The 576,716-nt window shown below is 44.3% G+C and overlaps 3 protein-coding genes and 1 long non-coding RNA gene across 5 annotated transcripts; 1 reads left to right on the forward strand and 3 right to left on the reverse strand.

Moving 5' to 3' along the window:
- Positions 1 to 3,737: 3,737 nt before the first annotated feature.
- DUSP6 (dual specificity phosphatase 6) lies at positions 3,738 to 8,063 on the reverse strand. The gene is made up of 3 exons (XM_030214651.1): positions 7,114 to 8,063; positions 6,061 to 6,492; positions 3,738 to 4,984 (listed from the first exon to the last, which is right to left on the reverse strand). Exons 1-3 carry the CDS (start codon positions 7,511 to 7,513, stop codon positions 4,677 to 4,679), a joined length of 1,140 nt encoding a protein of 379 aa, XP_030070511.1. The 5' UTR covers positions 7,514 to 8,063; the 3' UTR covers positions 3,738 to 4,676.
- A 52,593-nt stretch (positions 8,064 to 60,656) lies between these two features.
- On the reverse strand, positions 60,657 to 167,337 carry POC1B (POC1 centriolar protein B). Its single transcript, XM_030214370.1, has 12 exons — positions 167,269 to 167,337; positions 160,731 to 160,815; positions 154,280 to 154,451; positions 150,642 to 150,821; positions 150,113 to 150,220; positions 149,842 to 149,957; positions 146,271 to 146,404; positions 145,214 to 145,282; positions 143,504 to 143,656; positions 133,735 to 133,821; positions 67,485 to 67,712; positions 60,657 to 60,882 (listed from the first exon to the last, which is right to left on the reverse strand). Exons 1-12 carry the CDS (start codon positions 167,278 to 167,280, stop codon positions 60,778 to 60,780), a joined length of 1,449 nt encoding a protein of 482 aa, XP_030070230.1. The 5' UTR covers positions 167,281 to 167,337; the 3' UTR covers positions 60,657 to 60,777.
- An 8,158-nt stretch (positions 167,338 to 175,495) lies between these two features.
- On the reverse strand, positions 175,496 to 401,849 carry ATP2B1 (ATPase plasma membrane Ca2+ transporting 1). 2 transcript variants are annotated; one of them, XM_030215571.1, is made up of 22 exons: positions 401,116 to 401,849; positions 334,473 to 334,892; positions 297,865 to 298,062; positions 292,984 to 293,235; positions 292,773 to 292,898; positions 289,559 to 289,690; positions 274,022 to 274,060; positions 271,325 to 271,480; positions 259,580 to 259,794; positions 244,286 to 244,528; positions 238,515 to 238,756; positions 229,153 to 229,390; positions 228,751 to 228,930; positions 228,578 to 228,665; positions 227,108 to 227,214; positions 225,741 to 225,932; positions 222,431 to 222,644; positions 214,107 to 214,318; positions 206,745 to 206,852; positions 199,820 to 200,002; positions 199,359 to 199,445; positions 175,496 to 177,655 (listed from the first exon to the last, which is right to left on the reverse strand). In XM_030215571.1, exons 2-22 carry the CDS (start codon positions 334,678 to 334,680, stop codon positions 177,344 to 177,346), a joined length of 3,732 nt encoding a protein of 1,243 aa, XP_030071431.1. In that variant the 5' UTR covers positions 334,681 to 334,892; positions 401,116 to 401,849; the 3' UTR covers positions 175,496 to 177,343. The 2 variants fall into 2 exon arrangements, with proteins under 2 accessions (XP_030071431.1, XP_030071432.1); XM_030215572.1 differs by lacking the exon at positions 199,359 to 199,445 and having other exon boundaries at positions 401,116 to 401,421.
- Positions 193,172 to 217,789, forward strand: LOC115478247. The gene is made up of 3 exons (XR_003943473.1): positions 193,172 to 193,274; positions 197,152 to 197,156; positions 217,775 to 217,789. It is a non-coding gene; the product is annotated as an uncharacterized LOC115478247 (long non-coding RNA).
- Positions 401,850 to 576,716: the final 174,867 nt, after the last annotated feature.

Below are 576,716 nucleotides of genomic sequence, written 5' to 3' on the forward strand. Positions count from 1 at the left end.
TGTAGGAGAAGAAGTCAGCAGCAGGCTGGCTCCTGGGGAACTTCTGGTTCCGGTGGGGAAATATTGGGGGTGCTCGAGCACCCACGGAGTTGGCGCCAATGGAGACAGTTACTAATAACTGGGGTTAACAGTAAATAACACATCTTAACGTTTAGCCCATGTTAACTCCCCCCTTTAATGCAATTTCAGCCTGCAATGCTGTTAACATGTGATAAGTCTATTACACCCATGTTAACTGTATGGAAAAGTCTGAGCAGTTATTAGTGAGGCTCTGCAAATACCATGCATTATTGTTTTGCAAGTAATTCACAGGAACTGCTAATTTTTTAGCACACTTTAATTTAGCAAAAAGTCCCCTAAGTGTACGCTGGAAAATATTTCTCTAAGTCATCTGCACAGTTCTACAAACAATTATTTTGCTGCTAATTTAATCATAAGATTTTTGACAGTAGAAGATGCTTCAAATGCAAGTGCCTGAGAAAACAAAAGAAAAACACAAGCCCCTGGAAACCACACACTTGTCAAATGGGGATGTCTCAAATTCTAGTCAGCAGGTTCAGTTCTTGGCGTGACCCTGCTTCATTTCCTTCTATTCAGATATGTTAACTTCCCCTTCTGCGGTAATGGCCTCTGGCAGTGGGCCAGAAAACATTAATTTGAGAAGTGGACAGACTTGAACAAAAAAAAAATAAAAGCCAGTGAAAGGAAAGGAAGTAGTGGGAAGGCCATCTGTCTGCCCCAGCAGAACAATGGGAACATAAGCATGCAGGTTCTCAAAGGCAAGCAGATTAATAACCCACAAAGAGGAAACTGGCTAAAATTATCCACAGGCCCTTCTGAAAAAGCCACCCACTTGAGCTGCAGCTGGACAGGAAATTGCTAGCACTCTGCTTTGAACAGCACAGTGGGGGGGGGGGGGGGGGGGGGGGAGGGGGGTGCCAGAAGCAGAAATGGCTGGTAAGTGGATTAGAACAAGCCTTAAATTAAACTGAACATAGAAGTTACAGCTAAATCTAGCAGCACACTCAGTTTAGGGCACTATCGTTATAGGAAGGGCTGCTAGTTTACCCCATGCTGATCCAATAGGCTTATCCAGTCCTGGCTTTGCACGCAGCAGAGATTCTAATGGTACAAATCCATATGTGTAATTGTGGTTCTAACTGTACAAATCCTAACAGAATTATTAATTCTGCAACTGAGCAATAAACTTATATTTAAATTTGAAATTACAAGATGTTGTAATTTTAACAAAGTATGTAGAATTGTAAAATGGTGCCCTCAAGAACCTTTGACCAGACTTGCCCCAAGAATAGGCTTTAGAGCAGCAGTGAGTCGAGTCAATGCCTATAATAGTTTGAGAGATCTTTAACACAGGTAGGCCTTAACCTATAAGGAGAATCAAGCACGTGCTCTGGCCCTTGTAGTACCAGCCTAACCAGAAGGGTGGCAGTGAGGAGCTGCAGCCAAAGCAAAAACAATCATACAAACTCTACTCAGACTGTGGGCAGTTTCCAGACAGTCCAATTAGCCTACTAAATAGCTTTTAGAACTTAGTATTTCATATATATATGATATCCAATTATGCAATTTTACAGGGTTGCTCTGGGAAGCAATACCATCCAGGTGGGAGGCAAGGCAGAATATTCAACTAGGGTATCTCGTACTCTTCCGCTGGTTCTGTTTGAGCACTTGTAAACATGCCATATTACTGGGTTTGACCAATGGTCAATCTAGACCAGCATCCTGCTTTTCAATAGTGGCCAATCCAGATCACAAGCACCCAATAGCAACATTCCATGCTACAAATCCCAGGGCAAGCAGCTGTTTCCCCCATGTCCATCTCATAACAGACGGTGGATTTTCCTGCAGGAATTTGTCCAAACCTTTTTTTAAACCCAGATACGCTAACTGCTGTTACCACATCCTCTGGCCGCGAGTTTGAGCTGAACTATTCTTTGAGTGAAAAAAATATTCCCTCATAGCTGTTTTAAAAGTATTTCTATGTAGCTTCATTGAGGTGTACTTTTTGAAAGTGAAAAATCAATTAACTCTACACCACTCAGTATATTATACACCTCAATCATATCCTCCTCAGCTGTCTTGTCCAAGCACCACTTTAGCCTTTCCTTCATATGGGTGGGGGGGGGGGGGGGGGGGAGTTCCCATCCCCTTTATCATTTTGATCACTGCTCTTCAAACCTTTTCTAATTCCGCTATATCTTTTTTTGAGATATGGTGACCCAGAACTGAATGCAGCTCTCAAGGTGAGGTTGCACCACGGAGTGATACGGCGGCATTATAAATATTCTTCCTCTTATTTTGCATCCCCTTCCTAAGGATTCCTAGCATCCAGTTTGCTTTTTTTGGCCACTGCCACACATTGGACAGAAGACTACAATGACACCTAGAGATTTTTCTGGGGTGCAGACTCCTAAGCAAGAACACGGCAGTGGAGCATTTTGCCATGAAAACATGTCATTCCTTCAAAGCTAGTAAAGTTTTCATTCTCCATGGGAAGCTAAGCTAGCATTAAAATTTAGCTTTAAAATTGTCAAAAACAGAAAGTGAGGAGATTAAGACACTATGGAACCAGCAGCCTATGCCACCCATGGATGGACTAAAAAGTCGGCTGGCTCCATAAAGTGTTTTCATCTGCTCACTTTGTCCATATTTCCTGTCCTCTTTGTTGGGATTTCTGGTCCTTCTCTTCATATGGCCTATCCCGTCTATGCCCATCTGCTCTCCCAATACTATAGATACTATGTACTTGTCTCAAGATCTCAAATTCAGATGCTGTTTTCATCTCCACCACTTTCACGAATTTGCTACTCTTTTCTGCTAAGTATTTTCTCAGATTATTTCTTAGTCTATCCCTTTCACCTTCATCCTATGCCCTTGTTCCAGAGCTTCCTTTCAATTCAAAAACTCACTTGTGCATTTATACCGCATAGGTATGTCTCGTCTCGTCTCCCCTCTCCCACCTTTCTTGCAAAGTATACATATTGAGACCTTTAAGCCTGTCCACATATGCTTGAATTGAACACAATAAGCAGCTTATTTTAAAAAGGTTTACACAGAGTTTGACTTCTGGGGAACAGCCAGTTCTACCACTTTCCAGAAGGGTTGCTCTGCTCAGGCCTCTCTCTACCAGGCAGCAGCAAGGGAGAGAAGGAAGGTGAATCCAAAGCAGAACAGATAACCATTCTACCTCCTAATCAAGTACCTTCTCCTCTTACTCCAGCCCTTGGCCCACCTGGTCCCTCCTATTCCACAGTGCTTCCTTTTTGTATATAATTAAGTCCTGGGTCGGAACGAAGGGACGCCAAGGAACAGAACACTTTTTTTGTAGATCTCCAGCCCCACACTATGTTCTATAGGTACCGATGCTGGGTTGGGAAGGTTATTTGTTGAGCCATGGTCTCAGTGGCCCACCCTGTTCTTCTGCTTATGGGCTACATCCACCACCCCTACCCACAGGGTAAAGGGCATTATTTGTAAAATGCTGAAGGGACTACCTTTAATCATAAACATTCTTGAAAAGTTGAAGGGCAGCAGTTCAAGATTAAAAATTTACAGACTAGTTGGAATTGTTCTTTGAAACATTCCTGAACTTCAAATTAAGCATAGAAATACAGAGTACTTAGAACAGTTTTGATGCCAAGTGGTTACAAATGTAAAAAGGGTTGAACAGTTTCCACCGATATAGGTCAGTTGACAAAGTCACACAAACAGCCAAATCCAAACTAGCCAAAATAGTTATTTATTAATAATTTAAGGATTTACATTCTTATAAATTTCAGCCTGTCTCACCAGGAGTAGCAGGGAGCAGTCATATCCCCTCGTTGGCAATCAGGTGCAGCTCACCCTGCACACATCCAATACACAAGGTCACACATTCTTCCAGTTGAATTATATAAGAAAACAAAAATATTGCATTTGAGGTGAAGGCTCCCTGAAGTTTGTACAGAGGTAATAGGCATCAAGAAAAAAAAAAAAAAAACACATTTGGAAAAGACCGGGAAATGTTCAAGTTTAAGAGGATATGTACAAGGGCTTAGGAAAATTCAGAACTACCCAAGCATGAAATTCTTAACTGCATCTTGTCCACATGAAAGAAATGAAAAATACCCTTAAGTCATGAAAAAGTCATGGTAACAGCTGTTCTATAAAAAAAAAACAGAAAATAATGAATTCTGCACAGTTCCTTCGGAAACTTGAAATGACTGTCAACAAGTACTTCAAAATGTGTCAAAGGGTTTTGTTGCTCCTAAGCCAAAGAAGCAATCAGTCTTCACAGAAGACAGTAAAGTTACTCAATCAAGAGGACATAGTAACTTCTGGTCACCTATGTAAATTATGCTCATGTACTGTCCAGTTAAACCCCAGCTCTTTGGAAGAGTTCTGTCACTGTAGATACGACCAATGGCACATCTGTCTTTAAGTCACTGAGAATGTCTCATTTCCAATATGCTACTGGGAGATCCAAACCCTTCATTTTTTCTCATCACAGCCAGACTTCACAGGTTAATCTTTTTTTTTTCCAGGATGCCAAGGGGCAAAATGTGTTGCCCCAGTTCCAATGCCTTTGTCAAAGCAACTCTTGACAGTATTATAATCGCAATAGATCTCAGGAATGATCACAGCCAAGGAAATGCAAAAAAAAAAAAGAGTGGATTTCACGTAGACTGCAAAGAATCCACCTGGAAGACATTTTGGTTAGCCGGCGTGGTGAAATAAAGCTGCTGGCTAGGCACCCGGTTATCACATGGGCTGCTAAGTCCCAAAGTCCTCTCAAAGTCAAGTAACTGACCCATGAAGTTGAAGTTTGGAGATATGTTCGATTTCTTCATCTTAACGATATCATAAGCGTCATTCATGGATAAGTTGAGCTTCTGCATGAGATATGCAACAGTAACTGTAACTGATCGGCTGATCCCTGCCAGGCAATGCACCAAAACACCCAAGTTCTTGCCACGAGCTTCATCTTGCAAGGGAAGAAGGAAAAAAAAAAACAAAGTTAGCATGATAAATTCTACTCCGCCAGATTCCATACTTCAATGTCAACTGGTATTGGTGTGCTAGTGAGCCCACATTCTGTATGTTCTAAAGACTCTTGGTCACGGACACAAGAAAGTATTTCCATTAGCACCACATGTCCAATATACATACACATCTCTCTATGCAATTATCAGATGGCAACAGAATATATACCTACTATACGGGAAAAGGCACAAGCTATACTCAAATGTTAGAAAACGAAAAGTCCATTTTCTATTACACTAACCAGATTAAAATCCTGTTAACATACTCTTAGCCTCTCCTTTCCTGTTTTCCAAAAAAGAGTGACCAAATCATCTCACTATAAAAATAAGTAGTACTCAGTAGCCCAGTACTCAACATCCTCCATTCTCCCACCTCCCTCCATTAAACCAGACCAAAGAAAACAAAAAAGTGATATCTTTTAAGCAGCCAGGCAGACTGCAAAAAGGTCTTAAAATTCTTGTCTGGCTGTTCTGCCATGAACAATGGAACTATTGAAGCATTGTAAAAAGAGGGAAGTGATGAGGACAGCCCATCAGAAGAAACAGGATGTCAACACTGCTTGAAAATGGTTCCTTTGTAATAGGAAATGTATAACAATGCCTAGAGATTAGTTTCTCAGTGGCTTCCAGCCCAAGCCTCTTCCTGCTGTATTCAGGGTACTGCCTCCCTCTGTAGTTAAAGGGCCCAGAGGTCAGATAGGCTATTGAAAACCACTTCAAGGCAAAAATCTAAATGCCCCTTTCCAAAATGCGGGTAATACAGTACCACCAAACCTTCCTTCAAGTAGATGTACAGTGATTATGAAACCCCTCCCTCCAGTCATAACGTCAAATCTGCAAATCCCATGTTAGACTTGTGAAATACACAGTACTAAGTATTAAAGTCACAAAAGAAATGGGGAACGTGTTTCCTCAAATCCAAAATACGTTTTAAGAAACACAGTTTGATCAAACATTGCAACTGGATTTGCAAAGCATTTGGCAAAAAAAAAACAAAAAGTCGCGGTTACATTCTTACCTATAAAAGAGATGGCCTCAGGGAAAAACTGAGACAAGTTTTGGCTCCAGTGATCAGAGATGGGAATCTGCTTGTATCTGAACTCGCCCGCATTCTCAAACAGGTTAGGCAAATTCGGGGTGACGTTGAGGATATACTTGATGCCGAACTCTTCCAAAACGTCCAGGTTGGTGGAATCCTTGGCGCAGCCCAGGTAAAGATACGGTAAAATCTCCACCGGGAAGGAAGGCTGGTTGTTGGCCAAGGGGCTGCCGTCCGAGTCGGTGGCACTGTTGGGGTCCCTGTCAAGGTCAGAGTCAATGTCTGAGCAGGAATCGGAGCTGATCCGGAGCCCTCCCAGACCCAGTACTGGCGGGGAGCTGCTGCTACACGAGCTGTCCAGATTAGTCTCACAATGCACTGGGAACTCAGCCTGGAACTTGTTGAATCCACCTGCCAAGGGAGGAAAAAAATAAAACCAGGGTGATAAATATAGCTAACTTTTTTTCAGATTACTCTTGTGCATTAAGAAGCAACATTTGGCAACGAAATATACGTGTACCCGCAAGCGATGGCTAGTAAGCCATTACAAATCATATATATATATATATATATATATATTTTTTTTTTTTTTTTTTTTTTTACAATAGTCACAGCTGCATCACTAGGAACAGACATGGAGAAAAAAAAATAAAACTTAAAATGCGATTATTAAGCTACACTTATTGTAAACTACATTGCGTGGAGCGTTTTAGCAAATTAAGGATGAAAGTTTCGTGACTTAATATTGATTGTGCACAAGTAGAACACCGTGTCCATTTTATAAACTATTTGCAAGTGGTTACACACTGGTCTCTTTACGTGCGCCACCATTTTAAAGTTAGGAAACTTGCAAGAACCCATTAAAAAGTTCGTCCCACTCATTCCTTTGCATTTTAAAAAGCACCTTTGGCTCCTTTACAGAGGGAGCGGACACACACCGTGCGATCTAAGAGTACCAGGAAGTTTTTTTTTTGGTGGTGGTGAGTTCTAGTGCACCGGCTACAAGACCGGTGACCCCCCCCCTCCACTCACCTTCCAGGTAGAAAGCTCTGCAGCCCTCGTCCTTGAGCCTCTTCATCAGCAGCCCCAGCACCGAGTCGCCCCCCGTGTTCTCGTTCCAGTCGCTGCTGCCTTCGTCGTACAGGAGCAGCGTGTCGCTGCCGCAGCGCCCGGCCAGCCGCTCTCGGTCCTGCCCGCTGGGGAAGAGCGCCTTGAGGGGCAGGTTGCCCTTGCGCAGCCGCCGCAGCATGATGCCCGGGATGGCCACGCTGATGGCCGACTCGACGTGCGAGGATTCGTACAGCTCCTGCGGGCGGCAGTCCATGAGCAGCAGCCGGTCGTTGCCTAGGTCGAGCTGCTCCTTCAGCCACGCCACCGTCTTGCTGATGGCCATTTGCGAAACGGAAGGCACGGGTCTGAACTTCTCTAGCATCGGGGTACGAACGGGGCAAAATTAAAAAAAAAAAAGAGGAATTAAGGACGGATCCCCGCAGCAGCGAGAGGGAAAACGGCACTGAAGCTGTGTCTTAGCTTGCACGGACCCGCATAGCCTTCTGCGCGCGCGGATTCCGTGCCTTTAATGCCCCCGCTCTAGGCGATCGCCTCTAAGGACGGGAGGGAAAGCGGCACTGAAGCTGTGTCTTAGCTTGCACGGACCCGCATAGCCTTTTGCGCGCGGATTCCGTGCCTTTAATGCCCCTACTCCACGGCGCTCTAGGCGATCGCCTCTCCGCCACTTCTTCTTCTGGCCATGCGGGCTCAGAACCCTCCCGTTCCCACCCCACTGATGATTGTGTGACTGAGGAAGGAGTTTGTGTGTTCCTCGCCTAATCTTTCCTAGACTCGTTCCCAGCCCTCCCCCTTCCTCTTGCCGCTCTCCGCATGGGTTCTCTCGCCCCCCGCCTCCTGCAGCTACCGCTACCTCTGATCATTGAGGCGGGCCCCGGAGATGAGTGATCAATGTATGTATGTTGCCTTTTAAATCAGCCCCTCTTCAATGGAACGTCTCAATGGATACATTCGCCCGGGCCGGCCAATCAGAGCGCTCGGAACGGCCGTTGCCGTGGCGACGGGCCGGCTGGAACAGGTCGTCTTCATGAATTGCTAATGAGTTTGTCATTCACAAAAACGGAAAGGAATTTCCTCACTCCGGATCAGCCAAGTGCAAACAAGCCAGCGACTGCAGCAGCGGCTGGACGACGGGGGAAGGGCAGCTAGCACCAGACCGGAGCTGCTGTTCCCATTCTCCTGTTTCCTCCTGTGTTTTAAAAGTTCAAGCATTACACAATATAAAGGCTGCAATTACTAGGGAACAAAAGCACTCATCTGTGCCTGTGTGTATGAAGGAATCTTTAATAGCCCTATTAGACATTCCGTTTCCTACGCGTGCCGCCGTTTCTTTCCTAAAGAATGTGCCCCTTCTTTGCAATAAACATCGCGGTGGAACTGATGAATAAGAGCTTAAGGCAACAAACGCTGCCTCGGCTCCTGCTTCAAACTCGGAAGCTGCCAGGAAGGTCATTAACTAGAGAATCAGGTGAAAGGCAAGATCCGCCTTTCAGCTGCCGGTTGCAAAACCCAGATTTTGCTGAATGGCTCAAACTAGTGTGGCAGACTTGTTAATCTGTAAATAAAAGTTAAAACAAGACGCGGAAATTAAGATCGTACCGTTTATTGGACCAATTTAATAGATTGTTTAACTAGCTTTATAAATCAAAGCCAGGTCAGGTTAGTATGAGCTAAAGATGACAACATGGATTGGACCAGAGTACCGGAATTTGCTACTGTAGGAAATAAGAAAATTATTCGTATATGGCGCCTAAAAAAATCGGCGTGTATTCTATAAGCGGTGCCTAGATTTAGGCGCAATATATATTGAATACGCTTAGTTGATATCTCAACGCCTAAAACTACGCACCTCCATTTACACCAACGAAAATGTGGCGTAAATCCCGATACATAGATTTATGCACACTGGGCCATATTCTATAACTACGTGTGTAAATTTTGCAACACCCATGAAATGCCCATTTTCTGCCCTTTTAGTGTACGGTAGGTCCACAGTAGGCCGACCACCCCTTAGTAAAAGGGCAGGCCTATGTGTTTCTTTCAGTAGGATTTAGCACAGCAGAATCCCTGTTATTTGTATTTGAAATTGAATCACTATTTGACCATATACGAATAATGTATCCGAGGCACTATTCAAGCCCAAATCAAATCAAATATGAATATTCAGTACAACCCTGAATAAGACCACATAAAACAAAGACCTATCTTTATGCGGTTCATCGTAGCCGATTAAGTGCTGAAAATTCCGCTTAACTGGCTATGTTTTAGCCGGCCGTATATAAATGGATATTCAATGCCAGTGCCCAGACTTGTCCCGGTATTGAGTATCCAGGCGTAAAGAAAGCAGCAGTCATTAAATGCTGACTGTCGCCAGCTGAATATTGACCCCTTCGTGCTCTAGGGTTGAACTACTTACCATCCAGAGGACGGCCACACAGAACCGGAAATATTTCTGTGATATATTCTGCATTCTAGTGTGTAGCTACTCTATCAAAACTGAGGGGGTCTTTTACAAAGCATCGGTAAGCAACGCTAAATCGGGACTACCGCTGGCCCAACGCGGCGGTCGGCAGTAGTTCTGCCCCAAGCGTGAGCCATTTCCGGGGGAAAAAGTTTCATCATGCCGATGAAGCATTAAACTGTCTTTTCATATTGCCCATCTCTGTTGCTTTCAGGGACAGAGCCTGAGATTACAAGTTTCTACACGACAAAAATATGTTATTTATAAGTACGAAAGTACATAAATATTGCCATACTGGGAAAGACCAAAGGTCCATCAAGCCCAGCATCCTGTTTCCAACAGTGGCCAATCCAGGTCACAAATACCTGGCAAGATCCCAAAAAAGTGCAAAACATTTTATACTGCTTATGTATTTATTAGGATTTATTTACCGCCTTTTTTAAGGAATTCGTTCAAGACGGTGTACAGTAGGAATAGATCACACATGAGCAATAGGCAATTACAGCAGTAAACATATTAAAATAGCAATACAAAGCATGGCATGGTATACTACTTACAATGTGAACACAATATGTACTAGAACATTATAATTGGTAGTGAAGGGTAAGGCAAAGTTGTAACATATAGATGAGTAAGAAAGTAGGAAGAATTAGAAAGTAAGGTGATTGAAGAACGTTGCACGTGAGGTTAGAGAGATGGTTAAATATTATCTCAGGCTAGGAGTGGATAAACATGTCCCGCTGCAGTATGTGCAGCCCGAGTCACTCCTTGTGTATGTGAGTGAGACCAACAAGTTAGTTACTTCTTCCATTAAAGGCTTGGTTGAAGAGCCAAGCTTTCACCAGCTTCCTGAAGCAGAGGTAGTCTTGTGTTAAGCGGAGCCTTTCAGGCAGTGCATTCCAGAGTGTGGGGGCTACTCCGGGAAGGCTCGCTTGCGGATATCAGATCGTGTTATGTCTTTTGGGGAGGGTGTGGTTATCTAGTTAGCTAACTTGGGAGCCCATTTACAGAGCGGCAGTAATGCCAACACGGGCTTACCGCTCACTCTTCCGGGACTACTGTCGGCCCAACGCAGCCGCCGGCGGTAGAACCGCCCTGAGCGCGCACCATTTTTGGGGGAACAAGTAAACCCCCGGAAATGGCTTGCGCAGCGGTAAACCGGCAGTAATCGGGCATTGCCGCGCACTGCCCAGTTACTGCTGGGTTACCGTCGGAGCACTTATCGCCACCTCAGTGGGTGGCGGTCAGGGTTCCCCGACGCATGGCCACGCGGTAAGAGTTCTCTTACCGCAAGGCTGTGTTTGTCTGGGGGCTTTTTACCTGCTGCGGTAAAAAGGACCCTGGAGTGCGGGAAAAAACAGACCTTGCCGCTAGCGCAGGGCCCTCTTTCCCACTGTTTGGTAAAAGGACCCCTGAATGGCCAGGAAAAAGGGCATCCCTAAATAGTAGCTTTTCTCTAAAATGTAGATTTTTCTGTCCTGCCTTCAAACAGGATATCGACGTTTATAAGTACAGGATCCCTTTCATTTATTTACTAGTAAAAAAGCCCCGTTTCTAATGCAAATGAAACGGGGGCTAGCAATGTTTTCTTCTGTGTGCATGTGGGAGTGTGTGTGTCCCTGCCCTCTGGCCTCTCTCCCCTCCCCCCTCCCCCCTCTGAGTCCTTCACTGTTACAGAGCCAGCGATTTGATTTCGTGCTCTGCTGTTTTCCTTCACTGAGGCCCAGATGCACAAAACCTAACGAGCCCACAACTTGCGTTTTAAACTGGTTCCAGCCAGTTTAAAACGCAAGTAGTTCACCCCGGGCATGCACTAAGGGCATTTTCCCTGCCACGGTAGCAGACAACGAAAACGGAATGCAAATGTTTGAAAAGCTATTATAATGAGCTGCAGTACCGTTGCAGCCCATTATAATCAGATGCACTACCGTTTTTCCGATTCCCTTACCGTAGGAACCCTAACGAGATGTCTGACCTCTTGTTAGGGCTCCTGTGAGGGAATCGGAAAGGAAAAGGGCCCCCAAAAAAGGTTAAAAAGAAAAAAAAAAGCAGGGAGCGCATGTGAGGGGCGTCCTTTAAGGACGTACTCTCCCTGCGCTTCTGAGAGACGTCTTTTTTTTTTTTTTTTGCAGTTTTTTGTTCTGCCGATGCTCGTGTTTTTTTCCCCCCTTCTGAGTCTTCGCCGCGCCACTTACCCCTCTAACAGCGAAATTTTTCTATTTTCCTGGTTGCCGGAGAATCGGGACGTCCCTTTAGATTAGGCTCCTCTTCCTGCTCTCTTCAGCCAATCAGAGCGTGTTTCGCTGACAACAGCCGCTTTGATTGGCTGAAGAGACCAGGAAGAGGAGCCTAATCTAAAGGGACGTCCCAATTCTCCGACTCAGGTACCGAAGGACTAGAGAATGCAAGTGAGCTACAACGAGTAGCTCATTTGCATTCCCTATCGTTGATGCATTCCCGTTAATCGGTAGGGAACGGGAATTACCAATGTCTTTCATGCATCTGGGCCTGACTGTGTTACAGAGAGGGTGGGGCAGACACTCATAGGGAAACCGGATATCTCGCCCCCTTCACACTTCCGGCTGGAGGCTTCATAGAACGTTGGTGTTGCCTTTTATATATAGAGATTTTTTTATAGCATTTATATCCCACATTTTCCCACCCATGGGCAAGATGATCGGCATCTGACATGCATATGCGGTTCTAAAAGTGCTGCATTATAGTATTTTTTTCCCTTTGGCAGTTTGACATTTGTTGTTATATATCAAAACTTCCTTTAATATAATATCAAACCTTGTTAATCATTTATATAATAAAAGCAAGGAAGCATTAGGAGAAATGTTGGCGTGCATTTTATTGTTAAAGCTTAGCAACTTCTTTGCTGAACTGCCAAGTTACCCACTTCCAAGAGGGGAGGCTTTTTGGCCAGTCCTAGTTGACATCCCAAAGCAGTTGCCATACTTGTAGTCAGACGCTACCCATTAAAATAAGTGCAGCAGGGTTCCAAAACTGCATCAGGCTGAAGATGTCAGAAATCCAGGATTGTCCTGAAATAGTTCTCCTTTGCAGTTCTGCAGTCGGTCATTGTGTCATGATTACTGCTTACCAGGGGCGTAGCCAGACTTCGGTGGGAGGGGGGGTCCAGAGCCTGAGGTGAGAGGGCACATTTTAGGCCCCCCCCTGGCGCCACTGACCCCCCCCCCCGCCATTGCCGACCCACCGCCACTTTTCACAACCTCCCGCCCTCTCGACCCACCCCCCTCCCGCTGCGAACCCTCCCCTGCCTACCTTCGGTTTTGCTGGCAGGGGACCCCAAACCCCTCCAGCCGACTCTTCATCCTACGTGCAGGACGTCAGCATGCAACGGAACGAAGACTTTTTTGACTGCAGGACGAAGAGGACGTCGGCTGGCGGGGATTGGGGTCCCCCACCAGCAAAGCGAAGGTAGGCAGCGGTAGGGAAGGGTTCAGCGGGGGGGGTGGTTGGGAGGGGGTCCAGGACGAAATCTAGGCCCCACGTAGCTACGCCACTGCTGCTTACCAGAAAGCATTATTCAGAAAAGCACAGAACATCAACCGTGGGTCCAGAATTTAAAAGCACTTATTCATCTAGGGGTCTTTTCATTAAGGTGCGCCGAAAAATGGCCTGCGCTGATGTATTGGGTGCGCGCAGGTCCATTTTTCAGCGCACCTGCAAAAATGCCGTTTCTTGGGGCTAAAAATGGACGTGTGGCAAAATGAAAATTGACGCGCATCCATTTTGGGCCTGAGATCTTACCACCACCCACTGACTTAGCAGTAAGGTCTCACGCACTAACCGGGCAGTAATCGTCAGCGCGTGTACAATGCCAATTACCACCCGGTTAGCGCCACGTGCCAGAACATTTTCTAGCGCGCGTAAAAAATGAAATTACCGCCTGGGCCGTGCGGTAGCTGGGCAGTAGTTTGAAATTGATGCATGTAGGACGCACGTATGCGCCTACGCGACTTTGTAATAAGGCCCCCCAGAGAGCAGCATCTGCTGGACAGATAAGTGCCGTTAGCTGGGCCTATCCGGCAATTTTCAGGAGCACTCTGGAAAATGCTCCTGAAAACCTTTATTGATCGCTCTGACATTATGGAGGTTTGAAGAAACAGTGGGGGCCCTTTTACTGAGGTGCACTGAACAACGGCCTGCGCCGGTGTAGGCGCATGTACTGGACGCACGCAGGTCCATTTTTCAGCACGCCTGTTTGGCCAGCAGATTGTGCATGTTTATGCTTAAAGGCTGTTACAGAGGACTGACTTCTCTTTCTATATAGATGAGAGAACATGGACAGATGATAAAATAAATTACATTATTCGTAACGCAATTAGTCCTGGTTCTTGCTGTGATACGTCTTTTTGAGACTGGATGTTCCCAGTCCAACCGTTCAATGGTAGATGAACACCATTGGCAGTTATTACATTTAAAGTGTCCCGGAACCTCGACAGAACATTTGTAATCCCTGAAGAAGTTTCAAAACCTGGCCAAGTTGGCTGAGGTTCTCGATGGGGGAACTACACGTTCTATGACCAACTGCCAGTTAAGTAATAAAAGAGACATGTTGGCAGGGCCGGTCTTAGGCAGAGGCGACCAAGGCGACCACATAGGGCCCCGCGCCTAAGGGGGCCCCGCACGGCGCGCCTAAGGGGGCCCCACGCAGCACCTCAACTCTGCCTCGCTCGTGCCTCCGCTCCGACCTCCGCCGCTGCTCGCCTTAGTCGCCTGAGATGATCCCCATTCCCGCGGCTCGGCCACTCCGCTCCCGCCACGACCGGCGCGGCATCCACCCCCGGCTTGGGCCCGCTACTAATTGTAGTGGACTTGAACTGAATAATTTCTGGGGAGGGGAGGTTTCATGATAGCATTGTGCTTATTATTTCAATCAGGTTTTTTTGTACAAGTTTAGCTTCATTTGTCTTTATTTGAAACTTCGTAAATAAAAAAATGTTCTAAAAATGGAATAATCTTATCAATGGGGTGGAGCTAGGGTGGGGGCGGGGCTAGGGTAGGCAGGGCTAGGATGGGGCCCCACCAAATTGGTCTGCATAGGGCCCCACACTTGCTAAGACCGGCCCTGCATGTTGGAAATTGTAACAAATGAATATAAGATAGAATGAAGAAGTAAAAGACTGGAATGATATGAAGAAATAGATGTTTAAAACAAGAGTAAAATAAGATCAAAACAAAAGTAAAAAAATGGAAAAATATTGAAGAAAATAAATTTATCTAAATGATGGAAGAACTTTAAGAGGATCAATGAGGATTTGCATCTAACTACATAAAAATCATAAGATCTAGTAGCTGAGATGCGTTAGGTCTGAAGATCCTCCACAATATACTTTGTTGTATAATGTTCCAGATCATTAAATTGTAAATGTGCTTGGGACTGTTTTCAAAAACATTTTGTACCCTTAAATATTGGCACTTACGCATGCAACTTCTCTGTTTCGTGCATAAATGTGCAACCTGCCCATCAGGGGCGTAGCCAGACTTCAGCGGGAGGGGGGTCCAGAGCCCGAGGTGAGGGGGCACATTTTAGCCCCCCCCCCCCCACCATTGCTGACCCCCCCCACCACCACCACCACCAACTTTGACCCCCCTTGCTGACGACTCTCTCGACCCCCTCCCGCCGCCAACCCTCCCCTGCCGCCGTGGGCTACCTTTGCTGGCGGGGGACCCCAACCCCCGCCAGCCGAGGTCCTCTTCTTCCTGCGCAAGTCTTCGTTCTGTTTCTGTGAGTCTGACGTCCTGCACGTTGTACGTGCAGAACGTCAGACTCAGAAACAAAGCGAAAGAAGAAGACTTTGGCTGGCGGGGGTTGGGGTCTCCCGCCAGCAAAGGTAGCAGACAGCAACAGCGGGTTGACGGGTTGGCGGCGGGAGGGGGGGTTGAGAGGGTCGTCGGCAAGGGGGTCCAGGGCCAAATCTACGGGGGCCCAGGCCCCTGTGGCCCCATATACCTACACCACTGCTGCCCTTGCCCCTCCCATGTCAGTCAACTATCTCTTTCCAGTTGTGCACTATAGAAGATAGGCACTAATCCCCAAATTCTGTATATGGCGTCCACAGATGCATGCGCAAATCTACATGCACTGCTGGTTTGTGCTCGCAGTTTAATTGGTTAACAAGCCAATCAGTGCCGATAATTGACCACTAATGCACAATTATTGACACTAATGGGAACTAATATAAAATTCTGAGCAAAGTTTCTAAATCGCACAACTGAAAAGAGGGTGCTACGAGGGAGCATGTCTGTTATTTATGTGTGCTATTATAGAATCAGACCTTTAGGGGTCCTTTTACTAAGCTGCAGGAAAAAGGGTTTTCCCGCATTGCCAGGACCGATTTTACCGCAGCGGGTAAAAAGCTCCTAAAAATGGCCATGTGGTAAAAGTACTCTTCCTAAGTAGCTATGCGGGGGGGGGGGGGGGGGGGGGGGGGAATTACCGCCACCCATTGAGGTGGCAATAAGGGCTCCTACGGTGACCCAGCGGTAACCAGGCAGTGATTGGTATTGCCCGATTACCACTGGGTTAGCATTGCCCAATTAAGTTTAAAATATATTTTCTGGTGTGTTGGAACTACCGCTGGCAGCTACATTGGGCTGGAGGTAGTTCCAGGTTAGTGTTACCGCTGCTTTGTAAAAAGACCCCTAACTTACAGAATAGGGTTGTCAGTCAGTTATGTGCATAATTGCAAACTAATGCTAATTAATGCTTGTTAAAGCCAATTACTGGTACTTGTCACAAATTAAAAACGTAAGTGTTGCCATACTGGGACAGACTGAAGGTCCATCAAGCCCAGTATCCTGTTTGCAACAGTGGCCAATCCAGGTCACACATACCTGGCAGAAACCCAAATAGTAGCAACGTTCCATGTGGAACCCCAAAGAGTAGCAAGATTCTAGAATTCTAAAGAATAACAGCATTCCATGCAGAATTTCAAAGTGTAGCAACATTCCATGAAGAACCCCAAAGAGTAGCAAGATTCCATTCAGAATCCCAAGTACATAAGTACATTATTTCCACACTGGGACAGACCAAAGGTCCATCAAGCCCAGTATCCTGTTTGCAATAGTGGCCAATCCAGTTCACAAGTACAAGATCCCAAAAGAGTAAAACAGATTTGGTCCCCTATATAAGCTTCAACCAATCCTATAGCCACATCCTTTCAATTGCAATCATACACTCTTTGTCAGTGGCACTTTATGGAATCAAGGCAAAGATATTGCGGCCTGGACCTTTTCCCTTCCTCTTTATTAATGTACGTAAGTACAGTACCTGAACTAGCTACCCTACTTACTTACATTGATAAATACCAGCCTCTCCCTAGATCAAGTTCCACAACTTTGGAAATCCACTTTAGTTAGACCTATCCTAAGGAAACCTTCCTTTCATCCCCAAATTCTCACTTATTACACACCTGTGTGATCCCTTTCGTTAGCTGTATAAAGCAGTCCAACTGAGGTGGTCTTAGAAACATATTATTTAATCACCTCTGGATAATGCGGCCACCGGTCTGCAAAACAAGGCATCACTCCCTGTAAACAAATACCCCTGGCGCAGGCGTATTGACGGCAAAACACTCCCGGTGTTGGATCTATTAATAAAGGACTCATCTTGATTAACCTATACTTGGTAGCTCTTGGTGCTTTTTCTTCTCACACAATATTGTTGGAAATGTAAAGTGTGCCTGAGGCTTGCAAAGTTTAGGAAACAGTACCTGTGCCTGAGTCAACTGATCTAACCACGTTCCCTTACTGCTGAATTTCAATTAACCTTGATTGTGTTAGCTGTATCTATCATTCTTTTTTTATTTTTCCCCAGAGTACTTTATTGAAAAGCATGTCCAATACAACAAACAAAAAATTAGAATATTTCGAAGACAGGAAAAAGGGTGGTTTGGGGGTCCCTAATCTAGTACTATAGATTTTGGGTGCAGATTGAGCATTTACCCTGGATTCTGGATAGGTCACCCATATTTGGGCACAGATTCCATGTTTAGAACTTATACGCAGTAGCATACCAAGGGCGGGGCGGTGGGGGCGGTTCGCCCTGGGTATAGGCAGCAAGGGGAGTGTGCGGAAAGGATTTTCAAAAATGGCGGTGAAGGTTTTTCTGACTGATGACGATACTCGCTAGCGTGTGTCTCAAATCAAGCACACGCTGAGCAAAGCGACCGGCTGCACTAATGATATAGATATCAGCTGTAGCTGAGTCTCTGAAGTCTTTTCCTCTACATTTACAATAAGATTGCATTGAGACTGAGTTATACTTGCCTTAAGTGGACTTTAGAATTCAGGGGCGTAGCGAGATGGACAATTTTGGGTGGGCCTGAGCCCAAGGTGGGTGGGCATAGAATTCACCCCTCATCCCCCTCTGGTTTGCTCCTCTCACCACCCCTCCCTGCCCACAAACCCCAAATATTAAATACTTGAGCTGGTGGGGATCCCCAAACCCTGCCAGATGAAGATTTCCTCCTCCTCCTCGAGCAGCCAGCACTCTTCCAAACGGCAGCCAGCAGCACTTCCTCAAACTGATGCTGCTGCCAACAGGCCATGCATGCTCAGTGCTTTTGTATGTGCAAAACCTGAGCATGTGCAGAGGGGCCGGTCTCAGCGTCAGCTCAAGGCAAGTGCTGTTAGCTGACATTTGGAAGAGCGAAGGCTGCCCAAGGAGAAAAAATCTTCAGCTGGCAAGGTTTGGGGATCCCCCACCAGCCACAGCAAGAATGTCACAATTTTGGGTGGGCCTGAGTCCAAAGTGGGTGGGCCCTGGCCCACCCTGGCCCACCTGTGGCTACGCCACTGCTTTAGATGTTATTCAACAGCGGCAAATACCAGGAATATTATTAAATTACATGCACAATTTTTATAGCATTAAGGGGTATGTGTACTTTCCATAACTAGGATGGGCTGAGTTTGGTCATGAATCTTCAGGTATGCAGACATACTGGGATGGAGCTGGAGGAGGGAAGCTGTCTTACCTAAGTCACAAGAAGTATCAGGGAGATTTGAACGCTGGGTTTCCTGGTGCATAGCCAGCTGCTCTAACCTGTAGGCTACTCCTTCGCTTTTGGAGAAATCATGGAGTGCCACGCTTCAGTCAACTTCCGACTAGGGTTATCAATTGACCCAGATAAGTCCTATAAGACTGATCCAGTTCTGGGTTTATCCCTTTGCATCTACAGTCTGCAGGCCAGTGTTTGTTTTTTGTTTTGTTATGGTTGTTGTTGGGTTGTAGTTGTTTTTTTTGAGAAATTGGACTTAGGAGTCCACAGATGCAATGGGATAGAACTCATCCTGCTAGGGCAGACCTCCAGGTCCCACTCATCTTCCACCTAACAGTATCCTGCCTAATGTTTACAAAGAGACAAGATAAATTAACTCTCCTCCACACCCCCCCCCCCCCCCCAATAAAAAAGGTCTATTGGACCTTTCTATAAGACTGATTACTGGATGAATAGCAGCTGGGGTTTGTTTGTTTTAATTATTTTGTCGCTCAAATGTCCATAAATTACTGCTCTATTTGGTCATCAAGCCATCTACGTGGCTAAAACGTTTGTACAAAACGATCTCTTATCCTTGGGTGTAAAACAAGTTTAAAGGATCGTTCAGCACCAGAATCTGCCTTTTTAAAGCAGGTAATTGTATCTATTAATACACTTCCTGCTACTTTAAAAGCACGGCAGAGATTTCAAAAATAATTGGCTTGGTGAAATGCTCGGTAGATTCAAGTCCCAACATTGCCTGATCTTGCTTTAAACTTTCAGTAAGTTCTAAACCTTTCAGGAATTCTCAGGGTTGTAGGGCCATTGTAAAAGGCTGCTGCCTTAGAAACCCAGTAAAGTCAGAGAGGTGTGACTGGTAAATAAATAAAAGCAGAATTGGACTTCACAAACCGCCTGGTTGTGGCAGGGCCGTAGCGAGGGCGGCTGACACCCGGGGCGGGTCGCCGCTGCACACCCCCCCCCGGGAGCAGCACGGTGCGCACCCCCCCTCCACGGTGCACCCCCCCCCCTCTGGAGCGAATTCTTACTTGCGGGGGACAGGCGGGAGGGCCGATCCGCTCCAAGTGCACGCCGCTCGGAGCTGCGTCGGCTCCGCTGGTTCACTGCTCTCTCTGCCCCGGAACAGGAAGTAACCTGTTCTGGGGCAGAGGGAGCAGGGAACCAGCGGGGCCAACACCCCTCCCCAGCGTGTGCACCCGGGGCGGACCGCCCCTCCCGCCCCCCTTCCTACGCCACTGGGTTGTGGAAGGCCGTAGCCCCTTTCTGCAGTATAAAAGCAAGTTTTCTTTGGCAAGTCATATGGAATGGGTTAATATTTAGAGGTTCTATTTTTAATATTTAAAGCAGAGTAAAGAAAATCCAGGCATAAGCGCTAACCATGCTAATTTACTCAAATGAATAGAAAAGACAACAGAATGATAATTGCATTCATTTAGTATCCTTCTGGGACCACTTACTTTCAACTGGGATGCCATGTGTCTCTCCTGAGAGCCTGGGTACTTGTGGATCTACTACTACTATTTAGCATTTCTATAGCGCTACAAGGCATACGCAGCGCTGCACAAACATAGAAGAAAGACAGTCCCTGCTCAAAGAGCTATGTAATAAAAGTAAGCCAAGTATAGGACAATCAAGCCATTGTGACATCACTGATGAGGTTGGCTCTTATTGGTGGCCTGAGGCATTATGACATCACAATATTAGCTCTGGTTACAAGAGACTACTACTACTACTACTACTACTACTATTTAGCATTTCTATAGCGCTACAAGGCATACGCAGCGCTGCACAAACATAGAAGAAAGAGCTTACAATCTAATAGACAGAAAATAAATAAAGTAAGCAAATCAAATCAATTAATGTGAACGGGAAGGAAGAGAGGAGGGTAGGTGGAGGCGAGTGGTTACAAGTGGTTACGAGTCAAAAGCAATGTTAAAGAGGTGGGCTTTCAGTCTAGATTTAAAGGTGGCCAAGGATGGGGCAAGACGTAGGGGCTCAGGAAGTTTATTCCAGGCGTAGGGTGCAGCGAGACAGTGTCATGTGTCTAATCGCTGTGCAGTACGGGGCCAGAAATGTTCTCAGATTGTGCCGATTTTCAGGGCCGCCGAGAGGGGGGGCAGGGGGGACAAAATTCCCAAGGCCTGGGCCTCCAAGGGGGGCCCAGCACTGCAGTCCCCAGTCTCACCCACCCACCCTCGGCTCCGTCGACAGCTCTCCTCCGTCCGCCACTGGGCCCCCTGCATTCAAATCACAGCGCCTCTCCTCCGTGTGAAAGCACAGCAGCAGATCGCCTCCCTTCGGGCCTTCCCTCCCTGTGTCCCACCCTCATATAACGTAACATCCTGTTTCCGTGAGGGCGGGACACAGGGAGGGAAGGCCCGAAGGGAGGCGATCTGCCGCTGTGCTTCCACACTGAGGAGAGGCGTGATTTGAATGGAGGGGGCCAGGTGGCAGATGGAGGGGGGCTGTCGACGGGGCTGGGGGTGGGCGGGTGGAGACTGGGGACTGCAATGCGGCGGCCTTGGGGAGGCGGGGGTGACGACCTCGGGGGGCAGCGGTGGCCTTGCCCCGGGCCCGGCCCAGGCTCTTGGTAGCCCTGCCGATTTTGGAGAGACGCTTGCATGAGCTAATTCTACTATGTACTACACTTAAGGTTGCCAGTTAGACCCAGATTCACCTGACAGGGTTGGTCCAGTCCCGGGTTTACCCCATCGCATCAGGGACTTGTAGTTCCAATTTTCTCACTGCATTCCTTAAGAAAAGGGAGATTATGAGTCTCTACATGCAATTGGGTAAACCCTGTTGAAAGAATCTGGATTCAGTTTTTTTTTTGTTACATTTGTACCCCGTGCTTTCCCACTCATGGCAGGCTCAATGCGGCTTACATGGGGCAATGGAGGGTTAAGTGACTTGCCCAGAGTCACAAGGAGCTGCCTGTGCCTGAAGTGGGAATCAAACTCAGTTCCTCAGGACCAAAGTCCACCACCCTAACCACTAGGCCACTCCTCCACTGTTGGTGCTATTTGAGATTCTACATGGAATGTTGCTATTCCAACATTCCATGTAGAAGTCGGCCCTTGCAGATCACCAATGTGGCTGCGCAGGCTTCTGCTTCTGTGAGTCTGACGTCCTGCACGTATGTGCAGGACGTCAGACTCACAGAAACAGAAGCCTGCGCAGCCTTCTACATGGAATGTTGCTAGTGGAATAGCAACATTCCATGTAGAATCTCCAATAGTAGCAACATTCCATGTAGAATCTCCAATAGTATCTATTTTATTTTTGTTACATTTGTACCCCGCGCTTTCCCACTCATGGCAGGCTCAATGCGGCTTACATGGGGCAATGGAGGGTTAAGTGACTTGCCCAGAGTCACAAGGAGCTGCCTGTGCCTGAAGTGGGAATCAAACTCAGTTCCTCAGTTCCCCAGGACCAAAGTCCACCACCCTAACCACTAGACCACTCCTCAGTTGACAGTCTTAACTACAGTCCTTTGCCTTTCTTATCCAACAAGTTTCATAGAAGCATAGAAAACTTGGGATAGATTGGACCTTGGAAGGTCATCCTTTCCAGCAGAGTTAAGAGAGTAAGAGAAGTTAGAAAATTAGGTGACTAAGTTAAAGAAAGTTGCACATGAGGTCAGAGAAATGATTAACTATTATCTCAGCTAGGGTGGGAGTGAATAAACACATCCTGCTGCAGTATGTGCAGCCCGAGTCCCTCCTTGTGTGTGTGAGTGAGACTAACAAGTTAGTCACTTCTTCTGTTAAAGGCTTGGTTGAAGAGCCAAGCTTTCAGCTGCTTCCTGAAGTAGAGATAGTCTTGTGTTAAGCGCAGCCTTTTAGGGAGTGCATTCCAGAGTGTGGGGGCTACTCCGGAGAAGGCTCGCTTGCGGGTATCACATCTTGTAATGTCTTGGAGAAGGTGAGGTTAGGGATACCCCTTGAGAGGACCTTAGTGTCCTTGGAGGTGTATAGAGGGAGATCCTGTCCTTCAAGTACTTGGGGCCTTTTCCTTTAAGGGCCTTGAAGATCAGACATAAGGTTTTTAGCCCTGTATTGTACTGGTAGCCAGTACTTTGTTTTGGATACATGCTTTGCTCCCTAATAAAAATAATTCTTTAGCCCATGAAAGGTGTGGAATATGTTATATTGATGAGCAGGGCCGCCTGTCCCCCCGAGGTCGCCGCCGCTGCTTCCCCCCCCCCCCCCCCCCCCCGTCGCCACCGCCGCCGCTCCCTCCCTCCGTCCACCACCGGGCCGGGCCCCCTGCATTGAAATCACAGTCTCACCTCCGTGAAAGCAGCGCTGCAGGCAGCAGAATGTCTCCCTTCGGCCCTCCTTCCCTCCTTGTGTCCCACCCTCGTGGAAGTTACATCAGACGAGGGTGGGACACAGGGAGGGAAGGAGGGCCAAAGGGAGGCGTTCTGCTGCCTGCAGCGCTGCTTTCATGGAGGTGAAACTGCGGTTTCAATGCAGGGGCAGACGGTCGACGACGGAGGGCGGGTGGGACTGCGGCGCCGGTCCCCCCTTGGAGGCCTGGGCCTGGGGAATTTTTCCCCCCCTGCTCCCCTCTCGGCGGCTATGTTGATGAGTAGAAAATACTTAGTTAAATGCCTGCAAATCTGACATTTATGTGCCAACCTGGGGCCTTGTTTACTAAGCTGCACTAGAGGTGCACTTGTGTTTTTAGCACGCAACTAACCTTGTAGACACCCATAATATTCCTACGGGCGCCTACACAGTTAGCGCGTGCTAATTTTTAGCATGTGCTAATAATCGCTAGTGCACCTCCCCGTCACCCCCCCCCCCTCCCCTTACCTTACTACTGCCCTGGTGGTCTAGTGACCTCTTCGGGGCAGGAAAGAGCCCCCTCTTTCTTGCCCGGAGCGCTGCCCTGCATGCGTCCTTCCTGTTGCTGATCTGGGCGCCGATTCAAAATGGCCGCCGAGAGTTGAAGTCTCGCGAGGTCACGCAACACTTGGCGGCCATTTTGAATCGGCGCTGAGATCAGCAACAGGAAGGATCCATGCAGGGCAGCGCTCCAGGCAGGAAAGAGGGGGCTCTTTCCTGCCCCGAAGAGGTCACTAGACCACCAGGGCACTAGTAAGTAAGGGGAGGGGAGGCTAGCAATCTGCCCATTTGTCCAGATTTCTGGACAAACGGGCAGGCTGGTGGGTGGACCGTCCTATAGGACGGTCCACCCACCAGCCTGCCCGTTTGTCCAGAAATCTGGACAAATGGGCAGATTGGCAAAACCCGCCCGGTTGCCCGGACATGTCCTCAAAAAGAGGACATATCCGGGTAAATCCGGACATATGGTAACCCTAACCATAGTAAACAGGGCCCCTAGTTTGGAATTCAAAATGAAGGGCTCTGTTTACTAAGCCACGCTAGAGGCACGTTAGTGCTTTTAGCACGCGCTAACCATTAACGTATGCTAACTGTGTAGACGCCCATAATATTCCTATGGGCGCCTACACAGTTAGCCTGCCCTAATTTTGTGCACGCGCTAAAAACGTTAGCACACCTTAGTAAACAAAGCCCTAACTCTCTTAAATTATTAGTGGGCCAATTTAAAAGGCATAATTTTCTTCTATTTAATCTCATGCCTGCCTCCGCTTGACTTCCTCAGTCATGATTAACTTTACTGGAACACTTCCCTGTAGTCCTTTCACATTAAAAGGAACCACAGGTCCAGTGTGTTTGACCCTTACTGCATCAGTGCTCTGAGAGGTCAATGGAAGTCATGCATGCTGGGACGCTTTTTATCCACACGCTGCAAAAACAGGTGCTGTTTGCATCAGAGCCTCGGATGGTAATAAGTGATTATAGAGTTAATTTACAGCAATGCTCAAAACACAAATAAAAACACCTGTCACGGCAGTTCCTTTTTAGGCTCAGTTCCCAAAATGGGCTATACTATTTCATACTGTGAAGGTATTGCTGGTTATTTTACTGAACACAAAACCTTTCAGAAAAACAAAAACAAAACAAAAAAAAACTTACAACTTCATCAGCTCTGCAACAGTGGCCCATTATGAAATCATAATAGATAAGGCCTTTCATGTGTTCCACTTCGAGGGGTGCTTGTCTAGGAAAATTAAAATACAATGAAAGAGAACAAGCAAACCAAAACAAAAAAAAAAACAGGTTGCTGAAATGAGAGATTATCCTAGAGTTAGTGGATCATGGTATGATGAAATATTTTCCATGTAAGCAGGATGCCAATATGACAAACAAGGTACTGCAGCTCTGGAATGCAGTCCAGGTTTTCAGGACATTCTCTGGATGTACTCAAGCAGTGCTTCTCAGTCTTTTCCTGGAGGCACAAACTAACCAGTCCAGATTTTAGGATTCCCACAGTGAACAGGCATAAGAAATTTGCATACAGGGATCACACTGTTCTTTCTTTCTCTACTTAGTTTTTCCTTGGATTATTTTATATAATGTAAACTGCTCTGGTATGTAATGAATTAAGGTATATAGCAAGTCTATATCTCTCCCACCGCACCTTCAGAGTTTATTCTCATGGATCTTCCTCCACCCTTTCTGTTGGTGTTCCCCAGGGATCTGTCCTTGGACCCCTTCCCTTCTCAATCTACACCTCCTCCCTGATCTCATCTCATCTCATGGTTTCCAGTATCATCTCTATGCTGATGACACCCAGCTGTATCTCTCCACACCAGACATCACCGCGGAGACCCAGGCAAAGGTATCGGCCTGCTTATCCGACATTGCTGCCTGGATGTCCAACCGCCACCTGAAACTGAACATGTCCAAGACCGAGCTCATCGTCTTTCCACAAAAACCCACTTCTCCTCTTCCTCCACTTTCTATCTCAGTTGATAACACCCTCATCCTCCCCGTCTCATCTGTCCGCAACCTCGGAGTCATCTTTGACTCCTCCCTCTCCTTCTCTGCGCATATCCAGCAGATAGCCAAGACCTGTCGCTTCTTCCTCTTTAACATCAGCAAAATTCACCCTTTCCTCTCTGAACACACCACCCGAACTCTCGTCCACGCTCTCATTACCTCTCGCCTTGACTACTGCAACTTACTCCTCACCGGCCTCCCACTTAGCCATCTATCCCCCCTTCAATCTGTTCAGAATTCTGCCGCACGTCTTATATTCCGCCAGAACCGATATATTCATATCACCCCTCTCCTCAGGTCACTTCACTGGCTTCCAATCAGATACCGCATTCAATTCAAGCTTCTCCTTCTTACCTACAAATGCACTCAGTCTGCTGCCCCTCACTACCTTTCTACCCTCATCTCCCCTTACGTTCCCGCCCGAAACCTCTGTTCACAGGACAAATCCCTCCTCTCAGTACCCTTCTCCACCACCGCCAACTCCAGGCTCCGCTCATTCTGCCTCGCCTCACCCTATGCTTGGAACAACCTTCCTGAGCCCATACGCCAAGCCCCTTCCCTGCCCATCTTCAAGTCTGTGCTTAAAACCCACCTCTTCATTGCTGCATTCGGCACCTAACTCTTACCGTTCAGTAAATCCAGACTGCCCCAATTTGACCGCCCCTAACGGACTGACCGTTCACTTGTCTTCTAGATTGTAAGCTCTTTGAGCAGGGACTGTCCCTCTATGTAAATTGTACAGCGCTGCGTAACCCTAGTAGCGCTTTAGAAATGTTAAGTAGTAGTAATAGTAGTAGTAGTAAGTCTAGTAATAAAACAAAAACACACAGTGTGTCTCCAATATATGCAAATTTATGCCATGCATATTCATTATGGCAATACGGAAAACATGACCGGCTAAACGTGCCTCCGGTTCAGAGGCACACCCAGCCAGTTGGGTTTTCAGGATATCCACAATGACTATGCATGAGATAGGTTTGCATGACAAGAAGGCAGTGCATGCAACTTAATCCCAGCCACAAAGCTAGGATGCCCAATATACTTCATATACTTCCCTACAAAGCCCAAAGTGATCAACACCCTCGAAGGACTTCCTTGATAAAGCGACCTAGCGAAACACGTGCCGTGTCGGAAAAGAGAGAGCCCCCATGCCGACCTTGTCTGAAGATATTTTCTGCAGATGAGTACGATAAGAAATGTTCTAATATAATTGTCAAGGACATATTGATAAGATTTCACTACACTATATAAGATTTTGAAAATAATTAATAATACAGGAAGAAGGAGGTCAAACAACCGGTGAGGATTTAAGTATGTAAGTCTCTAAGTGTAAAGACATCTTGCACAGAGCATTACGTCTGAGGTTCATTGACCAACCTTCAAGGGTGTTGATCACTTGGGCTTTGTTGGGAAGTCTATGAAGTATATTGGCCATCCTAGCTTTGTGGCTGGTATTTGCCCAGGTTAAAGGCTATATAGCCAAATTGTTTTGGTCCTGCAAATTAATCCCATGCATATTTACTGTGGATATCCTGAAAACCTGACTGGCTGGGTGTGCCCAAGTAGTGGAGTTCCTATGGTGGCTGACACCCGGGGTGCAGCGACCCCCCCTGGCGAAAGGAGACCCCCCCGGGTGCATTTTTACCTGCTCGGGGGGGGGGGGGGTGCCGCACGCCTGTCGGCTTCACTCGTTCCATGCTCCCTCTGCCCCGGAACAGGAAGTAACCTGTTCCGGGGCAGAGGGAGCAAGGAACGAGCGGAGCCAACAGGCGCACGGAACCCCCCCCAGCGGCGTGCACCCGGGGCGGACCACACCCACTGCCCCCCCCCCTTGGTACACCACTGTGCCCAAGTACTGGCTTGAGAACCAGTGACCTCGGTGACTCTTCAGCCTTGTGCCTCTATTTCAGTGGTTTTTCAAGCCCCTAAGCCCCACTCCCAAGGTTCTGATAAATTCAACAACCATGATTAAGCAAATGTCCCACCTCCCAGAACAATCTCATAAAAACACATAATTGGACATCATACTTTTGACAGACAGAATAAGATTGGGGTTTTTTTTTAAGTAACTAGAGGATCTGAATATTCCTCTAATGTAAACAGACAACTTCTTACACAACTGAGTAAATGCAGTAATACTAGTGCTTCACTCCAGGGCCACCGAGAGACTGGGCCAGGCCCGGGACAAGGCCACCCCCGGACCCTGCCCCCACCCAAGGTCGCCGGGCCCCCCTCCACCCGGCCCTCTCTCCACCCCCGGGCCCTCTGCACTGACCTTAAGCGCCTCACCTTCGAAAGCGCAGCAAGCAGCAGCAGACCACTCCTTCCTTCCGTGTCCCTCCTTCGCGGAAGTTACGTCAGGCGAGGGCGGGACACGGAAGGAAGGAGTGGTCTGCCGCTGCTTGCTGCGCTTTCGAAGGTGAGGCGCTTAAGTTCAATGCCAGGCAGCGACGGAGGCCCGGGCCTGGGGAATTTTGTCCCCCCCCCCCTCTTGGTGGCCCTGCTTCACTCTGGTAATCTAATACTAACATTACAACAATGTGCACTAGTTAAAAATCGTTCAACCAAAGCCATTATTATGTTTTATAGGAGAAAAGCCCTCAGAAACCAGATGGATAACAATCCTTGGTTAAACCCGGTATTCAGTTTCTATTATCAGGCTAAAACTCCGATTTTTTTTGTACTCTCATTTATGGTGCATCACAATTCTAAATTAATTGTGGATTAGTGTCCAAAATCATAAATTCATTAATGCTCGACTTCAATCTTAGCACGCTGACAACATTGTTAAAACAGCACTTAACTTGATTGTTCTACGGGGCCACCGTTTCACCCCTGTCAGGCTTCTTCAGAAAAAAGCGCTTGCCTAGGTCTCACCGTGGAAATATCTGGGAAAGGAAAGAAACTATATTGAATCCTACAATCACTTTTCAATCAATACATTTTAATATTAACAGTTAAAACGACCCTCTGGTTCACCTACTTTCATTTGCAAAACCTTCACTTCAAAATGGTGCTGACATATCACACGCCTACACGAGGCGTTTAAATAGGAACACCATCATAGAATTTGTAAAGGGACAATGTATCCACGGGATACCCACCATTCCAGTTGTTTGAATGAGAACTCTAGGAAAATCTTTTAGAATATGTACGAGATTCATTTGCATGCTTTGGCTAATGTATCTCATGTACTGTATATTTATTGTTGATATCCTGAAAACTTAGTATGGTACCCCAAAGAAAATTTCTTGTATTGTATTTAGACCTCATTTAGACCTTAACCACACTCTTGTTTCCTAAGTATGGGGTTGTTCAAACAAGTCATCATTGGTCTAAAAAAACTCCTGTTAATCGTTGTTGAGCCAATAAAAATAAATCTACTTTATTCACAATAACTTTATTTCAACAAGCGTGTGTATAAAAAAATGTTAGCTTGAGCATCCTTGTTTTTAAGCTGCTCCAAGTGATGGTCTAATGTTTGTTTTTTTTGTGAGACCATGTATAACGCTGTCAATTGCTTGGTGGGGGACAGCAATTGACAGCGTCGTTCATGGTCTCACACACAAAGAAAAAAACATTAGACCATCACTTGGAGCGGCTTAAAAGCAAGGCTGCTCAAGCTAAAATATAAAGGAATTAGAGAAGGTACAGAGAAGGGCGACGTTAATGATAAAGGGAATGGAACGACTTCCCTTTGAGGAAAGGCTGAGAAGGTTAGGGCTCTTCAGCTTGGAGAAAAGGCGGCTGAGGGGTGATATGATAGAAGTCTACAAGATAATGAGCGGAGTAGAGTGGACAGATGTGAAGCGTTTGTTTACACTTTCAAACAACAACAAAACCAGGGGACACAAGATGAAGCTAGAATATGGTAGATTTAAAACAAATAGGAGAAAGTTTTTCTTTACTCAGCGTGTAGTTGGACTCTGGAACTCGTTGCTGGAGAATGTAGTGACAGCAGCTGGCCTTACGGAATTTAAAGGGGGTTTGGACAGATTCCTGAGGGAAAAGTCCATTGAACATTATTAAAATTGTTTTTTTTTTGGGGGGTGGGGGGGGAGTTTGCCGGGTTCTTGAAGCCTGGATTGGCTGCTGTCAGAGACAGGATGCTGGGCTTGATGGACCCTTGGTGTTTTCCCGGTATGGCGGTGCTTATGTACGTATGTACATACGCTTGTTGAACTGAAGTCATTGTGACTAAAATAGATTTATTTTTGGTTGGTTCAACAACGGTTAACAGGAAGTTTTTTAGACCAATGATGACTTGTTTGACCAACCCCATATGTAGGAAACAATAACTTCCAAGCGTGTGGTTAAGGTCTACATGAGGTCTTTTCCTCCTGATTTTTATTTGTAATGATCAAAAACATTGAGAAAAGTAAGAAACAGTATTTAAATAAATACAAGAAATGCTCTTTGGGGTACCAAACTAAGTTTTACAGAGGTATTCTACTATTCAGACGTACGGGATCCATAACTTTATTGGTTGATATCCTGAAAACCCAACTGGCTAGACACACTTCAGAGGTAGCAGAGGGAAACATTGCTTCTGAGGACATGGGAGATTAGAAAGTTTGTCAAAGGAGAGAAGAAAAGCAATAGGGGTCAGCTCATGATTCTCCTGAACTTAGCAATTGGCGGTGGGGTAAGACTTCTGAAGCCTCAAAGCAGTGTGAATAAGAGGGCAGGGTGAACATTGCTCAGTATTACTTATTCTTCAACAGGTATATTCACTTTAATTCCCACAGGGGAAAATGATCGTTTCAGAACCTTATCACAAATTTTCTCTGTTGTCCGAAACAGTTGGGCGTGCTTTCCAAATTCAGGAAGATTGCTTAAAAATTATACACACTCTTTGCTACCAATAATGCAGCTCAGCTGGAAAGCATTTCGGTGAGAATATAAGAATGTTCAGTGACTCATAGATGTAATTTTGCTGTAGCGGGTCTATTCCGGTGTGTGGGTGTTTACAGAACAATTACAGAGAAGTCTCAGGGTACACAAATCCTTTTGACACTGAAGTCGGCTTAACTGAGCTTTTCGTACTAGAACATTTTCTAGTTGCCGTTGTGGGGAGTCAAATGACCCAAATCACTGAAAAGGAAACAAGGGCCTGCTATTTTAGAAGTTTTCTGAGCTGTTTTCTCAGTAGTTCATTTGAAGGGACTCCTCGCTGTATGGAGAATTCTCCGAATTCAGCTCAAACACATTAGACAGTGGTCTGCATGGACTATGATGGAAGTTAAGCCCTGCCCGGCGCATCCCAGGATGTATCAGGCAGGGCGTCATCATTTTGAGGAGGCACCCGAAGAGGAGGGAGGGAGTGCTAGCCCCTCCCTCATCCAACTATGGACAAAGTAGACCATGGGGGGGGGGGGAAACGGGGTGCTCTAGGGCCCTCATAGGATAAATGACCTAATTCAGGGGCCCTTTTACTAAGTCACGTAGGCATCTACACGCGCCTAACACGGCTCAATTTGGAGTTACCGTCCGGCTACCGTGGTAATTTCATTTTTGACGCGCGTCCGCTACGCACGCCAGAAAATATATTTTATTTTCTGGCATGCGGCGAAAATCAAGCGGTAACTCTGACTTGATGCGCGTAGGCAATTGCCGCACTGTTAATACGAGAGACCTTACCACTAAGTCAATGGCTGGCGGTAAGGTCTCAGATTCAAAATGGACGCGCGCCAATTTTTATTTTGTCGCACGTCCATTTTCGGCAAAAAATTTAAAAAAAAAGGCTTTTATAGGCGTGCTGAAAAATGGATCTGTGCGCGCCCAAAACACGCGCCTACACTAGCACAGCCCATTTTTCAGTGCAGCTTAGTAAAAGGACTCCTCAATCCGGAAATTAGGCAACCATGATAAAAGATCTCTCAAAACAAGAGTCTGTATGTGATTTTAAAAAACCTACTGAAGAGAAAGGGAATCTGTCAAAAACCAAACTACAGATAACTGTTACAACTCCTGCCTTCCACTGCTAGGAGGCTCTCCTTTTAAACACACAAACCAGTCTGTCTGGAATTGGGTTCTGTTCAGGTCACACCTTGTTCCCATCCCGGCCCTGCAGCCAGCGTGTCTGGATTAACATGTTCATAACAATGGTTTCTCTTCAGAGGTACAATTGTGTAAATACATTGCTCATTTCCTCTTCCTGATGGAAGAAGGGCCTGTTACTCTGTGTACCAGTTACATGTTGGTTTCTTAGTAGTCATGTCCTAGAATTCACGGCTGCCACCCCTTGGAAGAAAGATAGCCCCCCCCCCCCAATTCAAAGTTGCCCTCAAAAGTAATTTATTTAGGCCTCAACAGTTTCATAATGTGATCTGGAGTCTCACAGAATGGTAACTAGGTTTTGTTTATTATGTTGTGTTTTTCTTTTCTCTTTCCATCTCTTTTATGATCTGTCCCCTTTTCTCTACTAGTAATACTACTACTTAACATTTCTAGAGCGCTACTAGGGTTACGCAGCGCTGTACAATTTAACAAAGAGAGACAGTCCCTGCTCAAAGAGCTTACAATCTAATAGATAAGAGTGAGACAAATATAGGACAATCAAGCCATTGTGACATCACTGATGAGGTTGGCTCTTAGGCATTGGTGGAATGAGGCATTATGACATCACAATCTCAGCTCTGGTTAAATCACTGCTATATGTAATACTACTACTACTACTTAACATTTCTAAAGCGCTACTAGGGTTACGCAGCGCTGTACAATTTAACAAAGAGGGACGGTCCCTGCTCAAAGAGCTGACAATCTAAGAGACAAGTGAACGATCAGTCCGATAGGGGCGGTCAAATTGGGGCAGTCTGGATTTACTGAAAGGTAAGAGTTAGGTGCCGAACGCAGCATTGAAGAGATGGATGCGTGTAGGCGCCTACGTGCCTTAGTAAAAGTGCCCCTAAGGCAGGGGTAGGCAACTCCGCTCCTCGAGAGCCGCAGGCAGGCCAGGTTTTCAGGATATCCACAATGAATATTCAGGAGATAGATTTGCAAGCCCTGCCTCCATGGTATGCAAAATAGTGGAGTTCCTTTCTGATTTAGGAGGGAATTAACGCAAGCTAAATGCTAAATAACCCCATTGTATACCTATGGGCTTCTTAGCATTTAGTGCACGTTAATTCCCTTAGGGCAGGGGTAGGCAACTCCGGTCCTGGAGAGCCGCAGGCAGGTCAGGTTTTCAGGATATCCACAATGAATATGCAGGAGATAGATTTGCATACCATGGAGGCAGTGCTTGCAAATCTATCTCCTGCATATTCATTGTGGATATCCTGAAAACCTGACCTGCCTGCGGCTCTCGAGGAGCGGAGTTGCCAACCCCTGCCTTAGGGGCACTTTTACTAAGGCATGTAGGCGCCTACGCATATCCAACATGCCTCAATTTGTAACTACAGCCCAGCTACCACGAGCCCCAGGCGGTAATTCTATTTTTTTATGCATATCCGATACGCACGTCTGAAAATATTTTTTATTTTCTACTGCGTGGTGCTAACCGTGCAGTAATCGGCAATGTACACGCGCTAATGATTACTGCCCAGTTAACGCGTGAGACCTTACCGCTAAGTCAATGGGTCGAGGTAAGTTCTCAGGCCCAAAATGGACGTGCGCCAATTTTTATTTAGCTGCACGTCCATTTTCGGCCCCTCCCCCAAAAGGCCTTTTTTGCAGGCGCGCTGAAAAATGGACCTGTGTGCGTTCAATACATGTGTCTACAACAGCGCAGGCAATTTTTCGGCACACCTTAGTAAAAGGACCCCTCAATGCATGTTATGGCCCTAATTTATTTATTTTCATATTTGTATCCCGCCTTTCTCTAAAGCAGGTAACATTTAAATCATAAAAAACAACTAGACAGGTCATGAACACAGATTTCTTCATCATAAAAATTGTTGCTCACAATCACTTAAACATTTGAAAATATTTAATTTCTCCAAAAAAGCCTTAAAAAAACATTGGATACTCAAGAACTTTTTAAATTGTGGAACACTATCACATAAGCTAGAATGTAGTAAATTTAAAACGAATCGGAGAAAATATTTCCTCACTCAACATGTAATTAAACTCTGGAATTCGTTGCCTGAGAGTGTAGTAAAAGCGATTAGCTTAGAGGGGTTTAAAAAAAGGTTTGGATGGCTTCCTAAAGGAAAAGTCCATAGACCATTATTAAAATGATTTGTAGAAAATCCACTGCTTATTTCTAGGATAAGCAGCATAAAATGTATTGTACTGTTTTGGGATCTTGCCAGGTACTTGTGACCGGGATAGGCCACTGTTGGAAACAGGATGCCGGGCTTGATGGACCTTCGGTCTGTCCCAGTATGGCAATACTTATGTACTCATAATCTCAGATGGCCCTAGAAGGCCATCCCACAGCAATTGAGAAGGCACATGCTCTAGTATCAGCATAATGATAAGCCATAGCTGATGGTAAACACAGTTGCCGCAATCTCTCAGAATGCAAGGAACGATTAGGGCGATACAGTTTCAGAACAGTACTAAAATATGCAAGAACATTTGCATAAACCCTCTGATAAATTAGCACAAGAACTTTAAACGTAACATGGTACATAGCAGGCCACCAATGCAAAGGTTTTAGAACAGGGGAGACGTGCAGTCTTCGATATCCCAAAAGTATCTTTCAGGGACCCTTTTACTAAGCTGCATGTCCTGGCGGTAATTTCAATTTTCACATGCATCCGCAGGGCCACCGAGGGGGGGGGGCAGGGGGGGCAAAATTCCCCGGGCCTGGGCCTCCAAGGGGGGCCCAGCACCGGAGTCAGGCCGCTGGCGCTGCAGTCCCCGGTCTCACCTGCCTGCCTCCTTGGCTCCGGGCCCCCCTGCATTTGAAGCGGCAGTCGCAGATCTCCTCTCTTCTGGCCTTCCCTCCCAGTGTCCCGCTCTCGCAGAAACCAGAAGTTACATCAGACAAGGGCAGGACAAAGGGAGGGAAGGCCAGAAGAGAGGAGATCTGCGACTGCCGCTTCGAACGCAGGGGTCCCGGAGCAGTAGAGGCAGGCAGGTGAGACCGGGGACTGCAGCGTCGGGGGGAGTAACAGGGGGTGGCAGTGGCGAGGGGACAGAGGCGGGGTACCCTTGCCCCGGGCCCAGCCTAGTCTCTCAGCGGCCCTGCGCATCCGCTAAATTTTCCAGGGCGTGGGGCGCTAACCAGGCAGAAATCGGCATTGTACGCACGCTGACAATTACTGCTAAGTCAATGGGTGGCAGTAAAGTCTCGGGGCCAAAATGGACACGGGCCAATACACACATCTACACCAGTGCAGGCCATATTTCAGCGCACCTTAGTAAAAGGACCCCTCAGGTCGGATTTCATATTTTCCATCTGCTACAAGTACAAAGTCCATGGATTCTGTGGTGTCTGATGTATGCACAGCATAGGAAACCAGATGCCCTGCCCTGGCTTTGCTTCAGTCTAGATCAGCGATCAACGTTCTCTCTATAGCTGCGACCCCAATTCATGTGCCTGCAGAAAGCACCTGGTGCAGCACAATGATGCCCTATTTATTTATTTATTTATTTGTGCATTTGGATCCCACATTTTTCCACTTATTTGCAGACTCAATGTGGCTTACAATAAAATATCATCATAACAGCGTCAATCAAGAGTAGATAAACAATTGGTTACATAAAGAGCAAGTGAAACATAATGGATATAATCAATTCAATAAATCAAAAGGCAGACAGATTATCAGGTAATTAGTGATGTGTTGGATTTCCAATTAACATAGTCACATAGTAAATGATGGCAGAAAAAGACCTGCAGGGTCCATCCAGTCTGCCCAACAAGACAAACTCATATGTGCTACTTTTAGTGTATAACCTACTTTGATTTGTACCTGTCCTCTTCAGGGCACAGACCGTATAAGTCTGCCCAGCACTATCCCCGCCTCCCAACCATCAGCCCCGCCTCCCACCACTGGCTCTGGCACAGACCGTATAAGTCTGCCCAGCACTATCCCCGCCTCCCAACCATCAGCCCCGCCTCCCACCACTGGCTCTGGCACAGACCGTATAAGTCTGCCCAGCACTATCCTCGCCTCCCACCACTGGCTGGCTCTGCCACCCAATCTCGGCTAAGCTCCTTAGGATCCATTCCTTCTGAATAAGATTCCTTTATGTTTATCCCACGCATGTTTGAATTCTGTTACCGTTTTCGTTTCCACCACCTCCCGCGGGAGGGCATTCCAAGCATCCACTACTCTCTCTGTGAAAAAATACTTCCTGACATTTTTCTTGAGTCTGCCCCCCTTCAATCTCATTTCATGTCCTCTCGTTCTACCGCCTTCGGACCTCCAGAAAAGGTTCGTTTGCGGATTAATACTTTTCAAATATTTGAACGTCTGTATCATATCACCCCTGTTTCTCCTTTCTTCCAGAGTATACATGTTCAGGTCATCAAGTCTCTCCTCATACGTCTTGTAACGCAAATCCCTTACCATTCTCGTAGCTTTTCTTTGCACTGCTTCAATTCTTTTTACATCCTTCGCAAGGTACGGCCTCCAAAACTGAACACAATACTCTAGGTGGGGCCTCACCAACAACTTATACAGGGGCATCAACACCTCCTTTCTTCTGCTGGTCACAGATTTCCTGTTGGATTTCCAATTATTGATTATTATGGTAAGTCTTGTTATAAAGGAAAGTCTTTAAAGATTTTCGAAAGTTGATGAGGTCATGAATATTTTTCAGATGCAGTGGTAATGCATTCCACAGTTGCGTGCCAATGTAAGAAAAACAGGACGCATGTATTAGTTTATACTTTAGACCTTTGCAGCTGGGGTAGTGAAGTCCCAAGAATGTGCTTGCTGATCATTTGGTGTTCCTGGGAGGTAAATCAATGAGGTCTGACATGTATGCTGGAGCATTTCCATGAATGATTTTATGAACCAGAGTGCAAACTTTGAACACAGAGTGTTCCTTAACTGGGAGCCAATGGAGCTTCTCTCTTAGGGTTGTAGCACTTTTGTATTTTGGTTTTCCAAAAATGAGTCTAGCTGCGGTGTTTTGGGCTGTCTGAAGTTTCTTGATGATATGCTCTTTACAGCCAGTATACAGTGCATTGCAATAATCTATCTAGATGACTCAACACCATTGATTGTACTAGGCTGCGGAAAAATGCCCCTTGGGAAGAAAGGTTTTAGTTTTCTGAGCTTCCACATTGACTGAAACATCTTCCTAGTTGTATTCTTAACATGGCATTCAAGTGTGAGATTACGATCAATGGTTACTCCCAGAATCTTCAAAGTGTCTGAAACAGGAAGGGGAAAGTTTGGAGTAGTTATGGAGGTGAATCTGTTAGTGTTACATTGTGATGTAAGTATAAGACAATGTGTTTTTTCAGCGTTAAGTTTTAATTAAAAGGCATTCGCCCTAGAATGCATAATTTGGAAGCTGTGGTTGATAACATCCATAATTTCTAATAAATTATGTTTGAATGGGATGTAGATCGTTACATCGTCTGCATATATGTACGGATTGAGGCCCTGACTGGACAATATCTTGGCCAAGGGTGTCATCATAAGGCTGAAGAGGGTCGGGGAGAGTGGGGATCCCTGGGGAACTCCGCATTCTGGAATCCATAGAGCTGACGTATTAGGGTTAAATTTTACTTGGTAAGATCTTGTAGTTAAAAAACCTCTAAACCAATTGAGAACATTACCTCCAATTCCGAAGAAGTCCAGAATATTTAATAAACTTTTATGGCTTATCATATCGATTGCACTATGGAGTGGCCACCCAGATTTTGACCCCAAACCTGGATTTCATGAGCCACAGTTTAGGAAACTCTGATCTAGATGTAACAAATTTTCTTAAATAATTTATAAAGCTGCGACTCTGTGGATTGCTATATTTCCTGTGACCTTTTAAAGTACTTCATTATTCACAATGACTTTTTTGTTTTCAAGTGATGGTGGAGCAGATATAGGAAAGCAGCTTGCTTTATTGGTGGGAGCTGAAAAAAAGGTTTTGAAGTAAGAAAAGAGAAGGGTTGATGATGGGAGCACCTTTTGGATTCACCGGGAGTTCTGCAGATCTGCAGATATTTTGTCCCCATGGAGCAGCAAACTAATTTTTACAGGGAAAATCCTCATGGAGAAAGTGCACAGAAGGGCAACCAAAATGATTAAGGGGATGGAACTCTTATATGAAGAAAGGCTTAAAAAGTTAGGGCTCTTCAGCTTGGAGAAGAAATGTCTGAGGGGGATAGGATAGAGATCTACAAAATACTGAGAAGCCCTTTTACTAAAGCGTGCTAGTGTAGGCGCTTGTTTTGGATGTACGCAGATCCATTTTTCAGCGCACTTGTAAAAAAAGGCCATTTAAAAAATTTTTTTGCCGAAAGTGGACGTGCGGCAAAATAAAAATTAAGGTTTCATTTTGGTAAATTTGATATAATGTTGGAAAGCCCTACCCGATAGAACTTAATAAGAGTGTTTGTTTCTATTTAGTTTCAATCAATAGAAATAAAATAAAACACAGAAAATAAAATAAGATGATACCTTTTTTATTGGACTAACTTGATAAATTTTTTGATTAGCTTTCGAAGGTAGCCCTTCATCACCTCAGAACTAAGCAAATGTATATATAAGTGAAACATCAACGCATTTCAGTGACAGTCTCACAAGGTAAGGGTGGGGCGGGTTAGGTGAGAGCCAGGTGGACGAGGGACAGGGAGATATGCATGGTGATAAGAGGGTGATAAAGCAGTAGAATTGTATGGTTTATAATGGGCTAGAAAACAATTTGTCTATCTCCAATGAAATGTTTGTTCCCTACCCTTGATCAGCAAGCTGGAGTTGACAGCATAATCTGGGACTTTGTAGCCCACAGAGGAGAAACTGTCATCCTTGTATTCATCCGCCCATGACAAATGTATTCTACATAAACAGTCTGTAGCAGCTCCAAACACTGAAAGTAGTGCACTTGTATTTCCTAAAATAAAGCTTCCCCCCCCCCCCCCCCATGCTTACATGTTTTATAAATAAGGAACATATTGGAACCGCCGTGGAAACTCGCAGTTGGCAAGAGTAAAAGAAAACTCAAAAGATGAAAGCTTTGGTCTGCTACTGAAAACAATGCCGTATTCTGTTCTTGTGGGCATGTCATTTCTTTGATTCACAGACCCAAAGAATGTGCGTGTACCAGCTGTGATCCAAGCTAAAGCTGCTGCTGTATAAGTGGGGGGGGGGGGGGGGGGGGGGGGGGGGGGGGAGAAGAGGGACAAAGGTGGAGGTGGGTTTAGGCACCCTGGCCATTGAAAATTGTGAAACAGCAAACCAGTGCACAAGAAACAATGCATTCCATTGATCCATAGAACCAGGAAAGATTTGAAAACATGCCCATTGCAGCTTATCAGTCTGTCTCTGTAGCACTGGCACCCAGATGATCAGAAGCTCCACCCTGTTCCAAACAGAGCTCTACAAATAACGCTGGAACACTGCGGGGCAAGAACGCCACTATGATCAGAGCTAATAGCGTGCAAATTTACGGGGTGATGATCAGAAGCAAATGCATGCCATAGAAGCTAAAAGCGCCAAACTAGCGCCTGCGTTTTCTACCGCCCCATGATCAGAGCGCCTGAGCGTATGAAACAATACGCTTGCGGGCTCTGACCACAACTAGCATGCAAATGCACGCTAAACATATTCCTCCCCAATGATCTGCGGGCAGCGCGCCAAACATCGGCGTGCTGTTCACAGCAAACCCTACGCCAGCTCGAAGCTGGCGTTAGGGTTTGCAGACCATGGAGGAGGAATGATGAGCCCTGTCCAGAATGCATTTGCATGCTAGCAGGCCCCCCTCCATTCCCCCCAATAGAACACCCCACAGGAGCAGGAACCCCGACCCCCCCCACCCCAAGCCAGCAACACAAGTTCACAGAGGGCTTCCCCCTAACCCCCCTCGCATCCCAAAAGAAAGCCCTGGTGGCCCAGTGGGCAGCAGACCAAGCCCCCCCCAACCTGGTGGTCTTGCAGCCCTCTTTCCCACCATCCGTACCTTTAGTGCTGGAGGAGGGAATAGTACACTCCCTCCTCTTCCAGCACCGCCTTGAAAATGGAGGTGCCCCAGCCCTGCCCAGTGCATCCTGGGATGCGCTGGGTGGGGCTTCCCACTACATGAGGTACGGTAGGGTGCGGGGAAGAGGGCCGCTATACCACCAGGTTGGGAGGGGCTTGGTTTGTGGCCCACTGGGTTATGAGGAATGGAGATCCACCAGATCTCCAGCTCCCCATGAACTTGTGTCGGGGAGGTCAGTGGGACTGGAGGTCCACTGAACCTCTAGCCCCCATGCCACTGGCTTGGGGTGGGGGTTCGGTGGGGGCACTAGGCCACCAGGGTCTTCCTGTTTCAGGGGGTTTGGTGGTCCCACGGTCTGGGCTTTTGATAGCCTGGACCTGTCAAGTGTGGGAGGATTTACCCTATGATCAGAGATAATAACATGAATAAATTTGCATGCAATTATCTCTATTCATAGGGACGGTCAAGCCCTGCACTGTATGGAACAGCGCGGGACTTTTGATCTTCTGGGCATTAGGCATGCTATTAGCTCTGATCATAAGGGTAAAGTGTGGGACGATTGTGCCTGAGCGCATCCTCCCGCATAGTTTGACAGGTCCAGGCTGTCAAAAGCTCGGACCTGTCAAACGCAGGAGACGGAGGTCTGTGCGACTCCCTGACCTCCGCCATTGTTTCAGCCTAGTGCCACCTCAAGCCTCCCACAGACAGCAACATAGGAACCTCCAGTCCGCCCGACCCACCCAAGAAAAAAATCCATGGTGGCCCAGTGGGCTGCAAAGTCAACCTCCCCACTTGGTGGTCTAGCAGCCCCCTCACTCCCCCTTATGTGGTAGTGATGCTCCACCCAAATTGGTCCAATAGAAGCCCCAGAAAAAAGCACACAGCGGCCACAGGAGAAGAGCCCAAACCCGCACCCCGCAGCCGCCGAAATTTTGCCGCAGCTGCTCAAAGAAAACCCGCCCAGTGATGCGGGAAGACCGCAACCCTGGCAACAATGCAGAGGGTGGCAACAAAAGTAGTAAGCGGTCTTGAACATAGGGACAGGCTTATGAACCTCAACAGCCCAGAACACTGCAGCTAGACTCATATTTGGCAAACCAAAATTTGAAAGTGCAAAACCCTTAAGAGAAAAATTACACTGGCTCCCACTTAAGGAACGCATCACGTTCAAAATATGTTCACTAGTTCACAAAATTATCCATGGAGACGCACCAGCTTACATGTCTGACTTAATAGACCTACCACCTAGGAATGCCAAAAGATCATCCCGCACATTCCTTGATCTACACTTCCCAAGTTGCAAAGGAATGAAATACAAACTAATGCATGCGTCAAACTTCACCTACCTGAGCACACAGTTATGGAACGTACTGCCGCGCAACTTGAAATCGATATCTATATATATAAAACTCACCCTCAACGTTCTATTGGCTGCTGACGTCACTGAAGCCAAGGTTCGTATGTTCGAAGCTCTGAAGCCTCGAAAATCACAATCTCTGGGCCCTGCCCTCGCGTCAAACGTTATGACGTTGACAGCGGAGGCGGAGCAATTCACCGCCCTCGCGTCAAACGTTATGATGTTGAGGGCGGAGGTGGAGCAATTCACCCACATCGACGATGGGTGGGGGAGGGGGGAGCCACAGGAAAGCCTTGCTAGCGCCCGTTTCATTGGCTCCAGAAACGGGCCTTTTTTTACTAGTACGAAATAACGAACTTCCGCATACTACTGACGACCCATCTCTTTGAAAGAGCATACCAAAAGGATCAACCCAAGTGAATATGCACAACTCGCCTATTTAATTTCAGAACTGTTTCCTAAAATCTGCTTGTATACTACTACTAAATATTTATTTACTAACATTCTTCCACTACTCATGATGTATTGTAAGCCACTTTGAGCCTGCAAAGAGGTGGGATAAGGTGGGATACAAATGCAACAAATAAATAAATAAATAAAAATAAAAACATGTATACGCTGGAAGAGAGGAGGGAGAAAGGAGACATGATAGAGACCTTTAAATATCTCAAGGGCATTTAAGTACAGGAAGAGAGCCTTTTACAAATGAAGGAGAGCTCTGGAATGAGGGGGCATATGATGAAGTTAAGAGGGAATAGGCTTAGGAGTAACCTAAGGAAGTATTATTTCACAGAAAGGGTGGTGGAGTCGAGGACTCTTCCAGAATTAAAAAAGGTATGGGATAAGCGTGTGGGATCGCTTAGGAACAGGAAGAAGTAGGGGTTACAGAGGATGGGCAGACTGGATGGGTCATATGGCCTTTATCTGCCCTCATGTTTTCATGTTTCCATGTTTCTATAGCTAAACGTCGTATGTTTAGGCCATCTAATGCTTTAGGTTTGTGTATATTTTTAAGTTCAACTTAAGAAGTCAAGTACACATACGTAAGGTGTGTGTGTTTGTTCAATTTAGCAAATAAAAGTCTTCTCAAACACACTCACATTTTTTTGCACTGACTTTGAGTGCTGTGGGACCAAACCATTTTCCATCCCGTTAGATGCGCAAAAGCATATAGTTCAGCCTGTTTAAAGATCTCACAGTCATTTGAAGGGAAGACATCTACTTTCAGATTTTATAAAGTTTGCATTTAAAAGCCTTTTCCTTGAAAGTTGCACAAAAAGTTTGTTATCATATGGGATGGTGTGGATTACTACATATCGTTTCTCCCCTGAAGCAGCCTGAAGAGGTGAAACAGGGAACCCCTGTTGGGATTTTGGAATTAAGAAGTTGCGTTGGATTGCAGCAAGTTTAGAGTAAAAATAGACTGTGAGATCAAAGGTAAGGACTGAGTATAATTGTGGCCAACATTTCTCGTATCTATTTTTTCAGCTTATTCTGTGTCTATGGAAGGTTTGTTTGTCATTTTGAAGAATATAACAAGAAGGATATAAGTGGAGTTTTTTTTTAATGATATGATTATAAAGAGCCTCCTACATTTATGAAAGTCTTGCCTTACAAGTATGGGTGACTTGTATTTTTACTGAAGTATTTTTTCACCACTTTTTATGTTTATAAGATATCACGTGGCATTCCTGGAGATGTTATAACGAGGATGTTATAATGCCTTTGTATCACTCCATGGTGTGACTGCACCTCAAATATTGTGTTCAATTTTGGTCACCGCATCTCAAAAAAGATATAGTGGAATTAGAAAAAGTGCAGAGAAGGGCAACGAAAATGATAAAGGGGATGGGACGACTCCCCTATGAGGAAAGGCTAAAGCGGCTAGGGCTCTTCAGCTTGGAGAAAAGGTGACTGAGGGGAGATATGATAGAGGTCTATAAAATAATGAGTGAAGTTGAACGGGTAGATGTGAAGCGTCTGTTCACGCTTTCCAAAAATACTAGGACTAGGGGGCATGCGATGAAGCTACAATGTAGTAAATTTAAAACGAATCGGAGAAAATTTTTCTTCACTCAACGTGTAATTAAATTCTGGAATTCGTTGCCAGAGAATGTGGTAAAGGCGGTTAGCTTAGCGGAGTGGTTTGGCCAGCTTCCTAAAGGAAAAGTCCATAGACCGTTATTAAATGTACTTATGAGATACAGAATATATTTTGTGTAGAAGTTGGATTTTGATCTATGATATAGAGTTCTACGGATTCTTTGTTTTTGACACATTACAGAGCCCCATCTCAGAACAATGCCGCCTTTAATCGCCTGTGGATTTACTAGGTGCCATCATTATGCTGCTATGGTAGCAAAAATTTCAGGATAGTTTACTGTAACCCCCTGCCCCCGAGTCTACAGAGGTTGCCAAAATTTGCATGTGGAAATGTAGGCGCATTCCCAATTTGCACGCACAATTTAATAGGATAATGAGCCAAATAGTGCCAATAATTGGCTTTTTAACAAGCAATTATTGGCACTAATTAGATTTCATTGGGACTAACCTGCATAAAGTTAGGTGTGGGATATGCACCTACAATTTACGCATGGCCCAAAAAAGGGGGCATGGAAATGGGTCATGGGTGTTTCAGGGCGGATCGGGGGTGTGGTTTTGAGTTACGCACAAAATTGTAGAATAAGGGTGCTCTGCGTGTAAATTTAGGCCACAGACATTCACACCGTCGTCTCATTGGTGCAAACGGCAGTGCCTAAATTTACATGTGACCTCTCTGCTTAAGTGTTAATCCTATTAACTGCGCTGAACTTTAGGTGCAGTTATAGAATACTTTTTTTCAGCCAGTGGTGTACCAAGGGGGGGGCGGTGGGGGCGGTCCGCCCTGGGTGCATGGCGCTGGGCGGGGGGTGCCACACGCCGGTCAGCTTCATTCGTTTCCATGCTCCCTCTGCCCCGGAACAGGAAATAACCTGTTCCGGGGCAGAGGGAGCATGGAAACGAACGAAGCTGACCAGCGCGCGGCACCACCCCCCCCCCCCAGCGGCGTGCACCCGGGGGGGGGGTTCTTTTTGCCGGGTTGGGGGGATGTCCTTTCGTCGGGGGAGGGGGGGGGGATCGCGCTGTACCGGTGGGGGCGAAGAAGGGCAACCTTTGAAAGCTAATCAAGAAATGTATTAAGTTATGTCCAATAAAAAAGGTATCATCTTATTTTCTTTTCCATGTTTTATTTTGTTTGATTTCTATTGATATATCTACCTAGAAACCAAAAGAATTATCAGCTTTGAACTTCACAGTGTTTTCTCCCTATCAGAGGTGTTAATAGTGTTTTGGTACGGTAAATGATAGTCTTGCTAAGTGATTCCTCAGGATAGATCTTGATATTCTGGGATAAACAACGTAAGCCTTCAAGTTCCACCATCAGACCCTGGAAAAGCTTCAGTGAACTTCTACAGCAGAAACGCTGGTGATTCCTGTTTCTCGCCCTTTGTTCTAATGTTTTCTCTCCCTACAAAAGCCAAGGGATTTCCTCGGGGGATTAAGGGGAGGAAAGCACCTGAATACCAGGTACTATTTCATCAGGAAACAAAGGCCGAGAGCAGAAAGAGAAACAGTTTGTTCTTTGTCATTGGAACCTCATTTCCAGGACAGGTCACTAGCTCTTTGTAGCAGGAAAGGTTATGCTTCCCTTTGTTGGAAGGTAGAAGTGTGTCCTGGGACCAGTCCTTTTGGCTGGGAATTAGAAGTGATCAAACAGCGGAGCCCTTCTAGCATGGCTGAGGTGTTAATTTTATTTTGTTTTAAACATTTGCATTTAAAGCTTCAAGATGTGCAACTCTCCAACAACCACCTTTTTAAATTCTCTACGAAAATCAAAATAACACATCACCGCTCTCAAATTCCTTGGAAGTTTTTTTCCAGCATTATGGCACACGCTGACTCAAAAAAATTAGTCATTTATCAGGATTTATTAACGCCCTTTAAGAAGATGTTCACCCAAGGTGATGTACAGCAGGTACAGCTCGGCATAAAACGTACAATTTTGTTAACGGCATAACAATAGTAAAAGGACCGATATAAGCATAAATACAATCAATATTTATTTTTATTACATTTGTACCCCGCGCTTTCGGCTTACATGGGGCAATGGAGGGTTAAGTGACTTGCCCAGAGTCACAAGGAGCTGCCTGTGCCTGAAGTGGGAATTGAACTCAGCTCCTCAGGACCAAAGTCCACCACCCTAACCACTAGGCCACTCCTCCACTGTTGCTACTATTTGAGATTCTACATGGAATGTTGCTATTCCACTAGCAACATTCCATATAGAAGTCGGCCCTTGCAGATCACCAATGTGGCCGCGCAGGCTTCTGCTTCTGTGAGTCTGACGTCCTGCACGTACGTGCAGGACGTCAGACTCACAGAAACAGAAGCCTGCGCAGCCTTCTACATGGAATGTTGCTAGTGGAATAGCAACATTCCATGTAGAATCTCCAATAGTAGCAACATTCCATGTAGACTCTCCAATAGTATCTATTTTATTTTTGTTACATTTGTACCCTGCGCTTTCCCACTCACGGCAGGCTCAATGCGGCTTACATGGGGCAATGGAGGGTTAAGTGACTTGCCCAGAGTCACAAGGAGCTGCCTGTGCCTGAAGTGGGAATCGCACTCAGTTCCCCAGGACCAAAGTCCACCACCCTAACCACTAGGCCACTCCTCCACTATAAATATTAATATAAATATTAAAAGCACTGTAAAACAATCGAATAAAAATACGATTGATACCATAATAGGCAGCATGGAAGAACATTCATATAACATAGATATGATACTCACAACGTCAGCACAATACTACTACTACTTATCATTTCTAAACAAATGAAACATTTACATTAGAACATTCAAATAACAGCTTGGACATGATGTCAGCATAATACCAACGAAACACCTAATAGGCACACGCTAGAACATTCAAATTATAGAGATATCATGCTAATGCTGTTTATACAAGCCAAGGGGGCAAGAGCAGTTGAGATAAATAGACGGGACACGATGGGACAAAATGCCAAGTTCAATTCATGTTTTTTCAATGATACAATTCATCTGATGGTGCAGCTTTCAAAAGTCACGACACAAGGACAAGAGGAGATAATTCTCTATTTGATCAGAATAGCTTTGCTTTGTCATTATGTTGCCTGTCTGCTTCTGCTCCCCACTTTTCAGAGAACGCCTTCTGTCTTGTTGGCGAAGCAAGATGCAATAAATGATTATGGGGGGGGGGGGGGGCAGGAAGAGGTACCAAATGTACAGGCCCGATGTTTCACACTATATTTAACCAGTAGGAGAGGCTCCTCCCCAGTTAAGTAGCACCAGGGCTTTTTTTTGAGGGGGTACTTGGGGACACTGAGTGCCAGCACCTTTTCCATTGTCTGCTAAAATTGACCCATGGTAAGTTTTAATGAAAGAGCTCAGGCTCTACACACCAATTCTGTCTTGTAATAGATTCTGTGACTGGTTGCAGGGGGCCTGGCTATTATGGGGGTGGGTCCCTCAGTGATCACCCCACTCCTGAAGGGTGGCCTGGTATTTGAGTACCAGCACACTTTTTGCTAGAAAAAAAAACACACTGAGTAGCACTGACCAAGTCATAGAGTGGAGGAGTGGCCTAGTGGTTAGGGTGGTGGACTTTGGTCCTGGGGAACTGAGGAACTGAGTTTGATTCCCACTTCAGGCACAGGCAGCTCCTTGTGACTCTGGGCAAGTCACTTAACCCTCCATTGCCCCATATAAGCCGCATTGAGCCTGCCATGAGTGGGAAAGTGCGGGGTACAAATGTAACAAAAAAAAAATACCTGGGTTTTCAGCAGCATATAACCAAACAGTGTGGCTGAACTTCTGAGCTGGCCACTGCGACCCTATTCAGTAGGGGTGGAGTCTGGTAACCAGATAGTGATTGACTGGATAAAATTAGGATAGCAGCAAGACTAGTGCAGGAAAATCTCAACCAAATCACTACATTACAACCGCTTCATTGCTCTCTATGTATCACGTTCCCTGTCTATGCAGAGTATGGGCACCGGAGGATCGGACAGCCATCTTGGTTTTGGGCTTGTTCAGGTTTGGGCAGCCATCTTAGTAGGGGGCAGCTTAGGTTATGGCAGCCATCTTGGAGTAGGGCAGCTTCAGGAAGGAAGCCCATATTTGGGCATAAGGTGTCACTGATGGGGGCAGCCATCTTGATTTCAGCTGTACTAGTTTGGGCCTAATTTCTACACTATTTAAGGCTCTGCCCTCAGTCCTTCTGTGCTTTGGCTTCTACTCAGTTCGCTGATTAGTTGCAGTGCTTTCGGATCTTTGGTTGTCTGCTGCCTGGTATTGACCTCTGCCTGTCCCTGGATCTGCTACTGACTGCTGCCTGGTATCGACCTCTGCCTGTCCCTGGATCTGCTACTGACTGCTGCCTGGCACTGACCACTGCCTGTCCCTGGATCTTCTGTTCTCTGCTGCCTGGTCTAACCCTGTGGACTTTGTGCTGGACTTTGTTCTCTCTGCTGTTAGCTACCTGCACTCAGGGGTTCAACTCTTGGTGAACGGTGGGAGACACAGGGGTAACTCGGGGTTTTGACTGACAACCCGGTGAGGGGTTTCCCTCATCAAGTACAAGGGCTCACCTCCCATCGTGGAGAACGTTACACTGTGTAAAACCTCAAAGTAAGTTTATAAAGGGCATTTTTACTCATAACCCCCCCCCCCCCCAATTCGATATAGTGCGACTTGAGATGCGCACACAAATCTGAGTGTATTCTGAATTTGCACGTGCAACTCAATTGGTTAATGAGCCAACCAGCACCGATCATTGGATGTTAACAAGCAATTATTGGCGCAAAGCAGCACTAATTAGAATTTACGTTCACAACTCGCTGTGTATTCTATAAAGCAGTCTGCGTAAATTCTACCACACAGATCTCAAAAGGGGCCACGGCCATGGAAGGGGTATGGGCGGAGCATGGGCATTCCTAGAATTTGCACGCTGTGTTACAGAATATGCCCATTCCGCGTATAATTTAGGCGTCGGCATTTATACCAGGTTTTTATTGGCGTAAATGGCAGCGCCTAAATATAGTTACAGAAAACAGGTGTTGGGAGTATTCTATAAACTATGCCTAGATTTAGGATATCCTTGTATTTTACATATATTATTATTATTTCTATGTTCACAGAATATATGTGTTACATTCATTTTATGAATATCATATATATATATATATATATATATATTTTATGACATGTTTCTTGATTATATGTTTTTTTTTGTCATAGATACCTCATATAGTCAACAAACAACTGAGACCTTAGTTTTTATCAGTTTTTTATTGTATCAAAAATCAAGAGGTACGTTCCTTTATATACATGTTTGACATCGTGTTGATTACATTGTTTAGTTTTTATACTGTTAAAAAATTTTTTTTATATGTATTTATGATAAGTATATGTTTTTCTAGCTCATTGTGTCATATTTACCCATAGACCCCTGACACAGGCCTTTGTGGCCGAAACACGACTCGTGTCGGGTCGTCTTTATTGATTTGAATAAAAACTCTGTTCAAGAAACACCAATTGAGAGAGGATTTTTTTGGATCCACTGTTCGTTTTTTGGCATATTCTAAACACCATGCTTAGATTTAGGTGTGGTTTAAAGAATACACCTAAACACATTTTTTCTTGGGGGCCGATTTTTTTAGGTGTGATATTTAGAATCTAGCCCAAAAGGTCTTTTATAAAATTGTCAGGGGTACATACATAAAATGTATGTGGTGACAAGAAGCTACATATTTTTATGCAACCCACATTTAGGCATATTCAGAGAAGGAGTGTGAGCACAACCATGATTTACACACTTCCTTCAGGTGCTAAAACTTACAACTGCTCACGAACCAGAGTAATTTGCAAACTCAATCTAGGTTTTCTGCTGGTTTACCCTTAGCATTTATACCAGTGGTGTAGCTACGTGGGGCCAGGGGGCCCCCGTAGATTTGGCCCTAGACCCCCCTGCCGATGACCCTCTCGACCCCCCCTCCCGCCGCCAACCCGCTGTCGCCGTCGCTTGCCTTTGCTGGCGGGGGACCCCAACCCCCGCCAGCTGAGGTCCTCTTCTTCTCGCAAAAGGCTTCCTTCTGTTTCTAACGTCCTGCACGTACAACCTCAATGGGTGGCGGTAAGGGCTCCCCCCCCTGAAATGGCCACGCGGCAACTGCTTTACTTGCTGCTTGGCCATTTCTGGCAGGAAAGTGAGACTGGCCCTTTTACCACCTGTAAAACACGCGCCGATGCCAATGCAGGCCCCCTTTCGCCGCAGCTTGGTAAAAGGGGGCCACTATTTCTACATATCTACTTATTTCTGTTAAGGAAGAATCACACTACAACCATCCACCCTCACCCAAGACCAGCTCACTAGTATGAGGAATCTAGTGATTAGAGCAGTGGGTGGACTGAGAACCAGTGAAACCAGGGTTCAAATCCCACTGATCCTCTTTGTGAGCTTGGTAAATCAATTAACTTTCTATTGTCATAGGCAGAAACTTATGGGCCCATTTACTAAAGGGCAGTAGGGCTACTGCATGGAAATGCACCCCGCCGTGGTTCTGATTTTGGCGCACACCGTTTCCCACGCCAGAAAATAATTTTCCATTTTGTAGCACGGGGCCGCAGTGTAGGAATGCCTGGCAGTAATTGGGCAGCCCAGAGCGCTGACCAATTACCGTTGGGTAAGGGCTCAGGCAGAAAATGGCCGCACACAGATTTTTGTTCTAGCACACGGCCATTTACGAAAGTGTTTTTATGGCCGTGGTGGTAAGTGGGCCGAGTGTGCAGCAATTCCACGCGCTAACACTGCCGCAGGCAACTTACTACCACAGCTTAGTAAAAGGACCCCTTAGAGTGTAAGCCCTCTCGGTTCAGGCAGGGCCAGGCCAACCATTAGTCAAGACTAGGCAATCCCCTAGGGCAGCAGCTTCTTGGACAGCAGGCCACTTCAGGTCCTGTCACTTGATCTTTTCAGCTTCAATAAATTATACATTACCGTATTTTTCGGACTATAAGACGCACCGGACCATAAGACGCACCTAGGTTTTAGAGGAGGGAAATAGGAAAAAAAATGTTTTCCTTTTTCCCAACTCTAAAACCTAGGTGCTCCGGTGCGTCTTGTCCGAATCCCGCCCTCCCCCCGGCCCTGTCACCACTTCTTCCTACTCACGCGATCTTCCCTGGTGGTCTAGTGACGTCGGGGCAGGAAAGAGCCCCCTCTTTCCTGTCCAGCGCGCTGCTCTCCATCCTCCTGTATGCATTGCTGCCTGACGGTCTCGGCGAGATTCAAAATGGCCGCCGAGAATTGAAGTCTCGGCGGCCATTTTGAATCTCGCCGAGACCATCAGGCTGCATACAGGAGGATGGAGAGCAGCGCGCTGGGCAGGAAAGACGCACCCCCCATTTTCCTCCCAAATTTGGGGGGAAAAAAGTGCGTCTTATAGTCCGAAAAATACGGTTCTCTATTTTCTGGCTTGTGTGGTCTGCTCTATCTTTTTGATGCCTGAACATGTGCAGATCCCTGCCTCCTATTGCTCTGTATGTCGCTTTCAAGGCATAGACCAATGCTGGTGTTTGGCCATTCTCCTGCCTGCTTTCAGGACCTAGCAGTTAGGATTTAGGAACGTACTGATTGAACTGGCAGGGACATCCTGACTCTTATGTTTAATAGCCTCTGGTTGACCTTGCTGCCATAATCCCTTCTGGAACCTGCCCATGTTATTCACCTCCTGTGGTAATGAGTTCTACAGATTAAGCATGAAATGCGGACTTCAGTTCCTTTTAAGGCTGCTTACTTGACAGTTTCCTCGTTCCTGGATTATGAGAGGGTTTAATAGGTTGATGTAGCTCTGCCATTCTTGGTCTTCTTTTCTCAAATTGCAATGGATATTTGGGTTTTCTTGATTAGAAATCATCAGAACTGGTTGAAGGAGAATGTGTTAGCAATTGGAGGATGGCTTTAAAATCAGGGTGTTAATGAATATAGATGTGAAAATTGTACTTTTGTACTAGGTATATAATACTGTAACTCACCTAGAAGTGTAACAATTTATTATTTTTTTTGTTACATTTGTACCCTGCGCTTGACCCACTCATGGCAGGCTCAATGCAGCTTACATATTGTATACAGGTACTTATTTGTACCTGGGGCAATGGAGGGTTAAGTGACTTGCCCAGAGTCACAAGGAGCTGCCTGTGCCTGAAGTGGGAATCAAACTCAGTTCCTCAGTTCCCCAGGACCAAAGTCCACCACCCTAACCACTAGGCCACTCCTCCACAATAGGTGAGAAATAAATACCTTATAATACTAATCCTCCCTTTCAATTGGTTTCAAAAGAAGTTTGAGGCGCACAGGAGATGGAGCCTCCACAGACACTGGCCTACAAAGATTATTGTCCCTACACATAAAGTTTTTCTGTATCTCCCAGAAGACTTTGCAGCACCTTATCAACAGTGTTGTATGAGCGGTGCAACCACTCAGGGCACAAGCATGGAGGTGCAAACATTGTTCCCAGCCTATCATCAACTCTCATTGGCCATGCAGCCAGGAGGTGGAGGTGTAGAAGAAGGGGCAAGCCCTATAGCCCAGTATGGTCCCAGGCCTTCCAACCCCAGGCAAAAGTAAATCTGAACTCTTCCTATTTTTTTCTATTCAACTATATCTGGCCACAGATCTTAAAAAGGCGCCATTTTGCCAGCTTTTCTTTCCTCTTTTAAAAATGAAGAATGACTTTTCTCTATACCTTTTCTGCGAGTGCAGTTTCTTAGCAAGTGTGAAGACCAACGTTACAGAGAATGTTGAGATTGACATTGAGACACCCAGGCACGTGCTCAGCTCTGTCAGTATTTTACAAACGGCTCTGCTGACCACAAAGTCTTTTGTAAAATATATATATAAAGATATACAGAAATTGACAAATATACCTGTGTGAAAAACAAGTGGCACAAACCCAGCAGCTTCCAGGTGGAAGTGGTGATTTCACGGTTTCTAAGTGTAACTGGTGCCATCCCATTTTACAAACCTACGGCCACCAAATAACTAGGGAGGCCATTTTGTATTTATTTTGTTAAGTTCGAAGGCAGAAATAAACAATCCCTTAAGTGAAACCCTAGCCAAATCAAGCACTTTTTAAAAATCTGTGCATGCCTATGATTTGATGCAAAACCCAAAGGGAATATTTTCCCCCCATATACATGCATTCCTGTTTTTAAATGGGGGATACACACATAGATATTTGGTCTGTTCAGGTCATGTCCCCACTATGACCTCTTGAAGTCTCTGCGTGCTGTGACTCCTCATGTGTAAATAACAGCTTTCTGAAATCACCATTTTCACATGTAGTGATCAACATGTATAAATGCTGCTATTTACACGTGGAGATCCTTCTAAAATAATCACCGTAAGCCTGCTGCCTTTCTTCTTGAAGCTGATGGCTGTGTCCTGCTCCAGATGTTTCCCTTATAATGAATGTTTTGCAGATGGCAACTAAATACACTTTGATCTAATTGTCAGGGTTCTTCCTAGTTGTGGTCAGAGAGAAGCCCTATAATCTGTGGTGTCTAGTTAAAAAAAAGTTCTAGCAGTTTCGGTCAGGAGAGATAGGGCGCGAGACTGATTAACCTGAGCTGATGTAATTTGGTGCGTGAAGCAGGTGATGCAAATACAACACCAACTACCAGCTCTAAAACTCTGAAATAAACAGTAATTGTTTGGTATAGACAGGACAGTCACGGAATAAGAAAGGAAAAATATGAAATCATTTGCCAGCATGTCTGCGTATCCAGGTAAAAGCTTTAAATGACACCTGCAGCTGCAAGATCTTAACAGCCACATGTAAGGACTCAACCCTGTGTGTTTCCCTTCTGAAGTCGAGCAAAACCGGGGTGTGTTGGCTGTACGTACATAAAGGGAGACGTCCTCCCCCACACCCCACTTCTGGATTACCTCTGATGTTTGGACTAGATATAACTCATAGATCATCGGACTTCAGACGCACGCACAGAAACTTGATCAGATCATTCAGCAAGCAACGCCGCGCAGCCGAGAAGAGGACTTTGGCTGGCAGGGGTTGAGGTCCCCCGCCAGCAAAGGTACGCGATGGCGGCGGGAAGAGGGGGGTCGAGAGGGTCGCGGTAGGGGGTCCAGGGCCAAATCTACGGGGGCCCATGCCCCCGTGGCCCCATGCTAGCTACGCCCCTGTGTAATACAGAAGTCCAACTCCAAACCTCATCCCTTTATGTGAAAAATAAAGTTACAGAAGTTCAAGCATGTGCTTAATTTATAAGGAACTGACGGGTCCTTTTACTAAGGTGCGCCGAAAAACGGCCTGCACTGGCATAGATGTGTATATTGGACGCGCACAGGTCCATTTTTCAGCACACCTGCAAAAAAAGACCTTTTTTGGGGGGGGTCGAAAATGGACATGCGGCAAAAGGAAAATTGGCCCGCATCCATTTTGGGCCTGAGACTTTACCGCCACCCACTGGCTTAGTGGTCTCACGCGTTAACCGGGCGGTAATCATCAGCATGCGTACAATGCCAATTACCACCCGGTTAGCGCTGCATTCCGGAAACATTTCCAGCGCGCGTAAAAAATGTAATTATTTCCCAGGCCATGCGGTAGCCGGGTAGTAGTTTATATCTGATGCACGTAGGATGCGCATATGCGCCTATGTGGCTTAGTACAAGGACCCCTGAGCATTACATTTCTGAACAGATCTGCACTGCAACTTCAGTCATATTTCCCCAGAGACGGTCACATATATTTAAAAAGTCCACAGCCCTCCTAAACACACATTTTATTTATTTATTTATTTGTTGCATTTGTATCCCACATTTTCCCACCTATTTGCAGGCTCAATGTGGCTTACATAGTACCATTGGGCATTTGCCCAGTCGGTTGATAACAAATACAAGGTTGTATAGTGGTCGAATGAGGTATGTGTGGAGGTATTTATTCATTGTTGTTAAAAAAAAAAAAAAAAATCGGATCCATCACTTCATCAGCTCTTCAAGGAAAACCTTTTGTGTAGTTTGGCGTCTTAACATTTGGATCCAACAGAGATTCAGAACAGCGCTGCTTTTGTGACCTGCTAGGGGGTCCTTTTACTAAGGTGCGCTGAAATATGGCCTGCGGTAGTGTAGATGCGTGTTTTAGGTGCGCGCAGAATTATTTTTTAGCGCACCTACAAAAAATGCCTTTTTTTTTTTGTTGCCAAAAATGGGCGTGCGGCAAAATGAAAATTGGCGCATGTCCATTTTGGGTCCCAGACCTTACTGCAAGCCATTGACCTGGCGGTAAGGTCTCATGCAGTAACAGTCAACGCACGTAGCTGGTACGCGTCAGAAAATTAAAAAAATATTTTGCGGACGCGTGCCAAAATTGAAATTACCACAAGGGCCACGCGGTAACAGGGCGGTAACTCCAATTTGGCGTGCACTGGGCACGCGTAGGTGCCTACGCGCTTATTATTATTATTTATTGCATTTGTATCCCTCATTCCCCCACCTATTTGCAGGCTCAATGCGGCTTGCATAGATTTAGTAACATAGTCATAGCTGGATATCTGATACAGTTAGTAGTGTGTAGCGATTAAGGAAGGGAAGAGGGAAGAAGGGAGAGAGTTGTTAGGGTAGTTATAGACGGTGTGCGTTCCTAATTGAGTGGGCTTAGTGAGGTTATAGGTTTTCATTGTAGGCCTTGTTGAAGAAGAATGTTTTCAGAGATTTTCGAAACATAGTTGTTTCTTTGATTGCTTTCAGTTCTGTAGGTAATGCATTCCATATCTACGTGCTCTTGTAGGAGAAGGTAGTGGCGTGCATCAGCTTGTATTTAAGTCCTTTGCAGCTGGGGTAATGCAGGTTGAGAAATTTGCGGGATGATCTTGTGGCGTTTCTGGGAGGTAGGTCTACGAGATTTCGCATGTAGATTGGGGCGTCTGCACGAATGATTTTGTTTACAATCGTGCAGATCTTGAACGCAATGCGTTCCTTCAATGGAAGCCAGTGAAGTTTCTCTCTGAGTGGTTTTGCGCTTTCATATTTGGCTTTTCCAAATACGAGTCTGGCGGCTGTATTCTGGGCAGTTTGGAGTTTTTAGTAAAAGGGACCCTAGGTTTTGCTAATCCCAAGGTAGCAAAAGTAAAACTTCGCATAATGGCGCCATTTTATTGCTACAAAAAGACATTCAGTCAATTCTATTTGAGCCTCTTTTCCAACGGAACCTTACGTAGAAGGAAACAACCCGATCGCATGACTTTTCTTTGCGATCAGTTTTTGCATCTTGAACAGTGGCGACCGATCGTCACAGTATTGGGAAGTTGATAATTAACTCCCTGGAACAAACAGACGAATGCACGCTGTGATTAAAAAAGGAGGCTAGAAGTGTCTGTGCTTAGAACATGATTGCTGTGAAGTCTGTGGGCTCACTAATATAAGTTTCACGCTTGCTCCAAGTCCGTGCTGATGGATAGCCACAAATAGGTGTTGTGACAGCATTCCTTTTACACCGAATTTTTGAGATTAGACACAGATGCACTTCGTGCAATTTATCATGTTCTCATCTGTGATTTCCTTTTATGTTGGAGGGAGTGGGGGGGGGGGGGGGGGGGGAGGGAAGACATAAGAAAAGGATGAATGAAACACAACCTCCATGCAGGAGAAAGGAAGTCTTTTTGGTATAAATTAAAAGAAAAAAAAGGGTAAGACAACACAAACCAGATGTCCCACAGCCCACATATGTGAGAACGGGGGCCGGAGGTAGGGAACAATAACAAAAGCTGCTTGCTCTAAAGTTCAGACAACCTTGCTGCTGACCTGTGATCTGCTCCATATTAATGAAGATCAATGACAAAAAAAAAACATTTGCATGCAAACAGCACTAAGGACAAGCAGAATGGCAAAATGAATGGAGTGGAGGAGTGGCCTAGTTAGGGTGGTGGACTTTGGTCCTGGGGAACTGAGGAACTGAGTTTGATTCCCACTTCAGGCACAGGCAGCTCCTTGTGACTCTGGGCAAGTCACTTAACCCTCCATTGCCCCATGTAAGCCGCATTGAGCCTGCCATGAGTGGGAAAGCGCAGGGTACAAATGTAACAACGACAAACAAAAAAAAACCCCGCTGAGTCACTATAACCAGTGGCAGAAGCTCAAATCAAGAGTTCCCAAGCAAAACATCAGGAAGCGCTCCTCCAACTAGAGAGCTGCACGGGAATGGGGTTAGTGGGAATCCCATGAGGATCCCCTCCAGGTCCATTGGATTCCCACGGGGATCTCCTCTAGGTCTATGGGACTCCCACGGGGATGGATGCAGGTCCTGCAGGCATCACGCTGAAGTGTAGGGCCAGGCCAGCCTACCTGCTTTCCTTGTGCCATGGCAATTATAGTGGCACTAAAAAAAATTAATGGATATGGTTGATAGGATAGAAATCCCCATAAGTACTGAGAGGGGAAGTTATCAACACGGGCTACTGTTAAGTTTGGTTATTTTACCGCAAGTGGGGTTATTTTAGCACAGGTGATGGGCGGGGGTGCAGGAGATTCCAGTGGGAATGGACAGGGACGGAGGAGATTCCAACAGGGATAGGTGAGGATGGGTGAAATTTCTGTCCCCACGCAACTCTCTAGATCCAACTCAGAAGATACAGGTGCAGATACAAATGTCCACTCTACTACTACTTAACATTTCTATAGCGCTACTAGGGTTACGCAGCGCTGTACAGTTTAACAAAGAAGGACAGTCCCTGCTCAAAGGAGCTTACAATCTAAAGGACGAAATGTCAAGTTGGGGTAGTCTAGATTTCCTCAATGGAGGTGTAATGGTTATGTGCCGAAGGCGACATCGAACAGGTGGGCTTTGAGTAAGGATTTGAAGATGGGCAGGGAGGGGGCTTGACATATGGACTCAGGGAGTTTATTCCAAGCATAGGGTGAGGCGAGGTAGAAAGGGCAGAGCCTGGAGTTGGCAGTGGTGGAGAAGGGTACTGAGAGGAGGGATTTGACCTGTGAGCAGAGGTTGTGGGTAGGAACGTAAGGGGAGATGAGGGTAGAGAGGTAGTGAGGGGCTGCAAATCGAGTGCATTTGTAGGTAAGTAGGAGAAGCTTGAACTGTATGTGGTACCTGATTGGAAGCCAGTGAAGTGACTTGAGGAGAGGGGTGATATGGGCATATCGGTCCTGACGGAAGATAAGATGTGCAGCAGAGTTCTGAATGGATTGAAGGGGGGATAGATGGCTAAGTGGGAAGCCAGTGAGGAGTAGGTTGCAGTAGTCAAGGCGAGAGGTAATAAGAGAGTGGACGAGAGTTCGGGTGGTGTGCTCCGAGAGGAAAGGGCAAATTTTGCTGATGTTATAGAGAAAGAAGCACCACTGGAACTCAATTTATAGGTTTCACCACGTAAGACTAGCAAAACAAAGTAGACAAGGCAACTGAGCTTAGATGGCCTACAAGCCAGGATCTTAATGGAGCTAGAAGTCACACTGGCTTTACTGGGGGTACCATTCATTCCTCCGTTGAACAGAAAATAGTGTAATGGCTGTGTTAGTCCACTTTGAAAGTTAATAAATAGAACGGAAAAAAAATGGAAAACAAGGGCGATACCTTTTTGAAGACATCTTTCTCCACTAGTAACTCAAGATCAATTAATGCGACCTTAGTAGTTGGTAAAGGATAGTGCAGTGTCTTGAATCATGCAGGTTACTGTTTCCTAGGCAGCATGTTTTCATCAGTACAAGATCATGATTAACATCCAACCATTCTTTGTGCATGACCAAAGGATTAAAAATCAAGGCAAGGAGGAGATGGGGTGTATTTAAATATCAAGATTGCTTCCACATAGGAAGCTTACAAATCAATTAAAACAGTCAAGGGGAAACACACTGCATTGGAAACTGGATGAATGCCATGCAACAGATGGTACTGGTAAATTAAATACACTGCAGTGGAGTATTCACTCAACCCTTCACTGCCTCGGGTACAAGCAGACTGTAAAAGCCCTCTAGGGACAGGAAAACATTTACTGTACCTGAATGTAACTCATCTCAGGCGACAACTGAAAAAGGTGCCAGTGGAAATCCAAATATACAAATAAATAATTCAGAGGTGTGTTCCAGATCCAGTTTTGATCAACATTTTCATAAGTGAGAAGAGATGAAAAATATGAGAGGATCATGTACGTGGTTATTTTAGAAGCAACAAACATAGGGGTCCTTTTATTAAGGTGCACTGAAAAGTGGCCTGCACTGGCGTAGACACATGTATTAGACACGCAAAGGTCCATTTTTCAGCGCACCTGCAAAAAAAAAGTTTTTTGGGCCGAAAAATCCCAAGTAAAACACTGCACAAAAAGGATAGCACAGCTTATTACATCAGAACCAAAGGGGGCTGAGAGTGAGTAGTAACCAGGGCTTTTTTTTGAGGGAGTACTTGGGGGTACTGAGTACCGGCACCTTTTCTACTGTCTGCTAAAATTGACCTTTGGATCCCATGTTTTAATGAATTTGCTCAGGTTCTACACACAAATTCTGCCTTGTCATTGATTCTGCGACTGGTTGCAGAAGGCTGGCTATTGTGGGGAGGGTCCCTCAGTGATTACCCCACCCCGAAGGGTGGCCTGGCATTTGAGTACTGGCACCTTTTTTGCTAGAAAAAAAACACACTGGTAGTAACATTAGGAAATATTTTTTCACAGAAGGGATAATGGTAGGGGTGTGCTGGTAAATTTTTAACAACAGGCTCTTTCTCCGGACGTAGCCAGCTCTGCAGTTGGAAGGGCCAGGGGTGGCCGGGGGTGGGGGGGGGGGGGGGGGGGGGGGAGCAACACTTGCCTCTCTCTCCTCCATCCCTTCATGTGGGCACGCTAGGCATACCTTTGCTGCCAGCCAATAAATGGACTGCCACCGCTCCCAACGTCTTGCTCTGAGCAGCATGCTGGAACTTCTCTCACATGCTCGAGAAGTCCCAGCCTGCTGCCCAGAGCTGGAAACAAGGAGCGGGGAGCAGCAGTAGTCTATTTACTTGGCTGGCATGGCTCAGCATCCCCACCAGCAAAGTAAAAGATAATTCAGCAGGGGGCCCAAGCCCACATTTTGGGAGCCAGTTGTTAAAGTAGCCATGGAGGGCCCTGCTTTAACAACCGGCTCCCAAAATTCTTAAAAACCGGCTCTTGCGAGCCTGTGAGAGCCTGCTCCAGCACACCACTGGATAATGGTTACGGCCTCCCAGTGGAGACGGTGTTGGATACAAAAACCGTATTAGAACTCTAAGGAATTGAAGATAGCATTGGAGATCAAGTAATGTCTGGAAACAGGCAAGAAGAAAGATGGACCTTGTAGCTTTTTAGAAGCTATCATGTTTCTCATTTCCGAGCCCAACAGCCAGTAAATACCATATCCTTCTGGCTATTATTAAACCACACTTTTGGGTTGCTCCTTTAGTTAATCAGAGAGGAATTACTCTACCTTGATACGCCCCATGAAACAACCGTCTGAAATACAAAGCACAACATACGTATAAGAGCAGTGACCTTAATATCAAATGATGTTCTGCAGAAGAATTCAAAGAATCACCAGAGCTGGTGGTGGGAGGCGGGGTTGGTGGTTGGGAGGCGGGGATAGTGCTGGGTAGACTTATACGGTCTGTGCCAGAGCTGGTGGTTGGGAGGCGGGGTTGGTGGTTGGGAGGCGAGGATAGTGCTGGGTAGACTTATACAGTCTGTGCCAGAGCCGGTGGTGGGTGGCAGGGATAGTGCTGGGCAGACTTATACGGTCTGTGCCAGAGCTGGTGGTTGGGAGGCGGGGATAGTGCTGGGCAGACTTATAGGGTCTGTGCCAGAGCTGGTGGTTGGGAGGTGGGGTTGATGGTTGGGAGGCGGGGATAGTGCTGGCCAGACTTATAGGGTCTGTGCCAGAGCTGGTGGTTGGGAGGCGGGGTTGGTGGTTGGGAGGCGGGGATAGTGCTGGGCAGACTTATAGGGTCTGTGCCAGAGCTGGTGGTTGGGAGGCGGGGTTGGTGGTTGGGAGGCGGGGATAGTGCTGGCCAGACTTATAGGGTCTGTGCCAGAGCTGGTGGTTGGGAGGCGGGGTTGGTGGTTGGGAGGCGGGGATAGGGCTGGCCAGACTTATACGGTCTGTGCACTGAAGAGGACAGTACAAATAAAAAAGTAGCACATATGAATTTATCTTCTTGGGCAGACTGGATGGACCGTGCAGGTCTTTTTCTGCCGTCATCTACTATGTTACTATGTTACTATTTTAAACAAGGATACCCATGAACGTGGAATTGGGGGGGGGGGGGGGGGGGGGGGGGGGGGGGGGGTGCTGTACTTCAGAGCATATTCTTACTTTTCAGCACTTCTTTAATTTTTTCTTACAATCCTTAGTTTCCAGTGCGAATATTTCTAGCTGAAAATGATCTCTACTCTGCTGTCTCTACCCATTAATAAAACTCTTATGTATTAGTTCATGTTTGTTACTTTCTTATGAATGGATGTGCAATCCAGTGAGCACTCATCAATCTGATTCTTGTAAAAAAAAAAAAAAACAAAACAAAAAAAAACCTATAAAAGCATGTAAAAGTAGTGTGCCTGATCCAGAAAAGCAACAGTTTAAATTTATTAACAAATAATTTTATTAAATATAAATCAAATGTGTCATTTCTTGTAACTAGAAACAATTTAAGAACATAAAAAGACATAGCTCCCCAGGCTTAAGTTTAACAGGGTATCAAGCACCTCTCCCTGAGACTCTTTAAGTCGGTTTAGACAGCTTTACCACATTCACTCCGCTTGCCCGACTTCAAATGTAATTTTCTGTTGATTTGCAAGGCATTCTTTCAGTTTATCCTCCGTCAAACTCAGCCGCTTCTCCAGGATTGAAACAGTCTGAAAAAAAGGTACAGATTCATAACTATTTTTTTAATAAAAAAAAAAAAAATCAAGCAAAAACCACTAACAAATAAATAAATATACACAGACCATAAAATCAGGGCTATAAAAGGAAAACCATCCTATTCAGCTCATATTATAGAGAGAGAAGGAGAAACAAAGGCAAGCAAAATAAGGGGGGATTCTATATGGAATGTTGCTACTGCTACTATTTGAGGGGTCCTTTTACTAAGGTGTGCTGAAAAATGGCCTGCGGTAGTGTACACTCATGTTTTGGGCGCGCGCAGAATTATTTTTTAGCGCACCTACAAAAAAATGCCTTTTTTTGGGGCCGAAACTGGATGTGAAGCAAAATTAAAATGGCCGCATGTCCATTATGGGTCTGAGACCTTACCAGAAGCCATTGACCGAGAAGGTCTCACGTGGTAACCGGGCGGTAATGGTTTACGCGAATCAAATACCACTTGATGCGAATAGCTGCCGTACGGCAGAAAATAAAAAATATTTTTCAGACGCGCGCAAAGGCCACGAGGTAACTCCAATTTGGCGCGCGTTGGGCGTGAGTAGGTGCCTATGTGGCTTAGTAAGAGGGCGGGTTTTGCCAATCTGCCCGTTTGTCCGGATTTCTGGACAAACGAGCAGATTGCTAGCCTCCCCTCCCCTTACTTACTACTGCTCTGGTGGTCTAGTGACTTCTTCCGCCTTCGGGGCAGGAAAAAGCCCCCTCTTTTCTGCCCGGAGCGCTGCCCTGCATGCATCCTTCCTGTTCTTCATCGCGGTGCCGATTCAAAATGGCCACCGAGAGTTGAAGTGACCTCGCGAGACTTCAACTCTCGGCAGCCATTTTGAATCGGCACCGAGATCAGGAATAGGAAGGATCCATCAGGTCAGTGCTCCGGGCAGGAAAGAGGGGGCTCTCTCCTGCCCCGAAGAGGTCACTAGACCACCACCAGGGCAGTAGTAAGGTAAGGGGGGGTGATGGGGAAAATGTGACAGGGGCGGAGCGAGGACGTGAAAGGGGGTGGGGTGTGAAAGAGGGCGTGGCGGGGTGTGTATGGTGAAGGCGGGGCATATATCCTCCTTTTTGGGGGACAAAATATGGTAACCCCTAGCCCACACCACCCCCAGAGCACGGGGGCCTAGACCATTCTCAGTCCGCTCCTGGTTTGTACAGTTTATCTCGTCCCAAATGGGAGATAATATGCTCAAGTACTAGGCAAATACTCTGGAGAGGTTCCCAATATTTCCATAACGTATTTTTCCTACATATCATGAGGAGTAATAAAAGGTACTTTGGAAGAATTCAAGAAAGTTTGATTAAAAGCACCAGCAACATTCTCTAAGCTGTCCACGTTAGTCTTTAAATCAATATTATCTTTGATCAATATGGCTTCTACTTTCTGAACATTCTCCACTCCTTTTTCAACCTTTTTCTTTTTTTTTTGTTACATTTGTACCCCGCGCTTTCCCACTCATGGCAGGCTCAATGCGGCTTACATATTATATACAGGTACTTATTTGTACCTGGGGCAATGGAGGGTTAAGTGACTTGCCCAGAGACACAAGGAGCTGCCTGTGCCTGAAGTGGGAATCAAACTCAGTTCCTCAGGACCAGAGTCCACCACCCTAACCACTAGGCCACTCCTCCACTGTTGCTACTATTTGAGATTCCACTAGCAACATTCCATGTAGAAGTCGGCCCTTGCAGATCACCAATGTGGCCGCGCAGGCTTCTGCTTCTGTGAGTCTGACGTCCTGCACGTACGTGCAGGACATCAGACTCACAGAAACAGAAGCCTGCGCAGCCTTCTACATGGAATGTTGCTAGTGGAATAGCAACATTCCATGTAGAATCTCCAATAGTAGCAACATTCCATGTAGAATCTCCAATAGTATCTATTTTATTTTTGTTACATTTGTACCCTGCGCTTTCCCACTCATGGCAGGCTCAATGCGGCTTACATGGGGCAATGGAGGGTTAAGTGATTTGCCCAGAGTCACAAGGAGCTGCCTGTGCCTGAAGTGGGAATCAAACTCAGTTCCTCAGTTCCCCAGGAGCAAAGTCCACCACCCTAACCACTAGGCCACTCCTCCACTCCTTCTCCAACTTATTAGCAGTCTGAAACAGATGTAAAACTGTTCTGTTTCAAAATCTTGCATGCTGAACAACCCCTTTATCATTTTTAAATCTTATTCCTTATAGCCCCGCAGGAGCACTTGGGTCTGTACCACAAAACCAATTAGTCATATCCAGTCATCGTGAATTAATTCATGAACACGCCAGGCACGTTATTTTTTTTACAGAACAAGGGCCTTATCTGTGGAATTCACTTCCTGTATCTCTTCGTCTCCAGTTTCCATTCTCCCTAGCAGGCTTTCGGGGGAGGGGGGGTGCCTTGGAAAATAATTGGAGAATTTCCCTTTCGGTTTTACCCTCCCCCCTCTGTCCTATCAATTACTGTAGTCCCCCCCCCCCCCCCCCTTCCCTCATAGTCATGTCTGTGTTTTTGGCCATGTTGCTTATTTGCCATTATTTTTAGACTAGTAAAACACGCCGGTTTCTGGAGCAAATGAAACGGGCGCTAGCAAGGTTTTCCTCCCGAACCCCCCCCCTCCTTACGGCATTGTGAAGCCACTGACCGCCATTGCTCCACACCTTGTCAACGCACGCCACCTTCATCTCCTGAGTCTTGAAGCCACTGACGCCATTGCTCCGCCCTCGCTCTGTGATGCCATTGCTCCGCCCTCGACGTCATCACGTTTGACGCGAGGGCGGGGCCCAGAGACAGTGATTTCGGTGGCTTCACCACCACGAACCCTTCGAACCCGAAGGAAGTGACACTGACGTCAGTGTCCTCAGAACGTCGAGGGTGAGTTTTATTATATAGGATCGTAAGCCTCCCTGAAGGTACCCAATAGGGTGGGACAGAAAGACTCACATTTCTTTCAAAACTTTCTGTCAATCTTCCGTTTCACACAGAAATTTCTTGATACAAACCGTTTACCTGCAGTATTAAGGCATTTCTCAACTCCACTACTGCTTCCCAAATCACTTCAAGAGTAGTAGCCCTAGGATGCTTGGATAGAAAACATGATAAAGGCAAACTTTCCAATCCGGAAAACTTCACAGCAGACTTCTCAGCAGTGTTGCCAGGTGGGCGGTTTTACCGCCCAATTGGGCGGTTTTCCGCGACCCGCCGCGGGAAATTTTTGCCCGCGGCGGGTTGCGGTTTTTTGGGCAGTTTTTAGGGCTTCCGGGCGGCTTTTTGATTTTTTTCGGCCGCGGGGGGCGGGGTTAGTGACGTTTTTGGGCGGGGTTAGTGACGTTTTGGGCGGGGCCGATGACGTGGGAGGCGGGGCCGATGACGTGGGAGGCGGGGCTGATGACGGGGAGGCGGGCCCGATGACGTGGGAGGCGGGGCCGGTGACGGCGGGGGCGGGGCCGGTGACGGCGGGGTCGGTGACGCAGGGGTGGGGGTGTCAGGGGCGGGGTTTGTGTTTGGGCGGGTTTTGGGCTGGTTTCTGGCCTGGATTGGGCTGGAAAAAAAATTTCTACCTGGCAACCCTGCTTCTCAGGCTCCTCGTGACTAACTGCACACCTTCCTCTGTCATAGCCTCACAGGTGGCAATTTCTACCCATTCTGTATTCAGCTGCTTTACCTTTATTTATTCGGATTTTGCTCACACCTTTTTTCAGTAGTAGCTCAAGGTGAGTTACATTCAGGTACTCTGGATATTTCTCTGTCCCAGGAGGGCTCACAATCTAAGTTTGTACCTGAGGCAATGGAGGGTTAAGTGACTTGCCCAAGATCACAAGGAGCAGCAGTGGGATTTGAATTGGCCACCTCTGGATTGCATGACTGGTGCTCTAACCACTAGGCCACTCCTCCACTCTGGAATCTTGCTATTCTTTGGGGTTCTACACGGAATGTTGCTACTCTTTGAGATTCTGCATGGAATCTTGTCACTCTTTAAGATTCCAGAATCTTATTTATTTAGATTTTTGCTCACACCTTTTTCAGTAGTAGCTCAAGGTGAGTTACATTCAGGTATTCTGGATATTTCTCTATCCCAGGAGGGCTCACAATCTAAGTTTGTACCTGAGGCAATGGAGGGTTAAGCGATTTGCCCAAGATCACAAGGAGCAGCAGTGGGATTTGAACTGGCCACCTCTGGATTGCAAGACCAGTGCTCTAGCCACTAGGCCACTCTCCTCCCACCTTGAGAGTACAAAGGATTAACTCCTGCTTTTATGGCTCCCAGGGGTGTAGCCAGACCTCAAGGTGGGAGGGGGCCAGAGCTCAAGGGGGGGGGCACATTTTGTTCACTGCCACGTGTCCGCCGTCCCTGCCAGTTGAAACACTGCTGCCACAAATACCTTGGCTGATGGGGGTTCCCCAACCCCCGCCAGCTGAAGGCTTCGTCCAGTGCTGGTCTCCGGCCACATTGTCTGCCCTGCTCTCTCTTCCCCTCACGTTGGGTGCTGGGCGTGAGGGGAAGAGCAAGCAGGGCAGACAATGCGGTGCCTCCGTCGCCACAGACCAGCGCTGAAAGTTTTCAGCTAGTGAGGGTTGGGGACCCCCACCAGTCAACCAGGGGCCCAGAGCAAATTTGGGGGGGCCCAGCTCCCCCGTGGCCACACCTAGTTACGCCACTGATGGCTCCGCCTCCAGCCAACCATACTCCATCAGCTTCCATAGGAGCTTGAATGGCTTCAGCAGCATGTGAGCTAACAAAGGTGGTTGCATCAGGGGAGCTCTAGGCTCAATGAAGTGACCTGCCCAGGAGAGTCAGTGGTACTGCCTGCCCCCCCCCCCCCCCCCACAGCATCTCCAGTGGGTTCCAATGTGACAGACAAATCCGTTGCTTGCTGCACAAAAAGTCTCTTGGGCCGACCACTGACAAGGAGAGATAACCCTGTGCTTCCCTTTCCATTTTTTGCCCATAAATGCACGCAGCAATAACCGGAGGGGAAAAAAAAACCTGCCAGTGTGTCTTACAGCCCTGCCGCTATTTTGGCTCTTACCCCCTCTCTGTCAGACACATAATTTTAACTAATGAACACAGCATTCATCACCAACTTCTTTGAACTAAGGTGAGAATTTCATCATGATACCGAGATATCTTCACCATTGTATTACAATTCACTTCTGTTTCCTTATTATAGTCTGATAACGCATTTTCCATATCTCATCCCTCCTCCCTCCCAAAATGAGGAAATGCCTCTGTATAAGTACCTATTGCAACTGCACCCTGAGTACTATGCACCATCTAAAAAAAAAACATTTAGAAAAACTAGAAAAAGTTCAGAAAAGGGGGCCAAAATGATCCTTCCTTAGGAAGAAAGGGTAAACAGGTTACAGCTCTTCCATTTGGAAAAGAGACAAATGAGAGGGGATAAGATCGTTTATAAAATCACGAGATATAATACAAAGGTTATACATTTTGCAAGGAACAGCAGTCATCCGGAGATAAGAAGATGGTAGAATGAGAGGACATGAAATGAGGTTGAAGTATGAATGTCAGGAAATATTTTTTCACGGAGAGAATAGTGGATGCTCGGAATGCCCTCCCATGGGAGGTGGTGGAAATGAAAACAGTAACGGAATTCAAACATGCGTGGGATAAGCATAAAGGAATCCTGTGCCGAAGGAATGGATCCTCAGGAGCTTAGTCAAGATCGGGAGGTGGGGATGGTGGTTGGGAGGCGGGGATAGTGCTGGGCAGACTTATACGGTCTGTGCCAGAGCCGGTGGTGGGAAGCGGTGCTGGTGGTTGGGAGGCGGGGATAGTGCTGGGCAGACTTGTACGGTCTGTGCCAGAGCCAGTGGTTGGGAGGCGGGACTGGTGGTTGGGAGGCGGGGATAGTGCTGGGCAGACTTATACGGTCTGTGCCAGAGCCAGTGGTTGGGAGGCGGGGCTGGTGGTTGGGAGGCGGGGATAGTGCTGGGCAGACTTATACGGTCTGTGCCAGAGCCGGTGGTTGGGAGGCAGGGATAGTGCTGGACAGACTTATACGGTCTGTGCCAGAGCCAGTGGTTGGGAGGCGGGGCTGGTGGTTGGGAGGCGGGGATAGTGCTGGGCAGACTTATACGGTCTGTGCCCTGAAGAGCACAGGTACAAATCAAAGTAGGGTATACACAAGAAGTAGCAAATATGAGTTATCTTGTTGGGCAGACTGGATGGACCATCCACGTCTTTTTCTGCCGTCATCTACTATGTTAACAACAGTCATCCAATGGAGCTCATATCTTCCAGAATTCCAGAATGCAACCTCGCTTAACAGCTCTGCGGGGTGGTGGGAGCGGGTTCCTTGGGCTTTGTTGCAGTGTTTATTTCAAAAATGTGATGTTGTTGAGAACTCTTGTATTTCTATTTTTGATAACAAAGGTTTTTAAAAATTAAAATAAATAAAATCACGAGCAGAGCGGAACAGTTAAATAGGGAACAGTTTAACATTTTAGTAATATTAAAACAAGATTGCAACTTTTCCTACGTAGATGACGTATGTAAAACTAGACTTTCTACCTAAGTGCTACACCAAACTCATTTCCAAACACTGATTGCCATTATTTTATCCTCACACAATCCGTACCCACCTGTGTCAAAATATCTAGTTGTTCTACAATGTTCTCTAAAGTGTCCCTGAGTACCGGTGGGATGCTCCCATGGTCTTGCATAGACGTTGGAAGGGAAGCGTTCTTCTCTTCCTCCCGTCTCCTCAAGGGGCTCAAAGGTGGGGATGATAAGGTGGGGTAATGCTGAACATCCATCCTCCATCTTTCATTTTGGGATGCTGGGATATCGTTCCAACTGCGTGTTTTTGGCTTCATTTTGAAGATAAAGAGAAAAGGTTACTTATGTTGCATAAATTATTAAGAGACTCCAGACAACCCAAAACACTGCAGCCGGACTTATATATATATTTTTTGTTTTGTTACATTTGTATCCCGCGCTTTCCCACTCATGGCAGGCTCAATGTGGCTTACATAGGGCAATGGAGGGTTAAGTGACTTGCCCAGAGTCACAAGGAGCTGCCTGTGCCTGAAGTGGGAATCAAACTCAGTTCCTCAGTTCCCCAGGACCAAAGTCCACCACCCTAACCACTAGGCCACTCCTCCACTGTTGCTACTATTTGAGATTCTACATGGAATGTTGCTATTCCACTAGCAATATTCCATGTAGAAGGCTGCGCAGGCTTCTGTTTCTGTGAGTCTGACGTCTTGCACGTATGTGCAGGACGTCAGACTCACAGAAGCAGAAGCCTGCGCGGCCACATTGGTGATCTGCAAGGGCCGACTTCTACATGGAATGTTGCTAATGGAATAGCAACATTCCATGTAGAATCTCCAATAGTAGCAACATTCCATGTAGAATCTCCAATAGTATCTATTTTATTTTTGTTACATTTGTACCCCGCGATTTCCCACTCATGGCAGGCTCAATGCGGCTTACATGGGGCAATGGAGGGTTAAGTGACTTGCCCAGAGTCACAAGGAGCTGCCTGTGCCTGAAGTGGGAATCGAAGTCAGTTCCCTAGGACCAAAGTCCACCACCCTAACCACTAGGCCACTCCTCCACTGTTGCTACTATTTGAGATTCTACATGGAATGTTGCTATTCCACTAGCAATATTCCATGTAGAAGGCTGTGCAGGCTTCTGTTTCTGTGAGTCTGACGTCTTGCACGTATGTGCAGGACGTCAGACTCACAGAAGCAGAAGCCTGCGCGGCCACATTGGTGATCTGCAAGGGCCGACTTCTACATGGAATGTTGCTAATGGAATAGCAACATTCCATGTAGAATCTCCAATAGTAGCAACATTCCATGTAGAATCTCCAATAGTATCTATTTTATTTTTGTTACATTTGTACCCCGCGATTTCCCACTCATGGCAGGCTCAATGCGGCTTACATGGGGCAATGGAGGGTTAAGTGACTTGCCCAGAGTCACAAGGAGCTGCCTGTGCCTGAAGTGGGAATCAAACTCAGTTCCTCAGTTCCCCAGGACCAAAGTCCACCACCCTAACCACTAAAGGCGAAATATGAAAGAGCCAAACTCCTCAGACAGGAACTACACTGGCTCCCACTAAAGGATCGAATTACATTCAGGACCTGCACCCTGGTTCACAGGATTATATGTGGTGGGGCCCCGATATATACGTTAGACCTTGTAGACCTACCTTCAAGGAATGCAAAAAGAGCATCACGCACATTCTTGAATCTCCACTGCCCCAGCTCCAAAAGACTTAGGTATAAATCTATATATGCATCAGGTTTCTCCTACATCTGCACGCAACTGTGGAATACATTGCCAAGGGCCATAAAAACAACGCACGATTTGGCAGCCTTCCGGAAACTACTAAAGACTAACCTGTTTAAGGATACTTATCATAAGGATCCTTCGCAAATGAACTGACATCAAAACTCTTACTAGAACAAGTTAACATTCAACTCTTTTTATTGGTTTCTTTATCACACTGTCATTATTGAACGTTACGCACTACCCTTGTTCTTATATAACTGATACGAATTGTATATCTATTTTCTCTAAGTTGTATTATATTTTCCGTTCTTGAAATACAACAACATTCTGTAATTCTCATTCCGGAAATGGTGATCACCATTACGGCATAATGTAAGCCGCACTGAGCCTGCAAAGAGGTGGGAAAATGTGGGATACAAATGTAGCAAATAAATAAATAAATAAATAAATTAATTAATTAAATGCAAGATATATGTGTACAAAAGGTCTGTTTCCCGTTTTGCACTGAGGCAAATCCACTTTACCAAGACCAGAATTCTGGCAGTGAAAGATATGTGAGCCAAGAAAAGCTTGTGGTGTACAGAGAACTCACAGCAGCACTCATTGATGTCTTCAGCTCCTGCCGATTAAGGGTTCCTTTTACTAAGTCACGTAGGTGCCTAAGCGCGTCCAACGCCTGCCAAATTGGCGTTACCACCCGGTTACCGGTAATTTCAATTTTGACACGCGTCCGCTACGTGCATCTGAAAAATCATTGTTATTTTCTGGCATGTGTAGTGGACGTGCGCCAAGTGGCATCTGACGCACGTAGGTCATTATCGCCCAAATTTTTTACCACTAGGTCTATATGGCTGGCGGTAAGGTGTCAGACCCAAAACGGATGCGTGGCAATTTTGATTTTGCTGCACGTCCATTTTCGGGGGGGGGGGGGGGGGGGGGGGGGGAGAAGAGGCATTTTTTGCAGGCGCGCTGAAAAGTGGATCTGTGCGTGCCCAAAACCCGTGCCTAGACTACCACAAGCCATTTTTCAGTGTGCCATTGTAAAAGGACCCCTTAGTGATTAAGAGGCTCTTTTATTAACCTGCCTTAAAAAGCACTGCCACAAGACTGTTTATAGTGGAGTCCAGGGTCCCCTCTAGTCTCAGGGAAGGGCTATATGGGAATTCCTTCTCTGATACAGTGGCGTACCAAGGGGGTGGGGCGGTGGGGGCGGTCTGCCCCGGGTGCGCGCCTGTGGGCTCCGAGTTCGCTACCCTAACTTCACTGGTTCGCTGCAGCTCCCTCCGTCTGCCCCGGAACAGGTTATTTCCTGTTCCAGGGCAGAGGAAGGGAGCTGCAGCGAACCAGCGAAGTTAGCATAGCGATCTTGGAGCCCACAGGCGCGCGCCGTGGCACCCCCCCCAGCGGCGTGCACCCGGGGGGGGTGTCATTTCGCCGGGGGGGGGGGGGGAGGTGTCATTTCGCAGGGGGGGGGGGGGGGGGTGCATCGGTGATCCGCCCCTTGTGTCATCGAGGGTAGGAATGCCACTGCTCTGATATATTTCTACTTACCATAGGAAATATACCATTTGGACCTGTGGGGCAAATAGGGTTTCTGCCTCCTCACACCCACCCCAAGATACAGCGGACAGAGAAAGCAGAGAAGACAGAGACTATCTTCCTTCGAAGGGGAAAGTCTTTCTTACTTGCCAAATTAGGTAACAGCAAAGCAATCAGTCAGTAACTTCTTGCTACTGCTCTGGGTACAAGACAAAATGTGCTTCCTTCATGAATGTTGTGTAAGCCTGCTGGCGGTAAGATCTCAGACCCAAAATGGCCGCGTGCCAATTTTCATTTTGCCGCACGTCCATTTTCAGCAAAAATAAAAATGATTCTGCGAGCATCCAAAACACGCGCCTCTACCAAAACCCTCATCCACACCCTTGTCACCTCTCGTTTTAGACTACTGCAATCTGCTTCTTGCTGGCCTCCCACTTAGAGGCATATTTTCAAAGCACTTAGCCTTCCAAAGTTCCATAGAAACCTATGGAACTTTGGAAGGCTAAGTGCTTTGAAAATATGCCTGTTAGTCACCTCTCCCCTCTCCAGTCGGTTCAAAACTCCGCTGCCCGTCTCGTCTTCCGCCAGGGTCACTTTACTCATACTACCCCTCTCCTCAGGTCGCTTCACTGGCTCCCTATCCGTTTTTGCATCCTGTTCAAACTTCTTCTACTAACCTATAAATGTACTCACTCTGCTGCTCCCCAGTATCTCTCCACACTCGTCCTTCCCTACACCCCTTCCTGTGCACTCCGTTCCATGGATAAATCCTTCTTATCTGTTCCCTTCTCCACTACTGCCAACTCCAGACTTCATGCCTTCTGTCTCGCTGCACCCTACGCCTGGAATAAACTTCCTGAGCCCCTACGTCTTGCCCCATCCTTGGCCACCTTTAAATCTAGACTGAAAGCCCACCTCTTTAACATTGCTTTTGACTCGTAACCACTCGCCTCCACCTACCCTCCTCTCCTCCTTCCTGTACACATTAATTGATTTGATTACTTTATTTTTTGTCTATTAGATTGTAAGCTCTTTGAGCAGGGACTGTCTTTCTTATATGTTTGTGCAGCGCTGCGCACGCCTTATAGCGCTATAGAAATGCTAAATAGTAGTAGTAGTAGTAGCCTACACTACCGCAGCCCGTTTTTCAGCACACGTTAGTAAAAGGACCCCTGACAGAATTGACCTGTTTTGTGTCTGCACTGTCTGGCTTTAAACAGTGCTATCCATGAAACCTATTCAATGTCAGAAATGTGTGTTTACAAACAAAATTTAAGGGAATGAGAGGAGGATTTTGGGATCCTTACAATCAGATTAGTAAAGTCCTTCGGAATCTATGGCAGCTTATCCATCATGGCAGAGCTTGGCCTTCATACTTAATCCGCAAACGAACCTTTTCCGTAGATGGGAAGGCGGTAGAACTAGAGGCCATGAAATGAGATTGAAGGGGGGCAGACTCAAGAAAAATGTCAGGAAGTATTTTTTCACGGAGAGAGTGGCGCATACTTGGAATGCCCTCCCGCGGGAGGTGGTGGAGATGAAAACGGTAACGGAATTCAAAAATGCATGGGATAAACATAAAGGAATCCTGTGCAGAAGGAATGGATCCTCAGAAGCTTAGCCGAGATTGGGTGGCAGAGCCGGTGGTGGGAGGCGGGGCTAGTGGTTGGAAGGAGGGGCTAGTGCTGGTCAGACTTCTACGGTCTGTGCCCTGAAAATGGCAGATACAAATCAAGGTAAGGTATACACAAAAAGTAGCACATATGAGTAAATCTTGTTGGGCAGACTGGATGGACCGTGCAGTTCTTTTTCTGCTGTCATCTACTATGTTACTATGTAACAGGAGAAAGTTTTGGGACCAGGCAACTTTACATTATTGGATCGTGTTTTGTTTTTCTGTTGGGATACAGCAAACTATAAACAAAGAACAGAAAAACGGAAATTTTGTCCTGGGAACATTTTTATTTCTTATCTTGCTACAGACAGAAATACAGAAAAAAAGGCCTTGCTCAGGAAACAACTTACAGCATAGGCCGGAAGCAGATAATAGATGCTTAAAACAACCTTACTGTTAACTAATAAGAAAACTGCGATCGTGTAAGTGATAATTTATAAGGAATCTTCCTGAAATAATAATTACAGGCCCACCGATGTCTGAGGGACTTCACGCATTGTCGTGTTCACCATCCCTATCTTATGCAGTGATCATTAAAATATTTTAATGTGGCAAAATACATACATCTCAACAGGACAGACAAGAGAATATATAGGGGCCCTTTTGCTAAGCTGTGTAAGCGTCTATGTATGCCCAATGCGTGCCAAAATGGAGTTACCGCACGGCTACCTAATTTCATATTTGGCATGCGTTCGATACGCGCATCTGAAAAATAATTTTTATTTTCGGATGTTCGTATTGGGCACATGCCAAGTGGCATTTGATGCGCGTAGGTCATTACCGCCCGGTTATCACGTGAGACTTTACCGCTTTACATCGCAGGACTTGGCCGTGCCTAACACATGGGCGTCCTCGACCCATAATGGAAAAAAAAAAGGGTGTCCCTGACGAGCATTTGGATGACTTTACCTGGTCCAGTTTTTCTTACGACTAAGGCACAAAGAGGTGTCCGAACTGACCAGATGACCACCGGAGGGAATTGGGGATGACCTCCCCTTACTCCCCCAGGATCACTAACCCCCTCCCACTCTCAAAAAAGAACTTTAAAAATATTTTGTGTCAGCCTCTAATGTCATACTCAGGTACATCGCAGCAGTATGCAGGTCCCTGGAGCAGTTTTAGTGGGTGCAGTGCACTTCAGGCAGGCAGACCCAGGCCCACCCCCCCTTACCTGTTACACTTGTGGTGGTATATGTGAGCCCTCCAATACCCACCAGAAACCCACTGTACCCACATTTAGGTGCCCCCCTTCACCCGTAAGGGCTATGGTAGTGGTGTACAGTTGGGGGTAGTGGGTTTTGGGGGGCTCAGCACACAAGGTAAGGGAGCTATGTACTTGGGAGCTTTTTCTGAAGTCCACTGCAGTGCCCCCTAGGATGCCCGGTTGGTGTCCTGACACGTGAGGGGGACCAGTGCACTATGAATGTTGGCTCCTCCCACAACCAAAGGGCTTGCATTTGGTCATTTCTGAGATGGACGTCCTTAGTTTCCATTATCGCCGAAAATCAGAAACAACCAAGTCTAAGGACAACCATCTCTAGGGACGACCTAAATGTCAAGATTTGGGCATCCCCAACCGTATTATCAAAACGAAAGATGGACGCCCATCTTGTTTCGATAATACGGGTTTCCCCGCCTTTTCGCCGGGACATCCTGTGAGGACGTCCTCAGGAAAACTTGGGCGCCCCTTTCGATTATGCCCCTCCACGTGTACTAAGCAATGCTGTTGACACTGGAAATTGCAATAGCTTCTGAAACTTTCTGTACGATATTTCAAATCAGTCTTGATACAAATCGATGAAGGAAACAAGATCCTTTCTATCAGTGTGCTTCTTCCAGATCAAAGACGATAAAGGTTATACTGGATCAGTTTGCACTGCGGTGGCCTGTGTTATACCTGGTCTATAGCTAAATGCAAGGCTGCAGGTTCTATTGCTGTTTTGGTTTCGGATTTAGCTCACACCTTTTTCAGTGGTAGCTCGGGGTGAGTCACAATAAGGCTAGGTATTTCTCTGTCCCTGGCAGGCTCACAAGCTATGTTTGTACCTGAGGCAAGGGTAAGGTGATTTGTCCTACACCACAAGGAGCAACAAGGGTGATTTGAACCAGGCTCCTTTGGTTCTCAGCCTGCTACTCTAACCATTAGACTTCTCCTCCACATTTTAGGATTTTTGAGATACCAGCTTTCATACTCAAGAAAGATGAAAATATTCCTAAACAACAACAAGAGAATCCTATTTTAAACCTTTCGTCCTGCATTGTAACTGAGAAATACAGGGCTAGTCTGCCAATTTTGAGACTGAACTACAAGTAGAAGAACTTGATAGTACAAACTGTTGACCTTTAGTCTCATGACAAATAAATCATGACCATGATCAATGCATTACGTCAATTAACTCTCAATCCATTCACTGAACCTGCCAACCACATCAACATGTCTCCAAAAATGCAATAAACAACGTTCTCATAGAATGCATCTAATCACTCTATGGGTTCATGACATCAACATTCGTCATCTTCTCAGGGAGGTTAACAACATGTTTATTTCCTGTCGTCTGGCACAACATTATGTTATATTTTGATAAAGTCAAGCTCCTTAAAGCTGTTCGATTCCAAGTTTAGAATTTTTGATAGATAATTTTAACAGATTATTATAGGTTCTCAATTTTCATCCTCTTCCCCCCTCCTGGTCTCCTCCTGAAAAAAAAAATAATACTTCCTGCGAAAAGGTATTAACACAAGTTTGATATCCGTGAGCATTAGTGTCAATCGACGAGGCCTCAACGGTCCAGTCACGTATTGCTCAGACATTCTTAATTCAGTAAGCTTTGGCAAATAAATAACTTTTCTGTTGAAGCTTGTGTTGGAATCGAATTAGTCTCCCCCTATTTCCCCCCACCTTTTTTTTTTTTTGTTGCTGTGTTCTACTACTACTACTTAACATTTCTAGAGCGCTACTAGGGTTACGCAGCGCTGTACAATTTAACAAAGAGAGACAGTCCCTGCTCAAAGAGCTTACAATCTAATAGACAAGTGAACGGTCGGTCCGACAGGGGCAGTCAAATTGGGGCAGTCTGGATTCACCGAACGGTAAGGGTTAGGTGCCGAACGCAGCATTGAAGAGGTGGGCTTTAAGCAAAGACTTGAAGACGGGCCGGGAGGGGGTTTGGCGTAAGGGTTCAGGAAGGTTGTTCCAAGCATAGGGTGAGGTGAGGCAGAATGTGTTCTGCAACTATAAAGGTGCCAGAAAAGCAAAATTGCCTCAATTTCAGAACATTTGTTTCATAAATGTACAACTTAATTCTGTCCTTCAAGCACAGATCCCTACCGTGCTGGTTGAGTTCATATATTTGTGTGCTATGCTTTTCTGACAACAAACACCATGATAAATGGAAAAAGAGAGGTTTCTTGGAAACGAAATGCATACGGAGAACTATATGTGCTACAAAATACAATTAACTGGCTGTTCAGAAATGCTTTTACGCTAAAACTGACAGCTATGTGAAGAATCCAGTGGGTTGACTTCAAGCGAACGGCATGTTTAACTGAAAAAGGCTAAGGACTGTTGAGATAATCCCACAAGTTAGTGCTTTGAAGAGGTACCCGGGCATCAGGCTGGGAAGGAATCGGAACCTCGTATAGAAGATCTGTTCAGAACCAGCTACAGACAGCGCTACGTTCTTTATTACAACTCATTTGAAATTGCACAATGCATCACCAAGAAGCAAGAAGCACTATATGTGTAAAGTAGAGGAAAAAGATGTTGAAGGCAAAGAATACCAAGACGCAATTGATTAGCATAAAATTGCCTTCAGTAAAATACCACCTACAGGATCTCAACAGTGCTGCTTAACCCGCTCTGTGACCAGGGGCGTAGCCAGACTTCGGCGGGAGGGGGGTCAAGGGCCTGAGGTGAGGGGGCACATTTTAGCCCCCCCCCACGCCATTGCCAACCCCCCGCCATTGCCGACCCCTGCCGCTGCCGCCAACAACAAATTTGACCCCCCCTGCCGCCGACCCTCTCGACCCCCCCTCCCACCGCCAAACCTCTCCCGCCACTGCCTACCTTTGCTGGCGGGGGACCCCAACCCCCGCCAGCCAAGGTCCTCTTCTTCCCGTGAAACGGCTTCGTTCAGTTTCTGAGTGACGTCGTTCAGGATGTCACTCAGAAACTGAACGAAGCCGTTTCGCGGGAAGAAAATGACCTCGGCTGGTGGGGGTTGGGGTCCCCCGCCAGAAAAGGTAGACGGCGGAAGGGGGGGTCGAGAGGGTCGTTGGCAGGGGGGTCCAGGGCTAAATCTACGGGGGCCCAGGCCCCCCGTAGCTACGCCCCTGTCTGTGACAGAAGCTGGTATGTGGTGTAACTTGGGCATTCTGAGCAGCACAGTTAAAGAAGGGACCAGTTAAAGCAGTGGACTAAAGTTAATGTGATGGACAATTACATGGGCCATTTGCTAAACTGCGTTTGGGAGTGGACAATGGGCAGAAAAACATACACTAATCGGGACTTTTGAAGTTAGCGCAGGCCCATTTAGCACCCCTACGGACTTGATTCTATATCTCACGCCTAAAAATTTGGTGCCAAAATGAAATTTGCCTACGTGTATTATATAAAGTATGCCTTAATTCAGGCGCACTTTATAGAATAAGCCTACATTTCCACACAGTTTATAGAATACGCTGAGCGCTTGTCTGCACAACTCAATTTATTTGCGGGCAGCTATGCCAAGTAAAATCTGGTGTAAATTCCGACTCCTACTTTAGGCGTGCCCTGGGTGTATTCTAGAAACGCCCACGCCCCACTTTTCAACTATATGACTTAGCATTTAAGCGCAGCACGTTATAGAATACCTTTAGACAGTTCTGCGTGCAAATTCTAATTAATGCCAATTAGTGTCAATAATTGCTATCAGTGCTGATTGGCTTGTTAACCAATTAAGTTATGTGCATTGTTATGGAGTACGCTTCAATTTCCACACGGAAATCTCGACGCGATATATAGAATCCGGGGGAAAATTAGCTTCCGGGCTAACTCCAAGTGCAGTACCACATGGTAGCTGCAAAGTTAACACGGCACCTGAAAAGGAAAAAGCTGGGAATACTCTCAATGGCTGCTGCCGCATTAAATTTGCAGCAACCCCATGGTAAAGTCACGGGTTAAGCCGTGGTAATTGCAAAGTTTACCAAGATTTATTAAAAGCGCCCCCACAGTCTATTAATGTAATGGTTTATATTTAAATCATTTTGCAGAGGTCCTGCCTCATCAGAATCAACACTAGATTGTAAGCTCTTTGAGCAGGGACTGTCTTTCTTCTATGTTTGTGCAGCGCTGCGTATGCCTTGTAGCGCTATAGAAATGCTAAATAGTAGTAGTAGTCTCTTGTAACCAGACCTAATATTGTGATGTCATAATGCCTCAGCCACCAATAAGAGCCAACCTCATCAGTGATGTCACAATGGCTTGATTGTCCTATACTTGGCTTACTTTTATTACATAGCTCTTTGAGCAGGGACTGTCTTTCTTCTATGTTTGTGCAGCGCTGCGTATGCCTTGTAGCGCTATAGAAATGCTAAATAGTAGTAGTAGTAGTAGTAAAATAGCTTTGATATAGTCTCTGGTCAGGATAACCTGTAAGCTGGGACATCCGAGCCGCGGTAGATTCATCCTGCCCTATTTACAATGCTCAATTTTTAAGCAGGAGGAAAAGCTAATTCAAAAAAAGGAACACACTCAATATGTTGCATGAGATTTTACGATCTTTGCTACGCACATCAGAGGCAGCCCTTTCTGGAGAGAAAAAAAAAATCCACTTTGGAAATTTATTTATTTATTTATTTATTGCATTTGTATCCCACCTTTTCCCACCTATTTGCAGGCTCAAAGTGGCTTACATAGTTTTGTTAACACAATTAGTCCTGGAAGTCAGGTACAATTATTGTTGTACAAAGATTAGTTAAGGGAAGAAGTGGAGAATAGAAGGAAGGCATTTATTAGGTATAGTAGACAGTAGGTTTTCAGCAGTGGATTAGTAAGGTTCTGGGTTTTCATTGTATGCTTTGTTGAAGAGATATGTCTTGAGGGATTTGCGAAAGATAGTTGTTTCGTTGATTGTTTTCAGGTTTCTAGGTAATGCGTTCCACAACTTTGTGCTCAAGTACGAGAAGGTGGTATCATGCATCATCTTGTATTTTAGTCCTCTGCAGCTGGGGAAGTGCAGGTCGAGAAATTTGCGGGATGATTTTGTGGTGTTTCTGGGAGGTAGGTCCACAAGGTTTACCATGTAAGTTGGGGCGTCTGCGTGGATGATTTTGTGTACCAGTGTGCAGATCTTAAATGTAATACGTTCCTTAAGTGGGAGCCAGTGGAAATGGTGGGTGCCTTCAATGATTCTAAGTCGTTTGGATTACTGTAATGTTTTATATCATCAGGACATCACCGTGGTGTCCTTGAAACATATCCAGATAATATAATATACTGCAGCTAAAATTTTCTTTGGGGGAATAAATAAGAGTACATGACTCCATTGGGATTGGGTCAGGTAGCTGATATCTGGCCAGCTCAGCTATTCGTCCACTTTTGATCGGTAAATGAGTAGCGGGCCTAGCTGGGGGATAAAGATGACCGGGGAAGGCAATGGAAACCATCCCACTAACAGTCTGCCAAAAATCATCACACGTTATTCACATCTTTGGTACTTGCATTGGCGGGGGGGACGACTACCATTACCCTTCTTTTTACCTCCATGACAGGCTAAATTTCATCGGCTTCCTATCTTAAATCAGTTCAAGATTTTAATCCTTGTATTTAGTGTATCTACAGGGGTTGTCTAAAATCCATCAGATCTACTACTTATTAGTAATGCCACACTGGGAAAAGACAAAGGGTCCATCGAGCCCAGCATCCTGTCCACGACAGCGGCAAATTCAGGCCAAGGGCACCTGGCAAGCTTCCCAAACGTACAAATATTCTATACATGTGGAATTGTGGATTTTTCCCAAGTCCATTTAGTAGTGGTTTATGCACCTGTTCTTTAGGAAACCGTCTAACCTCTTTTTAAACTCTGCTAAGCTAACCGCCTTCACCACGTTCTCCGGCAACGAATTCCAAAGTTTAATTATGCGTTGGGTGAAAAAAACTTTTCTCCGATTTGTTTTAAATTGACTACACTGTAGTTTCATCGCATGCCCCCTAGTCCCTACTTCACTCTTCTCAGCTCTTTACAGTTTTATTTTAAACTATTTGCTACGCCATCTTTATTTATTAGGATTTATTTACCTCCTTTTTGAAGAATTTCACTCAAGGGAAAGGTGAATGGGAGTTGATATACCACTTTTCTGTGTTTGTTTTGCAACTACATTCAAAGCAGTTTACATAGTATATACAGGTACTTATTTGTACCTGGGGCAACAGAGGGTTAAGTGAATTGCCCAGAGTCACAAGGAGCTGCAGTGGGAATTGAACTCAGTTCCCCAGGATCAAAGTCCACTGCACTAACCACTAGGCTACTCCTCCACTAGCAACATTCCATGTAGAATCTTCAAATAGTAGCAACATTCCAAATCTCAAATAGTAGCAACAGCAACATTCCATGTAGAATCTCAAATAGGGACAGGGAAATGGGACTTCATATGTTGCTTTTCTGTGGTTTTTGCAACTACATTCAAAGTGGTTTGCATGGTATATACAGGTACTTATTTGTACCTGGGGAAATGGAGGGTTAAGTGATTTGCCCAGAATCACAAGGAGCTGCAGTAGGAATCAAACCTAGTTCCCCAGGACCAAGGTCTCCTGCACTAACCACTAGGCTGCTACTCCTCCACTCCACTCAAGGTGGTGCACAGCAAGAATAAGTCAGACAAAGGCAATAGACAATTACAGCAGTAAAAGTAATCAAATAACAATACAAAGTATGGCATAGTATGCTACATTACAATGTCAACCCAATACGTAATAAAACATTTTCATATACAGCCTAGGGTATAAGCAAAGGAGGAACATATAGATAGACCAGTGGAACCATGCCCGTTTCCTCAACAATGAAAGGCTGTCATGTAAGCTTTTTTTTTCTCTCTCCCCTGCCCTCCCCTCCATGTCCAGCAATTCTTCCCTCCTCTCCATGTCCAGCGATTCTCCTCTTCCCTGCCCTCCCATCCGTGTCCCGCGATTCTCTCCTCTACTGTCCTCCCATCCCATCCATTCTCCTCTGCCCTGCCCTCCCCTCCCTCCCCTCGATGTCCCGCAATTCTCTCCTCCCCTTGATTTGTACCTGAACGTTCTCTGGCTGGCTGGCGCTGGCTTCCGTTCCGTTCGTAAGATCCCTCCTGATGTCAGCTCGCCTCCAGCGCTCCCTTCCCTCTCATTGTTCCGCCCTCTGACGTCATTACGTCTTGACGCGAGGGCGGGACAGTGAGGGGGAATGGAACGCTGGAGGCTGGCTGACGTCAGGAGATGTTACAAACCCAGGCAGCCAGACATGGAATTTTGGAGGTGCAAATTATTATACAGGGTAAGAGAAGTTAGAAAATAAGGGGATTAATTGAAAGAAAGTTGCATATGAGGTCAGAAAGGTACTTATTCGAATAATTTGCCATTAGATCTCAAGCTTAGAAATAACTCTCTCATATCTAGGAAAACAGTTAAAGCCCAGCTCTACAGGGCTATTGTAGTGGTGATTGTTGGGTACAGTGGGTTTTTTGTGGGTTTTGAAAGGCTCACCATATAATATAAGGGAGGAATAGTGAAATGTGTACCTAGGACCTTTTATGTGAAGTCCACTGCAGTACCCCCTAGGGTGACCCACTGCTCTGCTGGGATGCCTGTGTGGCCAGTCTACTAGGAATGCTGGCTCCTCCTACATCTTGATTTTGTGCGTTTTTCACTTGGACATTTTTTTTTTTTTTTTTTAAATGGGCCAAAAAGATAAATGCATAGAGCACAAAAACACATAGCAAATAGCCATTAAAAAAAAAAAAAAAAAAGACATTTTTCTGCTTGAAAATGGCTATATCCCCCACTTGAATTTTGGACCTTTTTACCAAAACGTCCAAAGTTGGACTTAAGATGTCATATCGAAAATATCGCTTCACGTAACTTTGTAAGTCTAAGTGCTTTGAAAATACACCTCACTGTCTATTTGTTTTTTTTTTTTGTTTTTTTTTAATGTATTTGACTATTATATCAGTTCACTATTAGGGCTATTGTAACACACAGGCATAGGCTTTCCCGCAAATATGCGTCAGTAAACTGACATTAAATTACACTGAGCTACAAAAACAAAAACACCAGAATCCTTACTCATGAGTCATTTACTGTGAGAACCAACATGGCCACCCACTGGAAGCTACTGAAGATTCTGTTTATATTACACACAATGTAAATATCTATGCGATGACTAAAAGCAATCAGCTACCTATGCCTACATGACCCACCCAATAGGGTGTAGGTTGCAGGATTTGTGTAGGAAAATGGGAAACGTAAAATGTTTGAAAGATGAACAGAAGCGCAGGAAGATTGAACTTTTCCCCTGTATACTGTTTTTAATTATTTATGCATTAACCCAATGATGTAATGTGAAAAGAAGAAACAGGATGACTGTCCGTGTGAAGGTGAGAAGACCGGACTCACAAGGAACCTACAAGACACGAAACAAACGACAAAGCTGAGAAGTGGCCTAGTGGTTAGGGTGGGGTACTTTGGTCCTGGGGAACTGAGAAACTGAGTTCGATTCCCACTTCAGGCACAGGCAGCTCCTTGTGACTCTGGGCAAGTCACTTAACCCTCCATTGCCCCATGTAAGCCGCATTGAGCCTGCCATGAGTGGGAAAGCGCGGGGTACAAATGTAACAAAAATAAAATAGATACTATTGGAGATTCTACATGGAATGTTGCTATTCCACTAGCAACATTCCATGTAGAAGGCTGCACAGGCTTCTGTTTCTGTGAGTCTGACGTCCTGCAGCAGAAACCTGCGCGGCCACATTGGTGATCTGCAAGGGCCGACTTCTACATGGAATGTTGCTAGTGGAATAGCAACATTCCATGTAGAATCTCAAACAGTAGCAACAGTGGAGGAGTGGCCTAGTGGTTAGGGTGGTGGACTTTGGTCCTGGGGAACTGAGTTCGATTCCCACTTCAGGCACGGGCAGCTCCTTGTGACTCTGGGCAAGTCACTTAACCCTCCATTGCCCCATGTAAGCTGCATTGAGCCTGCCATGAGTGGGAAAGCGCGGGGTACAAATGTAAAAAACAACCACAAAAACAACAGACAGTCCATCCTTCAAGTTCAATTTTTTCTTCAATGTTCCTTCTTACAGTTTGTTTGCTTGATCAGTAAATACCATGGAAAAAGCAAATATGCTTCCTTTCCACACAGCATGCCCTGTGAGTGTCCAGTCACAAGACATGTTTTTTTCTCTCTACAAAGCCTCTTTAAAGCTCACAAAGGGAGAAGGGGGGGGGGGGGGGCAGGAGTTTTGGATCTAGCTCATGCCTTTTCAGTAGCAGCTCAAGGCCAGCGACATTCAGATTCAACAGGACTTACAATCCAAAGGGGCAAGGTTCAACCAGCCGCAGTGGGCGATTTTTTTCACCAGCTGGCACTTAACAGGTTAAGGGTTTCTTATACAAAGCTGCGCTAGCGATTTCCACGCGGCAAATGTGAGGAAGCCCATAGGAATTGAATGAGCTTCCTCTCGTTTGCCCCAACGAGAATCGGTAGCGTGGCTTTGCAAAAGAAGCCCTAAGTGCTCTTAGTCAGCCCTTAACTGGTTAAGTTAAACTGAGCAAAGATAGGGCTGGGGGGGAAAGGGAAAGGGAAATGGGACTTGATATACCGCCTTTCTGAGGTTTTTGCAACTACATTCAAAGCGGTTTACATATATCCAGGTACTTATTTTGTACCAGAGGCAATGGAGGGTTAAGTGACTTGCCCAGAAGTCTGATTTCTCCAGATAACGTAACTGGTTTAGGGATGAATATCAGCAGATAACTGGATACGTGCCGATTCCTCCCTGGACCACCCACAAAATAGCTGGTTACCATTTTCTTGGTTAGAGAGGATATTTAGTGGCAGTATTCATTTATTTATTATGACATTTCTACCCTGCATTTTCCCAAGAAAGCTCAGGTTCATTGCGGCTTACGTAACAAAAACTTTTATCATTAACACCATAGTAACAAAAACTTTTATCATTAACACCGTAGTATCCGGGTAAGTGCCACTGAATTATTTTTAAAAAATTTTTTGTACCCTGCACTTTCCCACTCATGGCTCAATGCAGCAGGCAATGGAGGGTTAAGTGACTTGCCCAGAGTCACAAGGAGCTGCCTGTGCCGGGAATCGAACTCAGTTCCTCAGGACCAAAGTCCACCACCCTAACCACTAGGCCACTCCTCCAGTACAGATAGCCAGCTGAGTGCCATTTATCTGTAGGGATCTAATAGCTTTGCAGGGACTCAGGCGTGGTGATGTTTTCCTGTTTCAACGTTTTTATTGTATTATTTTATTGTTCTGGGTTTGGATGGTTGTATGTCTTCTTTTGTTTTGAATGTAGTGGATTGGATGTGCTTTCCTATCTGATTTATTAGACTTCCTTTTCATTTTAATTGCATAAATTGCAATGCAAACCACTGAGATCTTTTAAGCTAAGCGGTATAGCAAATTCTGAATGTTATTGAATGGACAAGGGAATAATACAGTATTTCTCGGATGGGCGGGACAAATTGCTTGTTCTTTTGGCCGCTGTCGGTGACAGGGTGCTGGGCTCGATGGACCCTTGGTCTGTCCCAGCATGGCGATGCTTATGTACTCCTACCCAGTGAAATGGTATTGAACATACTTGAGGCCAAGGGCGTAGCCAGACAGCAGATTTTGGGTGGGCCTAGGCAAGGAGTGGGTGGGCACCAAATGTTCTCCCCCTCCCCCACGCCAAAAACAATATCTCAGTTGGTGGGAAAATGCTTCTCTCCACCTTGGTAGTCTGCAGCAGGCATGCACGGAAAACTGAGCATGCGCAGGTGCCGGTATCTTGGAGAGTAGCATTTTCATTACCATCAGGGAGAATCTTCAGCTGGCAGAGCTTGGGATCCCTACCAGCTACCACTAAACATGTGCTACTGTTGGGTGGGCCTGAACCCTAAGTGGGCGGGCCCCGGCCCACCCAGGCCCACCTGTGGCTACGTCACTGCTTGAGGTAGTGGAGGGTTAGGCGAGTTGCCCAAGACCACAAGGCGTTTCAATGGGATACGAACCATGGTTTCCCTGGTTCTAAATCTACTGCTATAACTATTACAAAACTCCCTCCAAAGCAGATGGCCACAGCGATGTGTCATGGCATCATCCAGACACAACAGACACCCACCTTTACACACTCACTTTTGGAATGCAGTTTGTGGCAAGAACCATGTCTGAAAGTTAAGAAGCAGACAGATAACAATTGGCAGTGCAGAGAAGCAGAAACAGAAAACAGGGATCCCAAGATAACATAGTAAATGACGGCAGATAAAGACCTGAATGGTCCATCCAGTCTGCCCAACAAGATAACCTCATTTTACATGGTATGTGATACTTTATATGTATATTGTATTTCCATCATTTACAATGTATTGTAAGCCACACTGAGCCCGCAAATAGGTGGGAAAATGTGGGATACAAATGCAACAAATAAATAAAATAAATAAATACCCCAGTTTGATTTGTCCTTGCCATTCTCAGGGCACAGACCATAGAAGTCTGCCCAGCACTGTTCCTGTACTAAAAGTTCTGAAGATTCTGGAATCCTAAAGAGTTACAAGATTCCGGAATCTCAATTAGTAGCAACATTCCATGTAGAACTTCAAAGAGTAACATAGTAACATATAGTAACATAGTAAATGACGGCAGATAAAAACCTGAACGGTCCAACCAGTCTGCCCAACAAGATAACCTCATTTTACATGGTATGTGATACTTTATATGTATACCCGAGTTTGATTTGCCCTTGCCATTCTCAGGGCACAGACCATAGAAGTCTGCCCAGCACTGTTCTTGTACTAAAAGTTCTCAAGATTCTGGAATCCTAAAGAGCTACAAGATTCCGGAATCCCAATTAAACCTGCAAGGCAGAAACAGAGATGACAAAGAGTCGAGCACAATAACATGTGCAGATATACAGGAAAAGAGTGCCTTCCTTATCTAGTTGTACAAAGATACCAACTTTTATCCAGCCTAAACTAAGCCCACTGAGCATTCAGTTTAGCTGTCTAAGGGGATTATTAAGCCGCAGTAAGCACTAATGCATGCTTACCGCAGCAAAAAGTGGCATGCCACGGAGCGTGATGAGGCGTCTTGCGGTAATTTTGCAATGTGCATGTGCTAAAAAATAAAATTGACGTTTTAGCACAATAGGCGTATCTGGGGGGTGGAGAGTCTATGCAAATCGGTTAATGCACTGGCATTGCCGCATGCTAACTGATTAGCGCAGGTGGTGGTAGGGGCTCACAAGCTAATGGGAAAATTAATGCGTGACCATTATATTGGTAAAAAAATGAAAATCAGCCGTTTTCCTGCTGCAGTAAAAATGGTCTTAGTGCGTGGGAAAGACTCACGTAAGGACTTGTTAAGGCCACTTTTTGCCACAGCTTTTGGTAAGAGAGCCACAAAGTGATTAGGAGTGGAAGAGTGGCCTAGTGGTTAGGGTGGTGGACTTTGGTCCTGGGGAGCTGAGGAACTGAATTCAATTCCCACTTCAGGCACAGGCAGCTCCTTGAGGCTCTGGGCAAGTCACTTAACCCTAACTAGTGTAGGAGAAAGCAAACCCAATGTAATATATATAAACCCAAATAGAGGAGTTTGACTCTTATATATACTGATAGTGTGGAGGTGTTCCTTTAAATTGGTGAAAAACAGATAGATTCACCCTTAAAGCTATTAAATCTTAACAAAACGAACCTCAAATCTCCCAGCAAAGAACTCTGCAAAAATATTGTCAATCCCCTGCATAAATGGGAGTGGAATACTATCATAGGTTCTGTTCAAGAGAGAATAGAGAAAAAACCCCCAACGTAAAAACTCATCAACTAGATGAGAAAACCTAAAGGGATAAAAAACTCTCTTTCTCTCTTGAGCTTTGTATATAACTAATATATTTAAACGAACACCAGTATACCCAAACTATCCCAAAATAACTGACTTCAGCCAGTAAAGGACTGCCTACCTAAGTCCCATACGGGGGGGGAAAACTAGAAGTTGAATTATTATACAGCTTTAAATATATATAATGATTTTAAACAGTCACTTAACCCTCCATTGCCCCATGTAATCCACATTGAGCCTGCCATGAGTGGGAAAGCGCGGGGTACAAATGTAACAAAAATAAAATAGATACTATTGGAGATTCTACATGGAATGTTGCTACTATTGGAGATTCTACATGGAATGTTGCTATTCCACTAGCAACATTCCATGTAGAAGGCTGCGCAGGCTTCTGTTTCTGTGAGTCTGACGTCCTGCACGTACGTGCAGGACGTCAGACTCACAGAAGCAGAAGCCTGCGCGGCCACATTGGTGATCTGCAAGGGCCGTCTTCTACATGGAATGTTGCTAGTGGAATAGCAACATTCCATGTAGAATCTCAAATAGTAGCAACAGTGGAGGAGTGGCCTAGTGGTTAAGGTGGTGGACTTTGGTCCTGAGGAACTGAGTTTGATTCCCACTTCAGGCATAGGCAGTTCCTTGTGACTCTGGGCAAGTCACTTAACCCTCCATTGCTCCATGTAAGCCGCATTGAGCCTGCCATGAGTGGGAAAGCGCAGGGTACAAATGTAACAAAAATAAAATAGATACTATTGGAGATTCTACATGGAATGTTGCTACTATTGGAGATTCTACATGGAATGTTGCTATTCCACTAGCAGAAAACGGATTCACAATATCAATGTCTCTGGTAACATTCAACAACTTGTATACACAAACCAGGACTCATAGCCACCAACTTCAAGAAAGTGCTGTAAAACAGTTCACCCCAGTATAATATAGTAAATATGTAATTTGTGTGTGTAGAGTACCCTCAGATATAAACCACTATAACTGCAGACAATAATGCTGCTTAAAAGTGGCATAGCACTTCTTTCATTGGGTAACTCTAGCAATTTTTTGGGAGAGCAACATATGCTCGTTTTTATATGCGTCCCAATCACCACAGTGCTATAAAATCACTTATTACTTTTAAAATTATATATACTAGGTGAAAACTGTGCACTTATCTCTTAAGTTCTTGCCTCCCAGGCAGAACTATCTTGCCTTGCTGAAACATTTGTCAGTTGCCTTCCCCTGGAACCGCCCGACTCCGCGGGGTTTCAATCACTTTCCTCAGGGACAAGGGTTAAGGCTGCATAAGTCTTTTCTTACTCCTTCTTTTTTTCTCAAGCAATCCACAAAACAAGGCAAAGCCTGCTTGTCCCTTGTGGCTTATAAAGCATCCGCATCCATGTAAGGTCGGAAATGACGTCACAATTTACAACTAACTTTATGCAAGCTGTTCAAAAGCAGACAGAAAGACGAATAGCAAACATCTCTGTCAGCCACTCCAGATCAAATTATAGTATTCCATTCCACATTTTCATTGAGCCCCTGAGGATTCATTTTCTGTAAAGTAAAGATCCACCACTGCTCACGTCTAGCTAGTGCAGTGGTCCGATCCATGCTATTCATCCAAACAGGGACATGGTCAATGATGAACCACCGTAAATCTGCAAATGTATGTTTAAATTGTTCACAATGGGCAACCATAGGAGCTGTCATAGTTTTTGTAGATAATCTGCTTTTATGTTCTATTAACCTCACCCGCATATGCCTGATGGTACGCCCTACATAATACAAATGACAGGGACACTCAATAATGTATACTACAAAAGATGTAGTACACATCGTATTATATCTCAATTTAAATGTTCTTGACGTTGTTGATGAGTCCACTGTGTCATACGGTAAGTTTGACTACAAAATTGGCAAGTACCACAAGGTTGATGTAAACCATCCTCTCTATTTTGATTATTGTATCCAATGGAAGTGTGCACTAATCGGTCCCTAAGATTCTGCCCTCGCGTGTATGCAATACATGGCTGTTCTGAAAAAATAGTATGGAAAGTTAACACCTGCCAATGACTTAATAATTTGGGCAATTTGAGGGGCCATGGTAGAAAAGTGCAGGACGTCAGACTCACAGAAGCAGAAGCCTGCGCGGCCACATTGGTGATCTGCAAGGGCTGACTTCTACATGGAATGTTGCTAGTGGAATAGCAACATTCCATGTAGAATCTCAAATAGTAGCAACAGTGGAGGAGTGGCCTAGTGGTTAGGGTGGTGGACTTTGGTCCTGAGGAACTGAGTTCAATTCCCACTTCAGGCACAGGCAGTTCCTTGTGACTCTGGGCAAGTCACTTAACCCTCCATTGCCCCATGTAAGCCGCATTGAGCCTGCCATGAGTGGGAAAGCGCAGGGTACAAATGTAACAAAAATAAAATAGATACTATTGGAGATTCTACATGGAATGTTGCTACTATTGGAGATTCTACATGGAATGTTGCTATTCCACTAGCAACATTCCATGTAGAAGGCTGCGCAGGCTTCTGTTTCTGTGAGTCTGACGTCCTGCACGTACGTGCAGGACGTCAGACTCACAGAAGCAGAAGCCTGCGCGGCCACATTGGTGATCTGCAAGGGCCGACTTCTACATGGAATGTTGCTAGTGGCATAGCAACATTCCATGTAGAATCTCAAATAGTAGCAACAGTGGAGGAGTGGCCTAGTGGTTAGGGTGGTGGACTTTGGTCCTGGGGAACTGAGTTGGATTCCCACTTCAGGCACAGGCAGCTCCTTGTGACTCTGGGCAAGTCTCTTAACCCTCCATTGCCGTAAGCCGCATTGAGCCTGCCATGAGTGGGAAAGCGTGGGGTACAAATGTAACAAAAAAAAAAAAAATAATAAGCTATCTTAGGTTTAGTTTTCTTCAGCAGCCAAGAGACAAAATCTGTGAGAGTGAAAGGCACTGGATTTCCAAAGGTGAGAAATTCCCCGCTAAGCAGTCAGTTCTAAATATAACAGCTCAGGAAAGATAACTCAAACACCTTCATAAATTACAAAAACATTGAGCCAGGCAGCAAGCCCTAAAAATAACACAGGAGAAGCATATGGTAAAAGAGTTAAAGGAATGTAATAAAAGCTGTGAAGCTGGCCTTTGATTTATCTGCAAATAGCTACAACAGGAAGCTCTTAAGCTGACAAGTACCCATATCACATAAACCCTTCTGCACATTCCTTTATTCACCGCCACCAAAGTCTCTAGCTGAAATTTACATTTATCTCTGTACATACAAATTCTAGCATACAATCATTGCTGAAATTAAACAGCAAGGCTTGCCCTTGAACCCCCCTCCCCCCCCCCAGCTGCCAGCCAGGCCATTCCTGAAATGTCTGCTGTTCCAGTAGTATTCTAAGAGAAGCTCAGCTTAAAGGTCTTTAAACCGGGCTAAAGATGAAAAGTTAGTTGCAACTAAAAAGTAAATTATGAACATAAAATAGACTGAAGACTGAACTCAAGACATTTTTTTTAAATGTTTTGTTTATTAAATTTTATTATACACTCACAACCACAATGGAGGAGTGGCCTAGTGGTTAGGGTGGTGGACTTTGGTCCTGGGGAACTGAGTTTGATTCCCGGCACAGGCAGCTCCTTGTGACTCTGGGCAAGTCACTTAACCCTCCATTGCCCCATGTAAGCCGCATTGAGCCTACCATGAGTGGGAAAGCGCAGGGTACAAATGTAACAAAAATAAAATAGATACTATTGGAGATTCTACATGGAATGTTGCAACTATTGGAGATTCTACATGGAATGTTGCTACTGTTGGAGATTCTACATGGAATGTTGCTATTCCACTAGCAACATTCCATGAAGAAGGCTGCGCAGGCTTCTGTCTCTGTGAGTCTGACGTCCTGCACGTACGTGCAGGACGTCAGACTCACAGAAGCAGAAGCCTGTGCGGCCACATTGGTGGTCTGCAAGGGCCGACTTCTACATGGAATGTTGCTAGTGAAATAGCAACATTCCATGTAGAATCTCCAATAGTAGCAACAGTGGAGGAGTGGCCTAATGGTTAGGGTGGTGGACTTTGGTCCTGGGGAACTGAGTTCGATTCCCACTTCAGGCACAGGCAGCTCCTTGTGAGTCTGGGCAAGTCACTTAACCCTCCATTGCCCCATGTAAGCTGCATTGAGCCTGCCATGAGTGGGAAAGCGCAGGGTACAAATGTAACAAAAATAAAATAGATACTATTGGAGATTCTACATGGAATGTTGCTACTGTTGGAGATTCTACATGGAATGTTGCTATTCCACTAGCAACATTCCATGTAGAAGGCTGCGCAGGCTTCTGTTTCTGTGAGTCTGACGTCCTGCACATACGTGCAGGACGTCAGACTCACAGAAGCAGAAGCCCGCGCGGCCACATTGGTGATCTGCAAGGGCCGACTTCTACATGGAATCTCAAATAGTAGCAAGTCACTTAACCCTCCATTGCCCCATGTAAGCCGCATTGAGCCTGCCATGAGTGGGAAAGCACGGGGTACAAATGTAACAAAAATAAATAAATAAATAAATGCAGACATACATCCAAAGAAAGAAAGCACTTTTTTTTTTTTTTTGCTGAATCATGATGTATCTGTTAGAAGGTCTGAATGCTGACTGAGAAGGCAAGTCTCTATGCACCAGGATTTTCACTACTATTTGTGTTTTACCATTTCTGTCTGTTTTGGAGAATCAACTAACTATTAGATATTATGTGCCCAGTGGGACCCTAATAGCACAGATTTTCAAACCAGTGCTCGGGGCACACCCGGCCAGTCCGGGTTTTCAGGACTGTTTCTTGGCCCTACTGTTTCATAAGAACTTAAGCTACCCTACTGGGTCAGATCAAAGGTCCATCTAGCCCAGTTACCATGTGTTCAAAAGTGGCCAGTCCAGGTCCCAAATACCTGGCAGAGTCCCAAAAAGTAGCAAGATTCCATACTACTATCCCCCAGGGATAAGCAGTGGCTTCCCCCAGGTCTGCCTTTATGATGGTCATGGGGAGAGAGTGTGAGCACTGTTCAGGGGGTCGAGGTCATGCTGGTTTGGCTTTGGTTTCAACCAAAACTGAGTGGTGAATTTTGGCCGCGGGTTCAGTTTTGGCAGAAACTGAAAAAACCTGGTTTTGTTCGGCCTCTAAATTGTAGACAGTGCTTCCAACCGTTAACACGCTGCTTTTGCACTTAATACACCTTTGATCCAGTATTCAGGTTGCGGGAAGTAGCCGGCCTCATAATATAAGGAAAGGCTAAAGAGGTTAGGGCTCTTCAGCTTGGGAAAGAGACGGCTGAGGGGAGATATGATTGAGGCCTACAAAATCCTGAGTGGTGTAGAACGAGTACAAGTGAATCGATTTTTTACTCTTTCAAAAAGTATAAAGACTAGGGTACACTCAATGAAGTCACATGGAAATACTTTTAAAACAAATAGGAGGAAATATTTTTTCACTCAAGAAATAGTTAAGCTCTAGAAGTCTTTGAAGGATGTATTAACAGCAGTTAGTGTACCTGAGTTTAAAAAAGGTTTTGACAAGCTCCTGAAGGAAAAGTCCATAGTCTGCTATTGAGACAGACATGGGGAAGCCACTGCTTGCCCTGGGATTGGTAGAATGGAATGTTGCTACTCTGAGATTCTACATGGAACGTTGCAACTTTTTGAGATTCTACATGGAATATTGCTACTTTGAGATTCTACATGGAACGTTGCTACTTTTTGAGATTCTACATGGAATGTTGCTGCTTTTTGAGGTTCTACATGGAATGTTGCTGCTATTTGAGGTTCTACATGGAATGTTGCTACTCTTTGGGATTCTGTCAGGTACTTGTGACCTGGCTTGGCCACTGTTGGAAAAAGGATACTGGGCTAGATGGACCATTGGTCTGACCCAATATGACTATTCCTATGTTCTTAACTGCTTATAGATAGACGCAAACATTTACACTAGCTGCTGAGCTACTACAAGCGCTCGCTCTTAAAAAGTTAGGCATGTAACTTAGAAATCAGCTTATTTTGTGGCCTAAAACTCTGGAACGATCTTCCATCTGATATTTGTTCTGAGATCTCTTTTATTAAGGTTAAAACCTTGTTAAAAAAAACTCATTTTTTTCAACGCGCATTTTGGTTTATTGCCTGAGGTTTGTTAGTAGTGGGTTGGATAAGTTTTCCTGTAAAGTGTTGTTATTGCTTTTTATCTTTTATTCGCGATTTGCCTTTGCTTTACTTTACTTTTAGATTGGTGTTCCTTTTTTTTTTTATTGTATCATTTGTTATTTTAATTTGATTGTAAACTGCTGTGATCCTTCTGTTGGAAATTGCTGTATATCAAGTATTTTAATAAACATAGGAAACAACAGGGCAATCTATCTGCAAACTCCAAGATGGCGAAAGAATCGAGCAGAACAGACGAAAAGAGTCCAAAATAAGTTTATAAATGGTTAATAAATCAACAGTTCCCGACACGGGCCATGTTTCGCCCACATATGGACTGCATCAGGGGAAACAGTGCTGAAAACTGGACATATTCCAACAAGGTGTACACACAGAGTATCACCACCACGATACAACGGCACAAACCATACAACTAGAACGCTATCTGATTGAATGGTTTGTGGTTTGTGTCGTTGTATCATGGTGGTGATACTCTTTATGTACACCATGTTGGGATGTGTCCAGTTTTCAGCACTGTTTGCCCCTGTCGCAGCCTATGTGTGGGCGAAACACAGCCTGGGTCGGGCACTGTTGGTTTGTTGACCATTAACAAACTTATTTTGGACTGTTTTTGTCTGTTCTGCTCCGTTCTTTTGCCATTTTAATAAACATAAACTCAAACTAGTATTATAAAATGACAATTGCACACACAGCTTCCGATACAGAATTCACACTCAGCACGCAAAATTTTGGCACCTAACTTTAGACAAACTATAGAGAATTACCCCCTTCTTGACTAGTTCTCAAATGCAATACCTTCTTTGGGTCAGAAATGAGCAAAAGATGATACAGAATATACAGTATAAGTGAAACATAAAAGCATTCTAATGACAGCCTCACTGGGAAAAGTAAAAGTGGGGAAGGCGGGGTGAGAAACAGGGAGAGATTGATGGGTGGTCAGAGTGTGTGACACAGCTGTATGGTTTATAAATGTGATAGGAAACCCACATCTTTGTTAAGTCCTGTCTGGTGGGTGTCAAAATATTTCATCATTTTAACTTCAAAGGTCTTACATTCCTGGATTGTTCTAAAATTTATGGTCAGAATACTAAATGGAAAGTCATTCATGCCCTGCTCTGGTCTTACAAAGTGCTTTCCCACGGAAGTGTCACCCTGGTTAGCTTTGTAGTGTTTAATGTGGTGCCTGTGTAAATTGATTCTGGTCTTTCCAACATAGCATCCTTCTCCACATTTTTTGCACTGGATGATATAAACTACATTTGAAGAAGACCATATGTAGGATTCCCTTGTGTTGAATGCTTTGCCCATGCGAGTGACTGTGGGATCCTGTGATATGTAGTGGCACAGTTTGCAGTCTGGTATATTGCATGGAGCTGATCCCAATTGGAACATCTTGGCCAGACGCTGGGGTGCGAAAGCGCCAAACCCCTCCGAGTAAAACTGCACTGGCTCCCAATCAAAGAACGTATAACTTTCAAAATCTGCACCCTGGTCCACAAAATTATCTATGACAAAGCCCCGGGATATATGACCGACCTTATAGACCTGCCAACCAGAAACACAACTGGACCATCACGAACATACCAAATCTTCACTACCCTAGCTGCAAGGGACTCAAGCACAAATCAACTTACGGATCCAGCTTCTCCTACATAAGCACGCAACTGTGGAATGCACTACCGAAAGCCATAAAAACAACGTACAACCACTTTAGCTTCCGGAAATCAGTGACCATCCTGTTCGAAAAGGCATACCCTACTGACCCAACTTAAGCGCCTAAACCCAGCAACACAACGAAACCAAAGCCCGTAATGAACACTGCATCACTCTTCTTCTCTACGATTCTCCTAATGTGCCTGTAACATATGAACCTCTTTGATAATAACATCACTTTGTATTTGTTTCATCACTGGAGGCGACTAACGCCTCACGGTACTATGTAAGCCACATTGAGACTGCAAATAGGTGGGAAAATGTGGGGTACAAATGTAACAAATAAATAAATAAATGAAATAAATAAGTATTCAATAATGTCTTTTTCAGTTCTGCATGAAAAGGACTGCATATTATGGATTAACAGCTATCATACCATTTTATCCAAGAAAATATACAATGCACAACAATCTGTCTTAGAAAATTAGCATAACTACTGGCTAAGTACATGAGTAAATAGTATGCCCATACTTTTCCCTGTGTGGAAACAAAAATATAAGTGTACTTCAGTTTTGAAAATTACCTCAGGGAATTAATGCACTGCTATTTACACCTGCTCCTGACCAAGCACAAATGCTCTTGGATTAATGTGTGCACATAAATGGAAACTCCACCCCAAGCCCACCCCTGAGAATGCCTCTGCTCAATCCAGACGCATCACATATTCCGCACAGACAACTGATAAATAAATTGAGTGCCCTTCGGTATGGGACCTAGAGTAACTGATTGGGTTAAAAATTGGTTGAATGGAAGGAGAGACAGAGGATAGTGGTAAATGGAGCTTGCTCTGAAGAACAGGATGTCGTCAGTGGAGTACTGCAGGGATCGGTCCTAGGGCCGACTCTTTTTAACGTCTTTATCAGCAATATTGCGGAAGGGCTGTCTGCTAAGGTTTGTCTCTTTGCGGATGATACCAAACTCTGCAACAGGGTGGACACCGTAGAGGGTGTGAATGACATGAGGAAGGACCTAGTGAAGCTGGAGGAATGGACCGATATTTGGCAACTGAGGTTTAATCCGAAAAAATGCAGGGTCATGCACTTGGGTCGCAAGAATCCGAGGGAACGGTACAGAGTGGGACTTGGGGGTGATTGTGTCTGATGACCTGAAAGCTTCCAAACAGGTAGAAAAAGCGATGGTCAAAGCCAGAAGGTTGCTTGAGTGCGTAAAGAGAGGCATGACCAGCAGGAAAAAGGAGGTGATAGTGCCAGGGCCGCCGAGAGGGGGGGACAGGGGGGACAAAAGTCCCCGGGCCCGGGAGGGGGCACGGCGACACCGCAGTCCGACCCGCTCTCCCTCCGTCGCTCCCAGCACTAACCTTAAATACCTCCTTTCACCACGTTCACAGCAAGCAGCAGCAGGGCAGGCCACTCCTTCCTTCCGTGTCCCGCCCTCGCCTGACGTAATGTCCGCGAGGGCGGGGCACGGAAGGAAGGAGAGGTCTGCCCTGCTGCTGCTTGCTGCAAACGTGCTGAAAAGAGGCGTTTAAGGTTAGTGCAGGGCCCGGCCCGGTAGCGGGTGGAGGGGGGCCAGCGACCTCGGGTGGGGAGGCCCGGCAGCGATGACGACGAAGACCTCGGGTGGTGGGGGGCCCGGGAGCGGCCTTGTCCTGGGCCTGGCTCTGGCTCTCGGCGGCCCTGGATAGTGCCGTTGTATAAGTCTCTAGTGAGGCCCCATTTGGAGTACTGCGTGCAGTTCTCAAAATCGCACCTACGGAAAGATATAAACAGGATGGAGTCGGTCCAGAGGGCGGCTACAAAATTAGTAAGCGGTCTTGAACACAAAAATTATACGGACAGGATTATGAACCTCAACATGTATACGCTGGGAGAGATGATAGAGACGTTTAAATATCTCAAAGGTATTTATGTACAGAAAGAGAGCCTTTTTCAGCTGAAGGAGAGCTCTGGAATCAGGGGGCATATGACGAAATTAAGAGGGAATAGGTTTAGGAGTAATCTAAGGAAGTGCTATTTCACAGAAAGGGTGGTGGTGGTGTGGAATGGCCTCCTGGTGGAGGTTGTGGAGTCGAGGATTGTTCCAGAATTTCAAAAGGCATGGGATAAGAGACGGCTGAGGGGAGATATGATAGAAGTGTATAAAATAATGAGTGGAATGGATCGGGTGGATGTGAAGCGACTGTTCACGCTATCCAAAAATACTAGGACTAGAGGGCATGAGTTGAAGCTACAGTGTGGTAAATTTAAAACGAATCGGAGAAAATTTTTCTTCACCCAACGTGTAATTAGACTCTGGAATTCATTGCCGGAGAACGTGGTACGGGCGGTTAGCTTGACGGAGTTTAAAAAGGGGTTAGATAGATTCCTAAAGGACAAGTCCATAGACCGCTATTAAATGGACTGGAAAAATTCCTCATTTTTAGGTATAACTTGTCTGGAATGTTTTTACGTTTGGGGAGCGTGCCAGGTGCCCTTGACCTGGATTGGCCACTGTCGGTGACAGGATGCTGGGCTAGATGGACCTTTGGTCTTTCCCAGTATGGCACTACTTATGTACTTATGTAAGCACGTGGGATCGCTTAGGAAAAGGAAGAGTTAGGGGTTACAGAGGATGGGTCATATGGCCTTATCTGCCGTCAGGTTTCTATGTTTCTATATGCAATTTTAAAAGCACTAATTTCACACATAAAAACTCTGCTTTACAAGCAGAAATGGTTTATAAAATTGTGCTCTAATAACCAGGATTCTGCAAAGAGTAAGTGGGAAAAAGAGACGCACATAATCTTATTAAATGTGTCTGGTTCTTTGCGATGCATTACACCTGGGAGTATGTCTTTCGAGAGCTGGCTTCCCAGTGCGTAAATCCCATTGACTTTAAAAAGAGTGCCCCAAAAGAGAGAAAGGACACAGATCTCCAAAAACAGTAAACCAGGATAATGCTTGGAAAACACTTGAGATCACCGTGCCGTTAATTTGAAAGTTTCTCCAGCGTCCTTCTAACAACATCCTCAGACCACCAACACAAGGTTTCAGTTTTTATGTTCTGATAAGTGAACATTTCCCCCTTTTTCCTGTTTGCTTCCAAAAAGACGGATTTCAGAGGTATGGGTTGTTTCTAAGGGCTGAGCAGAAAAACCTATTCAGCGGTCCTTAATTACGTTTCTCTATCACCACGTGGCCTGCGTCTCTTTAAAGAGACTGTATAGTGCTCTGATCAGAGTGCCAAAGCGCCAGCGAAGGCCTCTCAAGGAAAAGTGAGTCAGACAAGAACAGCGTGGAGGAAAAAAAAAAAGTGCTGTGAACCAAAGGAGCCTGGCCACATGAAAGCAGCCAATGCGGTTGCCAGAAGAGTCTGCCAAAGAGCTCGTTGCCACACTAGAAAAAATGAAGGCTTTCAGAACTTGGCATGGGATTCTTTTTGACTGCCACCCAAAACATTAATTAGAGGAAAGCCCTACAATAAAGGCAGTGGAGAAACAAAAGATTAGTACTTGAAGGTGGTTAATAAACACGTTCTTAGGGAATATTTTTAATTCTCCCAAATACACAACCCGACCTCTTTTCAAAGCAGAGAGTTATTTTTCGACCTAGCAGTTCACCTTAATTCTTTATGTCCAGCTTACTCGGAACCAGAGCTTCATTCACAACTACGTACGGATATTTTCCCTTATTTTTATAAGTGACAGTCCTCAGTTTGGGAAGGGGAGGGGAGGGGGGGGGGGCTTGCTTTAGGGCTCCTTGTAGAACACTGCATCAAGGATTCTAAGCATGGCCACTAGGGGGAGTGATTTTATAATGGGCCAATTATGTTGACTAACACGGGGTCCTAATTGTAGCCTATTTTATGAAGGCTATAGAGGTGCCCGAGCTCCAATGATATGCAAATGCTCACACACAAATTTACACTTGCTCCAACAAAGGTGTAAATGTGTGTATGTAATCTATAGGGGCCAATTCTACAAAAGGCGCTAAGAGATAGGTGCCAAAAATTTGGGAGCAAACTGCCAATTCTATAATAACGTAGAAGGGCCCACCCCCCCCCCCCCCCCGCCCCACGCTGGTGGGTCTTCTTCAGGGGAAAGGACGCCCAATAAATTATCACTGCTCAAGTGGCTAATGTAAGAGTCACATAACTGGACAGGCGTGGGAGGCCCTTCTACGTTACTGCTTTGAGCTAAGTGGTTGTGTTTACTTTATTTTTTTTATAAATTATTTTGGCACACAGTGGATTAGCATGTTTTTTGAAAAATTTCTCCACAAAAAAATATAATCTTTCATGTTGTGGTAGGGGGTTGGTTGATGACCGATGATTAAATTGTGGTGACTCTCTATGAGTAATTTCAGCAATTTTGCTGTGTGTCACCTGTCTGAGGTCTTTGCTCCCCCTTCACTCATTCTGATATCCTTATATGCTGTAACATAGTAGATGACGACAGAAAAAGACCTGCACGGTCCATCCAGTCTGCCCAACAAGATAAATTCATATGTGCTACTTTTTATTTGTACCTGTCCTCTTCAGGGCATAGACCATACAAGTCTGCCCAGCACTATCTCCGCCTCCCAACCAGCCCCGCCTCCCACCACCGATGATTAAATTGTGGTGACTCTCTATGAGTAATTTCAGCAATTTTGCTGTGTGTCCCTGTCTGAGGTCTTTGCGCCCCCTTCACTCATTCTGATATCCTTATATGCTGTAAGAACAAACTCCCTTGTATATGACTGTTGTATAACAGAAATTCCAGTGGAGTTTCTCCCTCTTTTTTGCTTGTTACATTGTATCCCACATTTTCCCACCTATTTGTAGGCTCAATGTGGCTTACATAGTACCGGAGAGGCCTTTGCAGGCTCCGGTGTGAACAAATGCGTTGAGGGTGAGGCAGTGGCGTAGCCACAGGTGGGCCTGGGTGGGCCGGGGCCCACCCACTTAGGGCTCAGGCCCACCCAACAGTAGCACATGCTTAGCAGTAGCTGATGGGGGTTCCAAGCTCTACCAGCTGAAGATTTTCCCCTGATAGTAATGAAAATGGTGTGCGCTATGTTACTGGCACCTGTGAATGCTCAGTTTTCAGTGCATGCCTGCTGCAGACTGGCAAGGTACAGATATTTTTTGGGGGGGGGGGGGGGGGGAAGGGGAAAACACTTGGTGCCCACCCACTTCTTGCCTAGGCCCACCCAAAATCTGCTGTCTGGCTACACCCCTGGGGTGAGGACCACCAGAGACTGATCTAAATCTTGAGAATGGGACATTATATTATCATTTGGTAATCTCCCTGGGAGTGAACACATTTTGGTCATGGTGGATGAGGGCAGTTATAATACATTTAAGTCTGTTAGCTAGGATTTTGGTGTATATTTTATTGTCTATATGAAAATGAAATTGATCGCTAGTTGGTCACTTTGGTGAGATTTCTTCCTGGCTTAGGGATAACAATGATGTTTGATTCTAAAAAGGACCCCTTGCCGCCATTACGGTGGAGCATATGATGGTAGAGGGTAAGAAGATTTGGGCCTAGCAAATCTGAAAGAGGTATGTAAAATTCAGTGGTGTAGGAAGGGGGGGGGCGGTCCGCCCCGGGTGCACGCCGGCTCCGCGCTGGTGCACTGCCCTCTCTGCCCCGGAACAGGTTACTTCCTGTTCCGGGACAGAGAGAGCACTGAACCAGCGCGGAGCCGACACACCCCAGCAACGTGCAGTCGGGGCGGATCAGCCCTCCCGCCCGTCCCTTGCCGCAGGTATGCGCTCCGGGGGGGGGGGGGGGGGGGTGCGCAGCGGCGACCCGCCCCGGGTGTCAGCTCCCCTAGCTACGGCTCTGGTAAAATTCAATCGTTAGGCCATCACTTCTGGAGCTTTATTTTTGGGTAACTTTCACTGCATTTAGAATCTCTGATAAGGAGATATCGCATCTAAATGTGATTGTTGTAATGGGATTAATTTTGGATGTTCAACTTAGTCTTCGGGATGTACCCAGCCAGTCAGATTTTCAGGATACCCACAATGAATATGGATAAGATAGATTTGCATACAATGGAGGTTGTGTCTGCGCATCTATCTTATGTATAGTCAATGTGGATAGTAGGAAACAGAGAGACAGTCACCAGCCAGCAAGAATCAAATAGTGAACAGACAACAGCTGGACACAGCAAACCACAGAACAGCAGTATGGTAACGTAGTAAATAACGGCAGATAACGACCTGTCTACCCAACAGTCATACTCATTATCAAGTCAATGTGTACACAGCACCTTACTGAATACAAAAATACCCAATACAGTTGCAACAGGGTGTATCGAAATTTTCAAGTGCGTTACAGCTGTGGTCACAGTAGGAACAAATGACTGATTCACAGAACAACTTCAATATGGAGCTGCAGAACACAACATGTCAACTCCAAACGTAGCGTTGACATATGTTGTCAAGGGGAAAGGGGTCGGGATTTCATATACTGCCTTTCTGTGGTTACAATCAAAGTGGTTTTCATATTATATCACAGGTACTTATTTTGTACCTGGGGCATTGGAGGATTAAGCGACTTACCCAGAGTCACAAGGAGCCGCAGTGGGAATCAAACCTGGTTCTCAGGTCACTGCAGTAACCTTTAGGCCACTCCTCCACTCTAATGACAAGGACTCTAATACGCTTGAAAATGTTGATACAGCTGTGGACGCAGGCGGATGCCAACGAGTGGTCGCATCAAATATTTTGTCATCAATACTGTTTGGTATACGCCATACTTGCTATTCTATGGTTGTTGTCTGTCGAATATTCATTGTGGATATCCTGAAACTGCTAGATATGTCCTGAGGACTGGGTTGAGAACCCCTGCCCTTAAGTAATGACAACTTCCTCCCCCCCCCCCCCCAACTTTGAGTTGTAATCACCACCTCCACAGAATCCCCACCAATGCAGAGTGTGGAAGAACCAATGAAGCTAGAAAATAGTAAATTTAAAACAAATTGGAGAAACTATTTCTTCATTCAATGTGTAATTAAACTCTGGAATTCATTGCCAGAGAATGTAGTAAAAGCGGTTAGCTTAGCGGGGTTTAAAAAAAGGTTTGGATGGCTTCCTAAAAGAAAAGTCCATAGACCATTATTAAAATGGACTTGGGGAAAATCCACTGCTTATTTCTAGAATAAGCAGCATAAAATGTATTGTACTGTTCTGAGAACTTGCCAGGTACTTGTGACCTGGATTGGCCACTGTTGGAAACAGGATGCTGGGCTTGATGGACCTTTGGTCTGTCCCAGTGTGGCAACACTTATGCACTTATGTACTTGGGATTCTAAATGGAATCTTGCTACTCTTTGGGGTTCTTCATGGAATGTTGCTACACTTTGAAATTCTGCATGGAACCTTGCTATTCTTTAGAATTCTAGAATCTTGCTACTCTTTGGGGTTCTACATGGAACGATGCTACTATTTGGGTTTCTGCCAGGTATTTGTGACTTGGATTGGCCACTGTTGGAAACAGGATGCTGGGCTCGATGGACCTTTGGTCTTTCCCAGTATGGCAACACTTATGTACTTATGTACTTGGTATTCTAAATGGAATCTTGCTGCTCTTTGGGGTTCTTCATGGAATGTTGCTACACTTTGAAATTTGCATGGAATCTTGTTATTCTTTAGAATTCTAGAATCTTGCTACTCTTTGGGGTTCTACATGGAACGTTGCTACTATTTGGGTTTCTGCCAGGTATTTGTGACTTGGATTGGCCACTGTTGGAAACAGGATGCTGGGCTTGATGGACCTTTGGTCTGTCCCAGTGTGGCAACACTTATGCACTTATGTACTTGGGATTCTAAATGGAATCTTGCTACTCTTTGGGGTTCTTCATGGAATGTTGCTACACTTTGAAATTCTGCATGGAACCTTGTTATTCTTTAGAATTCTAGAATCTTGCTACTCTTTGGGGTTCTACATGGAACGTTGCTACTATTTGGGTTTCTGCCAGGTATTTGTGACTTGGATTGGCCACTGTTGGAAACAGGATGCTGGGCTTGATGGACCTTTGGTCTGCCCCAGTATGGCAATACTTATGTACTTACAACCTGGGTGTACATCTCACTGAGCCACCAAGCTGGCAGCTTCTAAAGAACTAAACGAAAGCCACTAAGAACTAAACTTGTACAGAAACAGGAAAATATTCAGAACCACGACCGAGGATGAACTGACACTATCAATACAAGCAAACACCTTTTCAATTAGTCAGTTGGCACCATTCACTTATTTCATTTGTGAGAAGGGGGAAAAAAGTGTTTAAATCTTTAAAAGATACACCTATCCAGTCATTTTCATTACGGGTATAATTCAGGCAGATGTTGCCCTTCAGAATATCCTGCAATCAAGACATGGATGCATGTAAAACACGACTACATCTACGACAACTAAGGCATGAACAGAAATGTCGAAAATGACGCAAGTTAAGCAACATAAAGTCTCTCTGCTCTGCCCAGTTTCATTCCCGGCTTGTATCCATACACCCAAATTAAACTCAGGTTTTTCTTCACTTCTTTGCCATCTAGAAATCCTCTGTGCTTATCCCACGCTTCCTTCAAGTCAGTTACTGTTCCTGTTTCCATCTCCTCCCTTGGGAGGCCATTACACGAGCCCACCATCCTGTCTGAGAAGAAACAGTTTCAGCTATTGTTTGAGACTATAGTCTCGGAGCTTTACGGCAAAGACCAACTGCTCTTCAATGTTTTTTTCCCCCTTAAAATGCTTTGCATCATGTGCCTCATAAGAGACATTAAGGGGTCCTTTTACTAAGGTGCGATGAAAAATGGCTTGCGGTAGTGTAGGCACGGGTTTTGGGCGTGCGCCGATCCATTTTTCAATGCGCCTGTAAAAAAGGCCTTTTTAAAATTTTTACTGAAAATGGATGTGCGGCAAAAATTAAAATTGCTGCGCGTCCATTTTGGGTCTGCGACCTTACTGCCAGCCATTGACCTAGCGGTAAAGTCTCACGTGGTAACCAGGCGGTAATGACCTACGCGTGTCAAATGCCACTTGGCGCGCGTCCGAAAGTAAAAAATATTTTTTGGTCGCGTATATCGGCCATGCACCACAAATGAAATTATTGCAAAAGCCACGCGGTAGCCGGGCGGTAATTCCATTTTGGTGGACGTAGATGCTTACGCGGCTTAGTAAAAGGGCCCCTGAAATGCCTCAGAGGTATATGACCTCAGTTTCTCAGCTCGGCAGAGGAAGGGATTGTAGAACGTAATAGTTTATGTGGGTGCCTGTGACTGAGCACGATTTCATTTTTTTTTTTTTTTACTAAATTTAAATGCAAATTAAGGGCCCTTTTCCAGCATTTTTAGAGTGCGCTAAACATGTAGACGCACATAGGAATATTATAGGCATCTACCTGGTTAGCGCATTCGCTAAAAACACTAGCCCGCCTTTGTAAACAGGGCCTGAATTGGATAGCTGCACAATTCCAGCTTACCTTGCTAACTCCGTAAACTGATTCTTTTAATTTTTGCAGGTGTGGGTGACCCCCAAGTTTTTCTTTTCTACCAATTTGCTCACTCCTCACAGTGAACACTGCCGAGCTGGCAGCAGGAAACAAACCTGTTCCCTGGCAACCAAGAAACACGTCTCTATAGCAACTGAGGAGGTGGCGGGGCCTGGTTCCCGTGAACAGAGCCTGCACTATTCCATGACCCTTGCTCTGCATGTTTTCTTCACTTATCGTAAGTGTTCATTGCAGAGATGGGGAAAAAAATGCCTCCTTTTATGATTTCAGCTTCAGGAACTGATTTAATTGTACAGAAGCATTCCCATGCTAATCGTAATACACATTTTTAATGTTACCTAGCCCATTAATCCATATTTCAAAACACTTCTGTTTCTGGAAGCTGGCCAGGCTCATCCAGTCCAGTCTGAACAACTTTTCTATCCCTTAGCAAAAAATCTTTTTAAAGATCTTTTACCTTGACTGTATCGTCTTTGGCGTATCATCTTCGAAATCTGCACATTTGTCCACAAAATTATCTATGGCGTAGTCCCAGGATACATGACAGACCTCATAGATCTACCAACCAGAAACAGAATCGGATCATCAAGATCATATCTAAACTGCAAAGGACTTAAATACAAAACAACTTACGCATCCAGCTTCTCCTATGTAAGCACACAACTATGGAATGGACTCCCGAAAGCTGTAAAAACAATCCATGACCATCTAAACTTCAGAACATCACTAAAAACCAACCTCTTCAAAAAGGCTTACCCCACCGATCCAACGTAAATCCCGACGCCCAGCAACACAGCACAAGCAATGATTGTACTGGACAATATACAATCTTCATTCCCTTCGACCTTCACAGTGCCTGACACACACCTACCTCATTCGACCACAATACAACCTTGTATTTATCAACCGACTGGCGAACGCCTTTACGGTACTATGTAAGCTACATTGAGCCTGCAAATAGGTGGGAAAATGTGGGGTACAAATGTAACAAATAAATACATAAATACACACAGGAAATCCAATACGTCAGCATTTAACTTTCAAAAAGGGGACTATGATAAAATGAGAAGCAGCTGCGAAGGTCAAAAATTTACATCAGGCATGGATGCTGTTCAAAAATACCATCCTGGAAGCCTAGGCCAAATATATTCCGTGTATTAAAAAAGGAGGGAGAAAGACCAACTGACAGCCGGCATGGTTACAAAATTAGGTGAAGGAAGCTATTAGAGCTAAAAGAAAATCCTTCAGAAAATGAAAGAAGGATCCGACTGAAAACAAGAAGAGACAGCATAAGGAATGGCAAGTCAAATGCAAAGCACTGATAAAGAAGGCAAAGAGAGACTTTGAAAAAAAGATTGGTTGGAGGCACAAACATATAGTAAAGTTTTCTTTAGTTATATTAAAAGCAAGGAGCCGGCAAAAGAATCAGTTGGACCACTAGATAACCGAGGGGTAAAAGGGGCACTCAGGGAAGACAAAGACAGAGCAGAGAGATTAAATTAATTCTTTGCTTTGGTCTTCACCAAGGAAGATTTGGGAGAGATACCAGTGCCAGGAAAGATATTCAAAGCTGATGAGTAAGAGAAACTGAATGAAATCTCTATAAACCTGGAAGATGTAATGGTGCAACTTGACAAATTGAAGAGTAGCAAATCGCCTGGACCAGATGGTAATCATCTCAAAGTACTGATAGAATCGAAAAATGAACTTGCAGAACTATTATATAAGTACATAAGTATTGCCATACTGGGACAGACAAAAGAAATACGTAATTTATCTTTAAAATCAGGCATGGTACCGGAAGATTGGAGGGTGGCCAATGTAACGCCGATTTTTTAAAAAAGGTTCCGGAGGTGATCCAGGAAATTATAGACTGGTGAGAGCCTGACATTGATGCCAGGCAAAATGATAGAGACCATTATAAAAGAACAAAATTTCAGAGCATATTGAAAGTGGAGGACTAGCCTAATGGTTAGTGCAGCGGACTTTGATTCTGGGAAACTGGGTTCGATTCCCACTGCAGCTCCTTATGACTCTGTGCAAGTCACTTAACCCTCCATTGCCCCAGGTACAAATAAGACCGGTATATACTATGTAAACCGCTTTGAATGTAGTTGCAAAAACCATAGAAAGGCAGTATATCAAGTCCCATTCCCTTTCCCTTTAAAAGCATGGATTAATGAGTCAAAGCCAAAATGGATTTAGTGAAGGGACATTTGCCTCACCAATCTATTACAATTCTTTGAAGGGGTGAACAAGCATGTGGATAAAGGTGAACCAGTCGATATTGTGTATCTGGATTTTCAAAACACACTTGACAAAGTACCTCATCAAAGATTCCAGAGGAAATTGGAGAGTCATGGGATAGGAGGCAGTGAGGCATATTTTCAAAGCACTTAGCCTTCCAAAGTTCCATAGAAACCTATGGAACTTTGGAAGGCTAAGTGCTTTAAAAATATGCCTCAGTGTGGATTACAAACTGGTTAAAAGATAGAAAACGGAGAGTAGGGTTAAATGCAGGGCTTTTTTTGAGGGGGTACTTGGGGGTACTGAGTACCGGCACCTTTTCCATTGTCTGCTAAAATTGACCCATGGACCCTAAGTTTTAATGAAAGAGCTCAGGCTCTACACACCAATTCTGTCTTGTCATAGATGCTGTGACTGGTTGCAGGGGGCCTGGCTATTATGAGGTGAGTCCCTCAGTGATCACCCCACTCCTGAAGGGTGGCCTAGCATTTGAGTACCGGCACCTTTATTGCAAGAAAGAACACACTGGTTAAATGGTAAGTATTCTCAATGCAGAAGGGTATAGTGGGGTTCCTCGGGGGTCTGTGCTGAGACAGTTGCTTTTCAACATATTTATAAATGATCTAGAGATGGGAATAACTAGTGAGGTAATTAAATTTGCTGACAACACAAAAGTTATTCAAAGTTGTTAAATCTCAAGAGGACTGTGAAAATTACAGGTGCACCTTACGAGACTGGGAGCCTGGGCATCCAAATGGCAGATGACATTTAATGTGAGCAAGTGCAATGTGATGCATGTGGGAAAGAGGAACCCGGACTATAAATATGTAATGTAAGGTTCCATATTAGGAGTCACCGACCAGGAAAGGGATCTAGGTGTCATCGTTGACGATACGTTGAAACTCTCTGCTCACTGTGCGACGGCAGCTTAAAAAGCAAATGTTAGATATTATTAGGAAAGGAATGGAAAACAAAAATGAGGATGTTATAATGCTTTTGTATCACTCCATGGTGCAACTGCACCTCAAATATTGTGTGCAATTCTGGTCAACACATCTAAAAAAAAAGATATAGTGGAATCAGAAAAGGTACAGAGAAGGGTGATGAAAATGATAAGGGGATGGGACGACTTCCCTATAAGGAAAGGCTAAAGCGGGTAAGACTCTTCAGCTTGGAGAAGAGATGGCTGAGGGGAGATATGATAGAGGTTTATAAAATAATGAGTGGAATGGAACGGGTAGACGTGAATCGCTTGTTTACTCTTTCCAAAAATACTAGGACTAGAGAGCATGCAATGAAGCTACAAAGTAGTACATTTAAAATGAAGTAGAGAAAATATTTCTTCATTCAACGTGTAACTAAACTCTGGAATTTGTTGCCAGAGAATGTAGTAAAAGCAGTTAGCTTAGCAGGGGTTTAAAATAGTTTGGACAGCTTCCTAAAATAAAAGTCCATAAGCCATTATTAAGATGGACTTGGGGAAAATCCACGGCTTATTTGTAGAATAAGCAGCATAAAATGTATTGTACTGTTTTGGGATCTTGCCAGGTACTTGTGACCTGGATTGGCCACTGTTGGAAACAGGATGCTGGGCTTGATGGACCTTTGGTCTGTCCCAGTATGGCAATACTTATGTAAGTTCCTCAAAGCCTTGCTTGCGCTACTAAGGCGTTCCCATTCAGAAATAGAGAGAGGAGTGTGCAAAGACTGTTTACGAGGACCAGGCCTCCCCTCTTCCTCCTCAGTTGCTACAGAGATGCATCCCCTGGTTACCATGGGAACAGGTTTATTTCCTGCTTCCGGCTCTACAGTGTTTATTGCGCGGAGCAAGTGTAGGGGAAGAGAAAAAGCTTGAGGTCAGACACGCCTACAATAATTAAAATAATCAGTTTACGGTGACTACAAGGTAAGCTGGAAATCTGATGCCGACCCACTTAACTTGCATGCAAATTTGATAAAAGAAAATAATGGAACTGACTGAGAGAGGACCTCGTGGTAGGGTTACCATATTTTGTCCCCCCAAAAGAGGACACATGCCCCGCCCCCACCACACACCCCGCCACGCCCCCTTTCACATCCTCGCTCCGCCCCCTGTCACATACCCCATCACTCCCCCTCCCCTTACCTTACTACTGCCCTGGTGGTCTAGTGACCTCTTCGGGGCAGGAAAGAGCCCTCTCTTTCCTGCCCGGAGCACTGCCCTGCATGCATCCTTCCTGTTGCTGATCTTGGCGCCGATTCAAAATGGCCGCCGAGAGTTGAAGTGACCTCGCGAGACTTCAACTCTCGGCGGCCATTTTGAATCGGCGCCGAGATCGGCAACAGGAAGGATGCATGCAGGGCAGCACTCCGGGTAGGAAAGAGGGGGCTCTTTCCTGCCCCGAAGGCGGACGAGGTCACTAGACCACCAGGGCAGTAGTAAGTAAGGGGAGGGGAGGGCAGCAATTTGCCCGTTTGTCTGGATTTCTGGACAAACGGGGACGGCCCGCCCACCAGCCTGCCCGTTTGTCCAGAAATCCGGACAAACAGGCAGATTGGCAAAACCCGCCCGGTTGCCCGGACATGTCCTCAAAAAGAGGACATGTCCGGGTAAATCCGGACATATGGTATAACCCTACCTCGTGGTCCATAATGCAAATACACACGGGGGAAGCTGCAAGTGTCAGGTCATACTGTTGCCAAATAGTCCAGCGCCAATATGCATAGGCACCCAAATGGCAGTGTCTAAAAGTCCTGCTTCAGTTTACGTACATTAGGCCACATAACAGCAGCTTGAGTTTGGAAACTCTGGCACAGAATATGTTAAACTCTTGCCACAGAATCTCAAAAAATTTCCTGCTGGAAACTGGGGGCTGTGTTCACAGAGTAACTGCCCCTCGCAAAGATCCAACACCTCATCCTCTCACTCAAGATATACACAGGGGTTTGGTAAAAACAGTTAGAATATCTGGGTTTATAAAAGATTTGGACAAGTTCCTGGAGGAAAAGTTCATAATCTGATATTAAGGTAGAAATAGGAAAAGCCACTGCTTATCCCTGGGATCCGTACTATGGAATCGTGCTACTCTTGGGACTTGTGACCTGGATTGGCCACTGATGTAACCAGGATACTGGGCTAGATGAACCTTCGATCTGACCCAATATGGCAATTCTTATGATCTTATGCTAACCATCCTCACTATGCAACAGTACTATCCAGAGAGGCCTTAAGAACAAGTCCAAAATCCTCTAAATGTATTTATTTTGTTACATTTGTACCCCGTGCTTTCCCACTCATGGCAGGCTCAATGCGGCTTACATGGGGCAATGGAGGGTTAAGTGACTTGCCCAGAGTCACAAGGAGCTGCCTGTGCCTGAAGTGGGAATCAAACTCAGTTCCTCAGTTCTCCAGGACCAAAGTCCACCACCCTAACCACTAGGCCACTCCTCCACTGTTGCTACTATTTGAGATTGTACATGGAATGTTGCTATTCCACTAGCAACATTCCATGTAGAAGTCGGCCCTTGCAGATCACCAATGTGGCCGCGCAGGCTTCTACATGGAATGTTGCTAGTGGAATAGCAACATTCCATGTAGAATCTCCAATAGTAGCAACATTCCATCTAGAATCTCCAATAGTATCTATTTTAGTTTTGTTACATTTGTACCCTGCACTTTCCCACTCATGGCAGGCTCAATGCGGCTTACATGGGGCAATAGAGGGTTAAGTGACTTGCCCAGAGTCACAAGGAGCTGCCTGTGCCTGAAGTGGGAATCAAACTCAGTTCCTCAGTTCCCCAGGACCAAAGTCCACCACCCTAACCACTAAGCCACTCCTCCACTGTTGCTACTATTTGAGATTCTACATGGAATTTTGCTATTCCACTAGCAACATTCCATGTAGAAGTCGGCCCTTGCAGATCACCAATGTGGCCGCGCAGGCTTCTACATGGAATTTTGCTAGTGCAATAGCAACATTCCATGTAGAATCTCCAATAGTAGCAACATTCCATCTAGAATCTCCAATAGTATCTATTTTAGTTTTGTTACATTTGTACCCTGCGCTTTCCCACTCATGGCAGGCTCAATGCGGCTTACATGGGGCAATGGAGGGTTAAGTGACTTGCCCAGAGTCACAAGGAGCTGCCTGTGCCTGAAGTGGGAATCGAACTCAGTTCCTCAGTTCCCCAGGACCAAAGTCCACCATCCTAACCACTAGGCCACTCTTCCAGGATTAACTGTGGATCATCAGCCTTGACAACTTGTGGAGGGGAGGCATTTCCAACCTGAGCAGCCATGTGCAGTCTTCTTATACTGGGAGTGAGGAAATCATCTCCCACTTAGAGCAAACTGCAAACACATCTCTTATATTGAGAGCTATGCTCTTTAAGGAAGTGATGTTTGGCTGATAATGCAATTTCAAAGCATATCTAATTAGAAAATGGAGCACTTGAGATGGTCAGTCTGCGTCTCCTATAACTCACACAAGAACACTCTGCTCTTGGTAACCTACCAATATTGATCGGTCACCACCGGCAACAGAAGCTAAATAGTCTAAAATTGCTTTTTTTTTTTCAGCATGGAAAGAAATAATTGTCAAATCCCAACAACAGAACTTGCTTAAATCTCTGGTATCCTCGTCTTCAGTTATTATTGGGGTGGGGGGGGGGGGGTTATCTTAAAGTCAATGCCCCCCCCCTAGATTTTGTTTTGTATGCTCACCCACTGCACAAAAGACATGATTGTAATTTCTGAGCATAGCATGTTATGTAGAATTATGGATGCTCACAGGGCAAACATTTTTGGTTTGTTTGTGCTTCCCCCCCCCCCCCCCCCCCAAAAAAAAAAAAATTTTTTTTAGATTATTTTTCAGTTCTTTCATAAATTTGTTTTAATTTAAAAGATATATATAATTTGACATGTAAATTCATAGGTTAATGTACATTTCATCAATTTAATTTTAAGGAACACTAACAAATTGAGGGGGTCTTTTAACCAAACTATTGGACAAACTCTGAATTGGCGGAAATATCATTAATTGGATAAAAGGCTTCACCACCTCAAGATCTTACCAAGTTAAATCATTCTCAACTATCTCATCTCCCTGGTCCCCAAACTGCGGCGTACCTCAAGGATCCCCTTTATCGCCAATACTCTTCAATCTCATGATGATCCCACTAGCCAAAGCTTTATCCAGACATGACCTCAACCCTTTCATTTACGCTGATGACGTCACCATATTCATTCCCTTCAAATCTAATCTAACAGAAATCTCCGACAGAATTTCCACGGGCATGAACATCTTAAACTCTTGGGCCAACGCCTTTATGATGAAATTGAACAAAGAAAAAAAACACAATGCCTAATCCTCTCATCTCAACACTCTGCGCCCCTCCCATCTAATCTTAAAACCTCCGACATCACAATCCCCATTTCCGACAACCTGAAAATCCTGGGAGTGACACTAGACAACCACCTTTCGCTTGAAAACCATGCTAAATCCACTACAAAGAAAATGTTCAATTTGATGTGGTTACTGAAACGCGTAAAACCCTATCTTCCCCTAAAAACGTTCCGGAATTTGGTGCAATCCACGGTACTTACCCATGTCGACTACTGTAATAGTATTTTCCTAGGCTGCAAGGCCCATATCCTGAAAAAAAACCTACAGACTGCCCAAAATACTGCAGCGAGACTCATCTTTGGCAAATCACGTTCTGAATGCGCAACCCCTCTTCGTGCAAAACTTCACTGGCTCCCTATCAAAGAGCGAATCAACTTCAAGGTCCACACATTAATCCACAAGATTATCCACGGTGAATCTCCAAGCTATATGCTCAATTTGATTGACCTTCCAACCAGAAACATGTCTGAATCTTCGTGAAATTACCTCAACCTGCATTACCCCATCTGCAAAGGACTCAAGTACAAAACCTATTATGGATCCAACTTCTCCTTCCTAGGCAGCCAACTCTGGAATGCCCTCCCCAGACCTATCCGATCAATCTGTGACTATCTACCCTTCCGCAAAGCACTAGAAACCTATTTATTCAAGCAAGCCTACCCAAATGACCCAGACTAATCTCATGAACCCATCTACCTAACACTTAACCATGTGATAAAGACATTGACCCAAACTATATCTCCCAACTTACTCCCCCTACTCATCTCTTCTATTTTTCTGATATATTCAACTTTTACTTTCTCTAACAATATTCTGTATTCCCTATTACTATGTAAGCCGCATTGAACCTGCTTTGAGTGGGAAAGTGCGGGATACAAGTGTAATAATAATAATAATAATTTTACTAAAGCTTAGCTGAAGTTGATCTGCAGCAGGGCCCATAGGAATAAAATGGGCCCTGTTACAGATAACTTGAGCTACGCTTTAGTAAAAGATCCCCTGAATGTGCGCTAATGAATTCAGATCCCTATTGCCTATCATCTCAGTTTTTTCCCCAAACAGGTGTCATACCTGGGGTAACTAGGAACAGACACAATTGCCAAAGACACTCAGACTGTGTCACTTTGGGCTTTATCAGGAAACGATTTCTACAAACGTCAGTTAAGTAAAGCCGAATAGACGTGGCACACTGGCACCTGTATCTTTTTCTTGAGTGCTGCCTCCTAAGGTGGACCCTAGCATCGGGTAGCTATGATTCTTATTATTCTTCTCAATGTCATTCACTTTGCATTTCTCCACACTAAATTTCATCTGCCAGATGAGCATGGTGCATTCAGGTGTGTTAAGTTATGCCACTGACCTGTTGTAAGCGGGCAGACCTAAATTTTGGCACTAATACAGCTTTGCGATAGCTTTGCCACGGCGGCACCAAGTTATAGAACTGCCCCCTTGCATCCGTAAGAGTCACGTGATTGCACAGAAGAATTAATTGATCCTGGAATTCCATAAACCTCCCTTAAGGTTCAGTACAACAATTAGCACCTTGCAAGCAGGTCAGTGGTATACAAACATCTATATACAAGAAACCCACAGACAGATGCAGCTACCTCCACAACTCCAGCTTCCATCCTTCACATACAAAAAGATCCATCATTTACAGCCAAGCCACAAGATACCACCGTATCTGCTCTGACCCAGGGGACAGAGACAGACACCTTAAAAGCCTGACTGAATCCTTCAAACAGAAGGGCTACAACCCCAAAATAATCTCCAAGAATATTGGCTTCTCCCTCAAAACACCCAGGGAGAATCTGCTACAGTACAAGGAGAAAAAATCCACAGACAGAATCCCCCTTGTAGTGACATACAATCCAGAGCTGGAAAAACTGAGGAAAATCATAAGAGATCTACAACCTATACTCCAGGAGGATGAATTACTGAAAGAGATATTCCCATCCCCACCAGTACTGGCCTTCCGACAGCCACCCAACTTAAAACACAAGCTAATCAGAAGTAAACTTCCATCACAGACTGAAAAGGAACAGAAGGACACACTTCCCTGTAATTTATCCAGTTGCAAACTATGCCAAAATATTTCACAGGACCCCAAAGTCATCCACAAAGGAAAGATATTCAACATAAAGGGATCTTTCACTTGCTCATCTTCCAATGTGGTATATATCATTCAGTGTAAAAAATGTAACGAAGGATGCTATATTGGAGAAACAGGCCAGATGCTTAAGACAAGATTCAATTTACATAGACATCATATGAACAATACTGGTGCCAGCAGGGTCCCCACGCCTGTTGGTCAACATTTTACAGGACCAGGACACTGTACCAGTGACTTCACAGTGAGAATCCTGAAAGGTAACTTTAAAACCATACAAGAACGTAAGACCTTTGAAGTCAGAATGATTGAATATTTTAACACCCAACAGAAAGGACTTAACAAGGACCTGGGGTTCCTAGCCCATTATAAACCATAAAGCTGTATGTCTCTGTTGATCACCCCACCCCTCACCTATCCACACCCATCCTGTTAGAATATCAATGATATGCTTTGATGTCCCCATGCATACCTCCGACCCACCCCCATCCTCCCACCCTGTCAGACTGTCATAGTAATGCTTGAATGTTTTCACTTATATACACTGTCAGCTAGCACATTTGCTTATTTCCGATCTGACGAAGAAGGGCAACCTTTGAAAGCTAATCAAGAAATGTATTAAGTTATGTCCAATAAAAAAGGTATCATCTTATTTTCTTTTCCATGTTTTATTTTGTTTGATTTCTATTGATAACCTTAAGAGTGGACTAACACGGCTACCACACTCCTCTACTTCTCGAAAAACCAAAGCCACCTTCCCTTCATTATTTTTAATCTGCTCAGTTCCTTTACAAAGCATCCTCATAACATCAAGCACTGCTAAGTCGCTGCCAGAAATTGAGTTTTAAGCTTTTAACGTTAGGGATCATCGATGCTCTGGAGAAAAGGAAACCACATGACTTTATAACTTTATAATTGAAGCGGTGCAAAGAAAAGCTACGAGAATGGTATGGGATTTGCGTTACAAGACGTATGAGGAGAGACTTGTGGACCTGAACATGTATACCCTGGAGGAAAGGAGAAACGGGGGTGATATGATACAGACGTTCAAATATTTGAAAGGTATTAATCCGCAAATGAACCTTTTCTGGAGATGCAAAGGCGGTAGAACAAGAGGACATGAAATGAGATTGAAGGGGGGCAGACTCAAGAAGAATGTTAGGAAGTATTTTTTCACCGAGAGAGTGGTGGATGCTTGGAATGGCTTCCCGCAGGAGGTGGTGGAGAGGAAAACGGTAACGGAATTCAAACATGCGTGGGATAAACATAAAGGAATCCTGTTCCGAGGGAATGGATCCTCAGAAGCTTAGCTGAGATTGGGTGGCAGAGCCGGTGGCGGGAGGCGTGGATGGTGCTGGGCAGACTTATACGGTCTGTGCCAGAGCCGGTGGTGGGAGGCGGGACTGGTGGTTGGGAGGCGGGGATAGTGCTGGGCAGACTTATACGGTCTGTGCCAGAGCTGGGAGTGGTGGTTGGGAGGCGGGGATAATGCTGGGCAGACTTATACGGTCTGTGCCAGAGCCGGTGGTGGGAGGCGGTACTGGTGGTTGGGAGGCGGGGATAGTGCTGGGCAGACTTATACGGTCTGTGCCAGAGCCAGTGGTGGAAGGCGGGGATAGTGCTGGCCAGACTTATACGGTCTGTGCCAGAGCTGGTGGTGGGAGGCGGGACTGGTGATTGGGAGGCGGGGATAGTGCTGGGCAGACTTATACGGTCTGTGCCCTGAAAAGGACAGGTACAAATCGAGGTAAGGTATACACAAAAAGTAGCACATATGAGTTTATCTTGTTGGGCAGACTGGATGGACCGTGCAGGTCTTATTCTGCCGTCATCTACTATGTTACTATGTTACGTAAAACATTTTGTTGCTCCTAACACATACTATTCAATTACGCAAATCTTAAGTTTTCCTTCATGAAGCAGGGCCCCTCCCCCACCCATATTTGTTTTTAGAAAAGTCAAGATTTACAGAGCAGCTAAATGCTAATTCTGGCATCTTGCATGAAACCTGAACAGCTCCAAAAAATGACATTTAAATTAGAGGAAAATCATCCAGGGCAGCAGGAAGTTCGTTATGGACTGACAGTGCTAATCAGACCAATGTTTTTCCCTGAGTGCCAAGGTAATAATTTCCTGTGTGAAAGGCTTTCTGCTAGGGCTACATTCCTCAGGGTACATTTCTGTTCAGAGGATGTTGCTCTTGCACAGGAAGGGAGGAAGGAACTGGTTGTTGCAGTGTGTGGGCTGATTACTGTCGGGCATGTTCTGAATGCCTCAGTATCAGCTGTGTGAACTGGAAGTTACAGCTTAGGTTCGGAGGCCAAGGAGGGGGGAGAAGAAAAAAAAAAACTCATAAAAGACAGCTACTGTGGCAAGGTCACGGTTTATAAGTACAGTAATCTCCGGACGTGAGGAGACAGAAATAATACCTGGAACATCCACAGCTCCGGTTACCAGGAAATTGCTCATTTAAACAAGGAACTAGAAAACGGAACATAAAATACATCAGTCTGACAAACATTCCTTAAAACATTTCACTGAAAACCAGGATCAGAACAGGCCAGAGACACTGCAATTGGCAGCTCCAGGAACTTCCAGTTACTTAACACCAAAAGAAATTAACTCATCTATTTTAATAAAAATGATCACGTTAACATAGTAAATGACAACATTTAAAGACCTGAACGGTCCATTCAGTCTACCCAACAAGATAAACTCATTTTACATGGTATGTAATACTTTATATATATATACACCCGAGTTTGATTTGTCCTTGCCATTCTCAGGGCACAGACCATAGAAGTCTGCCCAGCACTGTTCTTGTACTGAAAGTTCTCAAGATTCTGGAATCCTAAAGAGCTACAAGATTCCGGAATCCCAATTAGTAGCAACATTCCATGCAGAACCCAAAAGAGTAGCATAGTAACATATAGTAACATAGTAATTGATGGCAGATAAAGATAAACTCATTTACATGGTATGTGATACTTTATATGTATACCCGAGTTTGATTTGTCCCTGCCTTTCTCAGGGCACACAGCATAGAAGTCTACCCAGCACTCTTGTACTAAGTTCTGAAGTTAACATCGAAGGCCCTTAAAATTTACACTCCAGCCCATCCATATCTATTCAGTCACAATCAGGGCATAGACCACAGAAGTCTGCCCAGCTCTGGTTTTGCTTCCCAATTACCAGAGTTGCCACACAATCTCCGCTAAGATTCCGTGGATCCATTCCTTCTAAACAGGATCCCTTTGTGTTTATCCCACGCATGTTTGAATTCTATCACCATTTTCATCTCCACCATCTCCCGCGGGAGGGCATTCCACGTATCCACCACCCTTTCCATGAAATCATCTAACTTTAGTTTACATTATCTGCCAGTCCTGGGCACGGATTATGAAATCTAGTCTAATCCGTCTAGATGTGTAATTTTCTGCGAGAACACTTTTTTCCTTTTTGAACAAACAGGCCCTTACTGCTATATAATGAATGCAAGGCCCAGGATGAACAGCTGAGCAGTTCATCACCTGTCAGATCTCGTTTACTAATCCAGCAGCCCTGCATCGTACATTCCTTTGTCTCTGTTTTAGTAACTGCACCATGGTTCATTAGTCCATTTGCACTAAATGAGCGTGCAAATTTGAATGTGCAATTTACAGAATAGGGTCACTTGTGCATGTAATGTAATTTGATAGATGCTAATCGGCCTTAACCAATTACTGGCTATAATTAGTATTAACTGGTGCTAACTGGCAGTTATGTGCTTAACTTTCCTTAGTTGGTATTCTAGAAGATTTGAAAGTGCGAAACCCCTTCGCGAAAAACTGCACTGGCTACCAATCAAAGAACATATCGCCTTCAAGATTTGTGCTTTAGCTCACAAAATAATCCATGGTCTAGCGCTGAGCTACATGACTGGACTAATCGACCTACCAATTAGAAACACAAGCGAGTCAGCAAGAACGTACCTAAACCTTCACTTCCCAAGATACAAGGGCCTGAAGTATAAATCAACATACGCGTCCAGTTTTTCCTACATACGCACACAGCTCTGGAACACATTAACAAAAGACCTGAAAACTACAAGCAATCACCGAAACTTCCGAAAAAACCCCCCCCTGAAGACTCACCTTTTCAGAAAGGCATACTCCACAGAACCAACATAAACACCGAACAATGTAACACAACAACTAAACTAAGTAACGGACTATACTCAAGCCCTTGCCGAACGATCCCACCCTTGCAACCCGGACAGGACGATCCGCACCAGATCTATGAATTGTACTATCCACTTTGTCTTTGTTCACGCCAGAGTCTGTAACCACTTCTCCGGAACTATGTAAGCCACATTGAGTCTACAAATAAACGGGAAAATGTGGGGAAACAAATGTAACAAATAAATAAAGCTCAAACAAAAACAATGACCCCCTTATGAAAACAAAACTTGTGCGACCAACAGCATTAATAATAAAAAGTTTTAAATATTGGAAGGAAAAAGCCTCAAAGAGCTCCAGATCCAAAGATCTATAGAGCTGAAATGATCATGAACGATCTGCAATTCATCATTGGCTGAAAAAACCTTCCGTGAATGGCTGTCTATAGTACATTACAATGCCAACTCTCTAAATGCATCAAACTTGATAAAGTCTCGTTGAATTTGCAAGGAAAGTACTTAGCTTTCAAAAAGCTCCACACATTCTTCCTGGCAGCTCAAGCGGCTATCTTCAACACACGCCAGCAACCCCAGACCAATGTTGGCCAGTGTTTTGCTCAGCTCACTTTCGCCCTGCTGCGTCAGGTTCTCTAAATTCGGGGTGAACGCATATAAATATGTTAAAAAACAAATGTCCCAGCACAGAACCCTGGGTAAACCCACTATCTAGCCTTCTCCATTGAAAATACTGACCATTTAACCCTACTCTCTGTTTTCTATCTTTTAACCGGTTTTTAGTCTACACTACCTCCTATCCCATGACTCTCCAATTTCCTCTGGAGTCTTTGATGAGGTACTTTGTCGAATGCCTTTTGAAACTCCAGATACACAATATCGACCGGCTCGCCTTTATCCACAGGCTTGTTCACCCCTTCAAGGAATTGTAGTAGATTGGCTGAGTCCGTAACAGCGACTGACGTCATATGCATTTAAGATGTCCGCCATTTTTGAATAGGCAGAAGTGCCAGACAGCATTTTGGTTTGAAGTGGCCATCTGCGTTCACCCCGAATTTAAAGACCCTGAAGCAGCAGGGCGAAAGTGAGGCGATCGAACAGTGCACAAAGAAAAGCAGCCTTACCACTGCAAAAAAAAAATTAACGTCAGCTCGGAGCAGGCGTTAGGGTGTTTGAAGAGAGGATTTCTCAAGATTCTCTCTTTAAAATCTGCCGGTTTTGTTTGGTTTTGGAAGCAGAAGGAAGCCCCAGCAACCCCCTAAGCGTTGGCTGTGAGAAACGAATGTGCGCGAGTCAGAGAACACCCAAAAGTGAAAGCACACGTTGAATCCTGCGTTTAAATATAAGTGCTCCAAACTTTAAAAAATGTAAAGGCGCAGAAAACAGACACCAACGTGCACTTCACGTTCGGATTTTCCAGGCACCTGCGAACAGGAGCTGAGTTTACCGTGGAACTCTTCTGCACATAAGCCAAGCACATCCCCCCTCCTTGCTTTCACTTTAACGATGTGCATATGATTTCCATACCATTTGCTTTGAGCATTGGTGAGCTATTTTTCTGCATTGTTGGCTTACTGTGGGAGTTTTCAGCATCGGGGCCTCAGTGCATGAGGTACTCAAGACCTTCTGGCACCAGATCCTGCCAGAGGATGAGAGCAGTTTCTGGTAGTTTCTAGAAGGGATCTGGAAGCAGGGGAGGAATTGGACCTCCTGATGGGGTGTTGCTAGTGGCAGTAGTATACACCCCAGAAGAAGATTTAAATTCTGACTTTGCTGCCAAAAACTGTCTTTGGAACCTCTCCCGCCACTGACCATACCTGATTAGGGTTGCCAACTGGCCAGTATTCAGCCAGCCTGGCCAGTTTTTGGAAGGCCAGGCCAGCTTACCCCTCAAACTGGCAATTAAAAAGCTGCTTTTTTTTCCTCCAGTCTCCGCTGCGCCAAAGGCAGCTGCCAGTCAGCATACTCTGCCCTACCAACATCTGTCCAAGTTGGGCTGGCTCAGCGTCAGGGACCCTGACCCTCCCTCCTCCCTTTAATTTACTTTTCCCTCCCTGCGGTCTGCTGCATCTGACTTTAAAAAATTTTTTGTTTAGTTAGTTACTTTTATTTCTACAGAGTCACTCTGCTTTAGCTCCTCCCTCCTCCTCCAGGCTCGCCGGCCAGCCACAGGACCTCTGCTGCTGCAGCCCACCCACCTCTTGATGTAACTTCCTGTTTTCTCCTCGTAGGAGGGCCGCAGCAGCAGAAGCAACCTGTAAGAGTCATTACCACTGCAGCCACGGTTGCCAGATGGGTGGTTTTCCGCAACCCGCCGCGGGAAACTTTTGCCCGCGGCGGGTTGCGGTTTTTTGGGCTCATTTTGTGTTTTTTGTGCGGATTTTGGGGCGGTTTTTCGGCCGGCGGGGGTGGGGCTAATGGCGACAGAGGCGGGGTTTGTGACGTTTTGGGCGGGGCTTGGTGACGTTTTGGGTGGGGCGATGACGGTGGGGGTGGGGCTGATGACGGCGGGGGCGGGGGGTGATGACGGAAGGGGCGGGGTTGATGACGGAAGGGGTGGGGTGTATGTGGTTTTTGGGCGGGGTTTGGGCTGTTTTGTGTGTGAATTTTTTTTTTTTATTTGGCAACCCTGACTGCAGCCCCTAAACTTGCGAATTGCAGTGCTGTGGTGTCACTGACCGTGTCAAACAATCAAAGAAGGCAAGAAAGTTGATTTAGGGGACAGGAGAGGAGTGGGGTCGGGACTGGGGAAGTGGAGTAGTTTAACCAAAAAAAAAAAGAGCTATTTATTTGCAGTGGGAGGGAGGGGAGAATGGCTGCAGCAGGCTATAAAGGAAGAGGGGAGGGAATTCTGTGCTCTCCTTAGCCTATAGGATTAGGAACATTTATTGATACAAGATGTACATGTGCCCCTGCCCTTTCACTGTGAAGGGGACTGGGGACAAGAGAGGGAGACTGGATGGGTGGGGGGAGGGAAAGAAGACTGATGGACCCAATGGGAACAGGGAGGGTAGGAGGGGACAGGGCATGATGCCAGACTGGGGCAGAGGAGTCAGAGGACAGGGAGAATATGATAGCTTAGCCTTGGCACCAGGGTGGTGGCTGAGATGGGGAGAGTGTGGGAGGAAAGGCAGCAAAACAAGAGTGAACTCAGGAAAGGGAGGGACAGGGGGACATAGAGAAGAGATGCTAAACAGGACTGCAAGGGGAGTCTAGGGACCAGGCAATTCTGGAAAGAAATGTGAAAGAGAGAGGGACACAGGGGAGGGCAATGCTGGAAAGGGGTATGAGAATGAGAAAGAGGCATAAGGGAGGGCAGTGCTGGAAAGAATGAGAAAGGGGCACAGTGACAGGGAGGGCAATGCTGGAAAGGGGTATGAGAAAGGGGCATAGGGGAGGGCAGTGCTGGAAAGGGTGTGAGAATGAGACAGGGGCACAGGGAGGGCAATGCTGGAAAGGGGGGAATGAGCAGTGGGATGCAGATATAAAGAATATCAAATGGACAGGAGACCCTACAAAGACAAGAAAAAAACAAAGAAAGGCAGAAAAGAGAATCTGGGAACAAAGTAAATGGAAAACCAAAACGCTCGGCAAGAAAGGTAGAAAAAAAGTATTGTATTGCACATTTTAATACAGTAGTTGGAATATATCAGCTTTCAGTTTTTATTTCTCTGGTATAATTGCTGGATCTGATTTCTTGAGGTTTCTAGTTCAGTGTTTTGCATTCATATCTCTATTACTAATCTGTGGTCTCTTGTTTTAATAGGGATGGGTGGTATGTTTTTATTTTCACAGCCCTTTGTAAGTTTGTGTTAGCTACTATTATGTCTGTTTTTGTTTATTTGGATTTTATTACGTATTTTATGTTCCCCGCTTAGATTGTTGAGATACAGCGGGCTATAAATAAAGCTTTACTATTATTATTATTGTTTCATATTTGTCAAGGGTTTGTCTGTGTTTTGCACGTGTCTTGTAGCAGGTCCCCTTTGATCCGTTTTCTCACTAGGTGGTGTACTGGTGTTTTAGGGCCACTTTTTCATGGGTAAGGTTGTTGCTATCTGAGTCCAGGGAGCTAGTGCCGTTATATTACGATAAAGTTCCGAGTGTGTTTTTATACGAGCTTCTGCATAGTGTTTTGCAGTGGAAAGATTGTGTGTTAACCTCTTTTTGATATTTAGAGTTTGTGAAATAATCATAGAACATGTCTACGTGTGGGAGTTTCATCTTCTCTGAGATGGTAAACTCTAGTGTAGGCAGTTAGTTGAAGAGGAGTGGGGCGGGGAAAGGCTGCAACAGGAGGAGGAGCAAGGGAGTTGGGGTGGAGCATGAGGTGGGGCGGGGCAGGGCAGGGCAAGAATCGGGTTTTTCTGTTAAGAAGTTGGTAACCCTATACCTAATAAGGGAGGGCCCCATTTCTGCCAATGTCTGCAGCTGGCTCCCAATGAGAAGAGAGAGAATCAGCCAGTCTATACCCAGTTGGCACATGTAGCACTTGCATAGAGAAATGACACACCCAAAACCCAGTTGCTGGCTTGCTATAGTGAGGTGGTGTCGGGGACCCTTGTCAGCCCGAACAGTCTCTTTGGAACGAAGAAAAGAGAGTCTCAGGACCCTTAGCGTCGCCGCATCTCAAGAAAGATATAGTGGAATTGGAAAAGGTGCAGCGAAGGGCGACTAAAATGATAGCGGGGATGGGACGACTTCCCTATGAAGAAAGGCTAAGGAGGCTAGGGCTTTTCAGCTTGGAGAAGAGACGGCTGAGGGGAGACATGATAGAGGTATATAAAATAATGAGTGGAGTGGAACAGGTGGATGGGAAGCGTCTGTTCACGCTTTCCAAAAATACTAGGACCAGGGGGCATGTGATGAAACTACAGTGTAGTACATTTTAAAACAAATCGGAGAAAAGTTTTCTTCACCCAACGCATACCGTAATTAAACTCTGGAATTCGTTGCCATTGAACGTGGTGAAGGCGGTTAGCTTGGCAGAGTTTTAAAAGGGGTTAGACGGTTTCCTAAAGGACAAGTCCATAAACCGCTACTAAATGGACTTGGGAAAAATCCACAATTCCAGGAATAACATGTATAGAATGTTTGTACGTTTGGGAAGCTCGCCAGGTGCCCTTGGCCTGGATTGGCCGCTGTCGTGGATAGGATGCTGGGCTCGATGGACCCTTGGTCTTTTCCCAGTGTGGCATTACATATGTACTTATGTACACAGGCAGCCCATACATCACTTCTATGGGACACTTCTGTACATCTATAACAAGCTACAGCAGCAAAGCTAAATATCTAATTTGTGTGAGCATCAACTCGCTTGTGTGACATATCATATGTAATTACCAACTAACACAATACCATCAGCCTAACCTGTGTAGCTTTATTAGTAAGAAAGAGAGCAGGAGCAATGGATTTCTATTGCTGTTTGACATGACGTTTTACTGTTCCTGTGTTTCATCAATTCAGAGCAGGGGCGTAGCTAAGTGGGGCCACGGGGGCATGGGCCCCCACAGATTTAGCCCTGGCCCCCTCTACTTTTGACCCCCCGCCACTTTCAACCCCCCCCCTCCCGCCGCTGACACTCCCCTGCCACCACCGCCACCAGGTACCTTTGCTGGTGGGGGTCCCCAACCCACGCTAGCCGAAGTCCTCTTCAGCGCCAGTCTCTGGCGCATTCGCTGATCTGTTTCTGTGAGTATTGACTCCTGACGTCCTCTTCCTTTATAGCCTGCTGCAGCCATTCTCCCCTCCCTTCCACGGCAAATAAACAGCTCTTTTTTTTTTAATTAAACTACTCCACTTCCCCAGTCCCGACCCCACTCCTCTCCTGTCCCCTAAATCAACTTTCTTGTCTTCTTTGATTGTTTGACATGGTCAGTGACACCACAGCACTGCAATTGGCAAATTCAGGGGCTGCAGTGGTAATGACTCCTACAGGTTGCTTCTGCTGCTGCGGCCCGCCTACGAGGAGAAAACAGGAAGTTACATCAAGAGGTGGGTGGGCTGCAGCAGCAGAGGTCCTGTGGCTGGCCAGCGAGCCTGGAGGAGGAGGGAGGAGCTAAAGCTACCTCGCCTGCGAGAGTGACTCTGTGGAAAGAAAAGTAACTAACTAAAAAAAAATGTTTTTTAAGTCAGATGCAGCAGACCGCAGGAAGGGAAAAGTAAATTAAAGGGAGGAGGGAGGGTCAGGGTCCCTGACGCTGAGCCAGCCCAACTTGGACAGATGTTGGTAGGGCAGAGTATGCTGACTGGCAGCTGCCTTTGACGCAGCGGAGACTGGAGGAAAAAAAAGCAGCCTTTTAATTGCCGGTTTGAGGGGAGTATGGATTTTGGGCATCAGACGCTGAGTTCCTTTCATGCAAGGGAGCATTTACTGTGTTATCTATCGATGTATTTACCATGTGGGGCAGGCCCCAACAGTTATCCAGAAAAGCACCATTTATCATGCACTGATTTGTACTCCTAATGAATGGCCAGTGCAAAATATTTACCATGCTTTACGCCCCTAACCAGCTTATTTTCGCAAGAGATCGCTGGCCATCTTCCGACACAAATCGGGAGATGGCCGGCCATCTCCTGAAGCTGGCCAAATCGGTATAATGGAAAGCTGATTTTGGCCGGCTCCAACTGCTTTCCGTCGCAGAGCCGGTGAAAGTTCAAGGGGGCGTTTCTGAAGGGTATGGAAGGCGGGATGGGAGTGTGATTATGAGATGGCCGGCTTCGGCCAATAATAGAAAAAAGATGGCCGGCTCTGACGAGTATTTTGCCGGCTTCACTTGGTTCATTTATTTTTACGACCAAGCCTCAAAAAAGTGTCCCAATTGACCAGATGACCACCGGAGGGAATCGGGGATGACCTCCCCTTACTCCCCCAGTGGTCACCAACCCCCTCCCACCCAAAAAACAAATTTTTGCCAGCCTGAAATGTCATACCAAGCTCCCTGACAGCAGTATGCAGGTCCCTGGAACAGACTTTTGTGGGTGCAGTGCACTTCAGGCAGGTGGACCCAGGCCCATCCCCCCCACCTGTTACACTTGTGGTGGTAAATGGGAGCCCTCCAACCCCCCCCCCCCCCAAACCCACTGTACCCACATGCAGGTGCCCCCCTTCACCCCTTAGGGCTATGGTAGTGGTGTAGAGTTGTGTGGATTGGGTTTTGGGGGGGAATTTGGGGGGCTCAGCACCCAAGGTAAGGGAGCTATGCACCTGGGACCAATTTTTGAAGTCCACTGCAGTGCCTCCTAGGATGCCCGGTTGGTGTCCTGGCATGTGAGAGGGGCCAGTGCACTACAAATGCTGGCTCCTCCCACGACCAAATGCCTTGGATTTGGCCGGATTTGAGATCGCCAGCATTAGTTTCCATTATTGGCGAAAACCGATGCCGGCCATCTCTGACATTTGGCCGGCCCCAACCGTATTATCGAAACGAAAGATAGCCGGCCATCTTTTTCGATACTACGATTCGGGACTGCTCTTTGCGGCACCGTTCGATTATGCCCCTCTAAGTGGTTTATAAATGTACATAAATGTTACGTGTCTGTAAAATGATTCAAAAAAATGTGGAAACAGATGTGCTGTTGCTGCCTCATAAAATAGATTTCCGATTTATATACAGGGCTGTCTATATCCAGGTTTACAGCAATTCCTGTATATAAACACAAAATCTGCTTCCATATCCTGTAGAACATTTGTACGGTTTGTGTTCCCTTAAGTAGGCTCTTCCGACCCACTGCTTACATAAGAAGCTTGGAACCGAGACGGGTTTTCAGCCAGTTGCGCAATGTTGTCCAGTAACTAGGATATCCTGTTGCCACAACTTCTACTGAAGCACGCTCTCTGTATTCACAAATCACTCCCACTCTCTCTACGATTGCATACTTTTATCAATAAAAAAGTGGATGTGTTCTTCTCGCACAGTACTGAATGGCACGGAAAATGTTATCCAGCAGAGTCTCTTCCACCCACAAAGGATATAAAACTATGCTTATGCTTTTATACATTTCAAAATATTTCTAATAACTCTGTGAGGAAACACACACACACACAAAATCCAGTGCTGAAGTGGCTTTAAAAGGGGTAAAAATCTTCAAATCTATCCTCCCCAAGGCTTTCCCTTCAGTTTGCTTCTGAAAAATGAAAATATACATTAAAAATGGATGGTGGATTCATAAGTGTAGCCGTACTTCTAGGCCGGTATCCTGTTTTCCAAACAGTGGCCAAGCCAGGTCACAAGTACCTGGCAGAAACCCAAATCGTGGCAACATTCCATGTAGAACCCCAAAGAATAGCACGATTCTGGAATCCTAAACAGTGACAACTTTCCATGCAGAATCTCAAAGAGTAGCAACACTCCATGTAGAACCCAAAAGAATAGCAAGATTCTGGAATCCTAAAGAGTGACAACATTCCATGCAGAATCTCAAAGAGTAGCAACACTCCATGTAGAACCCAAAAGAATAGCAAGATTCTGGAATCCTAAAGAGTGACAACATTCCATGCAGAATCTCAAAGAGTAGCAACACTCCATGTAGAACCCAAAAGAATAGCAAGATTCTGGAATCCTAAAGAGTGAAACATTCCATGCAGAATCTCAAAGAGTAGCAACACTCCATGTAGAACCCAAAAGAATAGCAAGATTCTGGAATCCTAAAGAGTGACAACATTCCATGCAGAATCTCAAAGAGTAGCAACATTCCATACTATAAATCCAAGGGCAAGCAGTTGCTTCCCATGTCTGTCTCAGTAGCAGACTATGGACTTTTCCTCCAGGAATTTGTCCAAACCTTTTGTAAATCCAGACACGCTAACTGCTGTTACCACCTCCTTCGGCAAACACTTCCAGAGCTTAACTATTCTCTGAGTGAAAAAATATTTCCTCCTACTTGTTTTAAAAGTATTTCCATGTAACTTCCTCAACTGTCCCTTAGTCTTTGTACTTTTGGAACAATTCCCAATGAGGTGGCTTTCAAAGTCTGACAGGAGGAACGGTATGCCCAAAACTAATCACTTGAGGAACAAATGTAATTTTATAAGTGAACTACAAAGAAAGTGTTACCTCATATAAGTGACCTGCACCAGGCAGGCAAGTTATCAAGTGACCATCAAGCCCTTTTAGCTACTCAGTTATCCATAGGACCTGTTTTCTACAGTGCTGAAATCTGGGCTAAATTTGTTCCAACACAGAACGTTAGCGAGCGCTAAGCTCAGATTCTCAGTGTCATATTTTTGAGGGTTTATTTTAAAAAAACATGTTTTCCAGTCACGCACTAAGGGCTCCTTTTACAAAGTATCTGTACTGCCGCTTTGCCGCCATTCATTTCGCCATTACCACCGGCCCACCGCTCACCATTTCTAGGGCAACAGATATTTTTTTTTTGGCGCCGGGAGCTTAAATGGTGGTAATCGGGCAGCACCCTGCATTGCCCTGTTACCACTGGGATAGCATGGGAACCCTTTCCAACTCAGAAATAGGTGGAGGTCAAGGCTCCCTCCCAGAAATGGCTGCATGGCAAGTGTGTACTTACCACATAGCCATTTCTTACTGCAGGGGCGTAGCCAGAGCCCAAGGTGGAGGGCACATTTTGTCCCGCCTCCCTGTTGCCGCCCTCCCGCCACCACCTCTGCCCCCCCCCCCCCCCCACTGGAAGGTACCTTGGCTAAAGCGTTTGTCCCGTGCTGCTCTTACGTTGCCTGGCGTCCTGTCCCGCTTTCAGCGCTGTTCACGCTCGTTTCATTAAAACGAGTGTGCACGGAGCTGAAAAACAGGACAGGGCGCCAGGAATGTAAGACCAGCACGGGACAAACACCTTTGCTGGCGGAGGTTGGAGACTCCCGCCAGCCAAACTGGGAGCCCCAGAGCTAGTTTTGAGGGGGCCCAGGCCCCCGTGGCCCCCCTTAGCTACGCCAGTGGCTTACTGTTTAGCCTCGGTATATTTTCTTGCTAATTTCACAGTAGAAGCCATGCACTGAGCATCAGCACGCTGCTCTACCACGTGACTTTCTGTATCACAGTGGTGGTCCTTGGTGGTCATAAAGCAGAGCTTCCTTCACAACCTGGTAAAAGCACACTATAGATTCTATCTCAAGGTGTCACTGTGATAAAATTCAAGTCTACATCAAAATCTTCATCTCCAAGAAGTGCAGTGTTGGATAACATAGTAGATGAAGGCAGAAAAAGACCTGCATGGTCCATCCAGTCTGCCCAACAAAATAAACTCATATGTGCTACTTTTTGTGTATACCCTACCTTGATTTGTACCTGTCCTCTTCAGGGCACATACCGTATAAGTCTGCCCAGCACTATCCCCGCCTCCCAACCACCAGCCCCTCCTCCCACCACCGGCTCTGGCACAGACCGTATAAGTCTGCCCAGCACTATCCCCGCCTCCCGCCACCGGCTCTGCCACCCAATCTCGGCTAAGCTCCTGAGGATCCATTCCTTCTGAACAGGATTCCTTTATGTTTATCCCACGCGTGTTTGAATTCTGTTACCGTTTTCATTTCCACCACCTCCCGCGGGAGGGCATTCCAAGCATCCACCACTCTCTCCGTGAAAAAATACTTCCTGACATTTTTCTTGAGAATCACCTCCGAGCTAATGAGTTATGTAAGAATAAAGTTTTGGACAATTTTAAATCACAGGCACAATAAGAAACCAAATGAATCTGTCCAGCATACATTTCACTTTCACAAAGATACAATCCCACAGGCCAGGTCTCAGCATATATTTGCATTAATAGCTTAATTCAAAGGTCAAATGTTCAATTAGTTTTCTGATGCAGTAAGAGATGTAGAAAGATGCAACTATTTTGTGTGGTCTCTCCTGCCACCTAATGGCCACGAATGTGAACTAATTAATTCTCAGAGACAAATGCTGACACTTTTTTTGCCCCTCTTCTACAGGACGGCTCAATTGAACTTGTGCTGAGAATCTGAAACAGTGACTCGCAAAATGAATCCACTCTTTCAAAAGATACAAAGATTAGGGGACACGTCATGAAGCTACTGGATAGTACATTTAACAGACAGAACATTTTTCAGTCTACGCACAGTTAAGCTCTGGAATTCTTTGTTGGAGAAAACGATCAAAGCAAATAGCATGACTAAGGTTTAAACAAAGGCCGGACAAGTTTCTGGAAGAAAAGTCCATAAACCACTATTAAAGCAGACACAAAGAAAGCCACTGCTTACCTCCTAGGGGTCAGCAGCAAAGATTCTGTCCACATTTTGAGATCCAGCAAGTCGACTTCTGAACTGGATCAGCCATTATTGGAAAAGAAAGAGGCCAATCCGACTAGGGAGGCCGGACACAACTGGGCTGTAGGCCAGTGGTAAGGAAAGGGTTAAGGAAAGGCAGGGGGGAGGGGGAGGAGGGGGAGGGAAAACATAAAGGGGAGCCCAACAGGTAAGGAGGGGTCATTACGAGCGGGCAGCAGCAAGGCAGAGGAGCTGATTACGGAATACTCTGACCTACCTCAAGAAGGCCCGATTTGAACAATCTTACCTCCTTCAAGAGGGCTTTGCTTTCATCTGTGAGGTTTGAAATGCCCGTTTTGCCTGCTATATATTTCCCTTCATGTGGACTAAGGTTATAAAATACTAAGGTCAGGTCCACATTTAACTGATAACTAACGTCAATTATCAGCTCATTATTAAGTTATGTGCGCAAATGACTTTATCCTATAACTTCTATGAGCAACTTTGCATACTAAGCGTAAAGTTGGACACACAAGTTTATAAAATTTGGGGATTTATATATATCTTTATTAAAAGCATTCGATTATCACACACAGGGCCAGAAGCGCAGTTCTGAATAAACTCTAGGGTGCATCATAACATGGTTATCATCCCACCATGGGCTGTCTTGGGGTCCTCTGCCTGGGTGGGGGGGGGGGGTGTCAGCACATTTTGGACAGGTTTATTTCAATAGATGGCCTGAAGTCATTAGAGTCTAGATGATGGGCCATCTTAGTTGCAGTTTCAAGATGGGGGTGATGGGGAAGGTAGTAGGGGGTGTTCATAAATTTAGGATCTCAAGTTTCTTCTCTCATATGCCATAAGGTGTTCAGTTCACTCATTTTTCATTGTTAACTCATTATCATGTAATGGTCATAAGTACATAAGTATTGCCATACTGGGAAAGACCAAAGGTCCATCAAGCCCAGCATCCTGTTTCCAACAGTGGCCAATCCAGGTCACAAATACCTGGCAGAAACCCAAATAGTAGCAACGTTCCATGTAGAACCCCAAACAGTAGCAACATTCTAGAATTCTAAAGAATAACAAGGTTCCATGCAGAATTTCAAAGTGTAGCAACATTCCATGAAGAACCCCAAAGAGTAGCAAGATTCCATTCAGAATCCTAAGTACATAAGTACAAAAGTGTTGCCACACTGGGACAGACCAAAGGTCCATCAAGCCCAGCATCCTGTTTCCAACAGTGGCCAATCCAGATCACAAATACCCGGCAAGATCCAAAAAATGTACAAAACATTTTATACTGCTTATCCCAGAAATAGTGGATTTTCCCCAAGTCCATTTAATAACGGTCTATGGACTTTTCCTTTAGGAAGCCGTCCAAACCTTTTTAAAACTGCGCTAAGCTAACCAGAGTTTCTTCTCTCATATGCCATAAGGTGTTCAGTTCACTCATTTTTCATTATTAACTCATTATCATGTAATGGTCTAATGACTTTGCTCGGCGTTGTTGTGCAGCTGTTTGTTACATGGTTATTTTGATCCCGAATAAAACCGTTAAACCAGAAAAGCATTTGAGGGACACATACCTTGGTCCATAGCTACTGAAGCTGCAAGTCACTTACCCATGACTACTTTACACTATTTTGCTCATTCCACAGAGAACACAAGAATAATAAACTTTGAAATAATATGTCGCCAAGACCAGCCTTAAGCAGGGGCAAGAGGGGCAGCACACTCATAAGTGGTCCCCCTATTTCTGAACTCCCACCCTACCTTAAAACTATGCTTCTCCGTAGAGGGCTCTGGACAGGAGCAGCAATTTACATAGGCCGCCTGCCACCAACCCCAGAGCCTGCCCCTTTCTGATGTAACTTCCTGCTTCCGCAAGGGTGGGACATAACAGAGAGCAAGTTCTGAGGTTGGCAGCAGATGGCCTATGTGAATCGTTGACACTGCCCAGGGTCCTCTACAGAGAAACGCTGTTTTAAGGTAAGGTGGGGGAGGGAGGTTCGGAGAAAGAAGACACACCATACCATCAAGGGGACTCCCAAACTGGTCTGTACAGAGCCCTGCAATTGGTAAGGCCGGCCTTGTATCTTGCATGGAAATATCAATATTCCCTTGGTTGCATTCACAGATTTCTCATCATTATTTCTGTTAGTTCACAAAGGTATAAGAAAAGGGGTGAGAACTTTCTGGGTATCTTCTCAGGTTTCCTAAAATTTGCAACCTGGCACCAGTCCAACCTGAGAAAAAAAAGCAGTTGCAAGTCCAGCAGCAGCCTCAACAGCCCAGGGATGCTTTCCACAAGCATAAAAGCGTGAGATTTATGAAAGAGACAGGCTAAAGAGAGAAAAAAAATAAAATAAAATAAAACCAAGAAATCAAAAAATGCCCAAAACAAAAAGAGGAAGAAATGTTAAAAAGCAGACAAGAAGAACAGAAAGCAACACAACATCCACAACACTGACTAAAATACACACAATTGGAGGGGCATTTTCAATACGACGTCTAAGTCCGACTTTGGACATTCTGCAAAAAAACGTCCAAACTCTGAATAGGAAAGAAGGTCATTTTCAAAAAAGAAAAAAGGCTATTTTTCCGAAAATACCGTTTTCGAAAAAGGTTGTGCTTTGGACATTTTGTTGTTTGGTCCATTTTCGAACCCCCCCCCCCCCCCCCAAAAAAAAACCCAAACAAACCATGAATAAGTGCAAAATGTAGAAAATCAAGCCATCGGGATGTTGGAGGAGACAGCATTTTTAGCAGACTGGTCCCTCAGACATCCCAAGAGAGCAATGGGGCATCTAGAGGCCACTTCTGTGCACTTCATAAAAGTTCTCCCAGGTACATATCTCAACTTTGCTCCCTTATCTTGTCCCCTGAGCTCTCCGAAACCCACCCAAAACCTACTGTCGCCCCCCACTGTACATCACTACAATAGCCCTTATGGGTGAAGAGGGTTCCTATATGTGGGAACAGTAAGGTTTCGGTGACTCTGGGAAGGGTCACAGTTTTTACCACAAATGTGACAGGTAGCGGAAGATTGGGACCTGAATCCCCCACGCCACAGTGCACTGCACCGACCACTACATTACTCCAGGGACCTGCATGCTGCTCTAATAGACCTGGCTGTCATAGAGGTTGGTAAGTTATATTTTTATTCACGTTTTGTTTTGGGTGGAGTGGGAGGGGTGGGTCAGTGACCATTGTGGGGGGGGGACATTGAGGGCCATCCCTGATTCCCTCTTGTGATCATATGGTCATTTACGGCACCTTCTTGTGCCTTATTCGTATGCTTAATGTTATCATGTCAACCTATTCTCTATGCAACAACAACTGTAACTTGCACTCTGGTATGGCGAATGCCATAGCGGAGCATTGTAAGCCACATTGAGCCTGCAAATAGGTGGGAAAATGTGGGATACAAATGCAACAAATAAATAAAAACAGGTTTAGCTCAAAACATCTTCGTTCTAGTTTTGTTTTGTTCCATTATGGCTGAAAAACATCTAAGTCTTAGGAAGGCCCAAATCCCACCCTTAACACGCCCCCGACATGCCTCCTTGAGACTTGGATGCACACCAGATGAACCGCATCAGAAAAACGTCTGCTTGATGCCAATTTTTAGACTTTTTCTTTTCTTTCGAAAATGAGCTACTGTGAGGGGCATAATTGAACGGCGCCGGCCAAATCGATGGGCGGCCATCTTCGGGGCTGGCTCCGCGAAGGGGCGGAGCAAAGCGTATTTTTGAAATACACTTGGCGCCAGCCAAATCGCTCGCCGGGGTTAGATGAGATGGCCGATTTTCAGCCATAATGGAAACCGGAGTCGGCCTTCTCAAACCCAGCGAAATGTAAGGCATTTCGGCGTGGGAGGAGCCAGCATTTCTAGTGCACTGGGCCCCCTGACATGCCAGGACACCAACTGGGCACCCTAGGGGGCACTTCTAACAATTTAAAAAATATATACAAATACCTCCCAGGTGCATAGCTCCCTTACCTTGGGTGCTGAGCCCCCCAAATCCCCCCCAAAACCCACTCCCCACAACTCTACACCACTACCATAATCCTTATGGGTGAAGGGGGGCACCTACATGTGGGTACAGTGGGTTTTGGCGGGGTTTGGAGGGCTCAACACTTAGCACCACAAGTGTAACAGGTAGTGGGGGATGGACCTGGGTCTGCCTGCCTGAAGTGCATTGCACCCATTAAAAACTGCTCCAGAGACTTGTCAGGGAGCTGGATATGACATTTGAGGCTGGCATACAGGCTGGCAAAAAACGTTTTTAAAGTTGTTATTTTGAGGGTGGGAGGGGACTAGTGATCACTGGGGAAGTTAGGGGAGGTCATCCCCGATTCCCTCCGGAGGGGATCTGGTCAGTTGGGGCATTTTTTTGGGACTTGGACCTGAAAAAAAAAGGTCCAAATAAACTGGACCAAATTCTCGTGACAGCCGGCTTTCTTTTTTCCATTATCGGGTGAAGCCGGCCATCTCAACGCACGCCCCCGTCCCGTCTTCGCTACCATGCCAACATGCCCCCTTTGAACTTTTGCCGGCCCCACTACGGAAAGCAGTTGAAGCCGGCCAAAATCGGCTTTCGATTATGCCAATTTGGCCGATTTCAGGAAATCGTCGGCCATCTTCCGATTTGCGTCAGAAGATGGGCGGCGATCTCTTTCGAAAATAAGCTGGTTAATAACACAAAAGCAAAAAGAGTTTCTCTGGCATCCGAGTTTCCGCTCCTGCATAAGAAGATATGTCACACTGACAAAGTCTTCAGACAGATGCTGAGAGGTATCATGGGATATTACCATTATTCTGTCTCACTCACCTCAGGATTGGAAGATGAAGATGGTCCAACATCAATAACACTGGGATCAGAAGTCTGGGTATCTGTTACTTCAAGCCTGGGGTTAATCTAAGGGTCAAAAACAAAAAATTACTCTTTTGCTTAATTAAATCTACATAAAGCAGACAGCATTTGGGGGCCCTTTTACTACGCATGTAGGCACCTATGCGCGTACAACACGCATCGACTTAGAACTACTGCCCGGCTACCACATGCCCCGGGCGGTAGTTTAAATTTTGATGCGCGTACAAAATGCACGGCAGAAAACAATTTATATTTTCTACTGTGTGGCACTAACCAGGCGGTAATCGGCAGTGTATGCGCTGTTGATTACCACCCGATTAACGCGTGAGACCCTACATCTAAATTAATGGGTACATAAGTACATAAGTATTGCCATACTGGGAAAGACCAAAGGTCCATCAAGCCGAGCATCCTGTTTCCAACAGTGGCCAATCCAGGTCACAAATACCCGGCAAGATCCCAAAAATGTACAAAACATTATATACTGCTTATCCCAGAAATAGTGGATTTGCCCGAAGTCCATTTAATAACGGTCTATGGACTTTTCCTTTAGGAAGCCGTCCAAACCTTTTTTAAACTCCGCTAGGCTGACCGCCTTTACCACGTTCTCTGGCAACAAATTCCAGAGTTTAATTACACGTTGAGTGAAGAAAAATTTTCTCCGATTCGTTTTAAATTTACTACATTGTAGCTTCATCGCATGCCCCCTAGACCTAGTATTTTTGGAAAGCGTAAACAGACGCTTCACATCTACCTGTTCAACTTCACTCATTATTTTATAGACCTCTATCATATCTCCCCTCAGCCGCCTTTTCTCCAAGCTGAAGAGCCCTAGCCGCTTTAGCCTTTCCTCATAGGGAAGTCGTCCCATCCCCTTTATCATTTTCGTCGCCCTTCTCTGCACCTTTTCTAATTCCACTATATATTTTTTGAGATGCGGCGACCAGAATTGAACACAATATTCGAGGTGCGGTCGCACCACGGAGCGATACAAAGGCATTATAACATCCTCATTTTTGTTTTCCATTCCTTTCCTAATAATACCTAACATTCTATTTGCTTTCTTAGTCGCAGCAGCACCCTGAGCAGAAGGTTTCAACGTATCATCAACGACGACACCTAGATCCCTTTCTTGGTCCGTGACTCCTAACGTGGAATCTTCCATGACATAGCTATAATTAGGATTCCTCTTTCCCCCATGCATCACTTTGCACTTGCTCACATTAAACGTCATCTGCCATTTAGACGCCCAGTCTCCCACTCTCATAAGGTCCTCTTGTAATTTTTCACAATCCTCCCATAGTCCTTAACGACTATGAATAACTTTGTGTCATCAGCAAATTTAATTACCTCACTAGTTACTCCCATCTCTAGGTCATTTATAAATATGTTAAAATGGTGGCAGTAAGGTCTCAGGCCCAAAATGGACACGCGCTGATTTTTATTTTGCCGCATGTCCATTTTCGGCAAAAAAAGGCGGCCTTTTTTGCAGGCACGCTGAAAAATGGACCTGCGCGCGTCCAATACACAGGCCTACACCAGCGCAGGCCATTTTTCGGCGCACCTTGGTAAAAGGGCCCCATAACGATGCTATGCTCCTCCAACGCTACTTTCAATAGGTGACATCTGTAAATTTGATAACCCCGTTCAGTTTACATACAAATCGTTCAACTCAACCCGATTGTTACTGTAAGAGAAATGGTTTCATGAATATGGATACTACTTGGACTTTAAAGAGAAAGACAGTATTATTATTATTTGTTACATTTGTATCCCACATTTTCCCACCTTTTGCAGCCTCAATGTGGCTTAACCGTTAACGGCGTTAGCCGATTACGGTCTGAACAAATGCATGGTATGAATGCTTGGCAGAATTTTAAAAGGGGTTAGACGGTTTCCTAAAGGACAAGTCCATAAACCGCTACTAAATGGACTTGGGAAAAATCCACAATTCCAGGAATAACATGTATAGAATGTTTGTACGTTTGGGAAGCTTGTCAGGTGCCCTTGGCCTGGATTGGCCGCTGTCGTGGACAAGATGCTGGGCATTACTTATGTACTTATGTCCTCTACTTGGCTCACTTTTATTACATAGTGATTTAACCTATTGTGATGTCATAGTGGCTCATTCCACCAATAAGAGCCAACCTCATTAGTGATGTCACAATGGCTTGATTGTATAGAATGTTTGTATGTTTGGGAAGCTTGCCAGGTGCCCTTGGCCTGGATTGGCCGCTGTCGTGGACAGGATGCTGGGCTCGATGGACCCTTGGTCTTTTCCCAGTGTGGCATTACTTATGTACTTATGAATGAATACAAAGTGATATCGTGGTAGAATGAGGTACACGTAAGGTAGGTACAGTTGGGGGGAACTTAGAGAGGAAAAGGGGGAATAAGAGACAGGTAATATTCGTTACGGTCTTTGGTTACATTGTGTCGCAAGTGTCCAGGTATTTTTATGCTGGGTCGGTGGGGTAGGCTCTTCTGAACAGGCCTGTCTTTAGTGCGTTCCGAAAATTTAGGTGGTCGAGCGTAGTTTTTACTGCTTGTGGCGATGCGTTCCATAGTTGTGCGCTTAGGTAGGAAAAGCTGGTTGCATAGGTGGATTTGTATTTGAGTCCTTTGCTGCTTGGGTAGTGGAGGTTTAGGTGTGATCGTGCAGATTTTGTGGTGTTTCTGGTTGGCAGGTCGATGCGGTCTGTCATGTATGCTGGTGCCTCGCCGTAAATAATTTTATGAACAGTCGTGCAGATTTTGAAAATGATACGTTCTTTGATTGAACTCCAGAGGTCAGTGACCAGCACATTGTGACCCTACTGATAGCAGATTTCATGACACAAAATGCCACCGTTCTATGAGTGAGTTCTGACGTCTTTGGCTAAACCGAGCACCCAACCCAAAATGCAACTCAGCAGAAAATAAATCACACTAAGTTCTAGAGGATACACCCTGTGTTCTGAGCGGCCAGGAGAAGGTGCCCCGGGGCTGTTTGATGATTGAGCCTGCCCTAGATTTTATCCCATTGCTTACACCCAGATATAGGTCCTGCTTTCCTTATGCATGAAATGGGCCCACGCAGGGGCTGACTCAGCCTATCCTAAGGGACAAGGATTCATTTGATAACCATAACATGTCTGAGTTATAACTATCACGCACTAGAACAGGTAGGATATTACCGTATATATCGTGCCTTAATTTCCGCATGGAAATCGAAGCGTATTCTACAACAATGCATGCAACTTAATTGGTTAACTAGCTAATCAGTGCTGTCAGCACTAATTGGCATTAATTAAAATTTACGCGTACAACTCGCTAAGGGGGTCTTGCACTAAGCCGCAGTAACATTTTTAGCTTGTGGTAGATGCCCACAGGAATATAACGGGCATCTCCGCGTTTACCACCAGCTGATTTCTACCGCGAGGTAAAAACGCTACCGTGGCTTAGTAAAAGACCCCCCTAAGTGTATTCTGTAACGTGGTGCGCGTAAATTCCAAGTCGCATAGTTTGAAAAGGGGGCATGGTTATGGGCGTGGAATGGGCGGGTAATACACCCGCTCTGCGCCTCATTTAGGCGTCTGGATTTACGCCAAGTAAAAGATGGCCTAAATGCATGTGACCAAATTTGGTCGCATGGAGGGGGGCTCGGCGTATTCTACATACCATGTGGAAATTTAAGCCAATTCTATAAAATTTAGGTGTACTTTCTCGGAAGAACAAGAGAACATGAAATGAGATTGAAGGGGGGCAGACTCAGGAAAGATGTCAGGAAGTATTTTTTCACAGAGAGGGTGGTGGATGCTTGGAATGCCCTCCCGCGGGAGGTGGTGGAGATGAAAACGGTAACGGAATTCAAACAAGCGGGGGATATGCATAAAGGAATCCTGTGCAGTAGGAATGGATCCTCAGAAGCTTAGCCGAAATTGGGTGGCGGAGGAGGTGGGGGGAAGAGGGGTTGGTGGTTGGGAGGCGAGGATAGTGGAGGGCAGACTTATACGGTCTGTGCCAGAGCCAGTGATGGGAGGCGGGACTGGTGGTTGGGAGGCGGGGAATCCTGTTGGGCAGACTTATACGGTCTGTGCCCTGAAAAAGACAAGTACAAATCAAGGTAAGGTATACACATATGAGTATATCTTGTTGGGCAGACTGGATGGACTATGCAGGTCTTTTTCTGCCGTCATCTACTATGCTACTATGTATGTTTTAGAGAATACACCTAGGCGTATATTATTACCACGCGGATTTTTCAGGCAACATATATAGAATCTAGCCCTAAGGTTATTGTAACTCTCTTATTTGTTTTCCTTACTCTGCAGCTCAGAAGGAGACTTCAATTCTTCAGAACACCTTCACCAGACTGAAATTTGGTGTAGGGAGATATTCTGAAGCTTCTGCATTGTTAAATGAATTGCATTGGCTTAACACTGATGGTCATATCTATTTTAAACTTGAATGTTTAGTTTATAAAAGTCTTTGTGGACTCAGGGGCCCTTTTACTAAGCCGCAGCAAAAAGTGGCCTGCGGCAGTGCGAGCGCGTCTTTAGGACGCGCGCCAGGCCAGTTTTTACCGTGTCCTGGAAAAAGGGCCCTTTTTTAAGGGGCCGTAAAATAAATGTGTAGCAAAATGAAAAACCAGCGCGCGTCCATTTTTGGCCTGAGACCTTACCACCACCCACTGACTTAGCGGTAAGGTCTCATGCGCTACCCGGACGGCAGGCATGCAGCGCACGCCCACTGCCATTTCCCACTAGGTAAGTGACAATCGGTAGAAACTAGAAAATATTTTCTATTGCGTGTTTTCGGCGTGCACCAAATTCAGGATTACCGGCCATGGCACGCGGTAGACAGGCAGTAATGCCGATTTGGCGCATGCTAGATGTGAATAAGGGGCGTAGCTATGGGGGGGGCACGGGGGCCTGGGCCCCCACAAATTTCATCCGGGCCCCTGGTTTGGCTGGCGGGGGTCCCCAACCCTCGCCAGCCAAAGCCTTCTTCAGCGTGGTCTCTGGCGCAGCCCTGTTCGCTGCCTGCCCCCTGCTCTTCTTTCTTCTCCAGGAGGAGCAAGAAGAAAGAAGAGCAGCGGGCAGGCAACGAACGTGGCTGCGCCGGAGACCGCGCTGAAGAAGGCTTCGGCTGGTGGGGGTTGGGGACGCCCGCCAGCAAAGGTATTTGTTTGTGAGGGGGTGAGGCGAGGTGGTGGGGGGGGGCGGTGGGGCAGCACTGAAAATGTGCCCCCAACCTCGGGCTCTGGCCCCCTCTCACTGTGAGATCTGGCTACGCCCCTGATGGGAATAGGCCCTTACACGCCTTTCCAAAAGGACCCCTAAACTAATTTTTTCAAACAGTAGACCTCATTTGTGAAGTGGGAAAAGACTTATTAGAGCTTCTATCTATGAAGAACGTTAACTGTAAATTTACCAGGAAGCGTCCCTTCGATTTTCAAAGTATTAAATTCTGGAATAGTATTCCAGTTCAAATTTGTCAGATTACTCTGTATATTCTATTTAGAAAAACTCGTAAAACTTATCTTTTTTCTAGACAGAGATTGTGATTATTTTAATTTAACTGGAATTTTTATATTTTTATTTTTTAGCTTTTTTTTGTACAAATTTGTAATGTGTATTGTAGTTTCCTTCTAATGTGACGTTTCTTAACTGTAATCCGGACTAGAAGTCTGTAAATACAATTCCATGTACATCTACTGCCACCTGGTGTCAAGGAGTGTGGTTGCAGTATTAATCCACTTTAAATTAAAAAAAAAAAACACGGAAAATGACGTAACATTTTTTCTTACCAAAATAGTCTAATAGAAATGTATCTATTACCTGCTGCAACTGAATGTAAATCAAATAAAAAGATAATTAAACTAGCCCAATAAAAAGCTATCACCTCATTTCCATTTTTATTTATTAATTAACCTGGTGTAAAGTCAAGACGTTGCAAATAATGCAACATCAGAGAGCCAGAAATGTATTGCTTCCCATACTGTTCAAAATATAAAGAAATGCACCTTTCTCAAAGTAGACAGTAAAAAAGCCATCCCATGTACAAATGAGCAAGGATCAAATCCTATAACAATCTGCTAGTTACTCTGACTGGATCAGCATGAGCAGCCGTAATTACGGCACTTTGAAGCTCAGCTTTCACTCTTAACACGTTCAGGAGCAAAATTCTCTGCACCTCTCTGCTAAAGACACTTTTTTATTAATCAAAACATAAGCAATAGACAATTACAGCAGTAAAAATATTCAAATACCAATAAAAAGTATGGTATAGTATACTACTTACAATGTCAACACAATACGTAATAGAACATTTTATATTTCCAAATATTTTATTAATTTCCAAGAATACAAATAACAGGAAAACAATGATGGAAAAACATAGGAAGCAAGAAACACAACAGGTGGGAAAGGAAAAAAGAGAAAGGAAAGAAGAGAAAAAAGGAGGGGAAAGCATCCAGGTGTTTAACAAATAAGTCCTTTGTACTGGTTTAAGGTGTGGCCTGAATAGTTTGGAGGTAGTTGTCCAAAATAGACCAAATTTTTTTTCTTAGATACTATCATCTGACTTTTTGCAGCCATGGCGAGCTCAAACTTCTGATGCTGCAGGACTGTATTCCACCAGAAGTGAATATTCAGCAACTGTGCGTTTTTCCAGTTTTGCAAAATATGCCGTTGAGCAATAGTGAGGAGAATGTCCAATAGAACATTTTAATCGACAGCGCTGGTATAAGCAAAGACGGAACATATACATAGGTAAGAGAGTAAGAGGAGTTGGAGAATAAGGTGACTAATTTAAAGAAAGGTGCACATGAGGTCAGAGAGATGGTTAAATATTATCTCAGCTAGGGCAGGAGTGGAATCCAGAAGAAAGCAAACCTGCATATGGTATCAGGAACCTCCCAGGACACGCCTCCCCTCCTTGCCTGCCTTCTGATCTTGCAAAGCTCAATCCCTCCCATTTCCATCCTCTACTGATGATCTGAATCCACGTACCATACCTTACCTAGCGTTCTCCAATGACCTTTTCAATCACTTAGGACACCCCTTACTGAGCAGCATCTCTCTGTATATCTCTAGTTCAGCCTTCACTGCCACCTTGGAGTCAGCAAGGAAGCCTCTGTGTGATAAACTGGTATAGGCCCCATCCCTACCCATCTTCAAATCCTTGCTCAAAGCCCATCTTTTCGAAACTGCTTTTGGCACTTAACCTTACCATTACTCCTCTATTCAATACCACTACCAATCTGTCTGTTTTATGCATTTGCATATCTTAATTGTCTTTAGCTGTTTAGATTAGTCTGTCCCTGTGAACTATTGTGTAATCAGATGTACTATGCTGTCCTAATTTGATTGTCTCTGTTGTTATGTCCTTTAGATTGTAAGCTCTTTTGAGCAGGGACTGTCTCTCTTCATGTTTGACTGTACAGCGCTGTGTAAGTCTGGTAGCGCTTTAGAAATGTTGAGTAGTAGTAGTAGTAAAGCCCTGCGCCAGGCCAGTATGCCCTCCTGCAGTAATTTCAGATTTGGCAAACGCCCATAACGAGTGGATGATTTATTTCCTCCTATGCGTGCCACTTCCGGCGGTAATCTGCACTTGGTGTGCACTGACCGGTCACTGCGCATGTAGCGTGTGTGCCATTAGGAGCTCAGGCTGGTTTTGGGCACACGCTGGTTTCATTTTTACTGCAGGCCTTTTTCCCGTACCATTAAAAAAAAAAAAAAAAAGACCTTTTTTGTAGATGGGGTAAAAATTGGCCTGGCGTGCGCCCAATACACGCACCTATACTACTGCAGGCCACATTTTAATGCTGCTTAGTAAAAGGGACCTTAGTAGTGTATCTTGTTATATCACTAAACTGCATTGGCTTCCAGTTAAAGACCAAATTTTATTTAAGACTTCTTGCTTGATTTTTCTGATTTTACTTCTGTGTCTTTACCTAAATTATCTTCGCGTTTATACCATCAGCTGAAACTTTGTCATCCCTTCTTTCGAAATACTACTTTTCTTTGAGTGGCTAATGCTATCTTTTCAGCTACGGGAATATCTTTTTGGAACTTCTGTTAAATGCTAGAACTGAACAAAATTATTTACTGTTTTGAAGAAAGGTTAAAACGTTTCTCTTTAGCTGTCTATGAAGGGATTTATTGCCGCTGTTATTTAATGAAGAATTAATGATGATAATGAGTATAATTTTTAGTTACATAATGGGAAGCATTATGGTAAGTATTTAGAGAGGACAAATTTTATTGGCTTGTATTATGCTGTGATTTTTGTTAATGATTTTATTATTTCTTTATATAATTGTACACTGAATTGAACGTTATCTGGGAACTTAGCAGTTAATAAGAGTTATTGACATTCTCCAAAATTCCATAGACCGCGCCTTAATTTCCATGTGGGAATCAAAGCATATTCTATAACAATGCATGTAACTTAATTGGAAATATGGGGAAAATCCCTCAGAAGTTTCAAATTAAGGCTCCCAGTGTCAGATTCTAATCAAGGTATCCACTGAGCTGGAAGGAGGAAACTGGATGTTAGAGGAATTCATTTCTGTGCATTCACATTAACAACTTAGAAAAATGTCGATAGAACAATATATAAAGAATAAATTTCACATTAAGATTGACAAACCCAAGTTTGGGACTGATTGATTGATTGCAGTCACAAATGTGCTTGACAAAATTATGTTCATAAGGCATGAAAATTAAAATCTTAACATACAAAAATATTATAACACAACATAGTAACATAGTAAGTGACGGCAGATAAAAGACCTGAATGGTCTATCCAGTTTCCCAACAGTCACATTCATTATCAATTCAAGATTTAAATCAGCAATGAATGTGATATTATACACCTACTGGCATTGCCGACAAGGTATTACAGAACTATAAAATTATTCAATGCAGTTACATAAGTACTGCCATACTGGGATAGACCAAAGGTCCATCAAGCCCAGCATCTGGTTTCCAACAGTGGCCAATCCAGTTCACAAATACCTGGAAAGATCCCAAAAAAGTACAAAACATTTTATGTTGCTTATCCCAGAAATAAGCAGTGGATTTTCCCCCAAGTCCATTTTAATAATGATCTATGGATTTTTCCTTTAGGAAGCCGCCCAAACCTTTTTTAAACCCCGCTAAGCTAACCGCCTTTACCACATTCTCTGGCAACGAATTCCAGAGTTTAATTACACGTTGAGTGAAGAAAAGTTTTCTCCGATTCATTTTAAATTTACTACTTTGTAGCTTCATTGAATGCCCCCTAGTCCTAGTATGTCACAGCCACATATCAGTCTTAACTTTCACATAAAAGCCACATTACTAGCCATTGGCTCAAACGATCCACACAGTGATGAGAAGTGGGAAGTAGATCAGGCTGACCAGGAACAAACGCGGAGACCTCTAAGTACGGTAAAACGTTCATTTGCGAAGACTCGACACAGACCTGTGTTTTGGCGGTTAGCCTGCTTCAGGAGTCTTCATATAATATGCATAAAACACCAACAGGTGGTCGATAAAAGTAAGATAAAAAAATCTGGTCTTAATAAAGACCTTGGTAGAACAAACAGGGTTGGTAGCGTCTACTTCCCACTTCTCATCACTGCCTGTCTTGTTACCGTGGGATTTCGTTGCTCCTCTGCTTTGGCAGATTTGCACTCAAAACGATCCACACTGCATGAAACTATCCCACTAAGGTTACAGATGTTTCTAGAAGGTACCTCTATGGACTGCAGTTCAGAAGTATGCAGGTGAGGCGATCGTGGATAAATATCGTTAATATGAGGCGGAGCACCAGGATATAATCTTTTAAGATGCTTTTCGTAGATTTCTGCACTATTAAACGCATCAAAATTTGTCTTCCAAACTAAAACCTGGGAAACAAAATCAGGATTACAAGAGAAATTGAACTCCATTTTGCATCTTCAACATCTTTGTTTCTAATGGTTTATCACTGGCTATTCTGAAAGTTACAAGCTCAGAGTCAAAAATGATTTCTCAGCTATAATCTGAAATACCAGTGTACTTATGGTCGTTCACCAACAGAACAGATTGGGAATACGCATCAACGCGAGGTCTACCTCGGAATATCTGATACATAAGGGAAGCCCTAAAGAAAGCAAATTTATTCAGGGGCCCTTTTACTAAGCCACATAGGCGCCTACACGCACACAATGCACGTGAATTTGGAGTTACTGCCCAGCTACCGCATGGCAATTTCATTTTTGACGAGCGTCTGCTACGCGCGGCAGAAAATATATCTTCTTTTCTGGCGCGTGGCGAAAATCAGGCGGTAACTCCGACTTGATGCTCGTAGGTGATTACCGCACGGTTAACGTGAGAGACCTTACCGCTAAGTCAATGGCTGGCAGTAAGGTCTCAGACCCAAAATGGACAAATGCCAATTTTTTTTATTTTGCCACGTCCATTTTCGGCAAACATTTTTTTAAAAGGCCTTTTTTTTTTTTTTTACAGGTCCACTGAAAAATGGATCTGCGCGTGCCCAAAATATGCGCCTACACTAGCGCAGCCCATTTTTCAATGCACCTTAGTAAAAGGACCCCTCAAGGACTAGTGTCAAGTACCTGTGGTCTAAAACACGAATAGCCTCTCCTGCCCAGTTAAACCTCTTTGAATATCAGGCCCACTGCTCCTAACACAGATGTATTTGGGGCAGGATTTTGATTGTTTTAAAGGAATATTTCTATTTGTACCAGGGGCGTAGCTATGTGGGGCCACGGGGGCATGGGCCCCCACAAATTACGCCCTGGCCCCCTCTACATTTGATCCCTCTCGCCGTCGCCCGCCCGGCCACCGCATCAGGTACCTTGTTTGCTGGCAGGGGTCCCCAATCCCCCCCCAGCCGAAGAGTTTTCTTCAGCGCTAGTAAACTCCGGCGCCTTCGTTGTAGGATCATCTGTTTCTGACGCCTTACGTCCTGCACCGTGCATGTAGCCCCGTGCAGGACGTAAGGTTTCAGAAACAGATGATCCCACAAGGAAGGCACCGGAGTCCACCGGCACTGAAGAACACTCTTCAGCTAGCGGGAATTGGGGACCCTTGCCAGCAACCAAGGTACCTGATGCGGTGGTGGGGCAGGCGGCGGCGGGGGGGGGGGGGGGTGTCGGTGGCTAAACAGTGCCCCCCCACCTCGGGCTCTGGTCTCCCCTCCCGCCGAGGTCTGGCGACGCCCCTGATCTGTACAGTAAAGATCTGCCACAAACGTTCTGTCTGATTAAGCATCAGCCAGTTCACTACTACAGTACCTCTAAGATATAACAGGCCTGGAGTGTTTAGTAATTGGGTATATAATAAATGGATCTCAATAATTTGGGTAAAACAGAAAATACAGTAAATAAATGTCCTTCTGTGGATTAAGGCTAAAGCCCTGGTATTCAAGCATGAAAGCCCTATGAAAAGATTTTACAAACCTGTGTGTCTTTTCCACCAGATGCAAACTGCTCTCCTCCTCTTGAAAAAGTTACAGCAAGGACAGGCCCCTAGAACATATAAATGCAATATGTAATTTTTCATATAAATTACACGCCTTTGACAGTGCAATAGGTTCACCTGGGATATTAATTAACAGGACACAAAGCTTACACAGAAGCACAGTTCTGTTTCTGTGAGTCTGACGTCCTGCACGCCAGCCGAGGTCCTCTTCTTCCGGCGCAAGGCTTTGTTCTGCTTCTGTGAGTCTGACGTTGTAAGTGCAGGACATCAGAATCACAGAAACAGAACGAAGCCTTGCAGATCAGCCAGCAACGTGGCCGCTGGCTGATCTGCAAGGCTTCGTTCTGTTGTACGTTGTACGTGCAGGACGTCAGACTCAGAAACAGAACGAAGCCTTGCGCCGGAAGAAGAGGACCTTGGCTGGTGGGGGTTGGGGTCCCCTGCCAGCAAAGGTAGGTGATGGCGGGTTGGCGGTGGAAGGGGGGGTCGAGAGGGTCAAAGTTGTTGTTGGTGGTGGCGGCGGCGGGGGGGGGGGGTCGGCGCCGCCGGGGGGGGGGGGACTAAAATGTGCCCACTCACCTCGGGCTCTAGACCCCCCTCCCGCCAAAGTCTGGCTACGCCCCTAGTGTACTGTGTGGAGGTGTTCCCAGGGCTGAGCTGCGATGTGCAACCATTTTGGAGAAGATTCTATACATTGTGACTAAAAAAAAAAAAAAAATCGGTGCTGAAATCGTGCCGACTAAGCATATTCTATAATCGGCACCCAGATTTAGGCGCCTAAATTTTGGAACACAGGGATGGGGGTGGGGGGTAGGAAGTGTTTAAACATTTGACAGCTCCTTCTCCACTGTAACCCTGTTTTAATCCTCAGTAGGAACCACAAACAAGGGGGAAATACTTCAGTACAGTGTCCTGCCTGGTTCCAGAGTTGAAAACGAGGTCACAGACAGACTGATGGACATGACCGATCTATTAGGCATTTCTTTTGACTCGGGACATTTGTAGATACTACTTTAAAAAAAATGAAAGTTATACCTTGTGTCCATGAAGGGTATAGAGCAGTCTTCCTTCCACGAGATCCAAGACCTTAATGGTGCTGTCGCTGGAAGCAGTGATGAGATAGTTATCGGAAGGATGGAAGGATAGGCAGTTAACTCCACCGCTATGAACTGGAGAAACGGCAAGAGAGCGGTACATCGTTCAGACAGAGAGGCAGTATCAGCCCCGTTTTAAGAGACAGCTGGATTGGCTACCTGTGCAAGCCCGCATCGATTTTTTTTTTGTTACATTTGTACCCCGCGCTTTCCCACTCATAACAGGCTCAATGCAGCTTACATGGGGCAATGGAGGGTTAAGTGACTTGCCCAGAGTCACAAGGAGCTGCCTGTGCCTGAAGTGGGAATCAAACTCAGTTCCTCAGTTCCCCAGGACCAAAGTCCACCACCCTAACCACTAGGCCACTCCTCCACTGTTGCTACTATTTGAGATTCTACATGGAATGTTGCTATTCCACTAGCAACATTCCATGTAGAAGTCAGCCCTTGCAGATCACCAATGTGGCCGCGCAGGCTTCTGCTTCTGTGAGTCTGACGTCCTGCACGTACTCACAGAAACGGAAGCCTGCGCAGCCTTCTACATGGAATGTTGCTAGTGGAATAGCTACATTCCATGTAGAATCTCCAATAGTAGCAACATTCCATGTAGAAGTCGGCTCTTGCAGATCACCAATGTGGCCGCGCAGGCTTCTGCTTCTGTGAGTCTGACGTCAGACTCACAGAAACAGAAGCCTGCGCAGGCTTCTACATGGAATGTTGCTAGTGGAATAGCAACATTCCATGTAGAATCTCCAATAGTAGCAACATTCCATGTAGAATCTCCAGTAGTATCTATTTTATTTTTGTTACATTTGTACCCCGCGCTTTCCCACTCATGGCAGGCTCAATGCGGCTTACATGGGGCAATGGAGGGTTAAGTGACTTGTCCAGAGTCACAAGGAGCTGCCTGTGCCTGAAGTGGGAATTGAACTCAGTTCCTCAGTTCCCCCAGGACCAAAGTCCACCACCCTAACCACTAGGCCACTCCTAGTTAGCTTTTCAAAATTTTATATGGCGATTACTACAGAATTTCTATCTCAGTTTACCGAATTATTGAGATCTGACCTCACTCACCGTTCTAAAGGTCGTGTCTTGCTTAATTTTCCTTCTGCTACAAGTGTAAAATCTAAGCGAGTCCTGAAAACTTCTTTCTCGGATCAGGCCGCTCTCATTTGGAACTCTCTACCTTTGAATGTAGGCGATGTACGCTTCTTGAGACATACTTATTTCATCAATAACATTCGACATGTATAATTTTTGAACTTTTTGAGCATGTGTTAATTGATTATGGATTTTCTTCTCAGTTATTATCTGGTTCTCTTTATGTGCTCAACCTTAGACCATTGAATGGGAGAAGGTAGTATAGAAATGTCCAAGATAAGACAAGAAAAAGACTAATTGAATCTATACTTCCTTAGCACAGCCCTTAGTAAATATGTCTAGTTACAATTTTTCTTCCACTTTTCACCTTGGCTACCATTAACTGTGCTCAAAGGGGGAGAGGAACCTGCTATTTTGGTCAGGCATTCAATGAAATGATTTTAATTAGGATCTGACTAATAACGGACCAAAGCTAGGAAATAAATCAAATTTGTTATTAACTTTTTGTTATATAATGCGGCTCATTTTCAAACAGAAAAATGCCCAAAATGAAGCACAACTCAGCAGATGGACGTTTTCCTTGCAAAAATGTCCAAATCACTATTTTTGAAACACATTTTTAAGACTTATTTCTATGCAGTTCATCTGCAGTGCGTCCAGATCTCAAGGGGGCAGGATCTGGGCATTCCCAAAACGTCGATGTTTTTCTGCCTTAATGGAACAAAGCAAAAACGTCCAGGGCTAAAAGTTGGCCGTTTTGCTCTGGATCTGTTTCAGTTATGACTAAATGACCCTCTGAGGCAAGAAAGGAGCCACCGCCACCACCCCTGAGGTGAGGAATGAGCCGCTGCCACCCCCCTCCCACCAATTTACCTTTTCTTTCTCGTTTTTCCAAAGGCAGCGGCAGCGATTCCCAGAGGCTGCCCTGCCGCCAGTCCTGGTCCCTTCTGTTTACCGCGGCCCGCCTCTCTGACATAACTTTCTGTTTCCTCGGAGGTGGGCCGCAGCAGACAGAAAGGGCTGGGACCGGCGGCAGGGTAGTCCCTGGGAATTGCTGGCCACCGGCTTTGGAAAAATGAGAACGAAAAGGTGGTTTAATAGTAGGGCCGCCCCTGGAGCACCCATGTCCCTCCTATGGTCACGCCCCATTTTGGGCTGCATGCTGTGGGATTTAGGCGTCCAGAGAGCGCAGCTAGATGCACATACACATCCTAATTAGTGCCAATTAACATCAATAATTAGTTGCTAGCATCCCAGGGAATTTAAGGACAACGCTGGGGGGATCGATTTCTGGGGGTTTCGGGGGAATGCAGGTTTATGTCCGAACAGATAAATATCAGGATTAACGCCTGCTACCTGGGCCAGCCAGGTTTCTAAAATGCGTTTGCAGTGAGCAGCGCTCCACCAGAGAAATTAGGGAAGGTCACTCCCTTAATCCCCTAGTGGCCGATGTCTCGCCTGCTGGGCCGCCGAGAGAGAGGGGATAGGGGGGGACAAAATTCCCCGGGCCTGGACCTCCGGGGGGGGGGGGGGGGGGGGGGGGCCCGGCGCCGCAGTCCCACCCGCCCGCGGCTCTATCGTGTGACCATCTGCCACCGGGCCCCCTGCATTGAACTCACAGCACCTCACCTCCGAAGGCGCAGCAAGCAGCGGCAGATCACCTGCCTTCGGCCCTCCTTCCCTCCCTGTGTCCCGCCCTCGTCTGACGTAACTTCCGCAAGGACGGGACACAGGGAGGGAAGGAGGGCCGAAGGCAGGCGATCTGCCGCTGCTTGCTGTGCCTTCGGAGGTGAGGTGCTGTGAGTTCAATGCAGAGTGCCGGGCCCGGCGGCGACCTCATGGGGCTGTGAGTTCAATGCAGAATGCCTGGTCCGGCCCGGTGGGGGGGGGGGGGGGGGGGGGGAGTGGCGGCGACCTCGGGGCCGCCCCGGGCCCGGCCCAGTCTCTCGGCGGCCCTGCTCACCTGACTGTGGAACTGGCAAGGGATATTAGTCTTAGGGCCCTGTTTACTAAGCCACGCTAGAGGCACATTAGTGCTTTTAGTGTGAGCTAACCATTAGCGCACGCTGAGTAGGCGCCCTAATTTTCTGCACGCTTAAAAACGCTAGCGCACCTTAGTAAACAGAGCCCTTAGTGACTGCGTAGGAAAAATGAATGTTTATGTTTCAAAAATGGCTAACAAAGGTTTATGATTCGCCCTATAAACGCTTTTGTTGATCTTTCATAACATTGTCTCTGTTGATATTTTAGACACGTACCAATATCCATTTCACCGTGATTTTTAGAACAGGCTCTATGACAGGCACATCCTATTCTAAAATATTAGGGGAACTTGAGCTGTCTCGATCTGAACGCCTCAGTTCCCATCCGTACCTCCTTTCTAAAATGATGCGCCACACGAGTTTTTTTACCTTGGTAATATTGCAGTAACTTATTCGTTCGAATGTCCCAGAGTTTCACTGTTTTATCAGAATTTGCTGAAGCCACACAAGTGCCTGTGGAATTGAAATCCACAAAGTTTGCAAACCTACAAGGGAACAGACAGGCCACTCTCAGAACATTCTGCAAGCCAAAGACCAACCCGAAACCCAAACAAAACATACCTAAATTGAAGGAAGCACTTAGGTGACTACAGAAACTTCAGTTAGCGTCTAAAGTTAAACTATTTTGCCTGACGCTCACCCTTCATGGTCGGTGAAAGTATTAATACACAACTTGTTTGATACGTCCCAGATTTTAACAGTTTTATCATCGCTGCAAGAGGCAATTAATCTTCCATCAGGAGAAAATCTGAAAAGCATGAAAAAGATCAGCTTTTATTGCTGTGTTAGAGACCATCCCTTCGTTAATACGTAAAAGGTCAAGAATAGTAAGCCACTACTTGGCCAAAAATGGATGTGTGGCAAAATGAAAATTGGTGTGCGTCCATTTTGGGCCCGAGACCTTACCGCCAACCCATTCACTTTGCAGTAAGGTCTCGCACATTAACCGGGCGGTAATCATCAGCGCAAGCGCAATGCCGATTACCGCCCGGTTAGCACCGGACGCGGGAAATTTTCCAGCACGCGCAGTGGGCAAGCGTAAAAAAATTAAAATTACCGCCTGGGCCATGGTTCCGAATCGGCAAGTGTTGGGTGCGCGTAGGCGCCTACGCGGCATAGTAAAAGGGTCCCCTTAGGCAGCTAGTTTGCATTCACCAGCCTACACTCACCTGGCACAGCGAACCCAGTTTGTGTGTTGGGTTAAAGAGAATAGGAAGTGTTGACGCTGCACCGTCCAGACTTTAATGGATTTGTCATCGGATGCGGTAACCACACGCTGGCTATCACTTGAAAAGTTCACGCTACGAACAGCTGCTGTGTGGGCTTTAAGCACAAACAGTTCCCCTTTACTGAAAATAAGCAACACACATGATCAACTATTAGAACGCTTATCAGAAGAAATTCGTGTAAAAAATGCAAAAACAATTCATGAAAAAGCTTAGACCAAACAGTGAAGCTTTACCTTCTCACAGAGAAACAGCATTTAAACATACGGCATAAATGATTCAACCTACAATCCTGTCCACCCAAATATAAAAAGCAGGGATGACTGTTATTTTGCTCTACAAACACAAAACCGGGGGGAAAAAACTTTCAACTATAAAACGACTCGAGATCTCAAAAAGAAGATAACAAACCTTCAACTTTCACACCTTCTTACATAGCTGAAATAATAATTCACGGTTTCTAGTGAGACTTTGAAGGCAATTCCATACCGCCAACCCATTAGCTGATAGGTTCAGACGGGGAGAGGGACCTTGGGGTGATAGTATCTGAGGATTTGAAGGTGACGAAACAGTGTGACAAGGCGGTGGCTGTATCTAGAAGGTTGTTGGGCTGTATAGAGAGAGGTGTGACCAGCAGAAGAAAGGGGGTGTTGATGCCTCTGTATGTCGTTGGTGAGGCCCCACCTGGAGTATTGTGTTCAGTTTTGGAGGCCGTATCTTGCTAAGGATGTAAAAAGAATCGAAGCGGTGCAAAGAAAAGCTACGAGAATGGTATGGGATTTGCGTAACAAGACGTATGAGGAGAGACTTGCTGACCTGAACATGTATACCCTGGAGGAAAGGAGAAACAGGGGTGATATGATACAGACGTTCAAATATTTGAAAGGTATTAATCCACAAACGAACCTTTTCCGGAGATACGAAGGCGGTAGAACGAGAGGACATGAAATGAGATTGAAGGGGGGCAGACTCAAGAAAAATGTCAGGAAGTATTTCTTCACGGAGAGAGTGGTGGATGCTTGGAATGCCCTCCCGCGGGAGGTGGTGGAGAGGAAAACGGTAACGGAATTCAAACATGCGTGGGATAAACATAAAGGAATCCTGTTCAGAAGGAAAGGATCCTCAGGAGCTTAACCGAGATTGGATAGCAGAGCCGGTAGTGGGAGGCGGGGCTGGAGGTTGGGAGGCGGGGATAGTGCGGGGCAGACTTATACGGTCTGTGCCAGAGCCAGTGGTGGGAGGCGGGACTGGAGGTTGGGAGGCAGGGATAGCGCTGGGCAGACTTATACGGTCTGTGCCAGAGCCGGTGGTGGGAGGCGGGGATAGTGCTGGGCAGACTTATACGGTCTATGCCAGAGCCGGTGGTTGGGAGGCAGGGATAGCGCTGGGCAGACTTATACGGTCTGTGCCAGAGCAGGTGGTGGGAGGCGAGAATAGTGCTGGGCAGACTTATACGGTCTATGCCAGAGCCGGTGGTTGGGAGGCGGGACTAGTGCTGGGCAGACTTATACGGTCTGTACCCTGAAGAGCACAGGTACAAATCAAAGTAGGGTATACACAAAAGTAGCACACATGAGTTGTCTTGTTGGGCAGACTGGATGGACCGTGCAGGTCTTTTTCTGCCGTCATCTACTATGTTACTATACCAGGGAGCCAAGACTGTTTTCAAAATAAAGCATACATTTTTCTTAATATTTAATTTAGTTTTTAAAAATTTAAATTTTTTTTTTTTTAATTTTCAAGTGTCTTAGGGGCTCGTTGAGTGGTGATGGCAGCATCATGTTATGGGGGACGCTTCTCACCATTTTGAAATGGACAGAAGGAACAACAAATGGAAAAACAGAAAAATTCTTGAGAAAAACCCGCTGCCCTTCACGAAAAAGATGAAATGAGAAGTTGACCTTTCAGTACAACAATGACTAGAAGCACACAAACCAACAATGCAGTGGCTAAAGAACAAAAAAGGCAAATGTCCTCGAGTGGTCCAGTGAGGTCGCCAACCTCAGTCCAACTGAAAATCTGTGGCATGACTTAAAGATTTAAAAAATTGTTCAGGTTCTGATGGACAGCAAATGGTCTAATATACGTGCAAAGTTGGTGGAGGTCAATTCCAACAGACTCACAGCTGTAATTCAGCCAAAGTTGCTTCTATCAACTATTGACTTGGGGGGGGGGGGGGGGGGGGGCTTTTCCAGTTGTATTTCAGGTTTGTTTTTTTGAGGGCAAATTCTAAAAACGGAGCCTTAAAAATTGATGCTGAAAAACCACGTGGTTAGTGTAATTCTATAAACTATGTCTAAAGTTAGGTTTAGTTTATAGAATATGCACGTGAGCCATTCTTGTAACTAAAATGTAGGAGCACCCACTTAGCCCACCTAAAACCAGGCCTAAATACCTGCACCTAAGTTAGGTGCAGATCAGGTATATTCCATGATAGTGTGCATAGTTTTTTGAAATGCTCACAACTCACCCATTCCACGGCCCTTTTCAACTGCATGCGTTAGAATTTACACGCACCAGGTTGCAGAAAGAAAGTTGTGCACATACATTCTAATTAAACCCAATTAGTGCCACTAGTTGGTTAAGTATCATTCATCTGTGCTGATTGGCTTGTTAATCAATTAAGTTGTGCACGCAATTTGACCACATAGCCACCGTGAGGGGGGGGGGGGGCAGGGAGGGACAAAATTCCCCGGGCCTCCAAGGGGGGCCCGGTGCCGCAGTCCCACCCGCCCTCCGTCGTCTACCGTCTGCCCCCTGCATTGAAATCTCAGTCTCGCTGTCGTGAAAGCAGCGCGGCAGGCAGCACAACTCCTCCCTTCGGCCCTCCTTCCCTCCCTGTGTCCCGCCCTCATTTGACGTAACTTCCGCGAGGGCGGGACACAAGGAGGGAAGGAGGGTCGAAGGGAGGCGTTCTGCTGCCTGCAGTGCTGCTTTCACGGCGGCGAGACTGCGATTTCAATGCAGGGGGCCCAGCCCGGTGGCGGACGGAGGGGGGGGGCATGGTGGCGGCGGCGACCTCGGGGGGGGGGGGTGGAGGGGAGAGCAGTGGCTGCGGCTATCTCGGGGGGGGGGAAGCGGTGGTGACTTCAGGGGGGGTGGAGGGGGGGTGCGGCGGTGGCGACCTAAGGGGGACGGGGCGGTGAGGGCATCTGGGGCGGGGCCCCGGGTGCAGCCTTGCCCCGGGCCCGGCCCAGTCTCTCGGCATCCGTTTGGCCATGTGGCCAAATTAGCGCACACAAGGCACCATTTATAGAATTTGGCGGTTTGTCCACAAATACAATATTTTTCCTTTAAAAGGTACGGAGTATTGTGTATTGATAAATGGGGGGGGGGGGACTCATTTAAAAGTATGCAAGCCTGACACATTGACAGTAAAGTGTGAAAACTGTTCAAGCAGACAACTGGATGCACTCAACCAGCCCCTAAGCGCTTTTTACATGCGTTGAAAGAAAGTCAACACGAAACAAAACTGATATAAAAACACTTTTGCATAAAACCCCATAATTTACACATTATTTGCCTATGAATTGCACAATTCACATGTCAGCATTTTGTTATTTCGGATCCTGAGTACTTACATGGAGGGAAGCCATAGTCTAACAGTCTTGTCTTGGGAAGCAGATACAACTAACCGCCCAGAAGGTGAAAACTGAATACTAGTCACACCTTCTTGATGGCCTGCAAATCTTAGGGATCTAGATTGCGGTTTGAAGTTCCATAGCATAATAAAGGTATCCAACGATGACGTAGCTAGCAACAAATCAGAAGTTATATTCAGTTTAAAATGCAAGTACGGCATCAAGGCAACTAGCGTAGCTGGACACATAAGGGATTTCGACAAGTTCCAGGAGGAAAACTCCATAAACTATTATTAGCCAGGTAGATTTGTGAAAGCCACCAATCATCCCTGGGAATGAGCACGAAGTAATAGATGTTGTAAAGAGTATGTAGGCAGCTCTGGGGAACAGAAAGAAAAGAGGAGAGCAAGAAACTACAACTCCCTGCATGCCTCAGGGGAACCTTGGGCTAAGCAAGAATACACCCGGTACAGGCAGGCATTCCCCAAGAAAGAACCAGAAATAAGGAACTACAACTCCCAGCATGCACCAAGGGAACTTGGGGATGAGAGAAACGATGTGTATTCCCATGAGTCACCAGAGGAGGGCCGCAGGGGAAGGAGTAAGGCTGATTCTCCAACCTGGTGGAAGAGGTGGTGGAACAAGTGGGTGGAGAAAGAAGGGACTCCAAAGAACTTTAATGAAGAAAAGGGGGAGCAGCTGGGAGAGGGGCGGGGTGAAGAGAATATGGATTGGGCTCCCGAGGAGAGAGGAGAGGAGGGTGAGCCTTGCCAGAGGGAGCTGACTGAACCAGAGACCGCCCTGGAAGAGCCGATGGACTTTTCAGCTCTGGTACAGCGAAGGCCAGAGAAGCAGCGGGGCTCAAAGCCTAGGGTCCCACCCTCTTGGTCAGTCATACTCTTACCTGACCTCCTCCCGCTTGACCCGGCTTGGCCCCGCTGCTTCTCTGGCCTTCGCTGTACCAGAGCTGAAAAGTCCATCGGCTCTTCCAGGGCGGTCTCTGGTTCAGTCAGCTCCCTCTGGCAAGGCTCACCCTCCTCTCTCCTCGGGAGCCCAATCCATATTCTCTTCACCCCGCCCCTCTCCCAGCTGCTCCCCCTTTTCTTCATTAAAGTTCTTTGGAGTCCCTTCTTTCTCCACCCACTTGTTCCACCACCTCTTCCACCAGGTTGGAGAATCAGCCTTACTCCTTCCCCTGCGGCCCTCCTCTGGTGACTCATGGGAATGCACATCGTTTCTCTCATCCCCAAGTTCCCTTGGTGCATGCTGGGAGTTGTAGTTCCTTATTTCTGGTTCTTTCTTGGGGAATGCCTGCCTGTACCGGGTGTATTCTTGCTTAGCCCAAGGTTCCCCTGAGGCATGCGGGGAGTTGTAGTTTCTTGCTCTCCTCTTTTCTTTCTGTTCCCCAGAGCTGCCTACATACTCTTTACAATGTACTCTTTGAGATCTATCAAGTACTTCCTAGTTATCCAGGCTGCTCACTGGATGCTGGGCTCCAGATTCCTGCATTTTATTTATTTATTTGTGATATTTATATCCCACATTATCTCAAACAAGTTTTGAGTTCAATATGGCTTACAATAAACAGTATAAGATACATAACAAAAGACACATCTCTTTAACATGGCATACCAAAATAACTTATAATTGAACTGTATTTCACCATCATTTACTTAATAGGTTTACACTGTATTGTTTAATTTTAATATGCAATCCATGTTCAATATGTGATATCATTTGTATATTTCTTTCCTTTTTATTCGACTGTTATTTAGCATTCATGTTCTATATATATTAACAATTGTATATGTATTCTGAAATGACATAAGCCATGATGGATAAATTGTAAAGCCACACTGAGCCTTTAAATAGGTGGGGAAATGTGGGATACACGTAACGAATAAATAAGTAAAAGCATAAGAAAGTAATTTGTTGTAAGAATCCAATTTTACAGTATCATAAACATACTGGGATAACTGTGGATGTTTAACATTTAGAAAATCTATTACGAATGAGAAATTGTACATGAAGCAAAAAGAATGTTAATGTTAAATAGAGTAAAATAACCAATTAAGGTAATAATTAGTTGTTTGAGATATGGTTGTTCTTTGTGAGGGTTTGTGGTTTTTATACAGTACATATGTAGGACGTCAGGCCAAAGTAGCTGAAAATAAAGTTAAGCAGGTATTTTTATAACTGCACGCAGACATAAGCAGCAAATTTTCAAAACAAAAGTATGCACCTTATTTTCATTCTGAAAATCATCTCAGGGAATTTATACAGCTACACTTCCACGTGATACACACAAATTCCCTGGGCCATGTATCTATATATATAAAAGGCAACCCCAACGTTCTGAAGCCTCAATGGAAGTTGAGGCGCCCGAGATATCCGGTGTGCCCTGGAGTGTGTGCACCGCCCTTGCGTCAAAACGTCATGACGCGTCAAAACGTCATGACGTCGAGGGCGGAGCTATTGACACTCGAGGGCCGAAACGGCCCACAGCGAACAAGGCAAGTAGCTTCGAGGGACGGAGGGAGGGGGCCCCTTGCTAGCGCCCGTTTCATTCCGCTCAGAAACGGGCATTTTTTCCTAGTTTTTTTATAAAGTATGCTCATACACGCAAACCTTCCCCAGTCCTACCCAAGGGAATGCCTCTGCTTAATTTGGGTAAAATTATGCACCTAAAGGCAGTAGCATATAACTATTTGCGCATATCAAGTGGACAATTTCATCAAAGCCTATTGTCACACGTAAAGCTTCTGAAAAGTATCCTGAAAAACATCCAAACGTGAAATTATGAAAAGTTAAAAGACAGGCAAAGACATTTGAATTGAATTACATAAAGAGTACTTCAATGCCAGAAAAGGCCATAGTGAATAATCCAATGGGCCAGGTCACCATATCCCGAGGTATAAATTTATTATTTATTTATTTGTTGCATTTGTATCCCACATTTTCCCACCAATTTGCAGGTTCAATGTGGCTTGCATTCTTACATTATGCCGTAGTGGCGACCGCCATTTCCGGATAGAGAATTACAAGTGGTATTGCATTAAGGCGCATAAATGGTAGAGTAGAATACAAAGTGGTATTGCATTGAAGTTCCTGAATGATAGAGTGAATTATAAAATAAGTTAGATAATCGACTATAGAAAGTTTACTTCCGACATGAGAAATAAAGAGGTAGTGCGTACTGCGTAACTTTCATTAGCGGCAGCGAAGGTTATCAGTCTTGTGTATAGAGTTCGGTTGTGTCTAGTTCATGTAGAGTCTAGTTGTCTAGTGTTTAGGATGGATCATTATGGTAAGCCTTCTTGAACAGGTTGGTTTTCAGTAGTTTTCGGAAGATTGTTAGGTCGTGTAACAGGAAATACAAGCTATGCAGAAATGCACCTTTTCCAATTCTACTATCTCAAGAAAGATATAGTAGAATTGGAAAAGGTGCAGCAAAGGGCGACTAAAATGATAGAGGGGATGGGACGACTTCCCTATGAAGAAAGACTAAGGAGGCCAGGGCTTTTCAGCTTGGAGAAGAGACGGCTGAGGGGAGACATGATAGAGGTATAGAAAATAATGAGTGGAGTGGAACAGGTGGATGTGAAGCGTCTGTTCACGCTTTCCAAAAATACTAGGACTAGGGGGCATGCGATGAAACTACAGTGTAGTAAATTTAAAACAAATCGGAGAAACGTTTTCTTCACCCAACACATAATTAAACTCTGGAATTCGTTTGCCGGAGAACATGGTGAAGGCGGTTAGCTTGGCAGAGTTTAAAAAGGGGTTGGACGGTTTCCTAAAGGACAAGTCCATAAACCACTACTAAATGGACTTGGGAAAAATCCACAATTCCAGGAATAACATGTATAGAATGTTTGTACGTTTGGGAAGCTTGCCAGGTGCCCTTGGCCTGGATTGGCCGCTGTCGTGGACAGGATGCGGCTTACATAGTACCGTAATGGCATTCGCCAGTTCGGTTGATAACAAATACAGGTTGTAATGTGGTCTGATGAGGTAGGTGTGTATCAGGCAACAGGAGGGTCGAAGGGAATGTAGGTTGTATATTGTCCAGTAAGATCATTGGTTATGCTGTGTTGCTGGGTTTGGAGATTTAAGGTGGATCGGTGGGGTATGCCTTTTTGAAGAGGTTGGTTTTTAGAGATTTCCCGAAGTTTAAATGGTGATGGATTGTTTTCACAGCTTTTGGTAGTGCATTCCATAGTTGTGCACTTATGTAGGAGAAGTAGGATGCGTAAGTTGTTTTGTATTTAAGTCCTTTGCAATTTGGGTAGTATATAAGTTTAGGTATGATCGTGATGATCGGATTCTGTTTCTGGTTGGTAAATCTATGAGGCCTATCATGTATCCTGGGACTACGCCGTAGATGATTTTGTGGACCAGGGTGCAGATTTTGAAGGTGATCTTTGCTTTGATTGGGAGCCAGTGCAGCTTTTCTCTGAGGGGTTTGGCACTTTTGAATCGTGTTTTACCGAATATCAGCCTGGCTGCTGTGTTTTGAGCGGTCAAGAAGATTCCTATTCATTTTTCCCTCGATAGCTGTCATATGAACCCTCACACCAGCTCAAGTGAAAGAGGTCTATAGATTTTGAGATGTGTGGGTGCTCATTTTCAAAGCACATAGACATACAAAGTTCCACATAGTAACATAGTAGATGACAGCAGAAAAAGACCTGCACGGTCCATCCAGTCTGCCCAACAAGATAACTCATATGTGCTACTTTTTGTGTATACCCTGCTTTGATTTGTACCTGTGTTCTTCAGGGCACAGACCGTATAAGTCTGCCCAGCACTACCCCCGCCTCCCAACCACCAGCCCCGCCTCCCAACCACCGGCTCTGGCACAGACCGTATAAGTCTGCCCAGCACTATCCCCGCCTCCCAACCACCGGCTCTGGCACAGACCGTATAAGTCTGCCCAGCACTATCCCTGCCTCCCACCAACCTGCTCTGGCACAGACTGTATAAGTCTGCCCAGCACTATCTCTGCCTCCCACCAACCGGCTCTGGCACAGACCGTATAAGTCTGCCCAGCACTATCCCTGCCTCCCAACCACCAGTCCCGCTTCCCACCACCGGCTCTGGCAAGGACTCAATGAAGTTTCAGAAGGATGGTTTGAAACTGGAAGGATGGATATTGAGGTATAGAAGAGCTGAATAATTAATAACTGGATGGAAAGACAAAATGAGATGGATTGGTCTTGAAATGAATAGATGGAGAGAACAGATGGATAGGTATAGAGAAGATACTGTAGATGGTGGGGAAATGGAAGGACGGAATGTGATGAATAGAGAAATCGAGGATTAGAAAATTTAATGGAAGGCCAGTAACCTATTGTAAGACTATGTGCTTTGAAAATGAGCTGCTTCTGTTCTTTGTGGATTATTTATGGTTTGCTCTTGAGCAATTTTGGCAGAATGACTGCTTCTTGGTAGAGTCACTATAGTCTTCATTTTATTTCCATTTATAGATTATATGTCCGACAGTGGATGGACAGAATCCAAACTGTTTAGAAATGGTCTTGTAATCCTGTCTAGACACATGAACATCAACTACTCCTTCGTAGATGTACTTTGTCTATGCTACTTACGAACGATCAAAATCAGGGATTGTCAACCCAGTCCAGGGTCAAGTTTTCAGGATATTCACAATGCTTATTCGATTGTGAATATCCTGAAAGTCTGACTGGGCTGGGTGTGTCCCGAGGACTGGATTGAGAATCCCTGATTTCGATCTTTTGTAAGTAGTGTAGACAAAGAAGAATTCTTCGTTTTTTTTTTTTGTTACATTTGTACCCTGCGCTTTCCCACTCATGGCAGGCTCAATGCGGCTTACATGGGGCAATGGAGGGTTAAGTGACTTGCCCAGAGTCACAAGGAGCTGCCTGTGCCTGAAGTGGGAATCGAACTCAGTTCCCCAGGACCAGAGTCCACCACCCTAACCACTAGGCCACTCCTCCACTGTTGCTACTATTGGAGATTCTACATGGAATGTTGCTATTCCACTAGCAACATTCCATGTAGAAGTCGGCCCTTGCAGATCACCAATGTGGCCGCGCAGGCTTCTGCTTCTGTGAGTCTGACGTCCAGCACGTCAGACTCACAGAAACAGAAGCCTGCGCAGCCTTCTACATGGAATGTTGCTAGTGGAATAGCAACATTCCATGTAGAATCTCCAGTAGTAGCAACATTCCATGTAGAATCTCCAATAGTATCTATTTTATTTTTGTTACATTTGTACCCCGCGCTTTCCCACTCATGGCAGGCTCAATGCTACATGGGGCAATGGAGGGTTATGTGACTTGCCCAGAGTCACAAGGAGCTGCCTGTGCCGGGAATCGAACTCAGTTCCTCAGGACCAAAGTCCACCACCCTAACCACTAGGCCACTCCTCCACTCATTCGTTCAGTTAATGTCTAGGAGCCACACTTACCCAGCTGCTTGCTGTCTGGACTGAAGTCAATACTGGTAACTGCATTTTTATGACCTCTGAACTGACGCTGCAAGACCGGATCCTCCTAAAATTAGGTACGTGCGTATTAAAACACAAGTAAAATAAACGTATATACCCCTTGATTCTATTTAGGTTGACCAAAGTTGGGCACCCAGAGCAGTTCTATGTACAAATCAATTCGTTAATGAAATGTTATTGATAATTGGCAACAATTTGGTTTTGTGTGTGCATTTGCCTTGGTCGCTATTCTATAACATCCATGCCTAACTCTTCTAGTACGTGACTCAAAAGGGGCATAGGTGGATCTGGGGGCATTCCCAGAAGTTAGGCACGATGCTATAGGGTAATGTCATATGTGCGCCCAACTGCCAAATATTAGGCGCCTATCCACTTATATAAGGGTTATGAATAGGAATGGGGAAAGATTGAATCACATATAGGGGCAGATTCTATATCTGGCGCCTAAAAACTCCACGTGGAATAAATTTCCACCTAAGCGCATTCTGTAAGCAGCCTCTACATTTAGGTACAGTATACAGAATACGCTCAGTTGATATCACAGCGCTTAAAACTAAGCGAAACCATTTACATCAAGGAAAACGTGGTGTGTCGGCATGTAGATTTCGGCGCACAGGCGCATATTCTATAACAGTGCATGTAAATTTTGGAATGCCATGAAACACCAATTCCCCTCGCCCATAACCACACCCCTTTTTGGCTGCGTGCATTAGAATTTAGGCGCAGTGCGTTAACAGAATACGCTTAGCGAGTTTTGCGCATAAATTCTAATTACTGCCAATGTAGTGCTCAGTCATGCTTGTTAAGACCTGTTACCAATGCTGATTCGCTTGTTAAGCCAATTAAGTTGCGTGCGTTGTTATAGAATACGCTTGGATTTTGGCGCAGAACACTAGGCGCGCTATACAGAATCCGAGGGATAATGTCCCAGTAATAACAATTTATTGTCTCTTATAATATCTTTAGTACAGCCCTAAGAAATGTTCTCTAATTGCTCATAAATATCATCATCACAATTAAATTCCAACAGTCGTTACTCTTACAAGCATAGAAAAATTGTTCCTATGCTTATAAGAGTAATGACTGCGAGAGAGGGTTTCTACCAGTGAAATGCATTAAGGGGGAGGGGGTCATTTACTAACAACACACACTAAGGCCATGAAGGCACACTAATTACTGCAGGAGACGATGTGAAGCTCGCCAACCACTGGATGTAACCTAGCTATTAATCTTGACCCAAATGTCAATATTCATAACAAGCAAATCAAACAGCGGACAGGAGAAGGGGAAAACACGCCAACTCAGAGTCACTTGCTAATAGAAAAACAGGAATACCCCACGGCAGAAACTATCCACAGGAGTGCTTTAACGTCTACAAGGCCTGTATCCTAAGAACAGATCCCAATGGATGCTACTGGGTAGAGGAAGCGTAGCCAGGTTGTGACGCCAGGGGGAGCGGAGAGCGGACTACATAGGCACACGCGCACAGCGTAGGCACAAGGGACCGCCTGAAAAACAGGCACCGGCGGAAATCCGTTTGGGGGAGCAGCTGCTCCCCTGGTGCTCCACCTAGCTACGCCTTTGCCAGCTAGATTAAAAAGAATTTCCAAACATGTCTTGATATGCTGCTTGGGCTTAATGCTCATTCAGGAGTCCTTCCACTAAGCTGCGTTAGGCGCTAACATATTCCTAACGTAGCCAAAAAAAAATCGACTACTGAGGGATGTACTATCTGAGTCACGCAGTAGCTTTGGAATCTGTGAAGAGAGGCTGAGAAGGCTAGGGCTAGGGCTAGGGCTTTTCAGCTTGGAGAAGAGACGGCTGAGGGGAGATATGATAGAAGTGTATAAAATAATGAGTGGAATGGATCGGGTGGATGTGAAGCGACTGTTCACGCTATCCAAAAATACTAGGACTAGAGGGCATGAGTTGAAGCTACAGTGTGGTAAATTTAAAACGAATCGGAGAAAATTTTTCTTCACCCAACGTGTAATTAGACTCTGGAATTCGTTGCCGGAGAACATGGTACGGGCGGTTAGCTTGACGGAGTTTAAAAAGGGGTTAGATAGATTCCTAAAGGACAAGTCCATAGCTATTAAATGGACTTGGAAAAATTCTGCATTTTTAGGTATAACTTGTCTGGAATGTTTTTACGTTTGGGGAGCGTGCCAGGTGCCCTTGACCTGGATTGGCCACTGTCGGTGACAGGATGCTGGGCTAGATGGACCTTTGGTCTTTCCCAGTATGGCACTACTTATGTACTTATGTACTTATGTGGGTCCCTGTTTACAGAGGCGCGTTAGCAGTTTTAGCGTGCGCTAAAAATTTGCAAGTGCTAACTGTGTAGATGCCCAGAGGAATATTACGGCCATCTACACGGTTAGCATGCGCTAATTTTTAGAACACGCTAAAAATGCTAGAACACCTTTGTAAACAGAGCCCTGTGTGTTATAACTGCGTGCAAAAATATGTCAGAGGCAGGGAGTGGCTGTTCCTGCGCTAACCAGTAACTGCATCTACATTATCATGCAGTATCTGGTTAGCACATGGATAACGCAGGAGTCTTTACCACCTACAAAATAAGAGGCAGTAAGGAGGTCTTTTACTAAAGCTTAGCTCGAGTTATCTGCAGCAGAGCCCATAGGAATAAAATGTGCCCTGCCTCAGATAACTCGAGCTAAGCTTTAGTAAACAACCCCCTAAGTGCTCCTGCAGTAATTTTTAAAAATAGCCACGCGCTAACGGCAACATTAACGCATGTCGCAAGAGTAAAGAACAAAATATAACGCTATAAATATCAAAAAAGTATTTTGTTCTGAACAGTGAAGGACGAGACCAGAATAAAGTAAAAATACAAAAAAGGCATTTTTGCAGATGCGGTAAATGGCCTTAGCATGGGAAACACCTGTATCAGTGGTTGCTAAGGTCTAGTTTTACCACAGCTTAGTAAATCTGGCTTTAGGTCACACCTTTTTCTACTGCAGCTCCAAGCTGAGTTATATTCAGGTACATTGTGTATTTCCCTGTCCCTGGAAGGTTTACAATCTAAGGGGTTGATGTAGAAAGCCCTGTGCCAGTGGCTGAGTGCATAGCTTCTACTGAGAGCATCCAATTCGCAACTAGAGAGTTTGGGGGCAGAGCCGAAGGTTGGTTTGTTTGGCCCCTCCAGCTAAAAGGATATTCCACTGCCCTTCCCTGTCTATCACTGAGCCTCTAGACCAGGGGTGAGCAACCTCTGTCCTTGAGGGCCACAATCAAGTTGGGTTTTCAGGATTTCCCCAATGAATATGCATGAGATCTATTTACATACAATGGAGGCAGTGCATGCAAACTGATCTCGTGCATATTAATTAGGAAAATCCTGAAAACCCGACTGGGTTACAACCCTTGAAGACCAAGGTTGTCCACCCCTGCATTAGACCAATGCAGCCCTGAATCCTGAGTTGGCCATACTCTGTTCCGAGGAAAAACTGCTGAGTGGACATATGAATGTAAATTTTTGAAGTCGTGTGCATTATAAGTGGAGGATGAATGAATGAATGAATGCAAGATACAGAAATAAGCAACAAGCTGTCTGCAAAAGGTATCTACCTGCACAATGCAGACAGCAATATCTGTAACACAGAGTAGGAATACATTAATATTGTCTTTAACACTTAAAAAGCATAATCTTGCGTTATATAAGAGAGTGTGTATCAAAAACTTGGAAAGCTAAAGGTGGTCAAAGCCATGGGGCCGGACGGGATCCACCCCAGAATACTGAGGGAGCTCAGAGAGGTTCTGGCGGGTCCTCTTAAAGACTTGTTTAATAAATCCTTGGAGACGGGAGAGGTTCCAAGGGATTGGAGAACGGCGGAGGTGGTCCCTCTTCACAAAAGTGGTGATAGGGAAGAAGCTGGAAACTACAGGCCGGTAAGCCTCACTTCGGTTACTGGAAAAGTAATGGAAGCCATGCTGAAGGAAAGGATAGTGAATTTCCTGGAAGCCAATAAGTTGCAAGATCCGAGACAACATGGTTTCACCAAAGGGAAATCGTGCCAAACGAATCTCATTGAATTCTTTGACTGGGTGACAGGAGAATTAAATCAAGGACGTGCAATGGACATCATCTACTTAGATTTCAGCAAGGCTTTTGACACGGTTCCCCACAGGAGGCTCTTAAATAAACTAGACGGCCTGAAGATAGGACCCGAAGTGGTGAACTGGATTAGGAACTGGTTGACGGACAGACGCCAGAGGGTGGTGGTGAATGGAGTTCGCTCGGAGGAGGGACAGGTGAGTAGTGGAGTGCCTCAGGGATCGGTGCTGGGGCCGATTCTGTTCAATATATTTGTGAATGACATTGCCGAAGGGTTACAAGGTAAAGTTTGCCTTTTTGTGGATGACACCAAGATTTCCAACAGAGTGGACACCCCGGAGGGAGTGGAAAACATGAAAAAAGATCTGAAGAAGCTAGAAGAATGGTCTAACGTTTGGCAATTAAAATTCAATGCGAAGAAATGCAAAGTGATGCACTTAGGGAGTAGAAATCCAAGGGAGACGTATGTGTTAGGCGGGGAGAGTCTGATAGGCACGGACGGGGAGAGGGATCTTGGGGTGATAGTATCTGAGGACCTGAAGGCGACGAAACAGTGCGACAAGGCGGTGGCCATAGCTAGAAGATTGCTAGGCTGTATAGAGAGAGGAGTGACCAGCAGAAGAAAGGAGGTTTTAATGCCCCTGTATAAGACGTTGGTGAGGCCCCACCTGGAGTATTGTGTTCAGTTTTGGAGGCCGTATCTTGCAAAGGATGTTAAAAAAATGGAAGCGGTGCAAAGAAAATCTACGAGAATGGTATGGGATTTACGTTCCAAGACGTATGAAGAGAGGCTTGCTGACCTGAACATGTACACCCTGGAGGAAAGGAGGAACAGGGGTGATATGATACAGACGTTCAAATATTTGAAAGGTATTAATCCGCAAATGAATCTTTTCCGGAGATGGGAAGGCGGTAGAACGAGAGGACATGAAATGAGATTGAAGGGGGGCAGACTCAGGAAAGATGTCAGGAAGTATTTTTTCACGGAGAGGGTGGTGGATGCTTGGAATGCCCTCCCGCGGGAGGTGGTGGAGAAAAACGGTAACGGAGTTCAAACATGCGTGGGATATGCATAGAGGAAACCTGTGCAGAAGGAATGGATCCTCAGAAGCTTAGCTGAAATTGGGTGGCGGAGCAGGTGGGGGGAAGAGGGGGTGGTGGTTGGGAGGCGAGGATAGGGGAGGGCAGACTTATACGGTCTGTACCAGAGCCGGTGATGGGAGGCGGGACTGGTGGTTGGGAGGCGGGAAATACTGCTGGGCAGACTTATATGGTCTGTGCCCTGAAAAGGACAGATACAAATTCAAGGTAAGGTATACACATATGAGTTTGTCTTGGGCAGACTGGATGGACCATGCAGGTCTTTTTCTGCCGTCATCTACTATGTTACTATAATAGTTCATTAATCTCTTAATTGGTACTGGTGTATTGAAAATGTTTCAAATCATTCACATTAAAAACTAGTAATGCTCTCTATTTGGAGGAAGACTTCAGATTCTCTATTCTTACACCCTACTTCTTGTCATTGAGCTGCTACCTCTCCTCTGCAGATTGTGTGTCTGCTTTAATTGGGATTAGGTGCAGAATCGTCATCAGTCAAAAAACCTCCGTATGTTTTTATTTCATATATTTTGTGTGTTATAGCTTTCACATGCTCTATATGTCTTGATTATAACACTTATCTGGGTAGATGATCCTACAGCCCAGATAAGTGCACCTAATCCCAATTAAAGCAGACACACAATCTGCAGAGGACAGGTAGCAGCTCATGACAAGAAGTAGGGTGCAAGAATAGAGAATCTGAAGTCTTTTCCTCCAAATAGAGAGTATTACTAGGTTTGAATGTGAATGATTTGAAAGATGATATAAAAAGTTCCCAATCAATTACCACAAGCAATGTTGTGTAGTGCATTTATGCTACACATTTTCATTTTTAGCCTTGAAGTTCCCAATACGTCTTCCTGAAATCTTGAGAGCAGTCCATGGCTCCCTTAGTATCACAACAGAGATGCACAACTTACACTGCGTACACTTTGTAGCGCTCTAGAAATGTTAAATAGTAGTAGTAGTAGTAATTTACTTAAGAAAAATTACTACTCGGCTGAAGTACTTGCTAAGTATTTGGACTCCATCAAACCTGCCTGTCCACTGGATTAAATCCCAAAGCATAATACATTAAAACAAAAGAGCACAAGCTGATAAGTCAGTGCACTAAAAAGGTAGCAGGTTACAATCTTTTTGTTTTTATTTATTTACCTTTAAGGTGAACTAACACAGCAACTTCACTACTTTATACATTGTGCATCTATTTACTTTTGAAGGCAATGCCAGCTTGCTACAGTGCAGTGCAGTGCAGAGATAGTAAGAAACAAGAGACCAGGGAGTGACCAGAGATCCTTCCCGGCCCACTCCCCATCCTACCTTCAAACTCATGCCTGAGATCACCCGTCACCGCCCCCCAGCGATTCCTTTTCTAACGCCCCGCCCCCTCTGACGCGACTTCTCTCCTAAGGCAGTGAGTCGGAAACAGGAACTTGCGTTGGAGGTGGGGGCGGGAGGCTGGAGGAACATAGGAAGTTGCGTCAGAGGGGGGGGTGTTGCAGTGGACTAACCTCAGAGACAAGTTGGAAGTGCAGCAGGGGTGCGGAATTTGAGAATGAGGGCGAGATGTTGGACCGGGGCTAGGGGTTTGGGTTTCAGAGAGGCGGGGAGAGGAGGGGGATTTGAATTGTGTGTAATGGCTGCCTCATCAAGGAGGTTGGATAAAAAGGAGACGATTGACGAAGTGACGTCAACACGTTGAAACCAATTAGGGTTGTCTCTGTTTTCCCTTCCCCGCGCAGCCGTCTACGTTGTCGTTCTTTCTTGTTGGTAGCATTTTTATTTAATCTCACTTACATTTTCAAATATGCCGGCTTGTGCAGTATGAGATGTACATAGAGGAAGTATAACCTTTTATAGGTAGAGTAGTAATTTCTTTATAAATAGTAATCAGTATAGGGGCTGGTTATATTCTTGAAGAGATTTTTTTTTTTTGTGCTCCTGGTAAGGAGCCACGAAAACAGATAACATGTTATGAGAATCAGATGCTCAACATTAGAATTTCTATTTATTTACTTATTTAGACATTTATATCACACATTAAACATGAATTAGGTTGAAACCACAGAGCATTTAAAAAAAAATGTATCCCTCTGTCCATTGGAGTAGCCACAGGTGGGCCAGGGCCCACCCACTTAGGGCTCAGGCCCACCCAACACACACATTTAGTGGTAGCTGGTGGGGATCCCAAGCTCAGCCAACTGAAGACTTCCCCCTAATAGTAACGAAAACACTACTCTCCACGATACCAGCACCTGCGCATGCTCAGTTTTCAGCACATGTGTACTGCAGACTGCCCTGGTGGAAAGAAGCATTTCCTCGCAAGCTGAGATATTTTTGGTGGTGGTGGTTGGGGGGGGGGGGGGGGGGGGGGAGAGCACTTGATGCCCACCCACTTCTTGCCTAGGCCCACCCAAAATCTGTAGTCTGGCTATGCCCCTGCCTCGGTCTACAATAAAAGAAAAAGATAGCATGTGGGAACTTGCTCCTTTTGTTTTGTGGCTTGTAGTGGTATATTATAAAAGTGCATTTGATATTTTTTATTACTACCATTTAAAAGACAGATATTGAATAATGAGGGTAGAGCTACCTTCATGCAGAAGTCCAGAGTCAGTCTAAATGAGCCAACATTGTCCAGTTGAGCACACTATTAAGCCACTAAGGTCATACAAAATTGATTATGTTCAGTGGAAAATAAATCGGTTAGCTCAGTCTGCCTGCTATGTAAATATTCCATCATTGTGTTATTATTGCTACCAGTATTACATATTATGGGCACTTTTTTAAAACTTTGTTTTAATTTGTTTATCCAGCCCTTACATGCACATAGTTTTTGCATTTGAAACCCAAAGGTGAATCGTAAGGATGGTTGAACACTTAGATATAAACTGTGTTGTTTCTGACTTTACTTGTTTTGGAGTACTTTGGGTCCTGCTGCTTTGTACAGCTGCTGTCTGGAATTTTGGAAGATGGAAATAAGAAAATAAAAATTAAATTTTGGAAGTAAGCTGTTGAAGTTGTTGTTTACTTTTGTAATGTGATGGATGCCTGTTCTGGTGTGTGCATGTGATCATCTTTGAATAACTGCCTATACTTATGGTTATGATTTCTGAACATGTGGCCTCATTAAAGGACAAACTTTTAAATGCCCAGTTGGGTGTGTATTTGCTAATATCAACTTTTGTTAAATGTTTCAGACATAGCCATTGATTTGCTCCCATGATATAACTGAATTATACTATTCTGTCTCGCTGTATTTGCAAATGTAAGCCACATTGAACCCAACTTTGCTTGGGATAATGTGCAATATATATTTTTTTAAAATCCTTTATCCTCCACCTTTTAAGACCGTGCGTACCTGCTGGATAGTGATAGCAGAAGGAAAGCAAGTTTGGGCCAGTGAAGACTAATTCAAAATAACCTGTTCTTTAGCTGGGCCCTAGTATTACCATATTGAAAATACGACCATGCCGTTAAGTTCCACAAACAATTAAAATTATGATATAATCCTTTCAAAAATTCCAGTTAAACTTTGGATGCATGAATAGAGCCACAAGCATACATTTATTCAAGATCACAATTCCTTATGTACAGCCACAAAACAACCTTTTAGGGTGGATAGTGTTCACAATGAGCTTCTTTTATTATTGCCCAGATAGAGATAAGAGTTTTCAGTTTTGGCACAGTATAGGTCATCACAAGAACAAAATGTAAGAAAACCAATGGACTGCATTAGGGATTTATAGCCCATAGGTATGTTTAAACAAAAGAGATCTGCTTGAAACAAAATATTTTGATTTATAAAACCACTTGCCCCAAAACATGTTCAAAGCAGGTTAATCCTTTTGTATATCTAAAAGGTAAACTTCTACAAAACAGATAAAGATGTGTGCCCCCAGGAAGAGTTTAATTCTACTTCCATTTAATTTCAATTTATTCTATCATCTTTACAACACCAGTCTTCTCAAGGCATACAACTGTTAAGATGAACCCATCAGGAAACAGGATAGCTTCACTGAAATTTGGCCATCTGTATTGTATAAAACAGTATAGAAAAATGAGCTAAAATGTAAGCCACATTGAGCCTGCAAATAGGTGGGAAAATGTGGGATACAAATGTTATAAATAAATAAATAAATAAATAAATAAAAATACAGCATTTATAATTGCTGTTTATACCAGCTACAATTTTTGAAGCTGTCTTAGTGATATAAATATCAAGAATTAACAATTGAATATCTACATGTGGGAAGTTTTCAAATAAATTAAAAAGCTGTCAAAAAAAAAAAATCTTTACTCCTCCATCTTTAAGGCACTGTCTATCCAACTGAAACAGCTTTAGACTTGTTACAATTGGACCATGCATAGGCAGTCCCTTAGTGCCAGCAATAATCTTTTTGCTGTTGTTTTGGGTGTACTAAAACAAGCTCTGCCTACTGGCTTCAGCTCATACAATGGACTAGATAGGCTCACTCTCCTGCCTCCTTCAGTCTCACTGCCCTTGGAGATAATACCTCTGGCTGGTGTTGGCCTCATTAAGTCCCTGTGTTGGGGTCAAGGTGGTTAGATTCAGACAGATGACCTGATGTTAAAAAGCTGAAGGTAATGAGCTTAATCTCCCTTTCCCTTCTGCACAGCCATCATCCCTATACACCCAAAACAAAGCAAACAAACCTATGAACTACTGCCTCCACATTGTTGGTCTTTATTGTTGGTAGCATTTTTATTTGAGCTCGCTTATATTTTCAAACATGCCAGTTTGTGCAGCAGATGGATGTTCACAGAGGAAGTATTGGTTTGAGTAGTAATTAGTTCAAAATCATAATCGTGTCATTTGGAGGAGCTGGTTATAAGGACTCCCTGTATTTGTGCAGAGATGTTTTCATCGAGTAAAGAGACATGTTCTGTGAATCAAAGTACAAAGCCTCCTTTTTTTTTTTTGGTAAAATGAGCAATAGGCAATTACAGCAGTAAAAATATTCAATACAAAGTATAGCATAATATACTACTTACAATGTCAACACAATACGTAATAGAACATTTTAATTGATAGTGAAGGTATACACAAATATGGAACATATAGATAGGTAAAAGAGTAAGAAGAGTTAGAAAGTAAGGTGATTAAAGAAAGTTGCACTTGTGGTCAGAGAGATGGTTAAATATTAGCTCAGGTAAGGTAGGAGTGGATAAACATATCCTGCTGCAGTATGTGCAGCCCGAGTCACTCCTTGTGTATGTGAGTGAGACTAACAAGTTAGTCACTTCTTCCGTTAAAGGCTTGGTTGAAAAGCCAAGCTTTCACCTGCTTCCTGAAGTAGAGATAGTCTTGTGTTAAGCAGAGCCTTTCAGGCAGTGCATTGCAGTGTGGAGACTACTCCGGAGCAGGCTTTTGGAGAGGGTGTGGTTAGTGATAGTCCTTGAGAGAACCTTAATGTCCTTGGCAGTGTGTAGAGGATCATCCTATTCTTCAGGTACTCAGGTCCTTTTCCTTAAAGGACCTTGAAGAGCAGACAGTTTTAAATATAGCCCTCTATTGTACTGGTAGCCAATGAAGTTTTTGCAAAAATGGTATGATGTGGGCACATCGCTTGCAACCTTCTATGAGTCTTACTGCAGCATTCAGAATCAACTGCAGCTGGTGCAGGCCCTTTGTAGTCAGACCATTGTATAGTGCATTGCAGTAATCCAGTCTTGATGTTATCATGGCATGCACAACTGGGTTAGTTTTCAAAGTAAGTGTAAAGTCCTAATGCTGATTTTTAAGACGCTGTACAAATGGGGCACCATTTCATTTGTCAATTATCTTGAAAATTTACAAACACTTTAGGGCCTTAAGATCAGAAGGTACCCACCAACTTTCTATTACATCCATCCCTAAATATACTTTGCAGACACACAAGCGTACAACTTTTCTATTGTGGATCCAGAAGAGGTGAACAGGTTACCTCTTGTTTTGCACCTAGAAAATGTCACTGTTGATATTAAGAAGGGTTTGAGGACTTACTTGTTTGTGCAGGCTTTTGCAATTGAGGTGTGAATGTAGGCTTTTGCAAGAGGTTTGAACTTGATAGTAAGGCTTAATGTCTGGTCTGTTTTATTTTATGTTTTAAGGTATGTGGGTTAGATTTTGTTTCTCAGTTATGTTGAATTTTAAAGGACTATCAAGTTTTTAATTGTGACTTTCTTGTATGTGCAAGACTAAATGTAGAAAATGAAAAGATAAGCAATGGCTTCCCCTATCTCTGGGGGTTGGCAGCATGGAATCTTGCTACTCTTTGGGATTCTGCCAGGTATTTATGATCTGGCTTGGCCACAGTTAGAAGGATATTGGGCTAGATAGACCTTTGGCCTGACCCAATATGGTAATTCTTATGTTTGAATCTGTTTATTAACATACCAGCAAGACAAAATGACCATCAGAATCCAACTAAGACAAGTCAAGAAAGAATCAAAGCTATGTCAGGCAGACAACTTGGGGTTTTATAGCCCTCCACCAAAAAAGATTAATGTTTACATATAAGAGAATAGTAGAGAAAAAAATACTATACAATATAAAACCCATGTGTAAACCCCCATGCCACCCTTCCCCTCCCAAGTAAAAACACATTACCATCCCAGAATAAAACTCACTAGTCCCAAACTCCCCTAAAGGAAATTAACCATCAAGCTACGGGATCGAGGTGCCAAAGACTGGCTATAAGGCTCCCAAACTGCAAGAAAGTGCTTTTTGTAAAATGTCTGGGCACCATCACGTTCCATCAACATCAAGGCGTGGAATCTACTGCACAAGGCGCAGTGCTCTGCCAGAAGACAGGCCTTACGAATTAGTTGCCCAGCATCCACACCCTGAAATGCAAAAAGTTCGTATTTATCAGATTCCCAGGGGTGAAAATGGTATCCTTGAACCCAGTGGAGCTGCCATAGTGCAAAATTGCAATCCAAAAAGCTTGGATGGTCAGTCAGTTCCAGAAGAATGAGTCTGGTATGATAATTATGTTCATCTAATACATAGCTACATTGTTTTCTATTGGAATAGGACACACTGCCCCTTAACAAAAGGTTTTAAAACATTTATAGCATTGAAAATGACCCTAAGCTCTGACATGAAACAGCCATTCCTTGCTCTTCCATCTCTCTTGAATGAGATACCTGTCAAGATATGCACACATAACCCTTGAATCACATGTCTATACAAGTACCAGCTGGTATGAGGAAAGGTTGAAGAGGCTATGGCTCTTCAGCTTGGACAAGAGACAGCAGAGGGAAGATATAATACTGAGTGGAATGGAGATGGTAGATGTGAATTGCTTGTTTACTCATTCAAGGACTACACTCAACATGTAAATAAACTGTGGAATTCATTGCCAGAGAATGTGGTAAACACAGTTAGCTTAGCAGGGCTTTAAAGAGGTTTGGATAATTTCCTAAAAGAAAAGTCCATAAGCCATTATTAAGATGGACTTGGGAAAGTACACTACATTTTTTACTCTTAGTATATTGCCAGGTATTTGTGACTTGAATTGGGCACTGTTGGAAATACTATACTGGGCTTGATGGACCTTTGGTCTGTCCCAGTATGGCAAGGCTTATGTTCTTAAGGAAGCTGAAGGGAACAACTACAGTCAGGTTGTTCAGATCAAAGACTGGTTGTTTGACTCCACTAGAATTTCAGCTCCCACTGGGCCCTACACATTTGGAGGTAGGTATATGGAATAACATACTATGGAGGAGTAGAGGAGTGGCCTAGTGGTTAGGGTGGTGGACGTTGGTCCTGGGAAACTGAGGAACTGAGTTCGATTCCTGGCATAGGCAGCTCCTTGTGACTCTGGGCAAGTCACTTAACCCTCCATTGCCCCATGTAAGCCGCATTGAGCCTGTCATGAGTGGGAAAGTGCAGGGTACAAATGTAACAAAAATAAAATAGATACTATTGGAGATTCTACATGGAATGTTGCTACTATTGGAGATTCTACATGGAATGTTGCTATTCCACTAGCAACATTCCATGTAGAAGGCTGCGCAGGCTTCTGCTTCTGTGAGTCTGACGTCCTGCACGTATACTCACAGAAGCAGAAGCCTGCGCAGCCACATTGGTGATCTGTAAGGGCCGACTTCTACATGGAATGTTGCTAGTGGAATAGCAACATTCCATGTAGAATCTCAAATAGTAGCACCAGTGGAGGATTGGCCTAGTGGTTAGGGTGGTGGACTTTGATCCTGGGGAACTGAGTTCGATTCCCACTTCAGGCACAGGCAGCTCCTTGTGACTCTGGGCAAGTCACTTAACCCTCCATTGCCCCATGTAAGCCGCATTGAGCCTGCCATGAGTGGGAAAGCGCGGGGTACAAATGTAACAAAAATAAAATATGGAGCCAATATGTCCTGGCAACTTTTGTGCTTTGGTTTACTTTTAGTACTATATTGAATACAATATCAGTTCTTGTACTGTCTTGAGGCAGAAATGCTTTGCTGGAGATAAGCATAACTATCAAATTTGGTATGCAAATAGAAATAAACTCATACAGAATTGGTAGTACAGGGCACAAATTTAATATCACAGCAATTCTGCTGTTACAGTTAAAGGGATTTTCCTTTTTCCTGTGTAGGTAGCCAGTATTATTCTTGAAGGATATGTAGCAATCAAAATGAGTTGATATCAAAGCACTTATGGGGTCCTTTTACTAAGGTGCACTGGAAAATGGCTTGCGGTAGTGTAGGCGTGGGTTTTGGGCGCACACAGAATCATTTTTCAGCGCACCTGTAAAAAAATGCCTTTTTAAAATTTTTGCCGAAAATGGATGTCCATTTTGGGCCTGTGACCTTACTGCCAGCCATTGACCTAGTGGTAAATTCTACCACGGTAACCGGGCGGTAATGACCTTCATGCGCAAAATGCCACTTGGCGCGCGTCCGATACGCACGTCCGAAAATAAAAATGATTTTTCGGCTGCGTGCCAAAAATGAAATTACCACAAGAGCCACGCGGTAACTCCATTTGGGCGCACGTAAAGCCTTACACGGTTTAGTAAAAGGGCCTCTTAAAGAACAAACTATGCAAGCAATTGCACTTTATATTCTGTGGTATGCGACATTCAAAAATTTCAGTGCCTGATCGGAGACAGATAAACCAGCACATTTATTTATTTTAGTTACAATAAGACAAGTAAACCTTACAACCAGAAAGGTAATGAAGAGCAAAGCAGCCAAATAAAAGGGCTCTAACTTTGAGAGTTTGGGAAACAAGATAGTGTTAAGCATGGGTTTACATAATTTAATAACAAAAACTTTTGTGTACAAGTCCTCCACAGCAGTATTAAAGCATTCCCTCCTCTAAAGCAAAATATCCTTAATTTTACATGTCCGAAGTAAATTAAATAATGAAATGCACTGTATTCCAATAGCATGATAGGGATAAATACAGAGTACATGCCCAACATGAGTGTTTTAGGTTTTCAGAAGATATTCCAAAATGTATACATTAGGCTAAATTTAATGGAAGAAAATGACTATTACAAGCTGAATAGAGTTTCATTTTTTTTGTCTAAGCAAAAAAAAAAAAAAAAAAAAATTTTTTTTGCAAATATTTTACTGACATGGATTTCCATACTTTGGAAGGTTCAAGGGAAATCTTGCACTGCCTGCTTTTGAACAAAGCTATTTCAGCTTAATTTTTAAGCTCTTACTCATTTCCGAGCTTTTGTGCTACTCTAGTGTAGACGGAGAAAAATGATTCTGCTCAAATATTGTTTTTATAGTAACACAATGAATAAGCATATATTTTTCCCCTTTAAGATGCCTGGTGCTCTTGGAGGTTCTGAAAAAAAAACCTGACAAATCAAAAGTTCAAAGTAGCACAAAAATATGCCAGAACCATGAATAATGCATATAGAAAAGCCAGAACAGTACACACTGTTTGCATAAAAATATCTTTCCCCCTGAGATAAAATTTTCAAATAAGAGACACCAATATTGCTAAACGACCAGAATTTTGTTTTGCCCAGTGAGGAATTTGCAGAACTGTTTATGAACGTGAGTATTGGGCAGCCACCAGTTTTTTGCTCTGTGAACATTATAACTAGCTTATGGGGCTGTTACCATCTTGAAATTACCAATTAAAACAAATGCAACGTTCCGAGCTACCTTTCCCCATGTACTGAATGTTTCTTGTAAGGAAGCTGGACAATCTCTGCAAAAAGACATGGCTGCAATATTTGTTTAATAAAAGGGCATGTTTATTCATGCTTACAAACAGGTTTCATGAACAAAAAAAGGAAACATATTACTCTACTACTTCCTAGTAGTAACTTTTTTTTTTTTTTCTCAAAATGCCAACAGCCCTCCTGTTGTATGAAGGTTATCTAAAGGTTTATTAGAAAATGAACACAGTTCACTCACATTTTACCAAGACAATACTAAAGCTAACATTTGGACAAAAAAAAAAAAAAAAGGACCAAAGTTCAGATGTATTCTGATTTAATCCATTTTTTTTTTGCTCGAGATAATAAAAAGTATTTCAAGCAAGGTTCATTCACACAATTATGTCCCGCATTATAGGATCGTCTTGTCATTTTTTTTTTGAGCAAGTTAGTCAATACACTTCTCAAAATTAAAAAAAAAAAAAATAGTTCTTTCAAAAACCATCAAGTAGTAAATGTATTTAAGAAACTAAGTAGGACAGAGGCCGTAACTTATTCAGTAGACCATCACTGCTCGTTTTTTTTTTTTTTTTTTTTTTCCATTTTATAAAGTGTCATCTATTTGGCTATTAGTATTAGCAATTTATCTACAATAATTAACAAGGTAAGTTGCAGGCAAAATTTAGTACAGTTTCAATAGAAAACACCCTTTTCTTGAAAATACAGTAGTATTTGAAGGACTAATTATTTTCTGTGCATCATGTATAAGGAAGCTTCCCATCTATGAACAGGAACGAAAAAGTATCTACAAACCTTGTAAACAGATCTGCATCATTCATAACATAAATAATCCAAATTATTAACAGCCAAAAGCAGAAATTAAGTTTCAATTCAATAACCCAGCCCACCCCAAATAAAAGTTTATTATCAAGATAAACTAAACTAAAGCTCTGCTAACACTCTTCAGAACTATTCCTTAGTATAAATGATACTCATCGGGTCACTTATTCCAAGTTACCGTTTATCTGTCAAGTGTCCCATTTCCCCCTACCCATGCCCTCCCCTCCCCAAAAAGCACCCTCAGTCTGGCAGAAAGCTTTTGTTTTTAAAAAAATAAATCTACATTCGTACAAGTGTGTCTTCCATTGAAGTCCAAGACAAGAATACTACCCTTGTCCATCACAAGGTGCGACAGGAACCAGTTTTCAATTTGTTTCTTTACAAATTGGCTTTAGTGTGTTAACCGTTCACGCTTACAATCAGAGCGATGTCTCCAAACTATGCAGCGGGCTCCCTGGGGATGAAGAGGTAGCAGACTTGTTCGTTGCTATTAGAAGATGAACTCCAGTATCAACTGCATTGTTATTTTTGTTAGGGGAAGGTGGAGGTGTAGAGTGACGTTTTGTTGGGGCGTCATCTTCAGCATCGGTATCATCAATCAAGGGAATATGAGGCTCAGAATCTTCTATTCTAAACTCAGGATGTGTCATAAAGTTATGAATCGAACTTCGTGACTCAGGTTTTTCCAGCCCTTCGTACAAAGAACTACGAAATGCATTCACCACTCGGATCTATAAAGGTAAGAGTAAAAAAACAAATAACAAAAAAAATAACACAAAAAAGTGTAAATACACTATAGATCAAACAAAAATGGTTTATGAATTTGAATACACAAACATGGGTGAATCAGATTTTTAATGCAATGCAGTGAAAACTTGCAATAAACTGTAAAAATTAAAAATGAACAAACATTTTTAGTGCAATGACAAGTCTAGGAATAGAAACCTTGAGTATTGTAAACAATGAGATCTATGGTTTAATCAGTGCTCAAATTACCAAACACAAAAAAAATTCCAGTCAAGGTAGGAAACTCTGTTTATCATAGATTTTACTTAAAAACATTCAGAAATTTAGAAAATTTAATTTTACTTTCGGGAAACACGAAATTAAATGGAGAACAAAAAAAAAAAAAAAAAAAAAGGTATGCACAGGATACTATTTTTCATGCTAGGATCGGGATGTCACCAATTATGAAAAAGCCAAGCAAATACAAGTTGGATGCAACAATGAATTCACATTTACCAGTAGTCATCATGCAAAAACAAAAACCTTGGCAGCTGTAAATATTCGAGTATATGCCTGTTTAAGTGAAGAGAATATGTTTGTTTTTCTTTAAACGGGTGTGATATGAGATGTGAAATGCTTTACTAAGAAACCCCAACGAACAATTCTACCATAAATGTGGCAGAGTCTTTCTGGTCAAGAAACCATCCTCTTATATTGATATCACATTTCAACTGCAACTTAAGCAAGAGGTATAGACCAACAGGATTTGTCTTATCAAATTATAATAGCTACATATTCCCCCAGATTCTATATACGGTGCCTAAAAAATCCATGAGGAAACAGAAGCGTATTCTATAACAATGCACATAACTTAATTGGATGGTAACAAGTAATTATCAGCACTAACTGGCATTGAGATTTACGCGCACAACTGGAAGGATGGGGGAGAGAAAAAGGGGAGACACGAAGGATGGGGGAGAGAAAAAGGGGAGACACGAAGGATGGGGGAGAGAAAGAGGAGAGACACTGGAAGGATGGGGGAGAGAAAGAGGAGAGACACTGGAAGGATGGGGGAGAGAAAGCGGGGAGACAATGGAAGGATAGAGGAGAGAAAAAGGGGAGACACGAAGGATGGGGGAGAGAAAGCGGAGAGACACTGGAAGGATGGGGGAGAGAAAGCGGGGAGACACTGGAAGGATGGAGGAGAGAAAAAGGGGAGACACGAAGGATGGGGGAGAGAAAGCGGGGAGACACTGGAAGGATGGAGGAGAGAAAAAGGGGAGACACGAAGGATGGGGGAGAGAAAGCGGAGAGACACTGGAAGGATGGGGGAGAGAAAGCGGGGAGACACTGGAAGGATGGAGGAGAGAAAAAGGGGAGACATGAAGGATGGGGGAGAGAAAGAGGAGAGACACTGGAAGGATGGGGGAGAGAAAGCGGGGAGACACTGGAAGGATGGGGGAGAGAAAGCGGGGAGACACTGGAAGGATGGGGGAGAGAAAGAGGAGAGACACTGGAAGGATGGGGGAGAGAAAGAGGAGAGACACTGGAAGGATGGGGGAGAGAAAGAGGAGAGACACTGGAAGGATGGGGGAGAGAAAAAGGGGAGACACTGGAAGGATGGGGGAGAGAAAGAGGAGAGACACTGGAAGGATGGGGGAGAGAAAAAGGGGAGACACTGGAAGGATGGGGAGAGAAAGAGGAGAGACACTGGAAGGATGGGGAGAGAAAGAGGAGAGCTGCTGGATGGAAAAGGGGAGTAAAGACTGGAGAATAAGAAGGGGCATGGGGAGAACAAGGGTGAGAAAAAGATGAAAAGCCATAGGTAGATGAAGGAAAAAGAAGGAAATTAAAGAATGGATAGTAAGAATGAATTAAATCTGGACAGAGAGAGAGGCTGAAAAATATTAAAGAAAGCAAAGAAAAAGGAGAGAAAAATGACAAATGCCTACCCACTTTGGGTTCAGGCCCACCCAAAATTGGCAGTCTGGCTACGCCACTGGTACCCAAAATTAGCGCTCACTGTGTAGGTGCCCATAGGAATATCGTGGGTGCCTACACAGCGTACATGCTAAAAACGCTAACACGCCTCTATCACGGCTTAGCAAACAGGACCCTAAGTATATTGTATAATGTGGTGTGCCTAAATTCTAAGTTGCACAGTTGAAAAGGGGGCGTGGATGTTTCTAAAATCTATGCGCATTATTATAGAATACACCCAATCTGCACCTAATTTAGGTGTCGGGATTTACACCTAGTAAAATGAGGATTAAATGGATGCAACTAAATTTAGTTGCCTGGCAAGCGGCTTGGTGTATTCTATATACCATGCATAAATTTAAGCGTACTTTAGAGAATACACCTAGGCGTAATTTTTTCTGCATGGAATTTTCAGGCAACGTATATAGAATCTAACCCATAATGTATATAACATGGCTGAAATACATTCTATGCAACAATGAGGAATTCATATGCACAATTTTTTTTTTTTGCTTCGTCAAACTGTTCAAATTAAACATGTACTACAGTTATAGAGATTCACTATTTCTGACTGTTATGAATACAGTATTAAAAATGAGAGGCTTCTAGGTACTGCATTTATTTCAACATCCCTTGTTCCACAAAACGATTAAATCAAAATTAGGTAGCTTGCATACAGGGTCAAATTTTATCTGCTTAAAGTATGGGCTAGAAAGGAAAAGTATTTGCACACAAGCCAGAAATCAATAAAACCAATAGCAGCAAATTGATTTGCTAGTTATTTTTCAAAATGTAAAATTTCCTTAGAAACACACTTGAGACAGGGAAGATAGACCGCTGTCATTACAACACCAACTCCTGCAGTCGCAGAACCACACTGAGGTCAAGGTTTATAGCAGACTTCCCTCTGGTACCCATAACGCTTAGGCATGGTGTGAGAGGGAACATTAAGGGGTGAAAAAAAAATTACTCTGGCAAAACTAAAAAGGTGTTTTGTAATTGTGGAGATGAAAAATCACGACAAATTTTGATTTGAAATATTAAAAATTAAGATTTCTCCTTTGACGGCAGTTTGGAAATTACAGAACAAAAATTAAGATAGCGCACACAAAAGAAGCAAACATTTTGAATTTTGTCATCTCGTAACAATGGTTGTGGCCCTCTGGATAGAGACAAAGTGGTGCGCGATATGGAACAAATGACTGATCCATACAAAAGTTGTTTTGACCTTAATCATGAGGCATGGACTTGCCTAGATCTTGTTCAGGTTCATTTTATTTGATTAACCGCTTAGGAAAGTCCATCAAAGCAGGGTACAACAAATAATATTAAAAAATCAGGACATATATTGTTCAAAAACTCCAACAAAAGGCTAAGAAAAAGATAAAGATACCGCTGAAAGTGTCCATCCCTCCAAACCCCAGATCATAATCCCATCTGTGCTGTACAAGCCTGCAATGAGACCAAATAAGGGTCCAATTAAAAATAAATACCAAAGCTTCCTGAACGAGATGCATCTAACAGCTTCTTCGAGGGAGGGAAGGAAGCTTCCAACCATAAAAAAAATTGGAAGCTAGATCTACCACATTAAATATGGCATTTATGTTATGAAAAGTAAATCGGTAACCAATACTCGGTCTGCAATAAGGGAAATGGGAAAAGGGGGGGGGGGAGGGGGAAATGGGACTTGATATACCACCTTTCTGAGGTTTTTGCAACTACATTCAAAATGGTTTATATATATTCAGGTACTTATTTTGTACCAGGGGCAATGGAGGGTTAAGTAGACTTGCCCAGAGTCACAGGGAGCTGCACTGGGAATCGAACTCAGTTCTCCAGGATCAAAGTCCACTGCACTAACCACTAGGCTACTCCTCGTGGTCAATTTTCACACCCCACAACTGTACTAGTTGGAGTTACATAAGCTGTATTTAGCAGAGACCCCTAAACTGGGAGTTACAGTAATTCAGCTGGGTGAGTACCAAGGTATGTGAAAATTTGGAGGGCCCTTTTCCAATAAACACTGAACTGAATGAATTTGCTGCAATTTAAAGAAGCATTTACCCACTACTGCTCTTTTGGAAGTGAGTATGGGCAGGGGATACAACTTAGGGAAAAGGGGGATTTAGATGTCAGCATTCATTGAAGATATAACTAATGGTGCTGCTGGTGGACTTTCATACAGGGTTCGGGAGAGGGGGTGAAAAGCTTGGAAGGATGTTCAGGGATTATGTAAAATATTCAGTAAAAAAAATTAATGAAAGTTATGTTTATGAAATTCTTAATATTTTGGTATTTATGGACAGCAAACTCCTTATACAGCGCAAAATTCTCTAAAGAATAATTGTTCTGACCGTCTTCAAAAGCGGAGTGGGAAGAAATATAAGGAGAAATATGGGAAAGGGGGAAGGGAAAGGGAAATGGGGACTCGATATACTGCCTTTCTGTGGTTTTTGCAACTATATTCAAAGCAGTTTACATAGTATATACAGGTGGAGAAATATGGGAAAGGGGGAAGGGAAAGGGAAATGGGGACTCGATATACTGCCTTTCTGTGGTTTTTGCAACTATATTCAAAGCAGTTTACATAGTATATACAGGTACTTATTTGTACCTGGGGCAATGAAGGGTCAAGTGACTTGCCCAGAGAGTCAGAAGGAGCTGCAGGGAATTAAACCCAGTTCCCCAGGATGAAAGTCTGCTGCACTAACCACTAGGCTGCTCCTCCACTCATTCCACCAATAAGAGCCAACCTCATCAGTGATGTCACAATGGCTTGATTGCCCAATACTTGGCTCACTTCTGATATTGTGATGTCATAAGGGAAAGGGAAATGGGACTTGATATACCACCTTTCTGAGGTTTTTGCAACTACATTCAAAGTGGTTTACATATATTCAGGTACTTATTTTGTACCAGGGGCAATGGAGGGTTAAGTGACTTGCCCAGAGTCACAAGGAGCTGCAGTGAGACTTGAACTCAGTTCCCCAGGATCAAAGTCCACTGCACTAACCACTAGACTATTCCTCCTGCTTCAACCATTCTTATCAATAAGAAAATACACCACTGTGTATGGAACACAAACTATATTACTCTGCTTAGGATTAGTACCCATAATATGAACTCATCCAAAATCTCAAATGAAAAACAAAGTCAGCTTTCATGTAATGCCAGGGCTTTTTTTGAGGGGGTACTGAGTACCGGCACCTTTTCCAGTGTCTGCTAAAACTGACCCATGGACCACAAGTTTTACTGAAAGAGCTCAGGCTGAACACACCAATTCTGCCTTGTCATAGATTCTGTGACTGGTTGTGGGGTGAGTCCCTCAGTGATCACCCCACCCCTGAAGGGTGGCCTGGCATTTGAGTACCGGCACCTTTTTTGCTAGAAAAAACATACTGTTCTTTAGGATTCCAGAATCTTGCTATTCTTTGGGGTTCTATATGGAATGTTGCTACTCTTTGAAATTCTGCATAGAATCTTGTCACTCTTTAGCAGGGCTTTTTTTTTGAGGGGGTACTTGGGGGTACTGAGTACCGACACCTTTTCCATTGTCTGCTAAAATTGACCCACGGTCCCCAAGTTTTAATGAAAGAGCTCAGACTCTACACACCAATTCTGCCTTGTCACAGGTTCTGTGACTGGTTGCAGGGAGCCTGGCTATTGTGGGGTGGGTCCCTCAGTGATTACCCCTACCCCTGAAGGTGGCCTGGCATTTGAGTACCGGCACCTTTTTCACTAGAAAAAGTGCACTGTGTAATGCTAATCTTCCAAAAGACGTAAGGGTCAAAATCAGGCAGCTTCAGATCTCAGTAACAAGATCTCAAGCTGTTCCAAACTGAAATCAAATGTAGGATTGCTTCTTAAACATATAGCATAATAACTAGAAATTTTGTCTGGGCCAATGACTTCCTGCTGAATTTAAAAAAATGTTATGGGTATGAATAGCCCCCGAAAACAGCAAAAATGATAACTTTTCATCTCCAAACATAATTTTATTTTCCCCAACAGGATTGTTTTTTCCCGGTGTTGAACCCCCGTCTAGTTGCATAACTAATCTCACCAAGCCTAAAAAAAAGAACTGCTAGTTACAGACTGATACAATATCATGTTCAAAGAAGTATGAATATATTTTGCTTCTGCCTTTTGTGAAGGTAGCTCAGTGGAGAAAAGCATAGAGTTGAAAATTTGTTTGCATGATTTTATTTATTTATTTTTTTGTTACATTTGTACCCCGTGCTTTCCCACTCATGGCAGGCTCAATGTGGCAGGCAATGGAGGGTTAAGTGACTTGCCCAGAGTCACAAGGAGCTGCCTGTGCCTGAAGTGGGAATCGAACTCAGTTCCCCAAGACCAAAGTCCACCACCCTAACCACTAGGACACTCCTCCACTGTTGCTACTATTTGAGATTCTACATAGAATGTTGCTATTCCACTAGCAACATTCCATGTAGAAGTCGGCCCTTGCAGATCACCAATGTGGCTGCGCAGGACGTCAGACTCACAGAAGCAGAAGCCTGCGCGGCCACATTGGTGATCAGCAAGGGCCGAGTTCTACATGGAATGTTGCTAGTGGAATAGCAACATTCCATGTAGAATCTCAAATAGTAGCAACAGTGGAGGAGTGGCTGCAAGGGCAGGCTTCTACATGGAATGTTGCTAGTGGAGGAGTGGCCTAGTGGTTAGGGTGGTGGACTTTGTTCCTGAGGAACTGAGTTCGATTCCCACTTCAGGCACAGGCAGCTCCTTGTGACTCTGGGCAAGTCACTTAACCCTCCATTGCCCCATGTAAGCCGCATTGAGCCTGCCATGAGAGGGAAAGCGCGGGGTACAAATGTAACAAAAATAAAATAGATACTATTGGAGATTCTACATGGAATGTTGCTACTATTGGAGATTCTAAATGGAATGTTGCTATTCCACTAGCAACATTCCATGTAGAAGCCTGTGCGGCCACATTGGTGATCTGCAAGGGCCGACTTCTACATGGAATGTTGCTAGTGGAATAGCAACATTCCATGTAGAATCTCAAATAGTAGCAACAGTGGAGGAGTGGCCTAGTGGTTAGGGTGGTGGACTTTGGTCCTGGGGAACTCAGGAACTGAGTTCAATTCCCACTTCAGGCATAGGCAGCTCCTTGTGACTCTGGGCAAGTCACTTAACCCTCCATTGCCCCATGTAAGCCGCATTGAGCCTGTCATGAGTGGGAAAGCGCAGGGTACAAAAGTAACAAAAAAAAAAAAAAAAGTTAACTCTAGCCTGTTGGTAATCCTTTTTGGTTGCAAAAGACATCCAAGCTCCTAATTCCTACAGACTTTTTCTAGAGGAACATTGGAATAGCATGCAATATATCACAATTTTCTGACAATCATTTTTCCTCACAATAGTCCTAAAATGATGTGGAATTTAAAATCTGTCGATCCATAAACCAATCAAAACAAGTGCACCATATACCCCCAGCATCAAATATTTTTAATTAAGCCAGGCGTGGAATATGTCTACTTAGAGAGCAGTTTTTAATGCCAACTAGTCCACGTGTAAAAGGTACATAAAAAAAATCTGCCTCACCTTCAGATTAAAAAAAAAAAAAAAGTAGTGAAAAGGCAGCCCTATTCTGCGGCCAGACTTATTTTCCAAGGCCTGTTTAAACGACTGGCATATACAAAACTTGGATATGCCTGTGCAATAAACCTTTTTAAACTCAGCTCTCAGTTTGTTTGTTTCTTTAACAATTGGTGTAAATGGTATTTGATGTTTCAAAGAATTGAGACAGCTGCCCCTCTGTAAAGTTTAGAAATATCTTCCATTCCCCCTTGCCATATCTTAAAAATCTAAAGATACAGGATTTTAAAGGTGAACAAATGCAAAGTGATGTACTGGGAAGAGTAATCCAAATCATAGTTACCTGATGCTCAAGGAGCCGGCACTCAAGAAAAAAAGATCTAGGTGTCATTGTAAACAATACGCTGCAGCAGGGGCGTAGCCAGACCTTGCCAGGAGGGGAGGGGCACTGTTAAGCCGCCTTCCCCCCTCCGGCGACCCCCCCCCTTCCCCTGCTCGATCGCGCCGACACTCTTAAACCCCCCTCCCGCTACCAACCCTCCCCCGCCTCCCGCCCCATGAAGTACCTTGTTTGCTGGCGGGGATCCCCAAACCCCGCCAGCCAAGAGTGTTCTTCAGCGCCGGAGTTAGTAGACTCCGGCGCCTTCATTCAAGGAAGTTCGTTTGAAGGATCAGCTGGTTTTGACGCATTTACGTCCTGCACGGGGCTACATGCACGGTGCAGGACGTAAGACGTCAAAACCAGCTGATCCTTCAGACGAACTTCCTTGAATGAAGGCGCCGGAGTCTACTAACTCTGGCACTGAAGAACACTCTTGGCTGGCGGGGTTTGGGGATCCCCGCCAGCAAACAAGGTAAATCATACTGTGGCGGGGCGGGCGGTGGCAGGAGGGGGGTCGTCGGCAGGGGGCCAGGGGCGAATCTGCGGGGGCCCAGGCCCCCTTAGGCCCACATAGCTACGCCACTGCGCTGCAGTCTTCTGCTCAGGGTGCAGCGGCGGTGGCCAAAAAAGCAAATGGGATGCTAGGAATTATTAGGAAAGGACCGCAAAGTAAGACCAAGACTATTATAAAGCCTATTATCGCTCCATGGTGCGACCTCATCTTGATTATTGCATTCAATTCTGGTTGCCTATCTTAAAAAAGGTTCAAAGAAGAATGACCAAAATGATAAAAGGGATGGAACTCCTCCCATATGAGGGAAGGCTAAAGAGGTTAGAGATCTTCAGCTTGGAAGAGAGACTGCCGAGGGGGGATACGATTGAGGTCTTTAAAATCCTGAGTGGTGTAGAATGGGTAGAAGTGAATCGATTATTCACTCTTTCAAAAAGTACAAAGACCAGGGGATACTCAAAATTACATGGGAAAAAACAGGAGGAACTATTTTTTCACTCAAAGAAGAGTTGAGCTCTGGAACTCGTTGCCAGAGGGTGTGGTAACAGCGGTTACCATATCTAGGTTTTTTAAAAAGTTTGGACAAGTCCATAGTCTTACTGAGATGGACACAGGGGAAGTCACTGCTTGCCCCGGGATTGGTAGCATGGAATGTTACTAACTGGGTTTCTGCCAGGTACTTAGGACCTCAATTGTTGTGGAGGAGTGGCCTAGTGGTTAGGGTGGTGGACTTTGGTCCTGAGGAACTGAGTTCACTTCCCACTTCAGGCACAGGCAGCTCCTTGTGACTCTGGGCAAGTCACTTAACCCTCCATTGCCATCTATTGGAGATTCTACATGGAGTGTTGCTATTCCACTACCAACATTCCATGTAGAAGGCTGCGCAGGCTTCTGTTTCTGTGAGTGTGACGTCCTGCACATATGTGCAGGACGTCAGACTCACAGAAGCAGAAGCCTGCGCGGCCACACTGGTGATCTGCAAGGGCCGACTTCTACATGGAATGTTGCTAGTGGAATAGCAACATTCCATGTAGAATCTCAAATAGTAGCAACAGTGGAGGAGTGGCCTAGTGGTTAGGGTGGTGGACTTTGGTCCTGGGGAACTGAGGAACTGAGTTCGATTCCCACTTCAGGCACAGGTAGCTCCTTGTGACTCTGGGCAAGTCACGTAACCCTCCATTGCCCCATATAAGCCGCATTGAGCCTGCCATGAGTGGGAAAGCGCGGGGTACAAATGTAACAAAAATAAAATAGATACTATTGGAGATTCTACATGGAATGTTGCTACTATTGGAGATTCTACATGGAATGTTGCTATTCCACTAGCAACATTCCATGTAGAAGGCTGCGCAGGCTTCTTTTTCTGTGAGTCTGACTACGTGCAGGACGTCAGACTCACAGAAGCAGAAGCCTGCGCGGCCACATTGGTGATCTGCAAGGGCCCACTTCTACATGGAATGTTGCTAGTGAAATAGCAACATTCCATGTAGAATCTCAAATAGTAGCAACAGTGGAGGAGTGGCCTAGTGGTTAGGGTGGTGGACTTTGGTCCTGGGGAACTGAGTTTGATTCCCACTTCAGGCACAGGCAGCTCCTTGTGACTCTTGGTAAGTCACTTAACCCTCCATCGCCTGCCGCATTGAGCCTGCCATGAGTGGGAAAGCGTGGGGTACAAATGTAACAAAAAAAAAAAAAAATTGGCCACTGTTGGAAGCAGGATACTAAGCTAGATGGACCATTGGTCTGACCCAGTATGGCTATTCGTATGTTATGTAAATTTCTTTTTGAAAGAGCATATATGGTGAGACTCAAGAACTGTCTTATGGAGCAGCTCTTTAAAACCTATGGGATGCGAGTTTTCAAACTATAATAGACAGCCTGATTAAGGGTTTATAAGATCAATTTTATATTGCTGGCTTAGCGATTGGATTATTTTTGTTGCTTGCTTTGGTAGAAAGGAAATATCTTTTCTGTTGTGTAGACTAGATAGGGAAGTCTTTAATGAGTTGGGTTTTTTTTTTGCTCTTGATGGAGGTTTTTGCTGGTTGGTGGTACTTTATTAAATCCTACTGGTGTTTCTTGGAAGCTGCAGTGTGACCAATAAGATAGAGGACTGCAACATATACGACCCCTCAACTCTGGCATTTGCCGAAACACAGCCCGTGTCAGGTCATATGTGAATAAATACTTTTTGGTACACCCAATGCAGAAGACTCCTTGAGTTTGTTGTTAGGACTTCTAACATTTCATATTAACCACATTCATTCTGGCAGCCCCCAAACTCACTGAAGTGATTAGGATGCTACAAATACACGACACTAGGTCTTGCTTTCTTCTCTCTACTAAGGATCCTCTGAGTTTTCCCAAGTACTCTTAAAAAGTCTGCTAATGTTTTACTTTCTACCACCCAGACTGAAGAGCAATTCTATATATCTGGCAACCTCTTTATGGTTTAGATGACCAGGTTCCTTCCACAATTTCTTTAGCATCAGGACTTGTTCTACCACGAGAAGGTCGCTCTAAAATTGTGGGCATCACCTTCGATTCTTCTTTTATTTGAATTCCAGGTTTGCTCATTTATGAAAAATGACTTTCTATCGAATGAAGCACCTCTGGTTAATCTGTAGTTTATTTTAAAGAATCTCATTTTTCACTTATTCTACAAATGCTGATATTCCCACATTTGTACTATCGGAACTCTTTATATATTGGTTTGAGCGCTGTTCTGATAAGGAAATTGCAATTCATTCAGAACACTGAAGTCAGCCTAATTTTTCAAATGACCAAATTTGAGAGTGTATCTAAGCAATTACAGAGTTTACATTGGCTTTCATTAAGAGCACACGTAACAGTTAAAACAGCTTGTATTGTTTTTCATATTTTGCAAAGTAATGCCCCAGTTCCGTTCTTGATTTATTTTCCAATCTCTCTATTATGTCGCTCTTGTCCTGGGACCTCTTCTCTTCTCCATCTATACTTCTTCCCTTGGTACTCTGATCTCATCCCATGGTTTTCAGTATCATCTTTACGCTGATGACTCCCAGATCTACCTCTCCACACCAGAAATCTCAGCTGAAATCCAGGCCAAAGGATGTCTCAGTGCCATCTGAAACTAAACATGACCAAGACGGAGCTTATCATCTTTCCCCCTAAACCAACCTCTCCTCTTCCCCCATTCTCTATTTCTGTGGATAACACTCTCATCCTTCCTGTCTCATCATCTCGTAACCTTGGGGTCATCTTCGACTCCTCCCTCTCCTCCTCTGCACATATTCAACAGACTGCTAAAACCTGTCGTTTCTTTCTCTATAATATCAGCAAAATTCTCCCTTTCCTTTCTGAGCACACTACCAGAACCCTCATCCACGCGCTTATCACCTCTCGCTTAGATTATTGCAACTTGCTTCTCACAGGTCTCCCACTTAGCCAGCTATCTCCTCTTCAATCTGTTCAAAATTCTGCTGCACGACTAATATTCCGCCAGGGTCGTTATGCTCATATTAGCCCTCTCCTCAAGTCACTTCACTGGCTTCCTATCCGTTTCCGCATACAGTTCAAACTCCTCTTATTGACCTATAAGTGCATTCACTCTGCAGCTCCTCAGTACCTCTCCACTCTCATCTCTCCCTACATTCCTCCCCGGGAACTCCGTTCACTGGGTAAATCTCTCTTATCTGCACCCTTCTCCTCCACTGCTAACTCCAGACTCCGTTCCCTTTATCTTGCTGCACCATATGCCTGGAATAGACTTCCTGAGCCGGTACGTCAAGCTCCATCTCTGACCGTCTTCAAATCTAAGCTAAAAGCCCACCTTTTTGATGCTGCTTTTAACTCCTAACCCTTATTCACTTGTTCAGAACCCTTATTTTATCATCCTCACTTTAATATTCCCTTATCTCTTGTACTGTTTGTCTGTCCTAATTCGATTGTAAGCTCTGTCGAGCAGGGACTGTCTCTTCATGTTCAAGTGTACAGCGCTGCGTACGTCTAGTAGCGCTACAGAAATGATAAGTAGTAGTAGATATCCTATCATCAGAAACGCTCAATATAAACGTATTCTTAATTCTCTTTTTACTTTTCAAGCTGTAGCTATTTGGAATGCAATATCCGATTTCATTAGAACCATTTCAAATTACCTGCCGTTTTGCAAGATATTGAAAACTTTATTTTTTAAAATTTAATAGATTATAGATGTATAAAGTCAGAAAATGCAGCCAGGCATTTTTTGTAGCTCCTTAAGAAAGTTTCTCTTTATGTAAGCCACTTAGGACCTGTTTTAGGGATTTAGCGACCCAGCAAGACTTTTCTTAGATTAGATTTCCATGAAATATTCCCCGAAATTCCTGTTGGTGCTTCATTCCACGATCCCTTGTCTTAAACTTTGGTAATAATGCACAAGAATCAAGCTTAATACATTTCAGGTAGCTGAATGTCTATCATATCTCCCCCTAGACTCTCCTCTCCTGTAGGGTATATCTTTAGGGGGCCCTTTTACTAAGCCATGTAGGCCCTACGCGTGCCTAACACACACCAATTTGGAACTACTGCACGGCCCACGTGCTAATTTCATTTTGTATGTGCGTCCAGTAGGCGCACAGGAAATTTTCCAGTGCACATTGCTAACCCATGCGTCCAACTTCTCTTACATAAGCAAGCACCTGTGGAACGCACTGCCACAAGTGGTGAAAACAACTTATGATCACCTAAAATTCAGAAAATTATTAAAGACTCACCTATTCGGAAAGGCATATCCAAATGACCCAACTTAGGTGACTTAACCCTGCAACATTTCACTATCAAAGATCGTATTGAACATTGACAAACCCTTTTACCTCAAACCCAACTTGGTTGAATTTTATCTTCCCTATCCCAATATAACATTTTGTACCTATCCCGTTCCGGACTTGGCGAATGCCTTCACGGTATTATGTAAGCCACATTGAGCCTGCAAAAGTGTGGGAAAATGTGGGATACAAATGTAACAAATAAAATAAATAAAAATAACCTGGCGATAATCGGCATTGTACACGCGCTGACAATTACTGCCTGGTAACCGAGCGAGACCTTACAGCTGCCAATGGATGGCGGTAAGGTCTCAGGCCCAAAACAGACGTGCACCAATTTTAATTTTACCACATGCCCATTTTCGCCCCCCCCCCCCCCCCCCCAGAAAAAAGGCATTTTTTGCAGGTGTGCTGAAAAATGAACCTGTGCATGTCCAATACACGTGTCTACACCAGCGCAGACTTTTCCGTGCACCTTAGTAAAAGGACCCCTAGATTTTTAAGATATGACAAGGGAATGGAAGATTTTTTTTAACATTTACAGAGGGGAAGTTGTCCGAGTTCTTTGAAACATCAACACCATTTACACTAATTGTTGAAAAAAAAAAAAACCGAGCTGAGTTTAATCTTTGATTTATAAATTCTGAAGGTTATAATTGCTGAGGCATTTAGGCTAAGTTTAGCTCATGTTTCTAGGTTATTTTACTTAATACTCTGCTCATATCTTTTGTACAAGGGAAGCACTTGTAGCATAGACTATTGTACTGAAGCTTCAATAAAAAGAAATTTTCTTTTAATGCAATGAAATGTTGAGATTACTAGAAATAATACATTTAAATGTTCTTTTCTACATTATTCACACTGAAATGTTAGCCTAAGATGAAATCTCAACCAAAACTACCAATACACATCTGTATGAAAAAAGGTTTAGCCACCATGCTCAAATTATATGTTTTGATAATCCCAAAGTGAACAGAAGCGGATGAGTAAATGATAAAATTCACACACCTTACAAGTTTTGGTTCATAATTACACTTTTTTTTATATACATACTCATAACAGTGAATATGGCAGGTGCAAAATTTTGAAAGCTTTTCAATCAGTACCTTTTAACCCTTTCTTTAGTGGAAAGATCAGCTTCTAAAACACCACCTGTAGCCAAGCTAAGGTATTTTCCATTCTTGCTATTTAAAGTTTCCCACTTTCTTGCAGAACTCTTAGGTCAGAGTATTCATAAGCCTTCTTTCATGCCCTGCATGTTCAAGATCTCTTCACAGATCCTATATAATAAAAAGCACCTCCAACGTTCTGAAGCCGAGAAAGTGAAGCCTTCAAGCATTCCTGCAACGTTCCGGAACTACGGCTTCAGAACGTTGGAGGTGCTTTTTATTTTATTTTTATAGGATGTGCTCGGTGCTTTTCTGTAGCACATGGGGGGAATTTATATTAAATTTAATCAACATATATTAAAGTGAAGGAGTGGCTGGAGAGGGGCAGGGGAGAGAGGAGAATCGCTGGGTGGCTGGAGGGGGGGCAAGGGAAAAAGGAGAATCGCTGGGTGGCTGGAGGGGGGGCAGGGGATACGGGACAATCGCTGGGTGGCTGGAGGGGGGCAGGGGACAGAGGAGACTCACTGGGTGGCTGGAGGGGGGCAAGGGAAAAAGTAGAATCGCTGGGTGGCTGGAGGGGGGGCAGGGGATACGGGACAATCGCTGGGTGGCTGGAGGGGGGGCAGGGGACAGAGGAGACTCACTGGGTGGCTGGAGGGGGGCAAGGGAAAAAGTAGAATCGCTGGGTGGCTGGAGGGGGAGCAGGGGAGAGAGGAGAATCGCTGGGTGGCTGGAGGGGGGGCAAGGGAAAAAGGAGAATCGCTGGGTGGCTGGAGGGGGGGCAGGGGATACGGGACAATCGCTGGGTGGCTGGAGGGGGGCAGGGGACAGAGGAGACTCACTGGGTGGCTGGAGGGGGGCAAGGGAAAAAGTAGAATCGCTGGGTGGCTGGAGGGGGAGCAGGGGAGAGAGGAGAATCGCTGGGTGGCTGGAGGGGGGGCAAGGGAAAAAGGAGAATCGCTGGGTGGCTGGAGGGGGGGCAGGGGACACAGGACAATCGCTGGGTGGCTGGAGGGGGGCAAGGGAAAACGTAGAATCGCTGGGTGGCTGGAAGGGGAGCAGGGGAGAGAGGAGAATCGCTGGGTGGCTGGAGGAGGGGGGCCAGAGGAGATGCACTCGCACCCAGCAGTCTCACTCTCTGTCACACACACACACTCGCACATTCACTCTCTCTCACACACAGTCAATCTCACACATACTCTCTGAAACATACACACTCCGAGGAAAACCTTGCTAGCGCTCATTTCATTTGTGTCAGAAACGGGCCTGGTTTTACTAGTTTACAATAATATTCAAGTCAAGGGACTGTGACTGTCATCCTAAAAATTCTCTCCCTTTCCCTGCAATTAAGCATTATTTAAAAACAAAATTTTATTTTAGATGTTTTGGATCATCGTCTTACTGAAATATCCAACCTTTCGGCTTCAATTTCTTTACCAACTCTGGGACATTAGCTTCCAAGATTTGTTTACAGTTAGTTCAAGCCATTCTTTCTTCCACCTGCACAATATTTCCTGTGCCGCTGGCCGCCATACCACCAAGTATGATAAATCCCTCTCCAGCTTACAATTAGCAAGGTGCTCTCTTTAAATGTAATTTAAGTTGTAGCCAAGTAGTACAATTTTCAGTTCAACCCAAAGCGCTTCGTGTCAAGACATTTCAGATTTCAGTTTTTTTTTAATTTATTTACGTGAGGCTTTTAGAATGAGGTCACAGAAAAAGGTTTTCTTTGAACATCTCCCATGCAGAATTACTGTGGGAACTGTGAACAGCTAGTCCAGTGTGAGCTAAACTTTTCAGTGGGTTGTTTGCAATGATCTGTAAGTTCTGGTTTGTAACTTTGGGTCATTACATCACAGATGTTTCTTGACCTTTCAGATGTTGTCTTGGCGTGAACAGCTCCATATATCGTCCATGTCTTATAATGTTTGAAATGGGTTGAGTTGAACGGGTAGATGTGAAGCGTCTGTTCACGCTTTCCAAAAATACTAGGCCTAGGGGGCATGCGATGAAGCTACAAGGTAGTAAATTTAAAACAAATCGGAGAAAATCTTTCTTCACTCAACGTGTAATTAAACTCTGGAATTCGTTGCCAGAGAATGTGGTAAAGGCGGTTAGCTCAGCGGAGTTTAAAAAAGGTTTGGACGGCTTCCTAAAGGAAAAGTCCACAGACCATTATTAAATGGACTTGGGGAAAATCCACTATTTCTGCGATAAGCAGTATAAAATGTTTAGTACTTTTTTGGGATCTTGCCAGGTATTTGTGACCTGGATTGGCCACTGTTGGAAACAGGATGCTGGGCTTGATGGACCTTTGATCTTTCCCAGTATGGCAATACTTATGTACTTATGTAAGTTGAAAGTCATCTGGAAGTGTTTAGGGTAGGGTCAAAGTATTCGTTCAACCTTGGAATGGTTTTCACCAGACAGCCCGATGCTTAGACCTCCTGCAGTAAGCCAACAGCACAGGAACTATACTGTCAGAGCAGCGCATAAACTTAGCTCGCCAATGCTCAAAGGAAATGGTATTCAAATTATATGCGCGCTGTTAAAGCAAAAGCAAGGGGGGGCGTGCTTAGCACATGCGCAAAGAGGTCTGCGGTAAGCCAATCCTGTGCGCATGCACCAGGCAAACTCAAGCGTGAAACACACATTGGCGTCTTTTCAGCGCCTTTAAATATAAGCTTTTCAATTCTTTTGGAGGCTTATATTGAAGTGCAGGAAACGGGCCAATGTGTGCTTTCACTTTCGGGTTTGCTCAGACTCACGCACATTTGTTTCTCACTACTGGCGCTTAGGGGCTTGCAAGGACTTCCTTCTGCGTTGAAATTAAAGAAAAAAACCCAGCAGATTTTAAAGAACGATTTATAAGAAATCTTCTCTTCAAACACTAACCCCTGCTCTGAGCTGGTGCTATTTTCTCAGCGGCTTGTACGCTGTTCTCTGAGTATTTGGAGGGAATAAGAAATGACCTCATTAACATCCGGTTGACTACATTAGCATGCTATTTGTGCTAATCTTTGGTGTAGTCGTTTCCCCACACTATAGCCTCTGAGCATTCTGCACTCACTAATGGAGAAGAGACGGCTGAGGGGAGACATGATAGAGGTATATAAAATAATGAGTGGAGTGGAACAGGTGGATGTGAAGCGTTTGTTCACGCTTTCCAAAAATACAAGGACTAGGGGGCATGCGATGAAACTACAGAGTAGTAAATTTAAAACAAATCAGAGAAACTTTTTCTTCACCCAACCTATACCCAACCCATAATTAAACTCTGGAATTCGTTGCCGGAGAATGTGGTGAAGGCGGTTAGCTTAGCAGAGTTTAAAAAGGGGTTGGATGGTTTCCTAAAGGACAAGTCCATAAACCACTACACTAAATGGACTTGGGAAAAAATCCAGAATTCCAGGAACAACATGTATAGAATGTTTGTACGTTTGGAAAGCTTGCCAGGTGCCCTTGGCCTGGATTGGTCGCTGTCATGGACAGGATGCTGGGCTCGATGGACCTTTGGTCTTTTCCCAGTGTGGCATTACTTATGTACTATTGTGGGAGCCAGTCTGGTGCTAATGGCCTCTTGCGCCCATGTTTGCTTCTGAGCATCAGTGCCTAAATCACTACAGGGTCCTTTTAATAAAGTGCATTAAGCACTAAGGGATCCTTTTACTAAGCTGCAGGAAAAAGGGGGGGGGGAGGGGGACATTTTTCTCATGCGCCAGGGCTCTTTATATTGCAGCCGGTAAAATGCTTTCCCCCCCCCCCCCCCCCCAAAAGAAAATGGCTATATGGTAAGATAACTCTTACTGTGTGGCCACGCAGCGGGGAGCACTTACCGTCACCCACTGAGATGGCAGTAAGGGCTCCTGCAGTAATGGAGCAGCATGTGGCGATGCCTGATTACAGCCAGGTTAGCACCGTGTTAAAAAAAAAAAAATGTCCCGTCATGCTGGAGATGGCACATACTAGAACCAGAACGACCACTGACAGCAGCGTTCGGCCGGCAGTAGTTCTTTTTTAGTGTGCGGTAAGCCCACGTTGAGCTTACCGCCGCTTTGTTTAAAAAAAAAACAAAAAACCCTTAATGAGCGAATTGGCACGCTTAAATGCTACTGCACAAAATGTGATAACTGCTTTTGTGCTATTTTTACAATTTGCACACACAAATTTGTGAGTGTTAAGGGCAGTGTGTGTTAGGGGCACAACTGGAGAAGAGACGGCTGAGGGGAGACATGATAGAGGTATATAAAATAATGAGTGGAGTGGAACAGGTAAATGTGAAGCGTCTGTTCACGCTTTCCAAAAATACTAGGACTAGGGGGCATGCGATGAAACTACAGTGTAGTAAATTTAAAACAAATCGGAGAAAACTTTTCTTCACCCAACGCGTAATTAAACTCTGGAATTCGTTGCCGGAGAACATGGTGAAGGCGGTTAGCTTGGCAGAGTTTAAAAAGGGGTTGGATGGTCCATAAACCGCTACTAAATGGACTTGGAAAAAATCCACAATTCCAGGAATAACATGTATAGAATGTTTGTACGTTTGGGAAGCTCGCCAGGTGCCCTTGGCCTGGACTGGCCGCTGTCGTGGACAGGCTGCTGGGCTCGATGGACCCTTGGTCTTTTCCCAGTATGGCATTACTTATGTACTTATGTCCTCTACTTGGCTCACTTTTATTACATAGAGCAGTGATTTAACCTATTGTGATGTCATAGTGGCTCATTCCACCAATAAGAGCCAACCTCATTAGTGATGTCACAATGGCTTGATTGTATAGAATGTTTGTACGTTTGGGAAGCTTGCCAGGTGCCCTTGGCCTGGATTGGCCGCTGTCGTGGACAGGATGCTGGGCTCGATGGACCCTTGGTCTTTTCCCAGTGTGGCATTACTGACGTACTTATGTATGAAGCGTATACTGCAGTTAGTGCATGGAAGTTGCACTGAATTTTGCAGTAAGCATGGGTACACTTAGTACCTCCTAAATAGGAGGCGTTATCTGCATCCGTACTGTGACCAGGGTACTTCATACTAATGGACTGGACATGCGACCTGCAAAAGAAATGCTGGACGTGCCCCCTAATAGGTATTAGTTCATGCATAACTGCAAAATTTTGCACACTAAAACATAGTAAAAATAGCAACTGGAAGGAGTCAATTTTAACAGGCAAACAGTAATCGTGCATTAAATGTTGAATAGTTTAACTGCCCTTTGAAACAGCAGAGCAATGTACACGTCTAGAAAATACAGGTGCATCCAAGTTACAATTCAACAGCAAATTTGCAGAAAGACGTCATGTTAACTTTGGATTACAATGTGAAAGATAAAGTAAATCACGCCAAACAGATTAAAAAAAAAAATTAATACAATTTGGAAAAAACACGTGCTCTTTAAGAGAACAATCTCCATGTGAAGAATATGGTAGACCAAACACCACAAAACAAGCTTTGTGCACAAAAGAGAAAAAAAAAACCCAAAAACGGTGTAGTCCCAAGGTGCTCAAAACAATGCAGTTATGATTTTTATTTTAAATAAACTTATCTTGATGCTAAATGTAGGAAGCTGCCAATATTTTCAAACTATCTTTTATTTGGTCAATGAATGCTCCGTGGTTGAATCTCCAACATGGTGCCATGTTTCACCCAAAGGCTTCATGAGGGAGAATACAGAAAATGTCTGTTATATATCAGGTTTAGGTACAATTTAATTAGCTCATCAGCTTCTGTTCACCTAGGGGGTTTCACTAAAGCTTAGCTCGAGTTATCTGCAGCAGGACCCATTTTATTCCTATGGACCAGGACCCATTTTATTCCTATGGGCCCTGCTGCAAATAAGTCTAGCTAAGCTTTAGTAAAAGACCCCCTTAAAGTTATAATTTGACCAGGGGGTGCTTAAACTTTGACACAAAGCTGTACCAATAGCATATATTCATTCCAGACGTACATTTACCCTAATTAGACAGGAAACTTTCAGAGGAAACACTAATTATATTTAGAAGAAGCGTCTGATGATTTTTTGAAAGGTAAACTATTAATTACTGAAATATAAAACACTGCATTAGTTGAATGTGTCAGAAAATGCTGATGCCCATGTAACACATTGAAAATTTGTAGCTTTCTCAATATTTTGAAAATGCTGTAAAGAAGACGTAATTTAATGGTTAACAAAGGTTTGTTTCTGAAGATTTGAATACTGTGGCCATGAAAACCTAGAGGAAAAAAAACCTTCATTACAGTGAAATCTAATCTTTACATAAAAGATGAAATATTGTCAATTTTTCCTTTTATAAGCTGTACAATCACATTTGGAGTCTCAAATATATAGCTAACTTTTGAAAAAAGTTACACTGGTACTTACACTTGAATGCGACTGTCAATTGTACAGTTTTGATAATAAACTATTAAACCTTAAAAAGCAATCCAAAAATAGATTTACAAAAGGGTTTGTTGAGGAAATATCATCTATCTTTCCCAAATGAAAATGAATTCATTTTGATTTGCAATTAAATATAACACATCAATGAATATATGAAACATTAATTTTGGCAACTGAGGTCCCCGTTTTTTAAGCACAGTAATTCCCAAAATTAATTTGCATTGCACAGGGGCATTTCCAGTATTTTTCGAAAGTTGTTGCCATGGAGAGAAAAGTCATTACCATGCCTTAACTGCGTGTCCATTAATACACAATTAACTATACCTCTCTTTAGGTGGAAATACCTGCCGTGTTAACTAATGCACAATTCCTACCCACTCCACACCTCGAAATGGTTGCTTTCTAGTTAGCTGTTTAATGCAGGAATTAACGCACACTTATTACCCGTTATGATGCATTAATTCCCATGTTTAAAACAGCTTAGCGAACAGGATTCTTTCTGTCTTGTTAAATCTTATTTTCAAAAGCTACTGTTGGACATGATCTTTTAACTTTTTTTTTTTTTTTTTTTCCAATTCTGAAGTATTAAACATGTGTGTATGACCATCACTGAAAGCATATACTCGAAAATTTACAACAGTTTCTCCACTTCTCATTTATAAAACTCTCCTATTGATGTAGGACTGTGTGACAGGTACGGTACACGTGCAGGCTCACAGCTTTCATGTATTTTTAATTTTTTGTTGTTGCAATTGTTCCTCCTGTTCTTTAGCCTTCTTAAGAAAAGGAACCTTAAGGACTCAACACCTTTGTGAACAGAATTAGAAAGCTTAACGGAAAGCCTGAATGATGATTTTGAGTACTAAGGAGAAAATGAGAAACGTTAGGTTGGTGGTTTTAGGAAATGTTAATTTCATGCACTTAGGAACACACACTCACACCCCACAGTAGTAGAAGCAGTAGAAGAGGAAAACACTACATGTGTAGGGGTAGAAATATTTGTTACATCGTGATGCTGGCTGGCGATGGACGACTGCCGCCTTAGAGCCCCCTGAATGGAAGTTCCACTCTGGAAAGCATTCACTACATCCATCTGCAAGGAATCAGAGATTGTGACAGCTTGCTCAGCAAGAGAGAGAGAGAACAAGAGAAAGGAGCATCCCATCTACAACACACAAAAAGCAAAAGAAAAAAAAAAAAAGGCACTTTTTATAGAACACTTAAATAAGCAAGAGTTGTATTTAGAGCTAGAGGCAGTAAAGAAAGGAGTCCGAGGGTGAGGAATTGCCAGAAAATCTGCGCCACCCTCACACAAAAAAAGAAAAGAAAATGAAAATGAAGGGGGAAGAATTCCAATCACACAACTTGCAACTATCACCCTACTGCTAGGTAAAAGGGGCTGGGGCGGGGCCAAACAACGTTTCCTCAATGCCCATTGCATCCTCCTACCTTTTGCCAATACCATACCTGAGTCTGAATTCTGTTCAGGCCCCTAAACCACAAGATCTGGCCGCGACGTAATTCTCTTTCAGCATGATCTATTTCTTCAACATCTTCGGCTAACTCTTCCTCTGGAATCTCTTCCTTCTGTGTTCCATGACCAGCTTCTTTCAGGAACTTCAAACGACTGGTTGGTATTGTTGTGATCAGCTGAACAGGGGAAGGAAAACTTCTCTTTACTTTTCACTCAAACAAGCAAAAACAAAACAAATACAGAGAGTGTAATATATTAAAATGGAAGCTTCTCAATTTAGAACTTGTCTTTACTAGTATACAGATAAAAGTGCATCATTAAGATCATGAAGTAGCCTTAAAGCAAAAGGTCTCACTGAAACAGGTAAATTGCCTTCCGATTTAGATCAGGTTAGGCATAGCTCCTAGCTCATAACTCTTTACTTTAAGAGCTGTTCATTTCATTAACACCTTGTTTGATTTTTTTTGCCTATGTCCCTTCCGTTTTGACTCTTAAGGGGGCTTAGCGAGCAGCAATTAACCTGTTTTGTCACAGAACCTCCCTCGCACAAAGTAAAAGGGCCCCTGCATTCTTAAATCTAAGACACGCAGGTGCCTATGCGCGTCAAATTAGAACTACTGCCCGGGTACAGTGTGGTCCCGGTGGTAATTCTAATTTTGATGAGTGTCCAAAACGTGAAGAAAATAATTTCTATCTTCTACAGCATGGCACTAATCATGCGGTAATCGGCAGTGTACATGATGCCCTAATAACGACCGGTTAACGCGTGAGACCATTCCGCTAGGTCAATTGGTGGCAGTAAGGTCTTTGGCCCAAAATGGACAGGCACCAATTTTTTTTAAATATTTTGCCGTACGTCCATTTTCGGCAAAAAAACAAAAAACAAAAAAAGGCCTTTTTTGCAGACGGGCTAAGAAAATGGACCTGCGTGTGTCCACTACACACGCCTACACCAGCACAGGCCACTTTTAGACGCGGCTTAGTAAAAGGGCCCCTTAGCGAGCAGTAATTAACCTGTTTTGTCACAGAACCTCCCTTGCACACAGATCAAGAAAGCAGTGATTTTTAACATATGACTATCACCTTCGATGCTTTTATTTATTTATTTATTTGTTACATGTGTATCCCACATTTTCCCACCTATTTGCAGGCTCAATGTGGCTTACAATTTTCCGTCATGACTTATGTCATTTCAGAATACATATACAATTACTAATATACTAGTAAAAAAGGCCCGTTTCATAAACAAATGAAACGGGCGCTAGCAAGGCTATAGAGAGAGTGAGATGTGTATATGTATGTGTGTCTGTGTGTGACACAGAGAAAGTGTGTGTGTGTGTCTCTGTGTGAAAGTGTGTGTGCACAGGTAGGGTGAAAATGAAGAGACAGCAGTGAAATTTTACATAGGACAGCTGAACCATTTGAGGCATGTTTGTGTGTCTGTGTGAGAGAGTGTGTATATGTGTGTGGGTGCATGTGTGTGTGAGATAGAGACAGTGTAAGTGTGTGTGTGTGTGCGTCTGTGTGAAAGAGAGTGTGAAAGGGTAGGGTGAAAATGAAGAGACAGCATTATAATTGAACATAGCACAGCACAAACATTTGAGGCAGTTCTTGCCTTATCTCCCCTGTCGCCCCCTCCATACCCAACGATTCGTTCCTTGTCTTCCATCCCCTCTGTGTCCCGTGTGTGTGTGAGAGAGAGAGAGAGAGGTGCTAGCAGTCCCTGTGATAGTGGCAGGTCAGTTGCTCATTATAGCCAGTTAAGAGTGAGAGTGTGTGTGTATTTTGCTGTTTTTCTTTCCTTCCCTCCTATGCCCTCCGTGTCCGTTGTTTGTGTGGAGAGCAGAGATCTATATGGTCCTTTTAGCGTTGCTGTTGACGTCGCGTAGCAACTGTGTGCTGCTGGTTTTCATTGTTCCGCGATGTGTCTTTTGTCATGTTCCGTCGCTTAGTAATGGGTTCGCGATGCGATTGGTTGAGTGTCATTGGTCCGCCCTCGACGTCATGAAGTTTGATGCGGGGGGCGGGGCCAGCACTCATGGGCGAATTCCGGGTTTCACCACCATGCATTTAGAACGTTGGGACTTGTGGAGGCTTCAGAACATTGGAGGTGTGTTTTATATAGAGAGATATAGAACATGAATGGTAAACGAACAGTCAGGCAAAAAAAGGGAAATATACAAATGGTTTCACATATTGAACATGGACTGCATATTAAAATTAAATAATACGGTATAGGGAGAGAGTAATCCTATTGTTAAGTAAATTATGGTGAATTACAGTTCCAATTAAAAGTCTTTATGGTATGTCGTATTAAAGAGATGCATCTTCAGTGCCTTACGGAAGTTAATTAGGCTGTGAATTATTTTCAGGTTCAATGGTAGAGCATTCCACATTTGTGAACTCAAGTATGAAAAGCTGGATGCATGTATTAATCTGTATTTTAGACCTTTACAGCTGGGGAAGTGAAGATTTAGGAATATGCGTGTCGATCTTTTAGCATTTCTGGGTGGTAGGTCAATAAGGTCTAACATGTAGGTCGGAGCATCACCGTGAATTATTTTATGCACCAGAGTGCATATTTTGAAAGTTATACGTTAAGAGGGAGCCAGTGTAAGGGGCCTAGCACTTTCGTACTTTGTTTTTCCAAATATAAGTCTGGCTGCAGTGTTTTGGGCAGTCTGAAGTTTTCTGATGATTTGTTCTTTACAGCCAGCAAGAAAACCATTACAATAGTCTAAATGACTCAGTACCATTGATTGTACTAGAGTTCTACCGCCTACCACTGCGTTGACACTGTAGGAACTGTATATTAATCTTCCTTGAATTAGAAACGGAGAGCTATTACTGCCCTTTCTGTATGCACACCAGTGACAATGATTCAGGTAATTAGAAAGATTAAACTGAGTCATCGGGTAATGCAATGAGTCTTTGGGTGGCAATACACCATAGAGGCGGGTGATCGGTCTTGGCTTTCAGGGTTGGGTGAAGTCTGCTTTGGACAAAGCTGGTGTGGGGAAACCTGTGTTTTCTGAAATAAATATTAATACAAATCTATAGAGCACTACAAGCTATATTACACAACGTTGCATGCATACATGAGTCTTTTCTGTGCAGCTTGCACTTCGATCAAGACAAACATGACAAAACAGTATTTAGAAAAAAGGATAAACTCTTTTGACGGTTATTTTTCAAAAAATCAAATACAAGTTAAAGACTTAATGTATTTATTTTGTTGCTCTGTCATTCACCCAATATAAGAAGTTGTAAGGTAACAGATAAGGTACCCAACAGTTAATGTTAAGTAACTGCAAAGACCTTATAATGTACAAAATGTCTGTATCTGGAGAAATACTGTATGCATTATGCATAAGATTTCCTGAGGTGAAAAATACAAATATCAGTATTTTAATATGACTGCTCAAAAGTAAATTGAGTCATTCTGTTTAGCATGTTTTTTTTTTTACCCCCCCCCCCCCCCCCAGTGGCTGTTACCAATTACTAGATCTTCTCATGTACAACATTTTATTTTATTTTTCTTCAGAACGGGGAAATGTCTCAGACTATCATGTTATTACTGTGTATGGAGTGATTTTTTTTCCCCCCTTTCTCTTGAACAGTAGTTTTGTACAAGTTGTTCACATCTCACATTTTATTTATTCCACAATTTAAAAAAACAAAAAACAAAAAAAACAAAAAACAAAAACCCGGACTAATAAAAATGTCAATTTGTTTTTGGTCAGGAATGAGTCGGTCTCTGCAGGAATTTATGTTTTTAACTGAATTACATTAGGAGTTAGAGGAATAATCCCCAGTAAATAAATCTTGATTACTCAAATTCAAAAAAATACTCGGAGGGGGGAATTTAGCACAATAATGTTGAATTCTTTGCTCTTTTTGACAGGACCCGAGAATTGTTGTTTTAAATGCACCTGAAAACAGTACTTTGCTTACCAGAGTTAACTTTCTCCTTAAAGACATTTTACAATGAATTGCTGCAGGTAACACTTGCTTTGAATCTGTTCCACTGAACAGAATTAGCAAAACAATTTGAATAGGAAGTGAAGGGAGACATCAATTAGACTCTTGAGTTTCAATGCCTGATCAGGGAAAACATCATCTGTTCAGGTGCTACTGATGGTTAAAACTGAACATCTTTGAGGACTCAGTGTACGGCGTAAATATAGAGATCACAGGGCCCCTTTTACTAAGCGGTGGTCAGCCCAACGTGGGCTTACTGCTCGCTAAACAGGAAGTACTGCCGGGCTACCGCAAAAACACGGCGGTACTTCCCACCCCTAGCACGCCGTCATACCCGGCGCTACAAAAATATATTTATTTTTGTAGCGCCAGAGTGTACCCGGCGGTAATCGGGCAGTGCCCGTGGTGCCTGGTTACCGCCAGGTTAGCGCAGGAGCCCTTACCGACACCTCGATGGATGGTGGTAAGGGCTCCCGCCAGAAATGGCCGCACGGCAAGTAAGAGAGACTTCCTTTTTACCCGCTGTGGTAAAAGGGGGCCTTGGCGCGTGTGAAAACCATGCGCCGACGCCAGAGCAAGCCCCCTTTTGCTGCAGCTTGGTAAAAGAGGCCCTTAAATTCATGAATTGAAATTGCTGAATGAGTTTAATTGATTTCTTTATATATTATCACCAAGTGATACTTGACATAACATGTAATCTTTTCTACTGTAACTTTGTGACAAAAAAAATTTCCATTAAAAAAAACAAAATCACAATTTCATGCCAAGGTTCAGAAGTAGTTATCGTAAAAAATAATCATAAAACCATGCAAATATTTAAAATATTTTCAAGAACTATATTAATAAACAAGAATGAAAAAAAATGTGGAGGGCAAAAGGTTTTTTTTTTTTTACTTATTGAACTGCTTTTCAATTTGGGGCACATGGAATCACATCTTTATCTGTTCTGTTGAAGTTTACCTTTTAGAAATACATATGGATTATTCTGTTTTGAACATGTTTCAGGAGCAAGTGGTTTTGTAATTCAAAATAAAAATAAATATTTTGTTTTAAAAAAATGTTTTCAAATAAAATTTACTTTTTTTGTTTTATAATAGAATTAAATGGTGAAACGAGATGAGCAGATGAACTTACTAAGAATTGATGCGGACAATTCAAACAGTCTCAATGAACAATGGACCAGAATGAGGAAAGATAACAGATTGTTTTTTTTGAAAACTATGTGCTGTACTAGGTACCATAGAAAATATTTATTTAGAGGTATTGATTACTGCTCACTAGAGTACCCTTTTGGGAACATCAACAGACATTAAAGACTGAGGAGCCCTTTTACTACGCCACGTAAGCGTCTACGTGTGCCCAATACGACAAAATGGCGCTACTGCCTGGCTACCGCGTGGCTCTTGCCGTACGTCCATATTCAGAAATTTTTTTTTTTAAGAAAAGGCATTTTAAACAGGTGCGCAGAAAAATGATTCTGCCCATGCCCAATGCACGCGTTTACACTACCGCAGGCCATTTTTCAGTGCGCCTTTATAAAAGGGCCCCTGAATTTGCAAATTACACCTTAGTGGTATTCCTCCTAGAGAAGATTTAGATGCCCAAGAGAAACTCTTGTATGCATTTATCTATGCTACATTTATTCTGTCTAAAGAGAGCTTAAAATGAACAAAAAAAAAAAAATCAACATTTGCATGTAGCTTCAATATCAGCACTTCTTATCAAACATATAAACGGCGAGTGACCGTACTCACTCGCAAATGCGCAGTAGAGACTTCCTTCTCTGTCCCGCCCCAATACGTGATGACGGGGGCGGGACAGAGAGGGAAACTGCGCTCCCCCCCCCCCGAGTTCGCCGCCACCGGTAACCCCCCCACCTCGAGTCGCCGCCGCCACCCCTCCACCCGAGGTCACCACCACTGGTGCCCCCCCACCCGGAGTCGCCGCTGCCGCCACCCCTCCACCCGCCCCATCGCTATTCAACTTAAATCTCCGCAGCAGGCAGATCAGCTGAGCTGCCGTTGGCCTTCCTTCCCTGCCTGTGTCCCGCCCTCGCCGACGTTACGTCACACGAGGGCGGGACACAGGCAGAGATCGAAGGCCAACGGCAGCTCAGCTGATCTGCCTGCTGCGGAGATGTAAGTTGAATAGCGATGAGACGGGGCGGCGAACTCAGGGGGGGGGGGGGCGGACAGCAGCGACCCACCAGCCCGTTTTAACGGGCTCAACGGCTAGTATTTCAGAACCCAATGTTATACAACATCTTAAACATTAATGTTGTGTTTCAGGAACATTTAAAATGCTTGACCAATGCTCTTTGGACACCTTAAAATGTGAGAAACGATCCCACTTAAAGAAAGGTAATGATTAATCAAGGGTATATTTTGTAAAAAAAAAACCAAAAAACAAAACTAAAGGGTGGGATATTTAAAAGCATTTATCTATCATTCCCTATTAAAAACTGTTACATAATTTTTTTTAAAGTTTTAGTTGGGAACCTTAAAAATAGCAGATACCCAAAAATCTTTAAAAAAACCAAAAAAGCTAAGGGTCCCCGTTTACTAAGCTGCGCTGTAGGTGCGCTAGCGTTTTTAGCGCACGCTAATGCGACAGACACCCCTATGGGTGTCTTTAGCATTAGCACGTGCTAATTTTTTAGCATGTGCTAAAAACATTAGCACACCTTAGTAAGCAGGGCCCTAATTTTTTTCCCCCTTTTATTGATGACACGGGACAGGAATCCAGGCTGGTTGTTAATCAGATGAGCATTGCATGTTCAAAGTATGTAAAAAGTTGATAAACCCCAACAAGGAAGGTTTAAAACCTGAATTTCTCAGCTGAGTGCATGATCCTGTGTGTACTGCACAATACTATTCATAAATATACAAGCACTCATGTTATCTTATAAACTGAGCTTATGTAAAGAAAACACTTTACCTGGCCCCATAACAACGTTCCCATTCCTAGAAAAATCGACCACAGCCATTGATCTACTGTAAGTTCTGTACAACTGAAAGGCTTTCCACCAAACTGTACAATAATAATCTAAGGGGAAAAGAAAAATCAATAGAAGTAAAAGGTTTTTATAGGCTACCAATTAAAAATGGAAAATAAAGTGCCAATTATTACAAAAAGGTACTACACGATGTCACAACTCATATTATTACCTTGAATTACTAACATTTCTACACCAGCTTTGCTCATATAAAAGTCAATACACTAAAGCTATGCTATAAACGCACACTAAAATTAGTACTTTTTTTTTTTTTTTTAGCACAGATGTAAAGCATTAGGTAAACTCATATGAATAAAGTTGAGAAATGTGAATCAAGCATAGTGCTTAGGTGTTCTCCTTCCCTCTTCCAATCCACAGAACTCTACCCCTCCCATAGGCGCCCTGTATAAGAGGCATGGGGAAATCGTCGACTTCCGCTTGTTGTGGAGCCCACCCTCCCGCCCCGCGCATTTTCATCTTTTATTTCCGTGGCAGTGACGTCAATGAAGAAAAAGACTACAGGCTCGCCGCCAGCTTCTCCCTTCTCTCTGCTCTCGCGGAAACAGGAAATGCATCACGGGACACTGTGTGCAGAGAGAAGGGAGAAGCTGGCGGTGAGCCTGTAGTCTTTTTCTTCATTGACGTCGCTGCCACGGAGCGTATGGAGGTAAGCTCCGCCCCCTTTAGCCTCCCCAAACAGTTGGGCTACCGACCGTCTATGACCCCTCCCCCCTGAAAAGCTGAGCATGCAGGAGGATCAGCCTCGTCTCCTATGAGTCCAGTAGTAACGTTCTGGCACTATCTAACGTTGGCCTAAAATTTGATGTCCCTGGTAAGCCGAGCCACAGCAAGCCTTGAAGCTAGGTTAGTAGGACTCTTTCCTCCTGCCAGCTCAGCATTAGGAAAAGGGAAGACATTCTGGGGCAAGGACCAGATGTGGGAAGCTTTTTTTTTTTTTTTTTGCAAACTGGGAATCAGATATGGACAGTTCACTGATGCATGGGGAAACCAAGGGGGAAATCTAATTTTAATACAGTGGAGGAGAGGCAGAGGTCACAGACTCCCCTAGTTGTAAATTGCTAGTACACTGAATTGGTCCACTACCTTGACAACCTAAATATCAAGCTCTGAAGCTTCTCCTCCGGAGCTTGCTATACATAGAGGCTCATTATATAAAATTACAAAGTTATATATGGTACTATGGAACTTTGTAAGTCTAGGTGCTCTGAAAATGAGCCCCATAGGATAGAAACATTATCTACCTTAGCACATGCTGACACCTCAACATTTAACACAAGAGCAATTTGTTTTAAATTAACATAAATGTTGGGGCACATGCATACCATTTTAATATGTGCTTACAGGAATTAGTGTGCATGCTAATTTTAACATGCCTTTAGTACTTCTGCACCACAGCCCACTGTTATACACAATAGGTTACATTTGCACAAAACCCAGGGCTTTTGTTGAAGGGGTACTTGGGGGTACTGAGTGCCAGCACCTTTTCCATTGTCTGCTAAAATTGACCCATGGACCCCAAGTTTTAATGAAAGAGCTCAGGATCTACACACCAATTCTTGTCATAGATTCTGTGACTGGTTGCAGGGGGCCTGGCTATTGTGGGGTGGGGTCTTTCAGTGATCACCCCAACCCTGAAGGGTGGCCTGGCATTTGAGTACCAGCACCTTTTTTTCCTAGAAAAAAATGCACTGAGAAAACCTGAATATAAATGAAGGGAACATTAAGAAAAACCCAAATGCACTACTGCGATAGTGATTTTATCTGCTAGACTAAGTAATGAAATATAATATTAAGAACTTTTCTAATTATCTATGCCCGCTGGGAATTCCTAGAATTAAGACTTCTCAATATTATACATTTCTTAAATTTTTAAGTTGCTCAACTGCCCTGTGGAAAAATAACAAAAACGATTTTTTATTGTACACTAGTAAAAAAGCCCCGTTTCTGATGCAAATGAAATGGGGGCTAGCAAGGTTTTCTGTGTGCATGTGGGAGTGTGTGTGTCCCTGCCCTCTCTCCCTTCCCCTGTGCTGTCTGTCCTCTCTGTCCCCTCCCCCCTCGGAGTCGAGTCTTTCAGTGTTAAGTTTCCTGCTGTGCTGTGTTTGTGTTACAGAGATAGTGAGGGCTTCTGCCCTCTCTCCCCTCCCCCCTCTGAGTCCTTCACTGTTACAGAGAGAGCAATTTGATTTCGTGCTTTGCTGTGTTTTCCTTCACTGTTTGTGTTACAGAGAGAGCGAGGGCGGGGCAGACACTCATGGGGAAACCGGATATCTCCCCCTTCACACTTCCGGCTGGAGGCTTCATTTAGAACGTTGGTGGTGCCTTTTATATATAGAGCTTTCTACACACCAATGGATGGCTCAAGATGTGTTTGTTTGTTTTTTAAGTGAAAAACAAAAAAAAAATTCTAAATGTATCTTACATAAACAATTGAGAGCTAAGATGTCTATTCCACAAAGGTGGTCTTTTCAGCTAGGCAGCTAATTATATAGTAGGCTCTTTAGCAGGTGATCTTAATCTTATCCTTTGCCATACTTATTTTTACAGATTTTTTTTAATGTACGAGGCCACATCTTGGAAAGGACAGATGTACAACCAAAATTGTGTGGGGTCTGCTGCATCAGAAGCCAGAAGAGATGAAACTAATTTAAATACCTGAAAGGTATTAATGCAAAAGGACTAAACCTTTTTGAGTGGAAACACAGTTATATTAACTAAAGATCATTTTATTTTATTTATTTTTATTACACTTGTACCCCGCGCTTTCCCACTCATGGCAGGCTCAATGCGGCTTACATGGGGCAATGAAGGGTTAAGTGACTTGCCCAGAGTCACAAGGAGCTGCCTGTGCCTGAAGTGGGAATCCAACTCAGTTCCTCAGGACCAAAGTCCACCACCCTAACCACTAGGCCACTCCTCCACAGTCCATGATATGGAACTCCAAGGGGTAGACCGAGGAATGTCCAATATTTTCTCACAGAAAGGACAGTAGATCCCTGGGACAATAATGGATAGCAAAATGCAAAAATATGGAGAATCCTAGAGACAGAATGACAACGAAGAACTAATGGGCAGATGCTCAAAACTCTGGTGCTATACAAAACGGCGCCGGAAAATACTCCCATGATACTGCCGAAAAAGAACTTCCCAATGCTCAGAGCTAATAGTATGCAAAACGTTATGCGCGCCGTTAGCTTTGAGCATTGGGAAGTAAGGAGGGGGGAAGTGCCCAGAAAACACGCAGAAGACTTTTGCATCAGCGTTCGCGGTTCTCCACTGGGCAGAAGGAAGAGATTAGAGAATGACACGGGGACTGGGTGGGGACAGAGCCCATGAGGACTGGGACAAACTTTGTCCCCGTGTCTCTTTCTACTTTGAAGCCTGTTAATCAGCTGGACTGTTATTTATGTTTGATTGATGCAGACAATATTTTTCCTATTTGTAATAGTTGCACAGCACATTGTTCCTTTTTATTCTTTAATAAAAAAAGATTTAAATATAAAATCATAAGTGTTCGAAGCTTCTGCAGATGAGTACAGAGCCCACGGGGACGGAGACAGAACCCACGGTGACGGGTCGGGGACAAATTTTTATCCCCGTGTCATTCTCTAGAAGACATACAAAAACAAGGTAGCCTTCCTACCTGGGGTGTCAGCAATTCAGGGCAGGAAGGGAGGGACTTAGCAGCCCCACAGACAAAGCCAGGCTGCTTAAACAGGTAGTGCTATATGAACTAGACATCACACGCTTGTGAGCACTAGCAAACAGAGGAAAAGTAGTTATGGAACAGCTTCTGAAATCCAGTAGCAGCCGTCTCCCGGCAGCCCCTCCTTACCTCTCAACCCTCATCTCTCCTTACGTTCCTACCCGTAACCTCCGCTCTCAAGACAAATCCCTCCTTTCAGTACCCTTCTTCACCACCGCCAACTCCAGACTCCGCCCTTTTTGCCTCGCCTCACCCCACGCGTGGAACAAACTCCCCGAGCCCATACGCCAGGCTCCCTCCCTGCCCATCTTCAAATCTCTGCTTAAAGCCCACCTCTTCAATGTCGCCTTCGGCACCTAACCTCTTCACCTCTGTCCAGGAAATCTAGACTGCCCAACTTGACATTTCGTTCTTTAGATTGTAAGCTCCTTTGAGCAGGGCCCGTCCTTCTTTATTTTGTACAGCGCTGCGTAACCCTAGTAGCGCTCTAGAAATGTTAAGTAGTAGTAGTAGTAGTAGGGCTAACATTCATTAAACAGCACAGCTAAACTGGTGCTCGCACTTCGATACAACAGTCTCGGCCCTGGTAACTTTTAGCCTCCTTTTTTCTAGGCTTTCGGTCTAGTCTGCTTTCTCTCCTGCCAGCATCGAGCTGGCGTAGGGTTTAAGGCGGTAGGGCGCCATTGTTTAGCAAGCTGTTTTGCTGAGCATGGGGCACATATGGAAAAAAAAGAGCGCATCAGCTAACATTAGCATGCTAGCGTTGACTGGCTGTGTGCTTGTTCGTTCTGGTGCTCCAGCCTCTGAACATTTAAACGTAGGTAAATGTGGCATCTAGCACCTGCGTTTACCTCTAGAGCATTGGGGCCTGAGTAACCTACAGGAAGTGGCAGTTCAGCAAGGTATACAAGGATAACCTGGACAGAGCAGCATTGGATTTCCAAGAAAGCTAGCCTGCGAGGAGGAGCATGGTTAAACGCAAGCTTCAACGGACAAGGGGAGGCAGGATTTCCTTTCCTCCTTTAAAAAGCCTCAATAAATTTGGTTGCTATGGGGACTGCAACAAAACCTGTCAGTAAGACATAGAAGAGAGCTTCAGGGCTGGGTTAGATATTGGTTTTGTAAGAGCCAAGCTGAAGATGGCAACGCTTGAAATGGTCTACTAGTAGTGGTGGGGGTTTTGATAATGCTCCATATGGTAGACTTTGAACATACTTGGGTCAGATATGGAGGACAGTGGTAGAAAAAGGCTCATGTGGGGAAGGGAGAATGTAACGGGTTAGACATGGGAATTTGCATGCACACCTCAACTGGACTGACTGGATGGAGAATTTTGGTCTTTATCTCCTGTCATTTACTATGAAAGTCACGTAGTGTTGTGGTTAGCGAACAGGGATATAAGAAGTCCACATATAATCCTCTATTCACCAGTCACTGTGCAACCTTGAACAAGTCACTTAAGCTCTCTGTGCTGGGGCATTTTAACAGTGCAAATTGTCTTGTATAGTGCAACACCCAACTTTCCATTGCTATGGAACATTTTTTATTGGTGTATTTAAAGAAAATCTTGCAATCTAAAATTAAATGATCAGTAATAACTTTCTATTACAGGTATTATCTGACACCACCATTCTGATAGTGTCTACTAGTATTTCATGAAATATTTAATATTGGCTACAACTAATGTAAGCTGCTGTTAGAAACCATTGATTTAAATACAATCTATATAGGAAAGTAATTACTACCAAGTGTGTGTTCAAAAAGGCAATTCTGCTAGACCAGTGGGTTATGCTCCCCAACCAACCAATGGAAGTAGAGAACACCGAGCTTTCAGTGACTAGAAGAACAAGGCTGAAGCCGTAACCAAAACCTAAAGATTGGTTGTGTGAATAGGAACCAATGAGGCCCACTGGGGATTGTCAGAACTTGCAGATTACAGGCCTCTGCTGAACCCACACACCGACAACTAGGAGAGCCATTTTAACAAGGACATTTCAACGAGTCTGGCATGTTTAGGTTCCCAAGTTAGTGCAGAGAGTAATTTAGGGGAGAGCTCTAGCAGCTCTCAAATGATGCTCATTTCCTTCATAGGAAATGTCTGGTTTTCTTGCAGAGAGTCAGGTGTGGTGATTGGTGAGGTTTAACAACTTTCTGGTCCTGCCTAAGGTAGACACCTGAATGTCAGTTTGCTCAGTTCACAGTTGCCGCCTAGAACCCCCCCACCCCAAAAGTCTCCTCTTCCAAAGATCTTTCTGCTTGGTCTGTGCAGCTTTTCTCGTACCACTACGTCCAGGCCTGTTCTCCTAGCCCTAAGCTTGTGGCCATGATTTCAGTAGTATATTGTTCATTTGGTGACTTCATGTAGTTTGAATGTATGTAGAGGTTGTTTCAGGTTCCAAGAGCTCCGTTTCTTATCAGGCCACATGATTATCTGGCTCAGTAGACAGCACTAGTGTGGAGCATGTCAACTACATTGGCTGTGTGGACTAAGGAAGTCATTGGACTGTGGCTGTCTTAAATTCTTTCCAGAGTTTTGGCAGTTCTGGGCTCCCTTCAATGTTGTTAGCTGTGTATGTTGCCTTGGCCAACGTCTAAGGCAGTGGTACATGAGACTATGGGCAGTATGCTCTTAGGCACTGCTGTTCCCATGAGAAAGCATCGCAATGGAAATACCTGGGGTGAGGGAGATGTCGCCTTGCATAAATGGTGTGAAAAAGGATCTGGTTTTCCTACCAAACGGGGTCCCCTGGAATGGTTTAGCAGGGTAAGGAAGGTCAAATTTATTTTCTTATCTGCTAATTTTCTTTTGAGTCCTGCCAGACCAGTCCAGGATCTAGCTGGGTAATCTAAAATTTCAGTTTTGCCCTTTTGGTTTCCCTCCAGTGGTTGATCTGGTCATGCTATCATGTGGATATGAGTTTTGATTAATGATGTGCTACATGATTCCAAATACTAGTGAAGACATTATGTTTATTCAGTTTCTTGATATACTACCCGCACGAGGCAACAAAGCCATTTATAACACAAGGTATAAAAGGCTAAAAATGATAAGAGGACAGTAATAAAATATTACACACAAACCACAGAGCAGACAACAAAAGGGACTCCACAAAAGCAAAAACCAAAATTAAAATTCAGCTAAAAGGAGGCAAAGACCATGACTACTGATAACTACACTGTTGGCTCCCATAGCTCTCACTGAAACGTTTCCTGAAAGTTCAATCTTCTCTGCCTGTATCTGTTGGTTGGGAAGCAGAATCCACTCATCTGAACTGATCTAGCAGGACTCCAGGAAAGAAAATTGGCAGGTCAAGGGTTACTTCCACCTTTTTGTGCTTGTGTTTGCTTTTGACATTACAAGTGCACTGTGGAATTTTTCATTCTCTAACACTTATCCCAAGCGGGCATATGCTTTCCTCAACCACAACATTTGAACTCTAGCAAGACATAATTCCACTGTTAAGTGCATATTTCTACCAAATGTGTACTTCATAAATAAGCTCAAATCATACACACAGTTCTTGACAATATAAAAAGACAAAAATTCAATGTAATTAAAAAAAAAAAAACAACTCACCTGTATAACAAATGTACCAAACACAATGCTACAAAAGATGGGATTATTGAAGATTCCCTCAATAACATTTCTTTCACCATGAATTTTTCTAGCGTTAATTTCGTTAAAAAGCTGCATCATCACAAAAGTATTAAAGACAATAGTATAATGTTGGGAAGGAGGGGCATGAAGAGGTGCGTTCCGGCCACTGTCAATATCAAAAAGTTCTTCACCTGCACATGAAAAAATAAAACAAAAACCACAGATTTGTTTTCTTTCAATTTTTTTTGAACACTGATCTTGTTGAGGGTTTCTCCGGTGTTGCATAGCTTTAAACCTATTGTAGCTTCCCCCCCCCCCCCCAACCAGATTCAGCTGGGACCAACACTACTTATGACCTTGGATGTCACTTTCCCCCTCTGCCTCAGGTACAGATTGTAAGCTCTCTATGTAAGAGATATTGTACCTGATTATTTAAATAAATGATATTTACATATTTACATTTTGCTCCCACCTTTTTCAGTGGTAACTCAAGGTGACTTACATTCAGGTACACTGGGCATTTCTCTGTCCCTGGAGGGCTCACAATCTAAGTTTGTAACTGAGGCAACGGACTTGCCCAAGATCACAAGCAGCAGCAGTGGGATTTCAACCGGGCACCTCTGGATGTCAAGACTGACTGGTGCTCTTAACTACTAGACCACTCTTCCACTCATCGGTGTTCTAAAGCTGTTTTCATTAAAACATCAATATTTTCTACACAAAAGAGACAATACTCCTGGTATCTATACCAAAACTAACTTTTCACTCATTTATTTTCTATGTTTATACATGGAAGTACACAACGGCATTTTATCGCAACTCCGGAAACATCTTAAGTTGCTTGTGACAGACTAATCTTAGCTCAACTGGTAAACTGTTCTACAAGTTTGCTCGGTACAAAAAAAAAGGTTCCTCCAACAGCCCCTGTTCCTGAGATCGCAATTGTAATCAGACAACAGTCAATGATACCGCCCATGGCAATGACATCACTAACTTAATCATATTAAACAGTAATTTCAAAATCTTAAATTTAACCCGTACATACAGGGTATATATCGTTTTCTCTCGACCGTGTCGAAAATAAAAGTAAGCAACATTTTGTATCAGCTGTAATGCTTTATCTGTACTGTTATTTAGAACAATTTATTGCAATAATCAACAGGTAAGAAGATTGATGCAGAACTGTACTAAAATTATCCTTCAGCAAATATACATGTAGCTTACAGAAGAGCTAGCTTGAAAAGGGTAGTTTCACGTACAGTTTCAATGTTATTTGTGCATCTACATATACCTAGTTATCACACCTTGATATACTGTAACAAGCCACCAATATGTAAAGAATCTGGAACAAATGATATGCCACCGGGTAGAAAAAGCGAGGGCCAAAGTCAGAAGGATGCTTGGGTGCATAAAAGAGAGGCATGACCAGCAGGAAAAAGGAGGTGATAGTGCCGTTGTATAAGTCTCCAGTGAGGCCTCATTTGGAGTATTGCGTGCAGTTCTGGAGACCGCACCTACGGAAAGATATAAACAGGATGGAGTCGGTCCAGAGGGCGGCTACGAAATTAGTAAGCGGTCTTGATCGCAAAAATTATAGGGACAGGCTTATGAACCTCAACATGTATACGCTGGAAGAGAGGAGGGAGAGAGCAGACATGATAGAAACATTTAAATATCTCAAGGGCATTTATGTACAGGAAGAGAGCCTTTTCCAGATGAAGGAGAGCTCTGGAATGAGTGGGTATATGACGAAGTTAAGAGGGAATAGGCTTAGGAGTAATCTAAAGAAGTATTATTTCACAGAAAGGGTGGTGGAGGCGTGGAATTGAGGACTGTTCCAGAATTTAAAAAGGCATGGGATAAGCATGTGGGATCGCTTAGGAACAGGAAGAATCAGGGGTTACAGAGGATGGGCAGACTGGATGGGTCATATGGCCTTTATCTGCCGTCATGTTTCTATGTTTCTAACATTTGCATCTTCCCATAGTTTGAGCAAAACACTAGCAAACCAGTGTGTGTGTGTGTGTGTGTGTGTGTGCGCGCGTGTTGGGGGAGGGGGCACTGCCTTACCCCCCAGACATACACTTTGGGATGAGGCCCCCTCCAAAATTGCGGCACCAGCTAAAGAGATTTGCCAACGGAGCCCCCACTTGTGCTATCTGAGCAGCAGGAAGTCGACAGGGTGCTCCAGCTACCGATGCTGCCACTTCCATGCATGCTCAGTTCATGCAATTGGTCCTCACACAGAACAGCCCCAGGCCAGCAAAGGTATTATGAGGGTGGCAGTGGGGAGGGGGGAGGGACAGAGGAAATGCTTGGCCCCCCACAAGATCCCTCCTCCCGGACCAAAATCCAAGTTCTGGCCCTATAGCTAACTACCATCCTAAAAGTTTTTAAATCCTCCTCACTTGGAATACTTATCACCACTATACAGCGCTGTTTATGTCCGGTAGTGGTATAAAAAAAAAAAAATCTATATAATCACATTTTACTACCAAGTTTTATGTGGGGTTAACCAGAGCACTTCTTCATAACAGCTCCCACTCTCTCCTACCCCCTCTGTGTCACATCAGCGGTGCTTCTATCTTTGAAAACCCTAAAAGAGATGAAATACTGATTCCACCCACATATTCGGGTTTTTTTTTCACATAAAAAGTTCTGAAATACCTACAAGATCAGAGTCTGAACATTCCTAATGCATTTAGCAGAGATTAGCTGATCAAACAAGCTGAAGCTAAACGGATCAGCAAAGAGAATTACCCTGTTTGAGACATTTATCTCTTATAAGCCTGACGTGATTTATCATATCTATGATCAAAAAAACATAAAATGAATTTTGCTTTTGACATTAAAGGGAACAGATTTATCCCTAAGATACAAATTAAGAAAACCTAAGAATTATTCTAGACGAAAAAAATTTTCAAAGGGCTAAAAATTAGTGTATATCCTGATGTATCAAAGGACACACAAGTGCGCCGGAAAAGATTTCTTCAGAAAAAGCAGGAAACGATTCAACTGGGAGCGACTTTCTTTTTAAAATTTCCATGCAAGAGTTTGGTCACCTACCACTCTGAAAAGTTTGTGTTTTATGATCCATCCCAACTCGAGACATTTATTACATCTAGGAAGACTGTTGGAACAGCAGTTCCAACTAGTGATGTTGTTTGAAATTGGAATATAGTGTCCTTTGCACGTCTCTGACACTCTTTTTGAAATTGTTTATTTCTTAGTAATATACCTTCAATAATGTTTGTATTTTGAACTCCCTATTTGAGGACTTGTATTGGTTTGAGGGAAGTTTTATGTTTGATATATTTCCTTATCTTGTAACCTCATTATATCCAATTTTTTTGAACAAGTTTGTATACTTGAAAAATTGAAATTCAATAAATAAATAAATAAATAAATAAATAAAAAAGAATTATTCTAGACGAGGGATTTTCAACTCAGCCCTTGGGATATACCCAACCAGATTTCAAATATTTCCACAAGAAATATGAGTTAAATGTATGCACTACCTCTACTGTATGCAAATCAGGATTTAACACACACACACACACACACACACACAAAAAAGGGCCAGATTTCTTTCACGAATGAATCAGGATTCCAAAAGGTGTGGGTCTGCTGGAGTGAGTGAGTTATAGATTATATGCAAACAATGTGCAAATTTTTCCCCCTATTTTGGGAGATATAGAGGAGACATAAAAAAAAAATTGTAGAATTGTCTGGCAAAGGTTCAAAAATGGATGGCGAAGAATGGATTATCTTTGAATACGGGGAAAACAGAGGTGACATGATGGGAAGAAATATGCAGGTGTTACCTCCATTGGGTTTGTAAGGTGGATGGGAATGTGTTACCTGTGCAACCTAGAGTGAAATGTTCAGGTGTGACTTTGGATACGTGTTTAATCGATGAAGGATCAAATTGGACAGGTGGTGAGAACAGCCTTTTCCAAATTGTGCATACTTAGTCGACTGAAGTCTGTTAACAGCATTTGATTTCAGACTGGTTGTCCAGATGTTAGTTTTGACAAAACTGGACTACTGGAATGCACTGCATCTGGGTACTGTATATATATGGCCGCCCTTGCTCTCAGTAAAATACAGGTCAATGGCTCAGGCTAAAGGGCTAGGCCTCTACAAGCAAATGGCTCATAATAAGAGCTGGGCTTCTCTTAAAAATCCAAAGTCATCTCTGATACAAAATACATTTTTCTGCAGCACAAGCTGAACTGAGTTTTCAGGGAGCTGGCACGGGAGGGGGTCCTTTGCTCTTATAAACATGCCTGGGACTGGCATCAGTGAAGAGTCATGAAAGATGTTTTGGGCTAATGAAAGTAGATAAAGGGGTAGATGTACGTAGTTAGAGAGTACTCAGAGGAAGGGGGAGTTGAAGAGCTGAGAAGAGCAGAATGACCGATGAAGTCATCTCGCCACCTGTGCTTTGCACCCCTTTTGTGTATAGTTGGAACCTGGGACCTAATGAAGTCACCCTTATCGGTTCCTTATCAACTGATAAGGGATAGCAAGTTCTGCTGACAAAGCTGGATCCCATTGGAATCCATTGGGTTGAGACAGTATAAAGGAAGCACCCCGAGAAGTGTAAGACGCAGAAGGAGAGCCAGAGAGAGAGAGACAGACGCAGATACAGAGGCAGATGCTGATGGAGGAGAGAGACAGAGTACCACCGAGAGCTGATGTGTCGTGTGATTCTGTTCCACTGTATGATTGACTGAATTGCTGGTATCCTCATTATTAGGTAATGTATCAATGCTAATTAATACTAATAAACTATATCTCTTTAATTAATTGAAACTGGGTTCCTCTTTAATTACAGACTTAGCTACGGCTGAGCCTGTACTGAACTGCCATGAGCAGATTCAAGGTTGGGAAAGCTAGATATTTGGAGGGCATATGTAACTTTGCCCAGAGAGAGATGAGACGGGCCACTGCTTCCGCTGCTTGATTAGCAAAGGCAGATTCTGAGAAAATAAACAGTACTGCTAAAACTCGATGCAAAGCATTGCAGTTTATAAAGAATTCTGCATCATGAAGTCTGTTAATATTTGATTTCAGATTGGTTGTCCAGATGTTTGGTTTTCATGAAACTGGACTACTGCAATGCGCTGCATCTGGGTATTGCTAAAATGCATTGCAGGTTTTTACAGAATTCTGCAGTATGAATGATTGTGGGTTGTGGAAAAGATTTGACCATATTACACCGGAACTGAAACAATTACACTGGTTGCCAGTGGAGTACAAAATTGTGTACAGAATTTTGACACTGATGCGATATTTTTTGATGTGCCATTATACTTGAAGAAGGTTATTCAGTGAGTAAGCCAGTGTGTGTCCCAAGCGCAGTCCTGAAGTACCCCTTGCCAGCCAGGTTTTCAGGATATCCACAACGAATATGTATGAACTTGATTTGCTTAAACTGCCTCCACTATATGCAAATCTTTTTCATGCATATTCATTGCGGATATCCTGAAAACCTGACTGGCAAGAGGTACTCCAGGACCAGACTTGTGAAACACTGGTGTAGGCCATTGAGAATGTTAAGGTCCGAGAGGGTGAGACAGTTGGTTGTACCATCTTTGACAGGTATCCATTATGTAGAGACAAAGGGGGGCTACTTTTTCAGTGCAAGGGCCCGCGTTATGGAATAAATTGCCTGGATTTCTTCGATTGTGTCCATCGATTTAACAGCTTAAGACATTTTGCTCATGCCTTTTAGTGTGGTTATCTGGAATCTTGTGTTTTGTATATGTCAATGACTATGTAATTTTTTTTTTTTTTTTTTTTAAATTGTGAACCACTGCATGAGATAAATCTGTATGCACTATGTCAATATTTGTTGTGGGTATCCTGAAAACCTAAGCAAGCCCTGAGGACTGGGTTGAGAATACCATTTTACCTATTCCTAATGTACTCGTACCTCTCTTTTGTATAAAGTTATAAATATAAGAATAAGACCTTTTCAAATGAGCGAGTTATTGGGATCCAGTGCAGTTCTTTAGGCAAAGAGAAAGCTCTTTCTTCCCTTCCCCCCCCCCCCCCCGTACTATTTTTTTTTATATATATATATATTTGTAGTTGTGGTTTAGTGGTGATTTTCTTGGGTAAACCTGTATTAGAGGGAGTTAAAATCTGAGTGAAATTATTAAAGCAGAGAGTTACCTGATGCTAGGGTCAGGGGTGTGCTGGTAAATTTTTAATGACGGGCTCTCTCTCCGGGCATAGCCAGCCCTGAAATTTGGGGGGGGGGGGGGGGGAATACATGCCTCTCTCTCCCCTCCCTTGTGCGGGCACGCTAGGAATACTTTTGCCGAGCCTCACCAGCCAATAAATGGACTGCCACCATTCTCTGCTGCTTGTTTCTGGCTCTGAGTAGCATGATGGAACCTTCTTGCGCTTGCATGAAAAGTCCCAGCCTGATGCTCAGAGTCAGAAACAAGGCGCAGGGAGCAGCAGCAGTCTATTTACTTGGCTGGTGGGGCCAGCATCACTGCCAGCAAAGTAAAAGAGAGTTCAGGAGGGGGCCCAAGCCTACATTTTGGGAGTCAGTTGTTAAAGTAGCCATGGGGAGACCTACTTTAACAACTGGCTCCCAAAATTCTTAAAAACTTAAACGGCTCTCGCAAGCCCTTGAGAGCCCGCTCCAGCATACCACTGGCTAGGGTCCACCTTGAGGGTCAGCACTTAAGAAAAAGATCTAGGTGTCATCGTAGATAATGCGCTGAAATCTTCTGCTTAGTATGCGGTGGCGGCGGCCAAAAAGGAAAACAGGATGCTAGGCCGAAAATACTACAATGACTCTATCGCTCCATGGTGCAACTGCACCTTGAGCATTGCGTTCAGTTCTGGTCATTGTATCTCAAAAAAGATATAGTGGAATTAGAAAAGGTTCAAAGAAGAGCAACCAAAAATGATAAATGGGATGGAACTCCTCTCGTATGAGGAAAGCCTGAAGGAGGTTAGGGCTCTTCAGCTTGGGAAAGAGACAGATGAGGGGAGATATGATCAAGGTCTACAAAATACTCGGTGGGGTAGAACAAGTAGAAGTAAATCGATTTTTTTTACTCGTTCCAAAGTACAAAGACTAGGGGACACAAAGAAGTTACACGGATACTTTTAAAACAAATAGGAGGAAATATTTTTGCACTCAAGGAATAGTTCTTTGCCGGATGTGGTAACGGCGGTTAGCTTATCTAGGTTTAAAAAAAAAAAAAAAGGTTTTGAGAAGATCCTGGAGGAAAAGTCCATAATCTGCTACTGAGACAGACATGGAGAAGCAACTACTTGCCCTGGGATTTGTAGTACAGAGTGCCCAATTTGCACACACAATTTACTTGAACAAGCTAATTAGCACCAATTGGCACTAATTAGATATAATTGGCATTGTGGAAAAACAAGCAGATCGGTATATTATCAAAAAAAGCTTTATTGAAGATACCGTGTATAAGACAAATGCCCGACACAGGCCATGTTTCGCCCAACGATAGGGCTGCGTCAGGGGCTAGTCTGTATCTTTCTTAAATAAGAGCGGAAAACAGCCCTTGTTAGTAGACTATTTATTATCTGGCGTCACGCAGGATATGCTATTTTGAGCTGCTCATGCTGGTTTTTTATGAAGCAAATTCCTTGTACTCTTGTCCTGTTATATTATTTAATAGCGCTCTTATTTAAGAAAGATACAGAGTAGCCCCTGACGCAGCCCTATCATTGGGCGAAACACGGCCTGTGTCGGGCATTTGTCTTATACACGGTATCTTCAATAAAGTTTTTTTGGGGATATTATACTGATCTGCTTGTTTGTTTTCCACGTTGGATTTTACAGATCGGTTGCCTTACTGTTTTCTGGGATATAATTGGCATTTACATGCCTAAAATTTACATATGATGTCGGGGGGGGGGGGGGGGGGGGGCGCAGAAATGGGAGGGTCATGGAATTAATGGGACGTTCATTAACATCAGTGCACGTTGTTACAGAATAACGGGGATACCCACCTAACATAGGTGCATATATTTGCACCACGTTTCAGTTGTTGAAAATGACCGTGCTAGGCATGATTCCCGGACGTGCTATTGTATAAACCGTGCCTAATGTTAAGCTCGGCTCATAGAATAGTGATTTTTTTTAAGTTGATTTTTTTTGGTGTCATATACAGAATCCGGCACTACATGTCAAACACTTACAACAGCCCCTTGGAAAGCAGACATTTAGTACCCCAATAAGTACACCTCAAAATGCATGAAAGTTACAGATGCACCGTATAACGGAAAAAAAAAAGTCTTACCTACAAACAACAGTGTAAAGACTACAACAAGCTGGTAGACTGCGTGACCTAATATATTCTTCATCATTGTGCGAGAGATGAGAGGTTTATTTCGACCGTAAGGTCTTCGTAGCAGGAGAGACTCAGTGGGTGGTTCAGTTGCCAAAGCAAGAGAAGCAAACGTGTCCATTATTAAATTAACCCATAACATCTGTACAGCTTTAAGTGGCGAGTCCTATAAAAATACAGTTTACAACAGTTTGTGTTAGTAAATGGTTTCAAGACAAACATCTCTAAACAATTTAACGCAGTAAGGCGCGACACTGAACTGCCTAGAAATACTGCATTTAAATTCATTTGAATTTACTTAGAAGTATTTCACTAGAAATGCAGTCGTCATGTTTGTATCTCAGTTCCTAGAAGCCTACTTAATCAGTGGCATTTTCCTTACTCCTTTACTCTAAATTAGGAGGGCTTCTATTCCACAATATCCATAACAAAAAAAAATGCTTTCAGTGTAAATTATAATCAATACGTTGAGTTCCGTTTATATTACTGCACATAAATTAAATCTCATTGTGTAATGAATTTATATTATTCCTGGATCCTATAAAAAAAAAAAAAAAGAGAAAAGGTAGCGAACTCTGCCTTTATCCAGGATAGAATAAAATTATTAAAGTCTGCAAAAGTGCTTACAGTTCAAAAGAAACAGCATAGCATGAAAAAAAGTATAAAAATGCTTTTTTCAATTGATTTGGTCTGAAATGTGGTAACTACCGCTGATGCATTCCCTACTAATTAAAATAGCTTTGACATCTTAACTGGAGGCTGCTGTGAAGGGCCCCGATGTGCTTGAGTGCTCTCTACGGCACTGAAAAGAAATGAAATGATCTGACAGTTGGATCCATGGTCACACTGACAGGGGGGAGGGGGGGTACACATATGAAGCGGACTTAGGGGAAGATGTCCATAATGAATGCAAGGATTTCCCCTAGTTGAGTGAAACTGTTTAATTTTGTCTGGTTCAGATAGCACGTGTTGCAATGGAGAGTAGATGCTTTTGGGTTAATAGGGGCCTCTAACGAGGGATGGGGAATGGGACTATCCCATCTTCTTTTCCCTCTCAAACTATAATAATGGGAAGGGGGGAGGGGAACCTGAAGAAAGCATTGTTTTGTTTGTCGTCATTACTTTCCCTAGCCAACACTGAATAGAAGGTAGACAGCTTTTTAAACATGGGAAATTATAGTTTTATAAATGTTAAACTCACAACATATGGCAAGTATGAAGGAGGAGTGGCCTAGTGGTTAGGGTGGTGGACTTTGGTCCTGGGGAACTGAGGAACTGAGCTTGATTCCCACTTCAGGCACAGGCAGCTCCTTGTGACTCTGGGCAAGTCACTTAACCCTCCATTGCCCCATGTAAGCCGCATTGAGCCTGCCATGAGTGGGAAAGCGCGGGGTACAAATGTAACAAAAATAAAATAGATACTATTGGAGATTCTACATGGAATGTTGCTACTATTGGAGATTCTACTTGGAATGTTGCTATTCCACTAGCAACATTCCATGTAGAAGGCTGCGCAGGCTTCTGTTTCTGTAAGTCTGATGTCCTGCACATACGTGCAGGACGTCAGACTCACAGAAGCAGAAGCCTGCGCGGCCACATTGGTGATCTGCAAGGGCTGACTTCTACATGGAATGTTGCTAGTGGAATGGCAACATTCCATGTAGAATCTCAAATAGTAGCAACAGTGGAGGAGTGGCCTAGTGGTTAGGGTGGTGGACTTTGGTCCTGGGGAACTGAGGAGCTGAGTTCGATTCCCACTTCAGGCACAGGCAGCTCCTTGTGACTCTGGGCAAGTCACTTAACCCTCCATTGCCCCATGTAAGCCGCATTGAGCCTGCCATGAGTGGGAAAGCGCAGGGTACAAATGTAACAAAAATAAAATAGATACTATTGGAGATTCTACATGGAATGTTGCTACTATTGGAGATTCTACTTGGAATGTTGCTATTCCACTAGCAACATTCCATGTAGAAGGCTGCGCAGGCTTCTGTTTCTGTAAGTCTGATGTCCTGCACATACGTGCAGGACGTCAGACTCACAGAAGCAGAAGCCTGCGCGGCCACATTGGTGATCTGCAAGGGCTGACTTCTACATGGAATGTTGCTAGTGGAATGGCAACATTCCATGTAGAATCTCAAATAGTAGCAACAGTGGAGGAGTGGCCTAGTGGTTAGGGTGGTGGACTTTGGTCCTGGGGAACTGAGTTCAATTCCCACTTCAGGCACAGGCAGCTCCTTGTGACTCAGGGCAAATCACTTAACCCTCCATTGCCCCATGTAAGCCGCATTGAGCCTGCCATGAGTGGGAAAGTGCGGGGTACAAATGTAACAAAAATAAAAAAAGTATTATTCACACTAGTAACTTTGAACAAATCTCTTATTAGAAAGAGGAAAGGAATTGAGGGATCCAGTGAATTTCATTCTGTCATGCACCAGGTGATACAATCCAGCGAGAGACCAAAACACCCCCCCCCCCCGGTACCTTTCTGAAGACCATACTAATTACCAGTGGCGTAGCCAAAGGTGGGCCCAAGGCCCACCCACTTTGGGCTCAGGCCCACCCAGTAGCAGCACACCTATGATGTGGCTTGCAGAGATCCCCAAGCCCCACCAGCCGAAAACTCCCAACAACTGTCCCTCCTGCATACCTTGTGAATGGTAGATCTTCGCCTGCAGTGACATACATACTGCTCGCACCGGCCCCACAGCCTCCCCTCTGACGTATTTCCTGCCTATGTGGAAACAGGAAGCTGCATCAGAGGGAAGGGTGTGGGGCCAACATGAGCAGTGTGTATTAGTTGCTGCTCACTGCCAATGAAAATCTGCTATTTAAAAGGTATGAGGGGGATGTTTGAAAGACCGTATGGCTTGCAGGCAAGAGAGGGAGAGACCAAATCACTTGTGGGCATAGGAGCCGACTCTGTGGGTGCTTGAGCACCCCCAATATTGAGAAAATTCCTTGTATGTGTCCAGAGAAGAGTTATTTCCACTGGGCTTAGCACCCCCAATAATTTTGAAAAGTTGGCTCCAGTATTGGGTGTCTGGCTACGGCCCTGCTAATGACCACGTTGAAGACTTGGAAAGGGGGGAGAACAGCAGATCAGGAGGTCAGGGATGACAGACATTGGAGGAGAAAGACAGTGAAGGAGCCTGGAGGTGGCAAGGAATGAAAAAGATCTTTTTAAACCATATCATATCCATACAAAGCAGCAGATTAAATAACTATGGTCACCCTGGTTACCCGAAACGGAACAAGCACTTACTTGTGTAATGCATGCTCCTGTGAAAGCAACGATTACTGCAACTACATTGACAGTGAGCTGGAACTGAAGGAATTTGGAGATACTGTCATATACATTTCGGCCCCACATCACAGCTTTAACAATACTTGAAAAGTTGTCATCTGTGAGAATAATGTCTGAAGCTTCTTTTGCTACATCTGTTCCAGCAATGCCCTATAAAAAGAGCAGTAACACTATCAACCTGTTACAATGTATCTACACTGGATTTTGTTCTTTTTTTTTAAATTATATACTTGTCAGTGTTACAAACATCAGGAATGAAAAAAGGGCACATGGACTCCACCCAAACATATAAATGGCGAGTGTCGTACTCACTCGCAAATGCGCAGTAGAGACCCTCTCTGTCCCACCCCCGCGTCAATATGTTATGATGGGGGCGGAACAGAGAGGGTCTTACTGCGCATTTGCGAGGGACGAAATCGCCGTCGCTAACGCTCCCCCCACCCGGCCCTCGCTCCGCTATTGAAACAGCGAGGGAACGCAGCACACAGCTCTGCTTCTTCTCTGCCTGTGTCCCGCCCTCGACGACGTTACATCACACGAGGGCGGGACACAGGCAGAGAAGAAGAAGGAAGGCCGACGGCAGCTCAGCAGAGCTGTGTGCTGCGTTCCCTCGCTGTTTCAATAGCGGAGCAAGGGCCCGGGCCGGATGGAGGGGTGGCGGCGACTCAGGGGAGGCGAGCTCAGCGGCGGGGGGGCCTTCAACCCCCCCCCCCTTTTCCTATACGAGCCCGTTTTTACGGGCTCAACGGCTAGTATCTCTATATATTGCCTCACTAAATAGCAAATTCAATTCAGCAGAGAGCCCAGCAAGCATTAAATCAGAAAACAAAGTCAAAGAAACAAGCAGGAACCCTCTGCAAAAAAAAAAAAATTGTTAAACCTACAATTAAAATAAGGCAGTAACATGATTCATCATGAAAAACAAATTTACTAATTCATTTGCCAATCCTCCCCCATATCCATGTGTCATTGGGCAGTCAGAGCAGTGCTGGCATTAGGGGGGGGGGGGTGGCAGCAAACAGAGCAATTGTCCTAGACCCCCATAACTAAAGGAGCCCCCCAAACCTGCCTCAAGCTAAAGATGGCATTGGCTGAAGACCAGCTTTGGGGCCCCCTCCCCAGCTTCTGCCTCGGGCCCCCGAATGTCTAACACCCAGCCCTGTCTGGGGGAGAAAGCAGCGATATATTAGCCACTGTAGCAGGCCCAAATGATACATCTGTAAAACAATTCTTAACTTACCCTCAATTATAAAGGAAGAGTTTAAATACCACACACACAAACCTCTGATTAGACAAACACTAAACAAGACAAATCTGTTCTTTACCATTGCAAATCCAACGTCAGCTTTCTTGAGTGCAGGACCATCATTGGTACCATCACCAGTGACTGCTACAACCTGCCTTTGTTCAGACACAGTACTGTCAATTATACCTAAGAAGAACAAAACATCTCTTTTCATAAAAGGACACACACAAAAAAATTTAACTCATTTCAAATATATTAACAGAATTCAACCCGCATCAGTTTAAGCGAGATTTCCATCTTTACAAAAACCCAGGAAATGTGTCGCTGAAAAAAAAAATTGGTGCTCTAATATAAAATGAACTATATTAAGTAGTTAAGGCTACCGCCACAAATCATGCAAAGTGATTTATCATTCCAAAAAAGCGACATTTTCTTCTTGGTTCATAGGTGCTCATCTGCTATGTTGATCAAAACACTATAGGAATACTTAAGAAAACCTAATGAACATTTTATACACTATCTCCCGGATTCTATATAGCGTGCCTAGAGATACGCACTGAAATCAAAGCGTATTCTATAACAATGTGCGTAACTTAATTGTCTTAACAAGCTAATCAGCGTTGATAACAGTTCTTAACAAGCAATGATGAGTGCTAATTGAAAACAGTGGCGTAGCTACTATGGGGCCCACGGGGGCCTGGGCCCCCGTAGATTTGGCCCTGGACTCCCCTGCCGACGACCCTCTCAACCCCCCCTCCCGCCACCAACCCGCCATCTGCTACCTCTGCTGGCGGGGGACCCCAACCCCGCCAGCCGAAGTCTTCTTCCTTCGTTTTGTTTCAGAGTCTGACGTCCTGCACGTTGACGTCAGACTCGCAGAAACAGAACGAAGCCCTGCAGATCGCAAGGCTTCGTTCAGACTCAGAAACAAAACGAAGGAAGACGACTTTGGCTGGCAGGGGTTGGGGTCCCCCGCCAGCAAAAGTAGCAGACGGCGACAGCGGGTTGGCGTCAGCAGGGGGAGGGGGTCAAAGTTGTTGGTGGTGGTGCTGGCGGCGGCGGGGGGGGGCAAAAATGTGTCCCCTCACCTCGGACCCCCCTCCCGCTGAAGTCTGCCTACGCCCCTGATTGAAAATAATTAGAATTTATTCACACAACTCGCTAAGCACATTCTGTAATGCAGTGTGCCTAAGTTCTTATGTGCGCAGGCAAAAAGGGGCATTATAGGCGGGGAAATGGGCATTTCATGGGCAGTCCAAAATACATGAACATAGTACATGGCCCAGCACGCCTAAATCTACGCACCGGGATTTACGCCACGTTTTCAATGGTGTAAACGGAGGCGCATAGTTTTAGGCGCTGAGATATCAACTAAGTGTATTCTATATACTGTGCCTAAATCTAGGCATTGCTTATAGAATATGCTTAGTCGGCATTCTATACTGTTTTTTTAGGCGCCATATATAGAATCTCTCCCTATATGTTACCGTTTCACAAACCTGTATTTATTACTAAATAGGTTGTCTAACTTTATGAAAAAGTAAGTTACCTTTCACCAGTGTGTGCTTATCAGTAGGGGAAGACCTCGCAAGCACACGAAGCTTAGGCCAAATCTTGTCAATACGTTCCTGCTCAATCTGTAAAAGAACAGGTTACGTATTGTGAAACCTACTGTATAAGACAATGGAAAAGCACATTATCAAAAGGGAGAAATCAATTTACCTCTCCTTTTTCGTTGCGTATTCGCCTATTGAATTCTTTGCCCTCTACACAAAGGAAATCCTCTCCGGGATGCAAAATGCCACATTTGGTTGCAATGGCACGGGCTGTATTTATATTATCGCCAGTAACCATACGTACAGTGATTCCAGCACGTTGGCATTTTCTAATCGCATCTGGCACCTGTCCAAAAGTATAACTTGATTTTAAAATTTTAATACACTGCCAACATAATATTCACAAGACCATATGCATCATTCCGGTGTTCCCCACAGTACATCACAACAACAACAAAAGACCTTCAAATGAGTCAAGAAACAGACTATGAAAATATAAAACAGTATAAAAAAAAAGTCAAACTGCAGCTCTTTCATTTTAGGCCTTAGAAGAAAATCATTTTCTTACCTCAGGCCTAACAGGATCCTCAATTCCTACAACTGCGAGACATGTAAGACCAGTGACGATATCGCTTTCAGTATCCCAGTCAGGTTCGTATTCTCCAACTGGAAAATCTCTATAGGCCAGGCATATCGTTCGGAGGCCTTCAGACGCCATAGGCTCAATTACTCTCTTTACCATATCATCACGATCCCTTGGTCTAAATACTTTAGCCTCACCGTTAGCATTCAGGATTTTGTAGCACCTGTGGGGGGAGGGGGGGGGAGTACACATACATTTTTAGTACAAACCTACAACATTGGAAAAATCGAAGGGGGGGCGGGGTGGGGAAGTTAGCATGCCTTTCCCCCCTCAACGTGTAGGTCGGCAACCAAACAAGCAGCAAAGCTCTCCTTTGGCGCACAAGTATAAATTTTGCAGTACTGAATACTGAGCAGATCTGCTTTGTGTGGTCTGTTTCCACTCTTGATCTTATACAAGAGATCTGAGAAATGCATGGGGTAAGAGGTGCATCTATGTCCATTTTTCCTTAATTTGTGATTTTTTATTAATGCTTTCATCTTTCCTCCCATTCTATTAGTCCTAAATTTTCTTGCCATCACCTTGAGCAACTAAAATAGTCAATCTTTTCTATATTCTACTATTAGCTTTCTCTAGACCAGGGGCGTATCTGAGGTTCAGCGGTAGGGGGGGCAGGGGCTAGAGTGAGGGGGCACATTATAGCCCCCCCCCCCCCCGGCTGCCGCCGCCGACCCCCCCCCCCCGCCGTCACCTACCCCCGCCGAGGTCCGCTTCCTCATGCCTGCGCCTTTTAGTTCAGCTGGCGGGGGACCCCAACCCCCCCCCCCCCCCGCCAGCCCAGCTGAGGTCTTGTTTAAGTTTTTTTCCTCGTGCGTCGTGATGTGCTGTTAAAAGCTGCATCCCTTCCCTTCCAGTTTCGGACAGATTCTGACGTCGCAGCACGTTGGAGTCCTGCACGTACAACGTGCTGCGAGGTCAGACTCCATCCGAAACTGGAAGGGAAGGGATGCAGCTTTTAACAGCACAGCAAAGCACAGCACGAGGAAGAAAACTTAAAGACGACCTCGGCTGGGCTGGCAGGGGTTGGGGTCCCCCGCCAGCTGAAGTAAAAGGCACCGACAGGCAGGAGGAAGCGGACCTCGGCGGGGGTAGGTGACGGCGGAGGAGGGTTGACGGCGGTAGGGGGGTCCAGGGTAAAATCTGCGGGGGCCCAGGCCCCTGTGGCCCCACGCAGATATGCCCCTGCTCTAGACCACTAATCAAAATGCAATTTGCTGTTTTTATAGTTTATTTTGATTTGCTACACCACCCTGCCTAACTAGCAGACCTAGGTAGTTTATACTAATTAAAATATAGGAAAAAAAAAGAAAGGAACTTTGCTCTTATTTCCCCACCCTAACACGAGTTTGCAAATTAGTAATTCTTGCTCCTCAAATAGCACTGGGGGAAATTAGGAATGAGTCATTAATTATGGTTATATAATCCTCCCAGCCTGTCATGTCCTCTCTGTACACATTTACAGTTCTCACCACTGAACGCTTTTTTTCATTTGGCAATGACAAAATTCTTGAGGTACCAAGCAGTTTAGCACACTCTTCCTGCAGGAATCGGCACAGGACCTTAATCTCCCAACCTATTGCACGTTTAGAAAGAAAAATCTTTTCCTGTTTGTGAATAATCTAAAGTCTGTAAACAGAGCACTTGGCTCAAGCTTATTACAGTTGGTAATATCAGGCTGCTCTCACAGGAAACAGGGAGAGTCCAAGAAAGAAAGAAAAAAAAAACTACATTTTGTTGCCTTTTGAACCAGAGGCCTAGCATAGAAAATTTTGACCATCTGGACTATTAAAAAAACAAAACAAAACAAAACGTATTCACAAAAGATTACCGATTCCCTATGAAACTTTCAGATATTTTCCGATAGCTTCTTAGCTGTTCTTCCTGTCACTGGAGTTAAGTAGGAGAGAGAACTTACTCCTCACCGGCCTCCCACTTAGCCATCTATCCCCCCTTCAATCTGTTCAGAACTCTGCTGCACGTCTCATAATCCGCCAGAACCGATATACTCATATCACCCCTCTCCTCAGGTCACTTCACTGGCTTCCAATCAGATACCGCATTCAATTCAAGCTTCTCCTTCTTACCTACAAATGCACTCAGTCTGCTGCCCCTCACTATCTTTCTACCCTCATCTCCCCTTACGTTCCCGCCCGTAACCTCCGTTCACAGGATAAATCCCTCCTCTCAGTACCCTTCTCCACCCCCGCCAACTCCAGGCTCCGCTCATTCTGCCTCGCCTCACCCTATGCTTGGAACAACCTTCCTGAACCCTTACGTCAACCCCCCTCCCTGCCCGTCTTCAAGTCTTTGCTTAAAGCCCACCTCTTCAATGCTGCGTTCGGCACCTAACCCTTACCATTCAGTGAATCCAGACTGCCCCAATTTGACTGCCCCTATCGGACCGACCGTTCACTTGTCTATTAGATTGTAAGCTCTTTGAGCAGGGACTGTCTCTCTTTGTTAAATTGTACAGCGCTGCGTAACCCTAGTAGCACTCTAGAAATGTTAAGTAGTAGTAGTAGTATTACATATAGCAGTGATTTAACCAGAGCTGAGATTGTGATGTCATAATGCCTCATTCCATCAATGCCTAAGAGCCAACCTCATCAGTGATGTCACAATGGCTTGATTGTCCTATATTTGTCTCACTCTTATCTATTAGATTGTAAGCTCTTTGAGCAGGGACTGTCTCTGTTAAATTGTACAGCGCTGCGTAACCCTAGTAGCGCTCTAGAAATGTTAAGTAGTAGTAGTAGTAGTAGAGAACAGCTGATACACAGGACTTTTAGGCAGGATACTAGTATTAAATATGTAGATACTCAAACATTAAAGCTACTTAAGGGAATATTGTTATTGCTTCTGTTGTGTTGTCATATGCTAACTGGGTTTGGTGCTCAAGATTTTCAGGTATGTGATCCTAAGTTTAAGATAAACACACTTTTTGTTTTATACATCTTTCCATGACAAACCAATCTTTTGCATTAATGCTAGAACTAGCCGTTATGCCCGTTAAAACGGGCGAGATTTGCAGCTACCCTCCTCGCCAGGTCGCCGCCGCCCCTCCCCTCCCAGGAGTCACCGGCCCGGGCCCTCTCTTCGCGATTCAACTTACAGCGTCGAAACCGCAGCAGGCAGGTCAGCTGAGCTGCCGTCGGCCTTCCTTCTCTGCCTGTGTCCCGCCCTGGTGTGACATAACGTCGGCGAGGGCGGGACAGAGGCAGGGAAGGCAGGCCGACAGCAGCTCAGCTGATCTGCCTGCTGCGGTTTCGGCGCTGTAAGTTGAATTGCGAAGAGAGGGCCCGGGCCGGGTGGAGGGGGCGGCAGCGGCGGTGACTCCGGTTGGGGGGGGGGAGCGGTAGCGACGTCGGCGGTTCCCTCCCTCCCTCCCCTTCGCGCAGTTCCCCTCTCTGTCCCGCCCCCGTCATCACGTATTGACGCGGGGGCGGGACAGAGAGGGAAAGTCTCTACTGCGAATTTGCGGCTGAGTACGGTCACTCGCAATTTATATATCTGATAATTCTGACCTCTGTTCTAAAAGGAGGAATCTGTTATTCAAACAAAAACATAGCTGTTCTGACATCTTACCAAATGGGCTGTGTGTTCTGAGCATGTTTGTTAAGTAAACCTATTTGAAATTAACTCCATGTTACTCTATTTTTATTTATTTTTTAAACAGTTGCAGCAAGTTTTTTTTTTGTTTGTTTTTTACAGATTTTTAAAAGGGTTGAGGGGCAAACAGAGCAAATGAAGATAAAAGAATACTACAGAATCATCTCGTTATCAATGTGGTTTTTGCAGATAGCTGCTAGGCTACAGGTCATGTTGAGTTCTGTTCATGAAAGCTTCGTGACTGTGGGGAACTAAGATCACGTTTCTTGGTAACCGAGGAACATCACTTGACTATGCTAGCTGATACACTGATCCTTGTTGAGGAGGTCATTGTGATGAGTAAAGTACTTTCCTCATCTATATTAAGGTGTTCTTGATAGGGAGTAAAAAAAAAAAAAAAAAAAAGAGTAACAGCACCTCAACTTACATTCGACAACCTTTTCTATACTTCTCATTAAAATGTAGGGCTTAAGGACTTCTCAAGTGATTACTAATACTTCTCATCCTGGTTTTCTTAAGTTGGCATTTCTATTAGGTTTCTCTGTTTACTTCAGTTCAAAAATTCATTGTTCTTGTTATGATTGAATACCATATTTTTCGGACTATAAGACGCACCGGACCATAAGATGCACCTAGGTTTTAGAGGATGGAAATAGTTAAAAAAAAAAAAATTTTGGCACTATAAGACAAACCTTTTCCCTCCTCTACAACCTAGGTGCTCAGGTGCGTCTTGTCCGAATGTCTCCCATTTCCAGGGTCCGTCTGTCTCCCTTCCTCCCGAGTTCCAGGATCCCCAGCCCTCTCTTCCGCCCACCCTCCCGAGTTCCGAGATCCCCTTCCCTCCTTCTGAGTTCTAAGTAATTTTACCTAGTCGAGGCAGCAGCAGAAGCGAAAACCATGCAGCCTAGGCACGTCGCTCTTCCCTGTTCTGTTTTTCTCAGCTCTGGTCCCGCAGTGGGCGGGACCAGAGCTGAGAAAAACAGAACAGGGAAGAGTGATGTGTCGAGGCTGCATGGTTTTCGCTTCTGCTGCTGCCCCGACTAGGTAAAATTACTTAGAACTCAGAGGGAGGGAAGGGGATCTCGGAGGGAGGGCGGGCAATCTCGGAACTTGGAGGGAGGGCGGGCTATGGATCCCGGAAGTTGAATTTCTCTACATTCTGACTATAAGACACACACCCCCAATTTTCCTCCCAAATTTGGGGGGGGGGGGGGGAAGTGCATCTTATAGTCCGAAAAATACGGTATATGTAATCGATAAGTACTTTATCTATCCTTTAAAACTTATTAGAATGACTATATAGTGATTAAACAATTATGTCATTGCTTAAAATTAAGTGGCAAAACTGAAAAACAGAATATTTTTTAAATTTGCTACAAAGCTGCTGAAGAAATCCATTTCCATAAACTACAGTATACGAGCTCCTTCACAATAAAATTCAGCAATTTCACTATTATAATGCTCTATTACGTATTGTGTCGACATTGTAAGTAGTATACCATAATTTGTATTTGAATATTTTTACTGTAATTGCCTATTGCTCATGTTTGACCTATTCTTACTGTACACCGCATTGAGTGAATTCCTTCAAAAAGGCAGTAAAATCCTAATAAATAAATTTGTGATCACAAAAAAAAGAAAAGAAAAACTAGAGGTAAGAACTTTTTCAACACATATATTAAGGCTATAAAGGGTTAAGCTTTCAGAATACACCGATTTTAAATACTGTACACGTGTAAAGAATAGCCTTCCTGTTGGCTGTTACACCGGGTAGAGAAAGTGGGTAGACATGAATCGATTTTTGCTCTTTCCAAAAATACTAGGACTAGGGGGCACGCAATGACGTTACAAAGTAGTAAATTTAAAACAAATCGGAGAAAATTTCTTCACTCAGCATGTAATTAAACCCTGGAATTCGTTGCCAGAGAAATGTTGTAAAAGCATTTAGCTTAGTGGGGTTTAAAAAAGGTTTGGATAGCTTCCTAAAAGAAAAGTCCATAAGCCATTGTTAAGATGGACTTGGTTTATTTCTAGGATAAGCAGCATAAAATGTATTGTACTGTTTTGGGATCTTGCCAGGTACTTTGTAACCTGGATTGGCCACTGTTGGAAACAGGGTGCTGGGCTTGAAGGACCTTCGGTCTGTCCCTGTATGGCAACATTTACGTGTTTTGGCGAAAAGTGCCTGCATCAGGGGTCTAATGATGGTATCTAGATTGAAGAGAATCAATCATCCAGTGTTGAAAAACACCCTGGGGTTTAAAAAGAAATCTGCTGGAGACTTATGTACATGTCGCCAAACAAAACAATGCAAAAACAAGACTTATCTTTCTAAATATTTCCCACATAAACAAAACCACCGTATTTTGGCAAACAAAACTAGTTCTATAAGGTCTTTCTTGCCTTCAACAAAACCGCCAGTGTTTTTAATTATTTTATTTGGTATTTTCCAGTTTTTTGAGTGTTATCAAGTTTGTTTTGGTCTTCCGTACCAATCGCAGTGCTCTGACATCATCCTTCTATTTTTTGTTTTATTTTATTTTTTAGCTACCTCCACTCTTTTTTTTAGAAAATTGTAGCTCTCAAATTTTTGGCAGGCATTTGCTTGTTTTGTTTCAGTTTGTAACTCATAATTTTTAAATCTAGTTCTTTTATCCAGCAAATACATGCTTGGGATACATTCTACACAGTCACGTTTGGCCGAGAGTTAGCTATACATAAGAGTTTTTTTCAATCTTATTTTTCATTCAATTTTTGCTGTTTGCTTTTTCCTCTCTTTTGGTTTTCAATTTGGTTCCTGTTTCCAACACTCTCCAGGGTCATTTTTAGTTTTTTATTTATTTATTTTATTGCATTTGTACCCCGTGCTTTCCCACTCATAGCAGGTTCAATGCGGCTTACATAGTATATACAGGTACTTATTTGTACCTGGGGCAATGGAGGGTTAAGTGACTTGCCCAGAGTCACAAGGAGCTGCCTGTGCCTGCAGTGGGAATCGAACCCAGTTCCCCAGGACCAAAGTCCACCACTCTAACCACTAGCTGGATGTGCTTCTGTTAATTTTATTGCATTACTTCAGTGGAGGAGTGGCCTAGTGGTTAGAGTGGTGGACTTTAGTCCTGGGGAACTGGGTTCGATTCCCACTTCAGGCACAGGCAGCTCCTTGTGACTCTGGGCAAGTCACTTAACCCTCCATTGCCCCAGGTACAAATAAGTACCTTATACAATAAGTAAGCCGCATTGAGCCTGCCATGAGTGGGAAAAGCGCGGGGTACAAATAGAACAAAAAAAAATATGCACCACTGAAACAGTTTATACAACTCAACAATATACACAATATTGATAAAGTTTCTACATTTCATAGGTTGGTCACATTAATGATAATTGTTCCTCAGTTTTATCACGTCTGTGTAGTTACCATCTTGAGTGGAGGAGCAGCCTAGTGGTTAGTGCAGCGAACTTTGATTCCCACTGCAGCTCCTTGTGACTCTGGCAAATCACTTAACCCACCATTGCCCCAGGTACAATAATATGTAAACCGCTTTGAATGTAGTTGCAAAAAAAACCACAGAAAGGTGGTATATCAAGTCCCTTTCCCTTATGTTTAGCCTTTTGTCCTGCACTTTTAATATATTCTGCCCTAAATCATACATCATATAATTGTGTTATATCATTTCTTATAATATTTACCCCATCACAATGCTGCTTATTTTATAATGTATATTAGATTATATCTTTCTGGTGGTCATGTTCTATTTGCTGAAATTATGTACTGTCTTAATTTAGAAGTTCTTATGTTAACCTCATTTGTATTTATTGCATGTTTCCTTTTAGGTGTTATATTGGTTACATCCATTTTATTCTCTGTGTATTTTATATATTCTTACATACATTTTTATGCTGATTTCACATTAGGTATTTGTTATATTTTGTTATACATTATTCTGTCTTATTCAAGCCTTCATGATTGCATTCACATGGTTCTTAAGTTAAATTTATTTAGAAACATTTAAATGGTTCATACGTGGTACTGATTTATGTATTTTTATTTAAGTGTGTGTGAGGCAGGCAGCAACTTCCGCTGAAACACGGTCCCCATCTTGGTGCTTGTTCAATAAAGATTGTGTATGCACTGATCAGCCTACTGGAAGTCACTGTGTTACCCCTACTTGTTTTGTGAGAAAAAGATTTATGCAGCCATCTTGGAGTCACTTGTCTCTTAGATTGTAAGCTCTTTGAGCAGGGACCATCCCTCTTTGTTAAATTGTACAGCGCTGCGTAACCCTAGTAGCGCTTTAGAAATGTTAAGTAGTAGTAGTAGTAATGTCATCTGACCTCCATGCAAGTATGATGTTAAAGATCCCAATAAATGCGCACAGAGTATGTCTTGATCCTTTCACTAATAACGATGGCCCCAATTGTCTTTGTGTAATATTTAATTCACCACCATAAACACACCAAACTTGTCCCTTCCCATCTCAGACACACTGAAAATTCTTGGAGTCACCATTGACCGAAATCTCACACTTGAAAACCATGTGAAAAGATGTTCCACTCAATGTGGAAACTTAAAAGAGTAGGACCCTTCTTCCCAAGAACCATCTTTCGCAACCTGGTATGGTCAATAGTATTGAGTCACCTTGATTATTGCAATGCACTCTACGCTGGTTGTAAAGAACAAATCATTAAGAAACTACAAACTGCCCAGAATACTGCAGCCAGACTCATATTTGGAAAATCAAAATATTAAAGTGCTAAACCCCTAAGGAAAAAGTTACACTGGCTTCCACTTAAGGAACGGATCACGTTCAAGGTATGCTCTCTAGTTCATAAAATCATTCACGGAGATGCCCCAGCCTACATGCTAGACCTAGTAGACTTACCACCCAGGAACGCTAAAAGATCATCCCGCACATTCCTTAACCTGTACTTCCCCAACTGCAAAGGTCTAAAATACAAACTAACCCATGCGTCAAGCTTTTCTTACCTAAGCACGCAGTTTTGGAATGCACTGCCACTCAATCTAAAAACTATTTATGAATTAACCAACTTTCGTAAACCTCTGAAGACCTACCTCTTCAACAAGGCATACCATAACGATCAATAACCGTAAATGTAACACATCTCCATTTTACTTATACTCGGAACTGTTCTCCTCTCACATCTGTCTGTCTATGCTATCACGTCTTCCATATTCTCTATGTAATCACCAACTATTATTTTCCAAGCTGGAATGGCAAATGCCATAACGGTACATTGTAAGCCACATTGAGCCTGCAAATAGGTGGGAAAATGTGGGATACAAATGTAACAAATAAATAAAAATAAATATTTATTGAATTTAGAATTTTATGAATAGTTTTTATACTCCTATGAGAGTTAGGAACTGGATATTTGCAGGAGAGAATTGTGTGGTGTGATCTGGCCATAACTTATGGTCCTCACAAGGACCACTTGAATTTCTTGGCATGTATCATCCAATAAGTAGGCTAAAAATACAGAAGCCAGTTATCACAAGACAGACAGAATGACACACGGAAGAAAATTTTATTTGTAATGCAAAGGCAAAAAATCCCAAACATACCAACAGGTTTATGGGAGACATTATAAACTGCAAGACAACATGCTAACATATTTCCAAACAGTTTCACCAATAGTGAAGAAAGATGTAATCTTACTTTTTAAGAAGGATCTCGGAGGCACCCTTGCTGAACAATCGGAAGCTGCCATCAGAATTTTTCAATACTGTGCTCATGGATTTTCTGACAGAGTTAAAGGTATATACTTTGAACAGAATTTCCTCGGGGATTTCATTTCTTATTTCCTGATAATCCCGTTTTAAATCCAGAAGGAATCCCAGCAAAGCACATTCAGTTTTATTACCAACGTGGCGTGGTAAACCACCTTCTCTCTCAGGAGGCTGTTAGTATAAACGTAAAAAGTTATTGAAATTGACAGATTTGACACCAGTTTTAATGTTTGCCCCCATTAACTGTGCCTTACTGGTGCTACCACCTTCTAGAGAGGGCGATTCAGTTCACGAACATCCAAGTTTTGTCACTGTCGGCTGAGAGGCCAATTACTGATTCAGACATCTTTCTACAAAAAAAAACAGACTAAAACTAACTCATTCAATAGGCCCTCTGCCATAACTGACTTGAGCTGGATTTAAACTGATAACCTAAAGGTAAAGAAATTTAAAATACATCCTCCTGCACTCACCTTTTAATTATTATTAGGTTGATATTCAGTCATCACAGTCGGCTTGTTTTAAGCACCAGCTTTAATGATTAAAAATTTATTTTTTAAAAATCAAATATTAGCGGCTAGTGCTGAATATCTGGATAGACTGAGGAGTGGTGACATCTGCAGAGATATTCAGCACCGCTATCCAGATAACTTAGACTTTTTGCTGGACTAAGTTACGTGCTTCTGTCCAGAAAATTTGTTGCTCTGCCCCAACAGTACCTGGTTACTGCTAAGGCAGATAGGGAAGGGAAAGGGAAACGGGATTTGATATATATACCGCCTTTTCTGTGGTTTTTGCAACTACATTCAAAGTGGTTTACATATTATATACAGGTACTTATTTGTACCTGGGGGGCAGTGACTTTTCCCAGAATCACAAGCAGCTGAAGTTGGAATTGAACCCAGGTCCCCAGGGTCAATGTCCGCTGCACTAACCACTAGGCTACTCCTCCACAGTTAGCAACATTCCGTGTAGAATCTCAAATAGTAGCAACATTCCATATAGAACCTCAAATAGTAGCAACATTCCATGTTCCACTGCACTAACCACTAGGCTACTCCTCCACTAGCAACATTCCATGTAGAATCTCAAATAGTAGCAACTTTCTACGTAGAATCTCAAATAGTAGCAACATTCCATATAAAATCTCAAATAAGGAAAGGGAAATGGGACTTAATAAACCACCTTTCTGTGGTTTTTGCAACTACATTCAAAGCAGTTTACAATACATAATATATACGGGCACTTATATGTGCCTGGGGTACTAGAAAGTTAAGTGACTTGCCCAGAGTCACAAGGAGCTGCAGTGGGAACCAAATCAAGTTCTCCATGATCAAAGTCCATTGCACTAATCACTAGGCTACTCCTGCACGCCCTCTATTGATTACTTAACACTGGCTTCCAGTCTCTGCACGTGTTGAAGTCAAACTCTTCATATTAGTACACAGTGGCTGCCTTCCCTTTGCCCCAGACTACACTGCTAAACTCCTGATCCCTTTCAACCCAATGCGAACTCTGTGTTCTTTCCAATCTGCCTTACTACGCCTCCCCTCATCCTGCCATTTGAAATCAGACATCACCAGAAAAACAGCCTTCTGCTATGCTGGCACAAAACATATCACATCAAGGCTTGGCTTTTTCCCTTCCCATAGCGCCCTCAAACTTCCCTCCTCCACTCCTCCTCAGCATTAAACCTCCTATTCTCTCTGTCTTTCTTTCCCCTACATATATACTTTTTTTTTTTTTTTTTTTTACTTTGTTGTAAACCGCTGAGCTACACTATCAGTGCAACTGACGTGATATCGAGCCACTGTAAATAAAACTATCTGGCTATCAGCACCTGCTATGTGGACAAGTGCTTTTGAATATCGAGCCCTATATTGTTATCCAAGACTTTCAGATCATTATGGAAGTTAAAAAGAATTCATTTTTTCCCCCCGTCCAACACCTTCCGAACAATTGTGCAAGCATCGGTCCTATCACAACTGGACTGAGCCCTTACGCCAAGCCCCCTCCCTGCCCATCTTCAAGTCTTTGCTTAAAACCCACCTATTCAATGCTGCATTCGGCACCTAACTCTTACCGTTCAGTAAATCCAGACTGCCCCAATTTGACTGCCCCTATCGGACTGACTGTTCACTTGTCTCTTAGATTGTAAGCTCCTTGAGCAGGGACCGCCCCTCTATGTTAAATTGTACAGCGCTGCATAACCCTAGTAGCGCTTTAGAAATGTTCAGTAGTAGTAGTAGTATTACCTTGGGAATAAAGAATCTTTAATAAAAAATAAAATGCAAACTATCTTAAACACAGCTGCAAGACTTGTGTTGAGAACTTCAAAATCTGACAGAGCCTGCCCCTTACTTTCCAAACTACACTGGCTTCCAATCAAAGCTAAAATAATCTTCAAAACATGCACATTTGTTTACAAAATAATACATGGTTTGGCACCTGAATACATGTTGGTGTTACCAGCTCAAAATGCATCTGTAAAATCCAGAAAATAACTTATAACTTCATTATCCTAAACTATAAAAACATCAATTTCAAGTCTATATTATGCAAAGATTTCTCACACATAGGCACTAAATGGTGGAATGATTTACCAGTTGAAATTAAAAGAATTTCTATTTAATATTCTAAACATTTCTGAAAACTTTTCTCTTTGAAAAATTCCTGAAATAAGTATGTTTTTTTCTGTTACATTTGTACCCCGCGCTTTCCCACTCATGGCAGGCTCAATGCAGCTTACGTGGGGCAATGGTAAGTGACTTGCCCAGAGTCACAAGGAGCTGCCTGTGCCTGAAGTGGGAATGGAACTCAGTTCCCCAGGACCAAAGTCCACCACCCTAACCACTAGGCCACTCCTCCACTGTTGCTACTATTTGAGATTCTACATGGAATGTTGCTATTCCACTAGCAACATTCCATGTAGAGGTCGGCCCTTGCAGATCACCACTGTGGCCACGCAGGCTTCTGCTTCTGTGAGTTTGACGTCCTGCACGTATGTGCAGGACGTCAGACTCACAGAAACAGAAGCCTGCGCAGCCTTCTACATGGAATGTTGCTAGTGGAATAGCAACATTCCATGTAGAATCTCCAATAGTATCTATTTTATTTTTGTTACATTTGTACCCCGCGCTTTCCCACTCATGGCAGGCTCAATGCAGCTTACGTGGGGCAATGGAGGGTTAAGTGACTTGCCCAGAGTCACAAGGAGCTGCCTGTACCTGAAGTGGGAATCTAACTCAGTTCCTCAGTGCCCCAGGACCAAAGTTCACCACCACCCTAACCACTAGGCCACTCCTCCGCTCCCAATCCATCGAATTCTAGTATTTCTGTAAAAGCCTCATCTGAAAAGATTTTCACTTACTGGACTTACCATGGACAGCCAAAGAACACAGCTGAAGTCAGACATGGTTGATGGACTTCATTTTAACATGGACTTTAAGAAATGGTGAGCTATATAATATTTTTCTTGATGGTTAAATAGATTTTTTTTTCTTTCTTCAAGCTATGTGTGACAAGTTCTACTTTTAAATTAATGGGGATGGGGCAAGGAAGGAGATGATGACTCTTATCATGTCAACCTACTTCTGCCCATACTGCTAAAGATATATCCCAACTGCTAACTAGAAAGTGTGACAGCTTGTAAGAGAGACCACTTGTTATCCAGGGTATTTTCTTCTTTGTATTCATCCGCTTATCTATATGAACATAATCTCCATGTAGATTGCATTCCCCTTTTCTTAAATCTAAAAATGAGGCTTTGTAATAATCTACCAACTAATACTAGGAATGGCTGTTGACAAGCATCTGGACTGATTCCCCCGTGTAGACTGCCAGACAAGCCCAACCAAACGAGCACCTGCATTTCTGCTAGGTCTTAAATATTTAATACAACTCATTTGCCATTTGTTTTGAAGACTTCTCCATGAATCACTTGATCTGAAACACATGCTGTTATGTTATGCGTGGGATAAACATAAAGGAATCCTGTTCAGAAGGAATGGATCCTAAGGAGCTTAGCCGAGATTGGGTGGCAGAGCCGGTGGCGGGAGGCGGGGATGGTGCTGGGCAGACTTATACGGTCTGTGCCGGAGCCGGTGGTGGGAAGCGGGGCTGGTGGTTGGGAGGCGGGGATAGTGCTGGGCAGACTTGTACGGACTGTGCCCTGAAAAGGACAGGTACAAATCAAGGTGGGGTATATACAAAGAGTAGCACATATGAGTTTATCTTGTTGGGCAGACTGGATGGACCGTGCAGGCCTTTTTCTGCCGTCATCTACTATGTTACATGCTGTTATGTTAAGTCATGTTTCTGGTACAACCTTCACTTTCATTTTACAACTAAGAATCTCAGCTGCTTAACCTACATGCTCTTGACGTTCACCACAATTTTCGCCTTCATCATCTGCTCCAAGAGGGAATTCCATGCATCAAAACCTTTTCCATAAGAAAATTAGTTCAGGATATATTCCCCCCTCCCCCTTATCTTTCCTCTCCTGCAGAGTTCAACAAATGCCGGACGGCAGGTCTCCATGACAACAAGGTCATGCCTTTTGTGCCCAGCTAGTCTTTTACCACAGTTCTTTTTCCCATCAGCACCACACAGCAGAGTGAATTTAAGACACAGGTTGCCTGAACTCTTATTCAACTCTTGCAAGACCAGCATGGGAGTTCAGGCACTATGCAGTTTTGGTGGTGGCAGCCAATAACTTAGGGGGTGGGGAAGAGACAGGCATGATGGCTGGCTGGAAACAGGGAAGGTAATGATCGAGTGCTGCGGCAAAGGGGGTTGACAGACTGAAGACGGGGTGACTGGACAGGAAGGTAAGAACAGTGAGGGCCCAGGCGTGTTACAGACAGTATGCCTGTGGCAGGCAGAAGCCTGATTTGTGAAGCTCCCCCTCATCCTTAAAGCAAAGAATGAGAACACAACCTTGGTAAATCAAATTTCTGAAGGAGATGCAGCAGACTTCTGAGAGGGAATCCCGAAAGCTAACTAGCAGCTGAAAGTTCAACCTCCATTCCCCATCTCCAACTTCATTCGGAAGTACTTCCCGCTATTTGGATTTAACTCAAAGTGAGTTATGTTCAGGTACACTAGATATTTCCCTGTCCCAGAGGGCTTACAGCTGAAATTTTGTACCTCAGGCAATGGTTACGTCATTTGCCCAAAGATCACGAGGAGAAGCAGTCTACCTAGCTTTTTGCCAGTCTGGTGCTCTGTCAAAATATGAACAGAATTGCTCTACTGGGTCAGACCTAAGGGTCCATCGAGTCCAGGCCTCTTTCCAACAGTGGCCAGTCCAAGTCGCAAGTACCTGGCAGAGACCCAAAATGTAGCTAGGATTCCATGCTACTAGGCTACTACACCAATCTATCTGGAAAAACCTCAACTGTAGCACGTTTACAAAATAGGTTTTGATCACAAAATATCCCCCTCAACGTAAGATGTTGGCATGCATATTATACATGAAATTAATACTTGTGGTTGAATTTATTAGATTAGAATTCAGTGGAGCAATTTCTGCTTATCTGACTTGACATACTTCCTATAAAGCTGAATGAGATTACTTGGCAGGACAAGAACACGATTTAACCTTCTAGGAACAAACAGTAACCAGTATACTTCTATCTCCAGGGCAATACACACGTACTTGTATCAATGCCATGCACATTAAAGAGAAGGTGTACTCACCAATATTTTAGAAGTATAAGCACAATTCACAGAAATGCAAGTCACGAGGAGGTTTAAAGTGTTCTCAGGTAAAGCTTCTGGTTCAGGTATCTTTTTATAATGTTTCTCACCAATAAAGGCCTGGACAACAGTCATTCTGTTCATAGTTAATGTACCAGTTTTATCTGAACAAATAGCTGTTGCATTGCCCATTGTTTCACAAGCATCCAGATGTCTTACTAAATTGTTGTCTTTCATCATTTTCTAAAGAGGAAAAACACATTTGAATTACATCTATAAATTCAGAAAGATAAAGCACACAAGTGTTATACAGCAAAAAATATTGCTTTTTGTGCAAGTAATACGCTTTTCACGAGAAAAAAAAACAAACCAAAAGATCAAACACATTTTGGCAATGTATAAAAAGCATCTAAAACAATTTTAATACATTCCAGCACTGAAAGCAATTTTGTTTAGGTACAACAGCTTTTATGCATCACTGCTGACTTTACGCCCCATCACCTGATTAATTTAGTCAGTCCATTCAGCATTTTGCAGCCTCATTCATTCACACATCCAGTATAATTTGACACAATACCCTGACAAACTGTACTGTGTAGTTCCCTGAAATTTAAGTTATGGAAGTATACTGCCGCATCGTGTCTCAATTAGGAGCCTGGTAAAAGGTTCAAAAAAGCAAGTTGTATCAAAACCTTGACACCCTATTCTCCTTTTGCTCTTCTATCCCAATCATAACGATCTTATGCGGCTACAGTGCCATAATTCATTTGTGGATTCTTTCTTAGGTGTTTATGTTTCAACGTTTTTTATTAAAGTTAACAGTGCAAACCACATATAACATGTATTAAGTACAAGCATGACCAAAAGACTGGTTTACACCACACAAATGCCTTTTAACAGAAGGCGTAAGTTTTTTATATGGTTCCCCCCCCCCCCCCCACCCTCCTCCCACTACCCAGCCCCCCCTATTGTTGTGGCTTACATGATAAGTATTCCCGTGCCCTCCCCTCAGACCTTCCCCCTATCCTTTGCTAATATCAATGTTCATAAGTGACTATACCGAGAAATGACATCAATAGCTCACTTACATATACATACCAAGATAAGCGAGTGCTCCTTGAGTCATTTATAGCCCTCTAGTCTCGACCTTTCGTAAGTTCCTTCCCAGCTCCCCCTCTTTGTACTCTTTCAATGTTTAATGAACAGGATAGCACAGGCTAACATTGTATATTGTGCCTATAGAAGAGGTAGGAGCAAGCACGAGGTCAATACACCTTTACTAAATACCTACCATCAACTCGATAATTGGAACTTGTGTGTTGTTCCCACTCTCCGACTCCCTCCCCCTCCATTCTCTATTCCCCTACTCCCCCCCTCCAAAAAAAAAAAAAAATCCTATAAGCCATTTAACACTGAACTGCGCGCTCTTGGAGACAGCGACTGAATATAAGGGCCCCAGACTTCCAGGAAGCGGGTTCTTTTCTTTGGGGAGGGTCCCACCACCCTTTGCTCATGCAGTAATAGATCATGGAACCTATTCCTCCAGTGCCAAAAATCTGGTGGGTCTGTTCCTACCCACCCATTCATGATCACTTTTTTCCCCATCAGGCAGGCCTTGCGGATCAACTGTCGCGGGCTTTCTTAGGTGTTTATAAATTGAAAATGTAGGTGTTTACTTTCCAACTAATTACAGGCTCTTTGAAAGAACATTGGTTATTTTCGCAGCACAGGTGTGCCATTGTCGGTATCTCATCCAGTGGAATCACTGTGGCGTCACTAGCATAGAAAAGGTAGAAAAACAGTGGAGAATCCAAGGCAAGAAAAGAGAAAATAGTACGGGAAGTGTTGTTTTTCTGGTCTTTATTCTATTTTATTTATTTTGCACAGGGGTGATGTTTCAGTTAAACCTTAAAATCATAAGCCCTACATACATCTTGAGGTTAAATGAGGTTTCCGTTCACTTCTGTCTGAAACTACTACTGACTTTTTGATTGCCTACAAAGTCAAACAGTGGAATCACAGTATGCTGTATGCACCTCTTCCCTTTCCAGAGGAAGCTGGGACCAGGTAACGCATACTATTTTAGAGTTGCCTACCAGTATGTAACGTCACAGAGTCAAATTCCATTGAAACATGGCTCCATGTCAGCACCCACTGTGGTACTGACAGTCTTAACAAATGGAGTTGAGCTCGATGAATTTAAGAAACTTAAAAAAAAAAAAAAAACCCACACTTTGCTGTAAAGACCAATGATTACATTTGTGAACCCATGAGCTAGCAGTTCGTATAACCTGTTTTGATTCAGATGTGTGTCCTAAAGATAGTCAATTCTCAATTTGTTTTGCAAGTGATTGTTATACTTGTTTTCTCTGTCCCTAGAGAATCTATTTTTGTGTGACTTGAGGAGTAAGACAAGGTGAGGGAATCAAATTTACTGAACAGCGAATCACGCTGCTAAGTAAATTGGACCAGCCTGTAGCAATTCTGAAAAGTTTGTGCATAGTTGAGATAAGGTATGCTAGAAGGCAAAAACCTAGATAGTGGCAAGGCATTAAAAACCCCATATTCAACAGCATGCATTCTATGTACAATCGCTTTTTATACACCACTGCTGACTTTATACCTTGCTATCAAATCTGTGAAAATAAATGTCCCCAGTCTATAAATTCTGGTGATGCTCACATTGTACAGTTTTAAAAAGACTGAGTTTAAGAAACTTAAGGTAAACTCTCAAAAAGGTTACACCCCTTCCCATCCTCTCAAAAACAATTTCCAACAGTTTTGATAAGTTACATAGAAGAAACACAGAACAATGAAGGCAGATAAAGACCATATGGCCTATTCAATCTGCCCATCCATGCCATCTAGTCTCCTCTTTCATTCCCTTAGAAATCCTATGTGCTTGTCCCAAGCTTTCTTAGATTCATACACAGATTTCTTCTCCATCTCCACCGGGAGGCCATTCCATGAATTTTCAGGCGACAGGTACTGGCTGGTGGTTGGTTGTCTCTGTATTCCCTTCGTTGTTCTTTATTTATTCCCTTTCCTTACTGCCTTCTTTTATTTCCTCTGTCCTATTGGAATCGGCGTTCCTCTCCTCATTTGTTTTATTTTAAACTAGTAAAAAAGGCCCGTTTCTGGCTGAAATGAAACGGGCGCTAGCAAGGTTTTGCGCGGAGTGTGTATGTTTGAGAGAGTGTCTGTGAGAGTGAGAATGTGCAAGTGTGTGTGTGTGTGTGACAGAGAGTGGGTGTGAGTGTGTCTGTGAGAGAGCGTGTGTGTATGTGAGAATGAGTGTGTGCGAGTGCTTATGTGAGACAGTGAGTGTCCTTCCCTGTCCCCCCTGTCAGGTGTCAGGACTGGGGGGACTGTGGACAGTCATGAAGGCAGCCCCTACCAAAATAATGAAAGCAAGACCATTTGTATAATAATCACTGCATTCCAGAGAACAAAATGGAGCAAGTTCCCACATGCTATCTTTTGCTTTCTGTATTCAGTAGCTGACAGGCTTGCTAGACTTACCTAAGTGGCTGCAGCTGCAATACAGTGAAAAGAAAGCAAGGAAACCTATGAGACGTAGATACGGCCATCCCCTTGGCCTCTGACGCTTCTCCCTTCTTCTATTTGACTTCCCTCTGATAGGTCCATCATTCGGTGTGACTCTCCTCCCTTTTCCTGTTTCAGTTCCCTTTGATAGGTCAGAGTGGTGCAGCTGTGACACTCCTCCCTTCTCTGATAGGTCAGGGCGGGGCAGAGATGTAGTGTGCTTAAAAATGGTTACAGAGCTTCGAACATACGAACTGTTGAAGCCTCAGAGTGTGCTTTAGAACGTTGAGGGTGCTTTTTATGTGCAGATGGGGCGTGGCCTACGGCCCAGATGGGCGTGGCTGAGACTGAGGGTGAGTAGTCCGAATAGCCTAGCCTACCAGGAGGACAGGAGTTCAGGACAGATGGAGTGAGCTTCAGAACGTCTGAGGGGGGATTTTATTTATATAGATATTGCACACTGCTTTGATTTGTTGTGAAAGGTGGTATGTCAAGCTCCGAATAAACAAACCCTTTCCGTGAAGTATTTTTCCTCAGGTTATTCCTGAATCTTGCCCCCTTTCACCTTCATCCTAGGCCCCTTCATTCCACAGCTTCTCTTCAATTGAAAGAGACTTATTTAAACTGACGTCCTAGAATGCCTCTGTTCACTTCTTCCCATACACGTTTTTGTGAACGATGCCAACTTGCTCCTCCTGTGTGCCAAGATATATAAAGGCCTTCCACATTAAAGATGCAATCTATTGTCAAGGTCATTAGAGGGCAATACTGTGATTTAGGGGTTCATAAAAACCACCCTGGGTGCTTTGTATTTAGTTGCTGTTCTCACAGCCTTCATTGAAAAGATATTACTCAAATGGTCTCAATCTGAAAAGCTATCAATTAAAGTCTTTTTTTCACAGTCAGGCTGCATCATATTTTTCTGTATGTTGGAATTTCACTCACACACTATCCTACATTTTTAAAACTATCAACTGTATCTTTCATTCCATAACAAAAGTTCCTCACAACCTCTGTCCAGATATTTTAAATTGAGATCATCCCAATAGTTGTGGAATACTGAGTACACGAGTTTTCCCCCAGGCATTTGCTATAGGTCAGTGTTCCCAATCTTTTATAGTTCGACCTATTGTTCTTAATATATCACCTTCTTTAAAAATAAATAAATAAAAAGGTGAATTTCACAATATATTATGACAAAATTAATCTATAATTATACTTCCAAACCCATGCCATCATCATCATTCAGGGAATATAACAAAATCCTGTTTATGCCAAACCCTCCTCCCAGCCCATTATAACCTCAGTCTTATTAAAAATAATAGTTACACATACACATCCACAGACAGAATAGGCTTTTTGGCACAACCGAGTTTTTACCACCTTACAGAACTAATGTTAATCCCTACAGAGCCCAGACTAAAACACACCTTTACTTAAGATGGGATAATGAATAATCCCTTTCCTGCAGAACTGAATTGCCATACTAGTATATTACCTACCAATTTATCGTGGAGATAACTTTTAAATCTTTATCTGGGTTGGGTCCTAGTTAACATAAGCAGCTTAAGTGTACACCCTAATTCAATGGGCAGCCAGTGTAAAGCTCACATTAGTTGGAAAACAATTCCTTGCCTTCATCCTTCCCATTATTCTAGTTTCTGTATGTTGAAACTCTTGAAATCGGTGAAGCAAACTTTTTGGCAATCCTAAATAAGCTGAATTGCCATAATCAAGTTTTGACAGTACACCCAGACTACTGTAATTAAATCAGTTTCCTTATAAGTACTCCACTGGTGAACAATCTGCAGCTTCAAAATGATTTCATCACCTTGAGCTACGCCCAAGGCAACCCTACATTAACAGCTGTGTGGCACACTGGTCACTATTTTATTTATTTAGATTTTGCTCACACCTTTTTCAGTAGTAGCTCAAGGTGAGTTACATTCAGGTACTCTGGATATTTCTCTGTCACAGGAGGTCTCACAATCTAAGTTAGTACCTGAGGCAATGGAGGATTAAGTGACTTGCCCAAGATCACAAAAAGCAGCAGTGGGATTTGAACCGGCCACCTCTGGATTGCAAAACCACCACTAGGCCACTCCTCCACTATGGCGCAGTGTGGACATGGAGGACTCTTACAGCCAAAAGTAGAGCTCAGGAAGTACTGAAAGCCTAATCAATCTCTCTGAATTTTAAAAAGAAAGAAGGGGATGAGCCACACACTGACCCATCACAATCGACAACTCTTTCCACTTACCTCAGGAAGGCAATAAGAAGTGTGAAATCAGACCAGTTATTTCCCAACCAGTGAGCCTCAGCACACTGGTCAGCCATCAGACTTAGGGACCAATGCAGAAAGCTACATGTTAGAGCAATTTGCCCAACGGCTGAGCACCCGGTTTCTAACATGAACACAATGAGAATTTTGCTTGCTGATGCAGTAAGCTATCTGTATGCAAAATTTGAAGCACAAGGAACTTGTGCACTAGTCTGTGTAAGTCAGTGGACACAAGGTTCTGCACGAAGGGCAGCTAGTGCACGTGGAGGGGCATAATCGAATGCGAACGCCCATCTCCATGGGCGTCTATGTCCGAGAACGGGTACGTGAAGGGGTGGGACAGACCGTATTTTTGAAAAAAAAAATGGCCGCCCATTTTTTTTTTTTCGGTAATATGGTTTGTGCCGGGCAATTGCATCGGATTTGTGCGGATTTGAGGCTGGGCGGTTTCGTTTTTCAGCGATAATGGAAACCGAAGCCGCCCAGCTCAAAAACTAACAAATCCAAGGCATTTAGTGGTGGGAGGGGCCAGGATTCGTAGTGCACTGGTCCCCCTCACATGCCAGGACACTAACCGGGCACCCTAGGGGGCACTTGTAACAATAAAAAAAAAAAAAAAAAAAAGTAAAATACCTCCCAAGTCTATAGCTCCTTTCCTTTGGGTGCTGAGCCCCTCAAATCCCCCCCAAAACCCACTGCCCACAACTCTACACCATTACCATAGCCCTTATGGGTGTTGGGGGGCACCTACATGTGGGTACAGTGGGTTTTGGGGGCAATTTGGAGGGCTCCCATTTACCACCACAAGTGTAACAGGTGGGGGGGATGGACCTGGGTCCACCTGGCTGACGTCCACTGCACCCACTAACAACTGCTCCAGGGACATGCATACTGCTGTGATGGAGCTGGGTATGGAATTTGAGGCTGGCATACAGGCTGGAAACAAAAGTTGTTAAAGTTGGTTTTTTTTTTGATGGGAGGGAGTTAGTGATCACTGGGGGAGTCAGGGGTGGTCATCCCAAATTCCCTCCGGTGGTCAACTGGTCATTTAGGGCACTTTTTTGGGACTTGTTCGTGAAAAAAAAAGGGTCCAAAAAAAAAAGTGACCTAAATTCACGCTAAAAACGCCTTCACCACGCCTCCGACACGCCCCCGTCAACTTTGTCCGTTTCCGCGACAGATTGCAGTTGAAGACGCCCAAAATCGGCTTTCGTTTATACCGATTTGGGCGCCTTTGCGAGATGGGTGCCCATCTCCCAATTTGGGTCAAAATATGGGCGCCCATCACTTTCGAAATTAAGGCCGATAGTCAAGCAAAATGAAAGCATCGGCACACATCTGCTCCATGTGCTAGAATAAAACTGGCCTCACACATTTCTTGTGCATAAAATTATCACAATGCTATTTATATTCCAGTACATGCTGGATTTTTTTTCCCTTAGACTTCTGTGCAGAACAGTCAACTCTCATTCTGTCTTAAAAGGTTGTGGCTACTATTACGCTTACAGCAAAAGTAAGAACTGGCATTAAATCCCCTCAGACCCTACTGCAGAAAAATGAACTAACCTTTCTATGCCTCATCAGACCTGGAATTCAAAGTGTGTTGGCCTTAGAGAGTCTTCTGCATATTTCTTTGTATCAGGGCAGAATACCTAACAGCCCCACTATCATTTACTTTAATATGCTGTGCGCTAGTGTCCTATGCACCGACTCACATAGCATTATCTTCTATGTGAAGACACTATCTGCATTGCACAGCCATCAAAATTGTGTGCAGATGTCTTGCTAATTGCACGCTTTCGCCCACACTAGGTTTCTGCATTGGCTCCTTGATCAGTTACGTCACAAAAAAATCACTACTGACTCATGCTTTGCTCTTAGCATCTTATAGCAGCTCCTTTCTGAGCACGTCTGACTTTCATGCCTCTTTCTAGTTACAGCATGAGCCCCGAAATGTGGGGTACAGCACAAGCAGCAAGACTGACTGTTGTGCAGTACACACCAGGGGCATAGCCAGACATCGGTGGAAGGGGGGTCCAGAGCCCGAGGTGAGGGGGCACATTTTAGCTCTCCCCCGGCCATTATCAACCCCCCCCCCCCGCCAACTTTGACGACCCCGTACGACGACCCTCTCGACCCCTCCTCCCGCCGCCAACCTTCCCCCGCCGTCGTCTACCTTTGCTGGCGGGGGACCCCAATCCCCGCCAGCCGAGGTCCTCTTCGTCCCGCGAAGGCTTCGTTCTGTTTCTGACGTCCTGCCGATTTCTCCCGCAGTTAAAACACTGAGCACCTTATTTTTTGCCGTTCGGTACAGTTGATTAAACGTTACCTTCACATACATAAAGGACCATATAGTACTAACATATGCCACAGGGTTTTGACCCCTGAAGCAGACATGCTGAAACACGGCCGTGTCAGGTCCTTGATGTGTTTGATTTGCCGACTGTATTAAAGGTCCTACATTGACTTTTTTGGAATCCTCGTCTTTTTGCCTAACTTCTTTGTTGATGCTTTACAAATCCGTGAGGATTGGACCTTCTTTTATCCTCTTCAAATGTATGACCTCAGCATGTTGTGGGGTTGCAATGTCCTCAGAAGTCATCCAGAAAATAAGCTTTGAGCTGGGTACTTGCCCAACCCAGCTGGCAAAGGGCAATTTTTTGAATCACATGTATAGGTACAAATGTGGCCTGGGTAGTGTTTGATGGGGGCCCTCATGTGGTTAAGAATTACATAGCAGTCGCTAACATTGAAGAAAGCATCATGTTATGCTATTTCTAATGCTAAGTAGTTTAGCATCTACAGCTAAATATCTTCCAAAACTTAGAAATGGTCCATGAACTCTAGTTTGCATTTATCCTGGCTGTATTTCAAACTACTTAGCCTGCTTTCAAAAACTGGTACAACATAACATTAGCATACATTAGAAAACACTAAAAGTGTTTGGGCATGCTAGGTAGGCTATACAGTGGTAAGGAAAGGATTGAGACATTAGGCAAGAGATGCGAAGAGAGAAGTTGGTATTGGGTTGCACATGGTTATGTGAATGACTACCAGAATGCATTAATCTCAACCGAGCAGACTAGATGGGCCATTTTGGTCGCCTGCTGTCATTCACTAATTTATTACATTATGCGACAATGGGTCAAAGTTAGAATGCACATAAACTGATTAAAATGGCATGGAATTATCTGGTTAATTATTATAACTAACAACGAAGGGAATTATAAACATTTCTACTGATAATTTTTTTGACATTAAAAAAAAGGGAAAACATTTCCATAGCTCTTGAAACAGTTCTAAATAGTGAAGCATATTTAGGAGGTCACTGCCACAAAAAAAAACAAAAAAAAACACTACCCAGAATATTTACAGAATATCTACAACAATCCTTCAAAAGGATGACTGCCTCCAATCTCTCCTACTCATGCATCATAAGTAAATCTTTAACATCAAACATGGTTTAAACCAGGCCTCAACAAATTTTCATCGTAACACCTCTCTCGCTTCTCCTTTCCACCCTTCCAAAATTGGAATCCCCTCCCAGATTAGCAACAACTCATTTAGAAATTGACTTGCTAAGAATTAAGTTCCCCATTTTGTGCCTGTGGGCAAAGAAACTTAAGTAAATCAGTTCATTAAGATGCCTCTGCTAATCAACTGCAAAGTTAATAGTCTCTCTTCCCAAAGAATCCAGTCAGCTGTGAGACAGCATCCTCTAGATAGGTAAAACAAAGAGGCAACTGCCTCTTTGTTCTCCCATCACCCACAGTTAATGTTCCCTCTAAGAACTGAATGAGCGATTGCTCATACATTTTACATGGTTGCTCACAAAAATGTTTTTTTTTTGTGCTATATACAGAAATGCATCGTTAATACTAGTGCTCAAAAATTGTTGCTCATTGTTGTGGCATTTTTTTTTGGGGGGGGGGGGGGGGGGGGAAGAGGGTAAAATCCCAGGCACCAGGATGAAATTTCTAGGCATCGAGGTGGCCTGGCACCCGCGATTTGTCAAACCCTAGTTTAAAACATTTCCTGAATTCAAATATACTTTTACAAACCCCTCCCCTCAACTTACATACCAAAAAGATAGACGTACATTAAAACACAGAGTCTTCCCTAGCACCACTGTACATTTTTTACAAGGGAAAAAAAAACCCAGCTTGTGCATATGACAAAATTGTGTGTAAAGTTACCTTCTCTCACACTGGCCTTCCCAATGTACCCCAAATCTTATACTAACCAATGTATTCTGACCTTTTCATATTTTTATCAGATGTAATTTTGGAAAATTAAGACATGCTTTTGAGATTTGTTATACAATATGTTTGAATGGTGATAGATTACATACATTTGAAATGAGTTACACAAAACTAAGTGCAATCTTTTTGCACCAAGACTTTTTATAGTACTTCGTCAATTTAAGGCTGTTTCACCAAAATCTGGTATAGCTATGTGCATTATTATAAAATTACCGAATCTGTGTGAAAAATGTTAATAAAGATGTTATCAATTTAGTGGTGTAAAGTGCTAAGCAGTCTGAATTCCCTAGGATGGTCTGTATTTATCACGATTTTATACTCAATAGAATTGGATCCTAATCTAAACTCTGATAAAAGAAAGATAACGCTACTAAACTAATTTGTACCAGGAGGATATAGCTTGATTTCTTCAACAAAAGATTCAAGTACCACCTTTGTGGGACAAAGTACAGTGATACCTCTGTTTTCGTCGATAATCCGTCCGAAAACAATCGGCGAAATCTGAAACAGACGAAAACCGAGGCAATTATTTCCATATGAATCAACACCGGAAAGCAATGGAACTGTTTGGCTGGACGCGCGGGGCGATGCTCACACAACGAGAAAACGCCGCACTGAGCAGGAGAACGCGTGGGTCGCCCCTTGTTTTCGCAAAATTAGCAGCGAGGTCATGTGGGCACGCCGACGAAATCCGAGGCAACCGACGAAATCCGAGACCAAATTTTCGCAGAAAAAAAAAAAACCCGACAAAACCGAGGTACTACTGTATATGAGCCTCTAGTTTCCTTATTTTAAAAGAGAATCAAAACCAGGTGTTTTGAGTAAAATTAAATCTATTAAAATAAATCTGTGCAACCAAGTTAAAGCATCCTGTCCTATAAAGTCCCGATAGCTTTTGAGTCTGATCTTCATTGTAATTTAGTGGGATTCCACAATGATACAATGAAAATAAATGTCAAGAGGACTTATGAAAAACAGCTGCTAGACTATTTCAATTTGGGGGACCTATTCCTCACCATCAGACAGAAATCTACAAATGAAAAAAAAATGTTGATGACTAGGTAAGGTCACTCTAAAAGATCATCCTAAGATCAAACATCTAATATTTGCGGGTCCCTTACAACAGCTGATGTGAGGGTTCATTTGTCAGCCAGCAGGGAAAAAAAAAACTGAGTAAGAATGACACTCAGAATAACTAGAATAAACCACTACCTCTCTAAAAAACTTTGCTGCCCACCTCAGGTTTGCCAAACATCTGGATAATACAAAATAAATACTATCAGAATAACAGACTGAACAAATTAGGCAAAAATTAAACTTCCGCTTGGTGACAGCTGACCATTCCCTTCAAAAGTAAAAGCCTCATCCTGTCTAGCACATTGCTGGAAATATACTGGTGCGGGGCTGCTTTGTGCATCAGGATCCGTACAGTATTCCATCACTGATGAAACTAGAAATTGTTTTATATTGGGAACTTCTATTCTGGGCCAAAAGTGGGTCATACACTGAGAGAACCCTAAACATTCAAGTAAATATTACAGAATGAAGAGATTTCATATTTTGGACTGGCTGAGTGAAATTCCCAACCTAAACCCTATGAAGTGTAAAGATGTACATTTGTTTGAAATGACAGGGGATATCTCAAAGGACATATCCCATGCCACTGGAAAATGAAAACGAGCAGACAAAATTTCATGTATCGTCAGTACCACGTGCTCTTCTAGATGTCGAACACTTTCCCCATAATGTACGCGTGTGCAAACCATTGCACACTACTGGGAAAGAATGTGCACTCTTCATGAATTCTATGCGATTTTGATTCTGCTTTCAACTTACGATTCCAAGCAGATCACAGAGCAGAGAGATATCCCAACTGGATAGAATTACACTAAAATCAATAATCTTAATAAAAAAAATATCTCCATCTAAGTCATTTTCATAAAACATAACATTAACAAACAACAAATCAGTTTTTAAGACCTTTCAAAAAGAACTGTAAGGAGTAGTCAAGCAAACTCTGGAATTTGTTGCCAGAGAATGTGGTAAAGGCTTAGCGGAGTTTTAAAAAGGTTTAGATGGCTCCCTAAAGGAAAAGTCCATAGACCATTATTAAATGGACTTGGGGAAAATCAACTATTTCTAGGATAAGCAGTATAAAATGTACTGAATGTTTTTGGGATCTTGCCAGGTATTTGTGACCTGGATTGGCCACTGTTGGAAACAGGATGCTGGGCTTGATGGACCTTTGGTCTGTCCCAGTGTGGCAACACTTATGTACTTGGGATTCTGAATGGAATCTTGCTTCTCTTTGGGGTTCTTCATGGAATGTTACTACACTTTGAAATTCTGCAATGGAATCTTGTTATTCTTTAGAATTCTAGAATCTTGCTACTCTTTGGGGCTCTACATGGAACGTTGCTACTATTTGGGTTTCCGCCAGGTATTTGTGACCTGGATTGGCCACTGTTGGAAACAGGATGCTGGGCTTGATGGACCTTTGGTCTTTCCCAGTATGGCAACACTTATGTACTTATGTAAACTACTGTAGTAGACTATTCCATATTTTTGTGCCTTGGAAAGCAAAAGAATGTTCCCAGACTTCAATCGCATTTTTTTTTAACAGAAGGGACATCGAGAGATAGATTTTTTTTAGAAGTCCTTAGATGCCCTCTATGACGTGGGAATATGAGCAAGTTTCCTACTAATTGTGAATAGTGCACAACTCTTTCCGAAAGAACACATACTCTTAATAACATTGCTCCCATGACAGACCCCCCCCCCCCCCCAAAACAACCCCGAAAATGACAAAAACAACCCTACTGCAATGCGACAAGACCTGGAAGCCCTCGATGTCACAGAATTCAAACAGTTCTGTATGGAAGGAGAACAAAATCCCTGAAGGGTGATGTGAGAGACTAAACAATTACAGGAAGTGTTCCGATGAAGTTACTACTGCTCATGGAGGTGCCACCAGTTACTGACCAAAGGGCTCACATACTTAAGAACATAATAGTCATTCTGGGTCAGACCATGGTTCATCTAGCCCAGTATCCTGCTACCAACCCAAGGGTAAGCAGTGGCTTCTCCTCATGTCCATCTCAATAACAGACTATGGACTTCCTCCAGGAACTGTCCAACCACTCTTAAAGCCAGATACGCTAACCGCTGTTACCACATCCTCTGACAATGAGTTCTAAAGCTTAACTATTTTTTTCTGTGAAAAAAATATTTCCTCTTATTTCTTTTAAAAGTATTTCCATGTCATTTCATTGAGTGTCCGTCCCCTGGTCTTTTTTGTACTTTTTGAAAGAGTGAAAAAAAAATCGATTCACTTTTACCTCTTCTACATGACTCAGGATTTTACAGATCTCAATTATATTCCACCTCAGCCATCTTTTCCAAGCTGAAGAGCCCTAACCTCTTTAGCCTTTCCTCATATGGGAGGAGTTCCATCCACTATCATTTTTGTTGCTCTTTGAAATTGCCACTATATCTTTTTTTGATATAGGGAGACCAGAACTGAGGCCCAGATGCATTAAAGACATTGGTAATTCCTGTTCCCTACCGATTCCATAGCGAATCGGTAGAGAACGGGAATGCATCAACGATAGGGAATGCAAATGAGCTACTCGTTGTAGCTCACTTGCATTCTCTAGTCCTTCGGTACCTGAGTCGGAGAATCGGGACGTCCCTTTAGATTAGGCTCCTCTTCCTGGTCTCTTCAGCCAATCAAAGCGGGCTTAGCTGGCTGTTGTCAGCGAAACGCGCTCTGATTGGCTGAAGAGACCAGGAAGAGGAGCCTAATCTAAAGGGACGTCCCGATTCTCCGGCAACCAGGAAAACATAAAAGTTTTGCTGTGGAGGGGCGGCGAAGACAAAATAGAAGGGGGGGAAAAAACACCAGCGCCGGCAGGGCTAAAAAAAAAAAATGCAAAAAAAAAGACGTCTCAGAAGCGCAGGGAGAGTACGTCCTTAAAGGACGCCCCTCACATGCGCTCCCTGCTTTTTTTTTTTTTTCTTTTTTTACCTTTTTTGGGGGCCCTTTTCCTTTCCGATTTCCTCACAGGAGCCCTAACAAGAGGTCGGACATCTCGTTAGGGTTCCTACGGTAAGGGAATCGGAAAAACGGTATTGCATCTCATTATAATAGCTTTTCAATCATTTGCATTCCATTTTCGTTGCCTGCTACCGTGGCAGGGAAAATGCCCTTAGTGAATGCCCGGGGTGAACTACTTGCGTTTTAAACTGGCTGGAACCAGTTTAAAACGCAAGTTGTGGGCTCGTTAGGTTTTGTGCATCTGGGCCTTTATGCAATACTCAAGGTGAGGTTGCACCATAGAGCGATGCAGAATATTCTTGGTCTTATTTTGCATCCCTTTCCTAATAACTCCTAGCATTCCATTTGCTTTTTTGGCCGCCATCGCACACTGGGCAGAAGATTTCAGATTGTCTACAATGACTCCTAGGCCTTTTTCTTCAGTGCCGACTACTAAAGTGGACCTTAGATATAAGGGAGTGAGAGACTGGGTGAAGGCTTAAAAAGGGGGGGGGGGTTGAGAGTGAGCACAGGCTGGGGGGGGGGGGGGGGGGGGGAGAATCTGCGAATAGGTGGGAAAATGTGGGATACAAAATAACAAATAAAATAAAAAAAAGAATAACTGGGTGAAGTCCTGACATGTAAAACAGAGGCAATTACCTCTGTTTCACCTATCTAGAGGGTGCTCTGGAAGGGGAGACTACTGGCTTTTGCCAGAGATTCGCAGTAGAACTTTAAGACTGATTTACTACAGTTTTTGCCCACAGACACAAAATAGGAAAAGAGCTCTTATTAAGCCAGTTTCTAAAAGAGGTAATGCTGATCTGGAACGAGTTTTCCTCCATTCCCCCCCCCCCCCCCCCACTTCACTGGTTGGAAGGATGGGGAGATGTCTGTTGCTGGCTCCTACGTTTTTGGGCTGGCTGCTAGATTTTGTGAAAATTTGTCAAGGCCTGGATTATCTTTTTCTCTTATCTTCTGTTTTAATATTTAACCGTGTTTTCAGTATAAACTCTGATTGTAACAGACCATCCTACAGTGTTCAAACTCTCAGCACTGTGCAGTTTTATGCAATTTGCCTCATGACTGAATGCGAGATTGACAAAGCACTTTTCCCCAATATAAATGGCAAAACACACGCCTCAGAAACATTTTTCATCCAAACCTACCTTCACAGAGTAGGCCAAGGAAATGGTGACTGCGAGCGGAAGACCCTCTGGTACAGCTACCACCAGGACCGTAACTCCAATAATGAAGAACTTTACGAAGTATTGCACATAGATCGGGGTACATTCAGCTAGCCACTGACGCTTCTGAACCCAGAAAGTATGAATTACAAAATATAATACAAGGATAATGACTGTGATTGCAGACATCACCAGACCTTTAAGAGTAATAAAGAAAAATAAATTAGATTTAACTATTGAACTTAGTTTTGTAAAAGGTAATTGCTGTTGAACGTCCCCTTTTGCCTTAAAACACAAAAAGGGCGGGCTATTAGACATATAGGACATTTTATTGTTGCCAATAAAGGATATTCTTGACGCTCTAATGTGAAAGCTTGATATGTATATAAAGTCTATTGCACGGCATTATTAAGTGATTATCAATAGGACCCCTCTCTGGTGGCTCAAGTCCTTTAGAGCAGTGGTTCCCAAACCTGGTCCTGGAGGCATCCCAGCCAGTCAGGTTTTCAGGATACCCACAATGAATATTCATGAGAGAAATTTGCATGCTCTGCCTCTACTGGACACAAACCTATATCGTGAATATTCATTGTGGATATACGGAAAACCCGACTGGCTGGGGTGCCTCCAGGACCAGGTTTGGGAACCACTGGCTTTACAGCCATCGAAGGGTCAGGTTTTCAGGATATCCCTAATGAATATGCATATAGGAGATTTGCATGCATACTACCATCCACTCTATATAAACCTCATGAATATTCATTAGGGAGATCCTAAAAACCTGACTGGCAGATCAAGGACTGGGAATAACATAGCCCTGATACAATAATGTCAATTCAGGCTGAACTAAAAACCCAATAGATTCTAAGATCTACTGGTAGAAGTCAGTAACAGGTAGAGTTAAAAAACAAAGTTAAGAACAGAGAGGCCTTCTCCAACAAGGAAAAGTACCTTTTACAGAGGAGCAAGACACTCCAAAAGCCAAAGCCATTCTGTAGATATACCATAGGGATATACCAGGGCCGCTGAGGAGGGGGGGGGGGGGGGGGGGGGGGGGGAGGGACAAAATTCCCCAGGCCTGGGCCCAGCGCCGCAGTCCTCGGTCTCACCCGGCCACGGCTCATTGACAGCCCCTCTCCATCCACCACTGTGCCCCCTGTATTCAAACCGGCAGCGCTTCACCTCCGTGTGAAAAGCGCAGCGGCAGATCGCCTCTCTTCGGGCCTTCCCTCCCCGTGTTCCGCCCTCGCGGAAACAGGAAGTTACATCAGATGAGGGCGGGACACAGGGAGGGAAGGCCCGAAGAGAGGCGATCTGCCGGTGTGCTTTTCACACGGAGGTGAGGCGCTGCCAATTTGAATGCAGGGGGGCCCGATGGCGGATGGAGGGGAGCTGTCGACGGGGCTGGGTGGGTGGAGAGTGGGGACTGCGGTGCCGGTGGCCTAAGTAGCGATTGGGGGGGGGGTGGCGGTGGGGCCCCGGGTCCGGCTCAGTCTCTCGGCAGCCCTGGGATATACTACATAATCAGTAAGGTATATTGCAATTACTTATCTATAAACGCCAATTCTTCAAAAATAGTATTCTTATTAACTACCTAACCTGACATGTCTAGCCAGAAGTTCCTCACAAGCCTTCTAGAACACGTTCAAATTTCATAAGATTTGTAAAATGCTCTTGGGTACTCAGAATGATTTATAGAGTACTAGTAAAACATGCCCGTTTCAGGCGCAAATGAAACGGGCGCTAGCAAGGTTTTCCTCCCGAACTCCCCCCCTGCTCACCCCTTTGGAGTTGTGAAGGCACTGACCGCCATTGTTGCGGACCTCGTCAACGCACGCCAACGCCACCTTCAATGTGCTGAGTCGTCGGTTGTGAAGCCACTGACGCCATTGCTCCGCCCTTGACGTCATCACGTTTGACGCGAGGGCGGGGCCCCAACACAGTGATTTTGGTGGCTTCACCACCACGAACCCTTTGAACCGGAAGGAAGTGCCTGGAGGAACCGACAGTGACGTCAGTGTCCTCAGAACGTTGAGGGTGAGTTTTATTATATAGGATGTCGTATGATTTTTTTCATTCTGTATCTAACACAAGTTGTTGAAAACAGGACCCAGTATGCACGTTGTTTTTTTTTTTGTTTTTTTTTTTACACCAAGCAGAACTGTTACTATTGCATGCTGGAAGAGCTCAATAAATCTGAAAAGCAGCTCTTCTCAGACAGATTCAGGATTCATGTGAGAACATTCCAACATACTTCATTATTTCCACATTAGAACAGAAGCAACTTAAAACAAAAGCTGAAAAAAGTTTAGAAAAGCATGACAGGCCTTAGCTGCGGTTGTGGTAGTCAGGAGATCCAACGTACAGACCAGAAAAGGAAAATGTCCCCTATGTGTGAATGGCAAAACGAAGTAGGGGTGGACCAAAAATACCCTGCAGCCAAATGGGATTGAATACGAGTCAGGAGATCCAAAACACACACTGCTGTAACAACATCCCTCATTTTGGCTGGCTGGAACGTTTGAGTCCCTGCTCTGTTGGACAAGAGCGAGAACCCTGTTGTGTCTGAACGTGCAAGAGGATTCCTACACTGATCGAAAGTAATACTATTACCTCTGCTCTCCACATCCTGGAAGAGGTCACGTCAGAAGCTGACAGATCTTAAGGTATCACTGTGCTCTTGGGCGAGATGATGATGGTGCTAACAGCCCAAACTTAAGGCACCAAAAATCTATTTTGCTACTTCTCATCCTAGATGACTCTCACATCTGTGAGGACAAACTATATTGAGGCCATATCAGAACACACTCAAGCATTGCAAGCACTAATTGTATCAGTAAAAGATATGGTCTTGCTATACTGGGTGCACTTTTTAAAGCTGCTAAGGGTCACAATGAAAATGAACAACTTTGATTATGAACAATGCATTCAGTTGAGATGCCTTAAACCTACAAGCGGCTGACTGGGTGAACTCAAAATAAAGAAAACTTAAAGCCAGCCTATAACCTACCCTAAGGTGCAACCAGGACACTGGGAACCACATGACAGTGACAGAACTCAAAGAAAAAGATACAGCTAAAAAAAACATTTTTTTCAGAAAATAAATTAGTCTTGGCAAGAAGCACCAAGTGACAGAACCTATTGGTTCCAAAGAGGGATGAAGACTAAAGCAGTCCTCGCACATCAGTGGCAGGCAGGACGTGACGAGCATGCATGGTATGCTTCTCAAAGCTTCAGTGAATCAAAGCTGGAGAAGCTTTTCTGTGCCAGGTTCCATCTGGGATATCACTCGACATCTTGCTCATCTCTGGACATTCCAAACTAAAATCTTCAAATTAAGCTCCCAAATCTAGCACCCTCTGGGCAAAATGTACTGGCTGTACCCCTAAACAGGGACTGTCTTCTCCCACACCCGACCTGAGTCTTTACAGAAGTGTAAGCACTGTACATAGGTCCATACTGAGATGCCCCCTCCAAGACGTCTGGCAACGCTTCAGTGCAGGCCTATGTTTATGGGTCTTGTGCAGTGTCTACTCTTCTGTGAGGACTCTAGACCAGTGAGGAGGAAGGTGTTCTTGTGCCCATGAAGCTGTACTGCCACCCCAATCTTTACCTTGCTGCATGTGGCCAGGTAAGTGCTTGAGCACTTCATCCTGGGCTACCACGGCTCCAAAATCGGGATCAGGATACAGTGTGGCAGCAGCACTGCTGGAGGTGTGTGCTATGCTTACCTCCCAACACTACCACCCTCAAATTTTATTTATTTTCAAAAACTGAACTTCCTTCAATCTAGCAAAAGGTGGTCACTACCAGTGGGTTGCCTCTGGCTTTTTGCCGGACTCGTTCAACGGAGGCTATGCCCCAATAATACCCAACTGCCCTTATTCTTCAGCAGAATATCATCCTGTACTGCCACAACCGATTCTGTGCTATGCCCAAGAGGCAATCCCAACTGGCAAGCATCCAAGCCATCTGGACTCTTCAAAGAAATCTGTCGACTGAGAGACATCACTCTTTTCCAAACGCTTGGCCAAAAAGGGGATATGTGCCACCAGGCACTAATTAGTGTGGCATCTAACCTTCTTTAAAATTAGCTTTCAACCAACTGACTCAGGAAAAACTAGGTACCTCTCTTTCAGTAGATTATTTATCAATACTAGAAATTAAATATGACCAAAACCGAGCTTCTCATTTTTCCCCCCAAACCCACCTCCCCGCTCCCCCCGTTTTCTATTTCTGTTGATGGCTCTCTCATTCTCCCTGTCTCCTCAGCTCGAAACCTTGGGGTCATCTTTGACTCTTCTCTCTCCTCTGCTCATATCCAGCAGATTGCCAAGACCTGTCGTTTCTTTCTTTACAACATCCGTAAAATCCGCCCCTTTCTTTCCAAGCACTCTACCAAAACCCGCATCCACACCCTTGTCACCTCTCGTTTAGACTACTGCAATCTGCTTTTTGCTGGCCTCCCACTTAGTCACCTCTCCCCTCTCCAGTCGGTTCAAAACTCTACTGCCCGTCTCATCTTCCGCCAGGGTCACTTTACTCTTACTACCCCTCTCCTCAAGACCCTTCACTGGCTCCCTATCCGTTTTCGCATCCTGTTCAAACTTCTTCTACTAACCTATAAATGTACTCACTCTGCTGCTCCCCAGTATCTCTCCACACTCGTCCTTCCCTACACCCCTTCCCGTGCACTCCGCTCCATGGATAAATCCTTCTTATCTGTTCCCTTCTCCACTACTGCCAACTCCAGACTTCGCACCTTCTGTCTCGCTGCACCCTACGCCTGGAATAAACTTCCTGAGCCCCTATGTCTTGCCCCATCCTTGGCCACCTTTAAATCTAGACTGAAAGCCCACCTCTTTGACATTGCTTTTGACTCGTAACCACTTGTAACCACTCGCCTCCACCTACCCTCCTCTCTTCCTTCCCGTTCACATTAATTGATTTGATTTGCATACTTTATTTATTTTTTGTCTATTAGATTGTAAGCTCTTTGAGCAGGGACTGTCTTTCTTCTATGTTTGTGCAGCGCTGCGTATGCCTTGTAGCGCTATAGAAATGCTAAATAGTAGTAGTAGTAGTAGTAGTAGTAACATATCTGTCAAGAAATGTCTTCATTAATACCGAACAATAATCCAAGCGCCAATAGGTTGCTCTAATGAAAAAGTTTGAGGTAACAGCTTAAGAGTGCTCACTGAAAGGGCCCTAAGGAAAAACAAAATACCTTTTGAAGGTGCAGTACTATTATAATTAAAAAAAAAAAAAAAAAAACCCACACACAAACTTGTGAAAACAAAGGAAATGTCAAAAAACTAAGGCCCAGATGCATTAAAGACATTGGTAATTCCCGTTCCCTACCGATTCCATAGCGAATCGGTAGGGAACGGGAATGCATCAACGATAGGGAATGCAAATGAGCTACTCGTTGTAGCTCACTTGCATTCTCTAGTCCTTCGGTACCTGAGTCGGAGAATCGGGACGTCCCTTTAAGATTAGGCTCCTCTTCCTGGTCTCTTCAGCCAAACAAAGCGGGCTTAGCTGGCTGTTGTCAGCGAAACGCGCTCTGATTGGCTGAAGAGAGAGGGAAGAGGAGACTAATCTAAAGGGACGTCCCGATTCTCCGGCAACCAGGAAAACATAAAAGTTTTGCTGTGGAGGGGCGTGGCGAAGACAAAATAGAAGGGGGGAAAAAAACACCAGCGCCGGCAGAGCTAAAACAAAAAATGTGAAAAAAAAAGACGTCTCTCAGAAGCGCAGGGAGAGTACGTCCTTAAAGGACGCCCCTCACATGCGCTCCCTGCTTTTTTTTTTTTTTTTCTTTTTTACCTTTTTTGGGGGCCCTTTTCCTTTCCGATTCCCTCACAGGAGCCCTAACGAGAGGTCAGACATCTCGTTAGGGTTCCTACGGTAAGGGAATCGGAAAAACGGTAGTGCATCTGATCAGGGGCGTATCTGGAATCCGGCGGTAGGGGGGGCCAGAGCCAGAGAGGGGGGGCACATTTTTGCCTCCCTCCCCCCGCCTCTCTCCACCCCCTCCCCGCCGTCAGACGCCGAACTGGATTCAACCAGTCAGCACTGCAGCGTTACTTCCTTGAAGCACATGGCCACGGAGGAAGACGAAATATGGAGATTGCGGGTCGGACCTCGGCTGGCGGGGGTTGGGGCCCCCCGTCAGCAAAAGTAAGCAGCGGGGGAGGGTTGACGGCGGGGAGGGGGGCCAGGGCGAAATCTGCGGGGGCCCAGACCCCTGTGGCCCCAAGCAGATACGCCCCTGCATCTGATTATAATGGGCTGCAACGGTAGTGCAGCTCATTATAATAGCTTTTCAATCATTTGCATTCCGTTTTCGTTGCCTGCTACCGTGGCAGGGAAAATGCCCTTAGTGCATGCCCGGGGTGAACTACTTGCGTTTTAAACTGGCTGGAACTGGCTCGTTAGGTTTTGTGCATCTGGGCCTAAGAGTTCTTCATGACAGAGCAAAAGTAAAAGAAAGCAGCCAGCTCTGACAGCAATTGGAGAGAGGATAGGATATAATATTTATAGAAAGTAATACAGAAAGGGCCAAACCCTTCAAGATTTAAATCTGTCAGCAGTAGCACCAAACATCTTGTGTTAATTCAACCCCTTTGTGTATAAAAGTGTGCCATATCCTTTAGGTGAGAATTTTAACAAGTTACAAGCAGCCCTTGGTGACAAAATTGACAAAGGAAAAAAAAAAATCAAGCAGTTAAAAATCTTTGAAATACAAATGAGACTGGAAACACAGGAAGCCACTAAGGGAAATCTGCTAAAACAACCTTTACAGTGTTTTTAAATGGAATGCTTGCAGACAAATTACATAACCAGGAGATACATCATAATAGGCAGCATGGAGGAACATTCATAACACCACATACGATACTTATATTAGCACAATACAGATGAAACCACTTATATTAGAACATTCATATTACATATCATAAACGATATTAGCAATTACAAATGACAGACCTTAAGCTCACATTAGAGCAAACAAGATATAATGTATGAGAAGAGAGTTGAGGACCTGAACATCTATACCCTTGAGAAAAGGAGAGAGACAAGGGTGATACGATACCTCTCAAATATTGGAATGTCTTTATTAATCTAGAAATAAAAACCTTTTCCAGGGACAGGAAGATGGTAGAACTAGAGGACATGAATTGAGGTTGCAGGGGTGGGGGCAGACTTAGGAATAATGTCGGGAAAAGTACTTTTTCACGGAAAGGGTGGTGGATACCTGGAATGCCCTCCCACAGGAGTTGGTGGAGATGAAAACAGTAACAGAATTCAAAAATGCGTGGGATAAACACAAAGGAATCCTGTATAGAAGGCATGGAACCAAACAAGGTTAGCGGTAATTAGATGGCAACGCCGGTAATTGGGAAGCAAAGCCAGTGCTGGACAGACTTCTTCAGTCTGTGCCCTGATCGTGGCTAGACAGATTTGGACGGGCTAGAGTGGAGCTTCGATGACAACTTCAAAAGTTGGAGAACAAGGACAGTGCTGGACAGACTTCTAGTCTGTAGCCCGAGCGCGGCCGGAAAGATAGGCCAGTGCTGGACAGACTTCTACAGTCTGTAGCTCGAGCGTGGCCGGAAAGATAGGCCAGTGCTGGACAGACTTCTACAGTCTGTAGCCCGAGCGCGGCCGGAAAGATAGGCCAGTGCTGGACAGACTTCTACAGTCTGTAGCCCGAGCACGGCCGGAAAGATAGGCCAGTGCTGGACAGACTTCTACAGTCTGTAGCCCGATCGTGGCCGGAAAGATAGGCCAGTGCTGGATAGACTTCTACAGTCTGTGCCCTGATCGTGGCTAGACAGATTTGGATGGGCTAGAGTGGAGCTTCGATGACAACTTCAAAAGTTGGAGAACAAGGACAGTGCTGGACAGGCTTCTACAGTCTGTAGCCCGATCGTGGCTAGAAAGATTTGGATGGGCTAGACTTGCAATTCAATGACTTCTCCAGAGGACAGACAGCAAGGACAATGAGGGTAAACGTCTACGGTCCGTGCTCTGAAAATAGCAAGGACAAATCAAGATCAAGTATACATATGTAGCATCACATCATACCTTATGCTCATAACATCATTAAGATACAATGAAAATTCTTAGTAGGCTGCTGAGGGGGTTAAGTACAGTTGAGAAACAGATGTAGAACAACGTTTTTGTGATAGATAGGTGGCTAAGTTGAAGGCAAATTTTATATAGAGTTGAACACAGTATGTGAATCTGGTCTGAATTATAAGGTGTGCGGCATGTTGATCCAGATGCTGAGTCGGTGGATAGTTGGTCCCCCATGTGTATTAAAGGCTTGGAAGGTGAACCAGACTTTCACCTAGTTCCTGAAGTAGAAGCAAGCTTGAGTTAGGTATAGACTCTCTGGGAGTGAGTTCCAGAGTGTGGGGGCCACTCCTAAGAAAGCTCCCTGTCAGGTATCACATTGTACAATTTCTTTTGAGAGGACTTGAGGCCCCAAAGAAATGTAGACCGCTAACTTGCTCTTTAGGTACTTGGCCCATTTTGCCCGAAGGCCTTGAAATTCAAACAGTTAAGTGGCCCTTCGGATCCAGCTTTATAACCCTAGAATGCTCTTTTCGAAAGACCTGTCTGGGAAGCAGACACTAAATATAACTCAGAAGGTGGTAGACACACATACAAATTGCTTAAAATATTATTTCAAATCATCCAAGTGATTCTACAAGGCAGGAGGGAAAAGACCTCAGAAATCGCAGAGAGGTTTTTTTTACCACCACAGAATCAGTGGATTAAAATAACTCTTTTAGCGATGAATCAATCATTGGTCTAAAAAACCTCCGTCCTGCCTACATTGTAGGCTTCTTTTACAGAGCCGTTACTAATGATTCCTGCGTGGCAAAAGAGAGGAAGCCTATTCAATTCCTTTGGGCTTCGTCTCATTTGCAGCGTGGGAATCACTAGCGAGGCTTTGTAAAAGAAGCCCTGTGTACTATACTGGTCTACATATTTATATTTCCAGTATTAATAAAGTATACAACGTAGGCAGGAAGGAAGGTTTTGTTTTTTTTTAGACCAATGATGCTAAAAGATAGTTATTTTAATCCACTGATTATGTGGTGATAAAAAAAAAACAAAACTGATTTCTGAGGTCTTTTTCCTCCTCCTTTGTGGAATCATTTGGATGATTTAAAATATTATTTTAAGCAATTTGTATGTCTGTATCTTCTTCCACTTTTTGAGATATAATGTTGTGGAGGATTTGTTTCGCCATTTACCACAGACGCTAAGTCCACAGCTGTCCTGATGACGTCTAACATTGGCCCTTCAATGTTATCAGGGCAGCTGCAAAGCAAGTGGTTATTTTCAGACGACACTGCAGTCGGTTTGGATCTCAGGTACAATACAATGTGTGTACGCACTTTCAAATGCAGCTGCTCTTTACACACCGAAAAAGGAACTGCTATATAATAAACTTAAAAATTAAACTTTTAAGAACAGGCAGCATGAGGGGTAGTTTTCATTCAAGCCCAGAAGTTTCATGAGTTTTTTTTTTTCTAACTTGATTATAGCTTCAACAGATAAAAAGTTGCAACTTGATCCAATTAAATTGTCATTGGCCCCATTACAGAAGCATAACAGTTTTCTTAGCACTCTCCTGCTTTCTATATCAACCACCACCGAAAATCAGATTTTACACCATACAAAACCAAATGCTCCTCTTATAGATTTTCCATCAATATGCTCCACGCCAAAAAAAAAAAAAAAAAAGTTTCCAACAATGATGTTTTCAGCAAAATAAGAGGTCCTTTTACCGAGGTAAAAAGTGGCCTTATATACATGTTTTTCCCTGTGTGAAAAGGCCATTTATACCGCAGCAATAAAATGGCTGATTTTCTATTCTTCTATTAATGGCCATTAGCGCAAGGCTGTTAAAGAGAATTAACACATGAGCACTTAGCGACACCTATTTTGTAGTATTAGCGTGTGGTAATGGGGACATGCTAACTGATTAGAGCAGGAATGCCTACTCCAACTCGGACACCCCCCCCCCCTCATATAGTAACATAGTAAATGACGACAGATAAAGACCTGAACGGTCCATCCAGTCTGCCCAACAAGATAAACTCATTTTACATGGTATGTGATACTTTATATGTATAGCAGAGTTTGATTTGTCCTTCACTTTCTCAGGGCACAGACCGTAGAAGTCTGCCCAGCACTGTTCTTGTACTAAAAGTTCTGAAGATTCCGGAATCCTAATTAGTAGCAACATTCCATGTAGAACCCCAAAGAGTAACATAGTAACATATAATAACAATCTATTTGATGGCAGATAAAGACCTGTACGGTCCATCCAGTCTGCCCAACAAGATAAACTCATTTACATGGTATGCGATACTTTATTTGTATACCTGAATTTGATTTGTCCTTGCCTTTCTCAGGGCACAGACCGTAGAAGTCTGCCCAGCACTGTTCTTGTACTAAGTACTGAAGCTAACGTCGAAGCCCCTTAAAATCTACACTCCAGCCCATCCTTATCTATTTAGTCACGATCATGGCATAGACCGTAGAAGTCTGCCCAGCTCCCATTTTGTTTCCCAATTACTGGCGTCGCCACCCAATCTCCGCTAACATTCTGTGGAACCATTCCTTCTAAACAGGATTCCTTTGTGTTTATCCCACGCATGTTTGAATTCCACCACCTCCCGCGGGAGAGCATTCCATGTATCTACCACTCTCTCCATGAAAAAATACTTCCTGACATTTGTCCTGAGTCTGCCCCCTCCAACAACAAAAAAAAGGTATTTTTCTGTGTGGTTAGTGTGCACCAATTTGAAACTTACTGCAGGATGCCTTAGCGCATCTGGTAGTAAGCCATTTTTGGTTGCGCTAAACACGCTGCTAGCACTTATCGCAGCTTAGTAAAAAGATCCTTAAGCCAAGTACTGGTACTGCTTTAAAGACTTTCAAATTCATACGATAAGCTTAGTTTACCTCACATTGCGAATGCATATTCAGCTGTAAAATCATGTTTAGAAAAATGTTAAAAAGCTGGTACACAATTTTGAAGTGGTATAGGTTCACAGCACAGCACAGAGCAAAGTGCAAATAGCAAAAGAAAGCACGAAGAGCCTTCAAAATAGGGACAGAGTTCCTTTAATCACATAAATTGAACAACAATCTTCCAGAAATGACCAGACACAGGCAGTGTTTCGACGCACAGCACCTGCGTCAAACACGAACAGTACGATTAAAATGTAACAGATAGAATGTATCAATTGCAGAAACCAATGATAAATACCAATGGAATTAATAACAAAAATATAAAAAAAAATATTTTAAAACAATGTATACATATATAATAAAACATATACTTTGAAGGCTCTTGAAAATGCTATACGTTGCCACAAATTTTTAAGTGGAATGGTAATGGACAAAACAAGTGTACTGGCAGTTGCAATTTAATTAAAGTTGTTTGATTTAGGGGGGTCTTTTACTAAATATTAACGTATGTTATCTGCCACAGGACCCATTTTATTCTTACAGGCCCTGCTGCCGGTAACGTGCACCGTCAGTAAAAGACCCCCTTTACATAAATTGGGATACCCTACTTTGGCTATTGAAATCTCACATTTGCTGGATACTATTCATTACCTTTGGTGTGACAGGTAATGGCTTTAAAACATCTGTTTTACTATGATAAACGTATGAATCACTGGATCCTACCTGCTTTGCCAATCTGAACTGCTAATTTTGTAAGTTTTCCTTGAAGAACTGATTTTTCCTTCTTTGGCAAATTTGATTTCTTTTTGTCGTCGCCATCTGTACTCTCTTCACTCTTCAAGGGTTGCATTTCCATAGCTGCGCCATCTTGAGCTTTTGCTGTAATAAAGAAAACATTGCATAAAAGCTATAAATCGCATGAGCTATTGCGTATCAGGCCTTTGTCATCAGAAATTGATCACGGCAACAGAAGTACATCACCCCTTTGCTGAATCAGAATATATAAATAGTGCTCCACCATCACATTATTGGCTTGGATAAGCTTGTGTTTCAATTGTTTATGATAAATCTAACCTCAGAAAACACAGCGGTCAATCATCGCTGTTTTTAACCCAGATTAACTGTTTAAAACTTCAATTTTCTCCAAATTATTTTTCATTTGTAACTTTTGCTCAACAAATCCTGGGTTCTAGGCAGGGGCGTAGCCAGACACCCAATTTTGGGTGGGCCTGGGTCCAAGATGGGTGGGCAGAAGAACCCCACCCCATCCCATCAGTGATTTGGTCTCTCCTCTCCTGCATGCCATATGGTCTCTCAAATATCCCTCCTCCCCTGCACACCTTTTAAATTTCAGATTTTCACTGAGGAGCAACTAATACACACTACTCATTTAGGCCCCACATCCTTCCCACTGATACAGCTTCCTGTTTCCGCATAGGCGGGAATACATCAGAAGGAAGGCTGTGGGGCCGGTGTAAGCAGTGTGTATCAGTCGCTGCTTCCTGCAGGCGAAGATCTGCTATTTATAAGGTATGCAGGAGGGACAGTTGTTGGGAGTTCTCAGCTTGGGAATCTCTGCCGGCCACATCATAGGTGTGCTGCTATTGGTGGGCCTGAGCTCAAAGTGGGTGGGCCTGGGCCCACCCAAGCCCACCCTTGGCTACGCCACTGGTTCTAGGATGGCACCTACAAATTGCACCTGACACCCAGGATTTCATGTCCCTAAATGTTTTGGAGAGCTGTCTCTCAAAGAGCACACCTCCCATATTTGCACTGGGTGAGGCTGCAAGCAGGAAAAAGGCTAAGGCTGGTGGGAGAGAGAAGCTGCAAGCAGTAAGGCTGAGACCAGGGGACAAGCAAGTGAGGCTATAGGGCCTTATGGGAAGAGCAAAGCTCTGACAGAGCCTCCTTATTTATTTATTGCATTTGTATCCCACATTTTCCCACCTATTTGCAGGCTCAATGTGGCTTACAGAGTTCTGTTATGGCATTGCCATCCCAGGGTGTCAGATACAATTGGTGATGCAAAGAGATTAAGGATGGAAAGAAGTATTAAGAAAGTAGATACAGAAAGATGACTTTCGGATTGGGGTGGATTGGTGAGGTGGTATAGTTAAGTTATGGGTCCTCTTTGTAGGCTTTATTGTTTTAAAAACAAAAATCGGGTTATCAAGGACCTTCAATTTGCAACCAATCGCTATCAAAACACGGGGGCAGGAGGAAATCCCTCATTATGTACAACAGCCACCCACTATATATAGATTGTCAAAACTGCTAGAAACAAGAACACTCTACTCACTCAGTGTTCACTAACAGGTAACTGAAGGATGTACGCCCTTCCACTGAAGCAATTAAAAGTACTATCACACAACCGATGAGAGCGCGGAGGTGCTTCCCCATGGTTGCAGAGTTTGAAATAAGAATCAGATATTCTTTTTAGAAACTGCAAGATGCAAGTTCCCTTACAAGACCAGAAAGAGGTTCACCAGCTGCCAAGCAGGGAGTTCTCAGCATGTGGAACCCTGAGAAATTGTTCTAATTATGTAATTGATTTAAAAAAAAAAAAAAAAAAAAAAACAACTTCCATAAGGATAGCACTAAAAATTAGCATCACTCTTGGAAAAGCAACCCAGCAAATAAGTGTCTTAGTAAAACACGTGCTGTTTTAACCTAAATATCAGTGTTTAGCTCAGATTCACACTTATAAATTCTTTTTTTTTTTTTTTTTTTGCAACAAATGAATAAGCGGTATATATTTCCATCCATCTGTCAAAATTAAGACCGAAAGTAAAAACAAGAGACAAAAACAAAAACAGCCATACCAGGGCAGACCGATGGTCCATCTAGCCCAGTATCCTAATTCCAGCAGTGGCCAATCCAGGTCACAAGTACCTGACAGAACCCAAATAGTAGCAACATTCCATGTGGAACCTCAAATAGTAGCAACATTCCATGTAGAACCTCATAATAGTAGCAACATTCCATGTAGAACCTCATAATAGTAGCAACATTCCATGTAGAACCTCATAATAGTAGCAACATTCCTTGCTACCAATCCCTGGGCAAGCAGTGGCTTTTCCCCATTTCTCTTTCAATAGCAGACTATGGGACTTTTCCTCCAGGAGCGTGTCCAAATCTTTTTTTTTTAAACCCAGAAATGCTAACTGCTGTTACCATATCCTCTGGCAATGAGTTCCAGAGCTTAACTATTTGAGTGAAAAAAATATTTCCTCCTATTCATTTAAAAAGTATTACTATGCAACTCATTACAAAGACTAGGGGCCACTCAATGAAGCATCCAGAAATGAAGTCATCAAAGAATTAACGAACAGTTGCTAAAATGATTTTAATGCTATTTTACTTAGGGCAAAAAGCACTATTTACAGTACAACGACATTGAACATTTACGAGCTCAGTTACCTTTATTTCTATTTTCAACAGCTCCATCTTGTTTTTTGTCTGAAAGGATAAAGAGAAAGTATATGCTTTAAAACTAAATTTTAAAAATCTCATTTATATATCAAACATTTATCTCGTTTTTGTAAATGAACCATCACATATTGATGAAAAGCTGAAAATGCCTCTCTGTGCAGGTTATGCAAGTATTAAAGGACTAGTCTGGCTGGTACGCAACTGGGTCTGAAAAGAGCTTCACAGAAGATTGCCTGGAGGAGAAAAATGTGACAAGGAAACTGCACAAATGTAAAAATACTGAGCAGAAAGTTTGACATGTGCATATCCTAGTTATGTATCCCACCTCACTTTGCTGCATGGCTTACCAGTATCCAAATGACTGGAACTCTGCTTTAAATGAAGAATAAAGATTGTCATTTTACTGAACTGTGCCTGTCTTTTCTCCTCTCTCATAGATGCTTAGCACCACCTGGCCACGGAGCAAACCTTAAATGTATACAAGGTAAAACTTAGGTAAGTCGGCACGTAGTTCTCCTGTCACTTTCGCCTTCCATTTTCTGCATGCGGCACAGACTATTTTTAAAAATATCATTATACCAGTTAAAAACTTTTACTACATCAATGAACCTGTGGAGATTTGGGTACCTGTCTTAGTTGCTGATGTTCTGTTATGTGAATTAAAAACATGACAAGCACGTTTAAAAATGTAGAGTACTCCTGCAAGCTTAAAACCCAAACAACTGCCAGAATTGACATGTATTGCCCCAATCAGAGAGAGGGGAGAAGAATGCATTCAGACACAGCAAATCTGAAATCAGGATATAAGGGATGTGCTGTCTGAAACGAAAACAGGACATGAAGACAATCCGCTTTCTATTGGCAAGAATCCCTATTGATCTTGTCCCACTAGGGGTTTCAAAATGGCACTAACCCACTTGAGGTCTGCAGGCCCTATTTTGGAGCTAGCCGCAGCAGTGGGGTGGGAGTGAAAGGGGATCACTCCTAAGCATAGCCAGCCTTCAGACATAAATAGGTAAGTAGTGGGGTTGGAGTATGACCCTGGATCTGGGAAGGGAATGGTGGGGGAGGGGCCTTTTTAGTTTTTTTTTTTTTTTTAGTTTAGGTGAGATCATACTTTTGGGGGCAGGGTTGGTTTAAAGAAAAAAAATATAGTGCATAGTGCATGCAACTAAAGAATTGCAATATCTGGCCTTCAATAGAGTTGAGTGGCCTTATATGTTTCATGTGTTCATGTGGTTTGGTACAGGATTTATCTGAATGGTCCAACTTATATTCTAACCCCATGGTACAATTTCAAATTAATAATAAAGTATTGGACCCTTATTTGCACAGGGGCACTAGGAAGGCTGCCCATCAACTCTCCTTTTACTTAATTTAGCATTGGAACCCTTTCTATGTGCAATCTGACAATCCCATACTATTCAAGGAGTATAGTTGCTCTGAGTCCATTGGATGATCTTGGCATCTGATATACTGGATCATAGGGCTGCGGGTGTTGGTCTATCATCTCTCAAGTCAATCTGGGAGTCTGAGGCAAGTAAACAGCCTTCAAAATCAAAATGACAGACTTTCTGCCTCTGATGTAATCTCTTTACATTGCCCACTGTATAATACAGCTCACCTGCATAGATTAAAGCTTATACCTTTTGCATCTGCTGGTCCTGTACAACTCAAATGTGTACCTTGGCTCATATGCTGTTTTTGTCCCATGGTATAGAATTTTTGGCATCAAGTATGACAGTCTGTTCAATGTTAAGCATCCAGGAAACTGCCTTTCAAAAATTCTATTTTAGCCCATTATTAATTCAACTGTGGAGGTGGAGAAAAAGGGAAAACTACATAGAGTCATGATAGTGATTGCATTACAAGTGTTAGAAAAACGGGGCACAATTAAAATGTGCAATTCTGTATGTTTAATTTATGAGACTATAGCTGTGGAAAAAGCAAGCCAAATTAGGAAATTTTGTGAGACGTGGTCTCCTTTGCTCCAGTATATTGAGGATTCTGTTTAATGGAATAGTATGATCTTTGACCGTGAGGTTGAGGGTACCTGTTCTGAGGGGGGTGGAGGGGGGGGGGGGGAGGAGAAAGGGGTAACATAGCTGTACCTGAGGGGAAAAAACCCCCCACCCCAACAACATTCTCCATATCCCACTTGGGTTCCATTACCAGCTGCTGGAACAGCTCCCTGTACAGAATCCAGATGATCCCTAATTCTAGGCAACATCTGCAGAGATATTTCCTTATTATTTCCTACTTCTGAATTTTCTAAGTCCTTCCCTCTGAATTATGGGCTAATGAAGACCATTTATGAATTTTGGATTTTCCTATTTTTTTCTTGTTTACTGTTGGGTTACATTTATTGATTGGCAATTTATAATTTCACGATGCATTCATAATATATCATAGAGATAAATACAAATTAAAAAAATATATTGTTTCCAGATGTTCAGAACTTGAGATGCTTGTATAAATCAAGTCATGTATAAGATTAATTTACAATTGTTTAAGCTTTCATTTTAAATATTAACACGGTTGCATTACCACTCAAATACAGTATTTTCTAATTTCACAATTTATCCATTCCCCTTTGCCCCCAGTCAAAATTTCTGGGAAATTTACATGTATGCATGCACTTATTCTTGGTCAAAAAGGTTTTCATGTACTTTAGTCCACTTTCAGAGCTGTATCCAACACTGAAGTCTTTCGTCTAGAAGGACATACTGAATCATTTTTGTCACTTACAATGTAATAAAATTTAAAACTTAAATGTGACGGTAGAGCAAAAAAAAAAAAAAAAAGGAGGCCTTGGGCAGGTCACTCAACCCTCCAGTGACTCAGGTACAAACTTATGAGCCGATGCTGAGAACTCAAGCACTATACAGCACAGCACCAGAAAATATCATGGAACCAGCATGCAAACTATGTGCACGCTGGGCAAAGGGGAGGAATGTGTCTGGGGCATGCACACAACAGTTTTGCAGTAAGCAAAGCTCCTATGCATGCACATTCAAACCCAGAAATGCAAGCACATATCAGCACCATTCTTCTGCTCCTTAAATATAAGCTTTTCAAATTTTTTTTTTAAATGCAGAAAATAGGCACTGTGAGCTTCTACTTTTGGCTTCAGACTTGGCACACATTTGTTCCTCACCACTGGTGCTCAAGAGATTTGCACGGGCTTCCTTACTCTGTCAAACAAAATCAAAGCCGGCAGATATTAAAAGAAAAAAAAATCTTCTTTAAACCCTCAACATGAACTCAGAGCTGGTGGTAAGTTTCCAGAGTTAGGGCAGGGTTGTGCTGTTTCTCTGAGCACTGGGAGGGAATAAGTGACGTAAGTACATAAGTATTGCCATACTGGGAAAGACCAAAGGTCCATCAAGCCCAACATCCTGTTTTCAACAGTGGCCAATCCAGATCACAAATACCTGGCAAGATCCCAAAAAAGTACAAAACATTTTATACTGCTTATCCCAGAAATAGTGGATTTTCCCCAAGTCCATTTAATAATGGTCTATGGACTTTTCCTTTAGGAAGCCGTCTAAACCTTTTTTAAACTCCGCTAAGCTAACCGCCTTTACCACATTCTCTGGCAACGAATTCCAGACAATTATGGATTTAAGCTCCACCCCTGGCCCCACCCCTAACCCCGCCCCCTTTAGCCTCCCCAAACAGTTGGGCCACTGACCACCTATGCCCCCCCCCCCCAAAAAACAAAAATCTAATCTATTAATGGGAAAGGGTACCACACTATAGTGGAAAGGCTACCGAAAAACTTACAAAACAGAATACACTTAAAGCAATAATGTCTTGAGGTGAGATCTTGTAATGTTCGTCTGATCAGCTCTACGGAAAGACAGGCTGAAGTGGTTCCGCATAACAGCAGAGGGCACAAAGTGGTACATACACAGTAAAAACTCTAAAGCTTCTAGTTCTTGCTACCCACATGATATTGGTGAAATCACCCGTGCTGCTTGTCCTCAGAAAAAGACACGATTTATTCACTATCATTCTTTCAATACATGAAATTAGTTTACCAGTGAAAAATATATTCCCTGCTCCATTTTAACACACACAGGGCTTCAAAATACCACACACTAATAGCAAATTACATTCTTCCCGAACAGCATCTCTGCAAAAGGGGCAAAGCAATGCAAAAGAAACAGAGGTGACACAAATTGTGTTTTGGCCACAAGGTCTTCATCAGGAGTCTGAATCAAACCAACTGGCTACTGATAGCACCTCTCAAATGAATGAGAGACTCGCTAGTTAAATTGTACTTCCAAATTAAACTTGAACATGAAGTAAGCTTTATGCAAACTATGCGTTAGCGCCAAGTTAACAGCGTTCTTAGAAGTACTGGACGAAAAGGTTTCAGTCAATACCACAGTCATAATTTAAAAACCAGCTTTCACTATATGCACAATACAGGCTTTCATTGATAAAGTAGCATCAATGATAATGCATGAGTTTTGAGGACCCTTTTCTGCCAAAGTTTGTTTTGGCTACAATAAGCTTCTTTCATCTCACTTTTTAACCATCCTGGCAAACGTATGACCGTCCTCCAATCTTTTTAAATGCATTAAACACATCCAGTTGGACTTCCAAACATCCATGCCAACGTAAACTCAGACTTTACAGCTGCTCCTTTTTTAAAATTTTTTCTTTAACCTATTTCCTCATTTTATCAGTCTTCCCTTTGTATGATGCCAGTAAACGCTGGATCAAATGCACTCTAAATGATGCAAAGTGCTATTGTTGAATGCAGTCATTGTGAGGCATTGTGATGTTCTATTACCAGTGGTTCCCAAGCCTGTCCTGAGGGATCTCCAGTCAACTGGGCTTCCAGAATACCCACAATTATGAGATTAAATTGCAAAATAGGTTTGGGAACCACCAGGAAATTATCATGCGATACTCCTAGATGGTTGGCATAGGGCTTGAAGGAAAAGAAAAGAACCCAGAACTACATCCAGCGTTCATAGTTCACTTCCAATTGTTATATCGTCTACCATAGTTCACTTCTATTTGATTTACTATCATAAAAATAACTAAACAGTTTCCAGAGTTCACTTCAACACAGAATTTAAGTAACTCTGCTATTCTTTTGGGGGAACTAGGATGTTCCATGGAATCAGATTTGCTATACACAGAATACCACTTAACTAGTTATCATCCTATCTGAAATATAATTTGTCAAAGGAAAAATAGTTGGGACTGTTAAGGGTTGCGAAAAGGACGCAATGCCAAACTTCAAAAAAGTAAAAAGTGTTGGAATGTAATTGTATTTTACATGCATTGCCTGTCACCTATTATTTCTCTGTGATTACTCTGTGACCTCTGATGTGAATTACTTAGAGAGGTCACACAGCTATGCAACTTCCTGTGGGGGTTAGACACAGTTAGATGCAGCACATGCAGCACATGGAGCACATGGAGCTCATGATCTCTCCTAACCTGAGAGGATCTATGGTGGTGTGAGCATCCATTACCATCTAAGCACATGGAAGGAGCTGATAAGACAAATGTATAGTAATATGTAAATATAAGCCTGTCTGATTATAATCTAACTACAAACTGTGAGTAAACAGATGTTTTGTTACTTCAACTTTAAAGTGACTCAGCAGTGAATTATTCAGGGGTGAATGAGAGAGAGATGAAGAAAGAAATTAACATTTCTAAAGCTGAAGCTGTGTGTACTAAAATCTGCTAATTATTTACTACAAATAATCCAACAAAAGGGTTATGGGCCCAGGGCCCAGGAATTGAAAAAGAAGAGAAATATTACCAGGCAGAAAAAAAGGCCACATTTTTCTCTTAAGTTTTAAAGGAAAGATTCAGTCTGTCTCTCTCTCCCCCCACACAGCAGACAGAAGGCTAAGAAAATGGCTGAGGGAAGAAATTCACCATTGTTCTATTCTCTCAAGGTGCCTAGATTAACTGAGTTTAATTATCAGCAGTGGGAACTAAGATTCATATGTCTCCTTCGAGCAAAAGGATTACATATATGCTTAGACCAAGACAGAACAGCTGAAAATATGGCTGAATGGGACAATGCAAACTATTATGTGAAGTGCATGCTTTTGGAAGCTCTCTCAGAGAAACAAGCCATATTAGTGGAGGGAAAAGATACACCAAAGGACATTTTATATAAACTGAGAACTATGTATGCAACTACATATGCAAAGCAGCAACCAATTTGGTTGGCAGAGTTGAATGAAACCAAATTAAGGGATAAAAGTAAATGTAATGATCACATTATGCATCTTATGTCTTCATTTCAAAAGCTAGAACTTTCTGGAATTCCCATGTGTGATGCATTGAAAAGAGCATTTCTTTTTACCTCACTATCAAAGAAGTTTGATGTTTTTAGGTCTGTAAATGAGGCCATTGAAGGGCAATCTTTTGAACAGGCAACATCAAAACTAAGGCAGGAATGCATAATAAATGATTCTGAGGAGATGTGTTCTCAAAGCAAGTCAGAGAGAAATGAAACAAATTTCTTGGCAAAGAACAGAGGAAGGCGGAGCTATGGGAAAACTCCACCCAAGGGCAAGCTGATTTGCTACTCATGTGGAAAGGAGGGACATGTATCTAAATGGTGTAAGGAAACACAAAACACTCCCTCTAGCTCACCTAAGCCAATGGAACTAAAGAATTTTCAAACCAGGAAATGTATGAAGGACAAAGATAAACACAAGGGCTTTCTAATGGCAGAAAAATCTTTGACTATGGTAAATAATAATTCAAATGAAAGTACTTGGATTTTGGATTCAGGGAGCACATGCCATTTAACCAATTGTAAGAATTTCTTTCAGGAAATGTGTCCAGAGGAAGGTATTCTTAAAACTGCAAACGCAGGGACTGCTAAGATCCAAGCAAAAGGTATTGGATTCTTAAAATGCAAAGTGTCTAATGAAGTTAAAGAAATTCCTGTAAGTGATGTCTTGTATATTCCCCAAGCAGTTTGTAATATGCTTAGTGTATCTACATTAGATAAGAAGGGATTTGCGATTCATTTTGAAAACAGTAAGTGCACAATCTCTAAAAATGATGAAGTGTATGCTGAAGCTTTAATGCATAATGATGTTTATAAACTGAGCATTTCAGGTGAAGCCTCACATCTGGCGCAAGTAAGGAAGAATGATGGTAAATGTAGTCTGGAAATCTGGCACCGCCGCCTGGGACATCGTGATTCTAAGGTGATCCAGGATCTTTACAGTAAGCAACTGGCCACCGGCATTCAGATAAGTGCAGATGCTGGTAAAATGGAGAAATGCATAGACTGTGTCACTCAAAAAGGTGTGAGACCCTCATTTCCTGAATACACAGGAAATAGGAGTAATAAAGTGCTGGACTTAATACACAGTGACTTATGTGGACCGTTTAATATCCCATCATTGGGAAATAACAGATTTGTGCTAATATTCTTGGATGATTTCTCTAGATACTGTGTGGCCTATTTGCTGAAAGAGAAAAGTCAAGTCACAGACATGCTGAAGAAATACGTAGCCATGGTGAGCAATAAATTTGAAAGAAAACCAAAGGTTCTTCAGACCGACAATGGTGGTGAGTTCACTTCGCAAAGCATGCGCACATTTCTAGAACAAGAAGGCATTCAGCATATCACAACAGTAGCTTATACACCAGAGCAAAATTCTGTTGCAGAGAGAAAATTTAGGTCACTTGTGGAAATGACCAGGTGTATGCTGTCAGATAGCAATCTCCCTAAAAGACTATGGGGGGAAGCCATTCTCACAGCAGTGTACCTACAAAACAGAATGCCAACTAAAGGCGCTGAGCGCACACCACATGAGACATGGCATGGTAGGAAGCCAAACCTGTCACACATAAGAACATTTGGAAGTACAGCATATGCTCATATACCAAAGCAAAGAAGGCATAAGCTGGATTCCACAACAGAAAGGGGCATTTTAGTTGGCTATGCTCCAGGACACAAAGGATATAGAATTTTGAATCTGAAAACTGGCATTGTTGGCATAAGACATGTTACATATTTTGATGAAAACAAAAGGGTTGATAAAGGCTGGATTATCCCAGATGAGCCTTATCATCCAGAATATGAAACTAGAACCATAATAGACATGCCAGTGTATATAAATGCCATACCAAGGCAGATGTCTGAAAGCAACTCACCTGTATCTAACGAGGAACAGGCAGAGGAAACAGACACAGAAAGGATCATTGAAGAAGACAGTACAGTTGGAGAAGGGGAATCAATTGGAGAAGGACTCTCAGATTTAGAGGATGCGAAAAGGTCAGACCAACCTGTTGTCAGACGCTCATCCAGGGAAAACAAAGGTGTTCCACCCCCAAGACTGTCTTACTTAACAAAGTCAGCAGAAGCTCAAGAGCCCTTAACATGGGATGAGATTGAGAAAATGCCAGCAGAAGAAGCTGCTGAATGGCATAAAGCTGCACAAGAAGAAATTGATGCATTGGATAAAAATAATACTTGGATTCTTACAAAATTACCTCCTGGCAACAAAGCTATAGGATGCAAATGGGTATTCAAGTTAAAAAGGAATGCACAAGGAAAAGTGGAAAGGTATAAAGCCAGATTAGTGGCAAAGGGATATCTTCAAAAATATGGAGAAGATTTTGATGAAGTGTTTGCACCTGTAGTGAAACACACGACAATAAGAACACTTCTGAGCATTGCAGTCTCAAAAGGCATGCAAGTCAACCACATTGATGTGAAAACAGCGTTTCTTCACGGAGATATAACTGAAGACTTGTACATGGAACAGCCAACAGGTTTCATAAATACAAAACAAAGACAGCTAGTGTGTAAATTAACAAAGGTCTTTATGGATTAAAGCAAAGTGCAAAATGTTGGAATGAAAATTGCATGATATATTGACAAATTTAGGATTTAAGCAAGGTGAAGCAGATAAATGTTTGTACACTAGGTGCACAAATGGACAATATGCATACATTTAGCTTTTGTTGATGATCTGCTCATTGCAAGCAAAAGTGAGCAAGAGTACAAGGACATTGTAAAGTGTTTAAACCACAATGTTGAGATAAAAGAACTTGGTAATGTGTCATACTATCTTGGTATAGAAATTGAGAAACAAAATGATGGTTCTTATCTTCTAAGCCAGAAGCAGAAAATAAATGAGCTTATTGAAAGTTTAGGTATGCAAGATGCCCAAGTTGTAAGCACTCCCATGATCACTGATTTTCTGAAGGATGAAACAGTAAGAGAACCTTTACCAGATAACATCCAATATAGATCAGCCATAGGTAAGCTTTTATATCTAGCTACCACATACAGGGCTGATATAGCAAATGCAGTAGGAATTTTGAGCAGAAGGGTCAGCTCACCTACCAAATCAGATTGGACTGCAGTTAAAAGGATGGTAAGGTATTTAAAGGGTACCATTGATTGTAAATTAAAGATTTCAGCCAATAGTAATCCAAAACTAATATGTTACTGTGATTCAGATTGGGCAGGGGATCATTCTGATTATAAATCCACAAGTGGATATGTGTTTATGTATGGAAATGTACAAATTTCATGGGCCAGTCATAAACAAAGTATTGTGAGTCTGTCTTCTACAGAAGCTGAATACGTGGCCGTATCGGAAGCGTGCAGAGAACTGATGTGGATTGAAAAACTTTTGCTGGATTTCGGAATAGCTGAAAAGAGACCAATCCAGATAATGGAAGATAATCAGAGCTGCATCCGACTGTCACAGAATGACAAGGTTCAGTCACGCACCAAGCACATCGCAACGAAATACCACAACGTGCGAGAGTTGGCGAAAGAAGGGGTCATCAGTCTACACTATTGTCACACCAGTGAGATGACAGCTGACATCATGACCAAACCGTTACCCAGAGAACATTTTGTGAATCTGCGTATAAAGCTTGGACTTTGTATGAATAAATAATTGCATGACAGTTATGCATGAGAAGGGGTTTGTTGGAATGTAATTGTATTTTACATGCATTGCCTGTCACCTATTATTTCTCTGTGATTACTCTGTGACCTCTGATGTGAATTACTTAGAGAGGTCACACAGCTATGCAACTTCCTGTGGGGGTTAGACACAGTTAGATGCAGCACATGCAGCACATGGAGCACATGGAGCTCATGATCTCTCCTAACCTGAGAGGATCTATGGTGGTGTGAGCATCCATTACCATCTAAGCACATGGAAGGAGCTGATAAGACAAATGTATAGTAATATGTAAATATAAGCCTGTCTGATTATAATCTAACTACAAACTGTGAGTAAACAGATGTTTTGTTACTTCAACTTTAAAGTGACTCAGCAGTGAATTATTCAGGGGTGAATGAGAGAGAGATGAAGAAAGAAATTAACATTTCTAAAGCTGAAGCTGTGTGTACTAAAATCTGCTAATTATTTACTACAAATAATCCAACAAAAAGAACTTAACATCAGTTTTTCATCAATTGTACTTACACGCACAAGACTATATAAATAGGTAAGAAATTGACCCTGCCTACTGATGAGACTCTGGGAAGAGGTGAATCCTTTTCCCTATATAGTAGAGATCTAAGGAAAAATTAATTCTTACCTGATAATTTTCTTTCCATTAGTCCCAGATCAATCCAGAGATTTGTGGGTTGTGTCCCTCTACCAGCAGGTGGAGATAGAGAGAACCTCAGAGGTTTGCTATATGTGAACCTGTGCAGCCAAGTAAATCTCGGTATGAATGATACCAAAGCAGTGGAATGGAAACAATAGAAAACTCTCCCGACATTGTCAGACCAAATGCCCAACATACTTCCAAATTTCTTTTTATTATTTAATCAAATGAAGGAACCTTCAGAACAACGGAAGTCAAAAAAAACTAACCAACCGAAACAAAACCACAGACAGTAAATCCAAGGGGGGGGGGGGGGGGGGCCCTCTGGATTGATCTGTTGGGACTAATGGAAAGAAAATTATCAGGTAAGAATTAATTTTTCCTTTCATAGGGTCCCACAGATCAATCCAGAGACTTGTGGGATGTACCCAAGCAGTCCTCAAATAAGGCGGAACACCCCAACCCGGCAGAAATCACCGATGATGAGCCAAACATCGCATCTTGCCGAGCTGCTACATCCATCTGATGACGACGAGTGAACATATGGACCAAAGTCCATGTAGCGGCTCTGCAGATATCTTCCAGAGAAACCAAACGGGACTCTGCATAGGAGGAAACCTGAGCTCGCGTAGAATGAGCACGAATTTGCGCAGGGGCTTGCTTGCCCAATGCCACGTAGGCTGAAGTGATGGCCTCCCCACACCCACCGGGCTATGGTGGCCTTGGAAGCCAAAAGACTCCTCTTACTGCCTCCGAAAAGGATGAAGAGATGGTCAGAAAGATGAAATGCACTCATCACCTCCAAATACCTGAGAAGAGCCCGTCTCACGTCGAGGTAGCAAAGAGCCCGAAATTGCTCTGGGTAATCTTCCCGGCGAAAAGTCGGTAAATGCAGGGACTGCCCCAAATGGAAATGAGAAACCACCTTGGGCAAAAATGAAGGAACTGTCCTAATCGATACCCCCACCTCCATAAAATGCAGGACGGGGTCTCTACAAGAAAGAGCCTGCAACTCCGAAATTCTCCGAGTGGAAGTAATGGCTGCTAGGAAAATCACCTTTAAGGTGAGATCCTTAACCGCAATACCTGATAAGGGTTCGAAAGGAGGACGCTGAAGCGCTTTGAGAACTAGATTAAAGTTCCAGGATGGCAGAACTGGCACGTGTGGAGGACGCAACCGATTTATGCCCCTCAAAAAAATGAACCACATCCGGGTGGGAGGTGACAGACGCCCCCTGAAGCCGGCCTCTAAAGCATGCCAGAGCTGCCACTTGCACCTTAAGAAAACTCAATGAGAGTGACTTCTGTACACCCTCTGAAGAAACGCGAGGATAACCAATACCGAAGCTGCTGAAAATCCTGAACTCGCACACCACAAATCGAAGCTACGCCACACCCTAGCATAAGCTATCGAAGTGGATCTTTTCTGAGCCTGATGCATCGTAGTGATAACCGCGTCCGGATACCCTTTTCTTCTCAACTTTGCCCTTTCAAGGGCCAGGCCTTAAGATCAAAGGGGGAGGGATCCTCCATGATGACTGGTCCCTGCAGCAAAAGACCGTCCTGCGCCTGGAGCCAAAGAGGACGATCGAACAGGAGCCTGACCATATCCGCGTACCAGGGACGTCTGGGCCAATCCAGGGCAACCAGGATCACTTGACCGGGATGACTGGCAATGCGAGTCAGTAACCTGCCCACCATTGGCCACGGAGGAAAGGCATAGAGCAGGCCCCTGGGCCAAGGTTGTAGAAGAGCATCGATGCCTTCCGAGCCCAGCTCTCTTACCCTGCTGAAGAAACAGGGAACCTTTGTACTGAATGCGGTGGCCATTGTCCATCTCTGGCATCCCCCAACGGCAGTTATCTGATCGAAGGCCAGAGGGGAGAGCGTCCACTCCCCCGGCTCCAACTGGTGGTGACTGAGAAAGTCCACTTGCACATTCTGTGACCCTGCTATATGAGCCACCGTCAAGAGAGATGAGTCTCTGCCCAACGGCAGATCAGAGCCGCCTCACGCGCTAGTGGTGCCCTCCTGACGGTTCACGTAGGCAACCGCTGTCGCATTGTCCGAGAGAACTTGTACTGGGCAACCACAGAGAAGAGACAAAGTCCCGAAGGGCCAGACGAATCGCCCACAACTCCAAGCAGTTGATGGACCAAGACGCCTCCGTCGAGGTCCAAATGCCCTGGGCCGTCTGTTGGAGGCAATGAGCCCCCCAACCAGACAGCGACGCATCCGTGGTCACGATCTTCCATTCCGGGGTTGCTGGAGGAAAGCCTGAAACCGGATTATTTTGAATGAACCACCAGTGCATGATTACATAAGTACATAAGTAATGCCATACTGGGAAAAGACCAAAGGCCCATCAAGCCCAGCATCCTGTCCCTGACAGCGGCCAATCCAGACGGGTCGAACATGGCACCCGAACCTCATAATCCTCCGAGAGAGGAGACCAACAGCTTAGAAGGTGCCACTGCAGGGGGCGCATGTGAGCTCTGACCCACTGTACCACGTCCAAGGTGGAGGCCATGGAATGCAGAACTTGTACATAGTCCCAAGCCCGCGGGTTCGGAGTTTGGAACAGAGCTCGCAACTGACCCTGCAACCGCTGTGCTCGAGCTGAAGGAAGAGAAACTATTCCTGTTCAGGTATTGAAGCACACTCCCCCAATTTTGGCAATTGTTCAATTGCAGACAGTCTGTTGACAGGCAAGAGATAGGTATAAATTATGCCCAAGTAAGCAATATGATTAAAAAAAAAAAAGCTATTTACCTTTTCATTGACCGTATATGAATATTACAAGACAAAATTCTCAGAGTTCTTGTGTAAAAGAATTTAAGCAGCAAGGAATGTGGTTTAATAACCAAATCAACTAGCACATACAGTCACTAATGTATATAAACATTATACACTGGATATTGGGCACGTCATCTTCCCCAACTAAAATAAACGCTCTACGTCCAATAAAGAAACTTCCATTGAATACTCATTTCCACTCACACCTTGTTTTACTATTTTTTTTTACAGCAACTGGGACATTTAAAGCAAGACAGTGGAAGGTGAGAAGAGCTATAGGCGACTTCTATTTCTAGCCTGCTGAAACAGCTTTGCCTGCCAAACATAGTCCCACTGGGAACAGAAGCGCCACATAATGATTAGCCTAACCAAAAAAAATAAAAAACCACACACAAACAAGGAAAAAAATTCTATAGAGAAAAAGACAAATAAATTCATAACCAGATATATTTGGAATGTGCTCTATTGCTCAGGCTACAGCTGTGGACCTCTGAGTTTTTGAGACCATTATGTGGGGGGAGGGGAGAGAGGGGGGAGGGAGAGAGAAAGAGAGGGAAAGAGGGAGAGAGAGAGAGAGAGAGAGAGAGGAAGAGAGAGGGAGAGGGAGAGGAAGAGAGAGGGAGAGAGAGAGAGAGGGAAAGAGACAGAGAGAGAGAGAGAGAGAGGGAGAGAGGGAGAGAGAGGGGGGAGGGGAGAGGGAGAGAGAGAGGGAGAGAGGGAGAGATGGAGAGAGACAGAGATAGAGAGAGAGAGAGGGAGAGAGAGAGAGAGGGGGGAGAGAGAGAGAGGGAGAAAGAGAGAGGGGGGAGGGAGAGAGAGAGGGAGGGAGGGAGAGAGAGAGAGAGAGAGAGCGAGCAAAGAGAGCGATAAGGTTTTTCACACTACAATCCATGCAAGCAGTATGCAGAGGCAGATGACCAATGGTTATGGGGATGATCGTAGAAGTATCAGTAGGGGTGGGATTGGAGGTGAATGTGGGGGCCAGAAGCAGTGGCAGCCATGAAGGTGGGATTGGAACAAGCTGTGCAGACCAAAAGCAGAACCAGTTGCAGGGGTGCAGGAAGCAGAGGTGGCAATGAGGATGTGATTAAAAGACAGTGATGAAAACTGGAAGCAGAAGAGCCAGGACCAGAATCAGCCTGCAGGGCCTGAAGAGAAGAGCTAACAGTGGGGACTAGCTTAAGGAAGAGGCAGGCAAACTGATGGTGTCCAGCAAGAGAGGCTGATTTTGGGGGGTGGGGGGTGGAGGAAGACAGAGCGTTCTGACAGAAGGGGAAGTGAGGCTGGTGGGGTCTGCTTAAGGGGAGGAGGAAGAGACTGGTAGAGACAATAAAGGGAAAAGAGAAAGTCAGGTAGGGATGAATTGGGGACCCCTGAACTCTTTGGAGGTTCGTAAGGGGTCCAGACAATCAAAATGTTGGGAAAATCTTCTAGAGCTTCATGCTGCTTTACAGAGCAACTATATTCAGAAGTGGCACTCTAAAATCCTAAGACTGGTGAGGATCTCCTGAGCCATAAGCATGCCATCCAAGTACAGAAGTGCAGCAGACATTGCAAAGAGAGAAAAGGTGGAGGGTGAAGACAACCCCTCCCCTCTTCAAAAAAAAAAAATATATATATATATATACCACCACAAAAAAAAAGAAAAAGACAGCTAATTTATTCCACTCCACAACTAAACCTGGCAAACACACATATAAGGCAAATAAGCTGCTTCAACAGCCCCTCCCTTGAGACCTACTGTCAACAGAATGCTCATGGAAAACCTGATCAGAGGGCAAAATCATTTTCACCTGGGACGGAGCAAGGCAAGTACAAACAAGAAAACAGAAAATCTACAACAACTTTCCTGGTGATCAAAGTTGACCAATATGGTGCTCTGCGTTGTCTTGCCCTGTGCAGTGCACATCGGGAACGGTTTTAATACAGTACATGTGAAAATCTAATAAATATGCAGTTCTGTATGTGTTTTCTAGAACAAAAAATGACTACCTCTGTTAATATAATTGTTTTGCTTTCGTAACACTGTGTTATAAACAGTACCATTAACACTTCACCTTGGACCTGTAATTTTATTACCTATGAAGAAAAATGTACAAATACACATAATTAAAATCAGTCATCTAAAATAATGCTTACTTTTCTTGTCTTTCTTCTCCTTTTCTTCTTCGTCCTCTCCAGCCCCGAGTAAAGTAAAGATAATCCCAGTCTGAGAATTCACACCAATAGCCGTCACTACAATTTTTCCAGAGCCTTCCATCACATGGGTACCTGAAATCACAGTTCAATTTTTTGGCTGTGCTTATATTAGTTTTTCTCACTGCTATATCAACTCCGATTTAAGCCTACACACAGTACTTGGCTGGGACAGCAGTATTAAGGGGTAACAAGGGGTTTCATTGGCTAACTGGCAGCACAAATGTAGGACAGATCTCTTTCAATGTAAACAACTGTAGACATATTGAAGATGGCTAGTTGGTTATTCTTTGACAAAACTGAAATGAGTATAGTCCAGATGGAATGTTGTCCCTAATTTCTGTGGTACCACCGTTCGTGATCACATTGAGATGTAATACACTTATGCTGCACATGGATCACCGGGGACGGGGGAGTGGAATCCATCAAGGTGCAATACAAGTTTGCTCTTTACTGCACCTTTATGCTCTGCTGGATTCAGCAACCTGCAAGATCCCAATACTACAGGTTGCTGAATTATGTTTTAGGGGAATAACGCTGCTCACAAGCTGCCTCGCAAACAGTGCCATTCCCACAGCCCGATGCTCCCTGGTTTCTCCCAGTAACACTCCCCTCACACATACATACAGGAGTTGCCTTGGTTGCCTGGCAGGGGGGAGGGGAGTCTTCAGCAGGAGCTATGCCCAATCGCTCTTGCTCTGTGCTGCTTTGGCTTCCAAATGGGACAATGTGACTACCACTAGGTGCTCCATTTGGAAGCCAGAGCAGCACAGGGCAGGAGCAACTGGGTAACGCTCCTGCCACATACCCTGGACCCTCAGATGATTCCCCCTCCCCCATTGGAACACAAATGAATTTGAAAGGTTGCCCCCTGTGGAGGGTGGGAGGACTGCGTGCAGGGGAGGGGGTAACCGGGAGCCTTGGAGGAAGCAGCTCTGCAGGCCCAGGAGCATCGGGTTGTGACTCTGCGGCCCAATGCTCCCGGTCGATAAAATATCCTTAGCAAAGAGCCGAGGTTATTTAACCATGAGTTTTAGGCCCTAACGTGACTTGAGGTGTTATCACCACAAGTCACATCAGGGTCCTTGCAAAGTTATGAGATATGGGAAAATTAGGTTTTTACCTTGGTAATTTTCTTTCCTTTAGTCATAGCAGATGAAGCCATTACGTATGGGTTATGTCCATCAACCAGCAGGGGAGATAGAGAGCACTCAAACTTTCACAGTGCCCTCTTGGCCAGCTAGCTCCACTGCCTCTTCAGTATTTGAAGCTTCCAAAGCAGTATGACAAACCGCAATGGGAATCACAAGAGCTTTCCTCACAGCGAACGATGGCCCATCACAAGGGCATGAACTCATAAAGGAGGGAATGCACATCCTCCTGGAGGGAATAAACTCATCCTCCTTATTGTATAAGTGGAGGGGAACACACGCGCCTCCTGGAGGGAATCACACATCCTCCCAACACACTGGAGGGAATGAACTCATCCTCCTATTTATAGAACTGGAGGGGAACACACGCGCCTCCTGGAGAGAATCAACACATCCTCCAAAAAAAAACATGCTGGAGGGAATGAACACATCCTCCTAAATTTAAACTGATCATGAATCCTGAAGATTGTTTTCCAACTTTCTCCCAAGGAAGGAACTTCAGGAAATTAGAACAGAACCTGAATAACATATTCACAGCATACAGACAATCATACAGGGAGGGCTCATGGCTTCATCTGCTATGACTAAAGGAAAGAAAATTACCAAGGTAAGAACCTAATTTTCCCTTCCTTGTCATCAAGCAGATGAAGCCATTACGTATGGATGTAACAAAGCAATCCCTAGATAGGTGGGAACAAGCCACACCACGCGCTAGCACTTGTGCACCAAAATGCGCATCCCTCCTGGCAGCCACATCCAGCCTGTAATGTCGGGCAAAGGAGAGCTTAGAAGCCCATGTTGCCTCGAACAAGCTGCAGCCACCCTGCTAAGGGAGATAGAGAATACTGAAGAGGCAGTGGAGCTAGCTGGCCAAGAGGGCACTGTGAAAGTTTGAGTGCTCTCTATCTCCCCTGCTGGTTGATGGACATAACCCATACGTAATGGCTTCATCTGCTTGATGACAAGGAAAATGCATTTGCATATTTTGTATGTTGTTACTGTGTAACCTGCGGTGACCTATCGCTGCAGTATAGTATGATTAATCAAGCGGGGTTAGGGACGTTTAACGCGCATTAAGGGCCAAACACGACTTAAAAGTCCTAATGCCGCCTGATGGAATTCCTCCTTTAACTTTTCACACCACTGTATTGGTTTAGTATTTACAGTTCAACAAGAAGTTAAAGAACTGAATGTGAACATCATTTTTTAAAAAAATATTATTCATTAAAGAGCACCCCAGATACTGGCAATCCATTTTACGGCCTCAATATAAAATAATAAAGCATGGGGAGATCATAATTTTGATAATGCAATAAAAAAAAAAACAGAGGGATCAGCCTAGTGATTCAGTGGAAATGTTGTGCACTACTGTATGGAGGTTACCTAGGTTTGATAACAAGCTCAAGTCTATTCCTTGGATCCCCCAAGACTGGAGAATGCTACAGAGGAACCCTGGTATAATTCCTTCTGCTCACCTATCCTTTTTTCCTGGCTTACGTCTCCTAACAGGACCACAGATTACCGTGAACACAATTGCTATTTAGTCCCGTTTCCTAATATGGCTAGAATCTAGTTTAGCGGTCTGGCTAATCTGGCAATAAATTCTTTAACCTTGTCATAATGATTTATATGACTGTGGTATTGCTCCAAGGGGAAAAATAATCAAGGACCAACAGACAGCAAGCGAGAGTATCTGAATGATGACCGTCAGTGAAGTGCAGAACGTTCAAGCCTCTATTCCCTTCCTGTCAGTCTAATTTTCAGATAGGCATTGTTTTTCATGTTTTTATTTTAGCACAAGAGGATTTCTTGAAGTTCATTATTTTGAAAAACAAACAAACAAAAAAAACCCCAACAACACAAGCACACAAAACAAAACCTCCATTTCTCTTCCTACATTAAGACTGTGTCCTTGGTGTTCTTTGTAGGTGGATATCACCAGCACTTCAATTATGTTCATCTCTCGTCACAATGCTATGGAGTCTTACTGCTGAATTGCCACATACCAGACAACAACAAAGGATCTTTGTCTGAATTCTTCTTCACATGATCAGATTCTCCAGTAAGTGAGCTTTCATCGATTTTGAGATCATTTCCTTGAATAAGTACTCCATCAGCCGGTAAGAGGTCACCTAAAAGAAGTGATTTCATTAATAGTGTCACCACTTCATTTAAATACCTTTCAAAAAGTAGAACTGAAAAGCAGGGCATAATTACCATACTTGATCTGCGCAATGTCTCCGACAACTATGTCAGCCACTGGTATCTGGATAACTTGACTACCTCTCACAACTGTAAACTTCTGCTCTTGTTCGATCCTGGACTGCAAACCTCTGAATTGTTTCTCTTTACTCCAGTCATTGAAAGCTGTTACTAATACCACACAAACTACGGACAGAAGGATTGCAACTCCTTCGATCCAACCTGTTTCCCCCTCTCCTTCTTCACCACCAGCAGCTTCGCCACACACTGTTGAATAAAAAAAAAAAAAATAGTTAGCAGCTTTAATACAAAATCCTCTAACAGCATAGTAAACGTTAAACGCACACCCACAGCAAAACAACTCCTGCCAACCTCTCCTCCCCCAAAACTACTACCAGAGTACGCCCTGGGAAGAGATCCAGTAAAAAAAACTGAGTGACTGATAAGGCCTTTGAGTAAACGTTATAAAATAGAAAAAAAATATCTACCCTATTTTTCGGACTATAAGACGCACTTTTTCCCCCCCAAATTTGGGAGGAAAATGGGGGATGCGTCTTATAGTCCAAAGGTAGCGAGTTCCGAGTTCGGGATCGCCCTCCCCTACTCACGTCACGCGACGTTCCCTTGTGGTCTAGTGACGTCGGGGCAGGAAAGAGCCCCCTCTTTCCTGCCCAGCGCGCTGCTCTCCGTCCTCCTGTATGCTGCCTGACGGTCTCGGCGAGATTCAAAATGGCCGCAGAGAATTGAAGTCTCGGCGGCCATTTAGAATCTCGCCGAGACCGTCAGGCAGCATACAGGAGGACGGAGAGCAGCGCGCTGGGCAGGAAAGAGGGGGCTCTTTCCTGCCCCGACGTCACTAGACCACCAGGGAACATCGCGTGACGTGAGTAGGGGAGAAGTGGTGACAGGGCCGGGGGGGAGGGCGATCCCGAACTCGGACAAGACGCACCGGAGCACCTAGGTTTTAGAGGAGGGAAATAGGAAAAAAAAATTTTTTCCTATTTCCCTCCTCTAAAACCTAGGTGCGTCTTATGGTCCAGTGCGTCTTATAGTCCGAAAAATACGGTAAATATTTCTAGTTATCCAATGTCTAATAGCTGCAATACCAAAATATAGGTAATAGTTTCAAATAAAAAGGGATGGCTATCACAAACAGCACATTTATCTCATCTGGAATCCACAGCACAACAGACAGTGGCATGAGCAGGAATAATGCTGCTACTATATTTTCTGGGTGTTCACCAGTAGCAGCTATTGCTAATTATCTTTTGCACTTCAAAAAATGTGGGAGGTAGGTAACAAGTACAGAGAGCAGCAGTTACAATCCCAACAGATTACATGGGCCATTTCAGTCTTTATCTCTGCCATCTACTATTACGTGTTACTACGCAAGTTAAATCTCTATCGCAAAAACAGCTCCCGAGACAATATGAATTTAAGAAATCACCACGTTTACTCTTTGGAAACACAATGTCAGTAGTCAAATGCATAACATTGCAACATTGCTATAGGCATACAATGAATAATATAACAAACCATTTTACATGAATCAAATTTACTGATGCCCAAAGACCTGCAATTTACTAACGCTGAGGTTTACTAAGCCGCTAGGCACAGCTGGTTGTGCGCCAGGGGCGTAGCTACGTGGGGCCACGGGGGCCTGGGCCCCTGCAGATTTGGCCCTGGACCCCCCCCCTGCCGACGACCCTCTCGAACCCCCCTCCCGCTGCCAACCTGCCGTCGCCGTCTGCTACCTTTGCTGGCGGGGGACCCCAACTCCCACCAGCCGAGGTCCTCTTCTTCCTTCGTTCTGTTTCCGGAAACAGAACGAAGGAAGAAGAGGATCTCGGCTGGCGGGGGGGGGGGGGGGGGGGGGGTGTGGGATCCCCCGCCAGCAAAGGTAGGCGACAACGGAGGGTTGGCGGCAGGAGGGGGGGGTCGAGAGGGTCATCGAGGGGGGGGGTCAAAGTTGGTGGTGGTGGCGGCAGGGGGGGGGGGTTAAAATGTGCCCCCTCACCTCGAGCTCTGGACCCCCTCCCGCCAAAGTCTGGCTACGCCCCTGTTGTGTGCTACTGTCAACACAGCCCATTCACTTTGAATGGGCTGTGTCGGCAATGACGCGTGGACGCCCTTAGCACGGCTTAGTAAACAGACCCTTAAGTTATTAATTCTGCATAGCAGAACTTAAAATTTGAAAAAAAAAATTATTTCTACATTTATGTTTGAATGCCTATTTCAGAAAATATTTTTAAAAATGTGGAAATGTAGGTTTGTTTGGGTTGTTTTTTTTTTTTAACAAAATATCTTAAGTTAGGTGGTCAATGGAGTAAATATCACAGATACACGTGAATATACTCTACTAGGATTAGAAATTGAGAGTGATTACTTAGCAAAAATACTCCCTACAGTAGGAAGAAAGCATCAGAAAAAAAAATCAATACAATTTAAAAGTGTTAATGTTGAACCCAATCATTGACCAAAAAAAATTCATAATACCATAAGTTGTCTTTTTATTCCTGAACCGATTTCTCTATTTTTGGAGAGGCAGGGGGTTTTGCCAAATTTTGAAGTGTCAGCATCTATAGAAGCACTTCAGCCATGTTTTACGAACTGTTTATGTATTAAGTACCAAAGGAATAATAATGTGACTATTTTTTTTTTCACGTGAGTTGTGTAACGGAATTCAAAAATGCGTGGGATAAACATAAAGGAATCCTGTACAGAAGGAATGGATCCTCAGAAGCTTAACCGAGATTAGGTGGCAGAGCCGGTGGTGGGAGGCGGGGCTGGTGGTTGGGAGGCGGTGCTAGTGCTGGGCAGACTTCCACGGTCTGTGCCCTGAAAATGGCAGATACAAATCAAGGTCAGTTAACACAAAAAAGTAACACGTATGAGTTTATCTTGTTGGGCATACTGGATGGACTATGCAGGTCTTTCTCTGCCGTCATCTATTATGTTACTACCAGCACAGCAAAATGCTGGCCGCCATCGAAATTGAACTTTTTGGCACAGCAACAACAGCTGAATTTTAAAAGTGCTGTTTGCACTTGAAATTATTTTTGTAGTGCTGGACTCTTATTAGGACCCTTTTTAATCTAATGACTGGATTCAATAGTAGCACTTTTACAGAAGCTTTACAGAAGCTTAGCTGAAATTGGGTAGCGGGGGGAAGAGGGGTTGGTGGTTGAGAGGCTAGGATAGGGGAGGGCAGACTTATACGGGGTCTGTGCCAGAGCCGGTGATGGGAGGCGGGACTGGTGGTTGGGAGGCGGGAAATACTGCTGGACAGACTTATACGGTCTGTGCCCTGAATAAGACAGGTACAAATCAAGGTAAGGTATGCACATATGAGTTTATCGTGGGCAGACTAGATGGACCATGCAGGTCTTTTTCTGCCGTCATCTACTATGTTACTACTACTACTACTTAACATTTCTAGAGCGCTACTAGGGTTACGCAGCGCTGTACAAATTAAGGATGGTCCCTGCTCAAAGGAGCTTACAATCTAAAGGACGAAATGTCAAGTTGGGCAGTCTAGATTTCCTGAGTAGAGGTGTAGTGGTTAGGTGCCGAAGGCGACATTGAAGAGGTGGGCTTTCAGTAATGATTTGAAGATGGGCAGGGAGTAGCACTTTTAAACTGTAGTGCATCGATTGGTCTAAGGCTTTTTCCCCTCTATTTTACGGAATATCTTTATTAAGATCACAATTTTATACTACTGGAGTGTATACATACGTGCCTTTTTAATTTTCAAACAATTTTTATTGATGGATCAACTCAATACATAACCAAAAACCACACTGTACAGACTAGTAGATACTCTAGTATTCGTAAATACACAAAAAGAATCAAAAAGAGAACATTTATTTATTTACAACATTTATATCCCACAATATTCCCGCCCATGGGCAGGCTCAATGTGGCGTACAATCTCTCTATATAAAAGGCAACCCCAACGTTCTGAAGCCTCCACGGAAGTTGAGGCGCCTGAGATATCCGGTGTGCCCTGGAGTGTCTGCACCGCCCTCGCGTCAAAACGTCATGACGTCGAGGGCGGAGCTATGACACTCGAGGGCCGAAACGGAAACGCCACAGGCACGGAGGCGCAGCAAAAAAAAAAACCAAAACCCTCCCCACACACAGCGACGTGAACCCTGAACAAGGCAAGTAGCTCGGAGGGACGGAGGCCCTTGCTAGCGCCCGTTTCATTGCGCTCAGAAATGGGCATTTTTTCCTAGTAGTTAATAAACAAACCAGAACACAATAGCACAAAGTACAGTGGACAGGGTCACAGGAGGGGGAAAGAGAAGTCTGATGAGGGAATGGAAGAGAGGGTGGGTGACTGGGTATCACAAAGTGAGCTGTGGGCTAAAAGGCTGCAGCTCCTGCAGGACTCGTGGTAAACGCTCTGCCAAAAAGGAAGGTCTTGAGACGTTTCTTAAAGGTCGGGTGATCTGAAGTGATTTTGATCTCCCGAGGCAGCCCGTTCCACAGTTGAGTGCTGAAATAAGGAAAAGAGGAGCCATAGATGGCCTTATATTTGAGACCACGAGAAGCAGGGTAATGGAGAGTGAGGTACGAGCGGGCTGATCTTCGGGAGTTTCTGGGCGGTAGGTTAACAAGAGGGACCATATAGGAAGGGGCATCTCCATAGATAATTTTGTGCACCAATATCATAAGTATTTTTCATTTGTCCCCCTCCCCCCTCCCGACCATTACTCTTCCCCCCAATTGTGCAAAGTGGAGAAGTATAGTATCAGAGGTCCTTTGTGTCATAATTGTGTACATATGTGCCTTTTTACAAACGTCCTTCTCCACAAACACCATTAAATAATGCATTATACGAACTCAATGCAAAAAGCATAACTTTTAATCTGTAGCAGTATTGGTACTTACATTCATTATCTCCTCCAGGTGGATGGTAAAAGGAAAGGCCTAATGATATTATAGCTGCAACTTCTAATATAATTAATGTTACATCCTGTAGTGCTTCCCATACTAACTGAAGAAATGTTTTTGGCTTTTTAGGAGGTATAATATTCTTCCCAAATGCTTCTTGCCGCTTTTCTAGGTCTGCTGGATTGCCACTTAAACCTATATATCAGAAAATAAATTGTTAATTTTATTAAAAATCATTTTTTAGCACAGAAATTACTAAAACAGAACAAAAAAACAAATGCTACTGTAGTTATATCTTAAAACAAGATTAAAAAAAAACAACACACCTTATATATGGCATTGTGATCCCAGAACCCCTTCCAACTACTCAGCCTTCCCCCTAGTGGGCAACATGGGTAGGCTCCAGATCCTTCACACCAGACATGAACCAGACACCCTTCCAACTACTTAGCCTTCCCCCTAATGGGCAACATGGGTAGGCTCCAGATCCTTCACACCAGACATGAACCAGACACCCTTCCAACTACTCAGCCTTCCCCCTAGTGGGCAACATGGGTAGGCTCCGGATCCTTCACACCAGACATGAACCAGACACCCTTCCAACTACTCAGCCTTCCCCCTAGTGGGCAACATGGGTAGGCTCCAGATCCTTCACACCAGACATGAACCAAACACCCTTCCAACTACTCAGCCTTCCCCCTAGTGGGCAACATGGGTAGGGTCCAGATCCTTCACACCAGACATGAACCAGACACCCTTCCAACTACTCAGCCTTCCCCCTAGTGGGCAACATGGGTAGGCTCCAGATCCTTCACACCAGACATGAACCAGACACCCTTCCAACTACTCAGCCTTCCCCCTAGTGGGCAACATGGGTAGGCTCCAGATCCTTCACACCAGACACGAACCAGACACCCTTCCAACTACTTAGCCTTCCCCCTAATGGGCAACATGGGTAGGCTCCAGATCCTCCACACCAGACACGAACCAGACACCCTTCCAACTACTTAGCCTTCCCCCTAATGGGCAACATGGGTAGGCTCCAGATCCTCCACACCAGACATGAACCAGGCACCCCCCAAAAATATTCCCTGGAAGTCTAGTGGACCCAACTGCTCCCCCTCCCCCAATACCTTTAACATGAGGCACAGCTTCTGCCTCCATGCCACTATCTTCCAAAATGGCAGTGCATGAACCCATACGGCGCATCCTGGGACACATGTGGGGGAGGGGGGTCAAGGGAATTTTCCCCTTATTTGGTGGTCTGAGTGTAGTTTACTAAAAAACGTAAAAATGCCCAGGTAAGAAGGAACAGCAGAGATTTACAGCTGCTTTTTCTGCACATACTTTTTCCCCTGAACGTTCAAGAAATGCTTCCCTTGATCTAGTCCTCCCTCTAAGCCCACTCACATTTCCTGTAAGTAAACATAAGCACGCTATTAATCCTTGTGCATGGGGAAAGCAGTTTTCATGCAGCCTATTTACCCAGGTAAACAGCTTTTTAAAATTACCTTCAATAACTCCAGCATTTCTAAATGTATACTAGAGCTGAACTGATCTAGTGCCTTAACCCTTACAGTTTTGCTGGACTAAGTGGTTCTTTACATTTGTGCTTCATAATGACTGCACATTCAAAAGGGATAAGAGCAGAATATATTTAAATTTCAAGCACAGGGTGCCACCGAACCAAGGCAACAGCTTTTGCCACTGCCCACCACTAAAGAGACCATACACAGTTTAATCTCTCCTTCTGCTGGACTTGGGGTTACAGGGGTGCCCTAACAGGGGGCACCCCTGTAACTCCAAGTCCAGCAGAAGGAGAGATCCCTCATTCGACCCCTCCCATTCAGGGTAAACCTACTTCAGCCATTTGTCTGTAAAAAAAAAAAAAAAGTCCAACAGCAAAATAGCCATTGCTCTTGCCATAATTAATCCAGCTTTGGCAGGAATGAAGACTTCCCCTAGTGTGTGCTCCTGCCCCCTAGGGACAGTCCTGGGTGCAACTTGCAGTAACACAAAGCCATCTCCATCACACAAAAGAAAACCAGCTGTCATGCTTGCGCTCTGGGACCCACAAGACCCACAGCACTGGCTAGCCAGATTGACGAGCTCCAGACAGCGCTATGCCTACAGATGTGTAGCACTCCCTCAGCTCCTGAAAAGATTGGGCCTGGGGTAGCCATGCCTACCACCTGCCTATATAAGACTGCTGCGCTTCAACCCGCCACTCTGCCCCTTCTCCTGGTCTCTTTTTTTAAAACTCTGTCAGGGAAGAAACACCAGCACCCCGATGCCTTTTTTCAGAGCCTGGAGGGAAGTGGAGGACTTACCTCTCTGCTGCTTGGCTGCAACGACGAGAAAATGACACAGGTTGTCCCCATCCCAACTCTGTCCCCACAAACTCAAACTCCACTGAAATAGGTCCATCATCATTTTCAATAAAAGAGAAGTCGCTCACTTTTTGTATGAGTGACATTTTGTACTGTTGCAAGGACAGGGTAGGGATGGGGACAAACTTTATCTGCATATCATTCTCTATCACTGACCCCAATGTAGCCTGGCACATGAAGCAAAGGCCCATAGCTCTTCCTCAGTGGCCCACAGCTATGGCTCAGATCCTGGGAGTCCCCCACTGAGACTTCAACCACAGAGCATACAGACTAAGGCTTGGAGAGTCTGCACCAAAAAATTTCTGGAGGCAGAAAATTGGAACGGTCTGACTGCACCACCTGCTATACCGATGTCATCAGTACCTTCAAGTCTCTGCCTCCATCTGCTACCGTGTTTCCCCGAAAATAAGACAGTGTCTTATATTAATTTTTGCTCCCAAAGATGCACTAGGTCTTATTTTCAGGGGATGTCTTATTTTCGGCGAAACACGGTACAAGCCATACCCAAATGCACCACACTAGAGGACCAAACGATTACACATACAAAAAAAAAAAAAAAAAATCCCAACGATGGCCCCTGATAGAGGAAGAACGAGGAAAAGAATGCATTGCTTTGTGTTATAGATGTCCGGCTCTCACAAGGACACAAAAAAACAAATAACCTCCCCTAATAAACCACAACACAGTACCATATCGCCATAACTACCTCCACACTAATAGGAACTGGGCTGGGTGGCTAGTTGCCAAATAGTGAGCTTCTGGTGGGAGAGAGTGGGCACCCATCGGGGCCAAACAAAAACTTTGCTAGGTCCTACTTTCGAGGGAGGCCTTATATTTAGCAATTCAGCAAAACCTCTACTAGGTCTTATTTTCGGGGAAACAGGGTAGTAAGGTGACATAATCCATAGGTCTGGGCTGGTCTAGCAGGATAAGGAAATAAAAATGAGAGAACTACGATTCCCAGTCACTACCTTTCCTCAAGTCTCAAAATCTTAAACCAACATCCGACTGTTTGAAAGTTGGCAAAGCTTTCAGCTTTTCTCTAAAAGAATTAAATTCAGACAAAAAAAAAATGGAGAATTCCAATCAGTAAAGCATGTGCTTCAGTAGTACAATTCCATACAGACCAAAGTCTGGATTGTTGAGTTGCAGGCACCATACACGAGGGACTAGCAAGCAGGAAGCCTGCTCATATTATGAACTTTTATGGTTACTCACGCCTTGACACAGCGTTATTTGCGAAACCTTGGCCGAAGTCGGTGTGTTGAACCGATGACCCACCTGTTGCTTTGTATCTGCACTTGAAAGCTAAGTTACTCTTTTGACTTTCAAATGCTGTATGGATCCCAAGCTGATTCCGTCAAGCTTTAGCATCTCTTTTTACTTATTCTGGAATTAAAGGGATTTTTTTTTTTTTTTTTTTTTGCCTATGATGATATAATTCCCAGCAAAATTCTTCTTAACCCTTATTACTAAATGACTACTTGGGTTGGAGGTTGGGTTAAATTCAGAGGCTTTCCCCTTAACTCCCTTTAAAAATAGATGCACTCTACAGAATCGATAGACTATTGTTGAAATTACTATTTTTTGCCATTACATGAGAGAGTTCTTTTTTTTTTTTTTATTACATTTGTACCCTGCGCTTTCCCACTCATGACAGGCTCAATGCGGCTTACATGGGGCAATGGAGGGTTAAGTGACTTGCCCAGAGCTGCCTGTGCCTGAAGTGGGAATCGAACTCAGTTCCTCAGGACCAAAGTCCACCACCTTAACCACTAGGCCACTCCTCCACTATTTACATATTATACCCTCTCTTCCTTGAGTTGTGAAATGGCACCATACATGTTGACATCTCAGAGTTTGACTAGGAATATATGGCTTGCCTTAACATGTTTTAAGTATTTGGGCCCAATATCTCCGATTTAAAAACCACAGTGAAAGCTTGAACTGGTAGACAATGTCAAGCGAAGAAAAAGGAGTGGCCTTTTCCCGTCTTTTACCACCAGGAAGGACCTTTGTAGCAGTGTTTTGGATCAGCTGGAAATGGGAAAATGTCTTCACTAGGAAACCTTGACAAAATATATTGCAATAATCTATGTGGCAATAGTGAAACCTACACAATTTGCCTCAGGTTCCACTGACATGGAGAAGACAATCTGCCTTCATCAGACATTTTCTTCATGACTACATTTATCTGACCTTTCATCTTAACAGCAGAGTCAATCCAGATGTCAAGGCTTTGCACGTTATTCTACAAGGGGAAACCTGATCATAAAATTGGGGGCGGCTCACTGCAAATTTGTGTTACTGGCAATGATGTTGCTTAAGAAGTGTGTGCTGAAGGCATGGGTAGATGTTGAGCCACCACACCTAGATGTGTGGAAAAATTGTATAGTTGAGATGGCCAATTGGGTAAGCTTATCACTTAGACTCTCTGCTTCATGGAGGAACCGCCACTATAGAGACATCTGGGGGAGAGCACTCAAAATACTCTCACCACCGGGCCCAGCAATGGGTACTTAAAGGGGTCTGCATGTAATAGGGTAGGAGCAACCTTTGGGGAAGGGAGCGTATAAATGGGGGAGAAAAAGATATGAAGATCAGAATGGTGAAGAGAAGGACATTTCTGTGTTACTGTACTGTTCTGTTACAGACTTGAAGTTGAATGGTTTTTGTTCACAATTGATTGTTTCTGTCTTCATGCAATAATAAAAATATTAAAAAAAATAAATAAAATAAAATAAAATCCAGCCAAATATTAGGGGCTTGTTTCCCCTTGTCCCATCCCCAAACCCATAAGATCACCATTTCATCAGGATTAACTTGAAATTTAGAGAACATATCCCGCGCACATTGAAGAAATAATGGTTTCACCCTAGCTCTGTAATCACCCCACCCAATGGATGTTTGTAAGTAAATATGGAATTTTAGGGAATTGTGAAGAACCCTATGGCAGTCCACATCCCACTGGTCCCAGAACATGGTTCCTTTTTGACTTGCTGCTTTCTCCCCCTTAAAAAAGTCAAAACTTTTCCTTTAATCCCCAAGTCAGACAATCCTAAAAGCAAGCCATAAATAAGACCAAAAATACTGAAGAAAGTTGTACCAGGAATTCCTCCTCATCCAAGACTAAAGTAATTATTTCTTCAAAGCTGCAAGGACAAATTCCTAGACACAATCTTAGTTGCAGAAACTCACTCAATTGAGCTGTAACAGGGGGCCTCAATGAGACAAAGGAAAAATTAGTCATTGATCAGTAATCTTACAAAAACAATACTCTATAAAGATTTCTTCATTATGCCTGTGACAATAACCTGTTTGAGAGCAGATGGCAACAGGCTTTCCACAAGGTTAGAATTAATAAATTATGTCACGAAGTACAACAGAGTCAGGGCATCTTGTAAGGGCTAGTGGACAGAGAGTTGGGCAACAGATTTCTTTGGCAAAACAACTCATCAGATCTTTTACTGGAACAACAGTAACAGGTTTCAACACAGTCCAAAAGTCAGTCTGATGTCCTAAACCAGAGTAGCCTCATGCAGGGCCGTTGAGAGAGGAAGGGGGGGGGATGCCCCCAGGCCCGGCCTCCAATGGGAGCCCGGCACTGTCTTTCTCCTGCTCCTGATGGGACCCAGGTGATCACATTAATACAATCGCCCAGGTCCCGACAGGAGCAGGAGGGAGACTCCGGCGCTAGGCCCCCCCCCCCCTTAGAGGCTGGGGAGGAGCAGATACAGGATTTCAAACTGGGTTCAACTTCAGGACCTCTAGTTTGGCTGGCAGGTCCCCAAGGCCCCACCAGCAGAAGGCCTTCCCTCCAGCACTGTTCTCCGACGCATTGCCTGCCCTGCTTCCCCTCATGTCGCGCACGCTCGGTTTGGATGAAATTAGGCACGCACGACGTGAAGGAAAGCAGCCACAGGGCAGGCAATGCGGCAGAACACAGAGGAAGGGCTTCTGCTGGCGGGGCTTGGGAACCCCTGCCAGACAAGGGTATGTGGAGTTGCAGCAGGGGGGCAGAGGGGGGGGGGCAAAATGTGCCCCCCCCCCCACACTTTGGGCTCCAAAGTGAATTCTGGTTATTATTATTATTTATTTATTTGTACCCCGCGCTTTCCCACTCAAAGCAGGTTCAATGCGGCTTACATAGTAATTGGGATTACAAAGTATTGGTAGAGAGAAATAAGTTGAGTATTATCAGAGTAATAAAAGAAATAGGAATGTAGGAATGCAGGGATGAGGGGAGTAGGAGAAGTATGAGCAAGGGTAAGTGAGCAATTGGAGGGTAGATGAGGCAGAGGGGAATGGGCAAGAGTGAAGGGAGTAAGAGAGGTGTGAGTAAGGGTAGGTGAGCATTGGGGGAGGGGTCGATGAGGCGAAAGGGGATAAGCAGGGGAAAATGAGGCGGGAGAAGTAGTCTAGGTTTGCGTCGTCGGTCCAGGTTTGGGGGGGGGGGGGAATGTAGCGTTGGTCCTGCTCCAGGCCTGGCTCAGTCTCTCGGTGGCCCTGACCTCATGTCAAAAGGAACTGAATCAATGGCTAACATCCAGAGTATTCTCCAGATCCTCCTAACCACCTTGACTGAATCTCTTCATAAAAGGCGGTTAATAAAACCCAATGCATACATAAAGAAGGTAACCATAAAAGGAAAAATACTGTGTTAACTGCTTAGTTATCAGAGCACATGAATCACATTCAACCTTAATAACTGATGCATTCAGAAGACTATTTGATATCTGAAACAGTTCCCTTGTACTATACGTCATTAGCAATCTGTTTAGAATAAAGACTTGCCTCAACCATCTCCATCATTCCTAAATCTTATCTAGAGTGCTGATTTTCAACCTTTCATCTCGCAGCACATTTACAAAAGCAGAAAAATTGTCAAGGGACACCCATACCCGCCCATCCCAGTTAAGATCCAATCCATTCCACCCCCCCCCCCCCCTCAATCTACCCCAGCAAGTAATCTTCTCCATCCCCACCCACCTCAACTTTCAGAAGTAGTTATTTCATTACAACACCAATAAATCTACTGGGGAAACTGGAACAAGATGGACCGTTACAGATTGCTTCACCTCAGTTGCAGACGTAGAACTTGACTCACACAACACAAAACAGGGAATCAAAAGTAAAAGCAGAGATACCCAACTCTGCATGTTGTGCACCATCAGAGAAACAGAAAGAACTGCACTTCCTCCTGTACAATGCAAAATAAAGCTGAACAGATGAAAGTTCTCAACACCGACAATCACTAAACTGAAAATAAAATAATTTTTCCTACATTTGCAGTCTGCTGATTTTTTTTTTTTTGGAGGATGACAGCACTGGAGGCAGGAGCGAGTGGGGGGAGGGGGGAGTCTCAACTAGATACTGAGAACTTTTTTTTTGAGGTAGGTCAGCTGTTGGGGAGGGAAGGGTGCCACTAGACACAAAGGAATTTTATTTTGAAGTCAGGGGGGGAGAGAGAGGGGAAATGACCTAGACATCAAGGATTTTAAGAAGTATTTAAGGGGATCGGCTGGGTGCCCTAGATGCTCGGGTCAGGTGTGGTGGGGGGGGGGGGGGGTCCTAGACATCAGGGACTGTTGGTTAGGTCCAGTAGGGGTGCGGGAGAGTGCGCCAATGCAGAAAGCTGACTGGCACTGATGTCATGTCACACCTGCCCTGCAGGTGGCAAAAAAAAAAAAAAAAATTCACGCAGTAACTGCATGTCAGAGGCCATGTTTTTCTTATCAGTGCAAATGTCCATATAGTAATATCCCAGTGCTTCAAATCAAAAGAGTTTTTTCATTTTTTTCTTTCAAAAAACAGGGATCTTCAGATTTATAACTTGCCGCCATCCGGGACTTTTGTCTCCGTACATTGGCGTTACTTACATCCTCATTGATCAACCCGCGTTAAAGTTTTTTCTTTTATTATTTAATTCCTTTTTTATATATATATATGCTTCTGAATGATTATATATTCAATATTTCATTATAATCAAAATTTAAAACTTAGCTTTATAATTGCAGTTCAGCAGCATTTTTCCTCCCAGAGCAAACCTCAGGGAAGAGGCATGCGTTCCAGAGCATAACCCTTCATACCACAATAGAAAAGAAAAAATGGCTTCCCTGAACAAGGATATCGAAACCTGGCCATGTCGGCAGAGGTTTGCTCTGGGAGGAAAAATGCTGCTGAACTGCAATTATAAAGCTAAGTTTTAAATTTGATTATAATGAAATATTGAATACATAATTATTCAGAAGCATATATAAAAAAGAAATTAAATAATAAAAGAAAAGACTTTAATACGGGTTGATCAATGAGGATGTAAGCAACGCCAATGTACGGAGACAAAAGTCCCGGATGGCGGAAAGTTAAAAATCTGAAGATCCCCGTTTTTTGAGAAAAAAAGAAAAAATTCTTTTGATTTGAAGCACTGGGATATTACTATATGGACATTTGAATTGGAAGTGTTTGGGAGAATTGTGACTATATTTGATTTAAGTCCCCACACTTGGAAGATATAGGTCTACTAAATTTGATATTTCTTATCAGTGCAGCATACTTAGTAACCTCATTTGCATTGATATGCCATGTATGTCATGCCGAGGTAAATCTGTGCCCAACCCCCTTCCTGCATCCTTTTCTGCATCAGCCCTTCTGTAAGGAGACGTCTAGGAGCAATTACAGTGAAGGGGATCAGAAGGAAATGGGGAACATGCTGCACCCACTCCTAGAATTAAAAAAATAAATAAATTAGAAGCTAGGCACAGTTATGTATTTCCCAGGAGGGTGACCAGGACCACCTATCACCTGTGTGGGGTTCCTATAACATCTCCTGAGGCTGAGCAAACAAGAACCATTTAAAACTAGGAGCCTCCTGGGATCAACAACTTCCGGCCAGGACCAAGGGGTAGATGCACTATCAAAAACGTTAAAGCCCTTCCCTTACCGATTCCTTAGCGAATCGGTAAGAAACGGGCATGCATCAAGGAAACCGCATGCAAACGAGCTGCTCGCTGCTAGCTCAATGCATGCGATTTCCTTCCAAGCCAGTCGGCCAGCTGAGCACGCGCAGAGCAGCCAAGAGTTATGCTGGCTGCTCTGCACATGCCCAGGACGTCCTTTAGCTCCGTTAAAAACAAAACAGTTGTGGTCGCGGTGGCGGGGCTGGGGATCCCTGTGCGGCCGCGGTGAAGGGCCCGGTGCTCGGCGGCTGTGAGGAGGCAGAGAAAGAAGAGGCCACAGCGGCGGTGGCCATGGATCAGTGCACGACGGTGGAACGGGAGCTGGAGAAAGTGCTGCAGAAATTCAGCGGCTACGGGCAGCAGTGCTGAGCGCGGCTTGTAGGAGCTGATCGAGGTAAACGATGCGGCCTGCCCTACCCGTCCACACAGACACCCCCAGAGCTGGAGCTTAAGTGCTGAGCGTATCGCTTCGTGGGTTCTATTGAACAGATTTTTTTTTTTTTAAAGAAAGGTGTGGTAGCCGTGTTAGTCCACTCTTAAAGGTTATCAATAGAAATCAAACAAAATAAAACATGGAAAAGAAAATAAGATGATACCTTTTTTATTGGACATAACTTAATACATTTCTTGATTAGCTTTCGAAGGTTGCCCTTCTTCCGACAGCCACCAAATTTAAAACACAAGCTGATCAGAAGTAAACTTCCAACACAGACGGAAAAAGAAAAGGGCACGTTTCCGTGTAACACAGCCAGCTGCAAACTATGCCAAAACATTTCACAAGACCCCCATAGTCATTCACAAAGGAAAAATATTCAACATAAAGGACTATTTTACATGCTCATCTTCCAATGTGGTATATATCATTCAGTGTAAAAAAATGTAACGAAGGATGCTATATTGGAGAAACAGGCCAGATGCTTAAAACAAGATTCAATCTGCACAGACATCACATGAAAATAGCCGGTGCCAGACAGGCCCCCACCCCTGTGGGCCAACACTTCACAAGATCAGAATACTGCACCAGTGATTTCACAGTAAGAATACTGAAAGGTAATTTTAAAACAATACAGGAACGTAAGACCTTTGAAATAAGAATGATTGAATATTTTGACACCCAACAAACAGGACTTAATAAGGATCTGGGTTTTCTAACTCATTATAAAACATAAAGCTGTATTTCTCTGTTTATTTCTCTGTTTATTACCCTCCTCTCACCTACCAACACCCATTCTGTTAGAATATCAATGATATGCTTTGATGTCCCCATGCATACCCCCACCCTCCCACTCTGTCAGACTGTCAAAGTAATGCTTTGATGTTTCTCTTATATATACTATCTGCTACCACATTTGCTTATTTCTGATCTGAGGAAGAAGGGCAACCTTCGAAAGCTAATCAAGAACTGTATTAAGTTATGTCCAATAAAAAAGGTATCATCTTATTTTCTTTTCCATGTTTTATTTTGTTTGATTTCTATTGATAACTTTAGGATTCCAGAATCTTGCTATTCTTTGGGGTTCTACATGGAATGTTGCTACTCTTTGAGATTCTGCATGGAATCTTTTCACTCTTTAGGATTCCAGAATCTTGCTGTTCTTTGGGGTTCTACATGGAATGTTGCTACTCTGAGATTCTGCATGGAATCTTGTCATTCTTTAGGATACCTCCGACCCACCCCCATCCTCCCACTCTGTCAGACTGTCAAAGTAAATGCTTTGATGTTTCTCTTATATATACTATCTGCTACCACATTTGCTTATTTCTGATCTGAGGAAGAAGGGCAACCTTCGAAAGCTAATCAAGAAATGTATTAAGTTATGTCCAATAAAAAAGGTATCATCTTATTTTCTTTTCCATGTTTTATTTTGTTTGATTTCTATTGATAACCTTTTTTAAAGAAGGAACTGTTAGTCATTGTGCTTCATTTTTTTTGTTATTAATTTCCAATCCCTATAGAGTAGAGAGCAGTCCCGCGAGTTGCGCCTTCCGATTCCCTCACAGCAGCCCCAACGAGAGGTGCAGACCTCCCATTAAGGGGATCAGAAATGGTAGTGCATCGCATACACATTATAATACTAATTTGCTCATCTGCATTCCGTTTTCGTTAGCTACTACCGTGACAGGACAATGCCCTTTTGTGCATGTCCTGGTTTACTACTTGCGCGTTAAACTGGCTAGAACCAGTTTAAAACCCACGTTGCTGGCTCGTTATGTTTAGTGCATATAGCCCCAAGCTGCCTAAAGCATAGCTTTGGAATCTCAGAACACCCCCCCCCCCCCCCCGATTCTCCCAGCTCATCTAAACACAGAGACTAAAATGACAGTCATCTTTGATACTACCCACCACACTGTTCTGTACGAGAGAGTTAGAGAAAATATTTATATCTCAGGAGTAGTAAAGGATACTAGGGAACACAGACTTCATAAATATTCTTTACTTATCGTCTCTGCCAACTGCCTCTGCTATTCTTACTGTCCCAGTTATTTGCCAAACAAAACTTAAATAAACAAGTTGGTTCAGAACTTCAATGCCGAAATGCGTCTGACTCACTGAGTGTGGAAACTGAAGCACGTTTCCTGATCTAAACCAAAGAAACTAATTCTGTGAGCAGCCGCCCCTCCCCAGTGCCTCCAGGCATAAACAAGCCTTACAGTTGCTTAAAATATGATTTGGTACTTTAAATACCCTATAGAAAAGAACATTTTTGGTTAACAAAACAAATGAAAGCCTTCATGTCCGTATAAGTCAAAAATATAAACAAAACTACAGTTTAACATACATGTTGCATACTTTTGTTTTGCTTATACAATGTCATGTAGCATTGGACAGCATTATTTTTGTTACATTTGTACCCTGCGCTTTCCCACTCATGGCAGGCTCAATGCGGCTTACATGGGGCAATAGAGGGTTAAGTGACTTGCCCAGAGTCACAAGGAACTGCCTGTGCCTGAAGTGGGAATGGAACTCAGTTCCTCAGTTCCCCAGGACCAAAGTCCACCACCTAACCACTAGGCCACTCCTCCACTGTTGCTACTATTTGAGATTCTACATGGAATGTTGCTATTCCACTAGCAACATTCCATGTAGAAGTCGGCCCTTGCAGATCACCAATGTGGCCGCGCAGGCTTCTACATGGAATGTTGCTAGTGGAATAGCAACATTCCATGTAGAATCTCCAACAGTAGCAACATTCAATGTCGAATCTCCAATAGTATCTATTTTATTTTTGTTACATTTGTACCCCGCGCTTTCCCACTCATGGCAGGCTCAATGCGGCTTACATGGGGCAATAGAGGGTTAAGTGACTTGCCCAGAGTCACAAGGAGCTGCCTGTGCCTGAAGTGGGAATGGAACTCAGTTCCTCAGTTCCCCAGGACCAAAGTCCACCACCCTAACCACTAGGCCACTCCTCCACTCAAATACCATAAAAACTGTTTCAATGTTGCACCAGTGGTTTCTCAGTATTTTTACTTGGAAAAACCATCTGTAATTTGGAAACAATAGTTGTACTGAGAAAGTTGGTAACACGTTTGCTCAGCACACGCATGTACACATAATTGGAAGCTGTAGGAATAACTTTTTCAACTATAAGGACAATTTCCTAAATATGGTGCGCCTAGAAAAAATAAAAATAAAAATCAGTGGCAGGTGTTATGCACTGCCATGAGGATGACATGGGTCAGTTCTCAACCCCCATTTGTGCTCTCTGGTCCAGGCAGTCCACGGCATCATTTAGCAAGGTCACGGTTTTGTGGCTCCAACTAGGGCCATCACTAAAAGCTCATTAAAGCAAAGAACATTTTATGTAAGTCTGCATATTTCTGTCCAAAAACTGCTGGATTTACATTTTAAAGCTCTGTATGCAGGAAGGGGGGGGGGGGGGGTGGGAGGTGGATGTATTTAGAGAATCAATGTTCAGTGCAGTGGGCCCTGCATTCTGGATAAGCTCCCACTATCATTGAGACTTTCTCATCAAGGATTTAAAAATTCTCTCTCGACATTTGTTTCAAAAGACATTGAACTGTTTGATTTCTATGTAGTTTACAATAGCAGCGAGGGGAATATGGATCTGGACCCCTGCAGATAAGGCAACATGCTTTGTGATTCTGTCTCATTTCTCTCTTAAATATTTTGAATCTCTGACCATTTGTCTTGCATTTCTTCTTTATTTATAATTTTATTATATTGTACACTGCCTAGATTGTCCATCTGTGGGGCAGTACATCAAATAATGCGAAAACTTGAAAACATGTCCATTCTACAATGAACGTGACAGCTCTCACAAAACACTGATCCAAGGACAGGAAAAGCAAAACTCATTTGACTAGAAATTTTAATTTTGGAGCATTGAAGTGTGATCGGAAAACCATTCGAGACCTATAAAACAGCGGGCTGGCAAGATGTCAGAATATGACGAGGGGAAAAACCTAGCAGGCCAACAGCTCACAAGAAGCCAGTTTTCCTATAAACCTCCGAACCACCACTTCAACCCAAAACATGACATTGTATGGCTCACTGTATCTGCTCACCTAACAACTACAGTTCCACCAAAATGGTGGTGAGGGGCAGCACTAAGCCACCTAGATTATTGCAATGCAATCTATGCCAGATGCAAAGAACAAATCATCAAGAAACTCCAAACTGCTCAAAATACAGCGGCCAGACTCATATTTGGAAAAACGAAATACGAAAGTGCCAAACCCCCAAGGGAAAAAAGCTACACTGGCTCCCACTTAAAGAACGTATTGCGTTCAAAATTTGCAACTTGGTTCATAAAATTATTCACGGAGAGGCCCCGGCCTAAATGTCAGATCTCATAGACCTACCAACCAGGAACACAAAAAGATCAGCACGTACCCCAGTTGTAAAAGACTAAAATATAAATCAACATATGCATCCAGCTTCTCATATATAAGCACCCAACTATGGAATACACTACCAAACGCAATAAAAACAATACACAACCTAACAAACTTCCAAAAATCACTAAAAACCAACCTGTACAAAAAGGCATAAATACCAGACAACGAAACTACACCAGAACTGGACTAACCGAACTCTCTACACTTGACTGACTCACTTACCGCAATGCACTTTATTTCTCATTCCGGAATTGAACTCTTCATACTTGAACGCTTATTTCTACTCTGTCCCTTATGAACTCTAAAGCAATATCACGTTGTATTTCTCATCCAGGATATGGCGATTGCCAATACAGCATAATGTAAGCCACATTGAGCCTGCAAATAGGTGGGAAAATGTGGGATACAAATGCTACAAATAATAAATCTTGTGCAATTCTTTCCATATATACACTCCTTATAAAAACCATTTTATAGGAAAATTCCTCTGGGGCCCTTTGTCAAACAGGTACCTTGCATCAATGGTGAGCTATAAATCCCGTGTCAAAGTGCTTAAACGCCGATCTTGGGCTGCTTCAAGTAGCAGTGACAAAGTATTTTGTTACATAGTAACATAGTAGATGACGACAGAAAAAGACTGCATGGTCCATCTAGTCTGCCCAAGATAAACTCATATCTTGAATTTGTACCTGTCTTTTTCAGGGCAACAGACCGTATAAGTCTGCCCAGCAGTATTTCCCGCCTCCCAACACCAGTCCCGTCTCCCATCACCGGCTCTGGTACAGACTGTCTAAGTCTGCCCTCCCCTATCTTAGCCTCCCAACCACCTATCCCTCTTCCCCCCACCTGCTCCGCCACCCAATTTCAGCTAAGCTTCTGAGGATTCAATCTGCTGCACATGGATTCCTTATGCATATCCCACGCATGTTGAATTCAGTTACCATTTTCATCTCCACCACCTCCCGCGGGAGGGCATTCCACGCATCCACCACCCTCTCCGTGAAAAAATACTTCCTGACATCTTTTGAGTCTGCCCCCCTTCAATCTCATTTCATGTCCTCTCGTTCTACAGCCTTCCCATCTCTGGAAAATATTTTTTTGCGGATTATACCTGTCAAGTATTGAACGTCGTATCATATCACCCCTGTTCCTCCTTTCCTCCAGGGTGTTCAGGTCAGCAAGGTCTTTGGTCATACGTCTTGGAACACAAATCCCATACCATTCCTCGTAGCTTTCTTTGCACCACTTCCATTTTTTTAACATCCTTCACAAGGTACGGCCTCCAAAACTGAACACAATACTCCAGGTGGGCCTCACCAACGACTTGTTACATAAACCAATAGCTTACATAACATGAACCAATAGTTAATTGGGAAAACTGGCTTGGATTTATAGCTCCACACAAACAGGAGAAGAAAGCCCACCCTACGGAAATCCAACGAAGATAGCAACACGGAGTAGGGTAGGGCAATGTATTTTCTAAACAGAGTCAAAAGATCTAGAGAGACAGACTTTATTAAGGCATCCATCTAAACCCAAGGACTCAAGACAGAACCATAGAACGCCTGCTTCAGATGTCACAATTATTTCACCGTTATTCCTCTGTATACAGCTCTTGATAGCGTGCTGAAAGTAGAGAGATGCAGCATCCAAAAGTCAGCTTGCCCAAAAGGCACTCTAAAGAGATTAAATTTGAGGGATACGGGAACCTCCAGCAAATTCTATAGATGCCTCGAATCTGTGCAGAAGAAAACAGTTCCTCTGGCAGGTGCCTTTCCAGGAAGACTGATGAAAAGGTCTGTGATGACATTTGTCAATTTGACTAACAGTTGCTTTGCACACTGGTACTGAATGCACAAAGACAGTGATAAGTAACATTTTATATTTTGCAGTGTAATCTTCTCTGTTTAATCAATAGGATTTTTTTTAAATATATTATTTATTTATACAATACATACTGCTTAAAACAGAACTTGAAACTTGTAATCCAGCTTTTCCCCCAAACACTTTTCTACAGAAGTGAGGTTGGCACTATCAAGGGACATATCCCTCTACTGGGAAGACCCAAGGGGTCCTGGATCTATTGGTATAACCTATTTAATTGGGATCTGGTCATCTAATACACCAGCTGTTGCATACGACTTACAGCTCAATCTATTAAGATAAAGATATTTATGAACTGCATTTGAATTGTGAGAATCTAGTTTGAGATATTCACCAGAATCAGAATGTTATCTTGCGAATTATATATGCATTGTCAATAGCTGCAGCTTTTATCCAGGCCAGATTTAGTTAATAGATGCATGTAGATCAACTCTTTAAAAGAATGGTCTTAAAAAAAAACACAGATAATAGGGAAAAGGTGCGACTTGCTGTTATTTTTGAAATCTTACATAGCTTCTCCTGTGTCAGTCTTCAAATATGATTAGCATTAAAATTCCTCTGATGAGAGCTGCAAAGACATCAGAGAGTCAAATACATAAGCACTCGCCATACGGGGACAGACCGAAGGTCCATCAAGCCCAGCATCCTGTTCCAACAATGGCCAATCCAGGTTACAAGTACCCTGGCAAGATCCCAAAACAGTACAATACGTTTTATGCTGCTTATCCCAGAATTAAGCAGTGGATTTTCCCCAAGTCCATCTTAATGATGGCTTATCGACTTTTCTTTCAGTTACATATTAACGAGTTTTTCTGCTGTCAAATCATACCACAATCACAATTTAGACTGAGTAAGCAGGTTTCATAATACTTGTGCTGAGATGACTCCTTAATGACACCATTTCATGGTATATATACATTTTTCCTCCCGCTAACTAACAAACGTTGGAGAGAAATTACATGTAGGGACTCAAAAAATCAATCTGTCCATTTGGGCAAACTAACCCTGCAAATCTGAACAGAATAAACCCAAATTTGGCACGGGGGAAGAAAAGAGGCTTTGATTGGAGATCGGCCTTGGGCGGACTAAAGCAAAGAGCTCCACAGTCTAATAAGCGGGCACCTGTTTTGACTACAAACCTTTTCTGAATTATCAGAGGAAGGCTGCACTGAAGATGTGAAGGAGGAATCCACATGTTGAGCCCGAGTTTTGTTTGGAGGAGTCCAAGAGACATGGAGACCACCTGCTAAGAAGTGACCAATTGACGTGGCCTGATGTGGATCTGGCCCACTGTAAAAATGTCAAGGGTAGAGGCCAGAACCTGAACATAGTCCCAGATCCTGGGGCATGGAATAGAATGTAGATCCCGACTTGGTCGTGAATCTTTTATGAGCAACAGGAAGAAAAATCTTCCCTAAGCTTGTGCTGAATATCACTCCCAAATACTCCAAGATTTGTGTTGCAGAAATTCATTCTTCGTGAAATGACTGCTCATAGTCTCTTGATTGGCTGATTTTTGCATCTCTTCCTATCATCAAGGTGTGGATGAACCTGAATTTCATCCTTGCACAGGAAGGCTGCCACTACCACCAACTTCTCTAGACCTTCCTCCCAAACAGAAGTTTACTTTTTAAAGGTAGCCTTGCTAAACGTGCCACACCAGCTGTCCAATGCCTAAGCCAGAGCCATCTCCTAGCTGAGACTGTCAAGAACTGGTCAGAACAGCTGTGCACGGGAGGTCACCGAGGTGCACTATTGGTGGCCGAAGTAGTTTTGTAATATTGCTAGCTGTCCAATTAAAAGATGCTGACGTGAAACAAACATTTGGAGACCTATGGCATATAGCTAGTGGTGCCACTTAGAGTGGTGGCTGGAGCTGCTTATGCAATAGTTGTGCCCAGTGTCGGTGTGCACTACCAGAGAGCACAGCTGCTGTGGAAAACCAAATCAGCAAACCTTCAGCACTGTAGCATTGTGTTAGCTGTCCCAGCTATACAATGAACTGCTTGTCATGGCACGTAACATAGGAGAGGGAAATAAAATATAACCCATTTAAAATACAGCCAAGTTCCACAGCTTCTAATATTATACATAACCAGCCTTGAATTTGTGACCTTCAGTTCAGAAGAAGTCCACCTTCAGAATAAACTATTCTGCTTAAAGCGCTACAACCTTGCACCTGGGAAAAAAATCCCAAGGATCCACGACAGCACTGAGGAACCCACTCTATGGTTACCATGGAGAACAGGAGAGAAATGGGAACAGGGCAACTAGCCTCAAAAAAATTCAAGATGTAAACTTATCACAGAAACATGGAGTCAATTAACACTAAGTTTGACTCTTTACTAAGCTCCTTTGTAAGATGCTGAATGAAAGAATACCTTGTTACCAATATAAAGTTCTGTTAAATAAAAAATTATAAAAAAAATTACACAAATGAAGTGAAGGAAACTTTCAGGGATTTTTATTATTTAGTTTTTTAATGGTAACTGTCCTCTGCCAAAAAAAAACTGAGGGGACTCAGCCCTCTAAATGAAAGGTATATAAGAATATGGGAACACTAAATATGCACTTTCAGAGGACCTAACATGCATGGTGCAGTGATGCTCTGGTTCCACACCGGGAACAGCATTTAACTAACTCTGCAACAGTGCCGTAGTGAGGGCGGCTGACACCCAGGTGGTTCGCCGCTGTGCACCCCCCCCCCCCAGATGCGCTTTCTACCAAAGAGGGCAGGCGGAGGGCTGCTCCGCCCCCGTGTGCACGTCACTGGAGCTGCGTCGGCCCCGATGGTTTCCTGCTCTCTCTGCCCCGGAACAGGAAGTAACCTGTTCCGGGGCAGAGAAAGCAGTGAACCAGCGGAGCCGACACCCCCCAAGCGGCGTGCGCCGGGCAGACCGCCCCCCCCCTTCCTACGCCACTGCCCTGCAACAATAAGTAAAAATCTGAACAACTCACCACAGTAAAGAAACAGGATTTCTGGTTCTCAGGCACAAAACGCTGCACTAAAATGCCTTGATAGAGAATATTGCCCAAATAAAGCCTCTAAAAGAAACTGCAGGCTCAGATTTTTTTTTTGTTTGTTTTTGAAGAGGCAGAAAGAAGCCACAGAGGGAAGAGTTGGGGGGAGGGGGAAAGGAACCAACACCACCAGGATTACACTCAAAAAGACTAATAGAGAAAGCCTTTGCTTCAGAAGCTCAACTGAAGACCCAAGGAAAAGCCCAGGAGCCACCACAGGAAGGGGGAGAGGTGGAGGAGGGACCTGGCACCACCAGGTTTACATCCAAAAGGCCAACATATAAAGTCTTTGCCCCATTAGCTCAACTGAAATCTCCGAAAGGAACAGGAGCCCACCATAGGAAACCGCAGACAAAGCTACACAGCGAAGTTCTACCACCTGCTGGAGACAAAGTAAATTAGAACTTTGCCAAATTAAGCTGCTGTGCACTAAGCTTCCACTCAGAATCTCTCATGTCCACAGCCCACACTATGAACTAATCCTCTGGAAACGCTAAGGAATTTCCTTTCCTTGAGACCTGCTAAACTGGTCCAGACCTACTGGTTATGTCCTCTTACCAGATAGCAGAGAGAGGCAGAAACTTGAAATTTCTGATGGCATCATCAGTACAATAGGTCAGAAGCATTCCAGTATGCTAAATGCCAATAACACTCAAAGAAAAGAACCAAGGTGAGCCCAGAGAGGCCCCATAAGACCATGTCTGCCCAAACTAACTAAACACAAACAGGTAGCAGACCTAAGACACAGAAAACCTACCAAACATCTTAATCTTCCAGAGCAGGTCCCTGGCCTGGTCTAGCAGAACTCAAGGAAAGGAAATTAACAGGTAATAACAAATTCACTTTTAGCACCCTCCTAGACTAGTCCAGACTATTGGTATGTACGGAGCTTTTATCCCTACAGGGTGGGAGGAAGTCAACACCTTCCAGGACTGCCACACCAAAGTCATGGCCCTGGCTTTACCCAAAGCTTGTAATGTTTGACACAAGAAAAAGGAGAGAGATAGGAGCGTATCGTGCCCTGAAAAATGAAAGAACTTTTAAACAAGTTCACATCAGCACTAACTGTCGAAGGCAGTAAAACACTGGAATACTCCTGGCTGCACCAACTGTTATACTGATGATGATTTTAAAGTCTTCCAAGTATTTATTTGTTGCATTTGCATCCCCACATTTTCCACCTATTTGCAGGCTCAGTGTGGCTTACAATGTATTGTCAGTCGCTATTCCAGATTAGATAACAGTTGGTATTATTACACAGAGAACATGGATGACATAATAAGATTAAGCAACAGATATGAGAGGAAAACAGTTTCACGTATAGGTAAAGTGGAGAAGTGTTAACATTTGCAATTATTGATCGTTGTGGGATGCCTTGTTGAAGGGGTAGGTCTTCAGAGATTTACGAAAGTTTAGTTAGTTCGTGAATAGTTTTTAGGTTAAGCGGCAATGCATTCCATAGCTGCGTGCTCAGGTAAGAAAAACTTGACGCATGCGTTAAGTCTGTATTTTAGACCTTTACAGCTGGAAAAAGTGAAGATTCAGGAATGTGCGGGATGATCTTTTAGCGTTCCTGGGGGGGGGGGGGGGGGGGGGCCAGGTCTACCAGGTCTACCATGTAGGCTGGGCATCTTTGTGAATGATTTTATGAATGAGAGTGCTTACCTTGAACACAATACGTTCTTTGAGTGGAAGCCAGTGTACTTTTCTCTTAGGGGTTCTGCACTTTCTTATTTTGTTTTTCCAAATATGAGTATGTGCCTTCATCTGCTAGTTAGGGGGCATAATCCATAGATCTGGACCACTGTTCCCTCTAAAGCTAAGCAGGAGTCCTCCACTTACAGTCCTGCCAGTGTGGGGGAGGGGGAGGGGTGCTGTTTCACTACCACATTTTCAATAGTGAGGAACAGGCAAGCTCTGCAAAGACTCAGAGAACCTAACCTGCCTGTTCCTAACAACTGAAAGCACAAAATTGAAGTGCCACCATGCCTTAATAAAAACTGTCGTCTGCAGAGCCAGCTCAAGGGAAACTGGCACCCTGAGCCAACTTTTGGTCTGGCACCCTCCCATTGGAACACCCCTCTCAGGCCTACCTTTATAGGCAGTTTCCCCCTCCTGAATATCAACAGCATTTCACCTAACTCTACCCACATCAGCCCCTGCATCTTCCTTCTGCCACGCCCCTGTGGAAACAGGAAGTTATGTCGAAGTTAGGGCCAGGACACGGAAGAAAGAAGACACCAGAGCACCGACGCTGGTTGCCATTTGGTGAAACGCTGTTTCCAAAGGGAAAAACTGCCTTTAAAAGGTAGAAGTACATAAGTATTGCCATACTGTGACAGAGCAAAGGTCCATCGAGCCCAGCATCCTGTTTCCACAGTGGCCAATCCAGGTCACAAATACCTGCAAGATCCCAAAAAAGTACAAAACATTTTTATACTGCTTATCCAAGAAATAGTGGATTTTCCCCAAGTCCAACTTAATAATAGTCTATGGACTTTTCCTTTAGGAAGCCGTCCAAACCTTTTTAAAACACTGCTAAGCTAACCACCTTTACCACATTCTCTGGCAACGAATTCCAGATTTTAATTACACGTTGAGTGAAGAAAAGGTTTCTCCGATTAGTTTTAAATTTACTACATTGTAGCTTCATCGCATGCCCCTAGTCCTAGTATTTTTAGAAAGCGTGAACAGACGCTTGTACATTTGCCTCTGGCTTTAAATGGATTGGAAATTTCTTGTTTATCAAATTACAGTGATTCTTTAATTAGGTAGTCCCTGGGTTATCCAATTAAATATTTGTCATAGGAGAAATGACAATGATTGACGACAGCAAGTCGGTTAAACCTAAATCCAGAAAACACAAAATTTATTTGTAATGATGGTAGCAATAGGTCCATTATGACATCAGTACCTAGATCTGATGTCATAATTTGCAAATATGCAGACACTGGGCATAGGTCTGGATTCTGTCACAATACAGGCTGCTCACGCTATATGATACAGATGTTCAAATATTTGAAAGGTATTAATCTGCAAACGAACCTTTTCCGGAGAGGGGAAGGCGGTAGAACTAGAGGACATGAAATGAGATTGAAGGGGGCAGACTCAAGAAAAATGTCAGGAAGTATTTTTTCATGGAGAGAGTGGTGGATGCTGGAATGTCCTCCCGCGGGAGGTGGTGGAGAGGAAACGGTAACGGAATTCAAACATGCGGGGATAAAACATAAAGGAATCCTCCTCAGAAGGAAGGGATCCCCAGAAGCTTAGCCGGTGGTGGGAGGCAGGGCTGGTGGTTGGGCGGTGGGGATAGTGCTGGGCAGACTTATACGGTCTGTGCCAGAGCCAGTGGTGGGAGGCGGGATAGTGCTGGGCAGAACTTATACGGTCCGTGCCAGAGCGGTGGTGGGAGGTAGGGATAGTGCTGGGCAGAGTTATACGGTCTGTGCCCTGAAAAAGACAGGTACAAATCAAGGTAAGGTATACACAAAAAATGACACATGTGAGTTTATCTTGTTGGGCAGACTGGTGGACCGTGCAGGTCTTTTTTTCTGCTGTCATCTACTATGTTACATCAAATTATTTTCTTTAATTTCGCCTTATGAAAAATAGAAACTGTTTAAGGAGCATTTGACTCCCGATGTACAAGCCACGAATCTTTCCCACTGGTTATTGCAACATTGTCTATTTGTGCATCTCTGGAAGGTTTCTCTCCACATTACAATTAAAAAACAAAAAGTGGCCAAACTTGTGCTGAGAGACAGAAGACGGGGGGGGGGGGGGGGGGGGGGGGGAGATAAGCACTCCCCATTTTTGGAAAAGAACTTCATTGGTTCTGAATTTGGGCCCATATTACTTGTAAAACTTATTACCGTATTTTTCGGACTCTAAGACGCACGGACCATAAGACGCACCTAGGCTTTAGAGGAGGGAATAGGAAAAATTGTTTTTTTCTTTTCCCAACTTCTAAACCTAGGTGCTCCGGTGCATCTTGTCCAAATCCCTCCCGCCCCCGGCCCCTGTCACCACTTCTCCCTACTCACGCGATCTTCCCTGTGGTCTAGTGACGTCGGGGCCGGAAAGAGCCCCCTCTTTCTGCCCAGCGCGCTGCTCTCCATCATCCTGTAGCATTGCTGCCTGACGGTCTTGGCGAGATTCAAAATGGCCGCGAGAAATGAAGTTCCGGCAGCATTTTGAATCTCACGAGACCGTCAGGCTGCATACAGGAGGACGGAGAGCAGCACGCTGGGCAGGAAAGAGGAGGCCTCCTTCCTGCCCGACGTCACTAGACCACCAGGGAAGAACGCGTGAGTAGGGAGAAGTGGTGACAGGGCCGGGGGGGAGGGGGGAGGAGGTAACCCTGACGGCGATCCGGAACTCGGAGGGCGGGCGGCCTGCCAGCCCAGCCAGCCAAATCTACCTTCGGACTATAAGACGCACCCCCATTTCCTCCCAAATTTTTGGGGGAAAAAGTGCGTCTTATAGTCCGAAAAATACGGTATCTCTAACCTTTAAATTCCTCATGGACAAGCTCCATCTTATTTATTGACACTGGTGATACCATATCTTTCAGGACGATGTACAAGATCTTCTAGATTGTATGCCCTGCAGTTTCCATCCCCCAAAACCCGTTTGGCAGGAAAACACATTCAATAAAATTATGAGTCATAGTTCTGCTTATCACTGAAATTCTCATTCCAGATGTGACCAGAGAAATAGCTAATACGTGGCATTCAGACACTTTTAACAGGTTTACATAATACTTAAGAAATGTTATAAATTTATAAAAAAAATGTTCCCCTCTAACCAATCTTGTCTACTTAGTTTAACTCAGCAATAACACTATGGAACTATAGTATTTATAATATAATATTATGGGAACTTATTTCTTTGTTTTTATTCCGAAGTCTATCAATGTAATAACATCTATTCTGCAATACATTTATTTTTTTAAATACAAATAGATTAAAATAATGGTTTAGATCTTGCTCCTAAATAAATAGATGGTGATATAAATGGATATCAAAACTGTTGCAAATATATCTCTATATATATTTCCAGAAAACAGATGCCTCAAGCCAAAAATTGGAGAGTAGATGCTAAAAAGCACAGTACAGAGGCGTTCCTGTAGCATCAAGTACACGTGTTTTGGCAGTGGGGGAAGGTGAGAAATGGGTGCAGTGTGTGAATGGGCCAACCGAGTTGCAGTGTGCGAGTGGGTGTCACGGATGAGCAAGTGACCGACCGAGTGCAGTGTGCGATGTGGGCGTAACGGCCGAGCGAGTGCTCCGACCAAGTGCATGTGTGAGTGGGTTGTAATGGATGAGTGACTGGAGGAGTGGCCTAATGGTTAGTGCAGCATACTCTGATCCTGGTAACCTGGGTTCAATTCCCACTGCAGCTCCTTGTGACCTTGAAGTCACTTAGCAAAAAAACTTAGATTGTGAGCCCTCTAGGGACAGAGCAGTACCTCCATATAAAGCGTACAGCACTGCGTACATCTAGTAGTGCTGTAAAATGATTAGTTGTACCAGCTTATGAAAGAGGAGGTGAAGAGATAAGCATATCTCAGATTGTGTCCGAGGGATCTGAAGATAGCAAAACAATGTGACAAGGCAATGGCCATGGCCAGAAGGATGCCAGGAGAGCGAGAGAACCAATGAAGAAAGGAGGTGTTGATGCCCACGTACAAGTCGGTGAGGCCCCACATGGATAAGAAAGAGTAGAAGTAAAAAATCAATGATTTACTTGTTCCAAAATTACAAAGACTGGGGGGGGGGGGGACTTGATATATGAATACTTTTAAACAAAAAGGAGGAAATATTTCACTCAACGAATAGTTAAGCTCTGGAACTCTTTGCCAGAGGATGTAGTAACAGGTAGCATATCTGGTTTTAAAAAAAAAGTTTGGACAAATTCCTGGAGGAAAAGTCCATAGTCTGCTATTGAGAAAGACATGGGGAAGCAACTGCTGTCCTGGGATTTGTAGTATGGAATGTTGCTAAAATTTGGGTTTCTGCCAGGTTCTTGTGACCTGGCTTGGCCACTGGAAAACAGGACACTGGGCTAGATGGACCAATGGTCTGACCCCAGTATGACTGCTCTTATGTTCTTATGGATAAGTGAGTGACTAGCAGGGTGCATTGTGGCTAGCGTTTTGTGAGTAAGAAACTCAAGTGCAGTATTTCAAGTTTGTGATCATATAAGTTTGGGTGTGATGTCTGTAAATGCTTGAGTGGGTTGTGTGAATTGGTACATGTTTCAACGTAATTTGCTCCCCCCCCCCTTGTCACCTTCTTTCCCCCCCCCCCTCATTCCTCTCCTATCTACCAGCCAAGTCCTTTATCTACTACTTCCCCAATCAGCCATCTTTTTCCCTCTTCCCAATCAATGTCCCCTCCCCTCAATCAAGTGCTTCCCGTTCCCCCATCAGGAAACCAATACTCCTCCCTTCCCCATCAAGTGTCACAACTTTATTCCCTTCATACATATCTCTGAAGATATAAGAGTGCTGTTTGCATTTTGTAAGATTTTGAGCACATTATTTTTAAAAATACATAAAATTTGGAGGCTGTGGAGGTTTTTGTCTAATGAAGAGTTTAAGGCATGGTAGATGCTTTCATCAGCAAAAATGTAAGTACCATGGGCTCTTCTGTGTTCTTTTTTTCTCTAATATAGATTTCTATAAAATAAGTTTTCTACATTTTGTTTGTGAGTGTTCTAATTTTTCCTGTGGGTTTTGAAATTACACACTGTAAAATAAACAGAATTATTAATAACCATAGCTTAATATATGCCCAGAACTTAACATATACAAGCTTTATGAAAAAACTAGTAAAAAAGCCCCGTTTCTGATGCAAATGAAACGGGGGCTAGCAATGTTTTCTTCTGTGTGCATGTGGGAGTGTGTGTGTCCCTGCCCTCTGGCCTCTCTCCCCTCCCCCCTCTGAGTCCTTCACTGTTACAGAGCCAGCAATTTGATTTCATGCTCTGCTGTTTTCCTTCACTGACTGTGTTACAGAGAGGGCGGGGCAGACACTCATAGGGAAACCGGATATCTCGCCCCCTTCACACTTCCGGCTGGAGGCTTCATAGAACGTTGGTGTTGCCTTTTATATAGAGAGATGGTGTTGCCTTTTATATAGAGAGATAGTAAAAAAGCCCCGTTTGTGATGCAAATGAAATGGGGGCTAGCAATGTTTTCTTCTGTGTGCATGTGGGAGTGTGTGTGTCCCTGCCCTCTGGCCTCTCTCCCCTCCCCCCTCTGAGTCCTTCACTGTTACAGAGCCAGCGATTTGATTTCGTGCTCTGCTGTTTTCCTTCACTGACTGTGTTACAGAGAGGGCGGGGCAGACACTCATAGGGAAACCGGATATCTCGCCCCCTTCACACTTCCGGCTGGAGGCTTCATAGAACGTTGGTGTTGCCTTTTATATAGAGAGATGGTGTTGCCTTTTATATAGAGAGATAGTAAAAAAGCCCCGTTTCTGATGCAAATGAAACGGGGGCTAGCAATGTTTTCTTCTGTGTGCATGTAGGAGTGTGTGTGTCCCTGCCCTCTGGCCTCTCTCCCCTCCCCCCTCTGAGTCCTTCACTGTTACAGAGCCAGCGATTTGATTTCGTGCTCTGCTGTTTTCCTTCACTGACTATGTTACAGAGAGGGCGGGGCAGACACTCATAGGGAAACCGGATCTCTCACCCCCTTCACACTTCCAGCTGAAGGCTTCATAGAACGTTGGTGTTGCCTTTTATATAGAGAGATTGAAAAAGTACTCTTAACAAAAAAGGTGATTCACTGAAATCTTTTAATTTAATAAAACCACTGAATAATTTATAGCAAACTTGAAACTGTGTTTCTATATATTCATTAAATTATATATTGGGGCAATTTATTCCTTTTGATATCACTGTATTCAAAACGACTGTATAATCATTTCCACCATCTCTCTATATAAAAAGCAACACCAACGTTCTATGAAGCCTCCAGCCGGAAGTGTGAAGGGGGCGAGATATCCGGTTTCCCTATGAGTGTCTGCCCCGCCCTCTCTGTAACACAGTCAGTGAAGGAAAACAGCAGAGCACGAAATCAAATCGCTGGCTCTGTAACAGTGAAGGACTCGGAGGGGGGAGGGGAGAGAGGCCAGAGGGCAGGGACACACACACTCCCACATGCACACAGAAGAAAACATTGCTAGCCCCCGTTTCATTTGCATCAGAAACGGGGCTTTTTTACTAGTTATTAATAAACCAATCAAAAAAAACCCCTGCATTTATCTGCTCTTCAGTCACATTTCGTTTCTTCATTTTAAATTTTAAATAAATATTTAAACATGTTGAGTCACAAGGTTCCCTTGATAAACGCATAGAAGGTGCTGAAATGTTGGCATCAGGACTTGATTTGATTGATAACTCATTGATAACAGATAAATCTCAAATTCTTTTGAACGGCTTATTAAAAAAATTGGGGACTAATCGATTGAATTCCAAACGGCAGGTGTATATGATCCAAATAGAATAAAGTATGATATCCAACATACAATTTAATAAATATATTGAAAAGTTTTGAGTTTGCTATAAAATTATTTGGTGGCTTTATTAAACTGTTGAAATATTTCAATGAACCATCATCTCTGTTAAGAGTTTTGGGTTTATAGTGATTGACGTGGTCTCTCTATTTTCATATTAAAAGTGCTCCATAAACTGATCAAACATATAAACGGCGAGTGACCGACTCACTCGCAAATGCGCAGTAGAGACTTCCCTCTCTGTCCCGCCCCCGCGTCAATATGTGATGACGAGGGCGGGACAGAGAGGGAAACTGCGCCGCCGAGGTTGATACCGCTCCCCCCCCACCCGCGGTCTCCGCTACCGTTACCCCCCCCCCACACACACACACACCCGGCCCAGGCCCTCTCTCCGCTACTAAACGTACACATCCATTGCCTGTGTCCCGCCCTCGCTGACGTTACGTCACAGGAGGGCGGGACACAGGCAGAGAATCAAACATATAAACGGTGAGTGACCGACTCACTCGCAAATGCGCAGTAGAGACTTCCCTCTCTGTCCCGCCCCCGCGTCAATACGTGATGATGAGGGCGGGACAGAGAGGGAAACTGCGCCGCCGAGGTTGATACCGCTCCCCCCCCACCCGCGGTCTCCGCTACCGTTACCCCCACACACACACACACACACCCACACCCAGCCCGGGCCCTCTCTCCGCTACTAAACTTACACATCCATTGCCTGTGTCCCGCCCTCGCTGACGTTACGTCACAGGAGGGCGGGACACAGGCAGAGAAGGAAGGGTCGACGGCAGCTCAGCTGATGTGGGTGCTGCGTTCCGGCGAATGGATGTGTAAGTTTAGTAGCGGAGAGAGAGAGGGCCCGGGCCGGGTGGAGGGATGGCGGCGGCGGCGACTCCGGGGGGGGGGGGGGGAACGGTAGCAGTGGCGACCTCAGGGGGGGAGGGGGAAGGAAGGAAGGAAAACCCCAATACCAGCCCGTTTTTACGGCCTCAACGGCTAGTAAAAACATAAACGAAAGGTCTATATACATGAAAAAAAAAAAAAAAAAGCAAAAATCACTTATGAGAAAGCACTATAGTATACAATGACAATGGTCAGTACAACCAATATGGCTAAACATAAAATCAATGGTATATATAAAGTAAACCAAGTGTGAATATTGAAGTAACTATCACCAATGGCAACAGACGAGTTAAAGAATATCCAGGTGACAGGTACCATACTAGGTCTAACAACTGGTGGCCAAATGAGTGATGACCACACCAATCTATAAGTGAAATATCAATAGGTCATGGAGATTGTATCATATGCTCGCCTGGTAGTTGAGTTAGCAAAATTGGCACACACATATACAAAAACAAAAAAAAAAGGCAAAGATCTGCCACAGAAATAGTGAACCAAAAGAAAAAATATTTTATTGTAATATACTATCCGGCTTATTTTCGAAAGAGAAAGAGGCCCATGTTTTGACCCAAATCGGGAGATGGGCGTCTTTCTCCCATGGGCGGCCAAATTGGTATAATGAAAAGCCGATTTTGGGTGTCTTCAACAGCAGTCTGTCGCGGAAACGGCCAAAGTTGACGGGGGCGTGTCGGAGGCGTGGTGAAGGCGGGACGGGGGCGTGTTTATCGGCCGAGGAGAGATGGGCGTCCTCAGCCGATAATTGAAAAAAGGAAGGCGTTTTTAGCGCGAATTTGGGTCACTTTTTTGGACCCTTTTTTTTCACGAACAAGTCCCACAAAAGTGTCCTAAATGACCAGTTGACCACCGGAGGGAATCGGGGATGACCACACCTGACTCCCCCAGTGGTCACTAACCCCCTCCCACCCCCAAAAAACAACTTTAACAACTTTTTTCCAGCCTGTATGCCAGCCTCAAATGTCATACCCAGCTCCATCACAGCAGTATGCAGGTGCCTGGAGCAGTTTGTTAGTGGGTGCAGTGGACTTAAGCCAGGTGGACCCAGGCCCCCCCCCCCCCCACCTGTTACACTTGTGGTGGTAAATGGGAGCCCTCCAGACCACCCCCAAGGCCCACTGCACCCACATCTAGGTGCCCCCCTTCAGCCATAAGTGCTATGGTAATGGTGTAGAGTTGTGAGGAGTGGGTTTTGGGGGGGATTTGGGGGGCTCAGCACCCAAGGGAAGAGAGCTATGGACTTCAGAGGTAGTTAACTTTTTTTTTTAATTGTTACAAATGCTCCCTAGGTTGCCCGGTTGGTGTCCTGGCATGTGAGGGGGACCAGTGCACTACGAATCCTGGCCCCTCCCACGACCCAATGCTTTGGATTTGTTCGTTTTTGAGCTGGGCGCCTTCGGTTTCCATTATCGCTGAAAACCGATACCGCCCAGCTCGGATCCGCACAAATCCGATGTATTTGGCTGGCACAAACCATATTATCGGAAAAAGGATGGACGCCCATTTTTTTTCCAAAATACGGTTTGTCCCGCCCCTTCACGTACCCGTTCTCAGAGACAGACGCCCATGGAGATGGGCGTTCGATTATGCCCCTCCATGTGATATGTTTTATTTATTATGTATTTTTATTTTGTAGTTTTTTTGACCCCTGACGCAGCCTGAAACGTGGCCACGTCGGGTAACCTTGTAATAAACCACTTCTGTTACCCTCTTCTATTTTTTTTTGTCTTTTTTGATCTGCTTTTTTTCTTTTGGTTCACACACACACTATTTATTATACTGCATTAAGCAATCACAAGTGCAGGGTGGTCATTCAAGGGGTAGATGAGAATGTAGTATCTTCACTGACAATTTTCTATTAAGAGGAAAGCTTCAATTCCTTCCCACCACAGCATAAACCTCTAAATGAATACACAATGTTCAGGACTTGAAGTCAACTTTAATTAATAAAGCACTGCTTACTAATGACCTCCTTAAGAGACAATCAAGCATTACATTAGAAGCATCATCTCCATTATTGATTGTTCTAACGCAATTCATATTCAGATGCGTCAGTTTTACTGTGGTGACATTATTGCTTCTATCCTCCAACATATGCTTATTACTGTGTTTCATTTGTATTGTGCTGACATCGTGAATATCTCTATATATAAAAGGCACCACCAACGTTCTAAATGAAGCCTCCAGCCGGAAGTGTGAAGGGGAAGAGATATCCGGTTTCCCCATGAGTGTCTGCCCCGCCCTCGCTCTCTCTGTAACACAAACAGTGAAGGAAAACACAGCAAAGCACGAAATTAAATCGCTCTCTCTGTAACAGTGAAGGACTCAGATGGGGGAGGGGAGAGAGGGCAGAAGCCCTCACTATCTCTGTAACACAAACACAGCACAGCAGGAAACTTAACACTGAAGGACTCGACTCCAAGGGGGGAGGGGACAGACAGCACAGGGGAAGGGAGAAATGGCAGAGGGCAGGGACACACACACTCCCACATGCACACAGAAGAAAACCTTGCTAGCCCCCGTTTCATTTGCATCAGAAACGGGGCTTTTTTTTACTAGTCATCTATGTTACACGAAAATGCTTTCCATGCTTCCTATTATGATGTATCATTTGTACTCAGCTGCCATTTATATTCTCATTATATGAATTTCTACTGTGCACTTTTTCCTATTTCTAGGATTCAATGGGCCAACTCCAAGTTCATCTTATTGACTGTATTTATACTTATGTTTGATCATTTCATTTTTTTTTTTAAATAAAATTGTAAGATTTATGCCAAGCTGTGCCTGCTATACACTGCCTTGCGAGAATCTCTTCATTTAAGGTGGTTAATAAACCCAAACAAAATACAGAACTGAAATTAGTCAGAGTATATAAGTAGTATTTGTAGGATATTAAAAGAGTGCTCATTAACAAGCCAACTCAGATAAATAATTGAAAAAAAAGAATAGAAAAGGTGACAAAACTGCAGTCTACACGTTATAATGGTGTGAAGGAAAAGCCTACAGCTATAGGCTAGAATACAGAATTAAAAAGCCAGCGAAACAAGTGTTCCAATCCTAATAATGTTTATTCAGACTGAACCTTCCTTGGCCTCAGCAGTAGTCCTCCATGGACAGAGAAATACCTAGCATACCCGAATGGAACCTGCCTTGAGTGTCTGCCAAAAAGGCATGAGCTAAATCTGAATAATGCTAAATCTCCCAGTGAACTTGTGTTTCAGGTCTGCAGTTTCAGAGCCCTAGGAATGCTTCTGACAACAGAAAATAGTGGATTTGATTCCTAGGCTACACATGCAAGAAGGGCGAACATAAATGTAAACACAAATACATGTATACTAGAAGTTAGCCAAATTTTGGTTTTGGCACTGAAACAGGCCCCAAATTGGGCATTTTCGGCTGAAAGCGAAACTCCTCATCCCCCGTCCCCCAGGCCTGCTTGAAGCCCTGGTGGTCTACTGTCCTCTTCTGGGGCAGAACGAATCCCACTTGTTCTTGCCCAGTGCCACTGCTCTATAACAATAGCTACTGAGATAGAATTGGCTGGTACCACCTGCAACAGAGACTGGAACCAACACACAGGCAGGAGGAGCCTGTGTGTTTGTATTGCATCCTCCGATCAACAAGTGTAATGAAGTTGGGGTTAGTGTATGATAGTAAAGCTAAAGACGAGAAACACTACCCCTTCTCTCTCCCCCACCCCAGAGAGCTCATTCTAATGCTGTTTCTGCTAAGCCCAGTTCCTCCCGAGCTCTCTTGCGGATGAAATCACGCACCAGCCAATAATGAAAGAGCGGGGATAGTGCTGGGCAGACTTATACGGTCTGTGCCAGAGCTGAAGGTGGGAGGCGGGGATAGTGCTGGGCAGACTTGTACGGTCTGTGCCCTGAAAAAGACAGGTACAAATCAAGGTAAGGTATACACAAAAAAGTGGCACATTTCTTGGGCAGACTGGATGGACCGTGCAGGTCTTTTTCTGCCGTCATCTACTATGTTACTATAGTAACATAGTAGATGACGGCAGAAAAAGACCTGCACGGTCCATCCAGTCTGCCCAACAAGACAACTCATGTGTGCTACTTTTTGTGTATACCCTACTTTGATTTGTACCTATGCTCTTCATGGCACAGATCGTATAAGTCTGCCCAGCACTATCCCCGCCTCCCAACCACCGGCTCTGGCACAGACCGTATAAGTCTGCCCAGCACTATCCCCGCATCCCAACCACCAGCCCCGCCTCCCAACCACCAGCTCTGGCACAGGCTGTATAAGTCTGCCCAGCACTATCCCCGCCTCCCAACCACCGGCTCTGGCACAGACCGTATAAGTCTGCCCAGCACTATCCCCGCCTCCCAACCACCGGCTCTGGCACAGACCGTATAAGTCTGCCCAGCACTATCCCCGCCTCCCAACCACCGGCTCTGGCACAGACCGTATAAGTCTGCCCAGCACTATCCCCGCCTCCCAACCACCGGCTCTGGCACAGACCATATAAGTCTGCCCAGCACTATCCCCGCCTCCCAACCACCGGCTCTGGCACAGACCGTATAAGTCTGCCCAGCACTATCCCTGCCTCCAGGCAGGAGTCTCATGCGCAGGCTGGTTCTACTGGGATCTCCTGCAGCAGTCTTGCAAGGCCTGCCACAGGAGGTCTCAGCATTCATTTCTACTGGAATGGGCCAGGTGCAGGGGCGAGTGGGGAGGCTCCTGCGCCCACTACCCACCGATGAGGTACGCCCAGGAGGGGACTGCAGCCAGTGGGGGTGAGCAAATTTGTTTTTGGTTTGTACCGAAACTGAGTGGCCAATTTCAATTACAGATTTGGTTTCAGCAGAAATCATAGAGTCTAGTTTCAGTTATACATACACACACACACACACACACACACACATACCCCTACATACACACAGGAGTGTTCTATATCAAACAGCAATGTATAAGATACATTTATACATTTACACACATTTAATTCTTTTCTACTTTGCTCAAAAATATTTTGGCACAGAAGAATAATGCAAAAGTAAACTGAAGAGGTTTAATCCAATTTGAGTAAGCTATTTTCATGCACACGTTAACCAGATGAATCTATAAAGTTTAACAACAGGCAGGGCTAAGGGCTCAAACAGAGAACCGATTTTCAACTATTTCTGAGACAGTAAAACAGAGCACCACACTAGCCTTGAAGCATAAAGAATGAAGGTATCTGTTTTGGGGAAAATCAAATACACTGCAGGAGACAAAGGAGTCAGTGAAATAACCCTTAACTGACCAGGAAGCAGTGTTGCCAGGTGGAAAATTTTTTTCCCACCCAATCCAGCATAAAAACCGCCCAAAACCCGCCCAAACTCAAACCCCGCCCCTGACACCCCCATCCCCGCGTCATCACCCCGCCCCCGCCGTCACCGGCCCCGCCTCCCCCATCACTGGCCCCGCCTCCCCGTCATCGCCCCCGCCTCCCACGTCACTAACCCCGCCCAAAACATCACTAACCCCGCCCAAACAGTCACTAACCCCGCCCCCCGCGGCCGAAAAAGCCGCCCAAAAAACCGCCCTGTAGCCCAAAAAGCAGCCCAAAAAACCGCAACCCGCCGCGGGCAAAAATTTCCCGCGGCGGGTTGTGGAAAACCGCCCAATTGGGCGGGAAAACCGCCCATCTGGCAACCCTGCCAGGAAGGTTGGTACTCCCCCAATTAACTTGTTCATTGCAAGGGAACAAGCTGTACTACCTAGTTCAACAATAGAAACAAGCTTTGTTAAAGTAGGAGGTTCATATCTTATCTGTCAATCAACATCAAAGCAGGCAGATAAACAGGATGTAGCCAAATAGTTAATCTTTCCTGAAACTGATTTAAAAAAAAAAGTGTGAAATAGGGAACAGTTAGGAACCTGAATTAGTGGTAAATAGAACAAAAAAAGAAAAGAAAGACTTTGCATGCAAGGTATAATATTAAAAGGAAAGAATATTCAGAGCTAGCTTTCGTGCATATCTTGTAGACCTCCACTACCAAACTTAAATTAGCTATCCCTATATTTGCCAAAGCTGACATATTCCAATTAATGAATTCCAGCATTTTTCTACCTTTGTTGTCTGAGCGTTTTATTTTTCCATATACTTTGGTCCCAGTGTCTTTATTCTGCTTTTCCCTGTATTCTTTCTAATTTTCCTGCCAGGATCTGCTGTCCATTTCACATTTCTTCTCTCTCCTTGCTGATCATCCATCTTGTCCCTCTGTCTCCCCCTCCTCAGTTCGGTATCTCCCTCCCTCCACTGGTGCAGCATCTCCGCCACCCCAGTCTGGTCTGACTCCCCTCCCCCAAACCCCAGGTGAACAGCATCATCTCCCAATCCCATCTCTCTACTTCTCCCTATAGTAAAAGGCTACCAGAAGGAAACAAAGTATTTAAGCAAGTAAATAGTCATCAGTTATGATAAACTAAATAGTAAACTGGCTAAAAGAGGCAAATGGACAAACCATTTAAAACTAACACACACACAGTCTCCCTGAAAAAAAAAATGCTGTCCTTGGATTTTCAGGGCTTAAATAAAATTTTTTCCTCATGTTCTTTGGGGCTTACAGATCAACTGGAATTAAGGTAAGACCCAAGTCTTCATTCACAAATCCCTGGGATTTCTCTTATTTCATCTCTTCTCCCAATTTACTTTAATACAGGCATTGTAAACAGTCCTCAGCTAGGGTCAATGCAGGAAAGATGATTAACACCTCTCCCCCACCCCCCCCCCCAACCCCAACCGTGAAATGCTACCTTCAAAACCAACGCAGACAACCTGATGCACAAAAGTTCTGAGCTGGGATTCAAACCTAGGTTCATATCTACATGACAGCATCTACTGAGCCACCAGGCTGGCAAAATTACCATTTACACTCAACAAAAAGTCATCTCATGGGTAAGTCGAGGGCAGTTCGGGGACTAAAAATGGGCAAAACTTGTGTGACCCATGGATAAGCCAAACCTATAAACAAAAAAGAATGACGCACACACACACACCCTACCACACAACATGCCCCCTCTGCTTCCCCCTCCCCCTCGATCCACCATGCTCTCTCTACTGCGCCCCTCAAACATCTTTTTCATTGGTCCCCACTGTTTACCTTCAAATCTCTGCTCCTATACAGCACCAACAATACAGCGGTATAGCTAGGCCTCCTGCGATCTAATCCAGAGCACGACCTCTGACCTGTGTCACCCATGCGGCAGTAGAGGTCGAGTCAGAGGGAGCAAAATGAGTCAGAAGACAAGTTCTGGAGCTGATTGCTGTACCGCTGCAGTGGCGGTGCTGTATGGAAGCAGCGATCTGAAGGTACAAGAAGTTGGCGGGGGGGGGGGGGGGGGGAAGAGATTGACATACAGAGGTGGGGGTGGGGATTATAAGTTGATCCCAGGGTTTTGGGTTTTTTTTAAAAAAGCATTTTTATCCTCAATTTCTCAACTTAGTCAAGTATATATGGTAAATACATTTTCTTTTAAAAATTCTGGAAAGTGATGTAACATAGGGCTTTCAATAAAATAATCTTTGGATCTTAATGCTTCTTTTGTAAGAATAATGAAGAAGTGAGCTAGATTCCATAACAACTTTATAAAAAGTAAAATGTGACCTTCATCCTAAAAAAGCACTGTAAATATGAATTTAACCAATCGTCTAGAAAAAGATGGTGGTCATCGATTCTCATCTATTTAATATTTGTGCAATTCTACATTAACCCATGATTTAGGGTAGCACAACCTGACAACTAACCTAACACAAATCATCTGAAATAGGATGTCAAAATTTTTTTAAGTACTTGCAGATTTGAAAACGGAATCCAAATACTTCACTAACCAGCATGCAAAAAAAAAAAAGAATTTACACAAATCGAAGAGATTAACATATTGAACATACCTCGCCTTTACAAAGGTACTGAGACCCCTTGTACAAAGTGAATTAATCCACTTATTTAGAAGACCACTCAGCTTGCACAATCCACCGTTTCTCACCTTACACAAAATGACACACTTTCACTGCAAGTGCTGGTCAAGAATGACCTTACCTTCATGTGGCGATGTTTTCAACCTTGAACAAATTCCATAGACATCTCCATAACACTCCTGTATTTTGTGTAATGCATCTGTGGATCGCAGTTCCATAAGAGCACGGAGCTCCTTGAGAGTGATTCCAAAATCTCCTTTATGATTTGCTTCATTTACAGAATTCTTTACACCACTGTAAGCTACTGAATTGTTTGCCATGTCGCCCATGATGTACACAACCCTTAAAAACAAAGTCCACTCTTTCCAATCAGAAATTGATTTTAATTTTCAAATATTTCCAGAAAGGAGAATAATCCTTTAGAAATGATCACTAAACCAGAAACACATCAAGGAAATGAAAAAAAAAGGTATCGGAGACCGTGCCCAGTGATGTATCTTGTATTTTGTTCCATGCTGCGCTCCCCTTCTGCTCATCAAACCTGGAGGGGAAAAAAAAAAAGAAAATTATTTCTTGTTTCAAATCTGTAAAAGCATTAAAGAAACACAGAACCAGAAATAAAGTTTAAATCCTAGGGATACAAGATTAAGAAACGTAACCTTAATTAGTAAGTTCCTTTCCTTGAGTTCTGGTAAATTCAGTTCAGACTAAGGAGCTATGTCCTCCCCCCCCCCCCCCCCCCCCACATCAGCAGCAGATGGAAGCAGAGACTTGAAGATTCCAATTACATCATCAGTATAGTAGGTGGTGCAGTTAAGAATATTCCAAGAACGCTAATGCTAAGAATTTAAGGAGCCTATATACACATGGAATCCATTATCAACCAGGGAACCTTCTGGAGACCCCAAAAGGTTAAAGAAAACTATGTATAATGAAGAAAGGGCAGCCCAGTCTTCCTGGGTGGGTCCTGGACTGGTCTAGGAGGACAAGGCAGTGGTTCCCAAACATGGTCCAGGAGGCTCCCCAGCCAGTTAGGTTTTTAGGTTATCCACAATGAATATTCATAAGATATTTGCATACACTGCCTCCACCTCATGCAAATCTACCTCATGAATACTCATTGTGGATATCCTGAAAACCTGACTGGCTGGGGTGCCTCCTGGACTAGGTTTGGGAACCACTGACTTAAGGAAAAGGAGAAATGTCACTATTACTGATTTCCTATCACCTTGCTAGCCCAACCAGAGTGATGGGATGCATCAAAGCTTTATCCCACCAGGCTGGGGGGAGGGGTGCTACTGTTCTAATGGAAATAGAGTCGGCCAAAAAAAGTACACATAAGGATCCCTACAAGAAAGAGCCTGTAATTTGGATACTCTCCTGGCTGAAAAAAAATGGCCACTAAAGACTGTTTTCAATGACAAATCCTTCAGCAAAGATTTGTACTTCAAAGGCTAAAAAGGCAGCTTGACAAGAGCCCTGAGGAGAAAAATGAGGACCCAAACAGGCACTACTCCTCACAATCGGGGCTGAATTTGTTCAACTGCCTGCAAAAAAAAAAAAAAAAGATCAAAAGAAAGTAATGGCCCACATCCAGCTGCACAGCAAGAGAAAGCCTATCGAGAGTGGAGGAGTGGTTAGAGCACCAGTCTTGACATCCAGAGGTGGCCAGTTCAAATCCCACACTCCTTGTGATCTTGGGCAAGTCACTTAACCTTCCATTGCCTCAGGTACAAAATTAGATTGTGAGCCCTACAGGGACAGAGAAATACCTGGTGTATCTGAATGTAACTTACCTTGAGCTACTACTGAAAAAGGTGTGAGCAAAATCCAAATAAATAATAATAAATAATATCAATCCTACCTCTGAAACAAGACAACCACCACCTGAACCTTTAGGAAATTAAGGGTTAGGACCAGGTCAAGACCCTACTGCAAAAAAGGCCAGGACTGATGGCAGATCTGTATGCCTTAGAGAGATTTTCTGCTCCGTACACACAAAGCTTCAAAGCCTTCCAGACATTCATGGAAGGATGGCAGCCTCCACGCACCACCTCTCAAAGGCCAAGCCAAAAGCCAGAAGGGATCTGGATCCTTCATGAGGACCGGCCCCTGCTGGAGTCTATGAAAGCCAAGGGATTCAATTCCCCTGGATACAGGGAATGACTAACAAAATCTACTTGAATATTGTCTATACCTCAAGATCACCACCAGATCTTATTCCACCCAAGAACAAATTTAACTTATATGTAGAGCACTACTGTAGTTATGGTCCTGCCTTGCTTGTTGAGTAAGTCACTGCCTTTGCATTGGCTATCAGCACCTTGACCAACTTTTGTTGTCGGAGCAGCTAGAAGTACTAATGTGCCAACTGAAAGGCCCTGGCCTTCAGATGTCTTGCTATTCCAGGAGACCAAATGCCCCTGTACCAAATGACCCAGACAATGGACATCCCAACCCACCAGACTCTCATCCATAGTAAGCATCAACCAGTCTGCAGGATCAAGGGGAATCCCCTTGAGGAAATGGTATGAAGAGTTCCACCATGCCAGACTTAGCTTTAAGCTTCTGCTGTACAGAGCCAAACCTTAAATTGCTGGGAATTTGGAAACTAGCACAACAGCAGCACTCACTGAATTGGGCTCATATGGGCTCTTGCCCAGGGTACAGTGATACCTCGGATTTCATCGATAATCCGTCCGAAAACAATCTGCGAAATCCGAAACCGACAAAAACCGAGGCAATTATTTCCATATGAATAAAAAAAAACCCACAAGAACACTGGAAAGCAATGGAATTGTTTGGCTAGACGTGAGAAACAACGCCACACTGAGCAGGAGAACGCATTTTCGCAAAATTAGCAGCGAGGTCACGTGGGCACACCGACGAAATCAGAGAAATTTTTCACGGAAAAAAAATCAACGATAACCGAAGTCAACGAAAACAGAGGTATTACTATATTTCATTAGAGTATTGCTGCAATTGGGGAGGGGCACTTCTTCACACAGGACTTTTTCTGCACCTGGAGGTTAAGCATGAACTCCTGGGTTAGAAACACCATACTATGCTAGGTTACAAGATGACTCTTGGCATAGTTCACTACCCAGTCCAGCCGCTTCAGCAGTCGCCAATCTCAACTTCATCTCAGAATCAATTCAAATCAACCAATTGTCCAATTACAGATGGACATGAACATTGCTTGTGTAGGTGGGCCACCATGACTACCATAACTTTGGAAAAGGTTCTTAGGCTGTCACCAAACCAAACGAGAGCACCCAAAACTGGAAGAGCTGACTGAAAACACAAACGTGAAGAATCTTTTGTGCTTGGTTCTGATGGCAAAATAGAAGTAGGTCTCCGAGAGGTCCAGAGACTTCAGGAACTCTCATGGGTCTAACTGCTGTGTGCATGGATTGTAAGGTTTCCATGAAAAATTATGAAAATACAAATGCAAAACAGAGAAAAAAAAAACAAAAGCTAAACTAAAAACTGCCTCAATTCTTGCAGGGAGGTCCTGGGGATAAACTGGGGTGCGGGAAGGGGAATACTACTCATGCCCGTCGGGTCACTGTCGACTGGCCTCACAAGCGAAGCCTGTGCCTAGAGCTCAGGGCCCCAGAGGCAAAGACACACTGCACTCAACCAGAGAAAGATATATAGACCAATATCCCTGTAAGCAATGCCTAGCCAAGGTTCAAATTCAGGAGCTGCAGGCACCTTGGCAAAACGCTTAGTTCATAAGAAATCCTGCTGCACCAGTCAACATGTACCATCTGCAGGAAGCAGAGAAATCCTGGGACTATTCCTAGCTGCATCACCTGTTATACTGATATCATCGGAATCTTTTAAGTCTCCATTTACTGATAGGGGGACATAACCTGTCAGTCTGGACTTATCCAGAAGGGTAAGAAAATAGCTTTCAAATTGTTCTGTAAATACACAAGGCTTTTTAGACAGGCTTGAAGTTAAGAATTAAGGAAGATATTTATATATATATATATATATATATATATATATATATATATATATATATATATATATATATATTTTAGTTATAATGAATTGCAGTTATGCTGGAAATTGATGCTAAGTTGCTATGAGGTTTTTCTCTCCTTTTCTAATACTAGTGCCTGATAAACATTATAATGAATGAAATACCAAGAGCTAAAGATCAAGAATGTTATTCTGTCAACGTTACACTGCTGTAAAATATTTCTACGATTATAAAAACATTTAAACTGCAATACAACCAATATATAAATTTACATTTTTTAAATACACAAAACTCAGCTGTTCTTAATCAATAACAAACCTGGTGTTGTATCTGTTTTGAAAGCTAAAAACTTTCACTGCTAAATCATGACAAAGCTTATTTAAAAACTGTGTCAGAAAAGCAGCGCGTTTTTTCTAGCGAAAAAGGTGCCGGTACTCAAATGCCAGGCCACCCTTCAGGGGTGGGGTGAACACTGAGGGACCCACCCCACAATAGCCAGACCCCTGCAACCAGTCACAGAATCTATGACAAGGCAGAATTGGTGTGTAGAGCCTGAGCTCTTTCATTAAAACTTGGGGGGCCATGGGTCAATTTTAGCAGACAAAGGAAAAGGTGCCGGTACTCAGTACCCCAAGTACCCCCTCAAAAAAAGCCCTGCAGAAAAGAACCCCAGACAGGTAACATAGCGATATATAAAGCATAAATACAACAAAAACTCACAAATTTAAAGAATAAAATACAAGAGACCAACAGAGGCGCAAAGTTGCCCAGTTCCAGGCTGGAGATATTGGGACAGTTCTAGAATTCAAACCACCTCCATCTTGGTGCATTATGGGACTTGCAGTTCAATGAGCAGGATTAGGCAGTCCCAAGTCCCACACTGTTTTGGGATCAAAGTTCAAAACCTGGACTGGCCTAGAACTTCCAGCCTGGAAGCGGGGAACTTGGCATCTCTGGACCAGGATGGCATGCATTCAAATAGGCAAAAGGACCACCAATGTTTTTTTTCTAATTCCTTCAAGGAACTCCCTGTCCTCCTCCCAATTTCTCTTTTTAGGGCCCCAATCTTTTAAGATAAAGAAAATATGCAAACTACTCCAAAAGTGCAAATAAAATATGAGATGACACACAGGACACTTAAGAGTAACGTTTAAAGAAATTAAAAGTCAAGTACAGGCGATACAGGAAGTCATCTGCTTACTACTGCCACTTTAAAAATAATGCAAACTTTAATATATGAATAGAACTCCCGGAACAAAAAAAAAAAGAGAGTAAACGATGCCCCAAATTATAATTATATGAATGCTAAATTGTTTGCACAATTAGTTTGCGGGCCCGCAAACTAATTGTGCAAACAACTTAGCATTCATTGATTTATAAAAGTTTGCACTCCCTGTATTATTTTAATTATCAAACATATAAACGGCGAGTGACCGACTCACTCGCAAATGCGCAGTAGAGACTTCCCTCTCTGTCCCGCCCCCGCGTCAATACGTGATGACGAGGGCGGGACAGAGAGGGAAACTGTGCCGCCGAGGTTGATACCGCTCCCCCCCCACCCGCCCACCCGAGGTCGCCGCTACCGTTACCCCCCACACACACACCCGGCCCGGGCCCTCTCTCCGCTACTAAAAACTTACACATCCATTCGCCGGAACGCAGCACGCACATCAGCTGAGCTGCCGTCGGCCTTCCTTCCCTGCCTGTGTCCCGCCCTCGCTGACGTTATGTCACAGGAGGGCGGGACACAGGCAGAGAAGGAAGGGCAGACGGCAGCTCAGCTGATGTGCGTGCTGCATTCCGGCGAATGGATGTGTAAGTTTAGTAGCAGAGAGAGAGAGGGCCCGGGCCGGGTGGAGGGATGGTGGCGACTCCGGGGGGGGGGGGGGGGGGGAAACGGTAGCAGTGGCGACCTCATGGGGAGGGGGAAGGAAGGAAAACCCCAATACCAGCCCGTTTTTACGGGCTCAACGGCTAGTAAATATATAAATTGTAGGGTATCAAGACCCTCTGATTCTTTACAACTGGGTAAGTCCACCACATACGGGAAAAGGTTCCCCGTTCTCCACAGCCTCTTCAACACATATCCTCTGCTGCTGGGAAGATCCTCTTCAGTTTCACTGGCGAGCAATACCAGCGATAGAAAACCGACGCTACATAAAATTACCCGGACACTAGCGACGGAGTGGAGGAGTGGCCTAGTGGTTAGGGTGGTGGACTTTGGTCCTGAGGAACTGAGTTCGATTCCCACTTCAGGCACAGGCAGCTCCTTGTGACTCTGGGCAAGTCACTTAACCCTCCATTGCCCCATGTAAGCCGCATTGAGCCTGCCATGAGTGGGAAAGCGCAGGGTACAAACGTAACAAAAATAAAATAGATACTATTGGAGATTCTACATGGAATGTTGCTACTATTGGAGATTCTACATGGAATGTTGCTATTCCACTAGCAACATTCCATGTAGAAGCCTGCGCGGCCACATTGGTGATCTGCAAGGGCCAACTTCTACATGGAATGTTGCTAGTGGAATCTCAAATAGTAGCAACAGTGGAGGAGTGGCCTAGTGGTTAGGGTGGTGGACTCTGGTCCTGGAGAACTGAGGAACTGAGTTCGATTCCCACTTCAGGCACAGGCAGCTCCTTGTGACTCTGGGCAAGTCACTTAACCCTCCATTGCACCATGTAAGCCGCATTGAGCCTGCCATGAGTGGGAAAACGCGGGGTACAAATGTAACAAAAAAAAAAAAAAAAAAAACTTAACCAAAGACCGTAATGGACATTACCCGACTCTTCCTCCCCCTCTCCCTCTTTAAGTTCCCCCCAATTCTACCAACCATACATGTATCTTACCCACCATAATATCACCTTGTATTCATTCATAAATTGTATTTGTTCAGACCGGAACCGGCTAACGCCGTTAACGGTTAGCATGTAAGCCTCACTGAGCCTGCAAAAAGGTGGGAAAACGTGGGATACAAATGTAACAAATAAATAATAAATAATTCAATATGCCTTATTTGTCAAAGCATACTACCGTGTTTCCCCGAATATAAGACACTGCCTTATATTAATTTTTGCGCCCAAAAAGGCGCTAGGTCTTATTTTCAGGGGATGTCTTAATATTTCGGGGAAACACGGTTGGCCCGCCCACCTTCCCTCCGTCGCTCCTGCAACTACCGGTAACCCCCCACCCGAGGTCGCCCCCCCCCCCACCCGAGATGGCGCTCCCACCCGAAGTCGCCGGACCCCACCCCCCTCCGTCGCTCAGAAACTAACCTGCACTTAAGCCTCCTTTCACTTTCCTTCCAGTTCGCAGGAGCAGCAGGGCAGGGCAGGCCTCTCCTTCCTTCCGAGCCCCACCCTCGCCTGACGTTACGTTACATCAGGCGAGGGCGGGACACGGAAGGAAGGAGTGGCCTGCCCTCCTACTGCTGCTGCTTGCTGCGAACTGGAAGGAAAGTGAAAGGAGGCTTAAGTTCAGGTTAGTTTCGGAGCGACAGAGGGGGTTGGGGTCTGGCGACTTCGGGTGGGGGCGCCATCTCGGGTGGGGGGGGGCGACCTCGGGTGGGGGGTTAGTTTCAGAGCGACGGAAGGGGACCCTACTTACCGGGAAAAGAAAAACTTTGCTAGGCCTTACTTTCGGGGGAGGCCTTATATTTTCTAAGGGCACCAAACACCTCGGTAGGTCTTATTTTATGGGGATGCCCTATTTTCGGGGAAACACGGTATAAACTGTTTCAAGAATTTAAAATGCTACAGTTAAGGAGTCTAAAGCTCTGTAATAAAATTATTGGAGTAGAAATCCCCCCCGTCTTTAAGTGTTCATCCTAAGGTTGTCCTTTTCATACAATCTCTTCACCCCCACCCCCAGCTTGAACTCAACTTTTCCTCCTTCCTATCTCCAAACATAGCAGCTTCCCATGCACCATCCTCTGATCCCTCCACAAATTTGGGTGGACTTTCTGTAGGCCCACATACATTCCAAGTAGGAGACAGCTAGTCTTGCAATCCAGGGAACAAAGGGTCTTTTTCACTTTTCTGAATACGTGGCCTAGATAAAAATATTGGCAGGATGATTGACTGGTAATGAAATCAAATACAAAGTGGTTATGTCGCTAAAGTCTGCAGGTCACAAACTATTAGGTCAAACTGACTACCAAAGATGCCACTTTCCAGATCAAGTACTGAAGCTTAGAGCTGTCTAGAGCAGGGGACAAGAATGCTTCAAAGGTGAATGAGTTTTCAAGGTATCAATACTGAAAATGCATGAGATGTATTTCTATGTATTGCCTCTATTCTACACAAATGAATCTAGAAACATAGAAAGATGACGGCAGATAAAGGCCATATGACCCATCCAGTCTGCCCATCCTCTTTAACCCCTAATTCTTCCTGTTCAAAAGCGATCCCACATGCTTATCCCATGCCTTTTTAAATTCTGGAACAGTCCTCGACTCCACCACCTCCACCGGGAGGCCATTCCACGCCTCCACCACCCTTTCTGTGAAATAATACTTCCTTAGGTTACTCCTAAGCCTATTTCCTCTTATCTTTGTCATATGCCCCCTCAATCCAGAGCTCGCCTTCATTTGAAAAAGGCTCTCTTCCTGTACATAAATGCCCTTGAGATATTTAAACGTCTCTATCATGTCTCCTCTCTCCCTCCTCTCTTCCAGTGTATACATGTTGAGGTTCATAAGCCTGTCCCTATAATTTTTGCATTCAAGACCGCTTACTAATTTCGTAGCCACCCTCTGGACCGACTCCATCCTGTTTATATCTTTCCATAGGTGCGATCTCCAGAACTGCACGCAGTACTCCAAATGAAGCCTCACCAGAGACTTATACAACGGCACTATCGCCTCCTTTTTCCTGCTGGTCATGCCTCTCTTTATGCACCCAAGCATCCTTCTGGCTTTGGTCGTCGCTTTTTCTACCATATTCAATGGCACCAGTTATCATAACTGGAAAACAGTTCTGCTCTTCACTGTTAGTGGCAATTTGGTACTTCCGAAAGCCTTTTACTACACATCTGAAAGTACTGTGGAGTAGAGGAGTAGCCTAGTGGTTAAAGCACCAGTCTTGGCATCCAGAGGTGGCCGGCTCAAATCCCACTGCTGGCTCCTTGTGATCTTGGGCAAGTCACCTAACCCTCTATTGTGTCAAGTACAAAATTAGATTGAGAGCCAGGGACAGAGAAATACCCAATGTACCTGAATGTAACTCACGTTGAGCTACTACTGAATAAGGTGTGATCAAAATCCAAATCCAAATAATATTGTGGGATATATTTGTCAGCTCAATAAAACAGATACAAAATAAGTACCTATATATAATATGTAAATTGCTTTTTATTGTAAGCGCAGAAAGGTGGTATAATCAAGTCCCATCTCCATTCCCTTACAATATCATAAAAGATTAGGGGACCTGTTTACTAAGCCGCACTGTAGGCGCACTAACTTTTCACCACACGCTGATGATAGAGACACCCACTATATTCCTATGGGTGTCTCTAATGTTAGCGCATTTAGTGCGGCTTAGTAAACAGGGCCCTCTGTCAGAAGTACTATAAGCAAATTACAAGTAGTGCTGAACCTCAGTATCAGATAAAGGCAATTTAACATAATTTACCAGAAAAAAATGCTTAAACCATCAAAGAGAAATAGAAAGTGGCCTAGTGGTTAAAGCAAGAGAACAAAGGAAGTCAAGGTTCAAATCCCACTTCTGCCACCAACACTACTTGTGCTATAAAAATATGCATTTGACAAAGATTGAAACTAAGAGCTTCTCCATTACTTGAACTGAAAAATCTGCAGTTTTCTGAATACTAAATTCATATTACTGTTATAAGTCATACAGAATCTGCATTTGAAGAAAAAAAAAGTCACTGTTCATACTTCAGAATTGAAGAGTAGGTGACAGATGGCCCACCACACTATCCATTTGTGTAAACAACATAATAAGCAGAGAATGATAGTTATCTTCCAGGCATGTCCACACAGCCCTCAAAACAAGGCAGCTGCTAACATTTTTTCCTTAGCTAAAATCTGGAGGTTTGAACTTGCTTTGCCACATACTTCCTTAAATGGAAATTCTACACTTAAAATTCAGGATGACAGATTTTGCTTAGCCATCCCTTCCTTCGAGACAGCATCCATCTTCTGCCAGTAGCACTACAGTCCTGCCATCAAAAAGCCTCTTAGCACCCTTAATGCGAATGAGATTTCTGACATCACTGCTCTGCTGCTGCTAAAGATGGTTCAAAGGGGACCAAGAGTCTTCAAGGATGCCTGCAAATGAGCATCGGCTTATAAAAGAGGTTTTCAACCCAGTCCTCGGGGCACACTCTGCCAGTTAGGGTTTTCAGGATATCCCCATGGGAATATACCGAAACCCAAAATACTCTACATACTCCACTCTCTTCCAATGTGACGCGAGGATGGCAAAATCTTCAAAAATACTGGAGGAAAAAAAAAAAAAAAAGACCCCGGTCAACAGGTAGCCATACCAAAGCAACTTAGGTGCACTGTCCCAATAATCACAGATCAGAAGAAACTCCACTCAAGGAATCAATCCAGAAAAGCAATCTAACGTCACACTGGGACAATGTTCATACCACTTCAAAAGGCATATGGTCAGTCACAATAGCAACCAGTGAATTTGCATCAGCAGCGGTCACATGTAAAGTATAAAACTGTAATACTCATCTGGAAGTGACTGGTAGACATAAAATCCTAAGAGAAGCACCCTGTTTCTCCCAAAGAGCGCCATCAGGGGAATACAACCAGTCTTCAAAAGCTGGCCCTATGCCTTTTGAAGTGGTATGAACATTGTCCCAATGCGAGGTTGGATTGCTTTCTCTGGATTGATTCTTTGAGAGGAGTTTTTTTCTGACCTATTATTGGAGAGTGCACCTACACTCCAACAATAGGTCATTATAATAATTAGAGGAGTGGCTTAGTGGTTAGAGCACTGGTCCTGCAATCCAGAGGTGGCCGGTTCAAATCCCACTGCTGCTCCTTGTGATCTTGGGCAAGTCACTTAACCCTCCATTGCCTCAGGTACAAAACTTAGATCGTGAGCCCTCCTGGGACAGAGAAATATCCAGAGTACCTGAGCCTAACTCACCTTGAGCTACTACTGAAAAAAGGTGTGAGAAAAATCTAAATAAATATATGGAATGTTGCTACTATTGAAGATTCTACGTGGAATGTTGCTACTATTGGAGATTCTGTTGCTACTATTGTTGCTACTATTTGAGATTGTACATGGAATGTTAATGTTGCTATTCCACTAGCAACATTCCATGTAGAAGCCTGCCTGCGCAGCCGCGCAGGCTTCTGTTTCTGTGAGTCTGACGTCCTGCACGTATGTGCAGGACGTCAGACTCACAGAAACAGAAGCCTGCGCAGCCGCGTTGCTGATCTGCGAGGGCAGGCTTCTGCGTGGAATGTTGCTAGTGGAGGAGTGGCCTAGTGGTTAGTGCACCGGTCTTGCACTCCAGAGGTGGCTGGTTCAAATCCCACTGCTGCTCCTTGTGATCTTGGGCAAGTCACTTAACCCTCCATTGCCTCAGGTACAAACTTAGATTGTGAGTCCTCCTGGGACAGAGAAATATCCAGAGTACCTGAATGTAACTCACCTTGAGCTACTACTGAAAAAGGTGTGAGAAAAAAATCTAAATAAATACATGGACAATCGTATGTTGAGTGGAATGGGCTCCCTGTTGACCGAGGTCTTTTCTCTCCACTAATTTTGAAGATTTTGCCATACTAGCGTCACATTGGAAGGAGTATAGAGTATTTTGGTTCTGATACCACTCTTACCCATTTTAAATATTTCTTGGGTTCAATATATTGAAATCCCCAAGGACTGGGTTTGAAAACCTATGGTTTATAAAGTACTTCTAGCTTACTGAACAAACTGCTAACTTTAAATTTGAAAAAATGAGCAGCAGATTCCAATGATCAACCTAAAAGAAAAAAATATTTGAAGTGAAATGTCATCCACATGTAACAGTGCACCCTCTTTTTTCCCCTAGGGTGCAGGTGCAATCTATCACGCATGCATTAAACACTGCACATGGGAACTCTATGTGCAAAGAGCGCACCCTCTTTAAGAAGAGGGTGCACTGTTAATGACATTTGTTAGAAATGAAAAAAATTCCACATGAAAATGACGTGAAACTTCTCTGGCTACCTATCCCAGAAATATATAAAGATGCCTCCAAGTCTCCTCCCTGCTTATCTGTTATTGTTCTACCTTTTCCGGAAGCTGTGCTGTTAAAGGTAACCTACTCTGGGTCTCACTTCTAAAAAAAAAAAAAAAAAAAAAAAAATCCACTTTTCCTCCTAGCCCTGATGCCACAGACTGCTTCCTCCCTAACCTGTGTAGAGAGGTGTGGTAGCCGTGTTAGTCCACTCAAAGGTTATCAATAGAAATCAAACAAAATAAAATAAGTTATGTCCAATAAAAAAGGTATCATCTTATTTTCTCTTCCATGTTTTATTTTGTTTGATTTCTATTGAATCCCTAACCTGTGAAAATCCAGCAGATAGCCAAGACCTGTCGCTTCTTCCTCTACAACATTCGCAAAATTTGCCCTTTCCTCTCTGAGCACACCACCCGAACTCTCATCCACTCTCTCATTACCTCTCGCCTTGACTACTGCAACCTACTCCTCACTGGCCTCCCACTTAGCCATCTATCCCCCCTTCAGTCCGTTCAGAACTCTGCTGCACGTCTTATCTTCCGCCTGGACCGATACACTCATAGCACCCCTCTCCTCAAGTCACTGCACTGGCTTCCAATTAGGTACCGCATACAGTTCAAGCTTCTCCTGCTAATCTACAAATGCACTCGATCTGCAGCCCCTCCCTACCTCTCTACCCTCATCTCCTCCCCCCCACGTGCCTACCCGTAACCTCCGCTCAAGACAAATCCCTTCTTTCAGTACCCTTCTCCACCACCGCCAACTCCAGGCTCCGCCCTTTCTGCCTCACCTCACCCCATGCTTGGAATAAACTCCCTGAGCCCATTCGCCCTCCCTGCCCATCTTCAAATCCTTGCTCAAAGCCCACCTCTTCGATGTCGCCTTCAGCACCTAACCACCATACCATACCATATTCAGGAAATCTAGACTGCCCAACTTGACATTTCGTCCTTTAGATTGTAAGCTCCTTTGAGCAAGGACTATCATTCTTTGTTAAACTGTACAGCGCTGCGTAACCCTAGTAGCGCTCTAGAAATGTTAAGTAGTAGTAGTTTGCAGGTCATGAAAATCCAAGCATATGGGAAAGCTGATTTTCAAAACCCTGCCTAAAGAGGTCTTACAAACTTGGATATATTATCTTCTTAGTGGTACTTTTAAAATGGATCCCTGTACAGTTATTTATAGCAAGAAACAGAAAATCTATATAGCCTATCCAGTCTGCCCATCCATACCAACTACTAACCTCTATCATCATTTCATTCTAAGCGTAAGTTTGACCGGAGACTGCATTAGCATACTCCCAAAGTTGTGCTTCAATTTGATGAAAAACTCGGGGTAGTGGATGAAAATCAGTTAACACGAAACTGTTGTAAGAAGAAAGCTTTAAACACAAAAAGTTAGCTGGTCTAGCAATATACAATTCCTTAGCCAAGTCTCAGAAAGACAGATTGAAAATCATGCTGGAAAAAAAACAAACTCTCATAGGAATGATCCCAGCAGAATTAGATAAAAGCATGCTGGCAAGGTAACAGGAAAGCTTGTAATCCCATCACTAGAACCATTCACAGTACAGGCTAAATCTTTTAATATCTAAAATGCTATTAATCTAGTGCCTCAGATGAACACGCACTAACCAGAATGCAGGAGCAATTTCTTTTTTTTTTTCAATGAAGCACAGGTGGCTTGAGTAAAGCTCAGTCAATGTGCCACTGGTTACTGCTACTAGCGTTTTTAAAATCAAACTATAATTGAGATTTAATTTATCCAACTGGGACTTCAACCACTTCAGTTAAGCCCAGGCCAAGAAAAATACCACAGATGCCAACAAGCTGCAATGGTCTGTTCCAAATTTAACCTCATTCGAATGATTCTATATAACAGCACCCTACCCTGCCCACTAGCAGAAATGCAGCACATTCATTTGTGTGATGTATATTTTGAAATTCAATTATTATTATCATAGGCGGTCGGTGGCCCAACTGTTTGGGGAGGTTAAAGGGGGCAGGGTTAGGGGTGGAGCTTAAATCCATAATTGATAACATACAGAAAAAAAAATAAAAATAGAAGTCACAATGAATACCTTTTATTAAATTTAGATATTAGATATGTATCATATGTCAAAGAATAAAGTGGTTGCTCAAAGCATATACTAACCACAATCGCTCGACTGCAAAACACTATGCACAACTTTGTGCCAAAACACACTCAGAACCTTACTGTACCATAAATATTACACTGGGCAGAACCTAATAAACTAATATACCACCCATACGGAAAATGCAGACCGTCAACAATATGAAACAAGGGATCATATCATCACAATTCTCATGTAGAGCCACAAAACACCCTAATTCATGTTTAATGTGGGATAAAATGCCATAAATAAGTAAATAAATATAAACTTTTAATGTTGAGCACCTGATTTTCAAAGTGGACATATTCCAAACACTATAATGAAAATAACATGATCTTTTCTACCTTTGTTGTCTGGTGACTTTTTCTGATCATGCTGGCCCAGTATCCGATTCTGCTGCTATCTGTCCTCAGTGCAGGTCAGGAAGTCATCCTTGTTAAATATCTCCCTGGCAACCAAGGACACCTCCAGCCAACCCCCCTTGCTCTCCCAGCAGTAAGGTAAACAAACCATAAACCAATTTCTACAACTGGTTACACAAGGCTAGAGGGCTTTCACTGCAGCTCCTGCTGTGAGGATGGAGGTAAATCAACAATTTAAACCCCTCAGAGCACAGCAGGGGAGGCTTAGCCTCTCCAAGCCTCTTATACCGGGCGCCTATGATTATTATTTTTTTTTTTAACCTAGATGTGATGGTTTTTAGATATGCTTTGCATGATTGCATAGGCATCTTTGGGTACCAAAGACTATGGCAGTAGCTGCAATTAAGGTCAAGGGTCAGCTGGACCTCATGTAGAAATGCAAGCAATGTAATCAGTCTCAGGGCTGCCAACAACGAAATTACTACTACTACTACTACTATTTAGCATTTCTATAGCGCTACAAGGCATACGCAGCGCTGCACAAACATAGAAGAAAGACAGTCCCTGCTCAAAGAGCTTACAATCTAATAGACAAAAAATAAATAAAGTAAGCAAATCAAATCAATTAATGTGAATGGGAAGGAAGAGAGGAGGGTAGGTGGAGGCGAGTGGTTACAAGTGGTTAGGAGTCAAAAGCAATGTTAAAGAGGTGGGCTTTCAGTCTAGATTTAAAGGTGGCCAAGGATGGGGCAAGACGTAGGGGCTCAGGAAGTTTATTCCAGGCGTAGGGTGCAGCGAGACAGAAGGCGCGAAGTCTGGAGTTGGCAGTAGTGGAGAAGGGAACAGATAAGAAGGATTTATCCATGGAGCGGAGTGCATAGCACCAGCTCAATCACTACTGTACCTGCATGTGCCTTGCCTTGAGCTACCACTGTAAAAAGGCGTGAGCTAAATCCAAAATTCCTTCCTTCCTTTCTTCCCCTCTTCAGGTGTACTTGCCACATCAAATCAATATGGTTCTTGTATACATGCGAGTAGTGTGTACAAATTCAGAATTTTTTCAAATTTTGCTATTTTGCATTGTGGACAGTAGTCAGGCTGCAATTCTCAAATAAGCTAACACACTTTCTTACAAAGGCATTATCAGAAGCAGCTTTGTAGATGTTCATATATGCGTCAGATAACGGATTTCTGTTTCAATAGGCAGATCAGGAACTTCTGTAGGTACAAGCGCACTGTATACATACATTTCAGACAGTTCTAATAGAAAGCATGAAATATAAATTCTACAAATGTCCCCGATGGCATTTCACAATCATACAGCCTCTAAGGAGCAAGCAGTAACTAAGCAGGTTGCATCACTTAGATCTCCTATCGGCTGATCTTTGAAACAAGAGCTCATTTCTTCTAGGAGGAATAGCAAGCTAGCTGTTCAGTTAGCCACAGTATACTACAGTACCAAACATCAGAAAAGCAGAAAAGACATTTTGTTTTTAGTAAGATAAGGCTCAAAATATAGCTTGCATATAAATCAAATGCAAGAGAGAGTGTCTAGTAATAGCAATTCAGATAATATAAAAACTGTTTTCAAACAGAGATGAACTTCTTTCTCTGCAAGAGCTGAGAGCTCTTTTAAGCAACAATTTCAGTACAGCCCCAAACCTGGCAAATTCTTATCCGGGAGGGGGGGGGGGGGGCAACAGTGGCATAGCCAAGGGTGGGCCCAGGCCCACCCAGTAGCAGCACACCTATGATGTGGCTGGCAGGGATCTCTGAGCCCCAACAGCCGAAAACTCCCAACTATCCCTCCTGCATACCTTGTACATAGCAGATCTTCGCCTGCCACGAGCAGCAGCTGATACCTACTTGCTCACACCGGCCCTACAGCCTTCCCACCTATGTGGAAACAGGAAGTTTCATCAGAGGGAAGGTTGTGAGGCCAGCATGAGCAGTGTGTATTAGTTGCTGCTCGCTGCCGGTGAAAGTGTGCTATTTAAAAGGTTAGGAGGATGTCTGAGAGACCACCCTATATAATAAAACTCACCCTCAACGTTCTGAGGACACTGACGTCACTGTCAGTTCCTCCGGGCACTTCCTTCCGGTTCGAAGGGTTCGTGGCGGTGAAGCCACCGAATTCACTGTGTTGGGGCCCCGCCCTCGCGTCAAATGTGATGACGTCGAGGGCGGAGCAATGGCGTCAGTGGCTTCACAACCAACGACTCAGCACACTGAAGGTGGCATTGGCGTGCGTTGACGAGGTCCGCAACAATGGCGGTCAGTGACTTCACAACACCGAAGGGGTGAGCAAGGAGGGAGGAAGGGAGGAAGGGGGGGTTCGGGAGGAACACCTTGCTAGCGCCCGTTTCATTTGCGCCAGAAACGGGCATGTTTTACTAGTATGGTATAAAGGCGAGAGAGGGAGAGACCAAAGCACTTGTGGGATAGGGCAGAGTTCTTCTGCCCACCCATCTTGGGCCCAGGCCCACCCAAAATTGGGTGTCTGGCTACGCCCCTGGGGGGGCAATCTACAGAATAAGATGCGATGAAGGCAAAAAAATGTGCTTTGAAGTAAAATTGTTTTAAACTTTGATTTTCAGATAGAACAACATTTGCATCAACATCGTGACTGAATATATATGGATGGGCTTGAGGGTAAATTTTAAGGGGCTTCGACATTAGCTTCAGAATTTTTAGTACAAGAGAAGTACTGGGCAGACTTCTACGGTCTGTGCCCTGAGAATGGCAAGGACAAATCAAACTCAGGTATACATATAACGTTATCACATACCATGTAAAATGAGTTTATCTTGTTGGGACAGACTGGATGGACCGTACAGGTCTTTATCTGCCGTCATTTACTATGTTATGTTACTATGTTAATACAGGAAAAAGTTAGCAGCTAGGCACCAATTTTCAGCACTTGGTTCATAAACAAGGCAAAACAAATGACAGGCATAAATTTATGAACACAACTTTAAAGCTCCTTAATTAAGATGAATGTTTACCTGAAAAAAAACCACACACACACACAACACTTATGCTCCAAGTTTACCTGAAACTAGGACACAAATATATGAGCCTAACTTAGCAACTCAGCATTTTCTGAATACTGGGCCCTCAGGGGCTTCTGGTTTTCCATTTATACAGCACCCGAAACTAAGGCATTTTAGAGGTATACATTACAATGAATCCATGCCCATGAAGCTTATACGTTCAAGAAGCCAAACTATGTAAAATGTGTTACTATCAACTGCCAAAGGAGGTTAACAGTAGTTATCATGCATACCATACAATATTAACGGCATGCAATGATGCAAACATCTTAAAATTTAACTGTACTTGCCCAAAGTGTAATTAAATATTTTGTACTAATATAACGAAGCAATTAATGCATCAGCTTTTTCACTGCCCTCTTCAGGAGTGTTTCTGCATTAAAATTCATAAGATGGTTTATACACAAAACTAGGGCTGCGGTTGGTTAAATCTCAGTACACTGTTCATGTTTTCAGTTGCCACATAAGACAATCCATACTCTTCTCTAAGAAAGCAAAATCAGATCATAAGTACATAAGTAATGCCATACTGGGAAAAGACCAAGGGTCCATCGAGCCCAGCATCTTGTCCACGACAGCGGCCAATCCAGGCCAAGGGCACCTGGCAAGCTTCCCAAATGTACAAACATGTTATTCCTGGGATTTTGGATTTTTCCAAGTCCGTTTAGTAGCGGTTTATGGACTTGTCCCTTTAGGAAACCGTCTAACCCCTTTTAAAACTCTGCTAAGCTAACCGCCTTCACCACATTTTCCGGCAATGAATTCCAGAGTTTAATTACACGTTGGGTGAAGAAATTTACTACACTGTAGTTTCATCGCATTCCCCCTAGTCCTAGTATTTTTGGAAAGCGTGAACAGACGCTTCACATCCACCTGTTCCACTCCACTCATTATTTTATATACCTCTATCATGTCTCCCCTCAGCCGTCTCTTCTCCAAGCTGAAAAGCCCTAGCCTCCTTAGTCTTTCTTCATAGGGAAGTCGTCCCATCCCCGCTATCATTTTAGTCGCCCTTCGCTGCACCTTTTCCAATTCTACTATATCTTTCTTGAGATGCGGCGACCAGAATTGAACACAATACTCAAGGTGCGGTCGCACCATGGAGCGATACAACGGCATTATAACATCCTCACACCTGTTTTCCATACCTTTCCTAATAATACCCAACATTCTATTCGCTTTCCTAGCCGCAGCAGCACACTGAGCAGAAGGTTTCAGTGTGTTATCGACGACGACACCCAGATCCCTTTCTTGGTCCGTAACTCCTAACGTGGAACCTTGCATGACGTAGCTATAATTCGGGTTCTTTTTTCCCACATGCATCACCTTGCACTTGCTCACATTAAACGTCATCTGCCATTTAGCCGCCCAGTCTCGTAAGGTCCTCTTGTAATTTTTCACAATCCTGTCGCGAGTTAATGACTTTGAATAACTTTGTGTCATCAGCAAATTTAATTACCTCGCTAGTTACTCCCATGAACTAAAAGAACCACCACAGCAAGTCTTCCTCTTCAGAAAACCTTATGTATATGGACAAAGTTCCTGTGCATTTGGAGGCCTCGTATGCTTTGAAGTCTATAGACACATATCCCACCCCATATTCAGCTAATGACTGTCTTTATTCAAACACTAACCACAGCCGGCTGAATCAGTCCCAATATTCAGTGCCGAGTAGGGGTTAAACGTGGGCGGGCAGGCTGCCGGAGCTTATGCAGACCTGGCCGATATTCATTCAGTCAGGGCCCATATAAGAATTATGCAGGCCCCGGCTGACCATCGGCTGGGACCCACATAACTTATTTTTGTTTTAAGCCTCCCTGCTGAGCCCCTTACGAACCTCCCTCTTTTCCTCCCCACAGCATGCCACAATGACCAAACTTCCTCCCTCACCCCCCCCCTTCCCCCGGCCTGCCTTACGTCCCTGGTGGTCCTTGGGATAATTTGGGGCAGGAGCAAAAGCCACTTCCTCCCACCTCTTGCGGCCACTAGACGAAAGTGGATGCTGTGACCTCATGCTATAGGTTGCAGTATTTTATGTAGTACCGTGAAGCTTCCACATGACAGCAGCCATTTTCTTCCAGCGACCGCAAGGGGTAGGAGAGCAAGCGTCTTTTGCTCCTGCCCCAGAACGACCCCCCCCCCCAGACCACCAAGGACATAAGGTAGGCCTCAGGGGCAGGGGGGGGGCGAGGGGTAAGAAGGTCAGTCATTGTGGCGAGCGGGGGGGGGGGGGGAGGAAGGAGGGGGCTTAAAAATAACCCTAGGCTCTTCTTTACTGCCACCCCATGTCCCGCCCCTGACCTGCATACGTTTTTTTTATGATTTGTGATATTCAGCAGCACTGGCCAGTTTAGTGATGCGGAATATCAGGGTTAGGCGGCCCCAGGGGATTTAAGTGGAAAGGAGCCTCCCCTGCCTGCATAAATCCCTTTGAATATCAGCCCCCTAGATATCAAGTCCCAAGACAAGTAGAAAATTGATATTTGTATTCTGCAAGTTACGAGCATGGTCTAATGCAGATTACAAAAGATTAAGCTACAACATTTCTAGGAAACACAGAAAAACCACCTCTAAGAATGCATATCATAATTATAATATCAATTTTCTCAATCGGGTTTCCGACCAGCACACAGCACAGAAACAGTATTACTCACCCTGATATCCAAGTTCAAACAAGAAATTTCAATTGGCAATAAAATACTTCTTCTGCAGTTCGACCTGTCCAGCGCATTTGGCATGGTAGACCATGACATCCCTACAAAATTACTGGACAAACTAGGGATCGGCGGAAACATCATTAACTGGATAAAAAATTTTATCACCACCAGATCTTATCAGGTCAAATCAACCTCATCAATATCGCCTGCGTGGTCATCAAAATGCGGAGTCCCCCAAGGCTCACCCCTATCCCCGATTCTCTTCAACCTTATGATGATCCCTCTAGCCAAATCCCTATCCAAATCTGGCCTAAATCCATTCATCTATGCTGATGATGTCACAATATTCATCCCTTTCCAATCCACCCTTACAGAAATCTCGGAGAAAATAATCACTGCCATGAACATCCTAGCATCCTGGGCCAACGCCTTCAAGATGAAAATGAATAAAGAAAAAACTCAATGTCTAATCCTTTCATCACAACATGCTACTCAGCTCCCAACCACCCCCGACGTCACCATCCCAATATCTGACAATCTAAAAATCCTAGGAGTAACATTAGACAAACACCTATCTTTAGAAACCCATGCAAAAGCCATGACGAAGAAGATGCTCAACATGATGTGGGTACTGAAGAGAGAAACCATTCCTCCCATAGAAAACCTTCTGCAATCTAGTACAACCCACAGTGCTCACCCATGCCGACTACTGCAACAGCATCTTCATCGGATGCAAAGCCCAAATCATGAAAAAGCTCCAAACCGCCCAAAACACAGCAGCTAGACTCATCTTTGGCAAATCACGATTCGAAAGCACACCACCACTACGGAAAAAACTTCATTGGCTATCAAGGAACGCATAAACTTCAAAGCCCACACAAATGATCCACAAGATCCTCAATGGCGAATCTCCAAGCTACATGTCCGACCTGATCGATCTTCCAGCCAGGAACTGGACCAAAACTTCTCTAACATACCTCAATCTTCATCTTCCTAGCTGCAAAGGCCTCAAATACAAAACCTACTATGCATCCAACTTCTCTGTCATAGGCAGCCAACTCTGGAACGCCATACCTCGACACATCCGAAAAACCACGGAACACCTACCCTTCCGAAAACTGCTGATACCTCTTCAAACAAGCCTATCCAAATGACCCGTCCTAACTCTCAAACCTAATTCCACACCACTAGTATCACCCATACTCCAATCCTTTCCCCACATCTCTTACTAATGTCCTACTCTATGTAATTATGTCATCTCTGGGATACTTTGTTCCATACTTTGTATTAACTCTGTGATACTTTGTACCATTCTTTGTAAGCCGCACTGAACCTGCTATCGAGTGGGAAAGAACGAGGTATAAATGCCACAAATAAATAAATAAATACAAATTACAAAAGATTAACAGACTTTTGAGAATTCTCACCCCCCCCAACCCCCCCCCCCCCCCCCCCACATTTTATCAAGAAATAATCAACTATTAAAGTACTTCCAAAATAAAAGTTTTCAACTTATTTCTAAAGTCTTATATAATCAGTTTCCAATAATAAGAATTAAAGAATCCCATATCAAGGTAGCTTGATAAGAAAATGATTACGCTAGCTGTCTGATTCTTTAAGGCCTTAATATCAGGGTAGTATAACTCGCAGTTTCCACAAAATTTAATCTTAACAGATTGCGGACAATTAATCGTATGACAAATATAATGGAGCCTGTCCTAGCAAGATCTTAAAAACTAGAAATGCAATTTTAAAAAACATAACCCTGACCTCAATCAGCAGCTAGAGAAGTCTTAATCAGCAATGGCGAAACTACCATATTTAGAAGCATATCTCAATTTAGTTGCTGTAAACTCATTCCCGAGAAACAGAATGAGCAGTGGGTGCCATGTTTGTCAATGCTCAGGAAAACCTCTTTATAACCCAAATCAGTAGCAACTGAACTCTAGAGGTGCATTCCAATGCCAGGAACAGTCCACCAAATGCAGCCTAACCCCTAGTGTCAGAGCCCACAGCTAAGGATCAGGTGCCACATGTTGAAAGATGGCATCGCTCCTGCCTTTCAAGGTGGATCAGAATGGGTAAGATGATGTGCTGGACCTGGTGAGGAAAGGGAAGAGGAAAAAAAAAAGTGACCGATGATAAAACCTAGGCAAGGGTGGCATTCGAGACACACAGATTGATGGGGGTGGATGTCACTGGCACACATTGGTTGGTGTGGTGGGGAACAGGGCTGAAAAAAAAAAAAAAAACACACAGTAAGCCAGTTAAGCAGGATGGTGCCAAAATCTGGAGGCCCTACGCCTCTCAGCGCCAGGCCCACGCTTCAGTGATGCATGTCCTGCCCTTTCTGAGACAAGTCAACAGAAGGCGAGGGACGTGGCAGCACTGGAGTGTGGGGGCCTGTGGAGGAAGTCCTCACATCAGTGATGCTGTAGAAAGCGGTAGACCAGGGGGCAGCACCAGCAACCCTAGCTCTGTAAGATATGTCGGCTCTCCTCCAGCCCTTGTGGACCCAAAGCGGTTCGGACTTTAAAATTAGTTTTAAAAAACAAAAACACCCCTCTAAGCAGATGGTACTGCAAACATGGTCTCTCCTCCTAATAATGTGTGTTCAGTTTCCCATCCACAACTTATAAGTACTTGCCAGAGGGGAAGAGGTACAAGTGGATCTCCTATGTACACGTATAAGAGCAAAATAGCACGTATCTATTAAAACAACCGCACATGAAATCGTACTAAAGCAACAGTTTTAATTTAACACTAACATTTTTATATAAAGACAGTCACCAGCTCCCCTCAGCAAGCCAGGGTTAGATTCTGCAGCAAGTTACAAAACTGTGGGAAAGCTGAATCATTTTGTACAGTAAATGAGAAATGATCAATTATAAAAAAAGAACATTTCTTCAACCTACTGTATCCCTAATTTTAGCCTTTTCCATGTCAAGGATCTTGCATATTGGTATGGGGGAGGAAGCGAAGGTGGAAGTTACAAGGAAAGAGCAGCTAAGATAATCAGGGTAGGAGGGAGAGGATGGAACCTTTTGGAATCAGCAAGCTGAGTGAGTTCATGCCCCTTTTCCTGCTCTACCTCCATGCCATAGAGCCTTGAACTGCCGTAAGGGTGGGGGTGTACCAGCTGACATTTGCCTAAGGCAGCGGTTACCAAACCTGGTCCTGGAGGCAACCCCAGCCAGTCAGGTTTTCAGTATATCCGAAATGAATATTCATGAGATAGATTTGTATGCAGTGGAGGGCAGTGCATGCAAATCTCTCATGAATATTCATTGCAGGTATCCTGAAAAACCTGACTGGCTGGGGCGCATCCAGGAACAGGCTTGGGAACCACTGGCCTAAGGTATCACATACCCTTGGGCCCAGCTGTAACTTCATGTCTCAAACTTTTGCATGACGAGAACCAAAATGGTCAACAACTATCTTTTTGCATCTTTAAGCATAATAAAATTATTAGAGTAATCTAATCTATTTAATCAAAATAAATACAGTGGTCAAAGTATTATACCAATATGCTGCAACTGACTAGGAAATCATGACTTTTCAAGTGTAGAAAAGTCCTCATAACCATGTAAGTACTACTACTACTACTATTTAGCATTTCTATAGCGCTACAAGGCGTACACAGCGCTGCACAAACATAAAAGAAAGACAGTCCCTGCTCAAAGAGCTTATAATCTAATAGACAAAAAAAAATAAAGTAAGCAAATCAAATCAATTAATCTGTACAGGAAGGAGGAGAGGAGGGTAGGTGGAGGCGAGTGGTTACGAGTCAAAAGCAATGTCAAAGAAGTGGGCTTTCAGTCTAGATTTAAAGGTGGCCAAGGATGGGGCAAGACGTAGGGGCTCAGGAAGTTTATTCCAGGCGTAGGCTGCAGCGAGACAGAAGGCGCGAAGTCTGGAGTTGGCAGTAGCGGAGAAGGGAACAGATAAGAAGGATTTATCCATGGAGCGGAGTGCACGGGAAGGGGTGTAGGGAAGGATGAGTGTAAGTAAAGAAAACCTGAAGTTTTTAACTACAAAAGTACAAAACTTAGAATACAATCTTGTGATTAAAGAACAGCTATGAACCCAGGAGAGGCTAGTTCAAACTGAACATCCGTTTGCAGTTATGAAATGTGTTGATTTCACTCAAAACCAGACTGCAAGCACTCTTGGGACAGAGATAGCTTAGTTTGTGTTCATGCTGAACAACACAGTTTACTTTGACAGCTTTAGATTAATTGTCGGACTGCTTTTTTTGATCTCATCACTTTACTGGCAGAGGCAAACAAAAAACAAAACAAAACAGTGCAAAATAAGGCTACGTTTGACTATAAAAACAACGGATAGCGTTGCTGCTATATTAGTGCACTGTAAAAAGGGAAAATAAGACGCTACCTTTTTATTGGACTAAATACATTTGCTGACTAGCTTTTGAAGCCCAGAAACTATCTTCAGTCAGAAAGTATGAATAAAAGAGGGTATCAGAATATGTGTGGAACATAAAAGCATTCTGTCTCAAAGGGAAAGGTAGGGGCAAGGGTGAGAAACAGGGAGTGACGGATGGGTCATTAGAAAGTGACAAAGCAGTATAACTTTATAGCCAATAGTGCGATATGATTTAACGAAGTTTCCTCTCTTGTTGGTGTCCAAGCATTGCATCGTCTTAAGAATCTGAACGTTCTTACACTTCTAGATCATTTTAAAATTCCCTCTTAGTACTCTGACTGTAAAAGGTAAATCGATGTAGTGTGCTGGTCCTGAAAAATGCTCACCCATAGAGGTATCACCTTGGTTTGTTTGGGAGGGGAGGGGGCAATGACTAACTACTACTATTTATCATTTCTATAGCGCTACTAGACATACGCAGCGCTGTACACTTGAACATGAGGAGACAGTCCCTGCTCGACAGAGCTTAGAATCTAATTAGGACAGACAAACAGGACAAACAAGAGATAAGGGAATATTAAAGTGAGGATGATAAAATAAGGGTTCTGAACAAGTGAATAAGGGTTAGGAGTTAAAAGCAGCATCAAAAAGGTGGGCTTTTAGCTTAGATTTGAAGACGGCCAGAGATGGAGCTTGACGTACCGGCTCAGGAAGTCTATTCCAGGCATATGGTGCAGCAAGATAAAAGGAACAGAGTCTTAGCAGTGGAGGAGAAGGCTGCAGATAAGAGAGATTTACCCAGTGAACGGAGTTCCCGGGGAGGAATGTAGGGAGAGATGAGAGTGGAGAGGTACTGAGGAGCTGCAGAGTGAATGCACTTACAGGTCAATAAGAGGAGTTTGAACTGTATGCGGAAACGGATAGGAAGCCAGTGAAGTGACTTGAGAGGGCTAATACAAGCATAACGACACTGGCGGAATATTAGTCGTGCAGCAGAATTTTAAATGGGTTAGTTTTGCACATACCAGCCTAGATCAGTAAATGGTGCTCAATGCTATTCCATAATGGGCACTCAAAGATGACTGCTCATTATAGAATAGCACAGAGTACCAATTTTGGTATCCAAATTTGGGCACCAGGGCTTACAAGTCTGCTGAAACCAGGTGTAATTATCGGCGTCCATCCCCAGTACTCTATAAACACTAAGTGAAAAATTTTAGGAATGCTCTTGACCCGCTCACGCACCTCCTTCTATCACACTCCCTTCTGGACTGCACGCTATGAGATTTCAGCACACGTTGTTATAGAATAGCACACAGCAAAAATGTGTGCACAAATTTCAAACTGGTGTCAATGAACTTAAGCACCCAGGTACTGGCACTAACTGGCTTGTTAGCCAATTTAGGGATCCCTTTTACTAAGCGTCGGAAAGCCCAACGTGGACTTACTGCTCGGTAAACAGGAAGTCCGCAGCAGTCTGGCGGTACCTCCCACCCCCAGTGCACCGTCATATCCGGTGCTACAAAAATATATTTTTGTTTGCAGAGACAGAGTGTACCTGGCAGAAATCGGGCTTCCGTGTTATAAAGTTCTCCTGATGATGCAATAAATCGCGAAACACATGTGTTGAGAACAAGAACATTGGAGAAAACAAACAGCTGAACAACAATGGACTATTAAGTCAATAAGACCTTCACTTTTATCACGAACACGTTATTCCATCCACTGAGCTCCAGTGATCTTCTGAGGAAGGTTCTGTAGTACCCCGAGGACAAGAAGAATCAAGCCCTAAGCTAAGTAACTATTATGCAGATTGCCATATGTTTGGTGTACTGATATATTTTGCAAGATATTCATCACATTAGGAGAGAGGGAGGGTGTTACATATTGCCTATCAGTTGACCAGCCGTAGCAATATGTGTTTTACTGAGCACTTATTAATTTAACACCTACGGGTGTTTAGGGTCACTTGAATCACAGCAGTTAAGAAAAAATTTTAACAATAAGGAAAAAGAAGAAAATGGTTTCTAGTAGTATATATAGTAATCGGGCAGTGCCATGCGTTGCCCGGTTACCGTGGGGTTTACGCAGGCGCTCCTTTAAGGGCTCCCCCACAAAATAGCTGCATGGCAAGTGCTTTACTTGCCGCACGGCCATTTCCTGAAGGAAAGAGAGACTTCCCTTTTACCCACTGCGGTAAAAAGGGGTCTCAACGCGCGTGAAAAAAAAACCACACACATCGCCACCAGTGCAAACCCCCTTTTGCTGCAGCTTGGTAAAAGGGGGTCCCTAGCTGGGCATACATCTTGGGATCAGTGTCCCATCTATTGGCACCCAATTTTGGGCACCGTACATAGAATCCAGCAAACCATGACAGAAACGAACCTCACTCCTAAACCAGGATGCGTGAAGTCTGATCTCAGTTTCTCAAATTTACTGAGAACGCTTGATGTAATAAATCACATCCAGCCACACAGCTTCCTTTAGAGTTCTCAAGATGAAGCATGCATTACACAATCTATCCAGGTATGCTTGGAAATTCCTTTTGAAATCAAGCCTGTGGCACACAATGCGACAGGGAATATTTCCATATCTTTCTGCCATATTTTCTTCATCTCGGACTGCTTTTCTTGATACTTCAGGATCTTCTCTATCGCCACATAATTTACAGAGTAATGGTTTGGCACTGAACTTTTATGATTAATGCTGTTCTGGTATTTCCCTCATTTACCACTATCTCCAAATTCTTCAAATCCAGCTTTTTTATCAGTTAGGATACGAATGTCTCAGGTTATCATAACCTCTTTGTTCTCTACAATTCTCTTAGGGTCATGATCCCAATACTTTTCCGATACAGTGATGTTTTTAAGATTTACAAAAGTTTCCAGTGAATGAGACATGCCACCTTGTTATGCCTTTCCATCTAGACATTTTCCACCATCATCACTTTGCAACCAGCTACGAGATGATTAACCGTTTCCAGCTCTTTCTTTTTACAAAGCCTACTGACGAACGCTGTAGCAATCTTTTCTACACTTGCTATGAACCATCCTGTCCCTAAGAGAGGTGCCTTTGCGAGTTCCTTGTTCTTAGACCTGGGGCGTAGCCAGACATCCAATTTTGGGTGGGCCTGGGCCCAAGATGGGTGGGCAGAACTCCGCCCTGTCCCACAAGTGATTTGGTCTCTCTCTCTCTCGCCTGCAAGCCATACGGTCTTTCAAACATCCCCCTCATACCTTTTAAATAGCAGATTTTCATTGGCAGTGAGCAGCAACTAATACACACTGCTCACGTTGGCCCCACAGCCTTCCCTCTGATGAAACTTCCTGTTTCTGCATAGGTGGGAATACATCAGAGGGAAGGCTGTGGGGCCAATGTGAATAGTATGTATCAGTCGCTGCTCGCTGCAGGCAAAGATCTGCTATTTACAAGGTATGCAGGAGAGACAGTTGTGAATTTTTGGCTGGTGGGGCTTGGGGAGCCCTGCCAGCCACATCATAGGTGTGCTGCTACTGGGTGGGCCTGAGCCCACCCTTGGCTACGCCACTGTCTTAGACCCTGGTCTACCTCCTGACCTGAGGAAGGTGGTTTTAGTCTTAAGACGGCAAAGCCCACAGGGGACAGAGAAAGTACCTACATATCAATATATATAAATGGCGAGTGTCGTACTCACTCGCAAATGCGCAGTAGAGACCCTCTCTGCCCCGCCCCCGCGTCAATACGTGATGACGAGGGCGGAACAGAGAGGGTCTCTACTGCGCATTTGCGAGGGGCACCGCCGTCGCTAACGCTCCCCCCACCCAGAGTCGCCGCCACCACCCGCCTTCCACCTGGTCGGGCCCTCGCTCCGCTATTGAAACAGCGAGGGCACGCAGCACACAGCTCTACTAAGCTGCCGTCGGCCTTCCTTCTTCTTCCCTGCCTGTGTCCCGCCCTCGACGACGTTACGTCACACCAGGGCGGGACACAGGCAGAGAAGAAGGAAGGCCACGGCAGCTCAGCAGTAGAGCTGTGTGCTGCGTGCCCTCGCTGTTTCAATAGCGGAGCGAGGGCCCGACCGGGTGGAAGGTGGGTGGCGACGGCTCCGGGGGGGGGGGGGGGGAACGAACTCGGCGGCGGGGTGGGGGGCCTTTCAACCCCCCCCCCCATACTACCCCGTTTTTACGAGCTGAACGGCTAGTAATATGTAAAGCACTTAGGTTGTACCACAGAAAGGCAGTACATCAAATGCATGGGCCATACCCTTTTAAAAGCTGTCAAAAAAAATATAGATAGTACATTAAAAAAAAAAAAGGTATCACTTTTTTTTTTTAATTTGTTTCGAGTCATATCCTCATACTAGCTTTCCAGTGTAGCTTAATCCTCTGAATGCCATCTCTTGAGAGCATAGGTTATAAATAAAAGTAACTGATATTGCAAAATTTGTTTTGGTGGAGGAGCTACTGCAGGCTACGGCTCATTCTGCCTTGCCTCACCCTATGCCTGGAACAATCTTCCTTTACCCATGGAGGAGTGGCCTAGTGGTTAGGGTGGTGGACTTTGGTCCTGGGGAACTGAGTTTGATTCCCACTTCAGGCACAGGCAGCTCCTTGTGACTCTGGGCAAGTCACTTAACCCTCCATTGCCCCATGTAAGCCGCATTGAGCCTGCCACGAGTGGGAAAGCACAGGGTACAAATGTAACAAAAATAAAATAGATACTATTGGAGATTCTACATGGAATGTTGCTACTATTGGAGATTCTACATGGAATGTTGCTATTCCATGTAGAAGGCTGCAGGCTTATGTTTCTGTGAGTCTGACGTCCTGCACGTATGTGCAGGACGTCAGACTCACAGAAGCCTGTGCGGCCACATTGGTGATCTGTAAGGGCCGACTTCTACATGGAATGTTGCTAGTGGAATAGCAACATTCCATGTAGAATCTCAAATAGTAGCAACAGTGGAGGAGTGACCTAGTGGTTAGGGTGATGGACTTTGGTCCTGGGGAACTGAGTTTGATTCCCACTTCCAGCACAGGCAGCTCCTTGTGACTCTGGGCAAGTCACTTAACCCTCCATTGCCTACCGCATTGAGCCTGCCATGAGTGGGAAAGCGCAGGGTACAAATGTAACAAAAATAAAATAGATACTATTGGAGATTCTACATGGAATGTTGCTACTGTTGGAGATTCTACATGGAATGTTGCTATTCCACTAGCAACATTCCATGTAGAAGCCTGCGCGGCCACATTGGTGATCTGCAAGGGCCGACTTCTACATGGAATGTTGCTAGTGGAATAGCAACATTCCATGTAGAATCTCAAATAGTAGCAACAGTGGAGGAGTGGCCTAGTGGTTAGGGTGGTGGACTTTGGTCCTGGGGAACTGAGTTCGATTCCCGGCACAGGCAGCTCCTTGTGACTCTGGGCAAGTCACTTAACCCTCCATTGCCCCATGTAAGCCGCATTGAGCCTGCCATGAGTGGGAAAGCGCAGGGTACAAATGTAACAAAAACAAAATAGATACTATTGGAGATTCTACATGGAATGTTGCTACTATTGGAGATTCTACATGGAATGTTGCTACTATTGGAGAATCTACATGGAATGTTGCTATTCCACTAGCAATATTCCATGTAGAAGCCTGCGCGGCCACATTGGTGATCTGCAAGGGCTGACTTCTACATGGAATGTTGCTAGTGGAATAGCATCATTCCATCTAGAATCTCAAATAGTAGCAACAGTGGAGGAGTGGCCTAGTGGTTAGGGTGATGGACTTTGGTCCTGGGGAATTGAGGAACTGAGTTCGATTCCCACTTCAGGCACAGGCAGCTCCTTGTGTCTCTGGGCAAGTCACTTAACCCTCCATTGCCCATGTAAGCTGCATTGAGCCTGCCATGAGTGGGAAAGCACAGGGTACAAATGTAACAAAAACAAAACAGATACTATTGGAGATTCTACATGGAATGTTGCTACTATTGGAGATTCTACATGGAATGTTGCTACTATTGGAGATTCTACATGGAATGTTGCTATTCCACTAGCAACATTCCATGTAGAAGGCTGCGTCAGACTCACAGAAGCAGAAGCCTGTGCGGCCACATTGGTGGTCTGCAAGGGCCGACTTCTCCATGGAATGTTGCTAGTGGAATAGCATCATTCCATGTAGAATCTCAAATAGTAGCAACAGTGGAGGAGTGGCCTAGTGGTTAGGGTGGTGGACTTTGGTCCTGAGGAACTGAGTTCGATTCCCACTTCAGGCACAGGCAGCTCCTTGTGACTCTGGGCAAGTCACTTAACCCTCCATTGCCTGCCGCATAGAGCCTGCCATGAGTGGGAAAGCGCGGGGTACAAATGTAACAAAAATAAAATAAATAAATACCCATCTTCAAATCTCTGCTTAAAACTCACCTCTTCAATGCTGCCTTCGGCGCCAAACCGCTTGAGAAATATAGAATGCCCCAATCTATCCACCCTACCAGATTAACTGTTCACTCGTCCTCTAGATTGTACACTTGTCTTTAGATTGTTCTCTTGTCTTTTAGATTGTAAGCTCTTTGAGCAGGGACTGTCCTTCTATGTTTAAATTGTACAGCGCTGCGTAACCCTAGTAGCGCTTTAGAAATGTTAGTTAGTAGTAGTAGTAGTAGGATCACGAACACAACACCTAAGCTGTATTAATAAATGCATTTTCAACATCTGAAACATTTTTAACAAACCATCATAGGAGTACTAGATGAGCCTTAATAACCTTGTCTATACATAGGCATACAAGCAGAAGAGCCAAACCACAAGTTTACACAAAATTACACTGTAGAATATTTTTTGAATGCATGTTCCTGAGTTCTCCAAAAAAAAAAAATATATACCAGAACGTGTTTAACTTTCTTTCATATTAGAGCAATAAAATCCTATTTATAGCTATAGTTTTATGTGTATTATGAGCCAAGACCTGGAGGTCAGCTTGGGATTCTGAGCCATAAAGTGCTTTTAACCACAGATGAAGGTTAATGGCATACTGGATTGCAATTTATTTTCGTTAGATAATTTCAGGCACAGCACCACATTTTTTTTATACATCTGTGGTAAATATCTTTAAAAAAAAAGACATTTTGAGGTTTACATAAGGTATGTGGTTTTCACTTTTTTTTTTTAAACCATATCATTAATTTGTTTCTCCGTACATAGAAAAAGAACAGTTATAAAAACAGTAAACACGCAAGACAACAAGCACTCTGAAAAAGAGGGGAAAAAAAAGTTTTTTTTTTTACTAGACAAACCAAAATCCATAAATACCAGCTCTGTGAATGCTCGAGTACAGAGGTGTACACAGGAACATAATCTGGTCCCCATTATATTGCTACCGTCCCCCCAACATCGCCACAATTTGCTTTCCATTTCTGCTTGTAATAAATACTTGAGATCTCTGGCTAAGCCGTCTTGTGTGCACTGTAGTTGGTGGAGGGATCAGCTGGGGATTGAAATCCACGAGGATGACTGGTCTCTCCTGGAGCGGGCTTCTCTAAAGGTTTCTATCTCTGTCCCTTTAAAGGAAAATTGTGTCAAGGCGCTATACAGATGGTACTTGACTCCGACCCGTCTCAATCAAATTTATCCTGAAGTGTCAGCAGGAGATGTGGAGCTAGGGGGACTATGGGTCACCTCTGGTGGACCTGTGGTAAGGTTTGGGCATACTGGAAGGGGATATAATATAGGTTACAAAGATGGCCAAGCTAGGCCACTTCAGTGGTCTCTACTTTTATTTTTTGTTTTGCAAAAAGCCTACATGCCTAACCGAGTCTCAATCATTGCTGGTGCGACTTGCGATGGCTGCTGCTCGTGTGATACTAGCAGCGCACTGGAAGCAACCTTCTGTACCCCCCTATTATTAAATGGCTAAACAAACTCTGGTATATCTGTGAGAGGGAAAGATTTGGGGCAATTAAATGTTATACTCTTGCTAAATGGGAAGCTATTTTGGAACCCCTTTTTGAAGCATTGTACATATTGAGCGGGTTTGAGGTATTTGGGCCTTGTGCAGTAGTTTTAAGTTGGTGGGGGGGTTGTGGAGTGAACCGAGATATAAGGTGATATGGAGGGAGGGTAGGGAGGGGGTGGGGGGGATTTGTATAAGAAAACTCTTAAAATATTTTGAAGTTACAATTATCTCTTTGTAAACCAGGAAATATTATTGCCTCATATTTTTTGGTTTTGCAACGCTGGATGTTTTGGTGTTTGCTAGCAAATTTTGTTGCTTACATGTTTTGGTTTGCTGCAGTACATTTCTCCTAGCAAAAAAGGTGCCAGTACTCAAATGCCAGGCCACTTTTCAGGGGTGGAGTGATCACTGAGGGACCCACCCCACAATAGCCAAGCCTCCTGCAACCAGTCAAAGAATCTATGACAAGGCAGAATTGGTGTGTAGAAACTAATTAAAACTTGGGGACCATGGGTCAATTTTAGCAAGCAGTGGAAAAGCTGCTGGTACTCAGTACCCACAAGTACCTCTTCAAAAAAAGCCCTGGTTTGCTGTACCTTGTGCTGTTGCCTTGACAAAAAAAAAAAAAAAAAAAAAGACTCCATTTTTTTTTGCTACATTTGTACCCCACGCTTTCCCACTCATGGCAGGCTCAATATGGCAGGCAATGGAGGGTTAAGTGACTTGCCCAGAGTCACAAGGAGCTGCCTGTGCCGGGAATTGAACTCAGTTCCCCAGGACCAAAGTCCACCACCCTAACCACTAGGCCACTCCTCCACTGTATGTTTCTGTACCTAACCTGCATTTACAGTTTATTATCACTTTCTTTACTGCCTAAACTGACGGACAGAGAGGCTAGGTGATGCACATGCTTCCAAAAAGGAAAATCATCAAACACAAAGGAACTACAATGGTATAATGGCTAGAGCACACATAGCACAGGTCAGTCATTTAAGAAACCTTGCAAATTCACAAACCTAAAACATGTCCTACTTGTACTTTGTACCCTCCATTGCCCCAGGTACAAATAAGTACCTGTATACAATATGCAAGCCGCATTGAGCCTGCCATGAGTGGGAAAGCGCAGGGTACAAATGTAACAAAAATAAAATAGATACTATTGGAGATTCTACATGGAATGTTGCTATTCCACTAGCAACATTCCACGTAGAAGGCTGCGCAGGCTTCTGTTTCTGTGAGTCTGACGTCCTGCACAGAAGCAGAAGCCTGCGCGGCCACATTGGTGATCTGCAAGGGTCGACTTCTACATGGAATGTTGCTAGTGGAATACATTCCATGTAGAATCTCAAATAGTAGCAACAGTGGAGGAGTGGTCTAGTGGTTAGGGTGGTGGCCTTTGGTACTGAGGAACTGAGTTCGATTCCCACTTCAGGCACAGGCAGCTCCTTGTGACTCTGGGCAAGTCACTTAACCCTCCATTGCCCCATGTAAGCCGCATTGAGCCTGCCATGAGTGGGAAAGCGCAGGGTACAAATGTAACAAAAATAAAATAGATACTATTGGAGATTCTACATGGAATGTTGCTATTCCACTAGCAACATTCCATGTAGAAGGCTGCGCAGGCTTCTGCGAGTCTGACGTCGTACACGTACGTGCAGGACGTCAGACTCACAGAAGCAGAAGCCTGCGCGGCCACATTGGTGATCTGCAAGGGCCGACTTCTACATGGAATGTTGCTAGTGGAATAGCAACATTCCATGTAGAATCTCAAATAGTAGCAACAGTGGAGGAGTGGCCTAGTTAGGGTGGTGGACTTTGGTCCTGAGGAACTGAGTTCAATTCCCACTTCAGGCACAGGCAACTCCTTGTGACTCTGGGCAAGTCACTTAACCCTCCATTGCCCCATTTAAGCCGCATTGAGCCTGCCATGGGAAAGCGCGGGGTACAAAATGTAACAAAACAAAAAAAAGTCAGGAGTAAGCATGGAGCAGAGATATTTGGAATGGAGCAGGGAGTTATTAAGCAGGCTCATCCCTAAACTTAAGTCAAACTATACAAAGGTATTAAAAAAAATGGGGGGGGGGGGACAATAGGATAAAATGGAGACATTAAGAAAAAGGGAAGTTGAGAAAGGAGAGTGATCCAGGAGAGAAGAATGTTTAGCGGGGATGGGGGCTTGGTAGCCAAGACAAACCATTCAGGACTAGCTTGGATGGGGGAAGTCTGAATGACAAGGAAGGGCAAAGCTGGACAGGAGGGATGAGCTAGGAGGGAGAAGAGACGGGGTAAACTGGTGAGGATGAGCTGGAGATAGGGATGGAAGGGACTGGTAGGACTTTCAATGTTTCCATAGCTCTTCTGTTGGTCTCAATTTCTCCTTATGTACACACACCATTTGTGTTCCAAGACTCACCAAGTTTCTTTTTTTTTTTTCAGCCACAGTGATGTGCTGAGTTAAGCATCTCCAATCATAATGAAAAAAAAAATAACGTTGGCTCTTATTCTCAAGCTTATTCTGCACATTGGTATAATAAAACTAGCACTTTTTTAAAGACAAAGATCGCTTAGGGGTTTGAAACCAAATACAGAAATTCAAGCTGACCAACTATAGTACACCGAGTCACTGAGGACGTCACCTGAAAGGCTAGAACTAGGAATGAAGGCATCTCATGTCACAGTAACCCCATCTGTGGGATCATCAAGCACGAGGATGAGACTGGTAGTTCACTACCAGCAGTGTGATGCCCTGCTGTACTAAAGATCTGTATGTGCTTCCTTGTGCCATCTGTTTTTGCAGGCATTGTTTTTTTTCTTTTTTTTTTTTCTCAACGATGTCTTGTGCTTTTTTTTTTTTTTTTTTTTAACTACAAATATTTTAGTAAAAGTCTACACCTAGATTCTATGACGCAGAACTAGCTTAGAGAAAAATTATCTTTATCCTAAAAGCCAAACTGGCTGGGTATGTCCTGAGAACTTGGTTGAGAATTACTGTTATAAAATAGTAGGAATGATTTACTTTTGTAACTAGCCGTTGAGCCCGTTAAAACGGGCTGGTGGGTCGCCACCCCCCCCACCCGGCCCGTCTCTTCGCTATTCAACTTACATCTCCGCAGCAGGCAGAGATCACCTGAGCTCCCGTCGGCCTTCCTTCTCTGCCTGTGTCCCGCCCTCGTGTGACGTAACGTCAGCGAGGGCGGGACACAGGCAGGGAAGGAAGGCCAATGGCAGCTCAGCTGATCTGCCTGCTGCGGAGATGTAAGTTGAATAGCGAAGAGACGGCCGGGTGGAGGGGTGACCGCAGCAGCGACTCTGGGGGGGGAGGGGTAGCGGTGGTGACCTCGGCGGTTCCCTCCCCTTCGCGCAGTTTTCCTCTCTGTCCACCCCCCGTCATCACGTATTGACGCGGGGGCGGGACAGCCAGGGAAGTCTCTACTGCGCATTTGCGAGTGAGTACGGTCACTCGCCGTTTATAGGTTTGATGTTTCCCTTAACTATATATTTAAAGTTATTTAAATGGATCCCGAAAGCATAGAAAGAAAAAGTTGCCTACCTATCTCCATAGGGAATAGGACTAATCAGGCACACAAGTGGGGTGATGTCATCCAATGAGGCAGTATGGTGTACAGACAAGTTTATTAAATTCTAAAAAAAAAAAAACAACTGACATGTCCATATTGCAGCCTCTACCTGCATCAGGTTACATAAATCTTAAAATGGATTGCAATAGCAGCAAAAAAAAAAAAACAGTTTGCAGAGGGAAATGCGTTGCTCAAGCAGCATTGACTGCACAACCTACTGATCTACTCTTTTAACACACAGTATGACTGGGGGTTTTCCCAAACAGAAAGCATCCACCTTCTTGTTAATTAAAAGCATGTTTGGCGTAGAAGATGAGACTTATTGGAAAATTGCTTGGGGGAGGGGGGAATGCACAAAGTGGGGTAATATTCACAGACAACACTCAAACAATTCTACCTCATATACAATTAGTTTGAGAGCGACTATGGCAGGCGCAACATAAAAAAAAGTGGAGAAAAAAAAAAAAAAAAAAAAAGACTTCAGAAAAATCAGATCCACCTCCTTCTTAAAGGACACGCCTTAGATATAATGAGGGAACCGTTACAATCATACGTCTTCAAAAAAAAAAAAACACATCAACTTTCATTTAAGCACTGCCATGTGCCACAGCAAACATAATTCCAATGAAGTTGAGCACCCATGAATCTATCAGTACCTTTGGCATATTGGAAGGAAAAACTGAACCCAATATGAATGGCTGAACCAATGTGATAAAAAATCTCAACATTTCAGACTATTACACAACTAAGACCTTGTACTTGGATATTTTAAGAAAAAAAGGCCAACAGTTTTATAAGTATCATTTTCAGTAAGCCTACCGACAGAAATAGATTACCGCATTATTAAAGCTCAGATGTTAAAAGATAAAAGAAACTCACTTGTCAAGTTTTTTAGGTTGACATAATTATGTTCTACATGGGTAGACTGATATCTAAGGTGAAACAAACAAGATTTTTGGAAAGAGGTTACTTTCATATTTCTAAACACAGAGACAGTACAACCGACATGGAATCCTCCATGAAACTAACAATAATGAGAAAGTGGTCTGTAGATAGTTTCTCTAGTTAGTTATATTTACAAAATTAAAAAAAAATATTGGCATATAGTATAAGGAACTGAATGCTTTAATGGAAAAGATTAAATTAGTTGCATACAAACAAGAGAATGTAACCTCAAGACATTTGTTGGTACCTCCTGTATTACTGTTTTTGAATAGCTCGACATTCACCTTGGATTCGATGTGGACGTTTTGTAAACAGATTGCGGAAAATCTTTAAATTATCTAGGACTTCACAATAAAGGAAATTGCAAAGGTTTTTTCTAATTGTGCTACAGTCAACGTAGCCTATGTGATGGTATTCCCAACCGATCAGCTATATATTGGGAAGATTTAACCAATTCCAGACAGGATGAGCAAAACAAATTACAGCAATTAAAAAGGTCTTTAAGAAGCACCCCTTGAGGAACACTAAATTCTTCATGCTACAAGTACTATCCAATTCATGGAGAGGTGATGACCTCAACAGAAAGTTATTGCAGAAGAACAAAGAATAGCTTTCACCCTTGGTACTATACACCCTTTGCTCACCAAACAACTGGAGGAATCCAACTCCTTTCTCTGTGGAATTTTCTTATGTTTCAATATTTTATTTTCCTTCCAATGTGTTTATCCACTGATTTTATGTACATGTATTTTAGTTGCATATTGTATGCATTTATTCGTCTTACTGCTTGATCGTGTGTGCGTGTGACCTTGGGGTGTTGGTGTCAGAGGATCTGAAGGTGAAGAAACAATGCGACAAGGCGACAGCCATGGCCAGAAGGATGCTAGGCTGCGTACAGAGGGGCATAACCAGCAGAAGAAAGGAGGTGTTGATGCCCCTCTACAAGTTGTTGGTGAGGCTCCACTTGGCGTACTGTGTTCAGTTTTGGAGGCAGTATCTTGCTAAAGATGTAAAAAGACTGGAAGCGTTGCAAAGAAAAGCTATGAAAATGGTATGGGATTTGCGTTGCAAACCGTACGAGAGACTTGCTGACCTGAACATGTATACCTTGGAGGAAAGGAGAAAACAGGGGTGATATGATACAGACGTTCAAATATTTGAAAGGTATTAATCCGCAAACGAACCTTTTTCGGAGACAGGAAGGCGATAGAACTAGAGGACATGAATTGAGGTTGAAAGGGGGCAGACTCAGGACTAACGTCGGGAAGTATTTTTTCACAGAGAGGGTGGTGGATATGGGGAATGCCCTCCCGTGGGAGGTGGTGAAGATGACAACGGTAATGGAATTCAAACATGCGTGGGATAAACACAAAGGAATCCTGTTTAGAAGGAATGGTTCCGTGGAATCTTAGCGGAGATTGGGTGGCGACGCCGGTAATTGGAAACAAAATGGGAGCTGGGCAGACTTCTACGGTCTACACCCTGACCGTGACTGAATAGATAGGGATGGGCTGGAGTGTAAATTTTAAGGGGCTTCGATGTTAGCTTCAGAACTTAGTACAAGAACAGTACTGGGCAGACTTCTACGGTCTGTGCCCTGAGAATGGCAAGGGCAAATCAAACTCGGGTATACATATAAAGTACCACATACCATGTAAATGAGTTTATCTTGTTGGGCAGACTGGATGGACCGTTCAGGTCTTTATCTGCCGTCATTTACTATATTACTATATGTTGCTATGTAACTCTTTGGGGTTCTACATGGAATGTTGCTACTAATTAGGATTCTGGAATGTTGCTACTAATTAGGATTCTGGAATCTTGTAACTCTAGGATTCCAGAATCTTGAGAACTTTTAGTACAAGAACAGTGCTGGGCAGACTTCTACGGTCTGTGCCCTGAGAATGGCAAGGACAAATCAAACTCGGGTATACATATAAAGTATCACATACCATGTAAAATGAGTTTTATCTTGTTGGGCAGACTGGGTGGACCGTACAGGTCTATCTGCCATCATTTCCTATGTTACACACACATATACACAAATATATACACACGTTTTTACACATGCTATATAAACTTATAATGTATTTATTAAGGGTATCCCCTTTCCCTTCCCTCTCTACACCCATTCCCCCTTTTTTCATCTTTTGCCTTCACTTATTTTTATCATCTTTATGTATGTATTGATATAGTACACATATTTATAATTTGTTTTCTCTTTTGTTTTCAGAATTTCTAATTTTGTTTTTGTTATTGCTAATCACACCCACAACCACAGGAAACCCCAACTTTAGCACAGGAGTGCTTTAGCAGGTTTGTGTTGGTTTGGAAATTTCATCTTACTCATTTTAAATTAAGATTTATAAGGTCTTAGGGTGAAATTTTTGTGTGTCTGTTTTTAAAAGCAGGTTGTTTTTATAGCAAAGCCTTTTAATAAGCCTTGGAGCCTTAGTTTTTGTGTTGTGGCATATATTTGGTTATGTTTGATGCTTTGAGTGCTTTAAATTGGTTTTCTTTTTTAGCTTTTTTTTGGGGGGGGGGTGGGGGGGGGACTTTTTGCCTTTTTTGTCCTTTCATAATCATTTTAAAGATAATATGATTTATGCGACCAATACCGTTTTTATAATTTTCTTTGATAACGCATTTCTTCATGTTTAAAGTATGAAATAAGAGATTTATGAGAAATGTAAAGAATCCCTTTAAGGATGGATTTATATCTGTGCTTTGTATCTCCAGCCCAGCCTGCATAATTCGGCAGGAATTAGTTTGATTAAAAGTGTTGGTTTCATCTGGAGGTTGTAATGAAACAGTAGTTTTTGCCTGCATTTTTGCAAACTAGCATCTTAGCTCACCCATTTTAGAGTCAGACCTGACGTACAGCTTATGATTTCTCCGAGATTTACCTTGCTGGTAATGCACATTTTCAACCCTCTTCTGTTACATTTCCTTGATGTGGAACTACAGAATGACAAAGGGACGGGGGTCGAGGACAAACTTTGTCGCCGTGTCATTTTCTACTTTGAAGCCTGTTAATGAACTGGACTGTTATATTTGAGAGATGCAGACGATATTTTGATTTTTTTTTTTTGGAAAAACAAGCAAACGTGCTGACCACAACTAGCAAAATGTGCACGGGAGATCCTGTACATTCCTGCTACCAGCACATCATCTATTGCAGAAAAGACTGTGGAAGACAGAAGAGCTAGACTGAATCCTGAGATTGATGACTTATGATTTTTTAATCTGTGGATGAATAATAACAGTGTTTCATAGGGAACATTTCTCCCTCACGAGGCATACAGAATGGGTTGCATTTTGTACCCCTGGACATTTTAACAGGGTGGAATAGGATTTTGGGTAGTAGAAGTCAGCTTTGTTGGGGTTGGAAGGGTAGAGGGTGGGGGGGATTGTTTTAGCTGCTCGTTATTGTTTTCTATTTGTGATTTATACACAACAGTAGCACAGCATATTGTTTTAAATTTTAATAAAAAGATTTAAATATAAAATCATAAGTGCCTGAGGCAGATGAGGACAGAGCCCACAGGGATGGGGTGGGGACGGACACAGAACCCACAGGGACGGGGCGGGGGACAAACTTTCTCCCTGTGTCACTCTCTATGTGGGACACCTTACTATGCTTTGTTGTGTTTAACTTATGGTTCCTTTCCCTGTTTATCATTTGTTACATTTGTACCCCACGCTTTCCCACTCATGACAGGCTCAATGCGGCTTACATGGGGCAATGGAGGGTTAAGTGACTTGCCCAGAGTCACAAGGAGCTGCCTGTGCCTGAAGTGGGAATCAAACTCAGTTCTGCAGGACCAAAGTCCACCACCCTAACCGCTAGGCCACTCCTCCACTGTTGCTACTATTTGAGATTCTACATGGAATGTTGCTATTCCACTAGCAACATTCCATGTAGAAGTCGGCCCTTGCAGATCAGCAATGTGGCCACGCAGGCTTCTGCTTCTGTGAGTCTGACGTCCTGCACGTACCAGTACACGTACGTGCAGGACGTCAGACTCACAGAAACAGAAGCCTGTGCAGCCTTCTACATGGAAATGTTGCTAGTGGAATAGCAACATTCCACGTAGAATCTCCAATAGTAGCAACATTCCACGTAGAATCTCCAATAGTATCTATTTTATTTTTGTTACATTTGTACCCTGCGCTTTCCCACTCATGGCAGGCTCAATGTGGCTTACATGGGGCAATGGAGGGTTAAGTGACTTGCCCAGAGTCACAAGGAGCTGCCTGTGCCTGAAGTGGGAATCGAACTCAGTTCCTCAGGACCAAAGTCCACCACTCTAACCACTAGGCCACTCCTCCACTCCCTTATGCTGTTTAACACTGACAACCTATACGGCCCTGAAGCAGGGATTACACCAAAACATGATGGGCACCTCTTATATGGTAATACAGACTGATAGTGGACAGTTGTCCTACTGTGTGGCAGTGATCTTGGACTCTTGTCAACTTAATGTGTTTTATGTATCATATGCTTTTTTAAACATTTTTATGATTTTTTTTTTTTATCTGGTAGTTGTGTTTATACTTTGGTTTATTTCCCACTTTTCATACCGATATGTTTGTGTATGCGATGCACACCCTTTCCCTTTGTTTGGCTTCCACAGAAGTATGAGACAGCTATGTCGTGCTGAATCCAAGACTGGGTGGTAGCCTGCAAATGGCTCAACTTCTTAAGATCATATGGAATTGCTGACCACAGACCAAATATGGATTGGAGCTGCCACTGCAAACTTTGAAGCTTCTATGATTTTTAAAGAGACTAAAACATGCCAGATTTAGGATCTGCTTCCTGCAAGTGGGACAGGAACCTCCCTCGACGTTCATTATACAAGCTTGAGATAAGATGTCCTCTTAAGGAGAAGATCTCCTAGTAGATGGAGGGGACCAAGGGATTCCTACAGAGAAATCTTTCCCTTCCTGGAGGAGCGTTTTGGAACCTAGTGCAGATGTCTAGTCTTCCAGATATAGAGGCAGATGCACTAAACGTTTTTCATCGTTAAATGAGCCCTCGGGGAAGAATTTCCGATCCTTTCCATGCACTAAAGCCTATTTTTCGACGGTAGTAGCAGCTAACGAAAACGGAATGGAGATGAGCAATTAGTGTGAAAACCCCATTGAAACGACATGCACTAACCTTTTCCGATTGCCTTTACGCAGGAAAAAGGCAGGAAAACTAACGAGAGGTCTGGACCTCTCGTTAGGACAGCTCCGTGGCAGGAAAAAGTGTTAAGTGAAAAAATAAACAAACTTTGAGCCAATCCCAGCGCATTAGCAGAGCTAAAAGCGCTGTGATTGGTCCAAAGGACCTCAGAAAACACATAAAAAAATAAAAATAAAAAAAGGATCGGGAGGGGGCAAGGGCGCTCATCAGGAGCGTCCTGTACGGACGGCCTTGCCCCCCCCCCCCCGCTGCTCCCCACTTTCCGCTGCTCCCCCCACCCCGAAAAAGCAAACTTGTAGAAGCCCCTGCCCCCCTCCCTTCCTCACTACTCTCAGCTCCGCCTCCCGACATCCTCCGTCTGTGCCCCGCCCCCTTTGGGGATCGTCGCCGCCATTCCCCTTCTCCATCGGGCCCCCCTCCCTCTTACCGGGCCCGTGCAGCGCCTCTGTCCAAAGGCGCTGCACGGGCAAGAAGAACGCAGAATCAGCTGATGCCTGCCTTCGCGATGGCATCGATAGAGCGTCTTTCTCCTCCTGGGCCCGCCCCTGTCTGACGTCAGTAACTGACGTCAGACAGGGGCGGGCCCAGGAGGAGAAAGACGCTCTATCGATGCCATCGCGAAGGCAGGCATCAGCTGATTCTGCGTTCTTCTTGCCCGTGCAGCGCTTTCGGACAGAGGCGCTGCACGGGCCCGGTAAGAGGGAGGGGGGCCCGATGGAGAAGGGGAATGGCGGCGACGATCCCCAAAGGGGGCGGGGCACAGACGGAGGATGTCGGGAGGCGGAGCTGAGAGTAGTGAGGAAGGGAGGGGGGCAGGGGCTTCTACAAGTTTGCTTTTTCGGGGTGGGGGGAGCAGCGGAAAGTGGGGAGCAGCGGGGGGGGGGGGGGGAAGGCCGTCCGTACAGGACGCTCCTGATGAGCGCCCTTGCCCCCTCCCGATCCTTTTTTTATTTTTATTTTTTTATGTGTTTTCTGAGGTCCTTTGGACCAATCACAGCGCTTTTAGCTCTGCTAATGCGCTGGGATTGGCTCAAAGTTTGTTTATTTTTTCACTTAACACTTTTTCCTGCCATGGAGCTGTCCTAACGAGAGGTCCAGACCGATGTGTATTGTGATTCTTTGATACATTGTACGTTTCACTACCGATCTCAGCATGTGTGACTTTTTTTTTTGGTGCATTTTTCGTTATTTTAAAATCGTTAGGGACTTTAACGATTTAGATTTTTTTACGTTTGGTTGCTGCATCTGCCTCATAGAGAGTGAAGGTGGTAAAGATTGGATCGCCTGCAAATCAGAATCTGAACCCTAAGACAACTATGGCTCTCTCTGCACAGCAGTCAACATAGTGGATCGAGAAGTTGCCATCTTTTGAACTGCTAATAGAGAATTCTGTTCTCCTGTACAGCGGAGGGGGGGGGGGGGGGGGGGGGGGGGGGGGGGGGGGGGGCGGGGCTCTGCACTAAAACTCTCTCTCTGCACAGAACTGTATGTGGAAAACTGGGTGTGTATCCCTAAGACTGACTGATGCTAGACTGGTAGGATGGAAAAATGGACCGAGAAGATTGCCGCACATGGTCAGAATTTGATTTATTTTGTTACATTTGTATCCCACATTTTCCCACCTATTTGCAGGCTCAATGTGGCTTACATAGTACCGGAGATGCGTTCACAGACTCCGGTGTGAGCAAATACAAAGTGACGTTGTGGCAAAATAAAGATCATGTGGAGCAGTCAGTGGAAGAGTTGTGTTGTGTCCGTTACGTACTTTAAGTTTTGCTGTGTTGCAGAGATCGGGCATTTAAGTTGGATCGGTTGGATATGCCTTTTTAAACAGGTTAGTTTTTAAGTGATTTCCAGAAGTTTAGGTAGTCATACGTTGTTTTCAAGGCTTTTGGTAATGCGTTCCACAGTTGTGTGCTTACGTAGGAAAAACTGGATGCGTAAGTTGATTTGTATTTGAGTCCTTTTCAGCTTGGGTAGTGCAGATTTAGATATGATCGTGTTGATTCGGATACGTTTCAGGTTGGTAGGTCTATGAGGTCTGTCATGTATCCTGGGGCTTCACCGTAGATAATTTTGTGAACCAGCGTACAGATTTTGAAGGCAAATATGTTCTTTGATTGGGAGCCAGTGTAGTTTTCCACGGAGGGGTTTTGCGCTTTCAAATCGCGTTTTTCCAAATATAAGCCTGGCTGCCGTGTTTTGAGCGGTCTGAAGTTTCTTTACCCTCATTCTGAGCTCTGGAAGAACTGGTCTATACCATTGTCACCCTACTTGTGTACCCGATTAAATCCTGTTTGTCACAGAAACAGCTTGGCCAAGGTCACAGTGCCAGAAACAAAAAGCAACAAACTTGGGTTTCAAAGCAATGGGTATTAAGGAATAATTCCAAATCCTAAGTTCCACATGTTACTCTAAACACCAACCTTAGGACGCATTCTTTTGCAGATGACACCAGGACCATAAAAACTGTCCCTTAAAATATTCAACATTTTCTTTGTCATTTTATCTTACTGTACAGCAACTGAGTGTATAAAAAAATAATTTTATCCAACTGACAATACAAATTGCAAGTCACTGGATAGCCAAAAATAATTTACACAAAAGACTAATATCTAGCAGTAAGTCAATGTAACTGTTGATTTAATATTTATACTATAGTTTAACAAAAGAAAGAATATGAGAACATACACAGGATGTCAATATCAATCTAAAAATATTTTCTACTCCATGCACCAAAAGCTGGATGCCTCAACTTCCTAACTACATAAGTTTTTGTGAAAAAAAAATATTTTGAGGAAAAGTCTCTCTAAGAAAGGCCACACACAAAAATGAGATGCTATGGAAATATTTATGTGTATTCTTTTCACAGAACATTCAATGCAAACCAACAGTCTCCACGCTGTAAGATATCAGACCCTCTATAGGAGCTGTAACGTACCAACAGACAACACACGAAATTCAAACTTCTCAGGTGTCAGAAGAGATGAGTGCTTCTGCTGTTATGCATTTTTTCATATCAGTTTCACTAAGGAGCCAAACGGCTGGGCCAAACACGGAGAACAATTTATTTCACAAAAGAAAAATGCATACAGTAATCTGCACCTGGTACACATCCTGACATCACTATCTTGCTGAAAATGTACTGTTACATTATCATTAGACCAAAAATGATTGCTTTCAAACTCATTAGAAAACTGTCACTGGTAAAGGAGCTTATACACATGAGCAATGTAACTTGGGAGAAAGGCAACAAAATGGCTACACATTTGCAGATCCTAACAGTAACATAGTAATGTACTAGATGACGGCAGAAAAAAGACCTGCACGATCCATCCAATCTGCCCAACAAGATAATCTCACAAGTGCTACTTTTTGTGTATACCTTTCCTTGATTTGTAGCTGCCATTTTCAGGGCACAGACCGTAGAACTCTGCCTAGCACTAGCCCCGCCTCCCAACCACCAGCCCCCTAATGTTTAAATACAAAACAGCATTTTCAATCCATCCATCCGTGGAAATGGAACAGGGCCACTAATTTAATTAAACTAAAGAGAATCCACATACAGTGGAGAACTCAATAGATCCCACGGGTAGTGAAAGGAAAAATAAAAAAGGTGGGAAAAAAAGGTCAGGCTATCCAAAGGATGGAACCAAATGTTTTTTATAAAAAAACAAAGTTTATTAATCCTTAAACGAATGAATGATATAATAATAGCACATTAAAATTGACTCGACACAAACGTTGTGTTTCGGCCAAAAGGCCTACATCAGGAGTCTATAAAACATAAACAAACGATAAATAAATGAGTAAATTGATAAATAAATTAAACATATAAGAATATTAAAATGAAAAATGTTAAAAATATTGAAATAAAAAATGTTAAAAGAATTAGACTGAAAGAGGAACGTATATAGATTGTCAAAAAATTATATATTATACAACACAGAATTATACTGAAAGGAGAACATATATAGATTATTAAAAACATATTATTGCCACAAATAAAATTATATAATCAATGCCACAAATAAAATAATAAATAAAATTATATAAATTTGAAGCTTATTAAAAACTATACATTTAAATGACCTTTATAAGGAAAAAACATATATATAAATATATATACATACATGGGAGTAAGAGGTAATATATTAAATGACTTTTGCAAAAAAACAAATATATGTATATACCTACATGGGAATAAGAAATTAAGTGAAAAAAACTGACCTTATTAGTCAAATTGAGATTAAGATTGTAAATTCAAAAGTAATCTCGTAACGCAGCTAAAAGATTCCAAAGATCTGTAAGTAAGATCTTAGCAATGGTCTGTAGAAAACAAAGAAAATTTCTACAGACCATTGCTAAGATCTTACTTACAGATCTTTGGAATCTTTTAGCTGCGTTACGAGATTACTTTTGAATTTACAATCTTAATCTCAATTTGACTAATAAGGTCAGTTTTTTTCACTTAATTTCTTATTCCCATGTAGGTATATACATATATTTGTTTTTTTGCAAAAGTCATTTAATATATTACCTCTTACTCCCATGTATGTATATATATTTATATATATGTTTTTTCCTTATAAAGGTCATTTAAATGTATAGTTTTTAATAAGCTTCAAATTTATATAATTTTATTTATTATTTTATTTGTGGCATTGATTATATAATTTTATTTGTGGCAATAATATGTTTTTAATAATCTATATATGTTCTCCTTTCAGTATAATTCTGTGTTGTATAATATATAATTTTTTGACAATCTATATACGTTCCTCTTTCAGTCTAATTCTTTTAACATTTTTTATTTCAATATTTTTAACATTTTTCATTTTAATATTCTTATATGTTTAATTTATTTATCAATTTACTCATTTATTTATCGTTTGTTTATGTTTTATAGACTCCTGATGTAGGCCTTTTGGCCGAAACACAACGTTTGTGTCGAGTCAATTTTAATGTGCTATTATTATATCATTCATTCGTTTAAGGATTAATAAACTTTGTTTTTTTATAAAAAACATTTGGTTCCATCCTTTGGATAGCCTGACCTTTTTTTCCCACCTTTTTTATTTTTCCTTCCACTAATTTAATTAACACAAGTAAAATCTGAGCAGATGTACTTTTCCTTTAAGTTAAAATGATATTTATTTTATTATTACATTTGTACCCCCGCGCTTTCCCACTTAAAGCAGGTTCAATGCGGCTTACACAGTAATAGGGATTACAAAGCATTGATAGAGAAAATATAAGTATGGCCGATACAAAAAGAAAAAGCAAAAATGTTTTTTAAAAGGAAACGTGGCAACGCAGGCAGCCATCACGCATTGGCTGTTCGGCTCTGCAGCCACTCCTCCTCTCACCTCTCATGTTGCTGCGCTCCTCCGGGGTTCTACTCCAGGGGCGATGTGAGAGGCGAGAGGAGGAGCGGCTGTGGAGCCGAACAGCCAATGCGTGATGGCTGCCTGCGGTGCCGCGCTTCCTTTTAAAAAATGTTTTTGCTTTTTCTTTTTGTAGCGGCCACTGCTCCGAGTGCTGCCTGCTGAAGAAGTTGGGCCCTCTCAGTTCAGTCCCAGGCCTCACCCCGACAAGGTAAGTCAAGAGATTTTAAAATTTGGACGGAGGGAGGGAGGGGTGCCAGGAACTCGAAGGAAGGGAGGGAGAGACGGCGACCCTGGAACTGGGAGGGAGGGGGGCGGGGAAATGGCACTTTGCGATAAATAATTAGATTTTGGGTTGCTGTTTGGGCACTCGGTCTCTGAAAGGTTCGCCATCACTGGCATAGCCCTTGAAACAATACGATTGACAAAAGAAATTTGTGACCTCCCAAGTAACAAGAGTTCAACCAACTTGTCTGATGCCAAGGAAGCAATCAGCCAAAAAAGGACAGATAAAAAGCTCTGCGAGAAAGAGCCTGAAATTTGGATACTCTTGTGGCCGAAAAAATGGCCACTTGCCAAATTTTTCAGCAACAAATGCTTCAAAACCTCAGTATAGTTTGGAAAGAGACTTTGGAACCAAAATTGAGGTCCCAAGGGGGCACTAAAGCTTGCAATAAGGGAACACACAAACAAACAAAAAAAAAAAAAAAAAAAAGAGTTGCCCACATCCAACTGCACAGGCAGAGAGTAACCACCAATCCTACCTAAAACAAGAAAAAAAAAAAGTTACCACCTGAAGCTTTAGAGAATTACAGGATAGGCCCTGGTCAAGACCTCATTGCAAAAAGGCCAGGATTCATGGCAAATCTGCACATTTCAGAAATCAGCTGTTCTGTACACAAAAGGATCACCAGACACAAACATACACCAGATATGTGGAAGACTGAAGAGCCCACAGCAAGGTCACTATAACTTGATTGATAGCCTCTGCGCTTCATAAGCCAGAAGAGATCCAGTTTCTCCATGAGTAGCAGCACTTATCACAGGAAACTAGGTTCCCTTGGATACCAGGCCAGGGACCCTGCCTAGTTGATGGCATGCCACGGCCAACTGGGCCAATCCAGTGCTACCATAAGTACATAAGTAATGCCATACTGGGAAAAGACCAAGGGTCCATCGAGCCCAGCATCTTGTCCACGACAGCAGCCAATCCAGGCCAAGGGCACCTGGCAAGCTTCCCAAACATTCTATACATGTTATTCCTGGAATTTTGGATTTTTCCCAAGTCCGTTTAGTAGCGGTTTATGGACTTGTCCTTTAGGAAACCGTCCAACCCCTTTTTAAACTCTGCTAAGCTAACCGTCTTCACCACATTTTCCGGCAATGAATTCCAGAGTTTAATTACACGTTGGGTAAAGAAACATTTTCTCCGATTTGTTTTAAATTTACTACACTGTAGTTTAATCGCATGCCCCCTAGTCTTAGTATTTTTGGAAAGCGTGAACAGACGCTTCACATCCACCTGTTCCACTCCACTCATTATTTTATATCTCTATCATGTCTCCCCTCAGCCGTCTCTTCTCCAAGCTGAAAAGCCTTAGCCTCCTTAGTCTTTCTTCATAGGGAAGTCGTCCCATCCCCGCTATCATTTTAGTCGCCCTTCGCTGCACCTTTTCCAATTCTACTATATCTTTCTTGAGATGCGGCGACCAGAATTGAACACAATACTCAAGGTGTGGTCGCACCATGGAGCGATACAAAGGCATTATAACATCCTCACACCTGTTTTCCATACCTTTCCTAATAATACCCAACATTCTATTCGCTTTCCTAGCCGCAGCAGCACACTGAGCAGAAGGTTTCATGGTTACCATGATCAGGACAGAGATGTTTCACCACTTTCATAGGTTCTCACCCTATTAGGAATCCAGAAGCTCCACATTCGGCTAAGGTTGGAAAATGGCATCCGTGTCCACAAAACCCTGCTCTTGCCTGTAGCTGAAGAAATGCAGACACTGCATTCTGGTGTTTACCATGACATCAAATTAAGGAATGCCCCAGCAACTTACCATGATATGAAACAAATCCAACCTATCTCCGGATGTACAGTTACACTCCCGGTCCCACCTTGCCGGTTGAGGTATGCCGCCGCCATCACCACCACTTGCATTGTTTTATAGCACTCTCATCGCCTTTCCTTGTAGGGGCAGCTGGAAATGCTAAAGAAAGTGAATGGTCCTAGTTCCCTGGCACATACTCCTGTATCATGTGACCCAGATGATAGCACTCCAGCTCACCATTCTTGCATCTGTGGCAAGCACCAACCAGTCCAGGGGAAGCCCTCTGAGATGTTCTGGGAACCAAACCTCATTGTTAGAACTTGGAAGACCCTTGTGGACTCTCGCCCAGAGCATTCTCTATTTCAGTAGATGGCACCCTCATCCTCCCTGTCTCATCTGCTCCCAACCTAGGAGTCATCTTTGATTCCTCCCTCTCCTTTTCCGCTAACATCCAGCAGACGGCCAAAACCCGTCGTTTGTCTACAACATTAACAAAATTCGCCCCTTCCTCTCTGAATACGCTACCAGAACCCTTATACAAACCCTTGTCACCTCGCGCTTGGATTATTGCAATTTGCTTCTCACTGGTCTTCCGCTCAGCCATATCTCTCCTCTCCAGTCTGTCCAAAATTCTGCGGCACGACTAATTTTCCGCCAAAATCGTTTTACCCACACTAGCCCACTCCTCAAGTCACTTCTCTGGCTCCCTGTCCATTTATGCGTACAGTTCAAACTTCTCTTACTGACCTTTAAATGCATCCATTCTGCAGCCCCCCATTACCTTGCCACTCTCATCTCTCCCTACATTCCTACCAGTAAACTCCGCTCGCTGGACAAATCTCTCTTGTCGTCCCCCTTCTCCTCCACTGCTAATTCCAGGCTTCCTTTTCCCTCGCGGCGCCTCATGCCTGGAATGGACTTCCTGAGCCTGTACGCCTAGCTCCATCTCTGCCTGTTTTCAAATCTATGCTGAAAACCCACCTTTTCACCACTGCTTTTGGCTCCTAACCACTACTCAATTCCCCTATCCTTGTTCCTTCTCACCCAGTACTTTCCTCACCCTCAATTGTCTTGTCTGTATTTTTAGATTGTAAGCTCTATCGAGAAGGGACTGTCTCTCTGTGTCAGGTGTTGAGCGCTGCGTGCATCTGGTAGCACTATACAAATGTTAATAATAATAATAATGAAGCCCAGGAGCTGCAACCAGCCCAAATCTGGAGGTGCCTGCTGCACATTGAACAACCTTTTGTGAACCCAAACTTGAGCATGTGCTCCTGGGTCAGAAACACCATACCATGCTTGGTAGTGAAAAGCACTAATTTCAGAGGGTACTAGCCAACTCTTGGCCTAGTTTGGTACCCAGCCCAGGTGCTCCAGTAGCTGGATCACCTGAGATGTTGCCACCATCAACTCCACCTCAGAAATCAGCTTGGATCAAGTTATCATCCATATACAGATAAACACGAACTCCAGTTTGCACAAGTGGGCCACCACAACTACCATGACCCTTGGAAATGGTTCTCAAAGCCAACATCAACCCAAATGGGAGTGCCCAAAATCAGAAATGCAGACCTAGGTCATAAAAGTGGAAGAACCAGTTCTGTTCAGCTTTGATGACAATGTGGAAGTAGACCTCAGAGGACCAGGTTTATTAGAAACTCCCTTGGTCAGACTGCTGCGAGCACTTTTTGCAAAGGTTTCCATGCAAAAAGTGGGAAACCTGAAGCAAGACACTGATGTCCTTCAGATTCAGAATAGGCTAGAACCTCCCTTCTTGGGCACCACAAAATAAATGAAACAACCCCTGCCTACATCTTGACTTGGAACAGGTTTAACTGCTCCTAACTGGAGCAAATCGCTCTAATGTGGATTTACCCACTCACACCTTGATGGGAGATCCACAAAAGGAAGCCATAAAGATATCAGAAACTGGATCTGCAAATCACATGCCACATTCCAGATGCACTACCTCCAAAACACATTCCTGGTTTGAGGTGATAAAGACCCTTTCCTGGGGGGAAATGAATGAGGCCAGCCCCTACCTGAACCTCCTTGAAGGAGGCCCACGAAACCTTGGAAGTGGAGAAGGATCCTTCCTTTGCCCTCTAGACCACTCAAAAGGACAATACCTTATGAGAATTTCCTATTCTGCCGATACCAAGCCTAATCCTTAGAATGGGTCCAAAAGGCCAGCTCCCGATAGCCAGACTTACTTCTGTCCTTGGGAATATGGTGCGAGAGAGCCTCATCCAGGTCCTTAATCTTTTCCAAACTCTTGCTCAAAAGGCCAACTTACTTGAGCAGGACTAGGAGGCTGCATCTGCTGACCAATTCCACAACCATCTACACACACTACCTCCGAGCATGAACAGTGCATGCAAATCTCTCTCAAGAATATTCATAGTGGATATACTGAAAACCCAACTGGTTGGAGGCACCATCTACACACACTACCATCGAGCATGAACAGTGCATGCAAATCTCTCAAGAATATTCATAGTGGATATACTGAAAACCCAACTGGTTGGGGGTGCCTCAAGGATCAGATTTGAGAACCACTGGATTAAGGTAAACAATAACCTCTGAATTCTATAAAGGGCACCAAAATGTAGGAATGATCCCGATAACGCACAGCTTAATTGGTTAATGAGCCAATAGCAACTAGGCATTAATTACTGATGTTAATTGGAACCAATTAGGATTTGCAGATGCAACTAGCTGTACATTATTCTATCACACTGGGTGCCTAAATCCCACTAGCGTGCAACCCAAAACGGGGTGTGGCCATGGGAGGAGCATGGCCAGGTCAGGGGCATTCCAAAAATGTGTGCACAGTGTTTTAGAATAGCAGGGACGCGCTCCCAAATTGGGCAACAGGAAAGCACACAGTGCCAACTCTATAAAGGGTGCTCAGCCTGAAATGATCTTTGCTCAGCCTGAAATGATCTTTACTGCATAGCACCGAGCGCAGATTTTTTCAGGTGCCAATTTTTGAGCACTATTTACTGAATGCATCCCTAACTGGGAAGGCATGAAAACTGATACCAAAAATCTACAGTAGCATCAACTAGTAATACGATTTATTTTGTGGAGCAATTACAAATAGTAACATAGTAGATGACGGCAGAAAAAGACCTGCACGGTCCATCCAGTCTGCCCAACAAGATAAACTCGTAAGTGCTACTTTTTTTGTATACCTGACCTTGATCTGTATCTGCCATTTTCAGGGCACAGACCGTAGAAGTCTGCCCAGCACTAGTCCCGCCTCCCACCACTGGATCTGCCGCCCACTCTCGGCTAAGCTTCTGAGGACCGTTCAGTGAATCCAGACTGCCCCAATTTGACTGCCCCTATCGGACCGACCGTTCACTTGTCTATTAGATTGTAAGCTCTTTGAGCAGGGACTGTCTCTCTTTGTTAAATTGTACAGCGCTGCGTAACCCTAGTAGCGCTCTAGAAATGTCAAGTAGTAGTAGTAGTATTACATATAGCAGTGATTTAACCAGAGCTGAGATTGTGATGTCATAATGCCTCATTCCACCAATGCCTAAGAGCCAACCTCATCAGTGATGTCACAATGGCTTGATTGTCCTATATTTGTCTCACTCTTATCTATTAGATTGTAAGCTCTTTGAGCAGGGACTGTCTCTCTTTGTTAAATTGTACAGCGCTGCGTAACCCTAGTAGCGCTCTAGAAATGTTAAGTAGTAGTAGTAGCAGGATCTATTCCTTATGAACAGGATTCCTTTATGTTTATCCCACGCATGTTTGAATTCCATTACTGTTTTCATCTCCACCAATAAATCAGTGAAGTCACTTTTGCATAAGGGATTTTGGATTTAGCCAATACACTTCTCACTTGTAAGGTCCTATTGTTGGTTTTTGTTTTGTCTTTGTTGTTTTTCTTACTGCTCCGATACGAATAATGAAGGGCGGTTGGAATAAATAAAGTAAAACATTTTAAAACACTTCTTATAAATATACACACAAGATTTATCATTTGGAAAAAAGACAAGGGTGTTCAAAACAGAGTAGATGAAGAAAGCAAGTTTTTTCCCCAGATTTTTTTAAGCGCTAATCGTTTATTCATTTACTATACCGTTTTCAATTGTATTCACAAAACAGAACGGTTTACATATCAATATAAAATCATAATAAAAGCACTCCATCAATATGATAGGATAGGAAAGCACAGCAAGCTAAAACAACCATTCTAAAAGATAACAGCAACAATACACACTGGACAACCATCCATAACAAGAACATAAACTGGTATATTATTTTACTCAAGCTTTTATTACTACCACCAAAAAGGAGGATATGGTATACAAAACTGTAAAATATCCTATAGTACAACAGGAAAAATCCAAAATTCCAGGAATAACATGTATAGAATGTTTGTACGTTTGGGAAGCTTGCCAGGTGCCCTTGGCCTGGATTGGCCGCTGTCGTGGACAGGATGCTGGGCTCGATGGACCCTTGGTCTTTTCCCAGTATGGCATTACTTATGTACTTATGTAATGTGAGCAAGTGCAAGGTGATGCATGTGGGAAAAAAGAACCCGAATTATAGCTACGTCATGCAAGGTTCCACGTTAGGAGTTACGGACCAAGAAAGGGATCTGGGTGTCGTCGTCGATAACACACTGAAACCTTCTGCTCAGTGTGCTGCTGCGGCTAAGAAAGCGAATAGAATGTTGGGTATTATTAGGAAAGGTATGGAAAACAGTTGTGAGGATGTTATAATGCCGTTGTATCGCTCCATGGTGCGATCGCACCTTGAGTATTGTGTTCAATTCTGGTCGCCGCATCTCAAGAAAGATATAGTAGAACTGGAAAAGGTGCAGCGAAGGGCGACTAAAATGATAGTGGGGATGGGACGACTTCCCTATGAAGAAAGACTAAGGAGGCTAGGGCTATTCAGCTTGGAGAAGAGACGGCTGAGGGAAGACATGATAGAGGTATATAAAATAATGAGTGGAGTGGAACAGGTGGATGTGAAGCGTCTGTTCACGCTTTCCAAAAATACTAGGACTAGGGGGCATGCGATGAAACTACAGTGTAGTAAATTTAAAACAAATCGGAGAAAATTTTTCTTCACCCAACGTGTAATTAAACTCTGGAATTCGTTGCCGGAGAAAGTGGTGAAGGCGGTTAGCTTAGCAGAGTTTAAAAAGGGGTTGGACGGATTCCTAAAGGACAAGTCCATAAACCGCTACTAAACGGACTTGGAAAAATCCAAATTTCCAGGAATAACATGTATAGAATGTTTGTACGTTTGGGAAGCTTGCCAGGTGCCCTTGGCCTGGATTGGCCGCTGTCGTGGACAGGATGCTGGGCTCGATGGACCCTTGGTCTTTTCCCAGTATGGCATTACTTATGTACTTAGGATTATCCAGTAAGACGTTCCACTCTGAACAACTCAGCATACTTTCCAAGATACACATCCAGGGGGCCCAAGCATATGCATGGATCTGAAAAACATATAACCCTATCAGAATCCTCCTAACTCTTCTGAAGTTGGTGTGGACAAATACAAAACATTTATAAAATAGGAATATATATAGCAATCATAAAAGTCACCTTGTCCTTCGGAAAGTAGGCTAATAAAGAGGAGTTATCAAGTCCATGCAAGTCCAAGTTCTGTCACAGAAGATGACCTGAGACTGTCTTGAAAGTTCATGTGCAGCCACATATTAAGAGTATCCTCATAGTAACAATAAGCAGAGAATCTAGTTTACTCCAGGAAAAATACAGACCACCTCAAGAGGAAAGAAATGAATTCTATAAGCTATTATTCAGCAAGCAATACAGTCCTAAGAGTTCAACGTTTCCAAGCTTACCAATAGTCCAGTGGCAAGCATCATTAGTATATTAATTATACAAAACGTTAAGTAATCACGAGTACAAAATGAAATGAGCATGAGAGTTACATTTGAGGACAAGTAAAACAGCCAAAGGAACTAAAAAAAATAAATAAAATCATAGTGAACCATCATGGCAAGTATTAAGCTGGGCACACAATGCAACCAAGCCCAGGCAAGGTCCATTACAAGGACAAATGTTTAATTGCATTGGTGCTTTGGCATCCGCAATAATTCATATCTGCCAAGCATTTCAGATGAGAAGTCCAACTCTCTCACTAGAAGTGGGATACCTGAAGCAGCTGACGACCCAACCTAGACGCTCAACTACTCTCGTCAGCCAATGGGGAGCACAGGCCACAGAAACTTGGAAAACTAGAAATGTCATGTGCCAGCACTCCCTTTTGCCTGTGTCTACCTATGCGTTTCAAAGCGGAAGCGGGCGGACAGAGAAGGAGGCTGCCACAACCAGAAGCACTGTGTGTGTTTTAAGACTCTGTGGCTTGTGCTAGTTATAAAAGAGTGCATGTGAAGGTGGGCAGTGGAGGAGTGGCCTAATGGTTAGGGTGGTGGACTTTGGTCCTGAGGAAATGAGTTCGATTCCCACTTCAGGCAGCTCCTTGTGACTCTGGGCAAGTCACTTAACTCTCCATTGGGAAAGCGCAGGGTACAAATGTAACAAAAATAAAATAGATACTATTGGAGATTCTACATGGAATGTTGCTACTATTGGAAATTCTACATGGAATGTTGCTATTCCACTAGCAACATTCCATGTAGAAGGCTGCGCAGGCTTCTGTTTCTGTGAGTCTGACGTCCTGCACGTGCAGGACGTCAGACTCACAGAAACAGAAGCCTGCGCAGCCACATTGGTGATCTGCAAGGGCCGAGTCTACATGGAATGTTGCTAGTGGAATAGCAACATTCCATGTAGAATCTCCAATGGTAGCAACAGTGGAGGAGTGGCCTAGCGGTTAGGGTGGTGGACTTTGGTCCTGAGGAACTGAGTTCGATTCCCGGCCCAGGCAGCTCCTTGTGACTTTGGGCAAGTCACTTAACCCTCCATTGCCTGCCATGAGTGGGGAAAAAGTGCAGGGTACAAAAAAAATATATATATATCTGGGGATAAGAACGAACAAGGAATAAAAATGGAAACCAAGAGGGAAGAAAAACAAAATGTATGGAAATGGTAGAAAAGAAAAGGGGGGGGGGAAGACGGTGGTAATGGAGGGAAGAGAGGAGCAATGGAAAAGTAAGGTGTATGGGACGCAGGGGAAGAGTAGCATGTCTAGATGTCTAGAAGAGCACAGCAAGGTGTATGTGTGAGAGCACAAAATTAATAAATTCCCGACGTCAGCTTGAAACTACTGGATACTGGAAAGGGGGAAGGGCACTAAGAAATGGTTAGAATTTTATAATTAAATACACAGGGATGAAGCACAAAACCCACCCTATCTCTTCACACTAATGAAAAAAAAAAAAACCTCAGCCCCAGCACTACTGTAAATGATTCAGCAAACAAACATCCATGACCAGTTAACTGCTTAGTGCACCAAAGTCTGAAGGTGTTAAGTCCTCCTCAGTTAAGGTATTTTAACGCCTACTTGTTTCAGAGCCATGCACTAGCAAACCCCCATGGTATTCTGCTCCACCGCATCCATACACACCATTTTCAGTTAAGACCTTGGGGTGTGGTATGCATTGGCCTACCACAGCTAGTGCATTCTCATTTCAAGGGATAGAAAAACGTAGGGAGTCCTTTTAAGGCGTGCTGAAAAATGGCTTGCGGCAGTGTAGGCTCGGGTTTTGTGCGCACGCAGAATCATTTTTCAGCACAGCTGTAAAAAAAAAGGCCTCTTTCTCCCCTCTCCCCCCCCCCCCCCCCGAAAATGGACGCGTGACAAAATCAAAATTGCCGTGCGTCCATTTTGGGTCTCAGACCTTACTACCTAGCGGTAAAGAATTTGGGCGATAATGACCTATGTGCATCAGATGCCACTTAGCACGCGTAGAATAAAAAATATTTTTCAGACGCGCGTAGCGGACGCGCACCAAAATTTTAAATTACTGCAAAGGCCATGCGGTAACTCCAATTTGGCACGCGTTGTGTGCACGTAGGTGCCTACATGGCTTAGTAAAAGGGGCCCTCAATAAACAAACAAAAAAAAAAAAAAAAAAACACCTTGTTAAAAGGAGAAACCAGAGAAAGTGTCAGCACGAAGGTTAACTATTCTGTATAACATATGGCGATCCTCAAATACCAAGAAACAAAGATGAAGAAAATGGCACAAAGAAAAGCAAACCTTGATATGTTGTCTGTACATATTAAACCCTATGAACCCAAAGAGGCAGCTTTCTTTGGCACAATATTTATTATTTAGATTTTGCTCACACCTTTTTCAGTAGTAGCTCAAGGTGAGTTACATTCAGGTACTCTGGATATTTCTCTGTCCCAGGAGGGCTCACGATCTAAGTTTTGTACCTGAGGCAATGGAGGGTTAAGTGACTTGCCCAAGATCACAAGGAGCAGCAGTGGGATTTGAACCAGCCACCTCTGGATTGCAAGACCGGTGCTCTAACCACTAGGCCACTCCTCCACTATAGCAACATTCCATGCAGAATCTCAAGTAGTAGCACATTCCATATAGAATCTCAGATAATATCAACATTCCATATAGAAATAGTAGCAACATTCCATGTAAAATCTCAGATAGTTGCTCAAATAATTTATTTGGATTTTGCTCACACCTTTTTCAGTAGTAGCTCAAGGTGAGTTACATTCAGGTACACTGGATATTTCTCTGTCCCAGGAGGGCTCACAATCTAAGTTTGTACCTGAAGCAATGGAGGGCTCACAATCTAAGTTTGTACCTGAAGCAATGGAGGGTTCACAATCTAAGTTTGTACCTGAAGCAATGGAGGGTTAAGTGACTTGCCCAAGATCACAAGGAGCAGCAGCGGGATTTGAACCGGCCACCTCTGGATTGCAAGACCGGTGCCCTAACCACTAGGCCACTCCTCCACTCCAAATAAGAAAAGAATTAGCAGAAAATGTGAGCCCAGTCTCTTTAACATACACTGGCTTATTTATCAGCGACGTGCATTCCTCATCTGTGTGGTGGTTTGCACCACACTAACACATCTGAAGACAGTATCCCAGTATCTCCCCACCCCCCCCCCCCCCTATTTTTCAGTCATTCCCATGTGTAAATGCCTGCTATACTCTAAACATCTGGTCATTTTACCCTCTACCACAAACTCTGAAATAAAAACCTTAACCAGCTAGAGACTTACAATGTGAATCTGGAAAATGATTTTGTCAGAAAAAGCCAAAACTATCCAATACAAATTTAAATCGAACCTCAATAACCATATAGCACACACCTGGGAATTTTAATACACATTGCTGCCATGGACAAAACTGCAGAGGTCATCTATACAATAAACAAAAAAAAAAATCTTGGTCAATTTCAAGCCTCCAGTAAAATTAGTAATAAAAAAAGATCAATAGATAATATAACCCCCTATAATCTTTGCCACTATGTATGGCTATGTTCCCATCAATAGTGAAATCCATCCACTGGTCACAGCCTCATATCAGATTCAGTTTAATTTTGGTTTGGCCCTGGAGTATTTAGTTTCTCGGATTGATATGCCTGCGTTCATACGTTTCTAAGTCAGCAGCTACAGGATTATTGATGACCCCTGGTATAACTGAGGCAAGACTAGGGATACTATCAAATGAGATCATTTCATATCATATAAAAACTCACTAATGAAATCTTTGCTCTTAAGCAGGCTTTCCCAGGTTAATTATAAAAATGATAGAATGTACTCGGAATAGGGGAGAGGGACTGTGTATTATTATGTTTTACTGTTTTTATTTCTTGTTGAATGTAAAAATCATTTAGAATATGATTAAATATGGTAAATACTGGAGTGACGTTTGGGGCTTATTAATCTTAAGCTATATAGATTGACATAGAACCCCAAAAGAATACCTGCGCCTTTAATTCTGTTACTTGATGTTCATGAAGTCCACACCCTCCTCCTCCCCGCCCCCCCCCCCAAAAAAAAACACCCCACAATGGATATGGAGCATAACTGCGTCCCTTCCCTTTACACCGTTCACCATTCAAAAAGAATAGCCAAATTCCAATGACACATTTGTAACATCAAGACAGACTGCTTCCATTAACTAGAACTTCTGAAGTAACAAAACCCCACATAGTACCTAGATAGCAGCCCTACTACCATAACTGACATCAAAGACAAAAACCAGCCCCACCCAAGAAAAAGTAACATATTTCTATAAACCTTGGAACTTCAGCATGCCTCTTACCAGAAGTGCCAGCTGGATGACAAACTGGACTGCTACAGATCCCAGCATGCTAAATTCAACTGTCACACATGCCCGACTCTTACCAAATACTGCAAAATAACCACAAATTGGGCAAATACATATGCAGACAAAAACTGAACTGGAAGCCTCCCAACAGGTCAAACACTACAGACAAATCATTTCCTCCTATACTGTGCAAAATAGAGACACGCACATAAGCATTGCATACTGGGACGGACCGAAGGTCCATCTAGCCCAGTATCCTGCTTCCAACAGTGGCCAATCCAGGTCACAATTACCTGGCAAGATCCCAAAACAGCAAAACAGATTTTATGCTGCTTATGCTAGAACATGCAGTGGATCTTCCCAAGCCCATCTTAATAACGGCTTATGGACTTGGGTCAGGAAATTATCCAAAACTTTTTCAAACCCTAACTGCTTTTACCACATTCTCTGGCAACAAATTCCAGAGTTTAATCACTCGTTGAGTGAAGAAACATTTTCTCAAATTGGTTTTAAATTTACTACTTAGTAGCTTCTTTGCATGCCCCCTAGTCCTAGTATTTTTGGAAAAAGAGTAAACAAGCAATTCACATCTACCTGCTCCACTCTACTACACTTCCCATAAAAGTAGCACTCTGCATAACACTAGGAGAAAAAGTAGTTATTGCAGCAAAATACATTGTATCCTACCACCAGGCTAGAAACGTAACATGACTAGAGTATAGTGAGCACCTCCAGAATCCTAACACCTTTGGTATTTTGCCGTCTGCAGTTTGTATACTGTTATATATTTAAACACTTTACATGTGTTATTGCAACACATAGAAATTGTCATGATAAAGTTTTCTTAATTTGAAATCAGGAGCAAAAAAAAAAAAAAGAGGGCCCATCAAATGAGATGAAGAGAATAGGGAAGAACACCAAAGAGGAATAAGAAATGTGCAATACAGAAAACCACAGGAAAAAAAAACGGCAGGAAAAACCGAACAGGAATCAAGAAATACAAAGGAAGATTATGACAATAAAAAGAAATATAGCGACTCCATGTCTCCCCTCGAAGGGCATTTCACATGGGGCTGTCTCCAGATGGGGCATGCCCCAAGTGCAAAGGAAGCGGAGCAACATTAGGACATATGTTGTGGAGCTGTCCGAAAGTCGCACAATTTTGGTTAAACTTGCTCAGTCAAATAGAGAGACTATGGAAGACAAAATGGAAATGCTCACCTTTATTGCTGTTCGGCAAACCTGAGACCTGTAGGCCAGGGCCGAAGGGGTACCAGGGCATTTGTGAAACGAGCCATAATGATGGCAAAGAAAACAATCTTAATTGACTGGCTTGACATAACAGGACCCTCGACCCAAAAATGGAGGAATCAGATGATAACTCTAATGAGGATGGAGAGACTACAAACTAGAGAGCAACCGCGTACAGAATTTGAACTATTTCTAGATAGATGGAGCCCGCTTTTGAACACAATGCCCTCTGAATCCAGAAGTTATATACCGTGTTTCCCCGAAAATAAGACACTCTTATATTAATTTTGCCCCCCAAAATGCGCTAGATCTTATTTTCAGGGGCTGTCTTATTTTTCGGGGAAACATCGGGGTTGGATCGGGGTTGGCCTGCCCGCCCTCCGTCGCTCCCGGAACTAACCTTTAACGCCTCCTTTCACCTTCGCAGCAAGCAGCAGCGGGGCAGGCCACTCCTTCCTTTCCGTGTCCCGCCCTCGCCTGACGTAACATCCTCGAGGGCGGGGCACGGAAAGGAAGGAGAGGTCTGCCCTGCTGCTGCTTGCTGCGAAGGTGAAAGGAGGCGTTTAAGGTTAGTTCCAGGAGCGACGGAGGGTGGGTGGAGGGGGGGGGGGGCGGCCTTGTCCGGCTCTCGGCAGCCCTGATTTCAAACAAAATTTGCTAGGTCTTACTTTCGGGGGAGGCCTTATATCTACCAATTCAGGAAAACCTCTACTAGGTCTTATTTTTCGGGGAAACATCGGGGTTGGATCGGGGTTGGCCTGCCCGCCCTCCGTCGCTCCCGGAACTAACCTTTAACGCCTCCTTTCACCTTCGCAGCAAGCAGCAGCGGGGCAGGCCACTCCTTCCTTTCCGTGTCCCGCCCTCGCCTGACGTAACATCCTCGAGGGCGGGGCACGGAAAGGAAGGAGAGGTCTGCCCTGCTGCTGCGAAGGTGAAAGGAGGCGTTTAAGGTTAGTTCCAGGAGCGACGGAGGGTGGGTGGAGGGGGGGCCCGGCGACCTTGGGGGGGGGGGGGGGTGGCCCGGGGGCGGCCTTGTCCGGCTCTCGGCAGCCCTGCTTTCAAACAAAAATTTGCTAGGTCTTACTTTCGGGGGAGGCCTTATATCTACCAATTCAGGAAAACCTCTACTAGGTCTTATTTTCGGGGGATGTCTTACTTTCGGGGAAACAGGGTACTAAATATGTAAATATAAACCCTTGATGTGGTTTGATACATTTGTTGTGGGGGGGGGGGGAAGGGAGGGATGGGGGGGGGAGTTTGGGGATTAGGAAGGGCTAGGCCGTTTAATGATGATAAATGTATTACTTGACTAGTTGCTATGTCCTGTGCTTGTTACCTCATTAATAAAAAAAGATTTAAACATTAAAAAAAAAAGACTTGAGATATAAAATACGTGACATAGCTTGCACATGAGGAGGTTATGATTTCAAGTAGCATAGTACGTTATTTGAATATTTTTTGTAGCTGAATTTGCCTATTGCCTATGATTTCTTCAAAAAGGCCGTAAATAAATCCTAATAAATAAACTTACCGTTATTCTGTTAAAAAAAAAATATATATATAGATGGCTTATATATTTTATTGACAAATTTTACATTACAAGATTAGAAAAGTAATTTGATTATGGGATATTTATTGGAAGCAAACAGGGGACAGACAGGGTAAAGAGTATTTTGTGCTATAGGGTCTATTAGCTCAGAATATTTGTTTCCAAAATTATATTTGTATTGTAACACCATAGAATATATGATCTGACTTCTTAATTAGGATAATGATATAGAGCTCAAGCAGATGTAAGGTATTTCACCACATGCAAGGACCATACAAGAGTCCTCTAAAAAGCTTCCCTAGAGAAACAGGATTTTTTTGTTTCTTTGAAATAAAATAAAGGCAATAAAAAGCATATATTATAGGATTTGTCAAGGTCCCTGATCCTTTGCCCCTCCCCCCCAAGCGAAAGAGGCTCCTCTTACACCATCCTCCTAGACTCTATTTACGGTTCCTTGAGGGCAGACGTAAACCCGTTACCCCCCCCGCCAGTGCAGCAATTGTAGATTGTGCCAGCAGACTGAGGCTGGCACCACTTAATTTCTGCTGTGCAAAATGGCAAAAATAAATTATACTACTGTAGCTGGCCCGAGACGCTGCTAGCCACATTTGCAACTGCTGTATCAGCAGAGAAGGAGCAACCAGGGGGATCACGCCTGCTCTATTTACAGCTTACATAAACAAGGCTTTGGGAGAGAGGAATGTAGAGAAGTGTGGTAGCCGTGTTAGTCCACTCTTAAGGTAATCAATAGAAATCAAACAAAATAAAACATGGAAAAGAAAATAAGACGATACCTTTTTTATTGGACATAACTTAATACATTTCTTGATTAGCTTTCGAAGGTTAAGATGGAGAGAGGAATGGAATTTGAAGGAAAGGTTGGTCTAATTTTTCAGAAAAAAAAACAATACACAAAATTTCCCTTTCATTTTAAAAGTGAATCGACACAAAAAGCACATTCCAAGGTATCACAGCCTAAAAGATGGTCAGACCATTAAGAACTCTGGATGTCTTAAAACTGATTGGGGGGGGGGGGGGCTTGAAGGAATTGCATATATTAAAATCGCATTTATTTTTGCAGAGATACTACTACACATAGTCTTAAGGTCATTTGCAAATATCCATCCTATGCATGGAAGTGTTACAAAATAAAACAGAAAAAAAGCTTAGCAAGGACAACAAAAGGAGTATGGAAAGCGAGTGGAGGAGAAAGACTCATTACGTCCTTAAGTAATGTAGGAAAAAGGAGGCGATAATGCCCCTGTATAAGACTCTGGTGAGACCTCGTTCAGAATATGTTGTACAATTCTGGAGACCACACACCTTCAAAAAGAAATAAACAGGAAACAGTCCAGAAGGGTGACTACTAAAATGTTCAGTGATCTTCGTCAAAAAGCATATTGGGACAGATGTAAAGAAGAAAGTGGGAGAGGAGGCGAGATAATTAAATATCTATGTGGATTAAGTGCACAGGAATGAAGGGGGCACAGGATGAAAGGGGATAGCCTCAGAAGTAATCCGAGGAAACACTTCTTCACAAAACAGGCGATGAATTCGTGGAACGGCCCCTTGGTGGAAGTGGTGGAGATGAAAACAGTATCCGAATTCAAGAGCGCTAGGATCTCTAAGGTAGTGATAGGGAGAGTAGATGGGCAAAATGGATAGAAAAATGTAGGCAAAGACCGTATGGCCTCTGTTGCTACTTTGGCAGCAAGGCTCTTTCTCCCCTCCCCCAATATGTACACGACACCTGCTCCTCTCTGGACAATAAGGCTGGCCAGCTGTTTTACTTCTCTCAGAGGGGAAGCTGCAATTCATTTTGGTATAGCCTTTAAATGAGACGAGAGTGAGCAGAGCTGTACTCTTCCATCTGAAAATCAATCCCCTTATTTAATATATCATTTGCACGTGTACTAGGGCAGAATATAATTTATCTCGGCTCTTAATACTGCTGCACAATATGGGACCAAATGTATAATTGTATTCATCATCCGTTGAAAGTTAAAAAAACATTATGCTACATTCTAAAATGAACTTGCATTGCAAACGCTCAAGTGTATTATAATGAACACCGACTGCTCATTATTGTATATACACACCTGTGCTCCAAATCTGAAAATCAACATGCAATTAAAGTGTAAATGTTAGTTGCAGTTAATCCCGTTCATTATAATGCCAGACTTTTGAACAGTAGGCCAGGCCCTCTCTTCAAGTTGTGACCTGTGTACAAAGTTGTGTAAATCATCTGAGCTACAATGGGCAAGAAATGACACCCTTTTTGCCCTGCACAAACTTCTGCACCACCATGAAAATGCGATTTGATGACTGAACATGGTAGAGTAATTAATTTAATTTACCCTGAAAAAAAAAATTATCTACCAATGTCTTGGAGGCCAACTGCTTCTTGAATTGCCATCAACCATCAGACCGGAAATTATCGTTCACGCGCAAAGGCCTTCACGGACTGGCATAGTTGACATCCAAAGATGATTAATTTTGACCGACATAGTTCTCATGTCTCAGAGTCGGAAATGTTAAAATGCAAAAAGCATTACAAAAAAAAAAAAAAAAAAAAAAAATCAATCCTGCTTAAAAGTATGAGTTAATCACCCTTCCGAATGCAAGTACGGCGCAAAGGATTAGCACATATCTGCGTAAACGACTAAAGCCGGCAGCGTGTATATGAATACGTGTAAGTCTTCGTGTCCCTCGCAAGCAAGAGAGACTGCGGCGTCAAATCGATGGAATTGCTCTGCGGGAAATCAGCGCCGCATTAAAAAAAAGAAAAAAAAAGAAAAAAAGAGGAAACACAGCACACCACCCCCCACCGAGGTTTAATTTACTGAGAAGTGAGAGAATCCCCTGCCTGTCACGGACTTAAATTACAGCAAAAACCACGAGATTCGTATTGCAGAAGCAGCAGCAGCCAAGAGATAGACTCCCGTGGACTGATTTCCTAAGCCAAAACTCCTTAATCCAACATAAAATAAAACCAAATAACTAGCTCTAAGGGTTGGGGTAACACTAGCAGCCATGTGCATGGATTTCACGTTTTTTTTTTTTTAATTTGACCATCGTATCGTAGCTCCTTTCAAGGCAAAACGTACAGAGGCTTCCCATAAAACGAGATAAGAGGAAAAAAACTAATAGCAATAATTTCTATTTTAGGGAACCCCCCCCCCCCCCGTAATCCGGGAATTACCAAATATTAACATGATCCAACTCAACCGTTTTAGGGGAGGGGGGAGAGTAAAGGCAAAACATATCCGTGCAAACTGCACTCAAGGTCAAATTACACGTACATTTATATGAATTTGCTTGCAGAATAACATAAACCAATACCGACCCCCCCCCCCTTTTCCCCCCGCCCCAAAACAAGATCAACAAAAATTCGATTTAAGCTCGCCTACAGAGTAAACAAAAACATTTTTAACCATGCAAACTGCAGATCAGCCTGAACGCTTGCTGTCAGTGATATTTATCAACAATTTTTGTTTGTTTAACTACAACCCCGTTTTGTTATCAGGTCACGATCCTTTCCCAAAGCTGCTTGTCCACGGCCTAGAACCATTTGCCAAAGGGGCTGTGCAAATTACTTTAAAAAAATCCAGAAAGGGAGGGGGGGGGGAAGAGAGGGTGAGAAGCAGATCACACCATTACACACACCTGTCAATTGCCCAGCAAGAACTGCTACAGTAGCCAGCTGGACTGGGAAAGCCAACACAAGAAGAACAATGTAACAGAAGCAGGTCGCTTTCCTCAAAACAGAAGGGGAAAAAATATTGCAATCCATAAAAGAAGACACGAAAGGCAGCAGCAGCGACTCTCAACTAAAAGCCCAGACAGATCCCCCCCGATCCCGTCCCACCGCTCACCTCCTCCAACTAGCCTGTCAGTATGTCAGCAGCAACGCGTTACCAGGCTCCTTCCTTCGCCTTCTGACCATGTAGACTCAACTTTGAGCCGGGGGGTTCCCCCTCCTCTCCTCCTCCTTCTTCTCAGGCCACGCGCAAACTGCTGCTCCCCGGACTCTCTGCCGGCTCCCTGTGAAATTTTCCGGAGTGACAAAAAAAAAAAGGGGGGGGGGAGGAAGAGGTGAGCAGCAGCGGGAGAAATGGTGGCAGCACTCGCCGGGCTGGTTGAAGCTGACTGAAATGAAGAAGGGAGAAGCCGGGGGGGGGGGGGGGGGGAGCGAGTCCAGCTCCTGCCCTCCCCTTCCTTCTGGCTGCTCAGGCAGCTGCTGCTGCTGCAACAACTGCTCCAAGAAGCCCGGAACTACAGTCCCCGCGACAAGAGGATGCTGCTCTGGCTCCCCCCCCCTGCCTGAATGGCAGTGGAGAAACCCTGGGGGTAGGACGAAAAAGGGCCGCTTCCACTGAGCACGGGAAGGGGGGGGGGCGCAAACAACAAAAAGAAAACCCGGGAGGGGTGGGCACGAGGTGGGGTAAAGAAAGAAAGAAAAAAAAAAAGCACACGGTTTCAAAAGAACAAGGGGGGGGAAGGACCCCTGCTTTCCACCACTTACTCACCCTGGGCTCGCGCTTTCCCCTCCCTTCCCCTTCTCTCTGTCTTTCTCTTTTTCCCCCCCTTTCGCACCGCAACCCCAGCTTGCCCAACACGCCGCGAGCGTCACGTGACGGGAGGAGGGCGGTGCCCAAGGTGGTGGCGGTGGGCGTGGGAGATCGCGCGGTCCCAGCCTGCGGCCAACAATCGCCCAATTGGGCGTGACGACCCCGCTGAGTGGACAGCCCCTTTCTCCACCCACCTCTCCCTCCCCCTCTTACTTTGTCTTCACAACCCCCTTTTTTTTTTCTCCCCTCGCTTTGCGCGCTCTGGCTCTCCTCGGCAGCGCGCGTCTCGAACTGGTATCCCCGCCCACAAACTTCTGCTCGCCTATTAATTGGTTCTGACGTACTTGTTTCCATGACGTCATTCACCCTTTAAAGATCTTTTTTTTTTTTCAGGTTGGGCTGTGAAAGGGTGAGGTTGTTCTCTTTGGTCCCTAAAGCACTATAAAGTTAATTAAATGGAGGGTATGGCAAGCAGTTATAAGTACTCTAAGGGCATCAAACGTTTTTTTTTTTTTTTTTTTGGGGGGGGGTCACAATAAATCATTAGCCCTTTGAATTAGTGATAGACTGTGGTGCCTCATCTTTGCCAGTTCTAGACGAGAAAAATGTTCTCTTTGTAATAGGGCATTGGTACAATATAGGCACAGATTAAGGGTGTCTCTGACATAACTAAACATAAATTAAGCCTCTTCAAGTATTTCCTTCACTTTGCTTACCTTTATCTCCAGCGGGAGAAAATGATTCTAAATAAAAATAGTTCACTATAAACAAATACAGGGGCCATTTAATACTTGTTAGAATTGATGAATGGCCCCCGTAATAAGTGTATCATTGGTCCCCAATGCAGTGGGGGCTGAAAGTGACCCCAAGAGTGGGTACACAAATTATTTTTAATACTGTTTTCTGATAAAATGTGCAATCTCCTCAAATCCTTTCACAACCATACAGACTAGTATGAGTCCCTTGATAACTGACTTCAAAATTGGACCAACAATACGAAACAAAGGGGTATAATACTATAAATGCACACTGGGGGAAATGTCACATAATCCCACTTCATAAGTAACCTACAGTGTCTGCTCATCTAACACCACACTATAATAAAGTCAATAAACTATTACAAAATGCTCATAAGAATATGTACTCGTATACAACGAGTGACCATCATGAATCACAGTGGATTTCTGTAATCCCAACAGGGAACTTCTCCTTCAAGCTCTAATCAATGCACATATCAATTGAACAATATATTTCACTTTTATATATATGTGTTTTCAAAAATGTGCTTGTAAATGTACTTATCTGAAAAAACAGCGACAACATGCCCAGGTCCTGACGTTTCAAGAGACCCAAACATCAAAAAAAAAAAGAAGCAAACTCTCAATAATCTCATAATTCAAATCATGCAGACTCTCAAAAATGTCATTCTCCATTGGCATTTTTGAGTTTCCTGAGGCAGCAGTAAGGCAAAACATGGTTCATGTCAGGATCCAGGCGAGTTGTCACTGTTTTTTTAAGATAAGAACATTTATAAGCAGCTGGAAATATATATGCAAAACTGAAAAATATTGTTCAATTGAAATATGCAATGATTAGAACATGCCAGAGGGGTTCCCTGTTGGTGCTGATTTTTCTGGCACCATATATAGAATATATCCCTAAGCAAGTATATACCCAGTTAGGCTAGTCTTGGGCATGTCTATGACATGTGTGCTAACATTTATGCACTCATTATGCACATACAACACAGCAACAGTGAGGCAAAGAAGCAAGGATCCAAAAGTAGTCAATGCAAGTTTATTCCGCACATCCAACACATGAAGGACCTGACGGCCATGTTTCAGCATGTGTGCCTGCTTCAGGGGTCACATTCCTGTAGCGGATGTTGTTGCAGTATAGTCCTATGTATTTGTATGGATATGTTTGCAAAAACCACAATTGGCAAGACATCAAACAGACTGCTAAGTGTAATGCCTGCAGGAGAAGCTTGCAGCATCCTGCATTGACTACTTTGGATCCTCACTTTTTTGCCTCACTGTTCCTGTGTTGATATTTCTTGTTCATGAGGTCTGTTTTTCTCCTCCCCCTTTTTTTTGGACCCCATTATGCACATAGATGTAGTGGGAATTGAACCCAGGTTGCCAGGATCAAAGCCCGCTGCACTAACCCTTAGGCCTTGTCCTCCTTGAGTGCCACTTTTGCTCTTTGATGATCTAACGGTTTCATGGATTCCTCGTGGGCTTTCTGTGGCAAGATTATAAGTAGAGGGAAATGGCTGTAACTTCCCCTATTAACCTCAGACCTAGTTTAGAAAGTTCTAGAATGTGAGCAGTATAACAGGCATGTCCTGAACCTTGTGTGTGTTTTGTTTTGTGGAGTATTATAACTGCCCAAAGCACACAGCCACACGGGGTAGATTGCAGGGTATTTCCCTCCTTCTAGTGGCCCCTTCTTACTTTTGCCATAAAGCTAGTAAGTGTACTTTCTCCAAATTCTGTATATGGCACCTTAAGTTGTGTGTGCTGATTTGGCTGCACAGCCAAATTACGTGCACAACTTAATTGATTAACAAGCCAATCAGTGCCAATAATTGTTACTTAATCAATTGGCGGCACTAATTGGTTTTAATTAGAATTTACGCACACAAGTTTTGAGGCGTATTCTATAATAATCCTTCCACATAATTCTATTACTTCAAACTGTACGAATTTTACCACTCCAGTTATAATTAAGTGTACTTCTACCCTTATCCTGCTCTGTATTGCTCACTAGAAGCTGTAGTCCCATCCCCGGAGACTTCTCAGCCTCATTGGGATTACTTCTCTCTATATATTCGTCCCAGAGTTGTATTCTCTTTTCCGGAACCTTATCAGCTTCCTTGCACCCACTGTTACTCTATTTTCCACTCTGTATATATTCCCGGAGTTGGTACTCTCCTCTCCGGAACCTGTAAGCCACATTGAGCCTACTGCTATGCAGGAAAATGTGGGATACAAATGTAATAAATAAATAAATAAACAGGTATGTAAATGCCAAAAGTTTGCCTAAGCAATATTCTTAACTTACTTAGCATGTATGTGCAAGGGGGTGGCAAATAAACCCTGGGAGGCGATGCTCTGCAAGCAATCAAAGCAGCAAAACACAGAGCAGACCAGCAGGTGTAGAAGCAGACTCTTTATTAAAGCAAGTATCCGAGGTGGCCACGTTTCACCCAAAAAGTCAGGAGTAAAGCTACACCTCACGCCTGGAATAGACTTCCCGAGCCTATATGTCTAGCCCCGTCTTTGGCCGTTTTCAAGTCCAGACTAAAAGCCCACCTCTTTGCCACTGCTTTTGACTCCTGTCCTTTTATCCCCACCTCTTTATTCCATTGCTTCTTAGTTGTTCTGTCTGTTTACTTGTCTTATTTAGATTGCAAGCTCTTTGAGCAGGGACTGTCTTTTCATGTTTGGTGTACTGCGCTGCGTATGCCTTGTAGTGCTATAGAAGTGATAAGTAGTAGTAGTAGTAATGTAGAAACCTGCCCTTGCAGATCAGCAACGCGGCCGCGCAGGCTTCTGTTTCTGTGAGTCTGATGTCCTGCACGTGCGTGCGGGACGTCAGACTCACAGAAACAGAAGCCTGCACAGCTGCATTGCTGATCTGCAAGGGCAGGCTTCTAGATGGAATGTTGCTAGTGTAGCCTAGTGGTTAGTGCAGTGGAACATGGAATGTTGTTACTATTTGAGATTCTGGAATGTTGCTATTACTTGAGAATCTACATGGAATGTTGCTACTATTGGAGATTCTGCTGCTACTATTTGAGATTCTACATGGAATGTTGCTATTCCACTAGCAACATTCCATATTTAGATTGCAAGTTCTTTGAGCAGGGTCTGTCTTTTCATGTTTGGTGTACAGCGCTGCGTATGCCTTTTAGCGCTATAGAAGTGATAAGTAGTAGTAGGTAGTAGTAGTAGGGGAACTAGAACAAACTTTCCCCTAATAGCAACATTCTATCCAAAACAGCAAATACAGCACTCTCTGTTCAGAGCAGCAGCACTTTTACTCCACTGCCTGTGCTTTGAAGAGAGAGTGCTGTACTTAATTTTGCTATTAGAGGAAAGTTTGTTCTAGTTCTTCTGTAGCTTTACTCCTGACACAATCTTTTTGGGTGAAACATGGCCACATCAGGTACTTGTTTTAATAAACAGTCTACTTCTACGCTTACTGGTCTGCTCTGTGTTTTGCTGCTTTGCAATGGTGTGAACACATGGGCGGAGCTCAAACTTACATGTACAACTTATAGAATACTGTAAATTACACACGTATCTGCAGCAATTAGATGCTAACATTTCTCCAGCTCTATGGCTGGTGTAAGTGGTCATACCTATTATGTTTATTGTAGGAGTGGGCAATTAACACGTTAATATTTTAACAAAAATGGTGCTTTTTAATGCCGGCTGATTTTTTTTTTGATGCAGACCCGCCCCCTCCCCTCCCCTCGTGTTTACATCAACAGCCTAGGGCTAGGCTTGGCCTAGGGCTCTAGATTGTCTCTTCTTTCTCGGTGCTCCCTCAAAGTCCTGGTCTTCCCCTGCACAGCCGGACTCTGCAGATACTTGAGCCGCGCTGTGCAGAAAGTTGGGGAAGTCTTGCTGTAGTCTCGTAAGACTTCCTTCATGGTACGGTTCAGGTATCTGCAGAGCCCAGCCGTGCAGAGGAAGACCTGGACTTTGAAGCAGCGCCAAGCAAGAACAGAAAATCTGGAACCCAAGTCTGAGCTCTGCTGTTGAGGTAAATGTGGGGAGGGGGGGTGGGTCTGTGTTAAAAACCAGGGGTATGAGAGAATCTGGGTGAAGTCTGGGGAGGGGGCATGAGAGAAACTGGGTGAAGGACTGGTGAAGGGGGCATGACAGAATTTGGATGAAGGCTGGGGAGAAGGCATGAGAGAAGCTGGGTGAAGGCTGAGGAGAGGGACATGAGGGAAAGAAACAAATAGGGTGAGAGAGATAGAGAGAGATGATTGTGTTCAATAGGAGAGATTCAGTAGAAAAAGGAAAGATAAATGCCCAAAATGCATGCCATGATTTAATTGTGCAACTAGTTTTTAATCGCACACTTAATCACGATTAACATTTGTAATCATTGTCCACCCTTAGCTTATTTATTTTTGTACTTATTCGGATTTATTAACCGTCTTTATGGAGAGATTCACCCAAGGTGGTGTACAGCAGGTACAGTTTAAAATAAAATCTACAATTTTTTTAACAACATAACAATAGTGAAATGACCAAATATAAACAAAAATACAATAAATGAAGTGAAATTGAAAACAGCAAATTGAAACCTAATAATAAGGCTACCATGAAACAGTATCAAAAATATACCACATCCTGTAAGCCGCATTGAGCCTGCTATCGAGCGGGAAAGAGTGGGGTATGAATGCCATAAATAAATAAATAAATAAATAAATACACATTTAACAGCACTGAAATTCAAATAACAGAATGGGATGTCAGCTTAATGCTAATGAAACACCTAATAAGCACGCATTATAACATAGTAAGATAGTAGATGACGGCAGAAAAAGACCTGCACGGTCCATCGAGTCTGCCCAACAAGATAAACTCACATGTGCTACTTTTTGTGTATACCTTACCTTGATTTGTACCTGTCCTTTTCCGGGCACAGACCGTATAAGTCTGCCCAGCACTATCCCCGCCTCCCAACCACCAGCCCCGCCTCCCACCACCGGTTCTGGCACAGACCGTATAAGTCTGCCCAGCACTATCCCCGCCTCCAAACCACCAGTCCCGCCTCCCACCATCGGCTCTGGCACAGACCATATAAGTCTGCCCAGCACCATCTCCGTCTCCCGCCACCGGCTTTGCCACCCAATCTCGTCTAAGCTCCTTAGGATCCATTCCTTTTGAGCAGGAGGATTCCTTTATGTTTATCCCACGCATGTTTGAATTCTGTTACCGTTTTCGTTTCCACCACCTCCCGCGGGAGGGCATTCCAAGCATCCACTACTCTCTCCGTGAAAAAATACTTCCTGACATTTTTCTTGAGTCTGCCCCCCTTCAATCTCATTTCATGTCCTCTCGTTCTACTGCCTTCGCATCTCCGGAAAAGGTTCGTTTGCAGATTAATACCTTTCAAATATTTGAACGTCTGTATCGTATCACCCCTGTTTCTCCTTTCCTCCAGAGTATACATGTTTAGTTCAGCAAGTCTCTCCTCATACGTCTTGTAACGCAATTCCCATACCATTCTCGTAGCTTTTCTCTGCACCGCTTCAATTCTTTTTACATCCTTAATAAGATATTCAAATAACATAGATATGATGCTAATACTTTTCTATAATACAGCTTACTATATAGGAAGTCACTGAAAACCACCTTGTTTAAGAAGGTCTACCCCTCAAACCCCAACTTAACTTTCTACTTCCTGTGATACAGCAAAACTACGGACTGTATTGGACTTTTTATCGTATCTTTGTTGCCTTATACTCATGTTATTTTATTTTATTTTTTTTTTTTTGTTACATTTGTACCCCGCGCTTTCCCACTCATGGCAGGCTCAATGCGGCTTACATTGGGCAATGGAGGGTTAAGTGACTTGCCCAGAGTCACAAGGAGCTGCCTGTGCCTGAAGCGGGAATCGAACCCAGTTCCCCAGGACCAAAGTCCACCACTAGGCCACTCCTCCACTCCTTATAGGTTTACTACTATTTTGTGCATTTTTATTTTACCGAACCGGAGCCTGCCTCTACGGTATTATGTATGCCACATTGAGCCTGCAACTAAGTGGGAAAATGGGTATAAATGTGTTAAATAAATAAATAAATAAAATATATAGCTGGGGACAACATGGGTGGTACAGAGTCATTTGGTTCTTTATATAGCTAAAATAGAAGGAACTGGTCTAAGTTACAGAGTGTGTAGCAAGATAGTCCAGGGGCAGAGTGATGTTTAGTCAGTCGCTCTATGTAGTGAAGGCTTGGGGGAAGAGTCAGGCTTTCACCTGCTAAGTTCATATATTGGGCTAGTATTTTATAAAGGAAAATTAAGAGGCACCTACATTCCTTCATAGAATAAGCTCCTATCAGATACCTTGTTATAGAATTGGACATATACCTGCTTATAATCGAAAGAGAAAAACGCCTATATTGCGACCCAAATCGGAAGATAGACGTTTATCTCCCAAAAACGAATAAATCAGTATAAGCGAAAGCCGATTTTGGACGTTTTCAACTGCACTCCGTCGCGGATGCGGACAAAGTTGATGGGGGCGTGGCGAAGGCGGAACTGGGGCGTGGTTATCGGCCGAACAGAGATGGGCGCATTTCACCGATAATGGAAAATAAGTATGCGTTTTTAGCTAGAATTTAGGACACTTTTCCTGGACCCTGTTTTTTCACGAATAAGGCCCCAAAAAGTGCCCTAAATGACCAGATTAACCCCAGAGGGAATCGGGGATGACCTCCCCTGACTCCCCCAGTGGTCACTAACCCCCTCCCACCACAAAAAAATGATGTTTCACAATTTTTTATTTTCACCCTCAAATGTCATACCCACCTCCCTGGCAGCAGTATGCAGGTCCCTGGAGCAGTTGTTAGGGGGTGCAGTGGACTTCAGGCAGGTGCAGCCAGGCCCATCCCCCCCCTACCTGTTACAATTGTGCTGCTTAATGCTTAGTTGTCCAACCCCCCCCCCAAACCCACTGTACCCACATGTAGGTGCCCCCCTTCACCCCTTAGGGCTATAGTAATGGTGTAGACTTGTGGGCAGTGGGTTTTGAGGGGGATTTGGGGGGCTCAATACACAAGGGAAAGGTGCTATGCACCTGGGAGCTCTTTTACCTTTTTTTTTGGTTTTTGTAAAAGTGCCCCCTAGGGTGCCTGGTTGGTGTCCTGGCATGTGAGGGGGACCAGTGCACTACGAATCCTGGCCCCTCCCATGAACAAATGTCTTGGATTTATTCGTTTTTGAGCTGGGTGCTTTCATTTTCCATTATCACTGAAAAACAAAAACGCCCAGCTCACACATTGTTGAATAAAACATGGACGTCTATTTTTTTCGAAAATACGGTTCGGTCCGCCCCTTCATGGACCCGTTCTCGGAGATAAACGCCCATGGAGATAGACGTTTTCTTTCAATTATGCCCCTCTATATATTCCTTTATTTCTTTGTCCCTTTTTGTACCTGTTTACTCTAACCTTACCTAACCCTTATTTTAAATTGTATTGGACTTGGCGATCGCCTTTATGGTATTATGTAAGCAACATTGAGCCTGCTAATGGGTGGGGAAATGTGGGATATAAATGTTACAAATAAATAAATAAATAGCATTGCCATCAAAACTTACTATGGTAACTTTCAACAGCTTCTGATCTCTGAGTGTTGTTGTGACAAGTCATCTCTTGTGGCTTGTTCCGAGCTTCCACCAGAATGCCCAAAATAATTGCATGACCATTCAACTTGCAAGCAGCTATGCCTCTATATCTTGCCAGGTTTTTTTGTTTTTTTTTTAACTTGACAGCACAACACATAGTCCCATCCTTGTGGCTTAAAGTCAAAACTAGTTAGATAGAACAGGAAATCAGAATACAGGCTGGCTCAGCAGCCATCAAACTTCCCGCTAAACTCTTAGCATCAGGCTCTCCAGTATTTCTTTCCCAGCTGGAGTGGTAACTTTAGCTTACTGTAGTCTCCGTCTGGTTCGTATTGGACATCTGGCAGCTAACTAGGCCCCATCTTACTGGCCCCGTGACCCTCCTGCATTCTCCTTGGGTTTCTTCACATTTTGTAGCACACTGCCACGTTAGCCTTGGTTTCCTTGACCACATCTACCTAGTTCTACAATTTCCAATAGCTTCTCTCTTAAAGTGGCATTCGATTTGTTTCCCCTTATTTCACCTTCTGCTAACTGATCCTTGTTACCAGACTGTCTCAGATTGTGCAGAGTCCTAGATCTGTCACAGTTGCTTTGATATGTCTCTCCATACCTTTTATCCTATTTTATTCACATGGTTTCTGCTGACTGATGGTATTCCACTCAATATGGTGATACCGCCAAAGACCTCTGCAGTGCTAATTTCCACTCTGCCATACCTACTCTTTTTATATATGCTTCCTTGGTACTGCATGGCGTTGAGATCAAATGCACCTCTTTGATTATTTTTGTGATATAATATGCATGTATTTATTTATTTATTTATTTATTTATTTAGTTAGTTAGTTAGTTAGTTAGTTAGTTATTCGTTCTTCAATAAGGTAGTCAAATAAGGGAAAGATAGATCATATATATATATACTAGTAAAAAAGGCCCGTTTCCGAAACCAATGAAACGGGCGCTAGCATGTGGCTTTTTTTGTGTGTGTGTGTATGTGTCACAGAGTTATTTTGTGTGTGTGTGTGTGTGTGAGTGTGTGAGGGTGCGGTGTGTGTGCAGGTTATTGATGTGTGTCTTTTTTTGTTTTGTTTTTTGCTTGGGGGTTGGGGGATGTGCTGTGCTGTCCTTGGTCGCTGTTTGCTGCTGGCTGGGTCGCGGGTAATCCTTCCAGCTGGGCCGCAGCTTGTCCTGTTCGCCCACGTCCCAGATGGTGACGGGCACGTTGTTTTCCAGCTCCTCTGACTCCATGTCAAGCGATCCCAAATATAGTCTGTGCTATAGGCCCTCTGGCACTCTTCAGTACTGGCATTAGGCATTTAAAAATTTCTCCCCCCCCCCCCCCCCCGGTCTATTTTTACACATACCCACAGCAGGAATATTCTTCTCTCGTTCCAGCGGTGGGTCTGTGCTCTCCGTGCTGCACAGATAATGAGCCATTCTGCTGGGGAATGCTCCTCCCTTATTGTCACGTAGTTTCCTCTGATTGGTCCATCTTACGTTGCCTAGTGTTGCCTGGGAAAGGTGTTGTGATGGTCCTTTGTGTTTCAGAATGTTGAGGGTGTTTTTTCTGATTGGTCCATCATGCGAGGGCGGGGCAGAGAGACATGGTCAGTGTTCTGGCTTCACCACCATGAATCCATGAACCCTTCAGGGAGTGACTGAGTGACTTCAGAACGTTGAGGGTGAGTTTTATTATAGTAGATATATATATATATATATATATATATATATATATATATATATATATATATATATATATTTGCACCTCCAATGTTCTGAAGCTGACTCCATGGCAGTGTGGCAGTGAAGCCGTGTAGTGTTTGTAAGGTTCGTAATCGCACTCCCAATCACTGCCCCGCCCTCAAGGGAACTCTGTATAGTTGCCAGGGAAAGAAACACCACATCAGAAGGAGAAGGGACCAACCACAGGCCATCGCAATTGCTCTCAGTTTCCACAGGAAATGAGGGCGGGACCAGAGGAACAGCTGAAACCACAGCCTGTCTGAAGTGGCGTCTGTACTTGCTGCACTTCAGTGTTGGCGGCCAAACAGGAGGTAAAACTTTTTAAATAGCACATGTCCTCCTTGCACTCGCAGGCCACAGACACAGAGGGAGGGAGGCGCTGGGCGGCGGAAATCAGGGGGGGGGGTGCGGATAGAGGGGGGTCCTGAGATGAGAGAGAGGGGGGTCCTGAGATTAGAGGGAGGGGTGGGGGGTCCTGAGAGGGGGAGGGGGAGGAGGGGGTCAGAGGAGAAGGGAGGTCGGGGGGAGGAGGGAGGGAGAAGAGGGGGTGGGGGTGAGGGGAGAAGGAGGGGGGTTAGGGGCGAACAGGAGGGGGAGGGGGCCCTGAAACCTTGCTAGCGCCCATTTCCTTTCTGTTCGAAACGGGCCTCTTTTACTAGTAACCATATATTTGGTACCAGATTAAAATATAGATAATTAATTTCCTAATTTCCTCCTTTCAGGTTGCCCCAATTGATCGCAATGGGCCGGGTTCTGTAAATGGCACTCAAAAATGGGTGCTGGAAAAGATTCATGCTGAGCACGATTCTATAAGGGGTGCGTACCCTTTATAGAATCGTACTTAGCGTCGATTCCCGCACCTTATCTTTGGACGCCAGACATATGCCTGCTGAAACCTGGTGTAAATGCTGGCGCCCAAGTTGGATGTGCTGACCCATTATTCAGTAACAAACAATATGCACAATGTTTTGGAACACCCCTGATACTCCTGGCCCTCTCCCATGGCCATGCCCCCATTTGAAATATGCGCTATGGGATGTAGGCACCCAGTGTTATAGAATAGCGTACAGCCAGATGCGCACACAAATCCTAAATCCCTGCCAATTAACATCAATAATTGTTTGGTAACCCCTAATTATTGAAGGTTAAGAGCTCGTTAGCCAATTAAGTTCCAAATCTGGGTGCCATATATAGAAACTAGGGGAATATGCTTAGCATATTACATGGAAATACTTTAAAAACAAATAGAAGGAAATATTTTTTCACTCAACGAATAGTTAAGCTCTGGAACTCTTTGCCGAAGGAGGTGTTAACAGCTGTTGGCATATCTGGGTTTAAAAAAGGTTTGGATAAATTCCTGGAGGAAAAATCTAAAGTCTGCTATTGAGGCTGACATGGGAAGCAACTGCGTGCCCTGGGATTTGTAGTATGGAATGTTGCTACTCTGAGATTCTGCATGGAATCTTGTCACTCTTTAGGATTCCAGAATCTTGCTATTCTTTGGGGTTCTACATGGAATGTTGCTACTCTTTGAGATTCTGCATGGAATCTTGTCACTCTTTAGGATTCCGGAATCTTGCTATTCTTTGGGGTTCTACATGGAATGTTGCTACTCTGAGATTCTGCATGGAATCTTGTCACTCTTTAGGATTCCAGAATCTTGCTATTCTTTGGGGTTCTACATGGAATGTTGCCACGATTTGGGTTTCTGCCAGGTACTTGTGACCTGGCTTGGCCCCCTGTTTGGAAAACAGGATACTGGGCTAGATGGACCATTGGTCTGATCCAATATGGCTACTCTTATGTTTAATTTCCCAGTGAGATGACTGGTCTGCATTGAATACGTTGATTTAATTTGATGCAGGAGAGTTACAATGGCTTGACTTGTATAACAAGGCGAGGCGTTCCTTAATTTCTAAAGTAATCAAGACTCTTATTTTTTTTTTTTTTTCCTTATCACCATTGTAATTCCTCTTTGTTCATGCCAGACCAGAGGGATATATCTTCCTCTCAAGCAGGTGGACACAGAGCAAATTCCTGCTCCATCCACTATATAAGCTGGCACAGTAGGTAGCCTGTCAGACTCAAGAAAAATGTCAGGAAGTATTTTTTCACGGAGAGAATGGTGGATGCTTGGAATGCCCTCCTGCGGGAGGTGGTGGAGAGGAAAACGGTAACGGAATTCAAACATGCGTGGGATAAACATAAAGGAATCCTGCTCAGAAGGAAGGGATCCCCAGAAGCTTAGCTGGTGGTGGGAGGCGGGGCTGGTGGTTGGCAGATGGGGATAGTGCTGGGCAGACTTATACGGTCTGTGCCAGAGCCGGTGGTGGGAGGCGGGGCTGGTGGTTGGGAGGCGGGGATAGTGCTGGGCAGACTTATACGGTCTGTGCCAGAGGCGGTGGTTGGGAGGAGGGGCAGGTGGTTGGGAGGAGGGGATAGTGCTGGGCAGACTTATACGGTCTGTGCCAGAGCCGGTGGTGGGAGGTGGGGCTGGTGGTTGGGAGGCGGGGATAGTGCTGGGCAGACTTATACAGTCTGTGCCCTGAAGAGGACAGGTACAAATCAAAGTAGGGTATACACAAAAAGTAGCACATATGAGTTTATCTTGTTGGGCAGACTGGATGGACTGTGCAGGTCTTTTTCTGCCGTCATCTACTATGTTATGTTACTATGTCAGGTTTTCTCCAACAGAGAAAGTAACCGGTCAGCAGGTAAAAGAAAAAGAGCCCACAGCTCTGGTTCATCAAGGCCCATCTGTCTTAGGGGATGTTTACTGCATTCCAATGGCACTGAACTTCCTTTTCCTCCTTATCAAGCTCTGGAGAACACCCAGGAGGCCAGTCAAAACTTTCCTGTCTTAGAACTTTTTCACTGGAACAGCTTAGCAGTTGACTTTATTATTATTATTTTTTTTTATAAAAGGCCCAGCAAACAGAAGGAATACAAAGAAAGAAGGCAGCAAATGGGAGCACTGTTATGGCCCTGTCGCCCACAGAAAATCTCCCTTAAAGGCCGGTGCAGCTAGAGAGCAGCAGAGAGAGGTACCATGCCCTGCCCATATCGCTCAGTGCTGCCAGACAGTTGTTTCTCTCTCTATTTTCCTCTTGGGGTTAAACAGGACTCTGTACAAGCTTGTTGGCAATCCAAGAGCATCAGGGCCGCCGAGAGGGGGGGATAAAATTCCCTGGGACTCCAAGGGGGGCCCGGCGCCGCAGTCCCCTCCGTCCACCTCCGGGCCGGGCCCCCCTGAATTCAAATCATAGCCCCTCACCTCGACCTCGCTCCGTGTAAAAGAAGCGCAGCAGCGGCAGTCTGCAGATCGCCTCCCTTCGGGCCTTCCCTCCCTGTGTCCCGCCCTCGTCTAACATAACTTGCGCGAGGGCGGGACACAGGGAGGCGATCTGCCCGAAGGGAGGCGATCTGCAGACTGCCGCTGCTACGCTTCTTTCACACGGAGCGAGGTCGAGGCGCTATGATTTGAATTCAGGGGGGCCTGGCCAGGTGGTGGACGGAGGGGGGCGGTGACGACGACAACGACCTCGGGGGGGGGGGGGGGGGGCCTTGCCCAGTCTCTCGGCAGCCCTGAAGACCATCACTTAAAGAAGGTTTACAGCTATACCACATTGAGAGAGGGTGTGCTCAGGTGAGTTTTGTCCATTTTTGACAGACTTATATGTGCCTACTTTTAATGGCGTTTGTGCACGTGGTAGTTTAATGCATACTATTTAATTTACTGCATGCTATTCTGTTGCATGGACTCTACTGTTTAATGGGTGCTATTCTCAGAGCATGCATACCCATATAGATAGTGCATGCTGTTTATCTTAACATGCACTAAGGCTTAAGGATGCTTACTTTGGGAAAGAGAGAGAGAGAATATAGGAAGATTTGACTGCAAGGAGTATTCTCTCTGAACTTCTGTGACCATGACCTGGGAAGGAAGGTCACAGTGGGTGGGGTATATCTGGACATGTGGAGGAGCCTTTTCAATATGATGTCCAAGTCCAATTGTAGATGTTTTGCTGAAAATCTTTTTTCAATTCTCATCCTGAGCACAGCAATTTTTGAACCAGAAAAATGTCTTTTTTGTTGTTTTGAAAAATCACTAATGTGATGTCCAAACATTTCTGTACTCAGTACATATTTCTTTAGGTACCATTTAAAAAAAACAAAACAAAACAAACCACAACATCCTAGAGAAAAACACACAAAAACAAGCCATAGGGATGGCCTAGTAAACTGGCCACACAGTCATTCCAGCAGAGCAGAAAGGCAGCCTAGTGGTCATTACAGTGGACTTCATATAAAGGGACCCGTGTACAAATCCCACTTTGACACCCTTATTTTGTATTGTGAGCCCTCCAGGAACTCCTAAAACCCTACTGTACCCAACTGTACGCCGCTACAAAAGCCCTCAGGTCTGCAGTTGTCTCCTATCTATAAATACAGATAGTATTTTGTGGGTTTTGGAAGGCTCACAATTTCCACCACAAGCGTACTAGTTAGAGTCGGATATGAATATGAGGTTCCATCTCTACAGTCCACTGCATTAACGTCTAACCTACTCCTGGGACCAGTTTGCTGCTCTAATAGGAATGGCCATAGTATCTGAAGTGTCACTGTCACATCTTTGGTGGTTGGGAGGGTGTCAGTGACCAATGGGAGATTAAAAGGGGGGGGGGGGGGGGGCTCGTGCTTTAATCCCTCCAGCGGTCAGCCAGTCAGTTAGGGCACCTTTTTGTGATTTAGTCATGATTGAACCAGGTCCAGATAAAAATGTCCCAATTTTTGCTCTAGATGTTTTTATCTTGTTCCGTTATCCCGAAAAAGTCCAACTTTTGGGTCCACCTGCCCCCAACATGCCCCCTTGCGGAGAAAATCGTTTCAAATCTGAGTTTTGAAAATCGCAACTTGGATGTTTTCTCAAGAAAAATGTCCATCTGCTGCTTTGTGTCGCTGTTCAGATCTTTTTTCTCTTTTGAAAATGAGCGCCATAGGCACCAACATTTCAAAATGATTGGGGGTGCCAAACACAATACAAACGTACAACAATACAACACAGTACAACGTGCAGGACGTCAGAAACAGAAGAAAGCCTTTTGTGGGAAGAAGAGGATCTTGGCTGGCGGGGGTTGGGGTCCCCCACCAGCAAAGGTAGGCGACGGCGGGTTGGCGGCGTGTGTTGGCGTATAATACTTATGATATATGATACTTATGCTGACCCAGAATACTTGTTTTTTGACATGCAGAATGTTTGTGTTGACCTGTTGCTACCAGAATATTTGTTTGACAGGTTGCTACCACAACGTTCCGTTGTGGTGGGTAACTCACTACAGGATTGTGCTGAGAACTGAGAAACAAGTCCAAAGGCTGGTGTTTTCATCAGAGGGTGCCTGTGAGAGAGGAATGTAGTTTGGCCACCTCATTGTTCTGTTCCAGGCACACTTGTTTGGGACCTGTTATAAAAGAGGGGAAGCCCCTGGCTGAAACAGAAGCTCTGTACCTGGTTGAGGGACGCCTCTCCAGTGTGGGATTTCCCGCAGATCTCTGGGCGGTCATCAGTGCTTCCCCGATTGATGTTGCAGCTCAGATGAAGGCTACAATCCTGTGGTGATGTATGTATACTGCATAAGAGAGAAGCTCTGTACCTGGTTGGAGGGACGCCTCTTTCCAGTGTGGAATTGTCCCGCAGAATCTCTGGGCGGTCATCGGTGCTTCCCCGATTGATGTTGCAGCTCAGATGAAGGCTACAATCCTGTGGTGATGTATGTATACTGCATAAGAGTGTTATGTAATATGTGGGTGCCTATTGATGTGTGAATAAACAATCTTTAAAGCAATATCTCAACCCTTGATTTGCTACACGGCGTGAGGGGGAATCGAGAGGGTCGTCGGCAGGGGGGGTGGCAAAGTTGGTGGTGGCGTCGTTGTTTGCAATGGCGGGGGGTGGGTGTTGGCAATGGCTGGGGGGTCAGCGGCGCGGGGGGGGGGGAGGCTAAAATGTACCCCCTCACCTCGGGCTTTGGACCCCCTCCCACCGAAGTCTGGCTACGTCCCTGACGCCTACACTACTGCAAACCATTTTTCAGCTCACCTTAGTAAAAGAATCCATGAGATAGGCAAGCATAGGCAATGTTACAATAATCAAGTCTTGCGATCTTGAGATCAGATGTATCCTTCTTCAGGTGTCAGTAAGGACACGTTTATGGCCTTGGTAATGCGAATTTCAGGAACACATGGAGAGCTTACAATAGTGAGCAACTACCAATATTTCATTAACGGAAACACAAAATGTTAGATCATAAAGTTTTTTTTCACATCTTAGACATTATCTTTATTTTTACTTAGATATTGCTTCAAATGAATTAGAATTATAGGTTGCAGTCATATTTATAAGAACTATTAATCAAGGATTCAATCTAAATGAAAATAATTATGCATGGAGCATTGCAAGTGATTACATTAATAGGAATGCTAATTTCACCGTTTTTTGTTGCTAACCTTAACATCTATTTACAGGAGAAAACAGTGAGATAGTAAGAAATGACTTTCTATTTATTTGTGGTATTTGATATACAGCAATTTGAAATAAAATAAGACTTCACAGCAGTTTACACAATCATAAGTGATAAGAGTAATACAACAACACAGATAAAACAGTTGAAAAACATAATACCACATAAGGAACAAAGAGGGGAAGGAGCATAATACATCAAAAGCCTGTTCACAATGTCACATATCAGGAATTGGAGGGCTGGGGAGGAAAGGACAGTTAGCTCCTCATACAGAAATAGCCTCAGGGGCCCTTTTACTAAGCCATATAAGCATCTAGGCGTGCCCAACGTGTGCCAAAATGGAGTTGCTACCATGTGGCCCTTGCGGTAATTTCATTTTTGGGGCATGTCTGCCAGGGGCGTAGCCACGGGTGGGCCTGGGTGGGCCCAGGCCCACCCAGTTTTGGTTCAGGCCCACCCAGCAGTGGAGGCAGCGGAGCGGAGGGAGCAGGCTGAGCTCCGATCCCGCATCTGCCTCCCCAGCCCGCCACTGCCCCGCCCCCCGCCGTACCTTTAAATATTACAGTTTTGCTGGAGTCGTGGGCAGCCAGCATTGAAGACATCGGCAGGCTTATGCCGGTTCCAGCAGCCTTCCCTCTTTCCTCGTTGCAAGTCGGATGATGGCTCCGCCCTCTTCTGACGTATTTCCTGTATCTACGAGGGCGGAGCCATCATCCGACTTGCAACGAGGAAAGAGGGAAGGCTGCTGGAACCGGCGTAAGCCTGCCCGCGACTCCAGCAAAACTAATATTTAAAGGTACGGCGGGGGGAGGGGCAGGAAGGAAACAGGGCAGACGGGAGAGGAGGGTTGCTGCACATGGTGGAAGAAGGGGAGAGGAGGGTTACTGGATGGAGGGAAGGGGAGAGGAGGGTTGCTGGACATGGTGGAAGAAGGGGAGAGGAGGGTTGCTGGATATGGTGGAAGAAGGGGAGAGGAGGGTTGCTGGATATGGTGGAAGAAGGGGAGAGGAGGGTTGCTGCACATGGTGGAAGAAGGGGAGAGGAGGGTTGCTGGACATGGTGGAAGAAGGGGAGAGGAGGGTTGCTGGATGGAGGGAAGGGGAGAGGAGGGTTGCTGGACATGGTGGAAGAAGGGGAGAGGAGAGTTGCTGGATGGAGGGAAGGGGAAAGGAGGGTTGCTGGACATGGTGGAAGAAGGGGAGAGGAGGGTTGCTGCACATGGTGGAAGAAGGGGAGAGGAGGGTTGCTGGATGGAGGGAAGGGGAGAGGAGGGTTGCTGCACATGGTGGAAGAAGGGGAGAGGAGGGTTGCTGGATGGAGGGATGGGGAGAGGAGGGTTGCTGGATATGGTGGAAGAAGGGGAGAGGAGGGTTGCTGCACATGGTGGAAGAAGGGGAGAGGAGGGTTGCTGGATGGAGGGAAGGGGAGAGGAGGGTTGCTGGACATGGTGGAAGAAGGGGAGAGGAGGGTTGCTGGATATGGTGGAAGAAGGGGAGAGGAGGGTTGCTGGATGTCGGGAAGGGGAGAGGAGGGTTGCTGCACATGGTGGAAGAAGGGGAGAGGAGGGTTGCTGGACATGGTGGAAGAAGGGGAGAGGAGGGTTGCTGGATGGAGGGAAGGGGAGAGGAGGGTTGCTGCACATGGTGGAAGAAGGGGAGAGGAGGGTTGCTGGATGGAGGGATGGGGAGAGGAGGGTTGCTGGATATGGTGGAAGAAGGGGAGAGGAGGGTTGCTGGACATGGTGGAAGAAGGGGAGAGGAGGGTTGCTGGATGGAGGGAAGGGGAGAGGAGGGTTGCTGGACATGGTGGAAGAAGGGGAGAGGAGGGTTGCTGGATATGGTGGAAGAAGGGGAGAGGAGGGTTGCTGGATGGAGGGAAGGGGAGAGGAGGGTTGCTGCACATGGTGGAAGAAGGGGAGAGGAGGGTTGCTGGACATGGTGGAAGAAGGGGAGAGGAGGGTTGCTGGATGGAGGGAAGGGGAGAGGAGGGTTGCTGGACATGGTGGAAGAAGGGGAGAGGAGGGTTGCTGGATATGGTGGAAGAAGGGGAGAGGAGGGTTGCTGGATGGAGGGAAGGGGAGAGGAGGGTTGCTGCACATGGTGGAAGAAGGGGAGAGGAGGGTTGCTGGATGGAGGGATGGGGAGAGGAGGGTTGCTGGACATGGTGGAAGAAGGGGGAGGAGGGTTGCTGGACATGGTGGAAGAAGGGGAGAGGAGGGTTGCTGGATGGAGGGAAGGGGAGAGGAGGGTTGCTGGATATGGTGGAAGAAGGGGAGAGGAGGGTTGCTGGATGGAGGGAAGGGGAGAAGAGGGTTGCTGCACATGGTGGAAGAAGGGGAGAGGAGGGTTGCTGGATGGAGGGATGGGGAGAGGAGGGTTGCTGGACATGGTGGAAGAAGGGGGGAGGAGGGTTGCTGGACATGGTGGAAGAAGGGGAGAGGAGGGTTGCTGGATGGAGGGAAGGGGAGAGGAGGGTTGCTGGACATGGTGGAAGAAGGGGAGAGGAGGGTTGCTGGATGGAGGGATGGGGAGAGGAGGGTTGCTGGATGGAGGGAAGGGGAGAGGAGGATTGCTGGACATGGATGGAGGGAAGGACAGGGGAGAGGAGGGTTGCTGGACATGGATGGAAGAAGGGGGAGGAGGGTTGCTGGACATGGTGGAAGAAGGGGAGAGGAGGGTTGCTGGATGGAGGGAAGGGGAGAGGAGGGTTGCTGGATATGGTGGAAGAAGGGGAGAGGAGGGTTGCTGGATGGAGGGAAGGGGAGAAGAGGGTTGCTGCACATGGTGGAAGAAGGGGAGAGGAGGGTTGCTGGATGGAGGGATGGGGAGAGGAGGGTTGCTGGACATGGTGGAAGAAGGGGGGAGGAGGGTTGCTGGACATGGTGGAAGAAGGGGAGAGGAGGGTTGCTGGATGGAGGGAAGGGGAGAGGAGGGTTGCTGGACATGGTGGAAGAAGGGGAGAGGAGGGTTGCTGGATGGAGGGATGGGGAGAGGAGGGTTGCTGGATGGAGGGAAGGGGAGAGGAGGATTGCTGGACATGGATGGAGGGAAGGACAGGGGAGAGGAGGGTTGCTGGACATGGATGGAAGAGAGGGAAGGGAGAGAGAAGAAATGCTGGACATGGATGGAGGGGATGGAAGAATGAGGAAGGAGATGAGATGAGGGAAAAGGAAGAGAGGAGAAAAACTGCGCATGGATGAAGAAAATAGGCAGAAGCTGGATCCACTAGACAGTCAAGTCTGCAGAGGACCCAGCTTTTACTTATGGATATAGAGCAAGAAATGAAGAAGAAAGGAGGAAAGTAAAGAAATAAATGGAAAGGAAGCCCTGGAAACGGAGTTAAGAGGACAGATAGCAGCAGAATCGGATACTGGGCCAGCATGATCAGAAAAACAGTCACCAGACAACAAAGGTAGAAAAAAATCATTTTATTTTCATTATAGTGTTTGGAATATGTCCACTTTGAGAATCAGGTGCTCAACATTAAAAGTTTATATTTATTTACTTATTTATGGCATTTTATCCCACATTAAACATGAATTAAATTGGAACCTGGGATAATTTAATTTTTTTTTCCTGGAGACAGTTATGCATTGCCCTCCCCCCCCCAGGCTCTCTCCCCGGCTATAGCCAGCTCTGCAATTTTGAGGGGAGGTGCACAGGTGGATGGGGGGGTGCAGAGGTGGACCGGGGAGAGAGCCTGTTGTTAAACATTTACCAGCACACCACTGTCTAGTGCCCACCCATCCAACCTGTTGGCCCACCTAAAAATTGACTTCTGGCTACGCCACTGATGTCTGCTAAGCACGCCCGAAAAATATTTTTTATTTTCTGGCACGCGCACCAAGTGGCATTTGGTGCACATAGGTCATTACCGCCCGGTTACCGCGTGAGACTTTACCGCTAGGCCAATGGCTGGCGGTAAGGTCTCGAAGCCAAAATGGACCCGCAGCAATTTTCATTTTGCCGCACGTCCATTTTTGGCAAAAATTTAAAAAAAGGCCTTTTTTACAGGCGCACTGAAAAATGGACCTGTGCGTGCCCAAAACCCGCGCCCACACTACCGCAGGCTGTTTTTCAGCGCACCTTAATAAAAGGACCCCCTAGATGATGTAAATATGTATGTTCTGGCCCATACACATGTATGCTGCTTGTTTTATTACATACACACATATGTATAGGGTTCTCAGGACACACCTTGCGAGTCAGGTTTTCAGGATACCCACAATGAATATTCAGGAGTGATATTTGTATGCCCTACCTCCACTGCAGGGGTGTAGCTAGGTGGGGGCATGGGCCCCCACAGATTTAGCCCTGGCCCCTGCCGCTGACCCTCCCCACCACTTTCAATCCCCCTCTCTCGCCGCCACTGCCTGGTACCTTTGGTGGTGGGGGTCCCCAATCCCCACCAGCCGGTCTTCTTCAGCGCCGGTCTCCAGCACCTTCGCTGATCAGCGAAGGTGTCGGAGACCGGCGCTGAAGAAGACCAGCTGGCGGGGGTTGGGAACCCCCGCCAGCAAAGGTACCAGTCAGCGGCGGCGGCGGCGGGTTGGCGGAAGTGGGAGGGGGAATCAAAAGTGGCGGGGAAGGGTCGGTGGCAGGGGGTCGAAGGGGGGGGGGGGGGTCAGCAGCAGGGGGAGGCAGGCTAAATTGTGCTCCTCCACCTCGGGCTCTGGACCCCCCTCCTGCCGACATCTGGGTACACCCCTGCTCCACTGTATGCAAATTTATCTCATGAACATTTATTGTGGGTATCCTGAAGATTTGACTGGCTAGGTGTGTCCCGAGGTCTGGGTTGACAGCCCCTGGTAGAAGTATATACGTGTGAGTGTGAGTGTGTGTGTGTGTCTGTGTCTGTGCTGCCCTGTTGATATTTTAGAGGATTCTGATTATGAAATGGATACCTCCGCTTCACGTAACAGGTGCGATGTAAATACCTTAGTGTATTTTAGAACATGTTCTACGTCAGCAGATCCTATTCCAAAATACCAGCAGGACTTGAGATGTCCCAACCTGGAAGTCACAATTCCGATTTGTATATCCTTTCTAAAATCCGCCTCCACATGCGGACATATATGAGTAAATTCTGTAAGTTGCACCTAAATATTGGTACTGAAAATGAAATGCGCTTAGTATGATTCTATAAAGAGTATGCACCCCCCCTTAATAGAATCACGCTTAGCACTAAGCTGCGCCTAACTTCCGCGGCTGCAATTAGGCCTTCTATAAGCAAGCTTAAATACTGGTGCCTGAGTTAGACGCATTTAGGCGTGATTCTGTATCAGTGAGCCCTTGGGAATGCCCTAAACACCCCTCCAAATTGTTACATACGATAGGATTAGAAGCATTCCGTTATTGAGTCAGATATGTATATAAATCCTAATTATTGCCGATTAGTGATAATTGGTTGTTAACTGCCAATTATAGGCACTGATTGGCTTGTTCAATTAAGTTGTACACACAGTTTATTATCACATGCAACTTTAGGTACCATATATAGAATTTGGGGGATAGTAAGTACCAAACGCAAAAAGGGGGGAGATCCACTTCAATTTGTAAAGTACAACAGTAATATGCAAGCGAATCTACTCTTATAGAGTGTAGGATATCAAAAAATAGGCAGAAGGGGGGAAAAGACCTCAGACAGGTGACAAACAGCAAGGTTGCTGAAATTACTCATAGAGGGTCACCGTTTTTTCTTTAATCATCGGTCTTCACCCAACCTCCTCCCTGGTGCGGAAAAATATTTTTTGAAAGATTTTTAAAGAAAATATGCTAAATCCACTGTGTGTAACAAAACTTTAAGGACATCAAGTGCAAAAAAAAAAAAACCCCACTTAGCTGAAAGCAGTATCATGTGTGGGCCTCCCCACCCAAATGACCCGTTTCGCCGGAGGGCTTCTTCAGGGGAAAAGGACGCCCAGATGAGGATCACTACTCAAATGGCTGATCGTTAAGTCCTACAAAAACAAAACGCATAGTGAATAACTAATGAATAATCCACATGTACCAAATACATTGAAATGTTTTAAATACATTTCCCCTTAGTATATTAATGTATCCTATATAATAAAACGCACCGCCAACATTCTGAAGCTGACTGCATGGCTGAAGCATTCCTGCTCTCTGTATCCATCTCCTGAATTGACATCACGTACTTCCGGGTTCGTCACAAGCAGAAGTAACCAACCACACGAGGTTTCTAGGCTTCAGAATGTTGGAGGTGCATTCTATTAAATAGGATTGGTCAGTTCCTTGAAGCACAGCCAGAGCTCAGCGTCCTGCACAGTAATGCTCAGACACCAGAGAGGGGGGGGGGGGGGGGGGCTGACACCAGAGAAAGGGAGGGAGGGGGGCCTGACACCAGAGAGGGGGAGGAAGGTATCTCTGTCACACACACACTCTCTCTCTCACACACTCTCACAGTCAATGTCTTTCTCTCTCTCTCACTCTCACACAATGTCTCTCACACACTCTATGTCTCACACTGTATCACATTACTACTACTACTACTTAACATTTCTAGAGCGCTACTAGGGTTACGCAGCGCTGTACAGTTTAACAAAGAAGGACAGTCCCTGCTCAAAGGAGCTTACAATCTAAAGGACGAAATGTCAAGTTGGGGCAGTCTCTATGTGTCACACAGTCACTTACACACTCTCTTGGTCTCATACACTCAGTCTCACAGAGAGTCTGTGTCTCACACACACTCTCTCTCTCGCACACTGTACCTTTGTGAAACACACACTCTCCCTCTCACACTGTGTCTCACATACGCACTTGCACACACTGTCATTCTCACACACACACTCTCACAGACACACTCGCACCCAGACTCTCTCTCTCTCTCTCTCTCACACACACACTCGCACATTCACTCTCTCTCTCACACACAGTCACTCTCACATACACTCTCTCAAACATACACACTCCAAAGAAAACCTTGCTAGCGCCCGTTTCATTTGTGTCAGAAACGGGCCTTTTTTTACTAGTAGATTTATGTTAACATATCAGAGAATCAGCATTACAGAGTCTGCATTTTGCATGCTATGTTTTAATCATAGACTCTCTTGCTGACTCATCAAGTAGATTTTTTTTATACAACCCTTTTCCTGTCTAACAATGCCTATTTATTCTGTATTCTTGGCACGCTTTTTTGCTGTTATCTCTGAATTGCAGACATTTTGTTATTGCTTGCTAGAATTGTTTGAACAACTTTTCTGGTTTAATATGTGCATAAAAAGTCCACAAGTGAGTGATACCTTTTATCGGACTAACTGGGTGGGTAGGACTGCATAAATAGCACTTTCTAACTTTGCCTGGTTAGCTATGTGAGTGCTGGCACTGAATATCAACTGGCATCCTCATAACTTTCAGGTACTGGCTTGAAGTTGCCTGTGCTCTCACTTCCTCTTGAAGAACAGTGGCCTCCTTCTTCCCACAAAGAACAAGGCCCTTCTTCTTCTTCTTCTTTCCTTCTAGCTCCCAGTAGGTCCTACCCTCCCCCCACCAAGCTTAATGTTCCAATCCCTGATCGTCAATGAAGCTAGACAGTAGTAAATTTAAAATGAATCAGAGAAAATATTTCTTCACTCAGCGTGTAATTAAATGCTGGAATTTGTTGCCAGGGAATGTAGTAAAAGTGGTTAGCTTAGTAGGGTTTAAAAAAGGTTTGGACGGCTTCCTAAAGGAAAAGTCCATAGGCCATTATTAAAATGGACTTGGGGAAAATCCACTGCTTATTTCTAGAATAATCAGCATAAAATGTATTGTACTGTTTTGGGACCTTGCCAGGTGCTTGTGACCTGGATTGGCCACTGTTGGAAACAGGATGCTGGGCTTGATGGACCTTCGGTCTGTCCCAGTATGGCAATACTTATGTACTTAAGTAGTCTTCAGGGCAGGAGCGATGCTCAGTCGCTCCTGGCTAGCCTGACTTTAGTATCAAAATGGCTGCCATGACCTCTAGCGGCAGTCTTGTAGTAATACTTCAGTACCCAGAGACTGCTGCTAGAGGTCATGGTAGACATTTTGATGCTGGAACTGGCCTGGGCAGGAGCGACTGGGCATCGCTCTTGACCCAAAGACCACTTGGTCACCAGGGACTGGATCAGTAGACTCGTGGGGAGGGGAGCATAGTAGAATTGGAGGCTTGTTTGCCAGGGGGTGAGAGGGAAGAAGGGGGTACCACTGTTCTTTGGGGAGGGGGAGGAAAGGATATAGCGCATCCCTTTATGTGGGTCCTAGGCTGAATATCGGTCAGGACCCGCATAAGCCCCATGGCAAGAAGCAGTCCGGTTAGCTCTGAATATTCAATGGTAGTGGCCAGAGATGGCCTAACATTGAGTATTAGAGACCAATTCACCCCAAAGTGGTCAGCATTTAAAAAATGCTCACAGCCACCAGCTGAATATTGACCAGTCAGTTGATAAAATCCTCCTGCTCTACTTCCTTGATCCAATCATTCTATTTTGTTACTTATCAAGTGTTTTGTACCTAAGTGAAAGTGTCTTAAATTCAGGGCAATGAAGACCTGTTGGACCAAATTAAAGTGGGGCACCTTTTTGCCTGCATTGTACAATTGTGCTACTGTGCAAATTTTCTAATAGGCAATGTGGCATAGAGGTGCCCTTTTACTAAGCCACGGTAGGCTCTATGTACTCGCAGTGTGCGCCCAAATGAGACTAGCACCAGGCCAGTGCGCCCTCCTGGCGCTAATTTCAGATTTGGTGCATGCCCATAACGCGTGGATGAATTATTTATGTCCTTCTACGCGCACCGGTTCCAGCAGTAATCAGCAGTTGGCACGCGCCGACTGGTCACCATGCATGTAGCACACGAGCCTTTACCGCTAAATCAATGGGTAGCGTTAAGGGCTCAGGCCAGCTTTGGGCGCACGCTGGTTTCATTTTTACCGCAGGCCCTTTTCCCGTCCCATTAAAAAGAAAGCCATTTTCTGTAGATGCGGTAAAAACCGCAGCTTAGTAAAAGGTCCCCAGAATCTGTCAGATATTACCTATAAATGAATCACCTCATAGGAGCCAACTTTTCAAAATGATTGGGGGTGCTGAATTTTTTTTTTTTTACAGGTGGTGCATTCCCCTCCCCCTCATCCCTCTCCCCCCATCCCCCTTGACCCCCTTGACCCCCTCCCCCTCATCCCCCTCCTTCCCTTCCTCCCTCCCAGTTCCAGGGTCCCTCCCTTCAAGTTCCAGGCCTCCTCCCTCCAAATTTTAAAAGTCATCTATTTTACCTCGTCGGGGTTAGGGCGGCAGCAGCGGTAAAAAGCATGCAGGCTCAGCTCGGTGCTTAGTTCCGTTTTCCCTTCTCTCTCTCTCAGCTCTGGTCCCCGCCCTTGCGGAAACAAGAAATGAGGGCGGGACCAGAGCTCAGAGAGACAGAAGGGAAAACTGAACGAAGCACCGAGCCGAGCCTGCACGCTTTTTACCGCTGCTGCCGCCCTGACCCCGACGAGGTAAAATAGATGACTTTTAAAAATTTGGAGGGAGGGGGCCTGGAACTCGAAGGGAGGAGGGAACGAACGTCCGGTGGGTGCAATATTGGGGGTGCTCGAGCACCCACAGCACCCATGGAGTCGGCGCCTATGAATCACCTTCATACAAAATTGTTATTTAGAGAGTTGTAGGGGTGAAACCAGATTTGTGCAAAGCAGAGACTGATTAATATTCTGTTAGTAATGGCCTTAAAGCTGATTTTTGATCAATTGGAAGAAGAGTATGATATTAGAGTTCAACATGTGGTGGGAGAAAACTACTGCTGAAAAGAGGGGTTGACTGCAGAATTGCCTGAAGATTTGGGAACCACTGCAAACATTTGTCGATACACTGTGCTATCATGTGCTCTCTCAATATAACTTTTGATGGTCCATTCATGTGGTGGTAAGAAGTTACTTGGGGCCCTATTTACTAAGCAACTTTGTAGGCATGTTAACGTTTTTAACGTGCGTTAATCATGTACACGCCTACAATATCCCTATATGTGCCTACACATGATAGGTGTAGGTGCGCTAAAAACAGTAATGCATCCTAGTAAACAGGACCCTTGGTTTGTGTTAAATATATCTCAAGAAAGATATAGTGGAATTGGAAAAGGTGCAGCGAAGGGCGACAAATGATAGCGGGGATGGGACGACCTCCCTATGAAGAAAGACTAAGGAGGCTAGGGCTTTTCAGCTTGGAGAAGAGACGGCTGAGGGGAGACATGATAGAGGTATATAAAATAATGAGTGGAGTGGAACAGGTGGATGGGAAGCGTCTGTTCACGCTTTCCAAAAATACTAGGACTAGGGGGCATGCGATTAAACTACAGTGTAGTAAATTTAAAACAAATAGGAGAAAAAGTTACTAAGGTAACTAGCGATTAGCACATGCCAAATGCTAAGAAGCCAAGAGGAATAAAATGGGCTTCCTAGCATTTAGCGCAAGATTTCCATATGAAGAAAGCCTAAGGAGGCTAGGGATTTTCAGCTTGGAGAAGAGATTGCTGAGGGGAGACATGATAGAGGTATATAAAATAATGAGTGGAGTGGAACAGGTGGATGTGAAGCGTCTGTTCACGCTTTCCAAAAATACTAGGACTAGGGGGCATGCGATGAAACTACAGTGTAGTAAATTTAAAACAAATCGGAGAAAACTTTTCTTCACCCAACGCGTAATTAAACTCTGGAATTCATTGCCGGAGAACGTGGTGAAGGCGGTTAGCTTGGCAGAGTTTAAAAAGGGTTAGACGGTTTCCTAAAGGACAAGTCCATAAACCGCAACTAAATGGGAAAAATCCACAATTCCAGGAATAAGATGTATAGAATGTTTGTACGTTTGGGAAGCTCGCCAGGTGCCCTTGACCTGGATTGGCCGCTGTCGTGGACAGGATGCTGGGCTCGATGGACCCTTGGTCTTTTCCCAGTGTGCCATTACTTATGTACTTATGTAATACAGTGTTAGAACTAAAAAAAATAAAACAGATCAAGTAGAAATGAGTGTACGAGGAATTGTAGGCATAAAAAGCAGTGGTGCCCAACATATTGTATGCCATTGCATTTTCACATGAAAGTGCTTTATTAATCTCTCAGCGTTTTGTAAAACTCCTGAGCGTTTTTAAATAAATACATGAAATCAAGAACTAAGGAATCAGTTTTCTGAACGTGTTAAAATTGTTTTGCAATGTTTATGTAGAAGTGTTTTAAAAATCTTGTTAAAAATTTTTGACCACACCCAGTAAGCGTCTTTCTTGTAGACACGGTTCTGGAAAATGTTTTTAGAGAGTGCTGAGAAGCTGTAGGACCTCTGATACTTTGTACCCATGAGCCTGCAAGTCGATTTCTAAAACCGCAGTGGCTGGCCAGTGCTGTGGAGATCTGTTAACCTCCAATGCTTTGCAATGAAACCCCAGTACATATATCTGCTAGTCTGTCCCTAGCACTTTTCCCCCACAAAAGAAAAAAAAGGCCATTCGTAAAGGGAGGTTTTCTGTGAAGCCATGGTTATCAATAGAAATCAAACAAAATAAAACATGGAAAAGAAAATATGATGATACCTTTTTTATTGGACATAACTTAATACATTTGCAGCTCCCTCTACCCCGGAACAGGAAGTAACCTGTTCCGGGGCAGAGGGAGCTGCAGCGAACGAGCAGGCGCGCGCCACAGCACCCCCCAGCAGCGTGCACCCGTGGCGGACCGCCCCCACTGCCACTCTCCTCTACTGTGAAGCCATGAAAATCCTTTTGAAAATTGTCTCTAAAGCACTCCCTTATGATACTCTATCTACAGGAAGTTTGATTATACCGTTTTGCACTAAATTAATTTCATCCTTTATTTCAGGAAATAATGAATTCACCTTTATTCTGTTATGAGGGTTGCTGCATATTATTTTGTTCATATCCATAATATCGTACAGAGAGGTTTCACTTCTGTCTTCTGCCTAGCCGTTGTCTATGGTTACCTACTGACTCTATTTCTTGCCTACTTTCCTATAGGGAAAAACCATCACTATTTAATGACGAACTTGTTAGAAGTTCATGTAACGAACAGTGCCACGATCATGCGGTAGTTTCTTACTTTCATTTTATGCCTGGTAGCTCTTGCTTTCTTCTATTTCTTCCAGCTCAGTCTGAATCAGTACTCGGATGCTGGGACTCTAAACCTTCATTTATGTTTATTTGAGGATTTGTCCATTATGCTAATAAACCCTCACACTATTCACTTGCTTCTCACAGGTCTCCCACTAAGCCATCTCTCTCCCCTTCAATCTGTTTAAAACTCTGCTGCATGACTTATATTCCACCGGTGCCGCTATGCTCATATTAGCCCTCTCCTCAAGGCACTTCACTGGCTTCCTATCCGTTTCCGCATACAGTTCAAACTCCTCTTATTGACCTATAAGTGCATTCACTCTGCAGCTCCTCAGTACCTCTCCACTCTCATCTCTCCCTACATTCCTCCCCCGGGAACTCCGCTCATTGGGTAAATCTCTCTTATTTGTACGTTTCTCCTCCACTGCCAACTCCAGACTCCGTTCCTTTTATCTTGCTGCACCATATGCCTGGAATAGACTTCATGAATCAGTACGTCAAACTCCAGCTCAGGTCGTCTTCAAAGCTAGGCTAAAAGCCTACCTTTTTGATGCTGCTTTTAACTCCTAACCCCTATTCACTTGTTCAGTACCCATGTCTGTTGTATCATTTTCAGTTTTTATTAATTTCCTTATTTATTTATTTATTTATTGCATTTGTACCCCACATTTTCCCACCTTTTTGCGGGTTCAGTGTGGCTTACAATACGTTATGAAAACTGGAAGTACATTTTGTTACAGCTCAGTTATGGATTACATTATGAAGCGTTATGTGAGACAAGTCTTGTAACAAGGAATATAACACTGGAAAAGATCATTGAGACATTGGAAGGAAAGAACGGGAAACTAAAAGGGAGGATACATTGGAGGGAACCAGCGGGAAACAGGAGGGGTGGTATATAATAACAGGCAAGCATTTGGTATACATTTTCTGTGAGTAAGGTATGAGTGTGGTAAGTTTGCGGGAAATGAGAAGGTGAGGTAGGGGACGGGAATTCTGAGTGGCTGTAGTGATGCATTGTTGAACAGTGAGTGCGGTTTTATGTCTTTTGGTTCTTTCCATAAATTTCCTCAAAGAGGTGGGTCTTCAGTAGTTTGTGGAAGGTTTCTTGCTCGTGGATCGTTTTCAGGTTGCGTGGCAATGAATTCCAGTACTGCGTGCTCATGTAGGAAAAGGTTGACGCGTGCAGTGTTTTGTATTTCAAGCCCTTGCAATTAGGGAAGTGGAGGTTGAGGAAAGTTCGGGATGATCTTTTGGCGTTTCTTGGTGGTAAGTCTATTAAATCCGACATGTAGGCTGGGGCTTCACCGTGAATGATTTTATGGACTAATGTGCATACTTTAAAAGTAATGCGTTCTTTAAGTGGGAGCCAGTGTAGCTTCTCTCGTAAGGGTTTTGCACTTTCATATTTTGGTTTTCCTAAGATGAGTCTGGCTGCTGTATTCTGGGCTGTTTGGAGTTTTCTCAGTATTTGCTTTTTGCAACCTGCGTATAGTGAGTTGCAGTAATCCAGATGGCTGAGAACGAGGGATTGCACCAGGCTACGAAAGACGGATCTTGGGAAGAATTGTCTTATTCTTTTCAGTTTCCACATGCAGTAGAACATCTTTTTGGTTGTGTTGTTTGCCTGAGTTTCGAGTGTTAGGTGGCGGTCAATAGTGACTCCAAGGATTTTTAACGTTTCTGAGATTGGAAGGTTTAGTTTTGGTGTGTTTAAAGCGATGAATTCTTTCGTGTTGTATTGGGACGTGAGTATCAGGCATTGAGTTTTTTCTGCATTTAGTTTCAAGCAAAAAGCATCTGACCAGGTGTTCATGATGTGTAGACTTAGGTTGATTTCATTGGAGATTTCTTTAATGTCTTGTTTGAAAGGGATGTATATAGTTACATCATCGGCGTAAATATATGGGTTGAGGTTGTGGTTCGATAGGAGTTTCGCCAGGGGGATCATCATTAGGTTGAAAATGGTTGGTGAGAGGGGTGATCCTTGTGGTACTCCACATTCGGGTGTCCAAGCAGCAGACGTGGTTGAATTTGATGTGACTTGATATGATCGTTGAGTTAGGAACCCCTTGAACCAGTTTAGGACATTTCCTCCAATACCAAAGTATTCAAGTATGTGTAATAGGATTCCGTGGTCGACCATGTCGAAGGCACTTGACATGTCGAATTGTAGGAGGAGTATATTGTTGCCGGTTGCAATCATTTGTTTAAATTTAGTCATGAGGGTAATCAATACTGTTTCTGTGCTGTGATTCGACCGGAATCCTGATTGGGCATCATGCAGTATTGAGTGTTTGTTTAGATAATCTGTGAGTTGTTTAGTTACCATTCCTTCGGTTATTTTGGTTATTAGTGGTATGGATGCTACTGGTCTGTAGTTGGTTAATTCGCTTTCGTTTTTCTTTGTGTCTTTAGGTATTGGGGTGAGTAAAATGTTTCCTTTTTCTTTAGGGAAAAGTCCGTTTTGTAGCATAAAGTTTACGTGGTTCGTTAGGTCTATTATGAATTGTAGAGGAGCTGATTTCATAAGGTTGTTTGGGCATATGTCTAGTTTGCAGTGGGATTTGGCGTATCCCTTATTTGTCCTGCTTGGCTGTTTTAATTAGATTGTAAGCTCTGTTGAGCAGGGACTATCTCTTCATGTTCAAGTGTATAGTGCTGCTTAACATCTATTAGCACTATAGAATGATTAGTAGTAGTACGAGTAGTAGAAGAGCGACCAAAATAATAAAAGGGATGAAACTCTTCTCGTATGAGGAAAGGTTAAAGAAGTTAGGGCTCTTTAGCTTGGAAAAGAGATGGATGAGGGGAAATATGATTAAGTTCTACAAAATCCTGAGTGGTGTAGAACGAGCAGAAATAAATTGAGTTTTCACTCGCTCCAAAAGTACAAAGACTAGGGGACAAGCGAGGACGTTACATGGAAATACTTTTGAAGTTCCTGGAGGAAAAGTCCATAGACTGCTATTGAGACAGACATAGGGAAGCAACTGCTTGCCCTGGGATTCGTAGCATGGCATGTTGCCATGATTTGGGTTTCTTCCAGGTACTTGTGACCTGGCTTGGCCACTGTTGGAAACAGGATGCTGGGCTAGATGGACCATTGGTCTGACCCAGTATGGCAGCTCTTATGATTCCGGAATCTTGCTACTCTTTGGGATTCTGCACGGAATCTTGCCACTTTTGCAGGGGCACGATCATCTCTTCTCTTTCTACACAGCCTAGGGTCCTGGCTTTGGCTACCACCTTCTTATATTGTTTCCCCACCTTGAGATCCTCAGACACTATCACTCCAAAGTCTCTCTCCTCCTGTCCAGTGGCGTTCCTTGCCTGGATGGCACCCTGGGTGGAGCGCCGATGCCCCCCCCCGGGTGCAGCGTGCCCCCCCCACTAAATTACACCTTCCCCCCCTCCAGCAAAATGACACCCCCCAGGTGCACACCACTGGGGGGGGGGGGGGTGCCACTGCGCACGCCTGCTCCGACTTCGCTAAACTTCTTTGCTCGTTCGCTGCAGCTCCCTCTACCCCGGAACAGGAAATAACCTGTTCCGGGGCAGAGGGAGCTGCAGCGAACGAGCAAAGAAGTTTAGTGAACTTGGAGCAGGCGCGCGCGCGCCACGGCACCCCCCAGCGGCGTGCACCCGTGGCGGACTGCCCCCACCGCCCCCCCCTTGGTACACCACTGCTCCTGTCATATATAGCTCTTTTTGGACTTCTGTACCCAAAATGCATCACTCTGCATTTCTTTGCATTGAAGCTTAACTGCCTAGCTTTAGTGCATGCATCTAATTTTTGTAGATCACTTTTCATGTTGTCTACTCTCTCCAGGGTGTTCACTCTGTTGCAAATCTTCATGTAATTTGCATAAAGGCAAACGTTTCCTTCTAACCATTTGGCAATATCATTCACAAAGACATTGAACAGAATTGGTTCTAGGATTGATCCCTCAGGCACTCTACTACTTTTTCTTTCTTCTGAGTGAATTTTGTTTACCACTACCTTCTGTCATTTCCCAGTCAGCCAGTTTCTCATCCAGTTCCACCACCTTGGGACCTACCCTCAGGTCACTCAATTTATTCATAGGCTTCCTGTGAGGAACAATATCAAAGGCTTTGCTGAAATTTAAGTACATTACATCCAATACATACCTTTGACCTAGTCTTCTAGTCATCCAGTCAAAGAAATTCATAAGATTAATCTGGCATGATCTTCTTTTAGTAAAACCATGTTGCTTTGAGTCTTGGAACTCACTGGATTCTAAAAAATTCATTATCCTTTCCTTCAGCTCCATCTCCGTTCTTTTCCCACCACTGAGGTAACGCTTAATGGCTTAGGTTCCCATCTCTGCTATCACTTATGTGAAGAGAGGGACCACATCAGGTCTCTTCCAGTCCTATGAAACCTCCCCTATCTCAAAGGATCTGTTAAATAGATCCTTTAGAGGACTCATCCGAACCTCTCAGAGCTCTCTCAGGGGCCCTTTTACTAAGCCGCATAAGCGCCTACGCACGCCCAATGAGTTATTGCCCGGCTACCACGTGGCCCTTGCAGTAATTTCATTTTTGGCTAGCATCTACTACGCATTTTTTATTTTCTGGCGCACGTCAGCTATATGCGCTAAGTGGCATTTGGCGCGAGTAGGTCATTACTGACCAGTTACCGTGTGAGACTTTATTGCTAGGTCAATGGCTGGCGGTAAGTTCTCATGGACACACGGCAATTTTCATTTTGCCGCACGTCCATTTTCAGCAAAAATTTTAAAAAAGGTCTTTTTTTATAGGTGCACTGAAAAATGGATCGACGCGCACTCAAAACCTGCGCCTACACTACCGCAAGCCATTTTTCAGCGCACCTTAGTAAAAGGACCCATCAGTATCCTAGGATAAATCTCATCTGGTCCCATGGTTTTATCCACTTTTAGTTTTACAAGTGCAGTATGTACTCCATTCCTATACGTGCCTTTAACAATCATTTGTGGTCTTTCTTCAGGATTTTATTCTGTGAACTCAGAACCAGTGGCGTAGGGAGGGGGGGGAGGGGCAGTCCGTCCCGGGTGCATGCACTCGGGGGGTGCCGGCCCCGCTGGTTCCCTGCTCCTTCTGCCCCGGAACAGGTTACTTCCTGTTCCGGGGCAGAGAGAGCAGGGAACCAGCGGGGCCGACACAGCTCCGAGTGACGTGCACTCGGGGCGGATCGGCCCTCCTGCAGGTAAGAATGCGGTCCGGTGGGGGGGTTGCGCTCCGGGGGTCGCTCCGGAGGGGGGGGGTGCACCGCAGGGGGGGTCACACAGTGCTGCACCCAGGGGGGGGGGGGGTGCACAGCGGCGACCCGCCCCGGGTGTCATTAGCCCTCGCTACGGCACTGCTCAGAACCAAAGAATTGTTTAGCAGAAAGGTAGTTTGAGAGAGGAAAGTGAGGAAAGAAAATGTTTGGAGGGGGAGATAAGGAACGAGGGAGAAAGGGGAGAAAAGAAAGACAGCTGGAGAAGCGGTGGTGATGGGGGACTGATTCATTCCAATACATACACACACACACACAAGGATTCCCCTCCCCTCAACCACTCCTATGTACACAACTGCTTCCTTGCACACATTCTTCGCAGCTACACTAAGCACATCCTCAGTTACTCACAAAGAACCCATCCAGTTACTCATTACCTATGCAATCATACACTCACTCACATACACACTCCACCCACCCTGTCACAGATGCAAAATGCACCTTTGTGCACTGCTTAGAGCATGCACTTTTCAACTTGTCTTTTGAAGAGACTTTTCTGCATGTGGATGGTCTTAGTGTTAACAGGGCTTTCTGGAGGAGTGGCCTAGTGGTTAGAGCACCAGCCTTGAAATCCAGAGGTGGCCAGTTCAAATCCCACTGCTGCTCCTTGTGATCTTGGGCAAGTCACCTAACCCTCCATTGCCTCAGGTACAAACTTAGATTGTGAGCCCTCTTGGGATAGAGAAATATCCAGAGTACCTGAATGTAACTCACCTTGAGCTACTACTGAAAGGTGTGAGCAAAATCTAAATAAATTATTTGAGATTCTGTTGCTACTATCTGAGAGTTTACATGGAATGTTGCTACTATTTGAGATTCCATATGGAATGTTGATATTATCTGAGATTCTATATGGAATGTTGCTACTATTTGAGATTCTACCTGGAATGTTGCTATAGTGGAGGAGTGGCCTGGTGGTTAGAGCACAGGTCTTGCAGTCCAGAGGTGGCCTGTTCAAATCCCACTACTGCTCCTTGTGATCTTGGGCAAGTCACTTAACCCTCCATTGTGAGCCCTCCTGGGACAGAAAAATATCCAGCGTACCTGAATGTAACTCACCTTGAGCTACTGAAAAAGGTGCAAGCAAAATCCAAATAAATAATAACAGGGTTTAGTAGCATTTGTCCATAATGGATTCACATCACTTTGCTCATTAAAACAATACATAATTGTGGTATATTTTCTATGATAAGGTAAAGGAAGATCTGAGCGATTAATTTGTTATCCCATAGAACTGAATTTCTAGTGAACTAATTCGGTTAGAGATATATTTCATCTAATTTAGAAACATGGATTTTTTTTTGTTTCCTTCTTTGCATTACAGAGTGTAAATTAACCTATTTGTATATTTCAAAAATGTTGTGCTCTAATAATTTTCTTAATTTATAAAATAGAAAAGAAAAAAAACCCAGAATGTTCAGTTTGACAAATCTGTTTTTGTCAACTAGCCCTTAAGCAACTGTAGGAACGCAATAAACACCTCTGTGATGAAAAGCAGAGTGTACTGCAGAAATATAAACAAAAGGCATAAATCCCAAAGATTCAATTCCATGCGGCAGTGGGAATTTTCCTATAAAATTATATCACAGATGGTGGTAAGAGAGTTGCCAGACCTGGCTGGCATGTCTTCTGTTTTATTTTACCACATGTTACATTGGAGCAGTGATCCTCCTTTAAGCTCGCTGTGAGTTTATTTATTTATTTATTAGGATTTATTTACCGCCTTTTTGAAGGAATTCACTCAAGGCGGTGTACAGTACGAATAGATCAAACATGAGTTGCTGGAGATGTGTAGTTTAACCCTATGCATAAGAAAGATTTGTACGCCTGCTATCTGTCTTGTATGCAAATCTCTGTCATGCATATTCATTAGGGGTTTCCTGTAAACCTGACTTGTTGGCAGTTCTTAAAGTGAAGATCAAGGATACTGAGTGATGTGGTAAACTGTGCTCTAATGCAGCAGAAAAAGGCACAAAGGAACTTGACTGAGTCTAATGTCAGATGTAATTTACGAATTCTGAAGACCAGCAATTCACTGCATTGTCCTGGCTGTGAGCAGAAGAAGTTTCTTGCTTACCTGTAACAGGTGTTCTCTGAAGACAGAAATTCACCAGTCACATAATCCTTTCCTACTTCTGTCCTGGAAATGAGCTTATTAACTTACGGGCCAATCTACAGCCAGAGTCAGTCAGCAATCTTAAAGACACTGACCACCATGGGCTGAATTTGATCTGGACATTCAATGCCGGGTCTAATCCGGACCCCAGCATTGACTATTCTGGTCTTGGCTGACCACTGGAAGTTAGTGAGATGCTGGACAATATTCAGACCAGTTCTCGGATAGCTGGCCAGATAAGTTAAATCCTGGCCCTGCCCAAATTCCGCCCCCAGACTGCCCCCGCACTATTAGGATAGATCTATAGTAGGTCTCCCCCAGTTTTTCAGCAACACTGTCTGGTTACGTGCTGCTAAAAATCCAGGGATCACCCGTCCAGTGTGATTTAACTGGGCAGGAACCTCTCTCTTGCACTATTACATCATTTACAATATCAATCCATTAATTACTTAGAAATAAGAGTCAACAACCAAGCTGTAACTGACACCTTTTCATTGAACCAACTTAATACATTTGTGACTAGCTTTATATTGAAATATTCACCAAACCTACTCTTCATATACTTGCACATGCCCTCGTCATTAGTCAGCTAGATTACTGCAATGCCCTGCTGAACTGCCTTCGGGTTGCAGATTTCAAAAGATAACAAATGTGTTTGGTGGCAGGAAGACCAACTTGATGTTAGACAGCCTGACATCATCACTGTGTGCAGCACAATTATCACAAAGCAACAAAATCTGACGCTTTTGTGCCCGCATTCTAGTGTCCAACTTCTTTAGCCACCGCTTCCAAATTTCCCCAGTCATCCATGAATTTGCGTTAGTCTCGTATGACACAGGAAGTCGCTTAACATTCTTGAAGCAACGGGGCTGTTTGCTCTTTCCAATGACGAGTGGTTCTAACTTCTCACTCCCATCCATATTGCAGCAAAGGAGGATCGTCAGTCGGTCCTTCGACGTTTTACTTTCTGTAGTTTCGGCTTGTTTGAATGCAAATGTTCCATCAGGAATCGCTCACCAGTAGAGTCCGTTTTCGTCAGCATTGAAAATGTCACGAGGTGCAAACTCGTTCAAGATGGTAGGAAGAACTGAAACAACCCAATCTTCAGCACCAAAGTCATCAGCGTCTTGTTTTCAACATGCTGTTTCTTGAATGTTATGTTGTTCCTCTCCTTCCATCTTTCCAACCATCCAACAGTGGCTTTGAATTCAGTTAGTCCAAGATTTTAAGCTAGCTGATTAGCTTTCTCCATAAACAGTGGACCACTTACAGGAAACTGTCTGCTTCTGACTTGAGAAAACCACCGAAGAAGAGCATCTTCTACCTCCTCAGCTTTTCCTGCCCGTTTTCGTTTCCGTTGTGGATTTGTATTGCTTTGCCAGTCTTCCAGAAGCTGGTCTTTCTGCTTCAAGATCCGTGAAATTTGACTGGGATTGACACCATATTCTTTAGCAATAGATGCTTGACTTTGTTTGTTTTCTAATTTTCTAAGAACTTCTATTCGTTCAGCCAGTGTTAAAGTCTTACAGTTGCGTGACAATGACCCCAGTGTACACTTTAACAACATTCTTTCACTTATTCTGCCTGTGGCAGTTAAAGGGTCAGTAAATTTGAAATCTCATTGGTTGTCACACGCCAATCGGCTTCTATATTCCGTGTGCGCGCTTATGCAGAGTCTTTCCTGCAGAGGAGCGGTCTTAAACCATGCATATAAGCGAATCTTGCACGTATCAGTGGTGTGTTAAACCAAAGTTTGTCCCCATAGAAATTGATGGCGCTAAAAACGGGACCGAAGTACGGTATGCAGTTAAACAGAGCATGCGCTTATCCAACATGCACTTAAATGGAGTGCACTGTAGTTCAGAATAAGGTCGTTAAATTCATAATGAATTCTCAGAAATGTAACCACGCGATTCTCCAGCTCCGGGAAGAGCACTGGCTGCCCAATAATCACCGAATAACATTTAAGATCCTTTCTATTGTTCATAAAGTTCATTATTTATTCAAATGACTTATCCTCCATACCTCACTTATGTCCCTACGATCTTCTCAGCAGAAGCTTCTCATTGTGTCGTCTTTTCTTATCATTGGCCTTGACACCATAAGGACAAAATGTTTTTTAGCAGCACTGCCCCCTCCCTTTGGAATGTCTTGCTGCTTTCTCTTCAAGAGGAATGCTCATTGCAGACCTTTAAAAATGGTCTATAAACTTTTCTTTTTATTGATACCTTTGGATAAAAGTTGGCTGGATATGTCTTGCTCCTACATCCCGCTGTTCTCTGGGTTGGGGGGGGGGGGGGGGTACTAGTTTCTCCTTTCTGCTTGATATCATAGTTCTTTTCATGTTTCCTTTTGATTATTATGTTCTGAACCGCCCAGAAAGCCTCCTGATTGGGCGGTATGTCAAAACTGAAATGAAGTTGGAAGCTTATACCTCAGACACTTTTTCCATTGTTCTGTCTGCACTATAAGTATCTGTCTTGTGCAGCATCCTTATTCTGAGAAGTTGCTCTCTGGTAGACAGAGTGTCATGGTAAAATCCCACGATTGACCTTCATGGCAATTTTGTGTGCTAGTCAAGGTTATTGGGCACATTTTCTCATCAGTCAGATGGACAAGTGCTCCTATGGGATATGAGAAGTCTGCCACCAGAGCGTTATCTCAGATGATAACTGAGAACAGTAGTGAAAACAAAACATCAAAAGAATAAAGGTATTGGGATGATGATCTGACATTGGAAATGGAAAACAAAGAATGTGCAAAGCTCAAAAATAGGTCAAAGTAGACGGTTTGTAAAGAGGCTGTTGATAGTTATTAATTCATTTCCCTCATTCAACTGAGACCATGTGTTCTCAACTTCCAGCTGGCTGGTGACCTCGTAGACGACATGATGGTAAATTAGCAGCTGTGCAACAGTTCTAAAGAGCTCCAGCTGCCGCTCTAGTGTGATAGGATGGAGCTGAATGGTAAGTCCCCCAGGGGGCTGGGAGGGTTGGGGTATCCTTAACGGGGTTGGGTCTGTTGGGGGGGAAATGGGATGGGGTACTTGTGTTCAGGGGGAATTGGAGAAGGGGATACTTTTCAGGGAGATCGAAAAAGTATTTTTATATGGGTGAACCGCCACTGCTGCAGGGGTGGTTATATTCTTTGCCTGGTGATTTCATGCTCTGAGGAATCCCTTCGTTTTTGGAGATTTTTTGATAATTAAGGCAGCACTGGAGCAACTGCGGTACATGCACCTGCAGAAAGCATGGATGCACTCGCCTTATCGGAAGGTGCATGTGTTGTGATTGCCCATGCGGTAAATGTCTGACCTGTTGGTAAATGCAGGGCAGATGCTGGAAATGCCCCTGCATTTATCATATGGGCATTGCCCTAACTGTGCCTTAGCTATTGCAGTTAAAGTGTGGTACGTGGAAAAACTTACCATACTTCAGTGAAAGGGCCTCAAATCAGTTAGGACTAGACTAAGTGGCAGTAAAATAAACAGCGCAGAAAAAAATCTGTGTGGAGTGCTATTCTATAAATGGCGCTGTGAGTTGTGCGCTTATAGAATAACGCTTAGAGCTGATTTCCATCCCAAACTTTGGGCGTGAGGATTTACACCAACTGAAACCTGGTGTAAATCCTGGTGCATAAGTTAGGCGCAGATCTCTGGTATTCAGTAATACTGCGTGAATTTTTAGTGAATTCCTCTGACCTGTCAATGCCCCTCTCATGGCCATGACTCCTTTTGAGTTGCACGCTATAAGATTTGCACGTTGATCTTTATAGAATAGCACTTAGCAAGATGCGTGCACAAATCTAAATTGTTGCCAATTAACGCTAATAATTGATTGTTACTCCCCAGTCAGCCGATGAATATTGGCGCCAACCTGCTATGTCGTACGACATAGCCAGTGACCGGGCTAGTCGCTAAGCACTAATATTTGGCTGAGATAGCTGGCTATTTCATGATGAATATTAGTGCTTAGCCGGCTTAAGATTATTTCACTGGCCAGGAGCTGTTCCTGGCTGGTTAAATAGCGTTAAATATTGAACAGAATAAAAACAAGTGGAGGAGTGGCCTAGTGGTTAGAGCACCCGGTTCAAATCCCACTGCTGCGCCTTTTGATCTTGGGCAAGTCACTTAACCCTCCATTGCCTCAGGTACAAACTTAGATTGTGAGCCCTCCTGGGCCAGAGAAATAGCCAGAGTACCTGAATGTAACTCACCTTGAGCTACTACTGAAAAAGGTGTGAGCAAAATCCAAATAAATTATTTGAGCAACTATCTGAGATTTTACATGGAATGTTGCTACTATTTCTATATGGAATGTTGATATTATCTGAGATTCTATATGGAATGTTGCTACTATTTGAGATTCTGCATGGAATGTTGCTATAGTGGAGGAGTGGCCTAGTGGTTAGAGCACTGGGCTTGCAATCCAGAGGTGGCTGGTTCAAATCCTACTGCTGCTCCTTGTGATCTCAGACAAGTCACTTAATCCTCCATTGCCTCAGGTACAAACTTAGATTGTGAGCCCTCCTGGGATAGAGAAATATCCAGAATACCTGAATGTAACTCACCTTGAGCTACTACTGAAAAAGGTGTGAGCAAAATCTAAAAAAATAAATAAACATAAAATTCCAATCAAAGCTTCAGCAAATCAAAGTCATTAATCTCTCTATATAAAAGGCAACCCCAACGTTCTGAAGCCTCCACGGAAGTTGAGGCGCCCGAGATATCCGGTGTACCCTGGAGTGTCTGCACCGCCCTCGTGTCAAAACGTCATGACGTCGAGGGCGGAGCTATAACACTCGAGGCCTGAAACGCCACAGGCACGGCCACGGAGGCGCAGCAAACAAAAAAAAAACAAAACCCTACCCACACACAGTGACGCCAACACCGAACAAGGCAAGTAGCTCGGAGGGAGGGGGCCCCTTGCTAGCGCCCGTTTCATTGCCCTCAGAAACGGGCATTTATTCCTAGTAGTACATAATTCTCCTTGATAATCATACATTTACAATTGATAATAGCAGCAACCTAGGTAAACTACGTAGTAGATGGAGAATTTAATTTCTGATTCCTAATCCTTGCCATAAACTTGCTCAGACAAAAATGTCTTTCTGTTCTTTGCCAGGAAATATGCAGGTTCAGCTTCAGTTAAATCTGAGGAACAAGCTGCTCATTATGACTCATGCCTCCGTAGCTAGAAAAGAGTTTTGTTTCTCCTACTCAGTTTGACAGTCAGTATCAGTAAGAACAACTACTGGCAAATTTGGGCACACTTCCCCCGATATTCAAAAGCATTTAAGCAGCCAGGATCGGCACCTGGACGGTTAAATGCCTCATAACCGGCCATCTGATGATATTCAGCAAGGGAGAGCCGGCTACCTCTCGCTGAATATCGCCAGATAGCGGTTAGCAGATAGCCGGTTATATTGCCCGATATAACTACTACTACTTATCATTTCTAAAGCGCTACTAGACGTACGCAGCGCTGTACACTTGAACATGAAGAGACAGTCCCTGCTCGACAGAGCTTACAATCTAATCAGGACAGACAAACAGGACAATTAAGGGTTAAGGACAAAGAGAAGCAAGATTCCGGAATCCCAAAGAGTAGCAAGATTCCGGAGTCCCAAAGACTACTATTACTTATCATTTCTAAAGCGCTACTAGACGTACGCAGCGCTGTACACTTGAACATGAAGAGACAGTCCCTGCTCGACAGAGCTTACAATCTAATCAGGACAGACAAACAGGACAATTAAGGGTTAAGGACAAAGAGAAGCAAGATTCCGGAATCCCAAAGAGTAACAAGATTCCGTGCAGAATCCCAAAGAGTAGCAAGATTCCGGAATCCCAAAGACTACTACTACTTATCATTTCTAAAGTGCTACTAGACGTACGCAGTGCTGTACACTTGAACATGAAGAGACAGTCCCTGCTCGACAGAGCTTACAATCTAATCAGGACAGACAAACAGGACAATTAAGGGTTAAGGACAAAGAGAAGCAAGATTCCGGAATCCCAAAGAATAACAAGATTCCGTGCAGAATCCCAAAGAGTAGCAAGATTCCGGAATCCCAAAGACTACTACTACTTATCATTTCTAAAGCCCTACTAGACGTACGCAGCGCTGTACACTTGAACATGAAGAGACAGTCCCTGCTCGATAGAGCTTACAACTGGCTGTCCGCCGATTTTCAGCCCCACCTCAGCGGCTATATTTGGCCTCATAAATGCATAGGATATCTTTGGCTGGTTTGATCATAACCGGCTAAGTCTGAATATCAACATAGCCGGTTATGTTCAAACCAGCCAAAAATTAACCGGATATTCAATGCCAGTCACCGGAAACAGCCCGGCATTGAACATCTGGGTTTAGCGATGACCGCGTAACTCCTGCGGTCTGAATATCGGCCCCACTAGTTATAGAACAGTGCCAGTTGTGTGCCTAACTTTGGGTTTCTTTTACAAAGCCGCGCTTGCGATTCCTCCTTGGCAAATGAGAGGAAGCCCATAGGAACTGAATGGCTTCCTCTCATTTGCTGCGTGAGAATCACTAGTGTGGCTTTGTAAAAGAAGCCCTTAATTGTTAAATTAGGTGCAATTGATCTTAAGGACCAATAACATCTCTTAAGTGGCATTAATTGATGCTAATTATAACTAATTTGTAGTTACACATGTAACTGCACTTAGGTGCTTTTCTGTAAAACCTACCGCCTAAATGTCTAGCATGCAACTAGAACGCAGGCGTGCACATGGGCGTGTCAGGGTGGATCTTGCATAATACTATCACTTAATTATTATTATTATTTGTTACATTTGTATCCCACATTTTCCCACATATTTGCAGGCTCAATGTGGCTTACATAATACTGTGAAGGCATTCGCCAAGTCCGGTATGGGATTAGTACAAAATGTAGTGGGATAGGGAAGATAAGATTCAATCAAGTTGGGTTTGAGGTATAAGGGTTTGTTAATGTCCAATATGATCTTTGATAGTGAAGTGTTGAAGGGTTGAGTCATTTAAAGTTGGGTCAGTCGGATATGCCTTTCCGAATAGGTGAGTCTTTAATACTTTTCTGAATTTTAGGTGATTGTAAGTTGTTTTCACCACTTGTGGCAGTGCGTTCCACAGGCGCGTGCTTATGTAAGAGAAGTTGGACGCATGGGTTGTCTTGTATTTTAGTCCTTTGCAATTTGGGTAATGGAGATTCAGGTAAGACCGTGATGAACTGGTACTATTTCTGATTGGGAGATTCATGCAACTGCCTACTTTAGGTGGGACCATTTACACCAGCCTTTGATGTGCAGTAAGTGCTCATGCCTAAATTTAGTGCATGCATGCTGACTCACACCGAATTCTATAACAGCAATTTCATGTGCAATTGCTGTTATGGAATTGGCACTTGGTGCCAATATTTTTCACGCTAATTTTTGGTGCAGTCTCTAGAATCTACCCCTTAGTGTGTAAATATAAATAATATCAGCACTTTTGCGTGTAATTGTCGGCAAAGCAACAATGCTATAGGGGTGGTTGTACGAGGCATAGTGCATAAATGCGAGAGGGTAGTCACATGGGCAGAGCAGGGAGGGGCATGGGCAGAACTGCCACTAATGCATGCAACTTACAGAATACTATAAGTTACCTGTGTCCTTGCTGTATACATCTTAGGCATACTGTTGTCGAGTTAGGCTAGTATTCTATAATGGAATCTGGTTCAGTATTCTATAATAGAATCTGGGTCAGTATTCTAGAATGGAACCTAGGTCAGCATTCTATAATGGAATGTGGATCAGTGTTTTAGAATGGAACCTGGGCCAGTATTCTAGAATGGAATCTAGATCAGTATTCTAGGATGGAATCTGGGTCAGTATTCTAGAATAGAATACGCTTTCACTGTGTGGCATCAGGGTGCTTAAAAGGGAAAGCTCAGTTATAGAATTGCTGCCTTAGGGGGGAAGTTATTAATGTGGACTACCATTAAGATGTGTTATTATTAGTAACTAGGTCTCATTGTATAAAATAGGACTTGAGTTAGTGGTAAAGTAACCCATTATAACAGTAGCCCATGTTGATAACTTCCTCCCTTAGGGGTCCTTTTACAAAGATGTGGTAAACACTAACACACACTCACTGCAGCAAAAAATGGTGCACTGAAGCATCTCACGGTAATTTTGGCTTGTGCGTGCGCTAAAAAATAAAATGTATTTTTTGACTCAGGTGGTGTGCCAGGGGGGTGGAGAGTGGGCGTGTTCTGTGCTAATCAGTTAGTGTAGCTACATTGCTATTACAAACAGCCCAAAATACTGCGGCTAGACTGATCTTTGGAAAATCCAAATTTGAATCTGCAAAACCACTTCGAGAAATTCTGCACTGGCTCCCCATTAGAGAACGAGTAGCATTTAAAATATGCACACTAACCACTTACCACCCAGGAACAGATTCATTACCTCAAGATCATATCTGAACTTACACTACCCAGACTGTAGTGGCCTCAAATACAAATCAATTTTACGCCACCAAGTTTACATACATAGGCACTCAATTTTGGAATGCTCTACCCAAACAAGTAAAATCTAGCCAGAACTGCCTAAATTTCCAAAAATTATTGAAATCAGTATTGTTTAAGAAGGCTTACGCCCCAGGTTTAACTTAACTTGAATTAACTGTTACTATAAATTCAGATCCAAGGACAATAATTACCTGTTATTATTTCTTGCCTTTTGATGTTTGTTATTTTATATCTTATTCGCAATTTGTATAATTGTTCTTCTTGTATTGTAGCTTGCACTGCAGACTTATGTAAGCCACTTTGAGCCTGCGATCAGTGGGAAAAATGTGGGATACAAATGTAATAATAAATAAATAAATAAATAAATCCCTTACTGCCTACTAATGGGTGGTAGTAAGGGTTCATGAGCTAATCTGTTTTCAATGGCCACGTGCTAATGGCAAAATTAGCACGTGGGCATTAATACACTACATAATGCACTACATAATGCACTACATCAGCACGCAACTATGGAATGCACTACCAAAGGCCTTAAAAACAATGCACGACCTAACAGCCTTCCGGAAATTACTAAAGACCAACCTGTTCAAAAGGTTATATCATAATGAGCCATCATAAATGACCTAACACCACAACCACTAAGAAAGAAACTGCACTGGCTTCCACTTAAAGAACGTACCACATTCAAGATCTGCACGATTGTTCATAAAATCATATACAGAAATGCCCCATCGTACATGATGGACCTCATTGACCTGCCACCCATTTCTTAATCTACATTTCTTAATCTACACTTCCCCAGCTGTAAAGGAGTAAAATACAAACTAACACACGCGACCAGCTTTTCCTACATGAGTACACAATTGTGGAATGCACTCCCAATTCACTTGAAATCGATCAACGAATTAAGTAACTTCCGCAAATCTCTGAAAACCTACCTCTTTAACAAGGCTTAGCAGGAGATCCCATAACTAACTGTAACACAACTCCTATCTATCTCTCTATAAACGCTTGACCAGATCCTCTTGTCTTCCTTGACTTCTGTCTAACATCAATTGTATTATGTACCCTGGGATGGCTGTGCCATAACAAGTCTCTGTAAGCCACATTGAGCCTGCAAATAGGTGGGAAAATGTGGGATACAAGTGCAATAAATAAATAAATAAACTCTACCAAACCAGATAAAACCGAATTCTCTACATCTGACCGCTTCAATCAATTTTCACCAATGAACATTAACGCATCACCCCCTCATTAATATGACTGAAATGAACGGTCTATCCAACTTACTTTATAATTTACTTCGACATTTATGTACTTTAATGTAACACTATTTTGTATTTTTCAATCCGGAAATGGCAATTGCCATTACGGCATAATGTAAGCCACGCTGAGCCTGCAAAAAGGTGGGAAAATGTGGGATACAAATGCAACAAAGAAATAATACAAAAAAGAGGAAATTCAGCCATTTTACCCCAGCAGTAAAAATGGCCTTAGCGTGTGGGCAAGACCCACATAAGGGTGTGCTAAGGCCACTTTTTACCACTGTTTGGTAAAAGGGCCCCTTATTATTAAAAGAGCTGATGTTAAATTAAACTTTGATATATCTCTGCAATAAGATTTCCTTTCCATTGTATTTTGCTCTATAGAAAGGCTAATTTAGTGACTATGCTGCAACCAATTATCAACCACTGTTCCGTGATTGTATGACTGTCCTATTTGTAGTGCCAGAATTTGATCATGACGGAGTGAAACCTGCAGAGTGGGAAGTAAAGCTCTGGCTGCCTTATTCAACAGACTAGATGGACCTTCAGGTCTTTATCTACCATCATGTATTATCTCTATATATAAAAGGCACCTCCAACGTTCTAAATTTGTAGTTGCAAGATCCCATGAGTGTCTGCCCCGCCCCCGCGTCACAACATGATGATGTTGAGGGCGGAGCAATGACCCTCAACAAATCGGATTGTCATTTGGTAATCTCTGTTTCCACTCCCCAATGCAGCCGTCATTCCCATACACTCAAAACCAACCAACATCGGCGCTGGACCCCCGTCCCCCCGCCCACAGTCCCCCTCACCCACCCTCCCGCAGCCGCTCGCTCGCCGTTCCACCGCCCTCCCTCTCCTCTCCGACTCCGGCCATGGTGCACCACGATTACTACACACGAGCAAGGAAGCCCATTGGTTAATCTCTGTTTCCACTCCCCAACACAGCCGTCATTCCCATACACTCAAAACCAAGCACACAGACGTTTTTTTTTTCTTCCGAGGAGCACACACACACACACACACACACACATTCACTCTCTCACACACACTCACTCTCACATACACACTCCAAGGAAAACCTGGCTAGCGCCCGTTTCATTTTTGTCAGAAACGGGCCTTTTTTTACTAGTGTTACTATGTAGTAATGTACTAAATGATGACAGATAAGGGCCAGGTGGCCCATTTAGGCTGCTCAGTTGCCTTCTTTCTGGTTCATTACTACTATGGATACATGGGCGTACAATTTCTGCAGCTTCAACCAAATCCACTGCCTTCAAGTTTTTTCTTTATGTATTTCACCCAACTTTTCAGCTCCCAAAGCGGCTATGTAGTTAAAATTTAATGCGAAGAAGTTCAGAGCGATGTACTTGGGGTGCAGAAATCCAAAGGAAATAAACCAGACAGGAGGAGAGAGACTGATAAGCACAGCTCAGTAGAGAGACCTTGGGGAGATGGCATTTGAGGATTTCAAGAAACAGTGCGATAAGGAGGTAGCCATGACCAGAAGGATGCTAGGTTGCATAGAGAGGGGTATAACCAGCAGAATTCCAGGCTTCGCCCATTCTGCCTCGCCTCACCCAATGCTTAGAATAAACTTCCTGAGCCCTTACGCCAAGCCCCCTCCCTACCCATCTTCAAATCCTTACTCAAAGCCCACCTCTTCAATATTGCTTTCGGCACCTAACCTTTATACCTTTCAGGAAATCTAGACTGCCCATTTTGATGACCCCTACTTGTCTGACTGTACATTTTATCCTTTAGATTGTAAGCTCTTTGAGCAGGGACTGTCCTTTTATGTTAAATTGTACAGTAGTAGTAGTCAAATAGTTGTAGTAGTATAACCAGCAGAAGAAAGGAGTTGTAGATGCCCTTGTACAGGTCGTTAGTGAGGTCTCACTTGGAGTGTTGTATTCCGTTTTGGAGGTCATATCTTGCTAAGGACATAAAAAGACGAAGTAGTTCAGAAAAAAGTGATGAAAATTGTGTAGTGCTTGCGCCACAAGGCGCATGAGGAGGGACTTATTGACCTGAAGATGTATATCTTGGAGGAAAGGAGAGAAAGGGGAGATATGATACAGACATTCAAATAGTTGAAAGATATTAATGTACAAAGAAACCTTTTCCAGAGACGGAAAGGTGGTAGAAATAGAGGACATGAATTGAGGTTGCAGGGGCGTCAACTCAGGAAGTATTTTTTCCACAGAGAGGGTGGTATATACCTGGAATGCCCTTCCACGGGTGGTGGTGGAGATGAAAATGGTAACAGCAGTGGTGTACCTAGGTTGGCTGCCACCCGGGGCGGGTCGCCGCTATGCCCCCCTGGCGCATCACCCCCCTCCCTCGGTGCATTACCCACCTCCCCCCATGACGCTCATCATCCTCACCATTTGGAGGTGCATGGGGCAGTTGCGCGGCTGTCAGCTCCACTGGTCCCTTGCCCCGGAACAGGAAGTAACATCAGAGGGGGCAGGAAACCGATGGAGCCAATGGCTGCACGACTGCTCTGTGCACCCCCTTGCTGCCTGGGGTGGACAGCCCCAACCACCCTGCCCTTGGTATGCTAGAGGGTACCAAAATTAAAAAATGCGTGGGATACACACAAAGGAATCCTGTATAGAAAGCATGGAACCAAACAAGCTTAGTGATGATTGAATGGCAACACTAGTAATTGGGAAACAAAGCCAATGCCAGGCAGACTTCTATGGTCTGCGCCCTGATCGTGGCTGGACAGATTTGGATGCGCTGGAGTGGGGCCTTGATGACAGCTTCAGAAAGTGGAGGACAAGGCCAGTGCCGGACAGACTTCTATGGTCTGTGCCCTGATCGTGGCTGGACAGATTTGGATGCGCTGGAGTGGGGCTTTGATGACAACTTCAGAAAGTGGAGGACAAGGCCAGTGCCAGACAGACTTCTATGGTCTGTGCCCTGATCGTGGCTGGACAGATTTGGATGCGCTGGAGTGGGGCTTTGATGACAACTTCAGAAAGTGGAGGACAAGGCCAGTGCCAGACAGACTTCTATGGTCTGTGCCCTGATCGTGGCTGGACAGATTTGGATTGCGCTGGAGTGGGGCTTTGATGACAACTTCAGAAAGTGGAGGACAAGGCCAATGCCGGACAGACTTCTATGGTCTGTGCCCTGATCGTGGCTGGACAGATTTGGATTGCGCTGGAGTGGGGCTTTGATGACAACTTCAGAAAGTGGAGGACAAGGCCAATGCCGGACAGACTTCTATGGTCTGTGCCCTGATCGTGGCTGGACAGATTTGGATTGCGCTGGAGTGGGGCTTTGATGACAACTTCAGAAAGTGGAGGACAAGGCCAGTGCCAGACAGACTTCTATGGTCTGTGCCCTGATCGTGGCTGGACAGATTTGGATGCCCTGGAGTGGGGCTTTGATGACAACTTCAGAAAGTGGAGGACAAGGCCAGTGCCAGACAGACTTCTATGGTCTGTGCCCTGATCGTGGCTGGACAGATTTGGATGCGCTGGAGTGGGGCTTTGATGACAACTTCAGAAAGTGGAGGACAAGGCCAGTGCCAGACAGACTTCTATGGTCTGTGCCCTGATCGTGGCTGGACAGATTTGGATGCGCTGGAGTGGGGCTTTGATGACAACTTCAGAAAGTGGAGGACAAGGCCAGTGCCGGACAGACTTCTATGGTCTGTGCTCTGAAAATGGCAAGGACAAATCAAGGTCAAGTATACATATGTAGTATCACGTCATACCTTATGCTATGAGTTGACCTTGTTGGGCAGACCGTTACAGGTCATAATCTGCAGGCTGTATAGGTTGTTATCTGCCGTCATCTACTATGTTGCTATGGTACAAGAAATATGACCTAGAGATGTGTCTAAACGAAGGAGCAGCAAAATGAACGAAACAAGTGAATGTTCTGAGCAACCCAGCTAATGCTACTGCTTTAATTGAGGATTCTGGCTTGTGTTTATATATCCAACACTTTTAGAAACTTGAAAGAATGTAGAATACAGTTACAGCTACTTCTGGTTTCTTCCACATAATTACACATTGTCACTCACAACAAGTTTTTTTTAAAGATATATTTAGAGCAGAAAAAAAAACCCCATAATGGGCAATCATTTCCTCTTTTTTTTTTTAAATAGCTAACTTGTTCTCTTTCAAAACAAAAACAACAGCCCAATAAGGCTTTCAAATTATGGAGCCCTCATTAATTTTTCAATTACAATAGAATTCCTATGGGATATTACTTACATGAATACTAAAATCAAATGAGCTCATCGTGTTTCAAGTTATTAGCAGGAAATCCTAAATGTACATCCTTCAGAACAACAAACACTAGAACAATGGATATTGGGAACAGCAGTCAGAGGTAGATCCCTCTCCTGAAGAACTCACGCTCCCAAATACTCCCCCCCCCCCCCCACAAGAGCATCCATCTACAAGTATTTCCCCTCCCGAAGAGCCACCCTTCCGAAGAGACCCTTCAATAGCATCCACCCCTTCCCGGAGGTTCCCTGGTCCTTCCTTAATGATGCCTGGTGGTCTAAGCTAGGTCCTCCTGATCCCTAGCAGTAGTACTGCGAGAGTACTTCTGGAAGTTACAGCAGCCATTTTGAAGCTGGAGCTGGCACAGACAGGAGCGAGCCCATCCTACCGTAGACCACCAAGACATTAATAAGGTATGCTGGGGTGGGAGGTTTCTGGGAGGTGGAAATGCTTTGGGGATCTTCAGTAGGGGGTAGATGCTCTTGGGAAGAGGTCTACTATGACTACTACTACTATTTAGCATTTCTATAGCGCTACAAGGCGTACGCAGCGCTGCACAAACATAGAAGAAAGACAGTCCCTGCTCAAAGAGCTTACAATCTAATAGGCAAAAAATAAAGTAAGCAAATCAAATCAATTAATGTGTACAGGAAGGAGGAGAGGAGGGTAGGTGGAGGCGAGTGGTTACGAGTCAAAAGCAATGTTAAAGAGGTGGGCTTTCAGTCTAGATTTAAAGGTGGCCAAGGATGGGGCAAGACGTAGGGGCTCGGGAAGTTTATTCCAGGCGTAGGGCGCAGCGAGACAGAAGGCGCAAAGTCTGGAGTTGGCAGTAGCGGAGAAGGGAACAGATAAGAAGGATTTATCCATGGAGTGGAGTGCACGGGAAGGGGTGTAGGGAAGGACGAGTGTGGAGAGATACTGGGGAGCAGCAGAGTGAGTACATTTATAGGTTAGTAAAAGAAGCTTGAACAGGATGCGAAAACGGATAGGGAGCCAGTGAAGCGACTTGAGGAGAGGGGTAGTATGAGTAAAGCGACCCTGGCGGAAGACTAGACGGACAGCAGAGTTTTGAACCGATTGGAGAGGGGAGAGGTGACTAAGTGGGAGGCCAGCAAGAAGCAGATAACATAGAGGTCCTTTGGGAATAACAGATTTTTGATAGAGCAACATACACTGCCTCCCCTCATGTAGTTTGTTGCTCTGAGGACATACTGTACCAATAATTTGTCACTAATGGGGCGAGATGACAAGCTTCCTGTGACATCTTGTTAAGTGCTCCTTTTTTATTCGTGGTGTACCAACTTAACTTTACTAGGAACGTTTTGCAAAGATAATCTTGATGTTGCTTATTTGTTACGATATCATCAACCTCTATGTTATCAAGTGGTGGTAGCTGGATGTCATTTCCTGGTGTTGTCAATTGGCTCTACATTTTCAGAAGAGCCTGTTCCTGGTTTTATCCCACAGCCCATCTGGACAAAGTCTTTCCCCATTGCTCCTGAAGTATCTGAGATCTCTGCTGTGCATATCATGGAAGAAGTTGTTCATGTCCTGGTACTACTTAGATGAGTAGTTTTCATACATTTTTTTTTTGTTACATTTGTACCCTGTGCTTTCCCACTCATGGCAGGCTCAATGCGGCTTACATGGGGCAATGGAGGATTAAGTGACTTGCCCAGAGTCACAATTTGCTGCCTGTGCCTGAAGTGGGAATCGAACTCAGTTCCTCAGTTCCCCAGGACCAAAGTCCACCACCCTAACCACTAGGCCACTCCTCCACTGTGAAAACAGTTATTTTATAAGGCTGATATTCATGTGTATATTACCCCCCATTGCAAAAATCAAAAGGGGGCATGGTGGAGAAGTGTCAAGGGCATAATTTGGGCATGCCAAAAATATTAGACATGGCCTTCTCATTTTACAAGGGGAAGCCACGTCTGTGTTATAAATATGCACATCGGCTTTTGCACCTGCCCTGGAGATACACAAGTGCCAACTAGAAAGGGTAGGTGTAAAGGCCAATGTAGCCTCCTTCTCCCACCCTCAGATACAATGAAAGGGCCCCTGACCCCTCAATGCTATCTCAACACAAAGCCCCCTCTTTACCTCCCATTGCCCACTGATGGTGTAGGAGGGAGCCAGAGTGTTCCCCATTCACTTGTGCTCAGTCAAAAACCTTGGTTAAAATGTCACCTCTGACCCCTGTATCCTGTTCTATCCTAGAACACCAGGGAACCTCCCAGTAAGACTTGGGGGAGGAGGAATCTGGGGTGGGGACATTGGGAGCATAGGGGTGGGGGTATCAGAAGATGGGGGCTTTGATTGTGTCCAGATGGTTGAGAGCAGGATTCGAGCCCCTCATTGGCCGCTTGACGGATAGTAGATCCAACTTGGGGCCCCCTTTCCCCTTGCTACTGCCAGGAATCCCCAATGTTCCTGGCTGCTACAAAGCAAATGAACAAGTACAGAATATACATTTTTTTTGTGATCAGTGTTCTTGCTGGATGTACTGGGAAATGGACACACATTGCTGCTCATCCTTCCTTCTATGTATTTTACAAGACTCTGCATTCAGCAGAACCTTTTGTAGACTACATGAGGAATTGTGCACGTCCTGACCTGAATATCTCAATTTCTCCCTCAATGTTCTATGCAAAATGGCCCTTCACTCATGTAATAACAGTTTTGCAGCTGTGTTGGTTTTCAATTGTTTAATCAAAGGCTATACACATAGCTCCAGCATCTCTGTCTCCCTCCTGCTGTAGCCTCACAATGCATCAGTTGGGAGTAGGCGCAGAGAGCAGTGGCGTACCAAGGGGGGGGGGGCGGTGGGGGCGGTCCGCCCCGGGTGCACGGCACTGGGGGGTGCCGCGGCGCGCGCCTGCTGCGAGAGTTCGCTAACTTCTCTCGTTCGCTGCAGCTCCCTCTGCCCCGGAACAGGTTACTTCCTGTTCCAGGGCAGAGGGAGCTGCAGCGAACGAGCAAAGTTAGTAAACTCGCAGCAGGCGCGCGCTGCGGCACCCCCCCCCCCAGCGGCATGCACCCGGGGGGGGCTCTTTCACGGGGGGTGTCTTTCGCCGGGGGGGGGGGGGGGGTCCGCGCTGCATCGGGGGGGGGGGGGCGCTGCACCGGGGGTGTCTGCCCCCCTAGGAACGCCACTGGCAGAGAGACCAGTAGGGGAGAGGGAAAGGGATTAGAGAGCAGGGGAGTCTTCCTTACTAGGGTTACTATATTTATAGAGACCAAAAAGAGGACACAAAAAATAAAAATGGTTGCTAGCAAATATGTAAATGGCTTTTAGGTAATGAACACACATCAAACAGTGATTGACTTACAGTACAGCAATAGACCAGTGGCGTAGCCAAGGGTGGGCCTGGGCCCACCCACTTTGGGCTTAGGCCCACCCAGTAGCAGCACACCTATGATGTGGCTGGCAGGGATCCCCCGAGCCTCACCAGCTGAAAACTCCCAACAACTGTCCCTCCTGCATACCTTGTAAATAACAGATCTTCGCCTGCAGAGACTGATGCATACTGCTCGCACTGGCCCCAAAGCCTTCTCTGTGATGTATTCCCGCCTATGCAGAAACAGGAAGTTGCATCAGAGGGAAGGCTGTGGGGCCAACATGCAGTGTGTATTAGTTGCTGTTCGCTGCCGGTGAAAATCTACTATTTAAAAGGTATGCGGGGGAGGGGAATGTTTGAGAGACCATATGGCATGCAGGCGAGAGAGGGAGAGAGACCAAATCACTTGTGCAACAGGGCGGAGTTCTGCCCACCCATCTTGGGCCCAGGCCCACCCAAAATTGGGTGTCTGGCTACGCCCCTGCAGTAGACAATAATGCACTTTTCAAAAACTTCTGGATTTGAGTTTGACTGAGCCTGAGCCCATAAAGGAATCCTGTTCAGAAGGAATGGATCCTCATGTAGCAGAGATTGGGTGGCAGTGCCGGTGATTGGGAGGCGGGGCTAGTGCTGGGCAGACTTCTACGGTCTTTTGCCCTGAAAATGGTAGAGACAAGTCAAGGTCAGGTGTACACATAAAGAAGCACATATGGGTTTATCTTGTTGGGCAGACTGGATGGACCATGCAGATCTTTCTCTGCCATCATCTTCTATATTACTATGTTACTATTGACTATCACGTTTGTTCATCCTCAGGACTGTGATCGCATTCTGCATTTATATTTCAGATATAAAAATATTCTCTTCATGGGTCAAAAAAATGATGTATTTTTCCAGATTATAGCTAAAGTTACTCAAGAAAGGTGGAGAAAATTTGTGGCGCTCTAAGAAGGAATTCAAACTCATGGTGGAATAATTCATTTGCCTTTTCCATGTAAATGTGTGATACTGGTTTCTTCTACAAGATACGTTTTCTTCGATGCTGAGAAACTACAGTTTTTTTATAGACTCTAAAGCAGTTGCTTCATGCTCAAACTCTGGGGGATGAAGCTGTCGATGCTGGAAATTAGGGGGCCCTTTTACTAAGCGACGGTAAGCCCACCGCGGGCTTACCTTGCGCCAAACAGGAACTACCACAGCAGCCCGGTGGTAGTTCCCACCCCCAGCGTGCGTCTTTTCTGGCGCTACAAAAACATTTTCTATTTTTGTAGCGCTGGTGTTTACCCAGCAGTAGGGCCGCCGAGAGACTAGGCCGGGCCCGGGGCAAGGCCGCCCCGCCTCCGCCCCCCGCCTCTGCCACCCCCCGTTGCTCCCCCTACCGCTGCTGCCCCCGTCGCTCCCCCCGCTGCTGCAGTCCGCGGGTCTCACCTGCCTGCCTCCATGGCTCCAGGCCCCCTTCATTCAAAGTGGCAGTCACAGATCGCGTCTCTTCTGGCCTTCCCTCCCTGTGTCCCGCCCTCATCTGATGTAACTTCCGGTTTCCATGAGGGCGGGACACAGGGAGGTGAGATCGTGGACTGCAGCTCTGGCGGCCTGACCCCGGCGCCGGGCCCCCCTTGGAGGCCTGGGCCCGGGGAATTTTGTCCCCCCTGCCCCCCCTTCTCGGCGGCCCTGCCCAGCAGTAATTGGGCAGTGCTGTGCGCTGCCTGGTTACTGCTGGATTAGCACAGAAGCCTCAATGGCTTGTAGTAAGTGCTTTCCCTTAAAATGACCATTTCTTTTAAAAAAAAAAAAGAGAGTCTTTTACCTGCTGTGGTACAAGTGGGGCCTCAGCGTGCATCAAAAAAACACGCCGATGCTAGCGCAGGCCCCATTTTGACACAGCTTAGTCAAAGGACCCCTAAGCTTGGAATAGGAGTTTGATTTTCTGCTCTCTCAGACTATCTTTCTTTTTTTTTTCAACTTTGAATGTGAGAACTTCGTGTAGGCTTCGGAGGCTAATTCTTAATTGGTCTTCTCCTTCTTTATTTTGTGGATTAGGTAGCACATTATTATTTCCTATATATATCTATAGATTTGAGATTGTTGTTAGAAGTGCTTTTCTTTCAAGCTTGGCACTTGTGTATTAAAATTATAATGCAAATAAAAAAAAAAACCAACCTCCAACATGCAATTTACATGTTGGAAATAGCTGGATTCTGTTTGACTAATTTTGATATTCTTTTTCCCCTGCATTATACATTCTCTTCTGTGCAGGACACACCCAGCAGCCCCGAAGCTTTTTAAAGGGGCCCAAAAATATTTTCTGGTGATAAAACTTAAAGAATTAAGTATAATTTCAGAGTAGATTGCTTCTATTTTCCATGGACAGAGCCCACAGGGTTTTCCTCTATTCCTTCCCTCACACCCCCCCCATCCCTTCACCAAAATGAACGTCTCACTCACTTCTGGCAACTACAAGGGCCGATATTCCCAGATTCACTCAGTACAGAGTTTACGTTCTTTCTGCTGCGTCCCAGTACAGATTTCTGAATGTCTTGGGATAAAATCAAATTAGCCAGCAGATTGATGATAGATTTAACTTTGGATGAGGTTCTTCATTTATTCCAGCTACTTGTAAAATGACATAAACCTTTTATTGAGACGTTTGATTTCTATTCCCAGTGTTTCCTTGTTAATTGAAATTAGGAATAAATAAGCACGTTAGCCAGGGTCCCCTGTACTACAGGCTTCTCCCATTGAAGGGGCCGGTGTACCGAGTGTGATTAAATAGCTATGTAATGGGAAAAATCCGTTAGAACATCTGGCCCATTGTGACTTATCAGGAGTTTAATGAAAGTGACTCATTGTGATGATGGATGTGTGATAGTTTCCTTAATTTCCCTTGTGCCTCTATTGAATCTTCCACTGTGTCTATATACACAAGTGCTTAAGGTGAAATAGCTTTTACATGATTCCCTACAAGGCCATAACTTTATCTTTAGAACATTCATATCTGATTTCCTGTTATGCAATGAAAAATACAGGGGAGTAATATTTTGTTCGCACCAATCAGTGTTTTGTTAAATGCTGGCCACGGTGGGCTGAACTGTGCTCGGATTCGGTGTTTGGCACATATCCGAGCGCACGGTGGCTGCCGGAGTTACCCATGCAGACAGAGTTAATAGTCAATGGCTGTCCTGAGTTAATTAAATAGTTATCCAGGTAGTACCGCTGAATACCAGTTTACCAGGCTAACTCCTGGCTCCTCCCAGACTCTGCCCCCAGCCTGAATTTTCAGTGGTGCTCTCCAGCTAAATGCTACTGAAAATCTGGGTGTGGTCCCTGTCAGTGCTGCTTAACCAGGTTAGCATCTCCTACCCAGTTAACTAGCATTGAATATTGGGCCTGTAGGGGGTCAATATTCAATGCGATTTATCCGGCCAGAGCTGGTTCTGGCCAGTTAAATTGCCCGTTTGAGGTCAACTGGTCATTTTCACAGCGTTCAATCAGTAAACGCTGCTGAAAATAACCGGTTAGTGCCAAACTCAAAACTGGCTATTTTGTGGGTGTCCTACTTCACATAACTCTAGAAAACCAGTTTAGGTAAGCAAAAGACAATTCATTCTAAGGAGGAAAACGCCTCGAGAAGCACCTCTTCTGTTCACTTGCAAAAGGAGGGCTAGGGCTTCATCATCGGCTAAAAACCTCCTAGTCTGTATGACTTGTTTAGATTCTTCTACTCAACTCTTCCTTCTCAAATTTACGTTAGCTTTATGTAAATGTACTTAGCTTAAAGACGTGTGTTGTCCTTCCGTCTTTCACCGTGCTATGACCATGGTCAACGTTGGCCCCAGTTTCGCCAGGGTCAGCATTTGGCCGGCTAAGTGCCAATATTCAGAACTTAACTGGCCAGGTTAACTATGTAAATAGGACCACATAAAAGTCAGTCCTGTCTTTATGTGGTAACCCATAGCCAGTTAAGTGCTGAATCTCTGCGTCTCAACCTACACTGGCTGCCAGGAAAAGAACGAACCGCTTTCAAGATCTGCACATTAACACACAAAATAATTTACGGATTAGCACCGGAATATATGATTCCCTTAATAGATCTACCGCCAAGAAATGCCATAAAAACAGCTCGCTCCTATCTCCAACTTGTCGGGGTGTCAAATACAAGCTTCTTTTTGCTTCATCTTTCCACTACTCCAGCCCGAAGATTTGGAATGCTCTACCTTTGAACTTCAAATCGCAAGCTGATCACCACCTTTTCAAGAAGTTGCTGAAAACGTTCCTATTCGAAAAAACATACTCCATCAGTAACTCTGCTGTTTAGTCATTATCATTGTTGTCAGCGCTACATCCTTATTCTTCTGTAGCATTCGTGTATTGTACTTTTCATCATTTCATAATTCATGTAAGCCACATTGTGCCTGCATTTGTGGGAAAATGTGGGGTAGAAATGAACTATAAATAAATAAGGGCTACTGAAACATGAAGGAATCCTGTTCAGAAGGAAGGGAACCTCAGGAGCTTAGCCGAGATTGGGTGGCAGAGCCGGTAGTGGGAGGCGGGGATAGTGCTGGGCAGACTTATACGATCTGTGCCAGTGCCGGTGGTCGGAGGCGGGGCTGGTGGTTGGGAGGTGGGGATAATGCTGGGCAGACTTGTACGGTCTGTGCCAGAGCCGGTGGTGGGAGGCGGGGCTGGTGCTTGGGAGGCGGGGATAGTGTTGGGCAGACTTATACAGTCTGTGCCCTGAAAAAGACAGGTACAAATCAAGGTAAGGTATACACAAAAAGTAGCATATAGGAGTTTATCTTGTTGGGCAGACTGGATGGACCGTGCAGGTCTTTTTCTGCCGTCATCTACTATGTTACTATGTAAATAAAATAAATATCACACTTAACCAGTTATGTGTTAGCCGACTCCACAAACCCAGACATTTATCGCCAGTGCCCGGACATGGTTCGACATTGTATGTCCAGGGGTGCTGATCATCGTCGACTGAATATCGGGCCTATAATGTTTAAAAATGCCTATTCAAGCTGCTACAATTATAAACCTTTGGGTGACACTGTGTAATTATTCCCATTGAAACATACTGTGATGTGACTAACAGATGATTGACGTTTGCTGTAATTATGAATTATGAAGACAATTTTCAGAAGTCTAACCAAGTAACTAACGAATGGCAATTGTACTCTTTAAATCTAGATGAAAACGCACAAAGGGGCAAGGTTACTAATCCACAGTATGGTTTTGCTCTTCCATATGTTTGTTGCAAAATCTAGTCTGCAGTAAGTGTAAAGCTTTTGAGGTAAATGCATCTGCCCCGCATTTATTGCACCTACTGCATGGGCACCACGTTACGTACAGTGACAGATAGAAGTAATAAGAGTCACAAGGCTGAGAATTAAGCTCTGGAATTCATTGTCAGAGAATGTAGTGAAAGCAGTTAGCTTAGCAGGGTTTAAAAAAAAGGTTTGGATGGCTTCCTAAAGAAAAAGTCCATAGACCATTATTAAATGGACTTGGGGAAAATCCACTATTTCTGGGGTAAGCAGTATAAAATGTTTTGTACTTTTTTGGGATCTTGCCAGGTATTTGTGACCTGGATTGGCCACTGTTGGAAACAGGATGCTGGTCTTGATGGACCTTTGGTCTGTCCCAGTACGGCAATACTTATGTACTTTTGTAGTGTATTTATTGAACTGAATGCATTATGTGGACTGCAACATTTTCAACTTAGGAGTCTATGTACTAGCTGGTGCTACAACCGGCATAGGAATGCAAGTTACCTGCTAGTGTTAATGTTGGCAATATATTAAACTTTAATGTTTGATGTCCAAAACTAACCAGAAGCAGAATACAGCTGCATCACCATGGTAATCCTGCTGTGCTCTGAATTTAAGGTTGAGCTAACCAGACCTAAATAAAAGAACTGGTTAGCGAGAGGAGCATTCAGACTCAAAATCGATCCTTGGCCACCCCCAAAAGAACCGTCGGCTTCCCAACCAACCCCTTACTTAGACAAACTCAATGAAAGTCCTCCACTAGCTTTTCCACCCTGCTGCACTGAATTTCCAAATGGGCCTGAAGCCCTCCCCCCACCCCCGAACCAACCACAGACTGTCACTCATTTTGGAAGAAGTGCCTGAATCATCACAAACAGGAGACAGCCAAATTCAAATCCAAATGGTAGCACTGAACTCTGATTCACACACACAAAAGAACGTACAGTTGGTCAGAATATGAAATGTATGGATGAGACCATCTATTTTCTTGTAGACATTCTCCTATTGTTTAGAGCGCATGGTTCATCAAAGATATCTATTGAGATTTTGTTGTCAGGGCCGCCGGGGGGGGGGGGGGGGAGGGGGGGGGACGGGACCAAAATTCCCTGACCAGGCCTCCAAGAGGGCCCGGCGCCAGGGTCTCTCTCTCCTGCTCTTGACGGGACCCGGGTGATCGCATTCCGACAGGAATAGGAGAGAGAAAACTCCGCTGCCGGGCCCTCCTTGGAGGTTGGGGAGGATCCGGAGGAGCAGACACTGCAGGAGTTTGGGCCAGGGCCTCTGGTTTGGCTAGCGGGGATTCCCCCCCCCCCAGGCCCCACCAGCAGAAGAGGTCTTCCTTTAGTGCTGCTCTTCACTCTGCCCATTGCCTGCCAAGTGTCTGCTTTTCCCCTCAGGCCGCGCGCATGCTCGGTTTTGAAACCGAGCATGCGCTGAGAGAAAAAGCAGCCGCTGGGGCAGGCAATGGGCAGAGTGAAGAGCAGCTCTGGAGAAAGACCTCTTCTGCTGGTGGGGCCTCGGGATCCCCACCAGACAAGGTATTTGTATTGCACTTGCGGTGGTGGCAGCAGTGACGATTGTGTGTGTGTGTGTGTGTGTGTGGGGGGGGGGGGGGGGGGGGGGGTAGGGTTACAGTATGGCTCCAGAAAACAGAGGACACATTGATCCAGTCTGGGTTTTGCTTCCATTGAAAGCAATGGAAGTAAAACCCAGACTGGCTCAATCTGTCCTCCTTTTTCTGGAGCCATATGGTAACCCTAGGGGGGGGGGGCAGCAGCGGTGATGATTGGGGAGGTGGCGGCTCTGTCCCAGGCACGGTGGTGGCAGCCCTGCCCTGGGCCTGGCTTAGTCTCTCTGCGACCCTGCTTGTTATTAGTTGGTTTATGAGTTTGCATTCTCAGCTAGTATATTTAGACCTCCTTTTACTAAGGTACACTAATGGATTTGGCACGGGCTAACAATTAGAGTGCGCTAAAATGCTAAGAAGCCCGTAGGAATAAAACGGGCTTCTTAGCATTTAGCGTGTCCTAATCATTAGCACATGCATTGCGTTCAAAATCTGCACCCTGGTTCATAAAATCATCTACGGCAATGCCCCGGGATACAAGACACACCTCATAGACTTACCAACCAGAAACACAACAAGATCAACATGAACATATCTAAATCTCCACTTCTCTAGCTGCAAAGGACTTAAATACAAATCAACCTATGCAGCCAGCTTCTCTTATATAAGTACGCAACTACGGAACGCACTACCAATCGCCGTGAAAACAACATACGACCACCTAAACTTCCGGAGACTCCTAAAGACTAACCTGTTCGAGAAAGCATACCCTAACGATCCAATCTAAATGCCTTAACCCTGAAACATAACAATATATAAAATCGTACTGGACATAACCCAACTCTCCCTCCTCATGACCCCTAATGCATCTATCATACTGATCATTACTCTGTCATAACCTCACTTTGTATTTGTTCATACCGGTATTGGCAATCGCCTTTACTGTGCTATGTAAGCCACATTGAGCCTGCAAATAGGTGGGAGGTTACTGTCTAGAGGATGTTCCCCATCAGAGTGCCGTCGTTTCGCCGGAGCCTTTCTCCCCTGTGTGAGGGGAGATGTGGGCTGCTGGAGATCAGGCACGGCCCGCATTTTTAGCTCCCGAATCTTTCTCGTGCGGGGTAACATGCTGGCACAGGCAGAACAACTAGTGGTGAGGTGCGCCTTGCCCAGACAAAGGACACACCGGTCATGAGGATCGGTAGCTTACATTTTTCCGGTACACACAGTACACCGCTTAAAACCCTGCTTCTTAGGTGGCATAGCGGGAAAACAGACCGCTGTAAAATCAAACAAATGTAACAAATAAATAAATAAATAAATAAATAAATAAAAGGAGCCCTTAATAAGGGGTTTATGATTAATGACTTAATTCTTGATACAGCCAGTCTCAGAGCAGAGTATCTGATGGTTGTAATGTGCGTCTTCTAGATTTGTTGAGGTTACTTTTTTTTTTGAATAGTTTCTCTAATCCCTTCTATAGACATTTGAGTAATCGGCTAACCTCGCAGTCATTACACCCCAAATTCCTAGACAAGTTTTCTAACCAAGGACCACCATCCTTTCTTAGTTTAGAATTTTAGGGCCCTTTTACTAAAGGGTGTTAAAGCCCTTAATGTGTGGTTAACGCACACTAAAAATGTACAGTGGGACCGCGTTAAGGCATTCCATAGAAATTTCCCTGTGAACTCACGGCAAACCGCGAGCTAGAGATTTGTAAAGAAATTTTCAGGGAGGAGGCATGGCATGGGTGTGGAAACATTATCCAAGCAGTGCGTTGTACGTAATGCGCACTCACTGGATAATGCAGAGTTAACGGAGGAGCAACTAGCGCCTCCTAAATAGGCGTTAATTTTTAGCAGCTATTTGCACGCTAATGACAATATTAGTGCATAATCTACATTTTAAAACATAGTCACATAGTAGATGATGGCAGAAAAAGACCTGCACGGTCCATCCAGTCTGCCCAACAAGATAACTCAAAAAACATGGAATGTGAGATTTGCAGTTAGCACATGGGAAAATCCAACGTTAAGTCCAAATCTTAACTCATTTTATTTATTTATTTGTTATATTTGTATCCCACATTTTCCCACATATTTGCAGGCTCAATGTGGCTTACATAATACCATAAAGGCATTCGCCAAGTCCGGTAGGGGATAAGTACAAAAGATGTTATAGGGAAGATAAGATTCAGTCAAGTTGGGTTAGAGGTAGAAGGATTTGTTAATGTCCAGTATGATCTTTGATAGTGAAGTGTTGCAGGGTTGAGGCATTTAAATTGGGTCAGTCGGGTATGCCTTTCCGAATAGGTGAATCTTTAATAATTTTCTGAATTTTAGGTGATCGCAAGTTGTTTTCACCACATGTGGCAGTGCATTCCAGAGACGCGTGCTTATGTAAGAGAAGTTGGATGCATGGGTAGTCTTGTATTTTAGTCCTTTGCAATTTGGGTAGTGTAGATTCAGGTAAGACCATGATGAACTGGTACTATTTCTGATTGGGAGATTGATCTTGTTGCAAACCAAGGGGCCCTTTTACTAAAGGATGGGTACATGACAACAGGCAATACCTCCATCCATTAAATGAATAGGCTGCAGGTCAGAAAGTCCTTTCTTGCTGTTGTTAAGCGACAAAATGCTTGGGTCAGGGACTCAGGCTGGTGGGGAGGAACACGGACAGTAGCTGTGCAGTTGTTCCTCTCTCATTCTCTAATACCCTCTTGCCTAACAATTTCAGTACAAGGGAAGTTCAGAGACTACTGGGAACAGGGTAGGGAAAAAAAAGTATGGGGTTAGGCTGGAGTGGAGTGGAACAGGTGGATGTGAAGCGTCTGTTCATGCTTTCCAAAAATACTAGGACTAGGGGGCATGCGATGAAACTACAGTGTAGTAAATTTAAAACAAATCGGAGAAAATGTTTCTTCACCCAACGCATAATTAAACTCTGGAATTCATTGCCAGAGAACGTGGTGAAGGTGGTTAGCTTAGCAGAGTTTAAAAAGGGGTTAGACGGTTTCCTAAAGGAAAAGTCCATAAACCACTACTAAATGGACTTGGGAAAAATCCACAATTCCAGGAATAACATGTATAGAATGTTTGTACGTTTGGGAAGCTCGTCAGGTGCCCTTGGCCTGGATTGGCCGCTGTCGTGGACAGGATGCTGGGCTCGATGGACCCTTGGTCTTTTCCCAGTGTGGCATTACTTATGTACTTATATGTGTGTGCATGGGTTCCGAGCTGGGACCTGTTTATAGAATAATGCTTACTGCCGGGATCCATACCCAAAATACGCCAACTGAAACTTGGTGTAAATCCTTCTGCCTCAATTAAGCGCAGATCTACCATATTTTGTAACACCGCCCACAAATTCTCTAGGAACATCCATGATCCGCCCATGGCCACACCCACTTTTTGTAGGGTCACCAGATGACTCCAGAAAAAGGAGGATATATTGAGCCAGTCTAGGTTTTACTTCCATTGCTTTCAAGTGTAGAAATAACCCACTCTGGGAACAACTAGCTTTCATTCAAAAACAAGCAAGTGATTGAAATTCCAAAACTATTAAACTCACTTATAAAGAAATGTCAAAATACGTGCAGTGCTAACATATTTTTTTTAATACATTGTTTTACTCGATAACTTGAACAGTGCATTTTAGTGTTTTATAAAATGTGTGCTGTCATTATCCCTCCTGCATATGTGTTTGTACAGTGACTCATATCCTTGATTCTGTGTAATTTGCTTTCGAATACATCTTTCAGTTGCAACTTCAGGAGAGTCAGAATGCGTAATCTGCTGAATATTAGAGATAAACACAGCAGTAGGCGTTGAACCTTACCGTCCATTACATGCTTTCTTAATATATCTACTGGACTTCAGTTTAGAGGCATCCACTTGTGTTACAGTGAGGAGATGGATATAAAGGTAAGAAATAACTGCTTTTCAGAGAAAACTTGTCAACAATCAAACATTTTATTGAATGATAGTGTTCAAAATATTTGGAACTATAAGCTTTGGGGGGAAACCAATTAGAGCCCTTCCAATTCTAGGGTCCTATATACTATTCTGTGGCATACGAGCCGACTCAGTGGGTGCTGTGGGTGCTTGAGCACCTCCCAACAGGGCCACTGAGAGACTGAGCCGGGCCCCACCGCCGCCGCCCCCCCAATCGCTACCACTGTTGCCTCCCACTCCCCCTCCTGCTCTCAGGCTGCCGGCGCCACAATCCCCAGTCTCCACCCGCCCACCCCCCAGCCCTGTAGACAGCCCCCCTCTGTCCGCCACCGTGACCGGGCCCCCTGCATTCAAATCGGCAGCGCCTCACCTCTGTGTGAAAGCGGCAGATCACCTTCCTTTGGGCCTTCCCTCACTGTGTCCTGCCCTAGTCTGATGTAACTTCCTGTTTCCACAAAGGCAGGGCACAGTGAGGGAGGGCCCGAAGGGAGGCGATGTGCCGCTTTCCTTTCACACGGAAGTGAGGCGCTGCCAATTTGAATGCAGGGGGCCTGGTCACGGTGGTGGATGGAGGGGGGCTGTCGACAGAGCCGAGGGCAGGCAGGTGAGACCAGGGACTGCAGCGCCAGCAGCCTGGGAGCAGGAGGAGAGAGACCCCGGCGCTGGGCTCAGGGAATTTTGTCCCCCTGCCCCCTCCTTTTGGCGGCCCTGACCCCTAATATTGAGAAAATTGCTTATATGTGTCCAAGGAAGGGTTATTTCCACTGGGCTTAGCACCCCCAATAATTATGAAAAGTTGACTCCTATGTTCTGTGGTAAAATAGAGCACTTGCAGGTTTGTCATGCCCACGGTAAACTTGTTTTTGTGTTGGTGGGAATTTTGTACCTTCCCAGCCGTAGCAATGCAAGTGCAGTAGGCCTCAAATTGGGCCTGCTGTGTTTTAAAGGACAGAGTGTGTGATAAATAAAATTGTTCTCCCGATTCCTTTATGTTTATTTAGATTTGCTAGATTGCTCTAACTGCCTGAACAGAGCAGAGCGGTGTACAGAGTCAAAAAACTTAAATACACAAAGAAAAGAAAAGGAACTCCATAAGTTTGATAGGAAAAGGTATAACCATGCAAATGAAGGTTCAAGAACACACATTACTCAATCAAACAGAGAAAACCAAAACCTGATTCAACTGACAGCAGTTTTGAGCCAGCCCTAATCTCCAAAGGCTTTTCTGAAAAGCTAGGTTTTCAGATTTGCCTTAAAGTTGGAGAGAGAAGCAGTGGCATACCGAGGGCGGGGCGGTTGGGTGGTCCGGCCCGGGTGCACGCCGCTGGAGGGGTGCAGAAAGCAGCTGCGAGGCTGTTGGCTCCGCTGGTTCCCTGCGCCCTCTGACCCGGAACAGGTTACTTCCTGTTCCGGGGCAGAGGGAACAGGGAACCAGCAGAACCGAAAGCCGCGCGGCTGCTCCCAGCAGGTAAGAATGCACCCGGGGGGGGGGGGGCTTGGGTGATATGCCGGGGAGGGGGGTGTTGATGCGCTGGGGGTGGGGGGGTGTCGTGCTGCACCCGGGGGGGGGGGGGACACCGCTGCACCCGGTGGGGGGGGGGGGGGGGGGGGGTGCGCAGCGGCGATCCACCCCGGTGGCAGCCGACCAAGGATCGCCACTGGAGAGAAGAGTCACTACAAAGGGCAAGGGGCAACACATTCCAAATGTGGGGGGGAGAGAAAGAAGAAAGCGCAGTGCCTGGTTGTTTCAAGTTGGGCAAGTCTAGGGCTTGGCAGAACCAGACAGTGATCATTTAAAGAACGGAATACCCTCGCAGATGAACAGGGGATAGGACAGTAGGAGAGATAGTCAGGTGTACTCACCCTAAAAGACTTGAAAGTAAATAGGGCGACTTTTTAAGTAATCCTATACGCCACAGGTAACCAGTGGTACTGTTTTAATAAGGGGGATGTGTGATCAAAGAGGTGGGCTTGACAAGAGTAGTCTGATAGCTGTGTTTTCCAAGGTTTGAAGCTTTTTAAAAGTAGAGCGAGGTAGGCCAGAGTAAATTATATTACAGTTGTCAAGACGCGAAGTAAAGAATGAAGGAATAAGTGTATGGAAGTCATCATGGTTGAAAAGATGGCTCCTTGATTCTTTCTAACAGATACAATGGTCTACTCCGCAATCCCATCCGCCTATGAATGATCCTTTTTAAAACTGAAAGGTGCACTCACTGGCCCATCCTCTGCACTCCCCATCCTTGATCTGTTTGACCTCAAAACTGGCATTCGCTCACGATACCAGTGGTAGGGGTCAGAACCACTATTTTGGAAGCAGCAGCCACCAAAACAGGAGCAACTGAGGATAGCTCCTGCCTCCACTACTACATAGTAAGCCGGATAGGGGTCAAGCCTAGATTTTTTACACGGAGATTGGGTGAGTAGGTAATTGCTTTCTTTGTAGTCAACGGAATCAACGGAAGTGCCCTTTTTGTAGTAGGATCAGGGATGGAAGGTGCAGAAGGCTGCCAGTAGGGGTGCCTTTTATTTGTAAAAGAGATCGCTGGTGAGTTCAGGGAATTGACAGTTCTATTTTTTCGGAAGGATTGGAGATTGGGATGGGTTTAGGGAGTCTGCAAATGTGTATCAAGGGATTGTGGGATTTTTACTGTCAACCCCTCTCCAAGCTTGATTATGTTCTTATTTCCAATCTCGTCTCTCATTAGTATTTTGTTAGCTTTCCCAGGTCAGGGTGATTGTCTATTATCTTTGTAACTATTTTCTTGGTTTATCGTTTATTTTTTCTTCATTGTATTATTTTTTTGGAAAATCAATTAAAAACAAAGCTTGCTTTCCAAGGAGCATGGGCTCTTGCATTATCAGGTCAGTTCCCCCAGCAGAAAGTTAACACCTTTTGAACTTTTTTTTTTTTTTTAATTTACCTTTCATTGAATCATACAGCATGCAAAATTTACTGCAAACTGAATTATTCATTTTGCATAATAATGAGCTGCTTTGCACGCATTTTCATACCTTCTTCACGTCAATTGACTACCAATAGAATTTGATTGTAAACTGCTTTCATACCATTACCGAAGGGTGGTACAGAATGTCTAAATAAACATAAACATTAACCTGATTGTACAGAAGAGGTTATGATGATAGAATTGTTTTTCTAATACCTAAAAATTCAGCTTTCCCTAAATATCTGATTTTTTTTCACAAGCATCCAGAACCGACTGAGGGGTTTTCATTTCATTATGTCACTCCCTTGAAAGCCACATCTGAAAGGAGTTTCTGAGAACATCAGTGTTTGGAATTCACGGAATTACTTTCTCAGAAGATTCTTTTGGAAGTAATGGAAAAATCATAGTGTCACTCAACCATTGTATCTATTGTTCTTCCTGGCAGTTCCTCACGTTCAGAAGTATTTGTCATTGGTATTGGTTCAATGTGTTCCATCTCAAACCTAAGCAGTCAACTGAAAAAAGCTTCAGTCAATGTCCTATATGTATTTACAACACAAAGTTCAGACAGCACGGTGTAGATTTATCAAATAAGCAATCATTCCAAAGATTTTTTTGGTTCTGCTCAATTTAGTTTAAGTCTTTGTACTATGTAAATGCAACCAAACACAAAAACAACACATGCAGATCTCCAGTATTCAAAACATTACAACAGAGATGAATCCACAAAAATATTTTTTGAAGTATTTCCTACCCTCATCTTATCCCTTCCGTCCCCCACTTCTTCTCTCCTCCCCTTCTCCCTCCCTCCTCTTCCATTCCACAACCAAATTGTCAATCTGGTGGGTCTGTGTTCTTATAACCCATCAGATATAATCCACCAACTCCTCCCAACCTTCATCTCCCCCTCCCTTTCTGGGGAACTAACCTACTTATCTTCAAACACTTCCATACCCACTCCATTGTATGCAAATTTATCTCATGCATATTCATTGTGGATATCCCGATAGCCTGACTGGCTAGGCACGTCCTGAGGATTGGGTTGAGAACCGCTGCCGCAGAACAATACTCTCATAATTCAATTGCATTATCAGACTTCAGGCTCTTGGCGGAAGAGTTTGAACATAGGTGCCCATACCATAAGGCACTTTGTTTCCTCTCTAGAGTTGACTTGGCCCATTGACGCTCTCATACCATCAACTTATGAAACTGATTCATTCTTTCACCTTTGCTTTTTACCCCTAAATTATTCACTTGATCAAACAATACCAGCGCCATCTCCAAGTATTGGAACGACTTCCCTATGAGGAAAGGCTCTTCAGCTTGGAGAAAAAGCAGCTGAGGGGTGATATGATAGAAGTCTACAAGATAATGAGCGGAATAGTGCGGACAGGTGTGAAGCATTTGTTTACACTTTCAAACAACAACAAAACCAGGGGACACAAGATGAAACTAGAATATGGTAGATGTAAAACAAATAGGAGAACGTTTTTCTTTACTCAGCGTGTAGTCAGACTCTGGAACTCGTTGCCGGAAAATGTAGTGACAGCAGCTGGCCTTATGAAATGTAAAGGGGGTTTGGACAGATTCCTGAGGGAAAAGTCCATCGAACATTATTAAGAATTAAGTTTTTTGGGGTTTGCCAGGTTCTTGAAGCCTGGATTGGCCACTGTCGGAGACAGGATGCTGGGCTTGATGGACCCTTGGTCTTTTCCCGGTATGGCGGTGCTTATGTTCTTATGCTCTACTGAAAAATTCCAAGTTTTAGGGCATACCCTTACCAAAAGTGCCAATGTCCTCTCCTGATGCATGTCAAGCAATATGCCTCCAATACCTGACCTGCTACATGAGCTTGCTGCTCCTAAAGAGCCACTCTATAGACTAAAATGATAACGAGGAGGTTAAATATGCAAATCTCTGTCACAAATATTCATTGTAGATATCCTGAAAACCTGACTGGCTGGGGTGCCTCCTGGACCAGGTTTGGGAACCACTGCTGTAATGGATTCCAGGTGCCTTGGTTCCAATATAGAATACAAGCAAAGCCCAACGTCAGTGTGCCTTTCATTTAGACACCCTCCGTTACAGCAGCCACAGCTGGCACACATGTGGATACCTGAATGTACCACAGATGCACAAAGGTTTTCTGTAAGGGGTTCTTTTACTAAAGGGCTTGCCGCACGGGAGCCCAGAAATACCCTTGGCCCAACGTGGCCGCCATTGGTAGTTCTGCATTTTTTTCTGTACTAATTAGCGTGGCACTAGCCTGGCGGTAAGCTAGCAGTGCCACATGCTGCCTGTTACCGCTGGGTTACCATGACAGCTCTTACCGCCATCTCAATGTAAGTGCTCCCCCCCCATATGGCCGCGTGGTAAATGCAATTTTACCGCTTAGCCATGTCGATTCTTGGCCTTTTTTACCCACTGCGGGAAAAAGGGTCCTTGTGTGCAGGAAGAACATCCGCTGTCACTACCGTGTGGCCCTTTTTACTGCAATTTGGTAAAGGGGCCCCTAAGTTATTTGTGTAAGTGGGAGTCCTGCCTAAGCTCTGCCCTTATATACATCCCCTTGCATAAGTTGAGTGGTTATTTGCAGAACTGTGCCCAGGCACCCTGCTAGCACTTATGTGAGCATGTTTGCTGCTATTCTATTTATTTATTTATTTATTTATTTACTCATTTAGGATTTATTTACCGCCTTTTGAAAGGAATTCACTCAAGGCGGTGTACAACATGAATAAGTCAAACATAAGCAATAGACAATGACAGCAGTAAAAAATATTCAAACAACAATACAAAGTATGGCGTGGAGGGACATTATCGAAAGGGGTGCCCAAGCGTTCCTGAGGATGTCCTTGCAGGACGTCCTGGCAAAGGGGCGGGGAAACCTGTATTATCGAAACAAGATGGGCGTCCATCTTTCATTTCGATAATACGGTCGGGGACGCCCAAATCGCGAAATTTAGGTCGACCTTAGAGATGGTCGTCCTTAGAGATGGTCGTCCCCGATTTTCGGCAATAATGGAAATCGAGGACGCCCATCTCAGAAATGACCAAATGCAAGCCCTTTGGTCATGGGAGGAGCCAGCATTCGTATTGCGCTGGTCCCCTGACATGCCAAGACACCAACCGGGCACCCTAGGGGGCACTGCAGTGGACTTCAGAAATTGCTCCCAGGTGCATAGCTCCCTTACCTTGTGTGCTGAGCCCCCCCAACCCCCCCCCCCAAATCCACTCCCCACAACTGTACACCACTACCATAGCCCTTATGGGTGAAGGGGGGCACCTACATGTGGGTACAGTGGGTTTGTGGTGGGTTTTGAAGGGCTCATATTTACCACCACAAGTTTAACAGGTAGGGGGGTGATAGGCCTGGGTCCGCCTGCCTGAAGTGCACTGCAGTACCCACTAAAACTGCTCCAGGGACCTGCATACTGCTGTCATGGAGCTGGGTATGATATTTGAGGCTGGCATAGAGAATGGAAAAATATTTTTTAAATTTTTTTTGAGGGGGGGGGGGTTAGTGACCACTGGGGGAGTAAGGGGAGGTCATCCCCGATTCCCTCCGGTGGACATATGCTCATTTAGGGCACATTTTTGTGGCTTGGTCGTAAGAAAAAAAGGACCAGGTAAAGTCGTCCAAGTGTTCGTCAGAGACACCCTTCTTTTTTCCATTATGGGTGAAGGACACCCATGTCTTAGGCACGCCCCAGTCCTGCCTTCGCTATGCCTATGGCATGCCCCTGTGAACTTTTGATTATGCCGATTTGGGCGACCCTATGAGAAGGACGCCCATCTTGCGATTTGTGTCAAAAGATGGGCGCCCTTCTCTTTCGAAAATAAGCCTGATAGTATACTATTTACAATATCAACATAATACACAATAAAACATTTTAATAGATAGGATGGGGTGTAAGCAAATATGGAACATATAGATAGATAAGACATTTAGGTGTTTAATGCATGTGTAAATGTAAGTGCCTAAGTTATAACTTTTTATAGTTTACTACAATTTGACTAAGATGCATCAGAGGAGGGCAAAATAGTTGACAGCAAAATAATGTCTATAAGAACCAATTCTTGAGCTCCAAAGAAGCTCTCGAGGACAGCAGAACTTGCTCTGTAACTCGGCTGATCTGCTTAATTTGCCACTGGCTCTACATCACACAGCTAAGGAGTTTGAGTGATTAGCATCTGTAGCTTTAAGTATGTAAGTGGCTTAGGAAAACTGGAAATAATGTTGCAAATACCTTTGACGTTAATGCACAGTTCATATTAGGGAAACACTGAGATTAAGTCAGATTTCGAATGTAGGATTTATTGTCCTGCAAATCCCTTCTTACGTGACACTTGTCTTCCTGTATTCCCATCAGGCTTCAGTCAGGGAGGTCTCATATACAGCTGTCATGAAACCCTACTGGGGAGTAGCTTGAACAACTTAGTTGATCTTAGACCAGGTCATTATCCCATCATAACCTTTTCCAATTATATACGAAATTAATGTGAAGAACATTACCATAAGTACTATTATATCTTGATTAACTGTACATAGAACTTGCCTTGAATTTCGCCACCCATCTTGTCCCCATCTATATATCTGCACTTGGCCCCTTGGCTACTTGGTAAGCTGTGTTGTAGAAAAGCATTAGTATCATATCTATGTTATTTGAATGTTCTAATGCATGCTTATCAGATGATTCATTAGTATTAATTAATTAATTAATTAATTTGTTACATTTGTACCCCACATTTTCCCACCTATTTTCAGGCTCAATGTGGCTTACATAATACCGTAAGGCGTTAGTCGCCTTCAATGAAAAACAGATACAAAGTGATGCTATTATCAAAGAGGATCATGTGTTACAGATACATTAGGAGAATCGAAGAGAAGAAGAGTTATATAGTGTTCGTTATGGGCTTTGGTTTCGTTGTGTTGCTGGATTCAGGCATTTAAGTTGGGTCAGTAGGGTAAGCCTTTTGGAACAGGATGGTCTTCAGTGATTTCCGGAAGCTAAAGTGGTCATGGATTGTTTTCACAGCTTTTGGGAGGCCATTCCATAATTGTGCACTTATGTAGGAGAAGCTAGATGCGTAAGTTGTTTTGTATTTCAATCCTTTGCAGTTTGGGTAATGTAGATTTAGATATGACCTAGCATGGGACTTGATAGGTTACAGTGGTTACAGTCAAAGCGGTTTACATCTTATATACAGGTATTTATTTTTCTACATTAAACAGTAACTGCTGTACACCGCCTTGGGTGAATCTCTTCATAAAGGCAGTTAATAAATCCCAATAAATAAATAAATACATATTAAGGGACTTTTTACTAAACGGCATTAAGCATTTTGGGGGTATTCTATAAATGGAGTCCAATGTTCTGCCCTATATTCATATTTAATATAAGTATTATTTGTATATAGTTGGCGCTGCTTTTCCTATCCTATGATTGACTCCTTGTAAGCTTTCCCTATTGGCTGAGCTAGGGCCAACCCTCCCTCTCTGCCCCTGCGGGCTGTGTGAGAGAGCCCAGTCTTGCTGGCATGCCTTTGTGATCAGCAGCTGTTCTAGGGGTTAATCCCTCCTTAATCTACTGTAATTCCATCAAGATTTTCACCATTACCCCAAGTCATTCCCCATTTATTTTCTCTTTCTTCCTCTTAGTTTCCTTGAGTGTTATAGCTTTTCCTCTCAGCTGGGCTGAGGTTGTGGCCATCTCCTTGCCTCTGGGGTGGCTAGATACAGATTCTATGTGCAGAAGGCAACAATTCTCTTCTAAGCAACTGAACTGTAAGTTGGATTTTCTTTGTTTAATATGTGTACTGCAATAAAGCAGATTTACTTATGAACTGAGAGTCTAATAGTAAAGCTTCTGCTTGGGGATGGTTTATGCTGGCTATTTAAGCTACGCTACACGTTGCCTAGAATAGTACACCCAAAGTTAGGTGCTGGGATGATCTGCACTAAACTAGTATTCTGCAAAGGGCGCTCTGTGCGGAACACTCTTTATAGAATAGTAGTTTAGTGCAGATCTCGTTGTAACTGGGCTGAAACCTAGTGTAAATGCTGGCATGCAACTAATGGCATTTGGGCACATAAATGACCCTATCCTGTAATATCACACCTAATTTCTGGAAATGTCCATGCCCCTCCCACGGCCACACCCTCTTTCGAACTGCATGCTATAAAATTTAGACGTGCAGTTTATAGAATAGGCCTCCGGGCAGATCCATGTGTAAACCCAAATTTGTGCCAATTAACACCATTTATTGATTAACAGTGATTCACAGTGAGAAGCTGTCTCCATAGTTTTCCTCCTACTGTGTTCTGTCCTCTCTACTGCAACTTCCTGTTTAAACAGGAAGTTGCAATAGAGAGGGCGGGACATGGTGGATGGAAAGTCGCCACGGAGATGGCCTTTGACTGTATGCTGCCGGATCCTGTAAGTGTGACCCGCGAAGAGGAGGAGGAAGGAAGGGGAGAAAAGTCTTGCATTTAGTGGGAACACTGGTTGTGACTGGGAATTCTGTTCATGAAGTCCTGAGAGGGGTTGGGGAATAGAGGCAAGCATGGATGGGGGAAGGAGAAAAGGGAGAGGAGGCAAGTCATTGTGCAATGGTGATATCTAGCAGCTGTATTTAGATCCCATGCTTTCAGAGTTGTGAAAGGAGCCCTGGTCCATGGACCTGGCTGAGGACGGTCACTCCAATGACTGACCTAAGAGTTGGGAGAGGATTTAAAATAGTGGAGCAGCAGAAAAAAGCTACGTCAATAAAAATAAAAAAAATGCAGACCTGCCAGTTTGAAACTACTCAGAACATTAGAGGGGGGGGGGGGGGAGCGGCGGTGGTGGCGGCGACCTTGGGGGTGGGCGACGGGGACCCGGGCCTGGCCCAGTCTCTCGGTGGCCCTGATCTTACCGCATGGCCATGTATTTTTGCATCCTTTTTACCCACTACGGTAAAAAGGGCCTGAGCGCATGGCAAAAATGGCTGCTGCTGCTATTTCAGGGCCCTTTTTACTGCGGCCCTTGGATTCATTTTTTAAAGTTACCCATTTTCTAGACTGCATCTAGATTTTTTTTTTTTTAAATTTCAGAGTTAACAGAGGGAAAATAAATTTGTAGTTTGGTTTAGAGTCTATTTGATGCTTAAAAATCACATTTATCAAATGAGAACACAGGGTTGCATTCAGAGACTTGCTCTGTGATTCCCCAGTGCCCCTTGTTTAATTTACAAGATAAAATCACTGTTTTATGTTCTTAGATAGTACAGGGTACAAAGGGCTTCAGCAACTTGTATTGTCTGCTTCACAGAATATCATTAGCCAGTAGGTTGCCTGATGAAGTCATGAAAGAAGAGCTGAGGGCACGATCTTCATAAGCCACTTCACTGAGCATCTGCTAGGCCAAAGAAATGTGTTTTAGAAGGGAGACGGTGATTCCTTCAATGCACGACCTTGAGTAAAACACTTGATTAACCCATGCCTCCATTTCCCCTGCTGCACTTGGTTAGTAATGACAGCGTCGTTATTGGATACTGCCATATCATTCAGGTTCCAGAGATGCATCTTCCCTTGTCATTTTTTGACATAAGAAGGACTACCTTTATGAGAGTCAGGGTGGACCCGGAAAGTAACTGGGTGCTGCCAATTTTTAATGCTTGTACCCAGATAACCAGCTGGCCAAGAAGGACCACATAAAACGTGGTTTTAACTATGTCTGCTTAGTTATTTGGATACTGCCGCTGAATTCTGGCGCACCTAGGTGACTTCAAGGAGCTGCCCATACCTGGATAAGGGCCCCGCAAGGCTTCCCTATCCCCTGCCCGTCCCCCCAACCCCTTCCAACAGTCATAACAGTCTGATCACTAAAAACCAACCTGTTCAAAAAGGCATACCACAATGATCGAGCCTAAATTCCAGATAACAAAACTTATACCAGAACTGGACAAAACTGAACCCTCGATACTTGATTGCTTAATTTACTCTGTCACCATTGAACTTTAACGCAATACCACTTTATTTCTCATTCCGGAAATGAACTCTCTATACCTGACTGCTTAAAGTACTCTGTCACTTACAAACTTTAATTCAATAGCACTCTGTATTTCTCATTCCGATAATGGCGATCGCCACTACGGCATAATGTAAGCCACATTGAGCCTGCAAATAGGTGGGAAAATGTGGGATACAAATGCAACAAATAAATAATGTGTGTTATCACATACTCATGCAACTTATTTTTATTAGTAAATAGCCCCATTGTTTGTTAAATCACATTAGCCTGTATTAATGTGCATCTGTGGTCGTGGTCGAAGTGTAAGAAGGACCCGCACGTTAAAGCTAAGTAATATCTGGTGTGGACTCAAATGCACTAAGCGATTTAGTAAAAATTGAATGCACTAAGTGAATCAGTAAAGTAAATTGACAAAAACAGACATACTCACGGAGGTTTTCTGGCCGATGATGAAGAAGCCCAGCCCCCGAAACTTTTAGTTACGCTGGGGGCTTCTTGAGGCCTTTCCTCTGTAAAACACCCCGACTATTTCAGTCAGATATTTTGATGCTTGTTTTTGTGATATCTCCTTACCTTCTAGATAAACATCTGTGCGTATTAACATGTGAATGCACAGTAGTAAATCTTAGGGATGTGCATTCATTCATGTATTTGGTTTGTAAGTGTGTCTGGGGGGGTGGGGGAGGGGAGGGAGGTGCTGTACTTAGTTTGAGAGGCATGGTGGGGGATTAGACTATATAAGGGGGTGGGTGTGGGAGATCAGATTATGTGAATGGTTGGGCAAGTGGATTCAGACTCTGTGATTGGGGGTAGGGGGATTCAGACTGTAATGAGGTGGGTGAGGGGGGTCGGACTATGTGAGTGAGGGATAGGGTATTTGGTTGAGCTGATTAGGGATACGGGGGTTGGGAGGGAGTGCTGATTGGGGGGGGGGGGGGGGAGTGACGCCACCATGGGGAGCTGTACTATTGAAAGTTAACGCATAGGCCTGCTTTAGGTGCCCGGACTCACAGAATGGAGGCCTAGGCATGCAACGTGGCGATCATGCATTAAATATCTGCCCAATGTGGTAAATGCAGGGCATTCCATGCATTTACTGAACAGACTTTGCACTCACTGTTTCACTGTTAATGTGCAGCAAGTGTGATACTCCCCCCATTCTCTATTTCAGTAGATGGCACCCTCATCCTCCCTGTCTCATCTGCTCCCAACCTAGGAGTCATCTTTGATTCCTCCCTCTCCTTTTCCGCTAACATCCAGCAGACGGCCAAAACCTGTCGCTTCTTTGTCTACAACATTAGCAAAATTCGCCCCTTCCTCTCTGAATACGCTACCAGAACCTTTATCCAAACCCTTGTCACCTCTCGCTTGGATTATTGCAATTTGCTTCTCACTGATCTTCCGCTCAGCCATCTCTCTCCTCTCCAGTCTGTCCAAACTTCTGCAGCATGACTTATTTTCCGCCAAAATCGTTTTACCCACACTAGTCCACTCCTCAAGTCACTTCACTGGCTCCCTGTCCGCTTCCGCGTACAGTTCGAACTTCTCTTACTGACCTTTAAATGCATCCATTCTGCAGCCCCCCATTACCTCTCCACTCTCATCTCTCCCTACATTCTTCCCCGTAAACTCCACTCGCTGGACAAATCTCTCATCGTCCCCCTTCTCCTCCACTGCTAATTCCAGGCTTCGTTCCTTTTCCCTCGCGGCACCTTATGCCTAGAATGGACTTCCTGAGCCTGTACGTCTAGCTCCATCTCTACCTGTTATCAAATCTATGCTGAAAACCCACCTTTTCACCACTGCTTTTGGCTCCTAACCACTACTCAATTCCCCTATCCTTGTTCCTTTCTCACCCAGTACTTTCCTCGCCCTTAATTTTCTTGTCTGTCTGTATTTTTAGATTGTAAGCTCTATCGAGCAGGGACTGTCTCTCTGTGTCAGGTGTTCAGCTCTGCGCGAGTCTGGTAGCGCTATACAAATGTTAATAATAATAATAAAAAGAGCCCCTTGGTTTAACATAGGTTAGAACTGAAGAGTCATACCATGCAATTGCGAAGATATTGACTTGTCCTGTCTCAAAATGGCTTCCCATAAGGAGTCCAAAGTAACAGGGAAAAATCCACCAACTGTTGCAAAGGTTTTCTAAAGCCCACCAGCCCCAACCATTGCTCCACACTAGGGATATGCAAACCTTGACTTACACCAGGTCTGAGCTGGGCCATATCGTTAATGGTACCAATTGACATTGCATTGATCAAAGACTCAAGTTCCTGTGGCCCTAGTTTCCATCATTCTTGCAGGGTCCTCTGGTGACATCCAGAACTTGGGGCTGAGTGAGACCTTGCCTTACAGGCAAGTCTCCTTCCCTCGCCAGATTCTGTAGCTGAGTAAGTTGAATGACAAACCCATCCATCAGACCAAGCACTGATGATTCAGGCACCAAAGATACAGGAAACATCTGTCGACATCCTTTATGCTTGCCCATGAAAAGTAAAAAGGTAAGAAACGAGAAGAAAAAGAAATCAAAGCACAACATAGTAACATAGTAGATGACGGCAGAAAAAGACCTGCACGGTCCATCCAGTCTGCCCAACAAGACAACTCATATGTGCTACTTTTTGTGTATACCCTACATTGATTTGTACCTGTGCTCTTCAGGGCACAGACCGTATAAGTCTGCCCAGCACTATCCCCGCCTCCCAACCACCAGCCCCGCCTCCCACCACCGGCTCTGGCACAGACCGTATAAGTCTGCCCAGCACTATATTTTCTATATAATTCTTAACAGCAAGAGCCCAAGTTAGATTGTACCATCTTGGTCCCCCACTTTTTAACAAAATTCTTCTAAATGTGGCTGAAAATAGGGCACAAATTTAGGAGCTCAGCATTTTATGAATATTGGGCCTTACATTCTGATTCCATTAGTCTTCCATTAATTTGTTTTGTAAGAATTGTTTAAAACTCTGACTACTTTTTCTAACTAGCTGAGGCTGATAGCTGTTTATTCTTATGCTTTTATATTAATGTATCAAAATTCATGAGGACACAGTGCTATATATATAGAGAGAGAAAGATAAAACTTGCAAACTGCTTAAGTGGATGACTAATGCAGTTCCATTCAAGTGTAAAAAGATGTGGGAATGTCCTTGAACTGCGGTATTTATAACTAAAATAATTTAAAGCATCAGCTTGACGGATGTCATGAGGCATGTGGAAAATTAAGGGGTAGATATTCAAAGGGGTTTATACAGGAAGTAGAGACTCTTGAGCAGCAGGTTGGGAGGGAATATTTAGCAGCACATAACAGGGCAGTGACACTTAATATACCTTTTGGGAGTGGAGGAGTAGCCTAGTGGTTAGTGCAGTGGACCTTGATCCTGGGGAACTGCGTTCAAGTCCCACTGCAGCTGTACCTGTATATACTATGTAATGAATGTATTTGCAAAAACCACTGAAAGGGGGTATATCAAGTTCAATTTCCCTTTCCCTATTTGAGATTCTACATGGAATGCTGCTACTTTTTGAGATTCTGCATGGAATGTTGCTACTATTTGAGATTCTTTTGAGATTCCACGTGGAATGTTGCTACTATTTGAGATTCTTTTGAGACTCTACATGGAATGTTGCTACTATTTGAGATTCTTTTGAGATTCCACGTGGAATGTTGCTACTATTTGAGATTCTTTTGAGATTCTACATGGAATGTTGCTACTATTTGAGATTCTTTTGAGATTCCACGTGGAATGTTGCTATGTTTTGAGATTCTACATGGAATGTTGCTACTATTTGAGATTCTACATGGAGTGCTGTTAGTAGAGGAGTAGCCTTGATCCTGGGGAACTGGGCTTAATTTCCACTGCAGCTCCTTGTGATTCTGGACAAGTCACTTAACCCTCCATTGCCCAAGGTACAAATAAGTACCTGTATATGCTACGTAAACTGCTTTGAATGTAGTTGCAAAAACCACAGAAAGGCGGTATATCAAGTCCTGTTCCCTTTGACCACGTAGCACTGTGGTGGTGCAGGGATGGAGTTGAGGAGCAGCTAGCAGTAATGCAGGCACTGGCCCTATGCAGCATGAGTGTCCACATAACTAAGCACTGAATTGTGCCCAGCACCTGCTGAATGGAGGAGTGGCCTAGGGGTTAGAGCACCAGTTTTGATATCCAGAGGTCAGGACCAGCCTGAGGCAGAGCTTCCCCCCCCCCCCCCCCCCCGAGCCGAGATGCCCTTTCCCTGGGCGATTTACCTCATCACAGTGACGCTGCAAACACAGCAGCGGCAGGAATTCCCATACGCTGCCCTGCTGCTTCCGGCACCCGCCTCTTCCCTTTACTGAGCAAAACAGGAAGTTATTTCAGACAGCTGCAGTAAAGGGAAGAGGCGGGTGCTGACGACGGCAGGGCAATGTATAGGAATCGTGAAGCTGCCCCCTGAGATGCTGCTCCTCAGGTGGCCTAATGGTTGGGCCGCCCCTGCCAGAGGTGCTCACTTCAAATCCCACTGCTGCTCCTTGTGATCTTGGGCAAGTCATTTAACCCTCTATTACACCTCAGGTGCAAACTTAGATTGTGAGCCCTCCTGGGACAGAGAAATATCCAGAGTACCTGAATGTAGCTCACCTTGAGCTACTACTGAAAAGATGTGAACAAAATCCAAATAAATAATTTCCCTGTCTGAAGCTGACCGGGTTTATTTAGTGTCAGAACCCTGACATGGTCTGGCATTGAATTTTCAGATCTAATGTAGCTCACAGCTGTCAGCGGCTTAAAAACCACTGACCACCACAGGCTGAATTGGGGGAGGGGGGTGTTGGTGACTATTGCCCCTTTTTATAACAGATTACTTTTAACAAATCTTGGATGTAACACAAAGGCATTTGCTTTTCCATCTCTCATCTAGAGCAGGCACTGATATTATGAACTGCATTCATGAAGCTGGATTGTTAAATGAACCAATATTCAGCTGACATGGTCAGCATTTTTTTTTAAATTATAAACTGGCCAGATATTTATTATTGCTGTCCGGACAGTGGTTGGCATTGGATATCCAAATAATGCGGTCAGCCCTGGAACTCATCAGGACAGCGGCAATATTCGGTTTGCTATCTGGTAAGTTACCCGAATAACGACAGGATGCTTGCTGCCGCAGAACGGTGGCCCTGATGCACCCAAGGTCGGTATGTGGCCTGCCACGTGGTTAGCTGAATAGCAGCCTTGGCCACATCAGCTTTGGCTAAGATCCAGGCTTTCCCCCCCTGCATCTAGCTCCTCCCAGTTCAAGCCTCTCTGTGATCCAGGACCTCCCCCAAGAGCAGACAACCTTGAGGCCTCATCTGAATATTCCTGGTGGACTAGGAGAATCCAAAGGGGAAGGAGCAATGCCCATTCACTCCTCATGACCGTGTCAAATCCAACCGTCACTTCTTGCATAGTAAATCAGAACGGTTTACATCTTTTAAAAATACAAATAACATACAATAATATTCTAACTTAAAACCGAGCGTGGTACCGTAAGATTGGAGGGTGGCCAATGTATCGCCAATTTTTAAAAAAGGTTCCAGAGGAGATCCGGGAAATTATAGACCGGTGAGAGTCTGACGTCGGTGCAGGGCAAAATGGTAGAGACTATTATTACGAACAAAATTACAGCGCATATTCAAAAGCATGGATTAATGAGACAAAGTCAACATGGATTTAGTGAAGGGAAATCTTGCCTCACCGATCTATTACATTTCTTTGAAGGGGTGAACAAACATGTGGATAAAGGTGAGCCAGTTGATATTGTGTATCTGGATTTACAGAAGGCGTTTGACAAAGTATCTCATGAAAGACTCCAGAGGAAATTGGAGAGTCATGGGATAGGAGGTAGTGTTCTAGTGTGGATTAAAAACTGGTTAAAAGATAGAAAACAGAGATTAGGGTTAAATGGTCAGTATTCTCAATGGAGAAGGGTAGTTAGTGGGGTTCCCCAGGGGTCTGTGCTGGGACCGCTGCTTTTTAACATTTATAAATGACCTAGAGATGGGAGTAACTAGTGAGGTAATTGCTGATGACACCAAGTTATTCAAAGTCGTTAAATCGCGGAAGGATTGTGAAAAATTACAAGAGGATAGGAGAGCTCTAACTAAAACTTTCATACCAGAGAGGACAAAACAATTAATTGTATCAGTCATACACATCACATCAGTCAATATTATTTCCTTTGGGTAATATATATTCCCTGTTCAATAGTTATATTTCGTTTCCTTCCTGAGTGGTTCTCTAGATAGACAGCACTAAATTTCAAAAGCTTTTTCAAAGAAATAGGTTTTCAAAGCCTTATGAAAGAGCGTAAATGATTCTTCCATCCTGATAAATTTTGGGAGGGAATTCCACAGTGATGGTGATAGAAAGAAAAAGGCTGAGGCTCGGGTTGATTCCCACCTAGCTCTCGAGGGAAGTGGAATTACCAGCCTATTATCAGTAAGTGAACGTAAAGTTCGTGACGGTGTGTAGGGAATAGTTAAGTTTACAATATGGTGGCTGCAACCTGATGTACTCTCACGATATTATAGAGAGATGTTGTGGCTAAAAGCAACAGCAACAAAGGTACATAAGTATTGTCATACTGGGAAAGACCAAAGGTCCATCGAGCCCAGCATCCTGTTTCCAACAGTGGCCAATCCAGGTCACAAATACCCAGCAAGATCCCAAAAATGTACAAAACATTTTATACTGCTTATCCCAGAAATAGTGGATTTTCCCCAATTCCATTTAATAATGGCCTATGGACTTTTCCTTTAGGAAGCCATCCAAACCTTTTTTAAACCCCGCTAAACTAATTGCTTTTACAACATTCTCTGGCAATGAATTCCAGAGTTTAATTACACGTTGAGTGAAGAAAAGTTTTCTCCGATTTTAAATTTACTACCTTGTAGCTTCATCGCATGCCCCCTAGTCCTAGTATTTTTGGAAAGCGTAAACAGACGCTTCACATCTACCCGTTCAACTCCACTCATTATTTTATAGACCTGTATCATCTCTGCCCTCAGCCGCCTTTTCTCCAAGCTGAAGAGCCCTAGCCGCTTTAGCCTTTCCCCATAGGGTGACAAAGAAGTCTCAAAGCAAGCGGTGTGGTGCAAAACGTTTATTGGTGGGTAACAAGGACTCAACATGAATTGGGTTTCGACTCCAGTAGCCTTTACAATTAAAACACTATTGCTTTAACTGTAATTAGAAATGGAAAGCCTTTAACAGTTTTCACATTGCAGTTGGTGCCATTCATCTTCCAGCTAGGACTTGTTGGGGGTGCATTACGCCTTAACTCTTCTCTATAGGAAATTTAAACTGAAGTTTAATTCTACCCACTGGGATGGAAAACAGTGCTGCAGGCCAGTTCCAACAGAGGTCTTATTCCAATGATGATGCAAAGGATAAGTAAACAAAGCTGTTTATGAGATGTAATTAAGAACACTTTCAGTTCAAATGTGCCATTTCTAAGTGTTGCAAAATAGTTCACTTTCCAGCTTATAATCGAAAGACAAAAACGCCTATATTGCAACCTAAATCGGGAGATAGGCGTTTATCTCCCAAAAACGAATAACGCGGTATAATCGAAAGCCGAACTTGGACGTTTTCAACTGCACTCCATCGCGGAAGCGTACAAAGTTGACGGGGGCGTGTCGGAGGCGTGGTGAAGGCGGGACTGGGGCGTGGTTATCACCCGAACAGAGATGGGCGCCTTTCGCCGATAATGGAAAAAAGTATGCGTTTGTAGCTAGAATTTAGGGCACTTTTCCTGGACCCTGTTTTTTCACGAATAAGGCCCCAAAAAGTGCCCCAAATGACCAGATTACCAGAAGAGGGAATCGGGGATGACCTCCCCTGACTCCCCCAGTGGTCACTAACCCCCTCCCACCACAAAAAAAATGATGTTTCTGCTTAAATATTTTAAATTTAAATGCTTTACTTTTTGTCTATTAGATTGTAAGCTCTTTGAGCAGGGACTGTCTTTCTTCTGTGTTTGTACAGCGCTGCGTACACTTTGTAGTGCTCTAGAAATGTTAAATAGTAGTAGTAGTAGTAGTATGTTTCACAACTTTTTATTTTCACCCTCAAATGTCATACCCACCTCCCTGGCAGCAGTATGCAGGTCCCTGGAGCAGTTGTTAGGGGGTGCAGTGGACTTCAGGCAGGTGGACCCAGGCCCATCCCCCCCCTACCTGTTACAATTGTGCTGCTTAATGCTTAGTCGTCCAACCCCCCCCAAACCCACTGTACCCACATGTAGGTGCCCCCCTTCACCCCTTAGGGCTATAGTAATGGTGTAGACTTGTGGGCAGTGGGTTTTGAGGGGGATTTGGGGGGCTCAACACCCAAGGGAAGGGTGCTATGCACCTGGGAGCTCTTTTACCTTTTTTTTTGTTTTTGTAAAAGTGCCCCCTAGGGTGCCCGGTTGGTGTCCTGGCATGTGAGGGGGACCAGTGCACTACGACTCCTGGCCCCTTCCACGAACAAATGCCTTGGATTTATTCGTTTTTGAGCTGGGCGCTTTCATTTTCTATTATCACTGAAAAACAAAAACGCCCAGCTCACAAATTGTCGAATAAAACATGGACGTCTATTTTTTTCGAAAATACGGTTCGGTCCGACCCTTCACGGACTCGTTCTCGGAGATAAACGCCCATGGAGATAGACGTTTTCGTTCAATTATGCCCCTCCACGTCCTCTACTGGCTAGCGGATTTCTTTATGAAGACCAAACACTGGTGTATTTGTTGCAGGCCATAGTTAGAGTAAGATGACATTTTTGAAGTCTTCCGTGGGAGAATTCCATCAGCTCAGCTGCCAAGGTGTTTTTAGATGAAATTTGTATGCAATTTTTATTAGCCACTTATGCAAGTACAGAACATTCTTCTGTCATTTCACAACCAGTGATTTTCACTTCCTCAAGCGCAGGAATAAAGGTCAGCTAGCATTTGTAGGTGAAAACCTTTTCATTTGTGACTAGTTTTCGAAAGCTGCGCTTCAGGTCAACGCGAAACAAGTCAAGCAGATTAACATAGCAACCTCATCACTTCTCTTGTTTCATGTTCCCCTTTCTTCTGTTTTATGTGTTTTGATAGTTACTTCAGTCAATTTGGTTTTTAAGAAATGAAATAACCCTCATTTTTTATTCAGAATACATCAAACAGAATTAAAAAAAGAAAAAAAAAGGAAAAGCCATTCCCCTCCCCCATTGAAATCATCCTGGGCCTTCCTTTATGATCCCACCCCCAATCCCACTTACCTAGACTTTGAGGTCCCCCCTTTGAGGAAATGGAGCAGGAATAATCCCCAGTCAATCCTGCATTGCTGGGTCCTGTTAAAATTAACTCCCCCCCCCCACCTCCCTAGAGCCCACTTACCCCATTCATGGGGCCATTGTAGTGGAAATGAGACAGGGGAATTCCCCAGTAGCTCCTGCTATTCTGGGCTCCATTTTCAAAACGGTGCCAGGCATTCCGAGGCTGATGCAACTCTGTCATACGGCCGTATTCGGTGATGCCAACCTCAGGGCAGGCTGGCACCATTTTGAAAATGGGACTTGGTGGGGCAGTTTTGACTGGGGATCATTCCTGCTCCATCTTCAGTTTCGTGACACCATGCAGGGCCGGTCTTAGGCCGAGGCAACCGAGACGGCCGCATAGGGCCTCGCGCTTAAGGGGGCCCCGCGTGGCGCGCCTCAACTCTGCCTTCTCCGCTCCATCCCGCTCCCGCACTGGCGCTCACAGTCCGCTGCCAACCACCCGCAACCCCGACCCAGCCAGACTGCTCTGCTGCGCATGAGCTGGCTGCCTGCCAGAGACTTGCAGCAGCCGGGCTGCAGCGCTCCCTGGCCCTGCTCGCCCAGTCGCTGCTCCGGACCGTACCTCTCCTCCTGAGTGAGTCCGCACCTCTGACCCCCCGGGCTGTGTGGCATGATGGTCGTGACGTGTGCTGCATGCATGAGCGCCGCAGACTGTCTGCAGCAGAGCAGTAGATCCGTCTTGCTCGGTCCTGAATGACAGACAGTCCTGGTCTGCCACTGATGATGCGGCCCACCCCCGCGACAACTTCCTTCTTTAAGGGCGGGCCACGTGGGATGGGCAGAGAGAGTTCCAGTTCCAGCTTGAACTTCCAGCCGCAGCCAGTCAGAGACAGAGTGACAGACAGAGTCGGAGTCTTCTTGAGTCAGAGAGTTGTGGTATATATTTTAACACAATTTTAATACCTTGGTGGTCTGTTTTTTATATTGTACATTATATTTTACACATCACTTTATTTTATTGTATATCTTTTCATTTCATTTTTATTTTATTGCATATATCTATATTATTTTTGCTTATCAGTGGGGTGGAGCAGGGGCCCCACCAAATTGGTCTGCACAGGGCCCCGCACTTGCTAAGACCGGCCCTGACACCATGGACAGGACAATTAGGGTATAGGGGATGGGGACCATAAGGAAAAGCTTGTTTTCTCTTTTTTTAATTTCTGAAATTAAAAAGGGTTTCATTTTCTAATGAAAATGAAATAGTGCTTTTCATTTCATTTTTCATATTGTTAAAAAAAACAAATGCACATTTCCAATATTTACTCCTTTGGCAACTGAGACAGTCATTTACACCCAGATTCTGTATAAGTTGCTCAAAGTTGGTCATGCAAACTAATTAGCTAATTAAGCAATAACGATCAATATAGTTGGTGTTAACAAACACTTAATTGGCAGTAATTAGGAGTTATGTTATGTTATGTTATAAAGGACTTGTTTCTCGCCAATTCGCTCATTTGAGATTCGAGGCGAGTTACATAAAGCAGATTCACTACTGATACAAAACATCAGGGGTTATAAAAAAGAAATGAAAATGAATTACAACATTTGTTTATTTGGATGTTGCTCACACCTTTTTCAGTAGCAACTTGAGGTGTGTTATTTTTAGGTACACTGAGCATTTTTCTGTCCCTGGAGGGCTCACAATCTAATTTTGTACCTGAGGCAACAGAGGGGTAAGTGACTTGCCCAGCATCATAAGGAGCAGTGGTGGGATTTGAACTGGCCACTCGGGATAGCAAGACCAGTACGCTAACCACTAGGCTACTCCTCCGCTCAATCAAAGCTATAAATTGGTATACAAATAAGTTTTCATAGCTTTATGAAATGAATAGTCATTTCTCGCTAAGCGTAGCTCAAAGGGGTGACATGGGGATCTGCCCTATAGCATATTGTATAACATGTACACCTAAATTTTACAGGGTCCCGTATTCAGACCGTGGGAGGTAGCCAGGCTGCCTCTTACAGTCAGCACTGAGCCGGGATATTCAATGCCGGGTCGTTTCTGTTGACCAGCATTGAATATCCTGTTTATCTTTGGCCAATAGAACATAGCTGGCCAAGTCGATATTCAGCGTGCTGAAAATCAGCGGATAGCTGGTTATATCGCATGATGTAACTGACTATTCGCTAAGTTCTAACCAGCAATATTCAGCAGGAGATAGCTAGCTATCTCATCTCCCGCTGAATATCGCTTGATCGCCTACCAACTACCATTTAACTGGCCAGGTGCCGTTCCTGGCTAGTTAACTGGTTTTCAACATCGGCCGGATAGTGTGCAACTCCAAAGGGGGTGTTGCCATGGGAGGGGCATAAGTGGGTCAGCGGCGTTCCTACAAATCAGGTGTGATGTAATAGAATACCCGCATTTGTGCACCCAATTGCCATCAGTTGGGCACGAGTGTTTACACCAGCCTTTTTCAGGCTTAAATGTTCGGCGTGAAATGCGAGTTGTCCTAGTATTCTGTAAAAGTTCTTTTGTGCAGAGCCCCTTAGGGGCAGTTCAGTAAAGGGTGCTCAATTGGCACCAAAAATCATGGCACCAAGTGGTATTCTATAAGGGTAGATAAGCGCCATTATATAACTTGCAAAGAAGGTGCCACTGATGCGCAAACATGTAGCCATGATCACTTACACTGCTTCCATAATATACATAGCTCTTATAGTAACATAGTAAATGACAGCAGATAAAGACCTGTACGGTCCATCCAGTCTGCCCAACAAGATAAACTCATTTTACATGGTATGTGATACTTTATACCCGAGTTTGATTTGTCCTTGCCATTCTCAGGGCACAGACCATAGAAGTCTGCCCAGCGCTGTTCTTGTACTAAAAGTTCTGAAGCTAACATCGAAGCCCCTTAAAATTTACACTCCAGCCCATCCATATCTATTCAGTCATGATCAGGGCACAGACCGTAGATGTCTGCCCAGCACCGGTTTTGCTTCCCAATTACCAGCGTCACCACCCAATCTCCACTAAGATTCCGCAGATCCATTCCTTCTAAACCGGATTCCCAAGCACATTTGAATTCCACCACCTCCCGCGGGAGGGCATTCCACCTATCCACCACCCTCTCTGTGAAAAAAATACTTCCTAACATTACTCCTGAGTCTGCCCCCCTTCAACCTCAATTCATGTCCTCTAGTTCTACCGCCTTCCCGTCTCCGAAAAAGGTTTGTTTGCGGATTAACACCTTTCAAATATTTGAACGTCTGTATCATGTTACCCTTGTTTCTCCTTTCCTCCAAGGTATATATGCTCAGGTCAGCAAGTCTCTCCTGGTTCGGTTTGCAACGCAAATCCCATACCATTTTTGTATCTTTTCTTTGCACCGCTTCCAGTCTTTGTACATCTTTAGCAAGATACGGTCTCCAAAATTAAACACAATACTCCACTAATGTTGCCTTAGAACACAATGAAACATCCTACCGTGTAGCCGAGGGGCCAAATGCAGTTGAGACACTATTAAAAAAACCCCCAAGAAACTGCAGACGTGTAGAATGCTGCAGTAAGACTGATTTACTCAAGTAGGAAATCTGATAGAGTGACTTCTTTTTATGTTCAGGTTCATTGGTTGCCTATAGAGGCCAGAGTATTGTTTAAATTATACTGCATGCTTTTCAAGATTTGACAAGGAATAAATCCTGCCTGTATGATTCATTTACTTGAATTTTCATGTGTCTTCCGCAAACATTTTTTACGATCTTTGAACTGACTAGATTTTCCAAATCCTAAAGGGATAAGAGCAAAGAGACTTTTTAATTCTCTCTTTTCTAATTAGGCAGATAAAGCTTGGAATGACAACTGCTCTTTTTTGTGAATATGTCACTTCTAAACTGATGTAGTCTAGATTTTATTTGCATAAGTTTTCAAAAAATGTTTTTTGTATGGTCCTAGGTGTTTTACCAAGTACTTCTTGGTTGTGATCTGGTTGGAACTCAATGGGTATTAGCAAAATACAAGAACAGATTGTAATGTAATGTAACCATAGGAGCCAGCTCTGTGGGTGCTCTGGGTGCTTGAGTACCCCCAATATTGAACAAACTCCAGGACCGTGTCCAGGGAGAGGTAATTTCCATTGGGAGTAGCACCCGCAATACTTTTGAAACGTTGGCTCCTATCTCTATAACTATGCTCTTCCTACCAGTGAAGGTCTGCCTCTCTTGTTCAAACCAATGCTTCTTTGGAAGAGTAGAGCATCAAAAAATGTCATCTGTTGCTAGCCATCCAACCCTGCATATTTGCTCAGAAAAGATATAGAATTCCATTTCAGATATCTGTTGTTGCCCAAATTTAAGAGTACACAGTACCAAAATAGAGAAGCTTGCCAGTAGACTGTAGCTAAGGCATGATGACATCATTCGAAGAAACTGGGGAAATATTGAAGGCCGTTCCTCAACTGGAGTGGCCTATTGGTTAGGGTGGTGGACTTTGGTCCTGGGGAACTGAGGAACTGAGTTCGATTCCCGGCACAGGCAGCTCCTTGTGACTCTGGGCAAGTCACTTAACCCTCCATTGCCCCATGTAAGCTGCATTGAGCCGCATTGAGACGGGAAAGCGCAGGGTACAAATGTAACAAAAATAAAATAGATACTATTGGAGATTCTACGTGGAATGTTGCTACTATGGAGATTCTACATGGAATGTTGCTATTCCACTAGCAACATTCCATGCAGAAGGCTGTGCAGGCTTCTGTTTCTGTGAGTCTGACGTCCTGCACGTACCTGCAGGACATCAGACTCACAGAAGCAGAAGCCTGTGCGGCCACATTGGTGATCTGCAAGGGCCGACTTCTACATGGAATGTTGCTAGTGGAATAGCAACATTCCACGTAGAATCAAATAGTAGCAACAGTGGAGGAGTGGCCTAGTGGTTAGGGTGGTGGACTTTGGTCCTGGGGAACTGAGTTCGATTCCCACTTCAGGCACAGGCAGCTCCTTGTGACTCTGGGCAAGTCACTTAACCCTCCATTGCCCCATGTAAGCCGCATTGAGCCTGCCATGAGTGGGAAAGCGCGGGGTACAAATGTAACAAAAATAAAAGAGATACTATTGGAGATTCTACATTGAATGTTGCTATTCCACTAGCAACATTCCATGTAGAAGCCTGTGCGGCCACATTGGTGATCTGCAAGGGCCGACTTCTACATGGAATGTTGCTAGTGGAATAGCAACATTCCATGTAGAATCTCAAATAGTAGCAACAGTGGAGGAGTGGCCTAGTGGTTAGGGTGGTGGACTTTGGTCCTGGGGAACTGAGGAACTGAGTTCGATTCCCACTTCAGGCACAGGCAGCTCCTTTTGACTCTGGGCAAGTCACTTAACCCTCCATTGCCCCATGTAAGCCGCATTGAGCCTGCCATGAGTGGGAAAGCGCAGGGTACAAATGTAACAAAAAAAAAAAAAAATCACTATAGAGAAGAGGGATAGTTCTTTGAAAAAGAGGAGGTTGAAAAGGTGGCATTAGGAAGTGTTCATATACTCACATAATCGGAATATTTCCTTTACTAAAAATATAAACAAAATGAAACCAAAGACTTTCCCAGCAATCTGCCCTCATGCTTTTTCCCCTCTTTGGCATGGCAAGATTGTGATGTGCTTGGACATCATAATGACAAAAAAAGCAACACTGGGCCTTCAAGACTGGGACAATAAACGTCCTTTATTGATGACCTGACACGGGCCGTGTTTCGGCGCTAAACAGCGCCTGCCTCAGGGGTCAAGGGGGTACACAGTGAGATGTACTTGAAGTCAATTCAATGCCTGCATTATTTTGTCACCCATTTTAAGTCCTGCCACCTCTGCGGGACCGCCCTCTGTCACCTTAGTTACATAGATGCCCTTGTCGGTTTTGACTTCAGAGAAGGGATTCTGCGTAGGATCTTGATCAATCCCTCCACCAATACTGAATCCTAAAATCAGATTCTCGCCTTGACGCAGTTCATGAATTTCAACTCGTTGCTGGACCAAGGGCTACTGAGTTCAATTCAACGATTGTGACCTCACCGGAAGCAAAGCAACCTTGTAGCTAGGGTGACAGAGGGCGGTCCCGCAGAGGTGGCAGGACTTAAAATGGGTGACAAAATAATGCAGGCATTGAATTGACTTCAAGTACATCTCACTGTGTACCCCCTTGACCCCTGAGGCAGGCGCTGTTTAGCACCGAAACACGGCCCGTGTCGGGTCATCAATAAAGAACGTTTATTGTCCCAGTCTTGAAGGCCCAGTGTTGCTTTTTTTTTGTCTGTATACTTTCTGTGTATGCTGTATTACCCTCTCTATCTGTGTTATACTGCATGGACATCATAATAAAATGTTTGTGAGCATCTGAGGTTCCAGTACATCATTGTTTATGGTTACTCTATTAGATTGTAAGCTCTTTGAGCAGGGACTGTCTTTCTTCTATGTTTGTGCAGCGCTGCGTATGCCTTGTAGCGCTATAGAAATGCTAAATAGTAGTAGTAGTAGTAGTAGTCTCTTGTAACCAGAGCTAATAGTGTGATGTCATAATGCCTCAGTCCACCAATAAGAGCTAACCTCATCAGTGATGTCACAATGGCTTGATTGTCCTATACTTGGCTCACTTTTATTACATAGCTCTTTGAGCAGGGACTGTCTTTCTTCTATGTTTGTGCAGCGCTGCGTATGCCTTGTAGCGCTATAGAAATGCTAAATAGTAGTAGTAGTAGTAGTTACTCAGTTATCCTTGTGCTGTGTATTGTTTCCCCAGATGCTTCGTTTCTGTTGGCTTTAACTGTGCAGTCATTACGAATTTGTTTAATCAGAATCTGGATGCAATTCTAAATAATGTAATCTCGGGAACATTTTGTATTACTAACCAATGTGTTAAATAGTACCATTCCTTTGAAAAGTTGAGAAACGTGACCTTACAGTGATATAAAGCATTAGTTTGTCAGTGAAAGGCTCCAAAGGCATTCGTATTTAGGATATAAACCAAAGGGCTGGACTGGTGACTCAGGTGGTACCTGCTGTACACTGTCAGGCAGAAGGTCCCCGATTAATCACTGCAGAGGACCTATTACTCCCTGTGTTGGTGGAGGATGGGGATGCCATGGGAGCAGCATTTAGCCCAAAGGGAGGGGAGAGGGCAAAGAAAGTCATGGTTATTGCTACCCTAGGGGAAAGATTTGCAGGGAGCCCTCATGCACGGCCCCCATCAGGGAACTGTCACTGCAATTACCTGGAGGAACAGCGCAAAAGTGGAGAACCATATTTCACTGTCCAGCTTATTTTCGAAACAGAAAGACGCCCATATTTCGACCCAAATCGGGAGATGGGCGCCTTTCTCCCGTGGGCGCCCAAATCGGTATAATCGAAAGCCAATTTTGGGCGCCTCCAACTGCAGTCTGTCGCGGGAACGAACAAAGTTGACGGAGGCGTGGTGAAGGCGGGACTGGGGCATGTTTATCGCTGAAAACCGATACCGCCCAGTTCAAATCCGTCCAAATCCGATGCACTTGCCCGGCACCAACCGTATTACCGAAACAAAAGATGGACGCCCATCTTTTTCGAAAATACGGTCTGTCCCGCCCCTTCGCGTATTCGTCCTCGGAGATAGGCGCCCATGGAGATGGGCGTTCACGTTCGATTATGCCCCTCTATGTCAACAAATACCAAAGAAAGGAGTAGTGTGATTAGCAGGGCTGTTCTGTAAAGAAACAGCAGAACAAGGAATATAATGAATAAAACCTTTATTCTCCAGGACCCAACACAACACTGTGTTTTGGTATAAAGCCTACATCAGGGGTCTGTGCAGGAAATCACTGAAGGGTATAGAACAATGTAATCACTGGAAAACAATCTTGATAAAGACATGATCCAGGAACGCAGGGTCAGCGTATAATGCGCAATGACAGTATACTGCAATTACCTGAACAGATGTGCTTGGAGAAGTTATAAAACTAGGGGAAACAATTGCCAGGTAATTGCCGATGAAGGCTATGGGGGTAATTCTATAAAGGGGTATTTATTTTTAGGTGTCAAAGAGGTACCTATTTGGAGCCTATTCTAGAAAGGAAAGTAGGCACAAAGGGGTTGATATTCAGACCGCAAGAGGTAGCTGGGCCGCCCCCCGCGGTTGGCAGTCAGCCGGATATTCAATGCCAGGCTGTGGCCGGTGACCGGCATTGAATATCCGTTTTATTTTTGGCCATTTTCAACTTAACCGGCCAAGTCAATATTCAGTGTCGGCCAGTTAAGTTGAAACCAGCCAAAGGTAGGCCTGCAATTTGGCTGCCAAACTTAGCTGGCGATGCGTTGAATATTAGCAGATAGTCGGCTACATCGTGCAATATAGCAGTTATCTGCTAATCACTGACCGCAAATATTCAGTGGGAGATAACCATCAATCTCTCACTAATATTCATGGATAGCCGGTTAAGTGTTATTCAACTGGCCAGGAGCAACTACTTTCTTATATAGAACTAGTAAATCGGGCCCGTTTCTGACACAAATGAAACGGGCGCTAGCAAGGTTTTTGTCGGAGCTTGTATGTTTGAGAGAGTGTGTGTGAGAGTGACTGTGTGTGAGAGAGAATGAATGTTCGAGTGTGTGTGTGTGACAGAGAGAGAGAGAGAGTGAGACTGCTGGGTGCGAGCGTGTCTGCTCTGTCCCCTGCCCCCCCTCCAGCCACCCAGCAATTATCCTCTCTCCCCTGCTCCCCCTCCAGCCACCCAGCAATTCTCCTTTTTCCTTGCCCCCCCCCCCTTTATCCACCCAGCGATGCTCTTCTCTCCCCTGCCCTCCTCCCGCCACCCAGCGAGTCTCCTCTGTTCCCTGCTCCCCCTCCAGCCACCCAGTGATTCCCCTCTCTCCCCTGCCCCCCCCTCCAGCCACCCAGTGATTATCCACTCTCCCCTGCCCCCACTCCAGCCACCCAGCGATTGTCCTCTCTCCCCTGCCCCCCCTCCAGCCACCCAGCGATTGTCCTTTGTCCTCTGCCCCCCCTCCAGCCACCCAGCGGTTCTCCACTTTCCCTTGACCCCCTTCCAGCCACCCACCGATGCTCTTCTCTCCCCTGCCCCCCCTTCCAGCCACCCAGCAAATCTGTCTCCCCTGCCCCCCTTCCAGCCACCCAGCGATTCTCCTCTCTGCTCTGCCCCCCCTCTAGCCACCCAGCAATACTCCTCTCTCCCCTGCCCCCCCTCCAGCCACCCAGTGATTCTCCTTTCTCCCCTGCCCCTAACGATACTGGCCAAATCTCTGGCCCTCCGCCAACCAGCCAACCTCCGCTGCCGTGCACAGCTCAGTGTGCAGGCCCACTGAACGATCGATCCATTCGCCGCTGTGCGCCCGCCCTCCCATCTCTGGTTGGTCAGCTTTTGCGTGTGACGTACCTGGAAGTACGTGACGTAAATTCATGAGATGGATGCATCCTTTCTGAGAGCACAAATGCTTCAGGCTTTACTGCCACAGAGTCAGCTTCAGAACGCTGGAGGTGCGTTTTATTATATAGGATAGGGGAACGGGTCAAACTTGCAACTATATTTTAGGTATGAGCGCTTACACCTGCCATAAAACTGGGGTAAATAGATTGCAAAACTGGAGGTAAATTCTAGCATTCTATAATTTATACATGTAAAAATAAGGAGTGATAAATAATTATAAATAAAAATAAATTGTAATAATAAGAAGAAAAACATTACGAGGTTTTTAGACCAATGATGAATACCAGAACCCCAGTGAAAGACGCTAAAATCTAAGTAAGCATTTGAGTGTTTTGAGGTCTTTTCCTTGTTTTAAGAAAATACAGTAACATATGTCCTTGCAATACTACTGGACTCTTCAATATTGTGATCACATTTACGGGGCAATTCTAGAAATTGGCACCTCAGTTTAGGCACCCAAATGCTATACTCTTAGCATCAATTCTATAACAGCATCTTAAACGCCAAGTGTGACAAAAGAGTGGGGGCTCCTTTTACCAAGCTGAGGCAAAAGGGGGCCTGCGCTGGCATCCGCGCATGTTTTTGAAGCTATAGCGCTCAATTGTACTGGGAACAAAGTTGAGCGGAGAAGATCAGAGCAGCGTCTCTGATATATGCAATCTTCTCCGCTCAACTTTGTTCCCAGTACAATTGAGCGCTATAGCTTCAGTTTATTGACACACATATTGTTTTTACATTTGGATAGAATTAATAATCAACAGACGGCAGAGAAGACTCCTGACGCAGGCCAGTACGGCCGAAACACAGCTGTGTCCCCTTCTCCCTGCTACAGTTTGGCTAATAAAGTTGATTCTTCATTTTTACATCCAAAGTGTCGTCTTTTTTATGTAATTTTTGATTTTGATGGACTTATCTTTTAAATACATATTTTATGATTAATTTTAAATTTTGATGTTTTTGGTATATATTTATTTTTATTTTTATGTTTTTGTTTTTTGTTTTTGTTAGTCATCTTCGCTGTTCTGTTTCTTGTTGATTTTCTTGCAAAGACTGGTTTCTTCTGTTTTTTGCACTAGTTAACCCACGTGCATTGTTATAGAATATGCTTCGATTGCACGGAAATTAAGGCGCCATATATAGAATCCAGCAGGTGTTGAAAGTATAACATTGTTAATTGGTATCACATATAGAGAAAATGATATTCATAATAAATATTAAAATACTTATACTAATATACTAATATAATATAAAGATAATACATACTATTCTTTCTATGTATTACTTTTGTATTTATATGTTTTAATTATAGTTAGGTCCCTGCTGAAAACTTTTCAAAGCATGGCCATGTTGGGGATTTTGAATCTATAAGATAATAAAGTCCTGGTGTCTATGTTGGATCCTCTTTTTTGGTGTGATTCATCTTTGTTTTACACATTATAAGCTATTGGACGTTGAAACCCAGCCTTTTAGGTGAATATGAAAATTTCAGATGGTGTCATTTCTTTTCTCTGTAGGTGGATTGAAGTGCAGTTTTGTTTTTTTTGATTGCTGAATATTAACACAATCAGGGCCGGCGAGAGACTAAGCCGGGCCCGGGGCAAGGCCGTTCCCCCCGCCAACGCCCCCCCGACCGACGCCCTTGCCCCCCTGCTGACGCCCTTGCTGCCCCCCCCCCACCGCTGCTGCAGTCCCCGGTCTCACCTGCCTGCCCTCAGTTCCGTCGGCCACCGGGTCCCCTGCATTAAAATCGGCAGCTCCTCAGCTCCGTTTGGAAAGGCAGATTGCCTCCCTTCGGGCCTTCCCTCACTGTGTCCCACCCCCGCCTGATATAACTTCCGGTTTCTGCGAGGGCGGGACACAGGGAGGGCCTGAAGGGAGGCGATCTGCCTTTCCAAACGGAGCTGAGGCACTGCCGATCTTAATGCAGGGGGCCCGGTGGTGGACGGAGCCGAGGGCAGGCAGGTGAGACCGGGGACAGCAGCGCCGGCACCCTGACCCTGGCGCCGGGCCCCTCTTGGAGGCCCGGGGAATTTTGTCCCCCCTGCTTCCCCTCTCAGTGGCCCTGAACACAACTAATGATTTCCACACAACTGTGAATGGCTCATCAACACGCCAAAGACAATACATACAATCAAACTCTTTTACAAGGTTTCCACATTGTACTGTGCTATTATTTATTTATTTATTTTGCCGCATTTGTATCCCACATTTTCCCACCTATTTGCAGGCGCAATGTGGCTTACAATATAATACAACTACAATCACATTGATGGAATAGAGAATCAGAGTATATGTAACAGATAAGGTGTATAGGAATATTATGGCAATCATATTAACGGAGAAGAATTTCAGAATTATTGCTGTTAAGGTTCATACGAAAATTATGTTGATTAAGAAGTGGGTAGATGGGTAACATCATAACATTAGATTTCATTAGCATGTTTTCTTAAAAGAAAAATACCATTTTTATACCACTGATAAACAAACAGCAGTGATCTAAAGTGGTGATAAGTATTTCGGTAATCTGTACATTTATATGTGTAAGTGTGCACTTATCAGTAAAAATGATATTATTCTCTTCATTTATATGCATAAATGTGCACTTATCGGTGAAAGTGATTCTCTACATTTACGCAAATAATTGTGCACTTATTGTTTGACAGTATTCTATACATTTACGCACATAAGTGTGCACTTATCAGTGAACGTGAAAGTGTTCTCTACATTTATGCACATAAGTGTGTACGTACCAGTGAACGTGACAGTATTGACTACATTTTCGCACGTAAGTGTGCACTTAGTGAAAGTGACAATATTCTCCACATTTACTCATGTGTGCACTTAGTGAAAGTGACAGTGTTCTCTACATTTACATGCATAAGTGTGCACTTATCAGTGAAAATGAGAGTATTTACTACATTTATGCATGAGTGTGCACTTATCAGTGAAAGTGACAGTATTAACTACATTTATGCACATAAGAATGCACTTATCGGTGAAAGTGATAGTGTTCTCTACATTTACACACATAAGGGTACACATCAATGAAAATGACAGTATTCTCTACATTTGCATTAATAAGTGTGCGCTTATCAGTGAAAATGGCAGTGTTCTCTACATTTACACACATAAGGATGCACTTATCAGTGAAAATGACAGTATTTTCTACATTTACACGCTTAAGTGTGCACTTATCAGTGAAAGTAACAGTATCTCTACATTTACATGTTAATGTGGCATGCAAATGTGGGTGCCCTGTTATCAACTTGCCCTTTTACAGCTAGTTCTCAGTCCAGAACCTTTTTCATCAGGTCAGAACGATATCTTATTTTCCCTTTTTGTTTTGCTCTATTTTTATTCATTTTCTAAAGTCTAGCGGTAAGTGAGAAGCAAACTTATTGGAAAGGGATTTGAAAAGAAAATACCAAAATTACCAAAACGTAGTATTTGGCTATGATCTTCGTTAATCCGGAGTAGAAATGTGAAAATCCCTTACCAACTAATACTGAGCTGTTGATAGTTCTCTACTAGAGAATGATTTTTAAGACAGATTAGGGAATCATTTATTAGGCGCTGTGATTTTAACAAGGGGAAATGGAATATGTAATTAATTTAATGAAAGGTGTTTTAATATTCCCAGACTGTAGAAATGGAATAGAGGCTCCAGTCTTGGAGCAGTGATTATACTTAGTATGAACACTGAACACTAGAGACTGATTGAGGAAGAACAGTAGTAAGATTAATCCCCGTAATCCAAGCTGTGGTTGAATTGCACATCAGGGCAATCGGTCATGGGAAATAACTCAAGCCTGTACTAGTTCTGCAGAAAAAGAATTATTTGAGGTAGCCTGAGTGTAGCACCAAGCTACATACAAATGGCAATACCTAGGAGGATTTATACATATCTATGCATAAATTTTAGCTGGGACAGCAGTCATTTTCTTTGATTTGCATAATACATTAATTAGAACAGACTTCCCAATATTCAAAAGCATTTAACTGGCTAGGATCTGCATGTGACCAGTTAAATGGCACATAACCGGCTATCCTGCAATATTCTTCAGGGGCTAGCCGGCTATCTCTCATTCAATATCATCAGGTAGTGGCTAGCCAGTTATATTGGTTGACATGACCGGCTATCTGCCGATTTTCAGCCTCACTTTAGCGGCTATGGGGTCTTTTTACTAAGGTGCGCTGAAAAGTGGCTTGCGCTGGTGTAGATGCATGTATTGGATGCACGCAGGTTCATTTTTCAGCACACCTGCAAAAAAGGCTTTTTGGGGGGGGGGGGGGGGGCTAAAAATGGACGTGCGGCAAAATGAAAATTGGCGCGCTTCCATTTTGGACCTGAGACCTTACCGCCACCCATTGACTTAGCAGTAAGGTCTCACACATTAACCGGGTGGTAATTGTCAGCACGTGTACAGTGCCGATTAACGTCTGGTTAGCGCTGCATGCTGGAAATTTTCCGGAGCACTGAGTGGGCATGCAGAAAAAATGAAATGACCACACAGGCCACGTGGTAGCTGGGAGGTAGTGCGCGTGTTTGGCACGCATAGGCGCCTACACGGCTTAGTAAAAGGGCCCCTAAATTTGGCCGCATGAATATGTGGGATATCTTTGGCCAGTTAGATGATAACCGGCTACGGCTGAATATGAACATAGCCGGTTACCTTCCAACCGGTCAAAAATAAACAGGATATTCAACGCCAGTCACCGGAAACAGACCAGCAATGAATATCCAGGTTTAGCAGTGACCATAGAAGTTAGCTGGGCTAATTCCTGTCATCTGAATATCAGCCCCATAATCTTTTTTTCCCCTTGAAATGGCATATTTATTTCCCGTGGATTTATCTAGGAATAATTGTTTTCACTTTTTATTACTGTTGTTTTGTCCACATTCTGGACTAGATTCTATATTTCACGTCTAAAATATTGGCACTGAAGTAAAATATACCTAAGCGTATTCTATAAAGTACGCCTTAATTTAGGTGTACTTTATAGAATAAGCCTAAATTTTAGCACGGTTTATAGAATATTCCAAGAACCTATCCGTGCAACTAAATTTAGTTACGGGCAGTTACATCAAGTAAACCTTGCTGCAAATCTCAATGCCTAAATTACACGCTGATCAGGTGTGTTCTCTAACAAGGTGCATAAATTTTAGAATTGCCCATGACTTGCTCATTCCACATCCATGGCCATGCCCCCCTTTTCAACTATGCGACTTAGAATTTACATGGTGAGAGTTATCTCTCTGCATGGCCATATATTTTTTTTTTTTGGGGGGGGGGGGGGGTACTGGCTGTGAGGAAAAGGACCCTGGCACATTGGAAAAATGGCACCCACCGCCAGCGCAGGACCCTTTTTCCTGCAGCTTAGTAAAAGGACCCCTTTGTTTTTTATTTGCAGGTTGTGTTCTCAAGTTCCCATTAGTGTACGGTACCTGAGTGGGCATGCAGAAAAAATGAAATGACCACACAGGCCACGTGGTAGCTGGGAGGTAGTGCGCGTGTTTGGCACGCATAGGCGCCTACACGGCTTAGTAAAAGGGCCCCTAAATTTGGCCGCATGAATATGTGGGATATCTTTGGCCAGTTAGATGATAACCGGCTACGGCTGAATATGAACATAGCCGGTTACCTTCCAACCGGTCAAAAATAAACAGGATATTCAACGCCAGTCACCGGAAACAGACCAGCAATGAATATCCAGGTTTAGCAGTGACCATAGAAGTTAGCTGGGCTAATTCCTGTGGTCTGAATATCAGCCCCATAATCTTTTTTTCCCCTTGAAATGGCATATTTATTTCCCGTGGATTTATCTAGGAATAATTGTTTTCACTTTTTATTACTGTTGTTTTGTCCACATTCTGGACTAGATTCTATATTTCACGTCTAAAATATTGGCACTGAAGTAAAATATACCTAAGCGTATTCTATAAAGTACGCCTTAATTTAGGTGTACTTTATAGAATAAGCCTAAATTTTAGCACGGTTTATAGAATATTCCAAGAACCTATCCGTGCAACTAAATTTAGTTACGGGCAGTTACATCAAGTAAACCTTGCTGCAAATCTCAATGCCTAAATTACACGCTGATCAGGTGTGTTCTCTAACAAGGTGCATAAATTTTAGAATTGCCCATGACTTGCTCATTCCACATCCATGGCCATGCCCCCCTTTTCAACTATGCGACTTAGAATTTACATGGTGAGAGTTATCTCTCTGCATGGCCATATATTTTTTTTTTTGGGGGGGGGGGGGGGGTACTGGCTGTGAGGAAAAGGACCCTGGCACATTGGAAAAATGGCACCCACCGCCAGCGCAGGACCCTTTTTCCTGCAGCTTAGTAAAAGGACCCCTTTGTTTTTTATTTGCAGGTTGTGTTCTCAAGTTCCCATTAGTGTACGGTACCTGCAAAAAATTAACCTGGGAGCATTGACTCCCTCTTATTTAGGAGGCATTAACCCCCTAATTCTATATAAGTCACCAAAAATTGCTTGTACAAATTTATGTGTGCAATTTAATTGAATAACAAGCTAATTAGCACCAATTGGCTTTATAACAAGCAAGTATTGGCACTAATTAGATTTAATTGGCATTTATGCACATAAAATTAGGCATGGGATCCACGCCTAAAATTTACATGCAATTGGAAAAAGGAAACATGGAAATGGGAGGGGCATGGGTGTAATGGGAGTATTCATAAAATTAATGCATGTTGTTATAGAATAATAGGGAGATGCACCTAATGTAGGTGTGTACATTTGCACCACGTTTCAGTTGGTGCAAATAGCCACATCTAAAGTGAGGTGCAATTCCCGGGCATAAGTACTATTCTATACACAGGTAAGTGTACACTTAGTTGCTTAATTGCAGTGGTGTTCCTAGGTCGGAGGATGTACTACTATGGATTTACAGCCTGTCTCACTGACACAGACTACTCAATAATTACTGTGGATTCTTTTGGATTCATAGATAAATGAAACCTTTATTAGAGGAGCTAAATTCTACAATGATTAAGATATATACAATGATTAGCTATAAACAATCACTACATCACTGGTCTCTACATCTAAGCAATGCTAAGAGTTGTTAGACCAGGAAAAGAAGCAATAATACAGATATACATACAATCATCACTGGTCCTTACATCATCCAGGCTCTTAACATCAGCTGGGGGGGCCTGTTACAGCGAAAGCCAGGAGCATTTTAGACCAGGAACAGATCCTCTGCACAGTACGTACGTTACTCACAGATGAGCTCCCGATTTCACTGCAAGAAACTTCCCTTTTTATTAGACTCAGAACTCATGTTCAGAGCTGAGGAAAGTTACAGAATGCTTCTCTGTTTAGGTAAACAAGCCATACTGTGGGAAAGTGGTCACATGTTCCCCAAGTCCAGGTGGCCAAGCTAGACCTGGAAAACAAGTGCCATCCTCCCTTTCACATACCAAATTAATTAGAGCTGTGTCTTATCTTTTGCATTCCAACTTATTTTTACACAATCAAAGTTAAACAATTATTTTTAAACAGAATTACTTCTAATCAACAATACAGACCCCGAGTGCACTGGTCGGTCAAGACAGAGATGAAAAACAATCTTTAAAATTCACTTCTATTACAGAGGATCACCACTGTGCATTCCTCCGGGTGCAGCATGCCGCAGCACGACACCCCCCGGGTACAGCGTGTCCCCCCCAGTGCATCACCTTGAAGCCCTCCCCTCCGGTGCATTCTTTTTACCTGCTGGGGTGCAGAGAGCAGCTGTGTGGCTGTCCGCTCTGCCGGTTCCCTGCTTCCTCTGCCCCAGAACAGGAAGTAACAGCAGAGGGAGCAGGAAACTGACATAGCTGACAGACGCACAGCTGCTCCCTGCTTTCTTCCTGCAATATGCACCTGGGGCAGACCGCCCCCACCGCCCCGCCCTTGGTACGCTGCTGCTTAAATGCTAATATTCTAGACATTTATTCTAGACTAAAGAGTGACCAGAATGATAAAGGGGATGGAACTCCTCTCATATTAGGAAAGGTTAAAGAGATTACGGCTCATCATCTTGGAAAAGAGACTGCCAAGGGGAGTTATAATTGAGGTCTACAAAATCCTGAGTGGTGTAGAACGAGTACAAGTTAATTGATTTTTTACTCTTTCAAAAACTACAAGGACTACGGGATATGCAACGAAGTTACATGGAAATACTTTAAAAACAAATAGGAGGAAATATTTTTTCACTCAACGAATAGTTAAGCTCTGGAACTCGTTGCCGGAGGATGTAGCAACAGTGGTTAGCGCCTGGGTTTAAAAAAGGTTTGAACATGTTCCAGGAGGAAAAGTCCATAGTCTGCTATTGAGACAGACATGGGAAAGCCACTGCTTAACCTAGGATTGGTAGCATGGAATTTTGCTACTCTTTGGGATTCTGGAAACTTGCTAGTCTTTGGGAATTCCAGAATCTTGGTACTCTTTGGGATTCTGCCAGGTACTTGTGACCTGGATTGACCACTGTTGGAAACTGGATACTGGGCTAGATGGACCATTGGTCTGACCCAGTATGGCTGTTCTTATGTTCTTAATACGAATGCCTAGATTATAGAATTGACCTTCCCATGTGTGGTAAGTACTTTGCCTTTGTGTTAACTGTAAAGGAAGATGCTGGGCAGCCCCGAACAGTAACCACGGAGACTTTGCGGCTACTGTGCATTCATTTTTGCAACTAATCCACCATAACTGCAAATATTTATTGCTTTGTCGTAAAAGGTGTCTATATTTTTAATGCCTTCTTCTCGGATCTTCCCTATTGGGTTATAATGAGTCCAGGTTCTTTAAGTAGGTCTGTTTCTTTCTTGTGTAATTAATTAATGAAGGCTGAAATAATTTATGATGAATGTAACAGAAGAATACCGATGGATGCTGAAGTTAATGAGTTTATCTCCTTTTTCCGCATCCGTTCCTCAGCCAACTGTGGAATTGTAGCTTATAAGAGCAAAGAAGTGCCCCAGCTTGCAGATCTGACACATCTACTGCATCCTCATGCCACATTCCACAGGTCATGCCTGACATAATCAAAAACACACGTTTCATAAGAACAATATGTTATCTATTCTAAATCAAAACAATGCAAACAAATTATTGTGGAAATAAGTAAAATAGTCATTTCTTGCGAGCTTTCCCTCCCCCTTGCTCCCTGCTGAAACAATTTATTGCTGATAAGGTTTATTAAAATTCTCAATTAAAAAATGCAGAGCATGGAGAGTTTATAATGAAGTTGAGGAACGTTGTCATTTAAAATGATGCACACAAATTACGCCGATTAAAGAGCCGGGCGACAAAATAATTCCTAGGATCTGGTAATTTATGAGTTTGTCATGTTGAAGTCTAAATAAAAACCACCCCCTCCAAAACAAATTCTATGTGATTTCTAATTAAAAGCAATCCATTAAAATCCATTTTTCCAGGAACATCAGAATTAAAAAAACAAAAGCTTAATTTATGGATGACTCACAAATTTTATGGTAAGATATTGCACTAAACCTTAATTTCAGAAGCAATGTATCACCCCTGCTGTTATACATTCATAGTTTTTGTGGCTGCTTTACTGAGATTTTCTCCCGTGGGAAAAAAACGCTGATCACATCAGGCCCTTTGTCGTTACGGGGGGGGGGGGGGGGGGGATTTATTTAATTTAATTTTTTATTTGTTACATTTGAATCCCACATTTTCCCACCTCTTTGCAGGCTCAATGTGGCTTACATAGTATCGTTAACGGCGTTAGCCGATTCCGATATGAACAGATACAAGGTATGAACAGTTACAGGTAATATTATGGTAGAATGAAGTACATGTATGATAAATACAATTGGGGGGACTTAATTAGGGAGAGGAAGAGCTAGGATATGTCCATTACGGTCTTTGGTTACGTTGTGTCGCAGGTGCCAGGTTTTTTATGTTGGTTTGGTGGGGTATACCCTTCTGAACAGATATATATATATTCTATATATGGCACCTAGAAATTCCAGGCAGAAAATATTTCCACCTAAGTATATTCTATAAGCGGTGCCTAGATTTAGGGGCAGTATATAGAATACACTTAGTTGATATCTTAGAGGACCATAATCGAACGGGGCCGGCCATCTATAAGGGCGGCCATCTGTAACGCCGGCTCCGTCAAGCGGTGTACCTGACTGTATTATCGAAACAAGATGGCCGGCCATCTTTCATTTTGATAATACGGTCGGGGCCGGCCAAATCTCAACATTTGGCCTGCCTTTAGAGATCAACGGCGTTAGAGATGGCCGGCATTGGTTTTCGCCGATAATGGAAACCGATGCCGGTCATCTCAAACCCGGCCAAATCCAAGGCATTTGGTCATGGGAGGAGCCAGTATTTGTAGTGCACTGGTCCCCCTCAAATGCCAGAACACCAACTGGGCACCCTAGGGGGCATTGCAGTGCACTTTACAAATTGATCCCAGGTACCTAGCTCCCTTACCTTGTGTGCTGAGCCCCCCAAATCCCCCCCCCCCAAAACCCACTACCCACAACTGTACACCACTACCATAGCCCTTAGGGATGAAGGGGGGCACCTACATGTGGGTACAGTGAGTTTGGGGGGGGGGGGGGTTGGAGGGCTCACATTTATCACCACAAGTGTAACAGGTGGGGGGGATGGGCCTGGGTCCGCCTGCCTGAAGTGCACTGCAGTATCCACTAAAACTACTCCAAGGACCTGCATACTGCTGTCATGGAGCTGGGCATGACATTTGAGGCTGGCATAGAGGCTGGCAAAAAAATGTTTTTTATATTTTTTTTTGGGTGGGAGGGGGTTGGTGACCACTGGGGGAGTAAAGGGAGGTCATCCCCCATTCCCTCCGGTGGTCATCTGGTCAGTTGGGGCACCTTTTAGAGGCTTGATCGTGAACAAAAAGGGACCAAGTAAAGTTGGCCAAATGCTCGTCAGGGCCGGCTTTCCTTTTTCCATTATTGACCAAAGCCGACCATCTCTTAACCATGCCCCTGTCCCGCCTTCGGTACACTGCCGACACGCCCCCTTGAACTTTCACCGGCTCTGCAATGGAAAACAGTTGAAACCGGCCAAAATCGGCTTTCGATTATACCGATTCGGCCGACTTTAGGAGAAGGCCGGCCATATCCCGATTTGTGTTGGAAGATGGCTGGCCTTCTCGTTCGAAAATAAGCAGGATAGTGCCTAAAACTCCGCACCTCCATGTACACCAATGAAAATGTGGTATAAATCCAGGTGTGTAGATTAAGGTGCAGAGGGCCAGATTCTATAACAACACATGTAAATTTTGGAACACCCTTGAAATGCCTATTTGCCTGCCTATAGCTACGCCCCCTTTTGCCTACACGCATTAGAATTTAGGTGCAGTGTGTTACAGAATATGCTTAGGGAGTTGTGTGTGTAAATTCTAATTATTACCAATTAGTGCTTATTATTGCTTGTTAAGTGCTGTTAACAAGGCTGATTGACTTGTTAAGCCAATTAAGTTACACACGTTGTTACGGATTACACTTGGATTTTGGCGCAGATCTCTAGGTGCGCTATATAGAATCCGGGGGTAAGGGGCCTGGTGCTAAGCTGTGTATGCAGCCAATGCCTGTATGTATTGCTTAATAGATGTTAGAGCAGAACTGCGCTAATGGCCCCTTATACTAAAACCAGCCAGTACAGTAAAAACTGAGCGCTAGCTGTTTAGTGTAGGTAGCGATAGGTTGTGGGCAGATGACAACTAGTATGTGGGTTGCTATTGTTCACTAGCTGGCATGACTACCAACAGCATGGCTGCATTTAACAAGGGGTCATGTTAAATACAGCTGCACTACCAGTAATCCTTGTAGCATAGCCACTGTTAAGAGCAATGCTGGTGGTTCAACACCCTCCTGATCCCCCAGCCCTTCCCCCTTCCAATCTCCCCGGCACTTTCTCCATTTCCAATCCCCCTGATCAGTACCTTCCACAATGCAGCTCCCCCAGTCTCAACCCCTTACCCAAACAACCCCCCTGGGGGTTTATCTGGTAGTCCAGCCGCATGGGCCAGAATAGACTTCCTTAGTTCCTGCCCCATCTGGCTCTAAGTTTCATAATGGTACCAATGACCCCCTAGGAGTAGCCTTAGGGGTCATCCTACTATATAAGAGCAATAGCTTCTTCTGTGGACAGATGACCCCTAGCTGGCGAACCATGAGATTACTGCTTAGGGGTCATTGAGGCCATCTTGAAACCTGGAGTCAAATGGGGCAGCAGTGGAGAGGGACTGTGTCCTCCCTGTGCTACTCAATCCCCCATATGTGTCTTAGGGAGTTCAGGGGTAGGGATTGGCTGTGCTATGGAGGGGTGTGTGTGTGTGTAGGGGGTGGGGGGCAGGGCCGCCAAGAGGCTGGGCTGGGCCCCTGCCCCCGCCACCGCACCCCCCCCCGAGGTCGTCGTCGTCGTCGCCACCCACCCCCCTCTGTCCACCACCATGCCGGGCCCCCCTGAATTCAAATCATAGCGCCTCACCTCAACCTTGCTCCATTTGAAAGAAGCGCAGCAGCGGCAGTCTGCCGATCGCCTCCTTTCGGGCCTTCCCTCCCTGTGTCTCGCCCTCGTCTGACGTAACTTGAGTGAGGGCGGGACACAGGGAGGGAAGGCCCGGAGCAAGGTCGAGGTGAGGCGCTATGATTTGAATTCAGGGGAGCCCGGCCCGGTGGTGGATGGAGGGGGGCGGGTGGAGGGGACTGACGCACCAGGCCCTGCTTGGAGGCCGGGCCTGGGGAATTTTGTCCCCCCTGCCCCCCTCTCTGCGGCCCTGGGGGGGGGGGGGGGATGTTCAGGGGGGTTATGTTTAGGGGATCTGCATTGTGTGGGTAGGTCCAGTGGGAGTACTGATTACTAGGGATTAGGACGGGGAGGAAGTGCAAGGGGGAAGGGGGGGCATGTGCTGAGGGGAATGGAATGGTTGAAATGTCACAGGGGAGGGATTGGAAGGGGAAAATTGATGGGGGTGATTTGGGGGAGGAAGTGATGGGGTGAATTAGGAGTGGGAAAGTGCCAGGGGAGATCTGGGGGTGAGGGTGCAGAACCATAGCCATGATTCTGCCCTTTCTTTTTACTTTGGGAAGCACTGGGGCCCGTTTTCCATTCCTTGGTGGCAGTGCAGGTGCACCTATGCTATCTGCTGTGACATGTGATAGGTGGCTGCCTTGTGCATTAAATGCAGAGCAGTTGCTGGGCACACCCTTTGCATTTACTGCGGTGTTTTGCAATTAAGATGCGGTTAAGTGCAAAAACTTAGTAAAAGGGCTCCTAAAGTATATTTTTGGTGGGATGAGGAAAGTGTTCTAAGTTCACCAAAATTGTTGGATTATTTGTAGTAAATAATTAGCAGATTTTAGTACACACAGCTTCAGCTTTAGAAATGTTAATTTCTTTCTTCATCTCTCTCTCATTCACCCCAGAATAATTCACTGCTGAGTCACTTTAAAGTTGAAGTAACAAAACATCTGTTTACTCACAGTTTGTAGTTAGATTATAATCAGACAGGCTTATATATACATATTACTATACATTTGTATTATCAGCTCCTTCCATGTGCTTAGATGGTAATGGATGCTCACACCACCATAGATCCTCTCAGGTTAGGAGAGATCATGAGCTCCATGTGCTCCATGTGCTGCATGTGCTGCATCTAACCCCCACAGGAAGTTACATAGCTGTGTGACCTCTCTAAGTAATTCACATCAGAGGTCACAGAGTAATCACAGAGAAATAATAGGTGACAGGCAATGCATGTAAAATACAATTACATTCCAACAAACCCCTTCTCATGCATAACTGTCATGCAATTATTTATTCATACAAAGTCCAAGCTTTATACGCAGATTCACAAAATGTTCTCTGGGTAACGGTTAGGTCATGATGTCAGCTGTCATCTCACTGGTGTGACAATAGTGTAGACTGATGACCCCTTCTTTCGCCAACTCTCGCACGTTGTGGTATTTCGTTGCGATGTGCTTGGTGCGTGACTGAACCTTGTCATTCTGTGACAGTCTGATGCAGCTCTGATTATCTTCCATTATCTGGATTGGTCTCTTTTCAGCTATTCCAAAATCCAGCAAAAGTTTTTCAATCCACATCAGTTCTCTGCACGCTTCCGATACGGCCACGTATTCAGCTTCTGTAGAAGACAAACTCACAATACTTTGTTTATGACTGGCCCATGAAATTTGTACATTTCCATACATAAACACATATCCACTTGTGGATTTATAATCAGAATGATCCCCTGCCCAATCTGAATCACAGTAACATATTAGTTTTGGATTACTATTGGCTGAAATCTTTAATTTACAATCAATGGTACCCTTTAAATACCTTACCATCCTTTTAACTGCAGTCCAATCTGATTTGGTAGGTGAGCTGACCCTTCTGCTCAAAATTCCTACTGCATTTGCTATATCAGCCCTGTATGTGGTAGCTAGATATAAAAGCTTACCTATGGCTGATCTATATTGGATGTTATCTGGTAAAGGTTCTCTTACTGTTTCATCCTTCAGAAAATCAGTGATCATGGGAGTGCTTACAACTTGGGCATCTTGCATACCTAAACTTTCAATAAGCTCATTTATTTTCTGCTTCTGGCTTAGAAGATAAGAACCATCATTTTGTTTCTCAATTTCTATACCAAGATAGTATGACACATTACCAAGTTCTTTTATCTCAACATTGAGGTTTAAACACTTTACAATGTCCTTGTACTCTTGCTCACTTTTGCTTGCAATGAGCAGATCATCAACAAAAGCTAAAATGTATGCATATTGTCCATTTGTGCACCTAGTGTACAAGCATTTATCTGCTTCACCTTGCTTAAATCCTAAATTTGTCAATATTTCATGCAATTTATCATTCCAACATTTTGCACTTTGCTTTAATCCATAAAGACCTTTGTTTAATTTACACACTAGCTGTCTTTGTTTTGTATTTATGAAACCTGTTGGCTGTTCCATGTACAAGTCTTCAGTTATATCTCCGTGAAGAAATGCTGTTTTCACATCAATGTGTTTGACTTGCATGCCTTTTGAGACTGCAATGCTCAGAAGTGTTCTGATTGTCGTGTGTTTCACTACAGGTGCAAACACTTCATCAAAATCTTCTCCATATTTTTGAAGATATCCCTTTGCGACTAATCTGGCTTTATACCTTTCCACTTTTCCTTGTGCATTCCTTTTTAACTTGAATACCCATTTGCATCCTATAGCTTTCTTGCCAGGAGGTAATTTTGTAAGAATCCAAGTATTATTTTTATCCAATGCATCAATTTCTTCTTGTGCAGCTTTACGCCATTCAGCAGCTTCTTCTGCTGACATTTTCTCAATCTCATCCCATGTTAAGGGCTCTTGAGCTTCTGCTGACTTTGTTAGGTAAGACAGTCTTGGGGGTGGAACACCTTTGTTTTCCCTGGATGAGCGTCTGACAACAGGTTGGTCTGACCTTTCTGCATCCTCTAAATCTGAGAGTTCTTCTCCAATTGATTCCCCTTCTCCAACTGTACTGTCTTCTTCAATGATCCTTTCTGTGTCTGCTTCCTCTGCCTGTTCCTCGTTAGATACAGGTGAGTTGCTTTCAGACATCTGCCTTGGTATGGCATTTATATACACTGGCATGTCTATTATGGTTCTAGTTTCATATTCTGGATGATAAGGCTCATCTGGGATAATCCAGCCTTTATCAACCCTTTTGTTTTCATCAAAATATGTAACATGTCTTATGCCAACAATGCCAGTTTTCAGATTCAAAATTCTATATCCTTTGTGTCCTGGAGCATAGCCAACTAAAATGCCCCTTTCTGTTGTGGAATCCAGCTTATGCCTTCTTTGCTTTGGTATATGAGCATATGCTGTACTTCCAAATGTTCTTATGTGTGACAGGTTTGGCTTCCTACCATGCCATGTCTCATGTGGTGTGCGCTCAGCGCCTTTAGTTGGCATTCTGTTTTGTAGGTACACTGCTGTGAGAATGGCTTCCCCCCATAGTCTTTTAGGGAGATTGCTATCTGACAGCATACATCTGGTCATTTCCACAAGTGACCTAAATTTTCTCTCTGCAACAGAATTTTGCTCTGGTGTATAAGCTACTGTTGTGATATGCTGAATGCCTTCTTGTTCTAGAAATGTGCGCATGCTTTGTGAAGTGAACTCACCACCATTGTCGGTCTGAAGAACCTTTGGTTTTCTTTCAAATTTATTGCTCACCATGGCTACGTATTTCTTCAGCATGTCTGTGACTTGACTTTTTTCTTTCAGCAAATAGGCCACACAATATCTAGAGAAATCATACAAGAATATCAGCACAAATCTGTTATTTCCCAATGATGGGATATTAAACGGTCCACATAAGTCACTGTGTATTAAGTCCAGTACTTTATTACTCCTATTTCCTGTGTATGCAGGAAATGAGGGTCTCACACCTTTTTGAGTAACACAGTCTATGCATTTCTCCATTTTACCAGCATCTGCACTTATCTGAATGCCGGTGGCCAGTTGCTTACTGTAAAGATCCTGGATCACCTTAGAATCACGATGTCCCAGGCGGCGATGCCAGATTTCCAGACTACATTTACCATCATTCTTCCTTACTTGCGCCATATGTGAGGCTTCACCTGAAATGCTCAGTTTATAAACATCATTATGCATAAAAGCTTCAGCATACACTTCATCATTTTTAGAGATTGTGCACTTACTGTTTTCAAAATGAATCACAAATCCCTTCTTATCTAATGTAGATACACTAAGCATATTGCAAACTGCTTGGGGAATATACAAGACATCACTTACAGGAATTTCTTTAACTTCATTAGACACTTTGCATTTTAAGAATCCAATACCTTTTGCTTGGATCTTAGCAGTCCCTGCGTTTGCAGTTTTAAGAATACCTTCCTCTGGACACATTTCCTGAAAGAAATCCTTACAATTGGTTAAATGGCATGTGCTCCCTGAATCCAAAATCCAAGTACTTTCATTTGAATTATTATTTACCATAGTCAAAGATTTTTCTGCCATTAGAAAGCCCTTGTGTTTATCTTTGTCCTTCATACATTTCCTGGTTTGAAAATTCTTTAGTTCCATTGGCTTAGGTGAGCTAGAGGGAGTGTTTTGTGTTTCCTTACACCATTTAGATACATGTCCCTCCTTTCCACATGAGTAGCAAATCAGCTTGCCCTTGGGTGGAGTTTTCCCATAGCTCCGCCTTCCTCTGTTCTTTGCCAAGAAATTTGTTTCATTTCTCTCTGACTGACTCTGAGAACACATCTCCTCAGAATCATTTATTATGCATTCCTGCCTTAGTTTTGATGTTGCCTGTTCAAAAGATTGCCCTTCAATGGCCTCATTTACAGACCTAAAAACATCAAACTTCTTTGATAGTGAGGTAAAAAGAAATGCTCTTTTCAATGCATCACACATGGGAATTCCAGAAAGTTCTAACTTTTGAAATGAAGACATAAGATACATAATGTGATCATTACATTTACTTTTATCCCTTAATTTGGTTTCATTCAACTCTGCCAGCCAAATTGGTTGCTGCTTTGCATATGTAGTTGCATACATAGTTCTCAGTTTATATAAAATGTCCTTTGGTGTATCTTTTCCCTCCACTAATATGGCTTGTTTCTCTGAGAGAGCTTCCAAAAGCATGCACTTCACATAATAGTTTGCATTGTCCCATTCAGCCATATTTTCATCTGTTCTGTCTTGGTCTAAGCATATATTTAATCCTTTTGCTCGAAGGAGACATATGAATCTTAATTCCCACTGCTGATAATTAAACTCAGTTAATTTAGGCACCTTGAGAGAATAGAACAATGGTGAATTTCTTCCCTCAGCCATTTTCTTAGCCTTCTGTCTGCTGTGTGGGGGGAGAGAGAGACAGACTGAATCTTTCCTTTAAAACTTAAGAGAAAAATGTGGCCTTTTTTCTGCCTGGTAATATTTCTCTTCTTTTTCAATTCCTGGCCCTGGGCCCATAACCCTTTTGTTGGATTATTTGTAGTAAATAATTAGCAGATTTTAGTACACACAGCTTCAGCTTTAGAAATGTTAATTTCTTTCTTCATCTCTCTCTCATTCACCCCAGAATAATTCACTGCTGAGTCACTTTAAAGTTGAAGTAACAAAACATCTGTTTACTCACAGTTTGTAGTTAGATTATAATCAGACAGGCTTATATATACATATTACTATACATTTGTATTATCAGCTCCTTCCATGTGCTTAGATGGTAATGGATGCTCACACCACCATAGATCCTCTCAGGTTAGGAGAGATCATGAGCTCCATGTGCTCCATGTGCTGCATGTGCTGCATCTAACCCCCACAGGAAGTTACATAGCTGTGTGACCTCTCTAAGTAATTCACATCAGAGGTCACAGAGTAATCACAGAGAAATAATAGGTGACAGGCAATGCATGTAAAATACAATTACATTCCAACAAAAATAAGGGGCCCTTTTACTAAAATACGCAAAAAAAGTGTCCAGTGCTATCCTCAGTGCGGGTCTTTCCCATTTGCTGAGGGCACTTTTAGCAAGGCAGTAAAATAGTCCCATTTTCTATTTTACCTATTAATGGCCATGTGCTAATTTCCCCATTAGCCCATAAGCACCGCCATACTGGGAAAAGACCAAAGGTCCATCAAGCCCTGTATCCTGTCTCCGACAGACCGAAAATGGACGCGCGCCAAGTTTGATTTCGCCACACGTCCATTTTCGGGAGAAATTTTTAAAAAGGCCCTTTTTACAGGTGCGCTGAAAAATGGATCTGCGCATGCCCAAAACACGCGCCTACACTAGCGCAGCCCATTTTCAGCGCATGTTAGTAAGAGAACCCCTAAATTAAAAAGTACTTTTAAGCACACGGGAAACGCACGTCAATCCCGAAAGTACAATAGGACGCCTGAGCGTGCCCCCGCGGAAGTGCTTTTTAACCTGTGGTAAGCATGCATTAGTGCTTACTGCAAATAGTAAAAAGATCCCTTACTGTGACGTTTATTTCAATTCAAGTTAAGGTTCCTTTTCTCTTGTGCTTTTGGTCGATCTGTTATGTTATATCATTCAAAGAATGTCACACTTTTCATAAAATAAAATGGACTTGGGGATTAAAGCTGTGGATTTTACTTCTGCCACAAATCAACATTTTTTTTTACACTTCTGATAGGAAAAGATGAAGAATTATCCCTTCGTACTGTTTTTATTTCAAAAGCACATAAAAATCAGAAGCCAAGCATTGAAGTATGAGTCGTGGCCTGATGTAAAAATATTTTGTGGAAAAAAAAAAGGTTTACGTGCAAAGACCGATAGGCCCTTTGGAATCCTTTTACTAAGGTGTGCCGAAAAATGACCTGCGCTGTTGTAGGCGTGTGTATTGGTTGTGTGCAGGTCCATTTTTCAGCACGTCTGCAAAAAAGACCCTGTTTTTGGCCAAAAATGGACGTGCGGCAAAATAAAAATTGGCGCATGTCCATTTTGGGTCTGAGACCTTACCGCCATCCATTGACTTAGCGGTAAGGTCTCACGCGTTAACCGGGCGGTAATTGCCAGCGAGCATACAATGCTGATTACCGCCTGGCTAGCGCCACACGGTAAAAAATATTTTCTGCCGCGTGTATTGAGTAAAAAATGGAATTACCGCCTAGGGCATATGGTAGCTGGATGTATATATGTGTCTGGTGCAGTGCAAGCCACCCATCCAAAGCGCCTATAAACAATTATTTTAAATGTTTGTTTAATAAGTGATTTCCTTCAATGTGTCATAAGTATAGGGTTAGTGGAAAAGGCTCAGATTCAAGAGGAAACTAAAAACTTCAAACAAGACATTCCAATATGATAATAGTACATAAAAAACAGTTATACGTCATATTTTGTGTTTCCCAAACGTAATATAATGATTATAATTTTGCATTAAAAATGCCAAAGAGCATCTGGGAATACTGAACGTGTTCTATTCCAGGAGACCTTACCACTGGGTCAATAGCTGGCGGTCTCAGACCCAAAATCGACGTGCAGCAATTTTCATTTTGCTGCATGTCCATTTTCGGCAAAAATGTAAAAAAGACGTTTTTTACATGTGCACTGAAAAATGATTCTGCACGCGCCCAAAACATGGGTCTACACTACCGCAGGCCATTTTTCAGCGCATCTTTGTAAAAGGGCCCCTAATCTGGCAAAGCTAGGAATGCTATTTATGCGGACCTACATGGGGGCACCAACTGAATATTGCTGTCACCCATATAACAATCAGTTCCTCCCCGACTCCTCCCTGTAATGCCTCTCTCCTGTCAGAATTGCTGATTAGTGCCAATATTCAGTGGCACTGCCCGGACAATTAAATGCCACAGAATATCAGCGGCTAGAGCCTCTTCTACCAAAGTGCTTCAATCACTTTGAACATCAGGTCCCTGGTATTTGTTTCATTACCTCTTCCCTGCCTCCCACATATGGATTTGATCTCTTCTCTGGGCTGTGTTTACGGTCTGCACCAAGGAACGATTTTCTGAACTGTTGTCTCCTATCACTCACTGCAGTCAGCTCTCAAAGCAGAAGCAGGGACTTGTAAAGTGCTGCTTTGGCATTAGGGAAGGAAGGGTGGTACAGCACGCAGAGCAGTTACTGCTGTTCAGAAACAGGGAACAAGGAGGTCTTCCTTTTTGCAAACTAGGCAGCAAGGATCCTTCCAGGAGGCGGGTTGAGTGACATATTTCTTGGAGTTACAATAGACCGAAATCTTACACTTGAAAGCCACGTGAAGATTACAACAAAGAAAATGTTCCATTCAATGTGGAAACTTAAAAGAATAAAACCTTTCTTCCCAAGAGAAATATTTTGTAGTCTGGTACAATCAATGGTGCTAAGCCATCTAGACTACTGCAATGCACTTTACGCTGGTTGTAAAGAACTAATCATCAAGAAACTTCAAACAGCCCAAAATACTGCAGCCAGACTCATATTCGGCAAAGCTAAATACGAAAGTGCCAAACCCCCTAAGAGAGAAACTGCATTGGCTCCCACTTAAGGAACGTATTACGTTCAAGATCTGTACCCTGGTTCATAAATTCATTTACGGAGATGCCCCAGATTACATGTTAGACCTCATAGACCTACCACCCAGCACGTACATTCCTGAACCTTCACTTCCCCAGCTGCAAAGAACTAAAATATAAATTAACACATGCGTCCAGCTTCTCCTATATAGGCACGCAGCTATGGAATGCATTACCACTTGAAGTGAAAAAAAATGGGCGACTTAACCAACTTTCGGAAATTACTGAAGACTTACCCTTTCAACAAGGCACACCGCATCGACCCATCTTTTGAACTTTAACGTACTAGATGAACTGTAACGCATTACCACTGTATCTATTATTCAAAATTTGATCTCTCTAGCTTAATTTTACTTTATCACTTTATGTTCTTTATGTAATACCACTTGTATCTTTCTTTCTGGAGTGGCGATTGCCATGAAGGATCAATGTAAGCCACATTGAGCCTGCAAATAGGTGGGAAAATGTGGGATACAAATGCAACAAATAAATAAATAAATATTTGACATAGTCTGACACTTGCTTATAGCATCCTATGGGCCCTGTTTACTAAGCTGCTTTAAGGGTGCGCTAGCGTTTTTAGTGCGCGCTAATGATTAGCATGCGTTAAAGTCCCTATGTTTGTAACGTCCTATAGAACCTTAATTTCAATAAGGTGAGATTTATAATGAAAACAAAATCTACAACAAATTTGAACATTTGAAATAATTTTCTTTCTTTAGTATGTGTGACCTTGATATGATAGCTTTTTTTTTTTTTTTTTAAATTGCAAATAAAAACCAAATATCTCCTATACAGTATGTTGGAGGAATTATAGACGCCCTTAAATTAAATCAGAATAGGAGTCTGTATTTCTCTCTCTTTAGACGTACACACACAGTAAATACATAAATTATCTATCTATAGATATCTCCTTGGGGTTTTTTTTGTCTGTGTTTTTGCATAAATGTGGTGCTTAGATTATGAAATTATCTCTTCACAGTAGAATCCTATAAAAGGGCAAATATACAGTGGTGGAAATAAGTATTTGATCCCTTGCTGATTTTGTAAGTTTGCCCACTGACAAAGACATGAGCAGCCCATAATTGAAGGGTAGGTTATTGGTAACAGTGAGAGATAGCACATCACAAATTAAATCCGGAAAATCACATTGTGGAAAGTATATGAATTTATTTGCATTCTGCAGAGGGAAATAAGTATTTGATCCCCCACCAACCAGTAAGAGATCTGGCCCCTACAGACCAGGTAGATGCTCCAAATCAACTCGTTACCTGCATGACAGACAGCTGTCGGCAATGGTCACCTGTATGAAAGACACCTGTCCACAGACTCAGTGAATCAGTCAGACTCTAACCTCTACAAAATGGCCAAGAGCAAGGAGCTGTCTAAGGATGTCAGGGACAAGATCATACACCTGCACAAGGCTGGAATGGGCTACAAAACCATCAGTAAGACGCTGGGCGAGAAGGAAACAACTGTTGGTGCCATAGTAAGAAAATGGAAGAAGTACAAAATGACTGTCAATCGACAAAGATCTGGGGCTCCACGCAAAATCTCACCTCGTGGGGTATCCTTGATCATGAGGAAGGTTAGAAATCAGCCTACAACTACAAGGGGGGAACTTGTCAATGATCTCAAGGCAGCTGGGACCACTGTCACCACGAAAACCATTGGTAACACATTACGACATAACGGATTGCAATCCTGCAGTGCCCGCAAGGTCCTCCTGCTCCGGAAGGCACATGTGACGGCCCGTCTGAAGTTTGCCAGTGAACACCTGGATGATGCCGAGAGTGATTGGGAGAAGGTGCTGTGGTCAGATGAGACAAAAATTGAGCTCTTTGGCATGAACTCAACTCGCCGTGTTTGGAGGAAGAGAAATGCTGCCTATGACCCAAAGAACACCGTCCCCACTGTCAAGCATGGAGGTGGAAATGTTATGTTTTGGGGGTGTTTCTCTGCTAAGGGCACAGGACTACTTCACCGCATCAACGGGAGAATGGATGGGGCCATGTACCGTACAATTCTGAGTGACAACCTCCTTCCCTCCGCCAGGGCCTTAAAAATGGGTCGTGGCTGGGTCTTCCAGCACGACAATGACCCAAAACATACAGCCAAGGCAACAAAGGAGTGGCTCAGGAAGAAGCACATTAGGGTCATGGAGTGGCCTAGCCAGTCACCAGACCTTAATCCCATTGAAAACTTATGGAGGGAGCTGAAGCTGCGAGTTGCCAAGCGACAGCCCAGAACTCTTAATGATTTAGAGATGATCTGCAAAGAGGAGTGGACCAAAATTCCTCCTGACATGTGTGCAAACCTCATCATCAACTACAGAAGACGTCTGACCGCTGTGCTTGCCAACAAGGGTTTTGCCACCAAGTATTAGGTCTTGTTTGCCAGAGGGATTAAATACTTATTTCCCTCTGCAGAATGCAAATAAATTCATATACTTTCCACAATGTGATTTTCCGGATTTAATTTGTGATGTGCTATCTCTCACTGTTACCAATAACCTACCCTTCAATTATGGGCTGCTCATGTCTTTGTCAGTGGGCAAACTTACAAAATCAGCAAGGGATCAAATACTTATTTCCACCACTGTATGTAAATGGAGATATATAGACTCCATCTATGTATATGTTTATCTGTAAAATCCACAGTATATACGTATGCATTAATTTACAGAATAGTGCTTAGGTGGATTTTTGGCATTTATTTATTTATTAGGATTTCTTTTACAAGCACATGTGCATATAAACTGGTATTTTCATTTTTTATGAACATATTCAACATTTAAGGGTGAGAACCCACTTTATAGAATTACTCCCTAAGTGGGGAAGTTATGATGTGTTATTATGATGTGGGCAGACTTATACAGTCTGTGCCAGAGCTGGTGGTTGGGAGGCGGGGCTGGTGGTTGGGAGGCGGGGATAGTGCTGGGCAGACTTATACAGTCTGTGCCCTGAAGAGCACAGGTACAAATCAAAGTAGGGTATACACAAAAGTAGCACACATGAGTTGTCTTGTTGGGCAGACTGGATGGGCCATGCAGGTCTTTTTCTGCCATCATCTACTATGTTACTACTATTTTACCACAAGTCATGTTATTGTAGCACAGGTCCCATTTTATTCCTATAATTATTGTAGTTCTTTTTCCTTTCCTTTATATAAATTTTGTTTAGAAAACTGTACACCGCCCTGTTCCGCATGTCAGTATGGGTGGTATAGAAAGTCAAAAATAAACTATAAACTATTCAGTGAGACCTGATTGCTAATAATTGGGGTTAACAGTAAAATAACCTGTCTTGACAGTAACCCACACTGAAAACTTCCCCCCGTAATTAAAGAAAAAAGAAACGTCTCTAGAACAGAAATCGCTGCTATCTGTAATAGAAGTGAGTCAAGTATAGGACAATCAAGTCATTATGACATCACTGATGAGGTTGGCTCTTAGACATTGGTGGAATGAGGCATTATGACATCACAATATCAGCTCTGGTTACCAGAAACGGAAACTTTTCACACTAAGGGGGGAAGTTATCAACGTGGGCTACTGTTAAGACAGGTTATTTTACCACAAGTCATGATATTTTAGCACAGGGTCCTGTTTTATTCAGTGAGACCCTGTGCTAAAATAACATGACTTGTGGTTAAAATATCCAAGCTTAACCCATGTTGATAATTTCCCTCATAAATGAAAGAAACCCAGTAATGAATTGGGCTTGAAGTAAGATGAACTTTCAAAAATCTTCATCTTCTGAGGAATAGACTATAAAATAGAGAGCATACAGTGATACCTCGGTTTTCGTCGATAATCCGTCCGAAAACAATCGGCGAAATCCGAAACTGACGAAAACCGAGGCAATCATCGGGGGAAGGCTCAAACCCTTCAAAATCTCTCTCATGCACACATCCTGGGCAAAAACAACGCCACACTGAGCAGGAGAACGCGTGGGTCGCCCTTTGTTTTGGCAAAATTAGCAGCGAGGTCACGTAGGCATGCCGACGAAATCCGAGACAAATTTTTCGCGAAACAAATCGGCGAAATCCGAAACCGACGATAACCGAAGTCAACGAAAACCGAGGTATTACTGTAGTAATGATTTAGGGGTCCTGATACTAAGCTGCATTGGTAAGCCCCTGCGTATATGGAGGCCCTTGTCAGCTTACCACCTCGAAACTCTCACAGATCAGCTCGCTTGTACCTAAATTTGCATTACCCAATCTACAGTGGCCTCAAGTATAAAACCGCATACGCCTCCACTTTTTCCTATATTAGCGCACAACTGTGGAATGGTCTACTTAAATTTGTGAAAGTTATCCCTGATCATCCCACCTTCAAAAGATACCTTAAGACCTACTTATTCGGAAAGGCTTATGCTCTTGACCCGCCCCGCACCCCAACCTATTGAATTCTATTTGCTATCCATATTTTCTCACCTCTGCTACTTACTCACATGTCCCTTTCCCTACAATGCTGTTGACTGTTTGTTGAAGATTTGATGTATGCTTTTGTAAATTACTGTAAGCCACATTGGGCTTGCCCTTGGGCGGGAAAATGTGGGCTATAAATGCTGTAAATAAATAAATAAATAAATGGGCTTGGCATGGCTAAGCCCATTTCCAGAGTGGCTGTATTTTCCATTTCCTGAATATCTGGCTGTGTGTTAATGTTAACATTAGTGCGCAGCCAATTAAAAAAAATGTACATGGGAGCACTTACCACCTCCTTTTTTAGGAGATCGGTTAGGCATCTACATTATGGATAATTAACCAGTTAGTGCACTGGTGATGTCAGCGTGCTATCTGAATACTGCTTCCGTACCCAGTCTCTGCTCCTGATATACCTCCTCAAACCCCCTCCCCCCACATTGAATAAAATACCACATGCTTAGTGTGCGCAGATGAGAAAACTAACACAGAATGTTTTAGTGTGTCCTGTGTTAGGCCATTTTCCCGTGTTACGCACTCGTTAGCACTTAACACAGCTTAGTAAAAAGGTCCCTTAGTTTTTTCTTACTATTGCTTTTTGTCTGCTTAATTTCTATGTAAAATGACTCATGCAGACGCACCAGGCATAATCTTATTTTTAATTAAGTGATTATGAAGCTCGAGAACAATAATCTGCAAAAATTTGAAATCATAAAATAAAAAGACCATAACCACTTCAAAATATTTGATACAAAGCCTCTGTTATTAGCCGTTTATTATCAGCCATGTCCTGGTTCTTACAAAAAAAGCAAAACATTAGTTCACATGAAATTGCCCATCTTGTTAGCTGTTCCATCCCTCTGCTTGGCTTCGCTCCCAAAATATTCTCACTGTTGTGTTACTTTGCTTTTTGTCCTTCAAAGGCCTTTTTTTTTTTTCGTTTCTGGGAACGTGGAACAAATTGTTAACACTCAAGCTGGCACCAAGCCACCTTCCTCTGAGAATTAACTTGTACATTGTCTATTTATCATAGCAACCCTGCTTATGTGTTTCGACTGTTCATATTTGATGAGTCTCCTTTCTGCTGTGGTTTGCGGTGATCCCCGAATTTCAAAATGAATTCTAATCCTATGATATCTTTCAAACTTTGGAGAATGACGTGTTCTAGTAGCCATATTTAGTCCTGGAGATATTGGATAGCTTTTAATTATGTTAGTGGTCCTTTTACTAATGTGCGCTGAAAAATGGCCTGTGTTGTTGTAGGCGCATGTATTGGATGCGCGCAGGTCTATTTTTCAGCGTGCCTGCCAAAAAAGGCCTTTTTTATTGACCAAAAATGGACGTGCGGCAAAATAAAAATTGGCACGTGTTCATTTTGGGCCTGAGACCTTACTGCCACTCGTTGACTTAGTGGTAAGGTCTCACGCGTTAACAGGGTGGTAATCTTCAGCGTGCGTACACTGCCGATTAGCACCACCTGGTAGAAAGTAAAAAATATTTTCTGCCGGAAATATTGGACATGCGCAAAAAATGGTATCACTGCCCGGGGCACGCGGATGGTAGTTCCAAATTGACGCACGTTGGACTTGTATAGGCGACTACATGCCTTAGTAAAAGGACCCCATAGCTTGTTATAACTCATTAGAGTTGAGCATTAGGCCGGTGTTCTGTGCTGTTCCAATGGTATTTTTACGGGGCTATTCAGAACAGTGCCAGAGTTTTGAGCATTGGGGTCTTAGTGCATGACCTGAAAAAAACAAAAGGGAAATTATCCTAACAAAAAGAATCGCTAAATTTGCAGTTAGCGCATGGGAAGTTCCTGTATTAAGCTGTGTTACCTGCTAATTTTAGCACATTTTAGTAAAAGGGCCCTATGTTCTTTACTCCGCGCCTCTTTTCTCTCCCACCCCTTACTGGGTTGAATGACTATCCTGCTTATTATCCTGCGTCCTTCTCCCAAGGTCGATTAAATCGGCATAATCGAAAGCCGATTTTGGGCGTCCTTAACTGCTTTCTGTTGCGGGGATGTCCAGAGGTCCTGGGGGTATATCGGCAGCGTACCGAAGGCAGGACGGGGGCGTAGTTAAGAGATGGGTGTCCTTGGCCGATAATGGAAAAAAGAAGGGAGTCCCTGACGAACACTTGGCCGACTTTACTTGGGCCATTTGTTTTCACGACCAAGCCTCAAAAAGGTGCCCGAACTGACCACCGGAGGGAATCGGGGATCACCTCCCCTGACTCCCCCAGTTGTCACTAACCCTCTCCCACCTTAAAAAAAACAACTTTAAAAACTTTTTTTGCCAGCCTCTAAGCCAACCTCAAATGCCATACTCAGGTCCATCACGGCAGTATACAGGTACCTGGAGCAGTTGAAGTGGGTGCAGTGTACTCCAGGTAGGCGGACCCAGGCCCATCCCCCCCCTACCTGTTACACTTGTGGTGGTAAATGTGAGCCCTCCAAAACCGACCACAAACCCACTGTACCCACATCTAGATGCCTCCCTTCATCCCTAAGGGCTATGGTAGTGATGTAAAGTTGTGGGGAGTGGGTTTTGGGGGGGTTGGGGGGGCTCAGCACACAAGGTAAGGGAGCTATGCACCTGGGAGCAATTTTTGAAGTCCACTGCAGTGCCCCCTAGGGTGCCCTGTTGGTGTCCTGGCATGTGAGGGGGACCAGTGCACTACGAATGCTGGCTCCTCCCATGACCAAATAGCTTGGATTTGGTCGTTTTTGAGATGGGTGTCCTCAGTTTCCATTATCGGCAAAAACTGAGGTCGCCCATCTCTAAGGTTGGCGATCTCAACTTTTAGGTCGACCATCATCTCTAAGGTCGACCTAAATGTTGAGATTTGGGCATCCCCAACTGTATTATCGAAACGAAAGATGGACGCCCATCTTGTTTTGATGATACGGGTTGCCCCGCCCCTTCGCCGGGATGTCCTTAGAGATGGGCGCCCCCGTTCGATTATGCCCCCATATGAGGCCAAAAGGGGACCAATCCCTCACCCACTTTGCTCACTTTGCCGTTTCCATTCAATTCTGTAAAAAGAAAAGCTTGGGAATAGGCACTTTTCAGAAATGATTTCCAGAAAGGTAAAAATCCAGTTTTGTTTTTGATATGAATACTTTTAGTATTTGACAACAACATTTGCTTGAGCTAGTTTTTTTTTTTTTTACAAATGTGATAAATATTCCTTGAATTCAATCTATAGATTGCAGTTTTCAAACCATTTAATCAGATAAATTGGCATGTCTGAAAACTGCCTTCCTTTGCTAGCTTAAAAGTTCACACAGGTTAATAAGAGATTTTGCCCGGCTGCTAGTTCAGATCGATTTTCAGTTCTCTGCTTATTTTACCTAAGGAGCCGTTTTACTAAGCTGCGTAAGCGTCTATGCACGCCCAATGCGTGCCAAAATGGAGTTACCGCATGGCTGTGTGGCTCTTGTGGTAATTTCATTTTTGCCATGCGTCCAATACGCACGGCCAAAAAATATTTTTTATTTTCTGCCGCATGTATTGGACAGGCGTCAAGTGGCATTTGGCGGGCATAGGTCATTACTGCCCCGTTACCATGTAAGACTTTACTGCTAGGTCAATGGCTGGTGGTTTGATCTCAGACCCAAAATGGACGCACGGCAATTTTCATTTTGCCGCATGTCCATTTGCGGCAAAAATAAAAAAAGATCTTTTTAATAGGTGAGCTGAAAAATGATTCTGTGCGCACCCAAAACACACGCCTACGCTACCACAGGCCATTTTTCAGTGCACCTTAGTAAAAGGACCCCTACGTTTGCTGGGTCTCCCACACAGATAACAAATGAAACTTATGTTCACCATGGGTGCCATTTGGCTGTTTTGTTTTGTGGAGAGGCAAAGGGTAGTGTATCCAAATTGAGGGATGCACTTGCATAGTCATTTGAATACATTTATCTAATATATATTCATTACGGTTATCCCCAAAGCAGCCTCCTTTTGAAGTTTGTAAGGTATAATTGACGAGCAACTTGTGAAGGTGTGCTCGGAAATTCTTGACGCCCTGCAGAATTGTAAATGTTTCTGTATCTTTCTGACACATTTTCATGGTTTCAAATTGCATTTCTTGGTACTGTGCTTGAGGATATTCTATTTCTCACCCACATAGCACAAAATAGTCAACAATTCTGTTATTAGTGCAATTCAAGTGTTTTTCTCTTTTACTTCAACGTTTGGCTTTCTTGCATTAAGCTTTTTATGGGTACTTTGGTGTTATCCTATATACCGTGTTTCCCCGAAAATAAGACGCTGTCTTATATTAATTTTTTCCCCAAAAAATGCGCTAGGTCTTATTTTCAGGGGCTGTCTTATTTTTCGGGGAAATCGGGGTTGGCCCACCCGCCCTCCGTCGCTCCCGGAACTAACCTTAAATGCCTCCTTTCACCTTCGCAGCAAGCAGCAGCAGGGCAGGCCACTCCTTCCCTCCGTGTCCCGCCCTCGCCTGACGTAACGTCCGCGAGGGCGGGGCACGGAAGGAAGGAGAGGTCTGCCCTACTGCTGCTTGCTGCGAAGGTGAAAGGAGGCGTTTAAGGTTAGTTCCGGGAGCGACGGAGGGTGGGTGGAAGGGGGGCCGGCGACCTCGGGTGGGGGGGGGGGGGTGGCCTTGTCCGGCTCTCGGCAGCCCTGCTTTCAAACAAAAATTTGCTAGGTCTTACTTTCAGGGGAGGCCTTATATCTACCAATTCAGGAAAACCTCTACTAGGTCTTATTTTCGGGGGATGTCTTACTTTCGGGGAAACAGGGTAATAATTTGGACCTCTGCACTTCCGTCTGGCTGCCTGTGTTCGTAACCAAGTTCCTATTGGTCCGCCCTGGGGATGACGTCACAGGGCGGACCAAAGGGAAGTGAGAGGGAAGGGAACCTAGCAGCAGGCACCGGAGGTGAGTAAACAATTGCCCCCTCCCTCCCCTCTGTCATCCCTTTCGAGTTGCAGGACGCCCCCCTCCCTCCCTCCTTCACTCCCCTCCAAGTTCCACGCCCCCCTCTCCTCCCAGTTCAACGCCCCCCTGCCTCCCTCCCTCGAAGTGCAAGCAGGACCTGTCCTCCAGCAGCCCGTCGCCTTCCTGCATTAAGCTTTTTATGGGTAGGAATGGGAATATCTCAGGTGATCACAAATTCTTCATTTCTTATAATTCTGTCAGGGTAATAATCCTAATCGTTTTCTGGTATCACAATGCTTTACTGTTTATGCCATCTTGATACAGGCATAAATAAAGAAATAGGAGTCAACTTTTCAAAATTATTGGGGGTGCTAAACCCAATGAATATTACTCTATCCTTGGACAATCGAAGAGTTTGATCAATATTGGGGGTGCTCAAGCACCCACAGAGCTGGCTCCTATGGTGGCGGTAATGAAGTATCATTGACTCTGGAAGCATCCAGGGCCTGCCCAAGAGCTGCTGCTAAATGCTGATAGGACTCAAGCACTGTTAGTTCAGAAATTGCTTTTACAAAAACCTTTTGAATGCCCATTTCTGCTTTTGACAAGGTAGAGATGAAAATATTTGCCACTCCAATATATCCAAAGATATCCTCCAACAATAGATGCAGAACAGAAGCAGCAGAAATAGAAATAGATTTTCTTTTTCTTATAATTCCTAGCCTAAAGAAATAATGTTGATATCACCTTGGTAACAGCAGCACAAACTCCTACCACATGTGACATAAAATGCAACCCTACAAAGAGTGAAACCTTCGTACCATAACAGCACTAACTTTGTGGGCTCAAACAAAATCTCATTGCCGAAAACTTCGTTCTCATGTGGCTGTTCCGACTGGGATTGTAAAAGCTAATTGAACTAGCTTGTAATAGTTTGAGTACATCATTGAAGTCCCTTCTTGAAGGCTTTTGAAAAAAGCATTTCAAATGCAATATTATACCAGACCTTAGGCAAATGTTGGATCCTTCATATCTACTGGACCTTATAGAATCTCCTGGATCAGTTTTTTTTTCTTCATTTTGACCACACAGACTAATTATTTGTGCTGACTCTTTGGACAGCCCCATCAGCAGGTTTAAAAATCCACAAACTGATAAAAATCCATGGGAAAAACAGGATCCAGCAGAGACATGGAAGTTCTATATTGCAAGTAAATATGTTGAATTTAAATATGCTGCTCAGAAGACGTTCGAGGTTTTTTAACTACTTTTAAACAAGGCGAGTCTCCACAGGACTGGGTGAAAATGGATCTGACAGAGATATGCAGGTTCAACGTTGCAAAAAATATTTTCTATTTATAAGGATCCGGAGGAGATGCTCTGAAAATATTAGGTGCTCGGATACCGGGTTAGGCATGTATTCTGTAAAGGAACCTTGGTACCTAGGTTTCATTGTAGACTAGATTCCCTACTGCATGGCCTTGGGGTGCCTCAATGGAGATGCTCAGTTATACATTACTACCATAGAATATAACTGTGTAACAGGGTAAGAAGGTGCCTACTTTGGTGCTATCCTATATAATAATTTGAACCTCTGCACTTCCATCTGGCTGCCTGGGTTTGTAACCGAGTTCCTATTGGTCTGCCCTGGGGATGACATCACAGGGCGGACCAAAGGGAAGTGAGAGGGAAGGGAACCCAGCAGCAGGCACCGGCGGTGAGTAAACAATTGCCCCCCTCCCTCCCCCTGTCCTCCCTTTCAAGTTGCAGGACGCCCCCCCCTCCCTCCCTCCTTCCACTCCCCTCCAAGTTCCACGCCCCCCGCCTCCCTCCCTCGAAGTGCAAGCAGGACCTGTCCTCCAGCAGCCCGTCGCCTTCCTGCGTGCCGGCTCTAATTTAAAAATTGTTACCTCGGGGTCTGGCTTCAGCATTGAAGGCGAGCTGCGCTTCACACTGCCTTCCCATCTATCTAAGCTGTGCCTCTGGTCCCACACTTCCGGAAACAGGAAATGAGGGCGGGACCAAAGGCAGAGCTCAGACAGATGGGAGGGAAGTCTGTAGGACCGCTCACCTTCAATGCTGATGCTGGACACTGAGGTAACAATTTTTAAATTAGAGCTGGCACGCAGGAAGGCAAGGGGCTGCCAGAGGGCAGGCCCTGGTTGCACTTTGAGGGAGGGAGGCGTGGGGGCGTTGGAGGAGAGGGGGGTGTGGAACTCGGAGGGGAGTGGAGGGAGGGGGGCATCCTGCAACTGGAAGGGGAGGGGGGGCATCCTGCAACTGGAATGGGAGGGGGCGGCGTCTTGCAGCTGGAAGGGGAGGGGGGTCCTGGAAGGGGAGGGGGCCTGGAACTCGGACGACAGAGAGGGATGGAGGGAGGGGGGCTGGAACTCGGATGACAGAGAGGGATAGAGGGAGGGAGGGGGGCTGGAACTCGGATGACAGAGAGGGACAGAGGGACAGAGGGAGGGAGGGGGGCATGGAACCTTGCTAGCGCCAGTTTCATTCCTCTACGAAACGGGCCTCTTTTACTAGTTTATATATAGAAAACTAGGCTCCTACTTCTCTTTATAAAATGCTACTGTATAGGGCAGGTGCAGACTTTTACACCAGTCATAGGGCAAATGTAAATGTCCATATTCCACTCTAAATGGTACACTTGTGCGAGCACCCCAAAACCCACAGAATACCTACTGAAGCCCCATATGGGTGGCACCTGCAGGCATAAGAAGTACAAAGACTAGGGGATACTTGAGGAAGTTACATGGAAATACTTTTAAAATAAATAGGAGGAAATATTTTTTCACTCAACGAATTGTTAAGCTCTGAAACTCTTTGCCAGAGGAGATAGTAACAATGGTTAGCGTATCTGGGTTTAAAAAGAGTTTGGACAAACTCCTGGAGGAAAGGTCCACAGTCTGCTATTGAGACAGACGAGAAGCAACTGCTTGCTCTGGGATTTGTAGCATGGAGTGTTGCCACGATACGGGTTTCTGCCAGGTACTTGCAACCTGGCTTGGCCACTGTTTGAAAAACAGGATGCTGGGCTGGATAGACTGTTGGTCTGACCCAGTATGGTTACTCTTATGTTCTTATGGTCTAATATTAGCAGTTGGGCTGGCCAGTCCAATTTCACCAGGGAAGAGCCTTTCCTGTCCACTTAAGGGATTTAGTTATCAATGTGGACTACTGTTAAGATGTATTATTTTACCACTAACTTGTACTAGCACAGATCCCAGTTTATGTAATGAGACTTAGTTAGAAATAGAGTTAGACCTAGTTACTAATGGAGCTTGCTCCAAGGAAAAGGATCAGTGGTGTACCGCAGGGATCAGCCCTTAGGCCAGCTCTGTCATAAAACATTTACCGACAGGCTCATGAACCTCAACATGTAAACACTGGAAGAGAGGCAGGAGAGAGGGGATATAATAGAGATGTTTAAATACCTCAATGGCATTTATGTTCAGGAGGTGAACCTTTTACAAATGAAGGAAAACTCTGGAATGAGAAGGCATAGGATGAAGTTAAGAGGAAATAGGCTTAGGAGGAATCTAAGAAAATACTGTTTCATGGAAATTGTGGTGGATGCGTGGAATGGCCTCCCGGTGGAGATAGCGGAGACAAGGACTGTGTCAAGATTTAAGAAAGTATGGGACAGGCACTTGGCATCTCTTAGGAAAAGGAGGAGTTAGTGGTTACTGAGGATGGGCAGACTGGATAGGCCATTTGGCCCTTATCTGCCATCATGTTTCTAATAACTGGGATTAAGAGTAAAATAACACCTCAACATTAGCCCACGTTGATAACTTCCTCCTTTAATTAAAGGAAAAAGAAATGTCTCTAGAATGGAAATCACTGCTCTATGTAATAAAAGTGAGCAAAGTATAGGACAATCAGGCCATTGTGACATCACTGATGAGCCTGGCTCTTAGGCATTGGTGGAATGAGGCATTATGACATCACAATATCAACTATGGTTGCCAGAGACTGAAACTCTTCACATTAATTGGAGGAAATTATCAATGTGGGCTACTGTTAAGACATGTTATATATTAGTACTAATTCATAATATCTTACACAGGTTCCATTTCATGCTATGAGGCCTAGTTACTAATAATGGTTTATGTTTTATGGTTTATTAAACTTGATATACCGCCCTTGTTGACAAAATATTATATTAACCTGGGTTAACAATAAAATAACCTGTCTTCATGGTAGCTTAAGTTTTGATAACTCCCCTCCCCCCCCCCCTCCCCCCGCCGGGGTTAAAAGTAAAATAACACATTTTAATGGTAGCTCACATTGACAACCCCTCCCCCCCATTTAAAATATTGAGCCCTCACTGTTTAGGCCAGCCTAGCAACTCACAATGGGAATACTTCTCCTTACCTCCCTTGTCTGGCCCAACCATTGATTTTTTTTTGTTACATTTGTACCCTGCACTTTCCCACTCATGGCAGGCTCAATGCGGCTTACATATATTGTATACAGGTACTTATTTGTACCTGGGGCAATGGAGGGTTAAGTGACTTGCCCAGAGTCACAAGGCACTGCCTGTGCCTGACGTGGGAATTGAACTCAGTTCCCCAGGACCAAAGTCCACCACCCTAACCACTAGGCCACTCCTCCACTGGGGTCAGCTGGGGTCTATAATCTGGGGCTTCCTCTGAAAACCAATATGTGTGCACACCACATCAGACAACCAAAACATTGCTTTTCTGTGATAAGCAGGGTTTTTGTTTTGAGGGGGTACTTGGGGGTACTGAGTACCGGCACCTTTTCCATTGTCTGCTAAAATTGACCCATGAACCCCAAGTTTTAATGAAAGAGCGTAGGCTCTACACACCAATTCTGCTTTGTCAAATGTTCTGTGACTAGTTGCAGGGGGTCTGGCTATTGTGGGATGAGTCTCTCAGTGATTACCCCACCCCTAAAGGGTGGCCTGGCATTTGAGTACCACCACTTTTTTTGCTAGAAAAAGACGCACTGGTGATAAGTGAGAATAACCTTCCCCACCCCCACCCCTATTCTTGGGTCTGACAACATGGCTATACCAGTGCGTATTTCCTAGTAAAAAAGGTGCCGGTACTCAAATGCTAGGCCACTCTTCAGGGGTGGGGTAATCACTGAGGGACCCATCCCACAATAGCCAGGTCCCCTGCAACCAGTCACAGAATCTATGACAAGGCAGAATTGGTGTGTAGAGCCTGAGCTCTTTCATTAAAACTTGGGGTCCATGGGTCAATTTTAGCAGACAACGGAAAAGGTGCCGGTACTCAGTACCCCCAAGTACCCCCTCAAAAAAAGCCCTGCGGCTATCACAGCATCAATGCTGTCAAATCAAGCCCAGCTATCCAGTTGGTACTAAACAGTACCGCCACTGAGCTACTGGACTGTCTGCTCCTCCTACTTGTCGCTGAATGAGCAATGCTGCTAATTAGGACTGACAATGATATCATCTAATATTGAACTTGTCCCTCAATTATGGTTATAAAATTGATCATATTTTTGCTGAACTCAGACATAGAGACAAAGCACAATCGTTGTTTTGAACATTTGGTTGAATGAAATATTTGATACCAATGATGCTTAGTAAAGCAGATAATTAATTTTTATCCTATACTGGCAGAAGGAGGAAGCACCTGCTCTATTTTTTTTAATGATTCATGAGCAGGATGCTAAATGCTGTCATGATCAAGGGTGGCCTGCAATACCAAAGCACTACTTGTTTCTCTTAACGTGTTGAAGACATAAGCTGACCAAAGCATTTACCCTGCTCATAGAGATATATGCCTAGCGAATTTCGATCTCTTTGCTGTTATAAAGAGGAACGCTTCATTCTTTACATGTTCACTATTATACAGGGCTTTTTTTGAGGGGGTACTTGGGGGTACTGAGTACCGGCACCTTTTCCATTGTCTGCTAAAATTGACCCATGGACCCCAAGTTTTAACGAAAGAGCTCAGGCTCTACACACCAATTCTGCTTTGTCAAAGGTTCTGTAGGGGGCCTGGCTAATGTGGGTTGAGTCCCTCAGTGATCACCCCATCCCTGAAGGGTGGCCTAGCATTTGAGTACCCACACCTTTTTTGCTAGAAAAAATGCACTGCTATTACATGATCAGATCTATCCTTTTGAAGGTCAACCCCTACAGTATCTGGTCAGCAGTACAGCTATTTACACAAATTTGCTAAACCCCATAGACAGCTTTAACAAACATTTTGTGGAACCCTACAGACATATATCTCCTCAAAGTTTGAAAAAGATGTTCGTAATATTTTTATCAACGCTTATACCCTCAGGCCTTATTCTAGAAAGGTTATGCTCCTAAAATGTATGCTAAATCTATGAGCGTAATAGTCCCTAAATTAGGTGCATAAATTTAGGAGCATAGATTATGCTTATAATTTAGGAGCGTAAATTTAGGAGCATAACCTTTACAGAATAAGACCCCCATTCTATAACTTGGTGGCTGCAATTATGCACCATGTACGTGCATAGTTTATAGAATAACTAGACTTTGAGCCCGTAAAAACGGGCTATTATAGGAAGGGGGGGTTGAAAGGCCCGCCCCCCACCGCCGAGTTCGCCGCTGCTCCTCCCCCTCCGAGTTCGCGCCCCCCCACCGAGCCGTCACCACCCACCTTCCACCCGGCCGGGCCCTCCGCTATTGAAACAGCGAGGGTCCGGGAACGCAGCACTGAGTTCTGCTGAGCTGCCGACGTCGGCCTTCGTTCTTCTTCTCTGCCTGTCCCGCCCTCGTGTGATGTAACGTCGTCAAGGGCGGGACAGAGGCAGAGAAGAAGAAGGAAGGGCGATGTCGACAGCTCAGCAGAGCTCAGTGCTGCGTTCCCGGACCCTCGCTGTTTCAATAGCGGAGCGAGGGCCCGACCGGGTAGAAGGTGGGTGGCGGCGGCGACTCGGGTGGGGGGAGCGTTAGACGGCGGTGTCCCTCCCTCAGCATTAATGCGCAGTACAGACCCTCTGTGTTCCGCCCCCTCGTCATCACGTATTGACGTGGGGGCGGGGCAGAGAAGGTCTCTACTGCGCATTTGCGAGTGAGTATGGTCACTCGCCATTTATATGTTTGATTAGCACTTATTTATTTATTTGTTACATTTGTACCCCCCCATTTTCCCACCTATTTGCAGGCTCAATGTGGCTTACATAGTACCGTCAAAGGCATTTGCCCAGTCGGTTGATAACAAATACAAGGTTGAATAGTGATTGAATGTCAGAGGCATGAATAATTGGCATTTACATAGGAAAGCGATAGCACCATAGACACTTAGCATGTAACATGTGGTGGAGCATAGGCAGGCCATGGACCATTATAGAATACTACTGGTTGTGCATGTTGCATGGCACACATAGGCATGCCAACTTATGCCAGCCATTGACCTGTCATAAGAGGGCATGTCTACACTTTGGCATTAGTCAGGAGACCTGTGGACCTCAGAGTAATTGGACATTATCACAGCGTTTTGCACAACTGTTTCTTCAACGCTGGGTGTTAGGTATTTGCCATATATTGATTTACAGTGGATATTCTGTGTTTTGCATCACAGGACCCCCGATAAAGGCTCCTTAGCTGAAACACAGCCCATCTAGCGTCCATCTTTAAATAACACCACACGTCGCTTGGGTCTAGTTTGTTGTTTTGAGCATTTGTTAATAAAGTTTTCTCCTGGATCATCAGTTTGGTCTTTCCCACTCTTTTTGTGCTCTTCTGATTGGAACCTTGTGGGGCTGTTTTGGTTTTCTGTGCTGTGAGTCACGCCTAGATTTTGGCATGCCAGTGCGGTTTTCTGCTACTATTCTACTCCATCTCTACCTATTTTCAAATCTATGCTGAAAACCCATCTTTTCACTGCTGCGTTTGGCTCCTAGCCACTACTCATTTGCCCTCCCCTTGTTCCTTCCCTCCTTCTCACCCAGTACTTCCCTCACCCATAACTGTCTTGTCTGTCTGTATTACTTAGACTGTAAGCTCTATTAAGCAGGGACTGTCTCTTTGTGTGAGGTGTTCAGCGCTACGTGTGTCTGGTAGCGCTATACAAATGCTAATACTAATATTCTATAATGGCTTAGATGCATCTAAGTGCCATTCTAGAAATGATGCTAAGCACACCCTCCCCCGTGGCATTGGCACCTAGTTATAGGTGAATTGCATCATAAACCTTCCATTTCTTTAGGTAATTATGTTTTAAATCTTGACCATACCTAGTAGAAACACATACACAATTGAATTGGCATAAATATGAAACTTACGGTCATGTCATAAGTACATAAGCACATAAGCATCGCCATGCTGGGACAGAGCAAGGGTCCATCGAGCCCAGTACCCTGTCACCAACAGCAGCCAAAAGAACAAGCAATTTGTCCCGCCCATCCTAGAACTACTGTATTATTCCCTCGTCCATTCAATAACATTCTATGGCTTTTTCCTCCAGGAAGCCGTCCAACCCTTGTTTGAAGTCCGCTAAGTTAACCGCCTTAACCACCTTTTCCGGCAGCAAATTCCAGAGTTTAACTACGCATTGAGTGAAGAAAAATTTCCTCCGATTCGTTTTAAATTTACCACACTGCAGCTTCATCGCATGCCTCCTTGTCCTAGTATTTTTGGAAAGCGTAAATAGACGCTCCACATCGACTCGTCCCATTCCACTCATTATCCTATAGACCTCTTACTTCTTCATTGTTACCCAAAGTCGTTACCAGTATGGTTTCCCAAGCTCATTTCCAGCATCCTCTTTGGATTGCCTTTGTGGGGTACCACAACCTGCCAAGAATCTTTTCCTTCTTTCAGAGTAAATATGGTCATTAGATCTCTGCAGCACTTGATTTTATTTTAGGAATAAATCTTGCCTTATAGCACTTCATCTGATCTACTTCTAATTAATTAGGCTATGATTATCCTGACCCTGTTACACTCCTCTTTCGAAACGACAGACACTATTACAAGTCAACAGTCAACGTATTCTCCTCCTCACACGAGCTATTTCTTGCACTGCATATCATTTTGTCACACTGTCTTATGGTATGTTAGTTTGCACCATACTGCGTGCTAAATTTAGAAAATGAAAAGCTACAGGATGCGTTGAAATGAGGACAATTTAAGCATGAATGTGTCTATTTTGGATGTGAATCTACTTAATTTATGCATGCAAGGAGAATCCTATTTAAATAATGTTTCCAGCTCTTTGGTAACTCACATATGGCATTTTTTAAAAAGTAGGTCGTTGTTCCTGTTATGGATTGACCATGTCCATAAGTTCTGTATCTCTAGCTCAAAAGAATTATAAATACTACTAGTAAAAAAGGCCCGTTTCTGACACAATTGAAACGGGCGCTAGCAAGGTTTTCCTCGGAGTGTGTATGTTTGAGAGAGTGTGTGTGAGAGTGACTGTGTGAGAGAGAGAGAGAGTGAATGTGCGAGTGTGTGTGTGTGTGTGTGTGTGACAGAGAGAGTGAGACTGGGTGCGAGTCTGTCTGTGAGAGAGAGTGTGTGTGCCTGGGGCCCCTCCCTCCCACCCAGTTCCAGTGTCCCCCCTTCCTCCGTGTTCCAGGGTCGTTGTCCCCACTCCCTTCCTCTGTGTTCCAGGGTCGTCGTCCCCCCTCCCTCCCTCCGAGTTCCAGGGTCGTCCTCCCGTTTTTTTTTTTTAGTTTTTGTACAGGTGGTGCATTCCCCCCCTGCTCCCCTCTCGTCCCCTCCGCCAAGTTCCAGACCCCCCTCCCTCCTAATTCCAGACCCCCCTCCGAGTTCCAGACCCCTCCCGCTCTCCGAGTTCCAGACCCCACCTCCTTGCCTCCCTCCCTCCAATTTGCAGACCCCCCTCCCTCTCTCTAAGTTCCAGACCCCACCTCCCTGCCTCCCTCCCTCCGAATTGCAGACCCCCATCCTCCGATTTCCCGACCCCCCCTTGGAGTTCCTGACCCCTGGACCCCTCTGCCATGACCCTCTCGAGCCCCCCTTCCCGCCGCCAACCCGCGGGGCTTCGGAGCCCATCTGTGAAGAAAGTTACGGACACAGGCAGGCAGACGCATAGAACGTTGGGGGTGAGAATTATATAGGACGCGTCATAATGGGTCTAGTGACATCAGCTAGGGCTTCGGAGCCCATCTGTGAAGAAAGTTACGGACACAGGCAGGCAGACGCATAGAATGTTGGAGGTGAGAATTATTATATAGGATTGACATGCTTTTTATTAACTGTTGTATTTCAATTTGCTGTCACTTTATTAAATACAACTTAGTTGATAATTTAGCCAATCAGAATGCATAAATAACATGGGTAAGTGTGCTACCGCATTAGCATGTGCTAACACTGTTAACACGCATTGGTGGTTATTTTAGAAGCTCTATTCTTGTTTTGGACATCTGAAAACTGGCATTTAGATGTCCATATTGCTTGGATGTCTAAATCCCAATTTTACAAAGGCAGGGTATGGATGTCTAACACTGCAGTACATCCATATGGCAAGCGGGAATGGTCTGGGTTTTTGCAGGACTAGGAAGGTGTCTAAAATATGGATGTCCAACTCTGATCACAGAAGGGAAAATGATGTCCAGAGTTAAAAAGATGGAATCCGTATTTAGACCTGGTACTTGGCACATCCTGGTTACAGAAAAGTGCTCTGACTGAGCAGTTCTTCACTGAATGGGGATAAAGGAAGTCATAGTAAGTGAGTGCCAGCAAATGTATAACTTCCCTTGAAAATTAATCCACAGTATGCTTTTTGCTTGAGTAGAAGATTAGCCTATTGGTTGAAGCAATGGGCTGGGTACTGGAAGGCCCAAGTTCAAATCCCATGGCAGCTCCCTGTAGCCTTGGCCAAGTCATTTAACCATAAGTACATAAGTACTTAAGTATATGTGGTGCCATACTGGGACAGACCAAAGGTCCATCAAGCCCAGCATCCTGCTTCCAGCAGTGACCAATCCAGGTCACCAATACCTGGCAAGATCCCCAAAAAAGTACAAAACATTTTATACTGCTTATCCAAGAAATAGTGGATTTTCCCCAAGTCCATTTAATAATGGTCTATGGACTTTTCATTTAGGACGCTGTCCAAACCTTTTTAAAACTCCGCTAAGCTAACCGCCTTTACCACATTCTCTGGCAACGAATTCCAGAGTTTAATTACATGGTGAGTGAAGAAAAATTTGCTTGGATTCGTTTGAAGTGCAGGTGAAGGATTTACATCAGCGTTTTTTCACGAGAGGTTATTCTCCATCAGTTGTGCGAAAAGCCAATTTAAGAGCTAAATTTGCCCAGAGAAATTTGTTGTTAGAATATAAGGCTTAAGAAGAAGAGATGTTGGTTTTCGTTTTGCCTTATATGAGGAAGAGCACCATTTTTGTATCATTGATTTTTAAATATTGGCATGCCCTCACGGTTCATAGGTGTTTTGAAGGTCACCCGATTATAGCATATAGTAGAGGATGAACCATTGGGGAGATATTAACCTACAAACGTGCTGATTACCAACATTGTACAGATGGAGTGTTGGGCCATAAGAGGTGCGGTACTTGTCAGTGGTGTGAGACTACAATGGCAACCAGTGGCGAACACCCACTGATCGTATGTTGACATGGAGGGCAGACACAAGTTGCGATACATTCCATGTGGTATATGCTATCCAATTTCTGTGTGAGCTGCTTTATGTGTGGTGGACATCACGTGCTGTCAAGTTGAGGCTTTCGAAGCATAAATCAAGAATTTTGAAAAAAAAAAATTTGTCAGCCCTCTTGGTAGTGCATTGGACTGGGAAGGGACATTTACTGTCTGACATTCGGCGGAGAGTACTAGATAAAGTGGAATTGAGTTGGGAGGGGGGTGATCCTGAATGACTTCTAAATTCTAAAGAACAAAAATGGATATTTTTTTCTCAGTACAGTGAATCCGCAGGGTTAGAATATGGAAGTAGATTGGAACTCTGTAATGTGATATCCTAATGTTGGCAGCTCCTGATTGGTTCCCCTGGCCATGCGAAAGGTATTTAAATGCGGTATGATGCCACGGCCATTTTGAATATGTGCAACAGGAAGGGTGGCAGAAGTCACTGAATATTATTAAGTAAGTTACATTTGTGTGCATGTATTTGGATGCTGCTTGCATTTTTTCATCTGAGATTTTGTTTTATTTCCGAGGGAACATACCCTGAGGAAGTATTGTGAAACATGGATGTGTTGGTGCTAGGTCCTTCCATCAATTAAAAAGCTAAGTACTATTTGAAAAGCTTTTTAAATGCTAGTGTTGTCAACAAGATTTTTAAAAATTTCAAAGAATGACATTGAAGTAAATAAGTATATGACATTACGTTAGCTAAAAACTGGACCGATGAAGAGCAAGGTGAGTCACGAGGAGTGTTCCTCATGTGAAAAGAGTCATCACTGAGGTCAGTAATAAAGAGTCATAGTATTCTTGTATATGGAACGCATGTTTGGAAGCTATTAAGTCAGTTTGGGGTTTCAATTTGAATACTTGGGTCTGATCATGGGCATATTCTGGCAGCGATGCCAGTCTGGGTTATGACCCCCCCTATGTTGGGCAGTGGTGCCTCACAAGAGAAGGCAGTGGCAAACCACTCTTGTTTCACGTCAAGAAACCACAATTGCTGGGGGGGGGGGGGAGGAGGGTCTCTTATTGTGTGGTCAACAGGAGTCTAACTCAAGGACACGTCTGGATCTGATGCTTTTTACTTACTGAGCATGAGATTGGGTGGCAGGGCCGGTGGTGGGAGGTGGGGATGGTGCTGGGCAGACTTATACGGTTTGTGCCAGAGCTGGTGGTGGGAGGCGGGACTGGTGGTTGGGAGGTGGGGATGGTGCTGGGCAGACTTATACGGTCTGTGCCAGAACCGGTGGTGGGAGGTGGGGCTGGTGGTTGGGAGGCAGGGATAGTGCTGGGCAGACTTATACAGTCTGTGCCAGAGCCAGTGGTGGGAGGCGGGGCTGGTGGTTGGGAGGCAGGGATAGTGCTGGGCAGACTTATACGGTCTGTGCCAGAGCCAGTGGTGGGAGGCAGGGATAGTGCTGGGCAGACTTATACGGTCTGTGCCAGAGCCGGTGGTGGGAGAAGGGACTGGTGGTTGGGAGGCAGGGATAGTGCTGGGCAGACTTATACGGTCTGTGCCAGAGCTGGTGGTGGGAGGCGGGGCTGGTGGTTGGGAGGCGGGGATAGTGCTGGGCAGACTTATACGGTCTGTGCCAGAGCCGGTGGTGGGAGGTGGGGCTGGTGGTTGGGAGGTGGGGATAGTGCTGGGCAGACTTATACGGTCTGTGCCCTGAAGAGGACAGGTACAAATCAAAGTAGGGTATACACAAAAAGTAGCACATATGAGTGTATCTTGTTGGGCAGACTGGATGGACCGTGCAGGTCTTTTTCTGCCGTCATCTACTATGTTACTATGTCATGTCATGTTCCATGTCATGTCCATCATGGTAGCAAAAGCATGCGTAGTTGTCAGGAGGAAGAAGAAAGGAGGCGAGAACAGAGCATTGAAGAAGCACAGACAACATGGCAGAGAGCGGTCTTGTCCTATTAGAAACAGAAGTATGGCGGAGACATGCTGCAGTTTGCAGTGGGTTTGTTCAGAGCATGAACACAAATGGAAGAGACAAAGGTGAGGCAGCTGGGAAAACCCACAGGATCCAGCATGAGATTTCATAGACAGTGCAGCAAAGAAACTGTGCAAACTCTGCGCTGGTTTATAATCAACATTTCAGTGTAAATAGCATCATAGCTGTTCATGTCTGCCAACTCCCAAACAAACCATATACTCAATATAAAGATTTAAACACATTTTGTTTAAATCAAGGGGGAAAGTCAGTAATTAAGGCACTCCCTTTCAAAAGTACCCCTCCGTGTTTCCAATTTAAGGAGGTATAAATCAACTCCATGTGCGATGTTCCAGAGGGAAAAGGAAAGCATAGCAGGGCCGTGTTGTGTCTTGCTCTGTCATGATTTATTAATGAAGCAAGAACACCTGAATTATAATCACAGTTCACAGGTCACCATGAAGAATCAAGTTTATGAATAATATATTGCAAAGTTTAAGCATTTCACAATACATCCCTTCGTTTGATTCAGGATGTGTCCCCAGGAGCCCTCTGTCGTGTAAAAAAGGCATCCACCCTGCTATACATTATAGTGGTCATTTTATAAGGCTCTGGAACATTCTACATGCTTAAACAGGCTGCGCTTAAAATTAGGCTTGGTTTATAGAATAGTGCTTAGGCCCAGGAATGCGCCTAACTTTAGGCGCAGCCATTTGTACCAACTGAAACCTGTTGCAATTAAGTGCATATCCCTGTTATTTGATAACAATGTGTTATAACAAGTGTGTTAACTTGGAATTCCCCCATTGTGCCCATGACCCACCCATTTCTGTGCCCCCATTTTCAGATCACGTGTAAATTTTAGGCACGGATCCTGCGCCTAAATTTATGCGCATAAATGCCAATTAAATGTAATTGGTGCCTATAATTATTGTTAAAAAGCCAATTATTGGTGCTAATTAGCTCGTGCACAATTTTTGGTGACTTTTACAGAATTACAGGGTAAGTGTGGATTCTATATAGGAAAGTGTGTGCATAATTGCCATTATAGAATGCTAGTGTAAGTCCACAGTTACATGCCTAACTTTAGCACTTAGGCTAGCTCAATGGCTGCTTTATATGCTTGCACCTAACTGTGTCAGTTAGGCATGCCCCCGACCTGCCCAAGCTTCTCCCCTCATCCACGTTCCCCTAGCAGTTGCGCACTAAGGGGGCCTGCACTAGCGTCAGCATGTGTTTCTGATGCTCGCTAAGGCCCCCTTTTACCACAACGGGTAAAAGGCTATCTTTTTTTTCAGGAAAAGAAATGGCCATGCACTAAGTGAACCACTTGCCGCACAGCCATTTCAGAGGGAGCGCTTACCACTCCTGCGCTGCCCGGTTACCTCCGGGTAAGCACCGGTGCTGCAAACTTGAAAATATTTTTGTAGCGCCAGAAATGGCATGCGCTGGGGGTGGGAACGACCACCGGGTTCCTGCGGTAGCCTGGCAGTATTTCCAGATTGGCACGTGGCAAGCCTGTTGCCACATGCCAATCCTTTAGTAAAAGGGTCTCTAAAAGACTAAGTTGCTAAAGTTATGGAATACCTAACTGCATATTACATAGTAATGTGAGTAACATAGTAGATGATGGCAGAGAAAGACCTGTACGGTCCATCCAGTCTGCCCACAAGATAAACTCATATGTGCTACTGTTTGTGTATACCTGACCTTGATTTGTATCTGCCATTTTCAGGGCACAGACCATAGAAGTCTGCCCAGCACTAGCCCCGCCTCCCACCACCAGCTCTGCCATCCAATCTTCGCTAAGCTTCAGAGGATCCCTTCCTTCTGAACAAGATTCCTTTATGTTTATCCCACGCATATTAGGGCAAATTAACAGCAATTATTGATTAATAATGAAAATTTGCAGGTATCTAGCAATTAAGTTATGCGCATAACCATCAGTATTCTGTAACCTGCATGTGGCACTCCGCCATAATAGCCTGGACAAAATAGCCCTTGACAAATTGGCCCCTAACAAGATAGCCCTAGATAAAATGGCCTCTCCCACAAATCAGCCCCTTAACAAAATAACCCTTCACAAAAATAAAAAAAAAAGTATACCATTAGCATGGGAGCCACTTAGTTAGGCTTGTCTTTAACAATTGTTGTCCTGTGGCAGCCTGGCGGTCAGGGACATAGCTACGTGGGGCCACGGGGGCATGGGCCCCTGTAGATTTGGCCCTGGCTCCCCGCCAACCCCTTCGACCCTCCCTCCCGCCGCCAACCCTCCCCTGCCGCCGCCATCGGGTACCTTTGCTGGCGGGGGTCCCCAACCCCCACCAGCCGAAGTCCTCTTCTCCGGTGCGGCTGCGTTGCTGATCTGCAGGGGCAGGCTTCTGTTTCTGTGAGTGACCGTCAGACTCACAGAAACAGAAGCCTGCCCCTGCAGATCAGCAACGCGGCCGCACCGGAGAAGAGGACTTCGGCTGGCAGGGATTGGGGACCCCTGCCAGCAAAGGTACCCGACAGCGGCGATGGGTGGAGGGTTGGCAGTGGCGGGAAGAGGGGGTTGAAGGGGTTGGTGCTGGGGGGGGGGGGGGGGGTCAAGGGTGGTGGTGGTGGCAGAGGGGGTAAAAACTGGTGGCAGGGGGTTAAAATGGCGGGGGGGGTTTGGCGGCGCCGGGTGGGGGGCTAAAATGTGCCCCCTCACCTCGGGCTCTGGACCCCTCTCCCGCCGAAGTCTGGCTACACCCCTGTTGGCGGTAGTTCTGGATTGGCGTGAAGTAAGCCCACAGTGGGCTTACCGCAGCTTAGTAAAAGAGCCCCTCAATTAATAAAGAAAAAAAAGCAAGGGCTTTATTAGTAGTAATTTTGAATGCCGCCACTCAAAGTCTTTATGGAGTCAAATACTATTGAACTTAGAAATGATTCCAGTTTTACAGTAGCTTCTCTGAAGCAAAATGTACATTTCTAACCACTAGGTCAATGACGTTATGTATAAAGACGCCAATAAATAGAATCTGGGGGCAAAGGTGCATTAAGGTTTGTCAGTGATATAGCCAGGGAAAGCTAATAAAATCGAAGGCTTATAGCACAAGAGCAGCTGTAAAAATTGCACTGCAGTAAAACCTCTGCTGAATGCCTCACACACACCATGTGAACATCAAGTTTTATATTGTGGTTGATGCAAGAAAGTAAATCACAGCTATGCAGTGCATAGAAAATTAAGCAGAGCCAGAGGTATGTAATTTATTGTTTAACCTAAATGTGCTGCATAGTTTTTGCTCCTGGGAATGCACTTAATTAGGAATAAACTTGGATAATTAATTTATTACTGCAATTCTAAACAGAGACTAAGTTCCATCATAATCAAATGTTGGTGATGGGTTCAAAAACTTCCACAACCTTGAGGGCTTGACTTGTCAATAGTTTTTTCCCCCCACGGTGCATCTTTTTATTTAAGTAAAAATGTGATAAAATTAGCACACCTCTCTGCAAATCCTATTTAAATGAAGAGATTAGCTATAACCCACCTGAAAGCTTAAAATCACATTTCTTTTAAAATACTCAAAATGTAACTCCTGGGTTAGAGATGAAGTTATGTCACTGGGGCTGGTGTTAGTCAGTAGTGCTGTTCCTGCATGGTCCTGAACCTGGAGCTCCTGGGCATAGGTGCCAGCATTTCAAAATGATTTGCGGTGCCAAAACAATACACATTTATCCACTCCTACCCTAGCTGAGATAATATTTAACCATCTCTCTGACCTCACGTGCAACTTTCTTCAAATCAATCACCTTACTTTCTAATTCTTCCTACTTTCTTACTCATCTATATGTTACAACTTTGCCTTACCCTTCACTACCAATTATAATGTGCTAGTACGTATTGTGTTGTCATTGCAAGTAGTATACCATGCCATACTTTGTATTGTTCAAATATTTTTACTGCTCTAATTGCCTATTGTTCATCTTTGATCTATTTTTACTGTACACCACCTTGAGTGAATTCCTTCAAAAAGGCGGTAAATAAATCCTAATAAAAATGATGTCCCCCTGAACACAACGTAGGAACTTGCTCAATATTGGGGTTGTTCATCACCCAATGGTTCCCACAGCATTGGCTCCTATGCCCCTAGGTGCAGGGATCCTGGACATGGATCTCTGGGTCTGGGGTTGATAACTGCACCTGGGTACAGCAAGTTCAGGTGCCAAAGGTCAGGGACGCTGAGAGGGGGGGGCAGGGGGGACAAAATTCTCCAGGCCCTGGCTTCCAAGGGGGGCCCGGCACCGCAGTCCCCTCCACCCGCCCCCCCTGTGTGCACCACCGGGCTGGGCCCCCCTGAATTCAAATCATAGCGCCTCACCTCGACCTCGCTCCGTGTGAAAGAAGCGCAGCAGTGGCAGTCTGCAGATTGCCTCCCTTTGGGCCTTCCCTCCGTGTCCCGCCCTTGTCTGACGTAACTTGTGTGAGGGCGGGACACAGGGAGGGAAGGCTCGAAGGGAGGCAATCTGCAGACTGCTTCTGCTGCGCTTCTTTCACATGGAACGAGGTCGAGGTGAGGCACTATGATTTGAATTCAGGGGGGCTCGGCCCGGTGGTGCACACAGGGGGGCGGGTGGAGGGGGTGGCGATAATGACCTCGGGGGGGGGGGCGGGGGGCCCCGGGGGCGGCCTTGCCCCGGGTCCAGCCCAGTCTCTTGGCGGCCCTGCCAAAGGTGCCATGATGACATGCCCCCTTGCACTCTCTTTTCCCATCTCCTCATATTCTTTTATCCCCTGCATGTTTTCCCTTCTCTTCTCTTCCTTTATCCTTCTCACACTCTCCCTCCTTTTCTGTTCTCTACGCACTTTCACTTTTCTCCATTCCTTCACCTCAGGCTCTCTCTTCTCCCCTTCTCCTCATGCACTTTCTCTATCTTCTCCTCCCTCTCTATCCCCTTCTCCTCTATCACCTCTCCTTATCTACATCTTGATGAGGTTGGGTTCCTGCCAGCACACTGCAGAAGGTTTTTGGGTTTTTTGTTGTTGTTGTTGCTGTAGCTGCAACCCATGTTATCTTCTGTCACCAGGGTTTAGGTCCCTGCCAGCAGCTTGCATATTTCTTCATGGCTGCAGCCTTTCTTTTCTCCATCAGCTGGTGGGGGTTGGTTCCCCACAGAAGACTACGGATTTTTTCATCACAGCCGTGGTTTTCCATTTTCTTCTGCCGGAGTAGTTTGAGTCTTTGCTGGCAGACAAAATAATTCTTCCCTATAGCCATGGCTTTTCTTCTTTTTTTTTTTTGCAGTCAGGGATTGGTGCTCCCACCAGCCTGTTGAAGATTCCACCTCTGCTGGGCTTCTCTTGGTTTGTCTAGCCAAACCACCTCATGAGCTAAGAAACTACTAAAATGCCCACACCAAAATTATCTAGTTTGTTAAATAATAAAGCTATAACATACCCACTGTTCCTGTACACAACATCTCTCTATATAAAAGGCAACACCAACGTTCTATGAAGCCTCCAGCCGGAAGTGTGAAGGGGGCGAGATATCCGGTTTCCCTATGAGTGTCTGCCCCGCCCTCTCTGTAACACAGTCAGTGAAGGAAAACAGCAGAGCACGAAATCAAATCGCTGGCTCTGTAACAGTGAAGGACTCAGAGGGGGGAGGGGATACACACACTCCCACATGCACACAGAAGAAAACCTTGCTAGCCCCCCCCCCCCCCCCCGTTTCATTTGCATCAGAAACAGGGCTTTTTTACTGAAGGACTCAGAGGGGGGAGGGGAGAGAGGGCAGAGGGCAGAGGGCAGGGACACACACACTCCCACATGCACACAGAAGAAAACCTTGCTAGCCCCCCCCCCCCCCCGTTTCATTTGCATCAGAAACAGGGCTTTTTTACTGAAGGACTCAGAGGGGGGAGGGGAGAGAGGGCAGAGGGCAGGGACACACACACTCCCACATGCACACAGAAGAAAACATTGCTAGCCCCCGTTTCATTTGCATCAGAAACAGGGCTTTTTTACTAGTATTAAATAACTGAAACCTCAAATCTCCCGACAATCCAGTTTGTTGGATGGGCAGTGCAATGCTGAATGGACAGTAAGCGGAGGAGCAGCCGTCAGTGTATTTTGTACAAAGATGACACTGGAGCGAGTGAGTTAAGGACAGCTTTACCTTCTTTAAGGTAAGAGTAGGTTGCTGTATGCTTTTTGTTTCTACACAGTTTAGGGTGTTTTGCAGCAAGGAGTGGCCTAGTGGTTAGGGTGGTGGACTTTGGTCCTGGGGAACTGAGGAACTGAGTTCGATTCCCACTTCAGGCACTGGCAGCTCCTTGTGACTCTGGGCAAGTCACTTAACCCTCCATTGCCCCACGTAAGCCGCATTGAGCCTGCCATGAGTGGGAAAGCGCGGGGTACAAATGTAACAAAAATAACAAATAAGGTAGGCTAGACTTTCCAGCTACTTAAATTATGAGAAGTATTATAAAGCTTACATTTTCCATTTAAAATTTGTATCCTAGTTCAGAAAATTATTTACGGTGATGCCCCAGGATATATGTCTGACCTCACAGACCTACCGACGAGAAACTCAATCAGATCATCACGTTCTTTTTTAAATCTCCGCCATCCTGGTTGTAAAGGACTCAAATACGAATCGGTTCATGGAATGCAGCTTTTCATATGTAAGTACACAACTCTGGAATGCACTCCCAAAGGCCGTGAAAAGTACGTACGACCACCTCAGCTTCCGGAAATCACTAAAGACTTTCCTGTTCGAAAAAGCATATCCCAATGATCCAACTTAAATACTTGACTCCAACAACTCAAATAGACCCAAATGTGATATGAACTTAATGAACTTTACATAACCTTACTCTATAATTCCTAATTTGTCTGTACATATCTATTTCATTTAATAACAGCACTCTATGTTTGTTCATAACCGGAGGAGGCTTTCGCCCCCGCGGCGCTATGTAAGCCACATTGAGCCTGCAAATAGGTGGGAAAATGCGGGGTACAAATGTAACAAACAAACAAATAAATAAATAAATAAATATTCACTCTATCCTGTTTTAGATGGTAGGAGGATTTTTTAGAACCAGTCATTTTTCTCTCCGTTAACTAGGACTATTTAATAACGGCTCATTTTTTTCCTCCAAGGAACCAATGATAAGAACTGACTCGCAAAGTGATAGAGGGTAGCAAATTTATCGTAAATTCCCCTATCGGGAGATTGGAGGTTTCAGTTATATAGGCCTCCTTTTACCAAGCTGCGGCAAAAGGGGGCCTGTGCTGGCATCAGTGCGTGTTTTTGACGTGCGCCAAGGCTCCCTTTTACCACAGCGTGTAAATGGGAAGTCTCTCTTTCCTGCAGGAAATGGCCGTGCGGCAAGTAAAGCACATGCAGCAGGACCATTTCGGGGGGGCAGCCCTTACCGCCACCCACTGAGGTGGCGGTAAGGGCTCCCGCACTAACCCAGTGGTAACCGCGTTACCGCCGGGTACACACCGACACCACAAAAATAAATATATTTTCGTAGTGCCGAATATGACGGCACTAGGGGTGGGAAGTACCACTGGGGGAGGCCCTTAATAAGTTGTGTACAGGAAGAGTGGATATGTTATAACTTTATTATTTAACTTATTTTTGTTTGTGCTATGGGATATCGGGTATCCTTGGCACCAGTTACTCCAGATTACTTGTTTCTCTTCTGGTAGTAGTGCTTGACTTCCCTGCCACCCTGCTTTTGCCCCATAGATTGAAAATTTATCAGTGGAAACAAATAACAATTCTTTAACACAGATGCTAAGATTTATGTATGCATTATACCCCTCATTCAATTATATTATGAGCACAATTTTGCTCTAGGTGTGCAAACTTACAAGAATAGTGTCAGTTACAAAGGTGTGGTGCCAATTGGCACTAACTACTAATAATCAGCTATAATTGGAATTAATTGGTGCTACTGACACTAATTTGCACTTACATGCATAACTGCCTTTAGCGTAACTCTGTAACCTTTTGTCCCTGTTTACTAAGCTGCACTGTAGGCGTGCTAGCAGGGTGTCTCTAGCGTTAGCGCACACTAATTTTTAGTATCACATACCATATGTAATGAGTTTATCTTGTTGGGCAGACTGGATGAACCATACAGATCTTTATGTGCCATCATCTACTATGTTACTATGGTACATGCCCTTTTTTGGCAGCTTGACCCCAGCGGTAGTACTGCAAGACCACCACTAGGATTAGAGGTTTCATTTTGATCTCTGACTGCAAATGGAGATGGAGTGACAGGACATTGCTTCTGCTCCCCACATGCCAAAAGGGAATCCTGGTAAGAGCCTGGGGGCTTTTGACGGGGGCCTGGGATGGGGGTTGTGTTGAGACTGTCTGGGGGAGGAGGGAAGGTTCCTGAAGATTAAGAGGCTATGTTGGGCTGTTGGGGGGAGGAAGTCTGGGTATAGGGAAGTTTTGTTGAGGCTGTCAGGTGTATGCTTTGGGGACTGGAGTTCTTCATATCAGAAATGCATTTACCTAGGGTTACCATATGGCTCCAGAGGACACATTGATCTAGCCTGGGTTTTGCTTCCATTGAAAGCAATGGAAGTAAAACCCAGACTGGCTCAATCTGTCCTCCTTTTTCTGAAGTCATATGGTAACCCTACATTTACCATGTGGTGAAAGTAGGTCCTGGTGGTAACTGCATGGGCAGATGCTGGGCACACCTCCAACAGTTACCAGATAGGCTTTGCAGATGATGTGCATTAATTTTTGCAACTAATGCTAATACTACTACTACTACTTCTTATCATTTCTATAGCGCTACTAGACGTACGCAGCGCTGTACACTTGAACATGAAGAGACAGTCCCTGCTCGACAGAGCTTACAATCTAATTAGGACAGACAAACAGGACAAACAAGAGATAAGGGAATATTAAAGTGAGGATGATAAAATAAGGGCTCTGAACAAGTGAACAAGGGTTAGGAGTTAAAAGCAGCATCAAAAAGGTGGGCTTTTAGCTTAGATTTGAAGACGGCCAGAGATGGAGCTTGACGTACCGGCTCAGGAAGTCTATTCCAGGCATATGGTACAGCAAGATAAAAGGAACGGAGTCTGGAGTTAGCAGTGGAGGAGAAGGGTGCAGATAAGAGAGATTTACCCAGTGAACGGAGTTCCCGGGGAGGAATGTAGGGAGAGATAAAGAGTGGAGAGGTACTGAGGAGCTGCAGAGTGAATGCACTTATAGGTCAATAAGAGGAGTTTGAACTGTATGTGGAAATGGATAGGAAGCCAGTGAAGTGACTTGAGGAGAGGGCTAATATGAGCATAACGACCCTGGCGGAATATTAGTCGTGCAGCAGAATTTTGAACAGATTGAACAGGAGAGAGATGGCTGAGTGGGAGACCTGTGAGAAGCAAGTTGCAATAGTCTAAGCGAGAGGTGATAAGAGTGTGGATGAGGGTTCTGGTAGTGTGCTCAGAAAGGAAAGGGCAAATTTTGCTGATATTATAGAGAAAGAAATACTCTGGTTGAAGATGAATTATCTGTGAAGACTGAACCAAGAACTGGGGAGTTTGCTCAGTGGACCTTAGTGTGAACTGAGATCATTATTCTTAGAAAGGAAACTATAAGTAATCCTTGTTCACAATTTTGTAAGAATGTGTATGGAAAGCGATGAGAGATAACTTGTAATCTGATATGCTGCCTCTGTTGCACTGAAGTTTATTGCTGATGGACTGTATAGTTATGTGTTGTATTAACCTATTTTTACATGTTTCTTTGCATTTGTTTTATGATTATGAATGCAAATTTGTACCCCGCCTTGGGTAAAGGCAGGTTATAAATAAACCATAATGCACTGTAACTGTAAAACTTTCCACACTTCAGTAAACAGGCCTTGAAATGTATGTTTCATGCCTGGTTATCACATTTGTTACTTTTCTTTTTCTTACCTTCATCTGTGAATATTGTCTGCTGCTACTGTCTTCACCTAGATAATACACTCTGAGGGGCATAATCGAACGCGAACGCCCATCTCCATGGGCATCTATCTCTGAGAACAGGTACGTGAAGGGGCGGGACAAACCGTATTTTCAAAAAAAATGGGCGTCCATCTTTTTTCCGATAATACAGTTTGTGCCCGGCAAATGCATCGGATTTGTGCGGATTTGAGCTGGGCGGTTTCGTTTTTCAGCGATAATGAGCTCAAAAAACGACCAAATCCAAGGCATTGGTTCGTGGGAGGGGCCAGGACTCGTAGTGCACTGGTCCCCCTCACATGCCAGGACACCACCCGGGCACCCTAGGGGGCACTTGTAACAATTTAAAGTAAACAGTTAACTACCTCTGAAGTCCATTGCTCCCTTCCCTTGGGTGCTGAGCCCCCCAAATCCCCCCCAAAACCCACTGCCCACAACTCTACACCATTACCATAGCCCTTATGGCTGAAGGGGGGCACCTAGATGTGAGTACAGTGGGTTTTGGGGGCGGTTTGGAGCGCTCCCATTTACCACCACAAGTGTGACAGGTGGGGGGGGGGTGGGCCTGGGTCCACCTGGCTGATGTCCACTGCACCCACTAACAACTGCTCCAGGGACCTGCATACTGCTGTGATGGAGCTGGGTATGACATCTGAGGCTGGCATACAGGCTGGCATACAGGGAGTTAGTGACCACTGGAGGAGTCAGGGGTGGTCATCCCCGATTCCCTCCGGTGGTCATCTGGTCATTTAGGGCACTTTTTTGGGACTTGTTCGTGAAAAAAAAAGGTCCCAAAAAGGTGACCCAAATTTGCGCTAAAAATGCCTTTCTTTTTTCGATTATCGGCCGAGGACGCCCATCTCTCCTCGGCCGATAAACACGCCCCAGCCCCGCCTTCACCACGCCTCCGACACGCCCCCGTCAACTTTGGCCGTTTCCGCGACAGATTGCGGTTGAAGACGCCCAAAATCGGCTTTCGATTATACCGATTTGGATGCCCACGGGAGAAAGAGGCCCATCTCCCGATTTGGGTCGAAATATGGGCGTCTTTCTCTTTCGAAAATAAGCTGGTCTGTGGCATAAGAGCATAAAACTTGTAGCTGGCTGTTTGCAATTTGTGAACCTCATTTATTTTACAAAACAATCATGAGAATATATAACTCCTTAAACATAAATAAAATAAACAAATGCATTGCTAATGCTTATACTTCTGCTATTTGTCTATTTGTGAAGTTTCCTGACCATCAGCTTCGGAATATAACCAAAAACACCACCAATGAGGAGCATTGGATTGCACCATGAAATGAGAAAATGACTGGGTTGTTTTTTTTTTTTTTGAAGCGGTGCAGCTCAGAACAAGATGTAGTTGGCAAACAGCAAACTGGCTATGAGTCATACTGCCTGTATATCCTTTCATTTCTATCATCGATGGAGAGGAAGATAATGGCTGAAACAGCAGCAGCTGCTTCTATTCCAAATATTACCCAAACCCAGAAAGATATTTTACGGTGAAAGAAGCAGATTAAGAGTAGAGGTATATACAGACCTCAGCAACTGCAGTAAAAACAAATTGAAAAGGCATGCACTTAGATGCAACGGTTTCTGTAAATAGATGCATGTATATAAATATATTTAAAAAGAGCCCAGTAAGCAAAAGCACTTCTGCAGACAGCACTAGCTCCTATCTGAGCCCTATCAATGAATTTTCAGCAACAATTTCCGGATAGTGCCTCTGTAAATTCTTTCAAACCTGCCTCTGCAGTATCCGTCTAGTCTGTGGAGAGTCAGTACTGTCCAGCTACTGTCAGGATAGCTATACGAATAAAGTTAGCACAGCTAAAAGGACAGCAAGAGCCGGTCACTTGTGAATATTCAGAACAGTGGCGTTCCTAGGGGGGCTGACACCCGGATCGCCGATGCGCCCCGCCCCCTGAGTGCAGCGTCCCCCCCCGGAACAGCGCAATGCCCCCCCCCCCGGCGAAAGAACCCCTGATCCCCTGGCGAAGGACCCCCTCGGGTGCACGCCGCTGGGGGGGGGGGGGGTGCTGCGCGCCTGCCGGCTCTTCATTTTCATGCTCTCTCTGCCCCGGAACAGGAAGTAACCTGTTCCGGGGCAAAGGGAGCATGAAAACGAAGAGCCAACAGGCGCGCGGCACCCCCCCAGCGGCGTGCACCCGGGGCGGACCACCCCCACCGCCCCCCCTTGTACGCCACTGATTCAGAACCGCCATTACTGAAGATTGCAGAGCTGAATATATCTGGACAGCTTAAATTTCTCAGCCGTCATTAAACCCCCCCCCCCCCAAAAAAAACTCTCTATCTCTCTTTCTCCGCATATAGGGCCCCTTTTACTAAGCTGCAGTAAAAGGGGGCCCACACTGAGGCCCCCTTTTACTGCAGTGGGTAAAAGGCTGCCATTTATTTTTCCAAGAAATGGCCATGCGGTAGGTGAACCACTTGCTGCGTGGCTATTTTTTTTTTTTTTTGGGGGGGGCGCATTTACCGCCACCCATTGAGGTGGCAGCAAGGGCTCCTGCGCTAACCCCGCAGCACAAAAATAAAAAATGTTTTTGTAGAGGCGGAAATGGTGTGGGCTGGGGGTGGGAACTACCTCCAGGCTGCTGCGGCGGCCTGACAGTAGTTACGGATTAGTGAGCGGTAAGCCCACATTGGGCTTACCGCCGCTAAGTAAAAGACTCCCCCCCCCCCTCATGGATAGATATGGATATCTATATCTATTCAGAGGGTATATATACACACTAAGGTCCTCCCAAGGACTTTCACTAACTACACCCTCTCCAAAAGACATTACACGATGTGATACCCGCAAGCGAGCCTTCTCCGGAGTAGCCCCCACACTCTGGAATGCATTGCCTGAAAGGCTCCGCTTAACACAAGACTACCTCTACTTCAGGAAGCAGGTGAAAGCTTGTCTCTTCAACCAAGCCTTTAATGGAAGAAGTAACTAACTTGTTAGTCTCACTCACACACACAAGGATTGACTCGGGCTGCACATACTGCAGCGGGACATGTTTATCCACTCCTACCCTAGCTGAGATACTATTTAACCATCTCTCTGACCTCACGTGCAACTTTCTTCAAATCAATCACCTTACTTTCTAATTCTTCCTACTTTCTTACTCATCTATATGTTACAACTTTGCCTTACCCTTCACTACCAATTATAATGTTCTAGTACATATTGTGTTGTCATTGCAAGTAGTATACCATGCCATACTTTGTATTGTTCGCATATTTTTACTGCTCTAATTGCCTCCTGCTCATGTTTGATCTATTCTTACTGTACACCTCCTTGAGCGAATTCCTTCAAAAAGGCAGTAAATAAATCCTAATAAAAAAAAATCTAACTATATAACTGAGAGGTGACCGACTCACCCGCAAAGGTGCAGAAGAGACTTCCCTCTCTGTCCCGCCCCCGCGTCAAGACGTGATGATGTCAGAGGACGGAACAGAGAGGGAAAGGAACGCTGCACTAGAGGCGAGCTGATGAGAGGACTCACAGGAGGTAACGAAAGCAGAGGAGAGTTGATGGACACGGGGGCAGGGGAGAGGAGGGTTGCTGGACATGGGTGGATGGACGGGAGGGGAGGTTAGGGGAGAGAAGAGGGTTGCTGGATATGGATGGATGGAGGGGAGGGGAGGTCAGGGGCAGTGGCGTTCCTAGGGGGGCTGACACCCAGGGCGGATCGCCGATGCGCCCTACCCTCTGGGTGCAGCGCACCCCCGGAACAGCGCGACGCCCCCCCCGGCGAAAGAACCCCCTGGGTGCACGCCGCTGGGGGGGGGGGGTGCCACGCGCCTGCCGGCTCTTCGTTTTCATGCTCCCTCTGCCCCGGAACAAGAAGTAACCTGTTCCGGGGCAAAGGGAGCATGAAAACGAAGAGCCGACAGGCGCGTGGCACCCCCCCCAGCGGTGTGCCCCCCGGGGCGGACCGCCCCCACCACCCCCCCTTGGTATGCCACTGGTCAGGGGAGAGAAGAGGATTGCTGGACATGGATGGATGGAGGGGAGGGCAGGGAGAGAGGAGAATTGTTGAATATGGATGGAGGGGAAGGAAGGGAAGACAGGAAGGCGATGCACATGGATGGAGGGGAGACAGAAGAAATTCTGGACATGGATGAAGGGGAGGAAACACAGAGGAAGGAGATGCACATGGATGGAGGGGAGACAGAAGAAATTCTGGACATGGATGAAGGGGAGGAAACACAGAGGAAGGAGATGCACATGGATGGAGGGGAGACAGAAGAAATTCTGGACATGGATGAAGGGGAGGAAACACAGAGGAAGGAGATGCACATGGATGGAGGGGAGACAGAAGAAATTCTGGACATGGATGAAGGGGAGGAAACACAGAGGAAGGAGATGCACATGGATGGAGGGGAGACAGAAGAAATTCTGGACATGGATGAAGGGGAGGAAACACAGAGGAAGGAGATGCACATGGATGGATGGGGAAGGGAGAGAGAAGAAATGCTGGACATCCAACTCTCATTTTTCTTCTTTGGCTGTTCCACTACATTGTTAAAAACAAAAATCTCGCTCGTTTTAACGGGTTTAATGGCTAGTGTATATATATATATATATATATATGGCACCAAGATTTCAAATTCAGAAAAAAATCAGCATAGACAACCCATATCCACACCAAAAGTTGGGCACCAGTATTTATGCCAGCTGAAGCCCTCCCATTCTCACACTCCTTTTTTTTCCTCACACATAAAATTTAGATGCTGACCCTGTGCCTAAATTTACGCATGCAACTTCCAATTAAAATCTAATTAGTGCAAAGAATTACTTGTTAAAATGCCAATTATTGGCAGTACTTAGCTCATTATTCAATTTAATTGCGCACACAGGACCCCTTTTACCAAGCTGCAGCAAAAGGGGGCCTGCGCTGGAATAAAATGGGCTCCGCTGCAGATAATTCGAGCTAATCTTTACTAAAAGACCCCCATTATTACCAATTCGTAATAGTCTGACACATAAAATAGTGTTAATAAAAAAACGAAAATACAAGTCTAGGTGCGTTAGCATTTTTAGTGCGTGCACAAAATTAGCATGCGCTAACTGTTTAGGGGCTCACAATATTCCTATGGGCGCCTACACAGTTAGCGTGCTCTAAAAGTACTGATGTGCCTGTAGCGCGGCTTAGTAAATGGGGCCCTAAGTATATAAAAAACAGTAATAGCCACATCTAAATTTGTATGCTGAAGTCATAAGTAATCTAGGGGCCCGTCTACTAAGCTGTGTAAGCACCTACATTTGCCCAAAGTGCATCAGAACGGCTTGCGGTAGTGTAGGCACAGGTTTTGGGCGCGGGCCGGTCCATTTTTCAGCATGCCTGTAAAAAAAGGCCTTTTTAAAATTTTTGCCGAAAACGGATGTGCGGCCATGCTTCCATTTTGGGTCTGCAACCTTACTGCCAGCCATTGACCTAGCGGTAAAGTCTCACGCGGTAACTGGGCGATAATGACTACATGCGTCAAATGCCACTCGGCAGGCGTCCGATACTCGCGCCCCAAAATGAAAATTATTTTTTTTGGCCGCGCGTATTGACTGCACGCCAAAACTTAAATTACCGCAAGAGCCACGCAGTAGCTGGGCGACATCTCCATTTTGGCGTGCGTTGGCATAGATGCTTACGTGGCTTAGTAAAAGGGCTCCTTATTCTTGATATATTTTCTTTTCTGCGATTGTAATGTTGTTTTCTGTATTTAAACTCCTGATGCAGGCCCCCTTGTCCAAAACACAGCCATGTCGAGTCTGTAGATTGATCAATAAACTCTATATCCAAGAGCATTGTCCAGTCCTCCTCTTTGAGTCAACTTCGCTGTTTTCTGTTTGATCACAGGTCGGCAAGATTTTTGTTCTTCTGTGTATACATTGCCCAACCTTGGATGTCATTGACTGAATCTAGCCCATAATGCTTAAATATAGGCAATCTGTTATAGAATGAGTGTGGTTATTGCTTGCTGTGTATTAGTAAAAGGAGCCCTTAGTCTGTTTGATTTCAACAGCACGATATAAGAATGAAAAAGATAATATGCTCTGTTCACTTTCCACAGTTCACTTCTCTCCATAACAATTTACAGCTTCTCAGTTGTTACAAAGCAAACAGAATGTTGTATTACTGTTGGCTTGAAAACTGTCAGAATTTTCCCAATGGGCACAAGGGCTGAAACAGCTGTTGATGGAATAAAATCTAATATCAAGCGCGCTCCTGTTAAATATTACCTAAGAACATAAGAATAGCCATACTGGGTCAGACCAATGGTCCATCTAGCTCAGTATCCTGCTTCCAACAATGGTCAAACCAGGTCACAAGTACCTGGCAGAATCTCAAAGAGTACCAACATTCCATGTAGAATCTCAAATAGTAGCAACAATCCATGTAGAACCTCAAAGAGTAGCAACATTCCATGTAGAATCTCAAAGAGTACCAACATTCCATGTAGAATTTAGTATCATTGTTACAAGGATCTTCCTCTAGATATAATACTCATAATCTTTTTCAACTTAGATTCCCAATGTATAAGAATTTAAAATCAAACATCTTACTTTGTCTATCCAATATCAGTTAGCTAACCTCTGGAACCATCTTCCACTGTCTCTGAGTTCTTGTACCCATTATCTTCAGTTCAGAAAGTACCTAAAAACTGTTTTGTTCTGTAAGGGAGGTCTATCTAATGTTTGTTTATGGTTTGTCAAGGCGGGTTTAATTAATGTTTAATATATGTTATTAGTTTGTTTTAATCATTTGTAGCTCCTGGACTGATCAGTCCAGCTCTTGTTTACTGTAATCCATCCTTGGCGGAATACAAGAACCAGTATAACATAGCATAACATAACTCGTACAACTGCACACTGTATTTATCCAGTCTTTAAACATCCAGACTGTCACATCCCTCGCTAACTACGTCTGTGCTCACCTAGAGGCCGGCCGGCGGCCATGGCCGGCCTTGACCCCGTCGCCGGGCGATGCGCCTGCTCCCCGCCCTGATGGCCGGCCATTCCAGTCCCGAGGCAATACCGGCCAAGAGCGAGGGCCGGCCGCCGCCGAGACTGCGGCCGAAGACCGGCCTACTGTGACTTCCAGTTCTCCATCGCCGGCTATGGAATCCACGCGTGCTCCGGCCGGGAAGATGGCGCCAGGAACCTGGAGCCAGCGTCTCTTCCGCCTAGTGAACGCGGGAACCAAGACCCCGCCCTGGAGGACCCTGATTGGGTGGTTGGAACCAAGGCTCCGCCTGAAGACCGGCCTTGAACCACTCCAAAGGGTTCCTCGAGGGAGATCATCCGAAGTCTCCACCCCTGCCAGCTGAGGCTCGCTTGCTGATCACTGGTAGTATTTAAGGCATAGCCTCCTACAGGCATATTGCTCCGGCTTCTGTTTCGTGAGGCTCCAGCCTAGTGGTGATTTCTGGACTACTTTGCTTATCGCCTGCTTTGACCTCCTGCTTGTCTCTGGACTACTCTGCTCGCCGCCTGCCTTGACCTCCTGCCTGTCCCTGGACTACTCTGCTCGCCGCCTGCCTTGACCTCCTACCTGTCCCTGGACTACGCTGCTCACCTTGCCTGCCCCTCTCCCCTGCTGGGGTTGGGAGGCTAGTCCCCTGGTGTCTGGTCAGTCCGTCCACCCCCGCGGTTCCGGAAGTCCCGTTGGCCACCTGCAGCTGGGGGCTCAACCCCTGGTGAACGGTGGTCGCCGTGGGTGAAGTCTCGGGGTGCTCGGCTGTCCTTTGGGGGAATATTGAGACATTCCTTACGCTCTCCTGGGGGACCCAAGGGCTCACAACTCATCAGTCAGGACACAGACATAGCTGTCTAACCTTCTTTCCATCAACTCATCTCTCGAAAACAAAGGTTTCAACAGTTTATTACTCAGATAATACACTTTTTATGCTATTTTCCATCGTGAATGAGATACAACTCTTTTCTGAAACAGTAATAAAAATAAAACCACATATAAAAGATAAGCCCGATACAGATTGTCTGTAATGTATTTAAAGATTTACAACTTGGAAAGTACAGATTAGTGTGGAAAAATGTGTCTGAATAAATACAAGTTTGTTGAGTACTCAGTTCCAGAAACAGGATCGAGAGTTTCAAAATACAGAACATTGTAAAATTCATCACAGCCTTGTGCATACTTCTGTCTGAAAATTCCAGTTCAAGAGGTGTTTGATTTTGTTTTGTATATATGTACACAGCATTCGCTACACTTTCAACATGAGAGAATAATTATAGAAATATTCAAAATATAATTAAGAATGAGAAATCAAAATATCATGATTGCCTACGTCTTCATTGTCTCAGTGCTTGATAGAAGTCTCTTTCATGTATTTATTTATTTATTAGGATTTATTCACTGCCTTCTTGAAGAAATTCACTCAAGGTGGTATACAGAAGGAATAAGTCAAACATAGGCAATGGACAATTACAACACTAAAAATATTCAAATAACAACATTCAAACAATAGCAGCCATGAGCTGTTTAGAATAAGTGTCTACCGACTTTACACAGTGGGATGGTACAGTTTTTGCTGATTCTCCTTGGCAGAATAGTTCAGGCTCTTTCACGTTTCTGAAGATTGCCTGTGGACTTGTCACTTGGACATTCACTCTGACTCTTGCTTTTGTTTTATGCTAAGGATAAGACCCCACCCCCCCAAGTGTGGTAAGAAGCCTTACCTCTAGTGGAATTACCATGATATAACCGCTGGAGGCATCTACAGCCATTTTGATGAGATGAAGATATGAGGTGGGAGCGATTGTGGGCATTGCATCCATCCTACATGACATCAGGGTCCTTGATAAGTTCAGGAACTGGGTGAGTATGGGGGATGGGGGTCTGCTGGGGGCCCTATGTTTGAACAGCTTGGGTCTGGGGTAAGGGATTAATCTGGGGGGAGGTTGCCACATCTCGGGCTCATGCCATATGTGGGAGCTTCTCCCACCGGAGTAGCTTATGGAGGGGAGATCTTTGCCGCAATAGGGGGTTGGTACAGTGATGGGGGTTGGTTTGGGGAACTATGCCACAATGGGAAGATTATTTGAGGAGCTTTAAGGGGGCTAAAGTGGCATGGGGAGGCCACTGATACTAGGATCAGGCCTTCCCATGTCTATGAGTGTGTGTGTATGTGAGGGGGGGGGGGGGGGGGGGGGAGGAAATGTACAACTTTTTCTATGTTTAACAGAGCCTCTTGTAAAATACTGCAGGAATTCTCCACATCCAGACTTGGATGTGTGAATTCCCTTCTTCACATTCTATCTAAAATCTGTCTCTAAATAATCTTTTTGTTTTTGATTGAGATGACAAATAACAATGTCAGATAATATACATACCTCTTCTACAAATGGGAGAGCTTGGTTTTCGTGTCCATTCAGGAGAGCTGAAAAATCAGCCAGAGGAGCTAGGGAGACTTCATGAAGGGCCATGCATGATCAGAACTTTACATTGAGTTTTGAGCTCTCTGGGAGTCCTTTTCCGAAGCTGCGGCAAAAGGGGGCTTGCGCTGGTGTCGGTGTGTGTTTTTCACGCACGCCAAGGCCCCCCTTTTACTGCAGTGGGCAAAAGGCAGGTCTTTGTTTTTTTCAAGAAATGGCCGTGCGGCAAGTGAAGCACTCGCCGCGCGGCCATTTCAGGGGGAGCACTTACTGCCATCCATTGAGGTGGCAGTAAGGGCTCCCGCAATAACCCGGCGGTAACTGGGCAGCGTGCGGCACTGCCTGATTACCGTGGGTAACCACCGGTGCTACAAAACTTGAAATATTTTTGCAGCACCGGAAATGGCGTGTGCTGGGGAAGGAACTACCGCTGGGCTGCTGCGGTAGCCTGGCAGTACTTCCCTTTTAGCAAGCGGTAAGCCCACGTTGGGCTTACCGCTACCTCATAAAAGAGCCCCTGGTAGAGCAATTCCATCCCAGCGATGTTTAGGGGCTGTTGTATAAGTTGTTTTGGGCACTCTGACATTACACAATGAGACCCTATTCTTTAACAGCACCTGTACATCCAGATTCCGTTATAGTATACTAGTGTAGCCAGCAGGGCTGCTCTTAGTACTACTACTACTACTACTACTATTTAGCATTTCTATAGCGCTACAAGGCGTACGCAGCGCTGCACAAACATAGAAGAAAGACAGTCCCTGCTCAAAGAGCTATGTAATAAAAGTAAGCCAAGTATAGGACAATCAAGCCATTGTGACATCACTGATGAGGTTGGCTCTTATTGGTGGCTGAGGCATTATGACATCACAATATTAGCTCTGGTTACAAGAGACTACTACTACTACTACTTATCACTTCTATAGCGCTACAAGGCGTACGCAGTGCTGCACAAACATAGAAGAAAGACAGTCCCTGCTCAAAGAGCTTACAATCTAATAGACAAAAAATAAATAAAGTAAGCAAATCAAATCAATTAATGTGTACAGGAAGGAGGAGAGGAGGGTAGGTGGAGGCGAGTGGTTACAAGTGGTTACGAGTCAAAAGCAATGTTAAAGAGGTGGGCTTTCAGTCTAGATTTAAAGGTGGCCAAGGAAGGGGCAAGACGTAGGGGCTCAGGAAGTTTATTCCAGGCGTAGGGTGCAGCGAGACAGAAGGCGCGAAGTCTGGAGTTGGCAGTAGTGGAGAAGGGAACAGATAAGAAGGATTTATCCATGGAGCGGAGTGCACGGGAAGGGGTGTAGGGAAGGACGAGTGTGGAGAGATACTGGGGAGCAGCAGAGTGAATACATTTATAGGTTAGCAGAAGAAGTTTGAACAGGATGCGAAAACGGATAGGGAGCCAGTGAAGGGTCTTGAGGAGAGGGGTATTATGAGTAAAGCGACCCTGGCGGAAGATGAGACGGGCAGCAGAGTTTTGAACCGACTGGAGAGGGGAGAGGTGACTAAGTAAGTATGGGACCCTGTGCAGACCAATTTGGTGGGGCCCCACCCTAGCTCCACCCCACCCCTCCCATCCCATCCCATCCATGAACAGCGATTCTCCACTGCCTTGCCCTGCCCTCCCATCCATGTCCAGTCTCCAGCGATTCTCCTCTGCTCTGCCCTCCCCTCCATGTCCAGCGATTCTCCTCTCTGCCCTATCCTCCTATGTGTCCCGTGATTCTCCCCTTCCCTGAGAACAGCGATCCTCCTCTGCCTTTCCCTCCCATCCACATCCATCGATTCTCCTCTCCCTTGCCCTCCCCTCTATGTCCAGCGATTCTCCTCTCTGCCCTGTCCTCCTATCTGTGTTCCGCGATTCTCCCCTCCCCTCCCCTCCATGAGAACAGCGATTCTCCTCTGCCTTGCCCTCCTATCCACCCATCCATATCCATCGATTCTCCTCTCCCCTGCCCTCCCCTCTATGTCCAGCGATTCTCCTCTCTGCCCTTTCCTCCTATGTGTGTTCTGCGATTCTCCCCTCTCCTCCCATCCCATCTATGAGAACAGCGATTCACCTCTGCCTTGCCCTGCCCTCCCATCCCATGTCCAGCCTCCAGCGATCCTCCACGGTGCGTCGTGGCGCTGGAGCGGGGAGCGCTGCAGAAGTCTGGCAGGCTCACACTCACTCACTACTGGCAGTCTGGCTGGGTCTGATGGGACTCGGAGCAGGAGTGGACTCGAGAGCACCCAGAGCGGGATAGGAGGAAGCGGAATTGAGGCACGCAGCAGGGCCCCTTTGAAAGCGAGGCCCTGTGCGGTCGCGCCGCTCGCCCCTGCCTAAGACCGGCCCAGGTAGCCAGTACTGGTGTGACTTGCATGTAGGCGTCTGCTGTTACACAGACCATAGATCTGGTGTAATTGTGAACACCCTAATGATACAAGGGTGCACATAACTTACAGTATTCTATAGATTGAATGCCTAATTGTCAGCCCCACCCATGCCTCTTCCACGTGAACCCACCCCCCCTTGCATTTTCTTGCTATTGTATTTACACACACCCCTACAGAATAGCTGCTTCTTACATTCTCGTGAAAATACTTGTATTCTGTACATTTATGTGGGTACCCTGTTGTAGAATTGTCCTTTGTGCCCGACTCATTCCTGCTTTTCGACAGAGAATGCTTGATCCATGTGACCCATTTGTAGATAACTTCATGCCATCAAGATGTGTGGTGTAGAGTACCATGAAGGTTAATGTGGTGCATTCTAAGATTAACCTTGTTGCAACATTTTCTTGCTCAGATTTTCTGCTGTGGAAATTGAGTCAAATGTTAACAGGATCCAATAAAACCCTAACAAAAAAAATATAGTAATAAAAATTTATAGCTGTTCATCCAGGCCTGCCAACTCGCTGGTAGATCAGGTTCAAAGCAGGTAAATTGTTTTATCTGTAAGATAAGGTAACTAGCTAGAAAGAAATAAGAGCCTGTATACAAATAAAAGAAACTGAAAAGCTGCCCAGGCAATTCTCTGTGAAAGTTTTGAAATATTGCCTGATCAGCCCAAAGAAAGCTTCCAATGTTTAACTCAGGGGCGTAGCCAGACTTCGGCGGGAGGGGGGTCCAGAGCCCGAGGTGAGGGGGCACATTTTAGCCCCCCCCCCGGCGCCGCCGACCCCCCATGCCATTGCCGACACACCCCCTGCCATTGCCGACCCCCCCCCCCCCCCGGCGCCGCCACCACCACCAACTTTGACCCCCCCGCCAATGACGCTCTCGACCCCCCTCCCGCCGCCAACCCTCCTCCTCCGCCGCCGCCGTCACCTACCTTTGCTTGCGGGGGACCCCACCCCCGCCAGCTGAGGTCCTCTTCTTCCTTCGTTCTGTTTCTGAGTTTGACGTCCTGCCCGTTGTACGAGCAGGACGTCAGACTCACAGAAACAGAACGAAGCCTTGCAGATCAGGGGGGGATCGAGAGGGTTGTCAGCAGGGGGGTCCAGGGCCAAATCTACAGGGGCCCAGGCCCCTGTGGCCCCACGTAGCTATGCTACTGGCTTAACTACAATGTTATATTCAGAATTGAGGGGCCCTTTCAATAAGCTGCGTAGGCAAGTACGTGTGTCCTGTGCGCATCAATTTTGATCTACCATCCAGTTACCGCATGGCCCAGGCAGTAATTTCATTTTTTATGCGTGTCCACTAAGCACGCCGAAAAACCGGCGTGCGGTGCTAACTGAGCAGTAATCATCATTTTATGCACATAGACAATTACTGCCCAGTTAACGCATGAGACTGTAAGGTCTCAGGCCCAAAATTTATCTATTTATTTGCACATTTATATCCCACTTTTTTCCACATGGATGCAGACTCAAAGTGGCTTACAATCGTTACAAATAGAATAACATGAAACAGGAGTGAAGGAACAAAGTAGAAGAAACAGAGACAAGGAAGAGAGACTATCTAAAGATGACAGTCATAGAAAGGCTGGTCTTCGCTGATCTCCAGATGTTGAGGCGGCTCTGAGTAGCTGGAACAACTGTCTGTATGGCGGACCATGATGGAGAGCTGGTGAAATAACCATCCAGACCAGGAGAAAGTAGTAGGCCACGAGTTGAGTCGGAAAAGGCCGGACAGGCCAAGCCGGAACAACGTGGTGCAAGCTGCGTTGAAAACAGCTTCGATACAGACCACCAGCACACCGAACGGGTGAAGCAGCGACCAGGAGACGAGGTGCTAGAGGCCCAACGGCGCTACAGCGGTAAACAATGGCAGGTGATCAGCTGAGTGACAGGAACAGGAGCAGCCCAGAGAGATGAAACGGAACCGGGGAGGTCCAGCTGGAGGTCGTCAATCCTGGGGGAAAGTGCAGGAGAGCCGTAGTCAGGAACAGATGCCAAAACGCCACAGATGCTAATTTTTATTTTGTCGCACGGCCATTTTCGGCCCCCCCAAAAAGGCCTTTTTTGCAGGCGCGCTGAAAAACGGTCCTGAGCACGTCCAATACATGCATCTACACCAGCGCAGATCATTTTTCGGTGCACCTTAGTAAAAGGATCCCTTATTTCTGGCAAACACTCCTGTTTACATTAATGGAATACCTCAGCCCAGAGCCGTAGCGAGGGGAGCTGACACCCGGGGCGGGTCGCCGCTGCACACCCTTCTCCCGCTGGAGCGCACCCCCCCGGAGCGCATACCTCCCCCCCCCGGAGCGCATATCTGCGGCGAGGGACAGGCGGGAGAGCCGATCCGCCCCGACTGCACGTTGCTGGGGTGTGTCGGCTCCGCGCTGGTGCACTGCTCTCTCTGTCCCGGAACAGGAAGTAACCTGTTCCGGGGCAGAGAGGGCAGTGCACCAGTGCGGAGCCGACACCCCCCAGCGGCGTGCACCCGGGGCGGACCGCCCCCCCGCCCCCTTCCTACGCCACTGCCTCAGCCCATCAAGACACACGAAACACTGAAGAGCAGTTTTGTTCCATTTCTTTGCTTTGAAAATCATTCCTAAAATAAATTAGTTACTGGTCTAAGTGACAAATAGATCCTGCAGTAAACCTTTGCCCAAGACCTGGTCCGTGGTTTCATTCTTTGTATCTGGGCCAGTTGGTAAAATCCAAACAGCCCTGTGTATTGAGAGGGTATAGAACTGGCTCATGCATGTTTTATCACTCATGTCATATGTCTTCATGATAGGTTTTTTTTGTTCCATCGTAAATTAATGATAAAGCCACAAGGGCATAAAACATGAATGCTAGGGCGAAACCAGTGTTTTGTCAGAAAGATTCTTTTAAGTAAAAATACAATAAAATAAAACAACAAAACAGAGACAAAACAGATTCAGAGTATTACTGTAAACCCCCCCCCCCCCACACACACACACAAAATCTTGCTGACATGGTTATGTTTTTGCCACAAATAGCTGCCAGAATCAGAAATACTAAAAAAAAAATCTATCAACAGACGATGAAAGTGAAAAAAATGATTGGCTTAGGGGTCCTTTTACAAAGGTGTGCCAAAAAGTTGCCCGTAGTAATTTGGGCGCGTGTATTGCACGCACACTGGACCATTTCTCCACCACATCTGGAAAAAGTTTTTTTTTGGGGGGGGGGGGGGGACCGGGACATGGACGTGTGGCAAAATTAAAACCAGCGCGTGTCTATTTACAGCCTGAGCCCTTAATGCCACTCATTGACTTAGCGGTAAGGGCTCACACATTACCCGTGTGGTAACCAGCGCACGCCAACTGCTGGGAATGCCCCTGTGGTCAAAAATAGAAAATTATTTTCTACTGTGGGTTTTCGGCACGCACCAAACTCATAAGCAAAATGGCCGCTGATTAACGGGCTTAAGAACCGTTAGCTCCAGATACCATCACAGAGCTAAACTGTAGTTTGGCTGTATATTGGCCCGATTTTGTTCGCACCAGCTTCCTTCATTACTGCAGAGATCTGATTTTCTCCTTATCACCTGTTTCGGTCTAAAATATCAAAGGGAGCACCAGCCGTCATTGCTCATCACCGGCGTATCAGTACACCGGCTGAAAGCCCGATCGCATCGTCAGTGCAGATATAGGTGCCGGAGAGCGAAGACCTGCTCACCACAATGCAGGGAGCTTGTTTAGCTATTGATCTGCTCGTCCCTGGTATCCATTTGGCCCCATTCTCCTCCAGCCTTTCATTCGGGCCGCTGGCGTCTCAGCTTGGCCTCCAGACCGCGATCGTCTCCTATGCTGCTTGTTATCGGCTGCCGGGCATCGCAGCCTGCTTCGCGTTGGGGAGACTTTTCGGACAAAGCTGCACATGGTGGGGGTATTGCTTCCTTTTAGATCGCCGATCCCAGCCGTTGGCTATCGCCTGCATTTACTGTCTTGTTCGACGGTATCCGCTTTCTAGTCGGCTGCTTCTGATGAAGATTACGAGAGAGAGATGGTTTTGCAGCTCTCCCTGTCTGGGGGGTCGGAGTGGACGGTTGCCGCTATCTATCACAACGAGTCAACACCTCTTCAACCTTTGGAGCTTGCATGGGTGTTTAACAGCATTTGCATGGACCATTTTGGACTCCTTTATCTCTACTCTTTATCTTTCTCTCTACTCTGATTACTTATCTATTTAATATTGCATTTGTATGTTCACTGGATTGGCACTAGCCTTTTCAGTCACTTGTAAGCCACTTGGAGCCTGCATCTTGTGGGAAAAGGTGGGGTATAAATACGATAAGTAAGTAAATAAATAAATAATTACCAACAAGTGCACATGCTAGCTGGGTGGTAATGATGATTTGATGCACGCTGCACGTGCGCAGGCTCTCACGCAGCTTTGTAAAAGGGCCACTAGGTTTCTAAAAGTTAAGAAGTAATATGTAAAACTTTTTTCTTATTTTTTGTTAATGTGATACACGTTTGACTTAATTTGTGAATTTGTGAACTTACAAATGTGAAATCTTTCCAGTGGCACTGAATAGAGCTAGATACATATTTCTTAATTTCAGGGCTCCAGGCTCGATCGTGCATCTCCTTCTGCATTTACATTTTGTTGCCTGAGTCTGTATACAAACCTCATTTCCAACAGTAGTACTGCTGCTATTTCAAAAAATATATATATTTCTTTATAGGGATATGCACTTTTGCATCATTTTGCTTTGTTTTATAATATCTGAATGCAAACTGTAAAAGAACACACACACTCTATCTTGTATAAAGAGATAAATGGACTTCAGATTCCCGGTGTAGATCCCTCAGTTATAGATCTCACCGCTCCGCTTAGCCCCTGGTTTTTTAGTTATCCAGTGCGGTTACTAGCGGGCATCCTCATTAGTCTTAAAATCCTTTTATGTTGCTTAATGGCAAATAGTTTACTTGTAACTTTACAGCATTTGGCACTTAACTTGTTTTACAGGCTTTCTTTGTAGGTTCGCTCTACAGCGAGCCCCTGTTTTGCGTTTCGCTTCATAAGGAGCTGAACCTCAAATGTAGTCGCAAATGCGTCTTTTGGGTGTGCGCCGGGGCCATTTTTTACCGCGTCTAGGAAAAGGGCCTTTTTTTAAGGGGCCGGAAAATGGACGTGCACTACAATTTTATTTATTTATTTATTCGGATTTATTTACTGCCATTTGAAGGAATTCACTCAAGGCAGTGTACAGTAAGAATAGATCAAACATGAGCAGGAGGCAATTAAAGCAGTAAAAATATTCGAACAACAACACAAAGAATGGCACGGTATACTACTTGCAATGACTACACAAATATGTACTTGAACATTATAATTGGTAGTGAGGGGTAAGGCAAAGTTGTAACATATAGATGAGTAAGAAAGTAGGAAGAATTAGAAAGTAAGGTGATTGAAGAAAGTTGCACGTGATGTCAGAGAGATGGTTTAATATTATCTCAGCTAGGGTAGGAGTGGATAAACATGTCCCGCTGCAGTATGTGCAGCCCGTGTCACTCCTTGTGTGTGCGAGTGAGACTAACAAGTTAGTTACTTCTTCCGTTAAAGGCTTGGTTGAAGAGCCAAGCTTTCACCTGCTTCCTGAAGTAGAGGTAGTCTTGTGTTAAGCGGAGCTTTTCAGGCAATGCATTCCAGAGTGTGGGGGCTACTCCGGAAAAGGCTCGCTTGCAGGTATCACATCGTGTAATGTCTTTTGGAGAGGGTGTAGTTGGTGAAAGTCCTTGGGAGGACCTTAGTGTCCCTGGCGGTACTTCCCACCTGTAAAATGCCATCATTTCCGACGCTACAAAAATGCATTTATTTTTGTAGCGCTGGAGTATACCCAGCATGCTGCATGGTTACCACCCGGTTAACACGGGAGCCCTTACCGCCCCCTCAATGGCCACGCGGCAAGTGCTTTACTTGCCGTGTGGCCATTTCCTGAAGAAAGACGAGTCTTCCATTTTATCAGCTGTGGTAAAAGGGGGCCTCGTCATGCGATGCCAGTGCCGGCCCCGTTTTGCCGCAGCTCGGTAAAAGGGGTTCTAACTTAGGAGCATAAATTTAGGTGCTCAGCCTTTTCTGAAAGTTAAACCCATCCTGTTCAGTTAAAGGAAATGGTAGGATGCCTGTAAAGGCCAAATGTTAACCTGAAATGGCCTCTACAAACCTGGGCAAATTAGGAGGCACCCAGTTGTAAAAATGCTGAACAGCCCCTTCCTTCTAGCAGCAACCCTGGAGCTCACGGTAAGCAGCACAGTGGTACTGAGAAGTGTTTGCTTGCTCCTAGCTGGTTCATGATAAGTCAAGTGATTCACTAAGGCAAACAGGGTGTTATCATAAAGAAATGTGTGAATTAAGTGTCCTGCTCTGTCCTCAGATAGGTTTGTTGACTGGCGAAGAAAGGTTGAGCATTGCTATTCTTAGCCTAAGATAAATGTTAGCTGTGTCTCATTCCTCAAGTTGCCTGCAACAATAACCTTCCTCCCACAGCCTTATTTGCTGCCACTTTTTGAAAACAGAATGAGTTCCAGATAATGTTTTTTGTTTTTTTTTTGGGGGGGGGGGGGGGGGGGGCGTAAATGAAGGCTGAAACCGGGATTTTGGTTTTTAACAAATAGCAGTCTCTATTCGTCATGGTACCATAGTTTAAAAGGAAGTTGATGTGGTCTTTTCTCAACAATATTACAGTAACTGCCCTGAATAATCTCCTTTGATATATGGCTGTGATTTTTTGATACAACTTCTCTTTTAAAAAAATATTGTCCTCTGTCGATACAGTTGTTGATGTCATAATGGAAGAGGAGCAGCTTGGGTTTTAATTTTATTCCAAAGACGGAGCTGTATTCCTGTGGTTACATGACAGTGATGGGGGTCCATATATGGAGCTGTTTTCCCGATGCCACAAGACATCACTACAGGTCCATATATAGAATTGCATTCCACAGGTGACATCAACTATTACAGGGTGACTGGAATCGGCTATGAGCTTCATGTAAAAAGGGCAAACAGCTTTATATTATCTTTGTAAGTGCAAAGAGACCACCTGATCGCCTATATTCTGGCTTCTAGAAAAGGCAAAATGGAAACAACAAGAGAAACCCTTGTAGAAATAAATGCCTTTGTCTGCACACATCTCCGATATTTTTTAGACACGAGAATAGCTCACCATGGGCGAGTCTTGTAGCTCAGTCACATGCTGAACATTGCCACGTGGAGGTTTCCTGTCTAATTCCTAAATCAGGTCTTTTGCTGTCTGGGTGAAATAAGCAGCATATGTGCAACATTCAAAGTCTCCAAGGAGGACCGTGTCATAGTCATAAGAACATAAAAATAGGATAAAAAGGGTCAAACCAAAGGTCCGTCTAGCCCAGTATCCTGCTTCCAACAGTGGCCAATCCAGAATCCCAAAGAGTGGCAACATTCCAGATCCCCAAAGAGAAGCAAGATTCCATGCTACTGTCCCGGGGATCTTCCCCAAGCCTATCTTAAGAGCAGATTATGGATTTTTCCTCCAGAAGCTTGTCCAAACCTTTTTAAAACCCAGATACACTAACCAAATTTCTTACCATATCATCTGGCAACAGTTCCAGAGCTTTCGTTGAGTGAAAACAAAATTCTCATATATATGTTTTACAAGTATTACCATGTAACTTCATTGAGAGTCTCTTAGTTTTTGTATTTTTTGAAAGAGTAAACAATCAGTTCACTGACCCATTCTACTCCACTCAGAATTTTGTAGACATCTATCGTATCTTCCCTCAGCCTTGTCTTCTCCAAGCTGAAGAACCCTACCCTCTTTAGCCTTTCCTCATATGAGAGGAGTTCCCTCACCCTAAATCATTTTTGTCACCTTTCTTTGAACCTTTTCTAATTCTGCTAAATCTTTTTTGAGATATGGCAACCAGAATTGCATACAATATACTCAAGGTGAGGTTGCACCATGGAGCGATACTGAAACAAACACGTGGAGAGGCATTTTCAATATGACATCTAAGTCCAAATTGAGACGTTTTGCTGAAAATGTCTTTAAAAAAAAGTCTAGCTCACAGCCATAATCAAACCAAAAAAAGTCTAAATTTCTGGTTCAATTACAGCTTTGAGCTTGGTGTTTTTATGCTAAAAACGTCCATCTGTAAGTAACATTTCCTATATAATAATTCTCACCTCCAACATTCTAACCTGCCTGGGACCGTGGATCCCTCGGAGGTGGTCTACTAGGCAGCTAAGAACACACTGTCGTCAGTAATGTCACTGACAGCTGATTCCAAGGCAAGGGGAGGAGTAGGGAAACACACGGAGCGTGTTTCCCTACTCCTCCCCCTGCCTGGGAATCCAGTTGTCAGTGCGCCGCTCCCTGCCACTTCTGAGCAAGTGACAGGGAGCGGGACAACACAGAACCTCCCCCCCCCGGCGCATCACCAAAGCACCCCCCACACCCGAAGAACATCAACACCCCCCCCCCCACACACACACACACACATCACTCCCTCCCTCCAATCCCGTTCAAGGCCCCCTCACGCCCCTCCCACAGAGTTCCAGACTCCCCCCTCCCTCCAATTTCAACACCCCCCTCCACGTAACTGACCCCAGGACCCCCCTGCCGTAACCCTCTCGACCTCCCCCTTTCCGCTGAAAACCCTACCCTGCCGCCTTCGCGTTCCTGTGCTGACAGCAACCAAACGTCTCTTCTCGGCTGCGTCGGGGCGTTGCTTGATGAATGATCATCTGTTCAAGTTTCTGTGCGTGCGTCTGACATCAGACGCACGCACAGGGCCAAGGACTGTTACTGCATTGACCAGAATAGACTTGTTGGAGGTGGGGGAATTTAAAATAGAGTGAAAAATCACTGGATGTTTGTAAACGAAGGCTCATGCAGCAGACCTAGAGCTAGAAGTACAAAAAAAATACAGAGAAACTGCAGAGTCCGAAACATCAACGGAATACCGTAAGGCACTGCTGCTCGGATTAGGAAAATGGCCCAGTTTGAAAAGAAATCTCCATGATATGCATTGTTTGCACACCCATAGGATGAAAGTCCATGCTTCGTTTTCAAAATCTTTGAAATCAGAGCAAAGTCCCTGTAGCTTAAGGAATTGACTGAGAGGTAAACTTTATCTTTGATGAGTAAAATGGAATCTTCTATAACGAAGCAATACATTGAAGTATATGAGAACTTCTATCATTTTTAGAAATCAGAATATACAGAAAAGGCAGAAGTCAACTGATGGGAGTTGTATGATGGAATTATCACATTCTCCTCAAATGTTCATGATTTAAAATATCACACAACGCTATTGGTTCATTTTGACAGTTCGTTAATTTTTATCCTCGCCACTGTGTGTGGCTTATCAAAGGAGAAGGAATTTGAAAGATTATTTAGTATCTTCTCATGAGCACCAGCAAGGGTACAAATGACCGAGTTAAACTAGTAATATTTTTAAAGGACCATCAGAAGGTTAATAGAGTCCAACTCTTGGTTGTATCCTGACTCTTTTTTTGCACACCACTTATCATCATCAGTCCATTTTTAGTCAATTTATATAAAAATAATTTTCATATCTTCTGCTGCATAAATATATTAAAATTTATAATTCCACTTATCTTACAATATTGCGCTTGAATTCTCATTCCACATACTGGTTCAAAGAAACCCAAGCTACTTGATTGCAGTATCCCACTCCAACATAGTGCTACGTTTCACTAGTCCAGCTGCATCAGGGATTTAGGGTTTCATTTAGGGGCTTTTTTTACAAAAGCGTAATGAAAAATGGTCTGCGGTAGCGTAGATGTGTGTTTTGGGCACGCGCAGAATCAGGGGTGTGCTGGTAAATTGTTAACAGGGGGCTCTCTCTCGCCAGCAAAGTAAAAGAGAATTCAGGAGGGGCCCAAGCCCACATTTTGGGATCCATTTGTTAAAGTAGCCATGGAGAACCGGCTCCCAAAATTCTTAAAAACTTAACAAACGGCTCTCGAGAGCCTGTGAGAGCCTGCTCCAGCACACCACTGCGCAGAATCATTTTTCAGCGCACCTGTAAAAAATGCCTTTTAAAATTTTTTGCCGAAAATGGACGCGTGGCAAAATGAAAATTGCAGTGCGTCCATTTTGGGTCTGGGAACTTACCACCAGCCATTGACCTAGCGGTAAAGTCTCAAGCGGTAACTGGGCGGTAATGACCTGCATGCATCAAATGCCACTTGGCGCAGGTCCAATACGCGCATCTAAAACGATAAATTATTTTTCAGATGCGCGTATCGAACAAACGCCAAAAATGAAATTACCACCAGAGCCACGCGGTAGGCGAGCGGAAATTCCATTTTGGCGTGTGTCGGGTGCACGTAGACGCTTACGCAGCTTAGTTAAAGGGCCCCTGAGTATTCTTCAGGCATATACTTCTGGTTTCATCAAGGTTCATCTCTACAAAGAGGACCAGTATGTGGAATGAGAATTCAAGCACAACATTCTAATATGTGAAATGATAAAGTCTGAGCTATTTATGCAGCACAAAATATGATTTTTTAACTACTACTACTTAACATTTCTAGAGCGCTACTAGGGTTACGCAGCGCTGTACAATTTAACAAAGAGAGACAGTCCCTGCTCAAAGAGCTTACAATCTAATAGATAAGAGTGAGACAAATATAGGACAATCAAGCCATTGTGACATCACTGATGAGGTTGGCTCAGGCATTGGTGGAATGAGGCATTATGACATCACAATCTCTGCTCTGGTTAAATCACTGCTATTTGTAATGAGTGAGCCAAGTATAGGACAATCAAGCCATTGTGACATCACTGATGAGGTTGGCTCTTAGGCATTGGTGGAATGAGGCATTATGACATCACAATCTCAGCTCTGGTTAAATCACTGCTATATGTAATACTACTACTACTACTTAACATTTCTAGAGCGCTACTAGGGTTACGCAGCGCTGTACAATTTAACAAAGAGAGACAGTCCCTGCTCAAAGAGCTAGTGATGATGATAAGTGGTGTGCAAAGAGAGTCAGGATACAACCAAGAGTTGGACTCTATTCACCTTCTGGTGGTCTTTTAAAAATATTACTGACATGATAGTGATTCTAAGGGAACTTTTTTTGGAAAGATATTTATATCTTATATACTGAACGTTAGCTTAAAGAATATCAATTCTAACCACACAATTGCAAACTGCTGGGCCTCATACAGCTTGTTAATTTTGGAGGTAAGGGACTTCAGATTCCCGGCGCTGTTTCCCTTAATATGGAAAAGCACCGCTCTGCTGTGCCGCTGGATCATTTTGCTTCCCCGTGCGGTAACCAGTAGGAATCCTCACTAGTCTTTCTCCCTCTGTTGAATGCTTAAATTCCTATTTTTTATCTTTTTTTTTTTTAATATTTTTATATAGGAATTAGCACTTATCTTGTACTGGGCATTTCCTACGAGCGAACCTACAAAAAAAGCCCGTAGGAAATGCCCAGTACAAGGTAAGTGCTAATTCCTACATAAAAATATAAAAAAAAATAAGATAAAAAATAGGAATTTAAGCATTCAACATGGGGAAGCAAAATGATCCAGCGGCACAGCAGAGCGGTGCTTTTCCATATTAAGGGAAACAGCGCCGGGAATCTGAAGTCCCTTACCTCCAAAATTAACAAGCTGTATGAGGCACAGCAGTATGGAAAGATATTTATATGTAAAGATTTTTGTTGTAGAGTCTTTGAGACCACATTTTTTTTGGATTCCAAGTTAAACTAGGTCATAGTAAGTGTGGACATTGTGTGACATGTCTCCGCACTCTGGAAATTCGGGAGTTTATTCATCCACAAATAAGATTTTTATCTAAATTGTGAAATTAGACTAATTGTAATAGAATTGTGTCATCTATTGTGTGGCCGTGTGAACTGATTTATGTAAGAAAAACTCAGGGGCCCTTTCACCAAGCTGAGGTAAAGAGGGCCCTGGGGTAGCAGTGGCATTCATTTTTGCTGCGTGCCAGGGCCCTTTTTACCGCAGTGGGTAAAAAACCCGAAAAACACATGGCCATGCGGAAAGCTTGCACTTACCACGTGGCCATGAATGTGCTATGTCGGCATTGCTGTGCGGCATAGTAAACGGGGGGGGGGGGGGGGGGGGTAAGTTTTTTCCATATTTTTATTGGAGAGTCTACTTTGTGAGTTACTTTGAGAAGGAATTTAAAGAAACACATTTAAGAGAAAAATGTGAGGAAAAGTTTGAATGGAGCAGAGGAGTAGCCTACTGGTTAGTGCAGTGGACTTTGATGCTGGGGAACTGGGCTCAATTCCCACTGCAGCTCCTTGTGACTCTGGGCAAGTCACTTAACCCTCCATTGCCCCTGGTACAAAATAAGTACCTGAATATATGTAAACTCCTTTGAATGTAGTTGCAAAAACCTCAGAAAGGCAGTATATCAAGTCTCACTTCCCTTTCCCTTATGACATCACAGTATCAGAAGTGAGCCAAGTATCGGACAATCAAGCCATTGTGACATCACTGATTAGGTTGGCTCTTATTGGTGGAATGAGTGGAGGAGTAGCCTAGTGGTTAGTGCAGTTGACTTTGATCCTGGGGAACCGAGTTTGATTCCCACTGCAGCTCCTTGTGACTCTGGGCAAGTCACTTAACCCTCCATTGCCCTGGTACAAAATAAGTACCTGAATATATGTAAACTCCTTTGAATGTAGTTGCAAAAACCTCAGAAAGGCAGTATATCAAGTCTCACTTCCCTTTCCCTTATGACATCACAGTATCAGAAGTGAGCCAAGTATCGGACAATCAAGCCATTGTGACATCACTGATGAGGTTGGCTCTTATTGGTGGAATGAGTGGAGGAGTAGCCTAGTGGTTAGTGCAGTTGACTTTGATCCTGGGGAACCGAGTTTGATTCCCACTGCAGCTCCTTGTGACTCTGGGCAAGTCACTTAACCCTCCATTGCCCTGGTACAAAATAAGTACCTGAATATATGTAAACTCCTTTGAATGTAGTTGCAAAAACCTCAGAAAGGCAGTATATCAAGTCCCATTTCCCTTTCCCTATATGAGTATAACATGCTTGTAAGATTTATATGAAAAATAACATTTACAGGTTTTTAACCATGTCACTTTAATGGATTGATATTGCAATATTTGCCAAAATGCTGAAGTTTTCTTTCTTGTTTTTATTTACATTTCTGATAAATAATTCAGGTGAACATTTCTGCTTTTCTAGAGTTTTTCTATGATCATTTTACCTCGCAGTGCTTTGTCACTGCAAAATGTATCGCCGTGGCAATGGTTTCATGGATCAAAGCACCTTCGTTCTCCATTCTGAAAACCTCATTCCTGTTTGCAGATGCATTCTGTCAAAATTGAGTATTAAAGAGCTGGCAGGTTGATCTTTTCCTTGTATCATAATGATAACCTGTTCTGTTTGATTTTTCTGTCATTGTAGAATGTGATAAAGTGTATGCCAAACAGCTTTTTCCTGTTTCTGAATTGACTTTTGCATGTTTTCTGGTCTGACTTTTATGTTGTAACGTTTTGTCCCATTCACAGGTGTGGCTAGGTTATGGGGTTTTACCCTGCATTAATGCTATGCACATAGCTACACCTATTCAGGTATTGTCTACCGTGCCCCATACAGTTCCCACCCATTCTCAGTGTTGGGTATGATTTCAAATCAAGTAAATTGAAAATGATGATTTCAAATCATTTTTGTATGATTTTTGATTTTTATTTGAGTGAAGTAGTGTGGCAGCTGTGTTAGTCCACTTTTAAAAGTAATACATAGAAATAAATCAAAATGTAGAAAAGAAGTAAGATTATACCTTTTTTAATGCGCTAACTTAATACATCTTTTGATTAGCTTTCGAAGGTAACCCATCTTCTTCAGATCAGAAATAAGCAAATGTTGACAAATATCAGTCTCACAGGAAAAGGGAGGGGGTAAGGTTATTTGAAATCACTCTTTTACCCTGATTTTGATTTTAAATTTGAAATCACATCTATATATATAAAAGGCACTTTGAAGCCTCAAGCCGGAAACTTGAGGCGCCCGAGATATCCGGTTTGGCCTGCAGGCTCCAGTCACTGTAGCTCCGCCCTCGCGTCAAAACGCGATGATGTTGAGGGCGGGACGGCCCTCGCGTCAAAACGCGATGACATTGAGGGCGGGGCGCCCCTCGCAACCACGTCACTGAGGGACGAAGGGACGAAGAGGAGAGGTGTGCAACTCGGAACGGAGGCACGGAGGGGGTGTCTGCAACTCGGGAGGGAGGGAGGGAGGACGGGGGGGGATTATCCTGCTAGCGCCCGTTTCATTTTTGCCAGAAACGGGCATTTCTTACTAGTATTCTATAAAGCATGACTTAAGTTTTACGTGCAAATTTGGTTGTATTTTGGATTTGTGCTTGCACTTAATTAGTTAACAAGCCAATCAGCGTTGATAATTGTCAGTTAGCAAGCAATTATTGACACTCATTGGAATTAATTAGAATTTACACGCACAGCTGTCTAAGCATATTCTGTAAAGTGATGCACGCAAATTCTTAGTCACATAGTTGAAAAGGGGCATGGCCATTTGCGTGGAATGGGCGGGTCATGGGCATTTCTATGGAATACACCCAGTCTGCACCTAACGTTCCGTGACTAGATTTATTTTAGCAGATGGGCGCTCGATGTATTCTATAATCCGCATGGAAATTTAGGCTTTATAGAATATACCGAGGTGTATTTTTTTTTCCATGCGGATTTTTCAGGCGCCATATATAGAATCTAGTCCTAAGTGTATAAGTCCCCTCTCTGTGAAATCGAAGTATTTCTGAAATAGAGTCCTGTGATGGGGTGTATAGGAAGATATCAGTCCCTCTTAAGCAAACTCCCTCCCAGAGGCCTAGGACTGGGAAGCTCAGCCAGGAGGGCATGGTTCAGCTAGTGGAAATAAAAGCTAAAGACTAGGGGAAAGACAGAGAGGCCCAGAGCAGGAAGAAGCAGATCTGCAGAGGACTTCTACAAAATGTACATTTGAAGGATCAGAAGGGTAGCTGTGAGGAATAAAGAGCTTTTACCTTGTAGATTCTGCGTACACTGTGATTCTCCTGTGGTCTGTTAGGACGCCAAACTACTCTATGTGTGCTCCTGAGCTAACAGCCCGAG

The sequence above is a fragment of the Microcaecilia unicolor genome, chromosome 9 (assembly GCF_901765095.1).
Source record: "Microcaecilia unicolor chromosome 9, aMicUni1.1, whole genome shotgun sequence".
In the NCBI taxonomy this organism is placed as follows: Eukaryota; Metazoa; Chordata; class Amphibia; order Gymnophiona; family Siphonopidae; genus Microcaecilia; species Microcaecilia unicolor.

What these genes read in the sequence shown, in the direction of transcription:
- ATP2B1 (XM_030215571.1), bottom strand. Translation starts at nt 334,680, where the DNA reads ATGGGCGACATGGCAAACAATTCAGTAGCTTACAGTGGTGTAAAGAAT. An exon ending in AGGATCCTGTTAGGCCTGAG is followed by an intron (nt 228,931 to 229,152) that starts GTAAGAAAATGA and finishes ACTTTTGGACAG; the next exon opens with GTGCCAGATGCGATTAGAAA. An exon ending in TAAGCACACACTGGTGAAAG is followed by an intron (nt 227,215 to 228,577) that starts GTAACTTACTTT and finishes TGTTCTTCTTAG; the next exon opens with GTATAATTGACAGTACTGTG.
- DUSP6 (XM_030214651.1), bottom strand. Translation starts at nt 7,513, where the DNA reads ATGCTAGAGAAGTTCAGACCCGTGCCTTCCGTTTCGCAAATGGCCATC. An exon ending in CAGAGCTTTCTACCTGGAAG is followed by an intron (nt 6,493 to 7,113) that starts GTGAGTGGAGGG and finishes CTCCCTTGGCAG; the next exon opens with GTGGATTCAACAAGTTCCAG. An exon ending in TGAGGCCATCTCTTTTATAG is followed by an intron (nt 4,985 to 6,060) that starts GTAAGAATGTAA and finishes TTCCCTTGCAAG; the next exon opens with ATGAAGCTCGTGGCAAGAAC.
- POC1B (XM_030214370.1), bottom strand. An exon ending in TCCAGACAGCAAGCAGCTGG is followed by an intron (nt 154,452 to 160,730) that starts GTAAGTGTGGCT and finishes ATTTGTTGCTAG; the next exon opens with CTACGTCATCGTTGGATACC. An exon ending in AACTGGGTTCGCTGTGCCAG is followed by an intron (nt 150,221 to 150,641) that starts GTGAGTGTAGGC and finishes CATGCTTTTCAG; the next exon opens with ATTTTCTCCTGATGGAAGAT.